At 35.5% G+C, this 409,992-nt stretch overlaps 37 protein-coding genes and 1 pseudogene across 46 annotated transcripts; 21 read left to right on the top strand and 17 right to left on the bottom strand.

Annotated features, from left to right (window-relative positions):
* Positions 1 to 5,520: 5,520 nt before the first annotated feature.
* On the bottom strand, positions 5,521 to 25,197 carry LOC136822460 (homogentisate 1,2-dioxygenase-like; the record flags this gene model as incomplete). The annotated part of the gene is given in 14 exon segments (XM_067078726.1): positions 5,521 to 5,651; positions 6,078 to 6,200; positions 8,578 to 8,630; positions 10,464 to 10,590; positions 10,887 to 10,991; positions 11,257 to 11,384; positions 11,566 to 11,665; positions 12,058 to 12,137; positions 12,310 to 12,344; positions 17,551 to 17,693; positions 17,993 to 18,098; positions 18,263 to 18,351; positions 18,682 to 18,747; positions 25,042 to 25,197. Coding segments are annotated over 14 exon segments (1,307 nt in total), but the record flags the coding sequence as incomplete, so codon positions are not given.
* Positions 25,198 to 26,533: 1,336 nt separating this feature from the next.
* On the bottom strand, positions 26,534 to 69,185 carry LOC136822459 (putative leucine-rich repeat-containing protein DDB_G0290503). Of its 6 annotated transcripts, none has more exons than XM_067078720.1 (45): positions 68,981 to 69,185; positions 66,526 to 66,558; positions 65,670 to 65,731; positions 65,338 to 65,433; positions 62,990 to 63,067; positions 62,326 to 62,418; positions 60,046 to 60,122; positions 59,194 to 59,393; positions 58,662 to 58,759; positions 58,214 to 58,348; positions 57,881 to 58,053; positions 57,516 to 57,681; positions 56,888 to 57,060; positions 56,626 to 56,791; positions 55,667 to 55,836; positions 55,127 to 55,301; positions 54,691 to 54,875; positions 54,025 to 54,193; positions 53,516 to 53,694; positions 52,871 to 53,045; positions 51,739 to 51,923; positions 50,881 to 51,049; positions 50,021 to 50,199; positions 49,336 to 49,510; positions 48,608 to 48,792; positions 48,187 to 48,355; positions 47,662 to 47,840; positions 46,143 to 46,317; positions 45,420 to 45,604; positions 44,676 to 44,844; positions 43,708 to 43,886; positions 42,130 to 42,310; positions 41,666 to 41,853; positions 39,213 to 39,360; positions 38,664 to 38,845; positions 38,039 to 38,186; positions 36,446 to 36,627; positions 35,894 to 36,041; positions 34,837 to 35,012; positions 30,988 to 31,132; positions 30,458 to 30,775; positions 29,574 to 29,756; positions 29,144 to 29,284; positions 28,568 to 28,754; positions 26,534 to 27,877 (listed from the first exon to the last, which is right to left on the bottom strand). In XM_067078720.1, exons 1-45 carry the CDS (start codon positions 69,108 to 69,110, stop codon positions 27,672 to 27,674), a joined length of 7,215 nt encoding a protein of 2,404 aa, XP_066934821.1. In that variant the 5' UTR covers positions 69,111 to 69,185; the 3' UTR covers positions 26,534 to 27,671. The 6 variants fall into 6 exon arrangements, with proteins under 6 accessions (XP_066934821.1, XP_066934823.1, XP_066934822.1 ...); XM_067078722.1 differs by lacking the exon at positions 68,981 to 69,185 and adding an exon at positions 67,562 to 67,619; XM_067078721.1 differs by lacking the exon at positions 68,981 to 69,185 and adding an exon at positions 67,193 to 67,424.
* Positions 69,186 to 82,810: 13,625 nt separating this feature from the next.
* Positions 82,811 to 106,881, bottom strand: LOC136822480 (drebrin-like protein B). Its single transcript, XM_067078745.1, has 13 exons — positions 106,754 to 106,881; positions 101,282 to 101,337; positions 100,886 to 100,998; positions 100,681 to 100,755; positions 100,020 to 100,160; positions 99,779 to 99,856; positions 99,392 to 99,478; positions 98,821 to 98,885; positions 97,710 to 97,845; positions 84,777 to 85,163; positions 84,554 to 84,608; positions 83,929 to 84,186; positions 82,811 to 83,358 (listed from the first exon to the last, which is right to left on the bottom strand). Exons 1-13 carry the CDS (start codon positions 106,834 to 106,836, stop codon positions 83,222 to 83,224), a joined length of 1,671 nt encoding a protein of 556 aa, XP_066934846.1. The 5' UTR covers positions 106,837 to 106,881; the 3' UTR covers positions 82,811 to 83,221.
* On the top strand, positions 91,161 to 94,123 carry LOC136822478 (extracellular calcium-sensing receptor-like). The gene has a single exon (XM_067078743.1). It carries the CDS (start codon positions 91,222 to 91,224, stop codon positions 93,832 to 93,834), a length of 2,613 nt encoding a protein of 870 aa, XP_066934844.1. The 5' UTR covers positions 91,161 to 91,221; the 3' UTR covers positions 93,835 to 94,123.
* Positions 94,920 to 97,563, top strand: LOC136822479 (metabotropic glutamate receptor 3-like). Its single transcript, XM_067078744.1, has one exon. It carries the CDS (start codon positions 94,974 to 94,976, stop codon positions 97,437 to 97,439), a length of 2,466 nt encoding a protein of 821 aa, XP_066934845.1. The 5' UTR covers positions 94,920 to 94,973; the 3' UTR covers positions 97,440 to 97,563.
* Positions 106,882 to 107,697: 816 nt separating the features above from the next.
* On the top strand, positions 107,698 to 113,425 carry LOC136822465 (tRNA (cytosine(72)-C(5))-methyltransferase NSUN6-like). Its single transcript, XM_067078730.1, has 10 exons — positions 107,698 to 107,827; positions 108,502 to 108,612; positions 109,724 to 109,910; positions 110,135 to 110,303; positions 110,541 to 110,701; positions 111,391 to 111,428; positions 111,560 to 111,692; positions 112,125 to 112,288; positions 112,755 to 112,880; positions 113,256 to 113,425. Exons 1-10 carry the CDS (start codon positions 107,765 to 107,767, stop codon positions 113,418 to 113,420), a joined length of 1,317 nt encoding a protein of 438 aa, XP_066934831.1. The 5' UTR covers positions 107,698 to 107,764; the 3' UTR covers positions 113,421 to 113,425.
* Positions 113,426 to 113,592: 167 nt separating this feature from the next.
* Positions 113,593 to 120,131, bottom strand: LOC136822466 (uncharacterized). Its single transcript, XM_067078731.1, has 7 exons — positions 120,026 to 120,131; positions 118,085 to 118,354; positions 117,547 to 117,716; positions 117,154 to 117,256; positions 114,536 to 114,809; positions 114,034 to 114,055; positions 113,593 to 113,757 (listed from the first exon to the last, which is right to left on the bottom strand). The coding sequence occupies exons 2-7, from the start codon at positions 118,347 to 118,349 to the stop codon at positions 113,683 to 113,685; spliced, it is 909 nt and encodes a 302-aa protein (XP_066934832.1). The 5' UTR covers positions 118,350 to 118,354; positions 120,026 to 120,131; the 3' UTR covers positions 113,593 to 113,682.
* Positions 120,132 to 128,473: 8,342 nt separating this feature from the next.
* LOC136822483 (aromatic-L-amino-acid decarboxylase-like) lies at positions 128,474 to 130,909 on the bottom strand. Its single transcript, XM_067078750.1, has 3 exons — positions 130,827 to 130,909; positions 129,892 to 130,140; positions 128,474 to 129,741 (listed from the first exon to the last, which is right to left on the bottom strand). The coding sequence occupies exons 1-3, from the start codon at positions 130,862 to 130,864 to the stop codon at positions 128,541 to 128,543; spliced, it is 1,488 nt and encodes a 495-aa protein (XP_066934851.1). The 5' UTR covers positions 130,865 to 130,909; the 3' UTR covers positions 128,474 to 128,540.
* Positions 130,910 to 132,251: 1,342 nt separating this feature from the next.
* LOC136822468 (gamma-glutamyl hydrolase A-like) lies at positions 132,252 to 135,452 on the top strand. The gene is made up of 3 exons (XM_067078733.1): positions 132,252 to 132,337; positions 132,678 to 133,372; positions 134,722 to 135,452. The coding sequence occupies exons 1-3, from the start codon at positions 132,297 to 132,299 to the stop codon at positions 134,997 to 134,999; spliced, it is 1,014 nt and encodes a 337-aa protein (XP_066934834.1). The 5' UTR covers positions 132,252 to 132,296; the 3' UTR covers positions 135,000 to 135,452.
* An 8,278-nt stretch (positions 135,453 to 143,730) lies between these two features.
* On the top strand, positions 143,731 to 145,613 carry LOC136822473 (major facilitator superfamily domain-containing protein 6-like). The gene is made up of 2 exons (XM_067078737.1): positions 143,731 to 143,970; positions 144,267 to 145,613. The coding sequence occupies exons 1-2, from the start codon at positions 143,738 to 143,740 to the stop codon at positions 145,528 to 145,530; spliced, it is 1,497 nt and encodes a 498-aa protein (XP_066934838.1). The 5' UTR covers positions 143,731 to 143,737; the 3' UTR covers positions 145,531 to 145,613.
* A 1,917-nt stretch (positions 145,614 to 147,530) lies between these two features.
* Positions 147,531 to 160,553, top strand: LOC136822482 (catalase-like). Of its 2 annotated transcripts, none has more exons than XM_067078749.1 (12): positions 147,531 to 147,615; positions 154,494 to 154,576; positions 155,023 to 155,299; positions 155,630 to 155,811; positions 156,038 to 156,217; positions 156,470 to 156,580; positions 157,204 to 157,284; positions 157,638 to 157,790; positions 158,265 to 158,471; positions 158,673 to 158,834; positions 159,348 to 159,404; positions 160,132 to 160,553. In XM_067078749.1, exons 2-12 carry the CDS (start codon positions 154,526 to 154,528, stop codon positions 160,156 to 160,158), a joined length of 1,488 nt encoding a protein of 495 aa, XP_066934850.1. In that variant the 5' UTR covers positions 147,531 to 147,615; positions 154,494 to 154,525; the 3' UTR covers positions 160,159 to 160,553. The 2 variants fall into 2 exon arrangements, with proteins under 2 accessions (XP_066934850.1, XP_066934849.1); XM_067078748.1 differs by lacking the exon at positions 147,531 to 147,615 and adding an exon at positions 153,829 to 153,884.
* Positions 160,554 to 161,935: 1,382 nt separating this feature from the next.
* On the bottom strand, positions 161,936 to 165,006 carry LOC136822481 (uncharacterized). The gene is made up of 3 exons (XM_067078747.1): positions 164,831 to 165,006; positions 163,480 to 164,473; positions 161,936 to 163,081 (listed from the first exon to the last, which is right to left on the bottom strand). The coding sequence occupies exons 1-3, from the start codon at positions 164,834 to 164,836 to the stop codon at positions 162,060 to 162,062; spliced, it is 2,022 nt and encodes a 673-aa protein (XP_066934848.1). The 5' UTR covers positions 164,837 to 165,006; the 3' UTR covers positions 161,936 to 162,059.
* Positions 165,007 to 168,250: 3,244 nt separating this feature from the next.
* On the top strand, positions 168,251 to 173,202 carry LOC136822462 (seminal metalloprotease 1-like). The gene is made up of 6 exons (XM_067078728.1): positions 168,251 to 168,386; positions 168,741 to 169,019; positions 170,490 to 170,616; positions 171,539 to 171,674; positions 172,208 to 172,338; positions 172,949 to 173,202. The coding sequence occupies exons 1-6, from the start codon at positions 168,332 to 168,334 to the stop codon at positions 173,118 to 173,120; spliced, it is 900 nt and encodes a 299-aa protein (XP_066934829.1). The 5' UTR covers positions 168,251 to 168,331; the 3' UTR covers positions 173,121 to 173,202.
* Positions 173,203 to 173,579: 377 nt separating this feature from the next.
* Positions 173,580 to 174,368, top strand: LOC136822498 (uncharacterized). The gene has a single exon (XM_067078764.1). The coding sequence runs from the start codon at positions 173,580 to 173,582 to the stop codon at positions 174,366 to 174,368; it is 789 nt and encodes a 262-aa protein (XP_066934865.1).
* A 1,329-nt stretch (positions 174,369 to 175,697) lies between these two features.
* Positions 175,698 to 176,006, top strand: LOC136822496 (uncharacterized). The gene has a single exon (XM_067078763.1). It carries the CDS (start codon positions 175,698 to 175,700, stop codon positions 176,004 to 176,006), a length of 309 nt encoding a protein of 102 aa, XP_066934864.1.
* Positions 176,007 to 176,110: 104 nt separating this feature from the next.
* On the bottom strand, positions 176,111 to 204,400 carry LOC136822461 (short-chain collagen C4-like). The gene is made up of 4 exons (XM_067078727.1): positions 204,299 to 204,400; positions 203,727 to 203,808; positions 202,678 to 202,794; positions 176,111 to 177,201 (listed from the first exon to the last, which is right to left on the bottom strand). The coding sequence occupies exons 1-4, from the start codon at positions 204,362 to 204,364 to the stop codon at positions 176,708 to 176,710; spliced, it is 759 nt and encodes a 252-aa protein (XP_066934828.1). The 5' UTR covers positions 204,365 to 204,400; the 3' UTR covers positions 176,111 to 176,707.
* LOC136822494 (substance-K receptor-like) lies at positions 177,596 to 178,670 on the bottom strand. The gene has a single exon (XM_067078761.1). The coding sequence runs from the start codon at positions 178,668 to 178,670 to the stop codon at positions 177,720 to 177,722; it is 951 nt and encodes a 316-aa protein (XP_066934862.1). The 3' UTR covers positions 177,596 to 177,719.
* A 429-nt stretch (positions 204,401 to 204,829) lies between the features above and the next one.
* On the bottom strand, positions 204,830 to 217,346 carry LOC136822495 (uncharacterized). The gene is made up of 4 exons (XM_067078762.1): positions 217,263 to 217,346; positions 206,599 to 207,811; positions 206,190 to 206,293; positions 204,830 to 204,897 (listed from the first exon to the last, which is right to left on the bottom strand). Exons 2-4 carry the CDS (start codon positions 207,783 to 207,785, stop codon positions 204,830 to 204,832), a joined length of 1,359 nt encoding a protein of 452 aa, XP_066934863.1. The 5' UTR covers positions 207,786 to 207,811; positions 217,263 to 217,346.
* On the bottom strand, positions 209,292 to 213,023 carry LOC136822476 (KS1 protein-like). The gene is made up of 5 exons (XM_067078741.1): positions 212,942 to 213,023; positions 211,960 to 212,009; positions 211,329 to 211,475; positions 210,529 to 210,618; positions 209,292 to 210,196 (listed from the first exon to the last, which is right to left on the bottom strand). The coding sequence occupies exons 2-5, from the start codon at positions 212,000 to 212,002 to the stop codon at positions 209,859 to 209,861; spliced, it is 618 nt and encodes a 205-aa protein (XP_066934842.1). The 5' UTR covers positions 212,003 to 212,009; positions 212,942 to 213,023; the 3' UTR covers positions 209,292 to 209,858.
* An 846-nt stretch (positions 217,347 to 218,192) lies between the features above and the next one.
* On the bottom strand, positions 218,193 to 218,989 carry LOC136822464 (DNA oxidative demethylase ALKBH2-like). The gene has a single exon (XM_067078729.1). The coding sequence runs from the start codon at positions 218,966 to 218,968 to the stop codon at positions 218,237 to 218,239; it is 732 nt and encodes a 243-aa protein (XP_066934830.1). The 5' UTR covers positions 218,969 to 218,989; the 3' UTR covers positions 218,193 to 218,236.
* Positions 218,990 to 222,134: 3,145 nt separating this feature from the next.
* LOC136822467 (uracil-DNA glycosylase-like) lies at positions 222,135 to 230,462 on the top strand. Its single transcript, XM_067078732.1, has 9 exons — positions 222,135 to 222,158; positions 225,321 to 225,659; positions 226,577 to 226,628; positions 226,979 to 227,077; positions 227,622 to 227,664; positions 228,305 to 228,393; positions 228,823 to 228,887; positions 229,709 to 229,822; positions 230,101 to 230,462. Exons 2-9 carry the CDS (start codon positions 225,324 to 225,326, stop codon positions 230,254 to 230,256), a joined length of 954 nt encoding a protein of 317 aa, XP_066934833.1. The 5' UTR covers positions 222,135 to 222,158; positions 225,321 to 225,323; the 3' UTR covers positions 230,257 to 230,462.
* A 753-nt stretch (positions 230,463 to 231,215) lies between these two features.
* Positions 231,216 to 238,843, top strand: LOC136822500 (uncharacterized). 2 transcript variants are annotated; one of them, XM_067078767.1, is made up of 4 exons: positions 231,216 to 231,300; positions 233,443 to 233,788; positions 234,692 to 234,871; positions 235,628 to 238,843. In XM_067078767.1, the coding sequence occupies exons 2-4, from the start codon at positions 233,443 to 233,445 to the stop codon at positions 237,895 to 237,897; spliced, it is 2,796 nt and encodes a 931-aa protein (XP_066934868.1). In that variant the 5' UTR covers positions 231,216 to 231,300; the 3' UTR covers positions 237,898 to 238,843. The 2 variants fall into 2 exon arrangements, with proteins under 2 accessions (XP_066934868.1, XP_066934867.1); XM_067078766.1 differs by lacking the exon at positions 231,216 to 231,300 and adding an exon at positions 232,913 to 233,003.
* A 1,982-nt stretch (positions 238,844 to 240,825) lies between these two features.
* LOC136822457 (E3 ubiquitin-protein ligase parkin-like) lies at positions 240,826 to 312,273 on the bottom strand. 2 transcript variants are annotated; one of them, XM_067078718.1, is made up of 12 exons: positions 312,133 to 312,273; positions 292,389 to 292,564; positions 288,272 to 288,413; positions 287,496 to 287,611; positions 247,439 to 247,525; positions 246,247 to 246,359; positions 245,519 to 245,664; positions 244,842 to 244,903; positions 243,518 to 243,664; positions 242,954 to 243,040; positions 242,026 to 242,149; positions 240,826 to 241,084 (listed from the first exon to the last, which is right to left on the bottom strand). In XM_067078718.1, the coding sequence occupies exons 2-12, from the start codon at positions 292,560 to 292,562 to the stop codon at positions 240,975 to 240,977; spliced, it is 1,308 nt and encodes a 435-aa protein (XP_066934819.1). In that variant the 5' UTR covers positions 292,563 to 292,564; positions 312,133 to 312,273; the 3' UTR covers positions 240,826 to 240,974. The 2 variants fall into 2 exon arrangements, with proteins under 2 accessions (XP_066934819.1, XP_066934820.1); XM_067078719.1 differs by lacking the exon at positions 240,826 to 241,084 and having other exon boundaries at positions 242,030 to 242,149; positions 243,513 to 243,664.
* On the top strand, positions 251,289 to 257,240 carry LOC136822493 (slit homolog 2 protein-like). Its single transcript, XM_067078760.1, has 4 exons — positions 251,289 to 252,659; positions 254,360 to 255,106; positions 255,268 to 255,324; positions 255,850 to 257,240. Exons 1-4 carry the CDS (start codon positions 251,289 to 251,291, stop codon positions 256,990 to 256,992), a joined length of 3,318 nt encoding a protein of 1,105 aa, XP_066934861.1. The 3' UTR covers positions 256,993 to 257,240.
* LOC136822455 (protein slit-like) lies at positions 258,444 to 260,100 on the top strand (annotated as a pseudogene).
* Positions 277,669 to 279,225, top strand: LOC136822492 (uncharacterized). The gene is made up of 4 exons (XM_067078759.1): positions 277,669 to 278,134; positions 278,307 to 278,390; positions 278,789 to 279,151; positions 279,220 to 279,225. Exons 1-4 carry the CDS (start codon positions 277,697 to 277,699, stop codon positions 279,223 to 279,225), a joined length of 891 nt encoding a protein of 296 aa, XP_066934860.1. The 5' UTR covers positions 277,669 to 277,696.
* On the top strand, positions 279,185 to 281,308 carry LOC136822454 (uncharacterized). The gene is made up of 2 exons (XM_067078716.1): positions 279,185 to 279,593; positions 279,900 to 281,308. Exons 1-2 carry the CDS (start codon positions 279,257 to 279,259, stop codon positions 281,261 to 281,263), a joined length of 1,701 nt encoding a protein of 566 aa, XP_066934817.1. The 5' UTR covers positions 279,185 to 279,256; the 3' UTR covers positions 281,264 to 281,308.
* Positions 282,638 to 284,215, top strand: LOC136822456 (slit homolog 1 protein-like). The gene has a single exon (XM_067078717.1). It carries the CDS (start codon positions 282,670 to 282,672, stop codon positions 284,062 to 284,064), a length of 1,395 nt encoding a protein of 464 aa, XP_066934818.1. The 5' UTR covers positions 282,638 to 282,669; the 3' UTR covers positions 284,065 to 284,215.
* Positions 312,274 to 312,429: 156 nt separating the features above from the next.
* On the top strand, positions 312,430 to 316,777 carry LOC136822472 (ataxin-3-like). Its single transcript, XM_067078736.1, has 2 exons — positions 312,430 to 312,506; positions 315,570 to 316,777. Exon 2 carries the CDS (start codon positions 315,570 to 315,572, stop codon positions 316,446 to 316,448), a length of 879 nt encoding a protein of 292 aa, XP_066934837.1. The 5' UTR covers positions 312,430 to 312,506; the 3' UTR covers positions 316,449 to 316,777.
* Positions 316,778 to 316,923: 146 nt separating this feature from the next.
* Positions 316,924 to 330,219, top strand: LOC136822471 (sideroflexin-1-like). The gene is made up of 11 exons (XM_067078735.1): positions 316,924 to 317,161; positions 317,472 to 317,642; positions 319,419 to 319,517; positions 319,731 to 319,806; positions 320,161 to 320,246; positions 320,484 to 320,544; positions 327,238 to 327,304; positions 327,816 to 327,865; positions 328,218 to 328,267; positions 328,601 to 328,648; positions 329,808 to 330,219. The coding sequence occupies exons 1-11, from the start codon at positions 316,989 to 316,991 to the stop codon at positions 329,899 to 329,901; spliced, it is 975 nt and encodes a 324-aa protein (XP_066934836.1). The 5' UTR covers positions 316,924 to 316,988; the 3' UTR covers positions 329,902 to 330,219.
* On the bottom strand, positions 322,206 to 326,518 carry LOC136822491 (uncharacterized). The gene is made up of 3 exons (XM_067078758.1): positions 326,395 to 326,518; positions 325,989 to 326,198; positions 322,206 to 323,639 (listed from the first exon to the last, which is right to left on the bottom strand). The coding sequence occupies exons 1-3, from the start codon at positions 326,516 to 326,518 to the stop codon at positions 322,564 to 322,566; spliced, it is 1,410 nt and encodes a 469-aa protein (XP_066934859.1). The 3' UTR covers positions 322,206 to 322,563.
* A 4,055-nt stretch (positions 330,220 to 334,274) lies between the features above and the next one.
* LOC136822490 (transcription factor unc-3-like) lies at positions 334,275 to 345,077 on the bottom strand. Its single transcript, XM_067078756.1, has 15 exons — positions 345,069 to 345,077; positions 343,904 to 343,993; positions 343,049 to 343,179; positions 340,973 to 341,184; positions 340,648 to 340,703; positions 340,117 to 340,190; positions 339,332 to 339,400; positions 338,879 to 338,960; positions 338,068 to 338,328; positions 337,649 to 337,781; positions 337,313 to 337,401; positions 336,739 to 337,035; positions 335,991 to 336,276; positions 335,298 to 335,690; positions 334,275 to 334,952 (listed from the first exon to the last, which is right to left on the bottom strand). The coding sequence occupies exons 1-15, from the start codon at positions 345,075 to 345,077 to the stop codon at positions 334,879 to 334,881; spliced, it is 2,256 nt and encodes a 751-aa protein (XP_066934857.1). The 3' UTR covers positions 334,275 to 334,878.
* Positions 345,078 to 345,583: 506 nt separating this feature from the next.
* Positions 345,584 to 349,707, top strand: LOC136822475 (uncharacterized). The gene is made up of 4 exons (XM_067078740.1): positions 345,584 to 346,378; positions 346,703 to 346,972; positions 347,737 to 348,370; positions 348,590 to 349,707. The coding sequence occupies exons 1-4, from the start codon at positions 345,646 to 345,648 to the stop codon at positions 349,416 to 349,418; spliced, it is 2,466 nt and encodes an 821-aa protein (XP_066934841.1). The 5' UTR covers positions 345,584 to 345,645; the 3' UTR covers positions 349,419 to 349,707.
* A 435-nt stretch (positions 349,708 to 350,142) lies between these two features.
* LOC136822484 (probable ATP-dependent RNA helicase DHX34) lies at positions 350,143 to 373,526 on the bottom strand. The gene is made up of 16 exons (XM_067078751.1): positions 373,351 to 373,526; positions 372,843 to 372,922; positions 372,036 to 372,182; positions 371,054 to 371,133; positions 370,356 to 370,493; positions 368,486 to 368,620; positions 368,129 to 368,183; positions 367,606 to 367,783; positions 367,235 to 367,274; positions 366,810 to 366,863; positions 366,101 to 366,178; positions 364,703 to 364,858; positions 354,236 to 354,343; positions 353,288 to 353,384; positions 351,772 to 352,549; positions 350,143 to 351,487 (listed from the first exon to the last, which is right to left on the bottom strand). The coding sequence occupies exons 1-16, from the start codon at positions 373,422 to 373,424 to the stop codon at positions 350,248 to 350,250; spliced, it is 3,438 nt and encodes a 1,145-aa protein (XP_066934852.1). The 5' UTR covers positions 373,425 to 373,526; the 3' UTR covers positions 350,143 to 350,247.
* On the top strand, positions 358,618 to 363,248 carry LOC136822485 (serine-rich adhesin for platelets-like). Its single transcript, XM_067078752.1, has 5 exons — positions 358,618 to 358,891; positions 359,496 to 359,691; positions 360,621 to 362,108; positions 362,365 to 362,435; positions 362,925 to 363,248. The coding sequence occupies exons 1-5, from the start codon at positions 358,676 to 358,678 to the stop codon at positions 363,195 to 363,197; spliced, it is 2,244 nt and encodes a 747-aa protein (XP_066934853.1). The 5' UTR covers positions 358,618 to 358,675; the 3' UTR covers positions 363,198 to 363,248.
* Positions 373,527 to 373,804: 278 nt separating the features above from the next.
* Positions 373,805 to 406,610, bottom strand: LOC136822453 (testis-expressed protein 11-like). 2 transcript variants are annotated; one of them, XM_067078714.1, is made up of 32 exons: positions 406,534 to 406,610; positions 405,859 to 406,071; positions 405,539 to 405,618; positions 405,172 to 405,202; positions 404,733 to 404,782; positions 404,288 to 404,413; positions 403,443 to 403,523; positions 403,092 to 403,177; positions 402,296 to 402,347; positions 401,235 to 401,316; positions 400,575 to 400,588; positions 399,445 to 399,526; positions 398,825 to 398,906; positions 398,518 to 398,605; positions 397,901 to 398,053; positions 397,287 to 397,382; positions 396,804 to 396,848; positions 395,483 to 395,585; positions 394,193 to 394,290; positions 393,684 to 393,781; positions 391,183 to 391,230; positions 381,884 to 381,921; positions 381,218 to 381,295; positions 380,790 to 380,860; positions 379,707 to 379,820; positions 379,140 to 379,206; positions 378,075 to 378,221; positions 377,240 to 377,348; positions 376,467 to 376,587; positions 375,920 to 375,990; positions 375,132 to 375,225; positions 373,805 to 374,315 (listed from the first exon to the last, which is right to left on the bottom strand). In XM_067078714.1, exons 1-32 carry the CDS (start codon positions 406,580 to 406,582, stop codon positions 374,244 to 374,246), a joined length of 2,739 nt encoding a protein of 912 aa, XP_066934815.1. In that variant the 5' UTR covers positions 406,583 to 406,610; the 3' UTR covers positions 373,805 to 374,243. The 2 variants fall into 2 exon arrangements, with proteins under 2 accessions (XP_066934815.1, XP_066934816.1); XM_067078715.1 differs by lacking the exon at positions 404,733 to 404,782.
* On the bottom strand, positions 386,841 to 390,593 carry LOC136822474 (uncharacterized). Its single transcript, XM_067078739.1, has 2 exons — positions 390,296 to 390,593; positions 386,841 to 390,137 (listed from the first exon to the last, which is right to left on the bottom strand). The coding sequence occupies exon 2, from the start codon at positions 389,442 to 389,444 to the stop codon at positions 386,841 to 386,843; it is 2,604 nt and encodes an 867-aa protein (XP_066934840.1). The 5' UTR covers positions 389,445 to 390,137; positions 390,296 to 390,593.
* On the top strand, positions 391,991 to 393,412 carry LOC136822469 (piRNA biogenesis protein EXD1-like). Its single transcript, XM_067078734.1, has one exon. The coding sequence runs from the start codon at positions 392,106 to 392,108 to the stop codon at positions 392,997 to 392,999; it is 894 nt and encodes a 297-aa protein (XP_066934835.1). The 5' UTR covers positions 391,991 to 392,105; the 3' UTR covers positions 393,000 to 393,412.
* Positions 406,611 to 409,992: the final 3,382 nt, after the last annotated feature.

Raw genomic sequence — 409,992 nt, 5'->3', positions numbered from 1 at the left:
ATTATGAATTTATAATAATTACAAAAAACAAAAAGTTTGATACTTCATTAGTGAAATATTCAATAAATTCCTGGTTTCAATTTTCAGTGGGCGTTCTTCTAGGGCTTCGTTTATCGCGCAATTTTTGCGTCACACAAACTTTCTCGGCCGCTCATAATAATTATACATTGCCAAATTTGGTTCTCCATTATCGAGTCAGGATCGATGGTGACGTCACCTAAGCATAAAAAAGAAAGGATTTCGTCAGTTTTATGCATATATTAATTTGCGAGATATTCTACTCGCCGCGCGAGCGCACTTTTCGTAGACTAGTCGGAGTACTTTCTTTTACTCGTGGGATTCAGTCAGGACCTCTTTGGTCTTTTTTAACATTAGTTCGGATAGAATAAAAACATACCTGATTAACAAAACCAAACCTTCTGTCTTGCGTTTACTCTTTCCTTCCCAACAACTTTCGTTTTTGCTTATGTAGGTTTTAAAACCCACAAGTAATGAACCTCTTATAGCTTTATCTGAATAAATCTGGTTGAAAACCTTTTATCAGGTTTCATTCCGTACGTTTTTTATCCACGTTGTGAACCGGTTTCCCCGATTTCCCGATAATTAAAAATTGGAACTTTCCCGTGGGCGTGATTTGGCGTATATACCGCCATCGCAAAATATTTTTCGTGAAAATTTACCGTATTCTAACGCTAATATAATCTAGATAGGAAACAAATATTAAATTTGATCTTTTTTTTCTCGTATTTCTAAATTTCAAGATAAAAAAACTATCTACGAATTAATATTATTAACGGGCGTTGAATCGACATTGACATATTTAATGATGTCATAATCAATGCCGTGCATATTTTGTCAGCGCCGTGCATATTTTGTCAACATCCTTTTCATTGGATAAATACCACTAAAATATACAAGATAAGTAAACATAAATTTATCGCCCGCGAGCACGGCTTAGCTAAGCACACCTCTCTTATTCATTATCTAAGAATTGAAGCGGGCAAAGATTACCGTGCGGCTGATAGCGGACAAAGGTTTTTTTGAAGATATTTTCAGTTATAATCCAAGGTAGAACAAACTAAACATAGAAAGGGAGTATTTTTTAGTGCTCTATACGATGATCGGTATTTTTTTTGAATTCTATGTTTAGATTTTTCTACCCAGCCCCGTTGCTATGTACGCGCGCCCTGTTGCTAAGACCTTTGCTTGAAATCGAAAGCGAAACCAAGATTATTTAGCGCACACTGCCGTTTGCGTAATATCGATAAAGTGAAATGAGGTCCTGACTGGCGGGATTGATGGTAACTTTTCATCTTCGTTATTTTTAAAATGAAGCACAACCGAAAAAAAACGAAACTTCAGAAAGTTGCGTATTTCCAGTGAGTAAACGACTCTGACAATTAACAAAATTGATGATGATGATTTTTTTTAGGACCCTGCCGACGCACCGGACTGTCCGGTGTATTTGTCCGGTGGCAAAAAGTATCCTTTCGCTACACCGGATGCAATAAGTCCGGTGTCAGTCCGGTGTTGCATACAGGGAATTTTGTACGCCGGACATTTACGAAACAAAAAATTAAGAAACACCGGACGCACTGGACTGGTCATGTCCGGTGTTTTGATTATCCGGTGGAAAAAATATCCTTCTCCGACACCGGACATCCGACTTCCCTAAGTCCGGTGTAGAGATTTCCGGTGGTAAAAAAAATTCTCATTTTACACCGGACTTTCGCGTGTCCGGTGTTCGTTAAGTCCGGTGCGTCGGCAGGGTCCTTTTTTTTTCGGTCAGGCCAATGTCTCGTATTGGGGGTTCTAGTCTTGAGCCCAAAGCCTACGCAGGATTGCAGCGTTTGGGTAAACCAGACAAAACTCTAAAAAAGCTGGTGTTTTGACGCGCTTCCGTGCTCTCGAAATATCGCGGTTTGAGACGCACTGTTAAGTCCGGTGCGTCGGCAGGGTCCTCTTGTTGCAGCAACAGCAGTACCTAACAAACAAAATTTATGAATCAATTAGACCAGATCGAAGGTAAAGGATCAATTGAAATCGACGTCAGAAAATATCATTTTCGAAGCAGTATACACAGGAAGTGAGTAAAAAATGTAAACTTATCAAAAAAAAATTTAGCGATGATAACTTCCGCCATCTTTGATACACGAGTTATAAAATAACAATTAAGATGTAGATGAGGCTTTATTCACATTAATACTAGATTTACATTACAACAAAGGAAGAAATTTTGGCGGGAATTTAATTTGACGGATATATAAAGGACATTTTTGACCAAATCTCCCCCCCGGTTGCTACGGGCCTGGGCGATTTTTTTTTTTTTCAAGTGGTACATTTTTGAAAATCTGGCAGTAAATATAACTTTCAATCTTGGATTTGTGTGAAATTCACGTGGACCACCGTTACCCTCTACCCTCACAAATTTTTATTTTCTTTAATTTTAGGACGATAGGGGAGCCTTTATCCGCCTGCCTTTGTTATAAACATTTCGACCGTAGAAAACGTAGAAATTAAGCACAAATTTGTTGACTTAATCCAAAAATGCTAATTCTATACAAATTTTCAATCTCAAAGATTGTGTTATTTCTGGCAACACTCAAGGTATGCGGTACCCTGAGTATCAGAGGTTCAACCTCGTCCCCGTGTATCCCAGGCTTTATTTACGTTACTGATTGACGCCAGAGAATACCCTGGTATTATCTAGCGCTATCAGTAAGCGTCAAAAAGCTGATAATGCGCAGGGAACGAGGTTGTCAGAGGTTAAGTTTTAAGAAAATAGTAACCTCTGAAGACGAATAATAGAAATTTTATCGCGCATGTGTCAATCTAATCACTGTAGAAAAAATCAAAGACGAAGAGCAAATATTACCATATTAATGTCTAGCTGACTGTATCAGTATGCAGTTTACTATTTACGAATTCCCCAGAAACCTCCAAGTGTAGTTGAAATGAGTTTATTTCGAAAGAAATCTTTTACATGATCCCCAAATGTATAACAGTAATTACTAAACTTTTAATTATGGAAATGTCACTTTAATTGAATCGAAATAATAGACAGACTTTATGTTATGATTCTCTATCACTTACTCTTTTTACAAAGCATTGATGACTTCTTGTAAGTTGTGTTTTCAACGACGGGAATAAAAATATCGACTATGACCAAGGACACTTGTATAGCGTAGCTACGCTATACAAGTGTCCTTGCTATGACGCTCATCCAAGATCTTGGATGGTCGTCATGGTTACTTTTGTCTTCGCTGATTGCGCGATGAATAGAATCTCGATTCGTCGGCACAGCCTAAATATATGATTTTGAGCTGTGCTTTTCACGGTAGGTATGCGGTATTATAAGTATACCGGGGAGTGTACTATGTTTGCGAGGTGACGGTTATGTCCGAGAACCCATAGAGAGGAAAAATTGGCGTTTTTGGGACCCTTAGAGAGAATTTTCCCAAAAAATGAGAGGGAAAAAATTGACGTTTTTGGGATTTTTTGACCAAATTTTGAAAATCACGACTCAAATCAATGACGTTATTTGAATCTTACTTATGACGTGTTTTTTCGATGTATTTTATAACGTCAAAATCAGTTTTTGGCCGGTATCTTGAGATTGATGTAAAGTTTTGACCCAGCACTTTTCGAAATCCTCTCGTTGATACGATTTTTTTGAGCTAGCTACAGCACCTGACCCCGAGAATGTAGTAAACCCCGAGAATGTAGGTTTCTCATTTTTTAGCATGGTAGCCCTAACGATAGTTCAACTTCATAAAAAGTTGTTTCAGAGCATACTGTTACATATTACTGATTATTTCTGGACATAAAATTTTAACTTGAATTGATTTTCACAGGCGAAAATCTGAGTCGAAGTTGATTGGATACTACTCGAATTGAGACATTTTTTAAATAAATCCTCTCTAAGTCGAAATCTATTGGAATTAAGTTATGATGATAGGGTATTTTCTTATTCCTAATGAACTAAGGAAATGTGGAAAATAGTCCATTTCAATATTTATTGTTCTAAGTTAGATATTTTAACGAAAATGTTTGACCTACCTTATGGGGTTAGTTGACCTACAATATGGGAGCCTTCATAACCCGACATAAAAAGTCTCTCAAATTATATAAAATTTTTTTGTTGTACTTTCATAACATGAAAGTATTACCTGAGAGATGATTTATGTTGGCATTTTAAGCTTTTACGACGTGTCCCAGACCCGCTGGGACCCAAGCCCAATCAGAAAATGTGCCTAAGTTTTGAATTTCTATCCCCATTGGGAATTTAGTAGAAATTTTTTGACCCGATGTGGGAAAAAGTTCCACCGGGGCTGTGAGGCAGGGGTGTTGTTACATTATTCACATATTTTAGCACAGAATCTTCAACCTGCAAAATAAAAACAACTTTCTTGTCTCTTCTTTTCGTCCTTTCTTTTACTTTTCATCATTTGTAGCACGATAAAATTAATATCTTTGTTAATTTTTTGTCAGAGTATATTTCTGAAGTATGAATTTCACTTAGAGAACAAAAATTTCCGATGAATACTGAAATTTCGGTCTCAGCAACCGAATCTTTTCACCTACATTCTGGGGGTTAAAAAGCGAAAAAATCCAATTTCAGAAAACAAAGCTCTTTAGAATTTTTTTTGGCATAAAATTTCTAAAATTTCCTGTTATAATTAATTCAATCGAAAAAATATCAACATTTTACTATTACTAGATTTAAAGCCATAAAACCAAACCTACATTCTGGGGGTTATAACGAAAATGGGAGTCAACTTCAAGGACCAAAAAAATTAGCCTTTTTATCAAAAGTAATGAAACTAACCCCTGGGAAAGGATTTTGGGAGTTCAAAATTTCGTTTAAAACATTCAATATTTTTTTAAATGCAAATCTACATCTCTCAGGTCTGATTCAAATTTCACCTACATTCTCGGGGTCAGGTGCTGTATATATGAAAGTTAATGAATAATGGGAAGCGGTGTGCGTCACGCAAAATATATTTGGGACATGCCTTGTTTCACCCGAGGACCCTTTGAGAGGAGAAATTTCTAATAAACGCTGCTAATATATTTGGAATATTTTCATAAGATTTTGCAGATATTGCTTGTTTGCATGAGTTCTGACTTAAATGGATACGGTGTCTTTCTCGAGAAAGGGGAAAAACAGCATTTATTCGTTTTTATGCAATTCTTCTAAAAAAGTATAAATAAAATTCTAATACTCTACAATAAAGTCAGAAAATACTACTCACACAAAATACTTTCAAACGTTACAGTAAAAAAAGAGTCCAAGATTCAAAGGGTTTTAGTTGTTGGGTAAAGTCGATAATTTATGAAGATAAACTGATTATGATAATGTAGATTTCACAGCGTGTGATGATTTCCGGATGTTCGGCAATTTCATGCACGTTTAATTCAATTAGACAACGTCTTAAAATGACAGAAGATAAATAAAATAATTGAAAAATGATAAATAAGGCATATAAAAAAATGGCTTACAAAAGTAAAAAAAATTATATTTTCAAATTCTTGTCAAATTTAGCTTCCAAGCCTTGCCAACATTTGCTGTAGTTTTCGTCAACTTTTTCGCATGTTTTTTCACCCCACTCTGTCAAGGCCAATCCAAGTGAACTTTCAAACATAAATGACTGAATCAAGAAAGAATGGTTAAAAAGTAGCTTTCTTGAAAATTAATTTTATAGTTATATTATGCAGATATGAGCTATCGAAGAATAAAAATCGACATTTAATGTTTAAAAAAATCCGGTTGGTTATATCTCTCGTACCTTCCAAGTAGAAAATTTCCGTGAAAAAAGACTGAATTTGAAGAGCCGTCTTTTTTTAAATTGACCGTCCGCCAAGTTAAATACCAGCCAAATTTCAGCATTTTAAATAAAAACTATTACAATACCAAGTAATTTTTGATTTACAAGTGCCTAAAACTTCCCCACCCGCCAAATTAAATCTCCGCTAAATTTAATACACGCTAAAAATCGCATTTTGGCCAACCACCAAATTAAGTACACACAAAATTAATACACTACAAGGTAGTTCAATCAAATTTATACGCTCACCATAGTACCCTCTGCGACGCGTTCAGGTTTCAATGTAGCGTTCGAAGCAGCTTCAAAAACATTGGATGCTGGACCATGTGGGATCATCATACTATGAAGTGTCGAACAGCCTGGTGTCACTGCCTACAAAGTAACGAATAAAGATAAAACAGTTATACAGTTATTCGGAAATTCGTGCACACTGTAAAATATGTACTTGGTGTTTGACTGGGAAGGACGAAACACGTGTCTGCGGATAGATTGTACTTGGTGTTACAAAAAATATTCAAGTTTGGATTGACTTTTAGAGAAAGTTTTTGGTTTTAACTTCATAATTTTTGAATGATTAAGTCAAATTCAAATAAACCAGCCGAGGCTGGAAGGTCAGCCAATGGAGCTTAGCTAGATAGCTTTAATAAGGTGGTTAACAGATGTAAGAGATGCACTGAAACAGAGTAGACTAAATATGTTGAATAATGTACAAAATGTGAAACATTTGATAACTTGATTTAAAATTATGTAAAACAAGCCTGAGAGCTCCTCCAACCCCCCCCCCCCCCACGAGAAGTTCAAAGTATACTTCTCTTTAGCATTGTCCATATAGTACGTACGCAAAGATTTTCCAAATATTTGACACCCCTTCCCCCTTGTACGCACAGAACAATAGAAATGACTTTGTTTAAACAATAGATGTACGCTTTTGCTAAACCCCCTCTCCCCCCTTCACTGTGTACGTACTATATGGATGGCCCCTCCAGTCTGGGTAAATAAATTTTGTAGTTTAGTACCGTCAAGTTACACAACATGCACACAACCATCTTGAAGACTTTGCTGGTCGCAAATGATAATCGAAAGCAAAACTTAATAAAATTCATAACTATGCGGGGAAGCTCATTTCCCCCCCCCCCCGTTTTGCTTAAACTCGCTTTTGATTGGTCTATGAATTTGGGCGATTGATTTACCGCCTTGGCGGAATAAACACACAACCATAATAAATAAATTCAACAGGGCAGCAGTGTAGCAATTAATTTCAACTGGGAGTCCTCTCTTCTGTGCCAAGCACTGGCAGTATTTTTTAAACTTTAAAACAATGTTAAATGAAGACCAGATTGATCTGTTTGTTATGGCTGTGCAAGTTGTGACGAGAGTGTGCATGTTGTGTAACTTGACGGCAGCCCGCTTTCTGCAAGTCTGATAAGAATTATCTATAAACTGTTATTGCCATTCATTCCATTCCATCATTCAGTCAAAACGTACGCCAAGTTAGAAAAGGTTAGAAAAACACAATCTACGTCCGGAACTGCGTGAAAAATAGTTTGATCAATTTCAACAAGAACTGTATATATTAATATTAATATAAATGATCAAATTCCAAAGACCATTTGTCATAATTTTGCAAGTCCAATAATAGGAGATGTGATGTCATCATTTGGTTCCCGTCATCTGATTTACGGTCAGCAGGTAGAGCTGGAGAGTCGGAAAGCTTTTCCGCTGCTTTGCTGGATTTCCACTGTTGACCTCTGCACGCTCTGTGTTTAAAAGTTTTCAAATCGAAGTAGAGAGCCGCATGCTAATGGAGAGTAAACCGAAAACACCAGTTTATCCACGGTTTCTCAATTTTAAAATTCGGATCAGTCCACACGAATTCCCTTTCAACAAGATGTATAGCTGCTTCTTAACAGAAAAAATTTTTTCGACTGACCGGCCGAACGACTCCCACTTTTTAAAGTAGAAATGACGGGAACCAAACAGTTTTTTGCGATTCGCCTTTATCACAAACACGTCCAAGTCCAAAAAAGCACGATTGCATCCAGTCTTTATATCAAATTTATACAGTAGCTGTACTTTTGTAAACTTTATCAAATTCCAATAACATTATAACACCATCAATCCCCCTAGAGGCAAACAAGAAAAATATGTTTTTATTGCAAAAACTATTAAAAATCAGCAATAAAAAGTATCAGAAAATTCAACATAAACAAAAACTTGAGCAAACGGCTTTAAACCTTCAAAGGATGTAGAAAAAGAATCCCCTTGATGTAAATCATGTGTGTTTGATTTGCCGAGTTAAAAAAATAAATGACAGAAATTGAAGCTTGCAACAGATTTACACTGGAAATACTTTGATACAACACTGACTTATCACATCTGACTATCGCTTGAGCCGCCATCTTGAAACTACATTATGATCTGTAAAAACAACGCACGCTAAAAGTACCCAAAAAGTTAACCCGATCGGAAGAAAGTTTAGAAATCAAAGTGAGATCGGAAAATCGGATTTTTTTTTCGCCGTCTTATGGTGGAAGAAAATTTTACCTATTTGAATGCACAGCTTAGGCTGACCAAAAAGTATGCCGACTATTGACTGTCTTATTTCCAAGTAAAAAAAAAAAAACATTTTCTAGTTTTGTCAGAAACAAAGCTTATTTCACAGGTAGCCAAATTCTGAATTTGTGAGAAAACTATCTTTTAACAGGTTTAAAAATCTTGCTAATAAGTAGCATCAAGTTGACATGCTTACTTTGGCTTCGTATCCTCCTTTGATGATTCCCATGTACTCACTCATACAATTACCTAAACAGTTGAATGAATAAGATAGAATGAATTTAAAGTACACTCCTGTCTCAACAACCAGATATCTTAATGTTTGGCTTGGCTTAATTGTTTTTCCTTTGGAGTTTAATGGAAATTTCAATAGTGATAACAGAGATCCCACTGGCATTTTTGAAAAAACATGCATGAAAAAATGCCAAAAAGAGCAGAAAAAAATGCTAAGTAATGCTAATTTTAAATGGAAAAACATGAAAAACATGCTAAAAAGTAGAATAAAGAGTTATCAATCAACGAAGTCCCCGTGTTTCCCGTACCTAAAAACAGTGATGTAGACATGATGAGAAATCGATTAACAATTTTACCTTAGTTTCCCTGAATTTTCTGACTAATTTAGGTATATACTGTATAACTCGTACAGCTTGTACAATACAACACACATACAACAGTGTCAACAGTCTCTTTTTGCAAATTATGCTCTGGTGAAAATTGCCTCAATATCACAAACATAAGTAGAAACCATTTCACTTGGAATTTATTAATCAATCAAAGGCTGCAATTTAAAATGTAGCCCGCCATGGTTGGACAATAGGGAAAGTTTATGATTTTCAAGATGCAAAAAAGTGTCTATTTAAGGGTGGAAAACTAAATAGAAAATAACTGATTGAAATGTAGGAACAATATAACTAAAAATCAGAAAGATGTACATAAGGCAAATTTTAGCTTATTGGGAGCCCTGTTCCTGAAAAAACCAAGGTTGGCCCCAAAGGAGAAATATTTAAAAATCATGTATATCCAGACACTAGAATACAAGCTATAATGCAAGAGACATTTTGAAAATTGGTGCTTTAAAAAAACCCTGTGTTTTGCCGAGGTCGTGGACCTGTCTAAACCCTGGAAGAATAATGAGGTGGTTCAGTGACATGTAGTCTTGACAAAAATTCCAAATATTGGAAGATTGTAATATACTTGTTTTATAAAGTAGAGCTTGAACGGAGAAAAACATATGCCTGACACATCCTTGTTTTAACATTTCTGTCAATAGTATTTATTGAAAACTTAAGATAATATTTAACGTTGCCCACCATGGTTGGGCAAGTGAGAAAATTTTAGAATTTTGGGGGGCTGAAAGTGCTATTTTGAGCTATCTTTAATGAATCTGAATATCAGGACAGAGAAGAGACAATATTAACAAAATTCCCTTATGTTTCTCTGAAAAACATGCCAAAATGATCCAAAACATGCTAAAAACCATGAAAAATGCCAAATTTGCAAAAATCATGAAAATCATGAAAAACATGCCGAGTGGGATCTCTGTGATAAGATTAGAAAGCATTACACGCTTTTTTTAATAAGAATATCAGGGTGAAAATTGGCCAAATCGTAAGAACACCCTAAGAATACCATCTAGGGTGAATTTCGCAGAAATCGATAAGAATACAGTCATTTTGTATTTGGTTAACAGAAAAAACTGCTTCCTTTGTTAGAGATAAGTTGAAGCTTTGAGGAAGAAATGCAATTTTAACCTAAATGTTCACTCAAAAGTCCAAAACTCTCAAATTATTATTTCTCATGTTTGTAAAAAAGTCAAGTCTAAAAAAGTAAGAATACGTTAAGAATATTTCACCCTCAATTTTGACACTTTCTTAATAAGAATACTTCACTCTCATCCAAAGTACACTATTCTTATAAAAAAAGCGTGTATTCCACCGACGACGTTTTCCCGATGCATAAAAGATCAGACCTAGCCTCTCATACAGATACGGCGGTGTATAAAGCAATATGGATTATGATTACTCAATAAAAATCAGTAAAATATGAAATTTTCACTGAAATTTTATGTAAAACTCAACTGACGGTGATAGTAAGGCGGCCTGAAAGTGTTTTCTTGGACAGACCAACGCGGTGGAAAGATGACGAAATCAGCGATAGCCACTCCTGGTTTGTTGCTTTGGCATGTCAATACCGTAAAGATGGAAGGGTCCTGTGTAAAAGAAAAACAAAGTTAAGAAAACTTTTAATATGCAAAGACTTTGACTTGAAAACTACGACTGCGTACAAAGACCCACAGCTCCCATTGTAAAGTGATATTTACAATAGTTAATTGTAAATACAGATTTTGACTCAAATAACTCTCCCAAAAAGAAAACAAATAGACTTCACTACTATAGTCTAGCTGGTGTTTTATGTTTTGATTTCAAGAAGAACTACTAAGCCATTTACTCAGCCCATCTTCAAGAAAGTGGCTAAGGTAATATCTGAAGTGAAAGTAATACTTACGATATGGTCAAACGAAACAGAATTGATGACACAGAAATTTTTCAAAGAATATTTGTACGGTGTATAATTTCCATGCCATGCAACAACGTCAAACACTGTATGGTCCTGAGAAACGAGAAATTACATACAATAATCAATTTAACTTATTATAACGTTTGATTTCAACAAATTTGCTACCCATTAAAAAGACATTCTTATCCCTTTTCACACTTGAAGAACCTCGTTATAGTGAGCAGTAGAAGCCCTACTCAGTAAGCTATTGAATGTTTATTTCAAATTTAGAATACATCTTTCTCAGTAACCCGATAGGAATTTACCTCCAAAATTATTCTTAGCGAAATTAACCCCGTAAATAAAAAGAAAAACACACCTGAGTAGCTTTGAATGTATATCCTTGGTATTTTTGAATGATTTCGAATCCATCAGGTCTCATAAAGTTCCCATCGTATGATGCCTGTGGTGTTTTAAAGTCACGCGGATTCGCCAGCCCATTCGCACCTTCCAAGTATAAAACGTTCTCGTTTAGTAACCTTTAAATAATTCGAGATATAATGACCTATTTAAAGCCCTTGTCGGACAATCCAATAAAGTTTTTACAATCTGTACTAAAATGTACTGTCCTAAAAAACTCTTTTACCCAAAGGGGATCTGTAAAAAAGACAGCATAATAATGACAAACCTATAGGTCCAAGATCAGGGATTTCAAAATGTCCGTCATAAACTTCCAGGATGTAGCCACGTGATGGTCCATCGACGTCGACTGAGAATCGCATTCCTTGCTGTAAAACGTGATAACTCAATCCCATTAACTTTCACTCGCCTTTAGTTTTTGAGCAGGAAGTGCACGAATTAGTAATCGTAGAAAATTTGTAGAAATCTCATCATGGCGCTTTTCTTTAACGAGTCCTCTAAATAGGTTGAAAATGCCTAGCCTCTGGGATGTAATTATAAGATGCGCGTTACTTTAAAACGGCGCGCGAATACCTTAATTTAAGTGATGCGGAAAATTAATAGGATTATGGTAAAATTTTGAATTTGCCACAGCAGTAAAGTGTGAAATATTTGAGTTATTTTAGGTAGAATGGAAATAGTAAAGTCTATGAGGAAATAAATTAGGCAAATCTTTCCAATGGTATGTAATCTTTCCAATGGTATGTAATCTTGAAATTACCTGCACGACGCAAATTTCTTCTTGGTCAACTTTCATTTTGCCAAATTCTGTTGTCACCAAAAGGCTCCCTTGTTGAACAACTATAGGTGATCAAAAAAGAAACATATTTAAGAATAGAAAAAGAAACACTGTTTAAGATAACAAGACTTTACTTAACTTTGACAAAACGTAAAGAAAAAGATTGATATATTTGAAAAATATTTTGGAGGTATACTATGAAGAATAAATAAAACGAAGAAATAGATTGTTTACCAATCAAGAAGTCTCCATCTGAATTGCAAAAACATCTAAATAGAATAAATAGTAATATCGTAAAACTCAGGCGTTGATATTTTCGAAGTAATACGGTTTTTATATCAAGTCTGTGTCAATATAATTTGTGAGGGAAACAATAAATGCTGTACCTTTAGATTGATAGAATTTAAATTGGATAACTATTTTGTGCTCGTTGAAAGATAATCAAGAGTTGAATCAATTTTTTTTCATTAAGGCAATTACTTTTTTATTTTCTGGTTTACGGAATCACCGACGTTTTTTTTGCAAAAATAAAATAAAAATAAAATTGAAATTCATAGAAATTTTATTTATTTTTGCACTTCCGATTCTGTTTAATCTGCAATGAAATGGATTTTTTTTAGAAAACTTCATTTTATAAGAGCAGGAAAGGAAGATAAAAGGGTATAAAAACAGTTATCTCTTTTTCCCAATATGCTTCCTCCAATGGCGCTCAACACAATTTTCCAGCTGAAAAACTTTCTTTGATTTTCTGCTGTGTATGTAAGTTTCCTCAAAACACATTTTATTTTCTCCAACATTAAAGTTTGAAAACAACAATTTTATTTTTATTTTTTTTTCATCCTCCGCTCCAAAAGATCATCTCCAAATGTCCAGAAGATAAAAAAGTACTTGCCTAATGTAATATTCCACTCTTGAATATCTTTTCAACAAGTACATAATCGCTATCTTATTAAAATGTTACAGCCTTTTTTGTCTCTACTGCAGATTATGTTTAAGACAGATAGTTGGCTTAAACATTGCATCCAGAACAAAGAGATCAATTGTTTTATGCGTACAACACAATTAAAATATCTGCAGATAAAACAAGTGATACTTTTATGGACCTACCTGGTTGTGCATTTAAAACATATATAATTGATATCTACGTGACGTGACCATTAACCAAAATTTCATGCTCTTGAAATATTCTTTCATATTCAAGACTTCGTGCGCAAAAAAAACATCCATCTCGTCAAAAAATTGAGTAATTTGGCTAAGAACATTAATGTATGCTTATTAATAGTGATTCTTATAGATAAAGACGCGTTTTTTGAGCTGAAAAATTATTTTTTTACAAAAATCTGCTTGAGCAATCTTTTACCTACTTTCATGCAAAAAATCAGAAAAAAATAACGATCCAATATTTCAAAGTCCAAAAAACTCTTTTGGCCGTTTTTTAGCTATAATTTACCCCAAAATTTTTTTATCAAAAATCGAGCTCCGTCACATTCGAGGGTTTAAAGTTATGCATCTTTGTGCAAAAAATCATAAACAATGAAAGAGCCAATCTCGAGAAAAGCTAATACATAAGTAATTGATAATGTGCTTATAAATAGGGTGGGGCGTCAAATGTCAAAGTCAGAAAATTCAAGATGTAGTGTTTTTTTATGAAAATTTAACCTATTGTGAGGCATTCTGCGCAATTTTTAAGGTCAGAAGTTCAAAATTGGCCGAACCCCCCTGGGGTTACTGATTCGCACTACAGGCAAAAATTGGAAAAAATGGCATTTTCTGGCCTTTTCAGGCCTGTAAATATGTCAAAACTATTGCAAATCTTATTTTTTTCACTTGCTGTACTAAATTTTATGAAGAAACAACAAAATAATCATATTGGATTGAAAATTGTGCCCATTAGAGCCCTAAAAGAGCCGTTTTAAGCCAATTTTGGGTAGCAAAATGCTTTTTAAGGCCAATTTTGCAAGCTCATAAACTTTAAACTTATCGATTCACATGCCTCAAATTTTCAGAGATGGAAGTCTTCAATAAAGTCTTTAAGCAAAATGGAATTTCAAGTTTTTCAATTTTTCAAAAAATCATAATGCCGTCTTCAAAAATCGCTTTTTAGCAAAAAAAAATCATATTTCTCAAAAAATAGCATTTTTTAAGGCAAGCTTCTACAAACTGAGTTTAAATGCTGACTGAAATTTTTTTTGCAGTGATAGTATACTGGAGATACTCCAGGGAAATCAAAATCATTTGCGTCTGGGATGGGTCTATGTCCGCCATTATGGAAATAAAATCCCTGCTAAGAGCCATTTTTCAGGCCAAAAACCCAAATTTGGACTGAAAAAATCTCTAAAATGTCAATAGACTTGAGTCCAAATTTTCTTGCAGTGATAGTATTCTGGAAATACTACAGGAAAATCAAAGTCATTTGGGCTTGGGATTTGGGTATATCCACCATTTTGGAATTGAAATTCCTGCTAAAACGCAATATTTCAATCAAAAATCCAATTTTTGACTCAAAAAATCTTAAAAATGGCAATAGACATGAACCTAAAATCTTTTTGCAGTGATTGTCTTCTGGAAATACTCCAGGGAAATCAAAATTGTTTGGGTTTAGGATTTGGGTATATCCGCCATTATGGAATTGAAATATGTGTTAAAACTGGCTAAAATACAACGTTTCAAGCAAAAACCCCGTTTTTGAATAAAAATTGCTCTAAAATGACAATAGACATGGACCCAAATTTTTTTGAAGTGATAGTATTCTGTGAATATTCCTGGAAAAACAAAATCATTTCAGTCTGAGATTTGTTTACATCCACCCTTATGGAAATGAAATCTCTGTTAAATGCTACATATTTCCATCCGATACATCATAATTGACTAAATATTTTGTATATTATATTAAGCAAAGAATGTGAATTTACAATCCTTTAATTTAGAAATACTAGTTGAAATATATTATTTAAAAAATCCCATTTCACTCAACAATTCTTTATAGCCCACTTACATTTCCATTTTCAAGACTTGTTCCGTCAAAAAAAGATTGAATTTTAGCTTGAAATATTATATACATTTTAAAACTGGCTTCAGTTTAAAAAATGCGGTGACCGTCCCAGAAGCATGTTATACCTGAATAGTTTTTACCCTTAGAGTCTTTACAGAACACTATCACTGCAAAAAGATTTTAGGTTCATGTCTATTGCCATATTAGAGCAGTTTTTAAGTCAATATAATATTTTTGCTTGAAATGTTGCAATTTAGCCAGTTTTAACACATATTTCAATTCCATAATGGCGGATATACCCAAATCCTAAACCCAAACAATTTTGATTTCCCTGGAGTATTTCCAGAAGACTATCACTGCAAAAAAATTTGGGTCCATGTCTATTGTCATTTTAGAGCAATTTTTATGCAAAAAAAAACGGGGTTTTTTGCTTGAAACGTTGTATTTTAGCCAGTTTTAACACATATTTCAATTCCATAATGGCGGATATACCCAAATCCTAAACCCAAACAATTTTGATTTCCCTGGAGTATTTCCAGAAGACAATCACTGCAAAAAGATTTTAGGTTCATGTCTATTGCCATTTTTAAGATTTTTTGAAATATTGAATTTTTGAAATATTGCGTTTTAGCAGGAATTTCAATTCCAAAATGGTGGATATAACCAAATCCCAAGCCCAGATGACTTTGATTTTCCTGTAGTATTTCCAGAATACTATCACTGCAAGAAAATTTGGACCCATGTCTATTGACATTTTAGAGATTTTTTCAGTCCAAATTTGGGTTTTTGGCCTGAAAAATGGCTCTTAGCAGGGATTTTATTTCCATAATGGCGGACATAGAACCATCCCAGACGCAAATGATTTTGATTTCCCTGGAGTATCTCCAGTATAATATCACTGCAGAAAAAATTTCAGTCAGCATTTAAACTCAGTTTGTAGAAGCTTGCTTTAAAAAATGCTATTTTTTGAGAAATATGATTTTTTTTTACTAAAAAGCGATTTTTGAAGACGCCATTATGATTTTTTGAAAAAATTGAAAAACTTGAAATTCATTTTGCTTAAAGACTTTATTGAAGACTTCCATCTCTGAAAATTTGAGGCATGTGAATCGATAAGTTTAAAGTTTATGAGCTTGCAAAATTGGCCTTAAAAAGCATTTTGCTACCCAAAATTGGCTTAAAACGGCTCTTTTAGGGCTCTAATGGGCACAATTTTCAATCCAATATGATTATTTTGTTGTTTCTTCATAAAATTTAGTACAGCAAGTGAAAAAAATAAGATTTGCAATAGTTTTGACATATTTACAGGCCTGAAAAGGCCAGAAAATGCCATTTTTTCCAATTTTTGCCTGTAGTGCGAATCAGTACCCCCAGGGGGGTTCGGCCAATTTTGAACTTCTGACCTTAAAAATTGCGCAGAATGCCTCACAATAGGTTAAATTTTCATAAAAAAACACTACATCTTGAATTTTCTGACTTTGCCCCAAAAATGACTGTTGACGCCCTACCCTATTATAAAAAAATATCAAATTTAGCCAGTTTTCTATAAAAACACGCCAAGCAACCAAAATTTCCTGTCTAAACACACATATTCTTCAAAAGTAAGCCCTCATGAGCAAAAAAACATCTATCTCATAAAAAAAATTGAGTAATTTGACTAAGAACATAGATGTATGCTTAGTAATAGTGATTCTTATAGATAAACATGCGTTTTTTGAGCCAACAAATTTTTTTTTCAAAATCCTGCTTGAGCCATCTTTAACCTATGATGGTATCCTACTTTCATGCAAAAGATTAGAAAAAAATAATGATCCAATTTTTCACAGAGTCCAAAAAACCCGTTTTTTAGCCGTTTTTGGCCCACATTTGCCCAAAAACATTTTTTTTTCGAAAATCGGGCTCCGTCACATTCGAGGTTTTATAGTTATGCATCTTTGTGCAAAAAATCATAAAGAATCAAAGAGCCAATCTCGAGAAAAGCTAATACCTAAGTAATTGATAATGTGCTTAAAAAAAAATATCGAATTTAGCCAGTTTTTCCATAAAAACACGCCAAGCAACCAAAATTTCCTGTCTAAACACACATATTCTTCAAATGTAAGCCCTCATGAGCAAAAAAAACATCTATCTCATAAAAAAAAATTGAGTAATTTGACTAAGAACATTGATGTATGCTTATTAATAGTGATTCTTATAGATAAACATGCGTTTTTTGAGCCCAAATTTACCCAAAAATATTTTTTTTCGAAAATCGGGCTCCGTCACATTCGAGGGTTTATAGTTACACATCTTTGTGCAAAAAATCAGAAAAAACTAGGCATAAGCATAGGTTTATAGGACCTCCACCGGGGTAGGTCCAAAAAGCTTAAATTTCAAACTTAAAAATGTTTTATTGAGCACTTGGTCCATACAAATGTGAGAAACAAGTCAAAATTTCAATATTTAATATTCAATTCAATTTCATGAAAGGCATATAATTTTACCTGTTAGCCATTGATTTATTACAAGCATAAACATGAACTGCAATACCATGTCTAGTCTTTGGATCACCTGAACCACATATTGTGCTCAAACCGTCAACAAAATCTGTATCTTCTGGAGGTATATCAAATGGGTTCCATTTTAACTGAAACATCAACATGTATTTATTGAGAAACTCTAAATCATTTGAAGAAGATTATCAATGACTCACAAAATATTTTTATACCAGTTAGCTTTTTGATCTTGCTAGATCCTGATTGACTGAGGAACGACGGTAAATAAGCACTTTTACCCACCTGGATTTTGCGGGTCAGAAAACTTTTGGTTGTTCTAAATTGCTTGCTAATATATAAATTTTCTAAATAATAATCAAAGATTTGCTACAGAAGTTTATTAAACTGTTAAAGTCATCAAAAACTTCAATGTTTTAAAAGTTAGTCAAACCTGGTTGGGGTTTGGAACACGGTTATTCCAACCCATTGTGAAATTCTTGATTTCATAAGGTTTGAAAGGTGAATGCTTGACTGATGGCAAAATACGATAAAACCATCTAAAAAAACAAAGACGAAAACAATTATCATGGCCCATGAAAAATAAGACAATTAAAGATCAAAACTGCCTGACTATGATACACGCCCTTTATCAAAATTCAAATATCCCTTACAATGAAGAAAGCCCCGCTTGTGATTCACTGATATTGAATTTTATGCTTACGATCTTCTATTTGCTGCTCTTGGGCAAGTGAATGCAGTACCAGATAATTGCTCAGCGTAAAGGTTATAAGGACATTTCTGCGGCGTGTTCTAAAAGAAAACAAAATGGTCCTCTCAGTAATATTCTCTCCCAAATCAAATTTCTAAAAGCTTGATTTTCAGACTCAGATATACATTTTTAATACTTCTCTCAAAAATTGTAAAACAAACAATATGATGCCTAATTATGTTCATAAACAAAATATCTGGATATACAGGAGTTACAGTAAAGACTGTCAGAGGTGTCCATATTATAAAAGGCTAGAAAATCAGGTAGCTTGACATTGCGTGGTAGAGCTGATATTGTCATTGACCTCTATCAAAAAATTACAATACAGTAACAGGCTGTGCAGCATCATTGAAAATAATCTTAAGACTTACCCCTCTTTCTGGTAAAGCATTTTCTATTGCCTCAGATGCCAGTTCATTTCCAAAGCCTGAGAAATACTAAAAAATAATCACAATGAGAAAATTATATATTTTTTCACCAATATAATCATGATAATCATACTTTAAGGAAAGAAGTAAAAAGCTTTGCAGAAGAGAATCTAAATAATGGGAAAATCAGGAAAAAAGTTCTCCATGTAGTTAAAAAAGGTACAGAAACAAACCTGATATGTAGGAGGTTTTCAAATAGATTTATTTGGATAAAGATGTAAGAGTATTATAGAAAGGTGGATCATCAGCGTTTTTTGAGCTCTTTGTTTAAGCAACGTAAAGGTGTAATGAAAGAATTTCACATATTTCTTTCCTAATATAATTTTACCAATTAGAATTCAGACAGAGATCAAAGACCTAATGAATTTTTAAAAATGAGCTAAAACAAATTAATTAAAATAGAATTCAAATTAATTTCATTAGCTCTGCTTAGGTAAAGAGCACTTTGTCAACACAAATTACTGATGTTGTTGTAGAATTCAATTAGTTTTTTTTTAAATCTGGTCTATAATTTTACCTTACCTTGGTTTTGACTGTAAAAGAAGTTGACACACTCATTTGAAGGGACTTGGTGACTTGATCACCCGCCCTATCTCTTTTGACATTTAAAACATTTTTGAGTGCTTGGTGCCTGGCAATAAACTTGAATAAACGCAGGTGATAAACCCCTACTATGTTTTTAGTTTTCTTACAGAGTTAAATCTCTTGTGGTTACGTAACTTTTCATTTGATGGCTGACTGGGGAGAGGGAAGTAGAGTAGCTCTGGGAGTAGGGAAAAAAGATATAGAAAGTTCTGATTGCAAAAATCAGTTTTATTAACAATTGATTGTCGTCAATAATGTTTTGTATGGAAAAACAAATCAAAGAAATAAGGAAAAAGCCCAATAAAAACCGTTAAAAACTGCGATTTTCAGCATTTTCGGCCAATTTTTCTCAAAAATCGGACTCGCCATGTTTTAAGCATTGCTAATACGCATCTTTGTGTAAAAAATCAAAAATCTCAAGAAAATGCCAAAAAACTGGGTTTTCCGGCCTATTTCTAGCATTTTCAACGCTCTGGAAACTTCTGGAGTTTTCCGGAGTAGCTGAAAAACACTATTTTTCTCTTCGGAAAGTTCCGGAGCTCTTCCGGTGCTTCAGGAGCAAGTGATTTTTAACACGTTCTAAAAAACCCTTTTTTAAACATATTATTATTAAAAATATTCAAAATATTGATATGATATGAAGGTTCAGCCATTAATTAAATTGAATTTGTCACGTTATATTCGGAAGCATCACTGGTTGAAATCTCAAAAAAATTACAAAAACGTGAGGTAAAGACGCTGCCCATACATGTACGGGCGTGTAAGGGCGTTCAAAGATACAAATTTAAAGTATGTAATTTAAAGTCATATTCTCTGTATCGCCCGTCACGGAGGCAGTCAGGGCCTCCTTGGTCTTTTATAACATTAGTTCGAACAGAATAAAAACATCCTGATCAACACAACCAAAACTTCTGTCTTGCGTTTACTCTTTCCTTCCCAACAACTTTCGTTTTTGGTTATATAGGTTTTAAAATCCACAAGTAATGAACCTCTTATAGCTTTATCTGAATAAATCTGCTTGAAAACCTTCTGTCAGGTTTCATTCTGTACGCTTTTTATCCACGTGTTACGGGTTTCCCCAATTTCCTGATAATTAAAAATTGGAACTTTCCCGTGGGCGCGATTGGGTGTACCGCCATCGCGAAATATTTTTCATAAAAATTTACCGTATTCTAACGCTAATATAATCTAGATAGTCAAAAAAACCAGATGGAAACAAATATTAAAAATATGATTCTTTTTTTGTTGGTATTTCTAAATTTCACGATAAAAAGAACTATTTACAAATTATTTTCTTTAACGGGCGTTGAATCAACATTGACATATTTAATGATGTCATAATCAATGCCGTGCATATTTTGTCAGCGCCGTGCATATTTTGTCAACATCCTTTTTATTGGATAAATACCACTAAAATATACAAGATAAGTAAACATAAATTTATCGCCCGCGTACGCCCTGTTGCTTAAGACCTTTGCTTGAAATCGAAAGTAAAACCAAAATAATTTAGCTCACACTGCCGTTTGCGTAATATCGAAAAAGTGAAAGGAGGCCCTGACTGTACGGAGGGTCCTTTAGTTTTCACATGATTAGCACAGCGTGCGCTATTGTAATTATATCGTGGATATCTTCTCCTCCGGAACCTTATGGAGTTCTGGTGCAGACCAATTGCCGAAAATCTACCTTTTGAACACCGGAAATGCTCCGGAATCTTCCGGTGTTCCGGAAAATGAAAAAAAACCGGCACTTTTTGCTCTGGACGTTTCCGGAGCGCCGAGAGCGGGAGGGTCCTCATTTTCGGCCAGAAAAATGTTTATTGAAAATAATTGTCACATATTTTGGCTAAATTTGTTTTGTATATGTGGAACTTAAATATCACTTAAAAATAATTTTTGTTCAAATTGGCACACTAGCTCTATAACATTCTCCCAACGTGAACACTGCTAATCTTTCTTCTCCCATAAACCAGGGGATGTCAATCAGTCAACCTTTAGCCAAATTAGGAACATTTTTCTTACTTTTAGGCAAATACTTTTTTATTTATTGGTTTACGGATCCCCCGACGTTATTTTTGCCAAAATAATAAATAGAGATTTCAAAAAATTTTATTTATTTTTTCTCCTCCGACCTTCAAAAAAGAAGAAATAAATAAAACCTTTACTTAAACAGGAAAACAAAAGAGAAAGAGAGAGGGGGTTAAATGATCTAACACAGCTGTGCCCTATTCTGCCAATGTAAAGATACTTTGATCCTTCCCTTAATGTCAGGGACTTTCCCCATGGAATTTCCCTATCCACAAAAAACAAACTAAATTATACAACTCTTTGTATACACAGTCGATTTTTTTTTTTTTTTTTGTAATCGCTTTTATTTAAAGTCCTTTATGTGATTGTTAAAATTCAAAAGTAGATAATATAAAAGGCATATCAGAAAAGTGGGATGGGGGGGGCACCGAAGTGGGAACCCTAAATGTCAGTCTTACATATACACATATCAGTCTTTATGTGTACATTTTTATGTTTCATTTTATTTTTAGTGTTTTTATCCATAGACCCTATACTCTATAACAACATCATGGACTTTATTCTTTTGTCTTTAAATCTAAAAAATCGTTACTTTAGGAAATTTCATAAAATTTTATTTTATTATTTCCTCCGATTTCACATTTTTAAAAAGAAAATTAAAAAAATTTAAAACATCAATTTTGTTTTTATTTTTTTTCAAAAAAAATTACAGATTTTTGGGATGTTAGCTCCAACAAAGTAACATAAAATGATTTGTCTCAGCTTATTTATTTTTTGGATAAATCTGCTCTAAATTCCCAATCTCTTGCTACTGCCTTGACACTTTTGTGTCCTCCCGAGACAAATGTTTCTTCTACCAAAATAGGAAAGCCCTCAAATTTTCATAGGAAAATGAAAACTTTCATTTCAAAGAAGTAAAACATCTCCAAACTTAATCAACCTGTAGAAATTTTGTATCAGGAGTTGCCAGTTTCAAATTTTGTTGGACCTTTCTGCAAGGAAATTTTTCTAGAAAAGAAAATCTCAATGAATCTGCTTTGCAATTTTTTTTTTCAAGAAAGTGGGAAAAACTTGTTGTTAACTAATGGCATAGTTTTGGAAATCTCATAAAATCTCATAAAGTTTGGGACTGTTTTCAGGTTTTAAATTTTGACTTAAATGAATTGTGGCTTGTGTGCAAAATTTGCGCATTTAGGTGCACGCTCCTGATTAACAAATTGTGTAGAAAGACCGGTCTGTAAAATACTGCCAGATATTCATACAATTTTGAAAACTTTTTAGACTATTTTCATGAATCCCAGATTGTGTGCAGAATTTCAGGTAAATCGGACCACGGGATCCCATTTTTTGGACCAGAATGTGTAATTTACAGATCGGTCTGTAAAATACCGCTCAATATTCCGAAAATTTTAAAAATTCAGATTTTGACTTGTTTTATGAATCCCAGCTTGTGTGCAATTAATTTCAGGTAAATCGGACAACGGGATCACTTTTTTTTTATCAAAATATGTAATTCACAGACCAGTCTGTAAAATACCGCCAGATATTCCAAAATTGTTTTAATTTCAGATTTTGACTATTCATGAATTCTGACAGCTTGTGTGCAAAATTTTAGGTAAATTGGACCATGGAATCACCTTTTTTGGACCAGATCGTGTAATTTACAGACTGGTCTGTAAAATACCGCCAGATATTCCGAAAATTTTGAAATTTCAGATTTTGACTAGTTTCATGAATCCAAGCATGTGTGCAAGATTTCAAGCCAATCAGACTCCAGGAACACCCTGTTTTTGATCAAATTTTTACTTTGATCTTTGAATTAGCTGGTGGGTCTGTAAAATACACATGTTTCAGAGGATAATTGTTTGCTTTTTTTTCAAACCTTGAAAGCTTACATCCATGTTCAACTCTCCTGAAAATTTCAGAACAATTGAATAAGCCGTTGAAAAGATATTAAATTTTGAATCTGAAAAAGTAATTTTTTCACTGTTTTTGGTGCCATCAGCTCTTACCCATTTAGCCTAAGCCATTTGGGCCATTCCAGAATTTGTCTGTAACAGGGGGGCGGACAACACAGGATTTCCGAGGTCAAAAGTTTTCACCAAAATTCGAAATTTCCAAGGTGAGAGAAGAAAATGTATGAATCTCCAAGTAAGGCAATTGAATTAAAAAAGGCAAAAAAGAGTGGAATTTCCAATGCATTTTGCAAAAGTACATGGATTTTCATCGAAATTTCCAACCACCACTGGAAAAGAAAAATTATTTCCGAGGCTATAAAAAATTAAAAAATGCACGTCGTCCGACGGGGGGTAACAAAAATTTTCTGGGATGGCCCTTTGTTACAGAAAGAGCTGTTTTTTAAGCCACAAAAAATAGCTTATCTTCGGAACTGCTTTTTTCTGAGAGGTCTCATGACCCCTCATTTTCTTGCATTTTTTACCCTTTTTCAGATGGACCTATTTTCAAAGTGATTAGATGAGTTTGAAATTTTGCCCTGACCTGCCTACGACCCTCGACATGGCCCGAGAATTCTCGGGCCAAAACTTTTATTGGAATTCGCGTAAAGCCCGAGTATGGCCCGAGCTGGCCCGAGAATTTGGACCGTGTTCGGGCCACACGCGGGCCACGCACGGGCCACACTCGGGCCAATTTTTGAAAACATGATTTAAACAGGCGTGTAATTTCAGGACTAAATTTTTTTAACATTTTCTTTGAGAAAAACTTGGTTTCTCTTAATTATATTAAATATATGAATGTTGTAAATTCATATTTAAATATTAAATGTCTTATTTGGTATGAAAACATAGTTATAAATATACTTAGGGTGGAAATATTTGCTAGTAAACTGGTCCTGGTTTTAAACTGAAGCGTGTCCACGGGAAGCTCGTAAAGTTTTTTTGAGCGATATAAACAAAACAGACAAATCTTATTTTGTACTTTTTTGTTTGACTGGACATGCTGAATCAATTTAACATTTAACATGGCCCGAACATGGTCCAAATGACTCGGGTCATGTTCGGGCCAAAAGAATTGATAGGGTCTCTCGGCCAGAACATGGCCCGAAGAGGCCCGAGAATTCTCGGGCCATGTCGAGGATCGTACCTGCCTACATAAAGCAACTATTTGGAATCTCTTGTCTTGAAAGGTCGTGGCTTCTTCGTAAAGACGAAAGACAGATCTGGACTTATTTCGTACTTTCCAGTCTCTTGTTTGTAGTTTCTCTGACTTTCTGGTTCTGTGTGAGTTATTATACTATGTTTTCTAACTTACTGAATGACTTACCGACAGATCGCCACCGGTGGGATTCGAACCCACTAAATGCAAAGTTCCGATGTTTTGAAACCCAATGCCTTATCCACTGCGCCACGGATTCACGTCGAAGAGCGTTTCTGACGGCTATTGTACAAACTACAGACCAGACTGTATGTATTAAGAGAAAATCACAAAAGAGTGCTTTTTTCGAGCTCCAACCCTAACCCTAACTGATAATAACCAAATTCCTAGCCAATTTGATACGTAACCACACCCAAACCACATCCATACCCAACCCTACCAGGTCGCATGCAGGTCCTGACACTATTCTATTCCCACATGCCGGATCCGAAAAATAGGTACATGTCTCTTTCGCTTTTACGAAGAAGCCTTCACCGTCTTGAAAACTAAAATACATTTTAGAAAATTGAATACTTTATACCTTCAAATTTGGCTCTTCCATGATGTTAAAATACTTTGAATTCCAGCTCCTAGCCGTGCTCACTTGTCAAAAACAGTGTTGATGATTTGAGATGAATGAGTGGAGCTGGATTGTGCAGGTGTGCAGCAATTCAGTGTCCAGCAATAATAATTGATAGGCATTGCGGACGTTTTTGGAAGCAGCTAAACAAAGCTCGCGATATAATATCTTCTTTGTCACACTAGACGCCTAATAAAATCCAGTAAGCTACTATGAATTCATTATCGCCTCGCATGACAAAAGCGAAAAAATTGAAAAACCGCTAATCGAAAAACCATGAAGTCGCACACCCTTGACTATCCCCTTTTTTTTACAAGAATCCCTTTTTTAAATGCGAGCCAAAAAAAAAAGTTTCTCATAAAATAACTAAATGGTGCGGAGAAGAGAGAAGACGCAGAAGACACCATGGATAGGTTTCTTTGCTTTTATCAATCACTTTCCCAAGAAAGCCAACTTGTACAAGCTACAACACAGTGCCGTAGCATCACCATCCTCCCCGGGGGGGGCAGCTGGGCAAAAAGACCGACGGGTATGTGCGGGTCCTAAGGGTACCTTTTCCAGTATGTTTAAAATGCGCTGTAAGGGTCGGAAAAACTAGAGATGCACTGTAAGGGTAGAAATTTCAGAAAATTTTTGAAAAATCTAGATATTTTGACCAACAATGCTAGAATTTTGACCATTTTTTGCACCAAAGGGATCGAAAATTTTGGGGAAAATGCACTCTAAGGGTATGATTTTCACTGATTTTTGCTGCACTGTAAGGGTGCAATTTTAAAAGCTAATTTTTGGCCCGCACATACCGTCAGTCCGCAAACCCAGTGCCCCCCCCCCCGGGCCATCCTCCTAAGTTTTTTAACCTAATGAAGCTTCTGGTATTTTTTTTGTCATTGACTATTTTCAAAAGGCACGAACTTTTTTCGAAAGGCACGAACTTTTTTTCGAAAGGCACGAGCTTTTTTTTCAAAGGCACGAGTTTTTTTTTCAAAGGCACGAATGTTTTTTCGAAAGGCACGAACTTTTTTTTCAAAGGCACGAACTTTTTTTCAAAAGGCACGAACTTTTTTTCGAAAGGCACGAACATTTTTTTCAAAGGCACGAACTTTTTTTGGAAAGGCACGAACTTTTTTTCAAAAGGCACGAACTTTTTTTGGAAAGGCATGAACTTTTTTTTCATAGGCACGAACTTTTTTTCGAAAGGCACGAACTTTTTTTCAAAAGGCACGAACTTTTTTTGGAAAGGCACGAACTTTTTTTCGAAAGGCACGAACTTTTTTTCAAAAGGCACGAAGGGCACGAAGGCACGCAAGGCACCAAAAAAATAACACTCTGAAAAGAATATGTCCAAATTTCTTCTTTGTCAGTTCAAAAGGTACAAACTGACACTACCTGTCTTTAATTTGCATACATCAAACGAAAGAAGAGAATATCAGAAAGAAAGATAACGAAAAGTGGATTTGAATATACAGCAAGTTTTATTTACAAAATTTTCAAATGTTTAAAACAATTTTACAAAAGATTTTTTTATAGTAGTAAAAGCAACAAACAAAGATATAAAGGAAATAAAAAAGATAAACAAAAAATATGTCAAGAAATATAATTGTCTGTCCCACAAAATATGTACCACAAAATATTGGAGAAAACGAGCTACTGTCTAGCTTATTGCGCTCTCTATCATCAGCTAAAGATCCGTCTAAAATCAAATTCATCCTTTTCGTAATATAGGCAAAGAAGAAATAGACAAATTTTCTGTCGTAAAATAAATACGAAAAATCCCTACACCTCTAGTTGTCAAACATAACAAATACATCTTTTGCAAAAATTACACCTCGCATATAAATAGAGTATAAATATTACCTTTAGTTTTTTCGTATCAATAAAATAATAAAGCATAACAAAAATAAACAACAAAAAAATTTAACAAATAAAAAAAAAACAAGCCAAATCAAAATGTTTAAAAACTATAAAATTATAAAAACAAATCTCACGGACGGAATAACTGCGATATGAGAAGGATATGAATGAATTGTTGTTGTTTGATGGATTATCATTTCTAAGGTAAATATTGCGAATTTATAATCTCAACTTAGAGGTTGTTAACTTATCAATCATACTTAAGTTTATTTAAAAACGGAAGAACTCGATCTCAGGGACTCATTTTTCAGTCTGGAAACCAAGACATGTACGCCGGATATATCGTAGGCTACGTTAAAAATATCTGGCGTATATTTTACGAAAATTTATTTTTTGAAAAACAAATAAATGAACGTTTAAACCATGAGCAAACATTTTCAAAATGAGAAATGGATGACAACGGGACGAGGATTGAATTGCTATTGTTGCAGCATGACAATGTTCAAGTATTAAGTCATGTCTGGAAACAACCATTGATGACATGGATGAAATGGATGACAACGGGACGAGGATTGAATTACTATTGTTGCAGCATGACAATGTTCAAGTATTAAGTCATATCTGGAAACAACCATTGATTACTACCAGTGTAATAACCAGGTGATTTTGTGGAAGATTGATCATCACGGTACGGCAATGTAGAAAAATCCCTAGAGGTTCTTTAGCATCGTATCTACCATTTATTTGACAGTTATCTCAGCTGTTTGTTCACCAACTAAATTGTCTTTTCCGTTATCTTGCAATTCAATGTCTACTTTGCTTTCTAAGTCTGTATCAACTTTGCTTTCAACTGAAGCATTAGTCGTTGTCTTTTCATCGTTAGGCGTACGGATGTCGTCAATTTTCTTTCGAATGGAGAATCGTGTACGCCGGAAGAACAAATGAGCTGTGGGATGAAATGAAAAATGAAGAAATAAAATCGTGTGAAAAGTATGAAGCAGAAAAGACAACCAAAAAGTCTGATCATTCGTTCTCGTTTGTTTTGATAGTTCGCTCGAATAGCTCCAATTGGTTTATTTAGTCCGTCCACTTTAAAGTCGCTAATAACGATGATAAAAATGTTAGTGCACGGGTTATAACAGCTGCAACGTTTGTTTTTTTGTCAGCATTTCTCAAATTATCAGAAAATTAACAGACTTAACGATAAACACAGTCAATAAATATTAAATGCGTACAGTGGAGTCTCCATAACTCGAACACACACAAGGAGCACAAATTTGTTCAAGTTAAGGAAATTTCGAGCTATACTTCAAGGTTTATATTGCATTGTAAACTGAAGGGATCGTAAAACCTGTTCGAGTTAACGAGACATTCGATTTATAAAAGTTCGAGTTAACGAGACATTCGATTTATAAAAGTTCGAGTTGATGAGACATTCGATTTATAGAAGTTCGAGTTAACGAGACATTCGATTTATAAAAGTTCGAGTTAACGAGACATTCGATTTATAAAAGTTCGAGTTAACGAGACATTCGATTTATAAAAGTTCGAGTTAACGAGACATTCGATTTATAAAAGTTCGAGTTAACGAGACTTCACTGTATCTAAAATAATCAAATAACGAAGCAATAATCACCTTTACTGAACAACGAATCGAGTCTTTCTAATTCAGTTTCAACCCCTTGGAAATCTCGTTCAAGAAGTTGAACATCATCATTGATGGTGTAATGACCAGTGGTATCAGCATCTGTGGAAAGTTCATCACTGATCATAATGACGTGTGAAAGTTTCTTCTTGTTGTCGTTGAACTCAAGCTTCTTGCCCTGTGAAAAAATATAAGCTAGATGATAAAAAAATAATCGTAAAAGGCTGCAAAGAAGACATTCGCGTTTGCGTATATTGACTTTTATAAACCCAGGACTAAGCTGAGTCCGTCATCTATGTATCGGAGTGTTTAAAAATGTGGTACCCCGAGAAAATAGAATTTTCCGTTCCATGATGATACCCGAATATGAATAGAAAATAGTTACGTTTGCTGCGATCAAGGCTGAGTGATAATGTGAGGACAATTTTACAAAAATCTTAACCAACTGTTAGCAATAGCCTCAAAGATTTAAAATACTAACCCAGGTTCTAAACTAATATAACAAATATCAAAGAAAACATGGCTAATTTGTATTGAACTTCGTTGTCTTGAAATTCCTTCACTGACCTCAACTTTCTTCATTGAATCTTCAATGACACCATCATCAGTGGAAAGCACACGAAGAACTTCCACAGTTGAATTGATCCATTCACGTAGTTCTTGGATGAAACTTAACAGCTCTTTGAACTTGTTATGAACGCGTGACAACTGAAAAGACAAGATGACGGTTTCCTACTAGCAGATTCAGTTTTTAAGAATATTTGGCCAATAAACTTCTTAATTGAAAGTATCTTTTAGCTTTGAAAATGGGTGAAATTATTAGATTTCTGGCATCATATGGAAAATATATTCTTGTAGAGCTAATGAAAAAAGTGCTGTTTGAAGGGGAAAAGAGAGGGGTACAGATACATCTGCACATTATGGTCTGTTTGGTTTCAGATAATAAGAACATTCTGGAGGAACGAACTCAAGAAATCTAAAATGTATAGATACCAACCTTGGTGCTGTTTTCAATATTTCTGATGATCAATCGATTCCACATGGCAAAAGTATCAGCGACCTGGGAACGAAGTTTGGTGGACATTTGACTTTCTACACCAATCAAATCCAAGAGTTCACCAAGGACATCGTTCAATTTGGTCATGTGAGACTTGCGTGTTTCCATGCTATCCAAGAGTTGCTAAAATGAAAGACAACAGAACATAAAGAAACAAGAAAGAAGAATTTCTGAAGAAATGATACAGGATTTAAAAACTGGTATCATATTGTCAAACTTTAATTTACCGGTATAAGAACACGAAAGACCTTTGAAACTGTCCATGCTCAACGAAATCATTATCAAGGACTTACCATTAAGTGTCAACATGTATATATGTGCGCATTGACCTCAGTTTGATAGAGATCTCACTTCAGTCTTCAGTTTAGTAGTTCTCTATCGAACTGAGGTCGATGCGTGTTGGCAATTAAACTGTCCATGGACAGTAAAATAATTTCCAATTTCCCAGTTTAACAGAAGCTGAATGTCAAACAACTTCAATATAACGTTAGATAATCATCGAAATAACGTATCAGAAAGGGTAATGCCATAACAAATCGTTCTTTCGGCACATATCAAGCTATTCTCTAAAAGGTTATGGTGAATGTGACGATCTGACATGGTTATCCAGCCAAAACTTCAAAACCACGTTGCTTTGTTCTTGAAAACGAAAGCGAAAGCGTCTTCTATTTTAGTGTTCCTAATTGGCGCTTCATTTTGCAATTGTTTTGCTTTAGCCAATCACCGCGCTCATTTATTATTGAGCTTACAGAGCCATGGCCGTCCATACGTGACAGCGCGGAGAAATAAGAATCTGTTTTGAGATTACAGGAAGGAAGACATACCTTAAGGAGCGTTTTCTGTTCTTCAACACTTTCGTCGTCATTCAAATCGAGTTCATTCCAAGTGTTCGTTTCACGTTCAGTATGATTCAAATAATCCACCAGATCTGTGGAATTACTGATAAACTCTTCCCAAATATTTCGTGCGTTCTCCAGCTCTGTTTTCCGTTTGGTAAGCCATTCTTTGATGGGAATCCAATCAGCATGCGCCGATTGTATTTCTTTTTGTTGGTTGGGATCAAGTTCTTGAAGGATAGCTTTTCCTTCGTCATCGTTGAACAAGAGGTTGAAGGAATGGTAGTTGGCTTGCTGTTCGATCACCTTTGGAGATAAGAACACAATATCGTCTTTACGCTGTGGCATATCCGGTTAAGTTATCTAACATTTTTTTTCAACAGAATCTCCGCACAAAGATTATTCAGTCCATTGGAAAAGCGACGAGAGTTGGAATTCTTTTGTTTAGTTTCAATGTAATCTTGGGACTGTCACTTATAGTTTGAAAGATAAAAGAAATGCAGGCATTAGAGGCATACCTTGACTTCTTGTAGCTGTCGCTCGATAGCTATGACGTCAGGACCTAGCTCTGAACGCTCCTCACTTCTCTTCTTCATGATTGGATACCAGCCTAGGAACTCGTCCAATTTCTTCTCACTGATTGCACCAGCTTTGGAAATGAGTCTGAAAGGGAACAAGTCATATTAATCAAAAGAGAAAATAGTCTTATCGATGCAAGATTCTGGTTTTTTGAATGGTCGAGGTCGTAAAACAAAAATTTCATACTCTGCAGACTTCCGATACAAGTTTGAAAAATCGTGCGACAGAAGCTAAATTGAGTTAACTGATTATCTAGCACTAAATATATGAATGTTTTAACGACACCTTGAAGTTCTGAATGTTTGAAAACCTTGCAACAAAAATCGCAGAAGAAGACCAAGCCGCCGCAACCAGGGGTGACTAACATTCCTCTCCCATAGGATATTTATTTAGCATGGGCGGCCATCAATATACACCCCGGGAATGTCAGGTAAATAAATTGACGTCAATAATTCATCAGATAAAAAATCTGACGTCAAATATTCATTTCTTGGCAAAAACTAAAAAAGTTTTTGGAAAAGATAAACTTCAGATTCTTCTTAGATAGCAACAAAGACGTTTGTCTCTTGTTGTTATATTGGTTTATATAGTGTATATAGTCAGTATCAGAAGAATAGTTTTGTATAAAATATGTCAGAAGTAGTACTTGTGAAAAACTATGAAAGCCTCTATAAAGAGAGCTTAATTGAAATCAATGAATTGAATAAAGATGTCCAGCTTTTTGAGCTCCGAAAAGCTGTAAGTATTTATATAGAATTTTTAGTCGATTATTATGTGGCACATTTTCTGGTTCAGCCTAATATTATTATTAAACTAATATTTGTAAGTTTTTTTTTGTAAGATCTAGCTTAAAATATTTTTTTGGGATACAAAGGAATATTTTAAGACCGTTTTATTGAATTGTCATTTCAGAAATTTCAAACTACAGACCAAATAAACTCAACGAAATTAGCTAAAATGGTTAACATTATATTGGTGATTCTTTTGATATTGGTTGTAATAAATCAAAAGCTGACAACTGAAAGAGAGCAAATTCAGAGCAGAGCAGATTACAAGGACAGCATCATCAATATTCAACGAAGGGAAATCCAACAACTTAGACAAAGGCATGAAGAGGAGCAGTCTCTTATGAAAGAAAAGATATGGCAACTTGAGAACCAAGTCAAAGACTATGGTAATCAAATTTCGTCATTGAAAAATTCTCTCACTGAGCAGCAACCTTCATACCAAATTGTTGCCCCGATGAAATCAGTCGCTGAAATGCTACTCCCTCGCTTTTGTGAATTTGTTCCACGAATGATTATGTCAGCTTTGAAAGAACAAATTATTCCGAATTTAGCATACGTGGAAAAACGTCCAAAGTTATTGGTAAAGGTTCAAAGAATGGAACGCGTTACAAGCTTACCAGAACAACGAGTCATCGCTGTAAAGGAATGCAACGTTATGGAATTGAAAGTTTCCATGAAAATCCAACCTACTATAATCAAAAAGGTTCACAGAGTTGTGCAAGTTGCAAATGCACCTGGTGAAACAGTTACTAGAATGAAGTCTTTCACATGCAGCCGACCTTCTTTATTGGCAAAAATGGCTCAAATGTTCGAAGGAAGAATCGTGACGTTGAACACAGTTTTGGATAGCTCAACCAAACGAGGACCTACCATGATGGCAAAAATTCAAAACGTTGCACAAATTGTCGAAATAAAATCAGAAAGTATGGCGATTCTGAAAGACATCGCATTTATGGAATTAAGATCATCTATTATAAATCAACATGCTTTTATGACAGTAAAGGTTCTTAGAATCTCGAAAGTCGCAAATGTGTTTCCCCAAACAGTGGTCAAAGCCGTCCGACAATTGAAAGTATCCGTAAATAATGAACCCTTATCAACAAAAGTTCAACTCAAAATTGCACAAGCATCCGAAATGAAAGCCGAGAACGTGGTTCCTTTAAAGAGAAATATCGCTCCCCCGCAACCATTAAAAGGTCCAGCAAAGATTCGACCTAACTTATTGAAAAGTATTTCGAAAGTTAAGAACCGAATGTACGACGTGAAACGTGAACAAAAACCAACCATCAAAAATCGTAAAAACCGCAAAGTAGTCATTGAAAGTCAAAAACATGACTCATTGCAAAAAGATGTTCGTTTCTCAAACACCGGTAAAACCTCACAAGATTGGCGTAGCAAAAACAACAAAATGGTTTTGACATCCGTCTTCGTCCAGGGAGAATTGAAATCCATGAAGACTCAAGTTCCTGTTTCTTTGGAAGAACGCAAAAAGTCATCATTATCCAACATTGCAGTTAGCAAGCCATACAAACGCGTCAACAAAAAGCCCGTATACGAACGAAAGAAACCAACATACAAAAACGGTCACCACTTTGAGTGCACCGAAGAGCTCTGGGATTAATTCCCATCGAGCCCAAACATCAAAATATTCATTAAATAATAAATAAAAACAAAATCCTTGCAACTATAAAATAGCTCTTTCTTCCTATTGACTGAAACGATGAATTGTCCGAATTAATGGGTTTGGAGAGGGAGGTTAAACAAAGAGGCTGCTGAGATTGAAAGTCAAGGTCCTTCTTAGTTAGACCAAAACTCTATCAATGGGTTAAAAATCACAAAAAAATTGTAAAAAGCTCTTCCTTCAAAAACTACACTCGGTATAATTCTTCTTTAACAATTCTACGCCCGCATCTTTAGAACTTCAGCGTACTCGGCTAAAAAATGCAGAATCTATAATCAGGTGAATGAAATTCGATTTAATCGTGAATTCAACGGTTTTCTCGTAAAACCACCATTTTTTAAGTCATACTTCTGTCATGGTGAATATATGATCTACCATTTTTATTGTTATTGCTATAGGAACCATCTTTATAGCCATCATATTGAGAACAATATTGATATGATGCTTAGAGAATGAAATGAAAAACACTTCTATGTTTTGGCTTATAGAGTTAGGAGCTCGCTAGAGTTTTACAAACAGATCGAGAAAGAAATGTAGAACGCATTCTGTTTTGGTACGGGAACGAGGAAAGTTGCCCATGAGTTCATTGAGAGATGGCGATTGTGATATAAGCTGTATGGAAGCTGCACGCATCTGTCGACTTTCTAAGTTGATCCTTTGTTTTATGATCTTAACAGTCGAACATTGTAACTGAATACATTTTCAATCTTTGATCGTTGTATTTATACTGTGTGAAGTCAATCCTGGATTTGTCGAAACTATATATTGTGTCAGTTAATGTTTGTGTTCTGAATTTCATTATGTCCACAAGACTCTCCCTTTCTTTTAGCGTTGGGTTCCAGATTCGATCCTCAAGAGACAATCCCCGTTCTCCCCGTGACACTCTCAATGAAAAATTGAAATTGTTTTATCATCGGTGCGTATCATCAGCTTATACTATATTAAAATTTTTCGGGGACTTAATTTCGCGGGTGGCACTATTGGGTGGCAATATTTTCACGATTTTGTGACTTTTATTGTCAAATCATGCATGTTGGTTTCTGAAATTCGCATTATTAGCGCCTCTTTGATGCAAGTAACCATTCAAAAAATATTTATTTGACATAATTCTGAGTTTTGCTTAGAAATATTTCGCGAATGAGGCCCTTCCAAATTTCCATTGGGACTTAATTTCGCAGATTTTCGTGGATGACACCCAAATCCGCGAAAATCCGCGAAATTTAATCCCCGCAAAATTTTATCCCATTAAAGTATTAAGGTATGTTCTGGCGTCTATCAGAAACGTAAATAAAGCCACAGAGATTTATAAAGTTCCTTACCGTTGATGTGTTGCTGCGAGTTGTTGATCTGATTTTTCAGACGCTTCGGTGAAAGATGTTTGAAGACTTTCTAATTTCTTCTCGTCCGAAGGGTCAAGAACATCCTTGATGGATTGAATGTCTTCGTGTACTTGCAGTTCGTCTGTTTTCACTGAATCCAAATCCGTACGCAAGCCCTGGTGAATCAGAAGGGAAAAGGTTAATAAAAAACTAAAACGATTTTGTACATTGAGACTAGTGCATAAAATAGTTTGGAGGTCAGTAATGACTCCGCGACATAAACGAAAACATCGTCGCATTTGACTTTTACTGTTAATTTGTTCGGAATGTAAGATTGGAATTTGGTTTCTTATACCGGAAGTTTTTGTCTTCCCTTATAGGCCATTCCACAGTCGAAATGGATCATGGGTAATCAAGACTGATTGCGCTACCATAACGGCTTCCCGTTGGTTAGACGCAAAAATCTTCAAAATTTTTGTACAAACAGAAGTTCCTTATCAGAGTGCGGTGGTCCTGATTACCCACGATTCCTTTCGACCGTAAAATGAACTTTTTTGGGTGCCGAAAATATTCGATTTTGACGTTACTTCTTAAGAACATTGCAAGTGATTTAGAAGCAGTGTACAACATTCATAGAAGGGTTAGCTTTAGCCTGGAGATCCATGCTATGATTTCTTATTCTATATACTGATGGCGAAATATATAGCATGGTATGGGCTGACAGTTTGAATTTCCCATATCCTAATAACGGTTGAAAACACAGCCAATCAAATCCTGTTATTGTTTCACTGGTCACACTTTCTTAAAGAAAGCGCAACTTCCGAAATTTGGTTTTTATTTTAGTTAGTGAGGACAGCGCTAAAATCGAACTTCCCACTGTAATTTTTTTGAGGCCAAAATCGGACTCACAGCTCTGACCCGTCAAGTATTCATCAGATTTAAAAAAAATACGCAGACGGGTTCCTGTCTAGGTTAGCTTGGGAAAACATCGAAAACTGTAACTAAACAGAAATCCTTTCGACGGCTATCAAGGTGGTAATAAAGGTATCTAATTTACCTTCATTGCAGCGTAATCGTTTTTAAGATGTGGATAATCTTGGATGACTGAATCATCGAGTTCAATACTTTCTTTTTCAACATCGGATAATCGAGACATCAAAGCTTGGTAATTTTGATTCAACGTGTGGTAACAGACAGCGTATACTCTTTAGAAATTAAAGAAGAAATAGTTCCATAACAAAACAGTTTGACCGATCGAAATGGTAATGAACATATTGCAACAGGACTTTGAGACCTTTTTTTGAAGAGCTATGAACTGTTCCATAAACTGCTTGAAGTGTGAAAATAAGGCGTGTCTCTTTTGGCAAAAACTAAGCTTTATGACAGAAAAAATTGTTTTTCTTTCCACAGTACTCTCCCATAAACATTACAAATAACTGATGGGAATTAAGCCAAAACGAGGATGAGAAACTACTACTTCGAATACCTGAAATTTTGAATAACTAAAATGAAATTAACCGAGGGACTTTCCGGCTTGAATTTAGTAAGCAGACCCAAGGAGGCGAGTGGTTGAATTTATAATAACTAGGAATCTATTGTAGTGACTTACTTGTTGATCTTAGATTTACTTTTCTTCTGGGCATCTTCAACCGTTTTGAGAGCATCATTGATAATGTTTGCAAGTGCTACTTGATCATCTGGTGAAAGAACATTTTGTGCAGACACTTGCTCAGCAAATGTCTCAATGTCGTCCACTTTGAAATGCTCCACCTTGATTTCTTCGATGATTTTCTACAACAAAAGAGAATTCGAATGGAAAAGTGCGTAAAGTTTGATATAATCTCACTACAATATTTGGATTGCATGGTTTGGATCTCTATCTAGGACTCAATGTTAGAATAAGCAATTTTAAACCATAAAATAACAGCAAACTTTCCTCAAAACCATCAAAAGAATGATCAAAGAGGCATGGTTTCAGCCCACTTTTCAGGTGCCCCTATGAAGCATGGTGCCCCTAACGAGTTAGGTCCCCTTGAAAAATTGCTTTGAGTTAGGTACCCCTATTCAGCAGATAATTTCTTTGAATTGACACTTTTTGTTCTTTTGTCATTCCTAAAATCATTCTCACGCATGAACGCCTGCTAATAAGCTTTGTTGTTATGCTATAAAGATGGCGGCTGTGAATCAAAACAATCACATTAGAAAAATATAGCAAAAGATGGCGTGATGGGAAACGAAAGAAAAATTGGATGGGAAACTAGGTGCTGGGGTAAAAAAATTCAATAATTTGAAATATTTTGAAATATTCGATTTGGAAAATATAACCAGCCCCCAGAGCCTCCATCAAGACAGCTAGGTACCCTTAATGAATAGGTAACCCCAAAGAATTTCAAGGCATTAGCCCCCCTCTACTAACCTGGCCTAGATGCCCTTCAGATTTCTGGGGGGGGCTGATACCATGAGAGGTCTTTGAACGGTATAAGAGCCATAAATGTAAAATGAGCTTGTACTCGCGACTTTTTATAACCATGTAAAGTATCCGTTTAATAGTCAGGATTTCTCAGAGATTTACTAAATAATTAAGTTAAAAGTTTACAATTAATTCCATGACAGCGTGACAACCTATGTCTCAACAGTGAGATGAGATTTTATTCCTATGTATTGAAAGCAAGGAAGGAAAATAGTTAAAAGAAACTAGTGATCAACAAGGCACGGTGAGCATAATTTCCTTCCGAATCCCAGCCAAAGTCAGTTTTTTGTTACTTCCTGTCAAAGACAAAATTGAAAATCAGGAGGGATGTTAATTCAGAGAGCGACCTAAGAACATTGGCTTTGAATATTCGGCATACAGATTTATTTCAAAGTCCTGAGCAAAATTCCCAAAGCTGACGCGTTCAAGAAGTCTTTGATATTTAGCAAGAAAACAATAGTATTTTAACGTAAGAGCCTCGTAAGAACCCATTTTTTAAAGATTTCAAATGGTCATATCTCAACAAAGATAATATAGGAAATAGCAAGACAAAAATATTTGTTTTTACTCTGGACCATCAGAGGTTTCTATAGATCAAAGACTTCAAACCATCTGAGATTATCCTTTTAAACTGAATCTCTTATTAGCATTACAGAAACGGAAATTTGGTACCCTCAATAAGGACAAATTTCCATCTACAAATAAAGAAGTTCAAACTGATTGATTTAGTACCTGTTCTTGGTGCAAGAAGTTTTTGACGGCAGCCAGACTGGTCAAATCAACTGAATCAAAAGGTTGACTTCGTTCTTCCACAGCCCTGGTATTCCTTGATAGTTCTTCACATTGTGCTTTGATCATCTCCAATACGTTTTGTTGCAATCTAAATTGAAAGATATTAAGATTGATATCATTTAATGATTAATTAATTAATCTTTTATGACCCCATTTTTGAGGTACATCTAGAAATATGTACAGGAAGGTCGTTTTAGCGATTAATGTCAATTTAATGCATATATGAACACCTGTTATGAGGTTAATTGTACAAAAAGCCACTTTATTGGCTAATTAACTAGAATTTTTAAAAATCTTGGACTCGAAAGGTTCATCTATTATATATTTCATTGAAATAGACATGGTTGTGTCAGAAAAGCTTAAGCATTAACAACCACATGTTGTATCTAACCAGTGAAAATTTTAGAACATCGCGTGTACAAGGCTACAAACTGAAGAGACAGTAAGGCAATGATAGTTTACTATTTCTGGCTTAAGACAACGATAGGAGACCGCTCTTTCGACAAGTTAAAGTTGAGAAATCAAAGCCTTGACAATATTCAAAATTATTTCCTAAATAACATACTTATTTTTCATGTTAGACGCTTGATCACGACATTCCACATATTGTAATTGCAACGCTTCACTGGATTTCTTCATCACAGTTTTCTCATCTTCCATGAAGAGTGTGACGTCACCAATTGCTTCCGTTTGGTCCGAAAGTTTAGCAATTAGTGGTTTCACTTTCGATAGCTCTTCACATATTTTCTGAGAGTAATAAGAAAAAATTAGACAGTAAGAGTGACAAGAACGAAATAAACATTGAAGTGACAAAACTTACGGTGGCCGAGAGGTATCTTGATAATAAAGTTGTTGATTATAAGCCTCAAATATGTCTGGCTACCGAAGGTAATACAACACTCACGTGATAATTGCCCTAAACGGTGGCCCGAGTCAAATAAAACAAACTCTCTACTTTTTGAAGCGAATTCAGATAGTAAACTAAAACCGTTATATAAACCGAGATATTATAATAGTCAATGCATGAGCTCACAAGTTTGCATTTTTTATTTCGAAAACGAGAAAAGTGCTATGGACATGAAAATACTCCATGAAAAGACCTATCAAGACTTACATTTAGAGTTTTTGCATTGCTCAATTGAGTTTCTGTATCATTTTGTTCATTAGCTTCGATCGCATCCAATTGTTTTTTGAGGAGCGATAAATTCTTGTGGATAGAGGCTCGCTTCTCATCGACGATCGAGTTGATTGTGTCGTAAATCCTTAGAAGGGACGGAAGAAGTATAATATATAAATAACATACAGTTGACGCTCTCTAATTCGATCTTCAAGGGGAATTGGATTTTCATCGAATAAGGGAGCTTATCGAATTAGGGAGCGTCGTTTATGAAAGTTTCTTGTTGACGGGGACTTTAAATTTCATCGAATAAGAGAGCCTATCGAATAGTAGAACGTCGAATTAAAGAGCGTCAACTGTATAATATCTTTACTAGAGCTTTTTTTCGACCAGGAAGGACGACAAAAATATTTGAGAAGCATAAATCTAATCTACCCTATCAACCCACCCATTTCTTATAATTTTGGTAGAAAAGAATCCGTACCCGTATTGCACTGGCTACATGAAGTCGGAAACCGCCCGGCTTCTTTGAACTAAAACCATCGGGACCATGGAAAATTAGCTTTCAGGAAAATTTAGATTTGTAGAGCTGTACTTATACATGCAGAAGAACCCGAATAACATTTTCTTGCAGATAGGTACAATGACAAATAAAAACATTTAAGCTCGTTTTGTGAACATCCGCTTAGACCACACGGTTTAAACTTTTTAGTGTTTTGATATAACAAGGGACCATAATCAATGCATATTGGAGGCGCTTTCTAGTGAGTAAATAAGGACCAGGCTCGCTAGAAAGTAAGGTTAAAAGGCAAGGACGGTTTCCACATGATACATTGATCAATAATTCACAATATATTTTGATGCCGCTATAAAACTGTGTACCAAATCAAAGAACGATTTTGGCTGTGAATTAAAGTTTACAAACAAATTTGAAGGCCGTGAAATGTTTATTTGATTGAAGAAGAATTTTTGAATTTTATAAACAAGTCTGGGGTTTATGAATATCAAAGTGCGTCAGAATATTTTAAATGTATCACAGTGTATCGAAAATATGCCAGAAACATTGTTGAAGTCACTTGGAATCAGCCAAATAGCTATAGAATCCTTGATTGTGTTATGTAACCATCGTCAAAAGTTTCATTCTAAAATTACATGAGAAACTTTCATGGATATTGACCGCAAAGAATGAAAACAGAAAACAACTACGATTGAAGTTCAAGGTCACAGCGTATAGTGGAGAGTAGTGGGGAATCCAGTCCTTCTAATAAGCCCTTATCAGCCCCTTGATAGACCAGCGGCCGAGGTAGTGAATTGTGTCACTTCGTAGGGCACCCCTTAGATCAGGGAAAATTTTTGATATTATGCCCCTAATTGGATGTAGAATTGACAAAAATAAATTGCCCTTCGAATCTCCTGCAGTTTTCGAGTGAATCGATTTTTAGTTAATCGATAGAACTTATCAAGGGTCCCCCTTTACTAACAGTTTTTTTGAAGTCTGAAAATCAAATATCTGAGGCTACCAACGGATTCAGCGTGAAAAGTAGATAAAGAAAATAGGGTTATTTGTTAAGTTTCAGCCACCTTGTGCCGAGAAATGGCATTTCTAAGGCGAAAATCGACGTTTTAGGCGTTTTCCGATGACGTCAGCATTTTTAAGGCCTTTTCTGAATCTTGGACGATGATCTATGAATAGAATTTCCATTTTGGAATCCAGAACCGAAAAGAGTATTTCCGCTGGCAACTCAAAAGTTAACTTCGTCGAGCGTGCGTAATTTTGAAAAAAAAAAAACATAACAAACATATATTTTGATTGGTTTATAAATCTAAATCTGAATAACTTTAAATTACTTTACAGTGGTCGGATAGCTCAGTCAGTAGAGCATTCGCCCTAAAATCAAAGACTTATGGGTTCTATCTCCAGTTTCCACCAATTCAGTATATGATACGAGTAGCTTAGCTTAGCTAATCTGATCTACTTTAAGGGCAGAAACTTTCACGTTTATCGCGATTTTGAGCCTTTTTCGCGAAAGGATCTGCCAGGTAAGAAATTAAACCTGAAAAACGCGAAAGTTTTTTTTCGAGAAAAATAAACTTTCCTACTCAGTTTTGTACTGTTTGCTAAATTTTTGTTACCAAAAAGGTAAATTTTATATGAATTCACGAAAGTTCTATCTGTGAAATTCCGGCTAAAACCATAATTCGCGAAACTTAAATTCGCTAAATTTCGCGACTTTTTGACTTCGCGAAACTTTCTGGCCTTAAAGTAAGCGGTAAAGTTACTGGGAGTTGAGAGTAGATGTGGCAGTCCATCTCAGCATTCGACCTCCAAGGTCTAGCGCAAATAGAAAAAAGCTAATAGACTCCCTAGTAACTCTCGGCTCCACCGACAGCCATCAGATGAATATACTCACTTGACCTTGCATTAAGAATTAAAATATAAAACTTCTTACTTTTTGAACTGCTGATCCACAGAATCAATCACGAAATTCCATTCCAATCCTAATTCTTGGATTTTCTCCATTGCTTTCATGTTTCCTTGTGAGATATTTCCTCCTTCTTTTTCTTCGGAGAGTACTTTGAACAGTTCCATGAATTGATCAAACTCTGTTGCTCTAGTTTCCATGTCCACTGATAGTTTCTATGACAACAAAAAAAAAGGTATGTGAGATTATTAACCAGCAATTTTTGGATAACGGGGAAAAAAAAAATATTCCAGAAGAAAACTAACAAACTTCCAAAACTGCCAGGTCTGCTGGCATTACAAGTGGCAAAACTGTACGAAATTTAAATGCTTAAAAAAAGCTAGACGTCCAGAACTCTATACAAGAATGGATATAAAGTTTATCGCTCGTTATATCCGCAGATACAAGGTCAAGTTCACATGGGTGTTTGACAATTTGGTAAGAAAAATTACCTTCAAGCCTTGTTCTTTTTGTATGAGTTCTTGGAAACTTTCGTTCCCTTCATTGGCGCTGACGAATTGAAGTTGTTGTTTAGCAAAGGAGATCCAATCATGGAAGAGTTGGAGACGAATCAAAAGGTTTTGTGATGTTTCTTCATCGTCCTTGTTCATTGTGTCCAACGATTGTTTGTAGCTGGAAAGAAAAATAGATATAAGAGCTTTAAGACCCTTTAGTCTCTCAATTCTCCCAAGCATTCTTTCATCCTCCATGTTTATTGTAATATTCAGTAGAGTCTCTTCAACTCAAACCTCTATAACTCAAATATCTCCAATATAAACAAGTTTTTTCGTTCCTTCATTTAACAATGTATTTTAAACTTTACTCCATAACTCGAAATTTCCTTAACTCGAACAAATTTGTGTTCCCCGCGTGGGTTCGAATTTCAGGGACTCAACTGTATTTGAAATTTAAGGTCCTTAACCATGGAACTTGCTTTAAAACGAAAAGTCTCTCAATTTTCTCAAATTAATTCTTTTTTAAAGTTCTAGTACAGTATCTTCTATAGAAAAAGTTTGTTGCAAGGAGAAAAGATTATATAACTGTATGATCGATTTAAGTTAATTTTTTAGCTGATATTTCGGCTTTTATTCGATCCCAATATTATTTAGAACCTTCGAATATAAGTTTGAAATCGACAAAACATAGGTTTTTCAAAACAAAAGCAATTGCAGAGATTACGCTAGGTCTGTGTAAATATAAAAGCGTTCATTTCCAAAAAAATTATCTTATATAATATTATAAATACCATATAATAAAATGTATTGGAACACATGTAATGGTGCACTTTAAGCCGACTTTAATTAACTTTTTATAACTCAAAATTATGCGTAGATGTTATCAGCCTAAAACTTAAAATGAATGGCAAATGATATCGGAAACTGACAGAAAAATCAACGAAAAGTGATATGGTATTGATAGTTAATCAATCAATCAATCAATCAATCAATAACTCTCCTACAAATATAAAAAAAGAACCCTCAAAACAGGCACGACGGAAGCTTTTTATATCTGGTACGGCGAATGAGGAAATTTAAGCGATTTTATAGCGATTCGACCGACGAAGAGGAAAACTTCGGGTATTTTTGTGAAAATCTGGTACGGCGGCCGCCGTACCTGCCGTACCCGTTGCGTCGTGCCTGCAAAAAGAAGCCGTACCATGATTTGATTTTAACTTTTTTCATCATTCCAAAAAAGCAAAAAAAACACTGAACAGTAAAATCACTTTCAAATGTCGTGTTGAATACAAAAAAATAGCTTGAAAACCAAAAAAACAGTTTAATCGTGAACACTTTTGATTGAAATTTGAGTATCTGAGAGTATTGTATTAAAAAGCTTAGTGGTAATTCAAAAATCTAAACAGATCACGGTATTAATTGAAAAGCCCGTTAAAGTCTAAAAAGGCAGATGACCACGAGGGAGAGGCATGATAGGTAATTAGGTAAATGTTGAAACTGTGAGACAGGGAATTTTTTTCCTTTATGTAAAACAGAACCCGACTAAACGCAACAAGAGATTAGAATAATACCTACCTTTCTAGAACGTTTTTAAGTGATTCAAGAAGCATTCTATGTTGAACCATCAGAGATCTCATCTCCTCTTTGACATCATCACATTTTGAGGGATTGGAAAGTGTTTTGAGAAGACGGCTTCCGTTTGCAGAATGATCCACAATCAATGGTTTCATGTTTTCTGCTTTCTTGATCAGCCCCTGGAAAAAAAATTAATTTGAAATTGCTGCACAAGGAAGAAGAAGCAATGCACAGTTCCTTGAACCCTACCTAATTCCTAAAGATTTGACTAAAGTTCAAAAGTACACCTAATACATAACGACTTATAACTTAGGAAAGAATTAGACCTGGGGCCACTTATGGCTTTTGACAGACAAGGTGATGCTGATAAATGGTCCAGTGTATTAAGGCAGAGTTCAGTGTATTGCTTTTCCTGACTACGCAGTAAATCCATATCACTAGATCCAGTCCCTTAATCGAGAGTAAAGTGATCATTTTTTGCGGTATTTTTGTGTGTTTTTTATAGTTATAAGAATTTTTAAAAGCGATTTTGAATCATATTTAATAATTTTGTGTTTCCATATAATCTTTGAAAACGAAAGTGAAAATCTTCCAGATTGTGGGATTCATCTAGTCTACTTCATTGGAATCGAGGAAAATAGAAGAGAATACGCTGCTACATTTAACGTATTTTATATACTCCCTTCTTTCATTCAAAGTTTTCTTATTCAAACTTGGAGAGGTCAAATGATAGAGGTGGCAGATTGAGAGATTGGATCCAAGTAGTTGATTTAAAACGCCACAAAAAACATATTATAGATATCATACAATAGTCGCTATTCCGAGCACCGAAAACCAAACTCTTTCTTAGTTGTTTTTCAGATTCTAAGTAACCTTAGTTATGAATTGTTTGCTTTAAGATACACGAGAAGTAAATCTATAATTTTGATTTTTAATTGTGGTTTTTCAAATTGTATAAACATTCAAACCTGTTGTTTTTGCATGGCTTCCTGAACTTCTTCGATATTCAAAATGTTGACCTCTCTCCCATCTGATTGTATGTTTCGCATATCCGTTTTCAGGGAATTACATAAACCTAGCCATCCATTCAACTCACTCGCCTCTCTCTTCTTTTGTGCGTCAATCGCTGCTGATAGTCTAGAAAAGGAGTAAATAAAGGTGGACATCAGAAAAACCAGCATATTTTCCCACTTGATTGATTAAACACATCTTTGTAGCAAAGTAAAAGTAAAAGATATATTCAAGCAGCTAAAAATAATTAGGGTTTGTAATGGGCTATTCAAGAGACTATTCGTAAATGATTTTATTCTGAGTTGAGGAAAGTCATGTTGGTCTAGAAGGGTTTTTAGAGTTAGAAGTATGGATGGTTTTTAAGCCAAAAATAATGTCACAAGGCGCAAGAGGTTGGTATTATAAGTACAAGGTTAAGCTTCCAAGGAATGCCCTCTTTAACATCCCAAAATAATTGTTTTTGGGCTACACGTTTTTTTTATAAGAACGTTCAAAAATGTTGAAACCTTTTGATTTTCTTTAACTTTTTGAGTTAAAACCTAATAATGTTCTTTAATATTTTCACGTTTTTGTGATTATGTTTGTGCGATTTCTTCGGTGTTTTAGAGTTCGCAAAGAATTGAAATGTTCTTAACTCGTTCTTAATAATATCATGGCCAAGTAAAAAAACAAAATCCTCGGAAAATGTACGGACAACTTACTCAATTTTTCGTTGTTTGATTTTGAGGTTGATTTGATCTTTGCGTGAGGTGTATAATTGCAAATCCTGTTGTAGTTTTTCTTTACTTTGTTGATTTGTGATTCGGTCACTGTGGAGGAGGGAGCGACCAAACCCAACAGACATTTCAAGTTCTCCTTCTTTGTTTGCCACGTTTGACGAGAAAAGCTGATGAAAAGAATACACCGAAATTGATTAAAACTGTTTCGGACAGTTTATACTAACTATTTCGAACTCAAGAGATTTGAAGCATTCGAGGGTGTTAAAGTTGGCAGAGATTAGCTTAAAAAAACTTGATATTGATTCCTCAGTCAATGCCCATTAAAAGCGATCCAACATTAATTAGTGATTGATAGAGCCCAGGTATTGAAAGCGGATACTAGCGAACGTGTTGGTGTCGTGTAGTGAATGGTTCTTTTGACGTGTTATTACACCGACCTTTATATACCCTGGACCAAGTTTCTCAATTCCGGTCAAGCAAAATCTTAGCACTGCTCAATAGCGGTGTATATGCATCGAGGTCAATAAGATCGATTATTCATTTTAACAATGAAATGGCTTCTTTGCGTGTATCACTTTACAAATAACTCTATTTCAAAATGGCGGATATAGCTTGGTCTAGGATCAATAGCAGAACGTCAGAAACAAAGTTCATCTAAACGCATCCAAAATAAAACAACTTAGACTAAAACAGGAAAGAACAAACCTCTTGTTCTTCAAGAGCAGCTTCAAGCAATGTCCTTTCTTCTGGAATTTCTCCAAAGTTTTCAATCTGTTCTTCAATTTGTGCTAAGGAAACATCGATTTGCGTTCGTTTCTCATTCCATTGCGACATGAGTTGTTCTTCTTCTCCTTGAATTTCATGTAAACGTCGCACGAACCTGAAGGATGAAGAAAAAAAAAGAAAAATTGAGAATGTGAAAGGATGGGGTAGACATGGAAATGATGAAATGTTTGAAAATGTTGGTAAAAAGATTGTCTATAAAAATTTCGGTCACGAGACGAAATCTTGACCTCAATTATTGCAGAATAGGCTTTTAACCAATTAAAGAACTGTTTTTGACATGCATTACAAGTAATAATAAATAAATTAGAATCAACTTTAAATAATCAACAAGTGGACCACGATAAGAAAACCAAACATCCGTGCGACGATAGTAATTTTAAAATAAATTTCTTCCTCAAAAACCGTAAACTACTACTAAAATTAAACTTATAAAAGTGTCAGTCTTAAAGTTGGCTGTATATAAAATGCTACAAAAAATCTATAAAAATTAAAAATCTCATTAAAGTCCAAAATATGTAAATATTTCAAATATAAAATTATCATTCAGTCTTATCCAAACGAATAAACAGCAACCAGTGAGTGCGTTGATATCACGAGAACAATTTAAACCCATTCATTAATGAATGATTCAATTAATTTCAAAGTATCATCGTCAACTAGCTGAAAAGAAGTGATCACCATCATGGTACAAAACCAACATGCTAATAAATTCCCTGAACATTTTGAAGAGATTATGAGTCTTACATTCCGTTCGCTTTTTGAACCGCCGAATAGTTCCTCAAGTGAAATATCATCGCTATCTGAGAGGGCTTCAAATGAGCTTTCGCTGTAGGTGATATTTTCAATTGTGCTATCGTCGTTCTCCGAGAGATTCTCCATAGAAAAATCTTTATTCTCAAGGGAATAGCCCATGGCTGTGACCTCATCATCTTTGGAGAAACTATTTTGGAAGCTCTCCGCGTCCATCGATTTCTCTTCGAAGCCGTTTTCAAAATAATTCGAACTTTCAAAATCGCAATTTTCTTCTAGAATATTTTCATATTTTTCACTTGTCGAAAAGTCTTTATTATCCATAAAGTCGTCAATAAATTCAATCCCCAAGTCGTCAATGGGGATGTCTTTGTCAAATGATGAACTTGTAGATGTAATCTTTTCTTCAAGAGATATACATTGTAAGAGATCACATCCCCCGGAAATATCTTTCTCATATCTAAAATCATTATCCAAAGAGACATATTGCTTCTCCTTAGAAGCATCTCTGTCTATATCAGCAAAACAATCAAATTCCACGACAGCTTCTTCCAATTGTAAACCCTCTTCGATGGGTTCTATTTCTTCTTCGACGAAAGGGAAGTTCTCACTTTCTAGCACAAGGCTATCAACAGATTCTCCTACACTTTCAAAATCCGTATGGTTCATACGAAACAAATAATCTAACCTATTCAATGAATTCTCCAAAGATGTCACAACAAGCGGAGAAACATGTTCGAGAGCGTTCAATTCTTGTAGGAATTCGTCCGCTTTGCTACCACTGGAAATTGAGCTATGTAGTGTCTTCCCTTCAGTCAAGTGAGATTCGATTGATGGTTCAGCGTCCTTGACATTTGCAATCAAGGCCTGAAAAAAAAAGACAATTCAAAAGCTTTCAGAGTTAAGTTTGTCTAGTCCTAATCACAGTGGCAAAAGTGGATTTTTTTGACATATAAACAAAATTTATACGATTTTAAGAATGATTGTCTGGTGTCCATTGATTTATAAAAGAGAAACATTTTTGAACCGCTCGAGACGAAAAAACTCAAAAGCTGATCCCAGTAAAGTTGCCGCTCAATGATGAAATTCAATGCGAGATTTGTTATAATTATCATAATTCTAGGATGAGTTGTACTCAACTCAGGTTTTTTCATTACTTGTCAATCACTAGTCAATCAATCACAATCAACTCCAGACCCCCAGATGAACAAACCTTCAGTTTGGCAACTGCACTTTCAATATCTTCTTTACTATTAACATTCGAAATTTCTCCTTCTTTTTCCATATCCCGTATTTGTTGCTTTAATACAACAGAATTATCCACCCAGGCTGATATTAGACTGGATTTCCGTTTTCGTTGATCTTCAAGAGCAGCGTGAAGGCTAAAGACAAAATCAAGATTTGAATTTCCAAGGGAGATGACCCTTCTTTTTCTACCTTATTGTGCTAACTGATGGGCTGTATCAAACATTTGGTTTTGTGATTATTCGAGAATATGCGGAAAAATAAAATCTAGTCCCTAAGCTAGAGTTTATGGTCCGTAGTTTGGCCTAAACTCTTTCTAGTTCAAAGTCTAGATAATTTCAAAAAGGTGCAGAGTTTGAGAAAACTTAAGATATAAAATCAACCCTTACTCAGTTTTTCGTTGTTTGATTCTGAGGTTGATTTGATCTTTGCGTGAAGTGTATAATTGCAAGTCCTGTTGTAGTTGATCTTTACTTTGTTGATTTGTAATTCGGTCACTGTGGAGGATGGAGCGACCAAATCCAACCGACATTTCAAGCTCTCCTTCTTTGTTTGCCACGTTCGAGCTGAAAACCTAAAGTTTCAGGTAAAGTTAAACATCAAATTATTAAAGTATTGATAACTACGGTGCTGTATATCTTTTATTAAAACCAAATTCGCACGTCACAGTTACATATGGTCATGAATTTTATTGGTTAGAAATGACTCTAGTCCCAAATACAGCAATATATGATTCTATTATGAAATATTATAGACCATAACAAATAAACATGGACTAGAAACACATCGTCAGAGACAGCTCTCGCCTGTTAAAAATTGACCTCCATCACGAAGGTTGAATCGTATAGATATTTCATGAAGAATTCTCAAAGAGAAAAACGAGATAAGAAAATTATTAGATAGAGTCGATATTTTACGTGGATAGCCCATCAATCTAGGACTTTTAGACAGTCTTTCGATTGTTTTCACGGGGTCCACGGCCAGCCGGTTCGGCTATCTTTGACCTGAACGAAACATTGGAAAGAGCGGAGATTCGAACCGCGAATCCCTGGTTTGAGACGCTGACGCCTTTGACCACTTGGCCATCGCTCCTCAATGAAAAATCAAACTTTCAAACCTCGTTATCATCGATAGCTTGTTCCAATAATAGATCGTCTTCCGGTAATTCAGCGAATTGGCTGACTTGTTCTTCGATCAAACATAATTCTTCATCAACTTCTTTCTTCTTATCTTCCCATTGAGCTAGCAATTGTTCTTCTTCACCTTGGACTTCGATTAAACGTTTCTGGAACCTAAGAAATATAACAGGAGGTTTGATAACCTTTGTTACAAAACTGAGTCCCTAAAACGACGCCGATGCACTTTCTCAAAACGATTTGAAAAGAACTAGTTACCCACTGAAATGCGGAGTTGAAATGTGAACCTTCGATTGAATTTTGGCAAAATTGGTTTTCAGTAAAAATTTGAAGTTTTTTTTAATTTTCAATGACCAAAAATTGAGGAAAAGGGAAAATTTTTCTAAATTCTACCCTAAAATTGTCTACTATTGATCACGTTTGAAAAATAAGAAAGTTTAGGACCGTAAATTATCTTTCAGAGTTCCCTAAAAAAGGGCCGCTGACCGCGGCGGTCCCCTAACTTTTTAAGCCCCCGGCGAGTACCCACTAAAAAAGTTAAAATTATAATTGGTTTCTGTTTAGAGGTAGAATTTCTCTCGAATTAATTTTTACGATTTTCTACTTTCAAAAGTCCCCTTAGATTCATGTTATAATTTTAATTTTTCTTTTCCTTTTTCTAAATACCTTTCATGGTTTGATTCCATTTGTTCTGTGACTGCTCGATAGAAAGAAAGAAGTGCTTCTATCTCCTCTTTCAATTCCTCTGCTTTCACTTTGTTGGTTGTAGTCGTAACCAGGGCGTTACCTTCGTCCACGTGCCCTGTCACTGTCGATTCCAGGTCCTTTAAACTTGTAAGTGAAGCCTACGTACAGACAAAATGATAGAAAATAAAGAAATGATATCATCTTACCATTTTATATTCTTCTGATCGAAATTTCTCATTATTTCACGGAAACATCCCACTTTTTTTACACTAATATTTGAACTTTTACTTCAGCTGAAAACATTCCATGTTTGCCTACATATTAGACTTTCTTCATTTTCCTTATTGTTTGCTCGCAAAAAGCTTTTTCACTATTTGTAGTAGTTAAGGAAGATTTTCTGTAGGATTCAAATAATTTATTCATTTTCAAGGCCCATCTGTAAAGAAAAGATCTGGGGAGTTCCCTAAATCCTTATATCGAGTAAAATAAAAAACAAAATTTTCTGACGACACTGACACTACTTCATTATTAATAGTTTTGTCTCAAGCGTGACAATGTATATAGAGTTAGAGTTAGACTTCAGGTGGGTGGATTTTAAGGGGTCAAGGTGTACGGTTTTTCTTTTTTTATGGAAGAGGAGCAAAATCAACATTCTAACTTAAATGAAAAGTATGTATATTTAAATGGTACTACAAGGTGATGCAGGTTTTAAAAACCCAAATGGAGTTATGTAGCCATTTAGAGCACAGTTTTTCTAAAAAGTCCTTTAGTGAAGCCTCTGTTCCATATCGTACAATTCTTGATATAAAATATTGCAGAAAAACAAATCCCATTTTTACCTCAAGATTTTGTAGAGTAGCAATCAATTCATCTTTCGTTTGTCCATTAGCAAGTTGTCCTTTCAGTTCAATAGCTCTCAACTGTTTCTTGATTTCATTGGCTTTGGTGAACCACAAATTCAAGAGTTTTGATTGGTTCATAGAGTATTGTTCCTCCGCTGCTACAAGTCTAAACGATGAAACAGAAAGAATTATTGACCAACCAACCAAACAGTTCTTTCGTATCCCACCTATTAGTATCAGAGGCTTGGGTAAGTTTGGTCCGATATAGTGACAAAAGGTTTCCAGGAGATTCTTTTAGGAAAAAGCAAATCTGCTCTCACACGATTCGCTTATGATTTAGACTCGGACACAAGTCTTTTGTCAAACGTTATTCCAAAATAATTATTATCATAGTGCGGAAAGGAGTCTGACCCCCCTTCTTGGCATCCCCCAACCTTTAAAAATGCCTATCCCCAAGGGTTTTGGGCTAAATTTTCGAAAATATATAGTGTATAGGGTGATCCAATAATCCCCTTCTCGCTGCTACCCATCTCCTTTTAATTAAAAATAAATAAATAACAAACTTCTTCCTTGCTTCTTGTTGACACAGACTACTCAAACAGAAAAACATCCTTTCATGCAGACCAAATTTTATAACAGTGCTGAGAAATAATCTACAATATATGTAAGCCCCCCTCTTCTTACTATCCCCCTTTTTAATGAAAATTTCTGATCCCCCCTTCTTCACTTTTTTGGAAGGTGTCTTTCCCCCTTAAGAAAGGGGGGTCCGAACGGCTATGATTATTATGGCTTCATGTCAATAACTTTAAATCATCTTTGAAGAAATTCTGAGTGACATATTTTTAAAAAAGTTACCTAGCGTTTCCATTCTGGAATTGTTGATTCAGTTGATCTTTCCTCAAAGAGAGATCATCAATCTCTACTTGCAGTTGGCTTTTGTTGTTCTCGTCAGATATTTTGCCACTTCGTATTAACGAACTACCGAAATCAATATTGGACTGCATTCCTCGGCTTTCCGACTGTAATCGGGTCTGATAAGACTATATGAAGAAAGATAAAAGGGTAAAAGTGAGAATGCTTTTTAAAAAAAGGCTTATATTATATATATCACATTTGAAAAAATATGAAAATTTGACACGAAAGAATAGGGTGTCTGAAAATGTCTTATCCCATAGGGTGAAAATAAAATATACTACCATGTCAGATAAATTCTATTGTTAGAGCCTAGTAACTAGTGATATGTCTTTCTTCAGATCACAGACTTTGCGGCATGATACTTTAGAAACTTTCAAACTTTTACAATAAAACTTTTTTGAAATTATATTTTAACTCAGGCAAGATATTTCTATGATGTATAAATTTCTGGAATAAAGAGTTTTAGCAAAACTGTTTTTAAAACGGATATCAAATTATCGAAGAGATGATAAAATCCCTATATTATAAAATGATAAAAAGAAGCACGATAACTTGAAGCTCAATAGGCAGACAAAAAGATTCTTTGTGAGTTGAGATTATACTTCTTGGGAGTTAAAGACGGAGTTAAAGCCGAATTATGAAAGATGTCCATAAATTGTGCGTAACGAAGAGGAAAGAAATTGTAAGAAAAGGAAAAGTGAATAATAGGAGCTCCTACACGAAAAAAGAATTTTCGAGGAAAAAGCCGTGGTCGTCGGTACAGGCTAGTGGACATTAACTTTAAAGCCCCACAGGGTAGAGAGGGATCATTAAACCTTTCTCAAGCAAGAAATAGTGAAGGCTTAAGATTTGCACCGCATTTAGAATGACGGATTAAATCTTTCATGCAACATAGCTTTGATAATCTGACAATGGATTTTTACTTTTAATACGGCGTTTATGTGAGAACCACGCGTATTGCGTGTCTTGGATGTGAAATAAGTGGCTTCATTTCCTATCCAACAGTTTCAAATCCAACCCCTTTTCGGGGTTTTTGAAATTAATGGGGGAGGGGAAAAGACGAAGCACTGACCTCGAATTGTGCTCTTGATGAGTATAATTCTTTGGATTCTTCGTTCGCCAGATGAAGATTGTTCAAATAATGTTCCATGTCATCTAGCCAAGTATTCAACACATTCGCCTTCTCGTTCCATTTGGATAAAAGGAGAAGTTCTTTGGCTATTTGATCATCATAGCTCTTCTGTAATCTATAATGAACCGAAGGAAGTTCAACAAAATTCAAAACGGTTTTGATCACCCTAGAAAGTATGTTTCAGTGATACAACTAAATTATTGCTATCAAGTTCAAGTAGTTAAACCAGTTTACTGCATATGAATGTAAAGTTATTCCCCTTATTTTATATAGAAAATTCGTTTCAAAGGAAACTCGCCCTATGCAACATCAAAGTGATCAAAGAGTATAAAATCTATACAGTCACGAGTCAAAAATTTCCCAAAAAACAATATAGCGTTTTGGTGGTACATATTTTTACTTTAAAACAGACTGTGGCCATTTATATATCAAACCCCACTTTCTTATTTGCCCCCCCCTACATTCACATTCCCCTCAGTTTTCTAGTCAAATCTCGGTACCCCCTTCTTAAAAGGAGGCCCCTCAAAAAAAATTGGCTCCCCCCTCTTAAGAAGGGGAATGCAAACTATGATCATTATTATCTACCTTTTGAGAATTTCTTCTAGTGATTCGATGGTAGCAGTTGAAAGGGTGTGAACAGAATCAATTTCACTTTTCAATTCTTCATTTTGATCAGCATCTGTGAAAGACTGCATGAGAAGTTGACCACTTTCAACGACATTGCTCACTTCCACTTGATACTCGCTGGCTTCACCGATCAATTGCTGTAAAGACGAAGATGTTTTATAATACTTAGTTTTGACTAACTTATCGTCAAAAGTTCGTCGGCAAAAAAATGTCACCGCTTGCAAAAAGATTTTCGTCACTTTCTAATGACGAATTTTAAACCTTATATAGATTTATTTAACCTGTGTTATTTAATTAAATCCAAGTCGAAACTAGACGACTCAGCTTTGTATAGCTAAATTACAGATAACTCGAATCTCGAATTATCATATACTGGAACAAGTTTTCTGCCCCCCCCCCCTTCGAAATCAACAAACTCCTCACACAGGGTATTTCTTGACTATGCTTGATTTGAAAACATGCTTTACCTTCTGTTCAGCAATGGAGACTTGTAAATCAGAATTCGGACGGTTGATTTTCGTTTGTCCGGACATTTCATAATGACGTAATGTTTTTCGGACTTGATTGACTTTTTCAAGCCATTTTTGTAGTTCTTTGCTTTCAGAATTTCGTTTTGCTTCAATAATCTTTTCCAACCTTAAAAAAATAAAGTTTAATAAGGAATGCTCTGCTCTTTATATACCATTGTCTGTATGTGTAAGTTCAAAGCTGTCCGGAATATGCATAGAACTTTCATTTGTTCTTTGCAACTTTTTCTGGAAGAGTTTTTCAATCACATCTTATCACAGTTGAGTCTCTTTAACCTCCATAACTTGAAATTTCTTTAACTCGGGACAAATTTGTGTTCCCCGTGCGGGTTCGAGTTATGGAGTTATTTCTAGTCTTGGAGAATAAACATACGGAGTTCCATTGTTGACCTAAAGAATAATTCTCTAGGGGCTATAAGTAAAAATACCAAAGAATATGTACGAGAAAGAGTTTCAGGCTATGTTCGCACGTGACGGTTCCGTTTCGCTCCGAAAGGAAATGAAGCCATTCTATCAGTTAGAATTGACGTAAAACTTGACTGTAACCAATGAAAGGGCTTCATTTCGTCACGTGCGAAGAGCTCCAAAGGCAATTGATCAGCTTACTTCCTTCGTTCATCGTCTAACGTATCATCCATTTTTGCTCGTCGTTCGAAATACTCATCAATCTCACTCTGCATGCTCTCTTTCGTTGAAGAATCGACTATTTTCCCACTTCGTAGTAAAGTTCGACCGAAATCCAAGTTGCCATTGATTGTAGGGTCTGTTCCTTTCAATTCAGATTCAAATGTCTGTGAGGCAAAGAAGAGTTTACCTTAGTAAGCAGTAATACTATAATGATACAGTTAGCCATCATACTCCAAAGTCGAATTAAGGGACTGTCCATTGTGTAAAGTTTGAGCACCAAAACAAAACCATTACTTTTTATACGAAACAAATTATTGTGCACAAAGCAACACAAAATTTTTGAAACAAAATTATCAATGCTAAGCAAATTCAATCAAGCATCAAAACTTGAAAACAAGAAAACACTTAGAATCACCTCCATTTCTTGCAAAACTTTATTTGCATTACTCTCAGTGATTGGTTCAGAGAGTAACACGTTCAATTTCCCTTCAAGAGATGTCAACGTTTCGTCCGTGGATTTCGACTTTTGTTTCCATTTCGTCATCAGAAGCAATTCCTTCGCGTGTTGGTGATCCAATTTGACAAAAAAGCTGAAAAGGATGAATCGTGAAAAGCATTATAAACTGGAGCACTTTTGATAATTAAAATTTAAGACTTGAGAATAAAGCTTTGAACCTCGCAGAGTAGGTGTTAAACTTTAAATATTAGCTTTAATCTTAGATTTAGAATGTCGTTGTCCACGATGCAATTTGATTGTAAAGCTGTCATGTTATTGGACGCTTTGAATAACTTTAAATATTAAATGGCTGACAAGCACTGTACTGAAAAATGCAGGTCCGTCGAAATGCGAAAAATTGAAAAGTAACAATGTTAACAATAAAAGAAGCTGGCATAAGAAGTTGAAGGACCAAAAAACTTGGAAAAAATGAAGCCTTTGGGAGCACAATGCACAAACCTGTGTTTACAAGTATCCCATTTCTCTTTGATATCTGCGTGCAATTGAACTAAAACAGTCAGTTTGTCAAGTAATGGTGCTTTATCTTCATCTGTTAGATTTGGGTCATCGAGAGCTTGCATAACTTTAGATAATTCTTCTTCGATTACATCTAGTGAGTCTTGCATTTCCTAAAATTAAGAAATGGTAAAAATACAGTGTCTGATAGGTGTGATATTTCTTAATTGCAAGCGTAAATCACCAACCTAAAACCGACTGACGATTTCGGCCAATAAAGAAAGTCCAAGAAAATTAATCAGGTCAAGATATCCAGAGCAAAAGATGATAATATGCTTTTATCTTTCAGTGTTATGAAAACGAATAAGGTTCTGGCTGTTTTAATGAGAAAGGTCTTCATCATCATCTCAAGAGGAAAAGTCAGATATGAATGGACAAAGTCGAATCCAATATGCAAAAATATTGGGCGTGCGAGAAAAGATATTGGACTAGGCTTCGCCGAGTCCAATATCTTTTCTCGTAGCCCGATATTTTTCATATTGGATGAGACTGCGTCCAAATAAATGGTTTATTATCCGTTCATCGCTAAAACATTTCTCGTTTTCAAACACAATTCCAATTTATAAGCTCGTAAATCTGGTTTCTTGGTAGTTTTTTATTCAAAAGTCTTATTTTTATTTTGTGACGTAACGTCAAAAAGAAGATGCTCAATTGTCATTGAACTCGTTGTGTGACGTCAATTTTTGAAATGTCGCTATTTACGCGCGTCGGATAATAACTAGTTTGAAGCCGAAACCTGTCTTCATAGAAGATGATATGAATCTACGTGTCCTAACAAATCTAAACTAGGCTTGAAGGATTGATCACCTAGTTTTCATGTCTTCATGACATGATGGGGTGAGATTTTAAAGCAAACTTCATTTTTATAGCATGCTGTATTTAGATGTTATCTCCTCTGTTACCTTGTGTTGTGCCTCCATAACAGCTCTATTTTCTTGTAGAAGATAAAGTTCTGGTACTTCTTTATTGTTCAGTAATTGTAACTGTTTTTCACATTTTTCCAAATGTGTAGATAGATTCGAAAGAGCCATTTCTTTACCCGCGTGCTGGTCCAATTTGATCAGAAAGCTGAAAAGATTAGAAAATGCAATTTGTCAAAGTTTATTTCGTTAGAAGATTCGCCAGATCGAATATCAAATATCATGAAACTATATAAATCCATACCTATCTTTACAAGTATCCCATTTCTCCTTGATGTCAGCGTGCAATTGAGCTAATGTGGTCAGTTTTTCAAGTAATGGCGCTTTATCTTCACCAGAAAGATTTGGCACGTCATCAAGCTCTTGTATGACTCCTGCTAATTCATCTTCAACTTGGTCAAGTGAGTCTTGCATTTCCTGAGAGTGTCAAGTAAAATTCGTGTGATATTTCTTTGAATAGGAAAGATAAGAACAAGTTCGAAAGTTCGAAACGGGTTCGAATAAGGTATATGTTTTGATTAGTAAAAATATGTTCAATCGGGCCAGAAACTTAATGATAAAAATTAACAGAAGCATTTTTTATTTTTGTTAAAAATGTTTTGATTACCTATTACACGAATATTAACTAGTCATTTTATGAACACGAATGGAAAAATTTCGTGTTAATAAAAACGCCCTTAATTAAAACCAGCCAGCATGGTGTCCTTGAAAAAGCAATAAAATTCGTGTTAATTTTTTGAGTGTTAGAATACTTGCCTAGTAATATTCGTGTAATAAGATAGTTTCTTTATTGAATTGGACAAATATCTGTGATTACTTCGGCTTGAGTGGCTTCATAAAGAATAAACAAAAAAATTTCATTTCCCCATTACCTTGTGTCTTGCCTCCATGACAGCCCTGTTTTCTGGGACAAGGTATAATTCTGGAACTTCTTTGCTGTCCAAAACGTTCAACTGTTTCTCGCATTCTCCTAGTTGTGTGGATAGTTTGGAAAGGGCTGCCTCTTTCCCCATGTGTTGATTAAGTTTGATCAAAAAGCTAAAAACAAGGTCAAATATCAAAGACATTAAAATTACTTCTGGATAGGTAAAGCAAGCAAGCAACTGATAAATAGCCGACTTCAGTCAGACAGGGTTGCACTTTCAATTCTTTTTTTTTTAATTTCGATTTTAGATGGGGTAGAAACAAACTTTGAAAAATTATCAAGCTGTCACAAGAGGGTAAGTTAGATACAAACCTGTGTTTACAAGTATCCCATTTCTCCTTGATATCAGCATGCAATTGAACCAATGTAGTCAGTTTTTCAAGTAACGGCGCTTTATTTTCATCTGAGAGATTCGGCGCATTATCGATCTCTTTCATGACTCCCGCCAATTCATCTTCGACTTTGTCCAGAGCTGAAGCAACCTCCTAAAATTTAGAAATTTCTGGAATTAAGACTCTGTTTTGTAGACTTGTAGAATTTTTATTGCGGGCTAGGAAGTAGAAGAATAAAACATACCAGGCTCTTCAGAATGAAGTACACAATTTAGACAAAGTATCGTTATCGAAGGCTTTCAATTGGGTATACCTTGTGTTTGCTTTCTAGAACAGCTTCATTATCAGGTATGATATACAATTCGGGAACTTCTTTGCTGTCCAATGTTTTTAACTCTACTTCGCATTCGGTGAGTTGTGATAAAAGACCTTCGATTTCTGATCCCGACTGAAAAGTGAAATTTAAAGATGATATCAAAAAAAAGAAATGGGAATAAAAAACACTCTCAAGTCCAGGTTTGAGGAATTTATCGGGTAAACTACGGCTGCTGTCTGCTTGTTCTCGAAAAAAAAAAGGCAATGGCTAAAAAGGAGTTTGATTACAAAGGCTATAATTAAAATCAAAAACTACTATATCGTATCCATAATGCGAATCAATATATGGAAATGCAAGAAGAAAACCAGTCGTTCAAAACAACTTAATGGAAAATAAGATACTGCATTGAGACAAAGTCATACTGTAGCAAAAAGTTACCACAAACCTGGTCAGCTCCTGGTAGCTCCATATCCTTCATTTTCGCATACAGACTGCTGACGTAGAGAACCAACGCCTTGTTGTCTACTGAGCCATCATGGAATTCTATTAAGAGAAAAACGTTATATTAATCAACCACCTGTTTAGAAGCCTGACCCGTTATGACTTTTTTCTGTGATGATATAGTAAAATCTTGTATACGTGGAGGTTATATAACTTCTTCTTGAGTAACACTTAAAACTTTGAAAACCAAAAAAGTTAAATGTAAAGGCTATAAAAATAATGTTCAAAAACCACAAACAATATTATATTGAGTGGAGACCACGTTAGGTTTTTCATAGAGAAGGTTGAAAGAGGCCGTGAAAGGGGTTACTTACCTGAATTTAGTTTCATCAAAAATATGATATGATCACATGGGTTTTTCACGGTCTTGGAGACTCAAAAAAATCTACTAAAATACTGCTACTTTAGGGCTGATTTAATAACACCGCGTCTAAAGGGTTTTTTTATTGAAAGATTTAAAACCATATAATTATTACCATCTGCAGTAAAGAGGGCGTGAACATCAAAACTTTCTTCTGCATGATGCAACGCATGTTGAATCCGTTCCACGCTGCTCATGTTGGTTAAATCGGAATATCGGAATAGATCGGGTTTGAAAGCATGCAAGATAGCATTCAGCGTGTACCCTTTTCGCCATTTCTTTGGTTGAAATGATTTGACAGATGCATTGGAATAGCTGAAAGATATAGAAAGGACTATCAAACATCACTTTAGATACATTAAAAATACAGGCAGTAGAGGTGCAAAAGTATTAAATAAAATATGTTACATGGGGTAGATAAATCCCAAAAGCTATATATAGACCGATACCGTGTGACGTCTTCTTCACCCACGATCAGCCATTTTTTCTAACAAATGGTAGAAAGAATATGTACAGGATGATTATTAACACCGTCCTTGATAGCTCAAAATCTTCAAATATTTCGACCGTTTAAACCTGTGCATAGTTTCGTGGGTAAAGTTTTTGTCAGTTAGGAACAGGCAGCTTGCTTGAGGTTTGTTTGAAGATAGTCCCTAACTGGATTTTGTCAAATCGGTGTATAAGGGAATAGTAATGATGGTGATGACCTAATGGTCAATGGCGTCAGTGTTACAAACCAGGGGTCCGCAGTTCAAGTCCCCGCTCCTAAAAATATTCTGTCAAGCTCATTAGATGGCTGAGTCGGCTGCTGTAGACCCCGTGAAAACAATTGAAAGACTGTCTTAGATTACTGGGCGCTATCCACGTAAAATATCTACTCTATGAACCTATAAGTCTACTTATTGTAGCCGACATAAAGGGACGCAAGCTAAATATGGCGAGCCAAATCAGACTAAATTATCCTTACTCAGCGACGATGTTTTCACACCATTTCAAGAGTGCTTCTTCAGCGTTCCCACTGATGTGTTCCATAGTCTCCACAACCTAAATAAGTAATTTAATGTAAAAAACAAAACCAACTAACGATAATAAAAGCTTTTGTTTTCGTTATCAGTCAAAAAAACAACAACGCAGTTTTAAATGATTTGCCTTGATAGATCATCGCATTCGCAACATCCCTTTGGAGTAGAGCGTATTGTGAGCAGAATGGATGATCCGTTATAATACGTACGATATTAAAAACCTTGCACAAGGCATAAAAAAATAAAATAAAAACCATAAAACATAGTTTAAAAGGAACTCTTGAATTATAATGTCTTTTAGCGCTTTTACCTCAGATTCATCTTCAAGTGGAACCATATCTCAGCGAGTTTCTCAGTCAATTAAATATATCTCGTGTGTATAAAAATTATTGTAGCATCGTTCATGACCTAACACAAACTTATATTTGAACTGAGGTATGAAAAGTTGGTTATCATAATATGAAAAATTTAAGCTCTTTTCTTAAACTTCTTATCGCAAGGTTTAAAGTCTTGTTTAGAAATTGTATTGTAAATTAATACCACTGTCTGGTAAGGTATAAAGATTTATATGTAATGTTATGTAACCAAAGACACGTGTTCTAGATCTAGCTATATATGTATAAAATCTCAAAGATGACCTTCTTCAAAACTTCGTCGGGGAAAAGTGACGAAATTTTGGTCAAGTGACGAATATTTTTCCCCGACGAAAATTTTCCCCGGCCTTAATGCGTTTACCAACTACCAGCAAGTGACGAAAATTTTCTCCGACGAAGTTTTCCCCGATAAGGTAGTACATTGGAGACTCAAACATCTATATATTAAATGTTTCCTTAATTCGAACAAGTTTTCTCGTCCCTTCAGTTAATAATACCTAGTAAACTTTCTCCATATCTCGAAATTACCATAATTCGAAAATATTTGCGTTTCACGTGTGTGTTCGAGTTATGGAGACTCCACTGTAGTTACTCCTATTAGACGGGCGCTAGTGATTTTTATTCCACCTCCGTTACGTAAGACTAACATAAGCCAGTATCGCAGGATTGTTTTTGCAACTGCGTTTCAAATGATCGTGTTTTTCGATTATCCAATCAATCGAAGTTAATCGAATGGGTTAAATAGAATGAAATAGAATGTGTTGTTTCCTCATTGGATTCGACATCAAAGAATTATTACGTTTCCTTTTTAATATAAAATGCTCTCTTTCACAATAACCACTGGCTGTAAGTTTGTATCATCAATACGAGTCCCTAGATACAGGAACCTGATTTTCGTTTAGGGGCCGTCCCCAAAATGCAAGTAGGGTTGATCAAGAGGTGTTGGTAGAGAGACGCGAATCGAGAATATCGTCGACAAAAACTTTTATACTACTCTCAACTTAAATCACTGCTCTCAGTTGTAACCGAATAATATTTAAACCGTGAAACCGTTAAAAATGATACCTTTAAAAACACAATAGATTTGTGCCGCTGATGTTGTTGCCGCAGAAAAACGACAGATCTTCGAGTTATGTAGCAAGTAGGTCTCAGAAAAAGAACAGAATTTGCTCTACATCTACGTTTTTGAAAGAATATAAGATTGCCTTCAGAACAACTCTGCATCCTCCATTGTTGAGTACTGTTAGATGACAAACCCTCTGCAAAGCTGACAGAAAAGATATATCTCGATTTTTTGACAGACAATTTTATCTCCAAAACATAGACAGTTAAAGATTCCAGGCATGAAAATCCTCTTGGATTAAAAGAGAATTAAAGGAAGGATTTCAAAAGTGTTTTAAAAACGCGAGGACAACCAAGAAGCTTCAAATACGATATTTAACCTCTATCCAATCCAAGAACAAAATCAACGTTAGTGTGTGGAAAATAATCACCATTTCACAACAATATGATTCTGTCAAATCAACAAGGTATCTCAACTAGCAATGCTGTCCAACGCTGTTCCCGAATGAGTTTCCAGCATTGACAGGAAAGCTCAATCGATACGTAGACGAAAGCCGTAAGTTCGGTTTAGTGGTATGTTCACTACTAAATTGATACTGCTGCACTATTTCCGTGTTCACATATGGCCTTTGTTGATGTACAAAACGTTGAAAGTACTGAGTGTGGCTTCCGAAAGGTTTTCGACAACAGAAGGTATAAGAGATAACGTGCGATAAAGTGATCAACAAATAATACAAGTAGATCAATATCTTTTAAAACATCTAATCAAGAAAAACCTTGGAATCTTACCTGGAAATGATACATGATGTTCCAGCAGAGACCAAGGGTTGTTGTGGTATCACCATCTGTGATACTGTCATTGTTGATCCCTATCAAACGAACCTACAAAAAAAACAAAAACAGAGAAATAGTATAAAATACCTGGAACAGTAGAATCTCCCTTGTTTGGAAATCAATTGAAGATATACATCTCTGTTACGGACAAAAATGCAAAGACTCTTTCCAATTTGATCATAAAGCCGGACATGGAGTATTTTACGAAATAGAAAAGGATTCGATTTACGAGAGCCATTTTGAAAGACTTTCTTACCACTGTTTGTTTTAGTTCAAAATACGTGAAAATACAGAGTATAGACGAAAAGTATGGATATGAAGGTCAGCCTGTATATTGCTGTAGAGAAAAAACGCGGCGAGAACGATGAATAATAAGAGAGAAATCGAGCCTCTTCGACTTTTTCGTTCGCCTGCATGAAAAATTCCCGCCAGATACTTCTTAATATCCGAAAGGATGTTCGTTACTGTTCCTTCTTTGTACGATTACGAATTCGTCTAAGACTATTTCATGGTATAAGTTTGACTGTAGTTTTTTTTTTAAATCTGATGAAGGATCTTTTTGTCCAGAAAAACTCAAGCGAAAGGCATTGAAAGGAAAATATGGTAATATGGTACTTACCTTGTGTTCTCTGAGTACATCGAGTACCAATGTCAGATTGTTGAGATGGTGAAGTCGCATGTTTCCCTTCACTGGTTTCTAGATGAAGAGTGGATTACATTTAGAAAACCTTAATATAACGTAAAAGGTAAAAGGGTACACTGGTTGATAAAAGCATGCTGTAGTTTTGCATGATTCCACTTCCTGGTCTAGGATTCTAAAGCCACCTTCTAGCAGAAAAAGATCTGTGTCTGAGTTGTTGAAAAAACCGAGTTTTGGTAAATTAGTTAAACGTTCCGGCTTCCATACCTCTAGAAAAAAACCCGTTTTACAATTTTCAGCTTATTTCCAGTAAAACTATCCTAGAAACTTCCGTGGAATAGACCAGGAGGTGGAATTTTATCCGAAACGACAATGTTCAAGCGTTACGGTTCTATTCTGTTCCAAAGCATAATGAAGCTATTACTATTGGTTAGTATTGACGTAACTCCTTTGCCTGAACCAATAGGATGGTCTCGTTTTTAAAATGGCTACATGAAAGGCCAAAACTGGTTGGTAAAGTCTATATATTAATAGCGGTGCTTTGTGTGTCTGTGTGTCACCACTTTCGTTTTCGCTTTGTTTGTGTTTTAAAATTATGACTTTTAGTCTCTTGCTCCACAAATTTGTTCTATTGGATTCGCGCCTTTCGATTTCGCAAGCAATGTTTTGTTCTCGATAAGTTTGTTTTGATTGACAGATCGGATAGAGCCTAGCCTCGGTTTAGACTTTATTCAGCCTTTGTTTTGAAATTTAAGGCCCATCTACATTTAGTAATTTTAATTTCTCCCCAGCTTTCCCCGATCCTGTTTTTCTCTTTTCTTTTGTTTGAAATGTTTTCGAATGTATTTAACCTGTTAACGATCGTATTTATTAATGACATTCGAATTCTTTTCAAAACAAAACAAGTTTCTTTTATAGAAAAGAACATTTCAAATGTAAATCAAAACATAAAAATTAAAGTTTGTCGAACAATAACAGAATTCAAAGGGCGATAAAAAGCAAGAGAAGAAATTAGTCCATCTCTTTCTTCATATAAAAACATTTAAGTGGTTGATACTGTTAAAAACGTCATTTTACACGCGAAAAGTTATGACAAGGGTTTTAAAAAAGCAATTTAGAATTGACTTATTATCTATCTTTTTAAATCTGATAAAACAAAGTTGCATTATTCTTTGTGGCTTTCCCGCTTTTTCCTGAAGAATTGTCATTTCTACATTTCACTCCTCTTTAGCATGACATTTTCTCAAATAGTCGAAAACTGGACGGCGTATTTAATGCGAGCGAAGCGAGAAAAAGATCTCAGAAGGGTTCAGAAGCAGCCAACGAGCCCATTTCCCCGAAATATATCTGTTTGCCTTTTTCAGGAGAGAGCGTTTTTTGAAAAATGGGGAAACAGATCCGATTTTCTAGGAAAGACCTTTTCCTTATAGCTATCTGTTTCCCCACTCCAGCTGATGACGTCATCAGAGAGAAACAGATCAATATTTCTAGGAGATGACATAATAAATTGGGAAACAGATATCTGTTTCCAAAAAATAATATTGCATTGGAAACAGATTGAACTTTCTGGGGGAAAACAGATATCAATCACAAAAAGCAAAGGAAACAGATGAACATTTCCAGGAGAGGGAAACAGATATCCTATTCCTTATAAGCTTGGGAGAACATATCAAAATTTTAATTCTAAAATTTGTGAAAACAGATCAAATTTTCTAGGGAAGATACTTTGAGATTAAAAATTTAGGTTTTGAGGAGAAACAGATCTCCATTTCTAGGAATAAGATTTTTGAAATTTTTGGCCAACAGATCAAATTTTCCAGGAAGGCTATACCTGGGAAACAGATGTTTAGAAAAAGGACCTCGCTGGATGCTTTCGAGGGTTAGAGTCAAACTTTGAAGATATCTTTTTATTCATTTGATCGTTTTTTTTAAGCTAGCTTCAACATCCAAAGGACTTTTATTAGTGCGTTCAGCTACAGCTTAATCGGCGTGCGACGCCGGGTACCGGCTAGTAATATATAAGATAACAATTCATTTCATTAGGCTTATTTTTTTTCAAATTTTCGGTATTACTTACTTCGAAAACAGATATTACTCTGATTTTTCTCATCTTGGATTATTAACAAAAGTAGTCCTGAGAAGTCAGACTTAAGCTAGCACGCAATTATGGTATGACTTGAAATTCTGAAGTCCAGTTCACTTTTGTAAAAACGAGTTAAACTTCTGCTTACTTAAAGATTTGAAGCTTGAACTGATGGTAGAAAGCTTTTCATCATAAAACATTGAAACAAGAAATTGAACATCAAATATTCTGTTATACTACTTACTAATAAGCGACCAGTGAGCACGCGTAACAAAAGTAACAGATTTCGTCCATCTCGCAAGTCTTGAAATAAATCTTCGATTTGTGGTTGACCGGGTGCCTAAAATAGACAAAGGGAATTCAAAACGATTTGGATTATATATTAAGTTATGGCGAGCCTCCGCCGTTCTTAAGTTAAAACTTAATGTTTTTAAGCTTCAATCGGCCAATACTTACAATATTTGAAGCTATCATAACGTTATAATTTTCAGTCTCTATAACTCTCAAGTTCTTTCAAGGATTAAAGGCCTAATATTATCGTTTAAAATCGAGCTCTTCATTGTTTAAATAGTTTACCTGTTTCAATTTTGAGTTTAGCCATTTCTTGTACAATCTTGCTTGAAATTGTTGGCGTTCCACTGAAAGTATAGAACATTCCAGATCAAACAAAGAACACATTCTCACACAATGGTTTATGAAGGTATGGTTAATTGTTATTCATTCATTAGTAACATAGTTGCATCTGATGATGTTTGAAAAGAAAAAACTCGGGACTTTGAAAGGAAGAATGTTGAGTTTTTATCCGCTAGGAAACAGAGAGAGTTTTAAAATCTTAAAGGTGAACTTGTGAACTTTTTATCATGAAGTCCCGCAGTGAAAAAGGAAAGAAAAATTGTTAAAATTGAAAAAGCTTGATTGAACTGTTTTTCATTTTTCCTTCACAAAAAAAGAAAAGATAAGACAAGTACTTGACTCTACCAGTGATTTTCTTTTAATTCGTAAAGAAGATGAGAGGAAATTTTGGTATGCAAACGAACGAACGAACGAACGAACGAACGAACGAACGAACGAACGAACGAACGAACGAACGAACGAACGAACGAACGAACGAACGAACGAACGAACGAACGAACGAACGAACGAACGAACGAACGAACGAACGAACGAACGAACGAACGAACGAACGAACGAACGAACGAACGAACGAACGAACGAACGAACGAACGAACGAACGAACGAACGAACGAACGAACGAACGAACGAACGAACGAACGAACGAACGAACGAACGAACGAACGAACGAACGAACGAACGAACGAACGAACGAACGAACGAACGAACGAACGAACGAACGAACGAACGAACGAACGAACGAACGAACGAACGAACGAACGAGCGAACGATTTCATCAACTTAAAAAAAATTTTTTTACCTTGTAAATTATGGAAGACTTCTGATGCTTGATCTGAAAAAGATGGTAGAAATAAAGATTACCAGGCAATAGTTTTGTTGACTGAAACTTCTTACTTATGTTTTTTCCTAGCCAATAAGCACTTAAAATATATATCATACAAAATATAACTCAACACACATGAATAGAAGGAGAAAGTTTCATTACATCTTGAAGAGGTTGGACTTCTCGGAGATCGTGGTGATATAGGCGAACTCTCCATTAAAAAGTTTATTAAATTATACTACAACATGACTCTTATTTCATGACATACTTATTTTCAAACAGTCTATACTCTACTCTCATGATTCCAAGTAACAACATGAACTTGTTTAAAGCAATATATATTTAATTTAAGTGTAAAAATAAAGTTGTGAAACTAATGAAAATATTGCTTTCTTTCAAAATAATTTAGAAGCTTTTGCAGTTCTCGCCTAGGTCAAGGTTAATGGGATACATAAACATAGGATAGCCTCTAAATAAAACTTTCACTCGGACATGGGATGCTAAGGGAGATCAAAATTTCGAGCGAAATTATCTTATGCCTTGTGTCTTAGCTAGCGCAAACAGAAGGGCTGAAACAATTAGTAATATATTTAAAATATTCTTCCGAGTCTAGTCTCTCTTGTGTAAGATCTGAGTTACGTACTTTTACGGTTCAAGGAGCGTTTTTTCTTTCTTTTCATTCGCAAAGACGACATTGTACTTCAACCAAGAAAAATTCTTCTTAAAAAGTTTTTTAATAACACATCACCTCAAAAACGTGCACAAAATAAATCCGCGAGTAGCATCCAAACAAAATAATAACCATTCTGGTAAAAAAGCAGGTTGTTTATGATCCACTTTGCATCGTATGGAGAAAAAAATACAAAAAAGCCAGTTTTTACATTCAAGCAGTACGGTGCATTAAATAGAGAAAAAAACACATAAAAATAAAGTTAGTAAGCTTTACACAGTTGATAATAAATAATAATTAAAAACAATCCGCGGGATAAATAAAACAGTTTATTATAAATACCTATTGCGGTCTCTCCATTATCTAAGACGACCGTTTGACTCATATTGCTGAAGCAAGAAGTTTCCAAAATGTATTTACAGTTTATACAGTCCAGTAAAATTCATTTGCTGTTAATTACTTATGATACTAAATTTGGTAGCAAGTCGTTATTTTTGTTATTTAAGCGCTACAGTATAAGAATATTTTAAGTCCAAATTCTTCAGAGACTTGCTATGCAGTCAATTATCTCTGCCCAAAGTTTAAGAAGCTTTTTCGTAATATACCATAACTTGAAGATTAACGTTAATAATAAGTTATTCCTGTTCTTTTTACACCTTTAAAGCTAAGTAAGCCAGTATGAAGTAAAATTCAAAAACGAAGAAACTCAAAGATTTCTGTGTAAAACTTCTGTCCAAAAACGGTCAATACGTTTCAAACCTTCAATGAAAATAGCCTTTTCGAAGCCCATATATTGAAGAAATAGAAAAAAATATTAAAAAAGTGAAGGAAGGAAAAACAAACATCTTGCAATCAATTTGAAAGTCACATCATAATGAATGGCTAAATCTTTCGTAAACAGACAAATAGACTAGGAGCCGTCTGTGCAGCTTTTCTTTCTATAAAAATCAACTTTTATTTTTTTTATCGTTTTTTATGTATGTTTTTAAAAAGCTTGATAATGATAATCGATCTCCTTTTACATCGATTTACAATTTTTACAGATAGGGGTCTTCCAAAGACATAATCATCTTTTAATCGTACACAGTTTGAACCCATTGGCATTTCTACTCTTTTTAAATTTCTTTGCAAAAATCTACCAGCTAAACGTTTTGCAGTCACTCAATAGCAAAAGATGTACAAAAATGTAAATGGAGCTAGCGATCTTGTAGAAGAGTAGGAATGGGCTGAATTAGAAAGCAATGATAAGGGACAAGCTGGTCTGAATACAGATTTTTAAAAACTACAACAAGAAGAAATAAAATCGAAAAAGGATAACAATACCTTAAAACAAGTAAATAAATCCCAAAGTAGGGTTAGCCACATTTGAGAATAGGATAGCACTGAAAAGGCTAGGTTGTTTAGTAAATTAGAAGTAGAAGTAAATTGGAAAAGTAAAGTTTCGAAATGTAATTGTTACCTAGAGTAACAGATTGCGTTTTTATCGATATTATTGATCTCTTAACTGATTCATATCATGACCACCAGATAGGTTGTACTCTTTACTGTTGAATAATTTGAATATCTTTACCTGCAGTTGTCATCTTTTTTGTCTATTTTACATTTCAAAGCAGATCTGAGGGTAATTTTATTGATGGCAAATACTTTTGTAAGGGAAAACTTATAATCTGTATTTCCCATCAAACCTCTCTTGACTTGAAAGATTTTTCACCAAGACCTTTCAAATTACCTAAAAAATTTAAAAATTAAAACGTAACTTACTTCTCTCTGGGGTGGAGGGCGTTACAGGTGTAGAGGCAGGCGTGATAGGAAAGGCGGGTGTAGTAGGCGTTGTGGGCGTTTTCGGCTTACTATCGGACACATAAAGCTCTGCTGACCATTTGTAAGACATCTTGTGTTGTGAATTTGACTCTCCTTGGTATTATTCGTCGATGTTATTTTCTAAACATTATTTAATTTTTCAGCACTAAAAGAAAAGCAATGTTCAGCTGAATTTCCAATGTTATGCATGATAAGATAGTAATGATAATAATTATATGCATCGTGTCCGTATGAAAATACAGACCTGTATATACCCATGTATCCTCTTTATATTTAACTGTCTTAAACTAAGATCCTAATTTTCCAAACTTCCAAAGCAAAAAGTTGCATATAAATCTTAAGAAAGATGTGGGAGTTTCTTTATACGTCATTATTTCTCAATCCCAAATGAAATAAAAATGTTTTGCGATAATATGAAAGCTATTCAGCCTGATGATGGGGTAAAGATTCCAGCTTACTAAAAAATCACTGACAAGTCTGTTAAGGTTACAAAAGACGAAAAGGTTACAAGACATTATTATTCATGTTCTGCAATGAGTCTTTTATCTACCACAAACCATAGATTTATAAGCCCGAAGGCCTAGATGTCGGGATTTAAGCCATCGCAGGCAAGAAAAATTGAATATCGGAAAAAAAATTGTTGCTATTGTTTTCAAAAACCCGCGAATTTTCTGATTGGTCAAGCGCTGAAATTCTATTGTAATGTCACATGACTTAGGTAGGATTTCCTACCTAACCTCGGCACACTTTTCAGCAAAAGCACTCTATCTAGCCCCTTGGGCTTTTAAAAAACTATGCCACAATCAAACCTTCTACTAATACAATACACTAACTAGAAAAGAAAAGAATCTTGGTGTTACCGAAAGTCAACCGAATGAGGAATGTAAATGATAGATAGCTAAACGAATTAACCTCAAACTTTATGTCTGCTCAAGCTCCCCAAGCAGTACATTCTAAATGTAAGGGATGTACATTGACTATTAGATCAATAATCATATTAGACATGAAATCAAAAATCCTTCAATTTGAAGACATAGAGAGAAATCAGTGATCGATATAAATGCAGACATATATAAAGCTGCTGCGTATACTCCAAAAGAAAACTGTGAGATTTAATGAGCCATCTACAGACAGTCTTTAAAACATGGGATGCAATGAGGGTGCAAATAAAACTGCATCTCAACGTAACGCAGTATGCTGGTTGGAAAGAAAAATGTCGCTTAAACCTCTAAAATAATACTTAATCAAGGCTCGAAGATTTGGCTAACCTACACTATATCAATAGGCTGCTATTTCCAACATTTATGCAAAAAGTAAAAATTATTCTATAAATAGCTGTATTTTCTTCCTCCAGGATTTTCGTTAAAATAGCAGTTCAATTTTTATACCTATTTATGATTTATAATAATGATAAGTAGTAGTAAGTAAGTCTGCGACCTCAGTCGGAGGCGACCCGAAGGCTCCTCTTTCGATAGCTGTCTACCCAAAGTAGGGGAGGACGCCACTCTTTCTCCCTGGATTGCTCCACATATTATAATGACACACATAATAATGATAGCCAAAGTAGTGAAATCATTTTTTTCAACGCTGACATTCTCATGTCTAATTCAAACAATCTCCAGTTGAAATAAAATATTTAAAAAACTAGGAGTGCATTCCTTTTCACAAGATTATAATTATAAGTTATAATAGCATTTCAAACCATCATGCACAACTCTTATAAATCAAAATGGCCAACAAAAATTTCAGCTTTTTTAATAATTTGCTGATTTATTAGAAAAATATCTTGGAAAAAAGAAGGACATATTTTTTGCCTTTGTTGACCTTGAAAAAGCCTTCGACCGTATACCACGGAAAGTGCTGTGGTGGGCCATGCGAACTCTTGGTGTTTCTGAATGGATTGTAAAAACGGTTCAGGCTATGTACAATTCTCCAAGATCTCGTGTTCGCATCAATGGTAAATACAGCGACGAGTTTGACGTAAACGTTGGTGTGCATCAAGGCTCAGTCCTGAGTCCTTTGCTATTTATAATTGTCATGGAAGCTCTCTCTCGGTCATTTCGTACCGGTTGTCCTTGGGAATTACTATACGCAGATGATTTGGTTATTATTGCAGAATCTAAAGAGGAGCTTTTGTTCAAGCTAACCCAGTGGAAACAGGCCATTGAGTCAAAGGGTTTACGTGTGAACACTCGGAAGACCAAAGTAATGCATTGCAAACATGGTCTGAGGGAAAGGCAAAAGACAAGTAAATGGCCTTGTGGTGTCTGCTACAAAGGAGTAGGGAGCAACTCTATTTTATGCCGCCAATGTAAAAACTACATTCATAAACGATGCTCGGGCATAAAAGGGCGTCTAAGGGAAGATTTTAACTATGTTTGTCCTGCTTGTCTAAATCCTTTTGTTGTACCTCCCTCCCCTGTGTTTTTCTATAGACGGGTTCAGATCTTGAGGTAGTACCCACATTCTGTTACCTAGGTGATATGATTGGGGACAATGGAGGCTGTTTTGATGCAATTACCTCAAGGGTGAAGTCTGCGTGGAATAAATTTAGACAGTTGTTGCCAATTTTGACTAATAAGAGCATCCCATTGCAATGTCGTGGTCGTGTCTTTACTTCGGCCGTAAGGGGTGTTTTGCTTCATGGAAGCCCGACCTGGGCAGTCACGGTTAATGACTGTAGCAGGCTTGTTCGAAATGACAACGCGATGGTTCGTTGGATCTGTTCAACTCGTCTGGCCGATAGGATTTCGATGACCCAGCTTAGAGAAAGACTTGGTATTCCATGTATTGAAGACTTAGTTTCCCAAGGTAGACTTCGTTGGTTCGGTCATGTGCAGCGTATGCACGACGACTGTTGGCAAAAAAAGATGCTCACTCATGTGGTGCAAGGGAAATATGTTGGCAGACCAAAAAAGAGATGGTCGGACAATATCAATGCGGACATGAAGTCCCTCAATGTCAACATCGACCTGACAAACGACCGCATTGCATGGCGTACGGCCATCAAGAGAGGAAGGCGTCCAACCCCAGCTGCTGGGAACAACGGACGTTAAACCGTGCAGTAAGTAAGTAAGTATTTACACGAGGTAAAAATGAATTGTTGATTTCATTCCATTCTTATCACCTTTGCATACCAATATTGTGGTTTTCTTAGCAACCTCTCTGATAACCACTACTTAAATCTGTCAAAAATGATCACATTAAAAATACATATCTTGTGGTGCGTTATTCTAATTATTATTATTGTAGTATTGAAAGCATTGTTGGAAAACACAACTACAAAAGCAGCAAAAGGTCTAATCTCAAAGTTTGTGTCATGTAGATAGAACCCTTCTACCTAAAAGTTTAAGCGTTCCTAAGCAGAAATGGTTTAGTTTTTTCAAAATCCTTATTTTGTCACCTTGAACTTTTGATTAATAAAAGGCAGTACATGTCATAGAGGAAAATATACCTTCAGGTCAAGACAACTTTTTTAAAGAGGTAATACGGATAAACAAGAAACTTCAAATGGATCCACCGAATTAAAAACATCAGCATGATACCTGAATTGGTTATTCTAACTTAAAAAAAAACAATAATAATAAAAGAAAAACATTAGCTGGTTACTATGCTGAATAATCTTACATGATGGGCATAAAAACCAGACTTTTATCAAAAGACATAAAAATATAGCCATCATACATCTCTCAAGCTGCTGCAAACGAATGAGGAAAATACCTCATCTATAAAAGAAACAATCATGAATTGCTAAATCACTGAGCAATTATGTCTCAAGTAATTACTTTTAGAAGCAGTATTATAAATAGGTTTTTAGTATCTCATTAAAGTCTTCTAAAAAGAAATCATTGCCCTAAAACTGTTTGAATAATGAACCAATATGATAATTTTTAGACAAATTTTTTATTTTTGATAAAAACTCTTAACTATCCAGAACCAACTAGAAAAACTGGAACACAGCCTCTAACTCACCAATGAGATTAAACATCTAATATCAGACGACCACTAACATAATATAAAGATAATTGCTTTATTGATCAAGATGTAGAAAAATTATGGGATTGTAATGTGTAGAAAGATACCTGACATAAAAATTGATAATTAATTTTATTAAGAAATCAACCCTTGCAATATATACCTTCAGTTTTTGTTTAGATTTGTTTGCAATTTTCAACAAAATTCATCCCGTTTAGCAGGAACAATTCAACAGTTGTACAAAAACGAAGGGAAACCCTGGGGTAATTGTTAGTGGGCCCTGAAAACTGGATCTTTAAAAAGAAGTATTGTTGAATGAATGAATAATGAATGAATTTAGCAACTTTTTTAATAAAAGGAATTTAAAATTGACCACCGAAATTTAACATTTCTACATTGAAAATTTTTCTAGGCAATAATTGAAAAGGAAACCTTTTCTGACAAAAATTGTAAGCTTTATCTGGGAGATCACCTCCTAATCAAGATATCTTAACCAACAGAACCAATTTTTTTTCTCAATAATGACAGAAAAGACAGGCTCTCTGTAAAAACTCAAGGGCTGTGGGGAATGCAGAGCAAGGGAACCGGAGACGAAAATTTCTTTGTCACAAATAAACGTCCACAACCTAGACCCTCATCCAACCCCTGTATAATGTCAATCAATGCATTTCATAATGGCAAGAAAGACACATAATATCTAGGTTTTTGTGCCTTTTAGTCAATCACATTTATAACTAGATCTTACAATGAGTACAGTGCAGGAAAGTGCACAGGTCACTTTGACCAAAATATGTAGATAATTATGAAAATGGTGCTCCAGGGCATTGATTTTGAAGCCCAAAAGGGGATAGAGAGGTATCTTCAACCTTTCTCAAGGTGGCCATCGAGAAATAGTTCTGATCACGTCACCTACATGCATTTTTAACACCTGTTGCGAAGCGAACAGAACAATGGCTGCCTTAGCAAGAATAAGTGAAGCCTTAACTTACTAGGCTGGCGGTTTATAACTAGGATGGGGGGGGCTGTTCCTGTACCACCCCTTAAACTTTTGATCTAGTGAGTCTTTTTGGATGAAATTTGGCACACAAGATCCTTGTCATATAAGTTTAACTTTAAAAAAAGATCTTTTTGATGACATCACTTATCATGCCCAAAGTGAGCAAAAACTAAAAATTTCCTTTGCTCATATAAATAGCTATGTATTCTAACACAGGCTTAAGCTGGCTTAAGAAAGAAAGTTCCCTGGGTCCAAAATGCTTATTTTATCCTATGGTAGATATTCATTCAATAGATCATGGTTTCAACAGTATTTTTGATGATCCGCGGCACTATCGTAAAGCTAGAATTGCTTGGCATTCTCTTTGCTTGAGAAGATGATTAACAGATTAAAGTTTTTCATCTGCGCAGGAGCTTGTGGGCGTTCTACGAGCTTTCTCGGCTCAATCCTCAGACGGCGCTGAAAATGGTAGACCTAGTTGTGACAGATCATTTCGATGGAAGTTGTTGGAATGTTTACAAGATTTTCAACAGAAAATCCTTTGTTTTATTGTCAACAGTGCCGTTATTAATTTTGTTAGATCTGACAAATTGATGTTTGTAAGTGCACTTTATAGTTTTGATTCCCATTGAAGAATCATATTCTGGTTTTCATGTTATTAGATGCTGTTTTAGAGCTTTAGAGCTAGTCTGCCTTACTGTCAGAGAAGTCATCATGCTCAACCAAGGTGTGAAAATTTTTAGGTATCAAATTTATGTTTATTCTGAAGCTAAATAAAAGTTACTGTAAGAGTTAACAGAAAAATTTCATGCCAAAAGCTACCGTGAAATTGGGTGACTTGCATCAGTTGAGCCTAACATGCATAGCAGCGATAACAAGGAAGAACAGACTTTTTTATATCTGTGTTTGCACGCTTGCGCAAAATTTGTTCCTTTTGAGGTGTGAAAGCCTACCTGATGAGAGTAGTGTATTCACATCATTTGCTATCTATGATTTGCGGTTTAATTAAATTACTTCGAAGGTTTGGTGAAATGGTGGCCGAATCGCTGTCTCATGTTTTGTGAAATATTATTATATTGTAATGTATTTTTCAAAAAACACTGGGGCTCAGTCAGGACAGTCTTTGCCCTGAATAAATTGGACAAGTACTGTATTTCGTACGTCCAAGAGATTTATGACGTACGATAGTACTCCTGATTTCAGTTTCAGGCGTACGATCAGTTTTGACAAAAAACCTAGGTAAATAAGATGTAGAATTTGTTGGGGATATATTTACTTTACTTTTATAACTTAATAGAGCTTGAGAAGAATGAGAATCTTCTGTAACATAAATTTACTTTTTTGTTTACAAGATATGCACTAAAAAGTTTATAGAATATTGAACCATAAATGAATGTAGCAGGATAAATGAAATAAAAACTACCATGAAGCAAAATCAATATTGTGAACAATAATGAAGCACAGACAGAGCACAATATCTATTCTTTACTTGTAATAGGCGTCTCTAGCAAAGTTTTATTGTTTTTTTGCGAACAATCTTTTCAATAAACAGAGAGAGAAATATTCGACAAGATGGTTTGCGGACCGTAATGTACAAAGTAAACTCTATTACTCTATTATGAAAATAGTTTTTCTTTCTGTTAACAATCCCCCTATATTGTGGGAATATTGAAAATCGAACTAACAATGTAAGTAGCCCTTTTAAAAGAAAGAGAAAGTGTTGAAAAAAACAGCTGATAAACAATAATTCACATGTTCAGCCCTGTGAATTCAGACAAAATCATATCGGCACTAAAGTGCCGACCAAAACCAGCCGTAGGCCGGCAAAATTTTGCCGACCTAGAGGTCATTTTAGGTCGGCAAAGCCGTCCTAAGTAGCTTGTTTAGGTCGGCAAAGACAAAATAGGAAGAGAATTAACGAACTAACAAATTCAGCTGCTCTATAATTGTGTTATTAAGTTTTATGTTTTATAAAGAGAATGGAATGAGGCTCGATTATCATGTGTAATCAAATGATAACACAATTAGATTAACCTAACAAATAATATTTCTTTTGTCGGCACGCCGACCTAGAGTGTAAATTACGTCGGCAAATAAAAGCCGACTTCAGCTCAAGTTACGTCGGCTTTCAAGTCGGCATTGCCGAATGCCGACCTGGATTCACAGGGCTGCATGTTTACAAAAAGAATCGAAAATATTTCTTTTTTAAGAACAAGTTTTGCACGTACGATGCTATGTCCTAAACAGTGGTCTAGGCGTACTAATCTTCGTACTCATAAACAAGTTTAGACGTGTGCTGACGCGTACGCGTACGATCGTACGCCTTTCTGGGCAAAGACTGTCAGGACCTCTTTGGTCTTTTTTAACATTAGTTTGGATAGAGTAAAAACATGCCTGATCAACACAACCAAACCTTCTGTCTTGCGTTTACTCTTTCCTTCCCAACTACTTTTGTTTTTGCTTCTGTAGATTTTAAAATCCACAAGTAATGAACCTCTTATAGCTTTATCTTAATAAATCTGGTTGAAAACCTTCTGTCAGGTTTCATTCCTTACGTTTTTTATCCACGTGGTAAACAGGTTTTCCTGATTTCCCGATAATTAAAAATTAGAACTTTCCCGTGGGCGCGAAAAATTTACCGTATTCTCTAACGCTAATATAATCTAGATAGGAAACAAATATTAAATTTGATTCTTTTTTGTTCGTATTTCTAAATTTCAAGATAAAAAGAACTATCAACAAATTATTTTCTTTAACGGGCGTTGAATCGACATTGACATATTTAATGATGTCATAATCAATGCCGTGCATATTTTGTCAATCCTTTTCATTAGATAAATACCACTAAAATATACAAGATACAAGCCCACCTTTCTTATTCATTATCTAAGAATTGAAGCAGGCAAAGATTACCGAGCGGACTGATAGCGGACGAAGGTTTTTGAAGATATTTTCAGTTATAATCCAAGGTAGAACAAACTAAACATAGAAAGGGGGTATTTTTATGCTCTATAGCATGATCGGTATCTTTTTTAAATTCTATGTTTAGATTTTTCTACCCAGCCCTGTTGCCATGTCCACGCCCTGTTGCTAAGACCTTTGCTTGAAATCGAAAGCAAAGCTAAGATTATTTAGCGCACACTGCTGTTTGCGTAGTATTGATAAAGTGAAATGAGGTCCTGACTGATGGGGCTAGCTTGCTAGGGGGGGGGGGCGGCTGAGTGTTGTGTAATAGAACTGGGGGCAGAGCTGATAGGTTGAAGATATTTTAGAAGATCTTTAAAATTATGTTAAAAATCTGTCAGGCATTTGATGGCTATGCAAGTTTCCGTCCCTTCACTCTGATGCAAGTAACCTGATCTTACGGTACATCTTTTCAGGAGCTATTAACATTAGTTTCACCCTCAAAACAGAAACAGCACCCCCCCCTCTAGTACGAATATAGGGTTAAGTTTGCACCACATTTATTAAAAATTTTGTTTGCAAAAAACACATGGTAACGTGTTTTCTGTATGGGAAATAACCAGACTATCTCAATCGAATGGAATTGACGATCGAACCAGTCGAACCAAATCGAACGCAATTGGCCGATTGAAATTCGATTGTGGAACGCAATCGAATCTCAATCAAATATTATCGCAATTTTCTGAATTGCGTTTGATTGATGTTCGATTGTGTTCAATCGTCGATTCATTGACCCCCAGATTGTTCATCGCATAATTTCTACGGGAAATCGAAAGTAATTTCATTCGGCTTGTGAAGTTTGAGAGCTTGGATATTGGAAAGCTGCAAGAATAAAGCCAGACAATCTCAATCGAACGGAATCGACGATCGAACCAGTTGAACAACAATCGAACCAATCGAATATTACCCAGAATTTTGACATTCGATTGAGATTCGATTGCGGTTCAACAATGGAATTTCAATCGGTTGATTGCGTTCGATTTGGTTTGACTGATTCGATCGTCGATTCCGTTCGATTCAGTTCGATTGAGATCATCTGGAAATAAGTCACTTCATCCAGGAATTTTCGGATCTAGCCCTTTCTAGGCTTTGAAATCAATGCTCCTGGGTATCTTGCGCAGTCAGTTAGTCTAGCTTTCAGAAAAAACAACATCAGTCATCTACAAGATGTATTTGCACAACAAGGATGAGAGTTACCTGAATCAAGTTCACAAGACAATTAATTAAAACTTGAAAGTTTGAAACAAAATAAAACGTGCAGCAGCCAAATATCAACCAACCAAATTTTGTCATTCAATTCCCGAGACAGCGCTTCGATTTTTAAGGCCTTGTTTATACGCTAAAGTAAAAATAATTCCGAACATGTAAATGGGTCATTGTTTGAGGTCCGGCAAAATTTCCGGGAAATAGCCTATCCGGCGGTGCGCGGATCTAGGTGGGTTCCGCCTCCCCCGTAGATCTTTTTCTTGTGAAGTTGATCTTCAAATTAGTTTTCAAGGTTGGCTTGGCTCAAATTTTTTCATCTATGGCTCAAATTTTAGGCAATTTCTCAAAGTTTTTGAAAATGTTAATTTCATTAAAAAGCGCCGGGTTATTTTTTCATGAATCTCTTTAGAAGTTTTGCGGTGCATTTTTTTGCTCGAGAGTCAAGTAAACGATATAGCGCTTTCGCAGCATTAATCTTTGATATGAATTTTGGCGGGACGCTAGTGTGACTAACTGGCAGTCTTTGCATTAAAAATACTTTTCATGATATATTGTGAGATCGGGTAACTTGCATCAGTGGAGGCTAACATGCATAGCCCTCAAATGAATGACCTGGCTGGTCATTAAAATACATAATTAAATCAAAACAAAAATGGTAGAGTAGATGGTAAGCGAAGCTGCGTAAGTTCATTTGTTTTGAAATTTTGCTGCTTTGATTGGTCAGTCATTTGATGGCTAAGTTTCCCTCCACTGATACAAGTTACCTGACTTCATGGTATTTTTCACCTTTGATAGCAATGACCAATGGGCTATTCCATTTTTAAACCAAACAGGGCAGGGGTATTGACGAACCTTTCCAGGGGGGGGTCTGAGCCTTGATTTTCCAGGGGTTTTTGGTCATTTTCAGATTTTCCAAGGGGGTTATTAAAGGTTTCCAGGGGTTCTATCCTCAATAGTCACTTTCCAGGCCATTTTTTACAAAATTTCACTTTCCAGGGGGGTCGACTCCTAATTTCCAGGGGATAGTTTGTTATGAAAAATTTCCAGGGGAATTGGTGAAAAAAGTTCGTCAATACCCCTGTACAATTTTTTTTTGGAATAGCCCAATGTACACAGACTGTCAATATTTTCTTGGTGAAGTGAAGAACTTTATTAGCCAAGATATACCTAGTCAGAAAGTCTGCCGTATACTATCTTCGCTTTCTGATTTGAATGATGGCGCTACTTTTCCCCCCATCAGAATTAGTAAAGGCAAAAAGTAGTTGAGCTCCAGCTTGCTTCTGGACTAAGATATGCCCTATCACTTTCAAAGTGGAACCGCGGCCCCTGTCTTAGGTTCCTAATGAACAGTGACCCCTGGACCTTATTGGACCCCCCCCCCCCCCACATGTATTATAAGAATATTTTCAGCTATCAGATCAGAGAGAATGAAGGAAGATCTCTTATTTTATTTTGTTTAGAACTTTAGCCAGCTTTATAGCCGATTTACCTGGATTAGTGATGAAAATCTAGATATAGACAAAACATGTCAAAGATAGAGAATATATAATACTTAGCTTTAGATACAGCTGACTTTGACTGACAGTTTGATTGAAGTAATTGCTGACTGACAGGACACTTTATCATGCTTTGACAACTTTGTCATGCTTGAGTTAAAAATGTACTAACGCGTCCGTAATTGAAATTGGCGCCAAAAATTTACAAAAAACTCCGCAGTCTTTATTTTATCAAGCGTCTGTCTTTTTGTTTAAAGGCCGAAGGGCTAGAGGAGAATCTTTAACCTTTCTTAAGGCCGCTACCCACTTAGCCAGGAGACCCTCAGCCCTCGCGAGCCAGCTTTCGTGATATCCCGATTGTAAAACTTGTTTTGGTTTGTTATTGTTTTAGTACAAACTCGGTCTCTATTTTAACCAATCAGCTTGTGCAGCACTTTTTTGCCTGCAACCGACTTTGGGTGATACCCGGCCCTCGCCAGCTTCGCTGGCTCGCGAGGGCTGAGGGTTTCCTGGCTACTACCCACTCAGCATTTTATGGTCGGTGAACAAGACGCACGGCTCGGGCGCTTTGGTCGCTGAACGCTTTTCTAATTCCACTCTGCAGCACATGTTTTTCTCTCTTCTTTTGTTCATTATCTTTTTGCACATGATACACACCTTTTGCACACGGTACAAGAAAAAAATTCTCTTTTCTGATTGGTTGATTTAATAAAAACAAAGGGTGAGCTGTTCAGCTTCGCGAGAAAAGTTAAAAAGTTTCAACTCTTGTTGCGCTCAAAGCGAACGCCTTTGAAGGCTTGATTTATGTAGAAAAAGGCGAAGCCTTAAAATATACGCCATATTTTTGATGACGGATTGAATCTAGCAATTTCTTTGTTTTCGAGTGATATTTTTTTCGAAATTAAACGGTAAATTTTAGTTTCAATCAATCTCTCATTTATGTAAAAACCAGGCGGGTCGTTTGTTGGCTTCAAATCCTACCAAAGAGATTGACTTCTAGCCCTTCGGGCTTATACTTCATTGGTCTTTCCTGCCTTCTTAGACACAGGAATAGTGCTTATATTTACAAAGAGTTCTTATAAAAAATAGAAATTGCCGCAGGAGGAGTGGTTTGTATTCAGTGAACATTGACATAGAGCCCATTGCAAGCTTAACCTTCAGCGAAATACAACGGACCCGGACGCGTCTTCTTTATTGGTCAGCCCCATTGAGTTTCAAGCCCGAAGGGCTAGAGGTCAATCTCCTTGGTAGGATTTGAAGCCAACAAATCTTACCAAAGTTGCGCGGCCTTGAGCGACCCGCCTGGTTTTTACACAAATGACAGATTGAAAATAAAATTTACCACTTCATTTTGAAAAATATGTCACTCGAAAACAAAGGAATTGCTAGATTCAATCCTGGGATATATGGATGCGAGGCTGATTATACATGTTGGTCAATAATATGATGCCCCCGGGGGGGGGGGGTATTGTGAAGAATATTCTCATCCTCCTCCTCCCCCCACCGACGACTATTCTTGAAGTATTCTTTAAGTGTTCTAATGATCAGTTTTTTGGATATTCATCCAAAAAAATCTTATAAAAGTCGCTAAAGCATCTTTTTACCCAGGGTCGGCTTTTTATTGTATTTTGGTCGAGGGTCGGCCTTTTTCAAGGGTCAGGGTCGAGGTCGAGGTCGGGTTAATGGAGATTGCCAATTTTTCTTGCCTTAGAAAGGTTAGAGATTGACCTCTAGCCCTTCGGGCTTGAAACTCAATGGTCAGCCCCGGTGACCCCCTTCAAATCTGTTCCGCGATCTGTTCTCCTCAGGCTGATTCCGATTTTCCCGATTTGACTTAGAAAATCCGAAACAAAATCTCCCTTATATTGCGCCACCTCTTCCGAAGCGTACTCTGAACTATTTTATGAAATGTTAAAGGGCCTTAAAGCAGCTTCGCACTAGTAGCTGGCTAAGTTGTTTCAAATCTCATGACCCTCATGGACAAGAAGAGGATCTCGATCAGTCTCAACTTTCATCATCTTCTTGAGGTGAGAGTACTTGATTTATTTCAAAGTTTATTATTGATTCCTTGTCAAAGTTATTTTCAAAAAAAATAGCATATTCATAGTTTATATTTTCTTTTTTGCATATAAATCTTTGAACTGATCGAGCACTCTATGACATTGATTTGCCACATTTGTTCTATAAATCTCTATTATAAATCAAAATTCTGCAAAATTTACTAAAAATGAACACTCAAATCTCTGTCTTTTTCAATTATTTTGAATGGGCAGTAGAGGTATTTTTCGAAGATTTTCAAGGCTTTCTTTCTAAGTTGTGTCAAAGTTATTTTTTATTGCTGAGGAAAAAAGTTGCTAATTTGGATTTGAGGCCTCAGGGTTGCTAAGCAAGGTCTTATTTTTAGGGCCATATTGAGGCCTGAGTCCTTAGCAGCTCGGTTGCTTATAAAAAAATGTGTAATCGACCCTGACAAAATGTTGACGATTTTTGCACCCATTTTGCCTAAGCCACCTCCAAGAGTAGTTTATCGTTATCTTGTGATCACATCCTTTTTGCTACTCTCTCTTGATCCAGCTTATCCTTTGATCCATCTTATCCTTTAGGGCTGACCTTCCAGCGCAGCTGGTTTATTTAATCATTAAAACATGGCTCCGACAACCAGTCACTTCTAACAGAATCGATCAAAAGTACGAGTTTCACTTAGAGAAACGATTCTTTGAAAAATATATGTCATATTGGACAGAGGAGAATTTTTTTGGCACCAATAAAAAGAACTCTAAACGTGGAAAATTCTGACACTGATTAATTAACACCGACGACCCTTGCTGTAAGCACATAAGCACTACTTTTGCCTAAGTTTTTCCCTGGGAGTCTTTTTTGATTGGGCTACATATGGAAAAGGAATGAACTGGTTGCAGTTTTCTAAATAGAGTCTGTAGTATGTTGCTGAAAAATGAAATCTGAGTGTTTTCTTCCATAATTGTGAAATCTTTTAACGAATTTTTTTGGAGAAATCCTTTGTCATTGGCAGTACTGGCCTAAATATTTCGATTTGAAATAATTAAACTGTGTCTTCTTGTGACTTTGGGGGATTTATATACATGAGCAAAAGAAATCATTTTCATTTATAAATATATTACAAACAAATTCGAAATCTTTCTAAAAGCAAAAGCAATTGTACAAAAAATAATGAAAAAAAAAAATTATTCGAACAAATTTTACAATGAGTAGTGAATCGATATCAAAATTATAATGGTTAATTAGTTGAAATGGTGATGTTTTTTACGAAATGAACTAAACAGAAAATATTCTTCATAAGCCTAGGAAAACCCTAATATCCCAAAAAATACAAATTTGAAAGGCCGAAAAGAGCCGATATGATTTGACCATATTAAATGTTGAAAATAGTAGAAGAAGGAAGATCGTAGATAAATGCAATAAGAATTTCTCTTTCAAGAATTTAATTCGAAATTATCGATGTAATGTAGTTTCAGTGTAATTTAAAGTCCTGATCTCCCCTCAGAATCTGGATAAAATCCCTTATCAGATTTCCTCTACATAGTTAGCAGGGAAAAGACCATATGAACCGTCAGGTGCTTCACCTCTCCACCAACCGTCATCGATCTTCTCAATGTTGGTGATAACATCCTCTGGATCAAATGTGATCTCCGAATCGTCGGCTGAAAGAAAAGTGATATAAATATATATATCATTTAGACCTGCTCAACTTTTGGTTTGTATAAGAGCCAAATGAGTAAATAGCCCACTAAGCATGCTACCGTCCACTATTAAGGCTGTAATCTCAGGTCTCGAATAAATACCTCCCCCGCACGTTTGTTCATTCTCTGTTTTTCCCATTATCATAAATATGAATAGTATGAATTATAAAATCTTTCCCTCATACAATTTCTCTTCCAGAAGTTTTAGATAAAAATTCCCCTTATCGGGGGAAAAAATGTCGGAGTTTTATTTAGTCAGGGTTTTTTTCATCGGGGAAAAATTTCGTCACCTCTGGAGGCATTTTCGTCACTTTCCCCGGACCAAAATTTCAGTTTTTAGTCGGGTGATAAAATATCGGGGAAAAAATTCATCGGGGAAAAAATTCATCGGGGAAAATTTTGTCACTCCCTCAAAATTTTCGTCACTTTCCCCCGACATTTTTTCCCCGATAAGGTAGTATGAATTCTAAAACCTTTCCCTCAAACAAATTTTCTTCCAGAAGTTTTACATGAAAATTGTTCTCAACTCACCCGCTTGGTAATCGTAGAGAGCACGTGCGCATACTCCACGTGATTGTGACGTCACTGCTGGTTCTGGTTGCAGTTCTGGTTGTGGTTCAGGTTCAGCCACAACCTCTGCTGCACCTCCAGCAGTGATTTCTTCTACAAAGTTAGCAGGGAAAAGACCGTAGGACTGGTCTGGTGCTTCACCTCTCCACCAACCTTCATCGATCTTCTCAATGTTGCTGATCAAATCTCCTGGGTCGAAGGAGATCTCCGTACCGTCGACTAAAAATAACAAGAAATGAAGAAGATCAACTATGAATTCAATCTACTCTTGTGGTAAGAAAGCAAACGAGAATTTCATGCCTTTACTTTGCCAAACAAAATAAAGACAAACAGAAACTGCAAAGGATGGATTACGGATGCATCGGATACAATACCGATTGACCTTTGTAAGCCATTAACTGCAATAAAAATGGTATATTCAAGAATAGAAATTTGCCCTCTGTGAGGAGAGGGAGGGAGAGGTGCCCTCGATAAGTCATGGTCAGTGAAATTTAGACGAAAATCCACCTGAAATTTCAAGGCTTTCCAAAAATAATAATCTCAACAGAGGAGCTAAGAATCCTTTCGGGAATACCCAATTCAGTACCTGCTTGGTAATCGAAGAGTGCTTTTGCTGTAATACCTCCGCCAGCTGAAGGTGCCTGAAACAAAAGCAAGATTTATTTGAAAGAAACTCATATTGAAAGGATTTTCGAAGTGAAACAAATCTATAGGTCAAATTTAAATTGAATTCAGTAAGGAGTGGTTCAGTTAAAATCTTTTGTTAAAATTTATTCAAATATTGGTTAAGGAATCGAGTTTATCCCTACCAGAGTTTCTACGACTGGTTCAGGTACTGGCTCTGGCTGTGGTTCGGGTGGGAGCTGTCTTGAAGGTGGCGGTGATGGTTCAGAAACTGATTCATAAGTTGGGGGTGGGGTTGGTTCATAAGTTGGGGGTGGTGTTGGCTCCCTATGTGGGGGTGGGGTTGGATCCCTATGTGGGGGTGGAGTTGGATCCCTATGTGGAGGAGGGGTGGGTTCTCTTGGTGGTTCAGGCGAAGGTTCACGGGTAGGTTCTGGTGATGGTTGTCGGACTGGAGGAGGAATAACTGCTTTTCGTGGTGGAGGGGCGGCTTTCTTGGCGGGAGCTGGAGGCGATGGACGTTCGAAAGTTTCTTTGACTCCTTGTCGTCCTTTGATCAATTGGTTTGCCTCCTTGAAAAAAAGATTGATAAAAATAAGTTAGTGATTCAGTAAAACTGATCGAATTACAACTTGAAGATTGGGCTTGTTAACACTGTAAACTTACATCGTATCCGAAAATAGTCGTTCGCGAACTCAAATTCGGGCTCATACTCATAGGCTTGTTATGTAACTTGTTAGGGAAAAATTAGTACAAAATATAATTGATTACTCATTTTATCGTTTCGTGACCCATAGTTACGGAAAAAAATGTTTAAAATGATAAACGAGCAATTATGATAATTGAAGTATTACTTAGAAATAAATAAAAGGAATAATTTGTTCAACTTGAGTTAAAGTATTTTCGATAATTCTATCAATTAATTATACAATTCGGTCTCTCTTATTCCAGAGAGGGAATGTTATTTCACAGAGGGGAAGTCGCCAATATGATTTTTTATCGATGAGAAATTTAAGCGAGATAAGTTTTAGCTGATAATTGTAATGAGTTTTTTTATGGAATGTTTTGGACATTTTAAACTTTGTCCGGACGACATCATCGGGCAATGTGGAGGATGTTTTCCCCATTATTTGTACTAATAGACTTTCTGATTACCCATAATTATCAAGTGTAATTTCCTTACAAGGTGTGAATCCCCATGTTGTTACCATAGGTGTAATGTCCCTTTGGCCTTGCGACGGTTCTTGTGCCTGGTTAATAAACAACATTATAGCTTCTTTGCAATATCCTGCAGTCCAAAGATGATGTCATATGAGACACTCAATTGATAGCATTTGGCAAACATTTGCTTATTCATTTTCGTATTAAAGATCAGGAGTGGCGGTACCTTGTTGGATGGAAAACTGCAAGACAAATCATTTTCTAATCAGAAAGAGTTTCTTGATAGAGTTTAATGAGTAAGTTTCGTTAAGCTATAGATTGGTTTTTAGATACATCTTGCTCATAATAAGTGTTTGTGTTTTTCTTAGTTTCCTTCGTGTAAACTGCATGTGTTATCGACATAACTGAACATTAGGCGAAGATAAAAAAATTTAGTGTTTCCGGAAACCAGCCGGGCGAAAAAACAATTTTCTGACCCGGCCGCAGACTTTGCTTGTAAATCAAGTTTTGTTCGTTAGTAGTTGATACATTAGTATTCAGGGCTTACTTCAAACTGTTTGTACATATTAAATATTTTTAATGTTCTATTTCACTAATCTTAACTCATCAAAAATAGCAATGCGGCCGCATGAGAGCTTTTTTTCCTTCACCCGCATTTCACAGGTTTATTTATATAAGTTTTGCATTAGCAATCAATGGGTTTTTGTTGAGGCCTTTTCTGATGAAGGAATGAGCTAAGCGGATTTGAAAGTTCTGATTGCTTCACTAATACTACATATTTGATTGATGACAAATGATGTACAACGTTATATAAACTCTTAATGGCAATTGCATCGCTTCGAAAGTTCATAGGCTAATAAAACGATCCAGGAATCATTGTTAGAGGTAAAGACATTAGTTAGGATAGGTATTGATAGAAAAAATTTACTGTATCCCTATCACTAGGTTGAACAGAGATGGAGGAAAACCTGGATAAATCGCAAAAAAAAAGACGAATTTTCTTTATCTTTAATTGGATTAAGCAACCTAGACTTATACCACGCGCAGTAAATCCACTTTGCTTCTAGAACGAAAAAGCAAGCGGAAATTCGTTGGTTTCTTTGCAGGGGTAAGTCTAGCTTGCTTTACACTTAGCCTGTAGAAAAGTTATGGGGCGCGAATGAAAGCTATAGAAAACTCGTTCGTCGTCGTGACTTATCTATCGATACTTAGACCACGTTCACGCTATGGTTCCGTTTCGTTCTAAAACAAAATGAAGCCATTTTATTGGATAATTTCAAGTATTATGTCACTTCTAACCAATAGAATGGCTTCATTTTGTTTCGGAGCGAAACGGAACCGTTACGGGCGAACTCTTCGCCAGTTGAATAGGCTCGTTAGACGAGTTACAGCTTCTTTGAGTGATTTGAATGGGGCTGTTTTTGGACATGATTCGGTCAGTGTTGTGCATAACAAGGGATTTTCTCATATTGTTATTCTTAGAGAAAAAAGGTGTCCTTGACCCTAAGTAATAATTGTAATTTTCTTTATTTCAAAGTTCTATTATTTCTATTGTTGTAAGCCTTAGAGGTCTTTTGAAAAAGTCAAAATGTAAATAATTATTTTATTCTCGTAGTGTGTTGAAAAAAGATCAAAAATATTTTTCCAAGTTTGAAACAAAATAACTTGAAGATGAAAAGGAGTTTTTAATCGTTTTCAATTAGAACAAATTCTTATTGGAGAAGAAATTATTAGTATAGATATAAAACTGTGAGATATAAAAAAAAACTTGATTGAAAATTGATAGGGAGCAGGCAAAGAAACAGAAGAGGAGGGTACCGTATGGATTTTAAACAACACCTTTTTGAAGGGAAAGGACGTACGGAGATTTTATCAACGTTTTTGACGAGTGAAAGAAATTATAGTAATTATTCAAAAATCGAAGTGTACAAAAATGACATGTGTCATAGTTTTGCGGAAATTAATGCTAATTGCGTATATAGTAATGAGAGAGGAGTTCATAGGGGAAAAAAGTGTTTTGCACAAAAGTTAGATAAAGTTTTAGCATGGTTGTAGACAGTAGATAATGGTTCGAGTGAAGATGTGTATGGTTTAAAGGGACTGGGTTTGACTTTTGCCAGGTTTTACGCACGGCCATGCCAAAGACGCAACGTAGTAAGGTTACCATGAGGCTGGCACAAAATACCTATTTAACTCCAAAAAACATTAAGGGAATGTTAAAAAACGTTTGTAACCAGCAAGTCACAGCCAAAGATTTGATCTAGCTCAATGCAATTCTAGTCTCTGCATACTCTGCACCAGAGTGTATTTCACGTTTATCGCTTCGTAGTACACTCCGTGCGCATTGTGTGTTTGATAAAAAAAATTCCCGAAGAAGACCTCTGCGATGAAGTATGACTTATAAATAGCAACACTTCTCTCATCAGCTCCCCTCTCTCACTAACACTCCATCGCAGCGGTCGGTTTTAAAAACCTCAAATGAGAAAAGACAATGACAACAGACCCTCTACGGCAACGAATTTCGAAATTAGCCGTATATACTGAGTCTGTGTCCAGAAAAGTATCCGCAACTTGATTGAGCACGTAAGACGTTGGCGACTTTTGCGTTGGAACATTTTCTTATCTCTAAATAGCTTTCACGAGAGGGTATAGTAAAAAGGCTTATATTCACTTTTATTTTTAAATGATTCGAACAAGTTCTTAGAAAAGCTGATTAAACAAGACTATCATTTTTGAAACCAACAAACATGATTTTTAATCAGGAGATATCACCCTAGGAAATATAAAGTTGCTAATGAAAGATGAATCCTATCTATCACACAAACTTTGATGAAATACTATACATAACGTTTGGTTAGCTTTGAAAAAAGATAAGATTTGAAATGGTGTTTGAAGTCAAGAACGTCTCAAAATTGAACTTCTTTCTTAATATTCAGTCTCATTCTCATGTCATTTATGAAAGATTGAAAGTTGCAGTACCTCTATCTTTTAATGTAAGGCCAATAGGGAAAAAGGTAAATATTTCAGCGAAAGTACCGGCTTTACAGTGGCAAGTAAATAAGATTCGGAGCAGACAGGCTTCAAGCTTTATATATGATTAGTAAAAGAAGTCAAGGGTAGGCTTGGGGAATCATAAGAGGATTGAATGAATTCTTTTGAAGAAAAAAAATGACAGTAAACATATTGACAGTGAGATCATGCAGATGTATTGATGTACACGCTTTTTTATAAGAAAGTTGTTTTTTCATTTCATCATGGATATTCTTAACCTTTTGGCGAAAACCATCCCAAAATATTCTTATGGTATTCTTAGGTTAAGATTGAAATTTAACCTAGATTTAACATGTAATATATAGAACAGCATTTTTATGTTAGTATTTATTATCATTTTATGAGGTATTATTGGCAATTTATAGGTAAAAGTACTTTAAAAATGGCATTCTTAGGTTCAGTTGCTAAGTTCCATGGATGTGATATCATCTTACCATATTCTTACTTTTTCGGCCAATTTCATCATTAATATTCTTATAAAGTATGGTTAGGTTAGAGTAATGAAACTGTGTCTTTTATCAAGGAACGGATCTCGTTTTTAAGATTCTGCACTCCTTGAAAGAAAGAAAACTGCGGGACCGAACAAAATACCAACTTTTTTAACAAAGATTTCGGAACGATTTTGAAACGAATACACGTTTCATTTATCTTTAGCCTTCGAATGTTTTTGAATTTTCTCAAGCTTAAAAATTTTCTTCAACTGTCACCAGTGTCATCATAACTGTTGTGCAATTTCTTAAGATAATGTGTTTTTCGAGCCCAAATTCTTAAAATATTCTTAAATATTTTGCCCATCTAAGACTTATGCTCTTAATAGTTTTTTATAAAAAATGTGAGTATTACAGCCTCGAAAAAGTCAAAGTAGATGTTTTAAAAATAACCCACAGTTACAGACTGTTGTAATAATTAAGGAAAGAAGTGAAATAAGCAAAAATGGTTCGGACTTTCCCTCTACACGTCTTTCTTGTTATAAGAACAAACTATGAATTATTAAGAACAAGTTAAGAGCATTTTTAGGCTTTGCGGACTCTAAAAAAACAATTTCTTAGGAAAATGTTTAGTAGCACTCTAAAAATGGTCAAAATAAGAATATTTTAAGAACATTACTCAAAAGTAAAAGACTTAAGGCTTCAAAACTTTTGGATTTTCTTATAAAAAAACGTGTATTACTTTGGAATTCCTAAAAAAGGAAATTTAAAACACGAAGGGGCGCATTTATCAACTCAAATAAGCCGTCAGCTTATACAACATCATCATATTACACGCGCATGAATTACAACATATAGATTCTTGTACTTTGCATTATGTATCTAGAAGCAATAATAAAAACATTGGCCATCTTGTTGTGAAAGTCGTTTTATATATCAATACCTTTTTATTATAGATTTGTTTGCATGTTTTCGTGTATAATATGTAGACGTTTTGCTTTTAGCACGAAGGCTATAATCTCTTGCGAGTCAGGTATTTGATGAAACAAGAGTTGATTAGCGTAGGTAGACAAAGCTAGACAGGTGAGTCTGAAAGTTTTGGTAGTTTTTAAAGAAATTTGAGTGAAGATTTATGAGATCAAAAGCAGTTTAAAAGTTTGAATTTGAAGGATTATACCACGTACAGTCCATGGATATTAGGAATTTCGATAGGGAATTGGTATTTCGATTTCAACAGCTTCACGAAAAAATAAAGTCCTGTTTTATCTAAAGACCAAGTGAAATTTATAACAATTTTTAAATATTCATGGCCCTGGTATCGTACCGGATTATGATCAGTGCAGCTACAAAAGAATTCTGTTCTGAATGTAGTTCATTTTGATGTATACGTGGTAAACTTTAACACCTTTAAATTGGTTTATGAGATTTGGCCTGAGAAATCGTTTCACATAATCTTTGATTTGATTTTTAATTAGTTTTTGAATTGGATGAAATAAATCTATAGAAAGGGCTCCTCTACTGTAGACTGTAAAAATCAAAAATTTATAGAAAAAAGAAGGCTGGGAATATGAAAATACGATTAGAGAATTTGGAATTGAATTTCTGAAATAATCATGAGAAAAGTAATGACACCCCCTTCTCACAGACCCGGTAGGATTTTTCCATCCAGTGGGGATGAAAATAACGGACTGAAACTCGATGGGGATTGACATTCCCATATTTTTTATGGCTGGGGATTTCAATCTTTTTGTTTTCAAGCCAGAAAATTCAACGGGGATGGGAAAAGTAGCATAAGATTTTGCTGTGAGGGTAATTTCCCACCGGGGACGATAATTTGGACAATTTTTCCAGTGGGAAGGGTTCCCAGTGGGTCTGTGAGAAAGGGGTGTGTTTTATAATTTCTATTCAAAATCAACATTTTTTACCTCTCTTCTTCATTTCTTTTTCAGCATAGTAAAATCAACAAATAAACAGCCAGAAAGAAAACAACATGCGAAAACAACGCTCAAATGACAAAACTTTAGTTATATTCAGTCTGGTATTATTACTCCGATTGACCCACTCACAATTTACTGTCGACATGTGTATTGGGTCACCCACCGAACACCGGAATATCCAAAACGCGGACTACATTATAGGCGGAATGTTCCCGGTTCATTACAAATCGGGAAACGTGTATAAATACAACAGGCCGGGTTTGATGTGGATTCAAGCAATGATGTTTGCCATAGAGGAAATCAATAATTCGAGTGAGATTTTACCGAACGTAAAACTCGGTTACCGTATTTTTGACAGTTGTAATACAATCGATATCGCGTTGAAAGAAACTTTAATGCTAACCCAGGGCGTATTTCCAGACGCGCCCGTTATTTTCGGGCGGTCGCAGTGTCCGTGCGGAAACAGCACATATCGAATGATGGGATTGGTCGGAGATGCAGCGTCTGCCACCACAACTAAAGTGGCGTCCGTTCTAACCGCCTCCTCGACTGCTCAAATCAGCTACTCCGCTACTTCCACTGTCCTAAGTAACAAAAACTTATATCACGCTTTTATGAGGACTATACCACCCGATAATTATCAAGCACTTTTGATAACGGATTTAATGAGAAAGTTTGCGTGGCGATACGTAAACGTGATTGCGTGTGACGATGATTATGGACGGATAGGCGTGGAACAATTGCTACCATTATTAAAAGAAAACGACATTTGTTTAGCAGTATATGAAGTCTATGATGTGAAAAATGATGCTAAAAACGGTTTAGAGTTGACCAAAGCAGCTGTGAAAAAACTAAAGGATGAAATGGATGCTACGGTAGTAGTTTTATGGTGCCAACGACCTGAAGCTATGGATGTCATCAAAGTTGCCCAAGAAATGAAGGTTTATCATCGAACATGGATTGCAACAGAAACATACGGAAATACTGGAGATTTGTTGAAATTCAACCAGACAGTTGTTAAAGGTTTGTTTGGGATTATACCAGCACAAATCACATATCAACCGTTTATTGATCGTTTACAGCAAATCACACCAAACAATAATATGGATGCCAACCCATGGCAACACGATTATTGGGTTAACTACCAAGCGTGTAATGTCACTTTTTTTGGTAACCAAAAACAATATATTTGTCCAAGGAATGATGTTAACCTACTAGAGCTTCCAAAAAACAAATATGTAAATGTGATTGATGGCGTGTACGCTATTGCGCATGCGCTGCATGATTACATCATCAAAAATGGTAGAGGGCCACGTGACGCAATAGATTTACTACCCTACGTTCGAGACGTCAACTTCACAGGGAAAGCTAAAACATCGATCACTTTTAACGAGGATGGAGATCCCGGTGATGCCATGTACTCCATCACGAATTTACAATACGATGCACGAATTTCGAAACTCAAATTTGTAAATGTTGGTTCGTGGAATTTTAAAGAGCGTAAAGTAAGTCTTAATACGAGCATGGTTCAATACGCAAATTTGTCGACGGAAACACCAAAATCCTCATGTTCTGAACACTGTAAGGCTGGTTACATGGGATTAAGTTTCGGTGATAAACCATGTTGTTGGAAATGCGTTGAGTGCCCACCAGGGAGTATCCAACCCAATGAAAATCAACCACAATGTATCACTTGTCAAGGAGATAAAATGCCGAATAGACTCCGTACAAAATGCCTTGCACCTAGATTGACTTATTTGAAACCGGAATCGCTTGAAGGAGGAATAATTATCGGTCTGATGGTGGTCGGTTACGTCATCATTTTGATCAGCATTGGGATTTTCATAAAACATCGGAACACACCCATAGTGAAAGCTACCAACAGAGGATTATCAGTTCTACAAATATTCAGCATGTTATGTCAATTAGCTCTCCCCATACTTCTGATGCAGAAAGAAATGACTATGAAATTATGCGGAACCAATTTATTTTATTTCGTGTTCTTTTACACGATAACTGTCTCAGTAACTTTCACGAAAGCCGATAGAATGTTACGTGTATTCGAAGCTTCCAAATCGGGAATCCTGGCCAAACACAGTGCTATGAAAGGAAACACAGTTCAATATGTAACAGTATCTTTCTTGACCATCATAGGTATAGGCTTCTGTTGTTCCATATTTGCTGTTTTTCCACCAGAGGTGAGACAAGTGATTCGTTACTTTGGTGATGATGTGGATATGTTGAGTTACTGTGGTGGTTATTACGACACAATCCTTTTCGCAATGGTGGCGTATATCGTTATCATAGCACTCGTTTGTACAGTTTACGCGTTCAAAGCTCGAAAGTTACCACAGGATTTTAATGAAGCACGTTTTACGAGTTATGCCATGTTTATTTTTCTGTTAACATGGACAATGGCTGTACCTATCTATTTCAGCCAGCGAAATGAAACTGGAAAAGCAGCCAGTTGGTGTATATTGACTTTTGTGGCTACAATGTCGATTTTCATACCTATGTACTTGCCAAAATGTTACGTCATTTTGTTTAGACCGAACAAAAATACCGAAGCGAAGTTCCGTGAGAATTTAAAGAAATCAAGGATGAAGAAAATGTCTATTGAACCTTCATCGAGCAGTAGCGTCGTCAATACCGTTTCTACTCACTAATATATTTCCATTAATCTCATTTCTTCAGCTAACTATCTCTCTAGTTCGGATCTTTATAATTTGGAATATTTTCCAATTGTTTCGATTACGAGAAACCTACGAGTTAACTAAACTAAATTCTAACTTGTTGCGGCTAGGGTTTTATTGCTTGAAATTGAACTATGAATAAAAACTTTCGTAAATTAAAAAAACGAAAATTTAAAAAATGTAAATAATAATATTTCTATCAGCAATTTTATGTAATTTATATAGATTTAGTTATTTGGTAAAATATATATAATTCGGTATGACACTTAAAATTATCTTTGAAAAAAATCTTTTAAACATTCCTCGCTTTCCACATACAAGCCAACCTATTATCCTACCTTCACATAAGGCTTTATTTAATCACGAAAGAATCGACCAAGGAGTTAAGCAATCATCTTTTCTTTCTTCCGAATCTTTCCATTTTTTTTTAAACAGTTGTTGAGGTTTAAATTAGGAGTTTGCTGGATATTTAATATAGGAGAGGGTTGCCTGAAAAACATGGTGTTCTATATTATGGGGAGGTAAGCGTCAATAATCGAAAAATGCTAAAAATGTTGTTGCAATGAACAGTATGAAACTTGATATTCTAATACAAAACGCTGAGTTGCAAGTTTAAAGAACAGATTAGTTTCGACTTTCATCCAAAAATGACTTGCTAAAAGATTGGAGGTCATACATTCTCGGATCCTTTTGCGGAGAAGGCGTTCAGACACAACTTTCAGAGGGAAAAAATTCTAAGAAAAATTGATAAACGAAGCAGAGTCAGTACCTAAAATTGATCTGTAGGCTGAAAACCTTTGAAAAAAATGTTGAACGAATGTTTGAGGACTGTAGAAATCTCATATTCAAGTGCAGACAAGTTATTATACCACCTACGAATTACGCAATGCATAACCCCCTTTCGCTCTATCGTTTTAACTACTTAGAGAATCTGTTTATTTTATATGATTGATAAGATCAACAAGAGGACAAATAAAAATATTTTACAAAAAGTTTCTGTAACAAGAGCATATTAGGTAAGCAAAAAGATTTTTCTCTCAAGTCATGTTATGAAAAAATAGTTTAGTTAACAAATAGATGTCATTTGATGAAGGTGTCAAGAAGTTATCAACATGAGCTTTCAGATATTTATCAAGATATTAACGATTTTGGGTTTGGTCCAAAGTTACGGCACCGACGAGTCACAATGCCAGCAGTCGGAGATCCGCGATATAGAGGGTGTAGACTTTATAATCGGAGGGTTATTCCCTTTACATGTTCAACAGGAGGGAGGATACACATTTTACAAACATGGTTTAATATGGGCACAAAGTATGATTTTCGCTATAGAGGAAATAAACAATTCAACTGATATTTTACCGAACAAGAAACTCGGTTACCGTATATTTGACAGTTGTGGATCCATTGACCAAACGTTGAGAAACGCACTCTTAATGATGAATGGCAGACGAACACAGAATGATAATAGGACATGTATTTGTGAAAATTCGAACCACACCATTATCGGTCTTGTTGGAAGTGCTTTCTCAGACACCACCATCAGTTTAGCCTCAATGTTAGGCGCGTCACAAACACCTTTGATTAGCTATTCAGCGACATCGACCAAGCTTAGTGATCCGAAATCATACCCCTCTTTTCTACGAACGGTAGCACCGGATAACTTCCAAACTTTCGTTATGGCTGACCTACTTCGAACTTTCCAATGGTGGTATATCAATGTGATAGCGTGTGATGACGCCTACGGGCGTGTGGGCGTACATGATTTACTCCCCGTCTTGAGAAAGGAGAACATTTGTTTGGGTGTTTATGAAGTGTTCGACCCTCTCAATAAGACTTTAACGAGCGAAGTTATTCGTAAGATCAAAGAAGAGAAACAAGCGACAGTTACTATACTATGGTGTCTAAGATCCGAAGCATTGCAAGTAAAAACAGCACAAGACATGAAAGTATACCATCGAACATGGATTGCTACTGAAGCTTATGGCAATTCAGCTGAACTTCTTAAACTGGATCATAGAGTGACCAGTGGTTTGTTAGGGATTATCGAGACAAGGCATGATTACCCAGGGCTTGTAAAACATTTGACTTCAATTACACCTAACAACACTAAGATTGAAAACCCATGGCTGAAAGAGTATTGGGAAGATCATGGACTAGTCGGTAACGCCACAAATGGAACATCGAGTTTAGACAGGCTTCCCAGAAATCAATACGTCAATGTTATAACAAGTGTTTATTCCATAGCTGAAGGACTTAATCAATGTATCTTAGCAAACAAGAACAACAAACCATCTCCGAAAGATATTTTACCATTTATCAAAAAGTTGAACTTTACAAGTAAAGCGAATACTACAGTCTCTTTTGATAAAAAAGGCGACCCAAAGCATGCGTCTTATTCTCTTACAAACATTCAGCATGAAAACAGAAAGCTTCTTTTCAAAACTGTCGGGTTATGGACTTCGAAAACGCGTGCTATCGAGCTCAAAAGCCCGATTCAGTTCGCCAATCATTCTGATCGTATCCCATCATCCTCATGTGGCGAGGAATGCAAACTTGGGTTCATCCGCGTTTCCTATGGCCACAAACCATGTTGCTGGAAATGTTTACAATGTCCTATAGACCATCGTGAGCTGAACAATTCGTGCATCCCATGTCAAAAGTATCAGATTTCGAATGCAGACCGAACAGGTTGTCTGGATGCTAAGCGAGTATGGTTAGAGCCTAGTACCCTTATCGGTTACGTCATCATAACCATGATGGCCATCAGTTACCTCACCGTTACCATAGTAGCAGCCATATTTATTAAGAATCGTCACACGCCTATTGTGAAAGCAAGCAATAGAGGGTTGACAGCGTTACAAATCATCAGCATGTTGTGTCAGCTGTCTTTACCAGTCCTATTTATGCAAGAAACTGAGCGTTGTGTTGTCAACCTGTTTTCATTCACCACGTTCTATACCATATCCGTCTCAGTGACTTTCACCAAAGTCGATCGTCTTTTACGTGTTTTTGAAGAATCGAAATCTGGCATTCTAGCGAAGCACAACACAATGAAAGGGAATTTGATTCAGTATTTGACTGTTTTGTTTTTAACAGTCATTGGATGTTCCTTATGTCAAATCATGCGGTCAGTTGACCCAATTGAATCGGAAGTGACAGAAAACGAAAAAAGTGAATTAATATTGATTCAATGTGGTGGCTCATTCCAACAAGTTGCATTTTCAGTCATGGTATATATTGCATTGATTGGTCTAGTGTGTACAGTGTATGCTTTTAAAGCAAGAAAACTACCAAAGTTTTATAGTGAGACTAGATGTACGGGGTTCGCCATGTTTACATTTATGTTGACCTACACCATGGGCGTTCCAATATATTTGAGCCAATCAGAACAATCGGATCGTTTAGCTGTATGGTGTCTTTTAACAATAGTCTCCACTATGGTGATGTTTTTTATCATTTATGTACCTAAATGTCATATTATCATTTGCAAAGCAGAGCAGAATACTCGTGAGAATTTCCGACAAAATTTGAGAGAACTTTTCAATAAAAATTTGAGCTATCAACAAAGAATCAATTGATGAATTTATCTCAGTATTTCTTATTTTGGATAATTTTGTGATAACCTTTTCTTATTAGTGTATTGTATTGATAGTAACTAAAATCTTATACATCTTAACAACATTTGTGTCGTGGTGTTCACTTTGGCTTAAAAAAAATCTATTATGTTAATGGGCTCATCCCTGTCTAATCAAGCTCTAGTCTGGAATTTGTATGTTTGTGATACATATTACTCCTGGGTTCTTCAAATATTTGAAAAGCAAACTTGAGACAAGATAAAATGGACTTACTGCAATCCTTTTTCTTCTTTCAGAATCTGACCTTCTCCTGAATTCGTCATCGTCTTTTTGGGATTCTTTCAACGAAGCCTCGTATCTCTTCTTCTCCTCTTCGGCACGACGTTTTGCCTCCGAATTCTGTGATTCACTAAGAAGACGGTAGAAAGGAATTATAGGTAAACAAAAACCATTTCATTTGACAAATGGGAAGTTACTATTAGAGTACAATAAGTCCTGATGCCAATGAGTTTTTTCAACCATGGAGAGAAGAGAGAAGAGAAGCTGACCCTCCGATATCATCAGACCGGGCCCTATCCCGGGATAGTTTCCTACCCCTAAATAGGGAAATCACAGCGCTTACCAGACATTGTACTCTGTGCTCGCGACACATCAGAGCCGTGCTGTATCGATGATACTCGAACAGTACGGGAGAACATTGCCTTCTCGCAGGTACTAAACATATGAGTTTATTACCACACCACATTCAATGTCCAGCATATCCCCATACTCTTGTATCAGAGTAATGGTACCCTATTCCCCCTCACATGGTATGGGTTGATCTGGGCCAAGGTATTCACTTGCCAAGTAAATCGCAGCACCGAGTGGGAATCGAACCCTGACCTCCAGCACAAAGTCAAGAACGATGACCACTACAACACTACTTTCAACCATGAAATAGCTTCGTTTCTCGATTAACAATAATTGAAGATGTGGTTCGAGAAAAAAGATTTAATTATATCAAATCGAATTTTTTCAGGAAGACGCCTTATCAACCACCCAATCAAGGAAACCATTACTTTAAAAACGAGAATGGAATGAACTGATTGAATAACAAATCTACTTTTCACTGTACATTGGCCGAATTTTCCCTCATTCACTTTAAGAAACTAACCCGTATTCACAATATTATATACTGGTCTACTAGCCCTTTCTTTGGACAGGAATATGATATCCACAACAGAGGGCCTGTATATTCTAGAAAATCTCAAAGTTAGTCTGAAAAATTCCAATAGAACACAGGCCGAATGTTTGAAATTTATTATCAAACAAATTCTTCCATCCCCTTAAAGCAATTAATGTGTTTATTATACCCTAACTAATATCAATGATAATAGCACTGTACCGTTCTTTATCAATTGACTGTGCTCTTTCCTTTTGCAATCTTTCCCTTTGTTCAGTATCTTTGCGCTGAAATTGAAAGTAAGTGCTTAAAAAAAGTGAATTGTTCAAATTTAGTAAAACTGAGAGATTCTTTGCATTTAAAACTTTTCATAATTAAACAACAAAGTTTGTATTAGTTTTAAAATAGAAACATCGCATAAAAAATTACAGACTCTAGGATGTGACCCATTGATGAAGAGAAAATAAACGGCAAAAAATAGCTTTTTCAACTCTAACAAAGTAGCTTCAATACCACCTTCTAGAAGCTTTTATTATGAGAAGATCATAAGGTGTAATTGGGAGGCTATGAACTACCCCTCTTTATTACAAAATAAAGTTACGAGCTTTAATTATCAATTCAATTGGTTAACACAAAAACGTTTAGCTTTTATACCTTAGCTTAGGAAATCATATATCTAGATGCCATAAAAAAGACCACATTACTCTGAATTCATACTCCAAGCATTCGTCAGACGTAAATTTGGCACCAGAAAAGTTCTCTAAAGAGTTAGCTGTTTAAATTATATTCTTACATCTCTCTCAGCTCGCTTTTGAGATTCTTTTAATTTTTCCTCTTTCAGTCTGTTTTCTTCTTCCTGTTTCTGTTGCTTCGAGTCTTTCTAAAAAGAAAAAAATAGGTTTGGTAACAAGAAAAATGAGAACATTTCGTTGAGTAATACTTGTTGTGACAGGTTGTGAGGAGTAAAAAGGTATCTATGATGACTATTTGCGAACGGTGAAATAGTTAGCTTTGTTAAGTTAAAAAAAAGGCCTTCAAGATAGGTTCTCCAGCCCTATATGATAAGAAAGTGATGATTAGGATTGACTTCACTGATGGTTCAAGGATGGTTTTTGCTGATACTTTGTAATCCTTGTGTAGGCATTTCAATGTCCATTCACTTCAAACCTTTAATACGAACCTCGTTTTGTGCCCAGAATTTTCCTTTGTCTTGGAACGCCTTGTCTAAGTCAGGTCTTGATCTTTGATACACTGAACCCTAAACAATAAAAGAAGCAAAAGTTGTAAGAATTGTTTGTGAATTTATGTAAGGAATGCATTTCATTAAAGCAAAAATATTTTTAACAAAACTCTAAAAAATCAGTGATAACTGAAATGAGAGAGGCGATAATAAAAATTATGCAAGTGAGGTCTCTGCTTACAATTTTTCCTTGTGGTACAAAAGCTTTGGGTTTTTCTTTATGGAAACTGTAATTAGCACCAGAAGCATTTTTCACTTTTTCCATGATGACATCTTCCTCTACATCATCGTCACACCGAGCATTGATCTGAACGTGAGCACCCTGGGATCGGGGATGAAGAAGAAGAATTTTATAATATATTTTAGTTAATGTTTGGTCATGATGTATTCATGATATGCATCATTACAATGTCTTCCACAAACCCAACAGCTGATTGGTTGTATATACGTCACTTGCAACCAATCAACTGATGGGTCCGTGGCAGACTTTGCATTGAATTATGGCTAAAATGTTGTCTTGAATAGACTCATGTACACATGGTTGTAAAAACTCTTTTCTCAAAAAAGTAACAGATGTTTTGAAAAAACTATGACATTTTAGATTTTGAGAAAAATAAAAAAGCCTAAAAATTTAAACTTTTTATTATAATTGAAAATTAGATAAACTTATATTTCAAATATATTTAAAAAATACATTTTGTTTTGCGATTTTAAAACTTAAAAGATGGAAAATTCCCGCTATTTCAATGTTGAACAGTTCAGATATCATAACATCTCTAAGTTTGAATTCAAATTTGACCAGTGCTTTTTCAAAAGTCCCTCCAAAACAACAAGTTACTTACTCTAAACAAGTTTGTTATATCTCTGAGATGGTTTGCACATTTTCCTTTGACATTGGCTGGGACACCTTCACCTTGCTGTTCGATAGACAAAATGATAAAATTTATCTATTGAAGGTTTAATAAGTGGTCATAACCATAAGTAGGACTTTAAAAGTTTTAAAACTATGACTGATCATTTAATGAATTTTCAAGCAGCATTGCATACCCAATTAATGAACACAATTTTTGGGAGGTTTGTATTTGGATCAATGACTCTTGCACCACCGTATTGAATTTTTCCACCATTAAAATCATCTATCATTTCAACGATTCCATCCTCTATAAATAATTTTAAACGAAATCCTTAATGACTTGAATCATCCCAAATAAATGTTAAAGGCGATTTGGGCTACTTTTCTGAAAAAAGTTAAGGTAAGGCTATTCTGGTGACTAAACTGTAATTAAAGATGCTGCTATATTATTGAATTGATATGTATAAGGGAAAAAGTTCAATGGCTTTAGAAAACATCAAGCAAGTACAAAACATTTGAAAATCATCAATTTTATATTCGAATATAATTCTTCCATTTTAAAAAGTTTTTTCTTAACCAAGCAAACATACCTCCTTGTGATTGGACTTTCAAATCAGAAGATTGGCCATCATAACCAAAGATGACCCTTGAAAATAAAAATAAAAATGTGTTTAGTCTACTTGATACTTTTGAGGAAAAAGACACTGCTTGTTTGTAATTAATTATCAAAAAAATATCAAATGACCAATCAATGAGAGATCTTATACTTGCTAATTAATCAAGCATATAGTTTTTTTATATGGTCAAATATTTTTAAAGGACTGAAGTTGATTTGGTCTTAAAAACCCATTGTCACTCTTAGTAGAAATAAGGAATTACAAAAACATTAGGACTGGGTCTGGGATTGTCAATTTGCTATCCAGTTTTTTATTGTCAGACAAAACGAATGGAATATATTATTGATGGTTGACTTAATTGTTGTAAGACTTTTTTAAGCACTTTATTGAGAGAATTTCTCAATTTGGTAAGACCAATTTTTCTTGGTTCTGATTTGAAAATCAAAACTTGAGAGTAAATTGGTGTGATGTACTACAGTTAAAGTACATTTGTATTCCCCAGTGTCCAATTTTGACATTGTCAGGGTAGGAGGTCAAAGTCACTTTTGGGGTGAAGTCAAAAATTTCAATATGTAGGGTTTTTTATGAAAATTTAAACCTATGAGGCCTCCTTTGCAATTTCTAAGGTCAAAAGATCAAAATTGGTTGAACCCCCTGGTGGTTCTAGTAGTTTAACACTTGCAACATTGGCCTTAAATAATGGCATTTCGCTACCTTAAAGGAAACTAATTTTTGCAGGAACTTATTGCTTTTTTTACGGTTTTTCCAACAAAACCGTGAAAAATTAAAATCTAAGACATACAAATTTGGCCATTTTTAATCCAAAAATTTGAAAAATCCTTAGGAAAATGAAAGGAATGTGTCTAAAATAGGGAAGAAAAGAGAGAAAAAGAGAGAATTCTTACAGATCACAAAATTGAAGATATTTTGCAGAAAAACACAATCATAGCCAAGATATCTAGGATTTTTACTAGAACTATAGTATAGAGCAGTATAGAGTAGAGGTGGGCCGGCTGGCAAATGGGGTTATACAATATGGCAGACGAGCGACTTTAAACCCAGAGAAAGATAATTTGCTTTTTCCAGATTTTTTCTTGCTTCCCCACATCCAAAAATCAGCGGAAAATATGATGCGGTTGCGTGACGCGGAGATAACAATTTTTTGATGGCTGCCGTAAGGCCAATGGAGTTGAATTTCCAGTTTACCATATGATCCACTTTCCAAATTTGTGGGTGAGTTGTAATTATTCATTATTTTACAACGCACACCAAATCTTATTAGGCCTTTAAATGACTCCCAGACTCCAGACGCTATCATCCTTATTTTATTTTGATTTCATATCTTTTAACACAAAAACAAAAAAAAAGCAAGACAAATAATGTCCTCGGGCTGTTGTTTTGATTTGAACAGCCAAAAGCTTAAAAACTTTATCTCACAAATGAAATTTCCTCTCGTGCGTGCGGGACGAAGGGAAAACCAAGACAACTTTTCAAAAAAATCGCAAATGATGACAACGTCATGCGACAGGTTTTTTAACATGCGGCTTACGGTAAACATAACATCAAATTCCATTCAGCCTTAAAGTTTGTCAGTAGTGAAAGGAAAGATTAGTTTTGAATAGCTAAGAGAGCCCTCTATCAGTCTAAACTTAAAACACCTATATCAGGAAACTAGGCTAGTCTTACCTCTTTTATCTTTTCCTTTACAACAATACAATGCTGACAAGTTGACACAACACATGTGTACATGTACGTTGAGAAGTAATCCCTGAGAGAAGTTTTTATAGAAATCTGCAACAAAAACAGATATGGTCTCTTCTACTGATTGCTTCCCAGCGCTCCTTGACAGCTGTTTATCAAATTTAGACCAATGACCAAAGGGCCCTTCTTTTTGGCTTCTGTGGCCTTTCAGTGCCTTGCACAACAGGTGGCTGTAAAATCCCACCCTTCATATATTTGTTTCAATCTGTGATCCGTGGCTTAGGTTTTTTCTCATCTTCAATTTACTGAAGAAAGCGAGAATTTGATGCAAGAGTTAGATTATCAACAAAGTGCTGTAAAAAATCATTGAATAAAATAAGAACTTAAAATCTTAAATATTTTCATTTTGAAGAATAGATGCAAAAAAGTGAAACATAGAAAAGTTTCATTTTTCATTGCATTAATCAAAATGGGGGATTCGGAAAATTTTCTACATGTTTAGTTTTTTGCACAAACCCCTGTAACTATGGGCGAGCACCCTGTTGCTAAGATGTTTGCCTGAAATCAAAAATGAAACCACTCAAAACGAAAGTAAAATCGACCCGTACTCGAAATCCCGTAATCTTGATATATGAGTTATAAGTCTATACTGTCTATCCTATTGGCTGAATATGTTACCCCCTGCCTGAGGCAAAATTAATTCATGATTTTTTCCTCACTAAAAATTGTCCACCAACTAGCCAAACGTCCACCAACTAGCCAAGAGAAATATTGACTTTTTGATTCATTTGAACAGGATTCGTTTTTTTTAATTTAGTTCCGACGTAGAGTACCCTGCCCAGTTGGCGAACAAAATTTTTTGATTCAAAATTTTCACTTACTTTTTACTTTTTTGAAAATCTTTTTTGACCAACGGTTAGACAACTTATAACATGCTTTTCGTGTTTGTTTTGATTTTTTATTTGAAGCAATCTTCTTAGAATAAAAAACTTTCAAAGCGAGCGGTACTAGTGCCCAGCTCCCGACCGACGTACCAGTCTGCGACCGATCGCAAGAAAGAAAAAATCAGTGCTCTACTTGCAGGTAAGGTCATATTAATTGATCAGGATGATAAAAAAACTCATAAGATTTCCCGTATTAAATTTATTTACACTCGTTCTTTTGTTTTAAAATAGCTCACTTACATTTCCCTTCAACATGCTTTTTCAGAATTTTTCTTCAAGTCGCCATTTTTTTCTAAAGTTTGTTTTTGTTTTCTTTTGAAAGTGGCAGTCTATGGAGAGTCTTCATTTGATAAAAACGCGGAAATTTTTTATGTCTACCCCAGGGCTGCAAATAAGCGTCGGTCATCGGTCAATGTCCGACTGAAAAAGCTATTTGACCGACTGAAAATCTTTTGTGTCGGTCATGATGTCTGAATGAAAAAAGGATTAAACCATTAACTTGAGAGTTGAAAATAAATTTCTTACACCCCTGTCTCTTATTTAGCCTATTCTTTTAATACATGTTTTTTTTTATAAGCAAGTGTATGCCCCTTGGTCAGGCTTGTGTATGCTTAAGTTCTTAAAGCATACAGGCATAGTTTATGCTTATTATATGCTTAAGAATTATGCTTATGATTCACCCCGAGCCAAGTTTTTTAATAAATTTGTTCAGATTTTGGGAGCAGTGGAATGTAGCTAGCCGTGGAATGTCTTAATTTTTACTTGGCCTCTACCAAACCAGATAAAAATGAAACAAAAACAGATAAAAATGACCACTTGAAAAATATTTTAGGCTGACATATATGCTCATGTTATGCTTAGGAATTCTGCAAATCTGAGCCTTCGTATGCTTATAAGCGTTATGCTTATAAAAAAAACATGTACTCGCTTTCAGGGTGTTTCTAAGTTAACTTTTATCGACTTGCTTTCTTCGTTACTTTCTTTGTTTCTAAGATCACTTTTATCAACCTGCTTTCTTTGTAACTCTTTTAAGGGTGTTTCTAAATTACTTTTGTCAACTTGCTTTCTTCGTAACCTTCTTTATTTCTAAGATCACTTTTATCAATTTGCTTTCTTTGTAACTTTCAAGGGTGTTTCAAAGTTAACTTTTATTGACTCGCTTTCTTCGTTACTTTCAAGAGTTTTTTTAAGACCATTTTCATCAACTTGCTTACTTCATAACTTTCAAGAGTGTTTCTAAGTTAACTTTTATCAACTCGCTTTCTTCTTAGCTTTTAAGAGTGTTTCTAAGTTAACTTTTATCAACTTGCTTTCTTCGTAACTTCTAAGGGTGTTTCTAAGATCACTTTTATTGAATCAATTTCTCTGTTATTATATACAGTAACAAACTGTTCAAAGGTAACTTTTATTTTTCCTACTCGCTTTCTCCGTAACTTTAAAAAAAATATACACTGAATGACCAACAGGATTTTGAGTTTGACCGACATGATTTCATTTCTGTCGGACATGATGTCCGATGGACTAAAAATATTTATTTGCAGCCCTGCTACCCGGAGATTCAATATACCGGTTTCTCTTGATATTTCAATCCGGAGCTAGAAACTTCGCATTGGAGCTGTCAAGTTAAAGACCGCGGACATGCTCTTTGAATGTTCAGTGAGGCTGGAACTTCAATTGTTGAGGATTACGATTTTACCAGCTTTTGAGCGATTTTTACCTCGCTAACCCAAATCTCGCAACCTCTTTACCTTAAGGAAAGATCAAAATTAGAGTTTTTTAGCGTTCCGAAAAAAACGCATACAGCAGAAATTTTTTCATCTTCACAGGATCGATTGTCAACAACAAAATACATCTTTTGGTCTTTGGGTTTGTTTCTGACATTTTTCCTTCAAAGAATATTGATCACTTTTCTTTTTTCCCCTTGAGCGCTCGATAAAAAAAATGATTAGCTCGTATTCTCGCGCGGGCAAATAAAGACGAGGCGGTAATTTTGCACTGAGGGTGCCACTTAGTTTCCGCCCTAATTTGCAGCCACGGTAGAATGGTCCAAATACGGGGGTATTCCAAATGATAAACTATGTCGTTCTGTAAGTATTTATTTTCTGAGAGATACAAATAGTGTATTGAATATTGTTAACTTATTTATTTAAGTATTTTTGAGCGCAAATTTAAATGGTTATATGGTTAAATAAAAAACAAATGATAGCAGTGCTGTTTTTTCCTCAAACCCCCAGTGCCCAGTGACCAGGAGAAGTTTTTTTCCCAAGTTAGCTATTATACAAATCTCGGAAAAGAATTCCCATAGGAATTCCGATACATAAATCGATTGGTTAATTTCTGAGCGGCTTTCAAGAAAGTCATAATGGCAGATAATTTTAAAAGTTTCTGAGGAAATGTGTGTAATTTATCGATGTCGCTCTTTTCTAGAACTTTTTTTACACAGTACAGGAAATAGGTCAAGGCAGATTATCTACCAAAAGAAATTCTCCAGAGGTTTGTTTTTGTATGACTTTTCTGGGTTCAAAGACGTTCGGTCGCCAACTAGACCGGTCGCCAACTGGGCAGGGGGACTCTATGATAAACATCAAAGTAAGCCACAGAATGACATAATAAGTTTTATGTAAAGTTTTACAGTTTTTGAGAAATTGACCTTTAACATCTAACTTTGTTATCTTTTATTTCAGACTAGATCTCAAATATATTAAGAAACTTAATAATTTACATGGCCCACATAACAAACCGTCTCCCAACCAGCCTTATTATGACTCTTAGATAGAAGCAAAAAAGTTTAAGAACTTACCAATCATTATCAGATTTTGGGTCGCGTAGCTCTTCCCAAGCTTTCACCAAGTCACTTTTGTATTTATTTAGATTTACTGACATTTTTCTGAAAATTTAAAAAAAGGTTTGAAAATTAATTAAAACTTTAAAAAACCAAAGTTTACGAAGAAAATTTATTAAGGAGTGAGTGAATGTTTACTTCTCGCCTACCATTTTTAACGTGCCTCGCTATGGATAGGAGGTTTGGCTCGTTTACTCAGCTAAAACTTTCCGATCTGTCGTATTTTGGTTTGTGTAATCGAGACATACAAATTTTTCTTGGAATTTTTGAAAACGAAAGCGCTCACGCTTCATCGAAATTCTGAGTTCGAAGTGGAAGTGTTGGCAGTTCACAGGTTCGTATGCTTCATCTGGAGTTTGCACAGTTAGAGGTAAGAGTTTTTTTCACCAACCTTGGGACTTAAAGAATACCTAAAATATTTTTCTAATAGAATAAATATCATCTGCTCAGGCAGATGAAATTATTTTCTTTCGGACTAGGGTTGCAAGCTGCCCCGTCAGCAGGTGCCGCCCGACTTTCAAACTTTGGACCCTTACCGGGACTAAAAGGAGAAAACAAAGAAAATTTTGGGAATTTCACGACCCTTAGCGAAGTAGGACTTTGGAAGTCCAAAAAAGGTACCCTTAATGGTTGCACATACCGTACCCTCTATTTGCCTAAGTACCCCCGGGTGTGTGTATGTGACTTGGCGACTGGATTGATTATTAACGTACCATCTGAAAAGGTTTCTCTGAGAAAAAGATTGCAGAGTTTGCTGCAGGTCATCTGCCAATCAGTATATTTTTTCAATGGCTGAAACCCTCAGCTCAATGAGCTCTTTTGAGAAGAGTTAAAAACTGAGAGACATGCTGGAACAATTCTAAATTCAGACAAGCTTCTGTATTTAATCATATTTCTTAATTTTTAGCTTTTATAAAAGTAGAAATTTATAAAAAAGAAAAGGAAGATTTGTCGAAGACCAAAATAATAATGGATGTAAACATATCAGAAAATGTCCTTGAAAAATTAAGTAATCTTTACAAGTTGAAAAAGGTACAATTGATTGATTTTTAAATTTTCTTCATGAATTGTAGTCTGTTCCAAAAAGATTGGCAGTCTGTACTTTTTTAAACAACTTTTGCTTATCCAAATACACTTTTGAAATTAAAGCTTTAGGAAATTATGAAATAAGAATTGTTAATTGACTACCCGGTGTGCCACAAAAAAGTTTCTCTCTTTAATTTTTAACGTTTTCGAGCACTTTCTGAAAGTAACTATTTTATTCAATTGAGCATAACTTTTGATCTAATGAATCGAATTTATTAAATGACCCATCAAAATTTAAGTCTGTCTTTCTTCTTTCCAATAAAATAGGAATAGTTCTTTTAAAATTTTTAGATTACGAGAAATTTAGTTTCAAAGAGAGAAACTTTTTTTGTGGCGCACCCAGTAGAAAATTCTTCTATTTTTTATCTTAATTTGCAAATTTTTCAAACTGCTCTCCAAAGCTTAAATCATAATCTGCTTAAAATTACTTTTCCAAAGAGGTATTACTTTTGATTGAATTTTTCTTCTCTCAAAAGTAATACTCAAACAATTTTTTTGGAATAGACTTTAATGTAATTTTTATTTTTTCTTATTTTCGTAGAATTTATGATCTATTAATTTTCACCAAATTTGTACTAATTGCTTTAATGTTTTTATTCGCATGTTTTTAATTGTTTCAGGATGAAGTTAAGAAAATTCTTTCAACACCACCTCAATCAGCAGTTATAAGGGTCAATATAAATTTGATAAATATAAATGATGCTATTGAAGTTTGCAAATCCTTTTTAAAGGTTAGTTTTTCTGAGACTCCTCTCAGCTTGTATTCATTTATTCTAAAGTCAGGTTAAGAGAAGTTTTCAGAAGCGGTCATTTGCCTTGTAAAGGCAGTAAACTCAAAAAGTTGTTTGTCAATTTTATGAAGGGAGCTTTTTCTTGATTTTTCAGTAAAATTTTGCTGAGGCTCAGCTGGAGACTTCAAAAATTATCCAATTTTGTTGAAATTTTTGCACACATGATCCTTGGGTGAATCTCTGGGGGTGTTTTTTTCATTTTTTCAAAATTCTCATTTTTAAGGCAGTGGTCACAATATTTCGCCAAAACGAGGCTAAAACTTTGTGGCAGGCTGGAGACTTCAAAAATAGTAGGATTTGGCTGAAATTTTGCACACTTGTTCCTTGAGTGAATACCTGGGGGTTTTTTAAAAGTTTTCCATTTTAAGGGCGTGGTCACAATAATTCTCCAAAACGAGGCTAAAACTTTGGGGTAGGCTGGAGACTTCAAAAATAGTCGGATTTGGCTGAAATTTGGCACACTTGTTCCTTGGGTGAATATCTGGGGGGTATTTTTCATGTTTTCAAAATTTTGATTTTTAGGGGCGTGCTTACGCGTTTTAGCCTCAAAACAAGGCTAAAACCTATTTAAGAAATGCTAAAATTTTAAAAGCTATTAAGTTTACAATTGTGCCTACAAACGATTTCAAAGATACTGAAGTTGAGCCAATGCGGTTAGTACGTTCGACAGTTCTTATCTTTAAGGTGTAATTGAGGTATATTATTATACCCAAGTTTTACTACTTCGAGCTTCATTGATCTTATAAAATTGTTCTTAAATACTATATATATCATTTTTTAAATGAAAAAAGGTGGAATTTTCTCCAATTTCTTCACAACAGATAGAAACATAAGATTGACCAAGACTACATTTTTTTCATAATTATTGGGAGCAAGAAGGAGAAACTTTTTTTCAATTAGCAATCATTTCAGTTCTGCCTGTTCTCCACCCTTTCTATATCTTTCTTATCTCTAAAGAATAGAAGAACTCAAGAAATTTTACCTCAAAAGAGGATAAATTATTTCTGGCACACCGGTATTAAAAAATTATTTATTCCCTCTGTTTTTTAAGAACTGTGACACTCATTACTCTGTCAAAATTCATCCACAAATCAAAGATGCATTGATCATTGAACCAAAGAACTTTGAAAACAAACCAGAACCACTACAGAAAGAAATCATTGTCGATTCTAGTTGTGGTACAGCTGTTCTTAGAGGAGCTGATATCTTTGTACCTGGAGTATTAGCAGCAAATTCAAGTAAATTCTTATTGCTTCCGTTATGCATTTGAAATGTATTTTGAAATGTGTTTACTAGATATTTTTTAAAACGATACTGGTGTTTTAACATACTAATCACATTGATTAATTATATACTACCGAATTTTGAAGGCACTAATTTCACAATATCAATATTCATGTTTATGTTATGAATTAAACCCTTATTTGAAATACTGTCTTTTATAACTTTTTATACTTTTCAGATGTTGTTGCTGGCGATCTTGTTTCTGTATATTGTGACGTAAAAAAGAAATGTCGAAAAGGATTTACAAAACATTTTGATGGTGAAAAATTCTATCTTGGTAATGGTAAAGCCCTATTCAGTCGTTGGCAATTATTTGAAGAAAATGATGTCGACAAAAATGATGTTTGGTAAATAATTTTGATTGCAATTTATTTAGCATCACAGCTCAATATTTCTGAGCTTGCTAACATTTTAGAGATTTCGGGGTCAGAATACCTGGTCTGGCTTTGTATTTGCATTGCTTTTGGGATTACAAAAATTGAAAACATACCAAAAATATGGCGCATTATCCTTGTAGTTTGATCCCTTTTACCTTATTTTGATTTCTTTTAATTTTGCTTATTCATTTTAACTTTTATATTCAGTGGTGTTGCAATAAAGATGGGTGAAAGTAAATTCAATTTACCAAGTTTTCACAACTTGCAACCAGATTTGTTTTTCCCACAAAACCTACCCTCCATAATAGTTGGTCATTTGCTAGACATTGAAGAAAATGATTTGGTATTAGACATGTGTGCTGCACCAGGTAGGTAAAACCGCTCTCTCTATTCATACTGGACCATAACTATGCCAATGTCAAGCTATTTCGAATGTCAAAATCTTCATTAAAGCTGGCACATAATTTCTATGTCAAAATATGAATTTATGCGTTTGTGTGGTCGTTCTTTATACAAATTTTAATGTAATACTTCGATTTTCGTAACGAGGGTGGTCATCAGACTGAGAAAAGAAAAATCAAAATCACAAATATCTAGCGTAAAAATTACCTTGTTCTTTCTTTGTTGCTGAAAGATGATTGCCATTTATATATACTTGGTACATAAGTCAGTTCAGCAACAAGGGGCGAAACTGAGCTACTTATGTACCCTTACAATGTGTATGTCGGATGGAAATAGTTATTTAGGGGTGTGGCATTTGGTTGATGGATGCGTAGTAAGTGGTAGTTTTTACACTAGGTATGGATAGTGGTAGTATTCGAGCATGTGTTTTGAGCCATTTCTATCAATGATCTTTACCATTGATTTTGTCGTATATTTTTTCTTTGGATTGGTTTCGCTAGTTTTGGGTTCAGCTGTTAAACCTTTTATTTTAGAAAGGTGGGGTTTGGCCTTCATTAACAGTTCTGCATTGCTTTCTTCATATTCCCTTGACATTTTAAAATTGTCTTTATGTTTACGTTTTTATCGAAAGATTAAATATTCCACTTTTTTACAGGAGGGAAAACATCACACTTGGCTACATTATTGAGAAAGGTAAATTCAGCACAATTTCTTTTAGATCTTGGCAAAAATATTTTAAATGTGTTTTTCAAAAGATAATGAAGTAGCCACAAATTCTTTAATGACTGTTCTGTTAAAAACTTAATTTTTTATATCAATTTTAGGGCAAACTAATATCAATAGACAAAACACAAAATAAGGTGGATAGAATCAAAGAAAATCTCCGGAAACTCAAATTGAATAATGTTGAATGTCATTGTTATGATAGCACGAAGATCCTATGCAATGAAGATGAAAGTAAGATCATGTAGATATTCTGAAACTCTTTTTTCACAATTGAATTGAGGCATTGTTATATTTTTCTTGGACCCTTTAATGAGTATGAATTGAGTTAGGTAGAGAAAAAACTTAATTAGTTATCGGGCACTAGCTCTGACCTCAATTGACAGATTTGTCCTCAAAAATCATTGTCAGTTGAAGTCCAAAATTCCTGGGTTGGAAATGAAGCCACTTATTTCCCATCCCAAGCACGTGACTAAGCATGTTTTCACACAAAATTTCTAAATGTGGGGAAATCCTAGCCAATCTTAAAGCTTTAGTTTTGGTTGCTTGAGAAATGTTGAAGATTCATCTCTAGACCCTTCTAGGATCCAAACTCAATGGTGGAAACATCTTTCTGGCTTGTCTTATGTATATAACTCTTGATATGAAAAAATTTCTTCTTTTTAGATGAAAGTGACGAAAATGGCCCACCATTTCCATCATCTACATTTGATCGGATTCTTCTTGATCCACCTTGTAGTGGTTTGGGACAAAGACCACAATTACGTTACACATTCAGTGATAAAGAACTGGCTTCTTATCCAATTCTTCAAAAGAAATTCTTCAAACAGGTAAATCTTTGGATTAGTCTCAACTCTTATTTTTGAAATGTTAAGCTTGCTGGTTCTGAAAATGTTTTTAAAAAGGGTTAGTTGGTAGTTCCTGATTATTTTCTTTAATCTCGGGGTCTGTTGTTTTGAATTTATTCTTATACCGTCAAATGCTCTAACTTGGGACTACCTGACAAAACATGGGACGGCAATTCGGCCACCATTTCACCGAACCTCCAAAGTCATTTGATTTGAGTTAAGGAACGGTATATTTAAAAATACACAATTTCTCTTTCGATTTTACAGTCAGTGAAAATACAGACCAGATATGCAACAGTCCCATGTTTCGACCAATCGTCCCAAGTAAGAGCAGTTGACGGTACTATGACTGATAAAACAGACGTATTAGATTGTTATCTAGCTTAAAGCTGGAGTTTTTTTTAAGTTGACAGAAACCTTTCCTCGACCACTTCTTTTGTCTCTTTAGGCAGTTCCATTACTGAAAACTGGCGGGACACTTGTTTTTTCAACTTGTACTTTATGTCCAGAAGAAAATGAAGCTCAAGTTGCTTGGGCATTACAATCGTTTTCTGATTTGTCACTGGTTGAACAAGTAAATGCTAAATTTTACTGAAGCAAAAAAGTTTTTATCCAGAAAGTACTTTTCAAACCTTTGAAACCACTTTTGTGCCTCAAACTGACACTAATGGTTACTCAATTTCAATTTGGGTCAATTTTTGATTAAATTGAATAATTTCTTTGAAAATGTTTCGACTCATATTGAGAAGGGGTAGGATTAGGGTGTAATCAATGATTTTTGTTTGACCGGGATTGAGGAAGTGTTTATAAGCAGGAAGGGTATTATAAGGATCAGTGGTGGTAACAGAGTGAGACAGGGCGCTCAAATACTCAAAACAGCTCAAAAAAAGTTGTCTAGCCCTATCTAATTTTTTCATAATGACTAAAAGAAGCTCTTGTTTAATTTCAGGAAATACGGATAGGAAGCATTGGTTTGGCAGGTTATGGTCTTTCAGATGAACAACGAGAAAAAGTGCAGCGGTTTGATGCTGTTTTTAACAACTATACAAGAACTGATATTTATAATGACTCTATTGGGTTTTTCATAGCTAAATTTGTTAAGAGGGAAAGATGACAAAAACTAAAGATATTTGTTCTTAATTTAATCGTACTCAAAATTGTGTAACCATTCAAAAATGAACATGAACATTTATGATGTCTGGTATATGCAAGGCAGTTTTAGTCGAATTGCTTATCAAATAAGTATTTACGTATGAATGAAATTCAGAAAAAATAAAACGAATTGGTTCAATAACTATTTACATTACATTTTGCGATGATACCAACAAAAACAACAACAAAAATTTTTGAATAATTACATATTGCTTCTTAACATTTCACTTCTTGGGTGATGTTTTGGTGTTTTCGTCACTTGGAGGTGAATGAAGACGCGCAACTTCTGAATCTGATGTCTAGAAGAATAACATTTATGTACACTTATATGTTTTATTTCTTTTTCAGCCTCGAGAATCAGATAAAATTGAGTTCTAACAGGTAAAAGGCTTTACCAATCTCCGATCGGTTTAAACCCACAGCAGTTAGTATCCTTTAAAAAGTATTATCGACTGTCTTTTCGTGACTATGGTACAGGATTTTTCAAGTTGATTTTACTCTGGTTTATTGGTTTATTACATTTATACAAAAGAATATTTCAATTGCTCAAAATAAAGCAAATCAATTGTTCTTACCATCTTCTTAATTTTCAGATACCTATAGTGAAGAGAAGGAAGAAAACTGTTAATTAAAAGTTCATTCATCATGACTGAAGTTATTCACAGTAAGTTTAACAACGTCTTCTTTAATACGTTTTCAGAAGAACCATGAGAATATGTAGGGATGGATTTGAAACCTTCACCAGTTTACGTTAGTATTGTGTGTATAGGCTTTAATACTGTACAGTAGTAAAAGAGTTGTCAACAGCGAGTTTATGTATTTTCATTCACTTTTGGGAACGGTGGAGCGCGATTTTAAAATGATGTTCTGACCTGAAAAATCGAGAACGTTTAAATTGCTGATTTACCGTCGTCCTCAGTCAGTCAGGATGTAGACAAATCAAAAGCTAACCGTTTCCGTCCAAAAACACATTTACATAAACTTGCTATTGTAATTAGGACTGCAGCTAAATTCGGGGCCTAATGTCATTTTGTAATATGAAAGAGTTGTTTATATTGAAAAGCAAATATGGCTTACCTCCTGGCCATAATGATAGCCAGTATAACAACACCAGCTAGTAAGACAGCACATACGACTAATGCGATCATCAATTTTTTACGAGTTTCTTTCTGTTCGTTGGTCTTATTATTGGTCGTTGTTTTTGGAGGATGGCTTCCCGAATTTTTGTTTTTTGATTCTGGATATTTTCTTGGTATTTTCTTTTCTTTCGTTGTTATAGTTGTTGATGTTTTTGTTTTTATGGATATGTTCGTTCCTACTGTCGATGTTGTTGGATTGAACGTGTGGATGTCTATGATTACAAATGCAAGATAATCAAAATATTGAAATTTTATTACATCAAATGTTATCTTGCCTTGGGCTCCCCCTAGATTCCAGGTGGTTAAGAATTTTCAGATTTTTTGAATTTGGAGGTTGATTTTGTTTTAAGTTTCTTAGAAGAATAGCCATATTATTTATTGGGGTGACTTTTTCAGGTGCGGCATAAAGGGTAGACAATTTATCTTTATACTAGTGAAATTCCATTCATTGGTCAGCCTAAGCTGAGCATTCAAATAGGTAAAATTTTCTTCCAGTTCCTCCATCATCATCATAAGACGGCAAAAAAAAAAATCCGGTTTTCCGATCTCACTTTGATTTCTAAACTTTCTTCCGATCGGGTTAACTTTTTGGGTACTTTTAGCGTGCGTTGTTTTTACAGATCATAATGTAGTTTCAAGATGGCGGCTCAAGCGATAGTCAGATGTGATAAGTCAGAGTTGTACCAAAGTATTTCCAGGGTAAATCTGTTGCAAGCTTCAACATTTATTTTTTTAACTCGGCAAATCAAACACATGATTTTCATCAAGGGGATTCTTTTTCTACATCCTTTGAAGGTTTAAAGCCGTTTGCTCAAGTTTTTGTTTAAGTTGAATTTTCTGATACTTTTTATTGCTGCTTTTTAATAGTTTTTGCAATAAAAACATATTTTTCTTGTTTGCCTCTAGGGGGATTGATGGTGTTATAATGTTATTGGAATTTGATAAAGTTTACAAAAGTACAGCTACTGTATAAATTTGATATAAGACTGGATGCAATCGTGCTTTTTGGACTTGGACTTGCTTGTGATAAAGGCGAATCGCAAAAAACTGTTTGGTTCCCGTCATTTCTACTTTAAAAAGTGGGAGTCGTTTAGCCGGTCAGTCGAAAATATTTTTCTGTTAAGAAGCAGCTATCATCTTGTTGAAAGGGAATTCGTGTGGACTGATCCGAATTTTAAAATTGAGAAATCGTGGATAAACTGGTGTTTTCGGTTTACTCTCCATTAGCATGCGGGTCTCTACTTCGATTTGAAAAATTTTAAACACAGAGCGTGCAGAGGTCGACGGTGGAAATCCAGCAAAGCAGCGGAAAAGCTTTCCGACTCTCCAGCTCTACCTGCTGACCGTAAATCAGATGACGGGAACCAAATGATGACATCACATCTCCTATTATTGGACTTGCAAAATTATGACAAATGGTCTTTGGAATTTGATCATTTATATTAATATTAATATATACAGTTCTTGTTGAAATTGATCAGACTATTTTTCACGCAGTTCCGGACGCAGATTGTGTTTTTCTAACCTTTTCTAACCTTGGCGCACATTTTGACTGAATGGCGATAACAGTTTATAGATATCTCTTATCAGACTTGCAGAAAGCGGGCTGCCGTCAAGTTACACAACATGCACACTCTCGTCACAACTTGCACAGCCATAACAAACAGATCAATCTGGTCTTCATTTAACATTGTTTTAAAGTTTAAAAAACACTGCCAGTGCTTGGCACAGAAGAGAGGACTCCCAGTTGAAATTAATTGCTACACCGCTGCCCTGTTGAATTTATTTATTATGGTTGTGTGTTTATTATGCCAAGGCGGTAAATCATTCGCCCAAATTCATAGACCAATCAAAAGCGAGTTTAAAGCAAAACGGGGGAAAAATGAGCTTCCCCGCATAGTTATGAATTTTAAGTTTTGCTTTCGATTATCATTTGCGACCAGCAAAGTCTTTAAGATGGTTGTGTGCATGTTGTGTAACTTGACGGTATTAAACTACAAAATTTATTTACCCAGACTGGAGGGGCCATCCATATAGTACGTACACAGTGAAGGGGGGAGAGGGGGTTTAGCAAAAGCTACATCTATTGTTTAAACAAAGTCATTTCTATTGTTCTCTGCGTACAAGGGGGAGGGGGTGTCAAATATTTGGAAAATCTTTGCGTACGTACTATATGGACAATGCTAAAGAGAAGTATACTTTGAGCTTCTCGTGGGGGGGGGGGGGGGGTTTGGAGAGCTCTCAGGCTCGTTTTACATAATTTTAAATCAAGTTATCAAATGTTTCACATTTTGTACATTATTCAACATATTTAGTCTACTCTGTTTCAGTGCATCTCTTACATCTGTTAACCCACTTATTAAAGCTATCTAGCTAAGCTCTATTGGCTGACCTTCCAGCCTCGGCTGGTTTATTCATATTAAATACCAACTGAACTGAATAATGATTTTAGCTCATCGGCGGAAGAACTTTTCCATCATTCATTTATCAAATTATTAGAAAAATCTTATTAAAATAAAATTTTTACATTCAAAAGAGCATCAGTAGTGAACTTACATTGATCATGTCCAGGAAATTTGAGCAAACGACAGTTCATGTCATCATTTTTGTTGCATTCATAAGTGATGGTTAAAAGTTTGCCTTCCATCTTCCCTTCTGTCTAGAACAAAATGATCTAACTTTTGTCTGTTTGGTTCAAATGTCTTAAGATAAGACCATATTCACACGTTTCGGGTCCAAAATGAAATGAAGCCACTCTATTGGTTAAATTCAATTTTTACGTCACTTCTAACCAATAGAATGGAATTGATCTCGTTTCGGAGGGAAACAGAACCGTCTGTGAGCATAGTTTTGTCAACCTTAATCTCTGTTCTTTTGCTGAAACAGCTGAAATGATTTTTAAAAATATTATAACAGATAACACTTTCTCAAAACAATAGGTTCACATACCAGAATAGAAGAAGGCATCTCCAGGTACATCCATTTCCCATTTGAATTATAATTGATAACTTTCTGTGTGCAATTCAAAGTTGTATCGCCGCTCGTTAATGATTTTGTAAATTGTTGTTTTCTTTGTGCGAGAAGGTCACGGAAAGATGACTGGTCTATTAAGCTGCATTCTAATGATGAGAATAGAAAAATATGTTAAATACAGTCATTGGCAAAAAAGTTGTAAATAGGGAGGCTTTGACTTTCATCTTTCTAGAAATCGATGGTAACCTTGATAGACTTTAAATATGGATCTGATTGGATGGTTTTGTAAAAGCCTTCGGATCTATTCTATTTACATCGAGCTGTTTACTAATTCTTGAGTTTATAGCAAATTTATATTTGCAGGATATCTAAAGAGATGCTCAAGACGGCAAACTTTCTTTATATTTAAGGGTAGATTATTTTTTCAAGAAGGCTTAATTTTGTGGTTTTGTTTGAACAAGCCATTACAATGTCAAGGTATAAGGACCAAAGTAAACAAAAAATACTCCCGTACGAGGGTTTATTTGTTTTGCTTGATAACATCCTGCTTTATCTTCCACCACAAAAAACATATGATTCCTCATACAACGACATTGGTTGTCATGATATTCTGTGTTTACGAATACAGCGCAGGCGTCAACTGACGTCACATTGAGAATGACGTCATAAGTTTGAGTTCGTTCGATATTATATGTTATAGTGACTGTTTTGGTTTGAGATATTGTGAACATGACGGTTGAGATGAGTAAGATATAAAGCGTTTGTGATGATTGTCTCATTGTTTCTAAAATAATGAAACGAATGTGAATTTACAAAGAAATTGTTTGGGTTCCTTACAAATTTTGCTAAATATCCCTGGATTAAACAGATTCAAGCAAGTTAGGGACCATGTACAAATATAGTTCCACTTTTCAACGAATTTACACGATTTCTTTCGTTTCCCAAATGATTTTAATCGTTTAAGAATCGTACCAATTTAAAGCGATGTCAGGCTGAAACGTTATTAAACGATTTTAAACGTTTTTCTTTGAACAAAAAGTGATAAAACGTTTTGAAAAGAAAGTCTTCAAGTTAAAACGATTTCCTAATCAATTAAACGAATTTGAAACTATCAAAACGAATTTGAAATTATCAAAACGAATTTGAAACTATCAAAACGAATTTGAAACTATCAAAACGAATTTCTTACCTCCAAAACGAATTTCTTACCTCTGAAACGAATATCATAACTCTAAAACGAATATCTAAAAAACGTAAAGTAAACGAATGTCTAACCTATTAAACAAATATCTGAAATATTAAACGAATATCTAAACTATTAAACGATTACTAGCTAATAGCCAAGGCTTTTCAAATTCCCAACCATAATAAGCAAGGGATTTTTTACCTTGTTGACTTTAAGCTCCACCATTTTATCCTCACTGGCTAATAAATTCTCACCGGGTCACTGAGACAGGGGTGTGATAATTCTTCTTGCTCCCCTGTGTGCGCAAACTAAAACCAGTTTCTTAGCCCCTCTAAAAAAGTCAAAGCACTCGTTATATATTTTTGGAAAGCTAAGAGGTAGGGGAATCAAAGTAGTATGTACTTTCACACCGACAATTAGAGTCCACATATTTTATATATGGACCTATGCATTGTCTCTCCACTCTTGTACCTTTACTTGGCCATGTCTGGTACACTAACTGATTTTTGACGAATTTTAATGGGGAAAAAACGATTTAATTTTATTGAAACGTTTTGCCTCCGGATGGAACGTTTTTCTATTTAAAAGAATGATCTATATAAACCTAAAACGATTTTGAGAACACCAAAAACGATTTCGAGTACACCAAAACGATTTTGAGAACACCAGAACGATTTTGAGTACACCAAAACGATTTTGAGTACACCAAAACGATTTTGAGAACACCAGAACGATTTTGAGTACACTTAAACGATTTTGAGTACACTTAAACGAAATCTGGATATTTAAAACGGTTGTAAACGATTTTCAAAATTTAAAACGAATGAAAACGAATTCCTTTTCATAGTTTGTCAGTCATCGTTTAGAAAACGATTTTTCTTCAAATTTTTGGCTACTAAATCGTTTCATACCTTTTCATTATACGATTTTTTCTCAAACGATTAAAACAATATTTGTACACGGTCCCTTATCGTATTTAGAATGACGTTGTTAAAATTACATGTAATAACAAGAATGAGTTCAAATCGAGACCTTGTCTTTTCTTCGCTTTTCTTCAAATTCATCAAGTGAAAATAACTCGAGTTTGGAGGCTATAGTATTTGGAGTAAAAACATGCGAAATGAATGTTATAAATCACAAGTGTTTCTATCATTAGGGCTATTATGCTAATGATATCTCATTAACTGATGTATCATAATAATTAACTCGATGTCAGTTTTTAGAGTCTCGTTGTCTTTCTAATAGAATATATGAAAAACCATCTCCTACCTTTGGTGCTCTGTTATTCTTCAGATACTCTGCTTGGTGATGTTTCTAAAATGTACCTTTTTAAATGTCTAAATACTCATCCTCTGTAGACGAAGAAAAATGAATCAAAGAAAACTTTGTAACGAAATTTCCTTTATCCTTTCACAAAATAAAACCTTAAGATTTTCATATCCAGGGGGTTAGATTATGTACAATTCCTTAATCTTTTGACCCCCGTCTTTGAGGAAATGTTTGTTTAGTTGGAGAAATCCTTAAGTATTAACAACTTCCAAGATGTAATTGAGTAAAGGAAAGTGTTTTACATTACGTCACCCAGTACTGTTTGACAAATCTCTTGTCTTTTTGGTTGTTATGGTAACGAGATAATCGTTTTATTCTTCGCAAGGCCTCATAAAACTAATTTTAGAAGTTTGATGGGATATTTCTTAATTTCAGCGATGTGATTCTCAGTCTTTTTTTAACATCCTTCCTCCCAAGTATGTCATGTCAAACTCGAACTAAACTCTACTCTTTTTTATTAGAGCTGTAAAGATGTTCCTTGATGCCGAAATGTTCTTATTTATTTGTCGGTGTCTTTTTTAGAATGTATCTGATGGACTTTTCAGAGATCTTTAAAATCATATTTTACTATAGCAATTTTTAACCCTTTCCGGACGCACGGGCCACTGGGTGGCCCATGAATCGTGTTCCTATATGACGCACGGGCCACTCGGTGGCACATAGCTTTGTAAAAGATTTTAACAGTTTTAGCGCCAAAATGCAATAACATGGTTTTGAATAATGATTTTGAGATAAATTTTCCGTAACCTGCAAAAAACCGCTTTCCGATATCTTGTTTACAACAAGAATTATAAATTTTCAATGTTTGTTGTAAATTTACTCAGGCTTAATCTGTAAGGGAAAAATTACTCAAAAATTCGGACAAAAAATCACTTTACTCAAATTCTTGGAAAGCTTATGACATGAAATTTTTTTTACCTGGTCAGTAATTCAATTTTCTAAATCATATTCAAAGTTCAAGGCGTAAATCAAATGCCTCTTTCTCTATCTCTTTATTCAAAGTCAAAAATTTTGCCTTTCCGAAAAAAAATCTGCCATTTTTTCGGTCACGTGACCAGGTGTCAGCCATTTTTAAAAATTTTTTTTTGGTATTTCAAAACCCCTATTACATGTGAAAAGAACGAGGTATTACTTATCGTGATATCTTGTATCAATCACTTTCTATTGCAATTTTAGTGAAGCCAGTCAAAAATCTAATTTTTGTTTGCGTCATATAGCCGTTAAATCATGCGTCCGGAAAGGGTTAAAAACGTTTTTATCATCTAAACTCTTCGGAAATCTATTGTTGATACCATAAATTTTCAAATTTAAATTTAAGGAGTAGAAAAGGATGAAGAATTCCACAATTTTCGATTTCGGGTGACATAAAAAGTGGAATATTTCATCCTATGTCACTCTTTGGGTGAATATATTGCTTTTTTCTGAAAGATTCACTCTTTACTATTACACTCATGTAATTTTTGGACCTACCCCGGTGGGGTGGAGGTCCTATAAATTCACCTCTGTTCGTCCGTCCGTTCGTCCGTCCGTTCGTTACCAGCTTTTCTCGAGATTGAATCATAGGAATCATCTGATTTTTGGTACAAAGGTGCAAAATGGTGGTGGCCAAAATGTGACGGAGCCCGATTTTAGAAAGAAAAAACTTTTGGGCCAATTTGGGCCAAAAAACGGCTAAAAAACGGGTTTTTTGGACTTTGTGAAAAATTAGATCATTAATTTTTTCTGATTTTTTACATGAAAGTAGGGTACCATCATAGGTAAAAGATGGCTCAAGCAGATTTTTGCAAAAAAATTTATTTGGCTTAAAAAACGCATGTTTATTTATAAGAATCACTATTAATAAGCATACATTAATGTTCTTAGTCAAATTACTCAATTTTTTTATGAGATAGATGTTTTTTTTTCTCATGAGGGCTTACTTTAGAAGCAATTGTGTGTTAAAATTTTGGTTGCTTGGCGTGTTTTTATATAGAAAAACTGGCGAAATTAGATATTTTTTTATAAGCACATTATCAATTACTTAGGTATTAGCTTTTCTCGAGATCGGCTCTTTCATTCTTTATGATTTTTTGCACAAAGATGCATAACTATAAACCCTCGAATGTGACGGAGCCCGATTTTCGAAAAAAAATGTTTTTGGGCTAATATGGGCCATAAAACGGCTAAAAAAGGGTTTTTTTGAAATATTGGATCGCTGTTTTTTTGCATGATAGTAGGTAAAAGATGTGTCAAGCAGATTTTTGTAAAAAAAGAACTTTTCAGCTCAAAAAACGCATCTTTATCTATAAGAATCACCATTAATAAGCATACATCAATGTTCTTAGCCAAATTACTCAATTATAGAGTAATAGAGTAAGATAGATGTTTTTTTGCTAACGAAGTCTTGAATATGAAAGAATATTTCAAGAGCATGAAATTTTGGTTTCTAAACGTTTTTTTTTATAAGAAACAAACGACTAATTTTAATAGATCGTCACTATTTGTGTTCTGAATGATTGTTTAACGTTAAAGATATCAATTATATATGTGTTAAATGCATAACCAGGTAGGTCCATAAAAGTATCACTTGTCATCATTAAAATAATATCCATTAGTTTTTAAACTTTTGAACAACCCGTTTTTATCAATATTTTTGGAATATCTCATCCTTTTCTACTCCTTTCATCATTTTGCTTACATTTTCTAATAATTCATATGGTGCACTATTTTTTGAGAGTATAATTTCAAGACGGAATCTTTCATAGATAAGGAGTAATTAATTGTGGAATTTTTCATCCATCTGCACATAAGAAAGCTCTCATCCTAGATTACTCCTAATTTTGTCCTTAAACTGTAGCTGTTCAACTTATCCAATTAAAGGCGGACTAAAAAAATCGGAATATTTCATCCTATCTCTTTTTCTCAAAATAAATTGAAATACGCATAAAAAAGTTTTTCATTAAGAAAGGTTGCCTTAAACAGGAGATACCCAAAAAAGACAATTTGGTACATTCTAAAAAAAACACCGACATATAGGGAAAAATCACACGTTTTTTTATGAGAATATTGAAAATTTTGAAGCCTTCGGATGTTCTTAGCTTAATCCTAAAAATATTCTAATTTTCGCCATTTTGTGAGTATTTTTGTCCATTTACCTAAGAAATCGGGTATTTTAGAGTCCGCAAAGCCTTAAAATGTTCCCAACTTTAACTAATATTTTGGCCATCGAAGCCTTATGTTCATGTATAAAAGAAAACGTGTACGCTGATTTATATATTGAAGGGGCTTTTTAGTCTCATGGTAAGAAATGGGTATAGAAAAAAGTAGAAGGATGGCATGTGATAATTTTCATCAAAGTATTTTATCATTAGAAGTGATTCTGCGAATATTAAGAAAATCGTGTCAATGAATCGTCATTCAGTGCTACACGTTTTTTGACCTACCCCGGTGGGGTGGAGCTCCTATAAATTAACCTCTGCCCGTTCGTTCGTCTGTTTGTCTGTCCGTCCGTCCGTCCGTCTGTCTGTCTGTCCGTTCGTTATAGATACTTTTTTTGCTCATGATGGCTTACTTTTGAAGAATATGTGTGTTTAGACAGGAAATTTTGGTTGCTTGGCGTGTTTTTATAGAAAAACTGTCCAAATTCGATTTTTTCTTGTAAGCAAATTATCAATTACTTAGGTATTAGCTCTTTTCGAGATTGGCTCTTTCATTCTATATGATTTTTTGCACAAAGATGCATAACTATAAACCCTCGAATGTGACGGAGCTCGATTTTTGGAGAAAAAAAAAATTTTGGGTAAATTTCAGCTAAAAAAAGGGTTTTTTGGATTTGTGAAATATTGAATCATTGTTTTTTTTATAAGAAACAAACGACTAATTTTAATAGATCGTAACTACAGGGTGTCCCTAATTAAAGTATCGAGTCGAAACACAACTATGAGTAGAAAGTTTTATGTGCGTGTTCACAAAATTGTATTTTAAGCTCTCCCTCTTTTTTCTTTGTCATTACGATTAATTTATACGTTGTAACTACCTTTTGTAATAAGCCTGTGTCATGGAGAACGTTCTTATATTTTAGCGATAACACACACAAACTTTTCTACTCAATCGCATGTTCAAACTCGATACTTTAATTAGGGACACCCTGTATTTGTGTTCTGAATGATTGTTTAATGGTCACGCTCACGTAGATATCAATTATATATGTGTTAAATGGTAGGTCCATATAAGTATCACTTGTTAATATAGGGCAGTGGCTAGGGCCAGACCTAGGGTCTCGCTCTAGAATGGAGAAGTGTGGCGCCTCCTTCCCTCCACTAGCCTGGGTGTTCGCCTTGAGCAAGCGTTACTCCACCCACGCTCCCCTTGTCAGGGTCACGACACCAACTGGCAATGATGTTCTGACAACTCGTCATCTTCATTGGCAACAGCAATGTGGCTTGTCAACTCGGCATCCTCGTTGGTACCCTGGCGGATATCAGAATCAACTCGGTCCTTTATCTGGCATCTATTGCAACAGACTATCTTCATTCGGCTGTCCTAGCTTGCTTTGCCGCCGTGTCCATGGAGTTTTCTGCCAAGGGAAGTTGCTCTTGTCCCAAGCAGCTTCGACATACATTGGGACAGCCTTACAGTTTATATATGATTAGAACTTCGTATAGAGAGAGATACCACTACTGCATCCGAGAAAACCGATGAATACACGAAATCCTTTCAACCTCACACTTGGTGCGTGGAATGTCCGCACGACAAACGACACTACCGATTCAATCAGACCCGAACGAGCAACTGCAATCATAACACGAGAACTCGCTAAAGCTAACATTGATATATGTGCACTGAGCGAAGTTAGACGAGAAGGACAAGGAAACCTAGTCGAAAGAGATTATACAATATACTGGAGCGGAGGCACTAAGAAGGAAGCCGGTGTTGGATTTGCCATTTCTAACAAATTATCTTCCTTCGAAATGACCACAGTACCGATAAGCGATAGATTGATGGTGTTAAGAGTTCGACTCCATTCTGGAAAATATCTTAAACTTGTCAGTGTATACGCCCCAACTATGCAACGCACACAGGAAGAGAAAGAACTCTTTTACCAATCTCTCACGGATGTTTTACGTTCTGACAGAGACGACCTTTATCTTATTCTCGGTGACTTCAACGCAAGAGTGGGATCAGATTGGCAACTTTGGCCAAACGTCCTCGAGAAGCATGGTATCGGAAAAATGAACTCAAACGGACTTATGCTACTCGATTTTTGCACCCAAAACTCATTCACTGTTATGGGTTCTGTTTTCCAACTTTCGAATAAATTTAAAACCTCCTGGCAACATTTACGGTCAAAACATTGGCATCAGATTGATCACTCCTCGCCGATCCTCAAACAAGACCCCACATCTCAATCACCAAAACGTATCTTGATGCTGATTGCTACTCAGACCATAAACTTGTTATATGTAAATGTTTCTTCCGTTTGTTTCGAAAAAGAAAAGGAACGAAAGCTCCATCCAGACCGAAATACAGCATTACGCCAGAAAGAATTTTGGAACTTCAACGTCGTCTAGATAATGATCTTGCGAACTCTGAAATTAATTGGGAAAACTTAAAAACTTCTCTGCTATCTGCTACGTCAAACACCTTTCCCAAACAAAGAAAGCAAAACAGAGATTGGTTTGATGAAAATGATCAACAGATTCTTACACTTCTTAAAGACAAAAATCGAACCAGACGTGAGATCCAACAAGAAGTGAGAAAGATAAAAAATGATTGGTTCATCCAAAAAGCGTCAGAAGCTGAAAGATATCGTTTGGAAAACAATCTGAAAGACTTTTACGCTACTCTTCGTGAGGTATACGGTCCTTCATCTCGCAATTCACACCCTATCAAATCGAAAGATGGGAAATTGCTAACAACCAAAGGTGAAATAAAGGAACGCTGGGTCGAACACTTTTCAGAACTTCTCAACAACGTCACAGAAACCGACGAAACAGTTCTTGATGAAATCGATCAACGTCCTATCGATTACTCACTTGATGAACCGATCACCGAAAAAGAGCTTGACGATGCAATAAAACGGTCTAAACTCGGTAAAAGCCCAGGTCCCGATGGCATTATTCCTGAAGCAATATCATTTGGTGGACAGTCAGTCAGAAACTTCATTTTTTCATTATTCACGATATTTCTGGACCACACTTAAGTTACCCTCTGATTTAATCGATCCCAACATCACCGTTCTATTTAAGAAAGGCGATCGTAGTGTCTGCGGAAATTATCGTGGCATATCCTTACTCAGTTGTGTTGGGAAAATCTTTGCCGATATCGTTTTACACAGAATACAGAAGCTTGTCAATAATGTATATCCAGATTCACAACACGGTTATCGTAGCGAACGTGGCACAATCGACGGCATTTTCACGGTTCGTCAGCTAATGGAGAAATCTAGAGAGCAATGTCGTAACCTGTATATCGTTTTCATTGATTTCACGAAAGCGTTTGATACTGTCAATCGTCCCCTTTTATTTAAACTTCTCTTCAAAATCAGATGCCCGCCAAATCTTCTTAAAGCAATCCAGCTGCTATATTCAGATGTCAAAGCGAGACTCGTCATTGAAGGTGAACTTTCGAAGCCTTTCAACTACGATTGTGGTGTGAAGCAAGGTTGTAAATTAGCCCCTACCCTCTACGGTTTATATGCAGCGATAGCCCTTTGGATCGCTTTCAAAGATAACACAGAACATTCAATTTACGTACGTTTCCGAATGGATGGCAACCTCTTCGACCTTAGAAGATTAAAAGCGAAAACGAAAACTTTCCACATGTATATCCGTGAAGCTCAATATGCCGATGACATCGCTGTGTTCAGTGATACGTCCGAAGGACTGCAATCTCTACTAACAAGCTACCATCTTACTGCCAAGAGATTCGGTCTGCAAATAAACGCCAAAAAGACTGAGGTTATGTGCCTAGGTCCTGAGTGTGACTTCTTTATTGACGAAACGAAACTTAAATGTACGAACCGTTTCAAATATCTCGGAAGTATATTGTCAAAAGAATCGAATCTCAAAGATGAATTGATCACACGTATCCAAGCCACATCTTGTGCATTCGGCAGACTAAAAGACAGAGTCTTCAACAACCATGATTTGACAACACGTACGAAAGTTACAGTTTTCAACCGATGTTTAATGCCTATACTTCTTTATGGTTGTGAAACATGGACTTTATATTCCCACGAAATAAAGCAATTAAGAACTGTACAACAACGTCATCTGCGAAACATTCTGCATATTAAATGGGATGATTTTGTCAGTAACGAGGAGATATTAAGGAGATCCGATTCGGTAGATATCGAAGTTATGCTAGCCCAGAATCGACTCCGTTGGCTCGGTCACGTTGCCCGTATGGACAACAATCGAACTGTTAAGCAACTTTTTTACGGTGAACTAGTTCTAGGCAGCAGACCGATTGGGCGTCCACGCTTGAGGTACAAAGATAACATAAAAGCTCTACTTAAGACTGGTGACATCCTTCACTCGTGGAATGATTCAGTTTCAGACCGATCCGGTTGGAGACGTAATGTGTCATCTTTCTGTGAAAAATTGAATGTAAAACGTGTAGATATGTACGAAAGAAGAAAAGAAAGAAGACAAAGATAATATATTTTTTTCTTAGTTCTCTTGTATTTTAACTGTATTTTACTCGAATATCGAGTTTTAGGCGTATTATTATTATTATTATGTTAATAAGAACAAACTATATAAGAACAAGGCTTTGCTTGTCAAAATGTTAAGAACAAGTTAAGAACATTTTAAGGCTTTGTAGACTCAAAAAACCCTATTTCTGAGTAAAATGGTCAAAAATATTCACAAAATGGTCAAAATAAGAACATGTTTTAAGAACATTTTTAGGCTTAAAAAACTAGACAAGTTAAGAACATTCGAAGGCTTGATTTTGGATGTTCTTATAAAAAAAGTGTACTGCTAGATAATGTTTTGGTCACTCATTTAATTCAGACTTGGAGTTATACTTAAATAATTTTTCAGATCTTTTAAAATTTTGTGCCTCGCGATTTTTTTAAAATAATTCTTATAAAAAATAATTTTTAAAAGACCTTTCTTTGTTTTGATTAATATCTTTTCATTTAACGTTGAAAAAATTAACTATACCCCACAGAATCTACCTATCTATGGATAATTCTAACTGAATAAATTTGAAATATTCAACATATAAATAAAGTAAATTAGTGCTAAAATCGAATCAACTACGATTACATTAATTATACAGCACCTACCGTAACTAAATGAAATGGCTTTTACATTAATAGAGCAATGCTAAGAGCCCCCATCCTTATCTTAGAGCCCTCCTCCCCCAGCGGACCCATAGTACGTTAAAGTTCAATAAAATATAAATTAAGACTTTGCACTAAAACCCTCAAGTGATAGGAGTTGATTGAATCAGCCCGTGAGTTTCATCAAACTCCTCTTTTCTTTGGCTCTTCATTGTTCAATAGGATACCAGCATGGTCTTTTATCTCATCCCAGGCGAATTGGATATCTTTATCCTCGGTTAATCGAGACGCTACTACGAAACGTAAAACAAACTGTCCATCAACAGTTGCAGGTGTCATGTGTATTTTTCGTGCCTCGTTGACTCGCTTATTCAAATCTTCATTCAGTGCATTATCACCAATTAATCTGAAACAAACAAGACCCATCAAGACATCATTAATCACTTCAAATCTAGCATCTTTGCGAACCATCTCTTCAAAAAATTTTGCTTGTTGAATTTGACACCGTATATTTTCTTGAAGTCCTTTTACTCCATAAGATTTAAGCACCATCCAAAGTTTCAAAGATCGAAAACGCCTCCCAAGAGGAATCTGCCAGTGTCTGAAGTCTGAGATTTCATTTTCATATTCATGTTTCAAATACAGTGGATTGATATCAAACAGATTAATCAAATCCAGTGAATCCCGAACAAACATGGCGGCACAAGCAAAATTCACCATCAGCCACTTATGGCAACTTACAACTAGAGAATCTGTATTCTCGATCCCTTTCACAAGATATCGAAACTCGGGACAAATCATGGCTGCCCCTGCGTACGCAGCATCTATATGCATCCACATTTTTTCCTCCCCTGAAACAGCACTTATCTCATCGAGTGCGTCAAACGCACAAACGTTGGTTGTACCAACGGACGCGCCGACAAAGAAAGGGATCAAACCTTTTGCTTTATCTTCCTCGATCGCTTTCCTCAATTCATCCCCGCGCATCCTAAACCTCTCATCAGTATCGACCAACCTTAACTTTGTCCCTGCCAAACGCACACCTTTTTCAACAGACGAGTGCGACTGTCTTGATGTGTACGCCACTAGCTTAGAAGCCAACACTTCATCATGATCATATTCGATCATCTTGCGATGTTTTGCTGCTAGAATTGCAATTAGCGTAGATTCGCTTGTGGATCCTTGAATGACGCCACCGCCATTCCCTTCGCCCGCGTGTTGAAAAACTTCAGGTAATCCAAACATCTTTGCAAGCCAATCCATAGTTAATCTTTCGAGTTCAGTGCAAGCTGGAGAGGCGATCCAGGTGAAGCCAACACAACCAAGCGCATCACATAACATTCCACCCATTACTGCTGCATAACTATTCGCTGTTGGGTAATACCTAAATTATGAAACAGAAGAAATTTTCTTATATTTGTGCTTGCAGTGATGTCAGATTAGACCAATGAAAAGCAAAATCATTATCATATTAGTTAAAAAAATGCAGCGATTTCAGTGTTCTCAAAAGAAAGTTCTTCGAAAATCAACCTACGCGTGGAAATTGGGTGAATTCCAAGGCGTGATACCGGGAACAATGGCTTTCTCGAAATCTTCACAAACACTTTCCCATGATTCCGGTTCCATTGGCGCTTCATCTGGCAATAGTTTTACAAGGTATCCCGACTTCACATCCGGTAGTACCGACATGTTTGGAACGTTTTCGTTGTAATCCGCAATAAGGTCTACCATCTTTTTTCCAAATTTTCGAAAATCATCATTGGTATCAATTGTTGGTCGAATTCTGGAATGAGAAATTTAGGTTTTCGTAATGCTTCTATTAAGCGTATGTAGAATTCAATTATATATAGTGATAGTGACTTTGAAGACTTCAGGAACAAGAAAAGGGTTTCTGGATCAAATGTTCATGCCCTATTTTTATTGACTTGTTTTGATTATTATGAGAGATGAATATAATAATTTGTTCATTCCAGATTCATTTCCAAAGCTGGCGCGATCAGTGAGAAGAAATTGGACGAGCTCCTAGGCTGGTTTCTAACCATAAAGGAGAAGAGAAGTAAGGAGCTAGGTCCTGACGTCATAGCTATATCGAGGGATAATTACAAGAGTTCAAGGTTAGTTTGTAATGCATGCACTTTTTGACATATTTTTCTTATGTTTTGGTTGATGTCCCAGTAGATTCTAATATTAATGAAGTTTGCCAGATGAGCTGATATATCTCCACCTTAAGGCCGGTCTCCACTTGCGTGCGCTGCGATCGCTCTTCTTCGAGCGAAGCTTCCACGCTATTGGTCAAAAGAAAAATGAAGCAACTCCATTGGTGTGATATGACGTAGCGATCGCGCTTGAAAAAAAAGTTGAAATATCTACGTTTTTATGACGTAATCTTTTCTCCAAGCAAAAATGATTGAAGCCAAAGTTGTGATCGCAGCGCGCGCAAGTGGAGACCGGCCTTTAAATTCAGCATACCTTTTAGTTGAGCACGAAAGCCTGTTGAAAAGACGCATATTTGCCCAACAAAAAATCAAATGACTTGAATATTTCCCTTTAAGTCTTACTCGATCTAGCGATTCGAGTGAATTTTCCCTGTTCTTTAAAAAATTTTCAGCTTTAAGTGAAAATCACGAGGATGAAAAATTGTACTCTTAATTAATAAGAACCTTCCATGTGTAACTTGATCATATTGCGGTCCGTGTATTTAGGTGGCCGGTGTAACTAGAGCTTAGGAACTTATTTTTTAGCAAGAAGGTGTCTTCTAAGTTGTCGTAAATCAAACGATGATGATGCTAATAAAGTCCAGTCGCATGGGAATATCATATGTGTTTTGTTACGTAATTTCAGATAGTGCACAGGGTGTCCGGAAAAAAGTATCGAGTTCGAACATGATTCTGAGTAGAAGATTTTTGCTTGTGTCTGAGAGTGTTTCAACTTGGAGGTTATGCTTAGCATTATGCTTAGATTTTACTGAATTTGAGCCCAAGTATGCTTATAAACGTCATGTGCTTATATAAAAAAGAGTGTATATGCTATAATTAGTAGTATTAAAAAATAACTTTCAGCATATGCTAATAGCAATTTAAGCTTCTCTTACAGTGATGTTCTCAACTCGTTTTATAAGAATGCTGAGTAATATCGAAAAAAGATCCTAGTTTACTCTCAAGTTTTACACTTTACCTAGACCATTAAGATAGTCGCCTATGGCGTTTAGTCTAATACTTGCCTTACGTCCACTTTCGTTCTCTTGAGGGGGTTTATCTAAAGAATCCTGCATTACTAAAAATAGACAAAAAGAACGACAAATTTCATAAAAAACGACATATTTGCCGTCCACAACCCCGACCGAAAGTGACTGTACCATCCCTAGCGATTCATTACCTTTGGTTTATCACAGGAATTAACTACATGTGGTTTAAAAGAACGACAAATTACGCACGCGGGTTACAATGCATGATTCTTTAGAGGAACAGACTGCTTAGCATACTTATTTCCAAACTAAACTCGTGGCTTTTTTCCCGATTATTTTTTAATACTCCCATTTCGATTTATTTTCCCGATTTGTGAAAGAACGGCTGTCCTACAGTCTACACATTAACATTAAAAAAAAATTGCAATTTTCGCAATTAGTACTATTTCAGTGGGACAAAAAAAACTGAAAATGCTAGTGAAAATTGGGAGATCCATTGGCTCCACAGAAAGTTCCGGGTCGGTAAAAAATCTTAAATATAGTATTCTATATCCTTAGTGTTGTAATAATTTCTTCACGAATATACTGAAAAAGCACATTCTTATAAAAAAAATTGTACTGTTTTCTGAATATGACATTTTATGTATGTGTAATCTGATGATATTGAAAAAATGATTTTCATGTTTTGACGGCTGTGAAAGTCTCGTGAGCAAGTTTGGTTGCAATTCACTTAGATGTAGAGAGTAACGAGTTGGATGTCAAAAAGTGGGTCACGAAATAAATTTAACAAAACTTTGTAAGTATCAGTCCATATACACTCTTTTTTATATAAGAACCAGTGATTGTTTTATGAGGCTATTCGTTATTCGTTATAGAAAAAGCGTGTACTTAGTTAAAGTCTGATTTACAGACCTAGATCCTCTGTTTAGAAACCTTTTCGTGAGAGGTTGATCAAAAGCCCTCCTCAGTGACAATACCAAGTCTTGAGAAAAAAGAACTATAATTTCAAAACTTGAGCGCTGCCTGAAAAACTGCGCGTCCTGTGTACTAATCCACTACACTCAATACGTTTCAGGGATTGAAAATTTATTTTTACTAACACAATTCTTATCTGATAATACGTTAACCTTTTTCAGACTGAGAAAGATGGACATTCGATGGTTCTTGTTGGCTTTGCTCAGTGGAAGCTTGGTATTATCAGTTCCCGTGAGACCAGAAAAAGAACTAAACAACCGCCCTATAATCGCAATCTTAGCACAAGACGCACCGCCCTACTACAATCAATCATATATCGCCGCCTCTTACGTTAAATACTTAGAATCCAGCGGCGCCCGTGTCGTTCCAGTCCCTTCCCATTATCCTGAAGAAAAAGTGGAAGAAATCTTCAATGGTGTAAATGGGGTCTTATTTCCAGGTGGAGGAATCAAGTGGAGTGTATCTGGGTATTATAAGCATGCTCAATATTTCTTCCACAAAGCTATAGAAGCTTACGATAAAGGAGATTATTTTCCAATATGGGGCACATGTCTTGGGTTTCAAACACTCCACGTGGTCGCTGCTGGAGACAGACCTTCCATTCTATCTAAGTTCTCTGCATCAGACATCAGCCTTCCTTTAGAATTCACCAACGCTACTCGAAATAGCCGGATGTTCACTGGCATTTCAGAGGAGATGAGCAAAGCATTTCAGCTGGAGAATATCACGTATAATCATCATCATTATGGTGTCAGCACTGCAACTTACCAACAAGAAAACTCACTGAAAACTTTCTTTAATGTTTTATCACTTAATAAAGGATTGGAAGGCAAAACATTCATTTCAACTGTCGAAGGTGAACTATTTTCTTAATCTTAGTATTCAAATAAATGGAGGGGTGTGGAAAATGTTCAAAATTTTGAATAAACCGGGGGGGGCTGATTGCCGAGGGGTTGATAATTGTGCTTCTGATAACCCAAAAATAAGGTAAAAAAGGCTAAGATCAGGCTATCTCTCTGACAACTGAAAATATTCTTAAAAATTAATAAACGAGGGAGGGGGTCCTAATAAGGTCCGGGGGCTGGAAAATTTTCGAAAAATTAACAAGCGTGGCGGGGTACCGTGAAAAGCACAGGTCGAAATCATATATCGACGCTGTGCCGACGAATCGAGATTCTATTCAGCGCGCAATCAACGAAGACAAAAGTAACCATGATGACCATCCAAGATCTTGGATGAAGTTCAAAGTTGATCATTTTTATTCCCGTCGTTGAAAACACAACTAAAAAATATCATCAATGCTTTTTTCAAAAAGAGTCAGTGATAGGGAATCATAACATAAAGTCTGTCTATTACTTCGATTCAATTAAAGTGACATTTCCATAATTAATAGTTTAGTAATTACTGTTATACATTTTGGGATCATGTAAAAGATTTCTTTCGAAAGAAACTCACTTCAATTACACTTGGAGGTTTCTGGGGAATTCGTAAATATTAAACTGCATACTGATACAGTCTGCTAGACATTAATAAGGTAATATTTGCTCTTCATCTTTGATTCTTTCTACAGTGATTAGATTGACACATGCGCGATAAAATTTATATTATTGGTCTTCAGAGGTTAATATATTCTTTGAAAACTTAACCTCTGATACTCAGGGTAGCGGCGGGGGCATTTATTTGGAACCTAAGAGTACATGCTCTTTTTTGTGAGAAACAATTTTTGGGGAATTTACTGACCCCAAATGAGGTATGAACTTTTTCAGCTATTAGGGTTAAAATGTTTTAAACTCAGAAGTTAAAGTGTCTTTCCTTGTAGGGATAGAGTTTCGTATATGTTTTCGATGTAGATGTAATTCAGGGTATTTTTCTCACCGGGCGTATCTTTGTTTGGTTGTTCTAGTGGGTAGGGGGTCCTGAAATTGTTCTGAGATGCGATGTGTATCGGGTTGAAAAGCTTTTTCGTCATTTGGTATTCATTCCTAGTATGGGGCCATCCATGGGGGTAGCAAAAATGTACGTATAATATCTGAATGTTGTCATTTCTCTTGTTCTCTACGCGCGTACAAGGTTTGAAGGGGTATCAAATAATTTGGGAATATTTTTCGTACCTTCTATAAATGGATGACCCCTATGTCCAACATCTATTTTTCTAGTGTGTAATTGTTAATCATATTTTGGTCATTTTATTCTCCATTCTATCAGCATACAACTATCCAATCTATGGTACACAGTGGCATCCGGAGAAGAACAATTTTGAACACAACACAGACGAGCATATCCCAAACACTTTCACTGCTATCAAAGCATCCCAATACACCGCCAACTTTTTTGTCAACGAGGCCAGGAAAAGCCAACACAAATTCGCAAATGCTAAAATCGAGCGTGACTATTTGATTTATAATTACAATCCTGTGTTTACTGGTAAAGGAGAAGTTCTTCCTCATTTTGAACAAGCTTACTTCTTTAACGATAGAGATTAATTTGTAAAGGTGGAGAACTATAGTCACTGTCATTGAAAACAGCAAAAACGGATGATCTACTTTTCAAAGGAACCATTGAATGATAAATTTATTTTTGGCATCAGAGCTGAAAATTATTTTTGTGTCAATCATATCATAACTCAGTTTCTCTTTTTTTTCTTTTTTTTTCATCTTTGTCTTTTAGTATGTTTTGGAAAATTCTTCATTGAAAAATATAGGTGCTCGAAAATATCTTTTCAACGATACGTTTTTCTATCGAAATTGAGGCATTATTTGGTAAACAGAAACCAATATAAGAATTAATACGTACAAAACGAATGGTCTCTAGAACTACTCCCAGCATATTAAAATTGCATTTGAATTTGAATTTTTAATAATTTTGTATTTTTAGTAGCTAGTGTAAATTATTTTTGTAATAATGCATTTGAAATATAATGGAACAAGCATCTTTATAAAACCCGCATTAAAAATTGCAGACCTATACTAGTTTTAGGAATGTTCGGTTCCCATAAAATTAAGTCCTGCTCAATTTTTTCCAGCCAGGCCCAACCAGGTTGTAAGTAATTATATGTGTCTGACTGGGTTTCCAAAGCTTTGAGATTCTGTCAACAAGGGTTCACTCACATACAGTATCAAATAAACTGAACCAGACTTTCTAAGTTGCACCAGACTCCAAAATTTTTCTAATATTTTGAGTCTAGATATCCAGGCTATGTTGAAATAAGTAAATAATGTAACATCGCCCTGCCTCACAACCACCGGTGGAATTTTTTCCCACAGCGGGGGCAAAAATTTCTATCAAAGTCCCAATGGGTATAGAAATTCTATTTTTTCAAACTTAGGCAAAAATTTTTCTGATGGGGCTGCCATCGGGTCTGTGATCTGTGTAAGATTAATTCTTCCCGTCGCAAAAGCTAAAAATGTCAACATCGATCATCTCTCAGGTAGTATTTTTCATGTTATAAAAGTACAACAGACAAGTTTTATATAATTTGACAACATTTTTAATGTTGGGTTTTGACGATCCCCAAAATATAGGTCAAACATTTTCGTCAAAATATTCAACCTAGGACAATGAAATTTGAAATGAACTATCTTAACTATTTTCTTAGTTCTTTATATCCTTTATATTCTATCATCATAACTTAATTCTAATAGATTTTCGATTTATAGAGGATTTATTTTTAAAAAGCCTGAATTCGGGTAGTACTCTTAGGTTCCAAATAAACGCCACCCCCCCCCCGCTTTTTTAAATTTTTGGAAATTTTCCAACCCCCCCGGACCTTATTAGGACCCCCCCCCCGTTTTTAATCTCGAAGAAGATTTCAAGGTCAAGAGAAGGTCCCTTATGTACTCTAAATAGCGGGAGGTTAGCCTATTTTTACCTTATTTTTGGGTTTCAGAAGTACAATTTCCAACCCCCGGCAATTAGGTCCCCCCCCGTTATTAAAATCTAGAAAATTTTCCAACCCCCCCGTTTATTTGGAACCTAAGAGTATCCAATCAACTTTGATTCAGATTTTCGTTGAAAAAAATTTAATGTCTAAGAATAATAAGTATTATGTAACAGTATGTAACAGTATTATGTAACAACTCTTTATGAAAGTTGAACCATCGTTGGGGCTATAATGCTAATAAATGAGAAATCTAAATTCTCTGGGTTTACTACATTCTTGGGGTCAGGTGCTGTATATTATCACTTACAAAAGCACCAAGTTTATAGCAAGATGAACGTGGAAAAATCTGGTACTCGCATAGTTCGATCCCTTTTTTTGCTTGACGAGGAGATCAATGCCAATGCTCTGGCCATTTTTTGATATTTAAAACTGTCTGAAAGAAAGGGATTTTCACAAATTTTGTTTCGCTTCGATTTTCTCTTAGGCGAAATGATTAATGTGATTTACTTTGTTGCTTACAGTCCAATAAAATAAGATCTAATAAAGACCATTTCTTCTATAGACTCCTGTCTCAGTGACCCGGTCAAATCCACCCAGGTGGATACACGTTTTTTTTTTTTTTAAGAAACACACTTTTAAGAAACATGAGGCTCAGAATGCCTAAAAACTAAGAAACATCTAAGAAACATGCTGAGGCTGAGAATGAGAAAATAGCATTTTTTAATTCTTTTTTTTTAAGAATCTTCCAATCAAGGTTCCAGAAATATACATACATAACAGTTAGAAACATTTGAGAAAGTCAGAAAATCAATATAGAAGATAGGAAAGTACCGTAGATTAGTCAATTAGACTATTGTATTATCGACATGCGTCCTTTAAGCTTGACAAAGTTTAGAAACATGTAAGAAACATTTAAGGCTCAAAAGGCCGATTTCTTAAGAAACATTGAGGCTGCTTGAGAAAACTAGTTTCTTAAAAAAAAAAAAACGTGTAACCCAGTGAAAGAAATTGCCAAAAATATCGAAATAAATGTGTTATTTTTTATTTTGTTATGTATTTATATATACTGTAAAAAAAACTTGTTACTTATTGATCTATTCTTCTTTAGACAGGGTACCATCCATCATGCTAATCATAAAAAAGGTATTGCTTTCCAAAATATATCCAGAGTTTATCTGCCTTTTTACCATTATTAGTCGCAATCGAATTTGCTTATTAAGCACATTAAGCTGTGTGTTAAGGTCAATTTAGTTATTGTCTTCTTTTGTTTTATTAACCCTCTTTTTCTTGATCATGAAAACATAAACACCCAAAATCATGGTCCAAAACAAGGCGAAAAATGCAAAAATGAGATACAGCTTTCTTCCACCATAGTTTTTGAAAATGACACCTCCAATGCTTGACCCAACCAAAACTCCAACCCCTTCGAACATTGTTTGGAAGAGGGAAACCATGCTCGTAATCACAATTAAGGGACTGGTTTCTTTCATGTATTGAATACCAGAGGTTAGAAACAGTGCATAACTTAGGATATGTAGTGGTTGAAAGATCAACAGAATCCAGCCATTAGGTGACAGTGCGTACCCAAGACAACGCGCTCCAAAGAAGATCAATGAGACGAATATTGATCTTAGCGGACCGCCGAAAAATCGGATAATTTTTGCGGAAAAAAAATATCCGAAGATTCCAGCAGCCGCTGCGATTGAGATTGATAATGTCATTACAGTCTGTGTGGAGCCTATCTCTTTCAAATGTAAAAAGAGAAATGATTGGTAAGCACCCAATAGAGCGCCTCCAACGGCCGATAGCACATACACAAACAGAACTTCAAACTGGATCAAACTTTTGCCAAATATTTTGCGAAAACTCTTCTTCGATTCTTTTTTCTCTTCTAGAGTTTGTTGCTGGTGGTTTTCATCTTTGAATGAAAGCCCTCTATATAAAAACAACGCAGAAATCGTCATCATAATATGACAGGCTATGTAGTTCAAGAAAAGCCCTGAATAACATGTGATGTTTACTTTCGGGAAATATTTGATGATCAAATTTGTCATATTCACACCTATGATAGCTCCAATGGGGCCTCACAGTCGTTGCCTGCCGTAGTCGATCTTTCGATGTTTGCTGAGTTGAGATTTTCTGATCGTTGCTACGTCTATAAAAGCCATGCTTGTTCCTTCAAAAAAGGCTGCCAAAATTTGTGTGAAGAAAAAGACGAAAAATGGAGTTCCGTACAGCCCGTTATCTTGATTTATGGATTGTCCATCAAAAGTGGAATTATTGGTTTGATTGAGATTGTTGACGAATTGACTCCACGTTGGTTCAGGGCATTTGTTGATAACAGGGTTACCATATTTGATGGCTAACAAAGGTTGGCAGCCCATTGTCAAAATAATTCCAATACAATTAATGATAAGGATCAAACGATGACAATGAAAGTTGTCTGCAATCACTCCCCAAAATGGTCCTGACACCAACATTCCTGTGAGACTAAAATTTGAAAAAAAAAAAAAAGAAAATGGATTTTTGCAATGATAGCTGGTTCATCATATATCAATTCAATCAAATGATTCTAGTCATTCATTTATCCATTCTCATTCAACCAAAAATTAATTCATTTTGCGATTTATTTGAATACTTCATATAGTAGGGAGTCGAACTTTAGAATTCGTATCATCCTTCGTGGGACGCAACACAAATGATTTGTTCGATAGTAAATAGATGCTATGGATCCTAAATGTTTCCCCTACTACTACTGGATACTGTCCCATCTCCTGGAGCATAAGTTTAATTTCGTTTTCATTAGGTTTTATTAGGTAGCTAATGGTTAACTTTATTGTTACTCACCGAAATCCAAGAATGAGGCCAGCTTCCACTTTATCCAAACCAATCCCAGTCAAAAACAATATCAGACTTGATAGCGAACCTATTTGACGCGCACAAACAAAGACATAAGAAACTTTTGCAGGTAAGATATCCCAATTGATATGAAACCACCGATATTGCTCTACTCTTTTCTCATCTTCTGTTTCGTAGACTTCATCGTTTGAGTCATTCGAGCAAAATTCTTCCAACTCAGACATAATTTGTTGTTTAACTATTTAAAAAAAAATCAAATTATTTGAAGTATCCTTTAGATTAAAGATGACAAGTCTAATTCCTTCAACACGTATCGTGTGTCTGTTCTTGGGATGTCAAACTCTGAAATATCGTTCCAACGAGAGGATGAAATTAAGATTTTACATTATAACCTTCTTCTTAATTACGATTTTAAAGATAACCTGTATAACCTTTACCTTTACTTCACTCAAGGATTTATACAACGTAGTATACTAAACATGTCTGGCATACGTATTTTATCAACTTGTTAACCCAATAAATACAAAATCGTCTTGGTCGAGAAAATTACTCTCGTTATTAAAAACGTGGATTATCCAATTAACGTTACGTAATTTTTTTTTCTCTTCACTGAAAATCTCGTCTCGATTACAAGGGGGTTTGTACTTTTACGGTGTGACGGGATTGGCCCTTTTTTAGTACGGTATTACGGGATTTGACGAAAAAAGTGACGGGGAAAACGGTATCTTAAAATCAGACGGTGACGGTATTTAGCCTTATTTTTTGCCATTATGCCGGTATTTTAACCTCTAAAAACTGGTGTGACGGTGTTATCATTTTCGGGATTCCGGGATTTAGCAAATATTTTGACGGGAAAACGGTATTTCGAACCCCTACAAACACCCCCATTACATTTTGCTGAGGAAATAATTAATCACAAACTAAAGTCTATTCACGATAAGTGTGCACTCTTTTTTCATTTACTTATAACTTTTGAAGGAATTCTTCAATCTTTATAAATTTGGTATCATTGGAAAGATATTAGTTAGTGGAACAATTTGAAATAAAAAGATCTTTAAAATAATTCTAAAAATGAAGATGAAAATGAAGAAGAAGAAAATGAAGATCTTGTAGAAAAGTGCTATAACTATCATTTTCACTGAAGTGAAACCTTGATTATCGAACGTCATCACTGTGAAAAAAATTCTCAAAAATAATCATTCAGTCAAAAGATATCAAACAAAGTTATAAGCTGATTGACGTCTAAAAACGCTGTTTTCTGCTGTTTTCTGCTGTTTTTTGGGGTCAATCACTTATTAACTTTGTATCATAACTTTGTATTGAATAAATATTTTAGTGAAATTTTTTCACAGTGATGACGTCCAAAGATCAAAGAATCTCTCCAGTGAAAATGAAAGTTATAGCACTTTTTTACAAGATCTTCATTTTTTTCTTCTTCATTTTCATCTTCATTTTTAGAATTCTTTTGAAGATTTTTTTATTTCAAATTGTTCCACTCACAAATATCTCTCCAACGATACCAAATTTATAAAGATTGAAGAATTCCTTCAAAAGTTATAGGTAAAAGAAAAAAGAGTGCACACTTATCGTGAATAGACTTTAGAACGTTTTTATGTTGCACCTACATGAGACTAAAACAAATTATGTCTAGATTTGCCCCAACTTCTGTCTCAATATAATCATGAATTTATTATATACACTGGATGAACAACGCATGAAATGGTGGATAGCGAAGTATTTTCTTTCCATCATAAGGAAACAATCGTGGATCGAGCTATGTCCGTAAAGGACAACTGTCATGGCGGCTTGAAATTCTCTGATTTTGAAATTATTTATTAATTATTATTAATATTTTAATTTCTAAAAAGTCCTTTATCTTCTTATAATTTTACTCGCCGAAAATTTGAAAATAAAAGCAAAAATACTTAACGGAGACATGTATTGAATCTGTTGTGACAAAACCACATTAGACAAGAAGAATTAAACAAAAGGACGTGAGTGTCTTGGCTTCACATTGGCTCGCACATTGGTATGGTTTCATTAAGGTGGGGGCGTACCGTTTTTTCGGAATTGCGGAAATCGACCCTTTTTTCTTCGGAATTTCGGAAATCAGGCAAATTCCTTCGGTTTTTCGGAATTCTGAAATTGTTGCGGTATCGGAAATCCATGAATTTTTGCTTCAAAACTTCGGTATTATAAAGTTTTTATCCCCTTTTTTTCGGAATTCAGATGTGAAAAATCAAATTTGATGAAAAATTAGTCAAAACGAGGAAAAATACCCCAAAAAATCGGTATTGGAATTGCAAGTATTTTTTTACGGAATTTCGGAAATTTCGGCAAAATTATTCGGTATTTCGAAAATCGCAAACCCCCCCCCCGCCCCCCTAACCCCAAGGTTAAAGGTTGAAATTTCTGGTGTCAACATTTAATTTTTCATACATAGGATGTTTTTCGCTTCTTTCTCGCAACTTGAAACGCCATAACGACACATAATTAGCAATTACTTTGATGCGTTTGCCTCTCTAAGGAAAACTTTAATTTTCATATTTGGGAATTGAAAGACCATGTTTTGACGAAAATAATATTAACGAAGAAAGAAATGAGGGGATAATAATGTCATTACTGCGGACATAGCTAGAGCATAAGAACTTAGTTTGTTGTTTATCCAGTGTATATAGGGGGGACTATATAATACATTCATGATATAATCTGCAGCGTGGAGACCAAAAATTGTAACCATTTAATAGACATAAAAAATTGAAAAATGAAGAAGGGGAAAATCAACTTCTTGTAGAATTTGGGCCATTTTTTTCAACCCCCCGGACCTTATTAGGACCCCCCCCGTTTATTTGACACCTAAGAGTACGAGTTTTAAATTTGTCACGGTTCTCGTTGTTTATCTTTATCAATACATCGCTTTCCAATATTACGTTATTTTGTGGTCGTTTCCAGCTCCTACCTGAAAAATCATTTTTACTGTACTAAAATGGGTTGATGTCTTCATGCATGATTATTTATTAAGCCAATCAAACTATCATATTTTTATTTAAAAGATAGAAAAACTACTGGACAGAATAAACAAAGGCAAAGAAGGCATGAATTCAGCCATTGCAGGTAAGACCCTAATCTCCGAACCTATCCTGATTACTCCGCGTACAGCACGTTTTCACTCTTAAAGACGCGGTTCGTTAAAAGGATCTATCTAGGTTGGCCGATCGCAGTGATGATTTCTATCTAGATTTGAGATGGATATCAAATGAGCTTTTGAAAAAAAATAGCTTGTCAGATCATCGTATGCCCCTCAGCGCTTTAGAGTAGAGCGTGATGCGGGTAGAACGGATTAGTAAAAATGAGTGGACTTTCTCTATTTGAACTTTTATTACATTTTATCTAAATTATACCCACCGCATATCGAGAAAATTACTCTGAAAAAGTTCAGTATTTTCTTTAGTTCGAACAAATAAGACTCGACTTCGAATTGACAAGAACCAATTTATTAGTAAGGGAGTGTTAGATTCGTTTATAATCTAAGTCTAAAATCATTTGATTTTATTGAGTTTTTGTTCTGTTGAAGCTGAGAAATACACACGATGAACCAGGCAAATTTGCACGGCTCCAATTACAGAATAAAAGGTTAGACACTCTGTTTATCTGAGGAGATAGGAAGCTAGGAATTTGCCGAACCGTGGAAAGTACCGAACGGCGCTCTCTGATATGGCGTGATTTGCTCAGATGCAACTGGATGCGAGGGCGTTGGGGTGTGTGGACCAAAATAAAGTTAAAATATGATTTAACCTTTACATTAAATCCCCATTCAAAAAACTTTTAATTTAGAATTCATTTCATTTCAGCTTACGGTACTAATCGGATTGTGCTGGAGAAAATGACATTGTCGCATATATGCAAGATGTATTTATTTCATCATGTCATGCATTTTTTTGTGAAAGTGTTGAGCTTTACTGGGGGATATTTGGCAATTTACAGTTAACAAAGCTATGAAATGGCATTCTTGAATTTAGTAGTCAAATTCTATGATGGTGATATTCTTAACATATTCGTAATTTTTTGGCCATTTTCATCATGTATATTCTTATAAAGTATATTCTTATAAAAAAAGCGTGTAGATTATTATCTCATGATCATAACAACTTGTATTCATCAGGGACCATTGCAAAAGAAATCATATGAAATTATATTCGTAATCTATTCCTATAGTGTATTCATAAAAGACAATACATTTTTTGAAGGATTATATTACTTGGATCGGATGAAAATAGCATTTTACTGAACCGGGGTATTCATTTTATATATAATACAAGAATGCAATATAATCCTTATTCATATTTTATTTTAAAATTTCATGATCTATTTAGTTGAAACTTTGAAAAGAGACCGCGTGCATGGTTACGCAAGTCATGTATGATATCTTATCTGCCGATTTTTATTCACATAACTGCATATTTTTTCAGACTAATCGAAGAAATGGGAGACCTGGCAGAAGAGATGCCGTTGAAAAATTTAAACGACGAAAACGATGAAGAGGGAGGGGAAATAAAGAAATACAAATGGTATAACATCAATTGGAACACACTTCCGGCAAAAGCTGCCTTCTTCTTTGACACAGCACGAAGAGTTGGGTCCTTACCAAGTCTTGTGTTGTTCTTGACTGGCATTGGTTTAGATAAAGTGGAAGCTGGCCTTATTCTTGGATTCAGGTACAGTCTTTCTCTTGATTCTGAGCTAGCATACAAACGATGTTTTAATGTTCATCTAACATTCATAACAACTTGTATCCTAATATTGAAAGAATATCGGAATGGCGTTCTTGGATGTTTTTGGTAATTCCTCCGAAACATTACAGCTATTCTTCATTCTCAGTGCTACAGCATATCGGAGTTTTGATCGTGAGAAAATGTTACCCAGACTTTTTCTCGTTTTAAGCCCTTTCCACTTCAGAGTTCTTAATCAAAAGCTTTTTTTATATCCCACGTCAATTGTTTTTTCCTTTCAGGCTTCTTGGAATGCTCTTTGGAGGACCATTTTGGGGAGTGATTGCAGACAAGTTTCATTGTCATCGTTTGATCCTTATCATTAATTGTATTGGAATTATTTTGACAATGGGTTGTCAACCTTTGTTAGCCATCAAATATGGTAACCCTGTCATCAACAAATGCCCTGAACCAACGTGGAGTCAATTTGTCAACAATCTCAATCAAACCAATAATTCCACTTTGGACGGACAATCCATAAATCAAAAACAAGATATGTACGGGACTCCATTTTTCGTCTTTTTCTTCACACAAATCTTAGCCGCGTTTTTCGAGGTCAGTGGAGCATCCTTTATAGACGTAGCAACGATCAGAAAATCTCAACTCAGTAAACACCGAAAGATCGATTATGGTCGGCAACGATTCTGGGGTCCAATTGGAGCTATCTTCGGAGTTAACATGACAAATCTGATTATTGACTATTTCCCCAAAGTAAGCATCACTTGCTATTCAGGGCTGTTCGTTACGTACGTGCTGTTTACGATCTTAATGACTGTTTGTTTACTCGTCTTGTATAACGGACTATCTTTCGAAGATGAGAACCATACGATGAACGAAAAAGAAAAACAATGTTTTCGAAAAACATTTCGTAGACATTTGATTCAGTTCGAAGTGATACTTGTTTATGGAATTGCGTTTTTCGGTGGTGTTGTATATAGCTCATACAAAGTTTTAAATTTTCTCTACTTGAAGGAACTCTCCTCTCCCTCTCTCGTAAGAACACTTACAATATCAATCGCCGGATTTTCAGCCATTTTTGGATTCTTCTTTTCAGGCAAAATCATTCGGATTCTAGGTGGTCCGTTGATATCTCTGATGGTTGCCTTAATATTTTTTGTTGTACGTTACCTTGGATACACATTTGCACCAACTGGATGGATTCTATTAGCTTTTCAACCATTGCATTTTTTAAGTTTTGTGCTTTTTGTGACGTCAGCTATTACTTATGTGAAAGAAACCAGTCCCTTAATTGTGATTACGAGCATGGTTTCCCTCTTCCAAACAATGTTCGAAGGAGTTGGAGTTTTGGTTGGGTCAAGCATTGGAGGTGTTCTTTTCAAAAACTATGGAGGACGGAAGGTGTATCTTATTTACGCATTTTTCGCCTTGTTTTGGGCTATGGTTCTGGGTGTTTATATTTTCATATTCAAAGACAAGAATAAAAACACTACAAAATCGGAAAAGAATGATGAGAGTACAACATATGAAAATGACACAACGTGTTGATAGGGTCAAGGAATTGATTTAGAACGCTATCCGAGTTTCTGGATGAAACAAGAGAACGCGACTGCGCGTTTAACAGCAGTGACTCCACCTGTTTGGTTTGGTTTGGTTCTGGAGAATCATTGTACCAAGTGGTGGCTAGTGGTGCGAACTTTTTTTCGGTTCTTTTGATGGTTTTATTGATTTTACAATTTTCTTGGAAACATATTTAAATCTGTGGGTATTTCTTCTGGCGATTTCAGCCTTTTACTTTTTGTTTCCTTGGATATTTCAATTTTGGAGGGGTTTACAGCCTCATATCATCAGCCTTATCATTGGAACATGTTTGAGCTTTTGCATATTAGGTCTATTAGATCTTGAGATCATCCCGTCATCCCACTCAAGGTACAATACTTTTTCTAATGCTCGAAAAAACGAACGCCATTAAAGGTTTTGTTTTTAAAATAAAAGTGTATCGTTTACTTTCTCATCAATTTTAATTTACAAGCTTTTTAATATTGAATTAGCACAGACGGGGAGCAAGATTGGTCAGAAAGTGGAAAATTAGAAAAACATCTTGCTTTATCAGCATAATATAAACTATAGGCAGACACTGTCCTGATATGAAAAATGTTGTATAATCTATTCTAATCTTACCTACGTTCAATCCTTTTTTTCGCTGTATTCTCTAATACTTAAGGTGGTTCCCCACTGGAAATGCTAAAATGCTCAATATTGGTCCAATAAACTTGATATTTGGTCACATGAAAGTATTTGAGGTAAAAATAAATTTTTTTTAAAAAAATTTCAATTTCCCTAATTTTCCTCATTTTGAGCATGATTTAGTAGCCATTTAGCCGTTTTAGAGGGCTCCATTCTGCAGTAAATGGAGGACGCAATTTTGATCAGAATGTTTTCAAATTTTTCAGGTGCATTTTATATAGAATTTTCCATGTTCCCTATAAATTTCTAAGAGTTTGGACTATTTTTTGTTGAGCTATGCTATTTTAAGTACGCAGTTATTAATTTGGCAAAACTTGGAGAAACTTCAAATCGTCACATTGAGCTCAATTTTTTTGCTGTCTTAAAGAAATTTATAGGGAACATGCATAATTTCAAGTGAAAAACTCAAACCGTTCTTTTTGCTTTTTTCTAAAAGTTGGACATATCAGCACTTAAAAGTCACTTTGATCACAAACGGCGAGCACTAACGGTGAGCCTTGTCAAATTTTCTTTAAATCTTAGGCGCAAAATAACTCCTTGTGGTGGGCGGGGAAATTCCCCAATGACCAAATAAGTTCCCCAGAAGTGAAGTTCAACCAACAGGAAGTCTTTCTAGGTCAACTTTGAAAATGGTATTTTCCGGTGGGGAACCACCTTAAAACAATTTCATTCATTTTAATTTATTTTAAAGTTATTTTAATTTATGTTTAAAATTCGAGTTAATCCTAACTCGAAAATCCTTTTTTGAAAATGAAAAATCGAGTTAGAGTCGAATGACGTCATAATTTGCAATTTTATGACGTCATAATTTAGCTAACTCGAAAATTGCTAACTCGAAGTTTTCTAACTCGAAGATTCCGGGCCTCGCTTGATTTTGGGAAACTCCGTTCGTTTTATCAAGAGAAATTCTGAGCCTTCAGGGCCATCGTTGTCTAGGCCACCGTAGGCAAGGTTGCACTTGAGGAAAAATTCGAAAATACCAAGTTAAGAAAAATAGAAAATAGTGGAACTCTGCTTGGGGTTAAAAAACCGTCTACACTTGCACCTAAAAACCTCAAATTTTGCACCTGCACCACTCGACTTTTTCCGAGTTGTGCACTCGGGATCTCGAGCAAACGGTGTCATCCACACTGCATGCAACTGGAATGTTGTAGATTCGGAATATCTCCGAAGTAGAATCGGGTATCGGGCTGGGCTGTATAAACAAAGATTGAGCAACCGCGCACAGCTGGGTCCAACTGAATCTAATGCGCAGAGAATATGAATGTCATGAACTATTGTTGAGCCCGACTGGACAACCTTAGCAAGCATCAGCTTGAGCAGCTGTAACAGATAAGATAAGAGGAAACTTTGCTTCTGATAAATCTTCATACAGTACAGTTGGATGTAAGTTTTGCTCCTGTATTAATTTTACTTCTTTTAGGCTAGGTTATTCTTCTTGGACCTTTTTGGATGTTGGATGGACTGCCGCACAACATAGCAGAAAAGGTGTCGTCAAATGCTAAATGGAATGGAATGAAAATGATTATGAGGAAACTTTTTTTGTGGAATCAGTCCAGGACAAGAAGCATCCGGCGAGCCATTCGTACGAAATAACTGCTGTTCTTTACCAGGTGGTGGGTTTTCCTTTGAAACTGACCAGCACATCCCATTTTCTAGAGGATCTCTTAAAATTATCTGCTGTTCATTCGTTTATAAAGGAGAAGAGATCATCGATGAGTGTTTTTTAAATGAAGGTTATCACCACGTATCACCAAATATTTTAGATGATGATGTATTCTTTTTCTTTTTCTATTTCTATTTGGTTGAGTTGCAGGAGGCTTTGAAGCCCATGCCATTTTCGCAACTATAGACTCGCATAAATTAATTTCCAAGATATTCTATTCGTTGCAAGAGCGTACTTTTTGTAGACTAGTCGTAATACCCCCTTTTTACTCAGTCAGGACCTCATTTCACTTTATCGATATTACGCAAACGGCAGTGTGCGTTAAATAATCTTGGTTTCGCTTTCGATTTCAAGCAAAGGTCTTGGCAACAGGGCACACGTACATAGCAACGGGGCTGGGTAGAAAAATCTAAACATAGAATTCAAAAAAAATACCGATCATCGTATAGAGTACTAAAAAATACTCCCTTTCTATGTTTAGTTTGTTCTACCTTGGATTATAACTGAAAATATCTTCAAAAAAAACTTTGTCTGCTATCAGTCGCGCGGTAATCTTTGCCCGCTTCAATTCTTAGATAATGAATAAGAGAGGTGCGCTTTGCTAAGCCGTGCTCGCGGGCGATAAATTTATGTTTACTTATCTTGTATATTTTAGTGGTATTTATCCAATGAAAAGGATGTTGACAAAATATGCACGGCGCTGACAAAATATACACGGCATTGATTATGACATCATTAAATATGTCAATGTCGATTCAACGCCCGTTAATAATAATAATTGGTAGATAGTTCTTTTTATCTTGAAATTTAGAAATACGAGAAAAAAAATATCAAATTTAATATTTGTTTCCTATCTAGATTATATTAGCGTTAGAATACGGTAAATTTTCACGAAAAATATTTCGCGATGGCGGTACGCCCAATCGCGCCCACGGGAAAGTTCCAATTTTTAATTATCGGGAAATCGGGGAAACCGGTTCACAACGTGGATAAAAAACGTACGGAATGAAACCTGACAAAAGGTTTTCAACCAGATTTATTCAGATAAAGCTATAAGAGGTTCATTACTTGTGGATTTTAAAACCTACATAAGCAAAAACGAAAGTTGTTGGGAAGGAAAGAGTAAACGCAAGACAGAAGGTTTGGTTGTGTTGATCAGGTATGTTTTTATTCTATCCGAACTAATGTTAAAAAAGACCAAAGAGGTCCTGACTGTTTTTACTAGCAGGATTGATGGTAATTTTTCATCTTCCTTATTTGTGAAATGATGGACAACGGAAAAAAAAAAGAAGCTTCAGAAAGTTGCTTATTTCCAGCGAGTAAACAATTCTGACAGTTGACTAAATTGATGATGATAAATTTTTTTCGATCAGTCAAATGTCTCGTATTGGGGGTTTTAGTCTTGAGCTCTAAGCCTATGCGGGATTGCAGCGTTTGGATAAACGAGAAAAAATTTAAAAAAGCTGGTGTTTTGATGTGCTTCTGTGCGATCGAAATATCGCACTTTGTGACGCACTGTTGAAAAGGTTTCTTTCAGCTTAGACCAAAACTCCTAGTTATATCAGAACTCCATCAAAAAAATTAGTGCACACTTACAGTGTAGCTGGAACTCTTCAAATCCTTGATTAGAAAATGCCATACTTGTTATCTTTTTCTTTACAGAATCACAGAATCTAAAGCGCTAAAAAGTTGGTAAAATTGTAATCCTGGAATATCCATTTCTATTTCTATTTCTATTTGGTTGAGTTGCAGGAGGCTTTAGAGGCCTATTCTCGCAACTATAGACGCTTACTAATGAGCGTGCCGTCAGCACCTTGAACTGACTACCCAATTCCCCTCACATGGCATGGGTTGACCCGGGCGAAGGAACGTTCACTTGCCAAGTGAACTGCCGTGAGTGGGAATCGAACCCTGTCCCCTACACAGAAGCCAAGGTCGACTACCACTATACCACGGCATCCAAGGTCCAGATATACTCTGACTATGATAACTATGCATTAACCCTTCAAGCATCTTGAGTGGGGGTGGCAAAGAGCTATCACGGATTAGCATGCAATAACACAGCGAATCTTCTCCTGCAACGTCTTATAAAGTATAACTATAAGCTCGAGTTTTAGGGTTTAATTTCTGTAATACGGTGTAATTTCCGGGCCGAATGACTAGATTAATTTAATATGCCAAACTGAGTCAATAGGTAGGTTGTCACGTTCTCCCAAGCAACTATTATGTATTAATGCATGATTATTTTAAGTGTGCTATAATTTTTTCTTATCATTGTTTTGCTGCTGGAGTATTTAATTATTCAACATGACATAGCAAAGGGTCTATAGGTATAGTTATATGAAAGGATCCTTAGTCACTTTTGACCCGGCTGACTCCAGCACCAAAACAATGATAAAAAATATTAAGTACATTAAAATTGTGATATTCACAAAGAATTTTTTGCATGAAAACTTTAACAATTGAAAAGATATACCTTGATGGTTGATTTTTATCCTAGGTTTGCAAACTTAGTCTCCTGATTTATGAATCCAGTGATCCAAGTGTTAAAATTTTGAAATATTTTGACTATACTTTTTTTATGAACAGGGCTGTAATTTCCTAAAATGAAAATATTTCTGAATAAATCGTTATTAAACACAACCCTATGATATCAGGGCTCTCCAAAATAGGAATGTTTTTTATCCTAATGCTCTAAAACCTCTGGTTTTTTTATTTAAGTGACTGTGCTGCTTTTGGGGTACCATGGTTTTTGGGGTCCATATACCTGTATACATAATTATGTATTAGTACCACTAATTATGTATTATGTGTTTTTGCTGAGATGTTTATAACCTATTTGATACCTATTTGAAATTTCTCAAAGCATTTTGTACTCAATGGAGGTTAGAAATTTTAGTAACAAAAATACTTATTTATCATTCCGCAATATGCTAAAACCTAATCGCAAACCAATCTCTAGGTTTATATTATTATTGATTTAGCATAGTGTCCTTTCCCCTGTACTGTTACTTTTTCACCGCTGTGTGCGAGAGAAGTTTTATGAGTTTTAAAAGATGTGGGACATGAATTACAGGGATACAATTCATTCATTCATCCAGTTCATTGCATTGTGGTCCGATAGGTTGGGCCCTGCTCTACGGTACATCCTACTCTATTCCTACAGGATATCATGTACAATTTATGATGGTCTCCAGACTTATTAGTAAGGTACAGACCTGTCAAAGTAAATGAAACACAAACTTCCTCTGCCTGTTTGTCCTCTAATTTTTTGTTTAGAACAGTTAGGAATGAAAATATATTTTATATACCCTGTGAGTGCTTGAGTAGAAGAAAATAGAATTATAATTCTGACATATTCCATGTCAAGTTCTTTCTGAAAGAGAGAGGTTTCTTACTTTTTTACTTCAACTTTGCTGTAACTGGGATAGGTTAGACCTTTAGAAACTTTAAATGATCAAGAATATGGATTCTAACAGATTTTAAAACAGCCAATTTCTTAGGAAAATTGTACAAAAATGCTCACAATAAATATGGTCAAATTAAGAAAATTTTAAGAACAATTTTAAGCTTTAAAAATTTAAGAAGTTAAAAATATTCGAAGACTTAGATTTTCTTATAAAGGTGGTGATATCTTCCTTCTTGCCTAAAGTACTGGCTGTATCAGGCTGTATGTATTAAAAAAGGGTATTTCTCATTTTGTAGCCAACAACAACTTTTTCAAAATTTATACTTATATCACATACGTAAAATGATATCACACAGTTATGATAAATGATTGTATTTTTTTAAACATCACAATGATATATCATAAAATATAGATACATAAAAACTTCAAAACGTTTCATGCAGCGTCATACGAGATAAGGTGACATTACATAGGTGATTTTCTGACGAGATTTGCCTTTCAGAAGGGATTGATATAATAAAGGGGATAGTTCCTTGCACCTATAGTTACATATCGTCTTTGTTCTAGTTTTTCCTTTCGATTTCTTAAAAATAAGGCAGATATATTTTGTACATTTCAGTGCTCTTAAAAATGAATAAGATATATTATTTTGCTTTTTTTATCTATGCTCAAATTCAAAATATAATTTTGGTTGAATTTTTGGAGATTGTAGTTCATAGTTGTTCTGAAAATTTGGTCACTTTTTGTTTGCTTACGTATATTCCATGAAATTTGATCAAGCATTATATTTATAAAAGTTTTAAGCTTTTATCACCAAAAGGATAACTTTTAATATAGATTACTTGCACCAAACACATGACTTCATGTCTAAAGTTGTATAATTCTGTAATACTTTTTACCAATTTTGGTTTTTAAACATGACATGACTTGCAGATCATATCTTAACGAGGGTCATTACACTGCTAATTCTATAAGTAATAGCTTTTAAATTATGATGCAGTGAAATAAGTTTCGCTCATTAATTAGTGTCATAATTTGTAGGAAAAGAAATTTCAAAAATTCAAATATGTATCATTTAGTACCTAGACTAGCCAACTAGGCATCGTTTCTTTTTCTTAATGTACTTCTTATCTCCCAATTAACAACAGGAGACATAGTCTGTAATCTATATACGTTTGCTGTTTGTTTAAGAAGAGTGTTTACTTTAGAATTTCTTGTATAAATATTACATTGTAAACGACTTTTTCAAGTGTTTTAGGATCTGTTAATTCTTGTTCCATTTTGGCTCCTGAGTTTCAGATTTCAGACCTCCTTGCACACCCTTTGATTCTATTTTTGTTTAGCTAGAGTCAATCTATGAAGCATAATTTGTCTTAATTGCTACTATGAAGATTGATCATCAGCTAATCGATCTTATATTGATCAACTTGTTACAAAAATTTGCTCTAAATAAGATATATTGAACAACAGCCACAGGGTTAAGATATATTAAAAGTATTATAGGTCTAAAAGTGAGGTCTTATAGGTGTTGATATTTCACAACACAAAGCTTAAAATTTTGAAAACACACTTCTAATGCAATATAATGAACTTGGCCTAAAAATTAGGAATAATAAGATTATCACCACCATAAAATTTGGCAGTCTTAACCTAAGAATCGTCAAAGGGCCAAATTATCTTTTATATCGTGACATCAAATTTAAATACGAAGACGGGTTTTCCTCAGTCTACAGTCAGCTCAGAGTACATAATTCATGTTTGTTCTTGTATTAGCAAAAAGTAAATATTATGATTTCTTAAAGAAATCATCATCGAAAAAAATGCACAGTCATTGCATATTGCGAAAGTCGTAACATCTCAAAAAAGGGGTGTTTTGTTTTCAACCAATATATATCAGGATATATTTTCTGCAGGATCACTTTGACATCACTTGGTAAATGTGTGGGTTATTAAGTGAGCGATGATTGAGCTATATTCGTTTAAATCTGTTTTTTTTTAACAATAGCTTTTTTTTAATTATATGGACGAAATATCTTGTTACTGTTGCAGTTGACAAAAAAGTGCTTACACGTTTTTTTTTATATAAGAAGAAACAAAGGCTACACGAAGCTTTGATGGCCAAAATGTTTAAAACATATTTAATAAAGGTGTTGCAAAATCTTAAAACATCCGATTTCTTAGGGAAATGGACAAAATGCTTTGTGAAAATAAGAACATCTTAAAGAACATTTTTAGGATGAAAACTCAAAAAAGTTAAGAACATCCCATCCAAAGGCTGAAAAGATTTTTGGATGTTCTTATATAAAAAACCGTGTATAAAAGTAGCATTTCTTCTTGATATTTGCAAGTCATCGTGATAAACGAATAATGATTGCTTAATGTTCTTACAACAGTTTTAGATTTATAGTTTGTTAAATAACTATGCAATATTACTCCCTTGTCAAACTAAATACTGATTTATTGTTCCTTCCTTTGTTAATAAGCTGTGGGAGTTTTTAGGGTGCAGGTATATAAAGCAAATATTTTCATTCAGTAGCAGTATTAGTATTTATTGAGACTTTTTTATTGCTGCAAAGCTAGGTAGGTAAAGCACTGTGGACTTTTTGTTTTATTCGGAGTGATTAGGGAAAACCTTTAAAGCTATGCAATTCAGCAGGCTGCAGAGTGCAATTTGATAATTGTGTTGTTTAGAATGGCCTTCAAGTGATATGATAGAATCGGAATTCTCCTTTTATATGAGATTTTGTGACAACATTTTTGCTTTTAAATAACTATGGCATATTGTTAACAGGAAATAAGTGTTAAGCTACAAGGACTAATTAATAAATGTCAAATTGCGTTTTTTTATAACTTGTCTCTCTGTTGCCTGATAATTGAACTCCTGCTCATTACTGAAGTGGATTTTTATTACCTTTCGCATTTTTCAAAGGGAGAGAAATTCAAGTTACGACCATCATTGTCTGTTAAGTGTTTACCATCCTGGCATTAATTTACACACGACGATAATTATCTTTGAACTATCAAAATGGATTATGAAACAACAGCATGGAATTATTCGTTAAATTCTCTCTGCTGGATGAATTTCTGTATAAATAGATCACTATTTGCTGAATTTGTCGTGAAGATATAAGTTTAAAGTACCCCGTTGAGGCAACACTGACCAGAATTTCATTAAATTTCTCGTTATAGTGTATCTGAACTAAAACATCCACACAATCATCATGGCTGCAAGACAACAATTGAACAATTTTAAAGATGCCCGCCAATGTCCTGTAAGTTGCTTTCAAATGCTTCAGGAAGTGTATTTGTGTCGAATACTGCTGTATCTATCAACTCTTACATAGTTCTATTTCAAATGTTCTTCTCCAGAAATCGGATAGAATAGCAACGCTGCAAAATTCCGCAATTTTAGCTTTATCTAATTCCGCAACGTTATTAGATTTCACCCCTGTGGAAGCGTTTCAAAAAACATTCAGCTGAACTTCTATTGAAACTTTGCTATGTACCACTTGCAAGCCATTTAATAACAACGTCAAAATAACGCACATCCAATGTTATTTGAACGTTAAAACAATTTGTCTTTTTTCCACCCGGGATAGCTAACTACGTAGAAATCTAAACTTCGAAACTATCGAGTTCATTTCGTGGTATTTTTGTCGAAAGTAAAAAAAAAAAAAAAATACAGAATATATCTCAATTGTTTCTTCTTTAAATATAGTTCCAACTGACCACGGAGACTGGTGCTCCAATGGAAACCAAAACAGCCACAATGACCCTTGGCCCAAGAGGTCCAGTCCTCATCCAAGACAACAACTTTATTGAGGACATGGCACGTTTTGATCGTGAACGTATCCCAGAACGTGTCGTGCACGCGAAAGGGGCCGGTGCCTTCGGATATTTTGAATGTACTCATGACGTGACTAAATACACCAAATTGGCACCGTTCGCTCAAATCGGAAAGAAAACTGATGTTTCTGCCCGATTCTCAACTGTTGGTAAGATTTTTTTAAGTGGGTTATGTATTTATATACCAAGTTTGAGACTGGCTGCTCAGCTACTTGGCTTATTGAGAAGTTATTGATATTCTTGTTGTAACATAGCCTTGACATTATCAGGATGTTACAAAAAACCCATCCTTTCAAAACGCATTACTCATGATCTAATCTAGAATTATGAAAAATCTTTTTGAATTATTGTGAGTGACTTTAGCAATTCAACTTTTGAGTTATTCATTAACGATACGGAATTTTAATATCGAGTTTAGTTAACTTTGTACGTTATGGGACACCTTTTGTTCAAAACTTTTCATGATTTCCTTCTTTCAGGTGGTGAATCAGGAAGTGCTGACACTGCTCGTGATCCACGTGGTTTTGCTGTCAAATTCTACAGTGAAGAAGGAAACTGGGACCTAGTTGGAAACAACACGCCCATCTTCTTCATTCGGGATCCAATTCTTTTCCCAAGTTTCATTCACACTCAAAAAAGAAACCCAAGAACTCATTTAAAGGTATATTTTTAGAGAAGGTTTTACCGTTCTGCATCATCTCATCATTATCTCTTCTCTTTGGTCTAAAAGTGAAATCTACTATGTTTATTCTCTCACCCTTATCATATTAGCCAGTTAGTTATTTTTAGTGTTGTTGATATGTTTAAAATCAGACAAATAACAAAGACCATACCTTTTTTTCTACAAAGCCTACCCTAAATAGTTTTCAAATTTGATCATTATCTAGGACCCTGACATGTTCTGGGACTTCATCAGTTTGAGACCAGAAACGACACATCAAGTGATGTTTTTGTTCAGTAACCGTGGAACACCAGACGGTTATCGTCACATGAATGGATATGGATCTCACACCTTTAAATTGGTCAATGCTGAGAATGAGTATTGCTGGTGCAAATTCCATTTCAAGGTATAATATCAATATGAATCTCAAATCGTTCTTAAATACAATATTGTCGTTAAAGCTGAGGTGTGCTCCTCCATCCTGCCATTTTCTCGGAGTAGTAAATAATCCAAATTTCTCCTTGAAGCTTAATCTGAACTCTGCTTATTCAGCATTATTTTCCTTATGCTACACGCCCTTACCAAAAGAAATTACATATTATCAGACATCGCTTTTTCCTAAACAAATAATCAAACGTTCACAATTCTCCTTTTCTAGACTGACCAAGGCATTAAGAACTTTTCTGCATCTGAAGCTGAAGTTTTGGCTGGAAGAAATCCTGATTACGCCATCCAAGATCTTTATAATTCCATCGCTAAAGGAGACCATGTAAGAAACAAACATGACCTAATAATGTCTAAAGGAGACGAGATGGAGCTTTTACAAGCTCTTATTTGATTTGGTTGGTCGTTAACCAGTAATAGAACAATTTTGTTACTTTTTCTAAAGAACGCGTCCTTTTTATCATTTCAAATGACCAATTATTAAAGTATCTTATAAAAACTCTAATCTCATCTGGTCTAAAGTCATGGTGCAATTATGTATAATTATGAAGGTTTCGCTTTATTTTTCACTTTACTTTTCGCGTTCTGCATGCATTAGAAATATGAACTCTGAATTTTCTTTTACTGAGAGATCTCTTTAACGCTTTGACAACTTTTTACACTTGAGCCTGACAATGATTTAAGTTACACTTTACGATCAGAATTTTAACTTAAAGGTTTTACTTTTACATAAGTGTTCCCGTTTCATGTTGTTAGATTATGCTGATGTAAGCAAAAAATGTTTTTCTTTTCCTCTTTTTGACCAAACTTGCTCCACATTCGTGTCGATTCGATGTGAAAAAAGCCTGCGAATTAAAATTAATGAGTAAGTAAACGCTATCACTCTTATTTTAAAAACAAAACCTTTAACGAAAAACTAATTTGAATTTCTTCTTTGATTCTTTTCAGCCATCATGGTCATTACAAATTCAAGTGATGAGCAAAGAAGAAGCAGAACAAGAAGAAATGAACCCCTTCGATTTGACCAAAGTAAGTCTTCATATATGAATCATATTGAGCTGATATTATATATTCTTTGTCTGAAAACCTTTTATTTTACGGCAAGAAACTTATAATTGCTGTGCTAAAATCGGCTAACTGATGTTTAACCATAGATATTGACTGCGTAGACATTATCATAAATTACATTTGTCTCTTTTTTATTTTTAACAGAGACCTTTCAAAATCATACTGACTGTCTAACACGAAGCAGCGGCAATTTGTGTTACGATAAAAAAAAAAGACTTCGCACACCGACTATGGTTATTATGGACCTTTCCCGAACCTTCCTAATCCGAAGTCTTCTATTAAATAATCAATATTCTTTTGTTTTTCAACAATAGATTTGGTCACATGAAAAATACCCAATGATTCCAGTCGGAAGATTGGTGTTGGATCGCAATCCTCGAAATTACTTCCTTGATGTCGAACAAAGTGCTTATTCACCAGCTCACATGATTCCTGGTGTAGATTCTTCCCCTGATAAAATGTTGCAAGTATGTTCTATTTGTTTTGTCCTTGAGTTTTCCTGCTTATTACTCTAGTAGGATTCTTGAAAGAAGATTTGGCTTAGTCTATACAATAGACAGCTCCAGGTTTTTAGACTTTACTCTAGAATGAGAGTTTTACGCTCGTTAAGCAAAGAAAGATATGATGTACTTTAATTTGGCTGTGTTCTCCAAAAGATGATAAAATCTTTTTGTCTAAATGTTGATAATAATTTTTATTTGATTTTTGCAAGGAGATGTTTTACTATCGTTTTATTTATTTTAAAGGTCTACATAATTTTATGATATAAATTTAATAGTAATTCTTTCATATAAATTTATACCTTCAGTTCTCTATACTATTAAGCTAATAAGCTAAGTTGAATGCCAACCTTGCGGTTGAAAAAAAAAGAAAAATCTGCTATATCACCATAGTAAAACGAAGAGAACTTTCTTATGAATTTCAAATATCTTTTTTCATAGGGACGTTTGTTCTCTTACGGAGACACTCACCGTCACCGTCTCGGTGCAAACTACAATCAATTACCTGTCAACAGACCACGTTGCCCCGTACGCACGTACGCACGTGACGGCCCACAATGCTTTGAACAAGACGATGCTCCAAACTATTTCCCAAACAGCTTCAGTGGGCCGCAAGAACAAAGACAAGAAGCTCATGTCGGAATCAAGGTAATTTTCAAACTATACCATATCATACTTTGGAAGCCTTCCCAGCAGACACACAACGTTATTTCAACGTTCATCTAACGTTATATGGACGTTGAAACGACGTTGTGTGCCAGCTGGGTTATTCAACTTTCTGAAAAATACCTTTACTTTAACCGTTCATTAGTTCATCACCAGTTATTGATTTTTTTGTTCTTTTTTTAGCACGAGGGCATTGAAGGGCGTTACCAATCCAGTGATGAAGACAACTTCAGTCAACCAGCTATCTTCTGGTCTAAAGTTCTTGATGAAAAAGAACAGAATGACTTGGTTGCCAATTTGGCTGGTCACTTGAAGGATGCACAGAAATTTATCCAAGAAAGAGCTGTATGTATTTTTGTTCAGGTTTTAACAATCTCATACCTTCCTCTAAACAGCATTGAATCTACAGCCGATTGGTGATGCTTTGATGATTTTGATGATATCAAATGAGCTCTTACCCTTATTTGCTGTTTTCACATTTTGATTTTATTAAAGGCTTTTAACTAAGTAAGTCTGCAATCACAGTTGGGGGGGGACCCGAAGGCTTCTATTTCGATAGCTATATTTATCTACCTGAAGGTAGGGGAGGGCGCCACTCTTTCTCCCTGGATTGCTCCACTTACCCTTGATCTGTCTCTCTTAAAAGCAGAGATGCATCAAGTACCATTATGGGAATCTTCGGTATGACCCGACTGGGGCCTTGCGAACCGTAGCCGGATGCTCTTCAACTGCACTACGGTCGCTTAGAAGAGTTTTACGTATGGATGTCTTTATCGGAAGGGCTGTATAAAATCAAGTATGCGAATATAATTAAATATCCATTGTTCTTATATTTTCTTATCTTTTTTTTCGTTGCAGATTGGCAACTTTGCCAAAGTCAATGTTGATTTTGGACAAAAACTTCGTGAAGCAGTTGTAAGTTGCTTGTCTATTTCCCATAATTTCTGTAGAAAACATATGCCTGAAAAGTGAAACGAATTTTCCCAGGATAAGTTGTTCTTGAGGGTGTAGATGAATTTTTTTTTCAATGATATGCCCGCAGACACTTTTTGCAAAAGTCGTTACTAGGAACCATAGCTATTATCTCTTGGAGAGTACAGAATTAATGAATTATGATTTTTTAGATCTCCCCAGCTACAATCAGGGACAAAATATTTGGCACAAAAGGGAAATTCACCGGGGTGTTTTGAAACCACAATCGATTTGTAAGTGCTCTAAAGTAGGTTCGAAGGGTAGAGTTTTAACTCTGAGTTTTAACGCTAGACTTAAGACTTAGGACCTTAGGATGTGAGGATCCAAAAGTTCAAAAATGGTCTAGTAGGGCTTGAAATATAGCCTAGAAACCCATAAATCCCTCCCAGATCGAAATACTTGATCAAATCAAGTTGAAGGCCTAAAAATTGACATTCTCGCTCGAACTTCAATTTTCGAAAAAATTGTAAATTAGCCGAAAGTGCCAATATATTATGACCCTGATTGTAGCACACAACGTTCTTTCGACGTTTATCTAACGTTCACAACGTCCGTAAAACGTTGGATGAACGTGAAAACAAAGTTTTGTGCCAGCTGGGTCTCGCCATTTATGCCCTTCACGTTTTTCAAATCATTGATGATTTATTTGTTTTCCTTCTCTTTTTTTTAGGATGCTTACAAATCATCTCAATTGTAAATCGAGAAAATTTACCAATCGAACCTTCGTTGACTCGTTAACGATATTTGTTTTTGTTATATGCATTTTTTTTCGGGGAACAAGATTGTATAATTTATATTTTAATACTATAGCTTACACCACAACAACATTGACAAACTAAACGGTCAGATAAATAGCTTCATCATTCAGCCTTACATTATATCCTTCAAGAATACATAATTAATTTTGTTAAATTCAGTAATTATTCTTTTTATCACGCAATTACGACGTTCAATTATACCTATACCTCTGATTTTGAATAATTATCATATTTTTCGTCTTTTTCTTCATACTACTTGTCATTTGTAAATATTTTATAAGATAATCGATAATAATCTGTCTTCAAAGATGAAAAAGAAATATTCAACTTTAAATTCCTTCAATTTGAAATTTCTTACTTTGAACTTTTGACTTGGCAAGATACGGGAAACCGCTATGTAGGCAAAGTAGACCGAAACCCAAGTGAATCTGGATTGCACCTTACCAGTAACCCCCCCCCCCCAATTCATAAAAGCCATGATGAATGAAAGAACTGTTGAAGGTTTCTTGAATATATATGAATTTGGGCAGCTGTCACAAGGTTAGTGGTCAATCGAACCCATCTTCATACCCCGACATTTTTATTAAAGATTTTGTTTTTAAATAAGAGTGATAACGTTTGCTTACTCATCAATTTTAATTTACAAGCTTTTTCACATTGGATTGACACGGAGAAAGATTGGTCAGAAAGAGAAAAAGAAAAACATTTTTTAGCTTATATCAGCATGATATAACAAAAGGCTGACAATGTCCCGATATGATAAATGTGTCTGATATGAAACGGCAACACTTCTGTACAAGTAAAACCTTTAAATCTTTTAGAAATCTCTTTCAGTGAACCGCTTTTATGCATTAAAATTGTTTCATATCAGACACGTATTTCATATCAGGTCAGTGTCTGTCTATATATTATGCTGATATGAGCAAAAACGTTTTTCTTTTTCTCTTTCTGACCAATCTTGCTCCACATCCTTGTCAATCCAATGTGAAAAAGCTTGTGAATTAAAATTGACGAGTAAGAAAATCTATTTGACCTCTTACAAAAACGTACGATAATTCTATGGTCTTTAATAGTAATCCTAACTTTCAAAGTGGAAACTTAGATATTTGAACAGCTAAATTTTTTGTTTGAAAAAGAGGAAGAAGGAGTTACAAAAATTTATATAATCAGCTTTGGTGTTGAGAAAACAAAATATTTTTCGATAATTAATCACCTTTGTGTCGTACAAGGCTAATTTTTTGACTTGGATTTCTCTGCCTATTTATCCCCAAACCCAGTCTCTTAGCTCGCTTGATTCTGTTTGCGCTCGCATCCATCAGTTAAATCAAAAAGGTGATGCAAATGGTTTTACCCCGTTCTACAATCATGTTGAAAATATATTTTGAGATTTTAGTGTATTTTAACGTTTTTCAGAATTTAAAGTTTGGGCGAGAATTGCTATTTTAGTACTTCAACTTTCTTTCATTGAATATTTCGATTTTGGCTTTTAGGCTATATTCCAAGCCTTATTGGAGCAGATTTGAACTTGGCTGATAAAGAACTGGTCATTCAGGCTAAAAATGAAAAAGTTGAAAAAGTTGAAAGCCAATGAGATTCGAGCTTTACTTCTTCACCACTACTGGTATGTACCCCTATTTCACTTATTGAGAAATTCAGTTTACGTATTTGGTGATTGTGTGAATAGGGATTTAGAATTGTACCCAACACGCTTTTTTTATAAGAATGTGTTCTGCACAATATATTTTTATATGCTATTATCCTATTATCTACTTTATTATTGATAATATAAAAATATCGTAGAATGAAAAATAGATATAATAGAGAAAAGATACACAACTTTTTATTGTGTAACAACAGCCATAAACCGGTCGTGTGTATCCCAGCATCTCTTTGAACCTGTGTTTGGAAATCCATCACAATATTGCACATCGTATTTCTTTATCCACCAAAGATATCGAATTCTAACTTGATGTGAATGACCATTAGCCTGTGTTGTCATCTTTGTCAATGGGACGTAGCCTCTGAGCTGCAAAACCTCTTCTGGTGTAAAAGTAACGTAATGAGTGTGACGACTGGTTTTGGTAGATTCAGAGTAACCCATTTCCAGCTCCAATTCCTTGTATTTGGATGAATCGAGGTCAGCATTTTTCCAATACATACGTTTCCAGATTTCTTCATTCATGGTGACTTCTCTCAAAGCGTTCAATTCTTTCCATACAGACGATCCTTCACCGTGAACTGGAAAAATTGGAAATCTGGTTCTCAGAATACCAACATCTTTGATTTGTGGTAGGAAAATGTGTGTTCCAGCGGCTCTGACTTGTTGTACTTTCCCATCCTGATCAAGAACACAAGTGACACCACGTGCTGTATCAGCTGCTCCACCAGAATTAACAGAAGCTCCGGAGTAAAATGCTGCAGGTGTTTGATAGAAGAATCTACTGTTTATACCATTGAAAGCCTTGGCAGCTCCTCCTTTGCAATCACCATTTCGTTTGCCACCCTCTGTCAAAATTTTACGGTTAGTCCAGTGGTCATTTCCGAAGTGGTTTAACTTGAAAGGATTCCATTTATATAGGGGTGTCAAATAGATGATTTCCAAGGGAATTGCATACGACCATCGCTGTTTCAACATGTGGCATTTTTTTGGGTTTCCCATACATTTTTTGTAGTCAACTCCAGCTGATTTGGCTTGTGTGTTCATGGCGGTGAATAGGTAAGGATCACTGAATCCTCGATGTTGATTTGCTGATCCCATAGCATCTTTACCAACAGTGAACCATCTATGATAGTAACCAGCATTCAATGTGGTTCCATCAAGATTTTGCGCTGGATATTCCAATCCTTCGTCAACAAGTTTAGCTAAAAGAATAAGCAGATACAAAAAAATAGTTTGAAAACATTTTTTACTACTAGGTACTATGGATATCAAAGATTCTAGGTATCTACTAAATTAGATAGTCAATGGTATAGTCATATCGTTGTACAGCTATCAGCCGGCGTCTTATGTCAAAGTACAGTACAGTCTCTTTAACTCGAACCTTTATCATTGTAATATCTCCTTAACCCGAACTATTGTCTCGTCCCTTCATTTACCTTATAAAGCTTATCCATACCTATCCTTAACAATTTTTTTTCCCGGGTGGTTTCGAGTTATGGGGACTCCATTGTATTTTTTACTTTTTCGAGAAAACTTGGAAACCCGTTATACGTCAGATAACTTCAAATACATTTGGTTTTAAAAATCATATCTTAAATACCTTGGTAGTTGTCTTTGCCAGGAATTTCTCCCATCAACTCATCAAGGAAATTTCTCCAATTGGTTGGACGTTCATAAAATCGATCTTCATTTTTATGGTTCAGTTCAAAACGTGCTCCTCTTGAAGTTGAAGAGGATTGGATATCACGATTGGCCATCATGCGAGCTGCCAGATCCTCTTTGATTCTCAACCGTTTTAAAGGAATATCTTTCCCCAAAGGATGGCACATGATGCGATAATTCCATTGAGCAAAACTTGGAACAGTATCATTAATCAAATTAATGATTTTTGTTGGTAGGAAGGATAAGTTTTCATTTCGGCTTTTTCCACCAGAATATCCAACATATCTCATCTTTTCATGCAGCTCTTGCCATGATGCTGCGTCGACGAAATGACGGTCAGATTCGAAAGGTTCATCAATGTCTTTTCCAGATTGGCTCCAGCCACCTTCCAAATAACATAAAACAGGTTTGAAATATTTCCGATAATCACGAACAGAGTAATCTTGTTTTTGGAAAGCTTTGAACCATTCTCTCATCTCGGCAACTTGTTCATCAACATCTGCGATATTCAAAACTTCTGGCGGTACGTCTGGGAAAGGTACTGGTTCCCAAGCATTGAGATTCTTTGATGTTCGATGAGGCATGTATAGACGGTAGTCGTTATGTCTTGTTTTGAATTCAACTCCGTTAAGGACAGCTGCAAATTCACCCATTCCAACGGTACGGTCATTGTTGGCGTGGTCATGGATCGCAGCTGAGGACCAACCACTATGTGATTCACTAAAGTAGTTTTTAAGTCCATGTTGGCGCTGGCGAATCAAATTCAAACCACTCTGACCTTCAGTTCTGACACGACTCTCATCGAAAAATTGTTGAAGCATAACTTGACGTGTCAAAGCTTTGACATGGTTGGTAAGATAATTGACTTTTTGTTCTGTAGTGGCTGAATGACCGTAAATAATCAAGGAGGTGAAACAAAGGAGCGACAACATCTGAAGACAAAAGAAATTTCTTTAAGATATTCCTACTCACTCAGGAGATGGGGGACTAGGTTTACAGGATGACGGGGTTGCCACCCGGCTTCCGACCCTCGGATCCTTAGCGAGACTAAAATGAAGGGAAATATGGAGCATTTCTTGCATTTAACGACCCTTATTGGATATAATTTGACCAATTTCGATGTTCAATTGTCAAACCCATGTGTTTCCCCCTTCAGTAGATAAAAAGAGTTTTGAAAGAAAGTTAAATTTAAAAAAAGTTAAAATTTCTCCAGGGTAGTACAAGAGAGCTAGCTGGGAAACGGATCTCTAAGACTAAGATATTGAATAAAAAAATTAATTTTTACTCACCCCCATGTTTCCAACGAGGTTGACACCCTCAGAAAATGTTTTTCAATACACAAGTGTCACCAAATGAAAAATGATATGCCACATGCCACATTTATCTATTTTGTCAGCTTCAAGGTGCAGGAGATTATAATAACCATATTTGGCAAGCCCAATTTCATTTTCATTTAACTGACTGAAAGAAGGAGAGTTATGCATTTCTTAAATTTGATGGACTATTTTCCCATAATGCACTTCAATAGAGGTTCGTAACAGCCTCCATCGGAGATGTCGTACACCTTTCTTCATATATGAGATATTAAAATTGAAAATTTTAGTGGTTGTTTTCTTAATGAAATAAATCGTTTGGACAGCTACGCAAACGTTAGATATGTTATTTTTATCAGCTAAATAAACTTTGAACTGATATTACTAATTCTATCGAAAACCTGAAAAATCGCAATCCTACATAATCAGTAAAAACTTGTGAAATACACTTTCAGTTATGGCTGAAAAGTGTGCTGTAGTTAGGTAGGAAATCCTACCTAGGTCACGTGACATTACAATAAAATTTTAGCGCTTGACCAATCAGAAGTTTCGCGGGTTTTAGAAAACAATAGCAGCAATGTTTTCTGCGATATTCACTTTTTTTTGCTTGGGAGAGCTTGAAGCACGACAACTAGCCCTTTCAAAATCTATAGCTTATTCTACACACCACTGCCTCTGTGACCCAGTGAAATCCACCCTACTGATTACCCTCAGTGAAAAATCCTCCAAAAATGGCCCTTTTTTTCGCCCTACTTGACAAATCACTCACCCCACTGGAATGTTGTAGTTAAAAGTTGCTCCATTAAAAATGATAATCTTAAGGTACCCCAGTAAAACTTTTCTTTCAGAAAATCACCCCCACTACACTAGAATTTTCTCATTCCTCCTCTTCTAGAATCAATTATTTGAAGGCTGAAAAAGGTAAAAATTTCGCTCGCTTTTAAAATGATATATTGCCCTGGAAATCTTAGAATATACCCCCCCCCCTTTGGAAAAATAAAAAAACACTCTTTTAGATCCCATGGAAATTCTGCTTGAAATCCCCCCTGGAAAATGTTCTTCTACCCCCTGTATGGATATAAAATGGAATGACCCCTTCCCAGTGGAAATGAAAATTCAGTGTAGTTAACCCGATTTTTCCTACCGTGAAAAGCACATGTCAAAATCATATTCCGACCTGTGTCCACCATCGAGATTCTTTTCAGCGCACAATCAAAGCAGAGAAAAGTAACCATGACGACAATCTGAGAACTTGGTTTAAGATCAAAGTTGATATTTTTCTTCATGTCAAAAGACGATTCAGAAATGTCATCAACGCTTTTAAAAAAGAGTCAGTGATAGAGAATCATAACATAAAGATATACACGCTTTTTTTTTTATAAGAATAGTGTACTTTGACTGAGGGTCAAGTATTCTTAAGAAATTGCCAAAATTGAGGGTGAAATATTCTTAACGTATTCTTATTATTTCAGAGAAAAATTTCTTTCCTGGACAGCTTATGTGAGTAACGTAACACACACGAAAGAAAGTACAATATCTCTTTTGTTAAATTATCTGTGTCACTTTTGTTTTACCATTTTCTGAAAAATGACAGTCTTATTCTTATCAATTGACACCCTCACCCTGGAGGGTATTCTTAGGGTATTCTTACGATTTGGCCAATTTTCACCCTAATATTCTTATAAAAGGTATTCTTATAAAAAAAAAAGCGTGCACACGAGGTTGAAAGTGTTAGTTCCCTGCCGTAAAAACGCTTACTACGCCCATTGGTTGATCCTTGGAAGCAACACAACATCAAGCTAACAACATTGACAAACAACAACTTTGTACAGTCAACTAGATTTTTAAGAGATATACAAGAAAAACACCATTTACATAGACAGCCTCAGATCCTTTTCATCGTCCAATATACATAAAGATTTCGATTGCATTGAAGTAAACTTAACCATAATTAATAGTTAAGTAATTATTATCATACATTTGGGAATCATGTAGTAGAAGATTTATTTTGAAAGAAACTCATTTCAATTACACTTGGAGGTTCCTGGGGAAGTCGTCAATAGTAAACTGTATATACTGATACAGTCTGCTAGACATCAATATGGTAATTTTTTTATCTTCATCTTTGATTCTTTCTACAGTAATTAGATTGACACATACGTGATGAAATTTATATTATTGGTCGTCAGAGGTTGATACTTTCTTTGAAAACTCAATCTCTGATACTCAGGGTATATTTTTCCAGCTTAATTGTGGAAGCACCGGATCCACGACATGAGTGTGTGTAAAATGTCGAAAATCAAGATTTTCTCCTGTCGGCGCAAACCATGGTCTATAAGTAGCACGAATGCGTTAGTGGATGCCAGCAGCCTATATATTTTTTGGCCCGTCAAACTATACAGTATCGCTGATTTTGACAGCTTTTCGCTAAAAAAGAAATCTTGAGATTTTTTGAAACTTTAGGAGATAGCCAAGGCGAGTAAGTATGCCTTACTTTGATCAAAACAAGTAGAGTGAAATAACCAAGACGAGAAAAATCGAAATCGGCACTTAAATGGTCAATATATATTTACTGATATTTTATTTCGGTAAAATCTAAAAGCAATACATTGTCTTGGATTGTCATTGCATTGCTCGGTGGTCTATAATTTAAAGATCCTTAAAACATAGTAAAGTTATTCGTCATTAACAAATGCTATACTTTGGCGACTAAAAATAAAACGCCCATTCCTGTAAAATTCCATCATTGGATGAAAATAGACATTTAATCAATATAATTTTTCCTGTTCCAAATGAAATCAAACTTGAAGGCATTCAATATACGTTTTTTCAATGTTTATTTAGAAACGTATCTATGAGGCGTTCCAACCAAATGTGGGAGTGAATCTTCGCATTGGAATTTCCGTTTTGGCAACCATGTTACGTCACATACACACAATTTTTCTTCCCAAAACCACGTGATTAAAATTAGCCAATCAGCGAGCTCATTAATTAGAATCAGTTTTGTTAATCTCCCTTTAATGGTGGATGACGTAATCAGATTTCACAAGGGAATAGTTTTTTGTTAACACACATGCCAAATACTTAAACTAATGGGTATTCACCGCTAAGTGGTATTAAATCTAAGATACAAAACAATTAAAAAACAAACAATAGTTTCTCGTAGCCTGTACCTAACACTTTATGTTAACAGAATTCAAATAGGAAATCATCAGGTGTGACTGATACAGGATGATTAATTACCAAAAAAATGAGGTTTTATTTTAATGTAGTAATTATTGTTGGCATTATCACGTCAATTTAGGAAAATAAAACATCACTCTTGACATTTTATTATCCTTTTGTTCTCATGTATATAAAATATACCAACATGTATGGGAAAAAGAATCAGTTCGGTTTTGCAGGCCAAAATAATCCGACTGGCGGGACACAAATTTTGTATATTTTTACTAAAAACGATACATTTATTTTGAAATTATGGCATCTTTAATTTTGTTCTTTATTGGTATGGCTTTATGCAATCTATTCTCAGGTATGGTTTCTAGGTCAGATTTACTACGAAGAGTTTCTGGAACATTTTTTAAAATCAGCCCTAGCGAATACAGGGATAATTTCCGACACAGCTGGCACACAACGTTGTTTCAACGTTCACCTAACGTTATATTGATGTTGTGAACGTTAGATAAACGTCGAAACAAAGTTAAGTGCCAGCTCGGTAATTATCTCTTGGTTTTAGCCCTAAGCCACCCCTAACCCCCATAAATATTACACTTGTAAATATTACTACCTTTCCTGTTAAAATTTGAGCTTCCTTTTTTCTTCCTAAGTTTCCTTTAGGCTCATTCAAGTCATAAATCAAAAATTTACAAAATATTTTCATTTACAGGTTTACAAGCAGTTCCAGTTTCTCAAAATAAAGACGATGTAGCATCGAAGAACGAAACTAACAAAAATATTATCCAGTTTTATGATGAAAGATTTGATCTTTCGGAACTGAAGTTGGCTGGTGATATAATGTTTTCTGAAGCACAACTCAACGATGAAGTTAACGATGATGATAAGAAAAAAGATCGAAACCGTCGGCGTCGTGATACTGTCGGCCCTGTTAGGCCAGTGGCGACATGGAAAGACGGAGTGGTGCCTTATGTATTTAACTTTGGAATGAGTAAGTATGAAACAGTTTTTGAACAATATTACAAGCTTAGCTCCAAGGATATACCAACACAACCATAAGACGACCATACATGGCCTTGTAAAAGTTTCATCAAATAGAGGCAGTAAAACGCGACCCACGTGACTGAATGACTTATTAAAATTTTGACTTTTTGGCTACTTCAGAGAAAAGCACGCCTTTTTTCTTATAATACAAGCCCGAGTTACAACTCTTCCTTACTCGGCTTTTTTATAAAACCGTATTTATAACTCGTTTACTGTAACTCGCCTTTTCTGGACGTAAGTTTCCGACGAACTGAGATAGTTTCAGTTAAATAAATATGATAGTTTCTTTTTAAATGAGATAGTTTCGTTTTAAATGAGATAGTTTCGTTTTAAGGGAAATAGTATCCCCTGAATGAAACAAAGTTTCTTTTTAAACGAGATAGTTTCGTTTTAAATGAGATAGTTTCGTTTTAAATGAGATAGTTTCTCCTGAAATGAACTTAGTATATCCCCTGAATGAAACATAGTTTCTTTTTAAGGGCTCTGACCATAGTGAATTTTTCATAATTGCCGTGTTTAAAAAATGTTTTCTGACTGATGTAACCAACAAAACTATGGCATGTTATACATTTTCTGTTAGACAAACTATTCCTGAATCTGAAAATTCAAAAATTGCATTGAAAAAATTTGATGAAGAAGAAAATGAAGACTTTTGCGAGGAAGAGTATTTCAACTTTGAAGAGCTTAGTTTCGGCGAAGAAAAAATATTTTGAAAAAATTTTCGCAGTAGATGGTGTATCTTTTACTGAACAATAAAAAATTTTGCGGAAAATTTTTGAAAATGCTTCTTTGTCTCGAAATCTTCAAAATAGTGGTTTTTCATCAATTTTTCATCTGGATTTTGCTTAAAAAAACAGTCATAACTTTTGACACATCTTTTTAGAAAAATTTTCCGCAAAATTTAAAATAGTTCAATTCTTTGCAGACAGTGTAAAGAAATTTTGAAACAAAAAAGTTAATTACCCATTAAAACTAAGCACTTTTTCTAAAAGAGGGTGATGCAACATATTATTAACATCTTTTTAAAGTTCATAACGTCATTTTTGCAATTAAATTCTTAATTACTCTTAAGGGATTCGATTAAAAAGCAATTTATAAACGCAATTCTTTGTTAAAAGTGTTAAGGAACCTGAAATATAACTTTTATGTTCAAATACCAAAATCAATTTTTGGACTATGGTCAGAGCCCTTAAACGAGATAGTATCGGTTTAAATGACATAGTTTCGGTTTAAATGATATAGTTTCGTTTTAAACAAGAAAGTATTTATTGGCGCTTCCGCGCGCCATAGAAACCTGCTGCAACATTAATCTACTTTTTAATCCATGTTTTCCTTTGGTGTGGTTTAGAAATTAAGACAAAGACGGAAGACAATTTTAGTTCCAATCAATCAAATTTCAATTTTCTCTTATAAATAGCTGATGAGCAGAAAAAGAAGATTAAATGGGCAATGAAAATTATTGAACGAAGATCATGCATCAAATTTCAAGAAACAAGTTTCACGGATCGACCAAAACATTTCCTGGCAATTACAACCGGCAACGGGTAAGCCCCAATATTATATACAGTGGAATCTCCGTAACTCGAACATGCACGGGGAACACAAATTTGTTCGAGATACGCAGTATTCATTTTTCCCTTATCACTTGTCGTTGTGTTTCTGAGACAGGGGTGTACAAAACAACACGATCCAATAAGTTTATTCAGACAATCAATATTACAAAAAGGAAAAAAAAAACTAACAATAACTATGATTTAAGTTTTACGAAGCCAGAAGTTTGGCAACTGACTATGGTCGGTGTAGATTGTTTAGTGTTTTGCCAAGAAAAACCATAGGTCAACCCCCTTGTTACTGTACTCAGGAAATGCGGTATGCAGACATCCGCGGTAAAACAATCAAAACAAATAATTTCATTGCCAGACAAATAGTGGGGACGTACGTGGGTCCGGGACACCGAAATACCGACACATTTTTGTTTATCACCAAAATACCGACGCAAAAAAGGTCAATACCGACACACCGATAAACTGACCCCCCCCCAAAATATCGTTATGCTGAGCAACCCCATACTCAGTCTTTTTAAAGACCTCTTTCGGTTTACTGATACGCAAAGAAGGGGAATCTTTTTACGTCAAGACCTATCAGTAACAGTCGAAACTATCTTGGTTAAACCTGGTTTCTTACCATGTTCTTGGGTCCTTCTCGTTGGTCAGATGCAAAACATTCAAATATTTGGATCAAGTCCCCAGAAAGTTTATCAGAGCGCAGTGGTCCTAACTATCCATGATTCCGTTTGACAGTGAAATGGCTTTAATGTTTTTTTTACTTCTACAAACATTTTTTAGTACTTTTTACAAGGTGTTTCTACGGGGCTACACTCTGTAGCACAAAAGTGTATATATCAATTTGTAATTAAAAGCTTTGATAAGCTTTTGATCAAAAGTTTCTAATGTTTTTTAATTTCAGGTGTTATTCTACTGTCGGATCAAGCAACTTTCCATTGAATATTTTATCGTTGAAGTTTCCAAATTGTTTTGATTGCTCATCTATTGTACACGAATTATTACATGCCCTTGGCTTCTTTCATGAACAGCAAAGAATGGTAAGAGATTTCGGGACCAAAAAATACCATTATTCTTCTTTAAACTATTCCCTGATTTAAAATTTAACCATTTTAATCCAACTTGATTTTGAGACGTACGGGTTTACATTAATTTTTTTCACCAAAACAAACTGACATAACTTAAACCTCTATCTAAAAAAGTATGGTTTGTATCATTATTTTCAAATTTGTGCTTTTAAAACACTACGTCGTGGGACTTGCAGATATGAAATAGAGGCATATATTCCAGTGGCACATCTCTGTACCTCTTTGCGCCAAAATCTTCTAATAAACGTGGGAGGGGGGTTTGAAATAAGAGGGTGGGTGAAAAAAATCTCAAACCTCAATAAGGGGGGGGGGAATAAGAATGTCCTGAGAAGAAAATTTTCGAAAATTAATTAGCGGGGAGGAAGCTTATTATGTACCCAAGAGTAGGACAAAATTGTTCATGTAAAATACAGAGTGTCTGTTACAAAAAGAAGATTCTTTCTATTCATCTAAAATAATCACGACACCCTTTTTACGGTTTTTAGGTTCGGGACAAATACGTCAAAATTAATTGGAAGAATATTCAACCAGGGCAACAATACAATTTCAAGAAAGTCAAATCATTAGTAGATACAGATCAAACCTATGACATGAGAAGTCTAATGCACTACAAATCGTAAGTAAATCGATCAAATTCGTTTCTAAATATCTTTCCAACAAATCACCTTTAAACCCTTGAAGCTTAGACGAGACTGGGTTAGAGTTCATCAGATATCTTGATGCTTTGGATAAAGAAAAAAGTACTTATTATAGCTCCGGTTGTTATTACGTGTGCAATTCCTTCTATAGGCTAGGTATTTAGATTTCTGCTCCGGGGTACTAGGGTTAGGGAATTTCTAACAAAGTGAATAAACTATGGACAGACTCTATGATATCACACTCCAAAGCTTACCACAGTGAAAACCTACTGACCAGGATAATGTGAACATTTTTACAAAAGTATACTACTTGTAAGATTCGGATAAGCAGTCCATTTTTCACTCATCGGGGTTCAACTCTCTCTAACTCGAACTCCTGTCATTTTAATCTCTCCGTAATTCGACTAAAAAATTAATCCCCTCAACTGGAAAATGGTAGAAAATACTCTCTGTAATTCGAAAATTACTCTAATTTTAAGAAGATTCGGTCCCTTGAAGATCGAATTAGAGAGTATCAACTATATTGAAAAGAAAATACAACTGGTGAAAAGAACTGTAAATCTGATCTTCATCTTCTTCTTTTCATAGATACGATTTTTCGAGTAATGGGGAACCAACAATTGAATGTATAAACGCAGATGGTACTGCTTGTCAACTTGGTGGGAAATGGCTTCGATACTCTGATACAAAAAAACTGAATAAAGTTTATGGATGTAAACCTAAAAGATTCGGATACTCATCACGTTATAATAACCAATAAACTTCCTTTTCAAAATATTGCTTCGGTAATTGAGGAGTTTATAAAAAGTTTACCCTATTAATCAAAGCAATACTTTAAAGGTTTTATTTTTAAGTGTTCCCGTGGCATATCAGACATAAATTTCATATCAGGACAGTGTCTGCCTATCGTTATATTATGCTGATATAAGCAAAAAAATGTTTTCTTTTTCTCTTTCTGACCAATCTTGCTCCACATCCGTGTCAATCCAATGTGAAAAAGCTTGTAAATTAAAATTGACGAGTGGAGTAAGCAAACGATATCACTCTTTATTTAAAAACAAAACCTTTAATAACTTAACGCTTATAATAGACGTGGTACTGGTTTCAAAACGAGGCAGTCGTTGCATTCAAAATAATTTATGAAAAACCCGATCATAGGGTTAAAATTGAAGGTTTTCCATAAGTTTCTTATATTATTCAGCTTCTCATGCATCTGATAATGCAATCTGATAATGCCAGTGATAATGTTGGCTATTTTGGTTTAGGAGTCAGCAATGAGCGTGGCTGGAAACTACTAGAGTTTTGTGCTATCAATAATCTTGTCATTACCAACACGTTATTCAAACACCCGGAAAAACGCCGATTTACCTGGGTCTCACCGAACGGAACCCACAAAAACCAGATAGACTATATTATTACCGATATTCGCATCAAAAGGATTTTCAAAAACAGCCGGTCATATCACTCTGCTGATATAGGATCTGATCATTCCTTAGTTGGAGCAAAACTGAACCTTTCCCCACCGAAATTCAAGAAGTCACGCTCACTACCCAAACGCTTCAATGTCGAGAAATTGAAAGACCCTGACGTGCTCCATGCTTTCCAACAAAGAATCGGCGGATACTTCGAACCCTTACTTCAGCTTGTTGAAACAAACGATATTGACACCGTCTATAATGAGTTCAAGCAAGTCACCAATGAAGCAACTGAAGAACTGATCGGACGGGTTAAGCACAGAAAAGTTGATGGTCTCCCACAAGAAGTTGAAAAAGCGTGCGAGGAAAGACGCAAGGCCCGTTTAGCCTTGCTGAAAGATGGTAATGCCGTAAACGTAGCAAGATATAGAGAACTTAATAAAGACGTAAAGAAATCCATCAACAAACATAAGAAAGAAAATCTTGAGAAAAAAGTTGTTCAAATGGAAAATGACTTTCAGCGTAATAACTCGTTCAACCTTTTTAAAACAGTCAGAGAATGGAAGACAAACGCAGTGCTAATCCTAACCTGATGCAAGATAAAAACGGCATAAAGCACACCGACCCAGCTCAAGTCTTGAAAGTATGGGAAGACCATTTCAAAGCACACCTGAACAAGGAATTTCCGCACAAAGATGATGCCATCAATGAAATCTCTAACCCAGCCGAGAATGAGTCATTCCCAGCGATATCGATAGAGGATGTAAGAAAACTGTAAAGAAAATGAAGAAAAGGAAAGCCCCGGGAGTTGACGAGATCACTGCCGAGGTCCTGATCGCTGGTGGTGAACCAATGCTCCGAATGCTCCATGCCATATTCACAAAAGTCGAAAGAGATACCATCTCACCGAAAGACTGGTCTAAATCCCTTATAAACCCAGTACACAAGAAAGGAAGTAAGTCAAATCCAGAAAACTACCGAGCCATTTCATTGATATCGATACCTAGCAAAGTCTTCCTGCGAATACTCCTCAAGAGAATGACAGAAAGAACCGAATCTTTTCTTCGCCCTTCACAGTTTGGTTTCCGTAAAAACAGAGGAACAGTCGATGCAATCTTCATTGTCCGCCAAATTTTGGAGAAAGCTAGGGAGAGGAACGTCAAAGTACACCTTCACTTCATTGATTTCAAGGCAGCTTTCGATACCATCTGGCGGGAAGCATTATGGAAAATGATGCGTGCGATTGGTATTGACCCACGTATCGTTGATATCATTGAAAGCATCTACTCAAATGCTGAATGTGCTGTAGTTGTTAACAAACAAATCACCAATTGGTTCAAGGTCAAGGTTGGTGTACGACAAGGCTGTCTGCTATCTCCAGTCCTATTTAACATATTCCTGGAATTCGTTATGGATGAGCTGAAGAGTCTCGATGACCACCTTGAACTAAAAGAAAATATGTCCACGGAGCTTAGGTATGCTGATGACACTACACTTGTGACCGCAATCTTTGAAAAATTAGAAATATCGACAGCTGAACTCGAGACCGCTTGTTCCAAATGGGGAATGAAGATCAACGCATCTAAATGCAAAACCATCAGTGACTCGCCAGTACCCATTCAAATCAACAATGAGAACGTTGAGAATGTCAGTGACTTTGTTTTCCTGGGAAGTAACGTTCCAGGCACTACAAACGACATCAAACGAAGACTGGGCTTAGCATCTTCCAGCTTTGGACGCTTAAGAGATCAAATATGGCGTAACAAGACATAAGCCTGAAGCTGAAACTACGACTCTACAACGCGCTCATCGTCCCCATAGCAATTTATGCCTCGGAAACCTGGACTCTGAAAAAATCAGATACACAGTTACTGCTAGTTTTCGAAATGAGATGTTTCAGATCACTTCTCGGCCTTACATTAATGGACCGTGTTCGTAATGTTGAAATCAGAAACCGGCTTGGAGTCACCACCACCATCGTTGACATCGTTAGAAAGAGACGTCTCTCCTGGTTTGGCCATGTTATCCGCAGAGACCTGGATAATCCCGTCAAAATTGCCTTCAAAGACGACTTCACAAACCCCAGACCGCGTGGAAGACCTCCAAAGAGATGGAAAGACCAAATGTATGTTGATACTGGTTCTGCACTGGCTCAACTAGAAGAAGTTGCCATGGACCGTCATGCTTGGAAAGACTTGGTCATGAGGAGCAAGGGGCCTGTTCAGGCCTGAGCATCTAAGCAAGAAGAAGCATGCATCTAATATTAAGGTGTAAACCAGTCGTTCTGCTTCGTCCCTGGCCTCGTACTTATAATAACTTGGGATTCGGGTCAACATACTATTAATGTATATTATATCATAATTTCTATATCATAATTTCTTATAATCTTTTGTACAACATTATTATATTCTCAGTTATTTATAACAATTTCATCATTAAAAACGAAAGTATACCATATATTAACACTATTAAATTGAACTAAATATGAACTAATATTTATGCCTGGATATCTTTGTCCATAATAGTTGACACTCTCTTATTCGACCGCGATACTATTCGATCCGCTCCATTATTCGATAATATTGATAGTCACCGTCAAGAAGGAACTCTCATATACGACGCTCTACTATTCGATACACTCCCTTATTCGATGGAAACTCGATTCCCCTTGAATTTCAAGTGAGCAGGTATAGATAAGGTATTGTTTAAATAGAACTCTCTCTTTTTAACGTGAAGGAAATAAACTTCTTGGTTTCTGGTAAAGTGTGCATTATTACGTTACATTACGCTAGAATAGTTCTAAGAGTTACAAAAAGTCAAATTGTAAAAATCATAACAAATTTGGCCTGAAATTTCGGAAACCCTACTTAAATTTAGAGAAAAGTCCCTCTAAAGAATCCAAAAATTTTAACTGACAAATGTTAATCATTCATCATAGGGCGCACACCACGCATGCTAGTTCATCATACTCTTTATAAAGTTTAGTGCGACAAGGCAAGTCATATCTACCACACCTCGTTTTAACAAAACTCAAATATCCGATTTCCCGTGAAAATTTCCCGATTTTAAGATCGGGTTTTTCATCAACGCAAATATATTTCGTCATTTTTAGCGATGTTTTTTGAGCCATTAAATATCCTTTATACACACGTTTCAAAGAAGCAGGACATTGTGCAGTTCCGGGTACCATTATTGTTGATACATGATCGTGTATTTTGCAGACTGAGCAATAAACATCGTGTTGCGAGGTAACATCCATGTTGAAAAGATTAAACGGGTTGAGTTGGAACTGAACACCGTAGATAAAGGACATGTTAGCCCTGTTCTTATATGGAGATGCATTTGTAGCATAATTTGTTTTTTCTGGTAAACACAGATAGTTTGAACCACCCTCCTTTTTGATGTTTTGCGCACTTCCAATTCGCCCTATAAAAATATCGATTAAAATCATAAATCATTTATTCGTTTAAGTTTATTAACGTTTTTCTAATGAAGATATACGAAAGAGAATGATGGAAAATTAATTCTCGCGACAACTTATTTTGCCGAGGTAACAATGATTTTGGTGTGACGTAGCCCCGTTATCAAGGGGGCGGGGATAGCCATCCTAGGCAAGACGCAACGGGTACGACAGGTACAGCGGCCCGTACCATATTTTCACAAAATAAACCGAAATTTTTCTCTTAGTCGGTGAAATCGCTATAAAATCGCTTAAATTTCCTCATTCGCCGTACTAGATATAAAAATCTTAGAAAAATAAAAATAAAAATATTCTTAAAAACAAGAAAACTTTATTCAGAATTAAGACTTTGACCTCAAATAATAAATTGGAGCAATTGGAGTTTTTACAAGTTATATCGGTTATTTTAGTTCTGGATAATATATCAGATTTACAAGTATACTTTAGAATTTGATTTTCATTTTTGCATTCATAATTTCTCACGCTATCGTCTGTTTAACCCACATACAAAAAACTTGAATCGATTCCTGAATCTTGAATCGACAACAGCGTATATGAACGGGTTAATTGATAAATGAATCGAGTAAAATACATTCGATGTAAATCGAACAACATCTTGATCTTGTTTCAACAATTTTTTCATCAAACCATAAGTTTTTAGCAACCAATAAATTTTGTTTGGCAAAACACACACCACAAAAGCTGTTAAGAGAACAATCAATATCTTCATAACCCTACGATTACTTTTAGTTCTTTGAGTGGTTTGATGTCTCATACTTTGGTCTATATGATGCTCTTGTGAAGCTTTGGATAAAACCTTCAAAATAATTGTATACAGAACACATAACACTATTACGGGGATAACAAAAGTTCCAATCAAAATGATCCAAAAATATATCACAGATTCCGGACCAGTCCAATTATTAGAACACGAATTTCCATTGACAATACTCTTGGTGATCTTAATCTTGGAGCAGGATGGCACAGTTATTAATATACCGCAAAATGATAAAAGTAATGTTATAACATAAGCTTTTTTAGTGCTCAGCCCTCTACTAAAAGGGTATACAATCCCCATAAAACGTTCTATAGCTATCACCAGAATAACAGATAAAGATATTTGCGAACTTGATGTAACTACCAACGAAACGAGCATACATCCTACATAACCATAAAGGAACGAACATGTCCATAATTGAGGAAACAAATGAATAAAATGAACGAATGAACACAACATATCAGCCAACGCTAAAAAAGCGATTAACTTTTGACATAATGTAGATAGCGCCCAATACTTTGAGGAGATTAACACTACGATAGCGTTGGCAATCAAACCGATAGCAGTTATTGATATGTCGATGATGACGAAAAGTAAATTATTATTGCATTCGGGGTCCAAAACCTTATTGGGATCGCTCGGTTCACTGGTCACCATTTCTCTTGCAGAACCAAGAAGAGTTTAGATGGGGTTTAGATACTCTGGTCTTGATGATTTGATTTACACGTTTTTTATAAGAACAATAGTCAAAATATTAAGAACAAGTTAAAGGGATAATCAGATGGTCTAAAATATTTGGCATGTGGGATCCTTCTATTGTCCTGAGCAAAATCTCAAAATGTCTAGCTATTTTTCAAAGTCGAGATATTTAATTACAAATTTTTGGCTGTGGATGAAACAATAGAAATCTAATGTAAGTTCCGTGTAAGAACCCATTTTCAAAAGTTTCAAATTTTGATATCTCGATTTTGGAAAATTCTTACAGGACCACAGAAGGTTTCTGTAATCTAAATATCTCAAACCATCTGATTTATCCCTTTGAGAATATTTCAAGGCTTTGCAGACTCTAAAAGACACCAAACAAAATAGTGAAAAAATAAGAGAATGTTAAGGACATTTTTAGGATTTAAACTAAAGATGTTAAGAACATCCGGAGGCTTCTAAATTTTTTGGTATTCTCATTAAATAATGTTAGATTCCAAGAACGCACAAATGATGTTAAAACAACTTGTTTCGCAATTTAAAACGATTCAATATAACAAAATATCATCTTCTTCTCTTGAAGCATAACCTTCTACTACTATACAGCTTCATACTTTCTTTGAAAAGAAATGTTGAATTTACCGGAGTCTAACTGCCTCAAAAGTAGTCAAGGTATACAATTTCTCAGCACGTATTTATGATATTTCAAAAAGCTACCCGCCGTTAGAAAGATATTTCCAAAGGGAATAATCTAATAGATTAAAGATTTTTGTGTAAACTTCAAAAATAAGAAATAAAAATGAAGATGAAAAAAGCAAGGAAGTTGAAAAAAGGAAGGTCTTTTCTTCCGTTTCAAAAAGCATTAGATCAGACCTATAAGAACGTCTTTGTTCAGACTTTTTATCTTTCTTAGATAAAAAAGTTACAGCACTACGAAGTTTAGGTCATTCATCTGATGTTTTTGGTCGTTTTTGGTCGTTATATTCCAAGAGCTGTAACTTTTCATCCAACAAAGATACGAAAAATTTTAAACACAGATTTTAAATCAGCAAGATATTTTAAAAAGTCTTTTGTTATGATTTTTGGACCAATAGAAAAAATCTTCATTACTGTATAATGAAACCTGTATCCTTGTTACTATTCAAAATCATATACAGTACGCGATTTCCCTTTTTCACATTCTCTTTAATTGAAGAAAACTCGTACTTGTTACAAGCAAAGTAAAATAACTTCAACAAATATTGAGCTATTGGAAAGTTAAAGATTGTGTATTACACGTTTTATATAAGAACAAACTATATAAGAACATAAGGCTTCGATGGTCAAAATATAAAAAACAAGTTAAGAACACTTTAAGGCTTTGCGGACTCAGAAAAAGGTGGAAAAATAAGAGCATTATCAGAACATTTTGAACTGAAAACTCAAATAGTTAAGAACATCCGAAGGCTTCGAAAATTTTGGATGTTCTTATAAAAAACAGCGTGAAGTCAATTAAGAAGTAATCTAAAAGTCAAAAATTTTACCCTTTCTTTGAAGGGGATAAAGAAATTGGAAGAGCAAATAAAACAAGTGATACGACATAATATTTAAATTGTAGTTCAACTGTAATTTAGCTAATAACCAACTCAGCGCGAAGGCCTGGCGAATGGGCGTCCGCCCTCCACCCTTTTGTCTAAATGTCATTACTTGGGAAGTAATGTAGTCCAAAATTTTCGAAGCCTGCGAATGTTCTCAACTTTTTGAGTTTTTAAGCCTTAAAAGCCCTTATTTTCACCATTTTGTCAGTATTCTTGTGTAATTTCCTAAAAAATTTGGCCTTTTAAAAACCAAAAAGCAACCTAAAAATGTTCTTAATATAAAGTAAAATTTATAAAATTGATTCATAAATAGACCAATATTATATGCTTCTTAATTTTTTTGTTTATCAAAGGAATATGTTCTTGTATAGTTTGTTCTTATAAAAAAAGTGTATTGCATAAACGAGTGAAACTCTGTTCCTTCTTAACCCTATTCAAACTAGGCTTTTAGGGGCAGTTTAGAACTAGGGGGGGGGGCTTTTCCTGTACCACCACTTAATTTTTGATCTAGTGGGTCTTTTTGGATGAAATTTGGCACAGAAGATCCTTGTCACATAATTTTTTTGATGACGTCACTAATCATGCCGAAAGTGAGCAAAAACTGAAAATTTCCTTTGTTCTTAAAAATAGTTATGGTATTCTAAAAAAAGCTTTAGAAAAAAGTTGCCTGAGTTTAAAATGTTTATTTTATCCTAAATATTCAATAAATTACGGTTTAAATGATATATTTGACATTAAAAATAAATTTATATTGGAAAAGTGTCACTTTTTCTGACACCTTACTGTCAGAAATGTCATCATGCTCAAAGTGTGAAAATTTTTAGGTGTCAATTTTTTTTATATTTTAAAGCTAAATAAAAGTTAGGACTTTACAGAAAATTTCATAGCAAAAGCTCTATTATTTCAGGAGCTATTACCAATAATTTGACCTACGAACAGAAACAGCCCCCCCCCCCCTAGGCAATAGGGTTAAAGTTTTCATTATATTGTTAGCAGAAAGGTCTATTTGGGAATATATATTTCACAAAAACTTCTTTCCATGTATAATTGTTACCATGCCAATAAGTTTTCATCAAAAATCTTATTTGAAGTGCAGTTTTACGAAAACTTGTAACTGCAGAAAACAGAAGTATCAGATTGAATGTAGATTTGGAGTTTTGTTTTATACACTCCTGTCTTATAGCCCCTGGATGAAAATTTTTAATTACTGTAAATAGAGGTAATTAAGAACTGTTTGAAATCGGGCAATACAAAAATGCATTTCTTTTCTTTCAATTTCTTTTAACCTTTCGATGATTTCATTGACTATTTTATAGTGTATTTTTAACCAGAGTGATTAACAATCTTTAACTTGCTATTTTCCTATGAATAGGATTAGGATTAGATGAGGGGTAGAAACCAATCAAGTAGTCAGACTGATGAAAATTGGGATCAGGTGACGTTAGCGTGGTCGGTGTCGTTTAAGTGAACTAGTATATTTTACAAGTTTACTTAAGCGACACCACCCAAAATGATAGTACCGAACTGACGATGGCACATTTCAGAAAGTGGGCCACCGTCTAAGATATAATTTACTGACCAGCCAGAATTCACTAGTTCACTTAAGCGACACCAACTAGTTCACTTAAGCGACACCCGCTAGTTCACTTAAGCAACACCCACTAGTTCACTTAAGCGACACCCACTAGTTCACTTAAGCGACACCCACTAGTTCACTTAAGCGACACCTACTAGTTCACTTAAGCGACACCTACTAGTTCAATTAAGCGACACCTACTAGTTCACTTAAGCGACACCTACTAGTTCACTTAAGCGACACCCACTAGTTCACTTAAGCGACACCCACTAGTTCACTTAAGCGACACCTACTAGTTCACTTAAGCGACACCTACTAGTTCACTTAAGCGACACCAAACTTTACAAGTTCACTTAAGCGACACCCGCTAGTTCACTTAAGCGACACCTACTGGTTCCAAACTTTACAAGTTCACTTAAGCGACACCCGCTAATTCACTTAAGCGACACCCACTAATTCACTTAAGCGACACCCACTAGTTCACTTAAGCGACGCCAAACCTTACAAATTCACTTTGCTGGCTTGGATGATCTGCTGGGTTACCCAAGCCTCGCAGCAAGTTTAGCTAGTTCCGGACTATCGCGCCGTATTCATAGCTATATCGTCCAGGTCGAATTCTTTGCGAATTTCACGTAACTGAGATGCTTTTACAAGGGAGTTTTGTACAAGCATAAAGTCAATAAAATCAAATGCAATACAATGCTTCGCCGCCAAGAAAAGTAGGTAAATCGTAATTACCATTCACACCTATCAAATATAAATAAAACTGAAAATGACGTCATTACGAAAATAAAAATTAGTACCTTAGAGGTGGATCCTTATCTTGAGGTCGAGATTTCGTTGATATAGCATTATATTTTGGCTTTTTGCTATAGCATAATTTTGCTAGCTCAGCAAAAAAGGACATTTTTGCTTATTGACAAAATGAGAAAACGTATTTAAGCTTATTTGCCACTGTTTTTGTCTAAGAAAATCCAATTTCGCGAAAACTAATTCCTATGAAATAAGTCAATTTTAATGATTTGCAAAATTAAATTCCATCAAAACATGCGGATTTTTGCGAAAACGGTAAAACGCCAATAAATAAATTGAATAATCATTGCGGTCATAAATGTTTCCCTCGGCTCCTGTCGGGTGTTTTTTTTGTCTTAAATGGTACTGAAACCGTATTCAACAACCACGCATTCGGTATTCAGCAAAAATGTTGGGGAGCCTCTTAGTTTCATGTAAAGAAATCGTATAGAGGATAGGCTTTGAAAAAATTTCGTTCGTCATCGTTTCGTTGTCGTTTCGTTGTCTTTCCCTTTTGATGGGTACGGTGAAGGAGAAGCTGAATCAAAATTTTGGTTACCGTCCCCCACCTTACATGTGTGGTTGCAAGGCAGCCCTTTTAAATAGAAAATATTTGTATCTACGGGGACAACCTACCCCAAAACTTATACTTTATACGAGGCTAGCCAATAATCAAGGCCAAAACCTAAGCACTACGTTTCCGATCTTTCTTGGCTAAAACCCCCTTCAAAATATTATGCAAATCATAAGTTAAATTAGTAATTTATCGCCTCTTACTACAAAAATTTTGTGTCGAAACTTTGTCAAAACTTTGAACAGTTCTCCTATTTTTAGGCTAAAAACTTTGTGAGGTAAAAAAGGGCACCAAAATTAGTGTTCTGAGGCGCCTTTTGGCACCCCTTGCTTTTCGGCACCCTGTAAAAAATCGGCATTGGGGGGACAGTTGCTTCCTGCCCCTTCCACCTGTCACCGCTACTAGTCGAACAAGGTCACAAAGCGCTATACTGGAATAGAAAAAAAAAATTTGAAAAAGAAAGAAAAAGAAAAGAAATAACGAAAATTGTCTCTATTTAATCTTTTTCCTCTAATTTAGTGCGGATTGACTAAAATTTTCCTCTAATTTTTAGTGCGGTATAAAAGTCGATGGCTCTAAGTAATTTATTTCCTCTAATTATTAGTGCGGCACCTCCGAAATAATTATTCAATCGGCCGCACTAAATTAGAGGAATGACGGTACTGTTAGTACTACAAAAGTGTTGGTGTCGCTCAACTAAAACGGTCTTTTCCGCGGGAATGTAACTTCGCGAATTTAGGGGTCATTCGCGAAATTTGCAAAATAGTAATTTGTATTCCACGGTATAGAACGGCTGTGATCTCTTGACCTCGGGCACTATCTCTCAGTATAGCCCTCATTAACCATTCATTATTGTTATTAAAGTCTATTCACGATAAGTGTGCACTCTTTTTTCATTTACCTATAACTTTTGAAGAAATTCTTCAATCTTTACAAATTCGGTATCATTGGAAAGATATTAGTGAGTGGAACAATTTAAAATTAATAAAACTTTAAAAAAAATCTAAAAGTGATGATGAAAATGAAGAAGAAAAAAATGAAGATCTTGTAGAAAAGTGCTATAACTTTCATTTTCACTGGAGAGATTCTTTGACCTTAGGAAATCATCACTGTGAAGAAATTTCATTAAAATATTTATTCAATATAAAGTTATGATACAAAGCTAATAAGTGATTGACCCCAAAAAACAGCAAAAAACTGCAGAAAACAGCGTTTTTAGACGTCAATCAGCTTATAACTTTGTTTGATATCTTTTGATTGAATGATTATTTTTGAGAATTTTTTTCACAGTGATGACGTTCGATGATTAAGGATTCACTTCAGTGAAAATGAAAGTTATAGCACTTTTCTACAAGATCTTCATTTTTTTCTTCCTCATTTTCATCTTCATTTTTAGAAATTTTTTAAAGATTTTTTTATTCCAAATTGTTTCACTCACTAATATCTTTCCAATGATACCAAATTTATAGAGATTGAAGAATTCCTTCAAAAGTTATAGGTAAAAGAAAAAAGAGTGCACACTTATCGTGAATAGACTTTTAATTATAAAGGTTGAATCATGGGTTTAATATAGACACTGGATAAACAACGTATAAAACGGTGGAGAGCGAAGCATTGTCTTTCTTTTGTTTAAGAAAACAATCGAGGATCTAGCTTTGTCCGCAAAGGACAACTGTCATGGCGGCTCGAAGTTCTCTGATTTTGAAAAATGATTAATAATCTCATTTCTATCTTTATCTTTTTGTACTTTTAATCGCCAAAAATTTGGAAATAAATGCTAAAATACTTAACGGATACATGTATTAAATCTTTTGTGACAAAACATCATCAGACAAGAAAAATCAAACAGAAGGCCTAAAATGACACATAATTTTAAGTTGATATCTTACGATATCTTTCTAACATCATTCTGAAAAGAGCTAAGATTGACATAAATTAGGCTTGATTGTCTTGGCTTCACTGTGGTATGAAAATCTTTTAGAGGCTCGTGGTGGATCGGTGGTTTTATTGAGGTTAAAGTTTGAAAATTTCTGATGTCAACATTCAATTTTTCATACATAGCATGTTTTTCGTATCTTTCTCGCAACTTGAAACGTCATAACCAATGAAGTATAAGCCCGAAGGGCTAGAAGTCAATCTCCTTGGTAGGATTTGAAGGCAAAAAATCCTACCAAAGTTGAAACTAAAATTTACCGCTAAATTTCGAAAAAAATATCAATCGTAAACAAAGGAATTGCTAGATTCAATCTGTTGTCAAAAATACGGCGCATTTTTTAAGGCTTCATTTTTTCTTGCCTGAGAAAGATTAGAGATTGAACTCTAGCCCTTCGGGCTTTAAACTCAATGGTCATTACGACATATAATTAGCAATTATTTTGATGCGTTCACCTCTCTAAGGAAAACTTAGTTTTCATTTGGGAATTGAAATGACTGTATTTAGATGAAAAAATGATTAAATTTTTACGAAAAATGGTTTAATTAGGGAAGGAGAGTGAACAATAATGTCATTACTGCGAACAAGGCTAGAACATGAGAAATCAATGAAAATCTTGCTCGTTGTCTATCCAGTGTCTATAATAAATTCTTGGTTGAATACATTCAGCTTAGATTTGAAAAGGAAAGCGGGGCGATAAGTCCGTACTAGCCCCGCTTTTTTTGTAATCGCCCTAATATGAACGAGGATTTCAATTACCTAATCGGCCTTTTTTACGCCGGCCCTTTAGCGTTATTTTTGGACCGGCATAAAAAGGGCCAAGATATTTTGCAATTTTTACCTAAATCGGTGTTAACGTTTGATCATCATTTCTCAATTTGAAGGGTTTTAGGTGTGATTTAAAGACGAAAATTATTCATTGTTTTTCTCCATAGCGTATTACTTCGAATAAACGCCCAGGGCGTTTATCAATTTTTTTGGCTTTTAGGAGGGGCGTTTATTCCAGGGTGCGTTTAAAAGAATGGGGCGTTTATTAAATAATTTGTATCCAAGGCCATTTTGTTAAAGTAAATTGGGAGCTTTTTTGCCTTTTTGTTCTTCTGTTAGTACAAACAGTACTTTCAGAGATGTAGAACTGGTGTCAAAATTACTTTGAATACTAAAAGAATACAATCTTTAACATTTTTAAATTAGGGCCGGCGTAAAAAGAGCCAATAAGGTAGTGGAAAAGTATCGTACGATATCTTTGGAGCATTTTTATTGGTAAAATATCGCACGAAATTTTTAAGCCAATCAAAATAAAGGTCAATTGAATGTTTTTTATAATTTGGAATGTTTTAATAATTTCCGAAAAAAGTAAGGAATAGAAAAGGAAAAAAATCTAACTACAGAAGAAAATAGAGGAGACCATACGTGACCATATAATAATTTTCCCTAAGATAAGAAAGTCCAATCTGTTTCCAATACCAAGTCCAATGCAATGTCATATTTTTGGAAACAGATGTCTGTTTCCCAATTTATCATGTCATCTTCCTAGAAATATTGATCTGTTTCTCTTTAATGACGTCTCAGCTGGAGCGGGGAAACAGATAGTTTTAAGGAAAAGGTCTTTTCTAGATAACCGGATCTGTTTCCCCATTTTTCGAAAAAAAGCTCTCTCCCGGAAGAGGGAAACAGATATTTCGGGGAAATGGGCTCGTTGGCTGCTTCTGGAATAACATAGTATTCTCGGGTAGTCTTCGTTTCATGAACATTTCAAATTAGGGATTCTCAAATTAGTATTTATATACAGTAATATTTTGAAATGTTTTCAATGAGCCTCGGGGCTATTAATACCGAATAACCTTCCAAATCATGTTATTACTAATATTTACCTCTATCAAACGTATTGCCCATGCAAGCTCGGTCACTATTTTCATAAATAGTTAGTATAGGATTAGTATATTATACAATAATGACCGGTTACTGAGGGTTATACTGAGAAATGGTGTCGAGGTCGTTGCGTTGGCCGAGGGCAATATTTCTCAGTATAGTCCAAAAAAAAAACAGTCATTTTTGTATTTGTTAGCCTTTTCTTTCAGCTTCGGTTGATTTTTCGCACTGTTTTACTGTAGGGGAAAATAACGAAAGCAAAAAAAAACCAAAAAAATTGAAAATAGTTTTGATTTCTGACGTCAAAAATAAAAAAAGGAACGAATGATTTCAACGCAGTGTTCATATTCCTTTGAAAAAACTGTCACTGACGGGCAACCTCGTGCAGTGTATAGGCCTGTAGTCAAGCGAAATTAGACGTAAAATACAAACCGGTTAACAATAGAAAGGATTGACTTGACAATATGTCTTCTTTTGAACAGCTAAAATTGACGTCAAAAATGCTAATCAACAAAATCTTGACCTCAAGTTAAGAATCCACCTCTAAGGTACTCATTTTTATTTTCGTAATGACGTCATTTTCAAATTCAAGCTTTAGAGTTGATAGGTGTCAATGGTAATATAACAATAGTTATAGCCGCAAAAGACGGCCACCTTAGTTTAGTCTCTTCGTAAGTCTCTCTCCGCTTCAATGCAACGACTTCAATCTAATTCCGAGCGGGCCGCAAATGACGTTATTACCCTATAACCCGAACGGTTGATGATATTTCAGGCATCTGAAGCCAGGCGCCTTATTTTCCTCACCACGGGTATGACAATTTGAGTCAGAAAACCTTTCAATACTGCTCACCGATAGAATCTTTCATGGCTTACTTAATGACCGTTATATGGAAAATAATTACGATTTACCTACTTTCTCCTGGCGGCGAAGCATTGCATTGCATTTGATTTTATTGACGTTATGTTTGTACAAAACTCCCTTGTAACAACATCTCAAACAGCATCTCAGTGATATGAAATTTGGGTGCAACTGTGCAACTGTGCCGCTATGAATACGGCGCGATGGTCCGGAACTAGCTAAACTTGCTGCGAGGCTTGGGTAAGCCAGCAGATCATCCAAGCCAGCAAAGTGAACTTGTAAAGTTTGGTGTCGCTTAAGTGAACTAGCGGGTGTCGCTTAAGTAAACTTGTAAGGTTTGGCGTCGCTTAAGTGAACTAGTAGGTGTCGCTTAAGTGAACTAGTGGGTGTCGCATAAATGAACTTGTAAGGTTTGGTGTCGCTTAAGTGAACCAGTAGGTGTCGCTTAAGTGAACTAGTGAGTGTCGCTTAAGTGAACTAGTAGGTGTCGCTTAAGTGAACTAGTAGGTGTCGCTTAAGTGAACTAGTAGGTGTCGCTTAAGTGAACTAGTAGGTGTCGCTTAAGTGAACTAGTGGGTGTCGCTTAAGTGAACTAGTGGGTGTCGCTTAAGTGAACTAGCGGGTGTCGCTTAAGTGAACTAGTTGGTGTCGCTTAAGTGAACTAGTGAATTCTGGCTGGTCAGTAAATTATATCTTAGACGGTGGCCCACTTTCTGAAATGTGCCATCGTCAGTTCGGTACTATCATTTTGGGTGGTGTCGCTTAAGTGAACTTGTAAAATATACTAGTTCACTTAAACGACACCGACCACGCTAACGTCACCTGATCCGAAAATTGATTTGGATATATAAGTTTGGCGTAAAGTTATGGCTAATCATCGAATAATAATTTGAGGAAAATTTGTCCCAATAAATACAATATGAGTATAAATAAGTAAGGATCGCTTACACCATGGGAGGCAAAAATATTTTATTCTCTCATAGATTTCAGTTATGGCGTCGACTTGAAAAGGGAGTTGCGATGGCCATTATTAACATGACATCACACGGCTGGGTTAAGAAGACTCTGTTGGCGGATGGTGGCCACCAAGCCGTTCGAATGATGTACACGTTTTTTTTTTTATAAGAACATCAAAAATTTTCGAAGCCTTCGGATGTTCTTAATTTTTTGGATTTGAAGCCTAAAAATGTTCTTAAAATGTTCTTATTTTCAGCCTTTTTTGAGCATTTTGATGTAATTTCTTAAGAAATTGCATGTTTTTAAGTCTCCAAAGCCTTAGAATGTTCTTAGAATGTTCTTAAATTTTTGGGCCTCGAAGCCTTATGTTCTCATATAGTCTGTTCTTATAAAAAAAAACGTGTTGCACTTATTAAATAAATGTTAAACTGCAATTTAACCTGTTTAAATTAAATAAATTGCATTACAAATTTTACCGCCCTGTAACAGTACATTATTTAGAATGGAAGAGAGAAGGAATTCAAAGAATTTAATAATGGTTGCCATAGACAACGGTTTTTAATCGAAATCGCATCTTATGATGTCGAACTTGCTTTGCAAATAAAAAAAGTAATACGAGATTGTCTTTATGTTATTTATATGTGTCGTGTAAAGAGAGACTTTCTGATATTTCGTTGTTGTTGAAGGGAAAAGCTTGTGGAAGTGCGTTTGGTGAATTGCAACTGAAAGTTCTCAACATACATAACAATAATATGGATTCTGCACATGGAGACGAGAGAAATTTAGCTCACGTCGCAAGTGGGAGAAATGTGCAAAAAGTTGCTGACGATCAGCAAATCATCAAACTCAAGGAAGAACACGGAAGAGAAATTCAAAAATTGAATTATGAGTCAAAGATTGAATTGATGGAAGCTCAAATGAAAAATGTCAGTTTGGAAAAAGACAATCAAACGTTAGGTCATCGATTGGAGATGTTGAAGTTGAAGAATTCACATGAAGCTGAAACGAAACAAGTTGCCGCTGACAAAGATCTTCAAAATAAACTGACTGAAATGGAAAAACAACTTGCTATAAAGGACAAGGAGATATCAGACACGAAAAACCAGATGGCAGTTAAGGAAAACGAATGTAAAATAAAACTAATGACAAAAGACCAGGAAATGCTGGAAAAAGAAAATGAGATAAAGGAAAAAGATGCGACAATCCAAACACTTCAAAATGAAATTGAAAAATTGAAAAGGAGCCACAACCCAACAGAATCTAAAATGGCTGTCACAAAAGAAAAACATCCTCATCTTTTCACGAAAGAAGAAAAGTTCGCTTGGGGAGCTGATGTTTTCTTCGGATTCAGAGAGATGAGATGGGAGGAAAGTGCTTACGAGTCTTACGAAGCTTGGTATATAGGAATCAGTTCAGTTTTGACAAACCGAAGACAAGTTACTATCATCAGTGATGGAACAAAATATGTTTTCATGAAGAAACATGAAAACAAAACTGGTCAAAGACTATTTATTGGATTTAGGGAAAAAGTACGTTATAATTATACAGCGCAAGACTATGAAATAATCTTTGAAGGTCTGAACGAAGAAACGATGAAAAATGGACGATTCCTCCTTCTCCATCCCAAAGTACCTGAAAAGCGTTTGAATTTTGTGCCATATCATGGTAATAAGGATTTGAATTGGTGGGATCTCGAAAAGGTTACTGAAGATTATTACTCTGGTAATGAAAAATCTGTAATCATTTTAGTATTTTATAATTAATTTGATCATCATACATATTTTTAGGATACATTTGACTCTCAAACTTGAACGGGGAATTTTGTTCGAATTAAAGAGAGATTCAAATTATAGAAAATATTTCAAGAGGATTTCTCATTGACGGGGGCTGGAAACAAGTTCGAATTATAGAAAGATTTTAATAACAGAAGTTCGAATAAGCGAAAGTTGTGCTGTAACTGTTTTCATAAATTCAAAAAGTATCAAAATGCTAAATTCAATTTCGGTTTCCTCTTCCTTTTCCTTCCACTTAAAATAATATGAAAGACGAAATATATATTAAGTAAAATTGAGGAAGTCCAAAATTTTCGAAGCCTGCGAAAAAAATTTTTTAGGCAAATTTGGCCAAAAAAACGGGTTTTTCGGACTTTGTGCAAAATTGGATCATTAATTTTTTTTGATTTTTTCCATGAAAGAAGGCTACCATCATAGGTAAAAGATGGCTGAAGCAGAATTTTGCAAAAAAAATTTGTTGGCTCAAAAAACGCATGTTTATCTATAAGAATTACTATTAATAAGCATACATCAATGTTCTTAGTCAAATTACTCAATTTTTTTATGAGATAGATGTTTTTTTTGCTCATGAGGATTTCATTTTGAAGAATATGTGTGTTTAGACAGGAAATTTGGGTTGCTTGGCGTGTTTTTATAAAAAAACTGACCAAATTCGATATTTTTTTATAAGCACATTATCAATTACTTAGGTATTAGCTTTTCTCGAGGTGGATCTTTCATTCTTTATGATTTATTGCACAAACATGCATAACTATAAACCCTCGAATGTGACGGAGCTTGATTTTTGGATAAAAAAATTTTGGGGTAAATTTCAGCTAAAAAACAGCTAAAAAACGGGTTTTTTGGACTTTGTGAAATATTGGATCATTGTTTTTTTCTGATATTTTGCATGAAAGTAGGTAAAAGATGGCTCAAGCAGATTTTTGTAAAAAAAGAATTTTTCAGCTCAAAAAACGCATCTTTATCTATAAGAATCACTATTAATAAGCATACATCAATGTTCTTAGCCAAATTACTCAATTTTTTGATGAGATAGATGTTTGTTTTTGCTCACAAAGTCTTGAATATGAAAGAATATATCAAGAGCATGAAATTTTGGTTTCTAAACGTTTTGTTTATAAGAAACAAACGACTAATTTTAATAGATCGTCACTATTTGTGTTCTGAATGATTGTTTAATGGTCACGTCACGTAGATATCAATTATAAATGTGTTAAATGCATAACCAGGTAGGTCCATAAAAGTATCACTTGTTAAGCCTTAAAAGTAATTTAGGATTTTATTTTCACTATTTTGTCAGTATTCTTGTGTAATTTCCTAAAAAATTTTAAAAACCAAAAAGCAACCTAAAAATGTTCGTAATATAAAGTAAAATTGATAAAATTGATTCATAAATAGACACTATTATATGCTTCTTAATTTTTTTGTTTATCAAAGGAATATGTTCTTGTATAGTTTGTTCTTATAAAAAAGGTGTATTGCATAAACGAGTGAAACTCTGTTCCCTTCTTAACCCTATTCAACCTAGGCTTTTAGAGGCGGTTTAGAACTAGGGGGGGGGGGGGGCTTTTCCTGTACCACTCCTTAATTTTTGATCTAGTGGGTCTTTTTGGATGAAATTTGGCACACAAGATCCTTGTCACATAAGGTAACTTTTGACAAAAAATTTTTTTGATGACGTCACTAATCATGCCGAAAGTGAGCAAAAACTCAAAATTTCCTTTGTTCTTAAAAATAGCTATGGTATTCTAAAAAAAGCTTTAGAAAAAAGTTGCCTGAGTTTAAAATGTTTATTTTATCCTAGATATTCAATAAATTACGGTTTAAATGATATATTTGACATTAAAAATAAATTCATATTGGAAAAGTGTCACTTTTTCTGACAGACTTTATGTCAGAAATGTCATCATGCTCAAAGTGTGAAAATTTTTAGGTGTCAATTTTTTTTTATTTTAAAGCTAAATAAAAGTTAGGACTTTACAGAAAATTTCATGGCAAAAGCTCTATTATTTCAGGAGCTATTACCAATAATTTGACCTACGAACAGAAACAGCCCCCCCCCTAGGCCGAATAGGGTTAAAGTTTTCATTATATTGTTAGCAGAAAGGTCTATTTGGGAATATATTTCACAAAAACTTCTTTCCATGAATAATTGTAACCATGTCAATAAGTTTTCATCAAAAATCTTACTTGAAGTGCAGTTTTACGAAAACTAAACACTTGCCTTGTAACTGTAAAACAGAAGTATCAAATTGAATGTAGATTTTGAGTTTAGTTTTATTTTTTACTCCTGTCTTATAGCCCCTGGTGAAACTTCTTTACACATAGTGGGGATGAAAATTTTTAATTACTGTAAGTAGAGGTAATTTTAAGAACTGCTTGAAATCGGGCAATACAAAAATGCATTTCTTTTCTTTCAATTTCTTTTAACCTTTCGGTACCATTGATTTCATTGACTATTTAATAGTCTATTATTAACCAGAGTGATTAACAGTTTGAATAATAGAAAGATTTGAATAACAGAAGTTCGAATAAGCGAGAGTTTGCTGTAACTGTTTTCATAAATTCAAAAAGTATCAAAATCCTAAATTCAATTTCAGTTTCCTCTTCCTTTTCCTTCCACTTAAAATAATATGAAAGACGAAATATATATTAAGTTAAATTTGAGGAAGTCCAAAATCTTCGAAACCTGCAGATCTTCTTAACTTTTTGAGTTTTTAGAAGCTTTACAATGTAGTTTAAAATTTCATTTTCACCATTTTGTAGTTTCCTGAAAATTTTGGGTTTTTTCGAGACCAAAAAGTAATCTTAAAATGTTCCTTATATAAAGTACATGTTTTTTTATCAGCATTGCACTTATAAGCATATCTAGGCTCAGATATGGGGAAAAATTAAGCATATGGCAAGCATTTGCTTGAGCCTACAAAAAATATTTTTTTCCTGATATTGGCTTTTCTTGGCTGGAATTTCACTGATTTTCAGTATTACCCTAAATTTATGCTTTAGATTTAAGCATCCCCTCAAGCATTTTTCAGCCTTTTTAAGCGTTCGACCTATGCATCTCTGAGCCTGTTTTCGGATTTTTGTATGCTTATAAAAAAAAACATGTAATGTGCTAGCAAGTCGCTGCAGAAAATTGAAATCTGAAAATATTCATATTTCATATTTGCCTATGAATAGGATTAGGATTAGATTAGGGGTAGAAACCAATCAAGTAGTCAGACTGCTGAAAAATAAGGTGAAATGATGAAATGGATTTACACCATTCTTATAAAAACAAGTAATACTTTAATGGACCTACCTATTTATAAAACGAATAATTAGAATTTAATGGAAGTAATGTATAATTTTAAATTTCGATTTATATATCTATTGGAACGGAGAAAGCAATTAAGAAACACCTTTTCAGCAGTACTAATGTGCATCTATGTGCAAAAAATCGCAAAAAACTAATGAGAAAATCTCGAGAAAATCTCAAAAAACCGCTTTTTTCGGGACATTTCCGGTTCTACCGGCCGGAAAATTTTTTTTTTCGAAAATTGGGCTCTGTCACATTTTGGGCATTGCCATTTTACATCATTGTGCAAAAAATCATGAAAATGTGAGTATAAGTTGAAAAAATGAAGGAAAACCGTTTTACGCCGGTTTTCGGCTGTTCCGGCGATTTTTAAGGAGTTCCAGATTCAAAGGATAATTTTTTTGGAAATCAAACGATGCTAAGTTTTGGGCATCATCATAAAGAACATTTTTCTGTAAAGAAACAATTAAATAAGTTGAAAAAATGTGACGGAAATGTGAAAAAACGACGATTTCCGGCACAAAATTTTTTTTCGGCAAACGGTTTTCGACACCTTTTCGGCAGTACTAATGTGCATCTATGTGCAAAAAATCGCAAAAAACTAATGATAAAATCTCGAGAAAATCTCAAAAAACCGCTTTTTTCGGGACATTTCCGGTTCTACCGGCCGGAAAATTTTTTTTTTCGAAAATCGGGCTCCGTCACATTCGAGGGTTTATAGTAATGCACCTTTGTGCAAAAAATCAGAAAAATTGAATGAGCCAATCTCGAGAAAAGTTGGTAACTAACGAACGAACTAACTAACTAACGAACACGGGTTAATTTATAGGACCTCCACCCCACCGGGGTAGGTCCAAAAAGCGTGTAGACAAAAGTTCTTAATTAAAAACCCATCTAATGATGTTGAACTGCTTTGCAAATAAAAAATGTAATACGAGATTGTCTGTGTTATCTTTATGTTATTTGTATGTATTTTATAAAGAGAGACTTTCTGATATTTCGTTGTTGTTGAAGGGAAAAGCTTGTGAAAGTGCGTTTGGTGAATTGCAACTGAAAGTTCTCAACATAGATAACAATAATATGGATTCTGCACATGGAGACGAGAGAAATTTAGCTAACAGTGCAAGTGGGAGAAATGTGCACAAAAGTGCTGACGATGAAGAAATCATCCAACTCAAAGAAGAACATCAAAGAGAAATTCAAAAATTGAATTATGAGTCAAAGATTGAATTGATGGAAGCTCAAATGAAAAATGTCAGTTTGGAAAAAGACAATCAAACGTTAGGTCATCAATTGGAGATGTTGAAGTTGAAGAATTCACATGAAGCTGAAACGAAACAAGTTGCCGCTGACAAAGATCTTCAAAATAAACTGACTGAAATGGAAAAACAACTTGCTATAAAGGACAAGGAGATATTAGACACGAAAAACCAGATGGCACTCAAAGAAAACCAATGGGAAAACGAATGTAAAATGAAACTAATGAAAAACGACAAGGAAATGCTGGAAAAAGAAAATGATTTCAAACTTCAAATCAAAGATTTAGAAAGCTCCAAAAAGAACAACAACCAACCGGAATCTAAAATGGCAGTCATAAAAGAAAAATATCCTCATGTTTTCACGAAAGAAGAAAAGTTTGCTTGGGGAGCTGATGTTTTCTTCGGATTCAGAGAGATGAGATGGGAGGAAAGTGCTTACGAGTCTTACGAAGCTTGGTACATAGGAATCAGTTCACTTTTGACAAACAAGAGACAAGTTACTATCATCAGTGATGGAATAAAATATGTTTTCATGAAGAAACATGCAAACAAAACTTGTCAACAACTACTTATCGGATTTAGGGAAAAAGTAAGTTATAATTATACAGAGCCAGACCATCAAATAATCTTTGAAGGTCTGAGCGAAGAAACTATGAAAAATGGACGATTCCTCCTTCTCCATCCCAAAGTACCTGAAAAGCGTTTGAAGTTTGTGCCATATCAGTATGATAAGGATTGGTGGAATCTTGAGAATGTTACTGAAGATTATTACTCTGGTAATGAACAATCTGTAATCATTTTAGTATTTTGAAATTAATTTGATCATCATACATATTTTTAGGATACAGTTGACTCTCAAACTCGAACGGGAAATTCTATTTGTTCGAATTACAGAGAATATTCAAATTATAGAAAATATTTTAAGAGGGTTTCTCATTGACGGGGACTGGAAACAAGTTCGAATTATAGAAAGATTTCAAATAACAGAAGTTCGAATAAGCGAGAGTTTACTGTAACTGTTTTCATAAATTCAAAAAGTATCAAAATCCTAAATTCAATTTCGGTTTCCTCTTTCTTTTCCTTCCACTTAAAATAATATGAAAGACGAAATATAAATTAAGTTAAATTGAGAACATCCACAATCTTCGATGTCTGTGAATGTTCTTACCTTTTTGAGTTTTTAAGCTTTACAATATAGTTTAAAACTTTATTTTCACCATTTTGTGAGTATTCGTGTGTAATTTCCTTAAGAATTTTGATCTTTTAGAGACCAAAAAGCAACCTTAAAATGTTCTTAATATAAAGTAATGTGCTATAAAGTCGCTGCAGAAAATTGAAATCTGAAAATATTCATAAATAGACACTATTATATACTTTTTAATTTTTTGCCTGATCAAAGCAATATGTTCTTGTATAGTTTGTTCTTATAAAAAAAGTGTATTGCGTAAACGAGTGAAATTCATTATATTGTTAGCAGACAGGTCTATTTGGGAATATATTTCACAAAAACCTCTTTCCATGAATAATTGTTACTATGCCAATAAGTTTTCATCAAAAATCTAATTTGAAGTGCAGTTTTACGAAAACTTGTAACTGCAGAAAACAGAAGTATCAGATTGAATGTAGATTTGGAGTTTAGTTTTATTTTTTACTCCTGTCTTATAGCCCCTGGTGAAACTTCTTTACACATAGTGGGGATGAAAATTTTTAATTACTGTAAATAGAGGTAATTAAGAACTGTTTGAAATCGGGCAATACAAAAATGCATTTCTTTTCTTTCAATTTCTTTTAACCTTTCGGTACCATTGATTTCATTGACTATTTAATAGTCTATTATTAACCAGAGTGATTAACAGTTTGAATAATAGAAAGATTTGAATAACAGAAGTTCGAATAAGCGAGAGTTTGCTGTAACTGTTTTCATAAATTCAAAAAGTATCAAAATCCTAAATTCAATTTCAGTTTCCTCTTCCTTTTCCTTCCACTTTAAATAATATGAAAGACGAAATATATATTACTAGCCGGTACCCGCGCCGGCGTCGCACACCGGTTAAGCTGTAGCTGAACGCACTCAAAGTCCTTTTGATGTTGAAGCTGGCTTAAAAAATGATCAAACTAATAAAAAGATGTCTTCAAAGTTTGACTCTAACCCTCCCCCGGAGATCTTTTTCTCGCTTCGCTCGCATTAAATACGCCGTCCAGTTTTCGACAATTTGAGAAAATGTCATGGTAAAGAGGAGTGAAATGTAGAAATGACAATTCTTTAGGAAAAGGCGGGAAAACCACAAAGAATAGTGCAACTTTGTTTTCATCAGATCATGGAGGTAATAAAGATAGATGGAGAGTCAATGCCTTTAGTTCTATTCTGATTTATCATCGGAAGCAAACAGCTGTTTGGTTGCTTTGGGAATAAGATGATTAATTTTGGGTATACTCATGGGAATATTTAAGTTCATAAAAAACTGAATAAAAATATGTTGGATTTTTAACAACTCTATTGTGAGATAATAACTTTGTTGATCAAAATAAGAAAAAGGTTGCCGTAACAAGCACAAAATCCTATATTTCTAAGGGTCCCTTCTCATAAAATAATCGATAAATTTCAAAAAGAATTCTATATTACGAATAGGTAACCTTTTAATTAATGATCCATCAGAATTTGAAACCCCCCTCCCTTTTAGACGTAAAGATTTATAATGAAGAAATTTTCAAGGAAAATGTGCTGAAACTCTCAAAATTAGCACTGTGTTCGCCCAAAAATACATCGATATGAAATCATAGAACTTTTGTAACTTGACTTTGAGAAAATTATTTTCGTATCGTGTTTGAACAAGAACTTTTTGCATAATAAGTTTATTTCAATCAGGATAACATTCTCACTTCTGTTCTTATAAATTTACATTTCGGATTTTTTTGCTTCCAATGATGGTACATCAAAGAAAAGCCGCTTTGAATAGATTTATAAAAGATTTCAACGATCATTTAGGTCATTACCGAGACGTTTTCTCTCCATCTATATCTTTATTACCTCTATGATCAGATTTAAAAAGATAAATAAGTCAATTCTAAATTGCTTTTTTTAAACCCTTGTCATAACTTTTCGAAATTAAACATGTAAAATGACGAAGTTTTTAATAGTATCCACCACTTGAAAATTTTTATATGAAGAAAAAGATGGACTAATTTCTTCTCTTGCTTTTTATCGCCCTTTGCTGAAATAAAGGCTGAATAAAGTCTAAACCATGCTCTATTCGATCTGTGAATCAAAACAAACTTATCGAGAACAAAACATTGCTTGCGAAATCGAAAGTATGCGCGAATCCAATAGAACAAATTTGTGGAGCAATAGACTAAAAGTCATAATTTTAAAACACAAACAAAGCGAAAACGAAAGTGGTGACACACAGACACACAAAGCACCGCTATTAATATATAGAAGTTAAATTTGAGGTCCAAAATCTTCGAAACCTGCAGATCTTCTTAACTTTTTGAGTTTTTAGAAGCTTTACAATGTAGTTTAAAATTTCATTTTCACCATTTTGTTAGTATACTTGTGTAATTTCCTGAAAATTTTGGGTTTTTTCGAGACCAAAAAGTAACCTTAAAATGTTCCTTATATAAAGTACATGTTTTTTTTTATAAGCATTGCACTTATAAGCATATCTAGGCTCAGATATGGGGAAAAATTAAGCATATGGCAAGCATTTGCTTGAGCCTACAAAAAATATTTTTTTCCTGATTTTGGCTTTTCTTGGCTGGAATTTCACTGATTTTCAGTATTACCCTAAATTTATGCTTTAGATTTAAGCATCCCCTCAAGCATTTTTCAGCCTTTTTAAGCGTTCGACCTATGCATCTCTGAGCCTGTTTTCGGATTTTTGTATGCTTATAAAAAAAAAACATGTAATGTGCTAGCAAGTCGCTGCAGAAAATTGAAATCTGAAAATATTATATTTCATATTTGCCTATGAATAGGATTAGGATTGGATTAGGGGTAGAAACCAATCAAGTAGTCAGACTGCTGAAAAATAAGGTGAAATGATGAAATGGATTTACACCATTCTTATAAAAAAAAAGCGTGTAGACAAAAGTTCTTAATTAAAAACCCATCTAATGATGTTGAACTGCTTTGCAAATAAAAAATGTAATACGAGATTGTCTGTGTTATCTTTATGTTATTTGTATGTATTTTATAAAGAGAGACTTTCTGATATTTCGTTGTTGTTGAAGGGAAAAGCTTGTGAAAGTGCGTTTGGTGAATTGCAACTGAAAGTTCTCAACATAGATATTAATATGGATTCTGCACATGGAGACGAGAGAAATTTAGCTCACAGTGCAAGTGGGAGAAATGTGCACAAAGTTGCTGACGATCAGCAAATCATCAAACTCAGGGAAGAACATGGAAGAGAAATCCAAAAATTGAACTATGAGTCAAAGATTGAATTGATGGAAGCTCAAATGAAAAATGTCAGTTTGGAAAAAGACAATCAAACGTTAGGTCATCGATTGGAGATGTTGAAGTTGAAGAATTCACATGAAGCTGAAACGAAACAAGTTGCCGCAGACAAAGATCTTCAAATTAAACTGACTGAAATGGAAAAACAACTTGCTATAAAGGACAAGGAGATAGCAGCCAAGAAAATGGAGCTAATGACAAAAGACCAGGAAATGCTGGAAAAAAAATGATTTCAAACTTCAAATCAAAGATATGGAAAACTCCAACAAACTGAAATTTGTGGAAATGGTGAAAGAAAAAGATGCGACAATCCAAAGACTTCGAAATGAAATCGAAAAGTTCAAAAAGAACAACAACCAACCAGAATCTAAAATGGCGGTCACAAAAAAAAAACATCCTCATCTTTTCACGAAAGAAGAAAAGTTTGCTTGGGGAGCTGATGTTTTCTTCGGATTCAGAGATATGAGATGGAAGGAAAGTGCTTACGAGTCTTACGAAGCTTGGTACATAGGAATCAATTCACTTTTGACAAACGAGAGACAAGTCAATATCATCAGTGTTGGAACAAAATATGTTTTCATGAAGAAACATGGAAACAAAACTTGTCAACAACTATATATTGGATTTAGGGGAAAAGTAGGTCGTCGTTATCTAATGGCACACCATCAAATAATCTTTGAAGGTCTGAGCGAAGAAACGATGAAAAATGGACAATTCCTCCTTCTCCATCCCATAGTACCTGAAAAGCGTTTTAAGTTTGAGCCACATCATGGTAATAAGGATTGGTGGAATCTCGAAAAGGTTACTGAAGATTATTACTCTGGTAATGAACAATCTGTAATCATTTTAGTATTTTAAAATTAATTTGAGTATCATACATATTTTTAGGATACAATTGACTCTCAAACTCGAACGGGAAATTCTATTTGTTCGAATTAAAGAGAATATTCAAATTATAGAAAATATTTTAAGAGGATTTCTCATTGACGGGGGCTGGAAACAAGTTCGAATAAGCGAGAGTTTGCTGTAACTGTTTTCATAAATTCAAAAAGTATCAGAATCCTAAATTCAATTTCAGTTTCCTCTTCCTTTTTCTTCCCTTCAAATATGAAAGACGAAAAATAAATTAAGTTAAATTGAGAACGCCCAAAATTTTGAAGTCTGCAAATGTTCTCAACTTTTTGAGTTTTTAAGCCTTAAAAGTAATTTAAGATTTTATTTTCACCATTTTGTCAGTATTCTTGTGTAATTTCCTAAAAAATTTGGCCTTTTAAAAACCAAAAAGCAACCTAAAAGTGTTCTTAATATAAAGTAAAATTGATACTATTATATGCTTCTTAATTTTTTTGTTTATCAAGGACATATGTTCTTGTATAGTTTGTTCTTATAAAAAAAGTATAAACAAGTGAAATTTTGTTCCTTCTCTAATATAAGTGCTCATTATATTGTTAGCAGACAGGTCTATTTGGACCTTCCCTTCTCACAGACCCACTAGGACCCCTTCCCACTGGAAGAATTGGCCAAAATATCGTCCCCAGTGAAAAAATTATACTCTTGACTTAAAAACAAAAGAATTAAAATCCCCAGCCATAAAGAATATGGGAATATTAATCCCTATCGAGTTTAAGCCCGTTATTTTTATCCCCATTGGCTGAAAAAACCCCACCGGGTCTGTGAGAAGGTGGTGCAATTGGGAGTATATTTTACAAAGACTTCTTTCCATGAATAATTGTAACCATGTCAATAAGTTTTCATCAAAAATCTTATTTGAAGTGCAGTTTTACGAAAACTGAACACACTTGCCTTGCAACTGTAAAACAGAAATATCAGATTGAATGTAGATTTGGAGTTTTGTTTTACAGCCCCGGTGAAACCTCTTTCCATAGTGGGGATAAAATTTTTTATTAAAATCCCAACAATTGAGTTAATGAGTTCTTTTGTTCTCAGGTCAAAAAATCCAGCGAGGATGGGTTTTGTAGTGCAATTTTTTTACATTGAATTTTAAATAGGGATGAAATTGTTGTAATTTTACCACCGCTGCGGTGACACAGAGCTTGTTGTTACTTAAGGTGAGCATTACTCGTGTGCGTGGTGTGACAGTACATCCCTGTGTCACAGACCCGCTAGGCCCCAGCTTAATGTAAAATCTGGTACAAAATTTCGTTCCCGGTGGGAAAAATACCCTGGAATTTCAGCCCCACTGAGAAATTGACTTTGATTTTATTCCCATTCCAAAACCATCCCCACTGGATTTTTTAACCTTTGAACAATAGAATTTTTAAGCCCATTTAGATTTCAATAGAAATCTTTATCCCCGCTGTAAGAAAACCATCTTTCTAGCTAAAACGAGCTGCTCCAGCGATTATTAGATACTTCCAGGTAAAAAGGATAATTCATATGAAAATTAAACCATGCTGAATTTTGGGCATTGCTATATTTTTCTGCAAAAAAAAACAAATATATGTTCAGAAAAAATTCTCGGGCAAATAACGTCTAAATTTACCGTAATTTTTTATCACCGTTTCCACTTGTCAAATCATATCACTTCATACATCGAAAGAGGCGTATTGGAGTGGAATCACTGGAATGGCTGTGCCATAAATAATTTTTTCACCCAAAAAAAGACATTAGGCAAAAACAAAAAAAGGCTGACGTCAGCAAAACTTGTTTTTTGAATAATTCCAGTTTGGCTGATGCCCCTGATGGTATAAACATGAAATTTGAACCAAAAGTTACACATCATTAAAAGGATATTTTTTGCATAAAATATTTTTTCAAGTCTTGCTGACGCCAGTAGAAATCAGCAAATACAATATTTTGCGTTAAAGTGCTGATGTCAGCAGGGAGTACGGATTGGGTCTAAAATTACTTCAAATAGAGGAAAATATTTTTATCTGTCGATACAAGGATTTCGAATATTTAATGTCTACTGGACTCTGCTAAACTCCAGTCCAGCCTCGTTTAAACGTTACACGCGCAAAGATTAGGGAATTCGTCAACAGAAAGTAAGAAATACCTGTATAGATTTGTTGGTTGTCTTGATTGCAGCTTGATTTCCCCCAATGAGTATAAACTGTGCTGAATTTTGGTTTCTGGTTTTTGTCACATTGTTTAACGCATTTACCTGCAGAGCCTGTGACAAAAAGAACAGTTGAGTTAAGACTATACACTTTTTTTTAAGAATACATTTTATAAGAATAAAATGGCCAAAAAATTAAGAATATGCTAAGAATATCACCATCATGGAATTTTGCTACTGAAGCTATGGGAGCTTCGAATGCCATTTTAAGAGAATTTTCAATTATGAATTATGAATTATCCCCTAAGGCTCACTCCTTTCACAAAAGTGCCATTTTATGCTTGAGACGTATGTACTAAATGTTAAACCTAGTCTGAATGAGGATCCTAACCTAAGAATGCTGTAAGAATATTTTAGGATGATGTTCCCAAAAAAGTTAAGAATATCCATGATGAAATGGATTTACACCATTCTTCTAAAAAAAAAACATGTAATTAAAAGGCTACATTGGCGAAAATGAGTTTTACTAACATTTACGAATGTTTTATTTAAGGAATTACAATCCCTGTCAAATCAACGTCAATCCAGGCTAATCAAATAGGAAAATTATTGAATCGAGTAAAAACGGACTTTGAAAGTTTACATTCCCTGTTTAAGAGAGATGACTGGAAGAAAGTATTGACCCTATATACGATAATCGACTGCACCAGTAAATACACACCTGTCTCACATCCCCGCAGGAACTTTTCCCCACAGCGGAAAAACATTTTGCTGTTGTTAGAAAATTAAAAAATCCAGTGGGGGATGGTTTTGGAGTCCAATCTTTTAAATTAAATTTCGGATGGGGATGCAATCAAAGTAAATTTTCAGTGGGGCTAAAATTGAAGGGTATTTTCCCCACCGGTTGAGGAAATTTTGGCCAAATTGTTCAGTGGGGCTGGGGTCCTAGCGGGTCTGCGAGACCGGGGTGTGTAAATCATCCAACTCAGTATCCAATTTCATAATCCAAATTTAATTTCACGTAAAATTACGAAATGAACCCTTACCTGAAATACCAGCACGTCCACGGTCTCCTTTCAACCCTCTTTCTCCTCCAGGCCCCTTCTCCCCTTTCAGTGATTCCAAGAGCTGAAAAAAGAATGGGTGAAAATCTTTGTACGTAGACTGGGGTCATTTAGAATGAGTATAATACAGTAATATGATAATACAAAAACTATTACGAGATAACATCAGTTTCTATAAGCTACTTACACTTTGTCAATTTCATTAATTGTTGCTCATTTTCTACTTTGTCTAGCATACTAGAGGTGACCTTGTATGAGTTCGAAGAGTTTTTGAAAGTAAAATTAAAATGTTTTTGATTTTTACCGCTTAAAAGATTATAATTCAGAAAACAGTTTATCTTTCTGGGATAAAGTTTGTTAAAATTCGTTTCGTAATACGTCGACTTATAAAGCATATTTTAAGACATTCGCTAAAATAATACCCGTAGTTTACAGCGAACGGCTGGACCCTTAGCTTTCGTGTTATATTTCGTAGCACGAGTTACAGGACGAAATAAAACTGAAAAACCAATCACAGTGGATTAGGCTAAAGAATAAAACTATAAGATACATACTTTTGTTTCGATAGCTGCATCAAAACCAGCTGGCCCTTTTGGTCCTCTCGGCCCTTGTAGCCCCATCAGGCCCACCGATGTGTAATTACATGAACATTCTAGCTCTGTAAAAAAACAAAAAATTTGAATTTCAAAGACTTTTAATGGTTGTAAAAGAGCAGATAAATTTCTATGATATCTATGTGTGCACTTTTAAGCAAAATCAAGTTCATTCGCTTTGAGCGTGCACTAATTGCTTTTTTTCAACCAATTCGATTCCAACCTTCAATTTTAGCAATTTATTAATACCATAGCGCGTTGAAAAGATAATTCAGAGCACCTTAGTTTTCGATACAAATGATTCGAAAAATTTCAGCAATAATGTGAAGCCTTCTGATTTGATTTCAACCATTTGAATATTTTTTCACATTGTCATATTTTCCAGTGGAGTCGAAAGAGCCTCCTCGCAACAAGAATTAATTCTATGGTATCAGGACCTCATCAAATACAATAGCAAAATAAGAGACCACTATATCAGCAAGAAATTTTAAGCTACTTACTTGTGTTAGAGTCGATTTGAAGTGGGAAAGTAAATTTACTGAACTTTTCTTTCCACGATTCTGTGAAGTGAAAAAAAGAAGATAATATTGAAAACATTGGACGATGGTGCTCACAGATTTATAAAGCCCAAATGGTTAGATGTCGTGCTTTTACTCAAAAATGTGTCGTGGTCAGGTAGGAAATCCTATGTGAAATTACAGTAGAATTTCAGTGCTTGACCAATCAGAAGCTTCGAGGATTTTCGGAAATAATAGAAACTTTCTTGCGATATTCACTTTTCTTTTCCTGCGATGGCTTAAAGCACGATATCTAGCTCTTCGGGCTTTATAAATCTGTGCTCCAGATGTCATTCATATTTTACTTCTTCAATAACCATCTGTTGTGACCCTATCAGATATTTTCAGAAACTCAAAAAAGAAACCCTGACAAGCGGAAGTCCTTTTACAACCATTTGCCTGATTGATCCCCTTATTGGTAGTTGAAAGACCATCCACAAACTTTGCTCACAGAAGAACTTCTGAAATTTGAGGCTCTTTGATCTTACTCTGTTCTTAGGTTTTGGCCATTTCAGCCTCTTCGTGTTCTTAAAAAAGCGTGAAAAGCACAGCTCAAAATCATATATTTACGCTGTGCCGACGAATCGAGATTCTATTCATCGCGCAATCAGCGAAGACAAAAGTAACCATGACGACCATCCAAGATCTTGGATGAGCGTCATAGTCGATATTTTTATTCCCGTCGTTGAAAACACAACTTACAAAAAGTCATCAATGCTTTTTAAAAAGAGTCAGTGATAGAGAATCATAACATACAGTCTGTCTATTATTTCGATTCAATTAAAAGTGAGTGACATTTCCATAATTAAAATTTTAGTAATTACTGTTATACATTTGGGGATCATGTAAAAGATTTCTTTCGTAATAAACTCATTTCAACTACACTTGGAGGTTTCTGGGGAATTCGTAAATAGTAAACTGCATACTGATACAGTCCTGCTAGACATTAATATGGTAATATCTGCTCTTCATCTTTGATTTTTTCTACAGTGATTAGATTGACAAATGCGCGATAAAATTTCTATTATTTGTCTTCATAGGTTACTATTTTCTTTGAAAACGTAACCTATGATACTCAGGGTACGTGTAGTTAGTTAAAGAAAAACAAAAGTTATAGTCGGAGAAACGTCCGTTCGGGGAAAAGTCTGTTGGGGAAATGTCCGGTTGGGGAAACGTCCATCGGGGCATTGTCTGTCGGAGGGCATTGTCTATTGGGGAAACGTCTGTCGAACGTCAGTCGGGGAAACGTCCGTCGGGGAAACGTCCGGTCACCGTTACTTAAGTGGATGACCAACCTTTAACATCTTTAAGACACATGCATTTTTCTTCGTTCTCATTCTTGCCAATAATTTGATCGACATTCCCGATGACCGTTCGCATATTCTGGATGAACTGTAGCCTGGAGATAATAAAAGATGTGTCATGTTAAATCGGCTATGAGTTTTGATGGAACTGAAAACAGTCGTAAATTTGCCCAAAGAACACTTCCTCCCGGAAAGTCTTCATAAAGCTTCATAAAGAGAAAGTCTTATAAAAGTAGTTCGAACAGAGTAGATTTCCCTGTTTGGGTCGAATTATAGAAAGTCAGTTGCATTAATCATAACGGGATACTATTAAAGACCATTAAACGTAGGAAGAGAAGATTGAAGCGTTTAATTTTTTTTCTCGATCCAATGGGGATCTTATCAAAAATTTCATCTTTACCTTTGATTTGCATTTTCCAGTTTCAATTTCATTTCTTCGATGTCTTGATCGATCTTATAAAAGATGTTTACTTCGTATTCCTTGAAACCACGTACCACGACACGATTTTGTTGTGCACGCGTGTTATTCGTGTTTTCATTGATGTTATCGTGAGTATATTGTGAAGATAATGTGATCAAATTATCTTTTCCGTTATTCAAGTGGCTGTAAAAAGGAACTTCAATGAGTTGAAGTTTTTCTTCAGAGATAAGAAGATTTTCGTATGTGATAAACATTACGTAAGGAGTTGCGATGACGTAAGCCGCAAGGAATAAAAAGAAGAATGTCTCTACAATACAGCGTAGCTTTTTTGGACATTTACAACCGTGCCCTTCCATATCAAACAAAGGCGGGGGCGGGGGCGTCATCATGGAGCATTCTGGTGATTTATCCAAACTGTCATTAGAATCTGAGAATGTGAAATGTATACTTTCTTTATCTATTGTAGTTGGGGTCTTATCTACAAGAAGTTCATCGTGTTCTTTTATAGTAGCTGGTATTTCGAAAGGCGAGTCAATGACGTCATCTTCCGGTGTATTGTTATTGACAAGGACTCGATCAACCAATTTAGGTGTTTTTCGAATATCTATATCATCATAAATATCATCCTCAATCCGTGGTCTCAAGGAACGTTGTTTCTTCGGCGGAGTGTGAAACGTCTGAAAACTCGTTCCGTATATCTGGTCCGGTTGACGATCGCTACGCGCCACGGACGTTTTCGATGATATTGAAGACGTCGGTGAAGCAACGGCTTGTTTGTCATCCGTGGCTTGATTATTATGAAGCACCTTATGAGAAAGACACGGGCTCTTTATAGCTCCTTCATCTCGAATCGTATTCCGGGGGCATTTCGTACCGTTATCGCGAGACGGCCGGCCACCATCAATAGCACGTATAGTACGTGTCGGACTACGTTCGGCAGCTCTACGTAACCTTGGGCTTCGGCCACTCTCAACCGTTATGGCCTTAACAGGCCGAGGACTTCTCTCATAGATTGATTGCTCTTCAATTGAGACTTTCTTTATAGGTGGTATAGCGATTGGCCGATGATGATTAGAGCCTTTCATTTGATAGGGAGATTCGTTATCACTTTTGGAGATTTGGTCCAACAATTCACGATTACTCATCAACTCTTGTATTTCGGTCATAACTTTCTTTGTATCTTGAAATCTTTCTAAAATATAAGAGAAATCATAGGATAAACCTTTACCTTATACATCTACCTGGTTAAGGAATCCGTTATACGAGCAAATCAATTTATGATATTAACCCTTAGACCACGAGGAACGCGTATATGCGTCAAAGACAAGCCAAAATACTGAGTCTCAGACTTGAGGCCATAGCTCCTGACCACTTGATTTAAAGGGGCATAAACCGAATGGTTTTAGAAAGAATTTAAAAATAGCTTTCCAATGGTACCAAAACCATCTTCTAAATAAAAAGCTACAAGCTTTTATGGCACTTTAAGTTTTTAGTTTCAAAAAAAAACAGCGCGCACAAAGGGTTAAGGTTCTTAATCTTAATACCAGATTATACAATTCCATATTGGCCTGAGAAATGCCCACACAGCGCCAAATAGTTTCTTTTTATTATTTTAACGTAGATAAGCATATAAGGCTTTTTAAGAACTACAAGCTTCGAGAGCAAAGCAGATATGTAAGAGCGTCTGCTCCACTTTGTACCCGAAGATTCTCGAAAGCTTCAAATTTCATTCACCATCGCTTCATTCCGTCTACTTTCTCTACAACTTTCTGTGGTATGCGTCACATCCAAAAAAGATGAAATAATGGCCCCTCACAATTTCAATTTACTCTAGATTGGATTTTCTTACCTACTCTCCTCAAAATTTTTACATTAAAAGTTAACAACTTAAAAAACTAAAGATAAATAAAGATAAATCGCGAAATCAGATGAAATTCTGTAAAAACGTCAAAATGATTTCCCTAAAGTTTATCAATGAATCATGGTTCGAAAGTTTACGAAATTTTTTGCTTTTCCAATCAATTTTTTTTTCCGATAAAAGGGGCAAGAAACCGTTCCTTTGTGTTGATTTACTAAATAATAGAATCTCAGAAATAAACTGTTTGATACATTAAGATTTGGGCTGATCTAATTAAAAGTTATTGATTTTCTTCATGAAAATGAACCTGATTTTGATAAAGAAAAGGAGAAGTTTGTTTCACTTAATTTATTCCATTCATAGAGAAAAGTTGTAAACTATTGATTGGTCGATATAGGAAATATCCAGATTATGATCTTTATCAAAATATTTATGCTTCTGAGCTGACAGAATCTTCACGTCTCAAGTTTCTTAGATTCGCAGGACATTCATGACGTAATATTTTGCAAAATTGCAATTTTGTAATTATTTGAAAGTATCTCGATGGAAGAAAGTTTCGCAGAATTTAATTTTACGGTTATTTTTGACAAATCCGCGAAATTAAATTCCGTGAAACACAAATATTCTCAAGATTTTGGAAATCACCCCTAAAATTGGTATTTTTAGGGAAAAAAAGGCCATATTGCTAACAAGGTGGGAACTAAATCTAGCGAATTTTGAGAAGTAGGCCGATACAATAAGTTCTCGCCATATTTAACCAAACGTGGGACAAACATGGGACAATACAGGGTAAAAAAAACGAAAAAATTGTTTTCCGTTAAAGATTCATTTTATCTAAAATAGTAAAATGTAAATAATGTAAAAAATACAAAAGTTTATCAAAAAATAATTTTTAAGATTATAAGTATTCCCCACAAAGAAATAAGCTATCATTCACATAAGCATAATCAAACGAAAGTCGATTTCAGAATTTTATGACTTATTTGACTTTTGACAGCTTATATTTTATATTCAAAATTACACATATAAAAATTAAATAATACGGGTTGCTTGATCTTTTGATTGAGATTTTTTTTATATAAGAATAAACTATATAAGAACATAAGGCTTCGATAGCAAGAATGTTAAGAACAAGTTAAGAACATTTTTAAGGCTTTGTGGACTTTGAGAAAACATCCGATTTCTAAGGAAAATGGACAAAAATGCTCACGAAATGGGGAAAATAAGAAGATGCATTAAGAATATTTTTAGGCTTAAAAATAAAAAAAGTTAAGAACATCCAATAAGGTTGAATTTTCTTATAAAAAACCCTGTATACCGTCATTGAGATATGATGAGCAAGCAGGGTACTGAAGGGGTTTGGAATTATTTGTAACCCATTTTATTTTTTACCTCTAATCATACGGTGACATCTGGTTTGTCTACACAACTTAGCTGCAGCTACCACACCTTTCACAATCTTTTTGTGATGTTTTTTGACGAAATTGCCAACGTGTTTGAACGGTTTGGCAATTGTTCTCCAAAATCGTCGTCGGCGACGTCCACGCCACCATGGATCACGTTGTTCTTTAGGTAAATGTCGTACGTCTTCTTCATCGAAATCGTCAGCGTCGTCAGCTAAAACTTCATCTAAATCCTCATCATTGTCATTATCCTTTTTGTTTTCATCCAAGGTTTCCTTTCTTTTGGGTCTAGTCTCCATTTCTTTGTCTCCTAATCCTTTATAAAAATAGGATAGAAAAAATGTTTTAATTTTGAAAATGAATAACCGGATGGGGACATTTATTCGGGACCTTAGAGAAGTAGTACGGTCTAGTTGAGTAAAATATGTGCACAAAGGCGTAAAAGTACGAGATTTTGCATGATTATAGTTTAGGGGTAAAAAATGGATTTAAATCTAGGACCCAAAAAAATGCCACCTGTTTGTGTATTTTACAGACCAGACCAGAACAGGTTCCCAGGCTTATTGCGTAAAAGAAAAGCAACATCAAAAAAATATGACCAAAAAAGTTAAAGTACTTAAAATTATTTTGTTGGGGTCAATTTCTAACCTTTTTCTTCCTCCAGTTCTTTATCATCGCCAGTGTCTTCATCTTCATCTTCATCAGCTGAAAGCATATCCATTATATCTCGCAGTTCGTCTGAAAATAAAATAAAAATGATATTTCATTAATGACTGGATAGATATACGCCACTTTTCGACAGAAGATGGGCTAGATACCTTAATGGAACTTTTTTTGGCGAGAACTAATTTTGACGAACGGTCGATTCAATTTTTTTTTAAATTTTGTCGAGAACTTAATTTGGCGAGAGAACGATCTTTTTAATTTTGGCGAGAACTTATTTTGGCGAATGACAGCGCAAATCTGTTCTATTTTGCATCGGTTGAAGCTTTTTTGTGAACTCAAGAAGTTATTTAGGTTATTTAGAAGTTATTAGATCTTCTTCCTTTACTTGTAGACTTCATAGACTAGTGCTGCAGCGCCGTTTGTCTTAAGGAAAAGTTCTAACACAAGAATGGCTTCTTTGCGGGTACCAATTTCAAAAAAACCTCCGGTCATAAATCGCGGATATAGCTTGGTTCAATGTTTATATTGCTAAAGATACGCGGCAAGTTTTTTCAAGACATGAAAAACGCCCTTGTGCAGGGCGGTACAGGCACAACAGATCGAAACGGTTTCGCTTCACTTTTTACATCGGAACGGAACTCCTCCATTTCATTGCTTGGAAACGTTCTAAAATCAGTACGAACACTTTCTATCCGTAACAAATACCATACCGGAGCGATACGGAACCGTAACGTCTGAACATGATCTCAGAATCATAAATAGTTTAATTACTGACGACTTACCTTTAGAATGGCTGGTTAGAAATTTTTTCGTCTCGTCATCAAAATCAACATGATCGTATAATCGTTTATCTTTCAACATGTCGTATAAAATGTTTTGATCGAGTTTTTTCAACTCTCGAATATCATCTCGGTAAGCTCGATCAGCAACTGAAAAATAAATGAATCAGTTTTTTGTTCATAGAAACACACTTATTTTAAAAACAAACACCACTTCAAATTACACTACCATCCCGATGGGCTATTCCAGAAAATAGTCTATTCAATATGTTGCGAAGGTGTGACAGGTGTTGTCAAGGGTTGTCTGGAAAGTAAAAATTCAAAGGGGTCTGGTATACAGTAAAATGGGGTGAAAAATTCAGGGTGGTCAGTAAAACGAGGTCGAAAATCCAGGGTGGTCCAGAAATGAGGAAAAAAATTCAAGGGGGTCCTGAAAATTAAAAAAACCTTTCCCAAAAAAGACCTCCTCAACATAGGGTATAGGGGGTACAAATATTTTTTTATGGAATAGCCCAATAAATGGTTTAGAAAAATCCGTCCAACAACTTTATATGGGCTGCTCCTGTTTTAAAGCTTTGAAATTTTAGCCACATAAAAAATGTGTAAGCTAAATAGAGATTGATATTTTACTAACCTACAAGAGTTGCCAGCACTAAAACCAACAAACTGATCTTCATTTTCTTCCTGTGGAATAAAACAGAGAAAATATTAACTCTCAGGGGACATAGACAATGGGGAAAAGTATGATGGTTGGTTCAAACCTCTTCAAGTACATATGAGAATAAAAAGCAGGCTTCAAAATTTTAGCATCAATAGCACCCAAAGGAGTAAATTTTAGAATTAATAGGAAATATCAATGAAAAATTTTCCGAAAGAGTCAATTCATATATCATAGTGTCCTCCCCCCCCCTTTATAAAGGGGGGGGGAATCAATTTTCCAGTTTTGAATGGGTGAGGGGGGGAAATGAAAATTTGAATAGTAAAGGGGGGAAAAAAAGAGGGGGAAAACATCGATAGTTGGAAAATGTGGTGGGGGGAAGTGTGAAATCACTTAAATTTTATCTTCAGCAACCAAGGTCAGTCCACATGATATCATGTGATTAGATCATGATCGAAAATTAACCAATTTTCGTTCTATTTTGTTTAGTATTCCTTTTGCAGCAAGATTTTACGTCTGTGTCAGGTTGAAATTTGAGAAATTTATACGGGTATATGGGGGGGGAATGATATTTTCTGAATTTTCTGGGGGGAAAGCAAAAATGAGGGGGGGGGGGAACTAAAAAACTGAAAAGTCATAGGGGGAAAAAAAGAGGGGGGAGATTTAAAAAAATCAAGAATTTGGTGGGGGGAACAAACCCTGGAGGACACTATGTATATGTTGAGTCTCCGTAACTCGAACACTCACGTGGTTCACATATTTATTCGAGTCAAGGAAAGTTTTAGTTATGAAATAAGGTTTATAACGCATTGTTAACAAAAGGGGCGAGAAAACTTGTTCGAGTTTATGATAAACATTCGAGTTAAGATGTTCGAGTTAAAGAGACTCTACTGTAAAATGTTTAGTAGGTTTCGGCTTATCCAAAATAGTTCAATATAAACAGTTTCAATTTACTTACCTTAAAAAGTCAAGTTAGTTCCTTTGTTCTTCAGTGCTCTGTATTGGTTCACTTTTTCCCCAAGGTTGCTTTTGAATGACCAATTGACAAAATTTGATGGGTACTTATACTTTTTGCGTTTCATTGTTTTTCAAATTAGACAACAAAGAGCTTTGTTTTTGACCAAAATAACCAGTAAATTAACCAGGGTTAAAAGATTAGACGGGGATAAACCCAAAAGCGCCGTCTATTTCATAATTAGATTTAAAATTTCATTGGGTGCCAGATTATGATTATCATGATTTCCTTGTTTTAGGTTTCCTGCTTCAAGTTTTAAGTAGACTTTTGAGTGGGAAATTCACTTTTAAATTCATCGAATTTTAAATAACAAAAATGACTTATTCAGGCAACCAATACCCGTCTTTGAGCAAAGCAGACCTCTCTGCCTACTTTAATAATAATACATTGCACAAAGTACGCGCAAAAGCACTCTTACAAAGAAAATTTTATAATACAAGCGCTTGATTATAAAAGTTTTTTAGAAATGCTGTATGAAGAAAGCCAAAAGTACTTCTCGAACGTCCAGAGAAATAAAGCAGTTGGGTAAGAAGCTTTTCCAGAAAAAAACCCGATGAGATCATAGAGACACCATCTTCTCACAGACCCACTAGGACTATTTCTCAACAAGAAAAATTGGCCAAAATATCGTCCCCAGTGGAAAATTTTCCTCTAATTTTTGTTCCCACTGAAAAACATTATGCTATTTTTCCCATGCCATGAAAAATATGGGAATATCAATCCCCATCGAGATTCAGTCCGTAATTTTTATCCCCACTGGCTGAAAAAAATCCTGCCGGGTCTGTGAGAAGGAGGTGTACAGAGGTGAATAAGTGAATAAGTGAATAGTAAATTTTAATGTCCAGGGGGTCGATTTGATGCTTGTCTTTTGGGTAAAACACGTGTCCAGAGGGTAAAAAATTGAAATTTTCTGGTAATTCACTATTGCTTTCGCATTGAAAGCCAAGACAATAGAAGCATTACTTGTTTTGATAACAACACCCCTGTGTAACACAGACCGGCTGGCACCCCAGCCCAAATGAAAAACTCGCCCAAAATTTCATCCCCGGTTGAAAAAATACCCAACAAGTTCATCCCCACTGGGAAATTGACTTTTATTTTATCCCCACTTGAAATTCAATGGAAAAAATTGCACTAAAAAAACAACCCCACTGTAACTTTTGAACAGGGAACAATAGAATTGCTAGGGATTCCGATAAAGATTTTCATCCCCACTGTGGGAAAAACTACCACCGGGGCTGTGATCTGTCTCACAGGTGTATAACGAGAAGAATTGAAATCGATACACGCGAAACATCGGATTCTCAAGTACATATCTATAGTCGAAAGACCCCTCTAAGCTGTTTCACTAGTTTCACTAGTTTCACCAGTTTCACGGATTCTCAAGTACTATCTATAGCCAAAAGACCCTGTAGGCTGTTTCACGGATTCTCAAGTACATATAGCCAAAAGACCCCTCTAAACTTTTTCACCAGTTTCACGGATTCTCAAGTACTATCTATAGCCAAAACACCCCTCTAAGCTATTTCACCAGTTTCACCAGTTTCACGGATTCTCATGTACATATCTATAGCCAAAAGACCCCTCTAAGCTGTTTCACCAGTTTCACGGATTCTCAAGTACTATCTATAGCCAAAAGACCCCTCTAAGCTGTTTCACTAGTTTCACGGTAAAGTGAAATGGGAAAAACGGCAGAACCTCATATTTAGCAAAGCAGAAATTCTCTTACAGGGAAATCAATTAAAAAAAACAACAAGCCAATCAGATGCACCGAATTGTAGTACCCAGCACTCGAATTGGAATTGGATTGGAAAAGCAAAAGCCTTTCAGATAATCCATATGCCTTTGTAATGCTAATGGTGATCGGTTATGAGATTAATATTATAATCAAATTGAAGATTATCTCAAACGACACTAGGGTTATTACGAGTTATTATGATAAATCCATTTTACAACTTTAAACGCTTTTAGACACGTCTCGAATTCTTTAAGAAAGTCTAGGTAGAATAGATTATGGCATACCCAGCTAGCACACGACGTTGTTTCAACGTTCATCTAACGTAATATGAACGTTTTGAACGTTAGACAAACGTTAAAATAACGTTGTGTGCCAGCTGGGTAATGAAAGAATTATGATATAATTAATGCGTACTAATGACTTGTGAAGAAGGAAACAACACACCAAATTCTGTGAAAAGGATTAAAGCTGCAGATGAAAAGGATTAAAGTTGAAAATTTCTTAAGATTTTTACTATTCCTCTTTGTAAATCTTTTAAGGCAATTAAAAATAAGTAAGCTTTTTAATAGAATAGAAAAACAATAGGGTCCTGAGCCTGGATAAAGTATTTTATCAATACAATTGGACAAGTCACAAATCTCAAGAAAAGAGAAAGATATTTCGCGTTTTCTAGCGCAGGCACAGGAGCTCCAAGTGATCTGCAAAAGCTATTAGTGGATACTTTTTTGTTGTAAAAGTCCTGCCAGTATAATCATGGACTACGAAAATCCATTCAAAAAGCTCTGAAAACCCATTTTTACCAGAGCCAACTGGAGCTAATGGTTTTTTATTTGATCAGTCATTTGTCCAAATATCATAGACTAAAGTCGTTAGGATACTTTCTATGAAATAACCGCTCTTGTGGTTCATTTTGGGAAAAGTGTGAAAAAGGCTGTTTTTGGTACCTTTGGGAAATTTTTTGAAAAGTCTTCAGACCTTTTGCCTACAATTGTACACTCTTTTTTATTGAAAAACAATCCATAGGAACCCTGAGGGTGCGAACCCGCCTAACGGTAAAATAAATTTAAGAACAATGTTAACCCTGGAATCGCTGAATTTCAAGCGATTTAAAATTCAAAGTAGCAGAAATAGGATGTAAGGCCTAAAATTCAAGTTCAATAAAAAAGAACAATTTCAGGTTCAAAGTGCCAAAATAATAAGAACAGCCAAGCCTCAGCAAAAATTTACTGGCTCTTATAATAAAAAAGGGTACCAACCTTCTTGTTCTAAATAATTTTTAAACAAGTGCAAAGGAGTGCTCTTCTCGATAAAGGAAGATACTATTGATTCGAGGAAAGTAGCTTTGTTAAAGTAGCTCGAATGATTAAATCCCCGCGAAATCTTAAGGGATCTACATGCATACATGTTTTTTATAAGCATAACGCTTATAAGCATATATGAAGGCTCAAATTTGCAGATTTCCTAAGCATAACGTAAGCATATATGCTAGCCTACAATATTTTTCTAGTCAATTTTTTCTGTTCTAAAAGATTTAGAGGGGATTTAGAAGTGGTCTTCAAATAAAAAAATAAACCTTCCACAATTAGCCACATTCTACTGGTCCCCAAATCTGAACCTTTTTTGAATGAAATGTTTACAAAATTTCTGAGATTTTCCAAAAATTTGGCTCTGGGTGAATTGTAAGCATTTGAATTCGTAAGCACATAGACTCTGCGTGGATGCTTTAAAAGCTTAAGCATACACGAGCCTGACCAAGGGGCAGACACTTGCTTATAAATTACTTGCTTATATATTTGTTGTGTATAAAATGATTTTTTCTGACTGATGTAAACAACAAAACCATGGCATGCATGTTAAATATTTTCTGTTAGGCCAACTATTCTTGAATATAAAAATTGCAATAAAAAAGTTTGATTAAGACAAGTATTTCAACTTTGAGGATTCTTATTTCTGTGACGTCATCATAATGGGGCGAAAATGAGGTTTTCTCGAAATTTTTCGATTTTTCAGCAAGCGGGACCATCTGACCATGCCCCATCCCATTTTTTATAACGAAATGCTTCGAAAAAACGTAAAAAACATTTATGTTAAGGGGCGGAACCTCAAGCGACCGTTGGGGGTACCCCAAGGCCCAATTACTCATTAAAACTAAGCACTTTTTGTAAAAGAGGGTAATTATAACATTTTATTAACGTCTTTTAAAGGTTCATAACGTCATTTTTGTAATTAAATTGCTAATTACTCTTGATAGAATAATTTCGAAAACTATTTATTTTTTGCTATGGTCAGAGCCCTTAAAATTTCGCGGATGAGCTCAACCGCAAAATTTAATCCCCTCGAAAATTTATTCCATTAAAGCGTTTAATGACTTCTTTCCATTGAATTCAAAAGAATGTAGAGGGACTATGAGAGCATACTTGATCATCGAGTCGAGTTTTTTCCTTACTTTTAAGAACAGGCTTTGACTTTTACTTTGACCCAATTTACATAATTATTAAAAAATGAGGTACAAAAAAATTATCTTACCATAGAAGATTGAAGCTCTTCCAGCAACGGCATCGCGATATCATACTGGCTCTGGTGCGTCTCACCGATACGACTTAAATTGATATATCTATGAAACAAAGAAACAGCCAAGGGAGTTTCACCCAAAATTTTCTGGAAAATTAGAAGAAAAAAAGACAGCAAGAGTTATTTCTATCGAGACAGCTTACCTCCATTTCCAAGCGTTAGATATATATTTTTACATATATATCCATCTTTTTCATTCATTGTTTCCTCGTTGAGGTGGAATGTATGTACTTATATGCATTTCAAGTCTGTATGGTTTCTTTTTCATGCTAGCTCGTTTTTTTTCTTACTTTTTCTTTAAATTTCTTTAAATAATAATAAAAAATTAAGCAGGGGTAGAGTAGTAAAGTAAGTAAGTTAGCGACCGCAGCCGAGGGCGATGCGAAGGCTCCCTTTTCTCTATTTATCTACCCGAAGGTAGGGGAGGGCGCCACTACTTTCCCTGGATTTCTCCACTTACCCTAGATCCGTCTCTGTAATTGCTGAACATCAAGCAGAGAGGCATTAGGTAAATTTTGGGAATCTTTGGTATGACCCGGCTGGGGAACGAACACACCTTGCAAACAGTAGCTGGGTGCTCTACCTTCATGCTACGGGGTAGACTAGTAGAGGGAATACTTTACCATCAAAAATCAAAAATTGATCCACTCAATCAGCTTTTAAAATTCTGTAAAATAAAGTTACTGATGACAGTTCATTATAATAATCATCTCCACAATCATCGATCTAAATGTCATGAATCTTTATTAGGCCTATCCTAACTAAAAAGGAATTTAGACAGTCAGCTTTTAAAATTCTGTAAAATTAAGTTACTGATGACAGTTCATTATAATAATCATCTCCACAATTATCTATCTAAATGTCATGAATCTTTAATAGGCCAACCCTAACTAAAAAGGAATTTAGACAAATTGAAAAATATAAAATAGTCAAATAACCATTTTTCTAAACGTTAAATTAATCCTTGGATTAGGACATGTAGATATTGATCTCTTTGGTAAACCATGATACCAAAAATCATTTGTTGGGTTATTCATAACAAGCAAACTTCCATGTTCAAGCATCATTTTATGCTTCAAAGTACTATCTTTGACTGTACCATTTTTCAAGTCTTTATGACGAAATACAAATTCTCTGTTTTGACCAAGACTTAATGAAGCTATTGGTGCATTGTTATCAAGATCCTTTTCATTATCTTGGTGCTCTCCCATATAATCTTGACCATCTTTATACCGATTAACCAAAACAAAATTAAAATTACAATTCAATAAATCACTCACAATATCTTTGAGTTGTTTAAGGATAGGAAGCCATGGTGCTGCGGGTACAGTTACATTTGAAAATGTGTATGTTAGTCCATCATCTCCGTATGCTTTTTGTTTTCTTGGCACATCAAATGTTTTCCCGAAAATTTTCACTTGACTGATTTTATCATATTCAATTTCTCTTTCTAAATTTTTATAAATAAAGTCGGCAGTCGTTTTGCTGAACACAACACCATATTTTATATTAAGTCCTCTATTTTTCATTTCTATAAGAGTTAGATTTAGTAAAAAAACAAGTTCATATTTTTCTTCTTTTTTCTTCTTAGCTGCAGTTTGATCACAAGTTCTATGATCTTCTACCAAAATGAATGATTGTTTCCTCTTTTTCTGCTCCATTTTTCAGCGATTAAATATATAAGAACTATAATCAAAATAGGGGAATTAAATATCAGTAACAATTTGGCAAGACTAAACACAGAATAAGGATTAGATTTTATCATTCACAAAGAAACTTTCAATCAAACTACAAAATTAAGAGAAGCTACATGCTGACCTAACTGAAGATTGGTGTAATAAGAAAATAGGAAAAATGGCAAAAATAGGACTCTTAAGTGCCAAAAGAGAAAGATAAGAAATGAGACTAGAACAATAATAAAAAGTTTTCCAGTCATGATATCTCATTTAAAATAGGTTGAGCAGTTGATTCTGTTATCAAGCATTAAAACAAAACTCTCTAATAGATTCTGGTCAGTAAAGTACTAGTAAATCAGGTGACTGGATTATAACAATAAAGCTATAATTTGCATTATCTATTGCTGTTCTAAATTTCACTTTAGCTTAAGTGCTTGTGTGCAGCATTGTTTCCCGTGAATTTTATATGAAGAGTTAGGGCTATACTGATGGGACGACGACAATGATGGCAGACGACTTTTGCGCCAGAAAATGATTGGGACTATTCCAGTGTCGTCAAATGTTGGAAACCTAGATATATGTGCACTGAAGTCACTTCAAATGAAGACATTCCATAACCGCCTTTTTGACAAAAAATAAACAGAAAAATGAAAAAAGAAAAAAAGAACAAAACAAATTTTTTTTTCAAAAATGACCATATCTCACATAAAGTCTGATTCTGATAAGAGTATTTTTTGTGAGTGAAAGAAAAGACTAGTTTTGAACAGCTAAGAGAGTCCTCTATCTTATCAGTTGAATATTTTACCCCTCAACCAAAATTGATTATGATTTTTTTTCTCTAAAAATTGTCCGCCAACTAGCTGAGCATCCGCCAACTAGCCAAGAGTAATATAAAATCGGTTCTGACATAATGAAAAACACCAAACTAAGCCACAGAATGGGAGAGTAAGTTTTATCTAAAGTTTTATATAGTTTTTGAAAAAAGGGCTTGTATACAAAACCCTCTGCCAACCATCAGCCTAATGACTATAAGAACCTATTAATTTCAATTTCTAAAAAAAGTATTTGTAATTGTAGTGATGAAGTATGTTAAAAAATCCCTGCTTTATGTAGTAAATGACAAACACATAATGTTCTTCACTTTTTCTTAATTTTTCGGCCATGGAAGCCTTAGTTTGTTCTTACAAGCCAGTGTGGAAATGATGCAAAGTCCACACCAGATTGTTATTTGTTAAAACTGAGATCTAGGTCAATAAAACGTTTGCTTGCATGCTTAACAGCGAAATTGCAGGGAGGCTACTGTATCATGCATAATTTAAAAATTATGCATGGCTGTATCATTGTTTTTATGCTGGAGTACATAATTATTCAACATGGCTGCCTCTTTAAAAAAAAGTCTATACTATATGTATCTCTTAGAAAATAAACACTTACAGAACGACATAGTTTATCATTTGGAATACACCCTGTTTTGGACCATTCCATCGTGGGAGCAAAATAGGGTGGAAACTAAGTAGCACCCTCAGTGCAAGATTTCCGCCTCATCTTTACTCGCCTGCACGGAAACGTGAGCTAATCATTTTAAAAGACGTTGTGGTATAAAAGGCGTTGTGGTATAGTGGACATCAACCTTGATTCCTGTACAGGCGACCAAGGTTCGATTCCCACTCACAACGGTTCATTTGACAAGTGAACAAACCTTCGCCCGGGTCAACCCATGCCATGTGAGGGGAATTAGGTAGTCAGTTCAAGGTGCTGACGGTGATGCTTACTCAAAGCATCTATAGTTACGAGAATGGGCTCCCAGAGCCTCCTGTAACTCAACCATAATAGAAATAGAAATTTATTTCTCGCGCGCTCAAGGGGAAAAGGAAAGTGATTGATATTCTTTGAAGGAAAAACGTCAGAAACAAACCCAAAGACCAAAAGATGTATTTTGTTGTTGAGAATTGATCATGTGAAGATGAAAAAATTTCTGCTATGCATTTTTTTCGGGACGCTGAAAAACTCTAATTTCCATCTTCCTTAAGGTAAAGAGGTTGCAAGATTCGGGTTAGCGAGGCAAAAATCGCTAAAAAACTGGTAAAATCGTAATCCTCAAAAATCGAAGTTCCAGCCTCACTGGCTTAGTCGACCTGGTTTCCCTGTCCTTATTGTTTATTGCAAGCACGCGCTCTAGGCGCTAAGAGGCCGCATTAAACTTCTAGGCGCTGCACCTAGCACACCCGCCCAGGCCCTTTTCAAATTCATAAGGAAACTGGGTTATTTTAATTATTTTCGGTTCACTGTAAAAAGCTCTATACTAAAAAATTCCTCTCGTGCAGAATGTTGTTGCAGTGTTGTGATTTGGGCATCTTCGTTGAAAGCATGCTAATTAGTTTTTTAGTGATTACTACGTCGTTAAAGTTTTCTTTTCAAATATAAGTAATAACACTTCACATTTCTCATATTATATGAGTGATTGATTGATAAATTTGGTATGTATTCGTTTATGTTTGATTTTATATTCAGCCTACAGCTGACAGCTATGTCGAAATTAGAAGACGCATGTCAGTCCCCTCTTTACGCCAATACGCCAAAAGTAATTACTGCCTCACTTCGAATATATTCAGCCCTACTGTGCACCGTTTCGAGCCTGGCTTAAAAGAGAATAACACGGAAAAATGAGAAAAAAGACTGGCACTGGACTGGGGCACTGGACACTGCCCACTGGTCTGCTGGTGACTGGATACAGTACAAAGAACAAGCTGACGAAAAAAACTACTGCTACATAAACAAAATAGAGAACGATAAATATTTGCAAAGCTTACAGTGTCTAAGAAGTTACAAAATCCGACTGTATCAACACCCTCTTCCATTTCTCGGAAAAAAATGAAAACGAAAGTGGTACGGACTAAATGCGATTGCTCAAAACTAACAATCCTGTTTGCAAAGTTGATATATAAGACTTCTTTTAACATTATACTTGCAAATAAATAGTATAAAAGCTTAAAGATGATATCATGAGTATAAAATTTACTTTAAGTTTGTATTAAGTATATATTTTTGTCTTCAAGTTCTAAATTCTTCAGAATAATCCCCAAAATGAATATCGTCCTCGACTATTTTGGGCGGGAAAACCACTGAATCGAGCGCGAAAATTAGACCAAAACGTGGACAGCAAAACTCCAAGAAGGTAGGTAATCTAACAGTTTGGTTTGTGTTTCTTGTGAGCTCTGCTCTACACACAGACCAAAGCTCTTTTAACCCAAGGTTTTTGCAGTGGCAATGATATGGAAGTCGAGAAGGTTCAGCATGCAACTTCTTTCGAAAACTGTAGAGATTTCTTTCAAGCTGTCGAGATTTTCTTTCATAAGCTGTCACTGCACTGGCCACTGGCTGTCCAAAATACCAGTCGGGTGTTTATGTTAAAAACTGCAATACACCGTTTAACAGTGTCGACTGCGCACGCGTATGAACAATTTGCCATTGTTTTGATTTTGGCAACCACAGGAAACTTCACTCTCCCCCAAAGTGAGCATTTTTACCTACCGCCTCTACGGTGGAGATGGCGAAGCTGTTAAACGGTGTATTATTGCTCTTTTCGGAAATTATTGCCAAAAACGGCAATTTTTTCAACGATGAAATGCTGAATCAGCAGAATTAAATAAAAAAGTAAATAAATGAAAATTGCCGTTTTTTCAGCAATTATTGCCGTTTTTGGAAATAAAAGTTGACTTTATTATTGAACACATGGTATTTGACACCCTCGCGATAAGTAGGCCGACTGTGCCTCGTTTGATTTTGTTTTCAACTGGTTTTTGTTGAAAATGCAGATAGCAAAATCGAGTCATATGTAAACAAATTTACACTCTTAAAATTAAAAATCCAAAAAAACCTTTTTCTCAATGCAATTTTACTATTTGCAAACACCTCTGACATCTTTGCCCTTAAAAGGACAACATATTTTGCTGATTCAGCATTTCATTGTTGAAAAAATTGCCGTTTTCGGCAATAATTTCTGAAAAGAGCAATAATTGCAGTTTTTATCTTGAACACCCGACTGAACACTGTTGCTGTTTTTGATGAAAACGAACGTTCCACAAAAATCTTTGGAATAGCATGTCTTGCAAGGTACCGTGCGTAACTTGGTCTAATATCGACACCCCTTGTCTAGTTCCAACACCCTTCTTTTAGACAGGAATAATATGAAAGTTTGAATCACTGAATGAAAAAGGATTATCCCTCTGACCACTCAGAAAAGAAAAATAGTTTTGACCTTTCTATCTATGAGCTCCCCGCAGCGGTTTGCGTGATGACGTGATTAGGACTTTTTTCTTGCATGATGGCGTGATTAGAGATTTTTTTGCCGTGATAAAGATTTTGGCGTGATGCACTGATAGGGCAAAAATTTGAGGCGTGATGCGTGATTTTGGCTATTTTTCGCTATTTTCTGCTATTTTTTGCGTGATGACAAATTTTAGCGATTTTCGTGATGCGTGATGGAGAAAATCTTTTTGCGTGATGGGGTGATTAGGGGTGCAGCTGGGGGGCCTCATCTATTTCAGCTGATAAAAAGGGGGTGTTGGTATTAGGTAAGGGGTGTTGACATTAGACCAAATTAAGGTTGAAGGAAATAAACATTAAACTCCTCTTGCAGTATAGACCTAACTCTTCATACAAAAATTACGGGAAACACATATTTAGACTTTGTACCCTATGCTGCAAGCCAGCACTGAAGCTGAAGTCCCGACAAAGCGGGACAAAAATCAGTTTTTTGCAGTTTGCAAAAAAACGCCACAGAAGATCTTTCAAATTCAGTATGTGAATAGAGCAGTAAAAATACAATTTTTCAATTTTCCTTTTTTTTGCAAGAGTTCTAAGACGGGCATTTGCATGTCCCGAGAGCGGAAATTAGATGAGAGTAAAAGACGGCGTTTTTGTATACATTGCAAAATTAATTTTTGAGTTAAAATTTTTCAGCCAATTTTCATGATTTTGATGACGTCACAGAAATAAGAATTTGAATAACTTCTAGTAGGAGAAAGCTTTTGACTTAAAATTTCCACCAAATGTGTAAATCAATAAAAGGAAGCGATCCACAAAAAAAAAAATTCTTTACTGGGGCGAACCCGAAAAAATTTTTTGTTTCCGGTCCACCGGCCGGGTGAAAATTTATTTCGTCGTCACCCGGCCGCATTTTTTTTTCGTACATCATCGTTAGGGTTAGGGTTAGTTTGTTTGTTTGGAAAACTTTCGTGAATCAGTCTTTGAGGCGTGTGATTTATCGCACGTGATATTTTATATTCTACTGTAAAATGCACGCCTAGAAATCACTTGGAATGAAGCGGTTATCCTGATCATTGTTATAGAAATGAAATTTTATTCATCTCAAACTAAACCCTGCATTGTTTTTGTTAATTCTTGCTTGCAACTCAACTTTTAAGAATGTTTTTTTTTATACAACTTGGTTTTTATAGAAGAATCATGCTGATTTGTGAGTAAAATAAATAGAAACATTCACAAAGTGGGGACTTTTCAGTAAGTAAACAGCTTTGTTTTTATAAAAGGAATCATGCTGACTTGTGAGTAAAATAAAAAGAAACATTCATAAAGTGAGGATTTAAAAAATTGGGGAAATGTTTCTCTCACTCTACTTTTTTCTCAAAAAAGTTCACTTCGTAATCACAGTTTGGAGCCTTTAGCAATTGAAGATAAATATTCAAAATGAAAGAGAGTGCCAGTTCTTAGAGATATCGTAACACAATTGAAAATATAAGCGATGAAAATTAAGTATTTGAATAATCGCATGCCTAGACCACCTTAAATCAAAATCTAGGCATGCGATGATCACACGTGAATTTTTCTTATACCGAAGACTGTAGCAGTGTCAAGTTACTACAGATTTAAGGTAAAGAAGACCATCATTTTAACTTCTACGAGTGCTTTAAAAAATTGAGTTTTTGGATCGAAATTTAGCATTTATTTAAAATTTTTTTGCGGCCGGCCGGGTGAGTGTCTTTTTCGTCACCCGGTGGACCGGAAACAAAAAATATTTTTAGGGTTCGCCTGGCGTCAGCAAATTTTGCAAAAAAATGAATCGTTTTTTGACTTGAACTTGAAGGTTCCCCTCTTGGGTGATTCACAACATGTAAAATAAGGGAAGACGCATGGGTAATTGAAAAAGTAAATTCAACATCTAAAAATATCCACTCAGGGAAAAGCTGTGTACTTTTTTGGCTTAATTCAATATTTTTTTAAGATAGACTGCCTGATGTCCGCTTGACCCCCCCCCCTTTTAAGCCCATTGTGCATCCAGGTACGTTAGATATTCTTTTCGTGTTTTTATTGACTGTAGCAAATGATAAACAAAACAACAAGATTATTATCAATGATGAAAAATAAAGTAACAACTCCTGACCCTTCACAAAAGTCAATTTCATCATTTTTTCAAAAGTCAACCAAAAGGAGTAGTAGCAACATGTCATCACCACCAGCAAAGATTGCCAAGAGAAATGATGAAAAGGAGAATGCTACAACAACTAGTCCTTTATCGCCAGAACAGAAAAGAAAAATGGAAGAAAACCGGGTAAAAGCACAGGAGAAACTTCTTGAGAAGACTACTCAGGAATTTGATATTGGTCAAAGTTGGAAGAAGGCATTAGCGCCAGAATTCTCTAAAGAATATTTTGGCAAAGTAATAAAATCTTTAAATAGTATTTGTTTATCGATTTAACTAAATTTAACTCTAGTCCCGCTGCTGAGGTCGATAAATGTTTCGTTTCGTGACACACATCTTAGAACTAACTTTTTTTGGTGGAAACTCACAAATTAGTATATGAAGATTCCAAAATCAAAAAGTTTCCACGATATTATCGTGCAAGTAACGAGTAATTGGCGATTTTTTGCGTTTCCAGGCAAAATTGCAAGGCCTGGAAATTCATGATTTTTGGGGGGTCTTCAAATTATAAAAAGACCTATATCACATGATAGAGCTCTTCAAACTGAGCAAAAAAGTGTATTACACCAAAGTCCCAACTTCTCTAGATCAAAAGTTATGGGCCTATTTGTGGTCAAAAAGGTGTTTAATTTTGCATAAATTAATGCAGATTGTGGGGAAATTCCCTGTTTTCCATCAGTTTTCCATAACTTTTGATCTAGAGAAGTTGGGACTTTGGTGTAATACACTTTTTTGCTCAGTTTGAAGAGCTCTATCATGTGATATAGGTCTTTTTTTAATTTGAAGACCCCCAAAAAATCATGAATTTCCAGGCCTTGCAATTTTGCCTGGAAACGCAAAAAATCGCCAATTACTCGTTACTTGCACGAAAATATCGTGGAAACTTTTTGATTTTGGAATCTACATATACTAATTCGTGAGTTTCCACCAAAAAAGTTAGTTCTAAGATGTGTGTCACGAAAATCGTTTTCTAGCCACTTTTTTCGATCTCAGCAGCGGGACTACTCTGTTTATTTTAGTGTCATTCTTTTTATCTCATTTAAGTGCATTGTTTTGTTTGTACAAAATACCCATTATATTTATTAGATGCAATATAATCTTTGCTTATAAATACATGAAGCTAAGGTTTTGATGAAGAATTCACTTTTTTTAAGCTCAAGAACTTTGTTGCAGCTGAAAGAAAACAAAAGACAATTTATCCACCTGGTAAATATGATATTTTTTTATACCACTTGTACCTTATAAAACTTAGACCAGCAGGTAGTTTTAATTCTCACCAGTCAAATTGAAATCCAATCTTAAAAACCCTAGCTTGAGAGAGAATGATCAGAATGATCTATCAGAGGAACTGGCCTAAAATATACAAATAATCACAAAATGATTCTGGCCCTTTAAAAGAAAACACTTAATAGTCATATTATTGCAACAGAAAATATTTTCCTACAATACTATCCAATCACAGGGTTTGATCATTTTGATAAACTTTTAAAATTTAAACGATTTGACCAATATGTAACAGGGTCAACATTAAGTAACCTTTTTTCATTCACTTTTAGAAAAAGATGTTTTCAGTTGGACCAATTATTTTGACATTAATGATACAAAAGTTGTTATCATTGGACAAGATCCCTATCATGGTCCAAAACAAGCACATGGTTTGAATTTATTAATCAAGTTACATTCTACTAAAAATATTTGTTTATATTTTTCATTCGGGTGAAAGAAGATGTCTCAATAAATTGAAGGCCTTTATTCGTTGTGGCAAAACATCATACTCTTGGGTACCTAATAGCCATCCCCACGCTTATTAATTTTTAAAAAAGGTTTTTGAAAGTTCCCTCTTTTGTCCTAATTCTGCTGTATTAGCCTCCTTTTTAAAAATTTTCCACCCATGACATTTTTGTTCCAACCCCCCCTCGCTTATTAAGTTTCAAGATTTTTTCCAACCCTCCCCCCCCCTCCGGCTATTAGGTACCCAAGAGTAAGACTATCTGAAGACACTAGAAACTGTTATACTTTAGATATAGAAGTTCAATTTGGGTACTTTTAAGGGCTTTTTCCGGGATAGTGTCTTCTTATATTTGCTTGAGGTAAAAATTTAGGCAAGCATTTAGTGACTAGAAGAATATACCCCCTGCTATAATATCGAAAACAAAACTAACTTATGAATTCTAATCATATTATATTTGTTATTGACAGGTCTATGTTTTAGCGTGCAACTTGGTATAACTCCTCCTCCAAGGTTTGAAAAACGAGTTTATATTTCAAAATTTCTTTTTTTCTTCAAAGATACATCCTTTAAATTGTGAAGCTGGAGATTATTAATTAAGTATTCGCAAAATAAATAATGTTAAGTTAAGTTATAAGTTATCTTAATCCTTCGAGCAAAGACCCCCCCCCCCCCCAAAAAAAAAGGAACGGATTTATTTATAACTTTCGAAATTGACTTGCAATTTTGCAAGTGTGCACCAATGAATTGATATGGTAAAACTTTTGAAGGTGAAGATCATAACACTAGTCAACCTTGAGATTGTAAGTCCCCCAGGATGCTTCCCCTAGTGAAAATATAGGAATATGCTTGAAGGGTTAAAATCATTCCAGGGCATTGTTTAAAAAGATTTTAGTTTTAACCTCTGGAGGGATTGCATCAATCATATTACAATTTGGTCTCCTTATATTCATATTGCATGTGTATTATTTTCAAAGCTGGCATAATATTCTGAAGGTCAGTTTTCGGTCGTACCTTCATATCTTATAAAACAAATAATTTTTTGGAAAATGAAAGATCTAACAATATTACTCTTTTGCAGACCTATTCAAGTTTAGGTGTATTACAATCTTTCCTATAAGATAGCAAATAAATTTAGAATCTAAATTTTCAGTTTGAAGAATATGTACAAAGAGTTGGCGAGTGATATCGAAGGATTTAAAATTCCAAGTCATGGTTATCTTGCCGGATGGGCAAGCCAAGGTGAATGAAAGTATTAAATCAATTCCTACTAATGAAGAGCAATTAAAATCATATTTGATCAGATGTTAAGATATCTCACTTAAGATATTTCACTCTCAGGCTTAAACGAAACTAAAAGTAGCCGTACTAATGATCAGCGGCCGTATCATGAATGCCGAGCATCCAGCTACGGTGCGCAAGATTGTGGGTTCGATCCCCCAGCCGGGTCATACCAAAGATTCCCAAAATGGTACTTAATGCCTCTCTGCTTGATGCTCAGTCATTAAAGGGACGGATCAGGGGTAAGTGGAGAAATCAAGGGAAAGGAGTAGCGCCTCCCCTACCTCAGGGTAAACAGCTAGAGAAAAGAGAGCCTTCGGGTCGCCCTCGACTGCGGTCGCAAACTTACTTACTTTACTAATGATGTTCATATTTTTGTTTTAATTTTAGGCGTTCTGCTATTAAACGCTTGTTTAACAGTTGTTGCTCATAATGCTAATTCACATCAAGGAAAGGTATGAATCATATATATTCCTCTAAATTTTAAATTCAGCTAATTTTCTCTGAATACACTTGAACTTTGAAGCCGTTCCATAACTTTAAGATTGAATTTCTGACATAAAAGAGTGCTTATAAAAATCTTTGTTGAACTTTCATCGTTTATTATGAAAGTAACCTTGGGAAGTTCCATTTACATCTAATCGGGTATACTATGGTAATTCCCTTTGATTCTAATATTTGTTAGCTACAATCAGTGCAAAAATGTGTTGACAGTAAGTCTCGAAGAATACCACTAAAACTTTTATTTCACTGCTCAGATCCCCAATTTCAATGGTTAGAGAACCGAGGATTTCCTGACCGGGCAAACACTGTTTACTGCCAAATATCTGGCACTGATTGTAGTTATTTGGTGTTTACTAGTGAAAATGTCACCTTTATGCTTTCTCCCGCTCATTTGTGAAGTACTCTACTGTCAAATTTATTTGTCAATTCGTTATTTTCAGGGCTCGAAATAACGGTCGGACATCGGACATTGTCCAACCCAAATAGCTTCATGTCCGACCCAAAAATCATAATTTTCAAGCTAAACCAACACTGATTGGACATTTTGTCCGACCCACTTGAAATCGTTATTTCGAGCCTTGATTTTTAACAGTAGTAAAAAGTTTTTAAAAACATTATTGTCCGTCCCTTTTCGCCTGAATAATCGTTAACGACTACTTTTAAAGTTCAAAGTATTTATTTTCACTATAAAAAAAAGTGAATATAAAGTGCTGGAAAAATACAGAAGACTAGTCCTAGACCAAACAAAAATAATTTCTTTCATTCTTTCAAGGGTTGGGAAAAGCTGACCGACGCAACGATCAAATGGATCGATAGAAATCTTGATGGTGTTGTCTTTATATTGTGGGGAAAATATGCTGAGAAAAAGGGTAGTTTTATCAATAAGGTACGACCATTATGTTCTTTTCAACAGTTTGTGTACTTTATCGCTAGAAAATGAGTCGGTAAAATTGATGAAAAATTGCTTACTGTCGTAATGTTTTACCGACGAATTTTTATAGTCGACATTTTTTTTTTCCGGCGATTATTTTGATCAACGTTTGATTTTTAGCAACAAATATTTTTTTTACCAAAGTTATTATTGGTTTAAAATTAAAAACTATCTAATGTCAATGCAACGAATCTCCGAGATTATAATCTTCTTCGGACGTTTTTTTTGTTTAGAGTCGACATTTGGTATTGACGGGAAAACATCCTTCGCCACTGTCGGCACACCGTGGATTTTTCGGTTGTAAGCATTTTTCAAAAACCAACGAGTATCTTCAAAAACAAAAGAAAAAACCTATCGATTGGAATTATTTACCAGAGAAACTTGATTAGAATCTGTTGTTCACTTGCTTTGAAACGCTGATTTTCATGATAGATTTTCTACTGGAGGATTTATGAAGAAAATGCTGGGTAATAGAAGTTTTGGCTTCACTAGAAGTTTTCTATTGTAAAGGGGAAATCTCAATAAGTCTAACTTAACTGGACTTAACTGATAGAGAGAAACTAATATAAAAAATGATTTTGATTAAGGCGATGCTATATAACACCCTTTCTCACAGACACGGTAAGACCCCTCAAAGTGGAAAAATTGGACAAAATATCGTCCCCAGTGGAACATTTTTGTCCCAAATAAACAAATCCTCACTGCAATATATTGAGCTTTTTTTCCATCCCCACTGAATTTGCTGACTTAAACAATGAAAACTCGAATCCCCAGCCATTAAAACATGGAGTTTCGCGGTTTGTTGTGTGTTGTATTCAATTTTGTTTTTGTTATTTTACACCTAAAATGCAAGAACACATTATTTTGAAAGACTTTTTTAATGCTGTTTTGTAAATATTTTTAAAACTTAAAAAAGTATCAGAAATGTAAATAAAATTTTTTTAGAAACTAGAGAAAAAAAACATCAGCTGATATTTCACCATGACGATTCTATCAATCCAAATGTGTGCTGGTAATTTCCCATAACTCAGAAAAACCCTTTTTCCGTTGCTTAGTTACAAGTGAATTGGGAAATTCCTTTTGGTTATTTTAGATTCATGCAATCAAAACAATTCTTGAGCTTGAATACATAATTGAAAATGAATATTTAGCTAGTGCTTTAGAGATTTTTTGAGAGGTTTTTGAAAAATTGTTAAGTTGAACATTGAAATATATATTTGTTGTATATTAATGTATATGTGTCTCAAAATTTTCTTAAAGAATAAAACCCCAGGGGCGAAGCAGATCTCTTAATTTGTTTTGATTTTGTCAATTTTAGAAAAAATTTAAAACTATGCAACCTCTAGAAGATAATTGCGTGGCATACTGTTAGCTGATTTGGAGCAACAAAAGGAAACTGATTGCTGTAAAGATAATAATTTAACTTAATTAGAGTAAGTAATTTGATTGTTCAATATGCTTAATCTATAATTTGCAAGTATTGTATGTCCTCACTGAACCTGAACTAATTTAAAGTATTTACGTGTTTTTTAATAAGAACAAACTATATAAGAACATAAGGCTTCAGTGGCCAAAATATTAAGAACAACTTAAGAACATTTTAAGGCTTCGTGGGCTTTAAAAGACCCAATTTCGTAGAAAAATGGACAAAATTACTCACAAAAAGGTGAAAATAAGAACATGTTAAGAACATTTTTAGGCTCAAAAAGTTAAGCAACCACCTCCGAGGACATCAAAAATGTGTTTTCATTCAATGTTACCATATCGTATGTTTCTCATATCTTGGATAGTAAATGTGGGAAATAGTTCCTTAAGGGATACTAATTTTAGCTTTTTTTAGAACCCGCAAATCCCAAATTTGGCCATTACTTGGGAAAAAAAGAAGAAAAATCTCTAGGAAAATGAATGAAAATGTGTCCGAAATAGGGCAAACCGGCGAAGATTAATCGTTGCGAAATGCGATTTTTTTCGTGTTTTTTTTTCTACCGCGAAAGTTAGTTCCCGCTAAAATTAGTTCTCTTAAAGTAAGGCGCAGATTTCAGAGCTTACTGCAGCTAACCATGACAGTAGTTGAAAGAAAGTCGAAGATTTGCTGTTTATAAAACTCAATCGCCAATTTTACTATGGGGGTAAATTCCCTGACGGCATTTTTCTGGAAATATCCTGGGCTAATTTCCTTCCTTTTCTTAACCTATTTATACCAAGATGTTTCTTATATTTTAAGTTTTAGATTACCAGGAAGAGCTTTTCACACCACATTATGTAACTTTTGATCTACAATCAGTTCCAAAATACTTGGCAGAAAAGGGAAATTCCCCCACAAAATTTTATAACCACAAACAATTTGGAAGCGCTCTAAATTAGGTTGGAAGGGTTGAATTTTAACTCTAGACGTAAGACTAAGTACCTTAGGATCTGAGGATCCAAAAGTTCAAAAATGGTTCGGTAGGGCTTATATAGCCTAGAAACCAAGAAATCCCTCCCAGATCGAAATTTTTCATGAAATCAAGTTGAAAGCCCGAAATTGACATTCTCGCTCGAACTTCAAATTTCGAAAAATGGTAAAATAGCCAAAATTGCCAATATGTTATGGCACTGATTGTAGATATCTAGATGTGCTTTTTTGTACCAAGTTATTGCAACAAATAACTAGAAATTTTATTAAAGTAAAAAAATCGTCGGGAAATTCTAAGCAAATAGTGCCAGGGGGGTGTAAGACACTCCCTGGGAAAAATAGGGTTAGACCTTGGCCAGACAAATGATTTTCACAAATCATATTGGTGATTTCCCTCTGTTGTCATTAGAAATTTCCCATTTGATTAATGCGATAGTGATAGTGCAAAATATGACTTTTTTTTTTTTTTTTTTTAATTAGTAACCTCAATGGTGGAGTGCTTAGTGATCTATTTTCAGTACCTTTAACGAGATTAACTGCTCTCCGCCGGATAGTTGTTTTCTTTAAGCTCTTTAAAGTGTTTTACAAAATAAACAATAATCTCATCTTTCATTGAGGTAATCATTATTCTATGCAAAAAATCATCTTTATAAAAGCTGTCAGGTTTAGTTTGAGTCACTTCTAAAGTAGAGAGAGAAAGAGAGGATATTTTGCTTGCTAACTGGTTTAACATTTTCAAAGGTAACGAAAATAAAAAAGCATATCTTTATTGTGTGCTGACTAATTCTAGTTATAGGTTGGAGGAAATGTGGTTGAAAAATTGAGGCGTTTTAAGGGAGATCCTCGAAAATTAACCCCTATGGGGCGTCAGTTTGTATAATATTTTATGATAAAAATATGTCTGAAGGAGAAGAATCATAACACAAACCCAATTCGTATACAGACCTGTCTCTAGTGACTCGATGCGAATTTCTAAGCCAGCGTGGATAAAATTTTATTAAAATTTTAATTTCCAGTGGAAATGACTTTTGTATGATTTTTATATATAGAAATGCCGTTTTGGGGTGATTTTATCACCGGGGATGACTTTTGGTTAGAGGGGGGTTCCCATGGTCTGTGGTTATGTCTGTTCATAACCACCAACCATTCTAATGTTAACGCTTTCCATTTTTTGTTTTAGATGCCTCGGAAAAAGCTTCCAGACCGTCAGACTATTGAAGACCAAATGGACGAGCATTTTAACAACATTCTCCTCTCAAAAACTAATTACTCAAGTAATGACTTATACGAGAGATTCCCTCAACAAATGCGTGATGGTCTTGCTAACGCCAAGCAATGTTATTTCAAAATGTTTGATGATTTCAAGCAAGCATTGGATGAGATTCCATATTTCAACGATGTGTTTAGTCATAACACTGGCAAAGGATTTCTGGGAGGAATGGATCGAGAACACGTGGAAAAGTTACATTTAATGGATCTGAAAAAACAGATTATGATTGGGGAAGTTGTATCGGCTTTGTTATCAGGTAATCAATTTTTACTACTTTTACTTCGTACTACGCCTAATTTCCTTAAAATGTAGGTTTTCCAGGCTCAAGGTTGATTCTTTAAGTTTAGGTTTTCCAGGCTCAAGGTTGATTCTTTAAGTACACGCTTTTTTTCTTTATAAGAATAGTTTACTTTGGATGAGGGTCAAATAAAATGCCAAAATTGAGGGTGAAATATGCTTAATGTATTTTTACTATTTTATTTAGACTTGACTTTTTTACAAACATGAGAAATGATCAATTTGAGAGTTTTGGACTTTGGAATGAACATTTGGAGCTAAAATTACATTTCTGCCTCAAAGTTTAAATTCAATTATAACAAAGGAAGCAGTTTTTTCTGTTAACCAAATACAAAATGACTCAGGGCCGGCGAATCAATTTTGAAAGTGGAGGGGCCAAATAGTAAGTGTCTAAGGAGGCGCCACCATGGTTGGCGCCGACGGGCAGAGAAAGCAAAAAAGTGGGGGGGCCATGGCCCCCGGCCCCCCCCCCCGTTTCGCCGGCCCTGTGACTGTATTCTTATCAAACTTTGTGAAACTCACCCTAGAGGGTATTCTTAGGGTATTCTAACGATTTGGCCAATTTTCTCGGTTAGGGAAAAAAGTCATTGAACGAAAGGTGGCATGATGGTGAAATCTTTCTTGACCAAAATCTGTTCAAGTCATGAGCTTAAAAACAGTAGAATTTCTTTTAAATCGAACCTATATAACTTGAATACCTCTTAAACTCGATCAAGCTTTATGGTTCTTTCAGTTAATAGTGCCTTATGAACCGTACTCCATAACTCGATATTCAACTCGAACAAATTCGTTTTCCTCGTGCTTGTTCGAGTTATGGAGACTCCACTTGTATACATTTTTCTCTTTGTTTCGCTCTATACAGGTAGCTTTGAGCAGTATGAGAGAACCAACGCGCCAAAATCATGGAAACGAGATGTGTTGGAAATGGAAGTGAGTTCTGACGACGAAAATGAAGATGGGGAGGAAAGCGACGAAGAAGGAAATACTCAACAAAAGACACGTAAAGCAAAGAAGAAAGCAAAGAAAAGCAAAAAACGTAGAGGTAATAAGACCTGATTTATAAGAATAACGAGACTCAAAGATACCAGAAAACACATTTTTAAGTAGCTTGGAATGGCTGAATTTTAGAACGTGATATTAAGACCAATTTTAGTCTCAAAGTGCCAAGAGATAAAAACAGCCAAGAGATTTACTGGTTCTTATAAAAAAGTGTACTCTTGTAGACACTATATGTTTTTTTTATAAACAAGTGTCTGTCCCTTGGTCAGGCTGGTGTATGCTTAAGCCTCTAAAGCATCCAGTCATAGCCTATGCTTATTATATGCTTTTTAATTATTATGCTTATAATTCAACCGAGCCAATTCTTTGTAAAATCTAAGCAATTTTGTAAGTTAAGCATTCGATTTTTGGAGCAGTGGAATTTGGCTAGTCATGGAATGTCTTTTTTTTTTTACTTCCAAATCTTTACAGAAAAAAAATTGACTACTTTAAAAATATTTCAGGTTGGTGTATATGTCTAGGAAATCTGCAAATCTGAGCCTTCATATGCATACAGGAGTTGTGCTTATAAAAAACATGTATTAGGATGAGCGGAAGTTAATTTATTTTCTGCCAACTTTGATTCACATTTAGAATGTGCAGGACGAAGAGTCGATTGTCTGAACTAGTTGCTCCTTGTATCGCATTGTTAGCTAGAGAAAACTTCTGGAAAGTTCAAGCAACTGCTGAAAAGGTTTCCTTTATTAATTTCATGGACTTTTACACAACAATTCCAAAAAAATCTTGTTTAACATTTAAGGTGGAGGCGCCAAGAAAAAGACCAAACAAAAGCAACAGGACGAGCCTAAGTCAAAAGCTGAAGAAGAAGAAGAGGAAGAGGAAGAAGGGAGCAGTTCTGCCAAGATGAACCCTACAGAACAAACAGAGCTGAAATTAACACTATCAAAAGGCTTGAATCCCTTAGGAAGTGACCAATCAGCTCGCCCCATTCGTAACCGTGCTGATCGAAAGGTGCAAGTGGTTAAAGAAACTGATGAAGGAACATTGATTAAATTCCGTGGTAAATATATCACCTTAGCCAGAGAATACGAATTTGAAGAGCAGCTAGATTATGATTATGGCAGAAATAAGTTTCACCTTGATCGTCTTAATAAAGATATGATTAAAGTATGTGAATCGGTTGTCGATTTTCTTGATGTTGATATGGAGGCACAGAGACAAGGTCTTTTTGACAACCTAACCAATATGTGGAATGAATGTCAAACAAGTTTAGTACCATCTGATGAGCAAACCCAGAAAATGGAAACCATTGCTGAACTTGTCAGGAATCTGGGTATGGCTAAAGAGGATCATAGCTCTTTTAGACGTGGTAATAAAGATTGTTTGGAACTTCAACGTGTTCGTGATGAACGTAACCGGATCTGTATGGATCACTTTCTGAAATCGATCTGGCGACTTTTTGTTGAAGACGATGCTGATATCGATGATGGTGATCGTTTCTCAGAGGAAGATGTTGAATCAGCATTCTTGGTTAATGAACGAGATCGGGTTATGCTTATCCCGACATGTGATTGTCATGGTCCTTGTCCATGTTGTTGCTCCGGCTGTTATGACTATCGACATTTGAATATCACTCACAATGCAGAAGAAAGTAAACGTGGATTTTATGAGAAACCACGACATCCTAACGATAACCGATCACGATTGAAGCATGTGTTGAAGAAAGATAAATCGGCGACATCTACTGATGAACAAGGACGACCGAAAATTGAGGAGCTGTCAGATAGTGAGGAGGAGGTTGAAGAGGATCTTAAACTAGCTGCAAAGAAACGAAGAGTTTTCTACCGGTTTGAAGATGTTGACCAGGAATGGTTTGATGAATGTTCTCATTGTTGTTGCCAATGTGATCTCCAGAAAATTGAGATGCTCCAAAACAAGATTAAACCTGAACAACCAACACCGGAAACCTTTGAATCCTTTGCTATTGGATTTTGTGAGAAATTAGCAAGCTGTGATAATTTGAAATATCACAAATCGATTTTCAAGGAAGCTGCTTTCATCTCAAGCGCTGGTTCTGACCATATGCTTCGACAGAAAATCCTTGAGATTTGTCTTCCAATATTCATGGAGGCGATCAAGAAACGTGAAATGGGAACACGTATGTATCTGGTCCATCTGGTCCTGAAAATTACCATGTCCATGGTGGTGGCTAGGAAGTATTGCTTTCGTGATCCAAACTTTTTCCAGTATCTTGCTAACATGCTGACACCAGTTGATCCTTGTAAAAACCGCGACCCAAATCAATTGCGTGCCGACACCTGTCATTTGTTGTATGTATCGTTAATGGGTTGTGGTCGTGAGTATTTCATCAAAGTCTCCCGCACTAAAGCTTTTGAGCATCTCATCGATATTCTACAGTTGGTACCTGATAATCACAGTGATGCCCAGAGTGCTGAAGATGCTTTCGGCTGTCTCACATTGTTCACTGATGAATGGGACTTGTTTATTCACAAATTCTCCAAAGCCCCAATCAATAAACTAATCGAAGAATGGCGTCGTTATGGGCTCGAGTATGCTGGTGGTCTTCCAAACTTCATCTACACGCTGGAAAACCTTAAAAAGAGGTTGTACTGTATTATTCATGCTTATCGAATGAATAAAATGACATTCAGGCTAGATAAAACATTCAATGCTGAAGCACTGCAAGAACACAGTCTAGTTGGTTGCTCTAACCCGAAATGCTACAAGTTAAATTACACAACCCTGGGTGAGTATAAATACAAGAAATGCTCAAAGTGTCATTTAGCTTATTATTGCACCAAAGCTTGCCAACTCACGCACTGGAAAACACATAAGAAATATTGCGTTAAACCTATTTGGGAGACGGAGAAAGAAAAGCAATGTGACGTTAATAGCAATGAAATTCCATCTATAGTACAACCGCCAAAGCCGCCAAAAACAACAAGAAACTTTAACCCTAGCAATGAATCTAAGCTCAAATGTAGTATCACTGCTGATATGGTTTCTAAGCTAGCCTCAAGTCAAGGAAGAATGACCCAACGGCTGTGATACTCGATGTACTTGAGAATTTAAAACTTGAAACTTCGTTAACTTCTTGCTAAGGAATATTTTGTTATCTTTAATAATGTATAACTATGTAGGCTAATTAATGAAATATGTATATAGGTTGAGTTCTCCAGCAAGAATCTGTTCATGGGGTTGTAGCGTATTATATTTTCAATGATCTACCACTCGAAATTTCGATTTTCACCCCCTGAACACGCGTTTTGACACTGGAAAAGCATCAAATCGACCCTTATTGCAAATTCACCACATGGAAATGGCCAGTTTTATTATCCCCTCCCCCCTCCATGTACTTTTTTTCTGGCAGAGCCCATTTTCTTTAACAAAACCACAAACTCCGCATTAACATGTTTTTTTATAAGAACCAGTTTAAAAAGACCAGCAAGTTTTGGATGGGGATTGATTGTTCTTGTCTTTTTGTGATTTTCACACTCAAACGCGCTTTATATACTCTTAATATACTTATTTTATCCATCCACTTAATCAGTATTTTGTAAGCCATTTTTTGAATCTAAGACTTGAATTCCACGCTTTTTTTATAAGAATATCGGGGTGAAAGTTGGCCAGATCGTAAGAATACCCTCTTGGAATTTGATAAGAAAACAGTCATTTTGTATTTGGTTAACAGAAAAAAAACTGCTTCCTTTGTTAGACTTGAATTTAAACTTGAGGCAGAAATTTAATTTTAGCTCTAAATATTCATTCGAAAGTCCAAAACTCTCAAATTGATCATTTCTCATGTTTGTAAAAGAGTCAAGTCTAAAAAATTAAGAATATGTTAAGAATATTTCACCCTCAATTTTTGCAATTTCTTAAGAATACTTGGCCGTCATCCAAAGTAATTTGATAATTCGAATTTGAATTAGAATCATTTGGTGATATTTTAGTACTTAAAACTTATTTTAAGCATACATTAATCAATTATTCATAACTTTTAATTTGTCAATTAAATTATATCTTTTAATTTGTTTATTAAATTATATCGTTGTTAAATCAAAAAAATTATAACTTGAATTTCGTTCAACCAAAATTTAAAATTCTGACAATGAAATTTCTCTGAAGTTTTATTAGTAATAGTAGGAGCGAAATCCAGAGCCAAATATCTTATATCAAATTCCTCTCCTTTTATTGTAACATTCTGCTCTGTTAAATACAGAACCAAGGCAAACTCCTACGCGACACCTTGAATAGACCTTTTCATAAATTACGTTACCAACATCACTTGCCTCATTTTGAAATCAGTACCAAGGTGATTAACTCCAAGCGGATTTTATTAAAACTGCTTCCTATTGATAAAAAAGTCATTTAATGTCTCAAGGGGCATAATCACCATGGTAATTATTTGAATACGAGGCAAGTGATGTTCGTGACGTAATCTATGAAAAGGTCTATTAAGAAAGGTAAATCGACGATAATTTTTGCATTTGATGAATCTTTTTCAACTCATTTATAAATTCTATTCAATATAATATAAAAATTCTCCTCATAAAAATCGTCGCCCAAGTGAGGCTGTAAATTAAACTGCGTCACATTAGGATCTTTAGCCGACACAAGTTTTGGGAAAGTAACAGATTGAATAAAACCATTTCAACTTGATTTAAAACAACGAGTCTAAGTTCGAACATGTCCCTTCGTGAACAAATGTTTGATTGTATGTGCTCCTCATAGTTATATTCTAGTTGAACTGTTTGTCAAAGTTTGATAATCCATACATAGCCAGAGATTGGATGAGTGATATCGTTTGAATTAGTACAAATAAGCGCTTGTGATCTATGTTCATAATCCGATTCGTAATTTTTACTCCAATAATAAAACCCGATTCATGTTTCGATAGATGATCATTCTTCACTTAGTGTCAATCATTATATTCACGACGTAATGTTTTTTACGGAAAGACCCCGGTTTTTGCCAATAGTGGCAAATTTATACAACTTTTGTCTTGTTTAAATTTGCCACTATTGCCTAATACTGGGGTATTTCCGTAGAAATCATTACGTCATGAATATCATGAATCATTAGCATATCCTTGAATTCAACTAAAGTCTGTCTCAAAATAATTTGCAGCTGGAGACAAAAATGGCTGTAACTTTTGATAGAATTCGAATCAAGTTGCGATTTTGTGCTCGTTAAAAAGATATTTGTGAGTGGAATATTATCAAGTAAAAAATTTGGAAAAAAGAAAGAAAATGAAAATGAAAAATGAAGAAGAAAAAAATCAATTTCTTGTAGAAATGTGGTATAATTACCATTTTCACAGGAGTGATTCTTCAATCTTCGATCATCATCAATGTGAAAAATTTTTTCATAAATATTCATTCAATCAAAAGATATCAAACAAAGTTTATTGCTGGTTGACTCTATAAAGCAGGCACGACGCAACGGGTACGGCAGGTACGGCGGCCGCCGTACCAGATTTTCACAAAAATACCCGAAGTTTTCCTCTTCGTCGGTAGACTCGCTATAAAATCGCTTAAATTTCCTCATTCGCCGTACCAGATATAAAAAGCTTCCGTCGTGCCTGTAAAGTAGTAAAAAACGTTAAAAAACGACAAAAAAACAGTGTTTTGTCGATCAATCAGCAATAAAATTTGATATCTTTTGATTGAATGAATATTTTTGAAAACTTTTTTCACAGTGATGATGATCGAAGATTGAAGAATCACTCCTGTAAAAATGGTAAGTATACCACATTTCTACAAGAAATTGATTTTTTTCTTCTTCATTTTTCATCTTTATTTTCCTTTTTTTTTCTCAAATTTTTTACTTGATAATATTCCCCTTACGAATATCTTTTAAACGAGCACAAAATCCCAACTTGATTCGAATTCTATCAAAAGTTACAGCCATTTTTGTCTCCAGCTGCAAATTATTTTGAGACAGACTTTAGGTAGCAATATTGGAAACTATCAATATTCACGTTAGGAAATCTTCCAATAGCGCTATCAATAATAAGTCGAATATATACAAAACTATTTGATCTAGAACCGAATAATGATTCGTGAATTCAACCCTTGTCCTGAGAGGGATTGACACCAAACCAACCAATCCGAAAGCATCTTTTCTCAACGTGCTCTAAACCAATGATCAGATTCACAATTTCGTCCCCATTTGATAAGACACAACCAACACCACTCGTAACGACATCGTGTACATGTCATGTGGTTACAACCACCTGTCAGAAAAATTAAACATAAATTTGATATTTTATTGTATTCATGATATGCATGTCTTTGACATCACACAAGAGAATTGGTTGTAAGTGACGTAAAATCAGTCAATACGTCACTTGCAACCAATCAGCTGTTGGGCCCGTAATGTAATGTTAGAAGAAATTGTAATGGTGCATATCATGAACTGACAGTTCACTTTAAATCCAGCAGAGTTGAATTGTTGAAGCAGTATCGTAGGTCGAAAAGAAATAGCGTCCTAGTTATCTCTATAGACTCTCGGGTACCTAATAAGCGTTCCTCCGCTAATAATTAATTTTTCGAGAATTTTCCACCCAGGACATTCTTATTCCAAACCCCACCGGTTATTAATTTTTGGGAAAATGTTTTTGAAAGTTCCCTCTTTGACTCTATTACCCTAATTCTGCTGTATTGGCCTCCGTTTCAAAGATTCTCCACCCAGAACTTTTTTTACTCCAAATCCACCCAGCTTATCAAGTTTTGAGAATTTTTCCAACCAACTCGCTTATTCCAAACCCCGGCTATTAGGTATCCAAGAGTAACAGAAAACATAGAAGAAGCGAGAATGTAAAAAGGGAACCCTTGCCTATTGACGGTGTGTCAGTATTACTCATTTTTTTCCATGTTTTGTTATTTGAAAAATTTGATTTGATCACCCCTGATATTATACAATATTTTTGCTTATTAGGTCAAGGGCTTTCGTTCGCCATCTTTAGATTACTTAGAAAGCTTTCGGAGAAATTGAAAAAGACCCGGCTATAGTTTGAGTCCTTGAGCCTTAGCAACCTGGTTGCTTATAAAAAAATATGTGCGGTACTTGACGTCTCTAGAGGCAAATAAGACAAAAAATTATGTCGCTGTTTTAGTGTTGATGGTGCAGTTACGGTCAAAAGATAAGAAATAAATTTAGTAGCTGATAGCTTACCGCTTTTTTCAGTTGGTGTACTACATCCAGGACATCGTTTTGTGAATCGGTCGATAGCAGCCGAAGTGTGAGCCTCTTCTAACCAACGTGCTTGTTGTGCTTGGTTTCGATCGATTTGATAAGACTGAAAATCATGAAATAACAATATAGGCTTGTATAGAAATCCAATGGAGTCTCCATAACTCGAACCCAAACGGGAACACAAATTCGTTCGAGTTATGGGATAGGCATTGTTCAAAGAAGGGTAAAGAAAACTTGTTCAAGTTTAGGAGACATTCGAGTTGAAGAGACTGTACAACTGTACAACTATGAAGTTCGTGCTTTCAACCCTTGAAACATGAGGAGACTGGGTTATGCTTTACCAGTAAGGATTGAAGCCATTTCCTTCAAAATGTAGATTTAACGCCATAATTAAGGCCAAATGACTGAAGCCCTTGCATTGATATTTTCAAAGGCACGGAAATTTAGCGTCAATCTTTCCTGAGAAACTCTTAAACATTCTCTTCACATTTTATTAAAGGATTGGCAGGTGTTTTCGAAAATAGACAAATAACAAGAATACAGTTGACGCTCTCTAATTCGATCTTCAAGGGGAATCGGATTTTCATCGAATAAGGGAGCCTATCGAATAGTAGAATGTCGGATAAGGGCGTCAACTGTAGTTTTTCTTAAACAGACCCGGTTTCTGCGAAAATTTCACAGGCTATAGAACGAGTGATAGACGTGAAATACATTCAATCTTGTCATTAGTAAAGAACGGTACATGCTTTTTTTAATGAGAACAAGTGTACTTTGACTAGGGGTGAGCATTATTCTTGTTTTTCTATTGTTCTAAACAAAAGGCCTATTGTTCTAACTCCGAAATCTCACCATGATATTCTTATAGAAGTTATTCTTATAAAAAAAGTTTGTCTGCTCGACTATTTACCTCGTTTGTAGCTTGTGCTCGTTCTTGAATATTAGCCCTACATTCACCATCGTGGTATTGGTTTCGACATTGCCGACAAAATACCAGCTAAAAAAAGAACAAATTTAGAATTATTTCCAATAATCAATAATTCCAGATCGAAAAATAAAGCTTATTGTTTTTATTGGATTCTTTCAAAAGTATTTCCCCAATTGATATGAAGTGCGCCTACAAAAATCGACTACATATCTGTTTAGAAAAATAATTTCTTTTTATTCGAGGTGACAAAGTGTAAAATATTAGAAAGGTCTATACGTTGGATAATTTATTCCACAATTAACTCTTTCAGGACGGCCCCAGCTAATTCCGTTCGAATTTTTTTGAGGACCTTATTTAAAAATCTAGCACGCTAAAAAAATAGAGCATAAAAAGAGCTTTCCAACGAACTCAAACATGACCTATATTTAGATTGCTCCAAAGCTGAGATAATTGCATCTGAAGTTGGAGCTTTCAAAAACTTTGATTTTTTCGGTTTTCGTCGCCCTGAAAAAGTTAAGAGTTAACAAATGGAAAATATAACCTTACTCCACAGCCACCTCTACCTCGATAACACACAATTCTCCTTGAATCATCATCCAACATCAATCCATTACCACAATTTTCACCAGGACATAAAATACCACCGTTCTGTAACACAAATTCTTCCGTTGCAAAGTTCTTAAATCGCTCGTACTGTATAATATAAATGATTTTTGAAAAACAATATAAGTTGAATATAATTTTAAATGATCAAATTGAAATATTTTGCGTCCAATTAGGACCATCCTAATATACACCCCCTTCTCACAGACCCGGTAGGATCTTTTCAGCCAGTGGAGATAAAAATAATGGACTCAATGGTGATTGATATTTTCATTGTTTTGATGGCTGGGGATTTTAATTCCATTGTTTTCGAGCCCAAAAGTTCATCAGGGGTTGAAAAAATTGCACAATATTTTGCAGTGAGGATTTGCTTATCTGATTATTTTCAGCATGGGCAAAAATTTGAGTATATTTTTCACTGGGGACGATATTCTGGCTAATTTTTTCAGTGGGAAGAGGTCCCAGTGGGTCTGTGAGAAGGGGGTGTTAATATCAAAGAGGTGGTCCTCTGTATAGAGACCTTTTGCCTTTTCAACCCTTCAAACCCGAATGACATGTATTATACGTTCAAAAGTGGCCAATATACCAAGTCCCAGACTTAAGGATATAACTCTTTGACCACTTGAATCAAACGGCCATTAACCGAATGCTTTTAGAAATATTATAAAATATTTTTGGAATAGCACTAAAACCATTGTCTAAGTCTCAAGCTAAAAGCTTTTATGCGAATTTGAAGTTTTGAATTTCAACAAAAAAATTCACATTTTTGAAAAAACTCATTATCTTACTCTTAGGTGCCAAATAAACACCCCCCCCACTTGTTAATTTTTCGAACATTTTCCAACCCCCCGTTTATTAAAATTCAGAAATTTATCATCAAATAGCAAATATCAAATATAAATTATCTTTACTATAATTATGTAGGTGTAAGTGAAATATGTGAAGCGATAATTTCCAACCCCCCCGTTTATTCATAGAGACTCTTCTTGTGACTATGGTTTATTAAAATTTTGAAAATTTTCAACCCCACCCCGTTTTATTCGGCACCTAAGAGTAACTGGGCTGAATGATTGAAATAAGATTAAGATTATCTGTTCAACCAAGAGATATTCAATTCCAAATATGATTGAATAAAGTTTTTTAAGATTGGAATATTTAATAATACAAATCATAAAACTTCGCATAAATTATAAAAACGTGTCCACTTTTTTCAGTACGCCACGGTACAGACTGTATTTTAACATGGAGGAAGAGTTTTAGGCCTCACCTGGTTTTTACCGGCCAAAAGAAAATGATGAATATCTTGTATATAACTTTCTTCGCAACCATCTGAAATAGGTGAAAGTATTTACATTATCAACTAGCCAATTAGTAATCGTTCTAAAACATAGTTTAATTTGAATTAGTTTCAACGTTTTGCAAACTTTTGCCTTTTCATGAAATTACAACTGATGCGAAATTGATGTTTTCGACAAAAACAAAATCCAAACATACTATATTCGGTGAAAATCACCATCTTTATGGTCATTTTCAGCTTATTTAAAACTAACTTTCTAAAGGAAATCCACGCTAAACCACACGATTGAAAATAAAATTTAGAAAAAGTATTGAGCCGATAAAAGTAAAGAAACACTAAAACTGACAAATGGAATACACCCCCTTCTCACAGACCCGGTAGGAAAAAAATAACGAACCAAAACTCGATGCGGATTGACATTCCTATGTTTTTTTATTTGAATTACATCGTTTTTGGGCAAAAAAAAATAGCACAATATTTTGCAGTGAGAATATCTGATTATTTTCCACGGGCAAGAAAAGGGTATAATTTTCAACTGGGGATGATATTTTGGCTAATTTTTCTTGTGGGAAGGGGTAAGTAAGTCTGTGAGAAGGGGATGTTATAGAATTAAATCACTCATTTGAACAACCTTACTTTTTACTTACCTCCAAGACCAGGGCAAGCCAAGGTGTATCCAATTCTTTCCGACAGAATGAATTGTCGCCTGTTCAAATTGGTATCGACGTATCTGGCAAAACATTCCACACAAATGACGTGCGTTTCTTCGCATGGGAAAACCAATACAATCTCGCTGGAAATTGAAAATAAAAATAAGCACAGCATGTTGTGAGAACGGTGAAATTTTTACTCTTTTATTTTGAACTCCTTATTTGTTTTCAGGAAGTAAGGCTATTTTCCCCTACAAGTCTACGTTGGAGTAGAAAACGCGTAACCATAGAAACATAACAACATTAAAAGATGATTCAAGAAATCAAGCGGATTCAAATAAAATTCAAGTATAAAGTAGACGTAAAAATCAACATTAGACCCGGGGGGGGGATAATTAGGCAAATGGAGGGTACGGGTATGTGCCACTCTTTAGGGTGCCTTATTTAGGCCTTCAAAGTCCCTCAAAGGTCACAAAATCTAATCTCGGTACCCCCTAAGGGTTACAAAAACTACAATATTTATCCTTAAAAAGGCTAGATTTTAGGGGAAAAAAGTCCCGGTTACGGTCCCAAAATTCAGAATTTTTACGTTTTTTTTACATTTCGGTCTTTTCCAGGATTTTAGACCCCCCTTAAGATTTCTGATTTTCAAAAATCGGGCGGCACCTGCCATCATTTCGCAAACCTGGTAACTCGGGCATAAGACGAAAGTTGATCAATCTTACCAAACATCTGTACATGCAAGACAAGGTACATCTAAAGTGTTCGTCCTTAGCAGTGTCAAAGGTGTGACCAACGTGTTCCCAGCGTGTCGTGACTCACACTTGAAATAAAATTCCTAAATAAAAGAATAGGGGTGTGAACCATAGATTCTTTCTAAATTTATTATCGATTATAAGACCAGATTATCGATGACCCCCCCAACGGTTGATCTGACCCCCCGCCAACGGTTGATCAGTGGCTTTGGTCGAATTCAACATTAAAGATTGGAAAGGATCAGGACTATTGGGCACTCATCTTTCAAACTTATTTTCAATCTAAAGGCTAATACCAAAGTATTCTTGCTAGGAATTTATAAGAGAGTTATCGTTATAAGATTTTATACGGAACACCTGAAAATTCACCGTAGGTTCGCCACCAGTTTTATTATTGGTTAAAGTTCACTGCAGAAATCAAAGTACGAAAAAGAGATATTGAAATGATTTCATGCCCTACAGAATGGATTCTAACCACCGGGGAGCGGGGGAATGAATCTCTGTGCAGATAGCCATTGAAACATGCGAGCTGTCGATTCATGGCGTATACCCTGACACTCGAACAGCACTGGGAGAACAGTGTTCTTCACCTGAATATGTAGCGAGTGTCACAACGCCTGCAACATCTATAACCATACTCTTACCGCGGAGATGTCCCAGAAAAAAATCCCCTTATTTGAAGTGATTTTTTGGCGTTCTATGTATGAACTATTAACGAATCAATCCTTTTGCATTTTTCGCCTTTTTTCGATATTTTTTGAAAAGTAATGTTTTAGCATTTAGACTATAACTTTTGATCTAGGTGACCAAAGTTGGCAATCGACCCCTTAAGTTTATCCTTCCTCTTTCTAATGCAAAAGGATTGATTCTTTAACAGTTTATAGAACTCGATAAAATTCATTTCAAAGATGGGGACTTTTTTCTGGCACACCCGGTACACTCGGTATATTAGGGTAGTGGCACCCGATTCCACTCAAATGGAATAGTGGGTTTGGTCTCGACGAAGGTATATTCACTTGCAAAATGGATCGTAGTAGCATATGATGGGAATCGAAGTCAGGTCCTCTAAGATGGGAGTCGAAAGCGATGACCACCACACCACTACGCCTTTAAAAATATATGAATAATATAAAACATATGTAAAAAATGTAACGAAACTAACAGCAAGTAATCCATGGCAACCAGCATGGTTACGACAATGTCCAGAAATCTTTCCTGTCATCATGACGTCATCCCAAGATTCTGGACCCTGAGAAAATAATAGTTAAAAGAGTTGCAGTATAAAAATTAAACCATTTGTGTTTTTACTTTTGCAAATTTTCACTCAATAATAATGTCATGGATAAGAATCTTGGCTTATTCGATTGGACTGAAATTTGATGGAGGCTCGTTTTTCAAATAAAAGAGATCAACAAGTTTGATCCAAACAAAACATGTTTTTTTTCTATAGGCATAACATTTATAAGCATATTCAGGCTCAGTTTTTGGTACCTAGACAATGGTTCTATTGTTTAAGAATAGAGGAAAGAAACAAAAGCATGGACAAAAGAAAAGACATAGGGGCAGACACTTGCTTATAAAAATAAACATGTACATACACACGTTGACTCCCCACCGGAAAATCAGGAACTACTGGTGCCTCTGATTTTAACCAGTGGTAGATATTGACCATCTAAGACAGTGTGCAAAATTTAAGTTTGGTCACGTGTGAATGGTATTTTACAGACCGATCTGTTGTTCATTAGTATCTTTGTACCTTACACTTGTCAAAACTTCAACTCAAATTCATTTTAGCAGGGGTGAGTTAGACAAAAAAAGAGAAATTTTGGGAAAGTCCGTAAAATACACGAGACGAAGCAGGTGGCAAAAAAATTAAGCAAAGACTATGTCTTGAACCCCCCCCCATATCCGACATAGGCTCTATATTAGTAGGAGGACAGAGGCCTCCTGTTACCCCCCCCCTTTTTAATCATGAGATCGGCTCTTTCATTTAAATTGACAGGAGTATAATTTGCTTCAAAAGTATTGAAAGTCCGTTATTTAAACTAAATTTTGAATCAAACAAAAATGGAAGAAGCCTAAATTCCATGCTAATAATTAATTGCTTGGATATGTTTAAATAGATTCTTTCATCCACAAAAAAAAGTTTTATCGCTGGAAGGTCCCAGTAATAGAAAAATTGTAAACTATGCACGATTATGTTAATTTCTGGTCGCGACAATTTATGAATTTCAGATTATTACAAAAGTGAATCGATGTCTAAAAAATATCAATTGGTTTTTTCCGCAAGTTAGGATAAGAATACACTTTATAAGAATGTCCATGATGAGAATGGCCAAAAAATTAAGAATAATGCTAAGAAAATCGCCATCATGGAATTTTGCTACTCAAGCTAAGAATGCCATTTTTATTGCATTTTCAATTGTAAATTGTCAATTACCCCCCAAGTAAGGCAGGCTCCTTTCACAAAAGTGCCATCTTATAATTATATAATTATGCTTGAGACGTATATACTAAATGTTAAATCTAGTCTGAATTAGGACCCTAACCTAAGAATATGCTGTAATAATATTCTAGGAAGATTTTCCCAAAAAAGTTAAGAATATCCATGATGAAATGGATTTACACCATTCTTATAAAAAAAAGAAGCGTGTAGTACTTAAAGGGCAATTACAATTTTTTGCACGCGTAAAAATCGATTGATTTTCCACAAGTCAGGACATTGTCAGAAGTTGCACAATTACATTTTAATAACTCTAAAAAGCTAAACTTTGCCAAAAGTTTGTTATTTAATGAGAAAAAGTTAATAGATTTTTTCCTCAGGTGCGGTTAGATCATAAATAAAACAACACATCCTCACATTTATTTCTACTATATGTGTAGATATGTAAGCATCCGTAAATCTATGGTAGTTACGGTAAAAACTGTGTACTAATATATGTTGTTTCGTTATTTGATAGTTAGGGTTAGGGTTTGTTTTTTGAAATATGTCGTTCTTTGATAGTTAGAGTTAGGGTTTGTCGTTCTTTTTGTCGCTTTTTAATAGTTACCGTAACTACCAATAAAGTAGATTTACGGATGTTTACATATCTACATATATAGTAGAAATAAGTGCGAGATTGGCCTGAATAAATACACGTTTTTTTTTTTATAAGAACGTCAAAAATTTTCGAAGCCTTCGGATGTTCTTAGCTTTTTGGATTCGAAGCCTAAAAATGTTCTTAAAATGTTCTTATTTTCAGCATTTTTTGAGCATTTTGATGTAATTTCATAAGAAAATGCATGTTTTAAGTCTCCAAAGCCTTAGAATGTTCTTAGAATGTTCTTAAATTTTTGGGCCTCGAAGCCTTATGTTCTTATATAGTTTGTTCTTATAAAAAAAAAAACGTGTACGCCTTTTTGACCATTCCATTATCAAAAGTTTTTAGGAGATTTTATAAACAAAATTCTAATTTTATTTAAATTTTTTTGCCGACCGACCCTCTTTTTTGGGTAGCTTGAGAAGAGTTTTGGTGAAAATTAGTCAGCTTTGGCCAAGTTTTTTACGAATGTTCATTTGTAGTCGATGGTAAAATCTGTAAATTTTAGCAATGAAATTATGTTATTGAATCATGCTTGATGGTGGGCATTGTTACCAATAATGTTTTTGTGTGGAAAAGTGCAAAAAAATCGGGAAAATGGGGGGGGGGGGCGAATTTGGAACCTAAGAGTAGCTTTTTTAAGTCGCCAAACAATGCGCACGGCTGAATTATCGACAACGACCTTAACTTTGGACCACCTTTTTGGAGCACCAACCAAGTTTGATACGTCTTATTTTTACAATTTTTTTTCTGCTAAAGAATTTTTTAATTTCAAGTTTTTCCATATAAAATTTACCAACTTAAACAACGTTAGCAGGTCAAAAATCATTATTAAAAGAATTTATACAATATCAGCCAATCAAATGCATATATTCAGTCATGTGATTTTGAGTGGACACGTGGAAAGTTTAGACGTTTATTTCACTATCTTTTCTCGAAAGTTCTTTGATAGATGAAAGGGGCGGATATAGGAATTTTTATCACTGTGTGAAAATTCCGGTTTACCCCCAATTTTCCAATATAATCCCGATTTTTGAATCCGATAATTGAAGGAAATACATTGCTACATGCCACACACATGCATATAATATCTTTGATTCACTCTACTTATAAGAGCACAGAATCATAGTCTCAAAAAGTCCTCATGTTAGTTTATGACTTTAGATCAGACTCAGAAAGAGAGGAAAATTTCGTGATTTCTTTACACGAAAATCGCGATGGTGTGAAGGGTATGAAAAAGTGGTTTCACACAGTCTGAAGGAATAAAAATTCGTGAAAAGTATGCAAAACTATATGTAACTATTCTCACAAAATTCTGTCAAATTAATCTCCACCGTTGAGGTTTTATAACAGAGATGAATGTGACTCCTTCAGAGACTTAGTGCGATGGAGAGTCTCTCACACAAACAAAAGCTTCTTTGACGTCATTTTGAACACAGAAGTTAAAACGTATCAACAGATGTACCTTTTGAACATTATGTACAGAAAGCATTTATGCTTCTTTGAAAGAATAAAATATTTTTTCTACAGGAAGAAAATTATAGAAAACAATTTTAGTGTTTTTATTTTTTCGAAGCTCGAGAAAATTGAGAGTGTGAATTCACCACGTTCACATACACTGTATCCGCGGAAGTGTGTTGAGTTTTGGTCGAATTTTCGCCTCGTTTTTATTATTTTTTTAGAAAAAAATACTTGAAATGGAAACAAGTCTAGTCAAGAATGACGCTACCTAGTCTGGAGACTAACCAAAACAGTGAGAGTGGTATTTAATAAGACCCAGTTTAAATTTGCTTACATTTGGTTTGAATTTCCTGCCAAAAAAAGCCGTTAATAATAACATATTTTGCGCATAACACAAACTAAAATCACTTTATTCTGCTTTATTCTCATTTTCAGGAAAAACCTAAAGAAAAATAACTGGCGATCAAAATTATGAATATGCTATTCCACCATCTTCTTATTTTATTGGCTTGCATTGTTTCCAGTTTTGCATCAAGTTCAAAAACTTGTCCAACAAAATGTAAGTGTTATTGGAAACATGATTGGAAAGGTAATTATGAGGTCCAAGTGCATTGTAAAGACCTAAATATCACCAACAAAGATCTTCCGGATGTTGCATCACAATTGGATACAAAAAGAACTGTGGAATTAGATCTAAGCAGAAACCTAATCACCGAATTTCAAGCTGAACTTTTTGTTAATTTCACTAAACTTGATCGAATCACATTAAACGAAAACCAACTGACCAGATTGCCTGCAAACATATCACTTTACATACCAAGCATCCTCATTATTGATCTAGATGACATTAATATTAATAAAATTAAACAAAAGGACTTTGAAGGGTACAATTCTATCATAGCTATATCCCTTCGCAGAAATGGTATAGAAAATTTGGAGCCTGATGTTTTTCAGAATCTTTCACAACTTGAATATCTGTACGTAGGACATAATAAATTGACGACTCTGCGAAAGGGTACGTTTACCGGATTAGCTAAGTTACGAGAATTATTCTTAACTGGTAATGATATAACGACTGTTGAAACTGGAGTCTTTGGTGATCTTCCATCTTTGAGCTATATCTACTTGCAGTTCAATAAGATAACAACAGCACGAAGAGATTGGTTTGGTTCAGTTGTTCCTGATTATTTGGAACTCAAAGAAAACCCATTGATATGTGATTGTGTTATGTATGATACAATTAATTATTTCAGTGAAATTTACCATGATGGAAGAATTGGGGGTAAATGCAATGGTACTGAATTGGCAGATTTCTATCACAAGAACAAATTAAATTGTAGTTCCTGCTCTGTCAATGAATGCCAAAACAATGCAACATGTCAAGTTGTTGACCAATTCAATTACAATTGTTCCTGCAGTCAAAATAACCATGGAGAATTTTGTCAATTCAAAAACGCCTGTTCATTTAACCTGAGATTTAAACCATGCCAAGAGATAACCAATAGTATATGTGTGCCAATCCAAAATATATTCAAATGCGATTGTCGTGTAGGATATTCTGGTGAGCGCTGTCAAATGAAAGATATTTGCTATTTTGATAACCCCTGTCAGAATGATGGAATTTGTAAGAAAAGTAACATTTCAATGGGATATACATGCCAATGCAACGAAGGTTATCATGGTCAACAATGTCAATTATCAACTCCAGATACTGGTTTCATCATCTTAATGGTGGTGTTAGCGATATTAGTTTTGATTGGATTGGTTGGGTTGGCTATCTTCTTCAGACGTCGAAGAGGACACAAAGATAATGGCGAGGAGGTGAACATCTCTCTAAACAAATGATTAGAGAAATCGGAAGGCGTCCTTGTGTAGTTGAATCATTGAGGATAAGTCAAATCTCTCACTAACTAATTCGAAGTTCTGCAATTCGTATCTTTCCGTATATTGAACTAAAACATTTGTCCCCTCAACTGGACAATGGTATAAAAGATCAATAACGCTATAGCTGAAGATCTTTATTTAGAACACACTTTAAATCTTTTATAGTCTTTTAACTGGATGTATGTTAATTTTGGTGTTTTTTTGTAGTGTTTTAACATTCTTTTTCTTAACTTTCTTTTCAGAATCAAGCGTAATTTCTGTCATCATATTTCCCTAACACTCTGCCTGGTAGTACTTGGGTTCGAACACAGTCCATTGCGTCCATTGAGTCTAGTCCACTGTGTCTCACTAACATTCTGTAGTGTTAATGTAAATTTTGAAGATTTAATTTATACAATATCACTAACCAATCAAATGCAAGTATTCAGTCATGTGATTTTAAGTGGACATGTGGAAAGCTTGGACGTTTATTTCATTTTTTTTCAAAGTTCTTTGGTAGATGAAGAATTTGTGTTGAGTTTTTGCCTGGATTTTACAGGGGTTTTTATTTTGCTTTTAGAAAACAATACTTTAAATGACAACAAGTTTAGTCAAAATTGACGCAACCTAGTCTTAAGATCCATTCTCTCTAACCAAAACTTACACCACATAAAAGAAAAATCCCATCAGATGCTACTCAGTGAGAGCATGGGTATTTAAGACTTAGTTTGAATTTGCTTATATTTGGTTTGAATTTCGTCTCAAAATATGCAATAGTTATCGGACAGTTACGAGTACAATATGAGAAATATTTCACGAGTTCCGAGATTTTTCCGTACAATATTTTCCGAGCCTTTAGGCAAGGAAAATATACGGAAAAAATTCGGAACGAGTGAAATATTTCCTTATTGTACAAGCAAAGGTCTGATAACTGGTTTATCGGTGACCCAAAAAATGCACTTTTTGTGTTGGAAAAAAACGCAGGGCACTTAATTGTTGCAAAGTGACGTTAGATTGCTACTACCGCTACAATGCAACAACATCTTTTCGTCAATTTATATTTTTACATGTAAAATACAAGATATATTGTACTCTTTTTAACCAATGCGATTGCAGATATTTTTTGGATCGCCGATAAAAGCTGTTAATAATTAATAATGTGTATATAAACGACTTTATTCTCATTTTCAGGAAAAACCTAAAGAAAAATAACTGACGATCAAAATTATGAATATGCTATTCCACCATCTTCTTATTTTATTGGCTTGCATTGTTTCCAGTTTTGCATCAAGTTCAACAACTTGTCCAACAAAATGTAAGTGTTATTGGGAACGTGGTCATAGTGCCTTCGATGTGTTTTGTACAAACCAAAATATCACCAACAAAGATCTTCTAGATATTGCATCCCAATTGGATACAAAAAAAACTGTGCATTTAAGTCTCAGCAGTAATCTGATCACCGAATTTCAAGCTGAACTTTTTGTTAATTTTACTAAACTTGACCATATCACATTGAACAAAAACCAACTGACCAGATTGCCTGCAAACATATTACTTTATATACCAAGCATCACCATTCTCGATCTAGTAGACAATAATATTGATAAAATTAAACAAAAGGACTTTGAAGGGTACGATTCTATCATATTTATATTCCTTCAAAGAAATGGTATTGAAAATTTGGAACCTCGTGTTTTCAGAATCTTTCAAAACTAGAATATCTGTACGCAGGAGGTAATAAATTGACGACTTTACGAAAGGGTACGTTTACCGGATTAGCTAAGTTACGACGATTATCCTTAGCTCGTAATGATATTACGACTTTTGAAGCTGGAGTCTTTGGTGATCTTCCATCTTTGAGTTGGATACACTTGCAGTTCAATAAGATAACAACAGCACGCAGAGATTGGTTTGGTTCAGCTGTTCCTGAAATATTCACATTATTGAGACTCGAGAACAACCCATTGATATGCAATTGTGTTATGCATGATACAATTACTTATTTCAGTCAAAGTTACCATGATGGAACAGTTTGGGGTTGGTGCAATGGTATTGGAAGATTGGAAGATTTCTACCGCAAGAACAAATTACATTGTAGTTCCTGCTCTGTCAATGAATGCCAAAACGATGCAACATGTCAAGTTGTTGACCAATTCAATTACAATTGTTCCTGCAGTCGAAATAACCATGGAGAATTTTGTCAATTCGAAAACGCATGTTCATTTAACCTGAGATTGAAACTATGCCAAGAGATAACCAATAGTATATGTGTGCCAATCCAAAATACATTCAAATGCGATTGTCGTCTAGGATATTCTGGTGAACGCTGTCAAATGAAAGATATTTGCTATTTTGATAACCCCTGTCAGAATGATGGAATTTGTAAGAAAAGTAACATTTCAATGGGATATAAATGCAATTGTCGTGTAGGATATTCTGGTGAACGCTGTCAAATGAAAAATATTTGCTATTTTGATAACCCCTGTCAGAATGATGGAATTTGTAAGAAAAGTAACATTTCAATGGGATATAATGTTGGTGTTTTTTTGTAGTGTTTCAACATTCTTTTTCTTAACTTTCTTTTTAGAATCAAGATTCATCCCTGTCATTATATTTCCCTAACACTCTGCCTGGTAGTGCTTGGGTTCGAACACAGTCCATTGCGTCCATTGAGTCTAGTCCATTGAGTCTCACTAACATTCTGTAGTGTTAATGTAAATTTTGAAGATTTAATTTATACAATATCACTAGCCAATCGAATGCAAGAATTCAGTCATGTGATTTTAAGTGGACATGTGGAAAGTTTGGACGTTTATTTCATTATTTTTTTTCAAAGTTCTTTGGTAGATGAAGAAGTTGTGTTGAGTTTTTGCCTGGTTTATTCAGCGGTTTTTATTTTGCTTTTAGAAAACAATACTTAAAATGACAACAAGTTTAGTCAAAATTGACGCAATCTAGTCTTGAGATCCATACTCTCTAACCAAAACTTACACCACATAAAAGAAAAATCCCATCAGATGCTACTCAGTGAGAGCATGGGTATTTAAGACTTAGTTTGAATTTGCTTATATTTGGTTTGAATTTCGTGCCAAAATAAGCTGTTAATAATTAATAATGTGTATAAAAACGACTTTATTCTCATTTTCAGGAAAAACCTAAAGAAAAATAACTGACGATCAAAATTATGAATATGCTATTCCACCATCTTCTTATTTTATTGGCTTGCATTGTTTCCAGTTTTGCATCAAGCTCAACAACTTGTCCAACAAAATGTAAGTGTTATTGGGAACGTGGTCATAGTGCCGTCGATGTGTTTTGTACAAACCAAAATATCACCAACAAAGATATTCTAGATATTGCATCCCAATTGGATACAAAAAAAACTGTGCACTTAAGTCTCAGCAGTAATCTGATCACCGAATTTCAAGCTGAACTCTTTGTTAATTTCACTAAACTTGATCGAATCACATTGAACAAAAACCAACTGACCAGATTGCCTGCAGACATATCACTTTATATACCAAGTATCACCATTCTCGATCTAGAAGACAATAATATTAATAAAATTAAACAAAAGGACTTTGAAGGGTACGATTCTATCATATCTATATTCCTTCAAAGAAATGGTATTGAAAATTTGGAACCTCGTGTTTTTCAGAATCTTTCAAAACTAGAATATCTGGACGCAGGAGGTAATAAATTGACGACTTTACGAAAGGGTACGTTTACCGGATTAGCCAAGTTAGGACGATTATTCTTAGCTCGTAATGATATAACGACTGTTGAAACTGGAGTCTTTGGTGATCTTCCGTCTTTGAGTTGGATATACTTGCCGTACAATAAGATAACAACAGCACGAAGAGATTGGTTTGGTTCAGTTGTTCCCGATATATTGGGACTCGAGAACAACCCATTGATATGCGATTGTGTTATGTATGATACAATTACTTATTTCAGTGAAAGGGTTTGGGGTTGGTGCAATGGTATTGGAAGATTGGAAGATTTCTACCGCAAGAACAAATTAAATTGTAGTTCCTGCTTTGTCAATGAATGCCAAAACAATGCAACATGTCAAGTTGTTGACCAATTCAGTCAGATAAGTAACGTTTCAATGGGATATACATGTCAATGCAAAGAAGGTTATCATGGTCAACAATGTCAATTATCAACTCCAGATACTGGTTTCATCATCTTAATGGTGGTGTTGGCGATTTTAGTTTTGATTGGATTGGTTGGGTTGGCTATCTTTTTGAGACGTCGAAGAGGACACAAAGATAATGGCGAGCAGGTGAACATGTCTCAAAACAAATGATCAGAGAAATTGGAAGGCGTCCCTGTGTAGTTGAATCATGGAGGTTAAATACCGTCAAATCTCTTACTAACTAATTCGAACTTCTGCAATTCGTATCTTTCCGTATTTCGAACTGAAATATTGGTCCCCTCAACTGGACAATGATATAAAATACTCTCTGTAATTCGAATACTTCTTAAATTCGAAGAAGATTATCTGCCCTTCAAAAATCGAATTAGAGAGAGTCAACTGTATATCGATGTAATCAATAACGCTATACATGTTTTTTCTTTTATAAGCATAACGTTTATAAGCATATGCAGGCTCAGTTTTTGGTACCTAAACAATGGCTCTATTGTTTGAGAACAATAGAATGCTAAGCATAATGCGAGCCTGACATAGGGACAGACACTTGCTTATAAAAAATAAAACATGTAGTTAAAGATCTTTAGAACACACTTTAAATCTTTTATAGTCAAATAACTGGATGTTTTATGTTAATGTTGGTGTTCTTTTGTAGTGTTTTAACATTCTTCACAGGAAAAAATCCGTGAATCACATGCGTGTGAAAACCAACTTCCGAGCATGTGATCCTGCAAAAAATCACATGCGTGTGAAAATGTAATTCACAATCCATCTTTTCTCACTTGTTAAATAGAATAGATATGAGTTACTTTTAGGGTATTAAACCTCTCTCTCTCTAAAAAAGACAGACAATCCTATTTGTGATTTTAAATCTAGTCACACCCCATTTAATAAGTCGAGAAAAGATGGCTGGTGAATTGTATTTTCACACGCTTGTGATTTTTTTCAGAATCACATGCACAGAAATCAGTTTTAACAAGCATGTGATTTCCATACTTTTTCCTGTGCTTTTTCTTAACTTTCTTTTTAGAACCAAGGTTAATTTCTGTCATTATATTTCCCTAACACTCAGCCTGGTAGTGCTTGGGTTCGAGCACAGTCCATTGCGTCCATTGAGTCTAGTCCATTGAGTCTCACTAACATTCTGTAGTGTTAATGTAAATTTTGAAAATTTAATTTATACAATATCACTAACCAATCAAATGCCAGTATTCAGTCATGTGAATTTAAGTAGACATGTGGAAAGTTTGGATGTTTATTTCATTTTTTTTTTCAAAGTTCTTTGGTAGATGAAGAAGTTGTGTTGAGTTTTTGCCTGGTTTTTACAGGGGTTTTTATTTTGCTTTTAGAAAACAATACTTGAAATGACAACAAGTTTAGTCAAAATTGACGCAACCTAGTCTTAAGATCCATTCTCTCTAACCAAAACTTACACCACATAAAAGAAAAATCCCATCAGATGCTACTCAGTGAGAGCATGGGTATTTAAGACTTAGTTTGAATTTGCTTATATTTGGTTTGAATTTCGTGCCAAAATAAGCTGTTAATAATTAATATGTGCATAACACAAACTATAAAATCACTTTATTCTCATTTTCAGGAAAAACCTAAAGAAAAATAACTGACAAACAAAATTATGAATATGCTATTCCACCATCTTCTCATTTTATTGGCTTGCATTGTTTCCAGTTTTGCAACAAGTTCAACAACTTGTCCAACAAAATGTAAGTGTTATTGGGATCATAGTGCCGTCGATGTGCATTGTGAAAACCAAAATATCACCAATAAAGATCTTCTGGATATTACATCACAATTGGATAAAAATAAAACTGAATATTTAGATCTCAGCAGAAACCTAATCACCGAATTTCAAGCTGAACTTTTTGTTAATTTCACTAAACTTGATCGAATCTTGTTGAATAAAAACCAACTGACCAGATTGCCTGCAAACGTATCACTTTATATACCAAGCATCACCATTCTCGAGCTAGAAGACAATAATATTAATAAAATTAAACAAAAGGACTTTGAAGGGTACGATTCTATCATAACTATATTTCTTAAAAGAAATGGTATTGAAAATTTGGAACCTCGTGTTTTTCAGAATCTTTCACAACTAGAATATCTGTACGCAGGAGGTAATAAATTGACGACTCTGCGAAAGGGTACGTTTACCGGATTAGCTAAGTTACGACATTATTCTTAGCTCGTAATGATATAACGACTGTTGAAACTGGAGTCTTTGTTGATCTTCCATCTTTGGTGACCTTGGACTTGCCGTACAATAAGATAACAACAGCACGAAGAGATTGGTTTGGTTCAGCTGTTCCTGAGATATTGGAACTCGAGAACAACCCATTGATATGCGATTGTGTTATGTATGATACAATTACTTATTGTGAAAGTTACCATGATGGAACAGTTTATGGTAAATGCAATGGTATTGAATTGTATGATTTCTACCGCAAGAACAAATTAAATTGTAGTTCCTGCTCTGTCAACGAATGCCAAAACGATGCAACATGTCAAGTTGCTGACCAATTCAATTACAATTGTTCCTGCAGTCGAAATAATCATGGAGAATTTTGTCAATTCGAAAACGCCTGTTCATTTAACCTGAGATTGAAACCATGCCAAGATATAACCAATAGTATATGTGTGCCAATCCAAAATACATTCAAATGCGATTGTCGTGTAGGATATTCTGGTGAGCGCTGTCAAATGAAAGATATTTGCTATCTTGATAACCCCTGTCAGAATGATGGAAATTGTAAGAAAAGTAACATTTCAATGGGATATAAATGCGATTGTCGTGTAGGATATTCTGGTGAGCGCTGTCAAATGAAAGATATTTGCTATTTTGATAACCCCTGTCAGAATCATGGAATTTGTCAGAGAAGTAACATTTCAATGGGATATACATGCCAATGCAACGAAGGTTATCATGGTCAACAATGTCAATTATCAATTCCAGATACTGGTTTCATCATCTTAATGGTGGTGTTGGCGATATTAGTTTTGATAGGATTGGTTGGGTTGGCTATCTTTTTCAGACGTCGAAGAGGACACAAAGAATATCGCGAGGAGGTGAACATGTCTCTAAACAAAAGATCAGAGGAATTGGAAAGCTTATCGGTATAATACATAACAGAAGCGGAGGATCTTTTAGAACGCACTTGAAATCTTTTACAGTATTTTAACTGGCTGTAATTTTTTTTGTTAAACTTGTTTTTTTGGTAGTTTTAACAATACTTTCTTTCAACATTAACAACTATATATTAATAACCGTACTGTTTTTTCATTTTTGTCTGTGTGTCACTTTCGTTTTCGCAAGCAATGTTTTTTGTTCTCGATAAGTTTGTTTTGATTGTTAGATTGGATAGAGCCTGGTTTAGACTTCATTCAGCCTTTGTTTTGAAATTTAAGGCCAATCTACATTTAGCAATTTTAATTTGTGCCTAGGCTTGCCAACCCCTTTGTTTTCCTCTTTTCTTTTGTTTGAAATGTTTTCAAATGGATTTAACGATCGTATTTATTAATGACATTCGAATTCTTTTCAAAACAAAACAAATTCCTTTCATAGAAATGAACATTTCAAATGTAAATCAAAACATAAAAATCAAAATGTTTGTCGAACAACAACAGCATTCAAAGGGCGATAAAAAGCAAAAGGAAAATTAGCCCACCTCTTTCTTCATATAAAAACACTCAAGTCGTCGTTACAAAAGTGTGTACGTTATTTTTTTACATGTTTAAATAATATGAAAAGTTGTAACAAGGGTTTAAAAAAAGCAATTTAGAATTGTCTTCTTTTTTTAATCTGATAAAAACAAAGAGTTGCACTTGTGGAATCCCTGCTTTTTCATGAAGAATTGTCATTTTTATTCATTTCAATTCTCTATCATTTTTCGAATTATCGAGAACTGGACGCCGTATAATTACGTCACCTGGACACTACACAATCCAAATATGGTTAAAAGATAAAACACCCGCCGGGGGAGGGCTAGAGTCAAACTTTGAAGAGATTTCTTTTCTTTATTTAATCATGCTTTTAAGCCAGCTTCAACATCCAAAGGAATTTTACTGCGTTCAGCTACAGCTTTTAACCGGCGTACGACGCCGGCTAGTTCTTTTTAATATCAAGTGAAATTTCTGTAATCAGTGGTAATGTAAATTATAAAAAAGACTGTTTCTCCACACTGAAACTGCAATTGTTTTCTTATTTTTGATATTTAATTTCATCTCCCATTTTTCAAACATCAAGTTGACCGTAGAAACCGATTGCAACTTGGAAGATATCGCTTGAAAAAGTTCAAATTGTGTTATAAGAGATTTAATTTTTCTTATATTATAAATCGTTTAAATTGGGACTCTTCAATTCTCGCCATGAAACTTTTTCACTAGTAATTTTTAAGCAGGCGGCGATCTTTCAATTTTTAGTCTTAGAAAAAAGCCGTGAAAACATGTACCTTTTTCTTCTTTTTCGAACATTTTCAAGAGCGCTTTGAAATTGAACATTCATTCTATTTTCTTTTTCGCCTCAGCGAAAGTATTACAATCAGCATTCTGCAGCGGTGGCCACAGGAAAAAATGTTCGAATTCCATGGCTGGAAAAATACCATTGTCAGGTGGGAATTTATTTTTACCCTGGAATTTTTTTTGCTTGATTTTCTAAGAAGACTGGAATTTAAAAAACGGGTGTGAAAATTGTTCTTTTCCAGCCTTTCAACACAAAAACTCTTGTCTGGAATTTCATAATTTTCCCGGTGGAAATTTTCCAGGCTGGAAAACAGTAAAATTCAGGTGTGATTTTTTTGCCATTATTTTCAAAAAATTAGTGACTTGGATTTTCACCCCTAATTTGATTACTTTCCAGTGTGGTAAATTTCCGGGCTGGAAAACAGCCAAATTCAGGTCTGATGATCTTAAAATCCCAGGCCTGGGAAATGGCCATTTTCGGGGTGGGATTTATTTTTCAAGAAATCAGAGATTAGAAAACCCACCCCGAAAATGGGCATTTCCCAGGCCTGGTATTTCTCGGGTTGTAAAATGATCATTTTCGGAGTGGGATTTATTTTTTTAGAAATCAGAGATTAGAAAATCCACCCCGAAAATGGGCAACTCCCAGGTCTGGGATTTCTCGGGATGTAAAATGTACGCATGCGCAAAATTAAAACAACAAGTGATTTTTCGGCCAAAAGTGTTTGAGTCGTATGTAAACCAAACCATTATAAGGGTGTGTTCGATCAGTGTGTAACACAGCGCTAAAGTTGAGGCGTTCCGCAAGGGCGGCCTCATTCGTTCACGATGGACGTACGTCGCATGGGCTCAGTGGATCGGTGAGACGGGTTTGAGGTCATTAAGTTTGCTCTCAGGTGCAGCTCCACTGTTGTGACAAAAGTGCCGGGATTCTCAAAGTAGCGCAAGTACATGACAGAACGAATGGGAGCTATCGAGCCAATGCTCACAAAATGATCGAATACATTTAACATTTATTGAACGTAATTCATTTTCGTCATTTTCGACCCCAAATATGTAAATATCCAACCTGGAATCACATCATTTTCACTCCTGGATAAGTAAATTTCCAACCTGGAAAATGCTTTCCACCCTGGAAATAAGCTCTTTTCGAACCTGAAAACTATTTTATGAATTATATCGAGGCTGGAAAATTATTTTCTCTGGTGTGAATAAAGCACTTTTCCTACCCTGGAAAAAGGAATTTAGCAATTTTCCAGGTGGGCGGTGAGGGAAAAACATGAAAAAAACGACCAAATTTCAACAAAAAACGGTATCGCCTAGCAGAATTTCAACAAAAGATGAAATCGAAAATGAGAAACACCTCATGAGACATTTTGAATTTCAAGGACTTTTGTTTTAGAGTTAATGTTTGCCTTTTGGGAATTTAAATTGGTTTAAATGTATAATTTCATAGCAATGAAATCTGTTTGAAAACGAGGACAACAATAAATTTATGCATCTCGAGAAGGGGATGGCACACAATATGAGCATATTTATTTTTCTTATAAGCATTTACTTTATAAGTATCAAATCAATAACTCTTGATAGACGGTGATATACCTTTCGGTAATTAGTTCTTAAAAAGTAAACAAGGGATGGCGCACAATATGGGCATATTTATTTTTCTTATAAGCATATACTTTATAAGAATCAAATCAATAACTCTTGATAGACGGTGACATACCTTTCGGTAATTAGTTCTTACAAAGTAAACAAGGGACAGCGCACAAAATGAGCATATTCATTTTTCTTATAAGTATTTACTTTACTTTATAAGAAACAAATCAATAACTCTTGATAGACGGTGATATACCTTTCGGTAATTAGTTCTTACAAAGTAAACAGGGGATGGCGCACAATATGAGCATATTTATTTATATTATATGCATATACTTTATAACAATCCACTCCATAACTCTTGATAGACGGTGATATACCTTTCGGTAATTAGTTCTCATAAAGTAAACAAGGGATGGCGTGCAATACCAGTTTGTTTATTTTTTTATAAGCATATACTTTATAAGAGTTTTTAAAAATTAAACAACAATTGTTCTTAAATTGGTCTTATTTTTTTAGCGATTTTAAGCCTCGTTGTTCTTGTAAAATTGTTTCATCAAGGCTTGATGTAAAGTAGATTTCAGATTAGCTTCAATCTCTACTTCTTGTTTTTCTTATGCAGTTCAAATTCTAGGCGAAATTTTCATTTAGGCACAGATATCAATCTATTTACCGCGTAGCCCGGCGGAAACCCGGCGGTATTTCTCATTCGTCAGAACTTGTCTAAAATTAATAGCAATTTTCATTAGAATAATTTACCGCCGCCACCGCCGGGTTTCGCGGCAACCCGCCGGTAATCAACATTTTTCATTAGAATATTTTACCGCCGCCGTTGCCGGGTTTCGCGGTGTTTTGCGGCAACCCGCCGGTAATCAACATTTTTCATTAGAATATTTTACCGCCGCCGCCGCCGGGTTTCGCGGTGTTTTGCGGCAACCCGCCGGTAATCAACATTTTTCATTAGAATAATTTACCGCCGCCGCCGCCGGGTTTCGCGGTAATTTGCGGAAACCCGCCGGCAAATGTCACTTTTCATCAGAATAATTTACCGCCGCCGCCGCCGGGTTTCGCGGTAATTTGCGGAAACCCGCCGGCAAATTTCATTTTTTTATTAAAATATTTAGAGTTTGGTCAAAAATAATCGTTCAAACCTTTTTACGCTCATTTATGACATAGGTATACGTTTTTTTCAGAGTGAGCTTAAAAAATTTCAAACACATTTAAAATAAAGTTATAAAATAGCTAACATGATTAGTATTTAAACTCTATATAAATCAAATATTTAAACAAAAAACGTTAAACCATTTAGAAGACGCAACTAAATAAAAAAACTTACTGCAGTGACTTAATAAAACAAAATTAAACCTTCACTTATTACCCTCATCCCATCGTACTTAATCTAAAAAAACCCTTCTATATAATAAAAGCGATCCTTCTCTTCATATGATTCTCAAGTTCACAGAGGTGAGACAGGGGTGTAATTCCACTACTTTGTCAGCCTTTTGTTATGACTATGATCAATAAATTTAAAAAATAATAGTCTCTTGCAGTAACTCATTTTTCGAGTAGAATATTTGAATCGATTCAATTTAGAAAACGATTGTTCCGCCACTTCGGTGTTCATGTCAATGACCTTTTGGAATTTATCGAGATAGGGATGATATAAGCAATTATTTCATTTTTCAAACTCAAGTTTAACTCTATGCACTGCCAAACAATATCTATTTTCGATTAATAATAAGATGGATTTTGATTTTTGATTTCATAAATTTCTTTCATTGAGGCTAGAATCCAATTGTGGATGTGTCTAAACTCTTTGCTTGAGCCTATGATCATATTGTTGTAGGTGTTTGTCTATTACTATTGCGGTAGTCTCCGGGTTTCCGATAGACGATCACCGCGTCTATTACCGGCGGCGGCGGCGGGTTTTGAATTTAGAACTTTCTTTGAGAATAGAATCATATTGCGGTAGTCTGCGGGTTTCCGCCGGTGATCGTCTATTACCGGCGGCGGCGGCGGGTTTTGAATCTAGAACTTTCTTTGAGAATAGAATCCTATTGCGGTAGTCTGCTTGAGCCTATGATCATATTGTTGTAGGTGTTTGTCTATTACTATTGCGGTAGTCTCCGGGTTTCCGATAGACGATCACCGCGTCTATTACCGGCGGCGGCGGCGGGTTTTGAATTTAGAACTTTCTTTGAGAATAGAATCATATTGCGGTAGTCTGCGGGTTTCCGCCGGTGATCGTTTATTACCGGCGGCGGCGGCGGGTTTTGAATCTAGAACTTTCTTTGAGAATAGAATCATATTGCGGTAGTCTGCGGGTTTCCGCCGGTGATCGTCTATTACCGGCGGCGGCGGCGGGTTTTGAATCTAGAACTTTCTTTGAGAATAGAATCCTATTGCGGTAGTCTGCGGGTTTCCGCCAGTGATCGTATATTACCGGCGGCGGTTGCGGCGGATTTTGAATTTAGAACTTTCTTTGAGAATAGAATCCTATTGCGGTAGTCTGCGGGTTTCCGCCGGTGATCGTATATTACCGGCGGCGGCGGCGGGTTTTGAATTTAGAAATTTCTTTGAGAATAGAATCCTATTGCGGTAGTCTGGCGGGTTTCCGCCGGTATTCGTATATTACCAGCGGCGGCGGCGGCGGGTTTTGAATTTAGAACTTTCTTTGAGAATAGAATGCTATTGCGGTAGTCTGCAGGTTTCCGCCGGTGATCGCATATTACCGGCGGCGGCGGCGGGTTTTGAATTTAGAACTTTCTTTGAGAATAGAATGCTATTGCGGTAGTCTGCAGGTTTCCGCCGGTGATCGCATATTACCGGCGGCGGCGGCGGGTTTTGAATTTAGAACTTTCTTTGAAAATAGAATCCTATTGCGGTAGTCTGCGGGTTTCCGCCGGTGATCGTCTATTACCGGCGGCGGCGGCGGGTTTTGAATTTAGAACTTTCTTTGAAAATAGAATCCTATTGCGGTAGTCTGCGGGTTTCCGCCGGTGATCGTCCATTATCGGCGGCGGCGGCGGGTTTTGAATTTAGTACTTTCTTTGAGAATAGAATACTATTACGGTAGTCTGCGGGTTTCCGCCGGTGATCGTCTATTACCGGCGGCGGCGGCGGGTTTTGAATTTAGTACTTTCTTTGAGAATAGAATCATATTGCAGTAGTCTCCGGGTTTCCGCCGGTGATCGTATATTACCGGCGGCGGTGGCGGCGGGTTTTGAATTTAGAACTTTCTTTGAGAATAGAATACTATTGCGGTAGTCTCCAGGTTTCCGCCGGTGATCGTATATTACCCGGCGGAGGCAGGTTATCTATGACTAGAAATCTATAGCGGAAATATCACAATACCGGCGGCGGCGGCGGTAAATAAGTCAAAATCTGTGGTATACTCGAAATTTTCGACTTCAAGTCGTCTTGTTCTTTTTCTTTTTCACTTTCGAAATATCTAATATCTAACATAAAGATTTTCAAAGTTCACACATGGAGATTGAACCGTGAACCTATTGCAAACACTATGTCAACTGAGCTAAATTGACAACGAATTCATTGTAGAAATATCAAAGTTTTCAAAGCTATTCAAAGTCTTTCAAAGTCACTCTCGAATGTCTCTCGGCCATGGCTAGCCACGATGGCTGGACTATTCCAATCATAAGAATAGTTATAATAAGATACATGTTTTTTTATAAGAATGGTGTAAATCCATTTCATCATGGATATTTTTAATTTTTTTGGGAAAATCATCCTAAAATATTCTTACGGCTTTCTTACGTTAGGATCCTAATTCAGACTAGATTTAACATTTAGTACAAACGTCTCAAGCATAAAATGGCAAACTAGCTTGAGTAACAAAATTCCATGATGGTGATATTCTTAGCATTATTCTTAATTTTTTGGCCATTTTTGGCCATTTTATAAAGTGTAGTCTTTTTAAAAAAAAGCGTGTATCTTGGTTGTGGGTAGATCCATACTCTCTAACCAAAACAGTGAGAGTGGTATTTAATAAGACCCAGTTTGAATTTTCTTACATTTGGTTTGAATTTCCTGCCAAAAAAAGCCGTTAATAATTTCTGAAATTTTTGTTAATTTCACTAAACTTGATCGAATCACGTTGAACAAAAACCAACTGACCAGATTACCTGCAAACATATCACTTTATATATCAAGCATCACCATCCTCGATCTAGATGACAATAATTATAATAATAACTTCGAACAAAAGGACTTCGAAGGGTATGATTCTATCATAGCTATATTCCTTCCGAGAAATGGTATTGAAAATTTGGAACCTCATGTTTTTCAGAATCTTTCTTTACATTTTTATACAAAGGAAGAAAGAAAATATCTGAATTGTACCCTTTGGAAGCTACAGCACCATGGAGAGACATTTCCGGTGACGTTCTTGGACCTTGCGTGGAAACGCACGCTGGTAACAGATACATTGTCTCATTCGTTGATCATTTCAGTGGATGGCCTGAGTGTTTTGCAGTGCCAACTAATGAAACCCCCATAATCGCATCACTTCTGGTCAACAAAGTCATCGCAAGATTTATTTTTAATCGCATCACTTATGGTCAACGAAGTCATCGCAAGATTTTCAACTCCAACAGCAATCTTATCGGACTGTGGAACAAACTTTATGAAACCTAACCTAATGAAAGAAGTTTGCAGATTACTCAGAATAAAGAAACTACAAACAGCACCTTACTCACCGAAATCTAATTGTTAAGTCGAAAGATCGAAGTAATCGCAGATTCATTATCTACGCTGATAGATACGAACCAAAGAAATTGGGATGTAAAACTTCCACTAGTGTTGTTCGCGTAGCGATCCTCCATCAACAAAACGAGGAAAGTTTCGCCATTTGAAATTCTCTTCGGAAGAATCGCTCACCAACCAACCAAGTTACCCATTACGAGAGATGTGGAGAACCACCAAACTCCCAACCAATACCTGCATCACCTCAAGAATAAACTGGAAGATTTGCATCAGCAAGTGAAAACAAACTTAGCGGACAGCAAGGAATATTCACGCTTACGATCAGTAAAGAATACCAATAGACACAGTATTGGAGATGAAGTATACATCACAATACAGAGGAGGACCAAAAACCTGTCAAGAAAGCTAGCTCCAAAATGGGAAGGTCCGTACACAGTTTTCAAAGAGAATCATCCCCTGTATCAAGTAAAGAAAAGAGGAAAAGATACTCCAGCTCGTGTTCACTACGACCGCATGAAGCCTTGGAAGAAGCTGGAGGAAGAGCAGAATACAAAGACGAGACAAGCCCAAAATGGAGTAGCAAGCAACGAACTCCAAGAGTCATAAAATGACATGGAAACAGCACGAGAAGCCGAAATTCAACACGACCATGAGGAACAACTACCAGAAGATTACTACTTGGTGGAGAAATTAATCAAACACAAAAAGGAACAAAGAGGGAACCAAATTCCTGGTGAAATGGCTAAACTATATGAAAAAGAAGAAAATTCTTGGGAACCCGAAGAGATTATTCCTAAAGAGATAATTGAACAATACTGGAAAAACTTTAAAACAAAATGAATGTAATTACCTTATATGGAAAACGCCATCAATCGTAAATCATTAATGATAATATGAATGACGAAATGTTACATCTATTCACATGCATTTGAATGGCAGCCATCCCGAAACGAAAAAGAATAGAAAACTGTACAAACGAATTCTTCATAAGAGAAACTTATGCAGGAGGCACAAATATTGAAAATAAATTACAACAAGAATGCAGAAGTTTTTAATCTTCATCACTTTTGGCATTGCTATCGTGAATGCCAAAACAAACATTAAAAACAAAACGACAATAAAAGACAACCACAATGAAACAGCTTCGAACAATGGCACCGAAAATGTTTCACCGAAAAACACTGAATCAGACTTTGGAACAGTAATAAAGCTAGAGGCCGGGAAAGAACCCAAAAAACTGGTATCAAGTATGTTCCGCCAATGCCAGCAGCTTATTGTACACCAGTATATACACAACAACACTAATCCTCTACTATCAGCTCAAGCATGATAATCATGATTTTCAATTGATGAAATTATTACCTGTTCTACAATCGATTCCTGAGCTAGGACTGGCCGGACACGTTTCAGCAGCATACGAGTGGAGAGAAGACAAACTTGCACAGAAGACGTTCTCTAAAAGTGAACATTTCTCCATAAAGCACCTACTGGGACCATATTCTGAAAAGATTCTGCTTTACATTTCTCTAATCATCTCTTTCTGCATAACTATAATTGTTTCATTTGTATTTGTTTCCGTGGAAACGACAATTGGCTTCTCCTGAAGCTGCCTTCAAGTTTTACATATATAACTGATTCGCTGGGGATTTTTCTTTGACACCAGTTTCCATAACATATATTCCTTTTCTGTCAATTTCAGCGGTAAAACTGCTTCTTGTATCATTCTCTATGATTATTGTACTTCGTCGTCACTGTAAAAATTCAAGTTCTTGTTTTAAGAAAAAAAAAGTTTATTTTAAGAAATTTTTCGCTTGTCACTATATCAAACTTTAATTTCTCAAACCAAGAAATTATTTAATAACTTAGAAATCAACGACTCAAGAAATTTATTTCTCAAACCAAGAAATTTATTTCTCAAACCAAGAAATTATTTAATAACTTAGAAATCAACGACTCAAGAAATTTATTTCTCAAACTAAGAAATTAGAATAATTTAGAAAGCGACGTCTCAAAGATTTTTTCCGAAAACAAGAATTACTTTTGTGTTTTATTTGTCATGAAGTAATTAGCGCAAGAAAAAGAAAGTAATACAAAAAATAAATACTGTACAGTATTTAACGTATTTTTTTCTCTTGCTGTGTTACATACAGCTAAAAAGTGTAATATCATGAGTATAATATACCGAAAGGGAATAAATCAATGCAAGAATTTACTTCGTTCGCATTAATTTATTTCCTTGAGGTATTATCTGTTAGTTATTTACAGTTTAAAAAATTAAGACAGGTCATTACAGAATCTAGCAATTCATGTAATAGTCAAATAGAAGAATTTAAGAAAACAATGTCAACAATAAACAGTTTGGTGTGTCATTAGCGTCATTGACTTACTCTTTTGTGCTAAATTGAAAGGGGGGGGAGTCGAATAAGCAGCGAGTGGATACACCAGGAAAATCCATTAAGTGACTTTGAGGGTGATAAATTTCAACAAGTCTGAACAAGTTAATAAGGCTGGCCTTAAAAAAATGTTGGTTTGCCGTCACCCGACCGAGCCTATTCCAAAACCTGCTGACCCAAAAAATTTAATTTCTATCTTCGAAAAGAAAATTATTTTTTGTTCCAAAAAAACTCAAACAGAAGCTCAAACTCTTCATAAATCAACAAAATAAAAATTATTTCCGACCGACCGACCCTCCTACAAAACCTAGGGTCGGATGACATCAAACCAACAATTTTTTAAGGCCAGCCTAATTAAGCGAAAATAATGAAAAAACGAAACAATGCCAAATGTCATCAATCATCGAGCACCTCCTCTTCCTCCCTGGAAGAGAGATACGAGGTAAACTCTTTCCATTCTTTCTTCCACTGATCCCGAAATTGTTCTTGCACACTCTCTTCCTCTTTTTCGCCGAAGATGGCAAATTGTATAAATGTGAAAACAGCCCACCAACAGGCCGGGTAATTTAAATCCAAAAGGTAAAAATGGCTAAACATGGTTATTATGGCCAAACCAATATCATCAACTCCTAACCGTGTTAGGATTTTGCCACATGATAATATGACTATTTCGTCTTGGCATAATAGGATCTTGGTTACGTTATGCGATTGCAGCATCTCCAGATCGGTTTTTGCCTGAGAAAAAAAGATAGGAACTATAACAGAATTATTCAAATAATATACTTTTTGAAGGGATAAATTTTCGCGAGGATTAAATTTCACAGAATTCGCGGATTTGGGTGTCATCTGCGAAAATAAGTCCAGAGGGAAATTTAAAAAGGCTTCATCTGCGAAAAAAATCCCCGCGATATTCGAAAAGGCGACATCCTCGAAATCCTAAAATTTCGCGGATAGGCTCATCCACAAACATTAATCCCTGCTAAAATTTATCCTTTCAAATCATAAACGGTTGTTGTAAAAATGAAGTGCGTTTACAAAAGGTATAATTTAAAATAATTTAGGTAAACGAAGGCCAGTCAATCAGTAGCCTGGATATCCAAGCTCAAAATTTAAGAAAAAACAAAATTTACCTCAACATACAAAGTTCTTAAATTATAGAGCTTGGTCTCCCTAGAGAATGAAAGTGAAAACCCATGTTTCCTAGCCAACCCAGGGCAGCAAAACAGAAATTAATAAAAAGCAGTCTTGCAAGATCTAAAACTATTAAAAACATCCAAAGATTACACCAAAGTCCATAAAAAAGTTTGCATGCATTATCATGACCAACCATGTTTTCTTGGAAAATGAACTTGCCTCTGTTTTCTTCTTTTTCATGTTTTCGTGTAACAGAAAGCCCTATCTTCACTAGCAGCTGGAGGACTATCCTATTTTTGTTTCAGAATGCTCCACGCCGTGTAGATTGGTCCTTACGGCTTTAGCAAAGTGAGCGCAAGCAAGCGGACTGCATTCTCATACGAGAATGCAAAACGCTCTAGGGAGACCAGGCTGTAAATCAGAACATAAAATATCTAAAACTAGACTGTGAAATAATTTACAGCCTGGATATCCAGGCTAGTCAATCAGTTATTTTATAAAACAAGAAATATTTTACCTGCAGTTTTTGGATAATTTTGGGTGGACTTCTCTTCTTGTTTCCCCTGGTGAACATAGATTGTAGGTTGTTCATCACGTACGTGAACTTGCAGACTTTTCCTGTTTTAAAAATGAAATCAAAGTTTACCAAGTATCAATTTTCCAAAGCATTCTTAATATGCGAATTTACTTCGGCGCATAAAGAATATTTTCATGTTTGACGAGTATTCATTTTTGTATTATAAGCATAACGCTTATAAGCAGTTAGGTTTCAGAAAAAAATCCAGTTTGCTATGCACAGTCAGTTCAATGTAAAATCTCATATCAGTACATTTATCGTTTACCGTACAAATACCGTACATCACATACAATGCGCATGCGTAAACTAAAACCACAAGTCATTATTACCAGCAGTATACAAGGAGAAATGAAAACATAGGGGTGGTCACTAATATGGTTGGGGTTGTGGAGGTATATTATAAGAAATATTTTTTATAAGAATATCGATCTTACCAGTTAGGGTCAAAACAATGCTAATTATGCTCATCTTTACTGGTATGAGATTTTACATTGACCGGTCACGCAAAAGAGAAGCTTGAGATCTTTACCTGGAGGTTTGCAATCTTTTCTTTGAATGGAGTAATATATTATAGGGTCAAGCAGATTACACAAGTTCTCCTCTAACTTGCCAATAGTGGTGTTTTCACAACACATCAGAATGGCTTCGTTGATGATCTAAAGTAAACGTTTAAAACCTTTGCAATCCTTTCCCTTATTCTCAGGTGAAATTACTTTTAAAAGGAACTTTGCCTTATCGTAATAATAAGTCAAAACTAGGGGGATATAAACAATTAGTACATGACACTGTATTAATTGATTTTCGGGAGAAATTTTATGGACCACCATCCCTTCCCACTTAGTTCAACTGTGTATCAACTGTTTTAGATCTAAGTTACTAAGCTTACCCCCTGGTCAAAACCAGTTGCTTATAGCAAGAGAGAAAATAGCATACTAGTAATGAATTAACCAACAGCTGTATAGAAATTTTCTTACATATCTATAGTTTTTGAATACTGGATAGAGTTCCAAGACTTTAGTCACGAGGTCACCATTCGTTTCTGTCAGTGATGAAATTGTTACACGTCTGCTTTCGTATTCTTTCTTTAGTAGTATTTTCATAGTAGCATCGTCTTGCTTTTTTTTGTTTGATTCATCAGCAAGCCATTCTGTGACCTTCTTTTTCATGGCTGAAAGGAAAATATATAATGAACGTTCTACTTAAATGGGATTAATTTTCATGGTTCATCCCCAGTTAAAAGGATTAAATCACTCAAGAATATTTGCTTCTATAAGATGCAAAATAGCCTCAAGTCAAAAACGAAAAATCTTTGTCAGTTTTCTAAAATTTTATGCAGGGAAACATTTTTGGAGATAAACCCATTTCACATTTTTGTTGGGTCTCACTAAAATCCATGAAAGTTAATCCCTGCAATAATTAATCTCATTAAAGTAACTGAAGGGCTCAACTTCAATATTTTTCAGGCCAACTTGGAGGCCCAATTGTTTAGCTGTTCAAATTTAATAAATTTCTTTCCCAAGCATTTAGTTTCAAGTTACAGTTAAATTAAACAAACCTGCTGTAGGTTCACTCTCAGAGTCAGCCAAATTTCCGTCAGTTACCAGTCGCCGCTTTTTGTAGGGTCTTTTCTGGTCTTTCCTGTTTGATTTGACATTCTTTAGCCTGTTCTTAAGTGTTTGGAGGAGGTTCTGTAAGATAAAGGAAAAATAATTTTAAATAAAATCAGGTTCAAGAGAAAAAATGTTGGAGGTCCCATGAAGAAGTGAGCTACCATGCGATAAAAATTTTATTTTGTTGACACCATTTTAACGATCTAATTTATGTAAAAAAATTCTCGACCACATGCAAAGCTTTCCCAAGAAACATTCCTATTAGACTAGATAAGATTCAAACTATTCAATCTTTGAAAACTTACATGTTTGCTAAAAACAGGATATTTTTTGGTGAGTGCTTCAGAAACATCCTCTATTTCAAGTGTGGTTGGATATCGACTGAACGGTGGCTGAAATGATGCTGTCATCATAATGTTAATCTGGGCCCGAGCAACCGTGTGCAAAATATCTTCGGGTATATCAGGACAGCTTAGAAACACAGGATCATGGTACAGATCGTAGATTGGTCCTTTAAGTTGGCTCTGAAGTTATAGAAGGGAAGATTTTCATGGAAGAAATTTCCGAGTTTAATTTCGTCATTTAAAATTAAAAAATTTATAAATTAAATTCTGCAAAACACAATTTTCAAGATGTTATTTTCCTAATTTACTCCCAAAATTAAAATATATTTTTGACCAAAAAAGGCTTCAGCCGCGAAAACAAAATTCAAGATTTTCAAGATCGGAGCCATGAAAATTCCGAAAATTTTCTAACCTCAAGACAAGCAGTAATCATTAAGTTCAATAGATATTTATGAAATTGCAATCAACAGCAATCAAAAAAATATGTCAAAGAGATTCAAATTTATTATACCAACTTACATTTAATATTGAGGGTTCAGGAGCATCATTTTCCTTGTCACTCTCCACTCCATAGACTACTTTTTTTGTATTCCTACCCACAACTCTAAAATGTTAAACAAGGTTTTACCATGAATGTCTGATTTTTTGTATGACTTCAGTCGCCGAAGCTTTGAAACAGGACTTTGGAAAAATCATTAAATTTGGACTGAAAATAACACCTTTATCTTGTATTTTGAAGTATGGGACTTGTTAGTAAAGGCTTAACTGAGATACGTTGGTTTAACTTTATTCAGGCCGGGCTTTTTTGAAGAATAATAAGCCGGGGGGACATCACAATGATTTTTCTTAACTTCCCTATGAGGAAAAGCCTGTTATCGCAAGAGTTATTCAAGCACATTCAAATTTGGTGCTGATAAATGAACATGATAGTTAAATTTGGTTGAGGTGACTGCCACCATTTTAAGATCCTGGTGTCTACACCTTGGCCAAACAATTTTTTTAGATTCAAATGGTTATGTTAAAACTTACCGAATGTCAAGTGTTCTTTGGATGGGCGACGTGTCCCTTTCATCCCCAAGAGAGTGCTCATCAGTGAAGCATGGTCTGGTTGATGACTGAAAAGAAAATAATTGATTTTTAAGATACATATTATGGTTAGCTCTGGTTAGCTCACTATCCAGAAGTCAACCTGGCATTCATTCCTTTGTATTTTTCACTATAAAATAACTGTTTGCTTGACATTCCTGCTTGTGTTGCACAGACAATTATAGTGTGTTAGAAAATGCAAAATCTCAATTTAATTTATGATCAAAGTTATTAAGTTGTAAATATATAGATGATAGATTTAACTGTCTTACACTTGCATAACCTGACTGATTCAAGTTAATGGATGGACTGCTTGAGTGAATGGATGAACTGCTGGAACTGTTAGAGTGAATGGATGGACTGGATTGTCCTACAATGCTCAAATCCTTTTCAGCACGCTGAAAAAAGTGACATTAGTAGTAAAGAATCAGAAAATAGAAAACCCTGCTTGTTTCAACACTAACAAAACAAAAAATAGGAAACATAGGTTAAAAAAATGCGCTTGAGACAGTCTGGATTATTGAAAGAGAATTCGACTGGTATATCTTGAACTAAGGGAGCCCCTTCAAAACTTAAACTTCCTTGCCACGAAAAACATGGATTGGCAAAACAAACTACAACTTTGAAAAAGAAATGCAGCCCCGTATTATCATCATCAGAAAAAAATAACATTACAACAGATTTAAAATAGAAATCGAAAGTTAAAGGCTGTTTAGAAAACTGGGTTCCTGATTGGTTATCTGTATTCTTTCGAGGCAGCCTGGGGATGGCAAAATATTTCTTCACAGGCAGTTGGCAGATACATGTTTATTACATGCAAAAATTATTTAGCAGTGAAGCGAACCCAACGTGAAAATTTTGAAAAGCTTTGGTAAACCTAGACGTAAGCAACTCAAACCCTCCCAATATTTTTCATATGGCACGTTTTAGTTTGGATGGCTCCCCTGAATAGTGAATTTTGACAAAAAGAATGGAAAAAGGGTGTGATTGAAGTACTTTAATCAGATTAAATTTTGCGAGATTAAAATATGCAACCATAAAAATTCACGAAATTTTCATTGTATCTATATGTTGGAAAAATCTTTATATATTTAATTTTGCGAGCAAGCCTGAAATTGTAATTTTTTTTGGGAAAAGTGTAGGATTTGGACTGGTTTTTTCGCCTAGTGGGTTGGAAAAATTTCATGTGGATTTAATTTTATGAATGAGTGATCCTAAATGTTTTAGCAAGATTTAATTTCTTGAAAATGGCAAAAATTTGCCAAGTCACAAAATTTTATCTTGTGAAAATTAATTTGATTTAAGTATAGTAGTCATCCATTTTTCTCCCCAAGAATAAGAAACCACTTTCACTTACCTTAACTTCTCCTCCTCTAATGATGGTCCACACCTTTGATTTGAGTTTAATATTTTGCATTGTTTTTTCGGGAAAGAACTCACTTAAACTGTCGAATACAAGTTCCTCAAAGTCAGAATCATTTGCAAATCCATAATCTTAAAATAAAAAAGGGAAGAACTTTCAGTTTTTTGTTTAAATAAAATCTTAACATCAAAACAAAATAACCAACAAAGATATTATTCTCCCAAAAAATTGTCCTCCGACTAAGGGGTCACTTCTCACAAATCGATTTTAAGTTCAAATAACGTCAATTGACGTTTTGAAAGCTGAACCACCCACCCACCACCCTAAACGTCACACTGCTAAAATCACTGAAAATCAATGTAAAGTTTAATCGGTCTACCATTTTGTTTATTATGGATCATTTTTAAAGGTTGGTCTCCACTTAAGCTGCTCTCTATCCTCTAACAAATCGTGCTCCGTCTGCGATCGATTCAGACTCGGGCGCCATTCCATCAAGAGCGTTAAAAAAGGAACCGCCTGACTTTCTACTTTTTGGCGCAAAATTTTTCTCTGCCATTACGTAATCTTTTTCAAGGCCCAATCAAAATGCTGCTAATTGCCGACTTTTCATGTGCCTGCTTGCCGAGTGGAGACTGGCCTTTGGACTGTTCCAAACTTTCAATCGAAATGTGGGATTTTCGATCACGTGATAATAGGTGCGTGATCGCTTTCGTTTTTTCGAGCTGCGAGAAATTTTCAACTCAATATCAATAGACACAATAAAACCCTTGGCATGAGAAAGGCAAAATGGCGATTTGGAAAGGGTAAAGATTTTACTGAAAATCGATGTTTAGCAAAAGTTGAAATAACGTCACTGGCTGTTAACCCACCCACCCACAAACGTCAATAGACGTTATTTGAACTTAAAATGGATACTGCATTCAAAAATGCCACTCAGCTAGCATGCCTGCTTGAAGAGACCATCCAACTCAGTGGATCCAGCGGCTATGGCCATCATACTTTTGTTGTGGCAGAAAAAGTTAAAGATATAAGGACATTCTTTGCTTGATTTGATGAAATATTTCAAAAAAAAGCTTCCTTTAAAAATATTTAACTTACCTGTGAACTTTTTCCCAGCAGCAGGAGACAGATCTTGAATCTTTTCCAGGATTCCCATTTTTAATTAATCCAAAATCAGCTTTCCAGTGTACGCTGTGTGTGGTCTCGGTGTCTGGTGTGCGGTAATAGATTTTCAGACGAAAACGCGGGAAACTTATCAGACCGCGGGAAAAACGCGTCTTTGGCAGGAAAAAGCAAAGCAGATTTTTGTTTTTGCTGAACGGTACATAAAGAGTTGTTTATGTTTTTTTAATTCCTAAATTGACAAAATATATACAAATGCATCGAAATAAATATCTTTTTTGATTGAACTTTTTTACAAAAACCGATTTTATCATGTTCTCTTGATGTCTAATACCGAAATTATCTATTTTGTTTGTTAAAAAAGTTTAGCAGCTATTAGCTATAACCCGAAACCATGGCAAAATCTAGATCAAAATGGTAGCGATCAAAATATGGAAAATACAGTGGCTGTGTTTCACTGTAAATGCTGTCCTTCTTTCAAATGTCTGACATTGAGGTTGTTGCTTCAACATATCAATGCTGTACATAGTAGACAAATCAATTTCAAGGTCCAATGTGGGGTTAATGGCTGCCCTTCTATTTTTACCAAGTATAACTCCCTGTATAAACACACATTGAAGCACCATGCAGATGTCTACAATGGTAACAACACCAACAATAATAGTGTGTTAAGTGTGAATGATGTAAATAGTAGTGATGGATCTTGTGCTGGAGAGTATGACATTCATGCAAGTGATCAGCAGAATGAAGCAAATGATTCATCTTCCAAAAACTCAGAAAATTATGCGAGTGAAGACCTAACTAGAGATGAAGTCACAAACACAATTGCAAACAATGATGTTTTCGAAGCCAACGATTCGGATAGAAGGGTGAGTATTTTCAACTTTTACAACAAAATCGTAGACCATAGATTTGTTTACTAATCCTTTTTCCTAAACAGTATAAGCTTGTTTATGTTCATTGCTGGAAATAAAGGTTTATTTTTAGCAAACAAGTGAACAGAGCGAGAGTCTATATATATTCTTTCTTTTTATTGTTCAGGATTACAATCATCCAGAAATTGATTCCAAACGAGCTGGTGCTTCATTCATATTAAAAATTAGAGAGCGAAACAAATTAACACAGGTTTGTGCACTTATTTTATCAGCAGATTTAAGCGCCGGTCACCAAATTGTCTCAAAACCGTACACAACATGGTACCGTAAGATGTTCTAATACCGACCCCTCTGCTCTAAATCCGAACGCTTTTGTGTGCAGCTAATTCGATTAATATGCGCCCAAATACGCCTGTACTTTTGTTCGGGCCTTTGAATCTCATTCGCCCGATCCCGCCCACACATTCTTCAGGATATACCAATGGTCGTTGAAATTAGGGACACTTCGAAAATCAGAAAAACCGCCATAAAGTAAGGGAAATATTTCTAGAAATTCAAATTTTGTAAAATTTCCATATATACTGTGAAATCTTTGTGCAATAAGGTATTTTCTAATTTTGCTTATTTTCTCCTTTATCAACCACTCAGGCAACTGTTGACTCAATCGTAGACGGAACCAACCTTCTCATGGAACAAATACTGATTTCAAAGAAGAGAGAAATTGAGAAAGTTTTGGAACAATGCACATCTAATTGCAAAGATGAAATTGCAAAAATCCTTGAAAATACAACCTCTCCATTTGAAGGACTTGAAACTAGAAATCTTCAAAATACCTATGCAAAAGAAAACTTTAACCACGTTGACTACAATGTAATTGCTCTAGGAAGAAAATTAATAACAAGGAAAAAAGGACATAAGCGTGTTTTGGATGAAAAGGAAGAAAGTTTTATTTACATTCCTCTACTTGAAAGCCTGAGGCAAATTTTTAGTAATAAACGTATCAGGGCACTTGTTTTAAGGAAACCAACCTTATCAAAGCCTGGAATTTACTACGACATTCATGATGGTGCTATTTACAGAAATGATGATTATTTCAAGAAACATCCAAATGCATTAATGTTGATAATTGATCATGATGAAGTTGAAGTTTGTAACCCATTGGGGTCCAAAAGAACTAAACACAAAATTGACTTATATTATTATTCAATTGCTAATTTGACCCCCAAGTTTCGCTCAAAGCATTGTTCAGTACGATTGTTAGCAATTGCTAATGCTAAACTGGTCAAAAAGTATGGAATAAACAAGATAATGGATCCTATTATCAATGATTTGTTGAAACTTTATGATGGTGTTCGCCTTATTTACGATACTGAGATATTGACTATATTTGGAAAGGTGATCCTTTGTGCAGGAGATACACTTGGTCAACAATATTTGGGTGGATTTAAAGAAGGTAATTCATTCCAATTTTTTTATTGAGAAATTGTTTTTTCTAGAGGGATTACACAACCTAAACATCACCTTTAATAAACTACACCCATGAACTTGCTGCATATTGTAGGGAATTGTGGTTTCCCTTGTTCAGTCCCAATTCAGCAAAACACTTTTATTTTATACTCACTTTAAAAAGCATGTAATTTGCTTCCTTTAAAAACAGGCTGAGGGGAAAACTTTGCTCAATGTCCAAAAATTTCTCGAATCTCTCCATTCACTCAATATGAAGTGTACGGTGTAACACTTTCAGTTTTTATTTTCACAGGTGTTGGAGGTGCATTTCAGAAGTGCAGAACATGTTATTGCCATTTCGAGGAAATGCAGACAGACTTTGAAGAGGAAGATTTTACCCTTCGGACAAAAACAAGATATGAGAAGGAATGCGATTGTATCGAAAGCAATACAGTGACCAGGAGTAGATTTAGCTTACTTTATGGTATAAATGAAAGGAGCCTATTGACTAAGTTACCAGGGTTCGATATAACTAAACAACTCCCTCAAGATATTATGCATACAATACTTGAAGGTACACTGCAGTATGAAGTAAGGCTTATATTGCAACACTATATCAGTCAACGTAAACTGAAGTTAGATGAGTTAAATTCTTCGATTGAAAACCACTGTTATGGGTATAGTGAAACTGACACTAAACCAGGTCCACTAAAAGACACGGTTTTTTCTGGAAAAGAGAATTATAAATTAAAGTACAATGCTGCCCAAGCAAAAACTTTTCTACGTTTGATTCCATTCTTTTTGTCAAACAGCGTTGATCAAACCGATAAATATTATTTATTCTTAATTCAACTAATGAGAATCGTCAACCTCCTGTTCGCACCAATGATAAAGTCTAAATCCATCGAACTTTTAAAGTTTTTGATAACAGATCATCTACATGAATTTACACAGCTTTTTCCAGATGTCAATATAATTCCCAAACAACATTACATGATCCACCTGCCAACAATGATATTGGATCTTGGGCCGTTGATAAGATCATCCTGCTTTGTCTTTGAATCTGCACATAACTACTTCAAACAACTAGCCACGAAACAGAATTTTAAGAACATTGAGGTTTCACTAGCCTCTCGACACCAGTTCCTTGAATGTACCAATTTTGGAGATGGTTCTGAGGACCCAAACGCACATCCGCTTTTTTCTACAGAACGAAAACTAGGCGTTTTGAAAAGATTTACTCCTGAGCAAGTAACAAATCTTCGACTTTTTTTTGATCTACAGTCATTACTACCAGATACAGATCTTAATACAGTATCCAATGTGTCATGGATTGTTCTTCATGGTACAAGATATGCTATCAAAGGAATTATTATAGTTGGTGTTTCAGAGAGAGTACCAATATTTGGAGAAATACAAAACATTTGGATTCTACATGACTTAGTATACTTTGAAGTGGCTCTTTTCAACACATCATACTTCGACTATTATGTTCAAGCATATAAAATTGACGACTTTGAATGTAAAAAATCGTTTATTTCAACGTACGAACGACTCGTCGATTATCATGTTTACCATAAAAAACAATTGCACCAAAACTGGTATGTGCCAATCAAATATGACTTAAACGATATAATGGAAGAGTATGAAAAAGACAATTTATTATTGAAACTATGAAGTACTATTTGTACTCTTTTGTGCCTTATTGTAGGGGGAGGGGGTTAAGCAGGGGGTTGTCACTCCGAAAAAATTAACAAAATAGGGGGGTGTTTGATCATAATAAAGTGAAAAACGTGTGTTTTTTTGTAATTTTCCCTAGGAAAATGAAGGTTTTTGGGGTAAAAGGTCATAAAATGAGGGGGTCACAATAAAGTGATATACCCCTACAATTAGGCACAAAAGAGTACTTTATTTATCTTAATGTCTTGATATTTTATCAGATCCTTTACACTGTAGTTAAGTGAAGCAGATTTTATGAATTGTTTTAAGCCCATATATGATAATATGGATTGATATTTTGCTCAAAAGAAACTGTGGTCATCGATGACGTCACAGTGTCAAACCCTAATAGTATTTTTCTTTTGATAAAGCTGTAAGGATTTTTATGGTGTTCCAATGCAAAATAACTTTTGGTGTTTGAAAGGAAAAATATTTGTTCTTGTATTATTTATCGTTAGCGGGTGGGATAAAAAGACGTATTAGGAAAAAAAACCTTGTCAAAATCTAAACTGGTTCCTGAGTTCCGGCGGTACCCGCGATCGTTTAAATTTTTCTTAAGTGATTTATAAAAGTTTTAACAAACAGAATAATTCTGGGCTAGATCTTAGGATGTTTATTCTGAGAAAGTAATTGATGACCTATCCATAAATTTCTCAAAATAAACTTCTGAATTCTAGCCTGAATTACTTTCCCTCTTGTAGCTGATTATTTCTCAAAGTGAGAAAATGAATTCTTAGGATAAGAAAAATATTTCTTAATATAAGAAAAAACTTTCTGTCCAAGAATTGTGGTTTTTACAGTGGTGACCCTGACGCGGGGAGCTACATGGTGTTGCCCTTGCTCAAGGGAGCATGTTATAGTCTTGCTCATGACAATTCCATTAATTAAATTCCCATCAATTAAATTCTGACTACTTTTTAAGGTGTCGGTCTTCCATTTATAAACTTAAGTTCTCATTATGTAATTCTCGGCTCCCCAGAACAGCACAACGGTCCGAGACCCATTAAAGATCTCGGTAGAACATCCACTTATTAGCCGAAGCTAACAAAACTGTCCGGGGATTCAGAATTAAATAGAGAGCAATAAAATGTGCTTTTTATAGATTTTTACTACAGTTTCCCAAGTTCATAATCTCTAATTACCTATTAAAATTAAACTCTCTCTAATTAAATATCTACGGCTAGATATAAAAAATAACCTTCAGCATAATGCCAAAGGTGGGCCGTATTTCATACAGCTGCCTGGTTTGAATTTCGTGCCAAAATAAGCTGTTAATAATTAATATGTGTATAACACAAACTATAAAATCACTTTATTCTCATTTTCAGGAAAAACCTGAAGAAAAATAATTGACGATCAAAATTATGAATATGCTATTCCACCATCTTCTTATTTTATTGGCTTGCATTGTTTCCAGTTTTGCATCGCGTTCAACAACTTGTCCAACTAAATGTGAGTGTTCTTGGGAAATAGATTATAGTGCCGTCGATGTGTATTGTATGAGCCAAAATATCACCAACAAAGATCTTCTGGATATTGCATCACAATCGGATACAAAAAAAACTGTGCATTTATTTCTCAACAGAAACCTAATCACCGAATTTCAAGCTGAACTTTTTGTTAATTTCACTAAACTTGATCGAATCACGTTGAACGAAAACCAACTGACCAGATTGCCTGCAAACATATCACTTTATATACCAAGCATCACTATCCTCGATCTAGAAGACAATAATATTAATAAAATTAAACAAAAAGACTTCGAAGGGTATGATTCTATCATATCTATATTCCTTCAAAGAAATGGTATTGAAAATTTGGAACCTCGTGTTTTTCAGGATCTTTCACAACTTGAACATCTGTACGCAGAAGGTAATAAATTGACGACTTTACGAAAGGGTACGTTTACCGGATTAGCTAAGTTACGACAATTATTCTTAGCTCGTAATGATATAACGACTGTTGAAACTGGAGTCTTTGGTGATCTTCCGTCTCTGAGTTGGATATACTTGCAGTTCAATAAGATAACAACAGCACGAAGAGATTGGTTTGGTTCAGTTGTTCCCGATTTATTGGGACTCGAGAACAACCCATTGATTTGCGATTGTGTTATGTATGATACAATTAATTATTTCAGTGAAATTTACCATCCTGGAAGAGTTGGGGGTAAATGCAATGGTATTGAATTGGCAGATTTCTACCGCAAGAACAAATTAAATTGTAGTTCCTGCTCTGTCAATGAATGCCAAAACGATGCAACATGTCAAGTTATTGACCAATTCAATTACAATTGTTCCTGCAGTCGAAATAACCATGGAGAATTTTGTCAATTCAAAAACGCCTGTTCATTTGACCTGAGATTGAAACCATGTCGAGAGATAACCAATAGTATATGTGTGCCAATCCAAAATACATTCAAATGCGATTGTCGTGTAGGATATTCTGGTGAGCGCTGTCAAATGAAAGATATTTGCTATTTTGATAACCCCTGTCAGAATGATGGAATTTGTCAGAAAAGTAATATTTCAATGGGATATACATGCCAATGCAACGAAGGTTATCATGGTCAACAATGTCAATTATCAACTCCAGATACTGGTTTCATCATCTTAATGGTGGTGTTGGCGATATTAGTTTTGATTGGATTGGTTGGGTTGGCTATCTTTTTCAGACGTCGAAGAAGACGCAAAGATAATGGCGAGGAGGTGAACATGTCTCAAAACAAAAGATCAGAGGAATTGGAAAGCTTAACGGTATAATACATAACGAAAGCCGAGGTTCTTTTAGAACGCACTTGAAATCTTTTAAAGTCTTTTGACTGGCTGTAATTTTTTTTTGTTAAACTTGTTTTTTTTTTGTAGTTTTAACAATACTTTTTCTCAACATCTATATATTAATAACCGTACTGTATACATCATTTTGTCTGTGTGTCACTTTCGTTTTCGCAAGCAATGTTTTTGTTCTCGATAAGTTTGTTTTGATTTATAGATTGGATAGAGCCTGGTTTAGACTTCATTCAGCCTTTGTTTTGAAATTTAAGGCCCATCTACATTTAGCAATTTCAATTTGTGCATAGGCTTTCCCACCCCTTTGTTTTTCTCTTTTCTTTTGTTTGAAATGTTTTTGAATTATTTAACGATTGTATTTATTAATGACATTCGAATTCTTTTCAAAACAAAACAAATTCCTTTTATAGAAATTAACATTTCAAATGTAAATCAAAACATAAAAATCAAAATGTTTGTTGAACAACAACAGACCCCGAGAACCCAGAGACGATCCATGTCATCCAACGCAAGGGATCAGATTTTACCTGCTCGTACGAAGAAGAGCTGGACGCAATGCAAACAACCGCAAATTGGATCTCCTTAAACTGCGACCCAGAAATCAGCATCATGGTCTGCACGGACAGTCAGTCACTATGCCTAGCCTTATTAAGCTACAACGTCGAAACAGCAACAATAAGGGAAGCGCTACACAACAGGCCAGGAAGAACGATCATCCAATGGATCCCGGGCCACTCAGACGTCCCAGGAAACGAACTCGCTGACCAAGCAGCCAAAGAAGCGACCAAATTAGAGGCAGACCCAGACCAATATCGTACAGAAGTGCCTGCACAATGATAAGAAGCAGAATCAAACACCCGACGAACCACCAACAATTAAAGAAGGTCTACAGTCATTTCTCGAAACAACGTGAACAAGAGGTTAAAACCAGAGCGGATCAAGTTCTACTGGCACAACTGAGAAGCGGAAAACACAAGGTCTTCCGCAGCTACCAACATATGATAGATGAGAGCATTGAACCTACATGCACCAAATGTGACAGCGGAGAAATACACAACCTCGAACACTGGTTCCTCCGCTGCCCAGATGCATCAGAAGCAAAACATGAAATTTTTGATGAAAAAGAACTTGAGGTGGGCCTGGGACTTCTCACAAAGTGCCCTGAGAAGTCGATTGCCCTGGCGAAGAAGACTCTCTTCGGGGTTCAGCAATGACCCAGTATTCACACACACACACAAACACACACACACACAACAGCATTCAAAGGGCGATAAAAAGCAAAAGGAAAATTAGCCCACCTCTTTCTTCATATAAAAACACTCAAGTCGTCGTTACAAAAGTGTGAACGTTATTTTTTTACATGTTTAAATATGAAAAGTTATAACACATGGGGATTGAACCGTGAACTTATTGCATGTCAACCAAACGCTCTGTTAACTGAGCTAATTTGACAACGAATTCATGGTTGAGATATCAAAGTTTTCAAAGCTATTCAAAGTCTTTCAAAGTCACCCTCGAATGTCTGCCTACGATGGCTAGCCACGATGGCTAGACTGTTCCGATCATAAGAATAGTTTTACAAGATACACGCTTTTTTTATAAGAATGGTGTAAAATCCATTTCCTCATGGATATTCTTATAAACTTTTTTGGGAAAATCATCCTAAGATATTCTTATAGCATTCTTAGGTTAGGATCCTAATTCAGACTAGATTTAACATTTAGTAAAAACGTCTCAAGCATAAAATGGCATTTTTGTGAAAGGAGTGAGCTTTACTTGGGGGTAATTAACAATTTATAATTGAAAAAGCTTTAAAAATGACATTCTTAGCTTGAGTAAAAATTCCATAATGGTGATATTCTTAGCATTATTCTTAATTTTTTTAGCCATTTTCATCATGGACATTCTTATAAAGTGTATTCTTTTTAAAAAAGCGTGTATCTTGGTTGTTGGTAAATTTAAGTAATCCATGATCTTCTTTCTTTGCCAAAAGATAAAAGTAAAAAATACATTTAATTTCTCAAAAGTAAAAGCAAGCGAAGCGAGCTTATATTTCTTGGTAAAAATATATTCTGATATTCTGATAGCGGATTGGCGGCCACCCACGCTAAAGCTTTTAAAGGAGCGGGTTAATTTTCCATCGGAGAGGAATGATAGTTTTTCTTGTTTTTTTTTTTATCTATAGTATAGGTAACACGAACAAATAGTAAAAAACTAAAGGTTCCTAACCTCCCGCAAAAGGACCACCAGATCATACCGCCAGGAGGAAGGAACCCAAAATAAGCTAACAATAAATAAATTAATTAATTAATTAATAAATGGAAAAAAAAGGAGGCCTTTGATGTACCGCAACCCCAACCGGTACCATCCTTGACACGGTCTTGCAAAATTCCGTAATCTCATCCTTCCAGATGTTGAAAATTTTCCCGACCTTCAGAGCTTTAGCGTGTCGGATGAAAATTTCTGCATCTGCTGGTTTCCAGATAAGGTAAAGAGTCGTCTTAGACGACGCCAGGACGGCTAGTATTCACTAAATATATCTGTCCTAAACCAAGAAGTTATCGCATTATTTTGGTGAAAGCAGCCATTTGAGCCCAGTTTTGATTAGAAGTTGTAAACAAGTATGCTTTTTTCTTTGTTTATATTATTGTAATTTTATGTAAATTTGGCTAAACAAGGCAGGGTTTCTTTGAATATAGGGAAGCAAAAACACTGATTTGATGCAGAGCAAATAAAACTATAAAAAGACAGTCATTCCACTGTTTTCAGTGGGTCCACACCCAGCCAACTCGGGTATATAGAACTGAATGGAAGAAGAGAAAGAAGCCAATCGAATCGTAACCCATCATTCCCATAAGATAAGAAGAATACGCTATGGTTGGCTAGAACGGCCATTCGAACCGAATACCCTGGTTTATTGTACTGGTGCCTCGAAGACCATACTATGATCGGATGGATAGGCCTTTCAATGAATAAATATTTGGGAAGACTAAACTACATGTTTTTTTTTATATAAGCAAGTGTCTACCCCTTGGTCAGGCTCGTGTATGCTTAAGTTCTCAAAACATCCAGGCATGCTTATGCTTATTATATACTTATGAAATCATGCTTATGATTTACCTCGAGCCAAGTTTTTAGTGAAATTTCAGAAATGTAATGGAATGTAGCTAGCCGTGGAATGCCTTTTTTTTACTTGACCTCTACCAAACTTTTTTAAACAGATTAATAAAAGACAACTTGGAAAATATTTCAGGCTGACATAATATGCTTATGTTATGCTTAGGAATTCTACAAATCTGAGCCTTCATATGCTTATAAGAGTGCTTATAGAAAAACATGTATTGAAGTTAACTTAAAAGCTCTATCGATTGGAAAGCTCATTAAAAGAGTTATTGTTTACATACCTTGTCAAGCTCAAACGCTTGGTCTTTACAATCTTTGCATCTTACTCGAAGCTTTCCTGGTTTCAATCCATTACAATCACCTTTACAGTAGACATAAAATCGACTTCGCTTTTGCTCTGTAAATAAATGTTAAAAAATATGCTGCAGTTTATATAATGATTTTCTTTTCATTAAAAACTTATAGTGGTTATGATGCCAGAGATGAAGAAGAGTGATGAAGGTTATTTTTTATTTGAAAAGTATTTTTGGCTGTATAATATAATCCATTTAAGTATTAATATTATTTTGTAAAGGATCCACATCAACATTGCACTTACTTACAAAAACTTTCTCAGAAATATAAAAGTGATATAGTAAATTTCTCATTGAAAATCATGAAATTCTTTTAAGCTTTAGTATCAATTAATTGAATGTTTTCTGTGGATCTGACAGATTATAGACAGTCTTTGATATAGGGGATGATATCATAAGGGATGCGTATCGTGTATAAAATTCCCGTCCGAGAGTTTAAGAAACTTGATTAGCTTGATTAGTAAGTTTTATATGAGAAATCTTGAAATTGCATTAAAATTTGAATTGAAAATGAAAATATGAACGACTAGAGGATTTCTAAGCATTTTTAAGAAAATTGAAACAGGTTAACCCAAATTTGGGGTAACCCTCGGAGAGGAATCCTATACACGATTAACATCCCCTATATCAACACATATATCAGAGTATGATCATACCTTGTCTGAAGAGAAAAGATTGGTTAATATCACAGTTATAAAACAAACCTGTCTGTGCTTTTATAGTCCCTTCTGTAGTCGGTGCAATAAAATGGGTGGCGACAACATTTTGATTCTGTTGTTCAGGTGGTGTATTATTGTTTCGTACTACGATCACATGAACAACTGTCCCTTGCGTGAAATAGCAGTTCTAAATTCAGACGGATATGAAAGCTAGTTATGAGCTCTATGATAGCTTTAAACAAGTGATACTTTTATGGACCTACCTGGTTATGCATTTAACACATATATAATTGATATTTACGTGAGCATGACCGTTAAACAGTCATTCAAAACACAAATAGTGACGATCTATTAAAATTAGTCATTTTATAAAAAATACGTTTAGAAACCAAAATTTCATGCTCTTGAAATATTCTTTCCTATTCAAGACTTCGTGAGCAAAAAAAACATCTACCGGGTGCACCAAAAAAAAGCATACAGGTTTGTCGAGATATTGTGAGCTTCAGGATTTAAATTTTTTGTTCATTCTTTTTTTATCGTAAAGAGGATGCTCTGACTTGAATTTTGAGCTATCATACTTAAAATTTGAAAAAGTAGTTCGAAAGTTATTTAAAAAAAACTGACTTTTTTTCCATGTCGAAATTTCAAAAAATCATTAAAAACAGCAATCACGCTATACAGTATGTGGTCCCCAAAACGGGGATCAAATTTAAAATTTCTCTCCAATCTAGAGGAAAAAAGGTTTTACAAAGATTTTTGCTGCATGAGAAACTTTAACATCTCTACTTCATTTCCCAGAAGTTCTTTTTCAAAATTTTCAATTTTAACAATATTTTTCAATCGCTTAAAGATAGGTAGCTTTTTTCTAATGGCAACCAAAACGGAGGTTTGCAATTTTAGCGATTTCTCGAGACTTTGACCATAGTTTGGAAATGTGATTTAAAGGGTTTTGGGCATAAATTTGTTTGATAAAATTTTTACAGTATACCCCTGGTTGTCAAAATACAGGTTTGGGGCCCCCAAAACGGAGGTGTAGTTAAAATCAAATTATTAAGCCCAGTGGTAATAGGGGGAAAAACTAAGAACATATTTGTGTTTCCCCTTAAATTTACGACCTGATGGATGTAAAATTTATGATTTTAATGAAATATTTCAAGATTTTCGATATTGCAAAGTACAAACTGAAAATTTAGAAATTTTCAAAATGACCATTTTGATTTAACAACGTCTTAATCAAGTTTTTGAAAACAAATCTCTTTTGAAAATAGTTCCATTCATGTATGGAATAAGCTGTGAAAATTTTGGAAAAAAAGCTTAACTGAAACTGAAAATATTAAGCTTTAAAGATATTTTTCTCCTATATTTTGCAAAAAAATGAGAGAATTTGCCGTTTTTGCTGATTCAGCGAAAATTTTTATATATAATGTTAATTTTTTGTTATAAACTATTAACTCAAGGTGATAGGAATGGAATTCCAATATTTTTTGCTGTTTCTCATATTTAGAACTTTCAGTTTTATCAATGCTGATTCTAGGGTCCCAAAATACTGGTTGACCTTCAAGATGCTATATCTTTTACCCAGCTTCTAAAGTCACAGATGTATCTGCATTTTCTGAACGGCATTACTCTCGGGTACCTAATAGCCGGGGGGGGCCCGCTAATTAATTTTTCGAAAATTTTCCACCCAGGACATTCTTATTCCAGCCCCCCCCCCCGCTTATTGATTTTTGGGAATTTTTTTTGAAAGTTCCCTCTTTTGCCCTAATTCTGCTGTATCAGCCTCCTTTTCGAACATTTTCCACCCAGGACATTTTTATTCCACCACCCCCCCCCCCTTATTAAATTTTGAGATTTTTTCCAACCCCCCTGCTTATTCCAAACCCCCGGCTATTAGGTACCCGAGAGTAGGTGTAGAAAGGTTCCTATACCCTGTTTTCATAACTTATTTTCAATATCCAAGGAGCTAGAGTGAGTTATATGCAATTTTTATCTAATTTTGGTGTAATATTTCCTTTAGACGCAAATATGTTATTTTGAACCCGTCTCAAACCAGCAAAAACATGCTCATTTTTAAGTATAACCATCTTTCTTTCAAAATAAACAAAAATCGTTTAATTCTGACAAATCTACAAGTCGGAATCTTCATTTTAATGACGACCTTCGTTTTGGGGGCCGTCTCCGTTTTGGGGGCCATATACTGTAAATAAAACAAAATGGCAAAAACACAATTTTATTGGTTTTTTTTTGCTTCTTTTTTTCTTATTTATATTTTGCCAACAGTTTCTCCATCTTACTTTCCCGTCCTGAACATTTCCAACACGAGCAAACTCAGTGCAGACCCAAGTTCTTTAAGCAAGTAGTCGAGGAATGCACACACATAACATCAAAACCTCTCTTGGAAATTTCCAAAACTTTTTGTCAGATTTTCCAAAAATATTATACCACATGGGAATAGCTTGCTTTACCATATTTTTAAATTCTGTAATGAGTTTTGATGAACATAGTGGCATTTTTTGGTATTTTTATGTGTAAAGAAGGTAAGTGTCAAGGGAAGTTTGCTCGCTGTTTTTGATGATTTTTTGAAATTTCGACACTAAAAAAAGTCAGTTTCTTTTAAATAACCTGTTTTTTGGTGCACCCGGTATCTCATCAAAGAATTGAGTAATTTGGCTAAGATCATTGATGTATGCTTTTTAACAGTTATCTTATAGATAAAGATGCGTTTTTTGAGTTGAAAAATTCTTTTTTTTTACAAAAATCTGCTTGAGCCATCCTTTACCTACTTTCATGCAAAAAATCAGAAAAAATTATAATCCAATTTTCACAAAGTCCAAAAAACCTGTTTTTTTTAACCTAAAAATTTTTTTTTCTCCAAAAATCGAGCTCCGTCATATTCGAGGGTTTATAGTTATGTGCATCTTTGTGCAAAAAATCATAAAGAATGAAAGAGCCATTCTCGAGAAAAGCTAATACCTTAAGTAATTGCTAATGTGCTTATATAGAAAAATATCAAATTTGGCCAGTTATCTATAAAAACACGCCAAGCAACCAAAATTTCATGTCTAAACACACATATTCTTCAAAAGTAAACTCTCATGAGCAAAAAAAACATCTATCTCATAAAGAAATTTAGTAATTTGACTAAGAACATTGATGTATGCTTATTAATAGTGATTCTTATAGATAAACATGCGTTTTTTGAGCCAACAAATTTTTTTTGCAAAAATCTGCTTGAGAAATCTTTTACCAATGATGTTACGTTAGCCTACTTTCATGCAAAAAATCAGGAAAAATTAACGATCCAATTTTTCACAAAGTCCAAAAAACCCGTTTTTTAGCCGTTTTTTGGCCCAAATTTGCCCCCCAATTTTTTTTTTTCGAAAATCGGGCTCCGTCACATTTTGGCCACTACCATTTTGCACCTTTGTACCAAAAATCAAAAGATTCCTATGATTCAATCCTGAGAAAAGATGGTAACAGACGAACGGACGAACGGACTAACACAGGTTAATTTATAGGACCTCCAACCCAACGGGGCAGGTCCAACAATATGGCTCCAATGACAGCGTTATAATAGGCATTATAACATTATAGACGTGGAATTGAGCCGTTAGTGAGAAGATGTGTACTAGTAGCAAAACAAAAATTCAAAACTTCATTTTTTGTAGTACTTTAAGTTTCTTGCGTACAATCATCAGCTACATACAAAATGATACAAGTCGTAGGGTCGTAAAATGTTGTGAAACTATAATCAATGAAAACTGAAACAAAAGAAAAAAAAACAAAAATGCTATTCTCAAGGGTCCGTTAGTCTTTTGACTTATATAATTTTTTAACATGAACTTATTCATGTATCGACATTTGGCGACAATGTAGTCTAGTAATGTAGTGAAATATTAAAATATATTCTATAACAAATTTAAGTGACGGAGAATAGGAGGGAATACTAAATCATAACATGAAATAACACACTTCAATTAACTTCCATGGTATTGGGTGTGCACAGGCAAATGCTGGCAAGGGTACATTCATTTACCAACTCAGCACCAAGTGGAAATTGAACCCGAACTACTTGAAAAGTGAAAATCGATAACCACAACTCACTACTGCGCCACAATGTGATCATCAGCTAATTTATTGATGAGACCATTAAAAACTATACCTTTAAAATGACACTATCTTTGATTTCAGAGCCACAAAAAATGATCTTCAAATTTTCAGCTTTTTCAAAGCAATGCAGATAAATGTGTTGCTTCAGTTGGTATATTGACCAGTCCAAATTAGCTCTGACATGAATTGCTCTCCCTTCAAATCGAACTATGATGGGAACATCCATTACTATGGAAAAAGTTAGCGAAATCTGAAGACGAAAATTATATGATATTCTATATCTTATTAGACTATGGGAGGCACAACCCAAATAAAAGACTGTGAGTTAGAAATATATAGTGAAGATATGTAATATCTGTCATTTTAGAAAAAGAAAAGTATTGATATATATAAATAACTCAGACTGATAAAAATGAAAAAAGTTTAGAATATTTTTGTTAATAATGTACATTTACGATTTTTTTGGTACTTTTAATTTTTAAATCATTCTGCAGAAACAGAGGGAAATTTAGCGAAAAGTCAAAGGGAATTTAAATAGTGGTATGTGAAAGAAAAACCTAATCCAAATGAAAATGATAGAAGAAAAGTAATGGTGGAGAAACAATGAACTGAAAAAAATTTCTGACAAACAAACTTCCTACAAACATTCAATACAGGGAGTTTCTAAACGTCGACCAGAAATGACGACAACGACCGGCGACCACGACCAGCGACCAGATAAATTTGGGTGATCGAGTTTTTTAACTTTCTCCAACGTAGAGTGTCTCTCCTAATCATTTGAATATATTTATCATAATATTGAAGAGTAAGCTCGCCCCTGTCTCATCTAGTCTATATATTTCGACGCTCTTGGAGCTTAATTATGGTGTCAATTTCTATCCTTTTGTACTATCAACATAAAAATAATTAGTGGCACAAAAACTTTTTGAAAATGGTTTGAGAAGCTTTGTATTTCATCATCAGATCGTTATTTCTGTCGAAATTAGTCATTTTGTCTGCACGAAGACAATAGAATAATTAATTAGATTCTCTAAAACTGGCCTTCCCAACTTTTTCCTACAGTCTAGTTCTATCTATTCATACTAAAGGCACCTCATTCAGCATAATTAAAATATTTGGTGTAACAAAGCTTACAGACATCATCTATATATTAATAGCGGTGCTTTGTGTGTCTGTGTGTCACCACTTTCGTTTTCGCTTTGTTTGTGTTTTAGAATTATGACTTTAGTCTCTTGCAAAAGATTTCGCAAGCAATGTTTTGTTCTCGATAAGTTTGTTTTGATTGACAGATCGGAAAGAATCTGGTTTAGACTTTATTCAGCCTTTGTTTTGAAATTTAAGGCCCATCTACATTTAGTAATTTTAATTTCTGCCCAGCTTTGCCTGATGCCTGATGCTGTTTTTCTCTTTTCTTTTGTTTGAAATGTTTTCGAATGTATTTAACGATCGTATTTATTAATGACATTCGAATTCTTGTCAAAACAAAACAAGTTTCTTTTATAGAAAAGAACATTTCAAATGTAAATCAAAACATAAATTTAAAAAGTTTATCGAACAATAACAGCATTCAAAGGGCGATAAAAAGCAAAAGAAGAAATTAGTCCATCTCTTTTCTTCATATACAGGGTGTCCCTAATTAAAGTATCGAGTTTGAACGTGCGATTGAATAGAAAAGTTTTTGTGTGTTATCGCTAAAATATAAAAACGTTCTCCATCACACAGGCTTATTACAAAAGGTAGTTACAACGTATAAATTAATCGTAATGACAAAGAAAAAAGAGGGAGAGCTTAAAATACAATTTTGTGAACACGCACATAAAACTTTCTACTCATAGTTGTGTTTCGACTCGATACTTTAATTAGGGACACCCTGTAAAGATATAAAACCATTCAAGTGGTTGATACTGTTAAAAACTGTGTACGTCATTTTACATGTTTGAATTCGAAAAGTTATGACAAGGGTTTAAAAAAGCAATTTAGTATGGACTTATTATTTATCTTTTTAAATCTTATAAAAACAAAGTTGCACTATTCTTTGTGGCTTTCCCGCTTTTTCCTAAAGAATGGTCATTTCTACATTTCACTCCTCTTTACCATGACATTTTCTCAAATTGTCGAAAACTGGACGGCGTATTTAATACGAGCGAAGCAAGAAAAAGATCTCCGGGGGAAGGTTAGAGTCAAACTTTGAAGATATCTTTTTATTAATTTGATCGTTTTTTTTAAACCAGGTTCAACATCCAAAGGACTTATAGTGCGTTCAGCTACAGCTTAACCGGCGTGCGACGCCGGGTACCGGCTAGTACTTAATGACTCTGTCAATATTAAATTTTATGCGGATTTCTGGAAACAAGGCCACAATCACAAATACCATCAACTGCTCTTGGGACTATCTGACAAAACATGGGACGGCCATTCGGCTACCATTTCACCGAACCTCGTCATTAATTAACGTAACCGCGAATCATAGATAGCAAATGAAATGTAGTAGACTTTCACACTGCAAAAGGAACAAATCTTTGCGATGAGAAACGCGTAAATACAATCGGGCGCGCGCATTCGCACAAGCGTCCAAACACATATATAAAAAAGTCTGTCCTTTTGCAGAAAATAGTGAGATCTGTTATCAACACTCTGTAACTTTGACATGTCAATCAACCGCGCACGCTGGAAAAATGTATCTTAGAGAAAAACAACACAAAAAAAAGAAGTCAAGATGTGAGCAGCGCGAGTGTGATTAAATTGTTAATTACTTCTTCAAATTTTCTTCAAATCAAATTTTACTTCTTTCTTCATTGGGCGAGAGAGTTGGCAGCTATGGGGGAGGGAGTGGACCTAGACAGTGTCCCAAATTTACTGATTTTTAAGATATATAAGATATGTATCGGACAGGGCTCAACCAACGATATAATTTTTGACAATTTTCAGGATGGAAATTATTAGAAAGTTTTTCAATATTTTTTCATGGGTGAAAATGAGAAAAATTTCAGATTTTTCTTTCTGACTGGGTCCCAAATTTACCAAATATGCATATCTGCCAGGGTGTATTTTTCAAAATCCAGCGGCATATTCCTGTCGGTCGAAAAGGTCAATGCCTCCGCCCCCCCCTGCCTGCAGTGTGTGCCCTTCTAGGCTGGGCCCAGCCTGCCCCTCCCACCCCTGGCACTTCTTATGCAACTTAAGAACTTGGCAACCATGCCTTTTTTTTCTCCAACACGCTTAATTCCTGAAAATACTGAAATACCTAATTAAAAATAACATGGTTAGGTATTCGGAATTAGGGATTAGGGATTCAAACTTTGATTAAAATTTTCAAAAAATCTAATTAACTTATGACTTTCAAATAAAAGGAATATGGTAGAAAACATTCCCAAGTTTCATTTCAACCAAAAATAGTCGCTCTCCAACGCATAGACTGGCACGCCAGTCGGGCTGGAACGGTATCACGCGGGAAAAGTGAGCGTAGGAGTTAGGTAAGCGTAGGAAGAAATTTTGTCGGCGGCGAGGGCTGAAAGCCCGACTGGAGCGAAACCCCAGGAAGGAAAAAACGGCTAAGCTGAAGCCCCAACCTTTATTAAAAGCGTCTTCTTACATTTAAAAATGATTAAATTTTTTCGCCATGCTTATGTTTTACTCAATTCTAGTATTTTTTCCAAAACTTATACTTACGTAGAGGGAAATTTAGCAGAATTTATAAAGAAAATTAAGAATTCTCAGTTTGGCAACAAAAATTTCTCAAACGTACTGTACACATAGTACCTACTATAACTTTAAACATTTACATATTTTTAAATTGCCAGATTAGTGTGGCAAGAAAACTCATTTTTTTTCATTCAGCCATAAATCTTCAAGTGTGAAGTTAATTTTATAGTACACATACTTACAATTTACAGAAAAATGGGTGATAAGTATATGTCACATGTTCAACAACCCATTTTTTCCACAGCTTACTTGGTCAACAAATTCTTGTCAAATTGAATGTCGAACAAGTGGGTTGTGGAACAAATGGGTGCCAAAATGATCGACAACCCAGTTGATTGACAATCCACTTGTTCGACAATCTATATAGTTGTTCAACAGACCAGTTTGAGAGAAGAGTGTCGAACAAGTGGCCGTCGAACAACCATGCAGTCGAGCAAATGGGTGTCGAACTAATAACTGTCAAACAACCGGTCTAACAAATGTACTGTCGGACAAGTATACTGTCGAACAAGTGGGATTTCCCAAAAATTATAGTTGTACGTAGATTAAAATTTGTCAGAATTTATATTACGGTGAAAATTCAGAATTCTCAGTTTGACAACAAAAATTTCTCAAATAGGTAACTTTAATTTAAATAATTATATTAAATTGTAAAATTAGTGTGGCAAGAAAACTCCCAAAAAAATTTAGCCATAAATCTTAAAGTGAAAGGTTAATTTTTCAGCATTTTTGGTGTGACAAGAAAATTCTTCAGCACATAGCCACAGTCTATAGAAAAAGGTCAGAATTTACAATAATTCTCTTCTCATGACAAAAATACTGCATTTTTCTAAAATCATGAATACGTGTACCCAGAAACTTTTCTGTCACCATATAAACTCTGGATTTTCTATCAGAGCTATCTTATCACAGCACTAAATTCTGCAAATTTCAATTTTTCACAAATTAAATTTGTACATGACAGACAGTATAGACTTAAACTTGTATATCAAGATTACGGGATTTTGAGTACGGGCTGATTTTACTTTTGTTTTGAGTTGTTTCATTTTCGATTTCAAGCCAACATCTTAGCAACAGGGTGCTCGCCCATAGTTACAGGGGTTTGTGCAAAAAACTAAACATAGAAAATTTTCCAAATCCCCCATTTCGATTAATGCAATTAAAATGAAACTTTTCTATGTTTCACTATTTTGCACCTATTCTTCAAAATGGAAATATTTAAGATTTTAAGTTCTTCTTTTATTCAATGACTTTTTATGGCACTTTGTTGACAATCTAACTCTCGCATCAAATTCCCGCTTTCTTCAGTAAATTGAAGATGAGAAAAAACCTAAGCCACGGATCACAGATTGAAAAAAATATATGAAGGGTGGGATTTTACAGCCGCCCGTCGTGCAAGGCACTGAAAGGCCACAGGTGCCAAAAAGAAGGGCCGTTTGAAATGCGGCAACCTCCTTTGGTGGAAAATTGATAAACAGCTGTGAAGGAGCGCTGGGAAGCAATCAGTAGAAGAGACCACTTTCGTTTTTGTTGCAGATTTCTATAAAAACTTCTCTCAGGAATTACTTGTCATTGTACATGTACACATGTGTTGTGTCAACCTGTCAGCATTGTATTGTTGTAAAGGAAAAGATAAAAGAGGTAAGACTAGCCTAGTTTCTAATCCTGATATAGGAGTTTAAGTTTAGACTGACAGATGTTACATTTTTCATTCGACAGACTGAAATACTTAATTATAATAATACACTTATAATAATAATTATGGACCAATGTGTCATTGTTTTGAGGTTGGAGTTTTAGTTATTCAACATATGACATCTTAACTATTAAAAGTAAGTACTTTTCTGTAAGTTTTCCATTTAATTTTCTATGTGTACGTGTAATTTTCCTGTGCTTGGCTGGTACATTACATGCTGACAGTCAGGACAGGTTGTTTTTTGTAGCAGTGAGTCTGTTGAAGAGGGTCGGACTGTCAGACAGCAGCCTGGCATAATGACATTGAGAGTGATGAGAGGGATAATCTTTTGAGTTTCTTTAAACTAACCAGGAAACGCTGTTTATAAAAATAGTTTTCAAACCGTACCAAAAATTTTTGGTACGGCTTGAAAACCTGTGTTAGTTTATCGTGAGATATTAAAAGTGTCAGAATTATTGATTATTATGATATGTTATTATTCTTAAAATAGTGTCAAAATTTTTTCAAAGAGGTTATTTTGTTGGGTACTTTTGAGCAGAGTTCCTGCCTGGTTAGTGTTACTGTTGTATTCATAGAAAAGAGTGTTGTAGGGGTTCACTTAGCCACAATGAGACTAGAGTAATCAAGTTCGTTAACAAGTAGTCTGTAAGTACTAAAATAAAAAGCAAAAAGTATTTAGATGGAACCAAATTAGACTGTTAGAAAAAATATTTCTTACCTTGAATGAAAGAGGCTAGCAAAAAGCCCCAAAAGCATGTAACATATACCAGATACCACCAACCTGCATAAGGAAAACTGAATAATCCTTGTACACTTTTGATGATTGTAGAAAACTGAAGCTAAATTGCAAATACTTACCTTTCTAAGAATGTATGAATAACAAAAACAACTAAGGATGTAAAAGTTTCAAAACTTGAAAGGTGGCTCCTCCACCACCCAAAATTCAAAACAAAGTGGTCTGTCGGCTTTTCTCCCTCCAAAATTTAAGAAAGCACTCCTCCGTTCTCACAACCTCCAAAATGAAGCCGTGGCAGAATGTTCTAGTCTGTATATCAGCAGCCTCTCACCAACTTTTGCTCGCTCTCCTACGCAGCTCCTATTCTAGCAAACGCCCGCCGCCTTTATGTTCCCGCCCTCTGACATGATTAATTTACAGACTAGTTTGCTAGTCTATCCAACGCAGTGTTCGAGCTGTAAAAATCGCAAACTGACGAATTAGGGATTCGTGAAATCGTCACTGAGTGAACAACTCGACCTTGTGTGGAGGAGAGCAGACTTCTGTTGAACTTTTATTGGAATACGGTTAGGACTATTATAAGGTCTAATTTCAACCCAAAATAGTCGCTCTCCATCGCAGTGTTCGAGCTGTAAAAATCGCAGACTAACGTATTAGGGATTCGCGAAATTGTCACCGAGTGAACAACTCGGACTTGTGTTGAGGAGAGCAGACTTCTGTTGAACTTTTAAGTAGACTGTTCTGTTGTTGTAGAATTCTGTTGAACTTTTAAATATTGGAATACGGCTAGGACTATTATAAGGTCTTATTTCAACCAAAAATATTCACCTTCCATCGCAGTGTTTCGAGCTGTAAATATGGCACGCCAATGTATTACTTTTTCATCCGTTACGTCAATTTCGACCAATGGAATTATAAGAATGTCTTAAATTAACAATACTTAAATAATGTAAATACAATTCGGAGATAAATACTGGTTGAAAAGATGGTGTAATAAATACTAGAGCAAATAGATAATCAACGAAAAAACCCAAAAACGTAGACCATACGATAGATCTGCAAAATAATTGAAAAGACCATGAAGATGAGAAACTGAAAAACCCTAATAGAAAAACCTATATAATTATAAATACTATATTATCAAACGCCGCTCTTCGCACGTCACTCAAACATACATCGACGTCAAGATCTCCGTCAATTTTGGATCCTTCAATGCAACCTGCTCTGGGGTAAACAAACGACTCGAACGTTCACCTCTCAGACAGGCCACTACTGAACGGATCAGAACGAAAGAAATCTTGCGTTGAATACCGTTTACAATCTCACTCTTTTGGCATTTTTGCTTTGTTGATATTTTTGCAGCAAGTTTGCTGATAAAAATCCAGCATTCACAGGCTACACCTCCTGTGGCACCGAATACCAGCGGAGTGAAAGTCAATTCAATTTGTAAAATGAGTTCGTATTACGTTCTCTTTTTCTGCTTTTCTAGGGAAGCGAATGTAGTACCAATGGATTTCAAACGGTAGCTTGGAGCTAAAAGGATATAAACCTTCACATCAAAAAATGCTCTTTGATACCGTTGCCAAAATCCGTTAGCACTAACATCGGCCCTAGCTTCATGTCCAGTGATAGACGAACGTGGAAGATCTCCAGATTGTTCGTTAGAGAGCTCAATCAAGTGAGGCTCGATTAACACATCGTGGCAAACTTCATTCATCATGGTAGCGATGGTATCACGAATTTTGTTGTGCCGTTGAATCACGTAGCCTCCAAGGTGACAAGACAACGCGTGATCGATGGTGTAGTTGGCTGAACAGGCGCCTTTGATGGGCAGACGTTTCATTTCCCAGCCGTAACGTATGTGAATGGCATCCACGAATTCACGTTTATTGGGGACGAAGTTTTCGTTCTTTAACGGTAGTGTTGTTAGCCAGGATGACGCACCTTGGGAAGCAGCGATTTCAAGGGCTTTCAGATTGATCGACTGAAGATTCTGCTTTATTGAATCCAACGAGCGTTGCTGACTTTCCTTTCTCTTGGACGCCAGGGAACGCAGGATACTTTTCGACCGGCTTGGGTCGATTGGTTGGTTGGATTGAGCTGCGATACGGTCGCGCAACTCAGTTGTCATTGCACGGCTCGATTGGTTTTAGAATTTGGCCTCTTCTGCGATGTTAATGATACCGAGGCCACTCATCTTGATTAGCAACGACAAGATTTCTCTCTCAACGTCTGAACATTCTCTGCCGTCACATAGCGCTGAATTGAGGTGTAAATGTATGACGTTTTTGATCAGTTGGAGAAGCTCGGATATACCGTCGAGAGTTCGAATTACGTATTAGTTGAACTTTTATCGATAACCTATAGTGAAGGCGACATAGGCGGTTTGTGGCTGAGACATAGCGATCGTTGATAACGTTCTCAGCTCATTGACCCAGGTTTTCACTTTGCTGGATACAAATTTGGCTTTATATGAAGCTTCTCCCAAAGCAGCACCGAGATGATTGTGTCCTTTAGCGGTGATTTTGATAGACGTGCCATCTCTAAGGGCCAAAAGCTTCCCAACATCAGTGATGTCGTCAGCGTATGCCACTTGCTTGGTGTCAGGAACATTTCTGAGAGTGTTAGTTAGAGGAAGCAGATTGATACCGTATAATGTCATGGCAATTGGATCTCCTTGCATCGTACCTTCACAGGACAACAGCTCTGCCCCTCCAACTGCTAATTATTATTAAACATATTAGAGATTCCCGATATCGTTAACGAGTGAATGCCGTTGTCACATCTTTCAGTGTTTTTTTTAATCCTCATTTAATTTTAGAAAAACTCACATCCCTATTTATATCATTTTAATATTTCTAATGGTAGGTTTAACCAACATAAAGTTGCTTTCTTTTTGAAAGATTCGAAATATTATACCAAAATGTATTTCTCATTCGTGCTTTTGCAGAAGAAATTGATCACGATATCTTGAAAAAATGGTAGATTCGCTGGAGTTAGGGATTAGGGGTTTGGTATTCGGGATTCAAAATCAATATTCGAAAAACCTCAATAAAAATTTACTGAGTAATGCTATTGACTTCAAATAAAAAACGGATAACAGACTTTATTATAAGGATTAAAAATTTGGAAAAAAATTACAAAAAAGGGCGTGGTCATTTCGTTATGTAGGGAAATTCCCTATTTAGATATTCAGTAATTTTTCAACAGTGGAACATTGAAATGCTCTCCAGGCTTGGGAAATTGCTCAAATGACTCTAAACCAAAAACGGATGCAAGCTGACAGGTATAGAAATGCCCACCGATTAAGAAACTTCAAAAAGGCGTGGTGTTTTCGTGTTTTAGGGAAATTCCCCATTTAGGGATTCAAAATAGCTCATTTTTCAACTTTGGAGTGTTCTAGAAACTTGGGAAATGACTTTGAAGACCCCAAACCAAAAACGCATGCAAGCTTACAGGTATAAAAACAATGCCCACCAATCAAGAAACTTCAAAAGGGCGTGGTTTTTTCGTGGTCTAGGGAAATTCCCCATCTAGAGATTCAAAATAGCTCATTTATCAACTTTGGAGTGTTCTAGAAACTTGGGAAATGACTTTGAAGACCCCAAACCAAAAACAGATGCAAGCTTAGAGGTCTAGAAACAATGCCCACCAATTTAGAAACTTTAAAAGAGCGTGGTTTTTTCGTGTTTTAGGGAAATTCTCCATTTAGAGATTCAAAATAGCTCATTTATCAACTTTGGAGTGTTCTAGAAACTTGGGAAATGACTTTGAAGACCCCAAACCAAAAACGGATACAAGCTTACATGAATATAAAAAATGTTGAATAAGTGGCATGCCTAGAAAGGGCGAAGTTTTTGCGTGTTTTAGGGAAAACAGACCTGTTTTTAAGTTCGCTAAAGTCTAACCTTTTATTTTCAGATTCGATCACCAACATTGTGCTAAACGTATTCATTAAATCGTCAATTCATGAAATCAAAATATTCAAATTAAATTTGCAGGTCCATTTTTTTCGACTTTTTGGATTAAGATTAAATCTTGAAAGAGTAGAGATTGACAAAGGCTTTCTCATGACCCATAATGACTCTTTCGTAAATTTTTGAGGGGTGCAACACACAAGGGTACAATTAATTTATTATGTTGCCTTAAAAAAATTACTAGTAAATTTTCATTAAAGTGCAGCAAAACAAAAATTGTTGAATTTTCCCTCAAAAGAATGTTACCCTCTTATAAATAGTTCTAATCATATTCCAATATTTGAAAGTTCAACAGAAGTCTGCTCTCCTCCACAAAAGGCCAAGTTGTTCACTCGGTGACGATTTCGCGAATCCCTAATTTGTCAGTCTGCGATTTTTACAGTTCGAACAATGCGAAGGAGAGCGACTATTTTTGGTTAAAATAAGACCTTATAATATTCCTAACCGTATTCCAATATTTAAAAGTTCAACAGAAGTCTGCTCTCCTCCACACAAGGCCGAGCTGCTCACTTGGTGACGATTTCACAAATCCCTAATTCCTCAGACTGCCATTTTTACAGCTCGAACACTGCAATGGAGAGCGATTATTTTTGGTGGAAATGAAACTTGGGAATGTTTTCTACCATTCATAATTTTAGCTATTTGAAAGTCGTAAGTAGTTAATTAGAATTTTTGAAAAATTCAATCAAAGTTTGAATCCCTAATCCCTAATTGCGAATCCCTAATCCCTAATTCCGAATACCTAACCAAGTTATTATTAACAAATACCTATGGGCCATCCCACATCCCAGCCAGCCAGATCCAGGCCAGGCTGTTTCCCGAAAACTGTTACCCCTGGCCTTGCCCTGCCTTCGAGTTGCCAGCTTCCAGAGTAATAGCATACAGAGATTCTTTTCTGCCCATAACTGTTAAATGGTGGAATGAGTTGCCAAAAGAAGTATTGAATATTGAAAATAGAAATGAATTTAAAATCGAAATTTCGTCTTATTTTGACAGAAACTAGATCATATGGTATTTTTTCCCCCTTCTGTATCAGCCTCTTGTGTTTTCTTAATCACTAACACCAGGTTGCCTTGGCCCTAGTTCAAGCTCATTTAACACTAATTCCCAGGTCAGCATCAATTTACGTTCTTGAAGCCTTTTCCAATTAACTCTTACTTAACACAAGGAGTAATTTCTAGTATAATTTCTAGCATTTCTAACTTTTAGTGATTTATTTACATATATTTTTATTTATTTAATTTATCTTACCTTTTTATTTTGCATGAAGCTAATGAAACTTCCTATTTTGTTGCAAGTTTAGGTTAGCCTCCACCCATGTTTTTATTCTCACTAATTTAAATTCTTTGCCTTAGTTCACCTTACTCTTTTTTACATCACTCATTTTGAAACCTTTCTCTCTGAAACCATAAAAATATTTTAAATGTTTATATAGCTATTTATCTAATTTATTTAACTCATTTCGTATTTATTTTTTTGACTTGAACTTCTCATCACCGCCAATTTACATTTTCAGCTTGAGGATTCAACTTAATTTCAACTCCTAGTTTTCAATACCGCCCTGCCTTCACATTTTGGTATTCTCAGCACCAAGCCATATGTTAAGATTTGTGTCAATATTCTCAGCCTTTAATTCTCAACTTTACTACTTTATCCTCGGTTTGATATGAGCTTTTTCTTTAGGAATTTTATATTATAAATTATTTTTGAATAAAGAACCAAACATTTTATTTTAACTCATTTTCATTTATATTTTTTTGTTAAATGTTTTTATATGTAGGGATAAGGCGGTCATCGAAAAATTGTTGTATTCGGGTCACCCGCCCGCATCAAATTTTCCGCTGATTTTCCGGTGCGGAGATGCGGAAAAAAATCTGGGAAAAACAATTTGTTCTTTTTAAAGCATAGCTTTTTTCTCAATTACTCTGATGACCATCGAAAAATTGTTTTGCTCGCATTACCACCCGCCCCTGTGTTACTGGCGTGATTAAAAAAAAACCGGGAATGTTTTTGACCGCCCGTCCGCCCGCATGTATTTTTAACACCCGTTGCGACGCGAACAGAGCATTTTTTCGATGACCGCCTAACAGTTACATCAAAATGCCTCGAAAATGTCAATATGAAAATTGCGTAATCAGAGAACGTATGTCTCGCTCATTATAAAAAGGCTGAGACAAACTTTCAATAATTGGATTGTAACATCAAGTTAAGTCTCTTTTGTTAAGTCACCAGGGGGTAAATAAAACAGACCTTGATACATTTATCGTTCGTTTCAACTTGACGATTCGTTTAAAACTCAGCCTCCTAAATTAAAAAAAACACCAATCACTCCTGATTTTGACTACAAGGCTGAACCGTGAGGAGAAGCCTTTCTTTTTCTTTCAGCAAAAGTTTTAAAGAAAGAAAACATAACAAACGAATACCGGTAGAGGCTGCTAAACCTGGGGCTTCGGCCAAAGGTAGCCCAACCCACCTGAGCGATATACTCAGGTGGCTGTTAGTGAAAATTGTCTGGTCTTGCTGATAAACTCCTTGGAAGTCATTCATTTTATGGAATCAATCATTATTGTGGATAAAAAACAAGCCAAGACGTTTGTGTACCAAAGAAGAAAATCTACAACCACACTATATTGGCACATCAACCAAATCAATGAAAGGGAAAGAGGATTCAGTGGATAAATTATAGGCTGCACTCATCCCAACGTGCAGCCTTCAGTTAAGTACCTTTCTTTGTTTTTTTCGGGATGCCAAATAAACGAATAAAGTACCCTTGTGGAGTGTGTGGGAAAGCAGTGAAAAACCAAAAAGCAATTGCATGTGACACCTGCGATAAATGGCACCACATAAATTGTGTCAATATGTCAGACAACATCTTCCAATTACACACGATAGATATTAACCTTCAATGGACCTGTTTTGAATGTGCAATGATTCGCCACAACAACCTATTTACAAACAGTATCATATCCACATCCAGTGAAACCTCCGATACTGATGATACTCCCAAGGCTAAGGCAAAAATGCTGCGCCTGATGGTAGTGAATTTCCAAGGCTTATGGGGTAAAAAAGAACATTTTGGCACCACTCTGCTAGATGAAAACCCTGACATTGTGATTGGATCAGAGACTTTCTTAGACCCATCAATTAAAAATTCCGAACTGGAACTTCCAGGATATGTATCCTACCGAAATGATCGAAAGGATGGATGGGGTGGTGTTGCTATCTTTGCAAAGAAATCTCTCATAACAGACACTATTTTCAAATCAACAAAAACAGAATGTATAGCAATCAAAGTTGAGACTTTTAGAAAACCTGTAATAATTTGCAGTGCCTACCGATCACCTGAAAGCGACAGCACATACTTAAAAAACTTAGTCAATGACTTGAAATCCATCAAAAACAATAATAAAACCAAAACTATCTGGATTGGAGGTGATTTCAACTTTCCGGACATTGACTGGGAGACACACACTATAACTGGATATCAATACTCTAAAGAAATTTATGAAATAGCTCTAGACTGGATCACAGAAAGTGGCTTATCACAGCTAGTGAACTTTCCAACAAGAGGAGACAATTGCTTAGATATTTTATTGACAAACAATAACTCACTCTTAACACACATTATTGATACCCCAGGCATAAGCGATCATACAAGCATCCCTCTTGCAGACACATTGTGCCATCCTTCTCGACTAAAAACATCAAAACGGACAATTCACCTTTGGAAAAGAGCCAACCTACCAGATATAAAAGCAACCCTGACTGAAGATGTTAAACAATTTTGTGATTCGAACCTTGATAATGTGTCTTCCATCAACGATCAATGGACACAGTTAAAAACAATTTTCAATACAGCTCTTGATAAGATCCCAACCAAACAGCTTTCCCAACGTTACAATCAACCTTGGATAACCACAGAGTGCAAACGATTATCAAGACGTAAGAAACGTCTCTACAAACGAGCTAAACGAACAAGACTGTATACTGACTGGAATAGATACAAAGCAATTGTAAAAGAATGCAAACAAGCATGTCGATCAGCCCATGACAACTACGTTAGAGATAAAATTATTGGCTCATCCAACTCCAAGAAGCTCTACAAATACATCAAAAGTAAGAGCTCTGATAATATCTCTGTTGCTCCTCTCAAGAAAGGTGATAACTTTGTGGTAAATGACCAAGAGAAAGCTGACATTTTGAACCAACAATACTGCAGTGTATTCTCTACACCTAACCAAGATACTCCACCAATAAACTCACCAGAGTCAACCGAAACTATTGATACAATCGACATACAGGAAAACGGAGTACTGAACCTTCTGAGAAAACTAGACCCATCAAAAGCCACTGGCCCTGACAAGATACCATCTCGATTTCTAAAAGAATTTGCTCTTGAACTCACACCAGCATTGACATTGTTCTTTGTAAACTCATTAAGCCAAGGAGATCTGCTATCTGATTGGCGTCATGCATTTATTGTACCAGTCTATAAAGGGAGTAACAAAGTAAGAAGTTCACCTGAGAGCTATCGTCCAATATCGCTTACATCAATCTGTTGCAAAGTAATGGAGCATATTATCTACAGTAGTATCATGAAACACCTAAACAAGAACAACATCCTATCTGACGAGCAACACGGTTTCCGAAACAACAGATCTTGTGAATCGCAACTCCTTATCACAGTCAACGACTTTGCAGTAGGCTTGAATGATAAACAACAAATTGACTCAATTTTGTTAGACTTTTCAAAAGCCTTTGATAAGGTCAACCACTACAAACTTGGTCTCAAGCTCAAGCATTATGGAATCAAAGGGAATTGCTTGGAATGGATTGTTTCATTCCTCAAAGATAGAACACAACAAGTTGTCCTAAACGGATCATTTTCTCAACCAGCTGATGTTCTGTCTGGCGTACCCCAGGGAACTGTTCTGGGGCCCCTTCTTTTTCTAATTTATGTAAACGACATGCCAGCTCTCCTACAGTCGTTACTGAGATTATTTGCAGATGACGCATACTTGTATAGATGTATTAAATCAATTTCAGATATGTACCATCTCCAAGAAGATCTTGATAAACTGCAAACTTGGGAACGAATTACTGGGACATGGAATTCCACCCTCAAAAGTGTAAATTGTTATCAATCACAAACAAACTGAAGCCCATTTCAACCTCATACACAATTCACGGTGAGGAGCTTGAATCCGTCGAATCGGCAAAGTATCTTGGTCTTACACTCCACAAAAAGTTGAGGTGGAACAAGCACGTTTCATCAATATGTACCAAAGCTCATCAGAAGAGATGTTTCTTACAGCGAACACTTCGTCGTTGTTCAAAGAAAGCAAAAATTCAAGCTTACAAGACGTATGTTCTGCCAATGATAATGTACGCATCTAGTGTATGGAATCCTACAGGTCCATCCAACTCTGGTCTGCGAGAGGAGCTTGAATCAGTCCAAAGAAAAGCAGCTCGTTTTGTGAATAGTGATTGGTCCTACAAGTCCAGCCCTACAGCAATGATCAAAAAACTTGAATGGATTCTAGTTCTAGTTCTAGTTATGTATTTGCATAAGACAATTAAGCCTAATCTCGCAAATTCTACGTAAAAATTACAAAAATGAAAATATTTTAAATGTGCTGTCAGCAATAAATATATTAAAATATAAGTTTAATAGTTATGTATAAAAGTTTGTTTATTTAAAATCTAATATAAATAAATAAATGTATGTAAATATAAAAAAGCTAAAATATAAAATGATCTTAATGCCGAAATCTTAAATTTTAAGCAGACAGATTTGAGTTGATTAGCTTGCATGGTAGATTAGTGTGGAAAAGTGTGAGAATTTATTCAAAAACTAGCAAAAGGATTTGAGTAAGTAGTTTAGTGTAAGTTTTATCTATCTTAGTGATTTTGTAAGAGTTTAAATTCCTAAAGTTAAATTTTCATCTATTTCTTTTTTAAATTCGTTTTCATCAACAAGGTTTGCAACATTTGATGGCAGTTTATTCCAGTACTGTACGGTGGAGGGAAAGAAAGATGATGAATAGCACTTAACTCTCCCTTGAATCGGTTGGAATTTCACATTACAACAGCGTTGCCTCTTTGGGTGGGTTTTTAAGTCAACAAACTTTTTACCGGATGTAATATCGTGTAGCATCTTAATTTTTGATTTGTATTTGCGTTCTTTTCAGCCTGTTGAAATTTGGCCCAATCTCTATCTAATTTCGTTCTCCGGTAAACACGATATCTTTGTTTCTTTTGTCTGACGGCTCTTTTGCAGGATACATTAAACCAAGGTTGGTTGAAACGTGTAGAAGTAATCTTTGTTGGGACATGCTTTGTTTGAGATCTTGATATAATATTTTTAAGAGATTCCCATGATGTATTTATATCTGTTTCTGTTGTGGTTGAAGTACAGAATTTTTCAATGTCGTTTTTTATATCTTTCTGCAAAGCGTCAATGTCAGCGCGGTGCCATAGATGGATTTTACGTTGGGTCGGTTTAATTTTTTGTGGGTGGCAGAAAATGTCTGCAATTATGGAAGTCTCATGGTCACTAAATCCTGGATGTGGCTCACAACTTTCAGTAAGGCCAGGGCGGTTTGTAAGTACTAAATCTAGAGTGTTGCCTTTCCGTGTTGTAAAGTTTACAATCTGTGATAGATTGAATAGGTCAAATGTTTCGAGAAAGTTCTCATTCAATTTCTTTGAATATTGATTTCCATTGATGGTATTTGACTCCCAATCAACATCAGGAAGATTAAAATCACCACATACCCAATGAGGATTCAGTTTGTACTTTCTTATGACACTGGAAATACCTTTTATAAGTTTGGTATTGTAATCCTCTGTACTCTTAGGTGGGCGATAGCATGCTGTGAATATTACTGGTTTTTCAAAGGAAGCTACTTTGATTGACACGATTTCAGCTTGCTTATTAATCTGTAGTTCCTCAACAAGCAAAGTGTTTTTGTAAATTATGATTACACCACCCCAACCATCATTTCGATCATGACGAGAGGCCATATAGTTTTTGGGAAGAAATTCTGAGTTCTTTAAGTTGCAGGAGAGATGAGATTCTGTGCCAATGAGAATGTCGATATCGTTATTATGAAGGTAATTCCCCAGCAAGAGTTGTTTGTTCCATATGCTTTCGAAATTGCATACTGAGATACGGAGACGTTTAGCTTTCTTTTTGGGTATGCTGCTGTCGTTACTGCCTGATGAGCTGTTGGATGATATTGAACTGTCAAATAAACTATTTGAAATGTCTTTAAGCGCACAATTTCGACAAAGCCACTCTAGACTTTCTTCTTTCTCGTGACATTCATATATTTGATGACACATAGATGTGCAATTTAGATGGAACCATTGGTCACAGGAGTCACAGGCGATGGAGGCTCCAGAATATACAGCTTTCTTGCATTCACCGCATGGATATTTCAGATTTGAGGTTGGACCAGGATTCAGTTCAACTGTTCCACTGATGATCAACAATAATTGTTGTAACAAGCCACTGGTATGGATTGTGTGAGGGTGGTTACGCTGTTCCTGGTAAATAAATGCAAAGGAAAACAGCGAGATTTCATTCTTAGATATAATTTTGCAACAAAGCAATGAGTTGTCTTTGGTTAGTGATATTTCACAGCTAGTAAACTGCCAACAGGTTATGACAATAGCTATCATTCGTAAAGCATTCATATTTAAGAGTAGAATAGATGAATCAATACGATGTAAAATATTTAAGAGGTACCTGCTCAGCTGCACGTGGGTCCAATCTCACGTACAGCCGGTCCAAGGTTATTTGCCAAGACCTCAATCAGTCAATTATATCACGTCTTCTTATTTGTCTGAAATCAATTGTTGGTCTGTTGGATCGTAACCAGTCTGATTTTGATACTTCCCCTCTGTGTGTGCTCTTGCAATGTGGTTAAGTGTGTTGAACAATGAACTTCACACTTCTCTAGAGTGTCAGGTTGATCGCAACCCTGTTTGTGCTGTATTTGCCGGATTTCACAGCATCTACCGTTCTTTTTGTACTTTTTACTTAAACTTAGACTTATTCACTAATTCTTAATGGAGTGAATTTTTTTATCTGTGGATATCAACTGAACAACATCGCAAAATTGCCAGCATTATGATGCTTCACAAAATTATCAACAAAAACATTGCAATTCCTATGACAATTTTGCCAAAGCATTCAAGAGATGGAAACAATTTCCAACAAAAATTAGGGAGAATTCTTGCTTACTCAAACTCATTTGTTCCCACTGTGACCAAATATTGGAATAAATTACCAAAACAAATTCGAACTATAACATCTGAAGATTCATTTAAAACAAAACTGTTAGAAGAGTTGTTGAAAAATAAATTTTGATTGTATAGCTAATGCTAAAAATAAATTATTTAATATTTCTAATAACGTTAATTAATGAAGATACATTATAATATTTTATAGTATTTTATCATTACCCACCTAAAATTCACAACTATATTACTTCTTAGCATTCAATTTAACCAAACTCATAAATAATCTCATAACTTTAATCTCTTAGTCTTACACTTTCCAAGCTTGGACACACTTATCACCCCCCTTTTCTTGCTAGCCCCCTGACTTTTAGAATGATTTTAATATTTATTGATATTTATGAATAAAATTATTTTATTAAACAATCTTGTATTTTATATGTAGCGAAAATGGGCCTACGGGCCTAATGTTACTTAAATATATAGATAGATAGATAGATAAATATTTGGGGTAGGTAAAATATGTACAAAGAAATTCATACTTTTCCAACCCGGCCAATCTTTAAAAAAGAAGCGAACAATAAAATGTAATTACCCTTTCCAAATAAACCTCTTCGGTGGCGAGCGTAGTCTACTCTGACGTAATTGTAAAATTTATGTAATGGGAGTTTGACATAGTAATGTAATGTTGTTTGGGGAATTATGAAGTTCTCTGGAATTTCGATTGCATTTATTCAGGTTGATTTTTTATGACTTCTAATGGTACTTTTTCTAACGAGTTTGATTACCCTGTTCTCACACTTATATATGTCTTTTTTTTTCGCGTCCTTTTTCGTGATTACTTTTATTTATATTTTTAAAGACAGGTAAGAAGGCATATTGATGTAACTGCCTAACGAACATATATGTTTTGTTACTACTTAAATCCAGACGTCCGCGCTCGATAGGATCGATCATCGGAACGGCTCGATGACGGATCGATATGTGATCGATGGATTACTTAACGATCCGGATAGGAGATCGATGGAAGATTCAGCCATTAAAAAGTCTTGAGTATCAATCCTTCGTTGATCCATCATCGATCGTTAACCGATTCGTCATCGATTGTTAGTCGATTTTTTATCGATCATAAATCGAGTATGAGTCAATAGGGTCGATAAGATCGATAAAAGATCGATGATAGATCGATAAATAATCGATAACTAATCATAAGCTTAAAAAAATATTGAGTATCGATCCTCTATCAATCTCCTATCCGGATCGTTAAGTAATCCATCGATCACATATCGATCCGTCATCAAGCCGTTCCGATGATCGATCCTCTATCGAGCGCAAACGTCTGGGTTAAATATATAGATAGATAGATAGATAGACAGTGCTACACATGCCATTTTCAATATATAGAAAAGAGGATAACAAAAAAGGTTAAAGCTGTTACCTGCTTATGATTTCTTTCCTTCCTGGTGTTACTTTAATAAGTGCATTAGTCTGTTTTACAGTGTTTTACACATATTTTTATTATTTTCTGGTTTGAATTTTGACGAAAGCGAAAGTGAAGCGGACATAAAAAAGTTGAATTTGCGAATTTAGTTTACTTTACCCATATCGGTATTTTCAAAAGCTACAAGTCACTCAATAGAGGTGTAGCTAGACTAGACTACTAATTCTCTTTAGGCTAAATTGACTAAATCTATAGATTCTCTAAAAATTATGATTGAGAATTAGCAGCTGAATTTTTAGCTAAGCGTCATTTTGAAGACAATTTCGACAGGAAGTGACCGTGACCCAGACAAACCAGCAAACAGACAAAAGGTATCAACTTTTCAATTTGAAGTAGATTATTTGACAAATTGGTAAGAAAGGGATGTTTCATATTTTGAATTTATATAGAGAAAAAAAAAAGAGACTGTTCTGAATTAAATATTATCCCCTTCTCAAAGGGTTGGCAGCTGCACAGACGATTCGATATCATCCACCGCCACCCCACGCCACACCACCAGGACCAGGCAGTTACATCAATATGCCTTCTTCCTGTCTTTAAAAATATAAATAAAAGTAATCACGGAAAAGGACGCGAAAAAAAAAGACATAAGTGTGAGAACAGAGTAATCAAACTCGTTAGAAAAAGTACCATTAGAAGTCATAAAAAATCAACCTGAATAAATGCAATCGAAATTCCAGACAGCCCTGGGAATTGCTGGTAAAAGCTGCCGTAAATTTGATTATTCCTTGTTTGCTGCGGCAAAATTTTGCCACGGTAAATTTTCTGTCAAATGTTAATAAATATAAAATCAAAGAAACTTCAAAAGTGCCGAATCGTTTAAGTTCTTTGTTTTCTGATAATATAGGAGACGTCTAGTACTTTGGATGATGACATATCTGTATAGGATTTTCTCAAGTCAAACTTCAATAAACAAAAAAATGCCACGGCGAAATGCTGTTTTGCCTCGGCAAATTTGATAAAGAGCATTTTTGTCGCAGCAAAAAAATACCTGCAGACCTAGCCAGGGGTTTGGTTATTATTAGTTAGGGTTAGGGTTGGAGCTCGAGAGTCACAATAAAAGACCGAAAGCCTTCATTGGGGCATCCATACCCTGAGGCCTAACAGTTAGTCACACTAGCGTCCCGCCAAAATGCATATCAAAGATTATTGCTGCGAAAGCGCTATATCATTTATTTGACTCGCCAGCAAAAAATTAGCCACAAAACTTCTAAAGGGATTTATGAAAAAATAACCCGGCGCTTTTTGATGAAATTAACATTTTCAAAAACTATGAAAAATTGCCTAAAATTTGAGCCATAGATGAAAAAATTTGAGCCAAGCCAACCTTGAAAACTAATTTGAAGATCAACTTCCCAAGAAAAAGATCTATGGGGGAGACGGAACCCACCTAGACCCGTGCACCGCCAGATAGGCTACTTCCCGGAAATTTTGCCGGACTTCAAACACTGACCCATTTACATGTGCAGAAATTTTTTTACTTTAGCGTATAAACAAAGCCTTAAAACTCGAAGCGCTGTCTCGGAAATTGAATGACAAATGGTTGGTTGATTTTGGCTGCTGCACGTTTTATTTTGTTTCAAATTTTCAAGTTTTAATTAATTGTCTTGCCAACTTGATTCAGGTAACTCTCATCCTTGTTGTTGCAAATAGATCCTGTAGATGACTGATGTTGTTTTTTCTGAAAGCTAGATTTCCTAGTGTGGCTAACTGCCTAACTTGGGACGATTGGTCGAAACATGGGACTGTTTGTTGATTATTCTGGCCAGGGGGGGCAAGCAGTTAATACACAACACTATGTGTATTAACTGCATTTTGAAATTTTTCAAAAGGACCACCACCCCTTGACACTTACCGTGAGATTGGGTAACTTACATCAGTGGAGGTTAACATGTATAGCCCTCAAATGAAAGACCTGGCTGGGTCATTAAAATACAAAGTTAAATCAAAACAAAAATGGTAGATAGGCCGTGGCCAGTGAGCCAAAGTGTAGTTAATCGATATAATCGATAATCTTGAGTAATCGATAAATAATCGATAAGTAATCTATGGATTAGATATCGATTAACCGATAGAATCGATAGGTAATCAATACTCAAGATTTTTTCAAAGCTCGATTATTTATCGATCAATTTTGTCATCGATTGTTTATTGATTATACTTCATTAAATTAATAAAAATTGTGATCGAAGATAAGTAAATAATTGATAAGTAATCAATGCACGAACGATAAGTAATCAATGATTGTTAACAATCGATACATGATTGATAAGTAATCGATAGGTTGTATGTAGTCGATATGTGATCGATTAGTAATCGATAGCTTGGAAATAATCGATCGCTGATCGATACTCAAGATTTTTTGAAGGTCTGATTACTTATCGATTCTATCGGTTAATCGATATCTAATCCATCGACTACTTATCGATTAATTATCGATTACTGAAGATTATCGATTATATCGATTAACTACGCCTGGTATGTTTCCTAGTCAATTTGAGGGTGCTGATTTGGAATTTAAATGTTACCAAGCATGAAACCCCGCAGTTTTTGAGCAATATACAAAATAAAACAATATCTTCTTTCACAGCTTCCCCACCATCTCGACCAAACGGTGGAGAGCATCAAAATAATGCGCGCGCATTAGTTTTACGAATTACGGGAAATGTGTATATATTTGCAAAAAGTTTTTCACCCAGGATATTTTTATTCCAACCCCCCTGCTTATTCCAAACCCCCCTGCTATTAGGTACCTGAGAGTAAATAAGATTGGGAATAGTTTGTTTGTCTCAGTAGAGTGTTGGCCTGAACTTTACATGCCTTCTTCAAAAAAAAATCTTTTTTCTCTGTCAGATTTTATCTGAATTTTTATTGCTTCAAAGGACACAAATGATTGATATCTTATCATTGTTGATTAACTATGCAAGTTTATTGAATTAGCAACCGTAGTGCAGTGGTAGAGTATCCAACTATGGCAGGCCATATTTTATAAAGGCAAGGCAGCGTCCGTTGGTGGCCAAAAAGGGCATTTTTCCCAGTATTTTTCAACTAAAAAGGCTGTTTTTACCAATATTTTAAGAATTTCAAGAGGGGCATGAAAAATGGCCTGTACGGTGAGCAAGGTTGTCGGTTCAATCCCCAGCCAAGTCATACCAAAGATTCTCAAAATGGTAATTTATGCCTCTCTGATTGATGCACAGCAATTGAGAGAAGGATCAAGGGTAAGTAGACCAATCCAGAGAGAAAGTGTGGCGCCCTCCTCTACCCTCCGGTAGATAGCTATCAAAAGAGGAGCCTTCTGGTCGCCTCCGGTTGCAGACTTAATTACTTATTGAATTGCTCTTTGTAACAATTGGTCATCTCCTTTATTTCAGATGGAAAAGATATTTCATGAAAAACAAGAAGGCTCGCTATGTGCTCAGCACTGTTTGAATTCACTGCTACAGGGGGCTTACTTTGATGCAGTTAGCTTATCATCAATTGCTCGAGAGCTGGATGAAGCAGAACGTCAAACAATGGCAATGGGTGGAAATGTAAATTCACCAGAATATTTAGCTTTCCTTCAACAACCATCATCAAATTATGATGACAGTGGATATTTTTCAATACAGGTTATTTGTAAAGCACTTGAATTATGGGGACTTCAAATGATGCAGTTTAATAGTCAAGCTGCTGCTGAAACTAGACGGAATCCTTTAGCAGAAAATGCGTACATTTGTAACCAGTCGAATCACTGGCTGACTATTAGGAAGTTTGGAAAACAATGGTTTAATTTGAATTCTGTTAAAATGTGCCCAGAACTTGTTTCAGATACATATTTAAGTTTATTGCTAGCACAATTACAGCAAGAAGGATATTCCATTTTTGTAATCAAAGGCAAATTACCGGACTGTGAAGCTAACTTATATTTACAACACCATAATGTAACCCAGGCTGAATTTAGAGCATTTGAAGATACATTCCGTAAAAAACCAGCAAACAAAAAGACTGAAAAACAGGTTGAAGAAGTTGACACAACGCCAGCAAAACCAGTTGATGTCGAGGACGTTAGAAATAAAAGATTAAATTTCTTTCTAAACAAACAACAACAACCTGACAAAGACACCTCTACACCTCCTAGTGGTACAGTGAGTGTTTCTGATAATCTTCCTTCAGAAAATCCAGGTAGTGCCAAGAAACCTACAGAGGATAATGAGCTGACTGAGGAAGAAATGATGAAAATAGCAATGCAAATGTCCATGGAAAATGTATAAACCAACTTGAACACGAAACACGTTTCTTTATTTTTCCGTTTATTTTTTTTTGTTTTTCTCATCTGAAATTAAACTTGCAGCCTCATCCAGTTTGTCAGAAGTATCAGTTTGTCTAGATAGAAGAATTTTGGTAACTCTTGATCTTTATTTATTCCTATTTCAATCTAAGAACAAAAAAGGGCACCTGTAAAAAAGTTTGTTATTGTTGTTATTATTGAACCATAGTGTAAAAAGAATAGTATTTTATATGACAAATTCTTTTGTAAATACGTTTAATATCATACTTTTAGTTTTCTTATACATCAATAAAACTTTCTTGTTAGTTTAAATTCTTGAAAACTCTCTTGTAAAGCAAAAAATCTTTCAAACCTAGCTCAAACCCTGTTAATTTTCATATTTCACTTTTGTCTTTTTCGAGAGTAATCTTTCCAAAATTATTCCTCTCAAATCCTTTCAAATATTATTTTCATTTTGCAGCTCAAACTAAATAAATATAAATCAAAAGTAAATCCAAAATTTTCCATTGAGTAGTGACTTACTATGGCAGAAGCTCCTAAAGATGCCGATGGAAGATTAGTATTGGATAAACCAAGGTGGGATCAAAAAACTTTTGAAGGACGTGCTAAACATTTTCTCAATGTGACTGATCCAAGGAATGTTTTAGCCACTGCCGCACAACTTGAAGCTGCAAAAAAGCTTGTCGAGCAATACAGGTACTTTTGTTGACAGCTTTATCATAATAGTTTGTTGTTATTGGCTTCTTTCAGTCGTTTTTCCTTGATAAAGGCTTGTCTTTTAAACCAATTAACTGAGTGGTTGTTTATATTTTTATCTTCTCCGAAATTGGCTTGCCATCAGTCATTGTAAAATACATACAAAAGTCATATTTATGTGCCTGTATGTGCTAGTAATTTTATTGAAATAGACTGCACAGACAGTTTGGTGTTAATAATTGTTCATTTAAATTCTCAGATAAAGAACTAAGCGAATTAAATTTTTAATTTTTTCAATCTTTTTTCATAGACTTGGTCTTGAGCCTAAAGAAACGTCAGATGAAGATGTATGGCAAGCCAAGAAATTGTTTGATTCTGCATACCACCCAGACACTGGCAATCTTCAATTCTTGCCAGGACGAATGTCAGCTCAAGTACCAATGAACATGATGATAACTGGTGCTATGCTCACTTTCTATAAGTAAGTTTTTTTTAGCCTGACTGTAAAGATAAAGGTTATTTAGCTATGGTGTGGATAGCTGTGGCTTAAACCCAAAACCAGGTCTTAGGATAGTAAATGGTACTTGACGCTTAATCAAACCTTGGGACTAACATAGAGGTATAAAGAAAGACAGGAGATGCATTTGTCGGCAATTGGTCGTTGAAGTCTTTTGATTTCTTTTATGTAATAAATCAAAAGAAATTCTAGGCTCGCCCGACGAAATACGACTTTTTAGTAGAACTCAAGTCTGTTCTGAACATTCTTACTATCAGCATCGAAGATTTCTAGCCTTCTAATATACGAGAATAAAATAAAATTTAGCTCCACGAAATAAGTTTGCGTTCAATTTTGGCATCCATTAAATTTTGTTTTAAAAAGATATTTTCTCTAGCCAGAAAATAAAAAGTTCTTTATAAGCACACACAATTTCAGACCAAATTTGTAGACAAAAAGTCGCTGGAGAATTTTGGAGGAAAGTATTAAGCAATAGGGTTCACCTTGAAGAAAATGTTGATCGAAAAATCTTGTCATTTGATGAAGGATTGCAAAGTTTACAGGCCCTTTTTTAGTCCAAATATTTTCTTACACCAATGTCAGAAACAATGAATCTCGTCTCATCTTATTTCCAACACTTAAGTTAGCCAATAAGATCTCACCAAAGATTTATTATACACTGGATAAACGACTCATAAAACGATGGAGAGCGACCATTGTATTTCCTTTGTTTCAGAAAACAATTGATGTTCTAGCTTTGTCCGCAAAGGACAACTGTCATGGCGGCTCGAAGATGTCTAATTTTTAAAAATGTTTATCAGACTTATTTTTAAAAAGTTCTCTAGCTCTTTCTTTTTGTACATTTGTAGAAAAAAAAGTTTGAAAGTAAGGCTAGCATTCCAAACTGGATACATTTGTGAAATCTAATGTGAGAAAAACATCATTAGACAATAAATTCAGACAAAATTCTTATAGTGACACGAAATTTTTAATTGGAAATATCTTTCCAAGACTGTCCTCAGAAGAGCTGAAATTAACATACGTAAGACTTGAGTGTCTTTGCTCCACTGTGGTATAAAAATCTTTTGGAGGCACGTGGTGGCAAGGTGGTTCTTTTGAGGTTGAAGTTGGTGTCAACATTAAATTTCTTATACACAACACGTCTTTTGCATCTTTCTCACAGCTTGATACGTCATAACGACTTATAATTAGCAATTAAGTGGAAGAATCTGACTCTCACAGGAAGGTTTTAAGTCTCTTTTGGGAATTGGATGAGTGATTGTCGATAAGAAATGCAATAAAAATGCTTCGAAAAATCATTTAATGAGGGAAGGAGAGTGAACAATAATATCATTACTGCGGACATAGCTAGTACACGAGAAATCGGCAAAAATCTGTTACTTGTATATCCAGTGTATAATAAATCCTTGATTTCACCTATCAACAAAAGAGCTCATTAAAAATGCACATATGAGATTATGAGCATGCATACCTCGTAATTTTTTTAATCGTGGGGCGAGCATGGTTACAATAGCATACTTCTCCTGTTTCTTTATACCTCCATGGGACTAAGTTTAGATTAATGTAATTTTCGTGACCTATTTAACTTGTTTAACAATAAACCTAATAATTTTACCTAATGTGTTTATTTTAAAAGACGATTTCACGTATGGGTTCTGGTCTAAAATGAGAAAGTAAACTTTACTATTCAGAATTGATGTTAGTTGAATTTCTCTTTTGTTTGATTTCAATTTTCTTCAGGACAACTCCTGCCGTCATTTTTTGGCAATGGGTGAATCAGTCTTTCAATGCCCTGGTCAATTACACCAATCGAAGTGGAGATGCGGAACTCTCAACTAAGTATTCGTGAACTCTTTTCCTTGTTTTTTTTCTTAACTCATGTTTTATTATTGAAAACAACGGAAGAAAATTTGCCAAACATGATCTAAATTTTGACAAATTTTCAATTGAATCTTACGTTCTATTCTTTCTTAGCGGCGGATCTAGAAACTGATTTTTGTTGTTTTTGACTTGATAGTATGATAAGTAAACTTAACCTACTTCTCTTTTTAGCATGTTACTGAAAGCTTATTGCTCTGCCACTGGTGCTGCTCTGACTGTCGCCCTTGGGTTGAACACCCTTGTCAAGGTACCCCATTTTCATATGTTATTTTATTTTGAATTCTTAAACATAATTTTATTTCGAGTCCAACAATCTAATTGCTCAGTTTCATATTGAAATACAGAATGTTTCCAAGAAACAAGAGGTATATCAATCGGGAGTTACATATACAGCATATAGAGTCGAATATTTACTACTTACTTTACGAGATTCAGGACGAAACGTCTCGTAACTATATGAACTAAACAAAGGACTGAATAAAGGTTTTAACATGGCGTAGGGCTGGCTTTAGCATCACTCGGTTATCAATTTTTTAATAAACGTAAAGAATGGTAAATTTTTCTTTATTTTAACTATTTTCAATCTCTTTTCATTTTGTAGAACTTTCCACCAATTGTTGGACGTTTCGTTCCATTCGCTGCAGTCGCCTCTGCTAATTGTGTCAATATTCCTCTCATGAGACAAAGGTATATTATTTTAAAGCTGAAAAACAAAATACCTTTTTTGGATGACAGAATCTACTCGTAAACAACTTATGTTACGTTAATGTAAGGTTGTAAATACTTTTTTTGATAAAAAATCCAATTTGTCTGGGCCTTGATTCACTCCACACTAACTTGTGGTGGGGCAGTAGGACAATAAGTGAAACTAAACTGAAGATTTGAAATGTTGTTTTCATTTTCATTATGATTCTTCTTTTTTAGAGAGTTGTTACACGGTATCCCTGTTTTGGACGCTGATGGTAACAAAGTCGGAGAATCTAAGGTATACTTACATCCATCAATTATTCTATGGAAACAGGATCAAGGAAGATAGATTAAATTGGGTATTCCATACGCCTTTACCAAGAAAAATTTTGTCTTCAAAGTCTAAAAACATCAGTCTAAAACCATCACGTAAACAACATGCCTTTAGAAATACCGGGTGCGCCACAAAAAAGTTTCTTTCTTTAAAACTTATTTTCTCGAAATCTGAAAATTTTAAAAGAACCATTCCTATTCCATTGGAAAGAAGAAAGATAAACTTAAATTTTGACGGGTCATTTATTAAATTCGGTTCATTAGATCGAAAGTTATGCTCAATTGAATAAAAAAGTTACTTTCAGAAAGTGATCGAAAACTTTAAAAATCGACCTATCAAATTAAACAGAAGCATAATTACATGATGCATCATATTTTCGTTTCAGTCATTAAAAATGATAATTATCTGTCTAAATGACCTTTTTTTATTATAAAGGAAGATTAAATTTCAATGAAAAGAAGAAAATTCGTCGAAAAAGGCCAAAAAATCTGGTAAAATTCATAAAAATACATCAAAAATGGGTTTCGAGGTAGATCCAGTCTTACATAGACTTTATCCAGTCTAGCGCCAAAAACCTGAGGAAAATTTTGGTTAGTGGGCGGGAGACAAGAAATGGAGACGAGAATGAGTCCGTTGACCCTGAGATTATATATTCCATGTCAATGTAGGCTTATTGCTATATACAAGTGTGGCGGATATATTGGGGTCACTCCTATAGGAAAGTAAGGTACACGGTCGGCATATGACAGAGGCCCCGTAAGTACCAAGGCTAACAGGCGACTAAACATGTGGGTACTCGGTCGGCATGCAGGATACAGAGGCCCCGTAAGTACAAAGGCTATCAGATACGGTACTCGGTCGGCATGTGTAATACAGAGGCCCCGTAAGTACAAAGGCTAACATAGGCCCTAGGAAGAGAATCTAGGCGTCACAATCATGTGACCAACCGCGACATAGGAGGGACCCGAGAAAATTGTGAAAGGGTGGGAAGGTGGGGAAGAAAACTCACGACCGAAGAGCAGGGTCGAAGAAGAAGAAACCACGCGAGGTCTGGGTCGAATAAACACCGGAACGAGAGGACTAGGGAGAGTCGCGGGCGGTCTCTTGTCTACCGCCACTAACCATAATTTCACGCCTTTGCCCGAAACTGCGATTAGTGGGCGGGAGACAAGAAATGGAGACGAGAATGAGTCCGTTGACCCTGAGATTATATATTCCATGTCAATGTAGGCTTATTGCTATATACAAGTGTGGCGGATATATTGGGGTCACTCCTATAGGAAAGTAAGGTACACACGGTCGGCATATGACAGAGGCCCCGTAAGTACCAAGGCTAACAGGCGACTAAACATGTGGGTACTCGGTCGGCATGCAGGATACAGAGGCCCCGTAAGTACAAAGGCTATCAGATACGGTACTCGGTCGGCATGTGTAATACAGAGGCCCCGTAAGTACAAAGGCTAACATAGGCCCTAGGAAGAGAATCTAGGCGTCACAATCATGTGACCAACCGCCAAATAAAGGAACGGCCAAAGAGCGACCCCAATGCCACACCTACAGGGAGGGAAGAACATTACTAGACGAACTAGTGTGTGGGATGCCGAAAGAAAACAAACTTGTTAACGTGGAGTAATTAATAAGTTGAGTAAATACTAATATTACGGATGTATATAGAAAATACTTGAGTATAAAGAGCGATTCTGATATGATAACTATATGCTAAAATAAGAACGTAAGTATACCATTGAAATATACTATATGAAAAAAAACAGGCTACCGCAGAATGTGAGTACCTAGATATAGTCGTATGGCTAAATGATGCACGAGGAGTAGGCCCGAATGAAAAAGGACGTCGAGTAGTAAGTGACTAGTAAGTGCTAGAAGTGCCGACGCAGTAGAGCACAGTAGAGATGTAAATAGGGCATAATTGTACGCTTGAATCCGACGAGGTAGATGCAAATAATATAATAAATACTAGAAAGGCTATTGTTGCTGAGGTGCATCTGGATTCCACAGTCCATGCCCAAGGGTTTTAGTTCGACACAATAATTGTCCTGTTTGCCTGATGGTTTTATCTGGGATACGAATGTAAGTCTCAAAACAAGTGCTGTTCCATCTACCAAGTTGCTTAATTAGCCAGCTTGGTAGTCCTGCTGCTGCTGCTGTTGTGGCGGCTCCTATTCTGAAGGAGTGGGTTGAGATCGGATGTGTTTTGGTATTATGAAGAATAGTGTGAAGGAACTGGTTGAATCTGCGCCTAGTTAGAAACGAACCGTTTGAAAATGCGAAGAGAGGTCCGGATTTTTTCGGATGCATCCGGCAGAGGTCCTTTAGGTTACGAACAGGACATATTGGGTGACTGGTGGGACACAGGCGTATGACGCAGCCTTGGCGGAAGGGGTCTGTTTTTGATGCTTTTATGTTGACCAGGGCCATGGATGTCATTACGGTGATGTCATTGTATAATAATGTAGTGGTTGGTTCAAACTTATGCGAGGATGGTGAGAGGTATTCTGATGAGCGTAGGAAGCCAAAGAATGCTGTTGTACAGGCGGTCCATAGCATTTGTCGGTCAAAGGTGCAATATTCTGAATTTAGCAGGTATTTGTAAATCTGAGTAAGTAGTTCAACTGTGATGGGTTGCCGTTTGGGTTTTTTGTATTGCGGGCCCTGGGTGCGTTTTATGCTGCGTATGAGGAGGTATAGTCGTGGAAGCGGTGGCAGTTGTGTGTGATAACAATATCGAATATCGTGGAACTTTAGTGCTGATAAGTGCATTTTGATGTTGTTGTATGACGAATATTCCGAGAGAAAAGTGGTGTAAAGCATTAGTACTTCCTCGGTTAATGGGAATGTTTGTAGGTGGAAATGTTGGCAGAAGTTGGAGTAGTTGGTAGTGCATCGTTTGTATTGTTCGTTGGTGCTTGGGGCCAGGGTGTTAGCCATGAGATGATGCATTTTTGTGGTTAGTCTCTCGATGGTTAGACTTCCCAAGCGTTGGATGGTAGCGGTGTTGGATGTGCGTCTGCTGATGGTGCTAGCTGCCGGAATCTTACGTCCTGGAAACGAGAAATAGCATCAGCTATAGGGTTATCAAGGCCATATACATGTTTAAAAGAGATGAAACATTGAAGTCTAGCCGCAGTTAAGTATAATGTTCGAATGAGGGTCATGAGTAGGGGTGATTTCGTAGAGCCAGCCTGCCAGATCTGAGTGATTGGGAGATTGTCTGTTAAGAACACAATACGTTTCCCGGCCCAGTTATGCCCCCAGGTCTTAGTTGCGATGACAATTGTAAAGAGTTCTTTAAAATCAATGTCATATTGTACGTTGGTAAACTGCGTGGGCCAAGCTGCTTGGATCCAGGAGTTTTCATAGATCGCCCCGAGACCAATGTTTGAAGCATCCGTGTTGAGTCTGATGTCACTGGAGAGTATGGTGAATGGGTCAGGAATAATGGATGATTTGTTCCAGGACGGGAGGAAGTCAATCCACCATTTGATGTCTGCACGTGCCTCGCTGTTTAAAGTAATATGATGATGCAATTTTGTGACTGATGTTGCCGTGTCTATGAGTCGGCGTAGAAAAATGCGACCAGGTCTAACAACCTTGCAAACAAATGAGAGTTTCCCAATTAGAGATAACAGTTCTTTTTTAGTACATTTTCGACGTGATGTCCAGAATGGCAGTGAATCTATCAGTTCAATATACTTATCCTCAGGTATGCGAATAATTTGCTCTGCTGAATCTATTTCAATCCCCAAGTAGGTTATCTGACGAGAAGGGCCTTCAGTCTTATCATCCGCAGTTGGGATTCCGAGGTGATGAAAAGCTGATAGCGCAGTTCCAATCTCATTGTTGGCTATTGATATTGTGGGTTGATGAACAAGTAGGAAATCGTCAGAGTAATGTGTCGATTCAGTAAGATCGTATTTATTCTGAAGGATCCAATGTACTGTGTCTGCAAATGATGTAAATATTGCTGGTGATGAACGTAATCCAAAAGGTAAGCGAGTGTCGACAAAGTACATGTCCTGCCAGTGAATGCCAAGTAATACCCATTGGGATGGATGGACGGGAAGGAGGCGGAATGCGTGCTGGATGTCAATTTTTGTCATCAAACAGTCCTTTCCCATTTTATATACAAGTTCTGTAGCCTGGTCAAAGCTAGCATATTTGACTAGGAAGTCCTCCTTGGGGATGCCTTCATTAATTGACTCGCCAAGTGGTTGGGAAAGGTCCATAATTAGTCGTCTTGTTCCATCTTTTTTTTCTCGCGAGCCCAGCGGCGAGCAATGTAGATTTTGTATTGGTGGTTCCCGGAATGGCCCAGAAGTGTGTTTTCGTTGTAGTTCTTTGCAGATAGCTGTAGTGACTGCCTCTTCGTGCTCTAAGGCTGACCGTAGGTTTTTTTGTAGGGATGGTGAATGAGGGCCATGGTAACCAATGTTAAAGCCGTTAGTCAGTCCATTGATTAAATAATTACAAAGTTCCTGGTCCGGATGACCTACTAAGGCTAGTGAAAGATTATCTATACTTACAGGAGTTATGATGCCATTTGGTAAGGGATTAGCCGGACGTAGGTCTGAATGATGTACGGGTTGAGGATGCTGCTGAGAAACATTTGTTGCCGGGGTGACCTGCTGTGTAGCATTTGTTGCAGATATGGCGGTATTGGCAAGGGGGTTTATTGCAAAAACCGAGTTGATTGTTCGTCCGCAGATCCGCATTTAGATTTGTGGCATTAGTTGGTTGACGTGTGTTGTTGGTTCCATTCCTAGAGAATGCGGTTTGTTGTGGATGATGGGAGTCATTCCGAAACTGTTTTTCTGCTACGTAGCTGTAGGGATTGTGTTTGACAGATGATCTAGAGTTTGTTTTGTATGGGCAGGAGGATGCGTAGTGCCCGAATGAGTGGCAGTGATAGCATGATGGTAATAAGGTTTCGCGTAAGTAAATATTGAATAGTTCGTCATTGGTTTTGCACCATGAAGCTGTGCGCAAGTCGGTGGGGAGCGAATGTTGAGCTGCTAGGGTATGACGAAGTGCATTGTCGTACAGGTAAACACTTTCAAACTTGTGTTTCCTGGCTATGGTGGCAATGTTCTTAAAATAGCTGAAGAGTTTGAAATGCATATCAGGGTGGTAGTGTAGATAGGCTTGGCAGTATGTGTTCCAGGCACAGATCCAGGAAGGATAGTCACGGATTTTTGATTTTGTTTGGTTCGGCTTGAGATAGAGATTGTTGTTATCGTCGAGTTGGAAACCCAGTAGCTCGTTGCTGCAATTGGTTGAGGGTGGAGGGGGCAATATGTCGTCGAAATCAACGTACTCATGTTTCTTTATCTTGTTTAGGGTGGTAGTTTTAAGACCTGGTGGGCTGTAGGGATTACTATAATTAAATGTACCTTGTGTTGGTTGTTGTGATAAGCTTTGTTGAAGGTCAAAACCAAAAACATTTTGCTGTTCTTCGATATAGGGCTCATCTTGTTCGTCATTTGTTATGAGAATGGCAGAATTCTTGTTTCTGTTTTTTTTGCTGAGTAAGTGTTGGGTTGTTTTGATTCGGTGTAATTGGGTCTCGACTTTGTCCAGTCTCGAAATTGACGTGTGTCGGACTTTCGACGGAGGTGATTAGATTGTTTTGAGTAGTTTTATTAATGTTGTTATTATTATGAATGTTGTTCTTAAGTGTATCTAATTCGGTTCTCATTGATCGGAATTCCTCTAATACGTCTGATAGCTGGATGTTGGTAGTGTCGGTAGGAGGGTTGAAATGTTCAAATAATCGTGTTTGTAGTTCGATTTTCTTACCAACATGTGAGAGTTGCAGCTCTTTGAGTTTGTTTCTTAAACCAGTGATGGATGATTTCCCCCAGTCGGCTATGGAGTGGTCACGGTCGGTGTGTTCGTTTGCGTTGGACTTCTTTGTAGGCATTGTTGTAGAATATATGTCTTCGTTAAACTAATAATTTCTTGTAAATAGTAAATTTTTAATAAGTAAGAAGAAAACTCACGACCGAAGAGCAGGGTCGAAGAAGAAGAAACCACGCGAGGTCTGGGTCGAATAAACACCGGAACGAGAGGACTAGGGAGAGTCGCGGGCGGTCTCTTGTCTACCGCCACTAACCATAATTTCACGCCTTTGCCCGAAACTGCGATAAAAGTAAATTAAATTGATTTTGATGAAGATTTTAAACCCTTTCGACCCTTCAGTTTCAACATTTATGTGTTTAGTTACTGAAAAATAATGTTAATCATGTAAAGGCTATTGTAATTGCCAAATTTAAAATAAAAATTTGATAGGTCTATTTTTAACGATTTCGAGCACTTTCTGAAAGTAACTTTTTTAATTCAATTGCGCATAACTTTTGATCTAATGAATCGAAATTAATTAATGACCCATCGAAATTTAATTTTATCTTTGTTCTTTCCAACGAAATAGGAATGGTTCTTTTAACATTTTTAGATTTCGAGAAAATTAGTTTCAAAGAGGGAAACTTTTTTGTGGCGCACCCGGTAGCATTTAAATTTAAACAATGATTCATTTATGCAGCTAGAAAAGATCAATATACGCTTCACCGTATAGAATTGTCAATAGATCTCCTGGCTGTGGTGCTTTATTGGGTTTCTTAAAAGTGCTCCCTTTTCTTTCAGATTGCAGCCAAGAATGCGGTTGGTATGACGGTAGTTTCAAGAATCGTCATGGCTGCCCCTGGAATGTGTAAGCTTGTCTATTGTTTACTTGATTAAGATTTTGTGATTGCCTTCAAACTTATCTTTTGCTACTTCGAATTCTTTCATATCCTCTACTCTCTATTAAGGGCTACATACACTACACAATATATTGTCAGGCAATATATTGAAAAGGTGTCCGCAATATATGGTCAGTTCGATTTGCAATATTCCAACAATATTGTTTTCAAAATGAAAATTCCTTTTTATAATAGAGCACCTGTTGTTTACTCCGTACATTACGGTCCGAAAACTATATTGTCGAATATTACTCACCAACATAGTGTGTAGTCTAAGTAGCCCTGCTTCTCCATGCTACACACTAGACGATTTAATAAGGATGATAAGAAAAAAAATTAGAAGAATGAAACGAAAAAGAATTCGCATTTAAAAAAACATTATTATACAAACTACAGTTTGTTTATTACGTACAAAACACAAAATAAATATAAACCACATTCAGTCTTACCTAACAAATCTCTTTTACTTTTATTATACAGCTCTTTGCCCACTCATTATGAACCATTTGGAAAAGAAAGCATTTATGAAGGTAAGAATTTACCGAATACCGAAGGATTTATTAAACCTTAACAAAATGGCAGTCGTTTTTGCCGTGTTTTGTTAAGTTTTCCTCAAATATGACTAAAGAATCTGACTCAAACAAATCTGTAGGAACCTTTTACCACGTCGTCAAAAAGCCATTTTATTGACCCTCAATCAGCATTCCAAGAGTTAAACCACTCACCACTTGAAAGAATGCCCTTCGTTGGTCTTGAAAACTGAGACCACGAACTTCCTCTTCAATTTTGTATTCATTAAAAACTTTTTTTGAACTTGTTATTTTACGTTACGTTTTTTGTTTATTAAATATAGTATATTTTTTTTCACCATTTTAATTTTAGAAAAGCCCATGGCTTGCAAGTCCCATTCAAATCGGTTTGGTTGGCATAGTGTAAGTTTTAAATTGATGTCGAAGAAAGGCCTATATTGTTTTTTATTTTTTTGAATTGAGATTGATGATTGAGCGGGCTTGACTTTTATTGACTGAGTGACTTAATCTAATGAGATCTTTGCACTTCTTTTAACCACAAGCTCTTTCCATTGCCCCTGTCTTGGGCACGAAGTTCTGCAATTAAAAGTGGCGAAACAGTTTCATTCTCTGATGATATAGATCTATCTCTTGGGAAGGCGTCCTCATCCATCATGACATATCAAAGCTATTACCTTTTGTATTCTTTTTGACCTCGCAAAAGTATGCTCAAAACAAGTTAACTTGAATTTTTAGGTTGGTCTTTGCAACACCACTCTGCTGTGCTATCTTCCCACAAGTCAGGTACGTCTTTAGAATAATTTATAGAATATCAACCTCGCCTATTTTCCTTTGTTTCCACTATCAAAAAACGAGGTGAAGTTTCTCTTTAATACTTGGCTCACACTACCCAGAGGACCACGCTGACGAGAAAAGAGAACTCTTCCCGTGGTCACCGCCGACTTCATCGGGTCTTCTGAGTCGTCTTAAACGCATAAATTACACAAAAAGTCCTCCTCGTGAAATGGTTTACAATTTGTCAATATTCTTGGATTTTTCAAGCCACAAACCATAAAATTTGAAAACCCCCAATACAATTCTCTCATGTTGAATTTAAATAAACGCAGGGCTAATTGCAGGGCTGGCTGGAAATTCAAACTCAATTTTAGTCTTAATGTTCATAGCGTCAGCCCCCCTGCTAGTTGGGGGGGGGGTTACACCCTAAATCTTCCCCAAAAAAGGAGGGGGCTGGAAGTACACCACTTTTTTGGGGGGGACCTATGTAATTGGGGGGAGCTAAAATCTCATCACTTAACATCGGGGCTAAAATAATTCAGCTTAATAGTTGGCTTCAATCACCCAAATTGAAGCTCATGAATCTGAAAATTTTTTCCCTGCGGCGCAATATTTTTATAAAAAATGTGCAAAATGTTTTATCTTTAACTTAGAACTGAATGCAAATTACATTGGAAAAACCTTTATTACTGGATCAAGTTTTTGAAAGTGTCTACGGTCAAAAGTCCTGGGGGCTAACAAAAAATTCATAAATCTTTGGGGGGACTTAAAACTCAGGGGGGACCTAATTTTTGCCTGGGACCTAAACCCAGGCTGACGCTATGATGTTCTTATAAAACAACTTATGTTTGGAATCTCCTGAATCTTTTGAATATATTTTGAAGTTGTGTGAATGAAATTTTAAGCTTCATTATGAAAACTCAAAAAGTGGCTCCATCGGGGTGGGAGGGGGAAATTACCCGGGGACAATTGTCCTGTCACCGGAAATTTTACCTTTAAATACCACCCAAGATAAGGTAGTCATAAACTAAAACCAGGCTATTTAGAGCAAAATAAGGGACTCGTCTTTTGACAGCTGAAATATTTGCAAAATTTAACAAACGGAGAGCCTTGTTACTTATTGTTGTACTACTAGTCCTTCATACATTTTCTCCTCCCCTTTTCACAGCTCGATCAGTGTTGACAAACTTGAACCAGAAACGCAAGAAATGATTCGGAAGAAGACTGACATGACAAAAGTCTATTTTAACAAAGGATTGTAAAGATTCCGCCCTTCAACCGCCCCTCCCTGGTGGAAATTTGTGGTGACTTTTATGTGTGATGCAAAAAGCTAGAAGTAGTTAGGTTTTTCAAATTAAAGTTTTGGACATACACAGACACGTTGATTTAACAGCTCTTGCTTTGTAAAAGGCTCTGAGTGTGAAGGTTTGTTTTGTTTTGTTATTTTGTATTTTATTATTAACTTATATATCATTTGTATTTATTAGTCGCTAGTGTGTGCATGGTGTGTGACCGAGCCATCAGGTATTTAAAATTTTTTTAGCAAATATTTTATCTGAAACTTTAACTTCAACCCACTCTTAATTGAGTGTTTTTATACTGGTTCTAGCCTAATAAGTTTTTTGGTGATTTTTTTCAAGTTCAGTTTTGTACACAAAAAGATAATAGCCATTTAAAGTTCGGAATCCCGTGAATGCTGTTACGTTTTAGACAAAATTTGACGTCAATCGTACACTAACGGGCAGAATTTTGAACTTCGGAAGCCTGTAATTCTGTATATGTTTGGGTACAAAACTTGTTGTAGTATATCTTTTTGCTCAAAATTTCATGCTCTATCCGATGGTACCAAATATTCATATTTGAAAAATCGTCAATTTATTGCGTATTTTAGTGTATAACGCTTATAACGTCAGTCTTTTGGCTTCTTCTTATCTACTTTCGAACTAACTACACGCAGCTGAGTCCCACGAAAGATGCTACGGATCCTAAAGGTTGACCCCCTACTATACAAAATACAATTTTAGCCGTTGACAATTTTAGCCGTTGACAATTTTAGCCGTTGACAATTTTAAGCTCTTTTGCTCGGCAACATATTTTGTTTAGTTTTTATAGATTTTTTTAATTTTTAAAAGACCAAAAAAATTATTCCTTATGATTTAGACCATTTTACCAATTTAATGAATCAGTTCATACACATGCCTCTTTGGAGCAATTAAAATAAAACTTTTTCGACTAGAGACTCGTATGAACAGGCTCAATAAACTATTAGTGGAAAGTTTTTTAACTTGTATGAATGAAACAAAGATTGAAATGAATAGAGAATAGAATGCAATTGACTGTTTCATTTTTGTTTTAAAAAAGATTCCTAAATCCAAATTTAGAAACACTTCGAAATGAGATTGCTTGGCAGACGCTAAGACGTATGGGCATTCTTTCTCCTAATTTAAATATGGAATATTTACTCAACCTTGTCCCCATGACCTGGGGGAGGGCACTCTCTTTCTAAGGTCATGTTCGCTCGTAACGGTTCCGTTCCGCTCCTAAAAGGAAATGAAGCCATTATATTGGTTAGAAGTGACGCAAAACTTTAATGTACCAATTCGGAGCGAAACGAAACCGTAGCTATGGACGTGGACTAAACGACGGCATGTACCGCCAAAAATTGGTTTTCAAAATTGGACCCTTACAGTGCAGCTCTTCAGCAGTGAAAAGGTACCCTTACAGTGCATTTTTTCGAGCGCATTTCTGACCCTTATAGTTTGATTTCATATCTAATTTATCTGAAGCCACCTGAAAATGAGCCTGAGCTGTCTTAATGTAAACTTAATGATTTTGAAAATTTCACTTTCGCTTTCAAAATTTACATAAAAGCAAGAAAATACCTCTAAAATTTGAAAGAAATGGTCTATTGGCCATGATTTTCTGTTTGTTTTTCTCCAAATAGGGACTGGATGTAGTGGTACGGATTTGATACCACCTCAAGCAGAGCCAAAAAATGGAGTCCGCCAAATTACACCGGGCCACTTATCAGTTCTATCTACAATCATGGTCGAAATCTATTGAGAATTAAGCCTATTTCCTCGTTTTTCGAAATTTGTAGTTTGGGCGAGAAAGTCGATTTTGGGCTCTCAAATTTAATCGGATATTTCAATTTGCCGCGGGTTTATAGACCTCTAGGCTATATTATGAGCCTTATTGGACCATTTTTGAACTTTTGGATTCTCAGAAGATCCTAAGGACGTAAGTCTTAAGTCTCATGTTAAAACTCAAGAGTTAATTCTCTACCCTTCCGACCCTACTTTAGAACACTTACAAATCGATTGTGGTTTCAAAACTTGCCGGTGAATTTCCCTTTTTTTCAAATATTACGACCATGATTGTATCCAGTCTTTCAAAAAGTGGCCCCCGGGCTACGCTTACCTCGCTTTTAAAATATTGCTTTGGTATAAAAAGGAAATCACTCTAGATTGAAAAAATAACACTAAAAGTTTCAAGGGATATTATCACCTTGGTAATGGTTTCAAAACGAGGAAATCGTTGCACTCAAAATAATTTATCCAACATTTCATCCAACATTGAAATTGAAATGTTGGACGAATGTTGGATGAATTTTGGAAAGGTGTCGTTTCGTCATTGCCAACATCATTTTCATCCAACATGGATGTGCCATTCATTCTTTTTTTAATTCATTCTTTTCAAATTAGAAATGGCGAGAATTTTTATACCCAGTGTAACCAGTGCCACTACTGCTGTTCAGCGGACAAAAATTATAGTCTAACAATTGGAATTTTAAAATGCAGAGAAAATTCTGGCGAAAAATCGACTCTTATGGTGCAATTTCTTGAAATTTATTTATATCTATTTCAAAGCAAAAAATGGTCAAATTTTCTAAAATTTTGCAACAAAAACTATGTTCTCATTTTTTACACATATACAGTGCATTTTGGGAAGCCTGAAAAACGTACCTTTAAAGGGTTACACCTCTACGATAGATCGCTTAATTTCAGTGCCCCCTAGGCTTCTACTCATCCTCTAGCGAAAAAAGTTTCTTATAGAAATCCTATATAGGAGATATATCTATAGAGGTTTGCGAATCAAACTAAGTGCCCCCCCCCTTGGTTTATTTTCCGAAAAAAAAACATTCGAGTTAGTAGTTTCTCTACCATTTTAAATTTGTTACGAGATTTTTCGAATTTTTGACAAAAAAACATTCGATTCTATTTCTAATGACGTCATTCTCTTTCAAATGTTGGATGTGAGCTGAGTAAACGAATCCAACATGATCCAACGCAACACGAAAAAAATAAGTAAATGTTGGACAAAATGTTTGATGGCGATCAAACAGATCAAACTCCCACCCAACACTTTTTTCCTTCTTCCAACATAATTTTCTTCCTTTCCGATTTTTACATTCGAGTAAACGATTCCAACATTCCGTCCAACAGAGAGAAAATGGCATGTTGGATGGAATGTTCGAATCGTTTACCTCGGCCTTTAATGACAATCTCACATAGTAAAGGCTTATGGGGACACGAGAAGTTTTTCTCGTGTTGGTTAGTCTAGCAAGCTAGACGACTAATTCAGACATATTAGAAATAAAGCAAAAAAGTAAATTTTAGTCGTCTAGAAACCTTTGTGCACTAACTCCAAACAAACAAAAAAGTGTCAATATCGCAATTAAAATTTTTTCCCGCTCGAAAAAAGTTCTTGAAAATAAAATGTGTGTGGATTTGTGTGTTAAAAATGTTACATTTGAGTTGATTTTAATTTGAAAGTTTGCTGTTGCTTGATAAATTGTTTTTTCGCTACGCAAGTTTCTGCGTAGCTAGGCCCGGTATCTATAAGGCTGGAACACCGGATTCTTCCAGTCGTTTATACAAACTAAAGCCCGTATCATTATTTGTGTTTATTATTAGTATTACATGCATTATAAACGACTCCAGTCTACGTGTTGGTGCAATGCAACATGCTCTTTTCCACCAGCACAAGAAAAAAATGTGTGTCCCATGGTTTTTTTTGTTTCACAGGACAAAAAGTGAGTGAAATACCCAAAAGACACACTGATTTTGTCACTGGGACAAAAGTCAGATTTTACTTATATTGGTAGAAAGAAAAATGGGGTGGAAACACGAGAAAGCGTTTCAGGATGAAGCATGTTCCCGAGGGGGGAGGGCAGCTGGGCAAAAGGACCGACGGGTATGTGCGGGTGCTAAGGGTACCTTTCCAATATGTTTAAAATGCACTGTAAGGGTCGGAAAAACTAGAGATGCACTGTAAGGGTAGAAATTTCAGAAAATTCTTGAAAAATCTAGATATTTTGACCAAAAATGCTAGAATTTTGACCATTTTTTGCACAAAAGGGATCGAAAATTTGGGGGAAAATGCACTGTAAGGGTATGATTTTCACTGATTTTTGCTGCACTGTAAGGGTGGAATTTTAAAAGCCAATTTTTGGCCCGCACATACCGTCAGTCCGCAAACCCAGTGCCACCCCCCCGGGAGCATGTTGCATTGCACCAACGCGAAAAAAACTTCTCGTGTCCTCAAGCCTTGAACGGTATGCAGATTTCTCTTAAATTTGGAAACGTCTTGGCGAAACTTAACCTGCAAAGAATTACGACATTCCATTTATTGAAAAAAATGAACATTATTAGATGTATTTCAAAAATACAAAAGCTATGTATGAAATTTATAAAAATATGAAAATTCACAAACAATTATATTAAAAAACTAACGGGTATTTTAGCTATATACAAATTTGCACCTCCAAAATAATTAAACATTTTACCAGATGTTATAGATTGTCATTGAAATTAAGGGCGCAAGATATTTTCTCCAACTAAGTTAAAAATAATTTTATTTACAAAAGAACAAACAAATTTAGATATATACAATCTCTCTGAGATAAATTTTTTTTGCAACAACAAATTACATAGATTTATTACATAGTTGTTGGTGTTGTACATTAAGGACAGGAACAATAGGCCATAATGATAATGCAATAAATAAATTCATACCCGTATGACATCGATTCTACGGTGAGATATTTCGCTATTCGACCTCAAAGTTTAACCTCAACCTTGAGATATATCAAGCTAAAGTGTAGCTTACTTTAATAAGCCAGACAATTCTTTAGGTATCTGTTAGTTTTCATTTAAACCTCGTGAGACACATTCATAAGGCAAAGTGCGATATAAATCCAACTAAAATTTCAATCCAAATCATTTTCTTGCAACGAATTAATTGGCCATGCTCTCAATGTCCTGATATTCTTCTTCATCGTGTGCTGCTGTTGTTGTAACGGTAGTTGCTTCTAAAAATCATTGAAAACATAAATAACGTAACCCCACTTCTATCAGAGAAAGGCCCATCCTCTGCCGTACCCAATCCCCACAATGGTATTGATGTATTCCTGTCTTAATTGCAGTTTTTAGTAGATTACAATTTGGATCTGCAATAGATTTTTGTGATAAGGAGTCGCTGATTAATTAACTCCGAATAAAAAAACTTTTAATATGCATAAGCTCCTGAACACAAAAGCTGAACACAAAAGCTAAACAAAGTCGTCCAACAAAGCTTTATTTCGAAGCTCGTATAGCACCAAAAAGATGTTTATCTAGGGGTTAGATTAACGATATCTAATAAATGTAATACCTACCGCGTTGGTTTTCGTCTGTTTGTTGTTCCACTAAACGTTCAGGTGTTAAGGGGTCATCAACAGGCGTCGCTCCTTGGTTTTCCCGACTCGTTGAAGCAGAAACATCTTGGTAAGCGTTTGCTTGTGGTTGGGAAGTATCAAGATGTTCAAACGGGCTTGATCGCTGCTGATCCTGTCCACCATCATTAGTTGCCGTTGCTGGATCGTGCTCTTGAGAAAAAGACGTATCATGACCATGACGGCTTGTTTCCGCGTCCGCGTGATGAGCGTCGTACCCAGTGTTCTGGTGGTCAGTCGATGACGACGGTACGTTATTGAAATGAAATACTTGAGCTTGTTGATTGTTCGATGGAGTTGCGATGTCGTGTGGTGTGTGCAGTAGAGGAGATGCCACTATAATAGGGTAAGAGAGAAATTAAATCTCTTCTCGCTGAGTTTGTAACTGCAAAGTGTTTAAACATTTCAAATAAGTGTTTCAAAAAAATCTCAATCCATCACTTAGCAGGTTAATCAAAAGGGATTTTAGTGACTTTCTAACGATAATTTTTTTTAAAGACATAATCACCCGACCAACTTTTGGGCAAGACCTCCTAAAACGGCAGTAGCTAAGTAGGAAGATAAAAATAAGAATGTACGTTAAAATGTCAATTTTAGGAAAGCCCTATAGACTAGAGAGCTAAAACATAAACATACTTTGAGCAACCGGATATCCGGGTGGAGGTGCGCCACCATTCATTCCTTGTGGATACACTGCTTCATACATCGGCAGGGTGCCTGATTGGGCCGGGTGTGACAAATATTTGGATGGGTTGTTATTAGAAACAAAGGACGGTGATTGGTTATCTGTGTATTGACCATTGATATGAGAGTTGGGATGCAGTTTGTTTGGATCGTTGGGTTGGTGATCACTTTCGAGTTTCATACGTTTGATGTTGTGTCTGTTTTCATCAGATGGGTCGTTGTTGTTCTCGTCTCGCTCCTGAGATAGAAGGAAGGGTAAGATATAGATTGAAGTAGAGAACGAGTTATGTTAGTGCCGAACGCTCGCTGCGTTGAGGTATACTTTGAAATATTGAATAGCAAATGAGACAGAAAGAATTGTATTAAGTGAAAATCCACCGTAAAATCAATTTTGACGTCACACTTCTGAGATAATTTGAAGCATCCAGGGATGTTTCAGAGTATAAGAAATAGCACATGAAAATACAGAAGAATTTGGTATTACGAAAGAACCAGCTGTAGTAGGCGATATTACTCATTGAGTAATTTTATTGCGAGTGTAGGATATAGAATGATAGAGGCCAGGTACGAGCCCGTGAAGGAATGGTTCTCGCTCAGTTTGATTAGTTCACTTAAGAGCTGTCGACCAGGATAGCTAAGATAAAAAAAACTTCTATCTAAACTAGTGTTAGTTACAAAACAGTAAACTGCAAAGACAAACCTCTTGACCGAAAACATCATCGTTTCCGTTCATCAGTGCATCATTGACCATTATCTCTGGCCGCCCTTGTATTTGACGCCCTCCATTTGGAACGGCCATTGCCATCGAAGGAGAGCCTGAGGCGTAAGGGTAATACGGCGATGGCGGAACGCCACCGAAAGCTGATGACTGTGACATAGGGCGCATGGAGGCTTGAAGCATTGATTGAGGCGTAGGTGATGGAATGTAGGTCATAGCTTGTTGACTTGATGTGTAGAAAGATTCAATCATGTCTGCAGCACGCTTAAGAATCATATCCTAAAAATAGCGTACGTTGTGGTATATATAATGAATATTGAGCTTCAGCAATATACACTAATCCAAGTAGTTGTGTCTCCAAACATTAGATTCAATGTCTGCCTTTAAAGGGATTGTTTCAACCTCACGAGTTAGTTCGTGCGGTTTTCGCACAAAGTCACGTTAAAGAAATGTATAACGTTGAAGATTTGATGTAAAACCTTTGTCCTTTGCTCACGACATTGATAAAACCTGAGGCCTTTCCTCACGACATTGACAAGAATTTGACAGTATTTACCTTGGGAACTTTTTCAGGGTCATTTGGATGTCGTGGAAGCATACGATTCAATCTTTGAAATGAGCTGTCGATCGATGGATCACTCAGTGCTGAAGGAGAAAGAATAGGGAATCGCTATTTTATTTGTTAGATCTTTCGAGTGAAATATATTGTTTTTATATCAAAAACAAAATTAACCAATAAAAGCGGTACAGCTTGTCGGGGAAAGAAGTTGGTTGGTCGCGAAAATTGCAGAATTGAGTGAAGTAATTTCCCCTGAGGAAACGACTCTACCTTTCTCGAACGTTTTTTTGTTCTTTTTCTTAAAAATCTTTCCCGTAATAAATCATTCCTTACAGTTATATAAGAAGCAAGCGGGTGGACCATAGAAGATTGGCCTTGAATTGTGTGCCAGTACAACTTCTACCATGTTAGCTGTCGGGTTCGGATGAGGCGGAACAACAACACGCAATGCAGTCGCTGAAAAAACCTGTGCAAAAAGGAAAATAAGTATTCATCAGTGGTTTCTATGCAGACCAACTCGTTTACTAATGTAAAAACACTAACAACATTCAAAACTTATAAAAGATTGAATTCCGAAAGTTCATATTTCTCAAACCTAAGATGATGTAAATTTATGAAAGCATGAAAGATACTTTCCAAACTCTCCTCTCGTTATATGTAGTGAGCGTTTTTTAAGACTCTAATTGCCATGGAAAATGCGAAAGATGCAGGAAATTCTAAGGTTCTTTTGTATGAATAATATAATATAATACCTCTACACTCCAAACCAAACAATTTCCGAAGATGACTTGAAGTCCCTCAAAGAAATTTTCACCAATGATCATGATTTGTTGACCGCCCGTATTCCACCCTTCGGAAGGAAACAACGCCTTGATGATAGGATGCGTGTCCGCTAGCGGATCCAATTTGTCACGCGCGGTTGAGCGGCGGCCGTGTTTTGAATTATTGTGGACAAACATATTGGTGGATAGTGCTAACGGATCTTCTAAGTCTGGTTTTGTTGAAACTGAAATCTGAAAAAAAAGTAGAACATTTTTTATCAAAGTACTCTTAGGTTCCAAATAAACGGGGGGGGGGGGGGGGGGGGGTTCGAATCTAACGGGGGGGGGTTGGAAAATTTTCTAGATTTTAATAAACGGGGGGGACCTAATTGCCGGGGGGGTTGGAAATTGTACTTCTGAAACCCAAAAATAAGGTAAAGATAGGCTAAAATCAGGCTATTTAGAGCAAAATAAGGGGCCTTCTCTTTGACAGCTGAAAATATTCTTAAAGATTAATAAACGGGGGGGGGGGGGTCCTAATAAGGTCCGGGGGGGTTGGAAAATTTTCGAAAAATTAACAAGCGGGGGGGCCCGTTTATTTGGAACCTAAGAGTACTAGTTCTTATGATAATGATAAAAAATCTCAAAGAAAATGTTCTCTAGCTCCGTCCTCTCTTAGCTGGATTGATTGATGAAGGCAATCTCTAGAACATTTTTTGATTCAGTAGAAAAATGTTTTCCCAGTGAAGTCTTAAATTCAAAATGCTAAATGCTAAATGCTAAAAAGACGTCTCTTTCCTACCTGAAATCTCCTGACGTCTCGAGGGTTTCCAGCTGACTTTAAACAATTTTGATTACATTTCATGAAAAACTTAACAAAATACCTGCATAAATAAAGAATATCGAAATAAGAAATAACATTCAAGGGAGTCCTGTGAAATACTAGAATTTCAGGCTATTTGCGAGTCAAAAAAGTTTTGTAGCTCTTTGCTTGGCGGACTTAAATTTCAATAGACCCCTACCCTAGATTCTTCGCAAATTTATGAGGTCGTTTTTGCTGTCATGGTATTTCGACTATTTACAAATTTCATAAATCCCTTAGATTTTCAACTTTTTCGAATTACTCCTCCCCCCCCCCGGACAAAAATTATCACCTCCAAAATACGAGAGAAAGAATTTTCTCTAAAAAAGCCAATTTGTAGTAATTTTGTATTTTTCTTCACTGAAAACACAATCGTAAAATAAAATGACATACCTTTCAACGACAACACAATCAGACGGTGTTTCGTTTCGGTTACCGCATGACTTCTTATCACAACATCGACTACAAAATAAAAAGTTTAAATCATTATGATGAAAATTTAGCAGAAAAATTCTTTGCGCGGCGAACGTAATAGGCCGTGGCCAGTGGATTGCTAAAGTTTCAAAAATAGAGAAAAAATTCAAAATGTCCGTGACCAACTTTTTGATATGTTTCCTAGTCTAGTTGAGAGTGCTAATTCTGAATTTGAATGTTACCAAGCTTGTAAACCCGCAGTTTTTGCGTAATTTGCAATTTTGGGGTTTTCAGGCAAATTTGTAAGCCCTAAAAATTCATGATTTTTGGAGGGTCTTCAAAATCAAAAAAGACCTGTACCACGCGATAAAGCTTTTCAAACTGACAAAAAAATGTATTACATCAAAGTCTCAACTTTCTTGATCAAAAGTTATAGACGTTTTTGTGGTCAAAAAATGATTGCAAACAGGGAATTTCCCCACAATATGCATAATTTATGCAAAATTATAACAAGATTTCGACTATAAGTGAGACCACAGACCTGATTTAAAACGAACAACATATATTACAAAAAAAAATCCACTATTTACATGCCACGGTTGAATTTCACTTTCGACAAAATTGGAACTAGAATCAAACTCGAAAATTCTATCAAAATAGTAATAAGCATTTGTTCGCAAAAAAGGTTCAGTTATCAATACTCCTTGGGTAATCAAGTTCATTAGTTTGAGTTAGTCTCGAGCTTTCAACGGTAGTTTTCATACCTGCACATAACTTCATGGGTCAAGAGAACACGGCACATCTCTGGGTTCTTGTCTTGTCCTTCATATTTGATCAACTAAAAAATCATAAAGTTTGGATTTTGAAATTCTTTTAAAAATCAATTTGAACATAAAAAAATAAAATGTAACATTATAAAACTTTTTTCATTTTAACTAAATTTGAAAAATACTTTATCCATCGTCGGGATTTTGGAATTATGGTAAGAATTTTCAAGAGGAGATAATAGCAAATAAGAGTATACTTTAGGTTAAATAACAATCCTATGAGAGTCGCTTGAAAATGCACACAATAACCTATAATATAAATATCTCGCACCAATTTTATAACCCGTCAACTATCATCTGGGTAATAAGGTTTTATTTAACGGATTGTCCAAATGAAAATGGAAGGACCAGGCTTCGTAATTTCAAATGAAATTAAAACTTAACGGAGTAAATTTGGCAAAGATAATTTTTTCTAAGGACTAAAATTGACTCCAATAAAAATATTCAACAAATAATAGTACTATTTACCTCACCAGATTGAGAGTCTACTAAGCGTACGTAAATGTCTTGTTCCGTTCGATAGCCTATGAAAAAAAACAGGAAAAAAATCGATTATTTGTTGTTTGAGAAATTAGGTGACATAAACAATTCTCGGATCCTGATGAATCAACAAATAACATTCGACTCCCGAGAGACACTTAGGGAGCGATTGATATTGGTAGTAAAATAAATCCTTTCAAAGGATGCTCCATAATTGTATGTATGTCGATTTTTGGAACCAAAAATAAAGAAGTTCAAAATTCTATTTGGCCTAACGGTTAAAGGTGAAGAGTCTAAGAATATCTTCGCTTACCATTGGGATAAACTAAAGAAAGTCTATATTGAATTCCATTGGATCCTGGAATTTCCTCGTCTTTATCCTTGATGAATCCAACGAAAAGTCCTTTCTCTGTCTCGATTGCATTTTCATTTTTGTCGTAAAGTGATAACACAAAATGAAAAAAGTTGCTTTTTCGAAGGTTAGAAGGTGGCTGTTTCTCGAAAACTGCTTTGTCAAGTTCACATCTTAAATGGAAATGGGATACACGTTTTTTTAAATAAGAACATCCAAACTTTTTGAAGCCTTCGGATGTTCTTAACTTTTTGGGTTTCAAGCCTAAAAATGTTCTTAACATGTTCTTATTGCCACCAATTTTTAACCATTTCTACCCACTTTCCTAAGAAACCGAGCGTTTTTGACTCCATAAAGCCTAAAAATGTTCTTAACTTGTTCTTAACATTTTTGCCGTCGAAGCCTTGTTCTTATATACCTTATCAGCCAAAACTTAGTCGGCCTTAATTATTAGTCGGCCCTAATTTTAGTACCTCGTCAAAATTTGTATATGTAATCGTCAGCCGTGCAAAATTACTCGAATCTGATTGGTTTAGAGGAGTGCGATTAATCGTTAATTGCACTATTACCACTTTTTGCACTCTTCGGCGGGGGGACACTTTTGTCCCCTTATTCTTTTCTCTCCCAAGTCCTGTGTCAGTGACTTTTTTTTACTATATAATAAAAAACAAAGACATTTTTTTTTCTTCAATATAAAAAAGAACAAAGAAATTTTACGTTACAATAGCTTCTTTTAATTGAAAACAAAGAAAAATTACACTGCAATGTTTTCTTTTTAAACAAAAGAAAAAAAGGAGGTTTTCGAATGTTTACTGACGATTACTAGTACTAAGCGCCGACTAATAATTAAGTTTTGGCGATTTCTAAATTTTTAGTCGGCCCTAATTAATTAACTCCTGAAACTTCAGGAGCTGTTCCATTAAAAAAGAACACAATGTTCTTAATCGAAGCCTTAAGTTCTATATAGTTTGTTCATTCCCAAGTCTAGGGAAAGGTTACAGGATATAATCTAAATGTCAAAAAGTCACTTCTGAGGTTGAGAAATTTATTGAAGATCGTCAAAAGGGAAATTTGTGAACACACCCAACTTTCTCGAACCTTATGGTTCTAAATGTATAGTATAAAAGGAATTCAGAACTTACGAAAATTGATTGCATACAACCATATCAGTGGGATACAGCATCGTATTCAAAAACCCACAAAGCCTACCCTACTCAAAAACGATGTCCCAGGAACTTTCCAAAAAATCCCAATTTACAAACATGCCAAACAAAACAAGCTCAAATGAAAGCATTTCGAAACAAGAAACATCAAAACAAAAGGTTTCTTTTTTTCTTTTATAAAATTTTCTTGTTTTACAAGATGTTCAACAATAAAATCGAACGTTGAAATTGATTACTTTAATCAAATCACATTTCCTGTTGAAATCGACAAGCCTTTTCGCTCTCCGTCATGGAGGTTTTTTCAAATTTTAGGCTAAATTCAGGAGAGCATTTCCCCGAAAATAACCCAAAGGGAGAGGGAGAAAGAATATTTTTTAAAAGAAGAAAAGAAATGTAAAATATAGGCGGAGCAAGTTTGTAGGTTACAGAGTTTGGAAAGACTGATTATACTGAGGGCCGATGAAAAACCAATGAAGTAGAAGCCGAAGGCTAGAAGTCAATCTCTTTGGTAGGATTTGAAGCCAAGCAACAAATGATAGATTGAAACTAAAATTTACCGCTAAATTTCGAAAAAAATATCAATCGTAAACAAAGGAATTGCTAGATTCAATCTGTCGTCAAAAAAATACGGCGCATTTTTTAAGGTTTCACTTATTCTTGCCTGAGAAAGGTTAGAGATTCTACTCTAGCCCTTCGGGCTTTCAACTCAATGTGGAAGACCCCTTTTCACGATACTGGTTTTTTTACACTTATAGACAACCCTGTCATTATTGTAATCGCTTCGTTAGGAAGAAATTTTTTATCGGGAATTTTCGGCACGGGCCCTAAGGAATGGTCCCTTAAGAGTGCTAATAGTAGATAAAAGGAAACTTACCCAACTCCAGAAGGTGGGGGTGGTGGGGGCGCCAAATGATGTGCGTGTGTCAATGTTTGCAACCCAATGGGATTAGAGTAAGGTGGTGGTAGTTGTCCAATTGGAGGACACAGTAAATTTCCGTTGATGTCCTTAAATAAGAAGTACTAATATCATTAAAATTGTTTGGTACAGTATGAAATATTCCAATGTATGAATTATATGTACGAGACATTGTGTCTATACTGTACCAAAAAAATAATGCGGCAAAACTTAATTTTGCAGCCAGGAAAAAAATCGGAAAAAAACTCAAAGCAAAAGAATAAACGATTAGTTTTACAAAAATTCAATAATTTTGGAAAAGCATTATGTAAAATCAAAATTTGATTAAGAATTCCCAAGGAAAACATTGTTCACTTCCCCTCATTTCATAATAAAGATTTGTTACAATAAATGACATTTATTATTGAAATAAAGTTTGTTTATAGTTGAAAGAAGTTGTTAGAAGTCCCCAAGAGGAAGGATAAAGATTGCAAAAAAATATTCTCAGAAAAAACCGTTTTGTGACCTTACCATAATTTCTTGTCAACCCTCTTGCAAGTTGGAAGTGAAAACTTTTCTCTCTCCCAACGGGTTCCAAAAATATCAATTATAAGGATTTAGCCGTGTCTTTTGTTGGCATAATTATCATCGAAAAACTCATTAAAAATAGTCATTATATTTCTTTTATATTTTTGTTCAATCTTTTGATGCGCGAATATTTCTTTTCATACGCGTGATGATTGTTACATGTTAATTGTTGAGTAATTATGTGACAAAGCGTCATGTCTCTTGAGAATGCTCAATTAATTGACCGTATAATGAGTCTATATTTACCTGTTTTCTTTTATCTTCCGATTTTTGCTCAACTTTCGAGATAATTGAATGGTCGCACGTTCGCCAGTGGGTATGATTGATAACCTCCTCCTAAAATTCCTAGAACCAGCTAAAACTGGGTTGGTCTAACGACCAGGGTAGCCAATTGGGCTAGGCTGTGGGGTACCCTTTTTTGCCCAACATTTTGAAGCCTAGTGCTTCAATTTGTGAAATTACAATAATAGGACCTTTTAATAGTTATGTATTCAACAATTTGAAAAATTCAAAAAGCTTGAAATTGAAGTAGTTTTCCAGCAAGATAGCGATTTACACTTTCTTAGCTTTCTCCGCAGGTTTTACTGGCTGAAAGTATGGGATATACTCAAAGAAGGAAAACGGTTACTCAAAATTTTTTATGAAGAAATATTCCATAAAAAAGGAATAAAAACAAAAGAAAAACTCATTGTGGAGTACATTAGCGAGTGTATCGGAGAATATCGAGGGCGATGGTAAGTGACGTCGACACAAAAAGTCGATAGTTGATGTACGGCTCTATATTTCCTTTGCTCGACTAAACAGTAGAAGGTCGAGCAAAGTGGCCGCAGATTTTGGCGACGTGTCAATTTGCTTTAGACCATCTCCTTCTATTTATCTTGAATCATGCTTGAATACATAAACTCACTATTAAGTAAAAAGGAGGAAGTGGTCAAGAAAAAACAGAATACGAGTCTTGTTTTTATATCGTAAAATTCAAAAAGATTCTTGCTAAGAGATGGTAGGATGAAGAAATACTCAGAAAATCAAAAATCTTTCTGTCGCGATCGACGCAAAAAAATAAAGACTTTTTAATATTATAAAGACCTTCTTAAGATTTCCCTTTTGCATGAAAATGAGAGAGAGAGAGGGAGAGAGAGTTTATACATATAGGAGCGTTTCCTCGCTTTCCACGCGATAAAGTGGATGGGTGGTAAAAAAAAGCGTGAGAAATTCTATTCCTTAAAATTGCTTCACGTTATTCTTCGTGTAGTTAAATGAGAAATCAGAGACCATGATATTTTTGTACTGCAGGAAGGAAAACAACCTATTGAGAAAATAATAATCGATAATTATATAATTGACCCGTAGGGGATTAACTTAATTGACGACCACTATTAGACGATTTTTTGTACAAAAATCGAAAACTCACCTGTATCATGGAATTCCTTGCCTGTACAACTAATTAAAGTTGATTTTCTTCTTCTTCTTCTTCTTGATCCACACTTGGATATCTTTTCAACAAGCACAAAATCGCTATATAATTCTTATTCTACCAAAAGTTACAGCCTTTTTTGTCTGCAGATTATATTGAGACAAACTTTAAAATAAAGACCTGAAATAAATACCTCATACTCATAGGTAAAAAGAAATTGTTAGGACCATTAAATACCACTGAAACCATAGTCCGTGACCGTATAAAACCAGGTCTTTTTTAACTTTCTATTGTTAAGCGCTTACCTACCTAGCATGACCTCATAACGTAGTTTTAAAGTACCGATTTCTTCTCCTCTGCATAAAAAAAATGCAATCTCGATAACCGTGAAAACCTAAATAAAAGCAATCATGTCGAAACGTCAGAAGAAATAAAGCGCGCGAAGCTACAAAAATAGAACTTTTTGGCGCGAAAAGAAGAACTGACGTCACTTTTAAAAAGAAGACATGGTATTGCAAGATTGCAGTCGCAAACGGCTGCATAGAAAAAGTACCAGAAACACGAGGAAAGCAGCATGGTCAAGTCAGAATCTCTATGCTTACCTTTTTGTGGAAAGAATCTATCGTTGGCTAACCCAAATGAAGAGCCAGGTTATGATGCATTTGAGAAGATAGTAGGTGAGACTTTTCTGATGAAATTGAACAGTTTTATAATCAAGAGAATTGGTACAAAGGTTTATACTCAGCTCGACGAAAAAGAACAAAATATGGACGGGAAAGAACTTGAAAGCCACGAGACCTTGGTGGGTTTGCCGGCTAATGAACAACCTCAACTTTCAACGTTTTCTACGTCTCCAGAAAAACAACAAAATGACAATTTCAGTTATTTACGTGAAGTAATGGAAGATGGAAATAATTTTACAGACATCGTGCATCATCCTGATTTATTGCCCGAAAATATAACAAAGAGAGAAATTGAAGCATTATCTAAAAACTTGATGCTTGAAAGAAATCAAATCGGAAACATTGAAGCTCCGTTTTACGGAAAAGGTCAAATTCAAAAACTTACAAAGGCTGGGAAGCCGAGAAAGAAATATCAAAGGAGAAAGAACAAAGACAGTAAATTAGAAGAGATTAAACCAATGGACGAAACGAGTAGTGATAGATCAGAATCACCAAGAGAAATAAACGAGAATCGAAGCAAAGAAAGTAGCCCAAGTGAAATACCTATGATGAATAGGGAAGATCTATTTAGAACTGATGCAATGGCTGTGCCGAGAATCAACTTTTCCTTGACTGAATTCCTTGGTAAGATTTTTACTACTTTGCAAAAGTTTTTATTTTTAAAGGAACCTCATTGAAGTTTCTACATACTCTCAAATGACATATTTCTTAATGAAAGAGGCGCGAAAATGTGCAATACAAGGTCCCCCAATGAGAAATCATTTAATAAAGGCCTTAAAAGGTCCCTCGAATAAAAACCACTCCTTAAGACCAAAGGGGCGTTTGCTCAAAGTAATGACAATAAAATGAAACCTCGAATCACTTCCAAAGTATTTAGCGGGTTCATAGAAAAGGAGAAATACTTTAAATAACCTGATTACCCCTTCTCTTCTTTCATCATTCATTCAGATATCAGATCACCAAACAAGATGAAACGTCATTCACCAGATAACAACAACAAACAAATGTCCGTCACGGCACAACTCCCGTCTTTCCCGACACAAAAGACGGACGATAATTCAAACGACTCGAACACGCTTGAAGAAAACCTTAGCAGATATAGCCAAGCGATGATCGTACCAGAAAATCAAAATGAAACTCCGACAGAATGTAATACAGAGCAAAAAGCAGAAAATGAAACGTCTTCGGGAATAATCCAAACAGAAGAATCAAATGAAGGTATCAATTATTAATTATTCTTTGACATTTATAAAAAATACCACGGCTCTAAAACTTCTACCGGGTGTGCCAGAAAAAAGTCCCCCTCTTTGAAATGAATTTTATCGAGTTCTATAAACTGTTAAAGAATCAATCCTTTTGCATTAGAAAGAGGAAGGATAAACTTACTGTAAGGGGTCGTTTGCCAACTTTGGTCACCTAGATCAAAAGTTATAGTCTAAATGCTAAAACATTACTTTTCAAAAAAGATAAAAGAAGAATTGCTTTATGATGATTTAATCAGATTTAATCACGCCTTTTTCAACTTTTTTGAAAAATAATGTTTTAGCATTTAGGCCATAGCTATTTATCTAGTTGACCGAATTTAAAACTGAACCTTCAAAGTTTATCCTTCCTCTTTCCAATGCAAATGAACTGATTCTTTAACAGTTCATAAAACGTGAAAAAATTCACTTCAAATAAGAGGATTTTTTTCTGGGACACCCGGTAGAATTAGAGCAACGTGCGCTATGTCTTGGAGATCTTAATAATGTTCGGTTCAATGTCATTAACCAGTTTATGTACCCTGGACCATAAATATCGAAGGGCGTGGTTGCTTGTGAAGCATGCGAATTCAAAAAACACACGTAATTACACTCAGCGGTACTTATAAGCGGCCTTTGATAGCAAACTGATTTACCATTCAGCAAATCAAGATCAAAGAAAAGCTAACTGTTGGCGGGTCGTTCAAAGATTTAAGTTAAAATCGTTTCTTTTCTTTCAAGGTCAAAGCGCTCCAACCCTCATGGAAACAGACGTTGAAACCAGCTTACAGGCTCCTCAAGCTTACATGTCACAGTTACAGTCAGCACTTGAAAACCAACAGCAACCATTGTCGGACTCCAACAATACAGAACCATACATGAATCATGACTTCTTTGCAAGCCAGCAACAACAACAACAACAACAAACAATCGAATACAATAACATCTTACAAGACATCAATCAAATGTACGCACTTATGTCACAACAACCTGGATTCCAATACCAAGACTTCGCCAACGCTTATTATAACCAATTCTTTTACAACACATGTCAAACACAAATGCAAATGCTCCCCGAACTGGGTACTAACCTTAGTAGTCAATACACGCCATTTCAAACCATAGCAACGCCCATAATTCACCAAGAAATAGATCAAGGACGAGTGGCAGACCTGGAAACCATGACAACAAACGTGAGTGAGCTGTTGGGTACCGTTGATATGACAAACGATTTGTTTTCGAATACACTGTTGAAGAATTGTCCAGAGAAACGAAAAGGAAGATCAAAGAAAGAAGATTATAGTGAGGAGAGATTGGAAGAAGTAGCGGCTGCTTGTTTACCTGATGCTTTTGACCTTTGGAAAGAAAAATACAGGTATGTCTTCTTGATATTGGTGGTTAATACCTGGCGGTAAATCTAAAAGTCTCAACCTTGTGTCCATGCGGAGGAATAATCTTTTTGGGTTTAAGATTTTGACTTTTCAAGACAATTCGTCACTGCGCCTAGTTCCAATTCTCTAGTTTTAATTATCATTCTATCTTATTAACTAACCAATGTCTGAAGGAATCAAATTACCGAATTTTCTGTTTACAGGACTCTGGTGATCGAAGAGTATCCAAATGCGTCACGCAAAGAAGTAGACGATCGGTTGACAGAAATTTGGTGCCGACTTCCCGATATGCATCGACGTAGATATTTCGTGAAAGCCGAGAAGCTTGCGCGACGTTATAATTCAACTGCAGCCTTTAGTTATATGAATCGATTCAAAAACAAACACCCGGCACATAGATACAATGAGCCAAACGTACCGAACGAACCGAATCGCGTGCACTGCCCGACACCTATTCGTACGACACCGAAGGGCACTCCCGATAAAACCACCGAGCACGAGAACGATAGCCAAAAATCGTCAGATAGTGACGAGAATAGTAACGACTCTTTAACGAATTCGAACGACTTCGATTACAAAAACGCATTAAAAGAAACGCAAACGTACAATTCACCCGTTAAGAAAGCATTAACAAAGAAACTAAACCAACGCCAAAAACAACAAGAAGAAACTCAATCTGGTTCAACCACGAAAACAGTTAAAAACTCTGGTGGTGGATTAAATTTACCAGATGAAAGCATATTCGCAACAGGTGTTCTAATGGACATTATGATGACAGATGGAGATTCTTCACAACAAATCAAAGATGATGAATCAACACCACAGTTGAAACCATCTTCTTGGTCACCAACTGAAATGATGTCAGAACTGACCACACTGGATATCAGCGCCTTGGATGACTATCTGACCGGCACCGATACATCATTTATTGATGAGTCATCATCGAACGCATCCGATAAGAAGAAACGTAGACCGTACAAACGTAAAATTGTAAAAGAGAAAAAAACAAAAGCGAAGAAAACAAAAGATTGAAAGGACAGTCAATGGTATCGGAAAGATTTGGTCAGATTTGGATTGGTGTGGTCACAAATTGATAGGTGAATTGGTGGATTTTCATTTAGTGCACCTTAACGATGGTGAATTAAACAAAAAGACAATTTGAATTTTGAACCATTTTCTGTTAATGAGCTACAAAATAGTTTTGTTTAGATGATAATCCTTAACATATTTTTAAAGGCTGATCAATATCGAAATCATAGTTTGAAAAGTTTTGAAACTAAAAGAAACACAATGGTAACAGTTTGAAGCATCGTTTTTGATTCAGTTTAGTTTTGGTTGTTTTCCCTTAGTAATCGGGTTAACATTTTTATAAAGAATTTATTATGTTTTTTTATAGAATTTATAAATTGGCTTGCATTGTGAATTGTTTGAAATTATCATCATAATATTTTTTTAAATTGAAAAATGTTTTCTTTAAATCTTCTATAAAAAAAAGTTCCTCAATTTGTTTTTATTTGTTTTAGGAAATTTGACCTGAAAAAAAATACGATAACTTTACAGTAACTTTATTTTTCAAGATTTCGTCCTTGGACCCTGGACGCATTGCCAAGTTTCTTTGATATTCTTTATACTGGAAAGGACTTCTGAGGACTTTTTAGACGACAAAACTATTACCCACAGCTCCGATATCTAACGGAAATTACAACGGCGATGTGGACAACCTTATCTTAGTGTTCGGTGATAGCAAAGATATACATTATTTTTCAGAAAGTAGATATTTACGAGGAAAGTCTATCGAGATAAAAATACAGACCTTCAAATAAAGTTCTTAATAAATTGCTAACCTTTTCTTGATGAATTTTCACAGATGCGATTTCTTATGTCTAAGAATTTCAATCGGAGTCAAAAACAGTTCCTCTTTACAGATATCACATAAAAACATTTTCGCATTTGAAGGTTTTTCTGGCTCACCTTCCAACTCAGTTTCAATATTCTTGGAAGTTGATTGCTCCTGGTTAGCTTGTACACTACAATTTTCATCGTGTTGTATGCGCTCAACGACGGTACAAATCAAATGTTGACCGCATTTAGGGCAATGATAATGTTGAACCAAAAATTCAGCTTCTCCTGCAGAAACCGACGAAGACAAATCGTCCTTCAAACATCCGTAAGTCAAGTAGGGCGTCATGAACACTCCACCTTTCACAGTATTGGGCGTTTTATTTGATGAGGGCGGGTTTGAGGAATCCGTGTTCGGGTTATGACCGACGTACATGGATTTGACCTCGACAGACATTAAACGACGTACGTTGTAATCAATTTTGGTATCAATAAAACCAGCTAGGGCAAAGGAGATTTCATTTTCAAGCTCTGTGATTCGTTTGCGTCTTGATTTCTCTTCTTTCTCATCATCACACTCGTGAAGAAGTAACTTCTGTTCTAAAAGATCGTTCCAATTTTTTCGCAGCTGTACCACGTTCGAGATGAGCTCCTCTGATGCGTTCTTCGAACTTTGTTTCCCCTCTGAGGAAGAATCGTTCCCTTCAAAAGAAAGCTCAATCCACTCGTTAAAGACGATTTTTGTAAAGTCACTGTTCGTATCAATAGTGTTTGATAGCAAAAACAAAGTTTGTAACATTTGTACTTTCATAGCATTCACAACGTATGGTTTATTGGTTTCCAACAACGAAACATACACTAGAAGTTCACGTGCCAGTAGACCCCTCTCTTCTGATTTCTTCGATGACGACGGTTTGTTTGTAGCCTCATTGGAAGCCTTTTTCTCATCATAAAGCGAATCGAGAAAGTCATGTTGCAGACTATAAACAGAGGTCGGATGGAGGGTCAAGAACTGTTTGTCTTTACTGTGATATACCTGCTCTGTCTGCTTCCGGTATTGATTAGCTTCATCAGGTAGGACTACTTGCGGAAACAGCCCACTTGAAATGATTAGTTTCAAAAGATTGATATCTCGGATTGTAAATCGTCGGTTTTTCTTGGACGAGGCTTCTAGTTTCATCAGATTGTGTTTCATCTTGAATTCAACATCATTGATATCGATCTTCGGATTTTCGTCTTCGTCAGAATCACTCTCTTGATCACTGTAATAAAAAGAAGAGTGAAATGGCACAGGTCAAAGCCCGTCTCAATTCTAAGATCGAATATTAAGTGTCCTCTTAATTGTCCAATGACATCCTTAAAAGGGCTATTCTAGTAATAGTCTGTACCCCACCCCTAGGTTGTAAAAATCAATCAATACGTCACTTGCAACCAATCAGCTGTTGGGTCCGTGATTTAATGTCGAAAGACATTGCAATGGCGCATATCATGAATAGTAGAGTATCTATAAAGGGTTAAAGGTTTTATTTTTACATATTATGAATACCTGTAATCCACATCTCCATATTGGTTATCCATTTTCAGCATCTTCTTCTTACGACGGCCCGTTGTTTTGTGCTTATGTTTCAATTTGGCAAGCCGTTTTCGTTCAAGCCGGTCCTCGATCGATCGCTTAGAACTGCTCGAAGATGTAGAATCTTGATTGCTTTTTAAAAGCTTATGATCTCGTAATATCCCTTCAAATTGGTTTCGTAATTTGGAAATCTCGTAAAAACGTTGCTCTTCGAAACCACGTCGTTTGCACCATTTTTTAGAATTTGCACTTCGATCAGATTTGACGAGAATCCATTCATCGTAAATGTTCAGCAACGTAAACGGATCGCCGTGTGGCGAAAAATATTCCTTACGTCGATGCTCCGTATCATCAGCTACGCCGAATTTTCGCGTCATCGGGCTTTGGACACTAAGAGCGGCAGCGATAACAAGAACAGGGTCAACTATACTGAATAAACATCCCATGATCAACATTTTACCGATACAAATATCAACAGGAAGCTTGGATAGCATGTTACCAATCGCTGTCAACTCACCATCTCTTGTGAGTGCGTTTTGAGCTTTCAAGAAATACACAGCATTGACCAAGTTTGCTTTTTGTGGTGGTTCTATGAACGGGAACAGTGTTGGATCCCGTAATCCAAGACCTGCCATTTGCAGGACCAATGAATCGAGCGGGACACGATGAATTTCTGGTGTCGAGTATTGATCAAAAGCACCATAATCGTCATCCGAATAAAGCCGAAAACAAACGCCAGGACCGGTACGACCTGAAAACACGGAAAATGAATATGTCAAAATAAATATTATTAATTTGACATTGATCGATTATAAATACAGTGGAGTCTTCATAAATCAAACACTCACGGGAAAAACAAATTTGTTTGAGCTAAGAATAGAAGTAAAGACACTCGAGTTAAAGAGACTCCATTGTATTGATAAATCCTTTCCATCTTGAGAACAACTCTGTTTCAGCGATCAACGGTATAGTCGCGAGACCAATTATTCTACTGGTCTAGGGAGGCTAAATAAATTGTAGGTCTACCGATTTTCAGCTAAATTTTCAGCTTGAACTTTGGGTAGGTCGGTCACAAATAGACGAAAATGGACTACTTTTCTGAAGAGGAATTTGTGGGAAAATGAGTCCTACTCAGAGTCAATTTTATTTTCATATTTAGACATAAATTTTAATAATAAGTCTTTAAATAATACGAATCTCGCGTCAGAGTCTTCAGCACTATACAGTGAAGTCTCCATAACTCGAACACTCAAGGGTAACTTAAATTTGTTTGAGTTATAAGGTGATTTTGAGTTATGGAGTAAGGTTTATAAGGCATTGACAGTCAAAGGGACCATTAAACTTGTTCGAGCTAAGATTACATTCGAGTTGTAGAAGTTCGAATTAAAGAAACTCCAGAGTAGTTTCGTCAATTTGCAAAAGTGATAGACGATCTTCCAAATTAGTCAAAGTAGTATTTCCCAGTCACTTAAGAAAGCGTAAGAAATACCTGCTCGCCCTTTGCGTTGTTCAGCACTCGCTTGACTGATCCAAAACTCTTGAAGTCGCTCCATTTTCACTTGCGCATCATAAGTCATCTCCTTCACCTGTAAAAATCGAATTTATTATTGTTCTTTTGGCGCTTCATGGTCACTTGATATCAGGCTATAAAAAGGGCGGCTGTGCGAAACCATTCACAGGTTGTTAGATCACTGATCGAAAAACAATTAAATGAAATCTTATCAAATTTCCTAGCAAATTACAGTGTAAAGATAGAACAGTCATGCTAAAGACTTCGTACTGATAGTTGATCCCTCCCTGTTTGAGACTCAGCAGTTGAAGAGAATGATCAAGGGAAAATGAAGCAATCCAGAGCACTCTACTCAGTCTACTGCACCTCCCCCTACCTTCGGATAGATAGCTATCGAAAAAGAAGCCTTTGGGTCGCTTCTCATTGCGGTTGGCGACTAAGACTAAATTTTCTACAGAAGCGATGTGAAACAACGGCTCGATGGGAGGAAGTAGTGTAATTTCATTGACTATTGACTACTCTCTGGTATCTAAATAACGGGTGATTGGATAAGCGCTGTGGATGCAAAAAAAATCTCAAAACTTGATTTTTATTTTAAAAAGTAATAGGTGGGAAGACGCATATCATGTCATCAAGAAAAAGTTTCGAAATAAAAAAACAACAGGTAAAAATCTATGGAGAATGATTTCTTGCCAAAAACTTATCTGATATTTCAATGGCGGTTGGCGGACGCTCTAAAGGTGTGGACCAATTTCCGATCGAGTTGGACATATTAATTCCCGAGAACAAGGGCTAGGTTCCATGCCTCCCTCTGCAAAATTCTTGGCGCGGGCTGGCGAGATTTTTTAATATAAAATTTCAAAATTCTAATTGATATAAATGGTTAAAATTTTGTTGGATATAGAAGATCGATTCAAATGAACTTACTTTTCCAGAATCAGCGATGAAGCGAACGCCATCGATGGTAACAGACGTTTCAGCGATATTGGTAGACACGATACATTTTCTTACACCTTCTGGTGGAAAGTCGAAGATCTGTTAAATAGACAAAGACTTTTAAACGATTTTAGTTTAGGTTCTATGACCCGATCACCACCGAGGGCAATAAACGACGCGGAAGGAGGCTACCAAAACCCATTTGATTGGTTGTTTGATAATCATATTCCACTCTTTCAAAATATTTTTCGCTTTCCAGCGACTTTTTTTCTGACTAGTTATGCCTGTAGTGGTTAGTGCGGTATGCGTATCAAAAGAGTATTTTGCGCGGATTTTGTAAAAAGAATTTTGCTTCTCAAATATATCTACCTACCTGATAGAATGAGAATCAGAAAATTATTTCTTTTTTAAAAACTCTAACTAATTCGACTGTTCAAGTCTTTCTATATAATTCGAACGGAAATATTGGCGGTTTTCACAGCTAGAAATCTATATACTAAAGGGACATAACAGTACTTGCGAAATTTGTAAACAAACTGTATGCAGCGGATACAAAATCAAAACAAATGTCACATGTCAAAATAAAAGATCTAACCAAATATGGCTGATTTTGATTGTTCAATTGTTTTACAAGTTTGTTTTGTACACGGGATTATAATTGCTCTCTTTAATGACACGTGGTTCGCACTTTTAGTGCGTTCAGCTACAACAATCGGCGTGCGACGCCGGGTACCGGCTAGTTAGTATTAAAAACATTCTGTAATTTGAATTTTTCTCTAATTCAAAGAAAATTCTCGAAAAAAGATCGAATTAGAGAGAGTCAACTGTAAGTACTATGTATTCATTGAAGAATTTTTTGTTGAGACATCTTTCGATCAAAGAACGGAAAGCGTCGATCATCAATCGATCAACCAATATATCGATAAACATTTTCATAAATTACGTCACGAACTTCACTTGCCTCGTATTCAAACAATTACCATGGTGATTATATCCCTTGAGACATTAAATGATTTTTTATGAATATAAAGTAGTTTTATTAAAATCCGCTGGGAGTAAATCCAACATGACAATAATTTAAAAACGAGGCAAGTTATCGCCACAGGAATCTTAGTGCGGGAAAAGGAATGTTATGCAAAACGTCGGCAGGATATCTAACATTTGAATAATTGTAAGACAGTTGTTACAATAAATCATTTTTATCAAAATTCCTAACAATGTTAATTATTAATAAATTCTCAAAGGAATCACTATAAATATATTTTCGGCAGATATCCAATAGAAAATTAATTTTTTAATCAATGAAGTATTCATGGTATGATGTTAAAAAGGAAAAATTAATTAATTTTTTTGCTTCAGAAAATAGGGGAAAAGGGATGAATTTCAGTTGGCTGAAAAAGATTGTGAGAGGAGCTGCAGACAGAGAAAAATGTGGTGTTCCACAATTTTTATCAAACTCCTTTTTATAAGGTCAGCAATAGCAATCACATTCGAGCAATGCGAAGCCGGAGATGTTTTATTCACAAAATCTAAAGTTGGAATCGAAATCTTTGGCAAAAATCCGACTTTGTCGTTTGAATTTACGACAAGATCGGCCACATCATGTATGTCGGAGTGTAAAAAACACGCTCATTGCTGGTCAGTCACTTTCAACACTCAAACAAAGCATTGCCGTTTAACAAATTACCACCGATATACTCGCTTCTTTTGGTATAATATTGTACCAGGTGTAGAATTTTACGAAAAAAGAACATGCGGTCCTGGTTTTAATACAATACCCAAATTCATCGCCATCGTCGAAGACGCAACAGATTGTAAAGATGTCCAGAAGAAAGGTTGGAACATGGATGGTTTTTACGGTGTATTGATTCCTGGAAAATCTTCGACTTTCAAATCAATTCGCTGCAGCATGTCTCTCGTGGGAGGTGGGTGGACGGTCATCCTACGAAATGGGTATGGGAAAAATGTTGAATTTGCACAACAGTGGATAAACTACAAAGAAGGATTTGGTAATTTAGCGACTAGTTTTTGGTACGGTAATGACGGCATACACAATCTAACAAAACCTGGAACAGACAATGAAGTTTTATTTGTTTTGAAAGCACAAGACAACCAAGTCTACTACCCTTATTACGATGGATTCAATGTGGGTGACGAAAATATGAATTACAAGCTGAGTGTCGGTACATATAAACATGTACATGGTCCACCGTTACCGGCTCGTAGTATGAATGATAGAACGAACGGTGATGATTTTACGCTCATGAATGAATTCCAGTTCTCAACCTCGGATGTCGATAATGATATCCACGGTTATGCAAAATGTACAGATAATTTTGCTAATGCTGGTTGGTGGTATTCTAATTGTGGCACCGTTGTTCTTACCGCTGAAACCAGAATAAAGGCGCATCCCGGCGCAAGATGGAAACAAATAACAAAAGAAGACGATTCGGAAATGTTGCTGGAAGCTGAAATGATGGTCAGGAAAAAATGAAATAGTTTTTAACGAACAGATACTCACGGATTTATAATACTTTGATTTGGGGTATTCTCACGTGTGGACCGTTGAGTTTCTTTCTTTTTCGTTGTTACGTTCTTGTATAATAAGTCAGAAACGTTAAAACTCTGCGAAGAAGTGCAAACTCCAGCCTCGTTTGCAATTTTGTCCGGCATAGACTTTTTAAGAACCGGGTTTCCATTATCAGTATAAAATTTCTGTTCCAACAAATAATAACCCCATTCACCTTCTGGGTTAAGCAAAGTCGTCTATAACTCGAGATATTGAATTCTGCTGAATGAACGTAAAAAACGGAGGAGTAAATCCGAAAGTAAACCCAAATCCAAAAACTTAGGAGCGGTATGAAAAAATATATGAAATTTAAAATTAAAATAAAATAGGGTGAGTGATTTATCTAGTTTGGTGTAATGTGGTTTCTGAAGATATTCTCCAGTTTGGTGGAATTAGTGGTGCAAATTTGTGGATTTGATCCCTGGTAGGGTCATTACCAAAGACTGTGTGTACTAAGTACAAAACGGTACTTGATGCCTCTCTGCTTGGTAATCACCAATTAAATGGAAGGATCATGGATAAGTAGACTTATTTAGTTTGGTAGGATCAGTGGTGCGCAGTGCTGCAAATAACGGCCGGTGATCGGTAATAACAGGTCATTTCGTAGTTTTTACCGGTCATTCTATAGCTCACAATCTTTCATTTTGTCTGGTTAAAATTCGAAGTCTAGAGGCTTAGAAAAGTACTTAAACCCAGCTGGCACACAACATTGTTTCTAACGTTTATCTAACGTTCACAACGTCCATAGAACGTTAGATGAACGTTGAAACAACGTTGTGTGTCAGCTGGGAATAACGCTTCAATTAAAAGAGGAAAAAAAATTAACGGCCAACTGAAATTTCTTTATTTGCAGCACTAGGTGTGGAACCAGTGGGGCGGGTTTTTAGTCGCTGAGATTAAGAGTATATTCTAATATATGAAGAAGCTTGTTTCTATTTGTTAAAAATATGTAATTAATGTTCTATACTCGATAAATATCCTTATTTGATAAAGTAAAATTATATAATAGTTTAAACCTTTATGCCAGACTCTCCAAAATAACACAATTGAATTGTGACATAATATAGGAGAAATTTTTGTTTTTGTTCTTCATATTTATTCATTGTGGTAATTTTTCTGTTCAGTTATAATAATGTAAAAGAAAAATAAATAAACGTCAAATAAACAAGTGTCAATATTCGCCAAGGCCGAAAAGTTGTAAAAAATTTAAACTGTCCACCGCTGCCATCTCCCCCTCCGATGCTTCTATACTCTGTATCAGAGCGTATCTCACGTTTAACGCTTCGTAGTACACTCATTGCGCATTGTCTGTTTGATAAAAAATTCTCGTACGGAGACCTCTGCGATGAAATATGATTTATAAACAGCAACACTTCTCTAATTATCTCCCCTCTCTCACCAACACTACATCGCAGCGGTTGGTTTGAAAAATCTCAAATTAGAAAAGACAATGACAACAGACCCTATATGGCAATGAATTTTGAAATTAGCCGTAGATACTGGGTCTGTGTACAGACAAATGCTTCTACCTCTGCCACCACCACTGCCATCTCCTCCTCCGACCTTTGCATGTTCCTCTTACACCACTGCTGGGCTCTCCACTTTCCATTTAAACTGAAGTTGAGCCCAAGTGCTTTAGCACGTTACAGTATTTATAAAAAAACAAATTCAGATTTGACTTGGTATAATTAGTAGATTATTATAAAAAGCCGTCTCTGACGTCAGTCAAAATACAAAGAAAACACACACACACAAAAAACACAGAAATCTATTTGACGTCAAATATCTCTACTAAAAAAAGACACCGAACGAGCAAAAAAAAACTTGAAAAGTGAAATCAAAATCAATTTGCATAAACATGCATGAAAATGCGGCGATGGTTTGGACGGCAAAATCTGTTCCGCCGTAAAAGCAATTACAGCGTGATGACAATTGTGCAGCGAGTTCAACGTTTCATCAACACCATCTTAATAGCCGTAACAACATGTTTCTCGTCGAACAATCGTGATCAAACACTTCGTAAAAGCTCATCTGGTCATCGTAAGCAAGTTGTACAACGCGTTATAAGACGTAACCAGGTAAATAATAGAAAACGATACTCATAAATGTACCAAAAGAGCCTGGAAGTCTTTCCCAGGAGAAAGCGATACTAAAACCAGACCAATCAAGCGACCTCTCATCTATAGATATATACGCCCATCGAACTAAAACATTGTTTAAGTTGTGTATAAAATTCGATTTATAGAGACCTACTTATAAAGGGCGTTCGTTACCTGAAGGGACAGGGAAACTCCTTCGAGATACAATAGAGTCCCCATAGCTCGAACCTCCGTGTATTTTTACTGTGTTCATGTATTCATGATATGCACCACTGCAATGTCTTCTGACATTACGTCACGGACCTAATAGCTCATTGGTTGGAAGTGACGTAAAAGCAGTCAATACGTCACTTTCAACCAATCAGCTATTGGGTGAAATGGAAGACATTGCAATGGTGCATATCATGAATTGTTAACCATTGCTAAATGCATGTCAAGTCGAAATTCGACATATTTTTAATGAAGCCTTGCCTTGCCTTGTTAGTTTGAAAAAAGTCCTAGTTAAAAACCTTGACGAGAGATGTCTTTTACAGAAAGAAATGTAACCCAAATTATAATACTAATAATTCAACTCCCATCTTAGGTTCATTATACGATCGAATATGAAGAAGAAACAAGCCATGAATCATTATTCATAGACAGAGAACTTGAGAGAGAACCTTCACAAAATGAACTGGAAGATCAAGATGAAGTCGTTCGCATGACCTTTGAAGAAATTGATCCACCTATAAAGCAAATATTTATCCCTGAAATTGAATCACCAATTCAAGATACACGTGGCAAGTTTCTATTTCTTTTCTTTTTTTACTTAGCTACAAAATTCATGGAATGACCTAGTGACCACGCTAAACTCCGAAAATATCTGGAATATTTTTCCCTGATTTGTTCTGTTAAATACACGTTTTCTTTTTAATAAGAATATCCATAAATTTTGAAACCTTTGGATGTTCTTAACTTTTTGAGTTTTAAGCCTAAAAATGTTCTTATTTTCGCCATTTTTTTAGTATTTTAGTCCATTTTCCTAAAAAATTTGGTGCTTTTGAGTCCGCAAAGCCTTTAAATGTTCTTAACTTGTTCTTAACATTTTGGCCATCAAAGCATTATGTTCTTATATAGCTTGTTCTTATATACAAAACGTGCATTAAGTGTAGGCCATTCGTCATTGAAATCTAGTTAATGGGGTCAGTATCCCCAATATAGAAAACTGTTTCACTATACCGTTTATTCCTCGCTTGATCCCAATATATCTTATCTGATATTCCGATGGCGAATTGGCGGCCGCCCTAGCTAAAGCTCTAAAAGGAACGGGTCAATTTCCCATCGGAGAGAAATGATAATTGGCCTTTGATGTGCCGCATCCCCAGTCGAGTTCAACTACCATTGTGCGTAAAACTGAAGATATTTAAGTTGGATCCGCCAATATCCGAGGGCTAGGTTGCCAGGCCTCCCGCTGCAAAATCCCTGACGCGGTCTTGCAAAATTCCAAAGTGTAAACCTTCCAGATGTTGAAAAATTTCCCGACCTTCAGAGCTTTAGCGTGTCGAATGAAAATTTCTGCATCTGGGTGCCAAATAACAATATAGCCAACTATTCAAAGACTACGAACACAAGAACCATTTCATATTTTTAAACCTTTCGGGATCGCAATTTTTCGGTCAATCTTTAAAGGAAATTTTCTTTTAGCTCGAAACTCTTTCTTAAAATCTAGGTGAGGATGCAAACGATTTCTTCGTCTTTTTCGAGCCAAAAAGATGTTTATCAAGAATCATTGAAGAACCGTTTGTCGAAGAATGCGTGATTATCTCCGACACGACGGATGTGATAGTGAGCCGGCAATCCTCATTTATCATCCGTAAACAGGACGAAGTAATCGAGAGATTAGCACGAGAAGTTGCAGCAAAATTGATACGTATTTGTGACCCCTCTGTTGAGTCTGTAAACATCACTGTCAAAGTGAACCGGGCATCTAAAATAAGAACAGGCAAGCCGGCATCACATATAACACCGACGCTCAATGTTTCGAGCACACTCACACCAGATAGCACACCGTCAGCATCCAAACCTGTAACACCGCAAGCAACCCCATTTTTAGTTCCATCCGGAGCTCTAGTAACGGTAACTGGAGCTGTAATATCAGTTACTGAGACTCAACCACGAGCTACCGAGGTAGAAACAGAGGCAGGCATTTTGGAAATTAGTGTACATCCTACTGATTCGACATCAGTATCAAATGCTGGAAGTCTTTCCCAGGAGAAAGCGATACTAAAAACAGACCAACCAAGCGACCTCTCGTCTATAGATATATGTGACATTGAGAATGATCAAATTACAACAAAACCGAAGTCGGCTCGCAAAAAAGCTTTTGGAGACGATCTTGAAACGAAAAATCCTTCTGAAACGGTGCAGGTGGAAAATAAAGTCCACTCTCCTTCTGAAAGTAGTTCAATGAATGACAAATGTTTTACAAAGCCTGCAGTCTCCCCTAAACCAAAGATAGTAAAGAAAGGGTTTACAGTCGCTTCAGAATCGAATACATCAAACATACAAGACAAACCAGCAGCACAATTACCAAGTCAACTAGGAAACCAAATGGATACACAGTCTCCAAAAAACGGCCTAACCCCGCTAGCCAAAAGAAACCACCATCAGCCAGAAAGTCTGCAAGAGGTAGAGCCAGCGGGGGTAAAAGAACCTCGTAAGCTTATCGCGACCGAATCTACACTAAGCGATTCGTCTATTGAACCTCATAATAACTTTAGTAGCACCTCTCAAACAGTAATCTCTTCTACAAAAACAGATAATATGTTACCAGCACCGGTGGAAAATCCGTCCAGCCAAAATGAAAATCCGTTCAAAACTACCAGCAGACAAAACCCTCTATTAGAGCCAACACTTCAAACAGCATGCTCATTTACAGAGAATAGCAATACACAACTCGAAACCGCTCAACATAATAACCCATCACCAGAAACAGGGAATTCACCTTCTCAAAATAAAACTAAAACTGACAACACACCAAACAATCACTCATTAGAACCATTACGACTACTAGATGAGCTCAAAGACAAGCTCTCACCACTACCATCTATCGGTGAAGTCGGAGAAACAAGGAGAAGACCAAATTCGTCAAGGACTTATTATGAGTTGACTTCTTCTTGTAGCACAAGTCAAAACGATTTGCCATTCACTGCCTCAGGTTAGTTTTTTTAACTCTATGTGCTTGATCGGAAGGGAAGGGCTTAAGAATTAAGTGTAACTTTGAGGAGTTATTAGGACAAAACTTAATTTTTTCCTCGATAGTATTATTTTTAGCTAATACTTTCTTGCTCAAATGGTTTAACGCAAGAACGATTTAATACAAAAAAAACTTGTGAGTAATGTTTTGTTCCAAAAGACAAACACTACAAAAGGACAATACCAGCTTCATTAATGAGCTTTTTCTTCTGTTTTAGATTTCAAAGTGATCCCAACAAGTAATAGTCCAGATCTATCAGACATGGAACTTGCTATCACAAGATCACAGGTAAGCACCTGTTTTGAATCATTTCTTTATAATTCCGAAGGGCTAGATGATGTACTTTTTCTGAAAAGTGTGCCGTGGTTAGGTAGGAAATCCTACCTAGGTCACGTGACATTACAATAGAATTTCAGCGCTTGACCAATCAAAAGCTTCGCGAGTTTTCGAAAACAATAGCAACAACATTTTTTGCCTGCGATGGCTTATAGCACGACATCTAGCCCTTCGGGCTTTATAAATCTATAAGCATTCCCCTTTATTACTGCAGCCCTGAAAAAATCTCTGCCAACTAGTAACAGAGTATCTTCAGGTATAGTATATACAGGTGCATTTGGAAATTCTCTTCTAGTGCATTTTATAGTTTTTGCCAATGTCTTTGAGCTTGTCCCGTTGACTGAAATGACTGACTTAAATATTGTCTGAAATGACCAAACCTTAAGTAAAATCAGATGCAAATTTTGAGAAAACACTATATATTCTCGTCTAATTTTTCAGAGATCCGGTGTCCGTTCGAAATCACCCATCAACTTGATACGACCATCCAGTCAAAGTGTACCGAAATATATTTACTTGAACAACGTGCCATCAAATAACTCTATCACCGTTTCCCGCCAAAACTCTTTCTTGGAGACCATTGTTGAAAGTGAGGTTGTTACCGTAGAGAAATCCATAATAACAGACGTTGTTATGGAGTTGGAAGAGGAAAATGAAGACGAACAAAATGGCGCAACAGCTGTGGCAGTAGCATCTTGTAGACAACAGAATTGAATTTTAGCGTAATTTTTGAAAAAAAAAATTTCGACGATGAAATGAACAAATTTGTTTGATATTACGCTGCCCTCTTTCTAATAAATCTCCTAGAATATAATCGATAGTTTTTGGACTATGCTACTTCTAATAAATCTATAAATTACTCAATCCAAACAGTTAGTCGATACCTGTAAGAAAACAGCAAGTCATGTATCTTGATACACGCTTTTTCTTTTATAAGAATTACTTCTAAAATAATATCAGGGTGAAATTTCGGGTTTAAAACAATAGGCCTATTGTTTAGAACAATAGAAAAATAAGAATAATGCTCACCCTCAGCCAAAGTACACAATTCTTATAAAAGAAAAATCAGAAAAAAGTAATGACAGGATTTTGCACAAAGTCCAAAAAACCCTATTTTTAAGCACCTTTTGGCCCAAATTTGCCCAAATATATTTTTTTCGAAAATCGGGCTCCGTCACATTTTAGGCATTGCCATTATGCATCATTGTGCAAAAAATCAAAAAAAATAATGAGTCAACATTGAGAAAAGCTATATTTTCTTATTTGGTTAAAGGAAATTTCCCCAAAATACGAAAATCTGTTTTTTAAGGCGAATAAGAATTTTCCGGTAAAAACCACTTCAGCAATCAGAAAAACCTAATGACAGGATTTTGCACAAAGTCGAAACAACCCTATTTTTAGGCAGTTTATGGCCCAAATTTGCCGGGCTCCGTCACATTTTAGGCATTGCCATTTTGCATCATTGTGCAAAAAATCAAAAAAAAATAATGAGTCAACATTGAGAAAAGCTATATTTTCTTATTTGGTTAAAGGGAATTTCCCCAAAATACGAAAATCCGTTTTTAAGGCGAATAAGAATTTTCCGGGAAAAACCACTTCAGCCATTCTTTAGAGAATCTTGCCCTCCATCGTTGTACAAAAAATCAGAAAAAAGTAATGAAAGGATTTTGCACAAAGTCCAAAAAACCCTATTTTTAGGCAGTTTTTGGCCCAAATTTGCCCAAATATATATTTTTTTAAAAATCGGGCTCCGTCACATTTTGGACATTACCATTTTGCATCATTGCACCAAAAATCAGGAAAAACTAATGAGCCAATCTCGAGAAAAGTTGGTAACGAACTAACGGACGAACGGATGAACAGAGGTTAATTTATAGGACCTTCACCGGGGTAGGTCCAAAAAGCGTGTATCCAAAAAACTTTGTTCCGATTTCGTTACTACAATGTCTACACGCTAAAATGTAGCTTTTTAGTCTTATTGACATTTTTCAGACTGCGTGTGTAGGTTTGTTTAGGTTTCAGACAAATTTCAGTCTTGTGTTCTTATAAAAATCAACTATCTCTCTAATTTGAACATCTACTATTCGAATGTTTCTATAATTCAAACTAAATATTGGTCTCTCATCAAGAAAGAGTCTCTAAAATTCGAATCTTTCTCTAATTCTAAGAAAATTCTTGCTCCCTTGAAGATCGAATTAGAAAGAATCAGCTGTAAATACCTTTTCTTGTTCCTCGATAGAGAGGGTACTGTGCAGTGGTAAGACAATCCATCTCTTGGTGCGTAAGGCGTACTCTTTGGCTGTTTCCACCACGGATGCAATTTCGTTCATGCCACTCATAAAGATGAGCAAGTCGCCTCGTTCTGAAGAAGGGAACTGAAATGAAATCGAATTGAGTTATTGTGGTTCTTCTGTTGGCCAAGCATTTTGTATTAATGCACATGTTTTTTTTATAAGCATTGCGCCTATAAGCATATCTAGTCTCAGATATGTCAACAATTTAAGCATATGCTAAGCATTACCTGAGCCTATCTTCCAATTTTGGCTGTTTTTAGCTGGGAATTTACAGGTTTTGCTTTGGAATAAGTACCAAGTATCCTTCAAGCATTTTATAGCCCTCTCAATCTCTCGATCTAAGCATTTCTGAGCCAGTTTTTGAATTTTTGTATGCTTATGTAAAAAAACATGTATTTAGGTCTAGAAGAACACAGTGAACTCCCACTCTTTCAAGCTCCCATGATTCAAGGTCCATCTCTGCACAACAATACGATTACTATAATTTATTTTTCGGGTTTGAATTTAATTAGCAAGATTCAACTATATTCTTAAAATGCAATATATATCTCAAGTTTACAATTTAAGATTTATTCCAGGTTTTCTCTAAAAGGAAAGAGTGTAGGTTAGGGTTAGCTCTCTTTTAGAAGACTTTCGCTCATTCCAACTTCTCTTATTTGAATCTTTATATAATTCGAACTTGTTACTTGTCAAGGAAAAACCCACTTAAAATACTTTCTATAATTCGATTGCCGTTTGAGTTCGAATTAGCGAGAGTCCACACATAGGTACATATCCATATCATTTGGATGTTAATGGTCAATTTGTTCCAAAATTACGAGGTTTTTAAGTTTTGCCTGGAAAGGCCTATGATGTCGTCATCACAAAACTTTCAACCCCCATAACTTTTGATAGGAAGATTTTTAAGGCATGTTTTATACCTCAATTTTCATCAACATGTCATGCTTTTTCCGCTGGAACCATCAGATTTTGAATATTTTCAAAAAAATAAATTTTTGCCCAGCCACCTGGTGACGTCATCTGGCAGGTGGCCAGGTGGCAAAATTTGGTGTTACTGTTTAAAATTAAGTTTTAGACCCTCTAAGGGTCATCGGTGCCAAATTTCATGCTTTTATCACCATCTGAAGTATTCTTAAGTTTTTATGTGCTACCAGACCTCACTATAAATACTCTTTTAAAACGCTCTTCTTGTGAGATTAAGATAACGAGTGGATCGAATCCCACTCATTTAAGCTCAACAAGAGCCCGCTATTTCTCAGGCGCTTGAAGTGAGATAAAAAATAAAATTATTTTTAACGAAAAAAGATCATCACAAGTTCAAACCTTTTTATCAATGAGTTGCATAACACGTAAATATGGTGACGGATCAAGACGTTCTGCTTTTCCACTTCTTTCACTTTTCTATAAAAAAGTGAAGCATATGTCGTACAGAAAAACTGAGCAAAGGACCATTGATCTCTTCCAAAAAAATTTCCTACACCCACCCCCTGTTGAGGATATCCATCTCTTCGAGTTTTCACAGCCCTCTGTATGCCTGCCTGAAAAATAAAGACCCCCTGGGTATCCGACCTGAAAAAATCACCCCCTGAATGTCCAAGTTGATTGAAGGGTTGAGGATATCCATGTATTTTTTCCTATACCCCTGGATATCCAGGAATTTTTCCCTGTACCCCCTGTATATCCTCTCTCAGAGAGGATATCCAGGTCCTACCCCGTGGATATTCATAGTATTGAGCCCCCCCTGGATGTCCGATCTCATCAACAACAGGGAGCACGATTAATTTCCGGAAAGGTCAATTACGGCCATTCCTCACAAGTGGCATCACCTCAGTGAAAGTTTCTAAACCTAAATATCTAATCGGTATAATGTGTAAGGAACACAGTATAGACGATCCTAAGTATTCCTACCCATTTTCATCTTTAATATAAATCATGTTTAACCGTTTCCAGTTTAAGTAATAATTATGTAAAAAGAATGGTATCATTTCCATCTTTGAAAATTCGTTGAAACAAACCACAAAAGATAACTTACTTCAACGAAATGAGGTAGGTATTGCAGTTCGATCGGAAAAAGACGACCTGGAACCTAAAGTGAGCGAATGAAAGATTTTACGTTCTTGTCTTCTCCGTCAAAAATTTCATGCAGGGTTTATAATCATTCCAAATAATATTGACAATTTTGAGAATTTTAACGTTTTTTTAGAATCTAAAGGGCGGGCGAGAATTGTGATTTCAGTACTTCCACTTTGTCTCTTAAAAGTCATTTGTGATTTCAAAATTTTTTTAGGGATTTTCCCTTTTAATGCCGAATATTACGGTGGGATTGTAGGAACGCCTAGGTACAAAAAGAGTTTTTTTAAATGGTCTCAACTCTATAATAAGAAGAAGATATAGTAGTGATGTTCAAAACAAAAACAACCAATAGAAAAAAAGATGGGTGGAAAGAGTGAACCTTACCTGTATGACGGGCGCAGATCGAAAGTAGTTGGTAAAAAGACTGTAGAAGAAAAAGGATATAAAAGATTATTCGGGCTAAGTGTGATTCAAAGTCATTATTAAATTGTCGGGAAAAGAGATTTCACAAGGAGAGTTGACAAAAAGATTTTCTCGATGAAAGGTCAATTATCAAAATTAATAAGGCACCATGAAAATAATGAAATATTTAGAGTAGCATTTTAAGCCAACAATGTATTATGAACATTTAAATAATAGAGTTACAGAATAAGCGTCACAAGGTCGTCAGTTTTTTCAAGAGGATGATTTGATGATTTACGCCATGCTGCAAGTAACAATAATCTTCACTGTAGATTAAGCTAAAATAAACTTACTCGATATTAATGGTAGCAGACATGAGAACCAACTTCAAGTCTTTTCGTTTTTCTAACAAACATTTTAACACACCCAGCAAAAAATCACCGTTGATATGTCTCTCATGGACTTCGTCCACAACGATGACGTCATACATCGAAAGGTCTGGGTCCGATTGAAATTGACGCAATAAAAGACCTGTGAGAAGTAAAAAGTCATTTTTGCTACATGATGATATTATGTTTGCACGTGCCTCTACGACTGTCATAGTTGACCTCCTCCAGCTCCCGGACTAAAGGTATAACTATGATACCCTACTTCTGCATCTGACTCACTAAAAAGAAAGAAAGGTCCATTTCTTTCGATTCAAATCTGTGTTCAATAATTTTGCTTTGCGAGTTCTTCCTCGTGATTTATTTCGTGTTTTATCGTCACCAAAAATATGATTTTCTTGAAGAAGCAAGACAACTTAACCGCGATTACAGTAACAAGAATTAGTTTTCCTTAAGACGTGACTTAAGAAATTAAATGATGCCGCCTTACCTTCAGTTAAAAACAAGATCCTTGTAGCTTTGCTTTTGCTTGTTTCAAATCGAACCTAAAAAATTGAATACAAAATTTCTTGAGACCGTTTGAGTTTAGCTTCTCCTGGGAGCAGCCAGTGGTCTACCAATTCAGAAAGGGTAAAATACGTCAACGTAGTTCGGCATTTCCTAAGTCGAATGTTCTATAATCAGGTCCTTATCGAAACGAAGTCACCACTCGACTAGGACTAACTTCAAAACAAGATAACCTTCTTCTACATTTAAGACTCTCTTATTCGAGATCGCAAATTTGTTCAATTTTGGCCATATCGAGTTACAGGTGTTTGAGTTATAAAGGTTTAATCAAATTTGATACCTGGTACGCGATGTCAGATCGATATTCATTCAAAGTCTCATAAGAAACACGTTTAGCGAGTGAAATACAAGCAATTCGGCGTGGTTGAGTGCACGCAATCTTTGAGAAACCACCTCGAAGTAAATATTGTGGAACCTGAAGAAAAATCGATTTCTGTTATGAGGACTCGTCAATTAGGAAGAAAAAGATCGTTTATAATATGTCTAATGGCCGGTCTCCACTTTCATATAACATGAGCGAAAACTTTTTGACGTTTTTGTAAGGTCATTGGTCGGTTGAAAAATGAGGCAATTCCATTGGTCGAAATTGACGTAACGGATGAAAAAAGTAGAACTTCCTGTAACTTTTTTTTTAGTTCGCGCGAAACTTTTTTATGACGTAATCTTTTCTTCAGGCAAAAAAAGTTAAGAAAAAAACTATCACCCATTTCGCGCGAAAGTGGAGACTGGCTTTGATACAGTGATGTATGATAATACGATAAATTTTACGAAATAAAAACAGATGGTATAAACTACCGGGTGCACCAAAAAAAAGTATACAGATTTGTCGAGATATTGTGAGCTCCAGGATTTATATTTTTTGTTCATTCTTTTTTTATTGTATAGAGGACGCTCTAACTTGAATTTTGAGCTATTATACAGTAAATTTGAAAAAGTAGTTCCAAAGTTATTTCCAAAATACTGACTTTTTTCCATGTCGAAATTTCAAAAAATCATTAAAAACAGCAATCACGCTATAAATAAGACAAAATGACAAAAACACATTTTCATTGTATTTTTGATTCTTCTTTCTCCTATCTTATATTTTGCCAACGGTTTGTCCATCTTATTTACACGTCATGAATATTTTCAACTCCAGCAAACTCAATGCAGACCCAAGTTCTTTGAGCAACTAGTTGAGGAATGGTGATTTATTTTTTCAAAAATTTTCTCACGTAGCACACCACACCTCTCTTGGAGATTTCCAAAAAAATTTTTCAGCTTTACCAAAAATATTTTTCCACATGGGAATAGCTTGTTTTACCATATTCTTAAATTCCGTAACGAGTTTTGATGAACACAGTTACATTTTTTGGTATTTTTATGTGTAAAGAAGGTAAGTGCCAAGAAAAAAGTTTGTTTGCTGTTTTTAATGATTTTTTGAAATTTCGACATTAAAAATATATCAGTTTTTTTGGAATAATTTTCGAATTACTTTTTCAAACCTAATGTATGATAGCTCAAAATTCAAGTTAGAGCATCCTCTATGCGATAAAAAAAGAATGAACAAAAAATTTAAATCCTGAAGCTCACAATATCTCGACAAAGTTGTATACTTTTTTTTGGTGCACCCGGTATAACTTGTCCTTTCCATTATTTTTTGCTTATTTTTTTGCTATGTCTGAATTAGTCGCCTAGCGTGATAAACTGGTTATATCATAAAAATCTTTCATGTTTCAAAGATCGGATAGTTGAAGAGCTCACTCATCTCAATCTCGTATGTACTCGTATCTGTGTGCAGTACAAGGCGCCCCTGACTGACAGCCCCGGTGAAACTTTTCCCCGCAGCGGGTATAAAAAATTTCTACTGAAATCTCAATGGGAATAAAAAATTTAGGGGATGGTTTTGGAGTGCAATTTTAAGCATTGAATTTCGAATGGGGGTGAAATCAAAGTCAATTTCCCAGTGGGGACGAGCCTTTTGCCATATTTTCCAGTGGGGCTGGGGTCATAGCGGGTCCGTGACACATGGGTGTTACAAGGCGTGTTTCCCGGGAAAACGATTACGGCGTTCTTTATATTTTAGAGACTTGGTTATGCATAGGTGAAGCATTCTATAGTGGGAAGCAATAAATAGGAGAGATACGTTAAGGTTAGATTAAATTCAAAACCTGTGTGGATTTGCCACAGCCGGTATCACCAGCCACCAGGACAACTTGATTCGTTTTGACCGCATACACAATTTCATCTTCGTATTGTTTAATGGGTAAATTGCGTTGGTCTTCTTTCAGTTTCGTCAATTTGTTGAACTAGAAAAGATGAGAACATTTAACAGGACATTGTTGATGAAGAATCTGTAATCAGCCAGGAGAATATTGACAACAAACCCTTTTTCCCATTGCAATGCTGGGGATGTTGTTAGCAGTTATATGAAACCTAGGTTATAAACCTATAAAATTGATGCTATTCAGGGATTTTTCTAAGAACTTTTTTATCTCCGTATACCGGCCAGAATACTCAGCCTAAGAGTGAGTTTTTGAAACTCAATCCAAAAAAGAAAAGGTATTTTTCTAACAAAAGTAAGCTTGTTTGTTGTTTACAAGCAAAAATAACTAACATAATTTACATGATCAAAAACTTTTCGGGATTTTCGCCATTTGAACACCAACCAGTCCCCAAGCTTCATCAATGTACAGCTTCGCTGATCAAATTCCTTTTCAAGTATATTAGAAACTAAATCTAAGTTTACAAAAACGGCCGCAGCTCAAAGTACTTAGAAAAATCCCTGCTATTTTATTCAATATCCTGCTGTAAATTATCTCCACTTGACAGATTATAAAGGCATTTCCTTTAAACTTTAGATCAATACCTTTTGTTTTTGTAAGAAATCCAGATAATAAAGTAAAATCTGTTTGAATTCCATCAGATCGTCTGTTGAAAGTTTGCAATCTGATGACAAAATCGTGAAAAACGATATGATTGAAATTGTTATAAATATTTTAATCAAGATGATCAAAAGCTAAGTGTGAAAATTGGCAACTGTTATTTTAAAGCCAGGCTAACGATATTTGAATTCTGAAGGTCTGAATCGCTATGAAAAATGCTGCGCTTGCAAAAGTATTACAGTTATTAAAACGAACCATCAAAATAAAGAAGCGCGCGCAACTTCAGTTGATTATTTTATTTGAGATTGGAGAGATGACATTTTTCTGAAATTAGATAGTGCAGATCATTAATTTATATCGCTTTGTCTTTAACAATGCTGATAAAAGAATTAAACGGTTGCCCCGTTGTGTGTTGAGGCGTCTCGCAAGAACCGGTCTCCACTTGCGCCCGCCGCGATCACACTTTTTAGCTTCAATCCTTTTTGCTTGGAAAAAAGATTACGTAATAAAAATGAAGCACGCGCTCGAAAAAAAAGTTGAACACATTTCAACTTTTTTCAACCGTTTTGTCAGATCGCGTCAATGGAGTTTTGTGCGAAAAAAGTGCGATCGAAGCGCGCACAAGTGAAGACCGGCCTTTACACTGTAGTTTATACTGCCTGCGAGCTTGCGAGATACTGACACAGTTTTACAGATCAAGTGAGTTAGTCCAGCGTTAGTAATTAGGGAACACGGCCAGCGCACTCTCGCCTCATCCACGGTGTATTGTGGAATCGATTCCTAGCAGTCATCGACAGGCTTCTTCAGTTTCTATCTACCCGATTCCCCTCACATGGCATAGGTTGACCCGGTGTCCCGGGCGAAGGTTGCCAAGTGAATTGCAACACCGAGTGGGAATCGAGCCCAGACCTCCTGGACGGTAGTCAAGATTGATAGCCACTACACTACTGTGCCATAAACTAATACCTTTAGATCTATCGTATCTCCTTGATACATATTCTTTGTATCTGTGTTTGAGTTCGGTTGTGTTGATAGCAAAGTTGATTTTATAGCGCTTGTTATATACTGATGGAAAATCGAATTCGTTCTTTTCCGTGGAAAGCTTTGAAGGTTCTAGAAAATAAAAGTAAGAGTATTACAGAAAATCATGAAGTCGTGATTTGTATAGCACCATAGTCATCATAAAAAACCCCCGGTCTGGAAGGTTTTCGTTTCTTTCTATCATTAGCAGTTAGACCTTACGTATAGATGAATAGATGGGTTACCTTACCTTATATATGGGTCTATTTTGCCTAGCTTTTGATCATGTGACTAGAAAATAACCAAGAGTCGAAAATGGTAACATGATGAAAGAAAAGGCATCTTTTATTTATAACAAAGGAAAGCTTGACAATAAAGCTAAAACAATACAATACCAGACCGGGATTTTTAACCAGCAGGTACAGTAGTATACACAAGCTAAACTAAAGAATATTTTATCAGGTTCGCCAAAAAATATATACACGTTCGTCAAGATATTGTGATCTTACCTTACGGATAATAACTTTAGTGTTGAAAAAATTTAGTATTTTTTTGTTGTATTGAGGAAAGCTTAATTTATGTTTTAGTATATAAAACTTTAAAATCGGTTCAGTCAATCAAAAATTGGAAAATTTTGATCTACCGAAAATAACAAAATTCATTAAAAACAGTGATCAAAATCTTTACCCGTAAGCTAACAATATCTTGACGAGCGTGTATAATTTTTTTACTGGACCCGCTAGTACACAATACCTGGTTGACTTTTCTTCCTATTTTTGAATTTCTCATACTTCTCAAGGAACGTCCAGAAGTCAGCTTGTTCCTTTGTATTTCTGAAAGTAAGTAAAAGCGATATCTATAAATCTGAAAAATAGTACTAGAAGGTCAGTTCTTTTTTAGGAAAATACTTTGACTGTATTTCAAAAGGATCTAAGACAGACAAATCAAATATGGATGAAATATTAGTAAGATGGGTATTGAACCAGATAAGAGCACAATAGGCTTTGTGAGTTCCTATCAAGGGAAAGGTATGGTTAGTAGCGTGGTGAATCGACCAGAATTTTGGAGAACTGAGGAGGCAATTTTTTAAAGATACTAAACTGCCGCTCTTGTCCCCATACCCCGCCACAATGACACTGGTGAATTCCATAACATGGACTTTTTAAACAGTGGCAAGTGAGAAGCCACAAAAAATAGGAACGAAACGCAAGAGTCCCATAAAGAGCAAGGTAAAGCAATCTAGTAAAACGTTTTCACTTACTTTTGGATGACGTCATCGCTTGAAAAGAAAACATAGTTCAATAGGCTTTTGTAATCATTCCATAATTCCATCATTGATGCAAAAGTGATACAGTTGGGTTTTTTTCAATTGCTTTTACATAATGTTAACCTGGATCCACAACTCATGCTAATTTATTTGTTATTCTGTGTTATTCTAAAAAACAAAGCAACAACTTGAATTTAACAGTGGAGAAGTTGACTTCGAAAAACTTTTCACCAATCCAGAACAAAAGCAAGGTATTAATCATGAATTTTACCCTTATGTATTACAATGAAGTGAATACAGTCGCTCTCATGTTATCTTCTGACCAGCCATCGGAACCGTTGGAAAACCAACGGATCTGGCGTGACTCGGACTCCCAACCATGCCATTCACGGGCATTTTCTCTACCATATACCCACGAATGGCAAAAACTGACTGAAAAAGCAAGGTATATATTTTGACAGAAAGTAGCAGTAAAGCGAAGCTATTAACAATCAACATCTTTAACATTTTCTAATTTCATAATAAATAAATTCTAAATATTTTACAAAGGGAGATCATGGTTCTGTTGACAAACAAACAAAATCTATTTACATTTCTATGCTAATATTCTGATGATAAACGATAGTTTAATTAGAGTTTGAGCTTACTATAGGCAATCAAACAAGAAAGATTAGTTATAACTCTATGAAACCCCCATCTGATAATAGCTCCGAGCTTGACCTGTACAATGCACGAAGTTTATCATCAGACGGGGTTTTATAGACTTAAATAGATTTTCTTGTAACCCAAAAAGAAGGACGGACATCTTATCCAAAGTTGACTCGAAGTATAGAAACCAAGAGTGTTAAGTTAGATTATCAGAATCTGAACGATCTTTAAATCACCACTCATTCCTCTACCGCAACCTGTGCATGTGACTGTTGGATTTTCGAAATGATGTCAGCAAAAACACTCGACATCTAGAAATAAAAGTTACATATTGGAGGGAAGATCGAGACAAAAATACCATTTGATGCTAGAAATTTCCAGCATGTTTCGGCTAGAGACGTTTTCAATTATAATTATAAATGTTAATAAACTCGCCTCATCTCAAAACACATGAATAGTTAGGCTAGATTGGAGAGTAGAGTTGACCAGAGAAAAACCCCAATCTTGTTCCCAGCGTATTATATCGGCTTTTATGTTTATTGATGGCACAAAAAACTATAGTGTCTAAATGCGTGGTTGATATACACGGAACCTGACAATAATGAATATTCGAGAGCGTAAAAAACCAGATTGATCAATAAATGATATTTATCTGTAAACCAAAACAACCGCAGTGCAAAGGTTCAATCTCTGGCCGGTTTATGTCAAAAACTTCGTACATAGTACGCATTGTTTTTGGTAGGCTAGCGAACGAAAAATTAACTTTGGCGATTTCTAGATTCTAGTCTTAGCTAGCGCAGTGTATTGATTTGTGTAAATATGTACTTGAGACGGCGAACCGAACATTTCGAACGGCGAATTGTAATTTTTTTTTTTTCGTGCCTTGGACCAGTGAAATTCGCCGTTCGCCAAGCCTAAATAAGACCCCTGATTAGTGCAGAATAGTACTTGATGCCTCTCTACTTTATTCAATTAAGAGAAGGATGAATGGTAAGTTGGGCAATCCCGGGAGAAAGAGTTGCGCCCTTAGGTGAATAGCTATTGAAAGAGGAGCATTCGGGTTGCCACCGATTGTGGTCGGAAACTTACTTCTAAACTAGAACTTAAAAACTATATGATTGGCTTACATGAGGTTCGTAAGTTTCTTTCAAATCTTTGAGATATTTTAGAAATTTGATGGCCATTGAACACCACTTTTCTGCAGCGTCCAAATGTTGAGAGCTGAAAGATAAAGGGTTGAGTGTTAAATTTGTTGAATCTTCGACTACTTTTTCCGTTTTATGCTGTATTTGGGTTGTGCTTATCAGGCGGCGCTACATGGTTACAATAATTTTACAGCAAGGATAAAATCTATGATCTGATATGTTTGAAGGCAGCTTTCTATCTAAATTTATATGATTGAGAGCAAAAGATTGATTTAGAGTTAGATTTGTTGAACTTCTCCCATCTGGCGGAGATTTGCTGTAATACTGTATGTTATTTTGTTTTCAGTTGTTATGAATATCATGTTAAGTAAGTGGTACAACAGTGGATATCAATTGCGTACAAAAACAGGGGGATTGTATAAATTTTGACATAACAATAGACAAAATCAATGATCGAATGTAATGATGAACAAGTACCGCCAAAATGATAGACAGCCTAACTTTGAAAATGGTTGGGAAAGAGTACAATGTAGCCAATGTGACAGTACATTTGTGATACAAAAGGCGTGAGTTTTAATTTACAGTCATTAATTGAATAATTCACACTGAACTAATTTTAAACTCATACATTTCTGAGCTTTGGTCAGTGTAGATATATATCAAAGTTCTTTACCAAGGCTTCAAAGAACATTCAAGGAATTGTAAGATTCTGAAATTAAGGAATAATGAAAGATGTGTGAAATTATGAAATGTGAAATCAAATGTTATACCTATAAAGATGGACGCCACAATTCCACGCCTTGGTCATCAACCAGACAATTTCCATTTCGGGAAACGCACTCTATACGGAGATGTCGAGAATTAAACGATCAACTTTAAAATTGAAGCATCTAAAACTTTGAAGTATAATAAAATGTTCTAAATGTTTCTCGAAATTGTAAATCAGGCATTTTCTTTTTTATCAGTCCATAGTTTAGACAAAGAATCGTTCATGAAGTTCAGTTGAAAAGACTTGACTTATATGCATAATCCCACGGGGATTGGAGACAAACTCTTTTCACTTTTCTGTCACGGGCAAGGCGCTCAGCAATTAGAAGTGGGATCCCTGTGTCTCGGATGTGTTCTCGGATTAGATCACTCCATCTTTTCGGGGGACCTCCACAAGGTCTTTTTCCTTAAAATCACGCTTATAAGTCCTGTGCACATAGTTGATATTGGGGTCTCTTGAACTTGAATCTCTTGAGTCGAAAAGATGATTCCCTAAATTCAAAAATGAGATCTTTGTCCCATCAAACGATCAATCATGATGTCACATACTTGTAAATTTTCCAGCATTGATAATGTATCTTGATAATAATCGAATGCGTCCTCTTTACTTTCAGCGTTGGTCAAATTGCCTTTTTGTAATGATAAGTTGATCAAGTGATGGACACACTTACTAAAAAGAAAATGACGTGATTATTGGTAGGCAATATAGAGAGTTATATTCAGTGCACGGTTTGTGATTAGGTCTGCACAGGAACGGATCTAAGGGTGCAGTTCAAAGTTTATGAAGGCGAGCGTTTCTTCTAGCCAAACTCCTTTATAAAAAAATAAAAACTTTCCATCATAAATTTTTGCAACATGCTTCTTTTATCTACCCATTGTACTGCATGCTACACATTAATTATACCAAAGTTTAAAAACTACATGCTAAATGGACCTACCTGAAGATCAATGTAATAAGAAATTGGGAAAAAATGGGAACAATATTAAAAGAAAAGGCATACTAAATTCATAGCATTTTACAATCATGTCATATCATTCAAATAATAAGTTATATTATATTCCAGTTAACTAGAATCCGAAAGAAAAAGAAATTAGACGAAAAGTTTGTAGATTACAGTTGACGCTCTCTAATTCGACGTTCTACACTATTCAACACGCTCCTTTGCTTCATTTAAATCAAACTTCTCTTCAAAATTTCGGGTTTTTTGGTGAAAATCTGGTACGGCGGCCACCGTACCTGCCTGCCGTTCCCGTTGCGTCGTTCCTGGAAAACGTCAACTGTACCTATCAAATCATTACAAAGGGGAAGATAAATTGAATACCTCAAAGCTTCAGTATCAGGTGAATCAGTTTCCAAGTGACATTTGATGGTCAATTTCAATGTCTTCAAACTGATCTCTTTGTTACGGTTGTACCCTTGTAGCGCAATATCTAAAAGATGGCAGAATAATAAGAAAAATAGAAATTTCTGCATTGGGCTATTCCAGAAAAAGTCTGTACCCCTATGTTGAGGAGGTGTGACGTCCAGGGTGGTCTGGAAAATACCATCTGGTTTTTTTAATGATAAAATCGAGTTGAAAATCCAGGGTGGTCAGTATAACGAGGTCGGAAATCCAGGTTGGTCCAAAGAAATGGGAGAAAAAAAATCCAAGGGGATCCTGAAAAATTGGACAAAAATCCAAATTTTCTGGAATAGCCCATTTGATCAGAACAGTAAAAAAAAAGAAATTTCTGCATTTGATCAGAATATAAGGAGTAATAAAATGGTTATTAAACAAGCTTGTGCTCAAATTGCTAATAGTAAGTAAGTCGGAGTCACAGTCAGAGGCGACCCGAATGCTCCTCTTTCGATAGCTATATCTACCCGAAGGTAGGGGAGGACGCCACTCTTTCTCTCTGGATTGCTCCACTTACCCTTTATCTTTCTCTTAATTGCTGAGCATCAAGCAGAGAGACATCAAGTACCATTTTGGCAATCTTTGGTATGACCCGGCTGGGGGTTGAACCCACAACCTTGCGCACCGTAGCCAGATACTCTACCACTGCACTACGATCGCTGTTGCTAATACTTAGGATAGAAAAAAGAATCTCAAAACATTCTAAGGTATGGGGTATGGGAGGGTAATGGCTAAAGGCTTGGCTAGTTTAAATACTCACTTGTTAATTTATCAAAAATATCTTTCTTTTCTCGTTTGACTTGAAGAACTTTTTCAAACACATCGTCAAAGTCTGTATGACCAAGTCTTAGTTTCGCTTCGAATTCGTAAAGAATCAGAAAGTTTTCCATTAACGAACGTGAAGAATCTGGAACAAAGAGAGATATGAAGAAGAAACGAGATTGGGTATGGAAAAATTAAATATCATTATTATTAAAAACCATCCTCCTCTGAAGAGCACTGTAACTAGACTTAAAAACTTATAAAAGTCGTGAATATTTAAAGAGCACCCGTAGCGCTTATTGAGGAAATACGGGTATTGGTCTTAAAACTTTAATCCGTTTTTGTTTTACCAGATGAACGTCAACTACTTTAAGGGCAGAAACTTTCGCGGGCAGAAACTTTCGCGTTTTTCGCGTTTTTGGCATTTTTTCGCGAAAGTTTCTGCCAGGTAAGAAATTAAACAAGAAATTCGCAAAAGTTAATTTCGCGAAAAATGTTTTTCTCCAAGTTTTAAAAGCGCAGGAGAGTCGCTATTATCGATATTATCGCAGTGACTAGGATTCGCAATGAGAGAAAGAAGTGCAAATAGTTTACCTTTCAAATATTAGCATATTACTCTTTCGATTGAAGAAAAAAATGAGATTTTAAATAATTTTTTATTCAATTTCCCTAGCCACTCGCGAAAGTTATTACTACTAAAATTGAACATTCACAAAAAACCGCGAAAGTTTCTTCCGTAAATTTTCTTCAAAAAGTAAAAATCGCGAAACTTAAATCCGCGAAATTTCGCGACTTTTCGGTCTCGCAAAACTTTCTGCCCGCGAAAGTTTCTGCCCTTAAAGTAATAAGCGACGCCCGGTAAATAGTGCCGCATTAGTCCCACCCTTAGAAACACCACACCTAAATTCTTGACAATAAATCGAACTTCAAGGAGATAATTTAAGGAAATGCCTTATTTGCTTTAAAAGAACTTTGACTATTCAAGTTTGATCAAAAATGTAACAAAGGTACTGTATTTCCATGAATCAAATTCAGGGATACTAAAACAACCGTTTATACAGACCTTCAGGGGACGTTTTCATTAATTCGTAACACTGTGAAACCTGTGATAATACTTGAGCCAAGATGTCCTGAAGAAGGGAGAAGAACAGTGTAATAATAGTACATGAAGTTTTTATATCAACTTTTAACCTGAATGTAAAAAAATTCGGAAAATCGGCCTTTATTGGCGTTATTTTTCCGTCTCTGGTGTAATAAGGGCCGGCGTAAAAGGGGCTGGCCTTAAATTACGGCCGGAGTAAAAAGGGCCGATAATGTATCGAATATCGATTTTAAAATTATATTTCTTTCAAAAATCGCAAACATACGGATGTTGTTGATCTTTTAAAGAAATTAAATAAATTTTGAAAATGATTGTAATAAATGTCAATGTTCAGTTAAACAACTACCAACTTTTTCGTCATCACAGGGCTTTCTGGATAAAAAGGGCCGATAAATTTATCGAATATCGATTTTAAAACTATATTTCTTTCAAAGATCGAAAACATTCAGATGTTGTTGACTTTTTTAAAGAAATTAAATAAATTTTGAAAATGTTTGTTAATAAATATCAATAAAAACAACTACCAACTTTTTCGTCATCACTGGGCTTTCTGGATAACTGCAAATGACATCCAGTAGACATTAGGAGACACGTTTTCTGTTGCGATTCACTTTGTTGACTGGTAGGTAACAATTGTGAAAACTGAAAGGTAAAGTATTATATTTTAAACTAGCTCTCTGTAACTACTCTGTACCAGAGTGTATCCCACGTTTATCGTTTCATAGTACACTCTGCGTGTTGTCAGTTTGATAAAAAAATGCCCGTACGGAAACCTCTGCAATGAAGTATGATTTATAAATAGCAACACTTCTCTCGTCGGCTCCCCTCTCGCACCGCACTCCATCGCAGCGGTCTCAAATTAGAAAAGACAATGACAACAGACCACAGCAACGAATTTTGAAATAAGCCGTAGATATCGGGTCTCTGTATAGGCTTCCTGTAACTGACAAACAAGTTGGTTGCTCCACAAGGGATTTGGTAGCTTCGCAATCCTGGGTATTTTGTTATTAAATCCAAGAGCCACTATTATAAGTACGTATGTCATTTATAAAAGCTTTTCAGATCAATTTATATGGAAGTATGACTGATACTGTCAATGTTTTTAAGGTAAAAGTAACAATGAGTATTAATACAAGATTGTTTTGAAAAGTCTTGCGTACTATAATATGGAGACTATACGGCTATGCGTTAAAATTAAAGAGCACGTTTATACATAACCCTAAGCCTAACCATTCCCAGAAAAGTTATTAAAAACCGTGATTCTTGGTAATTCAATCATAATAAAGGATACTAAAAAGTCTTTAATCCATGATTAAAGGTTGTTGAATTTTACAGAAATAGACCTTTTCATAAGTTACGTTACGAACATCATTTGCGCCTCGTTTCGAAATTAGTGCCATGGTGATTAACTCCCAGCGGATTTTAGCAAAACTACTTTCTATTCATAAAAAATCATTTAATGTCTCGAGTGACATAATCACCATTGTCTCTCACAAAGACAGGGGGTAACTCACGGACGGGAATTTTATTCACGTTACGCATCCCAGCCAACTTTTGTTAAGAACATCCGGAGCGTTCGAAAATTTTGGATATTCTTATAATAAAGGATACCTGATAACACATAGCAAATGAGGCTTCCATTACATCTAAATGATTTGAAGATGAAAGAGCAAGATTCCATGCTGAAAAAGAATACAATAAAGAATAAGAAACTCTCTTCAAAAAGGAAAAAAAATACATTTTGAAATTGATTTTCAAAAAGAAAATTTGAATGTATCCGGGAAAGGTTTTTAGCTGGACTAAACAAGAGAATGGGTTATTGTGAACTTTTAGATCCTGAAATCCTAAGGTTCTAAGTTGAAACTTAGAGTTAGAATTCTACCCTTCCAATCTAACTTGGGCACTTACACTTCATTTGAGGTTATAAACTTTTGTGGGGAAAATTCCCTTTGTCTCAAATATTTTGAAAAAGGATTGAAGTTTTGAGGACACGGCTCGACACATAGAGTTAAGTAAGTAAGTGAAACAGATTAGTTCACCTAGTTTGTTAAACCACAAGATCTCTGCTTCTTGCTCCGCATTTTGTGATTGCTCGGGATCGTCCAAAATCCGTTTAGCTACCATGAAAGAGAGGGAATGTTATATGCATTGGTAATGAATTGTTATTTGGGGGTACTAGTTTTGCGAAATGACAGGGTGCCACCCGATTTTTGAAAATTGGAGATTTTGGATCGAGGGAAAAAAACGAAATTTTGTGAATTTTGGGACCCTTACCGTTACTTATTTCCTAAATTTCCTTCTATTTGCAAACTCCCCCCCCCCTCATTCGGCTCTGTTACTCCTTTGTAATACCATATTAATGTCTTCTGGTGGAAGAACAATACATAGGAGCGGCGGTCGAATGCCCAAAGGTGCCAGCGCTACAAATTAGGGGTTCGCGGGTAGAATCCCCACTTCTTCCAAAGTTCCACTCAGTTCATAGTTAGCTGAGCCGGCTGGCCGTGGACCCCGTGAAAATAATCGAAAGACTGTCTAAAAGTCCTAGATTACTGGGCTATCCACGTAAAATATCGACTCCTATCTATGTGTTCTATCATATTTGTCATGTATTTGTTTGTAGCGTATATTTGTAAGTGAACTGTATTTCTCAATATCCTTATTATTCTTATAATTTCAAATTCTTATTTTCTTTATAAAGATCTAACCTTTCCGCATTATGTCTAAGATCAAATCTAACTGCTCCCTAAAAAAATAAAATAATCACCAAATCAAAATGTTATGTTTCGACAAATTGAAACTGAGTACTATTATAATATACACGTATTTTTTATAAGAACATCCAAAAATTTTGTAGCCTTTGGATTTTCTTAACTTTTTGAGTTTTAAGCCTAAAAGGGTTCTTAACATGTTCTTATTTTCACCATTTTTTGAACATTTTGACCCATTTTTCTAATAAGAAACCGGTTGTTTTAGAGTCGGCAAAGCCTTAAAATGTTCTTAACCCTTAGCCCACGAGAGACGCGTATACACGTCCGTGCCTATATACGAGAGACGCGTATACGCGTCTTTTATATGTATGGTCATTTAAGCAATGATATTTAGTTTTCTGTTGTTGTGAGAATCAAATGGTTATGATATTTGAAAAGAGCGATAAATTTCCATTCCGGAAAGTATAGGTTTCAAAGGGTTAGGATGAAGTGCGCAATCAAAACAAACATTTGAAAAACGTTCAAATTCAAGATGGAGGCGGTGAAATGACTGTTATGAAAGTTAGAGGTAAGGATTTGAGATTTCTTCAAGTATTTTGGCAGTTTTAGTGCAGAATTTTTTTATCCTTCAACACATCAATGTCTTCTACTGCTGTTCTGTAAGTTTTTTATTTGTTTTTCACTAAAATAGCTTTTGAAAAAATAGATTTTCATTGGCCCATATTTTTGCACTTTTTTTCGGTGTCGTAAAATGTAGTGTTTGTAACGGCCACAGGGGACGTTGGGAGGATACGAAAGGTGTGCGATAATTTTCACTGATTGGATTGCTATTCCAAACGCTAAAACACAAAAAATACAAACTCTTAGAATATGTACAAACGAAAAACTTTATCCTAAAGCTATCTTAACCTAGGGCTATACAAGCAAACACATTAGAACATAGATAGGATAGAAATAAAAGTTTACTGACTAAATACAAACCAAAATAGATACTAACTAAAAAAGTTTTCCACGACACCAAAACAAGCACACCACAAATTGGACTTCACATCACATACACAACATTACTACTGTTACATAAATGTAGAAATTTCGTTTACAATTTAATTCATACGCCTCAAAATTCTACAATTCCCTAATGACCTAATTATATACATTATAAACAATACGAAGATGACACATACAAAAGACGCAATAAAAATCGAATACACTGAAGACAATGAGAGACGCAATCCCAAGTGACTAATGACGTAATATAAAATTAAAACATATCAAAACAAAGGCCAGCGGCCGTCACATGGCTCCCCAGAAAAGTTCATCTTTTCTCTTATTGAGCATCCTCGGCGGGGAATCAACATACCAAATTCAGTTCGTGATATAAAAGTATCGTATCACTATCATAACACAACATACTACAACATACAACCATTAAAACGATCTTCGGCCTCACCGGCGGCCCCAGCAGGAACTCAGCACAGGAAAGGACTTCGGCCTCACCGGCGGCCCCAACAGGAACACAGCACAGGAAAGGTCTTCGGCCTCACCGGCGGCCCCAGCAGGAACACAGCACAGGAGCGAACGTTTTATTCGGACTCGACGCTTGTCCGATCAGCCTGGACGAGTAAAACGAGTTTGTGGATTGGCCTGTTGAACAGGCCACGTTGCGTTCGAATTTGACAACTGCGGACGACGTTGTTTTCATCTTTGAACACCTCAGTAATCCTTGCTAACTGCCAATCGTTTCGAAAATTGGTTTCTTTCAGTAGGACAACGTCGCCGATTGAAAAGTTTCGGATCTTGTGTTGCCATTTTGATCGTCGTTGCAACGTTTGCAGATACTCTTTTCTCCATCTGCTCTGCTCCAGAATTCATTGGCGATGTGTTGTACTCGTCGCCAGCGTCTCCTGGAATAGAGATCGTTGGCAGAGTAGTTTCCTGGTGGCGGGAGAACTACCCTGCTTTTCATTGTTAAAAGATTAATTGGTGATAGTGGCAGTTCACTATCATCAGACAAAGTGTCTGTCAAAGGTCTAGAGTTGATGATAGCCTCAATTTCAACTAGAAGAGTGAGAAACGCCTCGTTGTTAAGACTCAGCCCATGATTGTAAATTAAAGAAGAAAAAATTGACCGGGCTGACCTTATGAGGCGCTCCCAAGCGCCTCCCATATGACTTGATGAGGGGGGATTTCTCTTCCATCCCATCCATTCGCCACCTTGTTGTTGGAGGAAGATTTCAATTGTCTTGTCGTCCATTTCATTGATTGCTCGTTTCATTTCGTTGTCGCAGCCGACGAAGTTGGTGCCGTTGTCGGAGCGAAGCAGTCGAACTTGACCTCTGCGACCAATGAAGCGTCTCAGCATCATGATGAAGTGATCAGTGTCCATATGACCGGAGCTCTCTAGATGAACTGCTCGTGTGTGTTTAAGCAAGTGAAAAGGGCGACGAACTTCTTTAAAGTGGATCTTCGTTCTTTGACTTGAAATGGGCCGAACATATCGACCCCAACGTAGGTGAATGGAGGGACTTCTTCTGTTCTTTCTGTAGGTAGGTCTGCCATCAGTTGTGTGGAACACTTTCCTCTGTTGCGACGACACTTGACACAATCTTTGATAATTGATCTTGTGAGTGAGTTGAGGTTGACAATCCAATAGCCAGCAGTGCGAACAGCATTCATTGTAATTCCTCTTCCACAGTGAGCTACTTTTGAATGATACCAACTGACAATCATTCTTGACAATGCATGTTTCTTTGGCAAGATAATAGGGTTCTTGCATTCTGGGTTGAGGTTTGATTTTCGAAGACGACCTCCAACTCGAAGTAAACCATTGTCGTCGACGAATGGGTTCAATGAAGATAGCTGACCAGTGTACTTCTCCTCTTTGTTTGTCAGAGAAGAGATGTCTTTATGGAATGAATTCTGTTGTATCAGCTTGATGACTGTTACTTCTGCTGCTTGCATGTCGTCTAAGGTGATTTGGGTGTAATTAGACTGTTTTGATCTCCATATCATTATTCTTGCAATAACTCTTTTCAGCTTCCACCAGTTATTTGTCTGTGAAATGAGATGATTGATGAAGCTCGTTTGCTCACTGTGACCTTTGATCATCAAGACTTTCTTCTTTGTTTTCACCTCTGGATCATCAGGTGAAACGTCATAGATTGCGGCTTCAGTTTCAGTTTTGTAGGGTTTCTGGAGGAATTCAGGGCCTTGAAGCCATCTACTTTCATTGAGTTTTGATGCCTCGATTCCTCTTGAACCAATATCACTACTATTGATTTTGCCTGGGACATGATTCCATTGTTTGTTGGTTGAGTTGTCGCGAATTATTTCTATTCGATTTGCGACGAATACATGGAAGGATTTGCTTTCGTTGTTGATGTAACCCAGGACTACTTTGCTGTCCGTCCAAAACACATGCTCCAGGTTTTCATACTTCAGTTCTTGGTTGAGCAGGTTAGAAACTTTGATAGACGTTACAGCGGCTGTCAATTCCATTCTAGGAACTGTAATCTGTTTTAGGGGTGCAACACGTGATTTTCCCATCAGGAAACTTGTTGAGATTTGCTCTTTATCATCTGTCAGCTGCAGATAACTGCATTGGCCATAACCAATGGTTGATCCGTCAGAGAAGTGGTGGGCAGTTGCTTTGACGACTTTGCCAAAGTTTTCAGGCTTGAAGCATCGTTTGATGGTTACGTTTTCTAGACTGGGAAGCTGCAATCTCCATTTCTCCCATATGGCACGCTCTTCGCCAGAGATTTGGTCATCCCAGCTTTTGTCGTCTTTGATGAGCTTTTGAAGTAAGCGTTTGATGAGCAGCATGACAGGTGCTGCAAATCCAAGTGGATCGTAGATTGAGCTTACTGATGACAATATACCACGCCTTGTTAATGGTTTGTCTTTGAGAACAATTCTGAAGTTGAACTCGTCGTTTTGGATGCACCAAGACACACCCAACACTCTTTCTATTGGCAAGGTTGATGTGGATGAGTCGAGGTTTTTGATTCCTTTCATTCTGTCTTCAACTGGAATTGTATCAATGATTGCTCTTGAGGTAGATCCAAGTTGCACAAGATTGAATCCACCATCATTGCAAAGTGCTTTGGTATCCCATAATAGCTGTTTTGCTTTCTCCTCAGTGGTCGTGGATTTCAGTAGATCATCCACATAGAAGCTTTCTTTCAGAATCGATGTTACTTCTGGGTCGTATTTTTCTGAATTGTCGTCTGCAGTCTTTCGAAGAGCAAAGTTGGCACAACTTGGAGATGAAATTGCACCTTGTAGATGAACAGTCAACCTGTACTCCTTCAGTTCTGAGTTCAAGTCTCCATCTTTCCACCAAAGGAATCTCAAGAAGTCCTGTTGATCATCAGGAACTTTGACTCTGTAGAACATCTTCTCGATGTCTCCGAAAAATCCAACTGGCTCTTTTCTGAATCTGGACAGTACGCCAACAAGTTGATTTGTGAGATCAGGACCCTGTAGCAGCATCGAGTTTAGAGATATGTCTTTGAATTTGGCACTACAGTCGAACACGACACGAATCTTGTCAGGTTTCCTGGGGTGGTAAACCCCATGGTGTGGGATGTACCAAGTCTTACCATCATTAGGTTCAGTTTGACATGGTACTGCATAGCCTTTATCGATGATGGTCTTCATGAAGGCTTGGTAATCTGTGAAGAATTTGTCATTAGCTGTCAATTTCTTCTTGAGGTAAATGGCTCTTTTAACAGCTTGACCACGATTGTTTGGAACATTAGTGTTTCGGTCTCGAAATGGTAATGGTAACACATACTGACCATCTACGAACTTGCTTTCTTCTTGCATCATCTTCATAAACTTCTTGTCGTTCTGGGAAAAACACGTCTGCTTTTCATCATTACTTGCAAGGCCAGAAGATGGAGCTTCATTGAAGTCGTGTCTGTACATAGTGAGTAGCATTTCTTTAAGATCAACCTCCTTGACTTTTTGTTTGGTTACGAAAACACGAAAACGATTTTTCGGTAGGCCTACCGGTTCGATTGACTGATAATCTTTGTGTATTCGAGCTCGAATTGGAGGAATTGATTGGTCCTGAAACACACCATCCCAATCTTGTTCGATATGCGAATGGACCATTCTTTTGACTAGCAATGGTTTCCAATGGTTCAAGGGCTTGAGGGCAATTGCTTCCGATCAAAAGCCCAACTTTGATGTGTTGACTTGAAGAAGGAAGGAAACTTGAAATTGGCTGTAGGTACTTCCACTGGATCAATCTTTCCTTTGTTGGTACATCTTCATCGTCAACGGGCAAGTCTGATTGACTGTATGTACGAGGGAGGTGAATACGGATGGAATCATCATGAACAGGTGAAACCACTAAGTCATCGACAGCCCTGCATCTTTCTGTTTTCTCGCCATGAATTGTCTTGATGGATAATGAAGTGGTGGTACTACTAGCATCGATTTCTTGTAGAAAATCAGTGTTGATAAACGTCCCTTGACTCCCATTATCCAAAAGAGCAAAGGTTTTTACGAAATTTGGACTGTCTTTGTGAAACAGCCTGACTGGTACGACACATAATCCAATCGAGTCGTCGAGATTAGAAGCAATACGTCCTGTTTTCGTTGGCGGGACATAGTAGTCATGTAGACTTGTTGGGTGCAGCTCTTCACAAGATGTGCACTTCTTCTTTCGGTTGCATGTCTTTGCTGTGTGTTTACTGCTTGTTGGCTTCAAGCAGCAATAACAGAGTCGCTTGTTGAATACGTAGTCATGGCGATCCTTTGGAGGTAGCTTGATGAAATTGGCACAATCATCCAAGTCATGATTTTGATCACATAATATGCACTTAAGTTTACGTCTGTTGTCAGAAGGAGGTACTTTGTTGAGTCCAGTCTTCACGAAAGGTCCTTTCTTCTCCGGCTTTGACTTTGGGTCACTCAATGCACCATGAGAAAACAATGGGTCATTCACCAACGTAACTTCATCTTCGATGAGTTGAATGAAATGTTCCAATGTAGCTTCGCCACCGACTTTACGTACCTTCAGAACAATCTTTCCCCAACGGTTTTGCAGGTAAGATGGTATCTTTTTACTGAGGGTTTGAAGCACTTCTGGACTGTTCGATCTTGACGACTTGTGACAATCTGTAGTTGACTTGAATTTGATCAGAAACGAATGAAATTTCCTGAAGGCTTGGGCGTCATTTGGTTTGATCTTTGGCCATTCTTTGAGTTCTTTCATGTACTCGCTGTACACTCTGTATGGGTCTCCATAACGTTTTTTCAGCAATTCCTTGGCATATTTGAATCCTTGATCTGAAGCCATATGAATGCATCCTTGAACGAGTTCGTGTGGTTCACCTTTCAGATAACGGAGAAGTCTTGTAAGACAGCCTTTTGGATCTCTAATTTTCCGTTCGACAGCCTCATGGAAAGAAGCCATGAAGAATTCGAAGTTCAAGGGGTTTCCATAGAATGGACTGATATCAGCATCTGGGGCTTGAAGATAACCCATCATCTGTGAAAACAGGTCATAAGTCTGGTCCACCGGTCGTTGTGGTGAATGACGAGGTGAGGTCTCAGCCACAGCAAGTGAAGAAGAAGAACTCTGTGGATTGTTTCGAATGGTGTACGCCCTTTTTGATAAATTGATTGGGTGATTTAACAAGTCGTTTGAAGCAGCCTGAGGGCGTGGCAGGTTTCCTTGGGTGTACCCAGAAACTGGAAGAGGTGGAGCGACGGAGATACTCTGAGATGGAGCTACAGACAAAGCATCATTATTCAGTGGTGACAATCGTCTTCTGAAAGATAGACTGGCAGAAGAAACAGCGTAAGATTTTGGCAGAGATGGAGGGTGTGGCACCTTGATTGGAGCATCGACAGCAGGAGTACTGTGCTTGGCAACATAATCATTGACATAGCTTTCATTTGATGGAATGTCGTAAGGTATGTCTACTAATGGATCTGTTTTGGAGAATACTTCTAGCTTCGACTGAGCAATGGCAATTTGGAGTTCATTATCGATCAATTCTGCCTCGATTTGAGCTTGCCTCTTTTTCGTGATATACTGTTGCTCTAACTTTAGCTGTTTGAGTCTGGCTAACTCCATCAGATGAGCGTTCTTGATAGCACCTGCCTCAGATTCTAGCTTTCTTGATTCGACTTGTTCTTGTTGAGTTCTAAGTTCTGTGGAGTTCTGTGGAGTTCTTGGTTCTTGACTACTGGGACCAACAGATCCATTCAACGATCTTTCAATGATTCTTCTCTTGATGAGATGAACTGATTTGTCTAGTTTTTCGACCAAGTCAGAATACTTCGGTTCGTCATGTTCTAACAACATCTGACATTTTGTGTGAGCCACTAGCAACTGTTTGAAATATCTTTCTAACTCTGCATAACCTTCTTCGACATCTTCTGAATTGATCTCTAACATAGCCTTTACTTTAGCAATCTTTTCTTTAACGATTTTCTGGAGTTTCAAGCGATCTTCTTGCCAAAGGGCGTGCTGTGTCAATATACCACGTGTTACTGGGCGGTGCTGCACGCCGCGGCCCGCGCGTTTAGACGCCATTGAAATGCGAGTGAATGAACACGGTAGAAAACTGGCTGGATGTAAAACGATAAAATAGCGATAACGATATGTGCGATACGATTGCGAACAGAAATCGATAACACGATTGGATTCGATAAATTCGATTCAAAGCGACTGTACACGAGTCGATTTTTTGATAAAACGATATGAATCGATGAGACATGAAAATCGGTTCGATTCGATTAATTCGATAAAATTCGATTGGATTCGATGAAATCGATAAATTTCGATGAAATCGATTGAATTCGATGAAATCGATAAAATTCGATTGAATTCGATTAGATCGATAAAATTCGATTGGATTCGATAGAATCGATGAAATTCGATTAGATCGATACGAGTTCAAATCAAAACAACATTTGATGATTTTGAGGATACGAGGTCGATTTGGCCGGAATCGACTAAATACGATACGAAATCGAGTCAATAGAGATTCGATTGGATACGAGATACGAGACCAGTTTTTGCAAACTGGTTAAATACGAAATTAGATACGAGATTCGATACGATACGAGAATCGGTAAGAAACGAGAATCGAAACGAAACGGTTGAGATAGCAATGCGAAGCATACGATATGGTGATAACTTTTTTACTGTAACGGCCACAGGGGACGTTGGGAGGATACGAAAGGTGTGCGATAATTTTCACTGATTGGATTGCTATTCCAAACGCTAAAACACAAAAAATACAAACTCTTAGAATATGTACAAACGAAAAACTTTATCCTAAAGCTATCTTAACCTAGGGCTATACAAGCAAACACATTAGAACATAGATAGGATAGAAATAAAAGTTTACTGACTAAATACAAACCAAAATAGATACTAACTAAAAAAGTTTTCCACGACACCAAAACAAGCACACCACAAATTGGACTTCACATCACATACACAACATTACTACTGTTACATAAATGTAGAAATTTCGTTTACAATTTAATTCATACGCCTCAAAATTCTACAATTCCCTAATGACCTAATTATATACATTATAAACAATACGAAGATGACATACAAAAGACGCAATAAAAATCGAATACACTGAAGACAATGAGAGACGCAATCCCAAGTGACTAATGACGTAATATAAAATTAAAACATATCAAAACAAAGGCCAGCGGCCGTCACAGTGTTGAACCTTTTGAAACTTTGACTGAGATAAAATGCAGTATAGGAGTTATGTTATGGCTCAGAAGAAAGCAGATAAATTTTCCTTTTCAAAGATATATAACTTTTTAGCTGAAGTTGTTTTGTTTAAAAGTTATACCGGTTTGCGTAAAAGGTGACTTTTTATGAAAAACCACTGCGCGCTGTAGGGTCAAACACAGCGGTCGACAGCGGAGTCAAAGGGTTAACTTGTTCTTAATATTTTCGGCCATCGAAGCCTTATGTTCTTATATAGTTTGTTCTTATAAAAAACGTGTAGATTATACATCAATAACAATAAAAAACTCATATACTTGGCAGTATACACTCTGGTACTTAATATAATTCTTCTATTTTTTCCAAACCCTCCCCCTCCCCCTCTTGACCTTATTAAGAACGCCTTCCCCCGTTTATTAATTTTTGCAAAGAAAAGTCCCTAAATCGCATAATATTGACTACATTTACCAAATTTTTGAGGATTTTCAGATGCATTATTGCCTAACCCCTCCGTTTATTAGCCATTTGAGTGCCCAGCTTCTTAAAAACAGAAATAGGAAAAGAATGCACTCACTTCTCTATTTCTTTTGTTAAAAACGCAAACTTCAATCTTGCAAGACATCTAAAACAAAGAAAAAGTCATCTTAGAAGCCTAAAATGACATGATCTGGTGATCGTAAAAATTACAATAGATGCCGTTACCAACACATGAATAAGGATTCGAACGAACGAACGAACGAACAAACGAACCAGGTAGGTCCAAAAAGTTAGAATAGTTACTTTTCATCATCACTTTCTTTCTTGGTAAATAAAGTGCTCTGAGTTATCTTTGCAGAAAGATTGTTTTATAGCTTTGATAATTCGGCGTGAAACTTTTGGATATTTTCATGCTAAAGATTAATTTGACGGGAGCTTTATTTACCTAATTCATAATAAATATAGAGGAATGAAACCCCATTTTTAATTAAATAATAGTGATTTTATTCAGTTCTGTAGAGAATTGTCCTTGTCTAGGGTCATGTTTTATGAATTTCTGAATCGACTTTTACGTCACTACTAATCAATAAAATTAAAGGAATTAAAACATAGGCACCATACAGTTAAGTACAGCAGATGAGGATAGGTTAAAAAGCAGGCCTAGAACCCGGTTCGGCGTCCCGTACCCGAGCGGCCGCCTCAAAGAGAAATCAAAGCATAATGAATTGAATTATAAAGTGTTCTTTTCGGTTTTTTCAAACCATAAATAGATTGCTACATCAATATTTCATTCTGATTCATCAACCTTGAAAACAAGGATAAGAATAGAATAACAAGAAATCTAAAAAACTAAATGCTGGACTGTAGTTGAAGGAGCTCTTCTGCAAAGAAAAAACTTGAAACATGTCTCGGTTTGAAAAGGAAGATGTTCGCTTACTTAAAACAAAATACGGTTATGAGTTATCGATATTGCTATTAGAATGCGAAGGCTTCAAGCGAAAAGTTCGACTTATAAAGGAGATGAATGGCTTACGAGAAGCGTGTAATCATTTGAAAAATGCAAAAGAGTTGGCTGTTGATTGCGAAGGGGTTGAATTAGGAAGAGATGGAAAGATGACGTTGATTCAACTGCTTTCAGACGATGAGGATACAGTCTTCCTGATTGATGTATTGGTCCTTGGTGAAGATGCCTTCAAATATGGCTTGAAGGAGATTCTTGAATCTACAGAAGTGGTTAAACTGATGTTCGATTGTCGAAACGATTCCGTCTCTTTGTGGCATGAGTATGGCGTCAAATTGACCAATGTTTTGGATATGCAATTGTTGGAATATATGGTTCGTGACCTAGCTGGTCATAAATTTCCAAATCCAGGACGAAGTACACATTGGCATAAACCAAGAGTTCGTGGACTGGATTCGACAACTGAGAAATATGTGAGATGTGAGGATAAATTGAACATTGGGATAAGTGATGTTAAGGCAGTTAAGAATAGCGTAGCTGAACTGATGAGTGCTGACAGAACTGTATGGAGATACCGGCCGTTGACAAAAGGGCTTGCTCGTTATGCGGCTCTCGACGTCGTAATGATCAATGTGGTGAAGAAAGCTTTGGCAAGATACAAATCACTGGAGGGGAACACGTTGAAGAGGCTTCATATTGCCTCAGAGAGGTATGTGAGTGCAAGGCGTGATTGTGAGGGTAGAATTAATGATCTTTACATTAAACATCCCATTCTTATGTGTTATATCATCCCAGAAGAAATCGAAGGTGTCATTCAACCGTTTGATTATGAAGGAAGAATGTGTTTTGGATGCAAGAGAATGTTGAGGCGCGATTGTATCAAGAAAAAAAAATGTGGTGATTGCAGAGAAGTGGACCGAAGAGATCGCGTTATGTCAATTCTGGAAGATTGAAAATCAATTTTAATTTACTTATCATTGCTATAGATTTTTTGTGTGTTCGCAATTTTAAATCAAACAATCCTGAAATCAAGCAATCCTTTGTCCTGAAATGAAAAGCCGTAAGGTACTTTTCATTCACGAGGCTTAACCGATCAGCAGGCCCGATCTACCTTTACATTTGAAAAATTGAAATAAAATTGATTTCATTCAGTTTATATAATCTGACTTTGCAGAACAACCGACTCATTTTTTTGAGAAGCTGGACCCGGAAAACAACAAAACCATTTGGTCTTTCCTTCTCATGTTCTATCATCACTGACAATACAATCTAGTGTCTTCAAAGTGGGTATATTTTGATGCTTATTATGTTTAGTATATTGCCTATTGCGTATGTTTGTCTTTAGGCTGTTATGGTTGCTAAAGAAAAAAAAATTATGTTCGGGAAAAATCTTTGTCAAATTTAATTTGCCTACCTGCCTAGCCTTAATATATTGAATTTTATTAAATTTTATTGACTTATTGTTTGAGGTTTTTTCGCTACAAAAGAACCTTTCCTTATAACCAAAGCTTATGTGCACAAAATGCAAATTTGTCATGTTAAATCATCTAATCATCTAACAGACCTCGAATTGAGTAAGAATGAATGATCTTATTACGGTATAACATCTTCCCGAGAATTCGATTTGTCAGACTTACCTTAAAGGTACTAGAAGTTCTTTATTTCCTATATTTTCAGTTGGGTATGAATTGACTAAAATCTTAAGAATGGAGCCTGCAACATCACGATTGCCTCTCTAGAAAGATAAAAAGATCAAATTTTGCAGAACCAGATTTCGCGAGACGGCTTTTTGACTACCTGACAAAATGGTCTAAAGAAATTAAATCAAAATATGTCCCTTAACGATGTCAAAATTTCATCAGTCATTTTTAAAAGTACGTAAATATCTAGTGTACATTAAGGCCAGTCTCTTCACTTGCACGCGCTGCGATCGCACCTTTTGGCTTCAATCCTTTTTGCTTGGAAAAAAGATTACGTCATAAAAATGTGGCGCGTGCTCGTAAAAATCGCGCCAATGGAATTGCTTCATTTTTCTTTTGACCAATAGCGTGGAAGCTTTGTTCGAGAAAGTGCAATCGCAGCACACGCAAGTGGGGACCTGCCTTTACGCGACTTGAACAAAGCAGATAAAATTATTTTACTGTACCTGAAATGATAGCTGTGCAGCAAGACAAATTAAACCATGAACAGTCTCCTTTTGATTGTGATCAGAAATGTGTGATAATCTTTTGATCGCTTCAATGGCTAAAAAATTAACAAAACAGGGGAGATAAACGAGTTAATGTATCATTATTAAATACTAAAATGTTAATATGTAAAACGTGGTAAACTTTGCACTACAAATTCCATTTTACCAGTACTTTTACACGCTTTCTTTCAAACTAGATCATTCCACTTGCTGACGTCTTGAGACGAAATCCGCCTATTGTCTTCTATCATCTTTTTAAAATCCTTTTTAAAAATCTTGAAACCCCGAAAAAAAAGATTTGGCCATTTTTTCGGAAAATCATGAAAAAAATCAAAAATTTGAATATTCCGGTCTGTAAATTATGACTGATAGTTATATTATTATTATTATTATTTCTAGTTATATAGCTACACGTTCGCAAAGTTAAAAAAAATCGAATGAATAGTTTTTGAGATGACATATTTTCGTGACCGAGCCCAAAACCAATATGGCACATTCTCTACCAAAAGGTGGCGCGACGGCAAGTCGTTGCCTGGTCTATTTGAACATTCGAAAATAGGTTTCATTCCCCTGTCATGACTCTAACAGAAGAATGTTTGATAGTTATAAAGCCAAATTAGCAACCTTCAACTCTCTCCGATACACCCTTCTCGAAATGCATAAAATAATTGCGAGTCTCGTTTTCAGAGAATTGTTAAAAAGATACTTCCACGTTGTCAAACATGATTTATTGTTGCAAGTGTTTGCGGTTTTGTATTATATTGAAAACGGTCTTCTGGGAAAACAAATGACATGAGTAAAATGTCGTTTGAAGTAATTATTTCATTTGAAAATGAGGCCCGTAATGATTGTGATATATCTCTAGAAGTATTGTATTGTAGAGTGGTAAAAAATTTCGGACAAAAAATGCTTTCGTCCTCTTTAATTGTAATGTAGGGTCCCTCTAGTATGTTCAAATGGAGCATCTTCCTATCTTTTGGCGCTGTGTATGGTAGTCATTAACCTTGGTTGTTGCACATACGACTCAGGATGACTCCCACTCGAAGCAGTTCACTTAGTAAGTGAATGAACCTTTACCCACGACAACCTATGTCATGTGAGAGGAATTGGGTAATCAGTCAAAGGTGCTGACGAAGCACTCATCGAAAGCATCTTTGACTTCGAAAATGGGCCTCAGTGAGTCTCCTGCAACTCAATCAAATATAAATAGAAGTTTTGTTTGCGTTGAAAATGGAAAGCACAACATACCTTTATCATTATCATTCATGAGCACGTAAATCTTGTGAAGAAGAAAGAGAGTTTGAGGCGAAGATTTGTCTTTTTCATCTGCTTCTAACGTGATCTCCAATGCCTATAACAAAAGGTGCAATTTACAAAACTGGTTGTACTTCCAACTATACATATTATTAATGGGAAAACCAGTCTATTTACGATTTTTTTAAACTGGACGGAGTGACATTGAAAAGAATTTGTACAAAATTGATTGATTGAGAGGTCTCATTCCGGCCTTTTGAATGGCCAAATTTTATAAACAGTCAAATTTACTGACGTGAGCTTCTTGCAATGGGGGAGAAGTTACTATGGGTCCAGACTACACAACTTGAAGCTTTATATTGGTGAGTTTATCAAGACATTGTCGGAACAAGTCTCAGCATAGTCCGTATAAAAACATCGGTCTGGAAGCCTTTTGTTTCTTTTCATTGCTTCCTACTTGAACTTGCATTGAGAAATTAGTTTGTTTTGCTCACTTTTTTATCATGTGATTAAATCTTAAACAAATTCCAAAAGGAGTACGTGTAACGTGATCAAAGACGGAGTAAATCGATTTTTATCTTTTGATATTCAAAAGTTAAATCAATAAGCTTTAAGACCAGGGTTTTTCATACGGACTAAGGTCTCGGATCGTTGTTATTGAGTATTGTTCTTGGGCTTTTTTGGGCAAAACCAACACCCAGAACTTAGCGTTCAATGTAAACTGAACAGGGAGGGGTCGGTACCTAAATCCTGGACATGTGTACTAAAAAGATTTTCGAGAATTTCTTGCATACCACCACCCCATTTTAGAGAAGTGGTATTTTAGTACCCATACATACTAAAAATTTTAGGGACATTTAGACACAGAGACCGCCCAATTTTGGTATTTTCAGGACAATTGTCATTAAAGACATTTGACTGGATGCAAAAATAATTGCACTTGGGAAATTTCCTTTAAATGAGAAATTTTTTTTAAATTTTTTTGAAAAAATCACAAAAAATCTGCATAAATCACGAGGAATTCATCAAATCATGAAAATTATTAATTTTAGTACCAATTTACTCAAGTTTTAGTCTGAATACCATCTTTATGGTACTTTAGTACCCCATGGTACTAAAAGAATTTGAAGTGTTTTGGATATACCACCACGTCACTAAACAACATGATGTCCTAGATTTTAGTATCGACCCCCCCCCCTGAACTGAAGAAAGTAATAAATGAACAAAATATCATGAAGAGGGTTTAGCAACGTATTATACATATTTTGTTGCATTTTCGTGTTGTAGTGTGAACCTTATATACTTCGGAGCATACCTTTTCATACTGTTTTTGTTCCATAAAACATAAAGCTCGATTCCTCTAAAATCAAAAGAATATAAACAATGGGTAACAATGGTGTCACCTAATACTGTTGCAAGGTCGTGTAAATGGCTTGCCCCAACACCAAAGGCCGATCCTTTTTTACAGTCCTTGTATTCTTGCTTTATTATAATTCGATATTTAGACAGACAGTTTAATGAAAATTAAAACACCTTTTCGACCGTAGTCGCGCGGTCAGGCGCGTGCAACTTTATTATTTAATTATCTCCCTAAACTCGATCTAATATCCTTTTTTTGCACCTTTTTCTATTCGCTATAGGTGCAAAAATAAAATTGGGACGGTTAGGGTGGTAAAACGGACAAAAAGATGCCCGGGCGGCAATTGGCGGCTTCGGTCGAAAAGGTGTAGTCAGTAAGAAAATGAGACAAAAATAAAAACCATTAACGTGTAGTAGGATTTATTAAGTTGAAAGGTACCTGAAGCTTAGAAATGTTGAGTTTATCATCGGTACAGTGATTCATGAATTGCAGTGAACAATCATACCAATACAAGCAGTTATCATACTCTTTGTTCTGGAAATAAGAAAGAGGAAGAAGATCACTGAATTACCTCGGGGAAGGGAAAATTGGTGCTGAGTATGTAAGTAAGTATATTCATCTAATAGTTATTGGTGGAGACTTTTCTATTTGCGCTAGACCTGGGAGGTGGAACGCTGAGGTGGAGCACGACACCTACTCTCAGCTCCCAAAAACTTACCGCTTAGATAAGATTACCCAATCTAAGCTACAAATTCGCTGACTTGGCGGTGACCGGGGATCGAACCATCAACCCTTATATTGTAAGACGAATGCTTTTCCAACTGAGCTACCTTGCTGAATATGTGCTGAGACTTTGAAGTTAAAATAACAACGAAAGGTTTTAAAATCTCTCTAAAATCTTTTTTGACTATCTCTAAGGGTCAGCTTTCGGAGTTCCGGCCCGGTCCACACAACTCGTCATTCTCAGACTCTAACACCCCTGGGGCCGAACAAGTTATACCAAATCTATTATTGACGACAATGTCTTAGCTTTAAAAAGACCGACATCTTACCTCGAAAGCTATATTAGCTTGTTCCCATAACAACAGATGGAGTTGTTTGAGAGAAGATTTGTTGAAGATTTTGCCATGGTTATTAGCGCGAATCAATTCCCCTCGAATGACGTCTTTCGCTTCTTCGAACTTACGAGAACTCAATAACAATTCCTATATAAAGAACATCAGAAAGGAATGGTAACCAATAAATTATTTTCATTAGTCCTTCTTTTTATATTTAAGTAAAAATAGTATAGACCTTGTCATAAATTACGTCATGAACATCACTTGCCTCGTTTTGAAATTATTGCCATGGTGATTAACTCCCAGCTTCCTATTCATAAAATAATCATTTAATGTCTCAAGGGACACAATCACTATGGTAATTGTTTGAATACGAGGTAAGTGATGTTCGTGACGTAATTTATTAAAAGGTATATTGGGGTTTTACTGTTAGAGCGGTGAACTTTTAGTGGATTTTTACTTTTCGAATCTGATGGTCCCCTGAACATGTGACAACTATGAGCAACAAATCATAACCATGGGGTTTGTGAAATATCTCTAAAATGGACGCGTGTGATACCACAATATAATCACATCATCACATGAAAACATAAACATTCTAAACAGCCTACCAGTCTTTTCAGTTGAACTTGAATATTCTCGTGGACTTGTTGGTATTTGCGGTCCAAAATTTCCAAGGCTTTTAAACAAAGCTCAGTTCTAAAAAATATGAAACAATTTTGCCAAGCCTAGCCATAGCCAGTACCCTAGACATCCAAGCAATGTTTTTAAATTTTGTTAACTGTACAAGGAAAAGCAGTCTTTTGATACAGGCTAGTAAGTAATAAGAATCAATAAAAATTCTTCTTCTGAAAAGGCTTTTCCGACGAACTGTATAACCAAAGAAAAATATTTTAAGAATACTGTATGTATTTTTACCTTTGGTTTTGTGAGAACAAGGTGACAGTTTGTAGAGCCAGAGATAATTCCAGCTGCGGATGCATCGACAGATCTCGAAATGCTACAAAAGGAAATACACATTTTTGTGCCAGATCTATTTCTCATACCTCAGTCCTTCTCACAATTTCGAAAAGGTAAACCAACATAATTCGAAAATCAACAAGGCCTTATCTGATAGATATTTTTGAGAACACTACAAAAAATGTCCAAATACTTGTATAAATGTTTTTAAACATCAAATAAGCGTCGTTTATAAATGTTTTTCGATGATGGCCTTATACGCCTGGATCATTACATTTTAAGGAGCGATTATACGCCTGGGCCATTAAGGAGTGATGGCCAAGTGGTCGAAGGCGTCGGCGTTTCAAACTAGGGATTCGCGGTTCGATTCCCCGCTCCATCCAATGTTCCGTTCAGTTCATAGATAGCTGAGCCGGCGTGCCGTGGACCCCGTGAAAACAATCGAAAGACTACCTAAAAGTCCTAGATTACTGGACTATCCACGTTAAATATCGACTCTATCTATCTACCTAACCATTATATCGAATCATCTAGGCTACCAGGTAGATTGGCCTCTAGGCTATTTTTATTACATATACCTGATAACACAGATTGGTCATCGTGATTCAAAAGCAGTTTAATTTTGATCTTCAAATGAATACTTTTAACCTCAGGTTGTTCCTAAAAAAAGTGTTAAAAAGTTTGTAACAATGTGTCAATACTTAACCCCTAACCAGGAGAAATGCGAGACGAACTATCATTTTTTGTACAGTAGAGTCTCTTTAACTCGAACCTCTATTACTCGAACGTCTCCTTAACTCGAACAAGTTTTCGCGTCCCTTTATTTAACAATGTCACTTACTCCATAACTCTTACGCGTACAAATTTGTGTTCCCTGTACGTGTTCGAGTTATGGGAGACTCAGCTGTATTTTGTTGGACCAACATTGTTTTTAAATCGAGATCGGATGATGAAAAATTGATAGAGAAAAGACTTGCAAAGAAAGGAGCGTTCTTCACCTGAGAAGGCCCCTGAACCTGAAGCGATTCTCCCCTATTAAGATTCGATCATTTTGATGTAATGGGTAATGTAATGGTAATGGATGTAAAGTAATATAACAAACACTATTAATGGTTTAACTGGATAATAAGTTCTGTTGACTGAACACATACAAATTGATCTTTCGTGCGTTAAACCATTCTTTTGTTGTTTTTTTGCCAATTTCTGACGTAATGCCGTGATAAGGAATCAAAATCATTTGGATTATTTTGTGTTGGTTGTATAGTAAAGTCTCCATTACTCGAACTACAAGGGGGAGACAAAACTAATCGGGTTAAGGAGATTTCGGATTTAAAGAAATTTTGAGATTTGTAAAGGTTTTTTTGCGAAAAAAGAAATCCATATACAGTTTTATGGGGGGTTATTTATAGGTCAATGAAAGTCTAAGAAATTAATAATTTTGGACAATAATCATTGGTTTTCACAGTTGAGTTACTGTTGACACAAAAGCCAAGGTGTCCGCAGAGACATGAAGAGAGTTATGAAGACTACTTATGAAGAGTTCGAGCTATAAAGGTTCCAGTTATGGAGAGTTCGAGCAATAAAGGTTCGAGTTATGGGGATTTTGAATATTAGAAACTTATGAAAATGGTGTGAAATAATAATTACTTCAAATTATCCCAATTAATCATTTGGGTTACAAATAAAGTAATTATAAATAAACCCTTACCAGTATAGACTGTTCTAGAAAGAAAAAGTAAAAAATAATGTTAATGTGGTGATAACTTTCCATAAACTAGTTGCTTTTAAGTAATACCGTTCACATAATGATTTTATAAATATCAAGGGATAAAGAACTAACTTAATCTCCATACGATGTTTCATGCTGGCGTAATCTTCAGGCAATGTACAATCATGGACCAAAATTTGAGACAAAAGGACTTCCCTGCGAAATTTTAAACACCACAAATGATTTTTAAGCATGTTAACTTACAGTTGGAAAGTAGAAATTCAACTCTGAGTTTTAACATTAGACATAAGACCTTTAGGATCTCAGGATTTAAAAGCTCAAAACTGTTCCAAAGGCTTGGAATATAAACCTAGAAGCCATCAAACCCCTCCAAAATCGGAATATCCAATTGAAGAAAGTGGAAGTACTAAAATAGCAATTCTCGCCAAAATTCTAAATTTTAAAAAACGTTAAAATGCCAATATATTTCGACCATGATTGTATTGTATTGTAGATTTTGTTACTGCATTGCCTGAAAATTAGACCAGCATGAAACACCATTTATAGCAATTGTTTGTTACTTTTTTCGAACTTTCTTGAGAAATTGTGATTCTATTTAATTCATTGAATTTATTTATAAAAAGACAATAATAGACTTACCAATGACATTCAAAGCGTTTGCATAATTATCATCACCCTTCAGTTCTACATACACAAGAGCAAGAAGTTGGCGTGACGAAGCCTAACATGAAATAAAGAGATCTGATAGATAATCAGTCAGATCAGTAAAATATTGAATCCTATTTCTTTACCCCTTGATCCTTTATTGCTTATTGCTCAGGTCTTGCGAGCCGTTGAGTAGTCAGTCTGTTCCTCTAAAGAATCCTGCATTGTAACACGCATGCGTAATTTTTCGTTCTTTAAACCATATGGGATAATTCCCGTGATAAACAAATAGGAATGCACTCGTAGGGGGGGACAAACTAACCAGGTTAGGGTTGTGGATGGCGAAACTTGTCGTGTTTTTTATGAAATTTGTCGCTCTTTTTGTCTTTTTTTTAGTAAATGTAGGGTTTTTTAAATTAACCCCCTCTAGGCTAATCCTGTTTGTGTCAGAGGGAAGGGAGCACTCAAAAAAATCTTTAGACAAAGCCTCCCTGGCTGAAGGGCTAGAATTTGATAACAATCTTTTCAGACGCGAAAATGCTGAATGTTTTTGGCTCAACTTCGCTCTCTGGAGTCTCATTTTGTTTGATTGTCCTATAGTCTACATAATATACAGCTCCAGGCTTTTAGGCCTTACTCTTGGTCTATAGGCACTGCTATATGCGGCCACTAGTGGCCCCCACCGGGAATTTGCTTTTTAATCGGATTAAACATAATAGCGTTTAATAATTTAATAAAAGTTCTTAACAAAAGAAGTTTATCAATAGAGATTTCGAATAAAAGAATGTTTAAAACACAGCTGATTGGCTTAGGTTTCGAAACTCTCTATTGTTTCACTAAAACCCTAGTGCGCATGCGATGTATCTGGAGAAATTCAATATTCAAAACATGAGCAATGCGCATATCCAATTGTCCTAATGCTGTCATAAACTCTTACTTTTATAAAAACAAATCAAAAATGAATTATTATCTAAATCCTAGTTATATAATACTCAAATATCGTAAACATACTAATGAGAATAGTTAAAATCTGTTTTTAAAACTTTTGACTTTACCTGTTGTTCGCTTTTGACAGTTGGCGTTTCTTTCCCAATTTCAATGGACTGTCTGTAAATGATAAAAACATGAAATTACACTTATATAAAATTAATTAAAAAAAGAAGCTTAAAAAACCTGTGGCTTTGCAACTAATATTAAGCATTATTGCCAGAGCTTATAAATAAAAACACCTTATCTTCAAGTGTTAGAACAAAGCCCCAAATAACATAATTCAAACACATCACAGCCAATAATTCTAAAAGCTTTTCTGTCCGTAAATTAGACAAAGATGTGAATAAGAGGAATAACAGATAGATAACATTTCAATTAAAACTTTGCTTCATTCTTTTTTTACCTTTTAAAAACAACTCGAATCTGACGGACTGTTTTACAGTCCACATACTACGACTGACCTTTATATACCCTGGACCAAGCTTCTCAATCCCAGCCAAGCAAAATCTTTGATCGGAGTTTTTTGAAAATTGGCACCCTAATGGCGGCACTACTCGATAGCGGTGTAAATGCATCGAGAGCGCTATGTCTACTTTTCCTCAAAATCTTTTGATGATGAAGCGGCGTTAGACGTTAATTTTTAACATTGCAATGGCTTCTCCTCGGGTACCAAATTCCAATAAAACTCCAATCAAAGATGGCAGATATTGCTTGGTCCAGGGTTATATAAAGGTCAGTGCATACTACAGGCCACTTGATCGCGCCATCCAGTCTATCAAAAAGCCTTAATAAATGGACCGCAGACTATGGGTTAGGTGGAAATTTTAGAGAAAATTTCAATGAATGAGGGACAAATCTTACTTTAGCCATTCTTTGCTATAATTATAGAGTTCTTTCTGATAGCATTCCAAACCAAAGTTGTATGAAGCTGTACACAAAGAATCAGCCTGAAAAAAATTGAAAATATAATGAAAGTTTGAAAATTAGAAGACATTTCTGTACTGGCTAAAATGTAAATACAGATCTTGAACTAAGATTGAATAAAACTATCCATTTGTTAGAAATTACAAGAATTGCATAGATTACCGTAAAAAAGGAATAATTGAAGTGAACAAACATTAGAAACAATTATCGGTAGTAGATTATTGCAATTGAGTGACGAATAAGATATCTTTCTCTATCTTAAAATCAAAATAATGTATGCTTTGGTACCTTTAACTGTTCTTTGAAAACAAGTTCCTTGGCTTTGTTTGCAAAGTCCATTGCAGTAGCATGTTGACTATTTCGTAAAGCCTATAAAATGAAACAAGACAACTTTTATGGAACAATTTTCCTGAGATCAAAGGCTGTGTAGTCTAGTAACTCATCGTAATCATTGAAAAGATTCTGTAAAAGTTTCTCATAGGCAAGTTTCCGTACTCAATAGGGAAATTCCATAAAATAAATACTCTACCAAGTTAAAAGAGCAAATAAATAAGACTAGAGTCGAATCTTCTATGCATCTTCTTCTATGAAACTACTTATTTCCTACAGAAGTTGCAGGATTTTCATGCAAATGCTTCATTGAAAGTAACATTTACTGCAGGTATTCAAAAATATAAAACCCAAAAAAACAGAAAGTGATAGATTCAACCTGCAAATCGAAATGCATGCGAGTCTTAAGACTTCAAATTTGTCTACCTGGGAAAGGTTACGCATTTGGCTTGGAATTCTACTACCAGACCAAAAAGAAGGAAAAATATCATTGATATCCAGGAAAAAAGGGCCATAACTCACCTTAAAAAGTACTGAGGAAATCATGACTTTTTAGACTACTATCTACTAGGCTGAACAGGTGATAATTTTTTTTGGGTTTTTTTCATACACCCCTTTTACAAGTATGTAGATTTTTTAAATTTTTTGAATGAAGAAACTCTTCGCCCAGTAGATTGAGCACAAAAAGTGAACATGAAAATGGGATCAAAAGTGAAAAAGTAAAAGTTTTTATAGGGCCAGTAAAGCTCTTTTTCTGCTGATATCAGCATTTTTTCTTTAAAAAATATCACAAGTTTCCTTACCAACTCTGCCCTGAACAAGAAGACTTGCATCATTTGTGCATGACATTGTTTAATTTGTTCTTCAGTAATACTCAAATGTGTTTCAGATTCGCCATTTTCCAACAATTTCATTAGCTTGATGTAACACTGCAAAAAGGAGAATATGAAAATTTCGTCTGATTAAAAATGTTTGGAAGAAACAATAGATAAACTAAATTCATTGATACAAAATCTACAATATACTGCATTGCTTCAAGATTGAACAAAACACTGTTTAGAAATGCTAGCTCTTCATTTCCAATATGGATAAACTGTAATGATAAGAGCAAATGAAATTTCTTTCCAAAAGCACCTTTCATTTGGCAGAATGTAGTAGTAATCTGACCAAAACTAAGATATCTTATGGTGGAAGTGTTTCTAACCAGAACTAAATAATTCTAACGATCTCCATTTAAAAGATACTAACTTCTGTGCTGATGATAAAACAAGCTTCTGAATAAGAACTATTGCCACATTCTAAAAATAAAAGGCAAAGATTTTTTAATGCTAAATACTAGCCATCTAACACAAATGACAAAATGAGACAGCTTAACTTCAAAAATCACTAGAAAGATCTAGAAACTATTAACTCTTTTGGTCTATCAATTCTGAATCTTTTCTTAACTGGTGCTGCTTGAGCAATCTACAACTAAAAAAGAAAGTTATATAAAAATTGTTCAAGATTGAAAAAATTACAACACCAGACACCAGACATCAGACCCATTCAAGGGATCATGTGAATAAAAGTCTTTATGTAGGTATTTTTAGATGATATTTATCAGAAAATCTGAAAAAGAATTTCCTTAAACCATTTCCACTAGAGCAAACTCAAATCTTTGAAAAATAATAAGGAGAACAGATTTTACCTAACCAATCTTTTCCAACTTTCATTGCCATCTAATAACAAAAGAATAAATCATACACAATACTTGTATCTTACATTTAGCATAGTGACATGTGTTGTAGATACTATAAATGGTAAATTGATTTTGAAACTCGTAAAATATAACCTATACTATAACCTTCAACCAAACCCAAATATCAAAAATATGTAATTTGTACGATTTCGCCTGGGCAGTATTATTGAAATGTTGAAGTCATTACAATGTTCTACTAGGTAGGATTATGCAATGGCGTAAGTTTCAAATTGTTGGCTAAGGAGGTTTAAGTATATCTCTTACTAGAATTTATTTAGGATAAAGCGAATTATGTTGGATATCAATAATTTAATACTGTTTGTTGTTTCCTGGAAGTTGTCTTTGAATGTTCACCCAGGGCGACCATGTACGTCAACTGAAGTGCAACATATCTAGCTGAAGTGGAAAAGGAACAAGTTAAAATTGGAAAAAAGTGAGGTTTTGAATTAATAGTTAAACAACTGCAAAACAACTTGCTGAAAAAGTATACCCTTCATAAACACAACTTTGTAAAAATATAGAACTTTGCAATTTACAGCTTCTTTGAAAAGATTTTTTCATTTTTTAAACCCTGATTTACGTTTTATTACTTTTAAAGAAGTCTTTAAAATGCTTGGTGAAATCAAATAAACATACCCTGAGCAATTGCAACACGCTCAACTAGCTTATTTAGTTTCTTTGCTACCACTAAATTCCATAGTTTTAATCCAGTTTCATGTAAAATTTGTAGTTGACCCTCATTCTTTGTGTTGATAACATTTTGAACTGTTTCTAAAGACTTCATTAGACTTTGACAATGGTTTGAAATATCTTCTTTGGTTTTGCACTCATCAAGACTTGATACTTGACCTAAATTCCAAATAAATTGAATGCTTTTAGTTTTGACATTCTCCAGAGCCAGTCTGGAAAGCAGGCTGGTGTTTCTTGGAGGAGTTTTAAACTAAATCTAGAAGATATAATAATACAGTCGTTGTACATTCCTAGTTTTAAAGATAATCTTTAAAATTAATTGCCAAATATTTGTAAGAACAGATTTTTGCTTTTCTGTGTCTTGCTAAATCAACATACAATTTGATCATTCATAAATTCAATTCCTGCAAAAAAATTAATGACTTTTAAAAAAAAGAATTGAAAATGCAAATATGTAGTTTTCAAATATAGTTTGTAATGCAAAAAAAAAGATGTATAAAATTTTAGCTCCATCTAATTAATAAGGTAGTGTGGTAAGCAGAACAATTTTCAAACTGTATATTTTTTAAAAAATTGTGAAAAGTTAAAAAGACAGTTAGAATTTAAATAATATTAACATACCTTGAATTTGTCTGATAATGTTGATGTTATTGAGTGAATTTTCTGCCATAATTTTTTTTTAAGATGAATATTTACCTATTTTGATAAAACAGAGAGACAACGAAATTTTCAAATGAATCTACAGGGTGTACCTAAAAATCTTTACCTTACTCTGATTAATTTTCCCACTCTTATATACATGACATTTTTGCACACCTCCTAAAATAGTAGGTGTAAGGGCTTTAAACAATTCCAAAATAGAACGACAAATAACTATAAAAAAGCGACAAAAAGAACGATAAACCTTAACCTTTAACTATCAAGGCATGACATATTTTGCAGTCTCAAACCCCGACCTTGGTCAGTGACTACCACCCATACATATTCATTACTTTTTGTACTTTACGCTATTTAACAACTAGCGGTTTAAAGAACGATAAATTAAGCATGTGTATAAGTCTCTATTTGGGTGGGTGAGCTGGAAACATTAGATTAGGGAGGTTGAAGCTTGCGCCTGTAACGCCGTAACAAAAGCAAGATTTTTGAAAAAAAATCTTCAAGGAAGGAAATGAAGGAAAAGTTTTTTAGCATAAATTCTTTTTCCAACTTCAAGAGTTGCAAAAATTATCAAGATACCGGGTGCGTCAGAAAAAACCTTGGACGTTTGGTGAGCCACTGGGACCGAGCAAAGTCTTTTTGAAACTCAAAACCACTTTTATTAGAAAGAGGATAGTCTAACTTAAATTTTGAGGTATAGCTTTTTAAGTTGGGTAAAGTATTTCTCAAGTTATAAGCTTTTGAAGTTAAAATTCACTTTTCGAAAAGTGTAAAAAAACGTCAAAAATGGGTAATTAAAATGTTGTGACAATAGACAGTGTTGTCGAGGCATTTTGAGAAAGAGAGATTTTTTTCCATACATCACACTCTTCACTAGCCTGGGAATCCAAGCGTTAAACTTTTTTCACAGTCTAGTTTATGATATTTTTGCTGCTGGTTTAACGCTTGGTGCAGGTAACTCGCCTGCAGGGACATTTTTCCCTGCAATGCAGGTTCGGCCTGATTGGCCAGCTTTCGGCGTATTACTTAGCAGTACTTTCGCGCGCATTTTGATAATTTCGATGCGCGCGCATAATTTATGGAAAAAGCTGACTTTGCAGAAAAAAGGAAAACAAATGAAAATGAAAACATAGATTCATTTCGAAACAAAATGGCTGTTGGCTGGAAGTCTAAATACATGTGGCTGATGTTTTGATGTGGTTTTTAGTAGTTTTGAAAGTCTTTAGAGCTTGTAAAAGAGTTTTTATGGTAAGTTGATTATGTGTGTTTGCCTGGGTTTCCAAAGTTCAGCAAGTCTGTCAACAAGGGTTCACACACAGACTGTTTATAACATTCTGTGTCAGACTAATCTACCTGCACCAAGCTCTATAATTTTAGAACTTTGTGAGGTTTGTTTTTTCTAAAATTATGAGCTTGGATTCCCAGGCTAACTCTTCACAGATAGATTCTCTCAAAAATTCACCAAAATAAAATTTTTAATTGTTGTTTTAGAAATTCCCGCTCTGGTATGTTTTATTACCCAGTGGAAACATTAATGACATCGTTAAAAAAACGTGCACATCAGAACAAAAGAGAAAGAGAGAGATAGAAAAAAAGAGAACAAATTTAATCACCTGTTTTTGATGCATTTTTGCTCTTTTTGATAAGTAATTTTGAGCTTCAAATAGCAATATCTCAAAAAGTTTTGTTTCAAATTTAATGAATGATACCTCAAAATTTAAGTTAGACTATCCTCTTTCTAATAAAAGTGGTTTTGAGTTTCAAAAAGCCTTGCTCGGTCCCAGTGGCTCACCAAACGTCCAAAGTTTTTTCTGACGCACCCGGTATGTCTTTTTGGTTTTTCAAAATTTGAAAATGAGTACTTGGGAGTGTCTTTAATTTCAAACTTCTTGTTCACGGCACAGAAATTTTTTTACCGGGGGATACTAAAATCAAAAGCGCTAGCCACCCGAATTGTTTTGCATTTTCCCCGTAATAGTTTATATTTCGAAACGTACCATGTTGGTTGACTAGAGTGTTCTACTTTTTTCAGGAAGTTAAAATATGCAGTTAAAATGCAAATTTTTCCTTAAAATTTACAATATCTTTCAACCCAAACATTAACATTTAACAAGATAAATGTTTTTTCTTTGCAAATCTGAAAAATTCTTTATTCAAATAGTTTCGGGTGGAAAGCGCCAAGGGAAAGTAAATGATATGATGACCCCAGTCTCTGGCTTGTGCTACAGAAAAACACACTCGCCCCAAACTTCCCGCGATGATTTTTATTGTGAAACACTTTCAATTTCAGTGTCGTGGAGAGGTTACAAGATGGCGGAGGTTTTTGTAGAGAAATCTTCAAAAAATGGAGCTTCAAAATGGAATATCTGGGAAACTACTAAAAGTTGAAAGATGAGTAAACCCTCATTTTTTCTGAGGATAAGGGCTTTTCATTAAACTTGGTTTGACATTTTTCAGGACACTATCAAATCAAATGTACAAGAAATGGCTGTTTTTGCACCATTTTTAGACAGTAAAAGTCACAGTGTAAAGTGACTGTAACTTAGAAAAAGATGTTTACTCTAGAATTGACCCAAATGTTGTTTGTCGGTAAGATAAAAGGTCCAAAATTTAGATTGTGAAGGTCCTGTTGATCTAGCTTATCATGGTAGTGAGATAGATTTAAAGTGCGGTCCAAATTGGGACAAAAAATTGTCCTAAAGCAAAGAACTAAAAATTGTCTTGTGGTCATAACTCTTGGCTGCTTTGCTCTAGCGGGCTGAAAATTTACATTGTCCTGCAAGGCAGGGTGATTATGATATTCCTAAGAAACAGATTTAAAACTTAAAAGGGTCCTTAAAATGTAACACAAAAAGTATGAACAACATAATGCCTTTTATTGGATCAAGTAAATAAATTTAAAAAATTCTGACTTCACACTCTATTAAAACAAAAGAGGCCAGAGTAAAATTTGCACGCAGTTTAGTTTTTAATAAAATGGTCCAAAATATGGACAGAATATCAAGACAATTTCATGTCCATTCCTTGACCATAAAGCAAACCAAAGTGGACTCTTATTTATCATATACCAACTGCACTGGCATAGAGTGCCTGTAAACTTTTTGTAGAGTTTAACCACTTACCGTGAAGTCGGGTAACTTGCATCAGTGGAGGGAAACTTGCATAGCCATCAAACAGTATAGATCTAACTCTTCATACAAAAATTATGGAAATGCATGTTTGGACTTTGTACCCTATGCTGCACGCAAGCACTTTAAAGCCAAAGTCCTGCAAAGGCGGGACAAAAATTAGTTTTTTGAAGTTTGCAAAAAAATACCACATAGAAGATCTTTTAAATTCAGTATGTGAATAGAGCAGTAAAAAATACAACTTTTCTATTTTTCCTTTTTCTTGCAAAAGTTCTAGGAATGAAAATAAAGGGAT

Source organism: Clytia hemisphaerica, unplaced genomic scaffold (assembly GCF_902728285.1).
Source record: "Clytia hemisphaerica strain Z4C2 unplaced genomic scaffold, Clytia hemisphaerica genome assembly, whole genome shotgun sequence".
NCBI classification, from domain to species: Eukaryota; Metazoa; Cnidaria; class Hydrozoa; order Leptothecata; family Clytiidae; genus Clytia; species Clytia hemisphaerica.
The sequence above is the reverse complement of the archived record's forward strand: the minus strand, read 5'-3'. Positions and strand labels throughout refer to the sequence as shown.

Coding starts and splice junctions, on each gene's coding strand:
- LOC136822459 (XM_067078720.1), bottom strand. CDS start 69,110: ATGTCTTACAAATGGTCAGCAGAGCTTTATGTGTCCGATAGTAAGCCG. Junction 57,682..57,880: donor TGGGATACTTGTAAACACAG/GTTTGTATCTAA, acceptor CCTTGTTTTTAG/CTTTTTGATCAAACTTAATC. Junction 42,311..43,707: donor CTTAAAAACGTTCTAGAAAG/GTAGGTATTATT, acceptor TTTTCTTTCCAG/CTACAAACAATCGTTGGACA.
- LOC136822478 (XM_067078743.1), top strand. CDS start 91,222: ATGCGAAAACAACGCTCAAATGACAAAACTTTAGTTATATTCAGTCTG.
- LOC136822479 (XM_067078744.1), top strand. CDS start 94,974: ATGAGCTTTCAGATATTTATCAAGATATTAACGATTTTGGGTTTGGTC.
- LOC136822480 (XM_067078745.1), bottom strand. CDS start 106,836: ATGTCAGTAAATCTAAATAAATACAAAAGTGACTTGGTGAAAGCTTGG. Junction 99,479..99,778: donor AATTCTGGGCACAAAACGAG/GTTCGTATTAAA, acceptor TTTTCTTTTTAG/AAAGACTCGAAGCAACAGAA. Junction 97,846..98,820: donor CAGTCAATTGATAAAGAACG/GTACAGTGCTAT, acceptor CCGTCTTCTTAG/TGAATCACAGAATTCGGAGG.
- LOC136822465 (XM_067078730.1), top strand. CDS start 107,765: ATGGATGTAAACATATCAGAAAATGTCCTTGAAAAATTAAGTAATCTT. Junction 110,304..110,540: donor GTCGACAAAAATGATGTTTG/GTAAATAATTTT, acceptor TTTTATATTCAG/TGGTGTTGCAATAAAGATGG. Junction 112,881..113,255: donor ATTTGTCACTGGTTGAACAA/GTAAATGCTAAA, acceptor GTTTAATTTCAG/GAAATACGGATAGGAAGCAT.
- LOC136822466 (XM_067078731.1), bottom strand. CDS start 118,349: ATGAGACAATCATCACAAACGCTTTATATCTTACTCATCTCAACCGTC. Junction 117,257..117,546: donor AGATGCCTTCTTCTATTCTG/GTATGTGAACCT, acceptor ATTTTGTTCTAG/ACAGAAGGGAAGATGGAAGG. Junction 113,758..114,033: donor ATCTGAAAATTAAGAAGATG/GTAAGAACAATT, acceptor TTATTCTTCTAG/ACATCAGATTCAGAAGTTGC.
- LOC136822483 (XM_067078750.1), bottom strand. CDS start 130,864: ATGCGTCTTTTCAACAGGCTTTCGTGCTCAACTAAAAG. Junction 130,141..130,826: donor CTTTCGTGCTCAACTAAAAG/GTATGCTGAATT, acceptor TTCTCATTCCAG/AATTCGACCAACAATTGATA. Junction 129,742..129,891: donor AATTCACCCAATTTCCACGC/GTAGGTTGATTT, acceptor TTCATAATTTAG/GTATTACCCAACAGCGAATA.
- LOC136822468 (XM_067078733.1), top strand. CDS start 132,297: ATGTCAAAAAGTGGGTCACGAAATAAATTTAACAAAACTTT. Junction 132,338..132,677: donor AATAAATTTAACAAAACTTT/GTAAGTATCAGT, acceptor AACCTTTTTCAG/ACTGAGAAAGATGGACATTC. Junction 133,373..134,721: donor ATTCATTTCAACTGTCGAAG/GTGAACTATTTT, acceptor CCATTCTATCAG/CATACAACTATCCAATCTAT.
- LOC136822473 (XM_067078737.1), top strand. CDS start 143,738: ATGGGAGACCTGGCAGAAGAGATGCCGTTGAAAAATTTAAACGACGAA. Junction 143,971..144,266: donor GGCCTTATTCTTGGATTCAG/GTACAGTCTTTC, acceptor TTTTCCTTTCAG/GCTTCTTGGAATGCTCTTTG.
- LOC136822482 (XM_067078749.1), top strand. CDS start 154,526: ATGGCTGCAAGACAACAATTGAACAATTTTAAAGATGCCCGCCAATGT. Junction 157,791..158,264: donor CCCCTGATAAAATGTTGCAA/GTATGTTCTATT, acceptor CTTTTTTCATAG/GGACGTTTGTTCTCTTACGG. Junction 158,472..158,672: donor AAGCTCATGTCGGAATCAAG/GTAATTTTCAAA, acceptor TTCTTTTTTTAG/CACGAGGGCATTGAAGGGCG.
- LOC136822481 (XM_067078747.1), bottom strand. Junction 163,082..163,479: donor TGGCAAAGACAACTACCAAG/GTATTTAAGATA, acceptor TTATTCTTTTAG/CTAAACTTGTTGACGAAGGA.
- LOC136822462 (XM_067078728.1), top strand. CDS start 168,332: ATGGCATCTTTAATTTTGTTCTTTATTGGTATGGCTTTATGCAATCTA. Junction 168,387..168,740: donor TTTATGCAATCTATTCTCAG/GTATGGTTTCTA, acceptor TTTCATTTACAG/GTTTACAAGCAGTTCCAGTT. Junction 169,020..170,489: donor TGTATTTAACTTTGGAATGA/GTAAGTATGAAA, acceptor TCTTATAAATAG/CTGATGAGCAGAAAAAGAAG.
- LOC136822498 (XM_067078764.1), top strand. CDS start 173,580: ATGCAATCTGATAATGCCAGTGATAATGTTGGCTATTTTGGTTTAGGA.
- LOC136822496 (XM_067078763.1), top strand. CDS start 175,698: ATGGACCGTGTTCGTAATGTTGAAATCAGAAACCGGCTTGGAGTCACC.
- LOC136822494 (XM_067078761.1), bottom strand. CDS start 178,670: ATGGTGACCAGTGAACCGAGCGATCCCAATAAGGTTTTGGACCCCGAA.
- LOC136822461 (XM_067078727.1), bottom strand. CDS start 204,364: ATGGGGCTACAAGGGCCGAGAGGACCAAAAGGGCCAGCTGGTTTTGAT. Junction 202,795..203,726: donor TGGACGTGCTGGTATTTCAG/GTAAGGGTTCAT, acceptor TTTTTGTCACAG/GCTCTGCAGGTAAATGCGTT. Junction 177,202..202,677: donor CAACCAACAAATCTATACAG/GTATTTCTTACT, acceptor ATATTTTTATAG/GGCGAATTGGAAGTGCGCAA.
- LOC136822495 (XM_067078762.1), bottom strand. CDS start 207,785: ATGACCGAAATACAAGAGTTGATGAGTAATCGTGAATTGTTGGACCAA. Junction 206,294..206,598: donor CTGGAAAATGCAAATCAAAG/GTAAAGATGAAA, acceptor TATTATCTCCAG/GCTACAGTTCATCCAGAATA. Junction 204,898..206,189: donor GTGTCTTAAAGATGTTAAAG/GTTGGTCATCCA, acceptor TTCACTTCACAG/AATCGTGGAAAGAAAAGTTC.
- LOC136822476 (XM_067078741.1), bottom strand. CDS start 212,002: ATGAAGATCAGTTTGTTGGTTTTAGTGCTGGCAACTCTTGTAG. Junction 211,476..211,959: donor AGTGCTGGCAACTCTTGTAG/GTTAGTAAAATA, acceptor TTTATTTTTCAG/TTGCTGATCGAGCTTACCGA. Junction 210,197..210,528: donor AGAACTGGAGGAAGAAAAAG/GTTAGAAATTGA, acceptor ATTTTTATAAAG/GATTAGGAGACAAAGAAATG.
- LOC136822464 (XM_067078729.1), bottom strand. CDS start 218,968: ATGGAGCAGAAAAAGAGGAAACAATCATTCATTTTGGTAGAAGATCAT.
- LOC136822467 (XM_067078732.1), top strand. CDS start 225,324: ATGATAAACAAAACAACAAGATTATTATCAATGATGAAAAATAAAGTA. Junction 228,394..228,822: donor TGCCGGATGGGCAAGCCAAG/GTGAATGAAAGT, acceptor TTTTAATTTTAG/GCGTTCTGCTATTAAACGCT. Junction 229,823..230,100: donor AGGGTAGTTTTATCAATAAG/GTACGACCATTA, acceptor TTTTTTGTTTAG/AGTCGACATTTGGTATTGAC.
- LOC136822500 (XM_067078767.1), top strand. CDS start 233,443: ATGCCTCGGAAAAAGCTTCCAGACCGTCAGACTATTGAAGACCAAATG. Junction 233,789..234,691: donor TGTATCGGCTTTGTTATCAG/GTAATCAATTTT, acceptor CGCTCTATACAG/GTAGCTTTGAGCAGTATGAG. Junction 234,872..235,627: donor GAAAAGCAAAAAACGTAGAG/GTAATAAGACCT, acceptor TTAACATTTAAG/GTGGAGGCGCCAAGAAAAAG.
- LOC136822493 (XM_067078760.1), top strand. CDS start 251,289: ATGAATATGCTATTCCACCATCTTCTTATTTTATTGGCTTGCATTGTT. Junction 255,107..255,267: donor GATATAAATGCAATTGTCGT/GTAGGATATTCT, acceptor CTTTCTTTTTAG/AATCAAGATTCATCCCTGTC. Junction 255,325..255,849: donor CTCTGCCTGGTAGTGCTTGG/GTTCGAACACAG, acceptor AAAGAAAAATAA/CTGACGATCAAAATTATGAA.
- LOC136822492 (XM_067078759.1), top strand. CDS start 277,697: ATGGAAAATACAGTGGCTGTGTTTCACTGTAAATGCTGTCCTTCTTTC. Junction 278,135..278,306: donor CCAACGATTCGGATAGAAGG/GTGAGTATTTTC, acceptor TTTATTGTTCAG/GATTACAATCATCCAGAAAT. Junction 278,391..278,788: donor AGCGAAACAAATTAACACAG/GTTTGTGCACTT, acceptor TCAACCACTCAG/GCAACTGTTGACTCAATCGT.
- LOC136822454 (XM_067078716.1), top strand. CDS start 279,257: ATGTTGATAATTGATCATGATGAAGTTGAAGTTTGTAACCCATTGGGG. Junction 279,594..279,899: donor TTTGGGTGGATTTAAAGAAG/GTAATTCATTCC, acceptor TTATTTTCACAG/GTGTTGGAGGTGCATTTCAG.
- LOC136822456 (XM_067078717.1), top strand. CDS start 282,670: ATGAATATGCTATTCCACCATCTTCTTATTTTATTGGCTTGCATTGTT.
- LOC136822457 (XM_067078718.1), bottom strand. CDS start 292,562: ATGGATGTTCCCATCATAGTTCGATTTGAAGGGAGAGCAATTCATGTC. Junction 244,904..245,518: donor GGCTTGCCCTGGTCTTGGAG/GTAAGTAAAAAG, acceptor CACCTATTTCAG/ATGGTTGCGAAGAAAGTTAT. Junction 242,150..242,953: donor GAGCACAAGCTACAAACGAG/GTAAATAGTCGA, acceptor CATGATTTTCAG/TCTTATCAAATCGATCGAAA.
- LOC136822472 (XM_067078736.1), top strand. CDS start 315,570: ATGGAAAAGATATTTCATGAAAAACAAGAAGGCTCGCTATGTGCTCAG.
- LOC136822471 (XM_067078735.1), top strand. CDS start 316,989: ATGGCAGAAGCTCCTAAAGATGCCGATGGAAGATTAGTATTGGATAAA. Junction 320,247..320,483: donor ATTCCTCTCATGAGACAAAG/GTATATTATTTT, acceptor CTTCTTTTTTAG/AGAGTTGTTACACGGTATCC. Junction 320,545..327,237: donor ACAAAGTCGGAGAATCTAAG/GTATACTTACAT, acceptor CTTTTCTTTCAG/ATTGCAGCCAAGAATGCGGT.
- LOC136822491 (XM_067078758.1), bottom strand. CDS start 326,518: ATGCCTACAAAGAAGTCCAACGCAAACGAACACACCGACCGTGACCAC. Junction 326,199..326,394: donor GCTGCAACTCTCACATGTTG/GTAAGAAAATCG, acceptor CTCCGTCGAAAG/TCCGACACACGTCAATTTCG. Junction 323,640..325,988: donor ATCACAACAACCAACACAAG/GTACATTTAATT, acceptor TCTCGTTTCCAG/GACGTAAGATTCCGGCAGCT.
- LOC136822490 (XM_067078756.1), bottom strand. Junction 341,185..343,048: donor CCCCCACCTTCTGGAGTTGG/GTAAGTTTCCTT, acceptor TTTCCATTTAAG/ATGTGAACTTGACAAAGCAG. Junction 340,191..340,647: donor TAGACTCTCAATCTGGTGAG/GTAAATAGTACT, acceptor ATGATTTTTTAG/TTGATCAAATATGAAGGACA.
- LOC136822475 (XM_067078740.1), top strand. CDS start 345,646: ATGGTCAAGTCAGAATCTCTATGCTTACCTTTTTGTGGAAAGAATCTA. Junction 346,379..346,702: donor TTCCTTGACTGAATTCCTTG/GTAAGATTTTTA, acceptor TCATTCATTCAG/ATATCAGATCACCAAACAAG. Junction 348,371..348,589: donor CTTTGGAAAGAAAAATACAG/GTATGTCTTCTT, acceptor TTCTGTTTACAG/GACTCTGGTGATCGAAGAGT.
- LOC136822485 (XM_067078752.1), top strand. CDS start 358,676: ATGAAAATGCGGCGATGGTTTGGACGGCAAAATCTGTTCCGCCGTAAA. Junction 359,692..360,620: donor ACCAATTCAAGATACACGTG/GCAAGTTTCTAT, acceptor CTTAAAATCTAG/GTGAGGATGCAAACGATTTC. Junction 362,436..362,924: donor TTGCTATCACAAGATCACAG/GTAAGCACCTGT, acceptor CTAATTTTTCAG/AGATCCGGTGTCCGTTCGAA.
- LOC136822484 (XM_067078751.1), bottom strand. CDS start 373,424: ATGATGGAATTATGGAATGATTACAAAAGCCTATTGAACTATGTTTTC. Junction 370,494..371,053: donor ATTTCTTACAAAAACAAAAG/GTATTGATCTAA, acceptor CATCTTTTCTAG/TTCAACAAATTGACGAAACT. Junction 368,621..370,355: donor GCTGTGGCAAATCCACACAG/GTTTTGAATTTA, acceptor ATTTTTCTTCAG/GTTCCACAATATTTACTTCG.
- LOC136822474 (XM_067078739.1), bottom strand. CDS start 389,444: ATGGCGTCTAAACGCGCGGGCCGCGGCGTGCAGCACCGCCCAGTAACA.
- LOC136822469 (XM_067078734.1), top strand. CDS start 392,106: ATGAATGGCTTACGAGAAGCGTGTAATCATTTGAAAAATGCAAAAGAG.
- LOC136822453 (XM_067078714.1), bottom strand. CDS start 406,582: ATGGCAGAAAATTCACTCAATAACATCAACATTATCAGACAAATTCAA. Junction 395,586..396,803: donor AACAAAAACAGTATGAAAAG/GTATGCTCCGAA, acceptor CTTTTGTTATAG/GCATTGGAGATCACGTTAGA. Junction 375,226..375,919: donor TGTGGCGTCCATCTTTATAG/GTATAACATTTG, acceptor TTTATCTTTCAG/CTCTCAACATTTGGACGCTG.